The sequence below is a fragment of the Haliotis rubra genome, unplaced genomic scaffold (genome assembly GCF_003918875.1).
Source record: "Haliotis rubra isolate DU_JTF1 unplaced genomic scaffold, ASM391887v1 Scf187, whole genome shotgun sequence".
Taxonomy (NCBI): domain Eukaryota; kingdom Metazoa; phylum Mollusca; class Gastropoda; order Lepetellida; family Haliotidae; genus Haliotis; species Haliotis rubra.
The window spans coordinates 1,149,614-1,631,675 of record NW_025765858.1 but is presented as its reverse complement, the minus strand read 5'-3'; the positions used below and the strand labels follow the sequence as shown (position 1 = coordinate 1,631,675).

General features: G+C 40.3%; 8 protein-coding genes and 7 long non-coding RNA genes across 20 annotated transcripts; 10 read left to right on the top strand and 5 right to left on the bottom strand.

Annotated features, from left to right (window-relative positions):
- Positions 1 to 9,589: 9,589 nt before the first annotated feature.
- On the bottom strand, positions 9,590 to 20,998 carry LOC124274062. The gene is made up of 3 exons (XR_006897837.1): positions 20,402 to 20,998; positions 15,640 to 15,719; positions 9,590 to 10,083 (listed from the first exon to the last, which is right to left on the bottom strand). It is a non-coding gene; the product is annotated as an uncharacterized LOC124274062 (long non-coding RNA).
- Positions 20,999 to 24,813: 3,815 nt separating this feature from the next.
- LOC124274013 lies at positions 24,814 to 35,652 on the bottom strand. Its single transcript, XM_046709346.1, has 11 exons — positions 35,336 to 35,652; positions 34,873 to 34,934; positions 34,443 to 34,572; positions 34,264 to 34,311; positions 33,054 to 33,178; positions 32,378 to 32,470; positions 32,131 to 32,198; positions 31,878 to 31,969; positions 31,579 to 31,610; positions 25,400 to 25,477; positions 24,814 to 25,011 (listed from the first exon to the last, which is right to left on the bottom strand). Exons 1-11 carry the CDS (start codon positions 35,376 to 35,378, stop codon positions 24,814 to 24,816), a joined length of 969 nt encoding a protein of 322 aa, XP_046565302.1. The 5' UTR covers positions 35,379 to 35,652.
- Positions 35,653 to 51,964: 16,312 nt separating this feature from the next.
- LOC124274064 lies at positions 51,965 to 52,804 on the top strand. The gene is made up of 3 exons (XR_006897839.1): positions 51,965 to 51,988; positions 52,336 to 52,426; positions 52,718 to 52,804. It is a non-coding gene; the product is annotated as an uncharacterized LOC124274064 (long non-coding RNA).
- A 68-nt stretch (positions 52,805 to 52,872) lies between these two features.
- LOC124274012 lies at positions 52,873 to 66,269 on the top strand. Its single transcript, XM_046709345.1, has 7 exons — positions 52,873 to 53,056; positions 53,316 to 53,627; positions 54,189 to 54,281; positions 54,813 to 54,917; positions 64,591 to 64,698; positions 65,214 to 65,229; positions 65,483 to 66,269. The coding sequence occupies exons 1-7, from the start codon at positions 52,873 to 52,875 to the stop codon at positions 65,760 to 65,762; spliced, it is 1,098 nt and encodes a 365-aa protein (XP_046565301.1). The 3' UTR covers positions 65,763 to 66,269.
- Positions 66,270 to 96,146: 29,877 nt separating this feature from the next.
- LOC124274054 lies at positions 96,147 to 289,194 on the top strand. Of its 4 annotated transcripts, none has more exons than XM_046709382.1 (12): positions 96,147 to 96,448; positions 97,442 to 97,774; positions 97,942 to 98,271; positions 98,740 to 99,066; positions 99,328 to 99,378; positions 99,643 to 99,693; positions 100,207 to 100,271; positions 106,871 to 106,913; positions 285,211 to 285,315; positions 286,195 to 286,305; positions 287,307 to 287,322; positions 288,767 to 289,194. In XM_046709382.1, the coding sequence occupies exons 1-12, from the start codon at positions 96,376 to 96,378 to the stop codon at positions 289,047 to 289,049; spliced, it is 1,788 nt and encodes a 595-aa protein (XP_046565338.1). In that variant the 5' UTR covers positions 96,147 to 96,375; the 3' UTR covers positions 289,050 to 289,194. The 4 variants fall into 4 exon arrangements, with proteins under 4 accessions (XP_046565338.1, XP_046565339.1, XP_046565340.1 ...); XM_046709383.1 differs by lacking the exon at positions 96,147 to 96,448 and adding an exon at positions 97,064 to 97,233; XM_046709384.1 differs by lacking the exons at positions 96,147 to 96,448; positions 97,442 to 97,774; positions 97,942 to 98,271; ... (3 more) ...; positions 100,207 to 100,271; positions 106,871 to 106,913 and adding exons at positions 114,907 to 115,208; positions 115,392 to 115,721; positions 116,225 to 116,551; positions 116,835 to 116,885; positions 284,901 to 285,008.
- LOC124274068 lies at positions 129,813 to 130,717 on the top strand. The gene is made up of 3 exons (XR_006897842.1): positions 129,813 to 129,891; positions 130,243 to 130,333; positions 130,641 to 130,717. It is a non-coding gene; the product is annotated as an uncharacterized LOC124274068 (long non-coding RNA).
- LOC124274061 lies at positions 131,255 to 140,470 on the top strand. 2 transcript variants are annotated; one of them, XM_046709393.1, is made up of 3 exons: positions 131,255 to 131,529; positions 132,093 to 132,197; positions 140,398 to 140,470. In XM_046709393.1, exons 1-3 carry the CDS (start codon positions 131,286 to 131,288, stop codon positions 140,439 to 140,441), a joined length of 393 nt encoding a protein of 130 aa, XP_046565349.1. In that variant the 5' UTR covers positions 131,255 to 131,285; the 3' UTR covers positions 140,442 to 140,470. The 2 variants fall into 2 exon arrangements, with proteins under 2 accessions (XP_046565349.1, XP_046565348.1); XM_046709392.1 differs by having other exon boundaries at positions 140,395 to 140,470.
- On the top strand, positions 156,092 to 169,662 carry LOC124274059. Of its 2 annotated transcripts, none has more exons than XM_046709389.1 (5): positions 156,092 to 156,103; positions 156,452 to 156,542; positions 156,834 to 157,172; positions 168,742 to 169,053; positions 169,581 to 169,662. In XM_046709389.1, exons 1-4 carry the CDS (start codon positions 156,095 to 156,097, stop codon positions 168,885 to 168,887), a joined length of 585 nt encoding a protein of 194 aa, XP_046565345.1. In that variant the 5' UTR covers positions 156,092 to 156,094; the 3' UTR covers positions 168,888 to 169,053; positions 169,581 to 169,662. The 2 variants fall into 2 exon arrangements, with proteins under 2 accessions (XP_046565345.1, XP_046565346.1); XM_046709390.1 differs by lacking the exons at positions 156,092 to 156,103; positions 156,452 to 156,542; positions 156,834 to 157,172 and adding exons at positions 167,469 to 167,543; positions 167,753 to 167,843; positions 168,163 to 168,495.
- LOC124274065 lies at positions 184,269 to 186,247 on the bottom strand. Its single transcript, XR_006897840.1, has 2 exons — positions 186,174 to 186,247; positions 184,269 to 184,697 (listed from the first exon to the last, which is right to left on the bottom strand). It is a non-coding gene; the product is annotated as an uncharacterized LOC124274065 (long non-coding RNA).
- LOC124274067 lies at positions 271,160 to 272,405 on the top strand. The gene is made up of 3 exons (XR_006897841.1): positions 271,160 to 271,256; positions 271,548 to 271,655; positions 272,179 to 272,405. It is a non-coding gene; the product is annotated as an uncharacterized LOC124274067 (long non-coding RNA).
- Positions 289,195 to 297,485: 8,291 nt separating the features above from the next.
- LOC124274056 (neural cell adhesion molecule 1-B-like) lies at positions 297,486 to 303,642 on the bottom strand. The gene is made up of 7 exons (XM_046709385.1): positions 303,499 to 303,642; positions 302,734 to 303,021; positions 299,358 to 299,639; positions 298,668 to 298,979; positions 298,400 to 298,510; positions 298,143 to 298,158; positions 297,486 to 298,025 (listed from the first exon to the last, which is right to left on the bottom strand). The coding sequence occupies exons 1-7, from the start codon at positions 303,626 to 303,628 to the stop codon at positions 297,491 to 297,493; spliced, it is 1,674 nt and encodes a 557-aa protein (XP_046565341.1). The 5' UTR covers positions 303,629 to 303,642; the 3' UTR covers positions 297,486 to 297,490.
- A 30,221-nt stretch (positions 303,643 to 333,863) lies between these two features.
- On the top strand, positions 333,864 to 435,469 carry LOC124274011 (hemicentin-1-like). Its single transcript, XM_046709344.1, has 13 exons — positions 333,864 to 334,007; positions 349,771 to 349,833; positions 354,951 to 355,030; positions 359,461 to 359,790; positions 417,898 to 418,185; positions 428,615 to 428,950; positions 429,254 to 429,571; positions 429,997 to 430,284; positions 433,138 to 433,419; positions 433,813 to 434,124; positions 434,281 to 434,391; positions 434,635 to 434,650; positions 434,764 to 435,469. Exons 3-13 carry the CDS (start codon positions 354,961 to 354,963, stop codon positions 435,467 to 435,469), a joined length of 3,057 nt encoding a protein of 1,018 aa, XP_046565300.1. The 5' UTR covers positions 333,864 to 334,007; positions 349,771 to 349,833; positions 354,951 to 354,960.
- LOC124274070 lies at positions 421,495 to 426,053 on the bottom strand. Its single transcript, XR_006897844.1, has 3 exons — positions 426,042 to 426,053; positions 423,920 to 423,927; positions 421,495 to 421,588 (listed from the first exon to the last, which is right to left on the bottom strand). It is a non-coding gene; the product is annotated as an uncharacterized LOC124274070 (long non-coding RNA).
- A 12,908-nt stretch (positions 435,470 to 448,377) lies between the features above and the next one.
- LOC124274010 lies at positions 448,378 to 463,438 on the top strand. The gene is made up of 4 exons (XM_046709343.1): positions 448,378 to 448,411; positions 453,482 to 453,561; positions 462,498 to 462,833; positions 463,131 to 463,438. Exons 2-4 carry the CDS (start codon positions 453,492 to 453,494, stop codon positions 463,436 to 463,438), a joined length of 714 nt encoding a protein of 237 aa, XP_046565299.1. The 5' UTR covers positions 448,378 to 448,411; positions 453,482 to 453,491.
- Positions 463,439 to 476,345: 12,907 nt separating this feature from the next.
- LOC124274063 lies at positions 476,346 to 477,841 on the top strand. Its single transcript, XR_006897838.1, has 2 exons — positions 476,346 to 477,012; positions 477,044 to 477,841. It is a non-coding gene; the product is annotated as an uncharacterized LOC124274063 (long non-coding RNA).
- Positions 477,842 to 482,062: the final 4,221 nt, after the last annotated feature.

Here is a 482,062-nt window from a genome sequence, read left to right as displayed (position 1 = left end):
TTATAGAGACAATGATAGGCCTACGTGTTGATAGAAGAGGATATTCCGGATTATGCGAATGAGAGCACACCTAATGAGAAAACGAGCCAAAAATATGTTGCTTGTCACTATGCATATATACTTCTATATGTATAAAGATAGTGTTTTATTTCTCATTTCACTTAGCATATATACATTGAAATATAAAACACATAAAAAACATAGAAGGCGTAAGCCACGAGTGGTAACGGGAGACTATATGGACATATTTTATTTAGATCATGTTACAGCATGCTAAATTTTACAGGAAAAATAGTTATATTACATCATATTATGAAATGTTCCAAAATATTACAAAATTTTAAATATACATACACATTTATAAGTACATTATAAATATATTAAGATGAGAAAGAAGAGACGCTGAATCGGCAAACTGTCTCACAGTTAAAATTCTATTTTGAAACTGGTGTCTCAGTTCTTGAAAACGACGTTCCAGGTATCGGTATTTCTTCTTCGTGGGTTGTCTTTGGCCTTCGAGGTGTAGGAATGAACTTCTGTTCAAGTTGAGCATTAGCCTTTTCGAAGTCGAACGTACACTTTCATGCTTCTTCTCACGATATATCCCCATGTAATTAGAGGGGAACTGATCCAGAGCGATTAATGTTTCTCGCCAACAGTCTAATTTCCAAACCAAACTGCATGCTTGTCGGTATCTGCTCCCTCGACCGTGACGGACACAGGGACTGGGCTTCTGGCCACCTTGACAAAATTTCTTCAACCCTGTTCCTGTCTGATTGCAATAAAGTATACCAGCAGTGTATGCTTTTCGGATTTTCTAATGCATAGATGGCATAGTGACTGATCCAATTTGATCTTATTTCTGTTTTTTTACCTCGTTTTTTAATCATGCCACGTAAACATATGATGTCTATTACATATTATATTTATGACAAATGAAAATTTACTTAGGTATCTGCAATTTTAACTTCAGTACACATCCAATGCTTATATGTATTTCTTATTCAACAATGAAGTTCCGTTCGTATCCTCCAAACAGTGTCGGCCCATAAGTTTTTTTCAGGGGTCAATTAACATTTGCATGCAATTCAGCGATTACTACCCCCTTTGCTGTAACCAGTATTTGGTGGTATAAACCTACACATGTTATATGTCATAATTGACTTGATGGTCAGTTAAACATTGAACATTTAAAATGTGTTCACCACTGCAATTTCGACTAGTCAAGTCGATAATCCTTTCGTTAATCCCTTAAACAATAATTACTAAAACAACACCAAACATCAAAGACTACCGCCAGTCGCCTTAACGCCCCCATGAAACACTCATGCCGCCAACATCATCTTTCCAAGACATTTCCAAGCTTGTAACTGTGGATTTTTTTTTCCAGTTTGAATTTATAACTGGTATGATGGTAAAGCCACTCAGATTATCCGACAGAGGTTCCCATTTCGCATTTCTTGTGTAAATACTCAGCATTATGAATTAAGGTCTGATTTGCCAAATGTATTACATTTTATGTAATATGCTCATGGAAGTGCAGCAAGACGAATTATCAGCTGAGATACAAAACAAACATTGATCAAAGGATTAACCAATAACACGCTGGTTGATTAATTATTTTTACTTTACACAGCGGATTTGTCAAAAGGTAGTGTTTATGTATGTAGATTTACTAATCTATACTGATTACACCCTGTCGTAAAGTACCTGTGTAAAAACAACATCTTTCCTTTAATGTATTAACCGCCAGTAAGTTGATGGGGGAGTTCCTCTTTTGCTAGTCGGGCATGTTGTTCATTTAAAGGTCACATGCAACGTAAAACACAACTTTGCAGATTCTGATACCTTTCGGTATGGACTTACCGAAACAAATCATCAAAAATGCAAATTCAACTTATAAAGTTGAAAAATAACGCGATGAAAAAACTCGCGCGAAATCGGAGTTCAAACGATTCTATAATTTTCCCCCAGCGCTTTGGGGAAAAGTGGTTTCAACAGTTGGGCTTTGATATAGGTTAGCGCAGCTTGGAAGCGGGTTGTCCGGTGAATACTCGGTGAAGGCTTTGGTGTGAGCTATATTTCTAATGTGTTGTTGATATTTCACAGGTGCGAGCATTTTATATTTTATGACAGTAGATTACCGATATAACTGTTTATATAATTTCATTTGTCTATTTCACCACACGTTCTTCTTACCGAGTCACTTTCTCAGTTTGATACTTAAAAGCAATGTCATTATTTAGCAAAAATGTCTAACTGTGATATAGATATGTCGTTGTCACAGACAAAACTCAATGTCTGTTTTATTGACACCTATGTGTCTGCCTGCCTGTCTGCTAATGACAATGTTCAATACACAACTTCGATCACTGACCACATGCAAATTGAACTTAACACCAATCAGGCTACACACCATAAGCAAAAAGGATTGATTTATGGCCCGAGTTCAGTCTCTGTCACATTATGTAATAACACAGACAGGCAGGTGATACTTGTACACATGACATGTTATGATGTCTGTTGATTGCAAAATGTTATACACAAGAAAGGAGCATGTTTTTACAAAACCTAACATCTATATGTATATACACACACAATGAGACGTGAGGCATCTGCAAATGAACCAGCCATTACACTTGAGTGCACACCCACCCGCTCTGACTGGGTTCGGTATCCCGGCTGCTTCGTTTCTTGGGAAGTAAACCCAAGTACAAAATATTGCACTTTTGATTTGCGATTGTACGCTTATAATTTTGTTTACATCTTCTTTCATAATCAGCAATGTATATTATATGTCATGAATAAGTGATAATTGTGTTTTAATTATGTTTGATTTTTTGGTTGCATATGACCTTTAAGGCGCAAGAGGATCACCAGACCATGTTAATTAGCAAGACAATGGTACGGGTGGGTGGGGTTTGTGGGGGAGATGACCAAGAAAACACAAGTGGATTGATTGCTCATTATTGGCTAATTAAATTACCTTTTTAAAGAAAGTTTCGCGAAGTTTCGCTCTCAAACATGGGATAACTAGCTGCACCAATTAAGGGTAGTTATGTACTAGTAAATGCAATCATCCGAGAGAAGTACAGAACAAGTAACATTCTTGAACACTAATATCACAATCAACTGAGGGAAAAGGATGGGAGAAGAAGCATTATCCGTTGAGATGTATGAATGCAATATTTAAAAAAGGTTACGTCATGAGCAGGATGGGAGAAGTAGCTTTACCAATTACTTGCAAAGTATATTCCCACATATACATCACATTTCCTTATCATATTTCATCATGGCTGAGAAAGGTACAAAGTTAGATGGAAGGAGACCAGGTGGAGATTTTTTGCTGGATGGATATAGGTATCTGAGACGAACTGCCAACAGGAATGGTACCATTATATGGAGATGTCAGTGCCTGAAAACAGCCTCAGTCACTACAACAGCAGATGGGACTGTTGTCAGAAGAGGGGACAAACAGCATACACATCCAGACCAAAGCTCTATTGGTTCCTATATCCTTACCAGTAATGTACAAAAACGGACACGAGAAGAGCTGACAAGGGTACCAAAGTTCATTGCCAAAATTGGGATAACTGGCTAGATACATTACAGAAGTGAGAAATTTCACTGTCAAATTTGAGGCTGTCAAAATCGGGACTAAACCTATGTGGATATCGATGGATACATTACACGAACAAGGTAATAACCTGACATTGTTGCAGACTTTAGTCTGTTTTATTTCTTATATTTGCATTTTGTTTTTATTCATTTGTGGTAGCATTCAACAGAATAATTTGTTTTCGTCGTGTAGCGTAATGCGACAGACAACATACACTAGGTCATACCTAGGGCGTGTGGGAAATATGATTCATGTTGGCATTCTATAATATGTCTAGATATTACAGTCATGTTATAAATACGCTCTAAGTATAAGTAGATCGTATGCTTTTTATTAAGTTTCAAAATGCATACAAATATGACAATAAAATTATGAGGATTATAAGACAAATACAAAGACATACATTGACTTGCTTATTTTTCAGTCATGATGTTTTACCACTGGCAGATAATTAAACTTTAAACTGTTTTCATTTGTTATAATAAAAATGAAGATGGAAATATTATCGAGTAAAAAAGATTTCATTTTGTTGATCAATCTATACCTATACGATCAATTGCGCATGCGGGTGGCGCAGCAAAGGTCACGAACCCATTGAAAATACTGGGATATCATCCGGGTGCAAAGGGGAGAAAAACAATAACAAAAGCAACAACCAGTGCGCGGAAATTGCTCTGGATCAGTGCCTTGTTAAATGTGTTCATCATATGATTGTTTTAATCATGTTTTTACACGGTCGCCTCCGTGTGCGATGTGTTCACTTCCATCAACCACCAGTTTATAATAACACGTCACATGAGATTAGCCATGTGCTAAAATAACACACAAACTTCAAAGCCTACCCCTTGTCAACGTCCTGAGCCTTATAAAAATTGAAAGGTCGGCTTCCTGAGTCGACCTCTCAAACTATTTTCATGTAAGCGGTAATAATTCCTGAGCATTAGAGAACAGATTAGCTTGTTTGGAATTTAATGCTTTTCATGAACTAACATCTCATAAACTATTTGTCTCTGGAATCATCTGTGATATGAACTTATGTAGTGATTTCTCTAGAAATTATTTAACGTTATCTAAAATTAAACATTTAGTCACCTTTTATTGTATATGACCAAATTAGTAGTTACACTACAAAGATTTTAAGAAGGAATTCATTTGGGTTCTTTTTGCCTCAGCCCGCCCGTGTGTGGACAATATAACCAATTATCTATTATCAAGTTCATGATATTTCGTGAATACACCAACTGCATAACACCGTCTCTGACCACAAACCCAAATGCGTTGTTCTCTATTCGCCTACAGTCTTAAAATAACAGTCTTGACTGTTGATTTCGCAATGATAAACCACCCAAACGGTCCATCCCTTGTGACAGGTGTTAATTAGAGGGTACCATTAAATAATGTATTCTACTACAATAAACCTATTATTCCCTGGCAAGGGTTCACTTTTATGACATGTAATAAACCCTGTCCAGTTAGTCAGTGGGTCCGGTAAACTTTTATTTAATCAATGATGTAACGTAGGTCTATGTAATTTATATTTATGCAAACCGTGACAGGTCAAAACTATTTGCGCTTCTGTGGATGATAAGTACAACATACACTTAAAACGGTATTTTGGAAAATGGTAGCCATATCAGGGCAAATATGACAGTCAATATTAATTTTTAACACCTAGAACATCAAGGATGCAGACGAGTGAAGTTATACCAGGGATAATCTACAACGTCTTATAGTCTCCCTGGTTATACTAATATATAGAATTGGTTCCTAGTTGATCGCATAGGAGGACGAATACACTCCTAGGAAGACGAATACACAGTCTATACACTCACGGGGATCCTTGGGAATTGGAGAAACTGAAAGAAGTAGTGGTAAAATCCTTCCTAAATTTCCAAAAAATTCCAAGCCTTGGAAACATCATGTTTCCAATTTTGGAATTTTTTGGAAATCACCATTTTTTCTTCTTGTGGAAAGTCTCGAACACGTCGGCCAGCAGGAGCACGTCCACATATGCAAGTGGAATACCTATGCTAGTGGCATACTGTCAACAACGTTATTTGCAAAGAGTTCTTATATTGGTACTTCGACATTTCTAGCTGTAAAAACGTTTTATATACACATATACATAAAGAAGTGAAATGAGTAAACGTGTCTTGTGGAGTCATAACCCTACAATCTTCTACACCTAGACCAAAGAAACATATTTTTGTCCATAGGAATAGTGTTTGAATGACAAAATGATAACATTCATGGAGTCTCGATGAGTCCGTGGAGTTAGTTCTGTGCCGATTTATCATGCTAGTTTGTGAGTGTTAGGGGGTTGGTTTGTGTGTATGATTTTATGATTGCCTGTGTATGTGTATATGTCTGTGTGTGTCTGTTTGTATATGTGTATGCATGTGTATGCATGTGTGTGTGTGTGTGTGTGTGTGTGTGTGTGTGTGCGCCCGCGTGTTGCATGTATGTAGAACAGAACACAACAGAGTGTAATACGTGTGTTGCCAACTGATGGTATAGGGGAGGTAACAATTACCAAATGTAACTACTGAAGCTCTCATAAAATATACGTACGAGGCTACCTGGAAAGATAGAATTTATCATATCTTAAAAATTAATGACAGGTAGTTAAACTATGAGAGCTTATAAACCTGACTATAAGCGTGATCACACACACAAAACTCTGAACTAGCAACCTTAAAGATTAAACCATGAAAATCCGTTGGTGATCTCGTCTCACACAAACACATGTTGTTTCTGAGAAAAAGAATGATTGTCAAGTCGGAGTCCCTCTGGTTTTCTTGCCAATGGCATACGTACTCCTTCACTCATCCCGTCCGCGAAAACCGCCTCTGCCTCGATGAAAGCCTCTGCTACGCTGAGGAGGGTACACATAAGACATCGCTGCCGCGCTTCGAAGATTCTTTAAAGCACGTGACGAAAACCCTGACGTGTTACGTTGAAGTGACCTGAAGAATCTCGAAATAGTCGGGTCGAACTGACCTTGAACTGCGAGCGCTGAAAACTGGTCTCGTAGATAAGCTATCTCTGCTTGAAGAATGATTAAAATCTGGTCGTGACGACTATCACAGTGCGAATGACTACATTCCAGTAATACAGACATACACTTTATAACAGTTTCAGTATAACGTGCACATCTGGCAATGACATTGTAAACTCCGGTGAGCCAAGCGTCTAATTCCCTGACGACTGTATTCACGTTGAATATCTACGTCTCCAGCGGCGACTGGGGTGCTCAACTACCATGTCGGATCTGGTCTGACCTTTTGAGCGCCGGTTAAATTAGGACGTCAACGGTTCTTGGTCACCGTCCTCGCTCCCAGGCGATAAGACTCGCACTAAAGTGCAGCAACTTCTGCTCTTAGCTCTTCATAGACGTCAGGCACTTCAGTACAAGGACAGAAAATTGTCAAGCTTGGATGATTCTTAATTTTCCAATTACATATTGCCGTAACAAAACGGCGGCTGTCCTGCCTGCTGCGTGAACAGAGCAAGAATGATTATGTGACGTCACAAGTTGCTGCTTCACATGACAGCTATCAGTTTCTGTCTATGTCGAAATAGGGACTTGTGTCGAATGCACTTTTTGTTACTGACACTTCGAATTTGGAATTGTCTTCTACATGTTTTCTGTAATATTGTTATGAAAATGTAGGACATGTTGAGCAGTAACCAACAATGAATTCACCATGCATCATGTTTACAATCCTGCTAGTAAATCCACTTCATAGCTGGACAATGTGACTCACGTCAAGATATTTGTATCGTCTCTGGCAAAGTATTTTTTGAGCCAGTTCATATTGAACTGAATTGCTTTTATTCTGAATCCTTTTGATTAGCATTGTCACCATGATAAAACTGAACACAATTTATTTGTCATTGAAGGTCTGCATGTTGATGAAGACATGATGGAACATTTGTGATATCAGCTCCAAGCCAGCTCTATGATTCACCTGCCTAGTTCTTGCATTCAGCATTTACTTGCTAGCATGTGGAAATCGACTGTATCAATCCAGTTTGATGCAAGACCTTCCTCTGTAGATTGACATGAGTAGTAGCAAAGAACCTGGGTGTCATCTTTGATTCTCCCTTGTCAATGGAAGCCCAAGTTAATCAAGTGTGCCAGACCTGCTACTTCCATCTAAGAAGTATTGGTAATATCCGCCATCTTATTACCAAGGACGTAACAAAAACACTAGTCCAACAACTTGTGATGTCCCGCATTGACTACAGCAACAGTCTGTTGTATGGTTTGAGTCAGGATCTGCTGAACAAACTCCAGAAGGTACAAAATAGGGCAGCTCGTATCGTGAGTCGTGCACCAAAAAGATCCCACATAACACCGGTATTGATGTCCCTACACTGGCTACCAATAGAAGCCCGGATCCACTTCAAGATCTTGTGTTTTGCCTACAACTGTTTGAATGGTACAGCACCGAGTTATCTATCAGAACTGATCTCACCATACCAGCCTTCACGACGTCTAAGATCTGAAAACCAATGCCTACTTGCAGTACCAAACTCAAGACTAAAATCCTACGGCAACAGATCGTTTCAAGTAGCAGCAGCTCAGTTATGGAACCCACTACCTCAGAACATTAAAGAATCCCCCACCCTTGAGACATTCAAAACCAAACTAAAAACCTTTCTCTTTAGAAAGTTCTGTCCCCATGAACTATCTCCTCCCGTGAACTTCTCATCTGTGACTATTGTAGCGCCTTGAGCATGCACCTCTGTGGATGGAACACAGCGCAATATAAATAGACATTATTATTAGTTGCCCAGGTCCTCTTTCTTCACATCAGTCACAGACAGGGTTTGTCCTGAGAAGTGGAACCTCCCACCAATCACAACCTCTTGTCCGTTTCTCTTCCACGTGTATATCATTCTAAGATCATGGTACAATGGAAGAGTTGGTTCCGCATGTCAAAACGATGTTGGTGGTGTTGACAATGCCACTGAAGTTTGGGTGAGCGGGTTTTCCTTAATAAAATATAATATCAAATCAAATTGCTCAACACGAAACGTCAAATAAAAAAGCGTGTCTTGACTACCTCAAAAAGACATTCAGTTTAGTGTAAAGGGAAAAATAGCTGCGAAAGTTGTATCAACGGATCGCTGAAAATCAGAGATGACACCAGGTGTTCACAAAAAAGGTATAAGCATGTCCTGCCCTACCGGTAGCAGCCGCCATTCATAAGATATGCCTAAAATGAATCTGTGTTTGCCTGACATCAATACTATAGCCATGCCAAGACAAACCAGACAACTAAGTGATTGATGGACCGGAATGTTCTGTCAGACAACCTCTAATAACGCCAGCTGTACAGAAGCACAGAGATTTTTAGCAAGAACTCGGATAGTGACTTAAACGAATTGCTATATCACTGAGATGACACTAAAAAAAGTTTTGAAGTTTTATATCACTTAAAAATACGTCAATGATGACGCTTTTGAGCTATTGTACCTACCTTGTACATACAGCATGTGCTGACAATTGGGAATGGGGTCGTCATCATACCATGTGGAACAGTGGTATTTTCCCGCATCCTCTTGTGTTGTATTGTGTAGCCAGAACTGGAGGATGACTGAATTAGCTGACGTTGTTATCTGCGTTATATAGACTCTCGTTCGGTAGGAATTCCAGATGTAGAACCAAGATGATTTTATATCAAAGAGCCATGTATCTTTAGGTGTCCTTACAGAGAACTCCGCATCAACCAACGGCATCTTCCAAGTAATGAATGCACTGTGTCCTTCACGAATTACTGTGTAGTCTTCACCAGGCGCAGCTGAAATAACACAAGTATAGCATATATATTTACATTTTTGCCTTGCTCCAGTGAAACATGGACATGTCTGTATGTTGTACATCAGTACAATGTTACACATTCAACATTCTTTAATTATCAATGAATACCAAACTATTTCAGGGCAACTCAACATTTTCCTCTTTGTGGTGACAGTACAGGAGAGAACAATTCAGGTCACTTCCTTGTGAATGGGCGGTTTTATCATAAATATTTAATTGCCATATCCATGTTATAACTGATACGCCAAATACATTTTTTAATACTTCTTACGTCCGAATTTCAATATCATTCACTTACATTGTTTAACCAGTACATACACTTCACTCCATCCTGACGCCGCTCTCTGTCCTATTACAACCTGACACTGGAAGTTATCTCCCTTCGCTGTGTTCACGTCACTGACAGTGAGGGTACTTCTGTAGATGTCATATATGGTATATGGTACCGTCCACCGATCATGACTCTGTCTTATGTTGTATTCAGAGCTTTCTTCTAGCGGCAAACCGTTCTTCCTCCAGTTAATGGACGCGTCTACATCATCACCACGATACCGGTAGACACTATAGCAGGACAACGTCACACTCCTGTCCACGTGAGCTGTGTCTGGTGCAGCGATGTACGGTTGTTGGAAATCTGTCATAACAAATTGTGAGTTCAGCTATGACTTAATAGGTGTCGTGGACAAAGACATCTTGGTTGTCCATTACACATGCACAATTCTATTGTTGAAAAAGAGCTTGACACTTCTTACCTTGCCTTGCATTATTCTTTAGTATTTGGATATTGTCAGTCGAAGGTGGGTATTAATCAACATCCTACATTGCACTTCTTTGAGAGGCATTTTAGAAGACCAGCAACTCATCCCCAACTTTGGGGCAACATCCACATCCTAGAAACTAACCGATCAGACTACAAGATTAGAAAACTTCTTGAAGACATAAAAATCCAACTCTTCAAGCCCACCATGAACCGGGAACAAGGTTATTTTATCTCCTCAGCCTATCACCACCTAATTAAAGATCACAGTAATCCACCCATACCTCGTCCAGTTGGCTTCAGTGCTCCCTTTTGTGTATTGTAATCACAACCAAGCAATGTGTACATCCACCTACCCTCTTCAACTCACCATTACCATCTCAGTGTACATCAACTCAGCTATTGTATAAACTCATTCTGCATATTGTTTTAATCACTATCACTCTATACATCAACCTACTCTGCTCAAATCACTAATTAGTAATCCAATGGATATCAACCTTGTCAATGGCAGTTGTGCAGGCATGTTTATATTCTCCATGTTACAGCTTGCTTGATAACGGTGTTAGTACCTACACCGAAACGTCGCACACATTGCAATAAAGAAGTTGAGTATCCATAGAACTTGGTTCACCTTCCTACATTGCACTTAGTATGTTCAAACCACTGGCTTTACAACTTGTGTTAAAGAATTATGGAGAAAATACCTTTGAGCTTTTCTGGATTTCGTCACTGAATCGGAACATGCACTAACTTAATCACAAATGTGATTTTACTTCAGTACAAGCAATTATAGTAGACTTCATTACTTTACTTGTTATATATTTCTACAAACCTCTTGTTTGTCATGTAAATAAACTATTAAAAAGTAAGATATACCGGTTTGGGGTTACATTATGTAAAGATAAGACTGAGTGGTTGTATTTGGATTTCGACAATAACATCCATCTCATGTGAATATATGATGTCCGTACATAAGAACACCATGCTTTGACTTTCCACAGAAACCGATTTTGTTTCGTGTGAAAGGAAAACTTCCCGAAAAAGCAATATAATGGGACTGATGAAAGTCGGTGATGACCACAGGTCTTTTTTACAAAAAGGGTAAGTGTGTACCGATGACACCCGGTGTTAACTAAAAGGTAAACATGTACCGCCCTATCTGTAGCATCCGACATGTATTTGCTTATAAGATGAAGATACTAATGAACTAAACAGATTCAGGTTGACTGTTTTAGTTTCCAGAATCCTGGCAGAATTAATGACTCATCTTTAGTCCTTGCATTGGCTCCAAGTTTCTTTTAGCATGTATGGAAGAATAAAGTAAACAAGATGCTGTACACATCAACCTTTCCGTTCATCTTAGGATTGTAGTTATATTTGTTGATACAAACATAACTTCAGCTACATGAATCATAACAAAACAATCCATTCAGACTATATAGTCCCGAGTACCCACGTCATCTGTCCCAAGCATCATTCGGGGTTACGTCCCTTGGCTTTACAAACGCGACAAAGTGTACCACAAGTAAAACTGGAACTGAAATGAAATTCAGACTTGGGTGATCGTGGAAATTGTTTAATATGAACGTTATGTGAACTCTTGGTGAGTATTTGGATCTTAAGGGGACTAGATGAGCCGGTGAAAAGGGAATTACCTCTTGAGGTGATGCAGTTTCATTTCACGATGGGACACACGACAGTTTCTAGCTGTGTGATGTATTCTGGTAAATAGAGCAATCTATGTAACGACAACGAGTGAGTGAGTGAGTTTAGTTTTATGCCGCTTTTAGCACTACACTAGCAATATCGCGGTGTGGGACACCGGAAATGGGCTTCACACATGTCCTCAGGGTCACAAGTGAACGCTATAACCACAGTGTTACATAACCGTCCATATGTAACTTCCCATGTAATGGTTCGTTTTGGTGATTCGCCACATCATTCTTTCTCAAATGCAATATGATGGAACCGTCGAAAAGGGAAGATAAGTGTTATCATGTTTGGAAATAAAGGAATTCACCATAGTTCAGTAACTCTCCACTCGTTTGACACTGTAATTATGAGGGATACCGACGTTCTTTGGGACTTGAACGACACCTGGTTTGGTAGTGTTCATCAAGGCGAGATGATCCACAACAGTCAATATACCTCCATAAATACAATGATGCAAGTGTATATAAATACCTAAGTAAGGAAAAATAACCCAAGTAATGATTTTATTACGTTTTGTTAAACACACCTACCACGTGGGTCGATGAATTGTGGCACTGTCTAAAGTCGATAGTTGGGCTATGGGGACAGACAGACATATAAGTATATGTACACAAGCCATTCTTGTAGAAGTATGAGAGACTATGGCACATACATTTAGAACAATATGTTTGTCACATAGTAGTAGAAATATATGTTTGAAATATACACACATAAAAAGACCAGATGAAAGACACAGGGTGTATAAAATTCTATCACTGATACAATAAAGCCCGACATCTCTTCGCAGATGACACATCACTTTATGCTATAATAAATGATCCTGATGAAACTGCTCTGTCTCTTAATAATGATCTACGTACAATTTCTGGTTGGGCTGACAAATGGCAAGTTGCATTTAATCCTAATAAAACAGATTCTATACAATTCTCTCGTAAAGTTCAACCCAGCCCAAAACGAAACTTAACAATGAAGGATGGTAATATTAATGACGTTAATAGCCATAAACATTTGGGACTTACTTTACAGCACGATTGTTCCTGGACTGACCATGTTAACTGTATCGCTAAAAGGTTGCACCCATGGTATACTGTCTTAGAGGTTTTAAATATCGCCTCTCACGTAGAACTTTACGAACAATGTACAAACAATATATCTTACCTATTTTCGACTATTGTTGTCACATCTGGGACAATTGTACCAAACAGCAAGCACTAACACTGGAAAACTTAATCTTGATGCACTTAGAACTATTTACGGTGCTGTTGGCGGCACGAGTCTCAACAAAATTTATAATGAGACAAATTTCCAACCACTATGTAGTCGAAGATACATCCAAAACTAACGTTTTTCAATAAGATGGTTAATAATTTAACTCCAAAATATCTGAGCGACCTCGTCCCTCCTAAGGTATCTGACACAACAAGCTACATTTTCCGAGACCGTTTGAAGCTCAAACTATCGATAGTAAAAGTGCAAGTTATGCTAAGTCATTTCTCCCAGATACAGTAAGATTGTGGAATTGTTTGTCTACCGATTATAGAGAAACGGCTACTTTGGGTAGTTTTAAGAAACAGATTAATGGGTCAAATAATAATAATAGTCAAAACTACTTCAATTTAAGATTTGGAACAAGATTCTGTCAGATTATCCATTCACGCCTCAGGCTCGGTTGCAGCGATTTAAACGCACATAAATATCAACGATTTATATCTTCAAATCCCTCTTGTTCTTGTGGCTACTGTTACGAAGATCCAATTCACTATTTCTTTTCGTGCGTTAATTACACTGACATAAGACATAAAATGCACTTCTATACTAAAGGTTATGACATCAAATCAATACTATACGGCCACTCTCATGGATCTACTAAAGGTAATCTTGAATTATTAGAATCTATCCATTCTTTCATTGTACTGTCAGGCAGATTTGTGTTGTAATATAAAACGAAATTGCACTTACTATTAAGTATATTTTCCGACACTAATGGATCTAACGTTAAAAGCGGCTATGTTACAGTTTATGATTGTTACATTTCCAGAAAGCTATTGTTTATCGTTTGTTAATATCATGTTTTTCTCCGTACGATTATTATTATCTATAACTTATCTGTATTCAGGAGCGGTATTCAGATAAGCACCGTACTGCTTGTTTACCAATCCGGTTCCTCTTTTGGAAATAAATGTTTAAACCAATAAAGCCCGACGTCGAGAGAGAATACAATATAGGATTTTGGCAACGTTAAGTGACATTGGGAGTTGGTTTGGTTTATTGTTTAACACCGCACTCGGCACTGTACCAGCTATATGACGGCGGTCTGTAAATAATCGAGTCTGGACCAGACAAGCCAGTGATCAACATCATGAACATCGATCTATTCAGTTGGGTTACGATGACATGTGTCATCCAAGTCAGCGAGCCTGACCACCCGATCCCGTTAGTCACCTTTTACGACAAGCATGAGTTGTTGAAGATCAATCTAACCCGGATCTTCACGGGTAACATGGGGAGTAGGCAAATATGTAGTTTTAGCCCCAAAAAATATTACTGGTAAAATACCTAAAGAAATTTATGGATGTCAACTTCTGTATTTGTTGAACACGATGTTACGGAGTATTTTCTTATTCCTTCATCAGGTTGATGAAGAAACTAGGAAACAGAAACCTATATACGTACATTTAAAACAACAGTGATAAGATAAGAAGGGAAGCCAGTTGTTAATTATTGGTAAATTGGTAGGGTGGATGGACAAAATGGAAGCCAGAGATTGTTTATCCCGGCATGAATGATGAGATAACAATGGTGGCATTTAACAAGGAAATGACAATAAAGAAATGTAAGCCTGGAATTTATCCAGGCCTAATTAGTGATGTAACAATAATGATTGTTATCCTTTTTACAGACTTTTTAAAAGCACTCCTTTATTTCAACGAAATCACTCTCTGTTTCACGAGTTATTGTTGGGTTATTGTTTGGACAAGTTAAAGGATTAATTACAAAAATGCCACAGAATTTGAAAGCATGCATGTTCATTTTGTTTCTATACGACTAAAACAAATGGCGATAAAGCCTTCTGTTGGATTAAATCATACGCAGGAAAGACGTCATGTGCAGACAGGGCAAGATTATGTGAAATATCGCTTTCTCGCTCTATCGCTTTCTCGCTCTATCGCTTTCTCAGGTATGTGGGTTTGAATCCCGGATGGGACTCAACACTACAAAAGTACTAGAATATCTAAGAAAGTGTAACCCAAAATATAAAATATGCTACATTTGACCACTTTCTAAATGGCATTGTGCATTCCTGACTTTAACGACGGTGATATATAACACTCTGAGCTATTTCATTTCACCCCGTTTACAACATTTTGCTATTTATCCTAGGGAAGAAATTATGATACGCGTTTTCTGGTCATACGCATGGTGACAACACAGTCCGATCTCACCAGAGGTTAATCTAGGACACATAACCACCGGCCAATCCATGCTATCCAGGTACACTATGTTACATTACAAAGCTTGGCATATGTACATTGAAAGACTGGGACATTGTTGAAACCGGTTATTTCAAATGTGCACGTTTTTAGAATGCGATAACATATGGCATGGCACGTTGCCATATTGAGTAAAAATATTCGACGCAATATCACTCAAGTCTTTATCACCTCACATCAAATATAGTGATTGTTAATTCGAAATGTTACTCTTATTGAAACTTACCTGGCGTACCTCCAGCTAGAATCAGCATATGTATGTACCCAATCCAAGCACACCACTTCCAGTGCCCCATACCGTCGTCTCTGTGAAATGAATTACGTGGATGAACCTTTTAAAAGCGAAATTAACATATACAAAAAAGATCTTCAGAAACATTTCCGTCTCCAAATCAGTCTTTCAGACTTTTGAGTATTCATGCTCCACACAGATTTTGAAAACGAATAGATGGGGAATGTTCGAAAGCTGTGTTTTATTTGGGATAACAGTCTCTCAATGAAGTTCGCAATTCTAGTACTTTTTGTTAGGTTGAGTTGCATTCGAATTTACTCTTGTCAGTAGGGACCACTTTCTAAATGGCGTTGTTTATCCATGGCTTCCGGCCGAGCGAGTCGTGCCAATTTACACTTGTCAGTGGAGTACACTGAACGTGATGTAGACTACCATTTGCCACACCTACTTTGTAGTGGAAGAACGGTGGCAGAGTGGGCTAGATTGCTGACTTTGTGTGCTGGAATTTGATGTGGGTGTGAGAGTGTGAGTTCGAATCCCGAATGGAATCCAAATTAACAGAAAGTATCAGCATTCTGTACTTTACCGAGGACGAGCAATCCAAAATACAACATATGTTACATTTAACATATTGTGTATTCATACTTGTAAACTGATCCAAACGTGAAACGGTTACGTGATTTTTTTACTATCTAACCTTCCGTGTACAATGTAGGAATACCCATCTAATACACTATCGTCCTCAGTGAAATTACACAACAAGCAATAGCTAAGTCAATAACAGTTCAATCAGTGATGACGTCAGTTCGACAACTAGGCTTTGTCCTCCGCACCTATTGGGATCATCAATATTCTCTCTCCATAACATGTTCATGTATATTAACACTACCTCAGGTAGAAAACCATTACAGTTTTTCAAATGGAGTTGAATCCTTCCCGTGAACCCTAAGAAGCATGTTATGAATGGATCACCAAAACTCATCACTCACATGTTATATTCATCATTATAATGACATATCGTTCAACTAAAAGGCAACGCGGACATTGAATCTTGTGTCGAAACATAGCAGCTGCTAGCAACCTGCTCATAAATACATTTGCTGAGATGCGAAAACAAAATAGGGAAATTAATCTCAATTTAGACTTCATAATGTATAAAAGTTCAAATCAGGCAACTGTCGTGTAAAATATCGGCAGATTTCACAAGTGAGGAGTTCTGCTGCTTTGAGTGCCGTAGTCATGTAGCTATACATCACGCATTTGATATCAGAATAATACCAAAGTAAATCTATCAAAGAATAGATGTAAACACTTAGTCCTAATTTCGTATGTCAAAGTCTGCTGTGGCACACAACGCACCCCTTTATATTTTACACATATATTGGAAAGAAGCAATATGGGCATTCGTTAACCGTGTCCTTGTTTAACTTTCACATAAGATCTTGAGACACTGTGGGCAGTTGTTTTATCATTTTAATTTTATTTTCGTTTAGTTTCCTGCTCAGTCAAGTGCAGAGCCAAGACTGTTAATTACAATCAAATATATAAAACTAAAGTTACAACATGTTTCAAGAGGTATTGAAAGCTTAACGTGAACTTCCAGTAATCTGGAAACGTCGTTTTCAAGATTGTGTATGTAGCTGTTGTAATATCAAAACAAGGTGGATTGAACACACGTCCAGTAAGAGGGCAAAGGAAATAACACACAAAATCAGAAATAGCCCTACTGACAAAAACAAGGACGTAATATTTCAGAAACGGGAAGTTTTTTTCAGAGTGGCAATAAATATTAATTGGCAGATTAATTAATGTACACGAAAACTCTACTTTGGTGATTGATTTGGACAGGTCAGAGAACACAAACAAATACCAGCATTAAAATATCGATTTGGTTAAGAATAAATACTAAGAGATGTCCAATACATGGTTCCTACCTAACAATCGTGAAATACCCCAGGTTATGTAAATGCAGATGTGACCAGTTACTCTATAACATGTCCCAGTAGAGTGTGTGTTTGCTTGCTGACTAAAATAGCAGGGCATGATCTCCACGTGCATTCCGTCACACACCAGCAGTTCTCTGTTCATTGGAAATGGATTCATCCGTTTGTGCATGGGGCACCTGCTGTACAAAACGCGCCTAACTAAGCTCTGGTATAAATAACTTACTTTTCCTGCATTGAGCAAATCATAATGATGTTGGTGACAATCAGCACACTTTTGTTTCCTACGTGACAAAGAAATGTTTACCAATCTTGCCCCTGTATCCTATTTCCGAGCGTTTTGTCAGTAGACCCGTGACGACCCGGGTTAGAAATTCGTCTTTAGCAACATATGGTCGGTCAGGCCCGCATACTTGGTCGACGCATGTCTTCGTATCCCAACTGCATAGATCGATGCTCATAGTGTCAATCACTGGATAGTGTGGCCCAGACTAGATTATCTACCGTCATATACCTGTAATATTGCTGAGTTCGGCAATACAAACAAGCAAAGAAACAAACAAACGTTTGGTCAGTAATAACAAACCACTGATTATGTATCCACCGTTCTGTGCTGGAGAGACTGACAAATGTTTCAGGTCTATGACACCACGTCAGGTCAATGCGTGTGACGCAGTCTATGTACAGGGAAACCTACGAGTGTCGATATGGTGCCGACACACCAATGAGTGAGTGAGTGAGTTACGTTTTTAGCTACTTTTGGCAATATATTTTGGCAGTAATATCCCGACGGATGACACCAGAAATGGGCTTCACACATTGTACCCATGTGGGGAATCGAACCTGGATCTTTAGAGGGACGAACGAAAGCTTTAAGCACTAGGCTACCACACCGCCCGACACACCAGTGAACTTAATAGTAGAACCTCGGAATCGAACCAACTACCTAACAACTTTGAACACACAGAGCCGTTTTAAATTTGAAATCCGAAACATGGCTTGTGTTACGTATGAATCTAACAACTACGTAACTGGCACGTGTTCAAAGTTGGGTTGAACCAGACTCCCCACATGAACTGACACGTCAAGTAGAACAGAATCAAACACATGACATCCGTCCCTCTGAAAGTGTGTCAGTATCGTCCATATTCACGCAGTTTTATCTCACATGAGGTTAACAGTGCTGAAACATATAATATATGTGTAACATTAAACTGTATAGGGCTTCTGAATATTAGAAGGAAACTGTAATATATTTTTAAACTTGAATGCTTGAGCATCGACGGTAACAGTTATCATTGCATGGTAACCGTGCACAGCACAAACCCGTACAGCAACTGATGGAGGGATATTTAGGTCGGTCGGCTTTTAAGGTTAAAGATTGTTAGAAACGGATCCTCGCAACAGAATGTACGTACACACATGCAAAAACACACGAACGCGTATGTTCTCACGCACACGCATACATTCACTTGGATGAACATGAACTCACAGACTCCAGTACGTATTCACATGCTTTCCCACTTACATATAACTTGTAAAACCAGCATCAGAACTATTGATTCACTATCACTTATTCGCAGCCACCGGTCTTGGCACTCAAGCACTCACATTCACAAATATATACATACATTCTCCTCCGCACACATACATAAACATGTGAACACACACATCTGTATATACTCGCACGTACAAACGCATGGGCACACACACGCACGCACGAACAAACACGCACGCACGCACGCACGCCCTCAAATACATTCGTGCAGCGACCGTTGCTAGTGTCCATTGTTATCTTGAGATTCTATTTTATAATATTTAAACCCGGTAGAGGGAGTCTCAGCGCTATACCATGTCCGCGATATGTTCACAACGGCTCCGTGTTACATTCATCAAATCATACCTATGTTTATTAATGTTTGTCGTGTATGTGAACTGCTTTCCTCTCTGTCAAGTGGGTATCATCAGTGCACACGTCGTTTCAAAATCCTTGATCTGCATGTTCAGGCTTCCATGGTGACAAGAAACAGCTTGCTATTCAACAAACAAGGACCAGAAACTCTCTCTGACCCGATGTGATTTAAATAACCTTGTTTTGGTTTCCTGGTGTAAGAAATTTATCCGGTTTGAAAAGACATGGGCAGCCCTGATATCACGATGCACAAAGCACACACACTAGCCTATCTTACAGAAATAAGTCTTGATATAAACGTTTTAATCAATTCATTGTTGATCGTTATATTTGCTTCTAATTGTAGCACACCCTGTATTCTCATGATATACTGAAGAGAGGTAATGCAGGTGTGTATATCTGTTTTCTTCAGTTGCATTCCACGTCCTTCCAAATTGAACATACAGCACAAATACAGTTTGTATGACAACAAGGAAGAGACAATGTCCACAGTACAATATCCATTGTACTGGTCCGGATTGGAATTGGTGTTTCAGCAATTCATGCTTGTAGTTAAAGGAGTCGAACAAGATCGGGTGGTCAGGCTTGCTTACTTGGGAGACACATGGCATCGTATCCCAAATACGTAGATCGATGCTCATGATGTCAGTCACTGGATTGTCTGGTTCTTTCAAAATCAATTATTCAAAAAGATGTTAATGTAAATCGAATTTGTTACTATATGTGTGTGAAACGAGTGACCAGGACATTTTTGAATTGTGAGAACTGCAAATTAGAATAATGAAATGCATTGCCATAGTTAACGTAAAAATGCTTACAAAAGTGTGGCAGAGAATCAGTGCATCTGAAATATATAGATATAAGACAGTCGCCAAATCATTGACACAAAAGTAAAACTTACGCACACCAACTGTAGAATCATCGACGGGTATAGCAATGTGGTATTGAACACAAACTCTGACACATAAAACTACAGCGGAAATCTCTTAAACATTATGCAAAGGAGTTAATTCCGTATTGTGCAAAGATGGCTGTGAGTGAAGCACATTAGCCTATGTGTAATTATGAACAGGAAATATTGACTCTTTTAGCGCAACAGTATTCAGCATACACACATTTAGAGATTTGTAAAGGGAAATATTTGTCAAGTTTGGGCTCACAACCTGACAGTATTTACTCTCCAGTGTATGAAACTAATGGACTATTGTCATATGGAAATAAAGCCTGGGTATGGTTCTAACAAACTATGACCATAGTCAGAGCAAATACGGGGCTCGAACTACAACGAAAGAATTCTAGCCAGCGTCATGGACGTGGATTGTCGCAGCTAAATGCACCATTTTTGCCGATTTGGCTACACAAGACCATAAAATGTCACTGCTGAAACTCAAACTTCTGTTTACTTCGGGTTACGGGGAAACCTTTTTGAAGTGATCTCTTGTGACGGGGAGTGGAACCACTCCTTTTTATCTCCCGAGCTACAATTTCAGTTATGCTACTAGTGTAATATGACTGTGGTTATCAATCACTACGAAACAGTAAGTGATGATACCAGGTGTTAGAAACATGTAGGCGTATCCTGCCCTACTATTAGCACATAAGTGCATACAAAGCCTAGTCGTGCACATGTCTTGCTTATCCAAACTCACAGGATGCGGACGACCTCGACTTGTATAACTCACAGCACCGAGGTTTAGTTTCTACACGCATTTCACTGTTGCTGCATTAGAGTTTGTGTACATACCATTGTACCAGATAACTTCCTCAATATACAATCCTCTTATACATGAGGTGAATACCTTCCTATTTCCCTGTAGAAACAGGACATCATTACAGATTAAATACACTGCCAGATACTGAAACCTGGACTCATTTCTATCTTTCTTCAGTCAAAATGTTTATACGGTGTATTCCGGAGGCGATGGTCTTCTCAATTATACTAGATGAAAGTGACCGTGAGACCGCATGCACTTTGTCAACAGAATTAATGATCCTACATAATTATCCGTTGTCTTGGTGACAAGAGTGTGGACGTTTCAACCTATACTTAGAGAGGACACATTGTGGGCTTAAAGCTTAGTCATTCTTTAGCTTAGTCACCCCAATAACAACTAATCTGTTACCTATTACCAGTGAAATGTTCATGCTTGGTGCTCAAGGCACAATATGGACCATTTCCTATGTAACACTCGTGTCGTTACACTGGAAAAAAAATGCATGTTTCCAAGCTTGGAAATGTCTTGGAAAGATGATGTTTCCAAGACATTTCCAATCTTGGAAAGATGATGTTTCCAAGACATATCCAAAATGGATACATGAGATATCCATACGTTTCCAATTATTGGATATGTGCACAAGGGGAGATAACTGGTGGGTGATGGTAAATGTACGCCGAAAGACCTGACCCTCGTTACTTGATGAGCGAATCAAGGCCGTAGATTAACCAATTAACAACTTGATAGTCATTAAAATCAGGCTGTTTGTAGCCTTTATGACTATACTGGTTGGACCACTGAATAATATCACGCTACAAAATGAACTTGAACAGCAACATTTTCAGGTTATCATTTGCGCCTCTAAACATTGAATGAAATAATTACTATTTATGATGAAATGGATCAGAGAACATTATAATGGCATAAATGAGGCTTTAATGACTCATGTAATGGTGAAATTAAAATGATATAATCACTATGACATTGTTAGTTTACTCATGGCCAGACACATCAACCTGGTACCGGTAGATTTATATGTATTACGTAAACATTCAGTATTTCTTAGTACCTGAGATAAGATTACACAAATTTTCAGTGAGACGTTTAATCTCAGATCATTTTGTTAGGTAGCATTCACTAAAGTAAAACTTCAATAGATCGGTCATTGGCACACTGAAGCAGATTTCACTTATACTGCATTAAACAGTATGGGGATACATAAGGCATCATACCACGTATGTGGTAACAATACCTGATTATTGCATACATTTCGATGTACATCTTTCAGCATAAACAAGTTGGTTCAACTTGGTTGTATGTTGATTAATTTCCAATTTTTATATGTCCACAAGGGGAGATAACCGATGGGTGATGGTAAATGTACGCCCAACGACCTTATCAAGGCCGTTAAGATTCACCAATTAACAAGGCCTGCTGTCTTGTTAATTAGCAAGTGAACAGTTAAAACAGCCTCTGGAAGGATAACCCAGTTCCCAGTTTATATGCCTCTTACAACTTCAACTTCTTTATTCTCATAAAACCACCATCGGTGGTACAAGAGCATTTAACTATACAATATTTACAAATGTGTATACATATGGACATGCGTCATGATGATGAGTTATTTATGTAACAATTTATACAAATGAGAGATAAAAAGTGATAGACAGTTGCTAAGTTTAAAATTGACAGGTGATATGACCTTGCTAATAGTTGCTTAGCTTGCTTAGCTTTGATTTTCTGTAAGAATTAAGTGACGTGCATTTAAAAAGATAATGAAATTCGTCACCAACTAAGTTGCAATTACATAGTCTACATAATCTTTCTTCTCTCGGTATGTTCTGCCATCTGCCAGTTTCGATTGTAAGATTTAAATTTGAGGTTCTAAACTTCAAAATAGGGTCATGTATAGATTTTGGAAATAGAAGGTATTTTCAAAAAGACAGTGGGTTTTAAATATTGAATATAGAAACCCCTTAGGGCTGGAACGTTTATCTTCTTGCCATCTTAGGATGACTTGATCTGTTAAAATTCGCTTTGCTTTCTAAACGAGGACATCTTGCATTTGGTTTGTGTGATAAGGTTTTAGTTTCTATGTATGTGTGAACGAGGAACCTGGCATTTTAACCGACTGAACTTAAAGGTCACATGCAACAAAAAATCGAACATAATTAAAACACAGTTTTCACTTATTCATGATATATACAATGCATTGCTGCTTAAGAAAAAACAAATAAACAAATTATAAGCCCATAATCGCAAATCAAAAGTGCAATATTTTATACTTCGGTTTACTTCTCTCGAAACGAAGCAGTCAGTGATAGCCGGGATACCGAACCCAGTCTGAGCCAGTGTGCGTGCACTCAACTGTAACGGAGATGATTTTATTGGCTCATTTACCTGTGTTTATGGCCCGATACGCGTTAAGTTCAAATTGCATGTGGTCAGTGATTGAAGATGTGTATTGCATATTGTCATTAGCAGACAGGCAGGCAGGCAGACATATAGGTGTTAATGAAACAGACATTGAGTTTTGTTTGCAATCAATATGTTATTTTATGTAACGAGTACATTATTTACTTCTTTGTGTAGGCCTACATATAATCAGGATATATGCATCTTATTTCAAGCTCCGCGAACCTATTCACTGCGCATGCGTTATGAGAGCAGCGCAGCTGTTGAAACCAGTTTTCCCCCAGTTTCGGGGGAAATTCAGTGAATCGTTTGAACTCCGATTTCGCGGGCTTTTTAATCGCGTTTTTAACAACTTTATAAGTTGAATTTGCATTTTATGATTTGTTTCGGTAACTCCATACCAAAAGGTATCAGAATCTGCAAAGTTGTATTTTACGTTGCATGTGACCTTTAACATTGTTCCATGGTCAATATCGCAATATTGGCGCAATGGTAGTATACAGGAGTTTGTTTCAATTTTTGATAGCCCCATTATTATGCAAATAAAATTATCAAAAATGAATAAATAATGTCATGCTCCTCTCAGAGGGAGGAACATAGTTTATATAATGATTCTTATATTTCCTTGTCAAAACAGAATTCACAAATCACAGATATTTTGTGTGGGTTTGTGCGCATAATTTAATATATCATCCAACTTGATAGTAATTAAACAGCAGGCCGGTGGTAACCATAATGACTATATTGTTGGACCATTTGAAGAATGGATTGGAATAGTAACACTTCCATGTTATCATTTGAGCTTCAAAACATTGGATGAAAGAAAAACTATTTAGGATGAAATAGATCAGATCATTATAATGGCATTATATATACATTAAAGCGTCATTTATGCTATTATAATGATCTGATCTATTTCATCCTATATAATATATATATTATAGAAGATATATTATACTATATATTATACACCGGCCACCAGACACGTCAACTTAATTAATTATTGCTGGAACATTGTTAAAAGCGACGTAAACTTTCTCCACTTATCTAAAACATTCCATACTCAGTGTTGACCCATGACAGATCATTAATCATTCTTGGGATGTTGGTTTTGGACGGTGGTCCACGGACACGCCTTGCCTTTGGGATGGCCCCTTGACCTTGCAACTGTTGAAAAGTTTCATCAGCAAAGCCTCTTTGCTGACATCAGTTCTCGTGACTCGACCTTCGGTCGCACAATAAAATATCTGAAGCCACCGTCGTCAATATCACTTTCTTCCGATGACATGAGTTGAACATTCTTCAAAGCCTCTTCATACTTGGTCTTTTTGTGGCTGGGGAGGTCAGCTTTTCGAATACCCTTCACTCTGTTACGACTCTTCTGAAGAAAACAAACCAATATGCTCATACTTATATTTCCATATAGGTAAAGTGAGTGTAAAACCAACGTGATAATTGAATTAATGGCTATTCTGATAATCTTATGGTCAGTAATATCGATAGTTGCATGTTTAGTGGATTTGAACACAGTTAATAGTTAATATTTATTGGACATGTTCAGCCTCTAACAAAACTCAATGTTTAACAATACATAATCCCTTGTTAATTGATAAGTGAGTCATTTCAGTTAAGATTCACTAATTGACAAGGCCTAATCCCTTGTTGAGTGATGAGTGAGTCATGTCAGTTAAGGTTCATCAATTAACATGTTAATTGATGAGTGAGTCAAGTCAGTTAGGACACCTTGTTGTGTTTTTATTTTTACTTACTGTAGATTTTCTGGAGTATTTTCTCATGTCATCATTCCGCTTTGTTCGGCTGCCACATTTCTGTCTTGAGGCCCTTTCCTTCTTTGTCTGGCACCCATGAAAGGCCACCTCCTCGTGGTGGGTGCTGGGTAACGCTAAGCGCCTTTCAACCCCCCGTTGTGGACCCGGGGGGATATTTGGTCCACCAACCTGTTTGCCGTGGGTTGCGCCCCTGTGTCGGTGGAGGACGGGAGGCTGGTGGTTGAGGGCACTGGTTCCAGGAACAGTGTTCCTTTGCCCAACACACCACTTCGCCCCTTACTTCACCTAGACGGGTGGTAGAACTGGCCCGGTTCTATCAATCGGCTGGTCATGCTAAGCCCTGTACATGTAAATTTTGCTGTACAAATTTTGAAAATTATTTAGAATCATTTTGTCAGGTGTCTCGGCTCTATGATATTATATTTGTATTTTGACTGTACAACTCCAATTTAATATGTTGCCTAGAGTCCTATGTCCAGAAGGCAGTGGCTCATGGGCCAATCTGGTGGAATAATTACTTGTTGATTATTCTGCTTGAGTATATCATCCGGGTATCCTTGGTGCTGCAGGTTGGAAATCCACTTGCGATCAGCATTGTCTTTATGATACTCCATGGTGGGTGGGGAGCTCGGATGACGAATCACAATAAACTCAACATGGCTTACGAAACCCCAAACAAAAAAACGAAGCGTCCACTCGATACTGATGATGACGAACACCGACCCTCAAAATCCGTTGATTACTGGCCACGTTTCCTCGTTCTTGAGACTCTTGATAAAACTCCATTGAAGCTCAATCCGTTTGCGGTATCAAAAGGTATCCACGGCATAGCAGGTGAAATGAAAACGTTAAACGCTTGCGTACAGGAGCTCTATTGCTCGAGTGTCACAGAAAGCAGCAAGCAACTAACCTGCTGTCCACAGAGCTTTTTGTCGGAGTTCCGGTTATGGTCTCTGCACACAGAACACTTAACACCAGTAAGGGTATTGTACGAGACCGAGATCGTCTCTTTGCTGATATGACGGAAATTGACATTGTCACGGAGATGAAAGATCAAGGAGTCCTTTACGTGAAAAGGTTTACAACCCGTAAAATAATGAAACTGTGCAAACCAATACATATCTCTTTCTTTCTCTGCCCCGAATCCTCCACCATCAGTCAAGGCAGGTTACTGCAATGTAAAAGTTGATGTGTACATCCCAAGTCCTCTGCGGTGTTTCAAATGTCAGAAATACGGACACGGTGTTAATACTTGCACATTGTCTGTTGTGTGTGCTCACTGTGGTGAGAAGACGCATACAACAGAAGATTGTGTCAGTACCTTTAAGAAGTGTACCAATTGCGCAGGTGATCACTCATCGTTCTCAAAAGATTGTCCCATTTGGAAACAGCAGATGGAGATAAATAAGATCAAGTTTACTCAAAATATCAGTTTTGCTGATGCCAAAAAGCTTGTCTTGAGATCGGAAATTCAGGAAACTTATGCTTCTAAAGCCAAAACGTCTTCAGAGAGAATCCATCAGTAACTACATCATCTGTCAGCTGTCAGACGAACTTGACTTGGATAAAAACAGATTCTCCGCAGATTTTGTCACCTGCAATATCTACACAAACTGCAGATACACTTCCTGACACACCCCAACTCCAATCAGAACCATCTTATGACCGTGACACATCTTCTCAGTCGAATCAAAGGTCAAAATTAACGTCAAACGTTCAACAAATAGTTAAAAACAAAGGCAAACCAAAGCCAGATGCTTTGAAGAAACAAAGTGGCAGAGCCCCCCAAAAGGCAGATGATAAAATCAAATTGTTTAACAAATACGGATCACTTGAGGACATGGACGTGTCCGAAAACGTCCATTCTAGGGCACATAGCTTGTCGCCCTCGAAAACGGTGCGGGGTAGATCCCCAATTAATCCCCCTAAAAGATAGGTCTATCTACCAATATCGTGCAGTGGAACTGTAGAGGACTCCGGACAAATTTTAATGAAATACAGCTATTAATCCAGGATTTAACACCATCAGCGTTCTGTCTGCAAGAGACGTATCTGAAACAGACAGATAATTTTAACTTACGTCAGTTTGAACCGTATCATTATTTTTCCCCTCCAGGTGATAGAGCCACTGGAGGTTCTACTATCCTTATACGACAATGTTATTCACAGCCCTGTTACTCTTAACACTAATCTCCAAGCTGTTGCAGTGCGACTTACTCTGGGTGTAGCATTTACGTTATGTTCTCTGTATATCCCGCCTTCATCGACACTTCAGCTGACTGATCTTCAATCACTCTATGATCAACTCCCGAAACCATGTGTTATTATGGGTGACTTAAACGGTCACAACCCACTCTGGGGCAGTACTAACATTAATACTAAAGGTAAAATAATTGAAGACTTCATTTCCAATAATGACTTGTGCATATTTAATGATGATTCAAGCACCTATCTGCATCCTGCAACTGGCACTTATTCTTCTTTGGATTTATCTGTTGCAGATTCTAACCTCCTGAATGAATTTGATTGGTCTGTTCATAATGACCTTTGTGGAAGTGACCACTTCCCAACTATCCTTTCAGAAATAACTCCATCTGATTCTCCTTCGTACACAAGATGGAACTTTTCGAAGGCTAACTGGTCTTCATTTCAAACTAACTGTAAATCAAAACTGCGACCTGATTGTTTCAGTGATATAACTGATCCCATTCAAACCTTTTCTGATGTTTTAAATGAAATAGCTGATGAGTGTATACCCAAGTCCTCTACGACTCCACATGTACGAAAACCATGGTTTAATACAGATTGTAGACAAGCCAGCAAAACCGAGGAAAAAGGCAGAGTGTTATTTCCGACATCATCCAACTGTCCATAACTTAAATAAATTTAAAATACTCAATGCAAAGGCGCGTCGTACCTTTAAACAAAACAAACGACAATCTTGGAGAAATTATGTCTCCAAAATTAATTCACGCACGCCAATGTCTAAGGTTTGGAACATGGTTCAGCGAATAAAAGGCAAAGGTTCAAAATCAGCTGTACACCATCTTAAAGATGGTGATAACTTGATAACTGATAAAACTGATATTGCAAATAAAATTGGCGAAACCCTTGCCAAAAATTCATCATCGGCAAATTATGTCCCTGAGTTTCAGAGATATCAGAAACAAAAGGAAAAGACCAAACTTAATTTCGACTCAAATAACGGTGAAGATTATAATGAAGTGTTTTCATTACATGAGCTACATACTGCTCTTGAGCAAGCTCATGACACTGCAGCGGGTGATGACAATATACATTACCAGCTACTGAAACACTTACCGGAACCATGTCTGATGACACTTTTAGATATATTTGACAAAATATGGACGTCTGGAGACTTTCCTCCTTCATGGCGTAATGCCATTGTAGTCCCAATACCAAAACCTGGCAAGGATCATACAGATCCGTCTAATTACAGACCAATATCTCTAACTAGCTGTGTCTGTAAAACCATGGAACGTATGGTGAATAATAGATTAACTTGGTATCTTGAAACCAACAACCTTATAACCAATATTCAATGTGGTTTCAGGAAAAATCGAAGTACCATTGATCATTTGGTACGATTAGAATCCTTTGTTAAAAATGCAATCGTAAATAAACAACATGCCGTATCGATATTCTTTGATCTCGAGAAAGCTTATGATACGACCTGGAAGCATGGCATTTTGAGGGATTTACATGACTTTGGTTTGAGAGGCCGTTTGCCTCTTTTTATATCACGGTTTTTGAAAGACAGACAATTTCAAGTCCGAGTGGGTTCAACCCTCTCTGATCATTACAATCAGGATCAGGGTGTCCCGCAAGGCAGTATTTTGTCTGTCACTTTATTTAGTATCAAGATTAACAGTTTATCCAAGGTTTTAAACGATTCCATTGATGGATCACTTTTTGTGGATGATTTTAACATTTCTTGTCGTGGGAAAAATATGCATACTATTGAACGGCAATTGCAGTTGTGTTTAAATAAAATAAATAAATGGTGTCTTGAAAACGGTTTTAAATTTTCCAAATCCAAAACTAATTGTCTACACTTTTGTAGAAAATATAAACCGCATAAAGATCCAGAACTATCTTTAAATGGCACTCCCATCAAAGTTGTGAAGGAGGCCAAATTCTTGGGTCTAATCTTCGACTCCCATTTAACTTTTTTGCCACATATTAAATCACTGAAAGCCAAATGCCTGAAGGCACTCGATTTGTTGAAAGTTGTTTCAAACTCAAAGTGGGGAGGGGATCAAGCTACCCTCCTCCACCTGTATCGATCATTGGTCCGCTCGAAACTCGATTATGGCTCCATCGTATATGGTGGAGCCTGCAAAAGCAGCCTAAAACTACTGGATTCTGTCCATCACCAAGGCCTAAGACTTTGTCTTGGGTCTTTTAGAACCTCTCCTGTTGACAGTCTTTACGTCGAGGCAGATGAACCTTCTCTTAACCAACGCCGTATAAAATTATCTTTACAATATGTTACGAAATTATATTCTAACGAGACTAATCCTGCATTTCACTGTGTCTTTCATCCCTTTATGAGGATTTGTATTACAAAAACCTTCTCTTGTTCCGCCTCTTGGGCTCAGAATTAAGCCATTTATTGCTGCTTCCGGCATTGAGCTGGAAAATATAGCTCCTTCCCGTCTTCTTTCTTCTCCTCCTTGGCAATTGGTTAGGCCACAAGTTGACCTAACATTAACAGCATTTAAAAGCAGAAACTAATGAATTACAATATAAACAAGAATATCATCAATTAAAAGTAAATATAATACATATAAATCCTTATTTACAGATGGATCCAAGGATGGTGGCGCGGTGTCATGTGCCACTGTCATTGGATCCAGAACCATCTCTTCTCGTTTACCAGATAACAGCTCTATTTTTACAGCAGAAGCAAACGCCATATTAACAGCCTTAAAATATATTAAAACACACCCTAAATATCAACAATATATCATCTTTTCTGACTCACTTTCTTGCCTTCAGGCTATTAAAAATATTTCTTGTAAACATCCACTTTTATTAGAAATTATTGAATTATATAATGAGCTTGCAACAGGCCAATGCGACATCGTCTTTTGTTGGTTACCCAGCCACGTTGGCATTTCTGGGAATACAATGGCCGATCTTGCTGCTAAGGCAGCACTCAACAAATCTGTGACACCCCTTCTTATTCCTTACTCTGATTACAAAGCAAGCATTAGAACATCCATCCGCGATCTAATGCAGAAGAAGTGGGACACACAAGTAGGTATTAATAAATTACATGCAATAAAACCCTACATTGGTTATACCTACTTGGGTTGTCAGTCCAGATTTGAAGAGGTCATTATATGACGATGTCGCATTGGCCACACCAGATATACTCATGAATATTTATTGAACGGCGAAGATCCTCCGTTTTGTATCCCTTTGTGATGAAGGATCACAGTCAAGCATGTCTTGCTTGACTGCATCGAATATGCCATCACAAGGGATATCTATTTCACATCCAAAACACTGAAGGATCTTTTTAATAATGTCAATTCTCGTTTAATTCTTGCATTTTTAAAAAAACTAGATTTGTTGACTGATTTGTAAATAGGTATATATTTTATTATTGGTAGTTAAGATTAGAAACTGAGATTGTTAGTGGCTGTACCCTCAAAGGGGGTTGACGTAGCGTAAAATTATTGTCCTCCTGAGGGGGTACGTAAGTCCCAAAACTTTCAAAGTCAATTTAAGTGTACCTGCTTTCTAATCGTAGAATAAGTGTGTTTTTAATTTATGGCTAGATTTCTCTTCTGTCGTCAATGGCTGAAGGGATGGTGTAAATCCAGCTAGGGTCCATGCAGGTAGCAAAGGCACTGTAAGTCCCCATGGTCCCTACTATGGTGATCTACCTTCAGTTGTTGGCGATCTATAGTCCATTTTTACTTTGTATTGTCTTCTTTAATTGGAATGTTTTAGCTTTGTTCGCTAGTTTTATATTGATAGCTGTGATTATCTAGTATTTTTACTGTCCTTCGTTGACAGGGTTTTATATATTATATGTCTGTATTACAAATTTAGAACTCGTTTTAGTCACGATATGGCTGAAATATTGCCGATGTGACTTTAAATCTTAACTCACTCACTCACTCCTTCTTTGTCTGTAGACATCTTTTCATAGCAACTGAACAAAAAAAAAAATGCAATACAGTGGCAGAAAACGCATGAATATTACATATCTAACGAAGTCATCACAAAATACAATGGTTAAATAAAATCGCCCATGAACATAACAGGTTTTTGTACTACGCAACAAAAAAATCACTTTCGGAAAGTCAAGAAATGAGTATTATCATTACATTATAGTGGGTCTTGCTTATTTATGGCTGTGCAGTGACGCATGTAAATGCATCATTAACTGATTAAGAACTGTATAGCAAAACTGCAATACCTTGAAATTCAGGGCGCGGAATAGCAGGGAGTGCTGTCTTAGAAAAGTTCCAAGCATAGTCCACAACTTCCTTGTTCTGCTCTGCTTCCAACCTGAATTTAAAGTTCTAAATTTATTGTCTTGTGGAAGACAAAGTTATCACTCAAGAGTCAAGATTGTCGTAATTCTACCTGAAGTTGTATTTGTTGAACGGTTTAATGCATTGAAACTCTTGAATTTAGTGTATATATATATATATATAGTATATTCATACTTGTATTGTGGATTTAGAGCCATCCCTCCAGCAGTCTCTGCATTCTGAAGTGCCTGCCTCACAGTTGCCTGTAAAAGATTTATGGGGAAAAATACAACATTCCGATAAATATGACTTGCGTGTCAGCGGCACGATATGGCTGCAATATTGCCGATGTGACAGTAAATATTAACTCACTCAAGTGTGTCAGAACACTGAATCGTCTAAAAATCATTACCAAAAGTTACTGAAATGGCAGCAGAAATACCTTTGCATGGTTAGTTGCTTTCTGTTTGTTTCCAGTCACTGGTTCTTGACTATCCCTTCCTCTCTGCAGTCTCTCCAGTTGTTTTTTGCATATCTGCAATCTGCAAATGAAATTACTGAAAATGACATACTTTCTTGCAGAGTAACTCTTTGTTTTGACAACTAGTACATTTTCCAAAACTGCCCCCCCACGTTCACACCTTGATTACTTCTTTAAGTGGCATTTAGAAGCTGGTATGATGAGGATCAAGAACTTTTATGGATATGACAACTTCTTTGTTGCAGTGGATGCGACGTTTCGGTGTAGATTCTAACACCGTTATCAAGCAAATGATGCACAATGTATGCACAAGGAGAATTATATACATGACGGGTATGTGTTTATACAGTAGAGGAGGTTGATGTGCAGTGTGTTGACATGGGGCTTGTTGTGATAGGAGATGATTGAAGCCAGTGGAGAAAGGTGGGTTATTCTTGATTAGGCTTGATTAGTTGATCGTAAGCCGTAGGGATGTAATAACCTTGATCTCTGTTGATTAGTTGATTATTTAAGTAATAGACAGGTGGCCTCTCCGGGAAGCTTCGTTCAAGTGGAACATACACTCAGATAATGTACAAGTGTATAACCGCAAAGAAAACAAATAACTATAACTCGGTGATTTAGCGCTACACCATACCTGTCGATCTCTCATTGCGACATCTCGTCTCAGGGCACCAATAGCAATCCACATTTTGTCCTCCATCAGCTTCATCCTCCGTTCCATTATCTGTAGAATATCTTCCGTGTGTTGCTTCTCTGAAACTGTACAATTCAAAGTTATTTGCTGAAGAACTGCCTTGTCGTCCTGATGTCATATACTACCCATCAAAAGTTTAGACTCAAATAAAGCACTCACTGTATGATATGAATATATGGTTACATCAAAGATGAATTTCTCCAACAACTTTTGGGAACCAACTGCAAACCTTATGCAGATGAATTGCACGAGGATCATGCATCAAATAACTGAAAATCGTGTGCAAATATCGTGCATGAGAACAGCTGCGTTTTGGTGCAAAGTTTTGTTAAAATTCACATGCATCCCAAAATCAAACATACCGAACCCAGTCAGAGCGGGTGTGATTGCACTCATGTGTAACGGGGTCGTTTTATTGGTTCATTAGCTGATGCACTCATTCGGTTTTGTTTATGGCGTAATAAGCCCGATAGGTGTTAAGTTCAAATTGCATGTTGTCAGTGACATTGAAATTGTGTGTTGCATATTGTCGTGAGCAGACAGGCAGGCAGATTGAGTTTTGTTTGCTTACCACAATCAACATGTTTTGTTTATGCAACGAGGATATTATTTACTTGTTTGTATATATATAATCCTGATATGCATCGTGTTTCAAGCTCCGCGAACCTGCTCACTGCGCATGCGTTATGAGCGCAGCTGTTGAAAGCACTTGTTCCCCCAACGCTAGTGGAAATTTAGTGAATCGTTTGAACTCCGACTTAGCTGGCTTTTCATCGCATTTTTTCCAACTTTATGAGTTGAATTTGCATTTTTGATGACTTGTTTCAGTAATTCCAAAGGTATCAGAATCTGCAAAGTTGTATTTTACGTTGCATGTGACCTTTAAGAATTTCACGGAGTTTCTTCGTTTCTTGAAATCTTGACAATAACCTTTTCGGCATTACAAATTTGTTTTACGATACTTCAGTTCATGTGTAAACTGTACCTTCTAAAACGTGGAATATTTTGCAAACTCTATATCAGGACAGTTGACTGAAGTACGTCGCTATTTTTGTTATAGCCAAGCACTTCCCGTAAAATGATAAGATAAAGTATATTGTTATATTAGTAACTAATTTGTATAATCCTGCTATATATAAACGCTACTTACAGCATCTCTTGTCAAGGTTAAACTGATGATCGTCTTCAGTTTCGCAGTCTGTAATTAGAAACATTAGCCTGTGACACACGTAAACATCAAATGCATAACCATCAAAGAAGCCACGTTATATTACAATTACTGGAACTACATTCAGAGGGAACACCCATTGAAACATCGGAGAAAAGTACCTGATAACAGGAATGAAGCTGCTGCATTTGCACAGGCCGTTGCCGTAGGAGTAGACGTGAACGGCACCGCTGCTCGCTGTTGTCTGATTTTCATTCTTGTCGCTCGCGGACGTGATTGGTGACCGGATTTCTGAAAATTCAGTTGCATTCTTATACAACATTTTGAACCATGATAATGAAATAAACAATGGATATTGGTCATACCTTCACAAGTTTTCTTTCATCGACTCAGATAGAAAAAGTGAACACGTTTGCTGTTGTCTGGACAGAGAAGTCAGAATATATGTTTCCCTTATTTCAGGACATTAAGATTATCATTAGTTGAGATAGAATGAGGTTTGATTTCACTGACAGTAAGTACAGTAAGTAATACATGGTAGAAGTAGCATTTGACCATGTTAAGAATATGCAGTTGTGACACCGTAATTACCTGGTTGCCTTTGGCAGAGTCTGTCGTACTAGTTTGGTCTGTGTCTATTTGGTATTCACTCCCTGGAACACAAACATAGCATACAAGATAATGTACTGTCTCCGATTCAAAATAGGGATAGGACATATTTTGAAATATCAATTCGACATACAGATCTTTGGTTTACCGTTCTGGCCACTGTACAGTCCCACAGAAAAATAGCCGGTGTTAATTAGGGAGTATATTCAACCTGCTATCCTGACAAGCCCCAGGGAGAACTTTTATGACATCCATTAAAGGTTTGAACAGCCAATTAGTCGGTCTGTTACTTTTGTTTTCAAATTGTGATTCAATATACTAAATAGTCATTATTTGGTATGGTAGTCTTGAGTGTAACATTTCTCAACAACTGTACTGTTGAAGGAGCACATTGCATCATCAGGATTGCCTTACTGATATCTTGTGTAATCAATAATATACTTACCTGAGCTGATAGCGTCTTCTAAAGAGATATCGCTGACAGACATTCTGGACGGCTTCGTAGATGCAAAATCTCAAATTTACGATAGCACAAAATTCAGTATATTGATGTGCGATAATGGACTGCATTTTCCTATCGGGTGTTCATATATATATTCAGAACTATGAGTTCATCCAATTACATATGAGTTGCTCCTCCCATCTGCAGCTTCTCCAACTTTCTGCTGGTTTCATCTGGCTTGAATAACCTGTTACTGTATTTCGAAACAGTCCGGATGTCACTAATTAAAACCCTCTTCTCATGATTCTTAAATTTATTAGCATACACCTTGTGAACGCATCTCAAATCTTAACGAATGTCCCTACTGTATTTGTTGGAAGAAATACAATGGGCAGTGCATACAACAATTTGTGGAGCAAGTAAAGAAATATATGTCATACAAATGGTATCGTTGTTTGCCAGTCAGGCACGTTGTTTATTTAAAGGGGTATGTCATGGATTATGAGGCTTGGTCCACTGGGCTTGTTTGATTGTTTATACCAATATCGCACGGCCTTCACAACTGAGGGAATGTTTTTGTTTAGTAATTATATTGCAGTTCTCCATACAACTCCAAACATCTCCATGTATTCAGGGGGTGGGGCTTTTTTGTTTCGTTTTTATTATTATTCATAAAAATGAATTTGAACAATTTTACACTTTATATGAACACCGGTCCCACACAATTTGTAATACATAATTCAATTGAAGCATGTGGCGTCATATGAACTATCATATGAATGGCATATCAAATACAACAATCATTAAATAAACGTAAATACAGAGTTTCACTTTTGGATGTCCGACATGCCATATCTGACTTCCAACTTCTAATAACAAGCCACAGGGACATTGATTATTGTGACATACACAGTTATGTATGTTATGTTTTATGTATTATTAGTAATTTATCGATTTATGCATGTTTAACATAAAAGGACAAATGAGAGTCCACTTGTGACATTGTTGGCTTGGACATCTCCTCTTTCACCCGGTGTCCTCTCACTAAGTCAGATTCTGTAAAAACTGGTCTCATAGTTTGTTTCAACAAAAAGCTCAATTAGTGAGATTCGTGAAATTTCTATCAAAGTTATATGTATCATTTGCTTGCTTATGTTATGCTTATCTTCCAAATGTATGCCTGTCTGTGGAATCATCTGTGACTTTGTGTCCTGGTTTCTATGGAAATTAATTTGATATAAAATGAAACATGTAACATGATTCTTGTAAATGGTCACATTAATTTAGTTACACTGTGATTTATTAAAAAGGAAATTCATTTGAGTATTTGTCAAACCTCGCATCTTTGACAACACAACAAATCTACTGTTAAAGTGCATGAGATTTCGTGAATACACCCGTTGCATAACACTGTTAATGAACACAAATGTTTGCGACAGGTGTTAATTGGAGAATGTACACTATTTCCCTGTTTGTAAAAGCACCGTAATGAGATTGGGGTTATTACCTTCAAAGTCTTATGATAAAAAAGGCTAGTGTGTGTTTTAACAGGCATGATTGGAGTTGAAATTTGATGTTTCATGACATAATATATTTGGTGTTGCCACCATGAACTCATTAAGCCAGAGAGTCGCTTCACTGCTCAACACCTGGAGCCCCTCACTGATTGCCTGGCTCGCTGTGGTGAGACTAATTAGTGTTCTACACACCTAGGGGATTAAACAGGAAACTGTCTAGTCATTCAAACAAGTCTTGATTGTTCAACTGTGTCGTAAAGGTATATGTTGAAAGATAGCAGGTGTGCTGTCATATATTGCAACGTTATATGTAATTTTATTGCAAGTTTCTCCCGTAGACCTTTGGCGAATCGAACATTTATGTGTAATTAACATTTGTGTGTATTTCTTGTATGTAAGACACGAGACATACATAAACAAACTGTCTCTCTCATACCTTTGCGTGAGGTTTAATTTTACAAAACATCTATTAATATTGCATATATCTCAAGGACAGTACCAATATGAATATGAAGTAAGATGGAACAGATTCATACTTTGTCACTTTGTTTCATCACTGCAACCATATATTACCATGCATATACATTTTCCTTGTCTTGACTTGATACGGTGTCCTCTCACTTAGCCAGATTCTGTAAAACTGGTCTCTCACAAAGCCAGAGTGGGGTTTGGCTGACTGGAGTTAGAGTTCTGATAACACTTCGTCCATATGAGTTATAGTTTGTTTTAACAAAATGCTCAGTTAGTGATATTTGTGGTTCATGAAATGTGTTTAAGGGAGATACATGTACACTGATATGTATTATTGATGCTCAGTATGGTATTACCCAGATGATGTCATGTACTTTTGTAATCGTGTTAATCGCATAAATGTTATTTTGTCTGGAGACACATAAATATATATGTTAAAACCAAATTTTGATTTTACAATTATTACAAAACGCACACTCGCATATTTCTTTAATCTTGTCACACTGTAGATATAATATAGACTATAGCCCTTGAACAAAGGCTCACGCTTCGGTGGCTAGTGCTAATTACCTGGCTCGCATCTCTCACCTAGCCATAGTGCAATGTTGTTTTAACAAGACCTTTTAGGTGGGACTCTGGCTAAGTCAGAGTGAACGCTTGATACAAAGCGTCATGTGATGGGATTGGATCACGTTCCTGAAAGACTCCTTACTATCTCAATTGCTCATTACAGTGGTTGATCATTTGTTATGTATGACCAATCGTTTTATGATATACCTGTCACATAGGAAGGACAGGTGACAGGTGATGGACGTGGCCTAAATTTCTGAAGGGAACATTTGGTGACTCAGCAGAATGAACAGAGATTGGTTATATCGTTAACCAATGGGTAGGTTGTGTTTCGGCTGTTTCGAATGTTTGAACTGTCGTGTATAGTTTGTGTATTGTAAACATACAGTCAGTTATTATAATGATGTATGAAACATACAACAAAACAGGAATGGGTGGACTCTTTGGCAAGTCAGATCTCAGATATCGAACAAAGGTTTGTTAGTATCTTTAGATAAGTAAACCAATTATCGATTGAAATAATTAAACCATTGAGCAGAGATATTATTTATTATTATGTATTATATATATGTGATATGTATATATTCTGTGTAAACAACTTTTACTCGAATATTCAATTGCTAACGGCTGAAGGGATAGTGTAAATCCAGCAAGGGGCCATGCAGGAAGCAAATGAACTGTAAGTCCTCATGGTCCCAAGTATGGTGTTATATCTACAGTTGTTGGCAATCTATAGCCGGTTTCTATATTGTATTATCATATATGGGTAAAATATTCTAGACTGAACTGCACACGCTCCTACCCCCAAACCGACAAGCATCGTGATTTAGGTTATTTCTATAATTAGCACAATATAATAGGCTAATAGGTATTTTACATACAATAATTACACATAATAATAAACCTATATCTTTAAAACAATAATAATGATAATGTTGAAGTTTGTTGCCATTTGCACAAACATATATCTTAGATATATGAACTAAACCTGGTGATAAGTCTTACACTCGAGTACTAGTGTGACAGACAAGCCCATGCACAAAACATTCTTGAAATGTGTCCTCACCGTCAATAGTCATATTTACATTTTTGCATGTGGCCGGTCATCAATTTCAGCCTTCCCGGGCATGTACCACACAGTCTCTGACCACAAACCCAAATTAGCCCACAGTCTTAAAACAACATTTCATGGTTAGTTGACTGTTTTTTACGCAATGATACACCACTAAAAATGTCCACCTCTTGTGGCAGGTGCTAATTAGAGGGTACCAATTAAATGTATATTCTACCACAATAAGCCCATTATTCCCTGACAAAGGTTCACTTTCATGACATGTAATAAACCTTGTCCTGGCAGACAGAGGGCTTATAATTAATCCATGATGTAAAGTAGGTCTATGTAATTCGTGTTTATACAAATTGGGAAAAATATTTCCGCTTTTGTGGATAACAAGTAAAATATACATTTAAAACGGTATTTTGGAAAATTGTACCTTTACTTGGGGCAAATATAACAGACAATATACATTTTTGACACTGACAATAAGAAAGATGAAGATGAGTGAAGTTATACTAATATAAAGGATTGGTTCCTAGTTGAAGGACGAGTAGAAAACACCTATTTTAAACATGATCACAACTTTCAAAAGAAGTATCTCTTCACGTGTCAGATGCAGTTACATTAATATAAAGCACAAATAGATAGCTCAAAAGATGGCATATTCATGCAATCGCCATGAATAAATTTTGTCAAATGCAAAATGCATTATGTAGATCAACAGTAAGAACTATAACAGAACAAAATATGTATGATATCGTTAAACGTACACGCTCATGGGGATCCTTTGAAGGAGGAACTGAACGAAGCAGCAGTAAAATCCTTCCTATATATCCAAAAGATTTCCAAGGCTTTGATAGCTCATATTTCCAATTTTGGAAATGTTTGATATATGATATTTCCAAATTGGAAATGTTTGGATATGACCATTTTTTTCTAGTGTATATAATCTGACATACAATGATATAAGCTGACATACAGTGATATTAGCTGACATACAGTTGTATAAGCTGATGTGCAGTGATACAAGCTGATATGCAGTGGTATACGCTGATATTCAGCGATGTAAGCTGATTTGCAGTGATATAAGGTGATATGCCCTATATCGGGAGTGATGTAAACTCATATGCAGTGAAGTAAGCTGATATGTAGAGATGTCACTGACATCTTGCTCAAACTAAATCTTGCCCACCATACTCACATAGTACACAAAAGCTAACATTATGTGTACAAGTGCTTAATCATGAAAGTAAAACGACAAACACCATTTCTTATTTACAACAGAAATAATTTGAATGTGGATGAATGTACCAACGTATTTCAGGGCAACACTCTAAATATATTGTGTTATTGGTCGTGTCTGAGGTGTCGCGATTCACTATGCCAAGCTGCGATATTTATTCCATGTAGAAGACAGTGAAGGGCATATATAGATGTATGAGGTTTTCTTATTAGGCATTCATACAGGATTTCAAACAAACCCCATAGAGTTATGTCCCTTGGATCGCTCTTTATGGATATACTACAACTCCTTTGGAAACAGATATCGGTCCTAGGCAAAAACAACTTAAGATTGAAACCAGTTCCGCTAACACTGTGCTTGCGACAGTTTTTGATGTACGGAGCAATTGCTTACATTCTATATATGGTAAGTGTTCCCTGTTTGGAATCTGTTTGTCTCGAGGGTTCAATGATCTATTTAAGGCAAGTCGTAAGTGAAAATACGGTTTTTGTGTGCATAAATAAGAAGCTCTAGTGAGTGCATATGCTCAAATATATATAACATAGGCCAAAATATTTTCGAAAATGTGTGAAATTGTGCGTGTAACAGGCCTTTAGCCTGTCAGAATACTGGTGTATTATTTTGTAGACATGCCTTTAATATAAAGTTCTCAGACAATAAGCTGATATCATAATTTCACCCTTCCGTTAAATGTTCGTCTTTGTGTTAAATGACAATGTGCTGATCTGATAATTTCTTCCTTGTGTTAAATGTTCATATTTTGTCTTCCACGTAAAGGAGATGAACTTAATGAACTTGACTTTAATGAGAATGTGTAGATTGAGGGTACACGTGAGTAGCTTGAGTATACGTGAGTAACTTGAGTGTACATGCGAGTAGAGCCTAAATGTACACGTGGGTAGCTTCACTGTACATGTAAGCAGCTTGAGTGTACACGTGAGTAGGTTGAGTGTACACGTCAGTAGGTTGAGTGTACACGTCAGTAGCGTGAGTGTTTTCGTGGGAAGCTTACGTGTACACGTGAGTAGCTTAAATGTACACACGAGTACTTTGAGGGTACATTTGAGCAGGTTGTTTGTACACGTGAGTAGCTTGAGTGTACTCGTGGGTAGCTTGAGTGTACATGTAGGTAGCTTGACTGTACATGTGAGTAGATTGAGTGTACACGTGAGTAGCATGAGTGTACAGGTGAGTAGCTTGAGTATACATGTACGTAGCTACAGTGAACACGAGAATAACATGAGTGTACACGTGAATAGCATGAGTGTACATCTACGTAGCTTCAGTCTATACGTGAGTAGCTGGAGTGTACAAGTGAATAACATGAGTGTACACGTGAATAGCATGAGTGTACTCATGGGTAGCATGAGTGTACATCTACGTAGCTTGAGTGTACACGTGAGTAGCTTGACTACTCAAGACTCAAGACACTGATGAAACATGGAATGCAGCCCTCGGTACTGTTGACATTGAGGAGTTATCAGCGACTATAGAAATATTTCCCGAAGTCGGAAGGATGACAGCAACCAATGCAGGAGCACATCAGCTCTCGATGGAAGGAAGAGGGGATAATGCTGAAAGTGAAGCACGTGGTGTCACTAATATAACAACAGATAATTATGACAGTCTGATGCCGCACCGATCCGGTTACACGTACACAGCGTTGGGTCATACAATGGATAAATAGTTCTCCACCATCTATTTCAAGTGCTGCATTAAACATGGAAAAGAGAATTATGTTTTCTTGTACCACTCTGAGGCCGCACTCATCAATATTCCAACTAAATGACGGCGATCTGTTAACAAACGAGTCTGGACCAGACAATCCAGTGATCAACAGCATGAGCATCGATCTACGCTTTTGGGATACGATGACTTGTGTCCAGTTCGTCGTCAATTCTCACCAGGATCGTCACGGGTCTTATAGCTGGAGTATTGCTGAGTGCAGCATAAAACTAAACTTGCTCACTCACTCATGGGTCTTGAGATAAGGCTAAGATAGTTTAGGCCTTCGGTACTGACATGTTTAGTCGTCAGCACTTGACGTATATATTAGTTCCGTTCTGAGAGCTAAACACATGGCGTACTTAGAACACATTAACATGAAGAAAACGTGAGAAGGCATTTAATGTACACATGCTATTTGCATTTTATTGTACATAATTTACTTCAATAAAAACTATACGTCATATTGTTTTTTGTTGTTGTGATTGATGTAGTGATATGGCGGCCTTCTGAGAGAACACGAAGACGAGGAATATGTATTTACTTAAACTATCTCCGTCTTGTCTGTTTTGGTATTTTGCATAATTACACCTGTTCGTGTAGGATCTGAAACAATGCACGTCCACAGAGAAAGCTTTAGTTTCTCATTATGTTCAACATAAATGCCATAGTATATAGCTTTGTGCAACACCTACTATATACACGGTATGACTATCCTGTTGGACCAGGATAGCCTACTGAACATTTCTATGCACTAAGTATAAGGTACGATTCATTCTGTCAAAATTGGGTACAAATATGTCTTTGCCAGAACACAGATGTATGTATGTATGTATGCACCATAAAAATGCATAAACATATCATATGAAAATAAATACGTACAGAATACTTGAAAGGTAAAGCATAGGCATACAAAATTAAAACGTAATGAATTTATACGATAAAAGGTATACACTCTGAAAGAAGTTTAAAGAATATAGGATATTACGACGACGCTTAAGTATATTCACGGAAAAAAGTAACTGTGCATAATATAAATTTGCATGAAATAAAAATTATTTAAAAATTTATAAAAATTAAGCTAAATAGACATGTCGCAAAGCACGTTGCATAGAATTTGATGTCACGTATCGCACGTGGTTCGTGCAGTTTGTGCACAATGAACTTACTTAGTTTTTGCATGCTTTGTGACACCTGAGGTTCACACACCTGATATTGAAAATTGAAGAACGATTGACTATTCTCTAAACTTTGAATTTTGTGAAAAACACATAAATTAACCTAAAATGTGTGTACGTCATGCCATGGCTTACAGAAAATTAGCGTCTCTGCGCCGTGGGTAAGCTGGAGACTGGAATGGCCAAAATGAAGTGGTCAGAGATTTTGGAGTCCATCGAAACACGATTTCATCTCGATGGAGACGTTTTCAACATTATGGCAACACGAGAGATTTGCGTCGGACCGGCCGTCCACGCGTGACGTCACGTCAGCAAGAAAACCACATGCGTCTGACCCATCTAAGAAATCGATTCCAGACTGCCAGTTTGACTGCTCAGGGTCCTGGCTTACGTCCAATCAGTTCCAGGAATGTACGGAAGCGATTGATGGCCAGCAATACGTCCAATTTTGTTTCAACGTCACCGACAGGCACGTCTTGCCTGATGCAGACAGCATCTACGGCATATGCAACAGGATTGTTATGGTGTTTTGTTCTCTGACAAGTCGAGGTTTCTTTTGGACAGCTCAGATGGCAGGGCAAAGGTGTACAGACGGCGATGCTGAACGATATGCTTCGTGTCTGTTGTTCAACGTTGACAGTTTGGTAGGGTAAGCATTATGGTATGGTGTGCTATCACATCTCATGGTCCGACACAACTTGTCATTGTCAGTGGCAATCTGACTGCGATACAGAGATGAGATTATTGGGCCTCATGTGCAGCCGTTCATTCAAGGACGTAACTTCACGCTTTATCAAGATAATGCCCGTCGACATGTCGTTTGTTTTGTGACAGATTTCCTGAGACAGCAGAACACTCCTGTACTCCCCTTGCCAGCTGTTTCTCCGGACCCGTTCCCAAGGCACGTTTGGGGCGAGATGGAGAGACGTTTACGTCAAACCCAGAATCAGCCATTGACTTAGCTGAATTGGAACACGCTTTGGTTCAGACATGCAACATCATTCCCCAAACTTTCTTCAATCGCTTAATGTCGTCTATGCGTCGTCGATGTCAAACCTGCATCAACACCAATGGTGGACACACACGATGCTGAATTTGTGAACTGACCTTTGACACCACATCTCTTCAAGGGCTTGGCATGATGCCCAGTGTCAAATCATACAGATTTGGATCTCATATTGTTAACAGTTAAACATTGATTAAGGAAAACACCACAATTCATGTTATTATCTTTTTGCATTAAAATATGGTATACCATCAAATGATGCACAGTTACGTTATTCCGCTAGTATTTATTAAAACAGGTTTGGGCACATTTAACCATTAAGTGGTTATGATTTAAAATAGCTGTGAACTTCATGCTCTCTGGCCACAAATGGACCTATCTCTGCTGTATATGTATGATATCCTAGTGGATCCGGGGCGGTGGGGTAGCCTAGTGGTTAAAGCGTTCGCTCGTCGCACCGATGACCCGGGTTCCATTTCTCACATGGGTATAATGTGTGAAGCCCATTTCTGGTGTCCCCCGCCGTGATATTGTTGGAATACTGCTAAAGGAGGCGTAAACCTCACTCGCACACTCACTCACTCACTCATAAGTGGATCCAAGAGACCCTATTGAACATTTCTAGGCACTTTGTATAAGCTACGATTCATTCTGTCAACATTTTGTACAAATATGTCTTTTCCAGAACACAGATTACAGTAGACACACGTATAATATGACGTATATAATTACAAATGGGCCCATCTCTGCTGTATATGTACACAGCATAGAGCCGACTGAACATTACTAGGCACTATGTATAAGCTACGATTCGTTCTGTCAAACAGAACACAGATTACAGTAGACACACAAATGGACCAGTCCCTTCTGTATATGCACACATGCGTCGGGTTTATGATCATGTTTCAAACATGAGCATCAAACTGTGTTTTCAGTTGACTCCCAAGACGTTTGGCTTGGAACACAATCAACTGGGCCAGTGAGCTTCACCAGGATCACCAATCGTGCCGCTTCTCACAAAAATCATTTGGGTGTTTGTGATTTAATCTTTAAGAGGCACCCATGAAAGGCCACCTCCTCGTGGTGGGTGCTGGGTCACGCTAAGCGCCTTTCAACCCCCCGTTGTGGACCCGGGGGGATATTTTGGTCCACCAACCCGTTTGCCGTGGGTTGCGCCCCTGTGTCGGTGGAGGAAGGGATTCTGGTGGTTGAGGGCACTGGTTCCAGGAACAGTGTTCCTTTGCCCAACACACCACTTCGGCCCTAACTTCACCTAGACGGGTGGTTGAATGGGCCCGGTTCAACCAATCGGCTGGTCATGCCAAGCCCTGTGTATTATTTTGTATCTGAATATAATTGTTGAATTCCGAAATTGTCGTTTCAATTTAGGTCTTGGCCCAGTTTGTTTAACAAGCTGAACGTAATTTCAAAATTAGTTCATTTTATAAATTGCCTAGAGTTTATGCCCAGAAGGCGATGGCTCATGGGCCAATCCTGTGGTACATTATTTGTAATGCTACTGCTTGAGTATACCCTCTTGGTATCCTTGGTGCCGCCTGTTGAGGCCCACAGGCATTAGGCATCGTCCTTGTTGACACTCCGTGGTGGGTGGGGATCCAGGAGGGTGAAACACAAATATATTACCATGGCAAACCAAAACCCCAAAAGCAAAAAAACGTTATCACATTGATGATACTGACGATGAGGATGATACCATTACCAGACTATGTTATTCCGAGCGTAACACATGGCCTCGATTCATTGTTGCCGAATCAAGTGAAAAAAGTTAACTTCCTGTTCTCCTTTCTATTAGAAAAGCAATTCAAGGAATTGCTGGGACTGTCAAAAATGTTACCAAAACTAGATCGGGTTCAATTCTCATAGAATGTCTAAAGAGGGAGCAAGCGGCTAATCTACTGGAAGCAAAATCATTTGCAAATATCCCTGTAAAATGCTATGCTCACAAGTCACTAAATTTTAGCAAAGGAATCATCCGAGACCGAGATAGGAGTCTTACTGATCTGTCAACTGATGACATTGTTAGCCAGTTACGTATGCAAGGAGTGGTCGAGGCTAAACGTTTCAGTTTTAAGAAGGATGGTATGTATTCACCCTCGAATACGTGCTTGCTTACGTTTGATGTACCCGGTTTACCTCAATCAATTAAAGTAGGATGTTTCTCCATGAAAATTGACATGTATGTTCCAAATCCTCTGAGATGTTTTAACTGTCAGAAGTTTGGCCATGGGCAGAACACTTGTAAAAATCACGCTTCTTGTTATCGTTGTGCTGGTAAAGATCATGATAGCAGCAGTTGTTCCTCTGAACTGAAGTGTGTAAATTGTTCTGGCTCTCACATGTCTTCATCTAAAGAGTGTCCGGTGTGGCAATTCGAAATGACTGTCCAACGCATCAAAACTGAAAAGAATATAAGCTTTTCAGAAGCAAGGAAGTTGGCAGCTTCAGGTACACCATCCTGCAACACTCTTTTGAGAGGTAAGTCAACTTATGCCACGGTGACGCGACCTTCCACTAAATCTATTGACTGTCAAACAGACTTGACCTGGCTGAATGCACAGACACCACTGAACATTTGTGATCTTCCTTCTGTTTCTTCTTCCTCACCAAAAATATCACGATCCGCTGAAACTCAAACAGCACCTACACCAGTTGTCAAAAAGAAGAATGCAGATGTCAATTACTCAAAGAAGCAAAACAAAGGTGACCGTCTTCCTAAAGGACAAAGAGACCCTGTGTCCCTTTTAAACAGATTCGACCTTTTAGATGACATGGAAGTGTCACCTAATCTGACTACCCGTTCACGGAGCCATTCTCCTAAGAAAAAGGGTCGGGAGATTTCTCCAATAACACATACTAAATGACTGATACGCTAATACAATGGAATTGCAGAGGACTTAGGAAGAATTATAATGAGATTCTTTTGTTGATACAGGACTTTAAACCATCAACACTGTGTCTCCAGGAGACATATCTTAAACAAACTGATGTTTTTAACTTACGACAATACAGTTGTTACCATTCATTTTCTCCTCAGGGGGACAAAGCGACTGGGGGATCTAGTATCCTGGTCAGACAGGACATGATTCATAGCGCCGTTCAGCTGAATACTAATCTTCAAGCTGTTGCTATCCGTCTTACTTTGCACATTGCTCTTACGTTGTGCTCTTTATATGTACCACCTTCATCAGTTCTTCGACAATCTGACCTTCAAAGTTTGTATGATCAGCTCCCAAAGCCCTGCATCATCATGGGCGACTTGAACGGGCACAACCCTTTATGGGTAGTACAAATATAAACAATAAAGGGAAAGTTATTGAAGAGTTTCTTTCTGATAATAATTTATGTGTTTTTAATGATGATTCCAACACTTATTTGCATCCAGCCACTGGAACGTATTCTACACTTGATCTAGCCCTCACAGAGTCGAACATTTACAATGAATTTCAATGGTCTGTACATGATGACCTTTGTGGAAGCGATCACTTCCCTACTGTCCTGACAGCTATAAAACCAGATGATAATCCACCTTCATCACGATGGAATTTCACGAAGGCAAATTGGCCTGTATATGAACAATTATGTGTTGAACAATCAACACCTGACCACTTCAATAATTTACCAGATCCCATCCAGCTGTTTTCAACACAACTGAAAAATATTGCTGATCAAACAATTCCTAAGTCCTCTGCAACTCCTCATATTCGTAAACCATGGTTTACTGACGAATGCAAACAAGCAAGAAAACGTAGGAAGAAAGCAGAAAAATATTTTCGCAGACATCCCACTGTTCACAACTTTAACAATGTTAAAATTTCTAATGCCAAAGCACGACGTACGTATAAGCAAAACAAGCGCCATTCTTGGAGAATCTATGTCTCAAAAATTAATTCACGCACGCCAATGTCTAAGGTGTGGAACATGGTACAGCGAATAAAAGGCAAAGGCTCAAAATCTGCTGTTCACCATCTTAAAGATGGTGACAAATTAGTAACTAACAAATCTGAAATTGCAAATAAAATTGGCGAAACTCTTGCCAAAAATTCTTCATCGGCAAATTATGTCCCTGAATTTCAGAGATATCAGAAACAACAGGAAAAGACTAAAGTTAATTTTGATTCCAATAACGGTGAAGACTATAATGAAGTGTTTTCATTACATGAACTCCACACTGCTCTTGACCAAGCTCATGATACTGCAGCGGGTGATGACACTATTCATTATCAGCTTCTGAAACACTTGCCTGAACCATGTCTGGAGACACTTTTTAGATATATTTGACAAAATATGGACGTCTGGTCTTTTTCCTTCTTCCTGGCGTAATGCAATTGTAGTGCCAATACCAAAACCTGGCCGGGATCATACAGATCCATCAAATTACAGACCAATTTCTTTAACCAGTTGCGTCTGTAAAACCATGGAACGAATGGTAAATAACAGATTAATTTGGTATCTGGAAACCAATAACCTCATTACAAACATTCAGTGTGGTTTTCGGAAGAATAGAAGTACTATTGATCATTTAGTACGTTTAGAATCCTTTGTAAAAAATGCTATTATCACCAAACAACATGCAGTATCTATATTCTTTGATCTTGAGAAAGCATATGATACTACTTGGAAGCATGGAATTTTAAAGGATTTACATGATTTTGGTTTGCGAGGTCGTTTGCCTCTTTTTATATCGAAGTTTTTAACCAACAGGCAATTTCAAGTCCGAGTGGGTTCAACCCTGTCTGATCATTACAATCAGGATCAAGGTGTCCCACAAGGCAGTATCTTGTCTGTCACGCTATTTAGTATTAAAATAAATAGTCTTTCAAAGGTTTTAAGTGATTCAATCGACGGATCCCTTTTCGTGGATGATTTGAATATTTCTTGCCGTGGTAAAAATATGAGAACTATTGAGAGACAATTACAACTTTGTCTCAACAAAATTCATAAATGGTGTCTGGAAAACGGGTTCAAATTTTCGAAATCCAAAACCAATTGTATACATTTTTGTAGGAAATACAAACCCCATAAAGACCCTGAATTATCCTTAAATGGCACACCCATCAAAGTTGTCAAGGAAGCTAAATTCCTTGGTCTCATCTTTGACTCACATTTAACTTTTCTGCCCCATATCAAATATCTAAAAGCCAAATGCCTGAAGGCACTCGACTTGCTGAAAGTCGTTTCCAGTTCAAGGTGGGGAGGGGACCAAACTACCCTCCTTCATTTGTATAGATCACTGGTCCGATCGAAACTTGATTACGGCTCTATCGTATATGGTGGGGCCTGTAAAAGCAACCTCAAACTACTTGATTCTATCCATCACCAAGGTCTAAGACTTTGTCTTGGGTTTTTCTGAACCTCTCCCATTGACAGTCTCTACGTTGAGGCCGATGAGCCATCTTTAAAACTTCGCCGTATCAAATTGTCCCTACAATATATCACAAAGTTATATTCTAATGACTCCAATCCTGCTCACACTTGCGTTTTTAATCCTTTTTATGAGGATTTGTATAATAAAAAACCTTCACTTGTTCCAACTCTTGGGATAAGAATCCAACAATTCATTTCTGCTGCTGGCATTGAATTGGAGAATATATCTCCTTTCCGGCTTCTTTCTTCTCCTCCTTGGCAATTGGTGAGGCCACAAGTTGACCTAACGCTGACAAAGTTTAAGAAATCAGAAACTAACGAATTACAATATAAACAAGAATTTAATCATTTAAAAAGTAAATATAATACCTATAAATCCTTATTTACAGATGGGTCCAAGGATGGTGGCGCAGTTGCTTGTGCCACTGTCATTGGATCCAGAATAATCTCTTCTCGACTACCAGATAACAGCTCTATTTTCACAGCAGAAGCTAACGCCATATTAACAGCTCTTAAATATATTAATAAACACCGTAAATGTAAACAATATATCATATTTTCCGATTCTCTTTCGTGCCTTCAGGCTATTAAAAGTCATTCTTGTAAACATCCGCTTTTATTAGAAATTATTGAATTGCATAATGAGCTTGCTACTGGCCAATGCGACATCGTCTTTTGTTGGTTACCCAGCCACGTTGGCATTTCTGGGAACACAATGGCTGATCTTGCTGCTAAGGTAGCACTAAACAAATCTGTGACACCACTTCTGATCCCATACTCTGATTACAAAGCTGCTATTAGAACTTACATCCGTATTGGCCACACTAGATACACGCATGCGTACCTATTGAAAGGTGAGGATCCTCCGTTTTGTATCCCTTGTGATGAGAGAACCACGGTCAAGCATGTCCTACTTGACTGTGTTGAATTCTCCATCATAAGGGATAAATACTTCAATGTGAAAACAGTTAAGGATCTTTTTACTACTGTTAATTCTCATTTAATTCTTGGTTTTTTAAAAGAAATTGACTTAATGAATGAATTTTGAATAATATGCTGTGTACATATTTGTATTTTAATTATTGGTAGACTTGATTAATAACTTAGATTGTTAGTGGCTGTACCCTCAAAGGGGGTTGATGTATTGTAAAATTATTGTCTTCCTGAGAGGGTACGTAAGTCCCAAAACATTTCAAGTAAATTTCAGCCTACCAGGTTTTTAATCGTAGTATATTTGTCCTTTTAATGTATGGCTAAATCTCAGTATAAACGCCAATGGCTGAAGGGATGGTGTAAATCCAGCTAGGGTCCATGCAGGTAGCAAAAGTAATGTAAGCCCCCATGGGCCTTAGTATGGTGATCTACCTTCAGTTGTTGGCGATCTATAGCCCATTTTTACATTGTATTGTCTTCTTTAATTGGAATATTTTAGCTTTGTTCGCTAGTTTTATATTGATATCTGTGATTCTCTAGTATTTTTACTGTCCTTCGTCGGCAGGTTTTTATAATAACTATATATATTCTATTACAATGTCAAATGTTCTCGTCACGATATGGCTGAAATATTGCCGATGTGACGTTAAATCTTAACTCACTCACTAATCTTTAAGATCGCTACGCTTTCGTTAGAACCGTTCAAATGTAACATAGGCTTATTGGCACGTGACAGCTAAAAATTACCAAAACGCACAGATCCCGCAAATTGTTGGGTTGTTTAAATAAAAGAAATGCGGCTAAAGAAGATTGTAAAAGTGAACACGTCACACTTATGCATGGTATGACCGCGATTTAATATTCCGCTGAAGATCCGAGTTCGATTCCACACATGGGTACGATGTGTGAAGCCCATTGCTTGTGACCCCGCCGTGATATTACTTAAATACTAGTATTGCTAAAATCTCCGTTTAACTCACTCTCTCACTTTTGTCAGTATCACAAATTCAAAATCAATGTAATTTTATAGAAGACCAAAAACGTGTTGTCGCAAGTTTGCTGCTCAACGTGTTTTGAACAATGAGTGAATCACTTCATATAACTGAAAAGGATTGCTCACCTTACGCATGTCAAAACCTCTTGTACTGAGCTTAATGTATCATTAGTTCGTGCATGTGCCTGCTGTTAATATTTCCACAGCACATAAAAATAATCTTCATTTCAGTTGGACGAAATGCCGTCTAAAAGTGTCATTAGATATGAAATGTAAGATGACACTTACAGCGACTGAGTCAAAGACTGATTATATTCAAACTGGTGTCTTTATATAACCTGTATAATTTATTATTGTAAAATTTTCCGCTAGCAAGCAAACTCAGTTTGCAAAGAGTTGAAAAGAATAGTTCATCAAACATTGTATTATGCACTGAAACTGATCACAATTACACAGAGCCCGTAGTCGTCGTTCTTCGTATAATGGATCAACTTGCTGATGCTGCGTTCTGATAAGGAAGTTTGTCCTGATTTAACAAAATAAATGTTACAGTAGTACATGAGCTGCCATGGACCTGGTAAGTCCACTCATACCTTCAGTGACCATCATAGTGTAGTTGGGTGATGGGGTAGCCTAAATGGTTAAAGCGTTCGCTCGTCACGCCGAAGACCCGGGTTCGATTCCCCACATGGGTACAGTGTGTCAAGCCCATTTATAGTGTCCCCCGCCGTGATGCTGGAATATTGCTACAAGCGGCTTTAAACGAAACTCACTCCTAGTATAGTTCCACTGAGATCGCTATACAGATCAATACATGAACTACTATTGCTTTGTCACTTTTATCAGGTGTTCTTCTCTATTAATACATTACACGACGGCAATGGTGCGGTAAATGTTGAGCTGAGATACAAAATATTTCTTTAGGTCAAAGTGAGGAACAAATTCATCTGGACGTGGATACTTGCTGGTATTTGTGTTTCTGTGACTGTAACTGGACGTGGACACGACGCTCAAAGTAAGTCGATTTGATTGTTGTAGATTAACTTGCACATCAGTGCGTTACTGTTATACTTGCAAGTTACAGCTTATTATGTTATATTGGTATCGCTGTGTTATATCATTTTAATACAGCCTACTTACAAATATAACAATTCCTATATGTTTTTATTCGTAAGCATAATTTCAATATGAATAAAGTATCACACATGTAACAAGTAAACAGTTGTATTAAATGCGATATATTACATTGACACTTTGAAGCTGCCACGATCAGTATTAGCCAAGTCGGTGATACCTGTGTTTACAGATTACACGCAGGATCCTTACATCGTGTCTCCGGGGAGAGTCCAGTATGGCAGTGATGTAAACCTGACATGCTATATTTTAATTAACGTAAAGTTTATCACGTTCATCTCCTTTACGTGGAAGAAAACGATGAACGTTTAATTCATGGAAGGAATTATGAGGATGAGCTCAGGGTCCGGGCCGTTTGTAAACAGCATACTCAAATACTACACCAATACTCTGACTGTTAAAGACACGAGGATGACTAATGAAGGGAAGAGATACATGTGTCAGGTTGAAGTGGCAGTTGGAACGTGGTCATCGTCCTTTAACACTGAGAAGTACATATTTGGACAAGAAGGTGAGACCGATCTAATTATTTTAAGGTACCATCATTATTGAACAAAAAGTCAAGAACCATAGTACCGACAATTCCTGTGAAAACGTCCCATATAAAAATTACATGCGATGACATCATAATGGAAGAATATTCATCTTTATTCACAATAAATAATGACAATAAAACATATTATCCTTGAGATAGTTTAATGCAAAACATGGCAACATTTTTGTTGTCTGTTAATTGCTTAACGGACACTTTCTCAATGCGACTATTTCAGTCCCATCTACTACCACCACAACTGCAAGTGAAAGCGAGGATGTCACCATTTTCCCGACATGGACGGCGATGGATGTTATCACTGCTTTCTGGTCTCCTAGTGGTGGAATCATTGCTACAATACAATCTATCTCAGTCTATATCTGGCCAAACTTCAGATCAAAAGTAAAGATCATCAGACTGATCACTTCACATAACGGGAAAACAGTTGAGTTGATGATCTTCAATGCTACGAAGGGAGATTCTGGACGTTATTACTTCAGTGATTTCAAGGGAGGATCATTTTATGGTGGCCACAACCTTGTTATTGCTGGTAAGTCTCGAGTATATATTTGAATATATAAAGCATTATCAATAAGGGTACCCTTCTTTGTCCTACGGCATCTACCCTTGACGTCCTACGATAGCAAATGCTGGGTAATGTTACACATGTGCAATAGAAATTCGCTGTGAAGCAAATCAGTTTGGCTCAAAATATGTTCAACGGTACTACAGGAAACACTGTATTGGATACAGTTGATCAGTTTTACCAGGAAGTTGTTTTGAAATACAAAACACACGACTCTCTCCTTGGCTGAGTAACTAAAAGGTTATTAGGGTTAATAAATAGTGGCTTGCATCCTTCAAAACAAGTTGATAGTAAAAATATCGTCTTATGGGTATACGTGAAAAAAGGTATGTATCCACTTTTAAAGGACCTTCATGTTTTTCATTTGTCAAACAGATTATCAAACTAAGCTAGCATGTTTTAGATTCAGATTCAGAATGGGCGATCACATCACTTAAGTTGTCAGTATTCTAATAAAATGCTTAGTTTAGAAAGAAGAATAAAAACTTGACAGACTTGAATTGTTTAGAATGTATCCTTTTTCAGATCGTAAGAGTCCACAGGTCTCAACTAGTATTGTACCTTCCACTATTGGTCAAACAAAACCTCAAACGGCGGCTACAGCTGCAAGTACTCAGGGTACGTTACAATCGAACAGATCTTAACAAGATATTGCTGCGGGGCACCTTCATACCCCACTGTCCCAAGTTTCACAAATTAAACACAATACAACTCGACGAGATCTCAAACGGTTAAAGTGATATTACTTCCCTGCATCAAATACCCAAGTATTTAAAAATAATATGTGTAGAGTTTAGAGGAAACATTTAAAGTATATATCTACATCACATACATTGTATTTCCTGACATAATAATCCTTTCAGATTTTGCATTTTATATTTGTTTATTACAATGAATTTTATACATTTCTTTTCCTTTAACTAACAGTTTGTGTCCTCTTTAATGTTATTGATTCAGTCAGAAACCCTTTGTTTTACTAATCTTATAACAGTTCGAGGCCAATATATGCAAAATTATACTTATTCTATTTTCTTAAAATCTCATCCGACCCTCACATGCACAACACATGGGAGACAGGGTTTCAGCTTGTTACTGACTTTGTTTATGATCCAGATGGTGGATGGTATTACTATTTGCTTCCTGTTGTAGTAGATGTCACATCTAACACAGTGACTGTCACCAGCACACAAACCTCAGCTGCGACAACTACCGGGGTACCCCTTTCTACAGCTACAACCGCCAACACTGACAAAAGTAATGTCATTCATTATTACAAAGCATTAAAATATTTTGAGAATATATCTCGATCCATTTCATTGGCTTTAAATAAATGTGTGTGTGTCCTCTTTAATATTTCGCTTGTGTTTTTCATAAACCTTTTGTAACAGTTCATGCAAGGTCGAAGGACAAACATGATTTTCTTAAACCCACTATCTTCTGCGACATTAAACTCTATTAGACCAAAAGATTCACAACAGACATGGGAAACATGGTTTCAGATAAATTTTGTTACCGACTGCCAGGAAATAAATCGGATTCGAAATTGTAATGTAATTGAATATTTTAGATGTTACTACAGGTGTCCTCTACATCATCGTCGGGTGCTGTGTCCTGCTTATAGTGTTGGCTGTGGTCACCGTTGCAGCTATTGTGTTGATAAGGATTAAACGACAAGGTAATCTAATTTAATGTGAGTGAGTGAGTGAGTGAGTGAGTGAGTGAGTGAGTGAGTGAGTGAGTGAGTGAGTGAGTGTTTTACGCCCTTATGCATCCAGCGACTATGAGGATGATCCTTTATACCAAGGACCACAAACAGGGTGAGTTCTTCCTTCTTTTACAGTCACAGGATTCTACATCTTCTCAGCGACAACATTTATCTTCGACTCAAATAACTTTAATCCCCACGCATTTACGAGCATCTGATATCGTCATTATAAATAACTATGAGCCGCCAACCGTGTTCTAAACCAATGAGTGAGTGAGATTAGTTTTACGTCGGTCTTAGCGATATTCCAGCAATATCACGGCGGGGGACACCAGAAACGGGGTTCACACACTGTACCCATGTGGGAAATCGAACTCGGGTCTTCGGCGTGACGAGTGAACAATTAATCCACTAGGCTACACCCACCACCCTTATTGAAACGAAGCCTTTTCCCAAACCAAAACTAAATGTATTTTCACTGTTGCAGGTGTTCACCAACGTAGAACGCCTGCGACATCTACGACATCGAACATTGTTCAACGTCAACGTTATGATGTTGTCGAATGTTCACCTGTTGGTGGCGCTGAAAACAGTCAGCTGTATGCGGAAAACAGTTTAGGATACCACACACTTAACTTCAAACGTTTCAACCGGGTGAATGTGGTCGACCCTACAGATGCCAATACCACCAGGAACAGATTAGTACCACTGGACCAAGACTATGAACCTGTCACTCTCATGGACCATGGACCTGTCCTGAATTGTACTCAACAATACTCAGACCATGAAGAAGAGAATACTGATTCTGTATCTTTGTGTAGCTCGTATGATAATGGTCAGCGTGAGAAAGATCGTTCTGGATATGCACAGTGCAAAGTTGTCGCTGGTAACGTGCCGACGATGTCTGTTGAATGAGCCATTAAGAAAATATGGTTTAAACATGGTTTTTATTTCGCCAAGGCTGAACTCTTGATAGGCGAACAAGCCTAGTGGCTTATATAAACGCCGCTCCAGTATCCCAAAGCGAGCTGAATTCGACGTTCTGGTGATTTCGACGATTGCATTGCTCGCCCTATATCGGGGGAGTACGTGCGCGATCGGAGTGCACGAGCAATTTCATCGGTAGAGCGGATGCCCTGTCGCTGTCGTGAGAAGTTTTATTGACAACGGAAATCCGGAAGTTAAGTTATATGAAAAACAAGCAAACATCAATATTATTTACCCGAGATCGTTAATACCACTTAGAATGCAAAATCAGTTACCTATATAACAAAAAATAGCAAGCGAAAATTCAGTAAGATCGGTGGTGACAATAATGACAGGAATTATATAAATAGGAAGCCACGTGATCACAACTCTCAATCCCAGTGCGGAGCAAGAAAGTATGGCTCAACGTCGAAAACTCATACAAAATAAAGCGGCAACAATTTGGCCGATACGATGTCATGAGCGCTATTTTTGCAGGGAACACTTGATATTTTCGTGTGAAATAGATGAATATATCCTTTATCACTCAAAGTTAGTAAAATAAAGCTATAAATTATATTAAGATAAAAATACGTTTTTGTTTGCATCGTCAAAAACCCTGACACTGGAACACATTATTCCAATAGCTGGATACATAATTGAAATAATTAACAACATACGAATAATACTACGAAGAAATAACAGATATATGATTGGATATTGAACATGTTTGTACAAGAAAAAGAATTCCATCAGATCAACACCTTAACAGTTCAGTGGCCAATATCTGTCAGTGACTTTATCACGAAAAGATGTGAACTAGGTTTTTGTTTGCAAAATGTAAGTTACATCCTGTTTAAAGAATATGCAATAAAACTTTGCAATATTTGCAACTCTTCTTCAATATGAACAGATCTCAGGACTCATTTTATTCTGCGTGTTTAAAATTGTGGTTTTAGGCTAACATCAGTTACCAAATACGTACCATATAGGGTGCGTGAGTGAGTTTAAATTTAACGTCACGTATTGCAAAACAATATCAGTTGATCGCCAAATCTTCCTCTCATTAAGTCGATCAGATAAATGTGTAATGGAACAAAAGACAAATTTGCTGAGTTCAGGTTCTAAACTGTTCTGTTCCTTTGAAACTGTAATGACCAGTGCGGTTTCACACTTTTAAAGGTTAACTGTGACAGTTTGAATGTATCGTTGTGGGTTTCGCTTCCCCAACTTGTCGCTATGAATACAGCTTAGCTGATCATTGTTTCATGCGTCTTGTGACCAAGTCATGTAGTGTGGATTTGGATAAGTCTGTACTTTTAGATATATTATCTCACAGACGTTGTACAATCATATTGCTTAACCGACACTGTTACCTGTTGTAATACATTCTCATGTTTGTAAACTCGTCTGGTATTGTACAGTATTCTCATAAAAGTTGTTTTGCTTTTTGTAAAAAACACGCAAACACACACACATATACATATATGTACACACATACATACATGCATACATGCATGCATAAATACAAACATGCATGCATACATGCATGCATACATACGTACGTACATACGTACGTACGTACATACATACATACATACATACATACATACATACATACATACATACATACATACATACATACATACATACATACATACATACATACATACATACATACATACATACATGCTTGAATAAAATTATATCGGTTTGTGTCTGTATTATAGATACTGTCCATGGCTTCTTTCCACCAATTCATCTGCAATAAAATATTCCGAAGGCAAAATATTTGTTTTTCTAACTCAACACCTCAACAGGTATCAGTATTTCAATTCACATGACACACAAACACGTACACTCGCACTCATCCGCACCTATAAGTAAACTCACTCACTCACACACATGCATACACTTGCATACATACTAGGCTATGATGTACTTTGAGTGGAGTCACGCTCATAACGCAATCCTGGATTAACTGGCCTTAACGACAAATGGTTTGCCTTCCTTGTTTTTGGATCGCAGTGAGATTGTATGATAATGACGATACATCATTCTCAATACCTATTAAGTGACATCTAAGTTTTTTATATAGTATGATTTGCCATTTATCAAGTATTTCTTAACGTAAGTTATCACAAACATTGATAACACTGAAAAAATAATCAATGAATTATGTTTTTATCATAATTCGCCTCTCCATAACGAGGTTTCGCGTGTGTGAAACATTATTTGTCCTGCCTTGGCTGCCCCTCATGCACTGGCGATGTTGTCTTTTCAAACCGGAAGAATTTCATATACCAGGAAACAAACCAGTGACTCATTCGTTTGAGGCGAATTAAATGTATATAATTGCTGCGTAGGTACGGTTAATAATTTGCAGTTACAAAAGGTTTAAGAATCCCCTTTAAACCAGCAAAATAGAACACATAGAAGTCTAAAATATTCAATAATATATTGAATAAAGAATGAGCAAACTACAATGAATGACAATACAGATTTCGAGTACAATGCAATTGTGTAACAAATTTAAAATATCAACTCACCAGAGTCTTGACATTTACAGTGAGAGCAGATTGAAGGTTGTTAACAATGACAGTTGACGAATAGGCAAGAACGATCGGTCTTGACGATGCTGACGATAAAACACAGATGTACATAAATCCAGTCATGTGATAAGTCCGTGTGTGTGCGGCACAAGTCAACAACCAGCCTTTATGTAGCTTACACACTTCTCGAGCATTTTGCGAAGCTAGGCAGCAAAATAATCCTCTCAGAATGTTATGGAAATCGGTGGAAGACTCCACGGCATGATGAAAGCCGTAAATAAACAAGAATGCCAAGGGAGGCAACTTTGAAACGCTATCTCAAAAGGTGCACCGCTACAAATAGTATTGCCATTGATCATATGTGATGCGATATGCAAGCCAAAACCCACACTCAAAACTTTAAACATTGTGACCCATAATAACTATCACTAAATCAATGTGATATTACAAATTACAAAAAGATACACATTCTCATAACAGTAGCATCACAGATGGCAGGGGCGGTGGGGTTCAATTCCCCACATGGGTACAATGTGTGAAGTCCAATTCTGGTGTCCCCCGATATTGCTGGAATATTGCTAAAAGCGGCGTAAACCAAAATCACTCACTCATAGCTAGCAATGGTTTGCTGTCATCACGCCCACCTATTAGTAATCGCACCTGGATCACAGAAAACAGTAGCTGCTATATACAAGTACTCACTTTGTCGTCGCTTAATCAAATTAAAAGCATCAATTTTTGTTCTTTCTGCCCATACAAAACAAATGTAAACAAACAGTTCAAGGTTGACTGTCTACAACATGAATGCATTACATGACCATATTCAGTATCTTCACAGCCAGTACCTCATTGTAATATACTTCACTCAGGCCTTGGTTACGTCATATATGACTGAGCGATAATGATCACAAGTTTGAGAGTGAATTACGCATCCATAAAAAATTGCGGTATGGCTCCTTCAATCCTGCATATTATGACATATACTGGTCCTCACGAGCTCAGGCGTGCCTGAGAAGCAGACTAGAGAATAAGTTATGGGTCCACTAACCGCATAAAATAACATCACACGATGTTGAGTTTAACAATTGCAGTGTAGTATGCGTGAACGCCTTGGAACACTTTACTTTCACTTCCATTTGAAACGGTTCTTGCCAACTGACAACAATGGCGGACGTTTGCACACTCGAAACTTGTGTTACAAAACACATTTGTGATACACTTAACTATCAACGTAAGTGATGGGTTAGATTCAATTCAGCGGCACTTTAACAATCGCTCGCCCTTGCAACAGTTCTTTCAAACCTTGTTTGGTCACTTACGCAGATATATTTCATGCGTTGTTTAAGGGTGAGTGGGCGAGTATGATTTGACGCCGCTTTTAGCAATATCCCCGCATTACGACGGTTGGGGACACCAGAAATGTGGGTCCCCAATGTCTTCGGGTCCCGGGTCTTCAATGTGACAAGAGGACGTTTTAACCATTAGGCTACCCCACCGTGTCCGGACGCTCTAACCACTACACCACGGAGGCGGTCTGCTTGAATAAGAAAATTCGGTGTGAAGATGATTTCTATGTGTCAAAGTGAACACGTCATGCATGGTATAACGGAATGCGTGCTATTATTCTTGACGTGTGTGTATGTGGGTTTGTGTGTGTGCGTCAATGTGTTTGTTTTTAATCCACCAAACCTGAATATGTATTTATATGTAATATCATATTTCGTAAAAGATACGTTCCACAAATACACAAGCGTAAACTTTCTGCTAGTATGGTGAATTATTATTATTCTCAGGTTTGATCAATCTGTTCAAACGTCACAGCATAATAAACTGTAACAATGATGCACACGGCGTCCGAAATATCATTTAAAACAACCTTCGTTGATCTCAATACAAGTTGCCATGAGGACATGATGGGATCTTCTATTGTCGATGTGTCCATGTCTTGAGATTTTCCCATATATAACGTCCTTGCACTTTGTATAAAAAGCGAGACACTGGCGACCGCCGTGTACAACCTTACTACTACATGTGATCACTGCCACCGTCGTTATTAGATGATGAATTGCGGTTTACCCAGCTCGCGAGTCCTGTATTTTCAGAAGGATCAGTGTGGTAGCCTAGTCGTTAAAACGTTCGCTCGTCACGCTGAAGATCCGGGTTCGATTCCACAAATGGGTACAATGTGTGAAGTCCATTTTTTCTTATTGTAAAATGTCACAACTTTCCGCTTGCAAGCAAACTCGGTTTGCACAAAAACTACCCATCAAAAGTTTAGCCTCACGTAAAGCACTCACTATATGTCATATTTATATATATGGTTATATCGAAAATGAATTTCTCCACTAAATAATGGGAACCAACTGCAATTGTTATTCAGATGAACTGCACGAGGATCATGCATCAAATTGCTTAAAAGCATGTGTAAATATCGTGCATGTAAACGACTGCGTTTTGGTGTAAAGCTTTGTTAAGAATTTGCCAATTTTCACTTATTTTCATCATTTACAGAACTCGTGACAATAATCTTTTCAGCGATACGAATTTGTTTTACAATACTTCTGTTCATGCGTAAACAGTACCTTTACACAGAATGGAATATTTTGCAAAATCTAGTTAGAACAGTAGACTTTAGTGAGTCAAAACTTTTGATGGGTACTTCATAAAAATATTTATTGTGCACTGAAACTAATCACGATTACACAGAGCCAGTTGTGTCAGAGAATGTTTTTTAAATATTTCCTGCTTCGTGGATTGAATAATGATGCTGCGTTCTGATAAGGAAGTTTGTCCTGATTTAACAAAATACATGTTACAGTAGTACATGAGCCGCCATGGACCTGGTAAGTCCACTCATTCCTTCAGTGATCATCATAGTATAGTTGGTGATGGGGTGGCCTAATGGTTAAAGCGTTCGCTCATCACTCTGACCCGGGTTCCATTCCCTACATGGGCACAATGTGTGAAGCCCTTTTCTGTTTGACCCCCGCCATGATATGCTGGAATATTGCCAAAGGCGGCGTAAACCTAAACTCACTCATAGTATAGTTCCACAGAGATCGCTATACAGATCAAAGCATGAACTACTATTGCTTAGTCACTATAATCAGGTGCTCCTCTCTATTAATACATTACATGACGGCAATGGTGCGGTCCAATGTGGAGCTGAGGTACAAAATATTTCTTTAAGGTCAAAGTGAGGAACAAATTCATCTGGACGTGGATACTTGCTGGTATTTGTGTTTCTGTGACTGTAACTGGACGTGGACACGACGCTCAAAGTAAGTCGATTTGATTGTTGTAGATTAACTTGCACATCAGTGCGTTACTGTTATACTTGCAAGTTACAGCTTATAATGTTATATTGGTATCGCTGTGTTATATAATTTTAATACAGCCTACTTACAAATATAACAAATCCTATATGTTTTTAGTCGTAAGTATAATTTCAATATGAATAAAGTATCACACATGTAACAAGTAAACAGTTGTATTAAATGCGATATGTTACATTGACACCTTGAAGCTGCAACGATCAGTATCAGCCAAGTTTGTGATACCTGTGTTTACAGATTACACGCAGGATCCTTACATCGTGTCTCCGGGGAGAGTCCAGTATGGCAGTGATGTAAACCTGACGTGCTATATTTTAATTGAAGTAAAGTTCTTCACGTTCATCTCCTTCACGTGGAAGAAAAATGATGAACGAATAATCCACGGAGGGAATTATGAGATGAGATCAGGGCCTGGGTCATTTGAAAACAGCATATACAAATACCAAACCAATACTCTGACAGTTAAAGACACGAAGATGACTGATGAAGGAAAGAGATACATGTGTCAGGTTGAAGTGGCAGTTGGAACATGGTCATCGTCCTTTCACACTGACGAGTACATATTTGGACAAGAAGGTGAGACCGATATAGGGTATCATCATTATTGAACAAAAAGTCAAGAACCATAGTAATGACAATTCATGTGAAAACGTCCCATATAAACATTACATGCGATGACATCATAATGGAAGAATATTCATCTTTATTCACAATAAGTAATGACATTAAAACATATAATCCTTGAGATGGCAACATTTTTGTTGTCTGTTAATTGCTAAACGGACACTTTCTCAATGTGACTATTTCAGTCCCATCTACTACCACCACAACAACTGAAGGTAGATCACCATACTAGGGATGAATATGTTAAGCATTATCAATTAGAGTACCGTTCTTTGTCCTACGGCATCTACACTTGACGTCCTACAATAACAAATTCTGGGTAATGTTACACATGTGCAATATAAATTCGCTGTGAAGCAAGCCAGTTTGGGCTCAAGATATGTTTGACGGTACTACAGGACACACTGTATTTCAGACAGCTGATCAGTTTTACCAGGAAGTTGTTTTGAAATACAAAACACACGACTTTTTCCTTGGCAGGGTAACTAAAAGGTTATTAGGGTTAATAAATAGTGGCTTGCATCCTTCAAAACAAGTTAAAAGTAAAAATGTCGTCATAAGGGGTATACGTGGAAAAAGGTATGTGGCCACTGTTAAAAGACCTTCATGTTTTTCATTTGTCAAACAAATTATCAAGCTAAACTACCATGTTTTAGATGCAGATTCAGAATGGGAGTTCTAATAAAATCGTTAGTTTAGAAGGAAGAATAAAAACTTGACAGTCTTGAATTGTTTAAGATCGTAAGAACACACATGTCTCACCTAGTATTGTACCTTCCACCATTGGTCAAACAAAACCTCAAACGGCGGCTCCAGCCTCCATGACGTCAGCAAGTACGATCGAAACGATGTCTCTTAACAAGATATTGCTGCGGGGTACCTGCATACCCCAGTCCAAAGTTTCACAAGTTTCACAACGTATTCTTAAACGTTTAAATTGATATTATTTCCCTGCATGAAAATCCCCGGTATTTGAAAATAAAATATCTGGTGTTTGGAGGTTCGAATGCTGTCAATTTCAAAGCAAATATTTAAACTATATGTCCTGAGCCAACACTTTATAATTCCTAATATAACAATCCTTTCAGATTTTGCATTTTACCTGTGCTTATGATCAGCCTGTGAAGGTGCGGGTTAGAATGCACCTTCAGTAACCCATGCTTGTCGTAAGAGGCGACTAACGGGATCGGGTGGTCAGGCTCGCTAGCTTGGTTGACACATGTCATCGGTTCTCAATTGCGCAGATCGATTCTCATGCTGTTGATCACTGGATTGTCTGGTCCAGACTCGATTATTCACAGACCGCCGACATATAGCTGAGTGCGGAGTAAAACTAACTCACTCACTTTGTTCATGATCCAGATGGTGGATGGTATTACTATTCGCCTCCTGTGACTGTCACCAGCACACCTCTATCTACAGCTACAACCGCCAACACTGACCAAAGTAATGTCATTCGTTATTACAAAGTATTAAAATATTTTGAGAAAAAAATTCGATCCACCATATTTTCTTTAAATAAATGTATGTGTCCTCTTAAGTTTTCGGTTTTTTTTCATAAACCTTTTGTGGCAGTTCAAGGTCGAAAGGCTAACATGATTTTCTTAAACCCAGTATCTTCTGCGACATTAAACTCTATTGGACCAAAAGATTCACAACACACATGGGAAACATGGTTGCAGTTAGTTACTGACTGCCAGGAAATAGATCAGTTAGGGAAACTGAAGTGTGATTTTATATTTCAGGCGTTACTACGGTCGTCCTTTACATCATCGTCGGGTGTTGTGTCCTGTTTATTGTCCTGACTGTATTCATCGTTGCAGCTATTGTGTTGATAAGGATCAAACGACAAGGTAACTTAATTTAATGTGTTCATAAAACCAGATTACTGTATAGGTGAGTGAGTGAGTTGTGCTTTACGCCACTGTGAATCCAACGGGCATGTGAGCTGTCCTCTATACCCAGAAACAGTCAGAACACTCATGCCTTCATTATCATCTATCAGGGTGGTTATCTCCCTTTGCCCAGGGCATGATTATTTGCTGGGACCATTAACTGTTAGCTTCCCTTGTTAAGCGTCAACCATTGTCATCTGATCACAAGTCATGTCACACATGTACTTATACATGTATCTGCTTTGTAGTTTTCTTCATGTGGTGAAGGAGTAAAAATATACTCTGAATGTCGTGGCCATCATAAGACAGATGTTGACCTCAATAAATGTTCATCCTTTTCATGCATCACTTCTAATTGTCATTCAGAGACCCTTTAATATCAGGTTATAATCACTCTCATCCTTCTGACCTTGGTTTCGTTTTCAAAATAATGTCAAACATGAAACATTCAGGTCATCATTCCTATTTTTCAGATTACTGGAACTTAAGGTAAGGGTATTCTGTTTATTCACCAATTGTTCAAATCAGTCATATAATCTTACTCGGGGTCATTTTCACGCGTAACAATGAAACATTCCACTGAGAACTTAAGACCTATCTTTTGTTTGTGATCGGACAGGCTTCTGCAAACGCCTGTGAGCAAGCTAGACGGAACTCAGCACTTCACATTTAGATTATATTTACAGTAATATATGTCAATGGTATACACGTAGCCTTCTCTAAGGCTTACTATATTTCACAGGTCACGAGGATCGTACATCACACCAATGCACAACATGCCAGAAAATATCGATAGTCAAGGCTATGCTGAAATCGACAATGCTGATTTACTTGAACGTGACGCAGGCAACCTTGCGCGACCTGTCGGTAATATCCAATCTGATGACAATATTCCACCTGGTGCAAGAATCGGGCGAGAAAGGCAACAGTTAGAACATAGCTGTAGGAAGGTAGATGAGAATGACGAATATGAAGAGGTGAAACCACTGGACACTATCAACAGTGAAGAACTTCCAGAATAGCAAGAAAAAAGAGCTCCAATGCAGCAACCTGACCAGGACAGTGTGGAAGACATTACGGGTGAAATGAACATAACATTATCTGAAGCCTCCTCTCATTCAGATCCCGTGCTTGCTGTTGCTGATTGGTCGGTCCATGGAAGAGACTCTGGAAGTATGACAGCAGGGCGTATCGATGCGCTTGCAGAAACAAGCTTCATGACTCAAGACACTGATGAACCATGGGATGCACCCCTCGGTACTGTTGATATTGAGGAGTTATCAGGTACTATAGAAATATTTCCCGAAGTCGGAAGGATGACAGCAAAGAATGCAGGAGCACATCAGCTCTCGATGGAAGGAAGAGGGGATAATGCTGAAAGTGAAGCACGTGGTGTCACTAATATAACAACAGATAATTATGACAGTCTGATGCCGCACCGATCTTGTGACACGTACACAGCACTGGGTCATACAACGGATAAATAGTCCTCCAGCATCTGTTTCAAGTGCTGCATTAAACATGGAAAAGACAATTATTTTTTATTGTACCACTCTATCTTGTGGAGAATCAAATGACGCTTGTTCTGAAATATTCAAATAAAACTTTAATATGTTCACTTGTACGATACCTTTGTTTTAACTCGAAGGAACCATGAACATATATATATTATCTTTTTTATGGTACATATTTCTGCAGTTTAGGCAACAAACATTGTTAGTATTAGTGAATATATTGTCTCATACATCGAAACGCTTACTTTACACTTGTGTTACATAGTGTGTTGTTTCTTTGTTTGTTTGTTGTTTAAGGCCGCACTCAGCAATATTCCAACTAAATGACGGCGATCTGTAAATAAACGAGCCTGGACCAGACAATCCAGTGATCAACAGCATGAGCATCGATCTACGCTTTTGGGATACGATGGATGTGTGAACAAGTCAGCGAATCTTATCATTCGATCCAGTTAGTCGTAAATTCTCACCAGCATCGTCACTGGTCTTATAGCTGGAGTATTGCCAAGTGCGGCATAAAACTAACCTCGCTCACTCACTCATGGGTCTTGAGATAAGACACAGATAGTTTAGGCCTTCGGTACCGAAATGTTTAGTCGCCAGCACTTGTCGTATATATTAGTTCCGTTCTGAGAGCTAATATTGTGGCGTACTTGTAACACATTAACATGAAGAAATACGTGAGAAGGTATTTAATGTACCCATGCTTTTTGCATTTTATTGTACATAATTCAATTTTACTTCAATAAAAACTATACATCATATTGTTTTTTGTTGTTGTGATTGGTGTAGTGATATGACGGCCTTCGGAGAGAACAAGAAGACGAGGAATATGTATTTAGTTAATCTATCTCCGTCTTGTCTGTTTGGTATTTTGCATATTTTTGCATAGTTTCGCATCAAGTTCAACATAAATGCCATAGTATATAGCTTTGTTCAACACCTACTACATAAACGGTATGACTATCCTGTTGGACCAGGAGAGCCCACTGAACATTTCTAGGCACTAAATATAAGTTACGATTCATTCTGTCAAAATTGGGTACAAATATGTCTTTGCCAGGACACAGATTGCAGTAGCCACATGTGACTTATATAATTACAAATGGACCTATATTTGCTGTATATGTACACATGCGTAGGGTTTAGACAGACACACACAGATAGTTTATGTGAGTCTCACCTCATATATACAGTAAAGTACACGTAGAATAGGTAAAATATCACAATATAAGGACATGAAATTAAATACGTACAGAATACCTGAAAGGTAAAGCATAGGCATACAAAATTAAAACATAATGAATTTATACGATAACAAGTGTACACTACTGATAGGAGTTTTAAGAATATAGGAGATTACGACGACGCTAAGTTATACTAACAGAAAAAAAGTAACAGTGCATAACATAAATTTGCATTAAATAAAAATTATTTGAAAAGTTATAAAAAATAAACGTAAATAAACATGTAGCAAAGCATTTTGCATGAAATTTGATGTCACGTATCGCACGTGGCACGTGCAGATTGTGCACAATGAAGTTACTCACTTTTTGCATGCTTTGTAACACCTGAAGCTCACACACCTGATATTGAAAATTGAAGAACGATTGACTATTCTCTAAACTTTGAATTTTGTGGAAAACACGTAAATTTGCAACATTATGGCAACACGAGAGATTTGTGTCGGACCGGCCGTCCACGCGTGACGTCACGTCAGCAAGAAAACCACATGCGTCTGACCCATCTAAGAAACAATCTCAGGAACTGCCCAGGAACAATCCTGGTTTACGTCCAATCAGTTCCAGGACTGTACGGAAGCGATTGAGTGCGCACAATATCCAGCCCTGATGGCCTGCAATACGTCCAATTTTGTTTCAACGTCACCGACAGGCACGTCTTGCCTGATGCAGACAGCATCTACGGCATATGAAACAGGATTGTTATGGTGTTTTGTTCTCTGACAAGTCGAGGTTTCTTTTGGACAGCTCAGATGGCAGGGCAAAGGTGTACAGACGGCTCATGCTGAACGGCATGCTTCGTATCTGTTGTCAACGTTGACAGTTTGGTATCGAAAGCGTTATGGTATGGGGTGCTATCACATATCATGGTCCGACACAACTTGTCATTGTCAGTGGCAATCTGACTGCGATACAGAGATGAGATTATTGGACATCATGTGGAGCCGTTCATTCAAGGACAGAGACGTAACTTCACGCTTCCGCAAGATAATGCCCGTCGACATGTTGTTTGTTTCATCACAGATTTCCCGAGACAACGGAACACACCTGTACTCCCCTTGCCAGTTGATTCTCCGAACCCGTTCCCTAAACATATTGGGGGTGAAAATGGAGAGACGTTTACGTCAAACCCAGAATCAGTCACTGACTTAGCTGAATTGGAACAAGCTTTGGTTCAGACATGAAACATCATTCAACAAACTTTCTTCAATTTGCTTAGTGTCGTCTATGCGTCATCGTTGTCGAACCTGCATCAACACCAATGGTGGACACACATGATGCTGAATTTGTAAACTGACTTTTGACACCATATCTCTTCAAGGGCTTGTCATGGTGTCTAGTGTCAAATCATACAGATTTAGATCGCATCCTGTTAACAGTTAAACATTGATTAAGGAAAACACAACAAGTCATGTTATTATCTTTTTTGCATTAAAATATGGTATAACATCAAATAATGCACAGTTACTTTATTCCGCTAGTATATATTAAAACAGGTTTTGGCACATTTAACCATTAAGTGGTTATGACTTAAAATAGCTGTGAACTTCATGCTCTCTATCTCAAATGGACCTATCTCAGCTGTATATGTATGATATCCTAGTGGCTCCGGGCGGTGGAGTAGCCTAGTGGTTAAAGCGTTCGCTCGTCACGCCGACGACACGGGTTCCATTCCCCACATGGGTAAAATGTGTGAAGCCCATTTCTTGTGTACCCCGCGATGATATTGTTGGAATATTGCTAAAGGAGGCGTAAACCTCACTCACTCACTCACTCACTAGTGCATCCAGGAGAGCCTACTGAACATTTCTAGGCACAATGTATAAGCTTCGATTCATTCTGTCAACATTTTGCACAATTATGTCTTTTTCCAGGACACGGATTACTGTATACACATGTTTAATATGACATACATAATTACAAATGGACCTATCTCTGCTGTATATGTACACATGCGTCGGATTTATGATCATGTTTTCAAACTGTGTTTTCAGTCCACTCCCAAGACGTTTGGCTTGGAACACAATCAACTGGGCCAGTGAGCTTCACCAGGATCACCAATCGGGCCGCTTCTTACAAAAATCATTTTGGTGTTTGTGCTTTATTCTTAAAGACCGCTACGCATTCGTTAGAACCGTTCAAATGTAACATAGGACTTATTAGTACGTGACGGCTAAAACTGACCAAAACGCACAGATTCTGCAAATCGTTGGGTTGTTTAAATAAAACAAATGCGGCTAAAGTAGAGTGTAAAAGTGAACACGTCACACTTATGCATGGTATGAAGGACGCGTTCTGTTATTCCGGAGGGGTGTGTGTGTGTGTGTGTGTGTGTGTGTGTGTGTGTGTGTCTGTGTGTGTCTGTGTGTGTGTCTGTCTGTCTGTCAGTCTGTCTGTCTATACGTCTGTCTGTCTGTCTGTCTGTCTGTCTGTCTATACGTGTGTGTAAATGTATTAAACCTGAAGAATAGGTATTTATATGTAATATTATCTTGAGTAAAATGTACTTTCCACAAATACACGAAGTATAAACATTATGCTAGTATGATGAATAATAATGATCATGGTTCCTAAATATCTTAAAAAGGTGACAGCATGATTAACCTTAACAATGAACAAACTTTAAAACTTTCTTCGTAGACCTCGATATAAGTTGCCATGAGGACATGATTCCATCTCCAAACGCCGATGTGTCCATTTCTTGAGATTTACCCAGATATAACGCCCTTGCCCTTTGTGTAAAAAGGCGAGACACTGGTGACCATCGAGAACTAGCTTAGTTGTCTTAATATGGACGATCAATGCTACCATTATCATTAGACTATGTATTAACATATACACAGCTCGTGAGTCCTGTGTTGTCAGAAGGATCAGTTGGGTAGCCTGGTGGTTAAAGCGTTCGCTCGACACGCTGAAGAGAGGGGTTCGATTCCACACATGGGTACAATGTCTGAAGCCCATTGCTTGTGACCCCGCTGTGATATTGCTTAAATACTAGTATTGCTAAAAGCGCTGTTAAACTCATTCTCTTACTTTTGTCTGAAACTGACCACCATTACACAGAGCCCGTAGTGTCAGAGAATGTTTTATAAATATTCCCTGTTTGTCGTTGAATGGATCAACTTGCGGATGCTGCGTTCTGATAAGGAAGTTTGTCCTGATTTATCAAAATACATGTTACAGTAGTACATGAGCTGCCATGGACCTGGTAAGTCCACTCATACTTTCCGTGACCATCATAGTATAGTTGGGTGGTGGGGTAGCCAAAATGGGTAAAGCGTTCGCATGTCACGCCGAAGACCCGGTTCGATTTCCCACATGGACAGTGAGTCAAGCCTCTTACTGGTGTCCCCCGCCGTGATATTGCTGGAATATTGCTACAAGCGGCGCAAAACTAAACTCACTCATAGTATAGTTCCACAGAGATCGCTATACAGATCAATACATGAACTACTAATGCTTAGTCACTATAATCAGGTGCTCCTCTCAATCAGGTGCTCCTCTCTATTAATACATTTTATGACGGCAATGGCGCGGTCCAATGTGGAGCTGAGATACAAAATATTTCTGTAGCTGGACGTGGACCCGATGCTCAAAGTAAGTCGATTTGATTGTTGTAGATTAACTTGCACATCAGTGCATTATTGCTACACTTGCTAGTTACAGCTTATTACGTTATATTGGTAGTGCTGTGTTATATCATTTTAATACAGCCTACTTACAAATATAACAAATCCAATATGTTTTATTCGTATGCATAATTTCAATGTAAATATAGTATCACACATGTAACAAGTAAACAGTTGTATTAAATGCGATATGTTACATTGACACTTTGAAGCTGCCACGATCAGTATTAGCCAAGTCGGTGATACCTCTGTTTACAGATTACACGCAGGATCCTTACATCGTGTCTCCTGAAAGAGTCCAGTATGGCAGTGATGTAAACCTGACATGTTATGTTTTAAGTGGTGACGGATGATGCGATGTGGTTTTGGTCTCCTAGTGGTGGACCCATTCCCACCATACAATCTTTCTCTGTCTATATCTGGCAAAACAGTCGATCAAAAGTGAAGGTCGTCAGACTGTTCACTTCACCCTACCGGAAAACAGTTAAGTTGCTGATCTGTAATGTTACAAAGGGGGACGCTGGTCGATATGACTTGAGTGATTACAAACGAAGATCATTCTATGGTGGCCACAACCTTGTGATTGCAGTCTCGAGTATATACTTGAATATTTAAAGCATTATCAATAAGAGTACCTTTCTGTGTCCTACGGCATCTCACCTGGATGTCCTGCGATAACAAATTCTGGGTAATGTTACACATGTGCAATAGAAAATCGCTTTGAAGCAAACCAGTTTGGGCTCAAGATATGTTCAGCGGTACTACAGGAAAAACTGTATTGGATACAGTTGATCAGATTTATCTGGACGTGAATCCAACGGGCATGTGTGCTGTCCTCTATACCCAGAAGCAGTCAGAACACTCATGCCTTCATTATCATCTATGAAGGTGGTTATCTCCCTTTTCCCAGGGCTTGATTATTTGCTAGGACCATTAACTGTTAGCTTCCCTTGTTAAGCGTCAACCATTGTCATCTGATCACAAGTCTCGTCACACGTACTTATACATGCATCTGCTTTGTAGTTTTCTGCATGTGGTGAAGCAGTAAAAATATACTCTGAATGTCGTGGCAGCACAGGACAGATGTTCACTTCAATAAATTTTCATCCTTTTCATGTATCACTTCCAATTGTCATTCAGAGACCCTTTAATATCAGGTTATAATCACTTTCATCCCTCTGACCTTGGTTTCGTTTTCAAAATAATGTCAAACATGGATCATTAAGGTCATCATTCCTATTTTTCAGATTACTGGAACTTAAGGTAAGGGTATTCTGTTTATTCACCAAGTGTTCGAATCAGTCATATACTCTTACTTGTGGTCATTTTCACATGTAATAAGGAAACATTCCACTGACAACTTAAGACCTATCTCTTTGTCTGTGATCGGACAGGCCTCTGTAAACGCCTGTGAGCAAGCTAGACGGAACTAGGCAGTTAATGTTTAGATTATAATACAGTCATATATGTATATGGTATACAGGTAGCCTTCTCTAAGGCATACTATATTTCACAGGTCACAACGATCGTACATCACACCAATGCACAACATGCCAGAAAATATCGATAGTCAAGGCTATGCTGAAATCGACAATGCTGATTTACTTGAACGTGGCACAGGCAACCTTGCGCGACCTGTCGGTAATATCCAATCTGATGACAATATTCCACCTGGTGCACGAATCGGGCGAGAAAGGCAACAGTTAGAACGTAACTGTAGGAAGGTAGATGAGGATGACGAATATGAAGAGGTGAAACCACTGGACGCTATCAACAGTGAAGAGCTTGCAAAAGAGCATGAAAAGAGAGCTCCAATGCAGCAACCTGACCAGGACAGTGGGGAAGACATTACGGGTGAAGTGAACATAACATTACCTGAAGCTCCTCTCATTCAGTTCTCCTGCTTGCTGTTGCTGATTCGTCGGTCCATGGAAGAGACTCTGGCAGTATGACAGCAGGGCGTATCGATGTGCTTGCAGAAACAAGCTTCATGACTCAAGACACTGATGAAACATGGAATGCACCCCTCGGCACTGTTGATACTGAGGAGTTATCAGCCACTATAGAAATATTTCCCGAAGTCGGAAGGATGACAGCACACAATGCAGGAGCACATCAGCTCTCGATGGAAGGAAGAGGGGATAATGCTGAAAGTGAAGCACGTGGTGTCACTAATATAACAACAGATACTTATGACAGTCTGATGCCGCACCGATCTGGTGACACGTACACAGTGCTGGGTCATACAACGGATAAATAGTTCTCCAGCATCTGTTTCATGTGCTGCATTAAACATGGAAAAGAGAATTATGTTTTCTTGTACCACTCTATTTTTTGGAGAATCAAATGACGCTTGTTCTGAAATATTCGAATGAAACTTTAATATGTTCACTTGAACGAAACCTTTGTTTTAACTTGAAGGAGCCATGAGCTTCTATGTATTATTTATTTTATTGTACATATATCTGCAGTTTAGGCAACAAACATTGTTAGTATTAGTGAATATATTGTGTCATACATCGAAACGCTTACTTTACACGTGTGTTATATAGTGTTTTGTTTGTTTGTTTGTTGTTTAAGGCCGCACTCAGCAATATTCCAACTAAATGACGGCGATCTGTAAATAAACGAGCCTGGACCAGACAATCCAGTGATCAACAGCACGAGCATAGATCTACGCTTTTGGGATACGATAACTTGTGTCAACAAGTCAGCGAATCTTACAATTCGATCCAGTTAGTCGTCATTTCTCACCAGCATCGTCACTGGTCTTATAGCTGGAGTATTGCTGAGGGCGGCATAAAACTAAACTTGCTCACTCACTCATGGGTCTTGAGATAAGGCACAGATAGTTTAGGCCTTCGGTACTGACATGTTTAGTCGTCAGCACTTGACGTATGTATTTGTTCCGTTCTGAGAACTAAACAAATGTACACATGCTATTTTGCATTTTATTGTACATAATTCACTTCAATAAAAACTATACGTCATATGGTTTTGGTTGTTGTCATTGTTGTAGTGATATGGCGGCAGTCCGAAAGAACAAGAGGAAAACGTATTTAGTTAATCAATCTCCGTCTTGTCTGTTTTGGTATTTTTCATAATTACACCTGTTCTTGTGGGATCTGAAACAATGCATGTCCACAACGGAAAGCTATAGTTTCCTATCAAGTTCAAGTGGATCCAGGAGAGCCTACTCAACATTTCTAGGCACTATGTATAAGCTTCGATTCATTCTGTCAAAATTTTGCTCATGTATGTCTTTTCCAGAACACAGATTACAGTAGACACACGTGTAATATGACGTATATAATTACAAATGGACCTATCTCTGCTGTATATGTACACATGCGTCGGGTTTATGATCATGTTTTCAAACATGAGCATCAAACTGTGTTTTCAGTCCACTCCCAAGACGTTTGGCTTGGAACACAATCAACTGGGCCACTGAGCTTCACCAGGATCACCAATCGTGCCGCTTCTTACAGAAATCATTTGGGTGTTTGTGATTTATTCTTAAAATCCGCTGCGCATTCGTTAGAACCGTTCAAATGTAACATAGGTTTATCAGCACGTCACACTTATGCATGGTTTGACGGATGCGTTTTGTTATTCCGGACGTGTGTGTGTGTGTGTGTCTGTCTTACTCTGTCTGTCTGTCTGTCTGTCTATACGTTTGTGTAAATGTATTAAACCTGAAGAATAGGTATTTATATGTAATATTATCTTTGGTAAAATGTACTTTCCACAAATACACCAAGTATAAACATTATGCTAGTATGATGAATAATAATGATCATGTTTCCTCGATATGTTAAAAAGGTGACAGCATAATTAACTTTAACAATGAACAAACTTTAAGACTTTCTTCGTAGACCTCGATACAAGATGTCATGAGGGCATGATGCCATCTCCAAACGCCGATGTGTCCATGTCTTGAGATTTACCCAGATATAACGCCCTTACCCTTTGTGTAAAAAGGCGAGACACTGGCGACCATCGAGAAGAAGCTTAGTTGTCTTAATAATATGGACGATCACTGCTACCGTTATCATTAGACTATGTATTACCATATACACAGCTCGCCGGACCTGTATTGTCAGAAGGATCAGTTGGGTAGCCTGGTGGATTAAGCGTTCGCTCGACACGCTGAAGATCCGAGTTCGATTCAGCACATGGGTACAATGTGTGAAGCCCATTGCTTGTGACCCCGCTGTGATATTGCTTAAATACTAGTTAAACTCACTCTCTAACTTTTGTCAGTATCACAAATTCAAAATCACTGTTATTTTATAGAAGACCAAAAACGCGTTGTCGCAAGTTTGCTGCTCAACGTGTTTTGAACAATGAGTGAATCACTTCAGATTACTGAAAAGGATTGCTCACCTTACGCATGTCAGAACCTCTTGTACTGAGCTTAATGTATCATTATTTCGTGCATGTACCTGCTGTTAATATTTCTACAGCAAATACAAATAATCTTCATTTCAAACTCACCAGTGATAAGTTGGACGAAATGCCGTCTAAAAGTGTCATTAGATATGGAAATGTCAGATCACACTTACAGCGACTGTGTCAAAGACTGATTATATTCAAACTGGTGTCTCTATATAACCTGTATAATTTATTATTGTAAAGTTTTCCGTTAGCAAGCAAACTCAGTTTGCAAAGAGTTGAAAAGAATAGTTCATAAAACATTGTATTATGCACTGAAACTGATCACAATTACACAAAGCCCGTAGTCGTCGTTCGTCGTGTAATGGATCAACTTGCTGATGCTGCATTTTGATAAGGAAGTTTGTCCTGATTTAACAATATTAATGTTACAGTATTACATGAGCTGCCGTGGACCTGGTAAGTCCACTCAAACCTTCAGTGACCGTCATAGTATAGTTGGGTGATGGGGTAGCCAAATGGTTAAAGCGTTCGCTCGTCACGCCGAAGACCCGGGTTCGATTCCCCACATGGGTACAGTGTGGCAAGCCCATTTATAGTGTCCCCCGCCGTGATATTGCTGGAATATTGCTACAAGCGGCGTTAAACTAAACTCACTCCTAGTATAGTTCCACTGAGATCGCTATACAGATCAATACATGAACTACTATTGCTAAGTCACTATAATCAGGTGCTCCTCTCTATTAATACATTACACGACGGCAATGGTGCGGTCCAATGTGCGGCTGAGATACATAATATTTCTTTAGGTCAAAGTGAGGAACAAATTCACCTGGACGTGGATACTTGCTGGGTTTTATGTTTCTGTGACTGTAACTGGACGTGGACCCGATGCTCAAAGTAAGTCGATTTGATTGTTGTAGATAAACTTGCACATCAGTGCGTTACTGTTATATTTACAAGTTACAGCTTATTATGTTATATTGGTATCGCTGTGTTATATCATTTTAATACAGCCTACTTACAAATATAACAATTCCTATATGTTTTATTCGTAAGCATAATTTCAATATGAATAAAGTATCACACATGTAACAAGTAAACAGTTGTATTAAATGCGGTATGTTACATTGACACTTTGAAGCTGCCACTATCAGTATTAACCAAGTCGGTGAGGTCTGTGTTACAGATTACACGCATGATCCTTACATCGTGTCTCCTGAGAGCGTCCAGTATGGCAGTGATGTAAACCTGACATGATATATTTTATTTGAAGTAAAGTTCTTCACGTCCATCTCCTTCACGTGGAAGAAAAATGATGAACGAATAATCCATGGATGGAATTACGAGATGAGATCAGGGCCTGGGTCTTTTGAAAACAGCATATACAAATACCACACCAATACTCTGACAGTTAAAGACACGAGGATGACTGATGAAGGAAAGAGATACATGTGTCAGGTTGAAGTGGCAGTTGGAACATGGTCATCGTCCTTTAACACTGACGAGTACATATTTGGACAAGGAGGTGAGAACGATATAGGGTATCATCATTATTGAACAAAACATCAAGAACCATAGTACGGACAATTCCTGTGAAAACATTACATGCGGTGACATCATAATGGAAGAATATTCATCGTTATTCACAATAAATACTGACATTAAAACATACATACCCTGACATACATTTATGCACACCATGGCCATATTTTGTTATCTGTCAATTGCTAAAAGGACACTTTCTCAATGTTTCAGTCTCATCTACTACCACCACAACTGCAAGTGAAGGTGAGGATGTTGCCATATTCCCGACATGGAGGGTGACGGAAGATGTGATGGGGTTTTGCTCTCCTTGTGGTGGACTCATTGCCACCATACAATCTATATCTGTCTATATCTGGCTAAACAGTCGGTCAAAAGTGAAGGTCAGACTGTTCACTTCATCCTACCGGAAAACAGATGAGTTGGTGATCTGTGATGTTACAAAGGAGGACGGTGGCCGTTATTACTTCAGTGATTTCAAGCAAAGATCATTTCATGGTGGTCACAACTTTGTTATTGCTGGTAAGTCTTGAGGATGTATTTGAATATGTAAAACATTATCAACAACAGTACCTTCTTTGGCCTACAGCATCTACACTTGACGTCCTACGATAACTAATTTTGGGTAATGTTACACATGTGCAATAGAACATCGATGTGAAGCAAACCAGTTTGGGCTCAAGATATGTTCTACGGTACTACAGGAAAAGCTGTTCTGGATGCAGTTGATCAGTTATACCAGGAAGTTGTTTTGAAAAGTAAAGTACATGCTACTCTCCTTGGCGAGGGGTGATTTGGGATACTAAATAGTGACCTGCATCCTTCAAAACAAGTTAAAAGTAAAAATATCGCCATATGTGTATTCGTAGAAATAGACATGTGGCCACTGCTAAACAAGCGCCATGTTTTTCATTTGTCAAACAAATTATCAAACTAAACTACCATGTTTTAGATGCAATATTCAGAATGGGAGATCACATCATCATAATTGTCAGTATTCTAATCAAAATCCTTAGTTTAGAAGGAAGAATAAAAACTCTACAGACTTAAATTGTTTAGAATGTATCTTCCTTTTCAGATCGTAAGAGTACAAAGGTCACAACTAATACGGTACCTTCCACCGTTAGTCAAACGAAACTTCAACCACGGCTCCAGCCTCCATGACGTCAGAAAGTACTCATGGTACGTTACGGTCGAAACGCTCTCTATTAACAAGATGTTGTTGCGGGGCACTTTCATACCCCATTGTCCCAAGTTGCACAAATTAAACATGATACATCTCGACGAGATCTCCAACGGTTGAATTGATAATACTCCCTGTATCAAATACCCTAGTATTTGAAAATACAATTTGTCGAGTTTGGAGGTTCGAATGCTGTCAATTTTAGAGTAAATATTTAAACTATATGTCTGGAGTAAACACTTAATGTTTCTTAATGTAACAATCCTTTCAGATTTTGCATTGAACCTTTGTTTATGATCCACCCGTGAAGGTCCGGGTTCAAATGTACCTTCTCTAACCCATGCTTGTCGTAAGAGGCGACTAACGGGATCGGGTGGTCAGGCTCACTGGCGTGGTTGACACATTACATCGGTTCCCAATTGCGCAGATCGATGCTCATGTTGTTGATCACTGGATTGTCTTGTCCAGACTCGAATATTTACAGACCGCAGACATATAGCTGAGTGCGCCGTAAACCTAAACTCACTCACTCACTTTGTTTATGATCCAGATGGTGGATGGTATTACTATTTGTTTCCTGCTATAGTGGATGCCACATCAAAAACAATGACTGTCACCAGCACACAAACCTCAGCTGCGACAACTACCGGGGTACCTCTTTCTAGAGCTACAACCGCCAACACTGACCAAAGTAATGTCATTCATTATTAAAATATTTTGAAAAAAAATATCGATCCATTTCATTTCATTCAAATAATTGTGTGTGTCCCCTTTAATACTTCGGGATTTTATTCATAAACACCTTGTAACAGTTCAAGGTCGAAGGACAAACATGATTTTCCTAAACCAAGTTTCTTCTGCGACATTAATCTCCATTGGACCAAAAGATTCATTACACACATGGGAAACATGATTTCAATTTGTTACCGACTGCCATGAAATAAATCAGATTCGAAACTATAATGTAATTTAATATTTCAGATGTTACTACAGTTGTCCTTTACATCATCGTCGGGTGTTGTGTCCTACTTATTGTGCTGACTCTAAGCATCGTTGCAGCTATTGTGTTAATGAGGATCAAGCAAGAAGGTAACCGTATGCAATGTGTTCATAAAACCATATTACTGTGTAAGGGAGGGAGGGAAGGAAGGAGGGAGCGAGCGAGTGCTTTGCGCCCTTATGCATCCTTGCGTCCCTGAAACCCAGGGCCACAAACAGGGCGAGTTTTTCTTTTCTTTTACATTCACAGGATTCTACATCACCGCAACAACATTGTTTCGACTCAGATAACTTTAACCTCCATGCTGCAATACCTCCCATATCAAGACACGCATTTACGAGAAACTAGCATACTAATGTACATGTAAATAACTTTGAGCCGCCAACCGTGTTCTACAGCAATGAGTGAGTGTGTTTAGTTTTATGCCGCTTCTAGAGATATTCAAGCAATATCACTGCGAGGGAACACCAGAAATGGGTTTCACACACTGTACCCATATTGGAAATCGAACTCGGCTCTTTGGTGTGACGAGTGAACCCATTAACCACTAGGCTACGCCGACCACCCTGATCGAAACGAAGCCTTTTCTCAAACTAAAACTAAAAATATTTTTCCCTGTTGCAGGTGTTCCCCAACTCCTGCGACATCTACGACAGCAAACATCGTTCAAAGTCAACGGTATGATGTTGTTGACTGTTTACCTGTTGGTGGCACTGAAAATAGTCAGCTGTGTGCGGAAAACAATTTAGGATATCACACACTTAACTTCAAACGTTTCAACCAAGTGAATGAGGTCGACCCTACAGATGTCAATACCACAAGGAACGGATTAGTACCACTGGACCAAGACTATGAACCTGTCACCCTCATGGACCATGGACCTGTCCTGGACTGTACTCAACAATACTCAGATCATGAAGAAGAGCATAATGATTCTGTATCTTTGTGTAGCTCGTATGATAATGATCAGCGTGAGAAAGATCGTTTCGGATATGCACAGTGCATAGTTGTCGCTGGTAACGTACTGACGATGTCAATTGAATGAGCCATCCAGAAAATTTGGTTTAAACATATTTTTATTTCGCCAAGGCTGAACTCTTGATAGGCGAACACGCCTAGTGGCTTATATAAACGCCGCTCCACTATCCCAAAGCGAGCTGAATTCGACGTTCTGGGTCCCGTTCCTCAAAGCGATCGTAGCGCTACGACTGCCGTAAGTCTATGTTAAAGTATGGGAGTTACGATCACCTTAGCGCTACGATCGCTATCAGGAACGGGGCCCTGGTGATTTCGACGATTGCATTGCTCGCGCTATATCTGGGAAGAACGTGCGCGATCGGAGTGCACAAGCAATTTCATCGGTAGGGCGGATGCCAAGTCGCTGTCGTGAGAAGTATTATTGACAATGGAAATCCGGAAGTTAAGTTATATGAAAAGCAAGCAAACATCAAATTTGAATATTATTTACCCGAGATCGTTAATACCACTTTGGATGCAAAATCAATTGCCTATATAACATGTTAATTATCATTTAATTATTGATTTTTTAGAAGAAATAGAATTATTACCTAAATTTTGAATAGTAGGTTTTGTAAATAGATAAATGTCATCTTACCAGTGGTAGTATAAATTAGCAACTGCGATTGTTAGTGGCTGTATCCTCAAAGGGGGTTTAAGTATCGTAAAATTATTATCCTCCTGAGAGGGTACTAAGTCCATCAAAGTCAATTTACCCCAACCATACTTTTAAATCACGGTATTTTTGTTATTTTTGTTAAGTTTTGGCTAAAACTTCCTATCATCGCCAGCGGCTGAAGGGATGGTGTAAATCCAGCTAAGGTCCATGCAGGTAGCAAAAGTAATGTAAGTCCCAATGGTCCCTAGTAAGGTGATCTACCTTTAGTTGTTGGCGATGTATAGCCCGTGTTTAATATTGTATTGTCTTCTTTAATTAAAATGTTTTAGTTTTACACGCTAGTTTTATATCCGTATCTGTGATACTCTAGTATTTTACTGTCCTTCGATGACAGCTTTTTACGTTCTAAATTTATTGATTTTAATATAGATATAAATCAAATTGTCCTCGTCAAGATTTGGCTGAAATATTGCCGATGTGACGGTCAATAATAACTCACTCATTCACTCACTCATTCAAACGCCGATGTGTCCATGTCTTGAGATTTACCCATATATAACGTCCTTGCACTTTGTGTAAAAAGCGAGACACTGGCGACCGCCGTGTACAACCTTAATTGTCTTAATATATGCGATCATCATTATTAGACTATGTATTGCGGTTTACACAGCTCGTGAGTCCTGTATTGTCAGAAGGATCAGTTGGGTAGCCTAGTGGTTAAAGCGTTCTCTCGTCACGCTGAAGATCCAGGTTCGATTCCACCCATGGATACAATGTGTGAAGCCCATTTCTTGTGCCCCTGCTGTGATAATGCTGGAATATTGCTAAAAGCGGCGTTCAACTCAATCCCTCACTTCTGTCAGTATCTCAAATTCAAAATCACTGTTCCCTTCCCTGTTCACTTCCCTTACGCATGTCAGGATCTCTAGTACTGAGCTTAATGTATTTTGTTAATTTCGTGCATGTGACTGCTGTTAATACTGTGACTGCATGTGACTGCTGTTAATACTGTGACTGCTGTTAATAATGTGACTGCTGTTAATACTGTGACTGCTGTTAATAATGTGACTGCTGTTAATACTGTGACTGCTGTTAATAATGTGACTGCTGTTAATACTGTGACTGCTGTTAATAATGTGACTGCTGTGACTGCTGTGACTGCTGTTAATACTGTGACTGCTGTTAATAATGTGACTGCTGTTAATACTGTGACTGCTGTTAATAATGTGACTGCTGTTAATACTGTGACTGCTGTTAATAATGTGACTGCTGTTAATACTGTGACTGCTGTTAATAATGTGACTGCTGTTAATACTGTGACTGCTGTTAATAATGTGACTGCTGTTAATACTGTGACTGCTGTGACTGCATGTGACTGCTGTTAATACTGTGACTGCTGTGACTGCATGTGACTGCTGTGTATTGTGCACTGAAACTAATCATGATTACACCGAGCCAGTTGTGTCAGAGAATATTTATTAAATATTTCCTGCTTCGTGGATGGGTCAACTTGCTTATGCTGTGTTCTGTAAAGGAAGTTTAGCCTGACTTAACAGAATATAGATAGAACACGAGCCGCCATGGACCTGGTAAGTCCGCTCATTCCTTCAATGATCATCATAGTATAGTTGGTGGTGGGGTAGCCTAATGGTTAAAGCGTTTGCTCATCACGCTGAAGACCCGAGTTCGATTCCCACATGGGCACAATGCGTGAAGCCCATTTCTGGTGTCCCCCGCCGTGACATTGCTGGAAAATTGCTAAAACTAAACTCACTCATAGGTTCCACTGATACCGCTATACAGATCAATACATGAATTACTATTGCTTAATCATAATAATTAGGTGCCCCTCTTTATTAATACATTATATGACGTCAATGATGAGGTCCAGTGTGGAAATGAGATACAATATGCTTTCTTTAGGTCAAAGTGAGGAACAAATTCATCAGGACGTGGATACTTGCTGGTATTTGTGTTTCTGTGACTGTAACTGGACGTGGACCCGACCCTCAAAGTAAGTCGATTTGATTGTTGTAGATAAACTTACACATCAGTGCGTTACTGTTATACTTGCAAGTTACAGCGTATCGTGTTATATTGGTATCGCTGTGTTATATCATTTTAATACAGCCTACTTACATATATAACAAATCCTATATGTTTTATTCGTAAGCATAATTTCAATATGAATAAAGTATCACACATGTAACAAGTAAACAGTTGTATTAAATGCGATATGTTACATTGACACTTTGAAGCTGCTACGATCAGTATTAGCCAAGTCGGTGATACCTCTGTTTACAGATTACACGCATGATCCTTACATCGTGTCTCCAGAGAGAGTCCAGTATGGCAGTGATGTAAACCTGACATGCTATATTTTAGTTGACGGAAAGTTCTTCAAGTCCATCTCCTTCAAGTAGAAGAAACATGATGGACGATTAATCCTTGGAGGGAATTATGAGATGAGCTCAGGGTCCGGGTCATTTGTAAACAGCATATACAAATATCACACCAATACTCTGACAGTTAAAGACACGAGGATGACTGATGAAGGAAAGAGATACATGTGTCAGGTTGAAGTGGCAGTTGGAACATGGTCATCTTCCTTAAACACTGACGAGTACATATTTAGACAAGAAGGTGAGACCGATATAAGGTATCATCATTATTGAACAAAAGGCAAGAACCATATAGTACGGACAATTCCTGTGAAAACGTCCCATATAAATATTACTTGCGATGACATCATAATGGAAGAATATTCATCTTTATTCACAATAAATAATGACATTGAAACATATAATCCTTGAGATGATTTTATGCAAAACATGCCATTATTTTTGTTGTCTGTTAATTGCTAAACGGACACTTTCTCAATGTTTCAGTCTCATCGAATACCACCACAACTGCAAGTGATGTCACCATTTTCCCGGCATGGAGGGTGACGGATGTTATCACTGCTTTTTGGTCTCCTAGTGGTAGACTCTTTGCTACAATACAATCAATCTCTGTCTATATCTGGCCAAACTTCAGATCAAAAGTAAAGGTCATCAGACTAATCACTTCACATAACGGGAAAACAGTTAAGTTGATGATCTTCAATGCTACGAAGGGAGATTCTGGACGTTATTTCTTCAGTGATTTCAATCGAAGATCATTTTATGATGGCCACAACCTTGTTATTGCTGGTAAGTTGCGAGTATATATTTGAATATATAAAGCATTATCATCAAGAGTGCTGGTCTTTGTCCTACGGAATCTCCCCTTGACGTCCTACGATAACTAATTCTGGGTAATGTTACACATGTGCATTAGAAATTCGCTGTGAAGCAAACCAGTTTGGGCTCAAGATATGTTCAACGGTACTACAGGAAACACTGTATTGGATACAGTTGATCAGTTTTACCAGGAAGTTGTTTTGAAATACAAAATACACGACTCTCTCCTTGGCAGGGTAACTAAGACTGACTGACTGAGTTTGGTTTTACGCCGCTTTCAGCAATATTCCAACAACATCACGGCGGGGAACACCTGAAATGGGCTTCACACATTTTACCCATGTGGGGATTCGAACCCGGGTCTTCGGCGTGACGAGCCAACGCTTTAACCATTATACTACCCCACCGCCCTGGGTAACTAACAGGTTATTAGTGTTAATAAATAGTGGCTTGCATCTTTCAAATCAAGTTTAAAGTAAAAATATCGTCATATGGGTATACGTGGAAAAGGTATGTGGCCACTGTTAAAGGACCTTCATGTGTTTTATTTGTCAAACAAATTATCAAACTAAACTACCATGTTTTAGATGCAGATTCCAAATGGGAGATCACATCACTAAAGCTGTCAGTATTCTAATAGAATGCTTAGATTAGAAGGAAGAATAAAAAACTTGACAGACTTGAAATGTTTAGATTTTATCTTTTTTTTCAGATCGTAAGAGTACACGGGTTTCAACCAGTATTGTACCTTCCACCATTGGTCAAACAAAACCTCAAAAGGCGACTCCATCCTCCATAACGTCAGCAAGTACTCAGGGTACGTTACGATCGAAACGCTCTCACCCCACTGTCCCAAGTTTCACAAATTAAACATGATACATCTCGACGAGATCTCAAACGGTTAAATTGATATTATTTCCCTGCATGAAATTTCCCGGTATTTGAAAATAAAATATGTAGAGTTTGGAGGTTCGAATGCTATCAATTTTAGAGAAAATATTTAAACTATATGTCTGAAGCCAACACTTTATAATTCCTAATGTAACAATGCTTTCAAATTTTGCATTTTACCTGTGGTTATGATCCGCCTGTGAAGGTCTGGGTTAGAATGTACCTTCAGTAACCCATACTTACGTAAGAGGCGACTAACGGGATCGGGTGGTCAGGCTCGCTGGTTTGGTTGACACATGTTGTCATCGGTTCCCAATTGCGCAGATCGATGCTCATGTTGCTGATCACTGGATTATTTACAGACCACCGACATATAGCTGAGTGCGGCGTAAAACTAAACTCACTCACTCACTCACTTTATTTATGATCCAGATGGTGGATGGTATTACTATTTGCTTCCTGTTGTAGTAGATGTCACATCTAACACATTGACTGTCACCAGCACACAAACCTCAGCTGCGACAACCGCCAACATTGACCAAAGTAATGTCATTCATTATTACAAAGCATTAAAATCCTTTGAGAAATTATCTCGATCCATTTTATTTTCTTTAAATAAATGTGTGTGTCCTCTTTAATATTTCGTGTGGGTTTTTTTCATAAACCATTTGTAACAGTTCAAGGCCGAAGGACAAACATGATTTTTGTTAAACCAGTATCTTTTGCGACATTAAACTCTATTGGACCAAAGGATTCACAACACACATGGAAACATGGTTTCAGTGTCTTACCGGCTGCCAGGAAATGCATACGATTGGAAACTATAATATAAATTGATATTTCAGATGTTACTACTATTGTCCTTTACATCATGGTCGGATGCTGTGTCCTGCTTATAGTGCTGGCTGTATTCATCGTTGCTGCTATTGTCTTGATAAGGATCAAACAACAAGGTAACCTTATGTATTGCGTTCATAAAACCTGATTACTATTGAAGTGAGTGAGTGAGTGAGTGAGTGAGTGAGTGCGTGCGTGCGTGCGTGCGTGCGTGCGTGCGTGCTTTACGTCCTTTTGCATCCATCGACCATGTGGATGGCCCTTTATACCCAGGACCACAAACCCGGCGAGTTTTTCTTTCTTTTACAGTCACAGGATTCTACATCTTCTCGGCTCCAACATTTTTCGACTCAGATAACTTTAATCCCCATGCTCCAGTACCTTCCATATCAAGACCCGCATTTAAGAGAAAATAATATTATCAATGTATATAACTTTGAGCTGCCAAACGTGTTCTAAACGAATGAGTGATTGAGTTTAGTTTTAAGCGATATTCGAGCAATGTCACGGCGGGGGACACCAGAAATGGGCTTCACACATTGTACCCATGTGGGAATCGAACTCGGGTCTTCGGCGTGACGAGTAAACTCTTTAACCACTAGGCTAGGTCCCTGTTGTAAACGAGAACCTTTTCCTAAACCACAGTAATCCTCCCTGTTGCAGATGTTCACCAACGTAGATCCCCTTCGACATCTACGACATCGAACATCGTTCAACGTCAACGTTATGATGTTGTCGAATGTTCACCTGTTGGTGGCGCTGAAAACAGTCAGCTGTATGCGGCAAACAGTTTAGGATACCACACACTTAACTTCAAACGTTTCAACCGGGTGAATGAGGTCGACCCTACAGATGCCAATACCACCAGGAACGGATTAGTACCACTGGACCAAGACTATGAACCTGTCACCCTCATGGACCATGGACCTGTCCTGAACTGTACTCAACAATACTCAGATCATGAAGAAGAGAATAATGATTCTGTATCTTTGTGTAGCTTGTATGATAATGGTCAGCGTGAGAAATATCGCTCTGGATATGCACAGTGCATAGTTGTCGCTGGTAACGTACCAACGATTTCCTTTGAATACACCATCCAGAAAATATTTCTAGTTCAGTCCGGTGGCATGTGCCTGACCTCAGATACTGACTGGGCTTTGTTTGCAAAATGTAAGATACATCCTTCTTGAAGAATATGTAATGCAAACTATGCAATATGAAGTGGAACCTATCTGCAGTGTGAACATAAAACATAATTCTGTTTGTGATACCAGGACTCTTTTTATTCTGCGTGTTTAAAGGTGTGGTTTAAAGGCTAATATCATTTTGAAAATACGTACCATAACGGGTACGTGAGTGGGTTCAAATTTAACGTCAATTCGGGGAAAATATCAGTTGATCGATGAATATTCCACTCAAGTCGTGAGATATGTTTGTAATATAATAAATGATACATTTTCTGGTTCCTTTGAAACAGTAATGACCAGTGCGGTTTCACATCTTTTTAAATTAATTGTGACAATCTCAATGCATCATTGTGAGTTTCGCTTCCCTTACAGTTGGCTATAAATACAGCTTTGTTGTCTGATTATTGTTTGACGCGTCTTATGACCAAGCCATGTAGTTTTGATTTGGATAAGTCACAGAGGATGTACAATCCTATTTCTTAACCGAAACGGTTACTGGTTGTTATTAATTTTATATGTTTGTAAAATCGGTTACATTGTACAGTGTTCTCATTAAAAAAGTCGCGATAAAAAATGCATGCATCGATCCATCCATCTATTCATCCATCCATCCATCCATCATTCCATGCATATAGACAGACAGACATGTATATATAGGTTTGTATGTGTTATATTTGCATACTGACCAATACTTTCCATATGTACTGCTTTCCACCGATTCATCGGAAATATTCTGTTCCCGAAAGCAAGCAATTTGTTGTTCCATTTCAATAGTATCAGTGTGTCATTATTTCAATTTTTATGTTACAGAAATACACACACGTGCACAAGTACAAATCCACATCTACATCTACATTCACTCACACACACACACACACACACACACACACATACACACACACACATACATTAACGTGCAAACATACTAGGGCATAATGTAGATGTGGAGAGACGCTCACAACACAATGCTGAATTAAGTTGGCTTTTAAGACAAACAATTTGTCTTCCTTGTTTCTGTATTGCCTTGAGATTGGACAATAATCGTTGACTTTAAAATCCCAATACTTCCTTCATAGTACGTATAAACGGACATTTACGAGGCGCCGTATATAGCGCAGTAACATACATATGCGTTGTTTGTAGTCTATTGCATATAGTATGATTTGCGAAGGATCAAACTATTTTAACGTTAGTTATACATTTGTTACAATCACAAACATTGGTAGCATGAACAATTAATCAATGAGTTAACTTGAAGATTTTATCAAAACTCGTCTTTCCATAACGTGGTTCGGCGTGTGTGAAACATAATGTCTCCTGTCTTGATTGTACTCTCATACACTGACTATTTCAAACCGGAAGAATTTCTTATACCAGGAAACAAATCGCTGACTAACTCGTTTGAGTTTTTTTTGTGAAATAAATGTTTTGACGTTCTTGCCCTAGTGTAAATGTTGTCTAACATCACAGTTTGCAAAGGGGCGGTGGGTAGCCTAGTGGTTAAACCATTCGCTCGTCACGCCGACGGCCCGGGTTCGACTCTCCACATGGGTACAATGTGTGAAGCCGATTTCTGGTGTAGTACGGGCGAACGCCATGGAACATTTCATTTCCATTTGAAACGGTGTCTCCCTTATTGACACCGATGGCGGAAGTTTGAAAATGGGAAACTTAGGAACATATTTCAATTACAAAAACACATCTGTGATACACTTAGCTATCCTCTCGTGGGCGATGGGTTTGATTCAATTCAGCGGCACTTGTAACCATTTTAGCCCTCGCAACAGTTCCTTGGTTTGCGCACTTACGAAGTTGTATATATTCATGCGTTGTGAGTTTTTATATTCATAATAATGCATTCTTTCATAAAATATATTGCTGGAATACCAGCTTTAAACCCAGCTCACTCACTCACAAATAGTGGGCAAGAAGCCCTAATTGTTTGTTGAGATGTACACTTCATATCGTAAACGTTTGTTTGATAAGGTACCAATGACCTGTTGTTGGATATGTGTAGTTGCATCTGTTCATTTTTCCAATCAATCACAACATAGGTAGCCATGTGGTTAAAGCGTTGGCTCATTGCTCCGAAGGTTTGATTCGTCCATGAGTACAATATGTAAAATATGAGTGCCCTCCACCTTAAACAGTGCTAACAACACCATAAAACTCACAATTAAATGTTAGCAACTGCGATTGTGAGCGGCTTTATCCTCAAAGGGGGTTAAAGTATCGTAAAATTATTGTCCTCCTGAGAGGGTACGTAAGTCCCATACACTTTCAAAGTCCATATCGCACAACCATATTTTTAATCATAGCATTTGTGTTATTTTAACTTTCGGCTAAATATTCCTACATCGCCAGCGGCTGAGGGGATGTTGTAAATCCAGCTAGGGTCCATGCAGGTAGCAAAAGTAATGTAAGTCCCCATGGTTCCTAGTATGGTGCTCTACCTTCAGTTGTTGGCGATCTATAGCCTGTTTTTATATTGTATCGTCTTGTATAGTTCAAATGTTTTAGATTTAGTTACTAGTTTTATATCTGTATCTGTGATACCCTAGTTGTTTTACTGTCCTTCGTTGGCAGAATTTTGTCATTTAACTTAAATTCTTGATATATTTATAACTTGCTTTAGTCACGATATGGCTGAAATATTGCCGATGTGACTTAAAATCTTAACTCACTCACTCACTCACAATTAAATGTTGTATTTTCAGGGAAAATGAAATGAGTTAATTACCTTGGTTACTGTCTGGTTGAATCCACAAACAGAATATTTATTAAAGTTGTAGGTATTGTATGGACCTGATGAAATACAGGACAGTGCATATTTTTTATGATATAAACTGTTGCCTTACTCTTTTTAATCAGTATATTACAACGTATCTCTTAAGGTTTATGGCCATACACAACATAAACATGAAAATAAGAAAGTAAAAGTTTTTGTGATGAATTCCCTTATTACTGACTGTGACTGGTTGAAACCATTGCCAGATTATTTGATACTGTGTTGTACTTGTATTGTTTGGGGCTGTTGAAATACAGGACAGTATTATTTTTCTAGTGTTCTTTCATAAATTGTTGCGTTATTAATCTTTATCAGTATATTAGCAGCATATCTTGCATATTTTGTGGCCATGCTTTACACTTCGAACTTTTTATGTGTTTTTGGGGGGTTTCCAGTGTAGATATAACCGTTAAATAGATCCACCCAACTAGAGGAATCTTTTCCTCTTAGTGACAATGTGGTGAAAATATAATTTGTGTATCTCGCTACTGCTTGCCTCCTCGCAATTGCCAGTTTGCATTTTGAGCTAAGAGTCTTAACAGTAGTTAGAATTAGATCTATTGTCACATACATCTATTTCTCTGAAGATTATTATCCATAACTGTACATTTTAATGTTTCATGTATCTCACCTTGGTTTTGTGGACTAGAAATGTCAACAGGCAAGTTGAGTTTCTACAATCCTGCACACTAAGATATTTGCATATCATCTTCAGTGTGTATTCTTATTGGTGTGTGACTCTTTACCAGTTAAAGATCTGTGTGCACTGGTGCTTAAAAATTCAGAAGAAAATTAAAATTTAAGTTGTTATTTGCTGTTTGTTTATTCTACAAGAAGGCGAGTTATATGCTTCGATATTGGTTGTGTTTCTTCCTGAGCTGGCATCAGACACAGTCCTATTGCAGTGTGCCATTGTATATTTAAAGTATGAAGGTTGAATGTGTGTGTGTGTGTTTTGGGGGGGGATCACACGTGTCTTCAACCAGATCCCGCTAGTCGCCTCTCACGACAAGCATGGGACAGGGAGTGTCCGAAAATCTGGGAATTCTTTCACTTCCTCCAAACGCCGTTTAGAGACTCATACGCAGTTTGTCTCCTGGAGTGAATGCAGTGTTGACAAATGGAAACAGTATTCCGCAGTACTAATCAACAATCACCAGTTTGTTATTTAGTGTTTTACCTCTTGTTCTCCAAGATCTTTGACCCGTGAAGATCCGGGTTAGAATTGATCTTCAGCAACCCATGCTTGTCGTAAGAATCGACGGGATCGGGTGGTCAGGCTCGCTGACTTGGTTGACACATATCAGTGGATTGTCTGGTCCCGAATCGATTATTTACAGACGGCCGCCATATAGCTGGAATATTGCTGGATTTACAGATGCGTCGGTTAAACATGAATCTGTATTATGCAAATTGTCCGAGTGGAGGTGCTACTAAAGGGGCAGGGAGACTTAAACCTTTCTAGAACACCTGGTGTTATCACTGACACTGACATTGGGTTTCACTGACCCATTAATATACTTCTGTCTGCTGCTTTACCTTTTATGCCTACCCGTGAAGGTCTGGGTTAGAATATTGATCTTCAGTAGCCCATGTCGTAAGAGGCGGTGGTGGTGAGGGTTGCTGACTTGGTTGACACATGTCATCGATTCCCAATTGCGCGGATCGATGATCATGCTGGTGATCACTGGATTGTCTGGACCAGACTCGATTATTTACAGACAGCCGCCATATAGCTGGAATATTGCTGAGTGTGGCGTAAAACTAAACTTACTCACTCAATCACCTTATATGCCAAACAGACAATCGATACCAATCGATACCATGGACTTTCATAAATTCATTATTCAGCTGAATTTGGTGAAGGAGGCTTGTCAGACAAGACCTTTATGTATATCAGTGAATGAGTGAGCGAGTTTGGTTTTACGCCGCTAGTAGCAATATTCCAGCAATATCACGACGGGGGACACCGGATATAGGCTTCACACAATGTACCCATGTTGGGAATCGAACTGGGTCATCGGCGTGAACAGTGAACGCTTTAACCACTAGGTTACCCCATCTCCCAGTTATATATAATTAAAACATTCATGACGGAAGATAGTACCGAGAGGAAGCTTTGGTAAGTATTTCATATTTCCGTGGTGTAATAATAAAAGGTCATAATTCTAAATTCATGTTTTGATTTCAGTGACTCTGATGATGTAAAGGAGTGCATGCTCTTTTTGGATTAGGGGTGCCCCTTTAGAAAGTCTGTCACCCTGTGCCTTTTGGATCCAGTGGGAAAAACTAGGTGACAAACGGCATGTTTTCGTTCACCATTCATCGCTTCCATAATTCACAATATATGCTAAAATATTGCTGACAAACTCACTCACTCTGATTTCGCCCTAAGGAGAGTTAAAAATGACGTTTCACAAGATCTCACCGCAAACAATTTCCTCTCTCTTTATTTCCTCCTGCAGATTGTGTGGTGTGTTACGCTGTAGACAGCAATACAGTCATAACAACCTTGTAATAATCGAAGTAAACCTGGCGACGTAAGCAACATCCCACACAGTGAGGACATACATAGATACATGCACGCATGCACGCACAGAGGCACGCGCGTGCACACACACATACCTACTTACGGGAAGGGAAGAATGAACTAAGGAAATACAGACTTTTTAAGGACAATTATGAAACAGATAAATATGTACGATGTCCACTGCAAAGAGGAAATTTTGATGTGGAGTGGCCTCAGTTAGAGCAGAGACGGGAACATACGAAAAGCCGCCATACAACGAGATACTTTCTTTTTGTCTGTCCTAAACAACTGGCAGATGAATTCCATGTCCAGCTTTACTGCCCCGTCTACACCACCGTTCCGTTCCGCCGTGTTCAAGCAAAATACTGCATTTTAATGCTCTACCTTATGAGGAAATTTTTGTTCATATTCTTAATTCTCATGGCTTAAGTTTTATCGTCTCCCAAACCTGCCATTATATTTTAACAAAACGTTGTGATTTTTTATATTTATATATATTATTATATTGTATTTTATTTCGTCTTGTGCTGTTATGATATCTAAATATTCATGCCATGTGTTTGTATATTGATTATTTAATATTGTCTCTCATAATTCGCTGAGCAACTGGTCGTAGTACATCTAACTTGTATTTTATTTTGTATCTGTGATATATCTATGTATATTAGTTTTAACTACGAGTAAGACATAAATCAAGTTGTCTGTCTATCTTCATGCTTTGCCGTATTTCTGTATCTGTAAAGTACAAGCCCCCACACACCTAAAACGCTAATTTTAATACAGTCACATCAGGATGACAGCAGTAACATGTGATGGATGACACATGATACTCTCATGGAAAAATAATCAATTTGTGAAAACAAAATGCGGAAAACTACGACAGACTCGCAGATGATGCTATGCAAAATACCATGCGCAAAGGATGCAGTAGTGACTCGCAGATGATGCCAAGCAGTGTACCATGCACACAATATGCAGTAGTGACTTGCAGATGATGCTATGTACAGTATCGGGCGCACTGGATGCAGTGGTGACTCGCAGATGATGCTAAGTACAGTACCATGGGTATAGGATGCAGTAGTGACTGGCAGATGATGCTAAGCAGAGCACCATGGGTATAGGATGCAGTAGCGACTCGCAGATGATGCTGAGCAGAGTACCATGGGTATAGGATGCAGTAGTGACTGGCAGATGATGCCAAGCAGTGTACCATGCACACAATATGCAGTAGTGACTTGCAGATGATGCTATGTACAGTATCGGGCGCACTGGATGCAGTGGTGACTCGCAGATGATGCTAAGTACAGTACCATGGGTATAGGATGCAGTAGTGACTGGCAGATGATGCTAAGCAGAGTACCATGGGTATAGGATGCAGTAGCGACTCGCAGATGATGCTGAGCAGAGTACCATGGGTATAGGATGCAGTAGTGACTCGCAGATGATGCCAAGCAGTGTACCATGCACACAATATGCAGTAGTGACTTGCAGATGATGCTATGTACAGTATCGGGCGCACTGGATGCAGTGGTGACTCGCAGATGATGCTAAGTAGAGTACCGTGGGTATAGGATGCAGTAGTGACTGGCAGATGATGCTGAGCAGAGCACCATTGGTATAGGATGCAGTAGTGACTGGCAGATGATGCTAAGTAGAGTACCATGGGTATAGGATGCAGTAGCGACTCGCAGATGATGCTAAGTAGAGTACCGTGGGTATAGGATGCAGTAGCGACTCGCAGATGATGCTAAGTAGAGTACCATGGGTATAGGATGCAGTAGTGACACGCAGATGATGCTAAGCAGAGTACCATGCTCATAGGAGGCAGTAGTGAGCCAACCTGTGCCTACATCCTAATTGTCAAGCGTCATCATCACTTTGTAACTGGCATAGCATGTATATAAAACGATTCCTGTACTTCCAGTACGTGAATTTTATGTTTGCAATTTGTCAGATATTTATTATATAATAGTTATTTTTCTAGATTTAAGGTAAGGTGGTGTTCACTTTGTTGCGCATTGATATATATGAAATACATGATAGCTCGGGGACTAAATTGGCCCTGAGGTGTCCAATCTGCTTCAAATCTGGCGATTTAAGAGCGATGGCAGGACTGCAGAAAAGCTGCCCTTCCACGCGATGTATGGTCCGGTATTGTCTGGATGTAAGATGCTGTAGTTCAGGAATTGCACTTGTTACTAATTAGGAAATAAAGTTCGCTCTACCCCAATGTATTTTGTAATAAAGTAAAGTTTTGCCCTGAACTATTATATTTAGAGCACGAGGACGGTAGAGCGAACTTTACATCTTTTCTAAGATGCTAAATTTAATATACTGAGTCACAAAAGAAACTTCACATTCTTTCTTTAGGGCCCTATAACAGAACAAGAGATGGTAAGATGGTTAAATTGTTATTATTTCATTGCTGAGATCTGTGTGATGTACTCGATACACTGACAGTGCCATAATCAGTTCCATTAGGCTACACCGCTGTTCCAAAACATGGGTATACAGAATGTCAAGTCACGAGAATAAAAATGCGAAATTTCTCAGTTCAATATCGTGTATGGCCGCCCTGTGCATTCACCACTGCCAAACACCGTCTCCTCATCGACTGCCTGATGCTTGTGAACACGTTGTTGGGGATTCTGCACCATTGCTCTTGCAAGGCGGCGCCAAGTTCCTGCAAATCCTGAGGTTGGTTCCTAAGACCACGAAGCCTTCTCCCAAGTGCATCCCAAACGTGCTCTATTTGATTAAGGTCAGGGGACCTCGATGGCCAGTCCATGACGTTGATTCCAGCGTTTTGAAGGAAATTCGTGTCAACATCGCGGTATGCGGCCGAGCATTATCATGCTGGAACTGTAGACCTGGGCCATGAGCCGCCATGAAAGGAACGAGTTCAGGGGTGAGCACCTGGTCGTGGTAAGCAGCAGCTGTGAGGTTTCCACGGATGACCAGAAGTCGGGAACGGTTGTTCCCACAGAAAGCACCCCACACCATGCAACTTCCGCCCTTGAATCTGTTGACTTCCTGTACACAATATTTGGCATACCGTTCACGACGTCGTCTCCAGACTCTATGTCTGCCGTCCGCGAATCTGAGGGTAAACCTGGATTCATCGTTAAAGACTCGATTCCAGTCTCTCTGGGTCCATCGGAGGTGACGTTGGGGCCACAGCAGACGTTGACGTTGATGAAACGGCGTCAATATTGGCCCACGATATGGACGTCGAGAATGGAGATTGGCAGCCTGCAACCGATTTCGAATGGTCTGTGAGGACAGTCGACCTCTAAACATCTCAGCCCTGGTTCGTGTAGCCGGCAGAAATCTGTCACGTAGGTGACGTAGGACGATTTGACGGTCTTCTGCTCGTGACGTCACACGTGGACGACCCAACCTTGGGCGATCAGAAGTGGTGCCAGTTTGTTGTAGAGGACCTCGCAAGTCATACACAGTACGACGGCTGCATCCCATTGCTCTTGCGACGTCAATAACTGATCTTCCCGCTTGCAACATGTCAACGGAACGTTCACGTTGCACATTTGACAATCGTGGCATTTCAAGTACCGTTAGAACTGTGGTTTAAAAGTGTTTTTTCAATTCTTGAGGCCAATGCAAACACGTGCATATGAAGAAAACTTTGATGCGAAGATCACGTGATCGACTGCACGTGCAAAACCTGAAAGATAGGGATCCCATTTCGGATACATAGATGTATCATCAGAGAAAAATTGTTCATTATTTTTCAAATTACATTTTGTGAAGTTTATTTTTTGACTTAGTATATATAATAGAGTATGGAGGAAGTATTTATTGTGAGAGGGACACATCTCCCTGTAAGTTACTGATATAACATATTGAGAATAACAGCGAGATGTACGGCTATGGTTGGACGAGGTCATTTGTGGTTTGTTTTCTCACGGATATATATGGATAATAAGTAGTATTATTGTACAGGACAGAGGACGTATTTGTTGTGAGAGGGACACATCTTCCTGTAAGTTACTGATATAACTTACCAAGAATCACAGCGAGATGTACGGCTGCAGTTGGATGAGCGTCATTTGTGTTTTGTTTTCTCATGGATGTATAGGAGGAACTTGGACAGGTGAGGCAGATACACTTATAACATTTATATTCCTGAGTGTGAAATGAGACAGATCTTGCATGTGCGCCCTCGTATGTATGTGTGTGTGATGTGCTGTGCTGTGTGTGTTTGAAAGAGAGTGTGTGTGAGAGAGAATGTCTGTGTGCTGGGCTGGGCTGTGCAGTGCTCTGTCTCTGTGTGTATGCGTGAGTAAGTGAGTGAGTGTGTGTGTGTGAGTGAGCGAGTGAATGACAGTTAATGTGTGTGAGTGTGTGTGCGCGTAAGTGAGAGAGAGAGAGAGAGAGAGAGAGTGTGTGTGTGTGTGTGTGTGTGTGTGTGTGTGTGATATAACCAAGACAATGGAAGTCAGGATGAGGTCAGTTGAACTGAGGTTTAAAGTCATGTTTTAGCAGGTCTTTGTACTTCATTAGCAGTGTGAGTGGTATGTAAACAACTTTCACACATGCATTTATCACTGAAGTACTTGTTGCCCTTCAGCTACGGTAACCTTCGGGGACAATGCTGCATTGTCCTGGTATCTACCGAAACCAACAAAGAAGGAGTTCACACTGTGGAACACACGCTCAGGGAAACCCATACTCTCTGTAACCAGCTACAATAATGTCACTGACATGAATCTAGAATCACATTTACAGGGATCATTTCACCTTCGGGAACAGGATTATTTAGATTTGTCATCAGTGATATCAAGTTCCATGACGAAGGCCAGTATGAGTGTTTTGTAGGACCGCCAGATAACAGAGGGTTTACAATTGATAACTGTGGACAGACACTTATCGTGATGGGTATGTGTTACTCAACTGCTATTTACTTCTGCCTCACTATATGCACATTTCCTGCTAATTAAAGGAAGCACATACATATATGTAATACTATTTTACGAATGAATGGATATGTCGGTAAATAAGAAGTCCTTTCATGTTCTATCAGTTTGTATTCATTTAAAAGGACATCTGTGATGCACATATAATATATTCTGTATTTATCCTTCAGCTGCGTCAACTGTGTACATCCGGTTTGGAGAAACAGCAACTCTGGCTTGGAATTTGCATGGGTCTGGAATGAAAGAGTTTTGGGTCAGAAACGACTTTTGGAAGAGCACAATCTTCCACATTACCAAGTACAATCAAATGAAGATTCCCAGTAGGACTCTGAGATCAAGAATAGTATTCACCGGGCACATAGCATCGACAGGAACTGGTCTGTTTAGCTTCATGATCAATGACGCTGACGACCATGACTTTGGCCAGTACAGTTGCTACAAGGGTTCACCACAACGTCCGGGAGCAAAGGTCCCCAACTGTGGGCAAAACCTGGTTGTGATACGTAAGTGGTTCCTGAACTGATACTATTGTCAGGATGTTAGTCTCTTGACTCACTGTTAATAAATGCGTTTTGTTTATGTTTCCAGAAAAGTATCATGTTTATGTGATGTCCTTGATTATCCCGTTCACAGGTAATTCACTCTCCATATGTTAATGTGTTTGCAACAGGTGTTCAAGAACCCTACATTGAGAGCCCGGGAAAGGCAACAGTCGGTGATTCTGTAAACCTGACATGCCACTCCTTTCTGAAAAGCTACCCCAACTGGAACCTGACCATGTCCTTCATCTGGAGTAGTAACGGAACGAGATTGGAGCACGACGGCAAGCATAAACTTGAGTCTGGTAGCAGGACCTGGTCAGGCGCGCGATTCATGACGAGCACTCTGACCATCAGTGGCGTGACAAAGAAGGACAGAGGAGAGAGATATACTTGTCAGACAGTAGTTGGGGAGAATCTTCTCACAGAGCAGAGTATAGACAATGTCCTTGGTGTATCGTGTAAGTAGTCCTTGCATATTTCACGCATCCATGATCGCATCATGTCCTTGACTGATATCATTCCAAATCTCATTTACAAAATATGATTTAGTAGCACAACTTCCGTATAAAGTATTATCAGTTCTACAAAGACAGGGTGGTGTGAGGGCCTGTGATTTAAAGCAGGTCGCCCCGCCTCAAACTCATCACGTGAAGGTTGTGTCTTGTTTTCTGAGATCAACTTTCATACTAACTGTGATTGTAGGTTTACCATCAGCAAATCCACTCCAAATGTTGAAATGTGGTATACAATTTGTCTCAGTCACTTAGTCATTCTTTTTATACGCATTTATTGTTGCTTTCATTCCACATTTAACTTGACGTATGAAAGAATTGCTCTTGTAATGTGGTATAAAACATATCTCAACAACTGTAATCATTGCTGTTGTTGATACAAATCCCTTTATGGGAACATTTACTGCGTTACAGATATACCTGACCCTCACAGTAAAAACACGGAAGCTCAAGTGGGAGACAATTTGTTGTTTTCCATGAAGACATCCCTACGCAAAACAAAGATCTACGTGATCGGTCCAACTGATAGACTTGTGTTCGAGATGGACTCCACAGAAATCTACATACGGGAAGCCTACTGGACCAGGATCAAGGTTATGAAGGTCATCACTTCATTGGCTACAGTTGCTGTACAGTTCCAACTCTCTGACATCACATCATCTGATGCTGGGAGGTACTACTGTAGCTTGAAGCCTCGTGGACTGACAGGCTGTTCCTGGGATCACTTCCTGGTCGTTTCCAGTAGGTGAAATTGCCTTTGTAATTTGAGCTAAAGGAAGCTAGTATCTTTCTAAAATCGTTTGTACTATATTACTAGACCAGCTTTACAAAATTTGATAAACATACTCATTGAAGTTTACTTTGTAAACAATGAATTCTGTGTTTATTCAACAGCCCGTTCACAACATGATAATGTCCATGACTAGGATTAATCATTTTTTTTCCGTTTCTAAGATAAATTTATATAAGTGTTATATATGATATAATATATTCGTATTTTAGATGCTGCTGTCACCGTACCAGCTTCACAGTCTGTCAGAACACCCACTACAGGTAAGGTATATGAACCATATCATTTAATCCGTGAACATGTTGTCTTAATGGTTGTAGGAAACCTCAGATCAAATACGGAGAATAGTTGCTCTGTGTCCGTCTGAGCTACACGATAGAAATACTGTGAGAACTAAATCTTAATCATTACAAAAGCCTATATTGTTTCGTTTAGCGATCAGTCAAACAACAGGAAACTATACCAAACTATATACTAAATCTTCCCTTTGTGCATAATTCGTACTGAAACATCAATAAATGTTTTAGATGACACTGTGACTGTACCAGCTTCACAATCTGAAGAAAGCTCTACTAAAGGTAAAGGATAATGCTTTGCAGGAACTTGAATTTTGCTTGAAGAAAAAGGTTTCTTTAATCCAAAAATGATATGCAAATTCTGTTACATCTGGTAAAAGTTGAACACAGGAAAATAATCAGAGGAGAAAATACAGAACTACCATGTTCAATTCCAGTTGCATAATGTCTATAAATAAATATCGAAGAGGCATCAAGAGCAAAAACGTGAAAAATGTCTGAAAGAAAGAAATATGTTTCACATCACCGGTGAGCGGTGACATATTTTTACATGCATTATTAAAAACACAGCTTCTTGAACTTAACGTAGAAGCAGCGCATGAATTACGTCCTAAAATGGCATTGTGTGTGAGACAATTATTACTTGTTCTATCTCAAAAGTTAATGCACTATAGGTAACACAATTTTCATATCGATAATGTTTAATAATGTATCCTATCAACGATATTTCCGATTATCGAGTATTATAGCCAGCCCCTCTGCCTATATTTACACTGGACGTGCATGTTAACACAGGATATTTGACGTCCACTTCGACTGTGAGAGATGATCTGACAACAGTGGAGCCAACCACAGTCAAGGCCAGTAGTATAGGGAATGGGGGTTCTGTGACAGGCCGATTAAGAGCGTCATTATATATCTATTCCGCTTCCAGCCCCCCAGTATAAATTAACAATTTCGAGCAGAGACACCATTCGATGCACATCCCAGACCCCTATAGGAGCCTTAAAATCTGTAGGGTACCATGAGTTTCGGCAACCCCGGGCGGGAACGAGGACTGCAATACATGGTGTCGGATGCTAAGCAGCCACCAGTTCCCCAGTCATAGAAAGGGGATTAAGAGCGTCATTATATACCAATACCGCTTCAAGCAGAGACACCATTCGATGCACAGCCCATGCACCTCTACGATTTCAAGCAGAGACACCATTCGGTGTACAGCCCACACACCTCTACGATTTCGAGCAGAGACATCGTTCGATGCACATCACCGCAGTTTGCTCCACACGAGCCTCCCAAAGCATTCGTAGAAGTCCTGGACGGGGAGCACAGTTGGCTCTGCAGCGGGCAAGAGCCCGGGCAGACGTCTCGCTAGTGGCTGCGTCTGTGCGGGGGGTCGACGCTTTCTCTCCAGGGGCTGTATTCCATATTTTACGCAGTCGATTGGAACCGATGCCGAATCGTTGTCTAGTTTCTTGTGCTGGGACTTTTCCACGCAGCTTGCGAATCTCCTCCACTTGGGCTTGCGATAGTTGTCTTTTGGGAGGCATTTGGTTGTGCTATATATCTACATTCGCAAAAAATTGTCTATATGGGAAACTAGGGCACACTAGACAAACTGGGTACACTAGACATAACCTAGAGGGCTGCTAAGTATTGCTAAGCATTGCTAAGCATTGCTAAGCATTTGAAAAGCATTGCTAAGCATTGCTAAGCATTGCTAGGAGTTTCCTGGGAAAGGTTGGGATTCCTTGGGAGGATTGGGATTCCTGGGAGGATTGGGATTACTGGGAGAGGATTGGGATTCCTGGGAGAGGATTGGGATTCCCATATAGGCATATAGGAAGTATGGGTATATATATATGCCTAGGAAAAAACAACCATGCCACCAAAAAGAGATTTGCCTTCGGATAAGATCCAAGAAATAGTTCCCTTCGAGGGGTGCTCCCAGCAAATGAGGTTAAAAAACGCTTCGGTATTGGGTCCACAAGACTCTACGACATATGGAGAGATCCGATCGAAGAACCAGAAGTATCGTTGCCAGTCGATGACCCACAAGTATCGTTGCCGGTCAACGAACCACAAAAGATGACTCGGGATAGTTCGAAAGTAACAATACCTGGTAGTGATCACACAATGCCATTTAGAAAGTGGTCAAATGTAACATGTGTTATATTTGGGATTACACTTTCTTAGTAAAGCACAAATTCTAGTACTTTTTGAGTACTTGTACTTGTCCGACTTCCATTTTTGTGGAAGTCGCGGTAGCTGAATGAGTTAGGCGGCTGACTTTGTGTGCTGGCGATTGGGTGCCTGACTCTGAGGGTGTGAGTTCGAATCCCGGATGGGGCTCAACTCAAAAAGTACTAGAATTTGTACTTTACTAAGAAAGTGTAATCCCAAATATAACACATGTTACATTTGACCACTTTCTAAATGGCATTGTGTGATCATAGCTTTCGGCCGTGGGAGCCATGCCAATTAACACTTATCAGAGGGGTACACAAAGCCCGCAGTCTAGACTACCAGTTGTCCGACTTCCATTTTTGTGGAAGTCGCGGTAGCTGAGTGAGTTAGGCGGCTGACTTTGTGTGCTGGCGATTGGGTGCCTGACTCTGAGGGTGTGAGTTCGAATCCCGGATGGGGCTCAACTCAAAAAGTACTAGAATTTGTACTTTACTAAGAAAGTGTAATCCCAAATATAACACATGTTACAATACCTGGTAGTACTTTACCAACCATCCAGGACTTCTACGATTGCCTGGGGAGTCTCGAGACTCATGTGGAGCAAACCGCGAATACATCGTCGAATTTGTTGGTTGACATCCTGTCGAGGTTGGACAAGGATGATGACAGTGATGAAGTCCTGGAGGAAATAGAAGAGGAACAAGAAGATACCCGTCTGGGTATCCAGAAGGTGCGGGAGATGGTAGGATCAGCCCAAAGGTTAACCTATGTTTCGATAGCTGCTGTATTACTCTGGAAGGTCATCCACAAGACCTGGAAGCATAGCAAACCAGTTTCCCCAGCAACACCCAAGCCCCAAACCCCGGACCCCTTCCGCATGTAGTAACATTTAGACATTTGACTCCACATAAGGTATACAACATGTGGCCCGTGGGAACCCATTATTGCAAATGGGTATTGCTTGGCAAGCCGGCAGCCTGCGGCAAACGCTGTATGACTGAATATTGCCACTCACATGCCCACTGTGTGAGAAAGGGTCATGTCAATTACGTATGCAAAGTATGCAGTATAGGGGTCAAAGGACATTATGGGTTGTGCAAAGACCATGGGAGGGACGTAGTTCGAAACCAACTTATTTACGATAAGAAGAAAGACTACCTCAACGAACGTAACCGGCTGCTCAGGACGAAAGTTTAAGGGGTGATTCATATTTTTTGGAAGGCTGACGGGATTATCTACACATTGAAAACGCCCTATTAGACATGTGGCTCTGCATATGGTATACACCATGACTACTGTCATCGAACTCAAAGCTCTCGCCAAAAGTCGTGGACTGACGGGTTATTCCCGCCTTAGGAAACCCCAACTGCTCACCTTGCTCGAAATGAAATATACCAAACCCCCTACCGTGCGAGACCTCAAACTCCGAGCTAAAGAACGGGAATTGAACGGTTATTCCCGCATGAGAAGAGCCGAGCTGATCACCTTGCTGGAAGACACCAGGCCAGTCGAGTTGAGATTTGTGCCGACGGAGCACGCCGTAGGTAAGTATCTCCGGGGCTGGATAATGACGGTTGATTCCAATAACGATACCGGTACAGTCAAACCCCCCATCATTAGTAAACTCCGCGAAGAACTAGGCGACTTGAAAAGCATCAAGTACCAACTAACGATGAAAATGGAGCTCCAAAAACAGAATACGGACGGCAGTACTGAGTACGTTGCACCTTATTTCAGAGGCAAACAGGAAGCCCTAACCCAATCAGAATTGATTGACTCCTCCATCGACGCATCGTTGCAGAAAATACAAGAGTCGTTGGACGTTAGACAAAATCAACACCGTTTATCTCGACATAGCGAACTACATGCCGCTCAAAGGTGGGTCGCACATACCGGTGCCCAAGCATTTCAAGGCCAAAAAGGCCCTCGTTAACCCCAAAACCCAAGGCAATGATGTTAACGATTACTGTGCGGTGGTGGCGGTCATAGCTGCTACGCATGAACCAAGGGGTAATCCGGGCAGGCGTTCCAGCTATCCATCGATCGAAGAATCCGGGTTCGACTTCACGGGTGTAGAACGCTTAACACCCATCTCCTACTGGGCACAATTCGAAAAGCAAAACAAGGTGGCCATCAATGTGTTCGGCCACGAAGGCGACAAAACCATCGTGCATAGGATAAGCCCTGTGGGTGATAAAACTGTGCGTAGAACCAATATATTCCTCATCGAAAAAGACGGCCAGTATCACTACACGGCGATAAAAAATCTGAGTCGGCTGTTGCACGATCAATCGATGCACAGAGAAAAGAAACACTTCTGCGAACGATGTCTGCACGGTTTTACACGAGCCGACCTGCTGCAAGCGCACCAGGGGGATTGCCTAGGTGTAGGAGAGACGGCGATCCGAATTGACATGCCTAAGGAAGGCGACAACATCTTGAAATTCACCAACCACAAACATCAGATGCCTGTGCCTTACATGATCTATGCAGACTTCGAAGCCCTCATCAAACGGGTCGACCACGACGTGCCCAACACTGAGCAAAGTTTTACGTGCAAGACCCAAGAACACCAAGCTTGCGGGTTCGGGGTATGTGGTCGTCTGATGCGATGGACAAACGAATGCTCCAGTCATCTACCGAGGTCCTGGCGCGGCCGAACGATTCCTGATGTGTTTGCAACAGGAAGAGAAAATCATCAGGAAAAGGCTGTACACCGCTGCCCCCGTGCGCATGACGCCGAAGGACCAAGTCGCTCACAAGCGTGCTGAGAATTGCCACATATGTCAGGGGCTGCTGAATGGGGATGTTGTGAGAGAGACCACTACCACATCACCGGCCGGTACCGAGGTGCCGCCAATAACGCGTGCAATCTCCAGCTTAGAATCAACCCTAAAACAATCAACATCCCCGTGGTCTTCCACAAACTGAGAGGGTACGATGCCCACCTGATCATGCAGGCCATCTCAAAGGTCGACGGTGATATCAAGTGCATCCCCAACAACATGGAAAAATACATCTCATTCTCACTCAACGGTCTGAGATTCATTGACAGCGCTCAGTTCCTCCTATCATCGCTCGACAGTTTGGTCAAAGCCAATGACACCTTCCCCATCACTGATCGATACACCAATGCCGAGACTCGGCCCCTGCTGTTGAGGAAGGGTGTGTACCCATACGAGTACATGGATGATTGGCCTAAGTTCGATGAGACCCGATTACCTCCTATCGGCCAATTTTACAGCAACCTGACCGAATCCCATATCTCCCAGGATGATTACGTCCACGCACAGAACGTGTGGGAGAAACTGGGATGTAAGAATCTGGGTGACTACCACAATCTGTACTTGAGAACGGACGTGCTCCTGCTAGCCGATGTGTTTGAGACGTTTAGGAGGACGTGTTTGAAACAGTATCAACTCGACCCTGCATGGTACTACACCAGCCCCGGTCTATCATGGGATGCGCTGCTGAAGAAAACCGGAGTTAAGCTGGAATTGCTCACGGATTACGACATGCACCTGTTCATTGAAAAAAAGGATTGCGAGGTGGGATCTCCATGGCTGCCAAACGGTACGCAAGAGCCAACAATAAGTACGTGGAAGGCTACGACTCTAGCAAGCCCACCAATCATCTCCTCTACCTCGACGCCAACAACCTGTACGGCTGGGCTATGAGTCAGTCTCTGCCTACGGGTGGGTTTGAGTGGTTGGACGATGAGATCGATATCACGAGCATCGCGCCGGATTCGGGGAAGGGTTACATCCTCGAAGTGGATCTGGAGTATCCCTAGGCATTACACGCTGCTCACAACAGCTACCCGCTGGCCCCTGAACGGTTGATGGTCTGCCGAGACTGGATGTCCAACTATCAGCGGGACTTGTTGGGTGAGAACACCCTGGCTTGGGTGGAAAAACTCGTCCCGAACTTGATGAACAAGACCAAGTACGTCGTGCACTATCGCAACCTGCAGCTGTACCTATCGTTGGGTATGAAACTGACCAAATTCATAGGGTGCTGAAGTTTGACCAAAGTCCTTGGATGGAGCCCTACATCAAAATGAACACGGACCTGCGAAAGCTGGCCACCAGTGACTTCGAGAAGAACTTGTATAAGCTCATGAACAACTCTGTGTTTGGTAAGACGATGGAGAACCTGAGAAAACGGGTGACGGTCAAACTCGTGCGATCACACCAGGAGGAAAAACTCAGGAAACTGATCGCTAGCCCGGCCTTCAACCGAAGCAAGCTATTTGATAACGACTTGGCGGCGCTGCACATGAGCAAAAGTCACATCAAGCTCAACCGACCCGTCTACGTGGGGATGAGCATTCTCGACCTGTCCAAACATCTCATGTATGATTTCTACTACAACCAGCTCAAGAAGCAATACGGTGATAGATGTGGGCTGCTGTACACGGACACAGATTCCTTGTTGCTAGATATACACACCGAGGATGTGTATGAGGACATGGCAAAACACATACACCTGTACGACACCAGCGACTACCCCAAGGACCATGCCCTACACAGCACGATCAACAAAAAGGTCCTCGGCAAGATGAAGGACGAATGCGCGGGCACACCCATTGCCGAATACGTCGGCTTGAGGCCTAAGATGTACTCCATCTTGAAAGCTGACAAGGATGAGATCCGAAAGGCAAAGGGGGTCAAGAAATACGTGGTGAAACAACACATCAAGCACGTCCTCTTCAAACAAGCTCTGTTCAAGAATAAGACATTCAAACACCGAATGAATGCATTGAGAAGCGATAAACACAACATCTACGGCATCACCCTCAACAAGACGTTGCTGTCGCCCATGGACACCAAACGGTGGATCGCCGCCGACGGCATCACGACTTACGTGTACGGGCACACGCTCATAAACCACTGAGTGGTTAAATTAGTGCTCTTAGTTGGCCTGGGCTGTGCATCGAATGGTACCTCTGCTCAAAGCGGAATTGGTATATAATGACACTCTTAGTTGGCCTGTCACAGAATCCCATTCTATGACCAGGGGTAACTGGTGGCTGCTTAGCATCCGGCACCGTCTGCGGGTTGGGGACGTATTGCAGTCCTTGTTCCCGCCCGGGGTTGCCGAAACTCATGGCACCCTGCAGATTTTAAGGCTCCTATAGGGGTCTGGGATGTGCATCGAATGGTGTCTCTGCTCGAAATTGTTAATTTATACTGGGGGCTGGAAGCGGAATAGATATATAATGACGCTCTTAATCGGCCTGTCACAGAACCCCCATTCCCTATACTACTAGGCCTCCTCTGTACCAGCTGATGATGCTGCTAATACAACATCTGGTATTTGTATGTTTCCATATAAACACTTGCTCAGAATTGACGCTTTTCTTTCATTCGAATACACATTGCCTTAGTGTTTTCCAAGAATAGAGCAGGAAATGTATCAGTGTATTCAACAAGCAGAAATTAATCCATCTCAGGTCGAGTAGCAAGAGTATATAATTTGTATAGGATTGTAAGCGTATAAATTACTTCTTGGCAGCAACGAATAACAGCACATATTTGACATCCACTTCGACTGTGAGAGATGATCTGACAACAGTGGAGCCCACCACAGTCAAGGCCTCCTCTTTACCAGATGATGATGATGCTAATACAACATCTGGTATGTGTATGTTTCCATATAAACACTTGCTCAGAAATGACGCTTTCCTTTCATTCTAATACATGGTCTTAGTCTTGATCTAAGAAAAACATCTCTTCCAGGAGGGATGGAGACACTTTCTTTGGTCAGCATTGGACTGTCCGCAGCAACAGTGTTGGTGATGACCGTGATCGGAGTGTCACTCTGCCACAGAAGGATCAAGCGACGGAGAGGTAGGAGTCAGATAATGTTGAAATACTTTTGAAGAGATACATTCAGTGGTGTGTCAGGGAGGAATGAACCGAATCTCAGATTATGGACTATTACATAGGTGTTTGTACATGTATATGTTGTCTCGTGTCTAGGTACAGATGTTGCATCACCCCAGTGTACATCGTATTTACCAGAATGTTACGAAGCGTCAGTTGAAGAATCCGTGCTTATTGGTACCGTGTAATATGTGATGTTCTGCAATATCAAATATACCTCCTGATTACCAAAGTCGTCTCAAATCTCGTCAGCATTGGACTGTCCGCAAATCGTCTCAAATCTCTGTGCCAAATATATTACCATATATCTTATTTTCATCTTTGTGTTCTAGATGTATTCGAGCTAAATTCACAACATCATTTAAAATCTTAATAAATCTCACATTTTAGTTTCTGGACTTATTTGCCAAACTGAATTAAGAATGATTGTTCTTTAAACACACCTGATTTGGATCATTTAACATTCGTATTCAACATGGAGGTGCTCTTACTTCCGAACAGACATTTTAATCAACAAGAAAATCAATGTCTCCCTTTCAGGGTCAAGGAAACAAAGGTAAGCATTATGTTATCACTTACATATTGAGCTTACAGTTGTTTTGAGGTAAGCATATCAATGTAAACGCAATGCAGTGAAAATGTTTGTTGTAGGGAGGGTGGTGAGTGGGAGTGGGGTGGATTGGGGGTGGGTTTAACAAGGAAGTCGGCCAATTTGTTTTCATGACTAGATCGCACCAGTGTGTGACCTTTTATGTGACACCCCTCCCCCTCCACCACCACCAAATGTTTAATAGATCATCCACGAACGCTTATAGACAGTTTTAAAGATTTCTGTTCTTTTCCATAGGATCCCAGTTTCGTATATCACTCCGAGGTACGACGAGAATGAAGGATACGAAATTATCAACTATATTTGAGAATCAAGTCCAATTGGAACCATGATGATAGTTCATGCGCCAGAGGAGCAGTGCATGAACTGAGATACATCCGTTCAGATATATTTGGGACACCGTCATGATAAGCTGAACTACTTCATTTGAAGTATAACACCGTTCAAGTCTTCACTAGACCGAGGGGTTGGGTTGCCTAATGATTAAAACGTTTGCTCGTCACACGGAAAGCCCGGGTTCAATTTCCCACATGGTGTCCTCCGTCGTGATATTGCTTGAATATTGCTAAGAGCTAAACTCACTTACTGGACTGACTAAAAGTGTTCAATACCGTTTGGGATTGACGTTGTGAAAGAATAATACGGTAAAGGCGTCACCTCCAGCACAAACAAATGACTGTATATGATGATGTAGGACGACGCTGTGTCGCCTAGACGCGAATAGATGAGGAGAAATCTGTGATGTATTTTCTCTTCGAGACATTTTTGACAAACTGTAACATCTAGAACTGGAACCATTGGTGCATAAAAAGGGTCAACTTTTTCTAGTACAGAGAGTGTGCTTGTATAGTGATTAGGACTTTATTCAAGCTCCGGGTCTCCTATACACGACATCCCCTCGTTATAACGACTGGTTGAGCGTGGGGAAAAGTCACTAGTTACAAAAAGGACGTGGTACATCCTGTATGAAAATCTAGTTAATACAGTTCATGGCGTACACAACACTTCTTTTCCCCGTGCAACTGGATGCTAATGATAAGAATTACTTTCGAAATAATGTTGAAAGAGGAAGAATAAAAGGGGAATAGTTTTAAACATGTAAATGAAAAATGTAATGATATCAAATTATTTAATAGTCTCTCCTTTCCCCGAGAAGCTTATTTGTTTGTTGTTGTTTAACGCCTCACTCACCAATGTTCCACCTATATGGCGGCGGTCTGTAAATAATCTAGTCTGGACAAGACAATCCAGTGATCGACAGCATGAGCATCGATCTACTCCCGGGAATGGGATGTTCCACTCGTCTCATGTTGTACAGTTGTTGTTGCAGTTATTGGTTTGTTACCTGTGTTTTGCTGTAAATACATAAGCATGAAACTTCAAGAATTAAGGAAAAAAATATGATATATATTCTGTTTGGGAAGTGCTATGAATTTTGTGCTTTCATGATGATTTGATAAGAGATGTGTTGTTTCAAATAAATTCTGTTTAGTGCCTGTATACATATCATCATCTCTGTATACCCATCATCATCATCATCATCATCATCATCACCTTTCTTAGAAATTGAAGAGGCGTTGGGGTAGCCTAGTCGTTAAAGCGTTAGGTCATCATGCTGAAGATCCGGGTTCGATTCCCCACATGGTTACAATGTGTGAAGCCCATTTCTGGTTTTTCGCCGCTCTGATTCTGCTGGAATGTTGCTGAAAGCGGCTTAAAACTTAACTCACTCACTCATACACTTACAAACAGAAAATAGCTTCCTCGTCATAGCCAGGATGACAAGTATGAGGAATGGAAATGAAGCAAATGCCTGAGTCTTTTAATTAATTCATGGCCGTCAACATCGTGTGATTGTAAAATCCCAACTGAAAGTGACCACACGTTTTTAAGCAAAGGAATGTTACCTGAAATAAATAAACTGAGTCAAAAAAGAAACTTCACATTCTTTCTTCAGGGCACTATAAAAGAACAAGAGATGGTAAGATGGTTAAATTGTTATTATTTCATTGCTGAGATCTGTGTGATGTACTCGATACACTGACAGTGCCATAATCAGTTCCATTAGGCTACACCGCTGTTCCAAAACATGGGTATACAGAATGTCAAGTCACGAGAATAAAAATGCGAAATTTCTCAGTTCAATATCGTGTATGGCCGCCCTGTGCATTCACCACTGTCAAACACCGTCTCCTCATCGACTGCCTGATGCTTGTGAACACGTTGTTGGGGATTCTGCACCATTGCTCTTGCAAGGCGGCGCCAAGTTCCTGCAAATCCTGAGGTTGGTTCCTAAGACCACGAAGCCTTCTCTCAAGTGCATCCCTAACGTGCTCTATTGGATTAAGGTCAGGGGACCTCGATGGCCAGTCCATGATGTTGATTCCAGCAATTTGAAGGAAATGTCGTGTCAACATCGCGGTATGCGACCGAGCATTATCATGCTGGAACTGTAGACCTGGGCCATGAGCCGCCATGAAAGGAACGAGTTCAGGGGTGAGCACCTGGTCGCGGTAAGCAGCAGCTGTGAGGTTTCCACGGATGACCAGAAGTCGGGAACGGTTGTTCCCACAGAAAGCACCCCACACCATGCACCTTCCGCCCTTGAATCTGTCGACTTCCTGTACACAACATTGGGCATACCGTTCACGACGTCGTCTCCAGACTCTATGTCTGCCGTCCGCGAATCTGAGGGTAAACCTGGATTCATCGCTAAAGACGACTTGATTCTAATCTCTCTGGGTCCATCGGAGGTGACGTTGGGCCCACAGCAGACGTTGACGTTGATGAAACGGCGTCAATATTGGCCCACGATATGGACGTCGAGAATGGAGATTGGCAGCCCGCGACCGATTTCGAATGGTCTGTGAGGACAGTCGACCTCTAAACATCTCAGCCCTGGTTCGTGTAGCCGGCAGAAATCTGTCACGTAGGTGACGTAGGACGATTTGACGGTCTTCTGCTCGTGACGTCACACGTGGACGACCCAACCTTGGGCGATCAGAAGTGGTGCCAGTTTGTTGTAGAGGACCTCGCAAGTCATACACAGTACGACGGCTGCATCCCATTGCTCTTGCGACGTCAATAACTGATCTTCCCGCTTGCAACATGTCAACGGAACGTTCACGTTGCACATTTGACAATCGTGGCATTTCAAGTACCGTTAGAACTGTGGTTTAAAAGTGTTTTTTTAATTCTTGAGGCCAATGCAAACACGTGCATATGAAGAAAACTTTGATGCGAAGATCACGTGATCGACTGCACGTGCAAAACCTGATTTGGCACTAACGTCATTTGCACGAGGAATGGATGGGTTTGAGTGGGTTTTGCTAACGTTTTTCTAGATTCGAAAGATAGGGATCCTATTTCGGATACATAGATGTATCATCAGAGAATAAATATTCATTATTTTTCAAATTACATTTTGTGAAGTTTCTTTTTTGACTCAGTATATGTTCTGTAACCCTGAAACTGTTTTAATGTTCATTTTCGCTCGTAGAAGAGGACAGACTTGCAGAAATATTTTAATGTCTGTTATCTGAAACCTTTTCTACGGAAACAAAAAATATTTCCATTTCCTCAATACATGAGTTTATTTTCCAGAAAAACTGCTCAATAAATACAATGTGAGAAATAGCAATGAATAAATCTAACAGCTAGGAACATGGACATGTGGTGGGAGTTGGGGTGTAGCCTAGTGGTTAAAGCGTTCGCTCGTCGTGCGGACGACCCGAGTTCGATTCCACACATGCATGGGTGCAATGTGTGAAGCACATTTCTGGTGTCCCCCGCAGTGATAATGCTGGAGTACATGTATTGCTAAAAGCGGCGTAAAACTAAACTCACTCACGTAGTGGCCACGTACATAGAGCGTTTAACAGGAAAGTAAAGGACTTTGCGACGATCCTCTGACCTCCATGTGCCAGAATTTGTAGAAAGATGGTACTGTCTTTTATCATTTCTTGCAGTGTCGTCATCAGGTTTCCTTTCTTTCTTTAAATCTTATGAATAAATTATATATTCCTGTTCAGTTTCTCAAATGCGTCATACACAAAAGATGGCCCAACATTTCAAGCCATAAAGCATTACAAAAGTTTACATTTCAATTACTGAAAATGTATAGTGACGTCACTATTTTTAAAAATGGCGGTGCCATGTCGCGAATATCCACCAGTCTGAGAATAAATGCTATTTAGGTTTGTTTTCACCGAATTACAAAATCAAAACTACTTTCTACTGGTAGTAAAATATGTATTTGATTGATGGCCAATATGATTTTGCATGACATAGCTTATAACATAACATAGCTTATAACATATGTGTGTCTCCTGGAAGCGAGGTGGGTGTCAATATAACACTACTTACAATATTATTCTCACTTCGACCACAACCTCGCTTCATATGAAGAAATAGTTGTGTCAGACTCGATTATTTACAGACCGCCGCCATATAGCTACACTATTGCCGAGTGCTGCGTTAAACAACAACCTGCTACGTCATATACTCCCCTCACATTTGGTGTCCTGAACACATATAAAACCTATCCCTTTCTTTCTTTGTAGAGTATATGAGCGCCACCAAATAATATAATCTTCAAACACGAAACGAATCGATTTAATCTGTTTCCTGTTGAGCAAGGCTCCATCAAGTCAAAATATGAAATGTGTTCCGCTATAATTCTATGGTCCCCTGTCTTCAGTGTTGTGTATGGTGTGAAGACTATTGAAAGAAAGGTGATTTCAGTGAGAGTTATGGGGTCTTATGAGATCAGAAAAAAAGAAAAGTGTTGATAATGAGTGAGTGAGTAAGTATGGTTTTATGCTTCTTTAAGCAATACTCCGGCAACATTACGGCGGGGGACACCAGAAATGGGCTTCACACAGTGTACCTATGTGGGGGCATCTTGATAAGTCCCAGGAAAGAATGCTGTTACATGCTTCCATTCAGCTAATGTTGAGACGTCTTCATTGACAGCCACCCTGGTGAGTGAGTGAGTGAGTGAGTTTGATTTAAGGTCAGCTTCTTAATGTTTCAGTCCTCTCCTGACAAGTTGTTTGGAAAGGTATAGTCTCACCACACAAAGAATTTGTATATAGTTCTGAAGGAAGATACGAAATGTTAGTATGTGTAGCACTGAAAAAACAGAAACATACCAAACGTTAAGTAAATATTTCCTGTAATATGTCGCTGAGAAGAAATGCGTCGATAATTATGTCATGGAACAGAACAGAATTGTAATTATTTGTCTGGTCACAAACTGTATGATATAGCTTACGTGTTCAGAATTGTCGGATCATGTCATGTGTTATGCGTACATATAAAATAGAGTATGGAGGAAGTATTTCTTGTGAGAGGGACACATTTCCCTGTAAGTCACTGATATAGCTTATTAAGAATCACAGCCAGATGTACGGCTGGAGTTGGAGGAGGTCATTTGTGGTTTGTTTTCTCGTGGATGTATATGGATAATAAGTACCTATATTGTACAGCACAGAGGAAATATTTGTTGTGCGAGGGATAATCTCCCTGTCAGTCACTGATATAACTTACCAAGAAGCACAGAGAGATGTACGGTTGGAGTTGGATGAGCGTCATTTGTGTTTTGCTTTCTCATGGATGTATAGGTGGAGCTAGGACAGGTGAGACAGATACACTCATAACATTCATGTATTCCTGAGTGGGAAATAACACAGATTTTGAAGGTGCACCCTCGTATGTATGTGTGCGTGATGTGCTCTCATGTGTGCTGTGTGTGTTTGAAAGAGAGTGTGTGTGAGAGAGAATGTGTGTGTGCTAGGCTGTGCTCTATCTCTGAGTGCTCTGTCTGTGTGTATGCGTGAGTAAGTGTGTGTGTGTGTGTGTGAGTGAGTGAAGGAATGACAGTTAATGTGTATGAGTGTGTGTGTGTGTGCGTGAGAGAGAGAGAGAGAGAGAGTGTGTGTGTGTGTGTGTGTGTGTGTGTGTGTGACATAGACAAGACAATGGAAGTCAGCATGAGGTCAGTTGAACTGAGGTTTAAAGTCATGTTGTAGCAGGTCTTTGTACTTCATTAGCAGTGTCAGTGGTATGTAACAACTTTCACACATGTTTATTCAACATTAGTTCTCATTAAAAATGTCATATAAATGCACTACTGATTTTATGGCTTTAATTGTTCATTTCAATTGATTATAGATTGATATTCCAGTCAAAATATTCCAATAACAATGAACAGGTGTCATTGTAGGGTCCAACGTGCATTTATCACTGAAGTACTTGTTGCCTTTCAGCTAACGTAACCTTCGGGGACAATGCTGCACTGTCCTGGTATCTACCGAAACCAACAAACAAGGAGTTCACAGTATGGAACACACACTCAGGGAAACCCATACTATCTGTAACCAACTACAATAATGTCATGAGCCTAGAATCTAGAATCACATTTACAGGGAGCATATCACCATCGGGAACAGGATTATTTAGATTTGTCATCAGTGATATCAAGTTCCATGACGAAGGCCAGTATGAGTGTTTTGTAGGACCGCAAGATAACAGAGGGTTTACAATTGATAATTGTGGACAGACACTTTTCGTGATGGGTATGTGTTACTCAAATAATATTTCATTCTCTCTCACCATATGCACATTTCCTGCTAATTAAAGGAAGCACATACATATATATTTTACGAATGAATTGATGTGTCAGTAAATGATAACTCGTTTCATGTTCTATCATTTTTGTATTCATTTAAAAAGACATCTGTGATGCACATATAATACATTCTGTATTTATCCTTCAGCTGCGTCAACTGTGTACATCAGGTATGGAGAAACATCAACTCTGGCCTGGAATTTGCATGGGTCTGGAATGAAAGAGTTTTTGGTCAGAAACGACTTTTGGAAGAGCACACTCTTTCACATTACCAAGTACAAGCAAGTGAACATTCCCAGTAGGACTCTGAGATCAAGAATAGTATTCACTGGACACATAACCTCGACTGGAACTGGTCTGTTCAGCTTCATGATCAATGACGCTGACGACCATGACTTTGGTCAGTACAGCTGCTACAAGGGTTCACCACAACGTCCGGGAGCAAAGGTCCCCAACTGTGGGCAAAACCTGGTTGTGATACGTAGGTCGTTCATTAACTGATACTGTTGTGAGGATGTTAGTCACGTGACTCACTGTTAATAAATGCGTTTTGTTCATGTTTCCAGAAAAGTATCATGTTTATGTGATGTCTTTGATTATCCCGTTTACAGCTTATATGATTCAGAACTCACTCACTTTACAAATGTTAATGTGTTTGAAACAGGTGTTCAAGAACCCTACATTGAGAGCCCGGGAAAGGCAACAGTCGGCGATTCTGTAAACCTGACATGCCATTCCTTTCTGAAAAGCTACCCCAACTGGAACCTGACCATGTCCTTTATGTGGAGTAGGAACGGAACGAGAGTGGAGCACGGCGGCAAGCATAAGCTCGAGTCTGTTAGCAGGAGCTGGACAGGCGGGCGATTCATGACGAGCACTGTGACCATCAGTGGTGTGACAAAGAAAGACAGAACAGAGAGATATACTTGTCAGTCAGTAGTTGTGGAGAATCTTCTCACAGATCAGAGTATAGACAATGTCCTTGGTGTATCGTGTAAGTAGTCCTTCCATATTTCACGCATCCATGATCGCATCGTGCTCTTGACTGATATCATTCCAAATTAAATTTACAAAATGTGATTTAGTAACACAACTTCAGTATAAAGTATTTGTTCTACAAAGTCAGGATGGTGTGAGGACCTGTCATTTGAAGCATTAACGTTATCGCCTGTAACCGTGCCCCATGCTCATCACAGAAAGCTTGTGTCTTGTTTTCTGAGATCAACATTCATTCTGACTGTAATATTTGGTTTATCATCACCAAATCCATGATGTTCAAATGTGGTATACAATTTGTCTCAGTCACTCAGCTCATTGCTTCTGTTGTTAACTCTTATTTTTGGGATACGCATTTATTGTTGCTTTCATTCCACATTGAACTCACGTGACGTATGAAAGAATTGCTCATGTAATGTGGTATAAAACATATCTCAACAGCTGTAATCATTGCTGTTGTTGATACAAAATCCCTTTAAGTGAACATTTACTATGTTACAGATATACCTGAAACTCACAGTAAACACACTGAAGTAGACGTGGGAGATACTGTGTTGCTTTCCATGAACATATCCGTACACCAGACAAAGATCTCCGTGATCGGTCCAACTGATAGAGTTGTGCTCGAGATGGACTCCACTGAAATCTACATACGGGAAGCCTACTGGACCAGGATCAAAGTTATGAAGGTCATCACTTCATTGGCTACAGTTGCTGTACAGTTCCAACTCTCTGACATCACATCATCTGATGCTGGGAGGTACTACTGTAGTTTGAAGCCTCGTGGACAGACAGGCTGTTCCTGGGATCACTTCCTGGTCGTTTCCAGTAGGTCAAACTACCTTTGTGATTTGAGCTAAAGGAAACTCGTATCTTTCTAAAATCAGTTGTACTAAATTACTAGACCAGCCTTATGCTTGATACATTGAGATTTATTTCAAAATTTGATAAACATACTCATTGATGTTTACTTTGTAAACAATGAATTCTGTGTTTATTCAACAGCCCGTCCACAACCTGATAATGTACGTGACTAGGATTAATCATTTCTCCCGTTTCTAAGATAAATTGATAAAAGTATTATATATGATATAATATATTCGCATTTTAGATGCTACCGTCACCGTACCAGCTTCACAGTCTGTCAGAACATCCACTACAGGTAATGTATCTGAGTCATATCATAAATGTTGTCTTAGTGGTTGTAGGAAACCTCAGATCAAATACTGAGAATAGTTGCTCGATGTCCGTGTGAGCTACACGATAGAAATACTGTGAGGACTAAATCTTAATTATAACAAAAGCCTATATTGTTTCGTTGAGCGATCATTCAAACAACAGGAAAGTATACCAAATTATATACTAAACCTTCCCTTTATGCATAATTCGTACATAAACATCAATAAATGTTTTAGATGACACTGTGACTGTACCAGCTTCACAATCTGAAGAAAGCTCTACTAAAGGTAAAGGATAATGCTTTGCAGGAACTTGAATTTTGCTTGAAGAAAAAGGTTTCTTTAATCCAAAAATGATATGCAAATTCTGTTTCATCTGGTAAAAGTTTCTGCATAATTTCTATAAATAAATATCGAAGACGCAGAAAAGAGCAAAAATGTGAAAAATGTCTCAAAGAAAGATATATGTTTCACATTACCGGTGAGCGGTGACATATTTTTTGCATGTATTATTTAAAACACAGCTTCTTGAACTTAACGTAGAAGCAGGCCATGAATTAGTACTGTTCTAAAATTGCACATTGTGTGAGACAATTAAACCTTGTACTATTAGAGAAATTAATGTACAATATTATCGATAACACATAATTTTCATGTGGATAATCATTACTGCTATTTTCTATCACTATTTCCGATTGTGAATTATTTTAGCTAGTCTCATTGCCTATGTTTACACTCAATGTGTATGTTAACACAGGGTATTTGACGTCCACTTCGAATGTGAGAGATGATCTGACAACTGTGGAGGCCACCATAGTCAAGGCCTCCTCTGTACCAGCTGATGATGATGCTAATTCATCATCTGGTATGTGTATGTTTCCATATAATCGGTAACTAAATAGCGATCGCTTATCAATAAATATCAAAGACATAACTTTGAAAAAATGACCAAAATATCTGAAATATACAATATATCTCACATATATAAGTTGTGACATATTCTTGCATGGATTATTAATAAAACAGCGTTTTGAACTTCATTTAGACGCAGCCAAGTCCTTAAAGTGCATATTGTGTAAGAAACTTAAAAAATTGTACTGTCACAGAAGTTAATGTACAATATTATCGATAACACAGTTTTCATATCGATAATCATTCATGATGTTTCCTATCAACGATATTTCCGATTATCGATTATCTTAATCAGCCCCACTGCCTATATTTACACTCAATGTACATGTTAACACAGGATATTTGACGTCCACTTCGACTGTGAGAGACGATCCCAACTGTGGAGCCCACCATAGCCAAGGCCTCCTCTGTAGCAGCTGATGATGATGCTAATACAACATCTGGTATGTGTATCCATATAAACACTTCCTCACAAATGACGCTTTCCTTTCATTCGAAAACATAGTCTTAGTCTTGATCTAAGAATAACTCAGATAACCTCTCTTCCAGGAGGGATGGAGACACTTTCTATGGTCAGCATTGGGCTGTCCGCAGCAACAGCGTTGGTGATGACGGTGATAGGAGTGTCACTCTGCCACAGAAGGATCAAGCGACGGAAAGGTAAGAGTCAGATAATGTTGAAATACTTTTGAAGAGATACATTCAGTGGTGTGTCAGGGAGGAATGAACCGAATCTCAGATTATGGACTATTACATAGGTGTTTGTACATGTACATGTTGTCTCGTGTCTAGGTACGGATGTTGCATCACCCCAGTGTTTATCGTATTTACCAGAATGTTACGAAGCGTCAGTTGAAGAATCCGTGCTTATTGGTATCGTTTCATATGTGATGTTCTGCAATATCAAATATACCTCCTGATTACCAAAGTATTCACACATTTCTTTAAAAATCGTCCCAAATCTCTGTGCCAAAATATTACCACAATATAATTTTCATCTTTGTGTTTTAGATGTATTCGAGCGAAATTCACAACATCATTTAAAATCTTGATAAATCTCACCTTTTAGTTTCTGGACTTATTTGCAAAACTGAATTAAGAATGCTTATTCTTTAAACACACCTTTCGTTGGATCATTTAACATTCGTATTCAACATGGTGGTGCACTCTTTTCCAAACAGACATTTTAATCAACAAGAAAATCAATGTCTCCCTTTCAGGGTCAATGAAACAAAGGTAAGCATTATGTTATCACTTACATATTGAGCTTAAAGCTGTTTTGGGGTAAGTATATCAATGTAAACGCAATGCAGTGAAACTGTTTGTTGTAGGGAGGGTGGTGGGTGTGGGTGTGGGTGGGGTGGGTTGGGTGTGTGTTTAACAAGGAAGTCGGCCAATTTCTTTTCATGACTAGATCACACCAGTGTGTGACCTTTATGCGACACCCTTCCCCCTCCAACACCAACAAATGTTTAATACATCATCCACGAAAGCTTCTAGACAGTTTTAAAGATTTGTGTTCTTTTCCACAGGATCCCAGTATTGTATATCTCTCCGAAGTACGACGAGAATGAAGGATACGAAATTATTAACCATATTTGAGAATCAAGTCCAATTGGAACCGTGATGATAGTTGAGGCACCAGAGGAGCAGTGCATGAACTGAGATACATCCGTTCAGATATATTTGGGACATCGCCATGATTAGCTGAACTACTTCATTTGACGTATAACAACGTTCAAGCTTTCAGTGGAACGAGGGGTTGGGCTGCAGTGAAACACATCCGTTCAGATATATTTGGGACATCGCCATGATTAGCTGAACTACTTCATTTGACGTATAACAACGTTCAAGCTTTCACTGGAACGAGGGGTTGGGTTGCCTAGTGATTAAAACGTTCGCTCGTCACACGGATAGCCTGGGTTCCATTTCCCACATGGTGTCCTCCGTCGTGATATTGCTGGAATATTGCAAAAAGCTAAACTCTTTTACTGGACTGACTACAAGTGTTCAATAACGTTTGGGATGGACGTTGTGAAAGAATAATAGGGTAAAGGCGTCACCTCCAGCACAAACAAATGACTGTATATGATGATGTTGGACGACGCTGTGTCGCCTAGACGCGAATAGATGAGGAGAAATATGTGATGTATTTTCTCTTCGAGACATTTTTGACAAACTGTAGCATTTAGAACTGGAACCATTGGTGCATAAAAAGGGTCAACTTTTTCTAGTACAGAGAGTGTGCTTATATAGTGATTTGGACTTTATTCAAGCTCCGGGTCTCCTATACACGACATCCCCTCGTTATAACGACTGGTTGAGCGTGGGGGAAAGTCACAAGTTACAAAAAGGACGTGGTACTTCCTGTAGGAAAATCTAGTCAATACAGTTCATGGCGTACACAACACTTCTTTTCCCGTGCAACTGGATGCTAATGATAAGAATTACTTTCGAAATAGTATTGAAAGAGGTAGAATAAAAGCAGGGGAATAGTTTTAAACATGTAAATGAAAAATGTAATGATATCAAATTATTTAATATTCTCTCCTTTCCCGGGGAAGCTTATTTGTTTGTTGTTGTTTACCGCCTCACTCACCAATGTTCCACCTATATGGCGGCGGTCTGTAAATAATCTAGTCTGGACCAGACAATCCAGTGATCGACAGCATGAGCATCGATCTACTCCCGGGGATTGGATTTTCCCCTCGTTTGATGTTGTTCAACTGTTGCTGTACATTTTTCTTGTAAATACATAAGCATGAAACTTGTAAGAATAAAAAAATATAATAAGTATTCTGTTTGTGAAGTGCGATGTATTTTGTGCTTTCATGTTGACTTTATAAGATATGTGTTGTTTCAAATAAATTCTGTTTAGTGCCTGTATACTTATCATCATCCATGTATAATCATCATCATTATCATCATCATCATTCTTAGAAACTGTGGAAGCTAAGTGGTTAAAACGTTGGCACGTCAAGCGGAAGATCCGGGCTCGATTCCACACATGGGTACAATGTGTGAAGCCCATTTCTGTTGTACCCGGTCTGAGTTTGCTGGAATTTTACTGAAAGCGGCTTAAAACTAAACTCACCCACACACTTAGAAACAGAAAATAGCTTCCTCGTCATAGCCAGGATGACAAATATGAGGAATGGAAATGAAACAAATGCATGAGTGTTTTATTTAATTCATGGCCGTCAACGTCGTGTGATTGTTAAATCCGAACTGAAAGGGACCACACGTTTAAGCAAAGGAATGTTACTTGAAGTAAATATGTTCTGTAACCCTGAAAATGTTTGAATGTTCATATTCGCTCGATTGTTAAAGAGGACACACTTGCAGAAATATTTTTATGTCTGTGATCTGAAACCTTTCTACGGAAACAAAATCCATGCATAAAATATTTCCATTTCCTCAGTACATGAGTATATTTTCCAGAGAAACTGCTCAATATATACAATGTGAGAACTAGCAATGAATAAATCTAACAGCTAGAAACATGAACATGTGGTGGGAGTTGGGGGGTAGCCCGAGTTCGATTCCACACATGGGTACAAGGTGTGAAGCTAATTTCTGGTGTCCCCCGCAGTGATAATGCTGGAGTACATGTATTGCTAAAAGCGGCGTAAAACTAAACTCACTCACGTAGTGACCACATATAGGGAGTGTTTAACACTGAAGAAAGGACTTTGCGCCGATCCTCTGGCCGCCATGTGCCAGAATTTGTTACAGAAGATGGTACTGTCTGTTATCATTTCTAGCAGTCTCGTCATCAGTTTTCCTTTGCTGTATTTACATCTTAAGAATATATATTCCAATTCATTTTCTCAAATGTGTCACACAAAACACATTTCAAGTTAAGCAACTGAAGTTTACATTTCAGTGGCTGGGAGCATTTATCTTATCAAATTAAGTAACCTCGACCTTGCTGAAAATGACAGAGGTCGTCAGTACTGAAATAAGGTTATAAAGCACAATTATATTTTAAGAGAATTAAATATAGGAGGATGTATATTAATGTTGTAAATAAATTCACGAGGGAATGTAGTGTTGTGATAAATATTCATATTGTCATAGTGTGCAATATTCTGTCCGACTATTTTATGAAGTCAGTGCACCCTTGAAGACAATCCAGTGATCAACAGCATGAGCATCGATCTACGCAATTGGGATACGGCTGACAAATGTCAACCAAGTCATCGAGCCTCGCCACCCGATCCCGTTAGTCCCCTCTTACGACAAGCATGGGTTACTGAAGATCAATTCTAACCCGGATCTTCACCGGTCATATTTTTACTGATACCAGAGACTACAGGGGACTGTCCGATAGCTTACAGTATTTATCCTTTAAGGTATGACGACAGACAGCTACGTCATATACTGTCTGTACATTTGGTTTCATCGCAGAAGACAGTACACAGCTATATATATATATTAGTTGCTGATAGTTGCTGCGTAGATCAGAGACTACAGATGGTTGCCCCGACTGCTTACAGTCTGTTGAGGTATGGCAGTTACTAATAACACGTCATATAATCTCCTCACATTTGGTTTCATGTTCCTGATCATATATACAACTATCCGTCTTGGTTGACACATGTCATCGGTTCTCAATTGCGCAGATCGATGCTCATGTTGTTGATCACTGGATTGTCTGGTCCAGACTCGATTATTTACAGACCGCCGACATATAGCTGAGTGCGGCGTAAAACTAAACTCACTCACTCACTTTGTTTATGATCCAGATGGTGGATGGTATTACTATTTGCTTCCTGTTGTAGTAGATGTCACATCTAACACAGTGACTGTCACCAGCACACAAACCTCAGCTGCGACAACTACCGGGGTACCTCTTTCTACAGCTACAACCGCCAACACTGACCAAAGTAATGTCATTCATTATTACAAAGTATTAAAATATTTTGAGAAAAAAATCTCGATCCATTTCATTGCCTTTAAATAAATGTGTGTGTCCTCTTTAAGTTTTCGGGTTTTTTTCATAAACCTTTTGTAGCAGTTCAAGGTCGAAAGGCTAACATGATTTTCTTAAAACCCAGTATCTTCTGCGACATTAAACTCTATTGGACCAAAGGATTCACAACACACATGGGAAACATGGTTTCAGTTAGTTACTGACTGCCAGGAAATAGATCAGTTTGGAAACTGAAGTGGAATTTTATATTTCAGGCGTTACTACGGTCGTCCTTTACATCATCGTCGGGTGTTGTGTCTTGTTTATTGTGCTGACTGTGTTCATCGTTGCAGCTATTGTGTTGATAAGGATCAAACGACAAGGTAACCTAATTTAATGTGTTCATAAAACCAGATTACTGTTTAGGTGAGTGAGTGAGTTGTGCTTTACGCCACTGTGAATCCAACGGGCATGTGTGCGGTCCTCTATACCCAGAAGCAGTGAGAACACTCATGCCTTCACTATCATCTATCAGGGTGGTTATCTCCCTTTGTCCAGGGCATGATTATTTGCTGGGACCATTAACTGTTAGCTTCCTTGTTAAGCGTCCACCATTGTCATCTGATCACTAGTCTTGTCACACATGTACTTATACAGGCATCTGCTTTGTAGTTTTCTTCATGTGGTGAAGGAGTAAAAATATACTCTGAATGTCGTGGCCCTCATATGACAGATGTTGACTTCAATAAATGTCATCCTTTTCATGTATCACTTCTAATTGTCATTCAGAGACCCTTTAATATCAGCTTATAATCACTTTCATCCCTCTGACCTTGGTTTCGTTTTCAAAATAATGTCAAACATGAAACATTAAGGTCATCATTCCTATTTTTCAGATTACTGGAACTTAAGGTAAGGGTATTCTGTTTATTCACCAATTGTTCGAATCAGTCATATAATCTTACTTGTGGTCATTTTCACACGTAACAAGGAAACATTCCACTGAGAACTTAAGACCTATCTTTTTGTCTGTGATCTGACAGGCCTCTGTAAACGCCTCTGAGCAAGCTAGACGGAACTCGGCACTTAACGTTTAGATTATAATACAGTCATATATGTAAATGGTATACACGTAGCCTTCTCTAAGGCTTACTATATTTCACAGGTCACGAGGATCGTACATCACACCAATGCAGAACATGCCAGAAAATATCGATAGTCGAGGCTATGCTGAAATCGACGATGCTGATTTACTTGAACGTGGCGCAGGCAACCTTGCACAACCTGTTGGTAATATCCAATCTGATGACAATATTCCACCTGGTGCAAGAATCGGGCGAGAAAGGCAACAGTTAGAACGTAACTGTAGGAAGGTAGATGAGGATGACGAATATGAAGAGGTGAAACCACTGGACACTATCAACAGTGAAGAACTTGCAGAAGAGCAAGAAAAGAGAGCTCAAATGCAGCAACCTGACCAGGACAGTGGGGAAGACATTACGGGTGAAATGAACATAACATTACCTGAAGCCTCCTCTCATTCAGATCTCCTGCTTGCTGTTGCTGATTGGTCGGTTCATGGAAGAGACTCTGGAAGTATGACAGCAGGGCGTATCGATGTGCTTGCAGAAACAAGCTTCATGACTCAAGACACTGATGAAACATGGAATGCACCCCTCGGTACTGTTGATACTGAGGAGTTATCAGCGACTATAGAAATATTTCCCGAAGTCGGAAGGATGACAGCAAACAATGCAGGAGCACATCAGCTCTCGATGGAAGGAAGAGGGGATAATGCTGAAAGTGAAGCACGTGGTGTCACTAATATAACAACAGATAATTATGACAGTCTGATGCCGCACCGATCTTGTGACACGTACACAGCGCTGGGTCATACAACGGATAAATAGTTCTCCAGCATCTGTTTCAAGTGCTGCATTAAACATGGAAAAGAGAATTATGTTTTCTTGTACCACTCTATCTTGTGGAGAATCAAATGACGCTTGTTCTGAAATATTCAAATGAAACTTTAATATGTTCACTTGTACGATACCTTTGTTTTAACTTGAAGGAACCATGAGCATATATATATTATTTATTTTAATTGTACATATTTCTGCAGTTTAGGCAACAAACATTGTTAGTATTAGTGAATATATTGTGTCATACATCGAAACGCTTACTTTACACTTGTGTTACATAGTGTGTTGTTTGTTTGTTTGTTGTTTAAGGTCGCACTCAGCAATATTCCAACTAAATGACGGCGATCTGTAAATAAACGAGTCTGGACCAGACAATCCAGTGATCAACAGCATGAGCATCGATCTACGCTTTTGGGATACGATGACTTGTGTCAACAAGTCAGCGAATCTTACAATTCGATCCAGTTAGTCGTCAATTCTCACCAGGATCGTCACTGGTCTTATAGCTGGAGTATTGCTGAGTGCGGCATAAAACTAAACTTGCTCACTCACTCATGGGTCTTGAGATAAGGCACAGATAGTTTAGGCCTTCGGTACTGACATGTTTAGTCGTCAGCACTTGACGTATATATTAGTTCCGTTCTGAGAGCTAAACACGTGGCGTACTTATAACACATTAACATGAAGAAAACGTGAGGTATTTAATGTACACATGCTATTTTGCATTTTATTGTACATAATTTACTTCAATAAAAACTATGCGTCATATTGGTTTTTGTTGTTGTGATTGGTGTAGTGATATGGCGGCCTTCTGAGAGAACACGAAGACGAGGAATATGTATTTAGTTAATCTATCTCCGTCTTGTCTGTTTTGGTATTTCGCATAATTACACCTGTTCGTGTGGGATCTGAAACAATGCATGTCCACAGAGAAAGCTATAGTTTCGCATCAAGTTCAACATAAATGCCATAGTATATAGCTTTGTTCAACACCTACTACATAAACGGTATGACTATCCTGTTGGACCAGGAGAGCCTACTGAACATTTCTAGGCACTAAGTATAAGCTACGATTCATTCTGTCAAAATTGGGTACAAATATGTCTTTGCCAGGACACAGATTGCAGTAGCTACAAGTGTATATAACTTATATAATTACAAATGGACCTATATTTGCTGTACACATGCGTAGGGTTTAGACAGACACACACAGATAGTTTATTTGAGTGTCACCTCATATATACATTAAAAGAACACGTAGAATAGGTAAAATATAACAATATAAGGACATATGTATGTATGTATGTATGTATGTATGTATGTATGTATGTATGTATGTATGTATGTGTATGTATGTATGTATGTATGTATGTGTATGTATGTATGTATGTATGTATGTATGTATGTATGTATGTATGTATGTATGTATGTATGTATACACCATAAAAATGCATAAACATATCCTATGAAAATAAATACGTACAGAATACTTGAAAGGTAAAGCATAGGCATACAAAATTAAAACATAATGAATTTATACGATAAAAAGTATACACTCTGAAAGGAGTTTTAAGAATATAGGAGATTACGACGACGCTTAAGTATACTAACGGAAAAAAGTAACTGTGCATAACATAAATTTGCATAAAATAAAAATTATTTGAAAAGTTATAAAAATAAACCTAAATAAACACGTAGCAAAGCACTTTGCATGGAATTTGATGTCACGTATCGCACGTGGCACGTGCACTTTGTGCACAATGAACTTACTCACTTTTGCATGCTTTGTGACACCTGAAGTTCACACACCTGATATTGAAAATTGAAGAACGATTGACTATTCTCTAAACTTTGAATTTTGTGGAAAACACGTAAACTTTAACCTAAACTGTGTGTACGTCATGCCACGGCTTACAGAAAATCAGCGTCTCTGCGCCGTGGGTATGCTGGAGACTGGAATCGCCAAAATGAAGTGGCCAGAGATTTTGGAGTCCATCGAAACACGATTTCATCTCTATGGAGACGTTTTCAACATTATGGCAACACGAGAGATTTGCGTCGGACCGGCCGTCCACGCGTGACGTCACGTCAGCAAGAAAACCACATGCGTCTGACCCATCTAAGAAATCGATTCCAGACTGCCAGTTTGACTGCTCAGGAACAATCCTGGCTTACGTCCAATCAGTTCCAGGACTGTACGGAAGCGATTGAGTGCGCACAATATCCAGCCCTGATGGCCTGCAATACGTCCAATTTTGTTTCAACGTCACCGACAGGCACGTCTTGCCTGATGCAGACAGCATCTACGGCATATGAAACAGGATTGTTATGGTGTTTTGTTCTCTGACAAGTCGAGGTTTCTTTTGGACAGCTCAGATGGCAGGGCAAAGGTGTACAGACGGCGATGCTGAACGGTATGCTTCGTGTCTATTGTTCAACGTTGACAGTTTGGTAGCGAAAGCGTTATGGTATGGGGTGCTATCACATCTCATGGTCCGACACAACTTGTCATTGTCAGTGGCAATCTGACTGCGATACAGAGATGAGATTATTGGGCCTCATGTGCAGCCGTTCATTCAAGGACAGAGACGTAACTTCACGCTTCAGCAAGATAATGCCCGTCGACATGTCGTTTGTTTTGTGACAGATTTCCTGAGACAGCGGAACACTCCTGTACTCCCCTTGCCAGCTGTTTCTCCGGACCCGTTCCCTAAGCACGTTTGGGGTGAGATGGAGAGACGTTTACGTCAAACCCAGAATCAGCCATTGACTTAGCTGAATTGGAACAAGCTTTGGTTCAGACATGAAACATCATTCCCCAAGCTTTCTTCAATTGCTTAGTGTCGTCTATGCGTCGTCGTTGTCAAACCTGCATCAACACCAATGGTGGACACACACGATGATGCTGAATTTGTGAACTGACTTTTGACACCACATCTCTTCAAGGGCTTGTCATGATGCCTAGTGTCAAATCATACAGATTTAGATCTCATCCTGTTAACAGTTAAACATTGATTAAGGAAAACACCACAAATCATGTTATTTTCTTTTTGCACTAAAATATGGTATAAAATCAAATAATGCACAGTTACTTTAATTCGCTAGTATATATTAAAGCAGGTTTTGGCACATTTAACCATTAAGTGGTTATGACTTAAAATAGCTGTGAAGTTCATGCTCTCTGGCTACAAATGGACCTATCTCTGCTGTATATGTATGATATCCAAGTGGATCCGGGGCGGTGGGGTAGCCTAGTGGTTAAAGCGTTCGCTCGTCACGCCGATGACCCGGGTTCCATTCCCTACATGGGTAGAATGTGTGAAGCCCATTTCTTGTGTCCCCCGCCATGATATTGTTGGAATATTGCTAAAGGAGGCGTAAACCTCACTCACTCACTCACTCACTCACTCACTCACTAGTGGATCCAGGAGAGCCTACTGAACATTTCTAGGCACTATGTATAAGCTACGATTCATTCTGTCAAAATTTTGTACAAATATGTCTTTTCCAGAACACAGATTACAGTAGACACAAGTGTAATATGACATATATAATTACAAATGGACCTATCTCTGCTGTATATGTACACATGCGTCGGGTTTATGATCATGTTTTCAAACATGAGCATCAAACTGTGTTTTCAGTCCACTCCCAAGACGTTTGGCTTGGAACACAATCAACTGGGCCAGTGAGCTTCACCAGGATCACCAATCGTGCCGCTTCTTACAAAAATCATTTGGGTGTTTGTGATTTAATCTTAAAGACCGCTACGCATTCGTTAGAACCGTTCAAATGTAACATAGGCTTTATTAGTACGTGGCGGCTAAAACTGACCAAAACGCACAGATTCTGCAAATCGTTGGGTTGTTTAAATAAAACAAATGCGCCTAAAGTAGAGTGTAAAAGTGAACACGTCACACTTATGCATGGTATGACGGACGCGTTTTGTTATTCCGGACGTGTGTGTCTGTGTGTGTGTGTCTGTGTGTGTGTGTTTCTGTGTGTGTGTGTGTCTGTCTGTCTGTCTATACATGTGTGTAAATGTATTAAACCTGAAGAATAGGTATTTATGTAATATCATCTTTGGTAAAATGTACTTTCCACAAATACACCAAACATTATGCTAGTATGATGAATAATAATGATCATGTTTCCTCAATATGTTAAAAAGGTGACAGCATAATTAACCTTAACAATGAACAAACTTGAAAACTTTCTTCGTAGACCTCGATACAAGATGCCATGAGGACATGATGCCATCTCCAAACGCCGATGTGTCCATGTCTTGAGATTTACCCAGATATAACGCCCTTGCCCTTTGTGTAAAAAGGCGAGACACTGGCGACCATCGAGAACAAGCTTAGTTGTCTTAATATGGACGATCACTGCTACCGTTATCATTAGACTATGTATTACCATATACACAGCTCGCCGGACCTGTATTGTCAGAAGGATCAGTGGGGTAGCCTGGTGGTTTAAGCGTTCGCTCGACACGCTGAAGATCCGAGTTCGATTCCACACATGGGTACAATGTGTGAAGCCCATTGCTTGTGACCCCGCTGTGATATTGCTTAAATACTAGTATTGCTCAAAGCGCCGTTAACCTCACTCTCTCACTTTTGTCAGTATCACAAATTCAAAATCACTGTTATTTTATAGAAGACCAAAAACGTGTTGTCGCAAGTTTGCTACTCAACGTGTTTTGAACAATGAGTGAACCACTTCAGATAACTGAAAAGGATTGCTCACCTTACGCATGTCAGAACCTCTTGTACTGAGCTTAATGTATCATTATTTCGTGCATGTGCCTGCTGTTAATATTTCCACAGCACATACAAATAATCTTCATTTCAAACTCACCAGTGATAAGTTGGGCGATATGCCGTCTAAAAGTGTACTTAGATATGGAAATGTCAGATCACACTTAGAACGACTGAGTCAAAGACTGATTATATTCAAACTGGTGTCTTTATATAACCTGTATAATTTATTATTGTAAAATTTTCCGCTAGCAAGCAAACTCAGTTTGCAAAGAGTTGAAAAGAATACTTCATAAAATATTTTATTATGCACTGAAACTGATCACCATTACACAGAGCCCGTAGTGTCAGAGAATGTTTTATAAATATTTCCTGTTCGTCGTTTAATGGATCAACTTGCTGATGCTGCGTTCTGATAAGGAAGTTTGTCCTGATTTAACAAAATACATGTTACAGTAGTACATGAGCTGCCATGGACCTGGTAAGTCCACTCATTCCTTCAGTGACCATCATAGTATAGTTGGGTGGTGGGGTAGCCAAAATGGTTAAAGCGTTCGCTCGTCACGCCGAAGACCCGGGTTCGATTCCCCACATGGGCACAGTGTGTCAAGCCTCTTACTAGTGTCCCCCGCCGTGATATTGCTGGAATATTGCTACAAGCGGCGTAAAACTAAACTCACTCATAGTATAGTTCCACTGAGATCGCTATACAGATCAATACATGAACTACTATTGCTTAGTCACTATAATCAGGTGCTCCTCTCTATTAATACATTACACGACGGCAATGGTGCGGTCCAATGTGGAGCTGAGGTACAAAATATTTCTTTAGGTCAAAGTGAGGAACAAATTCATCTGGACGTGGATACTTGCTGGTATTTGTGTTTCTGTGACTGTAACTGGACGTGGACCCGACGCTCAAAGTAAGTCGATTTGATTGTTGTAGATTAACTTGCACATCAGTGCGTTACTGTTATACTTGCAAGTTACAGCTTATTATGTTATATTGGTATCGCTGTGTTATATCATTTTAATACAAGCAGCCGCACATTACAGCCTACTTACAAATATAACAAATCCTATATGTTTTATTCGTAAGCATAATTTCAATATGAATAAAGTATCACACATGTAACAAGTAAACAGTTGTATTAAATGCGATATGTTACATTTACCCTTTGAAGCTGCCACGATCAGTATTAGCCAAGTCGGTGATGTCTGTGTTTACAGATTACACGCATGATCCTTACATCGTGTCTCCGGAGAGAGTCCAGTACGGCAGTGATGTAAACATAACTTGCTATATTTTAATTGAAGTAAAGTTCGTTTCGTTCATCTATTTCATTTGGAAGAAAATGATGAACGATTAATCCATGGAGGGAACTATGACATGAACCGAGGGTCTGGAATTTGTAAACAGCATAGACGATACTACACCAATACTCTGACAGTTAAAACCACGAGGAGGAGTGATGAAGGAAAGAGATACACGTGTCAGGTTCAAGTGGAAATTGGAGCATGGTCATCGTCCTTGAATAATGAGGAGTACATATTTGGACAGGAAGGTGAGTCCGATATAAGGTATCATCATTATTGAATAAAAATACATTTACCATAAGAAAGACTATTTCTGTGGAAATGTGCCATAAAACATTACATGCGATGACATCATAATGGAAGCATATTCATCTTTATTCCCACTTAATACTGACATTAAAACATACATACCCTGACATACTTGCGTGCAAACCATGGCCATATTTTATTGTCTTCTAATTGCTAAACGGACGCTTTCTCAATGTTTCAGTCACATCTACTACCACCACAGCTGCAAGTGAAGGCGAGGATGTTGCCATATTCCTGACATGGAGGGTGATGTTTGATGTGATGTGGTTTTGGTCTCCTAGTGGTGGACTCATTGCCACCATACAATCTATATCTGTCTGTATCTGGCCAAACAGTCGATCGAAAGTGAAGGTCATCAGACTGTTCACATCACCATACCGGAAAACAGTTAAGTTGATGATCTTCAATGCTACGAAGGAGGATTCTGGACGTTATTACTTGAGGGATGTCAAACGAAGATCATTTTATGGTGGCCACAACCTTGTTATTGCTGGTAAGTTGCGAGTATATATTTGAATATATAAAGCATTATCAATAAGAGTACCGTTCTTTGTCCTACGGCATCTACACTTGACGTCCTACGATAACTAATTCCCGGTAATGTTACACATGTGCAATAGAAATTCGCTGTGAAGCAAACCAGTTTGGGCTCAAGATATGTTCAACGGTACTACAGGTACAAATGTCTTGGATGCAGTTGATCAGTTTTATCTGGACGTTGTTTTGAATATAAAACACATGACACTCTCCTTGGCAGGGTAACTAAGAGGTCATTAGGGTTAATAAATAGTGGTTTGCATCCTTCAAAACAAGTTGAAAGTAAAAATATCGTCATATGTGTATACGTGGAAAAAGGTATGTGGCCACTGCTAAAGAACCTTCATCTTTTTCATTTGTCAAACAAATTATCAAGCTAAACTACCATGTTTTAGATGCAGATTCAGAATGGGAGATCACATCACTAAAGTTGTCAGTATTCTAATAAAAATCCTTAGTTTATAAGGAGGAATAAAAACTTGACAGACTTGAATTGTTTAGAATGTATCCTTTTTTCAGATCGTAAGAGTACACAGGTCTCAACTAGTATTGTACCTTCCACCATTGGTCAAACAAAACCTCAAACGGCGGCTCCAGCCTCCATAACGTCAGCAAGTACTCAGGGTACGTTACGATCGAAACGCTCTCTCTTAACAAGATATTGCTGCGGGGCACCTTCATACCCCACTGTCCCAAGTTTCACAAATTTAACATGATACATCTCGACGAGATCTCAAACGGTTAAATTGATATTATTTCCCTGCATGAAATTTCCCGGTATTTGAAAATAAAATATGTAGAGTTTGGAGGTTCGAATGCTGTCAATTTTAGAGCAAATATTTAAACTATATGTCTCGAGCCAACACTTTATAATTCCTAATATAACAATCCTTTCAGATTTTGCATTTTACCTGTGCTTATGATCCACCCGTGAAGGTCCGGGTTAGAATGCACCTTCAGTAACCCATGCTTGTCGTAAGAGGCGACTAACGGGATCGGGTGGTCAGGCTCGCTGGCTTGGTTGACACATGTCATCGGTTCCCAATTGCGCAGATCGATGCTAATGTTGTTGATCACTGGATTGTCTGGTCCAGACTCGATTATTTACAGACCGCCGACATATAGCTGAGTGCGGCGTAAAACTAAACTCACTCACTCACACTCACTCACTTTGTTTTATGATCCAGATGGTGGATGGTATTGCTATTTGCTTCCTGTTGTAGTAGATGCCACATCTAACACAGTGACTGTCACAAGCACACAAACCACAGCTGCGACAACTACCGCGGTACCTCTTTCTACAGCTACAACCGCCAACACTGACCAAAGTAATGTCATTCATTATTACAAAGTATTAAAATATTTTGAGAAAAAATCTTGATCGATTTCATTTCATTTAAATAAATGTGTGTGTCGTCTAAGTTTTCGGGTTTTTTTTCATAAACCTTTTGTAGCAGTTCAAAGTCGAAAGACTAACATGATTTTTCTTAAACCCAGTATCTTCTGCGACATTAAACTCTATTGGACCAAAGGATTCACAACACAGATGGGAAACATGGTTTCAGTTAGTTACTGACTGCCAGGAAAGAGATCAGTTTGGAAACTGAAAAGGAATTTTATATTTCAGGCGTTACTGCGGTCGTCCTTTACATCATCGTCGGGTGTTGTGTCCTGTTTATTGTGCTGACTGTGCTCATTGTTGGAGCTATTGTGTTGATAAGGATCAAACGACAAGGTAACCTAATTTGATGTGTTCATAAATCCAGATTACTGTTTAGGTGAGTGAGTGAGTTGTGCTTTACGCCACTGTGAATCCAACGGGCATGTGTGCGGTCCTCTATACCCAGAAACAGTCAGAACACTCATGCCTTCATTATCATCTATCAGGGTGGTTATCTCCCTTTGTCCAGGGCATGATTATTTGCTGGGACCATTAACTGTTAGCTTTCCTTGTTAAGCGTCCACCATTGTCATCTGATCACTAGTCTTGTCACACATGTACTTATACAGGCATCTGCTTTGTAGTTTTCTTCATGTGGTGAAGGAGTAAAAATATACTCTGAATGTCGTGGCCCTCATATGACAGATGTTGACTTCAATAAATGTTCATCCTTTTCATGTATCACTTCTAATTGTCATTCAGAGACCCTTTAATATCAGCTTATAATCACTTTCATCCCTCTGACCTTGGTTTCGTTTTCAAAATAATGTCAAACATGAAACATTAAGGTCATCATTCCTATTTTTCAGATTACTGGAACTTAAGGTAAGGGTATTCTGTTTATTCACCAATTGTTCGAATCAGTCATATAATCTTACTTGTGGTCATTTTCACAAGGAAACATTCCACTGAGAACTTAAGACCTATCTTTTTGTCTGTGATCTGACAGGCCTTTGAAAAAACGCCTCTGAGCAAGCTAGACGGAACTTGGCATTTAACATTTAGATTATAATACAGTCATATATGTAAATGGTATACACGTAGCCTTCACTAAGGCTTAATATTTTTCACAGTTCAAGACGATCGTACATCACACCAATGCAGAACATGCCAGAAAATATCGATAGTCGAGGCTATGCTGAAATCGACGATGCTGATTTACTTGAATGTAGCGCAGGCAACCTTGCCCAACATGTCGGTAATATCCAATCTGATGACAATATTCCACCTGGTGCAAGAATCGGACGAGAAAGGCAACAATTAGAACGTAACTGCAGGACGGTAGATGAGGATGACGAATATGAAGAGGTGAAACCACTGGACGATATCAACAGTGAAGAACTTCCAGAAGAGCAAGAAAAGAGAGCTCCAATGCAGCAACCTGACCAGGACAGTGGGGAAGACATTACGGGTGAAATGAACATAACATTACCTGAAGCCTCCTCTCATTCAGATCCCCTGCTTGCTGTTGCTGATTGGTCGGTCCATGGAAGAGACTCTGGAAGTATGACAGCAGGGCGTATCGATGCGCTTGCAGAAACAAGCTTCATGACTCAAGACCCTGATGAAACATGGAATGCACCCCTCGGTACTGTTGATACTGAGGAGTTATCAGCGACTATAGAAATATTTCCCGAAGTCGGAAGGGTGACAGCAACCAATGCAGGAGCACATCAGCTCTCGATGGAAGGAAGAGGGGATAATGCTGAAAGTGAAGCACGTGGTGTCACTAATATAACAACAGATAATTATGACAGTCTGATGCCGCACCGATCTGGTGACACATACACAGCGCTGGGTCATACAACGGATAAATAGTTCTCCAGCATCTGTTTCAAGTGCTGCATTAAACATGGAAAAATGAATTATGTTTTTTTGTACCACTTTATCTTGTGGAGAATCAAATGACGCTTGTTCTGAAATATACAAATAAAACTTTAATATGTTCACTTGAACGATACCTTTGTTTTAACTTGAAGGAACCATGAGCATATATATATTATTTATTTTAATTGTACATATTTCTGCAGTTTAGGCAACAAACATTGTTAGTATTAGTGAATATATTGTGTCATACATCGAAACGCTTACTTTACACTTGTGTTACATAGTGTGTTGTTTGTTTGTTTGTTTGTTGTTTAAGGTCGCACTCAGCAATATTCCAACTAAATGACGGCGATCTGTAAATAAACGAGTCTGGACCAGACAATCCAGTGATCAACAGCATGAGCATCGATCTACGCTTTTGGGATACGATGACTTGTGTCAACAAGTCAGCGAATCTTACAATTCGATCCAGTTAGTCGTCAATTCTCACCAGGATCGTCACTGGTCTTATAGCTGGAGTATTGCTGAGTGCGGCATAAAACTAAACTTGCTCACTCACTCATGGGTCTTGAGATAAGGCACAGATAGTTTAGGCCTTCGGTACTGACATGTTTAGTCGTCAGCACTTCATGTACATATTACTTCCGTTCTGAGACCTAAACGCGTGGCGTACTGAATGGACTCTGCTAACACATTAACATGAAGAAAACGTGAGGAGGTATTTAATGTACACATGCTATTTTACATCTTATTGCACATAATTTACTTCAATAAAAACTATGCGTCATTTTGTTTTTTGTTGTTGTCATTGTTGTAGTGATATGGCGGCAGGAAATGTAACAAGAGGAAAATGTGTTGAGTTAATCTATCTCCGTCTTGTCTGTTTTGGTATTTCTTTATAATTACCCCTGTTCGTGTGGGGTCTGAAACTATGTATGTCCACAGAGGAAAGCTATAGTTTCGTATCAAGTTCAAAATAAATGTCATGGTATATAGCATTGTTCAACAGCTACTACATAAACGGTTTGTTGGACCAGGAGAGCCTGCTAAACATTTCTAGGTACTGTCTATAAGCTCTGTAATTCTGTCAAAATTTGGTACAAATATGTCTTTGCCAGAATACAGATTACAGTAGATACAAGTGTATATAACTTATATGATTACAAATGGATCTATATTTGCTGTATATGTACACATGCGTAGGGTTTAGACAGACAGACAGACAGATAGTATGAGTCATACCTCATATACACATTAAAAGTACACGTTGAATAGGTAAAATATGACAATGTAAGTTACGATAGACATGTATATATTTACCCACACACATACATTTATATAATATACCATAAAATGCATAAACATATAATATAAAAATAAATACATACAGAATACTTAAAAAGTAAAACATAGGCATACAAAATTAAAACATAATGAATTGATACGATAAAAAGTATACTCTCTAAATAGGAGTTTTAAGAATATATGAGACTACGACGACACGTAAGTATATTGGAACAAGCTTTGGCACATTTAACCATTATGTGGCCATAACTTAAAATTGTTGTGAACTTCATACTCTCTGGCCACAAATGTACCTATCTCTGCTGTATATGTACACATGCGTCGGGTTTATGATCATGTTTCCAAACATCAGCGTCCAACTGTGTTTTCAGTCCACTCCCAAGACATTTGGCCTGGAACGCGACCTGGGCCAGTGTGCTTCACTAGGATCACCAATTGCGTCGCTTCCTACATCAGTTGAGTGTTCGTGATTTAATCTTAGCGACCGTTATCCATTCGTTAAACCCATTCAAATGTAACATAGCCCCTATTAGTACGTGCTAGCTAAAACTGACTAAAACGCACAGATTCTGAAAATAGTTGAATTTCTTAAATAAGAAAATACGGCTAAAGTTGTGTGAAAAAAGTGAGCACGTCACACTTATTCATGGTGTGAAGGATGCGTTCTATTATTCCTGCCGTGTGTGTGTGTGTGTGTGAACGCCTATACGTCTTATTTTCCGAATGCGTATGTCTTTGTAAAGGTGTTAAACCTGAATACGTATTTATATGTAATATCACCTTATCATTTCACAACTACCACAAGACATTCTGCTAGTCTGGAGACTAATTATTGTCATAATATGACTCTTGCTTGACAACGGTACAAGAATCTGTATCGAAACGTCGCACTCACGAAATAAAGAAGTTGTTATCCATAAAAAACGTGTTCCATATTGTACGTCTCAACTTCTAAAATGCCACTCAAACAAGTAATTATTATCATGTTTCCTCAATCTGTTCAAGAAGTGACAACAGAATTATCTGTAACAGTGATGCATCAGGCGTCCGAAGCAACTTTAAAACAATATGCACTTTCTTTGTAGATCTCGATACAAGTTATCGTGAACACATGATGTCATCTTCAAACGTCGATGTGTCCATGTCTTGAGATTTACCCATATATAACGCCCTTGCCCTTTGTGTGAAAAGGCGACCAACGGGAACAACCTTACTTGTCTTAATATAGATCACTGCTACCGTTATCATTAGACTATGGATTGCGGTGTACACAGTTCGCCAGTCCTGTATTGTCAAAAGGATCGGTTGGGTAGCCTGGTGGTTTGAGCTGTCGCTCGTCACACTGAAGAAAGGGGGTTCGATTCCCAATGTGGGTACAATGTGTGAAGACTATTTCTGGTCTATTTGCATCTCTACGTACATTGGACAATGAGTGAACCACTTCAAATAACCAAATAGGATTGCACCCATGATATTGCTGAAATATTGCTAAAAGCAACGGGAACGTAACTCACTAACTCACTTTTGTCAGTATCACAAATATCACTGTTATTCTATAGAAAACAAATAAACGTGTATACGCTATACAGATCAATAAATGAATTAATTTTGCTTCATCACTATACAAATGTGATCCTGTCTATTAATACCTTATATGACGGCAATGATGCGGTCAGATGGGGAGCTGAGATACAAAATATCTTGTTAAGGTCAAAATGAGGAAAAAATTCATCTGGGCGTAGATACGTGCTGGCATTTATGTTTCAGTGAATGTAACTGGACGTGGACCAGATGTTCAGAGTAAATCGAGTTGATTGTTGTAGATTAACCTACTCATCAGTGCGTTGCTCTTATACTTGCAAGCAATCTGTAACTTTTTGGGGAAACTGATCAACACCAATGATGGTATCGCTGTATGATTTCATTTACATATTACTTACTTAAAGTTATAACAAATCGAGGAAGTTCTTATTCATATGGAGGGCGGTGGGGTAACCTAATGTGTGAAGCCTATTTCTGATGTCCACCTGCCGTGATATTGCTGGACTATTGCTAAAAGCGGCGTAAAACCCAACTCTCTCATTCACTCACGTATTCATATGCAGTTGTGTTGACTTTGAATACGAGTATAGTATCACACATGTAGCGAGTAAACAGTTGTATTACTTGCGATATGTTACATTGACAATTTGAAGCTGCCACGATCAGTATCAACCAAGTCGGTGATGTTTGTGTTTACAGACTACACCCATGATCCTTACATCGTGTCTCCGGAGAGAGTCCAGTATGGCAGTGATGTAAACCTGACATGCTATATTTTAATTGAAATAAAGTTCAAGTTCATCTCCTTCACGTGGAAGAAACATGATGAACGATTAATCCATGGAGGGAATTATGAGATGAGTTCAGAGTCAGGGACATTTGTAAATAGCATACACAAATACGACACCAATACTCTCACAGTTAAAGACACGAGGATGACTGATGAAGGAAAGAAATACACGTGTCAGGTTGAAGTGGCCGTTGGAACATGGTCATCGTCCTTTAACACAGGAGTACATATTTGGACGGGAAGGTGAGTCCGATATAAGGTATCATCATTATTGAATAAAAGGCACTTACTATAAGAAGCACTTTTCATGTGTAAACGTTAGAGGTAAACATTACATGCGGTGACATCATAATGGAAGATTGGTCATCTTAATTCACAACAAATAACATAAAAACTGTCTGTTAATTGCTTAACGGACATGCTGAAACATTCTCTCAGTTTTATTATTTCAGTTCCTTCTACAACCATAACAACTGCAAGTGAAGGCGAGGATGTCACCATATTCCCGACATGGAGGTTGACGGGGTCTTCGTCTCCTAGTGGTGAACTCATTGCCACCATACAATCTATATCTGTATATGTCTGGCCAAACAGTCGATCGAAAGTGAAGGTCATCAGACTGTTCACTTCACCCTACCGGAAAACAGTTGAGTTGATGATCTTCAATGCTACGAAGGAGGATTCTGGACGTTATTACTTGAGTGATTCCAATCGAAGATCATTTCATTGTGGCCACAACCTTGTTATTGCTGGTAAGTCTTGTGTATATGTTTGGATATGTAAAACATTATCATCAAGAGTACCGCCCTTTCTCCTGTTGTATTTACCCTCTGAAATTAAAGAGGGTAATGTTGCGCATGTGTAATAGAAAATCACTGTGATGAAATCTATTTAAATGTGTTCAACGGTACTACAGGAAAAAACTAATGGACGCAGTTGATCAGTTTAACAAGGTGGCGGGTTTGAAATCTAAAACACATGACACTCGCCTTATCGAGGTAGCAGAGAGGTGATTAGTGTTAGAGAGGTAAATAATGAATTGCATCCTTCAAAACACGTGATGAATTAAAATATCGCCATTTGTGTACATGTGGAAAAAGGTATGTGGCCACTGCTTAACAATCGTCACGTGTTTCAATTGTCAAACAAATTATCAAGCTTAAGTACCATGTTGTAGATGCAGACTAGTGTTTATAATGGGTGATAGATTTATGTTGAAAACATCCATGAAAGTTGTTAGCATTCTCATCAATATATAAGGAACAATAAACACTGATTTGTTTAGAATGCATCTTTTCCTTCACATCATAAGAGTACAAAGGTCAGAACTATTTCGGTATCTTCCACCCAGGGTCAAACGAAATCTGATACGACGACTCTAGCCCCCAGAACGACAGCAAGTACTCAGTTTACGTGTCAATAACGCACTTTCTTGAAACAAGATGTTGTTGAGGGGCAATTTTTTTTTCATACCCAACTGTTTCATAAAACAAAAATATTACATGTAGACGAAATCTTAAACAATAATTTAAAAATATTTCCCTGTATTAAATACTAGAAGTATAATATGTAGAGTTTTAGAGGGTCGCATACACTTGAATCCAATACTTTCACATACATTTCAGAGTAATTTTTTTAAGCATTGAAATATTATTGCAAGGAATTTTATACATTTCCCATTGTTTAACTAACATTTTGTGTCCTCTTTACTGTTACTGTTTCAGTCAGAAACCCTATGTTTTATTATTCTTATAACAGTTCGAGGTCAATATGTGTAAAACTATACATATGCTATTTTCGTAAAACCTCATCCGACCCTCACATACACAACACATTGGAGACAGGGTTTCAGTTTGTTACTGACTTTGTTTATGATCCAGATTGTGGATGGTATCACTATTTGCTTCCTGTTATAGTAGATGTCACATCTAACACAGTGACTGTCACCAGCACACAAACCTAAGCTGCGACAACTACCGGGGTACCTCTTTCTATAACTACAACCGTCAACACTGATCAAAGTAATGCCATTCATTATTACAAAGTATTGAAATATGTTGAGAAGAAACTCGATCCTTTCATTTCCTGTAAATATGTGTGTGACCACTGTGATGGTTTCCTTTCAGTCATAAACCCTTTGTTTTATTATACTTATTACAGTTGAAGGTTGATGATAAACACACGCGTGCGTGCATGCATGTGTGTGTGCGCGCGCGCGTGTGTGTAATATAAATCTCATTTGAACCAAGCATACATAAAACACATAGGAAATACGGTTTCAGTTTCTTACTGACTGCCAGGAAATACATCAGTTTGGAAACTGAAATGGAATTTTATATTTCAGATGCTGATACAGTTGTCCTTTATATCATCGTCGGGTGTTGTTTCCTGTTTATTGTGCTGACTATATTTATCGTTGCAGCTATTGTGTTGCTAAGGAACAAGCGACAAGGTAACCTAATTTAATGTGTTCACAAAACCAGATTACTGTTTAGGTGAGTGAGTGAGTTGTGGTTCACGCCTGTGTATACTCAGAAGCAGTCAGAAAACTAATGCCTTCAGTATCACCTATCAGGGCGGTCATCTACCTTTTGTCCAGGGCTTGATTATTGGCTGGGACTATTAACGACTAGGTTAACACCTGACTTCTACTCGATCGTTGGCAGTACCTTGCTGCACCAATTAACAACTGGCTTCCCTTTATAAGTGTCCACCATTGTTGTCTAATCACTATTGTTGTGACACTTGTACTTATACAGGTATCTGCTTCGTAGTTTCCTTCTGATGAGTGAGTACAAATATACACCGAACGTCGTGGCCCTCATATTACATATGTTGACATCAATAAATGTTGACCCTTTTTATGTTTCACTTCTAACTGTCATTCAAATACCCTTTAATACCAGCTTATACTCACGTCCATGCCTCTGACCTTTTTTAAAATAATGTCAAACATTAAGGTCATTATTTCTACAATTTTTCAGATTACTGGAACCTGAGGTAATTGTATTCTGCTTATTCTCCAATTGTTTGAATGGGTCATATAATACTGCGTGTCATCATTTTACCATGTAATAAGGAAACATTCCGCCGAGAACTAAACACCTATCTTTTTCTCTGTGGTTTGACAGGCCTATAGAGACGCCTTTGAGAGACTACATTGAATTCGCACGTTAATGTTGATTAGTATACATTTATATTCATATGATATACACGTAACCTTCTCTAAGGCTTACTATATTTCACAGGTCACGACGATCGTACATCACACCAATGCAGAACATGTCAGAAAATATCGATAGTCGATGGTATGCTGAAATCGACAATGCTGATATACGTGAACGTGGCGCAGGGAACATTGTGAAACCTGTTGGTAATATCCCACCTGCACGTGGTGCAAGAAACGGGCGAGAAAGGCAACGATTAGAACGTAACTGTAGGACGGTAGATGAGGATGACTAATAGGAAGAAGTGAGACCACTGGACGCTGTCAACAGTGAAGAACTTGCAGAAAAGCAAGAAAAGAGAGATCAAATGCAGCAACCTGACAAGAAAAATAAGGACGACATGACTGATGAAATGAATAGGACATTGCCTGACGCCTCCTCTCATTCAGAGCCCATGGTTGCTGTTTCGTCGGTTCCTGGAAGAGAATCTGGAAGTATGACAGCAGGGATTATCAATCTGTCTGTACAAACAAGCTTCATGACCCAAAGATCTGATGAAACATGGAATGAACCCGTCCGTACTGTTGATATTGAAGCGTTATCGGCGACCGTAGAAATAGTTCCTTAAGTAGGAATGATGACAGCAAATAATACAGGAGCACATGATCTCTCGATGGAAGGAAGAGGGGATAATGCTGAAAGTGAACCACATGGTACAACTGACTAGAGATATGAGTGAGTTAGTGAGTGAGTTAGTATTTAACGTCACATCGGCAATATTGCAGCCATATCGTGACGAGAACATTTTACATTGTAATGGAATATGTCTATATTATAAAACCTGTCATCGAAGGACAGTAAAACAACTAGAATATCACAATTAGATTTAAAACTAGTGTGGAAGGTTAAAACTAATAGCACTATTAGGACAATACAAGATAAAAACAGGCTATAGATCGCCAACAACTGAAGGTCGATCACCATACTAGGGACCATGGGGACTTACTGTTCCTTGGCTACCTGCATGGGCCCTAGTTGGATTTACACCATCCCTTCAGCTGCTGGCGATTGTAAGAAATGTTAGCTACAATTAAAATGACAAAAATGCTACGTTTAAAAATCCTGTAAGTTTAAATTGACTTTCGAAGTTTTGGGACTTACGTACCCTCTCAGGGGGACAATAATTTTACAATACTTCAACCCCTCTTCAGAGTACAGCCACTAACAATCTAAGTTACTAATCAAACTACCAATCATTAAAACACAGCTATATACAGAATATATTAATCAAAATTCATTAATGAAATCAATTTCTTTTAAAAAACCAAGAATTAAATGAAGATGAACAGAATTAAAAAGATCCTTAACAGTTTTAACATTGAAATATTTACCCCTTATGATGGAGAATTCAACACAGTGAAGCAGGAGATGCTTGACTGTGACTCTCTCATCACAAGGGATACAAAACGGAGGATCGTCACCATTTAACAAATATTTGTGAGTATACCTTGTATGGGAAATACGACATCGTCGCATGATGACCTCTTCAACCCAAGTAAGTGTAACCGATATTGGGTTTTATTTCATGTAATTTATTGATACCTACTTGGGTGTCCCACTTCTTCTGCATCAGATCACGAATGTAGGTTCTAATGCAAGCTTTGTAATCAGAGTAAGGAATAAGAAGTGGTGTCACAGATTTGTTGAGTGTTGCCTTGGCAGCAAGATCGGCAGTCGTGTTCCCAGAAATGCCAACGTGGCTGGGTAACCAACAAAAGACGATGTCGCATTGGCCAGTGGCAAGTTGATTGTACAATTCAATAATTTCTAATAAAAGTGGATGTTTACAAGAAATATTTTAATAGCTTGAAGACACGAAAGAGAATCGGAAAAGATTATGTACTGTCTATGTTTAGGATGTCGTTGAATATATTTAAGAGCTGTTAATATGGCGTTTGCTTCTGCTGTAAAAATGGAGCTGTTATCTGGTATTCTAGAAGATATTGTTCTGGATCCAATGACAGTGGCACATGACACCGCGCCACCGTCCTTGGACACATCTGTAAATAAGGATTTGTAAGTATTATATTTAGTTTTTAGTTGATTATATTCTTGTTTATATTGTAAGTCATTAGTTTCAGATTTCTTAAACTTTGTCAGAGTTAGGTCAACTTCAGGCCTAACCAGTTGCCAAGGAGGAGAAGAAAGAAGACGGAAAGGAGCTATATTTTCTAGCTCAATGCCGGCAGCAGAAATGAATGGTTTAATTCTTAAACCAAGAGGTGGAACAAGAGAAGGCTTTTTGTTGTATAAATCCTCATAAAGAGGATTAAAGACACATTTGAATGCAGGGTTGGACTCGTTAGAAGAAAGTTTTGTGATATACTGCAAGGACAATTTTATACGGCGTTGTGTAAGAGATGGTTCATCTGCCTCGACGTAGAGACTGTCAACAGGTGAAGTTCTAAAGGAACCAAGACAAAGTCTTAGACCTTGGTGATGGACAGAATCTAATAGTTTTAAGTTGCTTTTGCAGGCTCCACCATATACGATGGAGCCATAATCAAGTTTCGAGCGGACCAGTGATCGATATAGATGTAGGAAAGTGGCTTGATCCCCTCCCCACTTAGAATTTGAAACGACTTTCAACAAGTCAAGTGCCTTCAGGCATTTAGTTTTAAAGGATTTAATATGCGGCAGAAACGTTAACTGGGAGTCGAAAATTAAACCCAAGAACTTGGCCTCCTTAACAACTTTGATAGGAGTGCCATTGAGAAACAGTTCCGGGTCTTTATGCGGTTTATATTTACGACAGAAATGTATGCAATTAGTTTTTGATTTAGAAAACTTAAAACCATTTTCAAGACACCATTTATTTATTTTATTTAAACACAACTGCAATTGCCTTTCAATAGTATGCATATTTTTACCACGACAAGAAATATTAAAATCATCCACAAAAAGTGATCCATCAATTGAATCATTTAAAACCTTGGATAAACTGTTGATCTTGATACTAAAAAGTGTGACAGACAAAATACTGCCTTGTGGGACACCCTGATCCTGAGTGTAATAGTCGGACAGTGTTGAACCCACTCGGACTTGAAATTGTCTGTCTGTTAATGATATAGGTCGATAATTAGATGCATCTGAATGGTCCTTGCCAGGTTTAGGAACAGGAACAACAATAGCATTCCGCCAAGAAGGAGGAAAATTTCCTGAAGTCCAAATTTGATAAAAAATGTCTAAAGGTATTTCAAGACACGATTTCGGCAAAAGTTTTAGGAGCTGATAGTGAATATTATCAGCCCCTGCTGCCGTATCATGAGCTTGCCCAAGGGCAGTTTGTAGCTCATGTAGTGAAAAGACTTCGTTGTAATCTTCTCCATTTTCATAGTTGAAATGAATGTTCTTTTTTTCCTCGATCTCCTGATATTTCTGAAATTCAGGAAGATAGTTTGATGAAGACGAGTGTTTAGTTAATGTTTCACCAAGTTTGTTTGCGATATCTGAAGTATTCTCCAAAAAAAGATCTCCTTCCTTGAGGTGTTTAACACTCGTTTTTGAACCCTTGCCTTTGATTCTTTGGACCATATTCCGCACCTTTGATAGAGGTGTGCGGGAATTAATCTTGGAGACGTAGGTTCTCCATGATTGACGTTTATTTTGTTTGAAGGTACGTCGAGCTTTAGCTCTGGTTACCTTAACATTATTCAAATTATGTACACTTGGATGTTTGCAAAAACACAATGATGTGAATTTAGACCAGTTAGCCTTTGAAAAATTCCACCTTGATGAAGGCGGAACGTCAGATGGGTTACTGACTGTTAAAAATGTAGGAAAGTGGTCACTTCCGCATAAATCATCATGAACTGACCATGAAAATTCATTCAGAAGGTTTGCATCTGTGATTGTTAGATCCAAGGCAGAATAGCTACCCGTTGCAGGGTGTAAATATGTGTTAGTACCATCGTTAAAAATACATAGACTATTGTCAGAAATGAAATCCTCTAATATTTTACCTTTGGTATTAATACCACTACTTCCCCATAAAGGATTATGTCCATTCAAATCCCCCATGAGTATGCAGGGCTGAGGTAACTGGTCATATAGAGATTGAAGTTCAGATTGTTGGAGGTTTGAAGATGGAGGGATATATAAAGAGCATAAAGTAAAAGCAATGTGTAACGTGAGGCGGACTGCAACAGCCTGAAGATTAGTGGTAAGATGAACAGGGCTATGTATGATATCCTGCTTCACTAAAATAGAGGAGCCTCCAGTGGCTTTGCCACCCGAAGGAGAAAAGGAATGATGAGAATTGTACTGACGTAAGTCAAATGTATCTGTCGGCTTCAGGTATGTTTCCTGGAGACAGAAAACAGATGGTTGAAAGTCTTGGATTAACAGCTGTATTTCAGTTAAGTTGGTCTTAAGACCTCTGCAATTCCATTGGATAAGTGTAGTAGTGTTCTTCATGTTACATTAGGTGGTAAGACAGGGGATCTGTTCCTATACTGTGGTGAATGACTTTTGCGGCGCGTACAGTGGTGAGGGGTGACATCCATATCTTCTAGAATTTCATATTTGTTGAAGAGAAAAAGAAACACATCTTTCATGTTTCATTTTAACTACCTTGTATTGTAGTTGCCACACAGGGCATGATTTGGAAGAGGCAGCGTGATCACCAGAACAATTAACACACTTTGGGTTGTTTTGGCATTCTAACATTTCATGAGCAGGTTCGCCACATCGATGGCATTTCTTTCTGTTGGTGCATGACTGGGCACCATGACCAAACTTTTGACATGAATAACACCGAAGTGGATTAGGAATGTACTTATCCACACCAATGTTGCAATAACCCGCTGGTGGATGTTGGTGGAACAGGAAGAGAAAAGGTAAATAGATAGGTGTTTAACTTTACTATTTGACCATTCTGCCTACTCGTGAAACGTTTTACACCCGTCACACCCTGGTCCTTTAATTCAAAAGCTATATCATCTTCAGACATGTCTGAAAGACATCGTTCTCCGTCTCTGACAATGCCTTTTGAGCTGTTTAAAGTTTTATGTGGTGACACAATAACAGGTACTGAAACGAGATGTTTGAGTGCCAAGAGGGTAGCTGATTGAAATGCAGACTTACATTCAATCAAGATACATCCAGATCGCATCTTTTTCATTGTGACAACATCACCAGCAATACCAGAAATTGCTTTTGAAAGAGCAAAGGGATTCAGCTTCAACGGACCATCATCCGATGAGGAAATCACCAAAAAGCGTGACCAATAATCAGATTTGCTGTTAGAAACAGCATCATCATCAGAAGATGTACTATCATCTAATGTACGTTTAAGTTGTTTTGGGGGTATCATGTTAAGGTTATAGAGGTTCATCATCCCAGCTCCCCACCCACCATGGAGTATCACGAAGACAATGCTATAAGCCAGTGGATTTCCAACTAGCAGCACCAAGGATACTGGGATGATATACTCCAGCAGAAGTATCAATTCGAGATCAATAAATCCACCAGATTGACCCATGAGCCATCGCCTTCTGGGCATAAGACTCTAGGTAAGTATTTTGATCTATGTAAAAATCAATTAATAGTGCAGGTCTACAAGCTATTTGAACAAGACCCCATGGCAAACACTTGAAAGAATCAAATTTGTGCAAGAACAAGTTGAATGCACAGGGCTCAGCATGACAAGCCGATTGGTTGAACCGGGCCCATTCAACCACCCGTCTAGGTGAAGTCAGGGGCGAAGTGGTGTGTTGGGCAAAGGAACACTGTTCCTGGAACCAGTTCCCTCAACCACCAGACTCCCTTCCTCCACCGACACAGGGGCGCAACCCACGGCAAACAGGTTGGTGGACCAAATATCCCCCGGGTCCACAACGGGGGGTTGAAGGGCGCTTAGCGTTACCCAGCACCCACCACGAGGAGGTGGCCCTTCATGGGTGCCACTAGAGATATGACAGGCTGAAGCCGCCCCGTTCGAGTGACACGCACGCGGCACTGGAAACCTTGGTCGACATAACACACGATTAGTTCTCTAACATATGTTTCAAGTGCTGCATTACACACAGACTGGTGCAAGAAAACACAGTTCTCTTTTCCTCCTTTGGAGAATCAACTGACGCCAGATCAGATCAAATATTGAAACTTTAATATGTTCACTTGTCACAACTTGACAAATATAACATACTATAACACGATGCTTGTGCTTTAACATGACGAAACCTTGTGCCTATGTTCCTTATTTTAAATGTGCATAATTTCCGAAGTTTATTTTATATATACAACGAAATTGGTAGTATTTGTAAATATATTCTGTCATACATCGATACCTTTACGTTATACTTATCGATACCTTTACGTTATACTTGTGTTGTTGTGATAAAATGCATTACTAATATTTTGCAATGTGTGACATATGCTTCATAAGAAAATGCACGTGCGAGGTTTACATAATATGTTCTTCGCTTGTTTCTGTGTGTGTTTATTTGTTTAAAGCCGCATTCAGCAATATTCAAGCTGTATGGCGATAGTCTGTAATTAATCGAGTCTGGACCAGACAATCCAGTGACCAACAGCATGAGCATCGATCTACGCCATAAAGATACGATGAGATGACAACAAGTCAACGAGCCTGACCACCTGATGCCGTTAGTTGCCAATTCTCACCCGGATTTCCACGGGTCTTAAGATAAAGCGCTGATAGTTTAGGCCCTCGGTACTGATACTAATATATATTAGTTACGTCCCGAGTGTACGTGACGCCCTGAAAGGGTTTTGCTATATACCTTATCACGCATTAACACGAAAATGTGTTAAATGTATAGAATGTATACATGGTATTTTGGAATTTATTGTACATAATCTGCTTCAAAAAATACTATATGTCACATTGATTTTCTTGCTGTCATTGTTGTAGTGATTTGGCGACACTCTGAAGGAACTCGAGGAAAAGGAAATGTTTGTTCTATCTATCTATGTCTCTATATTATTAGTTTTCAGTTTTCAGACTTTTTGGTATGGTATCTGAAGCTATGGACGTCCACAGAGGAAAACTATGATCTGGTAAGCAGCCTAGAACTCCACACTGGAAAGCTATAATCTGGTAAGCACACTATAACTCCACAGTGGAAAACCATTGTCTGGTAAGCACACTGGAGCTCCACAGTGGAAAACTATTGTCTGACAAGCACACAAGAAGTCCACAGTGGAAAAGTATTGTCTGGTAAGCACACTAGAAGTCCACAGTTGAAAGCTATTGTCTGGTAAGCACACTGGAGCTCCACAGTGGAAAACTATTGTCTGACTAGCACACTAAAACTCCACAGTGGAAAAAAGTAGTTATCAAGGAACCTGGAACTATCAAGGGCTACATCAATGTCATACGCTACGATTCATTCTGTGAATATCTGGTACAGATTTGTCTTTAACAGAAATAGAGGATTCTATAATGAGTGCCCATGTCTTACCATGATTACGACACGAGTGCCTAAATGTTGGTATTTACCGAGCGAGAGGGAGGGATATGCTGATATTTAGGCACGAGTGTCGTAAACATAGTATGATATGGGCACGAATATAATATTCTGTTTATTACCGAAGGCGTCAAATCGAGGAAAATAACCCCAAATCTACTTGCAAACATAGATTGGCTACCTGCCGTCTCTGTATGTAGAACGCAACGTCATAGAAGAAACGTGCCGCCATAGCATTGTTCATGACGTCACGTCTCATTGACAAAGTGATATTTTGCCCTAGGGCATCGTATGAAAAATATGAACCCTGATATTTTCACCCTCGTAGGTAATAATACAGATTACAGTAGATACAAATGTTATATGACGGCATATATTAACAAATAGATTTATCTCTGCCGTATACGTACATGTGTCGGGTTCAGCGTCAAACTGTGTTATCTGTCCATGGTATGACGGACGCGTTCTATTATACCTGACGTGTGTATATGTGTGTCTGTGTGAGCGTGTGCATATCCGTGTGTATCCGTGTGTGTGTGTGTGTGTGTGTGTGTGTGTGTGTGTGTGTGTGTGTGTGTGTGTGTGTGTGTGTGTGTGTGTGTGTGTTACTGTTAATATTTCTGCAGCACATAGAAATCATCTTCATTGCAAATCGTCAGTGATAAATTTAGAGAAATGCCGTCTAAACTTGTAATTACAACACTTAGAACGACTGACTTGTCAAAAACTAATATAATTATTGTTTATATTCAAACTGATGTCGGCACCCGTGAAGAGCCACCTCCTCCTGGTGGGTGCTGGGTAACGCTAAGCGCTCTTCCAACTAACACATATGTTTTTTCGTTTTCTGCACCGAATCCGCCAAAATCAATCAGGGCAGGTTACTGCAATGTTAACGTCGATTTGTAATCCCCTAACCCCCTACGGTGTTCTAAATGCCAAAAGTATGGATATGGTGTGAACTCTTGGACAGTGTCTGTTACATGTGCTCACTGTGCTGAGAATACACATATAACAGAAGATTGTGACAGTAGTCCCAAACAAATGTGCAAACTGCCACGGTAATCATTCAGCCTTTTCTAAGGATTGTCCCATTTGGAAAAAAGAGGTGGAGATCAACGGGATTAAATTCACCAATAATATCAGTTTTGCTGAATTCAAAAAGTTTACACACTCAACTGATACAACTGAAACTTATGGAGCCATCGCCAGGAAACAATCAGAAACAACCCCAAAAGAAAATACTTCACCAGTAAATACTTTGTCACATGCCTGTCAAACAGACTTTACATGGTTAAACACGGACACTGCTGAACTCTTTTGTCCTGAACAATCAACAAAGACAGCAGAATCACTTCCTGATCAGCAGAACCTCAATCTCCTATTCCACTCACTCGATCTCAAACTGAGAAAAATGGAAAACAAACAGGAAAAACAAAAATCAAACAAAGATCAGAAACTTCAGGAACAAATTGAGCCCCTAAAGGGTCAGACAAGATCAAACTATCTAATAAGTTTGGGTCATTGGAAGATATGGATGTGACTGATAACATCCATCCTCGGGCACATGGCTTGTCGCTCTCCAAGAAGTGCGGGGTAGATCCCAAATCAACCCATCAACAAGACAATGTCTTCCAGAACTATAGTACAGTGGAATTGTAGAGGATTAAGAACTAATTTGAGTCCAAGATCTCGCACCATCATCATTCTGTCTGCAGGAATCCCATCTGAAACAGACAGATACTTTTAATCTACGTCAGTACGATGCATATAATTACTTCTCACCTCCGGGTGATAGGGCCACTGGTGGATCTTCAATCCTTGTTAAGCAGGATATTATTCACAACCCTGTCCCACTTACAACTAATCTTCAAGCCGTCACTTCATGTTGTCTTTACATTATGCTCACTGTATATTCAGCCTTCTTCAACACTTCACCTGACTGATCTTCAAGCTCTCTAGGATCAACTTCCGAAACCCTGCATTATAGTGGGTGATCTTAATGGCCATAATCCACTATGGGGTGGTACAAATACTAACACTTAAGGTAAAATACTGGAAGATTTTATCTCAGATAATCGCGTGCATATTCAATGATGATTGACACACTTATCTGCATCCTGCAAACGGCACCTACTCTTCTCGGGATTTGTCTCTTGCAGACTCTAATCTACTTAATGAATTTGATTGGTCAGTCCACAACTACCTCTGTGGAAGTGATCACTTTCCAACTATACTATCAGAAACTTATCCAACTGATTCTCCATCCTATACAAGATGTAATTTTTCCAAGGCAGACTGGTCGTTATTTCAAATTTTATGCACATCTAAACTAAGACCCGAATGTTTCAGTGATATTGCCGGTCCTATTCAGGTATTTTCTGGTGTTTTAAATGTAATGGCAGATGAGTGTATACCTAAGTCCTCTACAACTCTACATGTACGAAAGCCATGGTTTAATGCAAACTGTAAAAATGCCAGAAAAGCGAGGGAAAAGGAAGAGAAATATTTCCGCCACCATCCAACTGTCCACAACTTAAATAAATTTAAAATACTCAATGCGAAGGCACGTCGTACCTTCAAACAAAACAAACGGCAATCTTATGTCTCCAAAATTACCTCACGTACGCAAATGTCCAAAGTATGGAACATGAATTAAAGGCAAAGGTTCAAAATCTGCTGTTCACCATCTTAAAGATGGAGATAATTTAATTACTGACAAATCTCAAATTGCAGATACAATTGGCGAAACTCTTGCCAAAAATTCTTCATCGGCAAATTATGTCCCAGAGTTTCAGAGATATCAGAAACATTTATTATAAGACTATAATGAACTGTTTTCATTACATGAGCTATATACAGCTCTTGGGCAAGCTCATGACACTGCAGCGCGTGATGACAATATTCCTTATTAGCTACTGAAACACTTGTCTGAACCATGTCTGGCCATACTTTTAGAAATATTTGACAAAACATGGACGTCCGGAAATTTTTCTCCCTCGTGGCGTAATGCCATTGTCGTCCTAATACAAAAACCTGAAACCTGGCAAGGATCATACAGACCATTGAATTACAGACCGGTATCTCTAACTAGCTGTGTCTGTTAAACCATGGTAAATAATAGATTAACTTGGTATCTTGAAACCAACAATCTTATAACCAATATTCAATGTGGTTTCAGGAAAAATCGTAGTACCATTGATCACTTGATACGCTTAGAATCCTTTGTTGAAAATGCTATACTAAATAAACAACATGCTGTATCAATTTTCTTTGATCTTGAGAAAGCTAATGATACGACCTAGAAGCATGGCATTTTGAAGGATATACATGATTTGGGTTTGAGAGGATGTTTGCCTCTTTTTATATCACAGTTTTTAAAAGACAGGCAATTTCAAGTCCGATTGGGTTCAACCCTGTCTGATCATTACAATCAGGATCAGGGTATTTTGTCTGTTACACTGTTTAGCATCAAGATCAATAGTTTATCAAAGGTTTTAAATGATTCAATTGATGGATCAATAATTTGTGGATGATATTAAAATTTCTTGTCGTGGTAAAAATGTGCATACTATTGAACGGCAACTGCAGTTATGTTTAAGCATAATAAATAAATGGTGTCTTGGAAATGACTTCAAATTTTCTAAATCCAAAACTAACTGTAAACATTTCTGCCGTAAGTACAAACCGCATAAGGATCCTGAACTATCTTTTAATGGCACCCCCATCAATGTTCAAAGGTCAAATTCTTGGGTCTTATTTTTTATTCCCATTTGACATTTCTACCACATATCGATCACTGGTCCGATCCTAACTTGACATCGTATATGGTGGAGCCATCAAAAGCAGCCTAGAACTACAGTAGAACATGGTTATAGCGAACACAGATATAGCGTACAAACGGATATATCGAACACATTTTAAGGTCCCGTCAACAGTCCTTTATAATATCTTTAAAATTATACGTGAAAAACGAACTCGTGAGTAGCGAATTAACGGCTATAGCGAACTGATTTACTACCCCCAATACCCAATTAACGACGTGATTAGCAAACTCACTCAGTGTCAGCTCAGCCACTTAGTGGTACAGTACATATCAATCTTGTTGGCGGTGAATCAACATTGTTTGATGGTCATTAATTAATTAACAAAACAAACATATCGTGTTTAACCCATTCAACAACCGTTTTCGTTGACGAGGACGGTATCCATTGCCGTAGTATGATTGGCTGCCTTAGGTCACGTGTCTGATTAGAAACCAATCTTTATCCAATAAAATCGCTTTTTACAACTGTGAAAATACTCTCGGCGAGAATACAGTGATATTGTTGATGTTCCAGAGCTGTCGAACGATACCAGACACCACACGATTCGCCTCGCATGTTATTCATACGAAGTTTCGAAAACGGAGGTATTTCCCGTTGTTGTGTCATGTTAACGAATAGAAAGCCTGATTACATAAAAATGAAAATATAAAAGAAAAAGGCACGGGCATGTTATGACATGTCACAAATGGAAAAGAAATCTCTACAGTTTTTGCTTCTTTCGTGGTTTATCCGGACATTATAAATGTAACCTTGCATTTTCATTAAAAAATATATTTATTTAAGTTGTAGTTGTATTATTTCAATTTTATTATAAAAATAAACTTCATATTTATCAACATAATATAGGTAATGTCTGTGAATGTCGACATCCCTACAATCCAAGATGGCGGTCAAATGTGAATAACGAACAACGGATATAGCGAACTAAATTTCTTGGTCCCTTGGAGTTCGTTATATCCGTGTTCTACTGTACTTGATTCTGTCCACCGCCAAGGTCTAAGACTTTGTCTTGGATCTTTTAGAACTTCTCCAGTTGATAGTCTCTATGTCGAGGCAGATGAGCCTTCTCTTACACAACGCCGTATAAAATTATCTTTACAATATATTACCAAACTATATTCTAACGAGTCTAATCCTGCATTTAACTGTGTCTTTAATCCTCTTAATGAGGATTTGTATAACAAAGAGTCTTCTTTTGTTCTGCCTCTTGGGCACAGAATGAAACCATTCATTTCTGCTGCCGGCATTGACCTGGAGAATATATATTCTTCTCGTCTTCTTACTCCTCTTACTTGGCAATTGGTGAGGCCACAAGTCGACCTAACATTAACCACATATAAAAATCAGAAACTAATGAATTACATTATAAACAAGAATTTAGTTAATTGAGAAATACATATGATACATATACATCCTTATTTACAGATGGGTCCAAGGATGGTGGCGCAGTTGCTTGTGCCACTGTCATTGGATCCAGAACAATATCTTCCCCATTACCAAACTAACAGCTCTATTTTCACAGCAGAAGCTAACGCCATATTAAGAGTCTTTAAATATATTAATAAACACCCTAAATATAAACAATATATGATCTTTTCAGACTCTCTTTCATGCCTTCAAGCTATTAAAAATATTTCTTGCAAACATCAACTTTTAATTGAAATTATTGAATTATATAATGAGCTTGCTACTGGCCAGTACGACATCGTCCTCTGTTGGTTACCCAGCCATGTTGGAATCTCTGGTAACGCAATGGCTGATCTTGCTGCCAAGGCAGAATTCAACAAATCTGTGACACCACTTCTTATTCCATACTCTGATTACAAAGCTAGCATTCGAACATCCGTGATCTGAGGTAGAAGAAGTGGGACACTCAAGTAGGTATTAATAAATTGCATGAAAAAAACCCTATATTGGTTACACATACTTGGGCTGTCAGTCCAGATTTGAAGAGGTCATCATACAACGATGTGGTATTGGCCACACAAGATATACACATGAATATATGCTCAAAGGTGAAGATCCTCCGTTTTGTATCCCTTGTGATGAAAGAATCACAGTCAAACATTGAAGGATCTTTTTAGTAATGTTAATTATCATTTTGTATTGAATTATTAAAGGAAATAGAATTATTAGATAAATTTTGAATAATATGTTTTGTAAATAGATAAATGGGAGTATAAATTAGCCACTGCGATTTTTAATGGTTGTATCCTCAAAAGGGGGTTAAAGTATCGTACAATTATTGTCCTCCTGAGAGGTTACGTAAGTCCCCAAAACTTTCAAAGTCAATTTCGCTCAACAATACTTTTTAATCGTTGTATTTTTGTTATTTACTAAATCTTCCTACCATTGCCAGCGGCTGAAGGGATGGTGTAAATCCACCTAGGGTCCATGCAGGTAGCAGAAGTAATGTAAGTCCCCATGGTTCCTAGTATAGTGATCTGAATTCAGTCTTTGGCGATCTATAGCCCGTGTTTTATATTGTACTGTCTTATTTAGTTAAAATATTTTAGTTTTACGTACTAGTTTTATATTCATATCTGTGATACTCCAGTGTTTTTACTGTCCATTGTCGACAGGTTTTACTCTTCAAAATGTTTTCAGTTTTAATTGTATGAATTGTTTTCGTCACGATATGGCTGATATATTGCCGGTGTGACATTAAATATTAACTCACTCCCTCACTCTAACTGATGTCCTTATAGATCTTGCGTAACTTGTTAATTTAAAATGTCACAATTTTCCGCTTGCTAGCAAACTCGGTTTGCAAATAATAGAAATATTTTATTGTGCACTGAAATGATTACCATTACACAGAACCAGTCATATTAGACTGACTTACTGAGTTTGGTTTTACGCCGCTTTAAGCAATATTCAGCAACATCACGGCGGGGGACACCAGAAATGGGCTTCACACATTGTGTCCATGTAGGGATTCGAACCCGGGTCTTCGGCGTGATTAGCCAACGCTTTAACCATTAGGCTACCCCATCGCCCCCCGTCATATCAAAGAATGTTTTATAAATATTTCCTGTTCGTCGATGAATACAATAACTTGCTGATGACTGTGTTCTGATAAGGAAGTTTGTCTTGATTTAACAGAATAAATGTAGTACCCGAGCCGCCATGGACCTGGTAAGTCCACTCATTCCTTCAGTGATCACTATAGTATAGTTGGGTGGTGGGGTAGCCTAGTGGTTAAAGCGTTCGCTCGTCACGCCGAAAACCCGCGTTCAGTTCCCCACATGGGCACAATGTTTCAAGCCTATTACTGGTCCCCCGCCGTGTAATTGCTGGAATATTGCTAAAAGCGGCGTAAAGCCAAACTCACTCATAGTGTAGTTCCACTGAGATCGCTATACAGATCAATACATGAACTACTATTCCTTAATCACAATAATAAGGTGCTCCTGTCTATTTATACATTATATGACGGCAATGGTGAGGTCCAATGTCGAGCTGAGGTACAAACTATTTCTCTAGGTCAAAGTGAGGAACAAATTCATCTGGACGTGGATACTTGCTGGTATTTGTGTTTCTGTGACTGTAACTGGACGTGGACCCGACGCTCAAAGTAAGTCGATTTGATTGTTGTAGATTAACTTGCACATCAGTGCGTTACTGCTATACTTACAAGTAACAGCTTATAATGTTATATTGGTATTGCTGTGTTATATCATTTTAATACAGCCTACTTACAAATATAACAAATCCTATATGTTTTTATTCGTAAGCATAATTTCAATATGAATAAAGTATCACACATGTAACTAGTAAACAGTTGTATTAAATGCGATATGTTACATTGACACTTTGAAGCTGCCACGATCACTATTAGCCAAGTCTGTGATGTCTGTGTTTACAGATTACACGCATGATCCTTACATCGTGTCTCCGGAGAGAGTCCAGTATGGCAGTGATGTAAACCTGACATGCTATATTTTAATTGAAGTAAAGTTCTTCACGTTCATCTCCTTCACGTGGAAGAAAAACGATGAACGATTAATCCATGGAGGGAATTTTGAGATGAGCTCAGGGTCAGGGACATTTGTAAACACCATACACAAATACCACACCAATACTCTCACAGTTAAAGACACGAGGATGACTGATGAAGGAAAGAGATACATGTGTCAGGTTGAAGTGGCAGTTGGAACATGGTCATCGTCCTTTAACACTGACGAGTACATATTTGGACAAGAAGGTGAGACCGATGTAAGGTATCACCATTATTGAACAAAAAATCAAGAACCATACCACGGACAATTCCTGTGAAAACGTCCCATATAAACATTACATGCGATGAAATCATCATTGGTAATCTTAATTCACAATATATAATTTCATTAAAACATACATCCCCTGACATACATTTATGCAACCCATGGCCATGTTTTGTTGTCTGTCAATTGCTAAACGGACACTTTCTCAATGTTTCAGTCTCACCTAATACCACCACAACTGCAACTGAAGGCGAGAATGTCACCATTTTTCCGACATGGAGGGTGACGGATGTTATCACTGCTTTTTGGTCTCCTAGTGGTCGACTCATTGCTACAATACAATCCATCTCAGTCTATATCTGGCCAAACAGTCGATCGAAAGTGAAGGTCATCAGACTGATCACTTCACCCTACCGGAAAACAGTTGAGTTGATGATCTTCAATGCTACGAAGGAGGATGCTGGACGATATTACTTGAGTGATTTCAATCGAAGATCATTTCATGGTGGCTACAACCTTGTTATTGCTGGTAAGTCTCGAGTATATGTTTGAATATGTAAAACATTATCATCAAGAGTGCCGGCATCTACACTTGACGTCCTACGATAGCTAACTCTGGGTAATGTTACGCATGTGCAATAGAAAATCGCTGTAAAGCAAACCAGTTCGGGCTCAAGATATGTTCGACGGCACTACAGGAAAATTGTATTGGATGCAGTTGATCAGTTTTACCAGGAAGTTGTTTTGAAATATAAACAACATAACACTCTCCTTGGCAGGGTAATTAAGAGGTTATTAGGGTTAATAAATAGTGGCTTGCATCCTTCAAAACAAGTTAAAATATCGTCATATGTATATACGTGGAAAAGGTATGTGGCCACTGTTAAAGGACCTCCATGTTTTTCATTTGTCAAACGAATTATCAAGCTAAACTACCATGTTTTAGATGCAGATTCAGAATGGGAGATCACATCACTGAAGTTGTCAGTATTCTAATAAAAATCCTTAGTTTATAAGGAGGAATAAAAACTTGATAGACTTGAATTGTTTAGAATGTGTCCTTTTTTCAGATCGTAAGAGTACACAGGTCTCAACTAGTATTGTACCTTCCACCATTGGTCAAACAAAACCTCAAACGGCGACTCCAGCCTCCATGACGTCAGCAAGTAGTCAGGGTACGTTACGATCAAAACGCTCTCTCTTAACAAGATATTGTTGCGGGGCACCTTCATACCCCACTGTCCCAAGTTTCACAATTTAACAGGATACATCTCGACGAGATCTTAAATGGTTAAATTGATATTATTTCCCTGCATGAAATTGCCCGGTATTTGAAAATAGAATATTTAAAGTTTGGAGGTTCGAATGCTGTCAATTTTAGAGCAAATATTTAAACTATATGTCTAGAGCAAACACTTTATAATTCCTAATATAACAATGCTTTCAGATTTTGCATTTTACCTGTGCTTATGATCCACCCGTGAAGGTCCGGGTTAGAAGGCACCTTCAGTAACCCATGCTTGTAGTAAGAGGCGACTAATGGGATCGGGTGGTCAGGCTCGCTGGTTTGCTTTACACATGTCATCGGTTCCCAATTGCGCAGATCGATGCTAATGTTGTAGATCACTGGATTGTCTGGTCCAGACTCGTTTATTTACAGATTGCCGACATATTGCTGAGTGCGACATAAAACTAAACTCACACACTCACTCACTTTATTTATGATCCAGATGGTGGATGGTATTGCTATTTGCTTCCTGTTGTAGTAGATGTCACATCTAACACAGTGACAGTCACCAGCACACAAACCTCAGCTGCGACAACTTCCGGGGGACCTCTTTCTACAGCTACAACCGCCAACACTGACCAAAGTAATGTCATTCATTATTACAAAGTATTAAAATATTTTGAGAAAAAATCTTGATCGATTTCATTTCAGTTAAATAAATGTGTGTGTCCTCTTTAAGTTTGCGGTTTTATTTTCATAAACCTTTTGTAGCAGTTCAAAGTCGAAAGACTAACATGATTTTTCTTAAGCCCAGAATCTTCTGCGACATTAAACTCTTTTGGACAAAAGGATTCACAACACACATGGGAAACATGGTTTCAGTTAGTTCCTGACTGCCAGGAAATACATCCGTTTGGAAACTGAAATGGAATTTTATATTTCAGGCGTTACTACGGTCATCCTTTACATCATCGTCGGGTGTTGTGTCTTGTTTATTGTGCTAACTGTGTTCATCGTTGGAGCTATTGTGTTGATAAGGATCAAACGACAAGGTAACCTAATTTGATCTGTTCATAAATCCAGATTACTGTTTAGGTGAGTGAGTGAGTTGTGCTTTACGCCACTGTCAATCCAACGGGCATGTGTGCAGTCCTCTATACCCAGAAGCAATCAGAACACTCATGCCTTCACTATCATCTATCAGGGTGGTAATCTCCCTTTGTCCAGGGCATGATTATTTGCTAGGACCATTAACTGTTAGCTTTCCTTGTTAAGCGTCCACCATTGTCATCTGAATACTAGTCTTGTCACACATGTACTTATACAGCCATCTGCTTCGTAGTTTTCTTCATGTGGTGAAGGAGTAAAAATATACTCTGAATGTCGTGGCCCTCATATGACAGATGTTGACTTCAATAAATGTTCATCCTTTCCATGTATCACTCCTAATTGTCATTCAGAGACCCTTTAATATCAGCTTATAATCACTTTCATCCCCCTGACCTTGTTTCGTTTTCAAAATAATGTCAAACATGAAACATTAAGGTCATCATTCCTATTTTTCAGATTACTGGGACTTAAGGTAAGGGTATGCTGTGTATTCACCAATTGTTCCAGTCAGTCATATAATCTTACTTGTGGTCATTTTCACACGTAACAAGGAAACATTCCACTGAGAACTTAAGACCTATCTTTTTGTCTGTGATCTGACAGGCCTCTGTAAACGCCCCTGAGCAAGCTAGACGGAACTCGGCACTTAACGATTAGATTATAATACAGTCATATATGTAAATGGTATACACGTTGCCTTCTCTAAGGCTTAGTATATTTCACAGGTCACGACGATCGTACATCACACCAATGCAGAACATGCCAGAAAATATCGATAGTCGAGGCTATGCTGAAATCGACGATGCTGATATTCCTGAACGTGGCGCAGGCAACCTTGTACAACCTGTCAGTAATATCCAGTCTGATGACAATATTCCACCAGGTGCAAGAATCGGGCGAGAAAGGCAACAGTTAGAACATAACTGCAGGAAGATAGATGAGGATGACGAATATGAAGAGATGAAACCACTGGACGCTATCAACAGTGAAGAACTTGCAGAAGAGCAAGAAAAGAGAGCTCCAATGCAGCAACCTGGCCAGGACAGTGTGGAAGACATTACGGGTGAAATGAACATAACATTACCTGAAGCCTCCTCTCATTCAGATCCCCTGCTTGCTGTTGCTGATTGGTCGGTTCATGGAAGAGACTCAGGAAGTATGACAGCAGGGCGTATCGATGTGCTTGCAGAAACAAGCTTCATGACTCAAGACACTGATGAAACATGGAATGCACTCCTCGGTACTGTTGATACTGAGGAGTTATCAGCGACTATAGAAATATTTCTCGAAGCCGGAAGGATGACTGCAACCAATGCAGGAGCACATCAGCTCTCGTTGGAAGGAAGAGGGGGTAATGCTGAAAGTGAAGCACGTGGTGTCACGAATATAACAACAGATAATTATGACAGTCTGATGCCGCACCGATCTTGTGACACGTACACAGCGCTGGGTCATACAATGGATAAATAGTTCTCCAGCATCTGTTTCATGTGCTGCATAGAAAAGAAAATTATGTTTTCTTGTACCACTCTATCTTGTGGAGAATCAAATGACGCTTGTTCTGAAATATTCAAATACAAATTTATTTTGTTCACTTGTACGATACTTTTCTTTTAACTTGAAGGAACCATGAGCATGTAGATATATTTATTTTTTGGGTACATATTTCTGCAGTTTAGGCAGCAAACATTGTTAGTATTAGTGAATAAATTGTGCCATACATCGAAACGCTTACTTTACACTTGTGTTACATAGTGTGTTGTTTGTTTGTTGTCTAAGGCCGCACTCAGCAATATTCCAACTAAATGACGGCGATCTGTAAATAAACGAGCCTGGACCAGACAATCCAGTGATCAACAGCATGAGCATCGATCTACGCTTTTGGGATACGATGACTTGTGTGAACAAGTGAGCGAATCTTGCAATTCGATCCCTTTAGTCGTCAATTCTCACCAGGATCTTCACGGGTCTTATAGCTGGAGTATTGCTGAGTGCGGCATAAAACTAAACTTGCTCACTCACTCATGGGTCTTGAGATAAGGCACAGCTAGTTTAGGCCTTCGGTACTGACATGTTGAGTCGTCAGCACTTGACGTATATATTAGTTCCGTTCTGAGAGCTAAACACGTGGCGTACTTATAACACATTAACATGAAGAAAACGTGAGAAGGTATTTAATGCTATTTGCATTTTATTGTACATAATTCACTTCAATAAAAACTGTACGCCATATTGGTTTTTGTTGTTGTAATTGGTGTAGTGATATGGCGGCCTTCTGAGAGAACACGAAGATGAGGAATATGTATTTAGTTAATCTATCTCCGTCTTGTCTGTTTTGGTATTTTGCATAATTACACCAGTTCGTGTGGAATCTGAAACAATGCATGTCCACAGAGAAAGCTATAGTTTTGCATCAAGTTCAACATAAATGCCATAGTATATACAGTCAGTGGCCAAAAGTCTGTTCGCAAAACATGTTACGTTGCCCATGTTTTGAGGGGTAGGTTGACTTTGAGAGCGTTTCGCCGTGCTGATAAGCCACCAATCGTAATTTCATTTTGGATACAAATTTCACAGGTCACAAAATATGTTTAGCACCGATAATATGCGATTATCTCCCTTGCTATGTTTATATATTTGTCGTCTGCTATCATGCCGCCTGTCAACCGAAAATTGACACCTGACCAAAGAAATTTAATTGTTGTCTTGAAACAGCAAGGCCAATCAAGCTATACAATTGCTGATTTGACAGGTATAAACTCAAGAATAATTCAGAAAATTTTAAAACGTTTTCGTGAACGAGGTTCAGTTAAATCGTTGTCGAGAAGTGGGCGGCCCCGAAAATCGCCACCAAGAAGCGAACGACGGCTTTTTCGTCTTGTGAAAAGAAATCGCCGGCAAACACTTGGGGATTTGACAGCAAAATATAACAATCCGGGACAGACTACTCTGTCTTCACGCACTGTCAGAAGACGATTGTTCGCTGAGGGGTACCGTAGACATGTGGCAAGCAAGAAAAATCACCATTTCTCGCCGATTTTGTCGGATAAAATTGCATTGGGGAAGAAATGAGTGGGATAATGTCATTATCAGTGATGAGACACAAGTCCAGATCGGGATAGACAGAAAAGTTTATGTGTGGAGAAAGTCGCATGAGCGGTTACGACCCGATTGTTTGGGGGTTCGTACCGATCATGAACGAAATTCGAAGTTTTCAGTGATGTTTTGGGTGTCTGCGTATGGAGTGGGAACTTTAACTGTCGTTGATGGCAACATGAACACTGATAGGTACATTGCCATTCTTGATAACCACTTGTGGCCTGTAGTTGCCAGGCATTTTGTCAACCGCAATTGGATTTTCCAAGAAGACAATGCCCCTTGTCATGTGTCCAGTCAGGCTAACCTTTGGAAACAGGAAAATCATATTCCGACTTTGCCGTGGCCCCCACAAAGTCCAGATCTCAATATCATTGAAAATGTATGGAAAACTGTTAAATATCAACTCAAAGCCAGATTAGGTGACATTAACTCCAGACAAGATCTCATCCGTGTGGTGAATGACATTTGGACTGGGCTTTGTCCCGTTTACATTCGTCGTCTATATGACAGTTTACCAAGACGACTGCGAGATGTCCTAAGAGCACAGGGTCATGTCTCTAAATTCTGAACATTTGAGGTGAGTACCTTTATTATTTACATAGATACGCGAATTTTAAAAGGGGACACGACTCCGCTAGAAATAGCCGTGACGTCACCGGTGCAAACAGACTTTTTGCCACTGACTGTAGCTTTGTTCAACACCTACTACATAAACGGTATCCTGTTGTACCAGGAGAGCCTACTGAACATTTCTAGGCACTAAGTATAAGCTACGATTCATTCTGTCAATTTTTTTGCAAATATGTCTTTGCCAGGACACAGATTGCAGTAGCTACAAGTGTATATAACTTATATAATTACAAATGGACCTATATTTGCTGTATATGTACACATGCGTAGGGTTTAGACAGACACACAGAGATAGTTTATTTGAGTGTCACCTCATATATACATTAAAAGTACACGTAGAATAGATAAAATATAACAATATAAGGACATATGTATGTATGTATGTATGTATATATGTCTGTATGTCTGTATGTATGTATGTATGTATGTATGTATGTATGTATGTGTATGTGTGTGTGTATGTGTGTGTATGTGTATGTGTGTGTATATGTATGTATGTATGTTTGCATACACCATAAAAATTCATAAACATATCATATGAAAATAAATACGTACAGAATACTTGAAAGGTAGGGCATAGGCATACAAAATTAAAACATAATGAATTTATACGATAAAAAGTATACACTCTGAAAGGAGTTTTAAGAATATAGGAGATTACGACGACGCTAAAGCATACTAACGGAAAAAAAGTAACTGTGCATAACATAAATTTGCATAACATAAAAATTATTTGAAAAGTTATAAAAATATAAGTAAATAAACATGTACCAAAGCACTTTGCATGGAATTTGATGTCACGTATCGCACGTGGCACGTGCAGTTTGTGCACAATGAACTTACTCACTTTTTGCATACTTTGTGACACCTGAAGTTCACACACCTGATATTGAAAATTGAAGAACGATTGACTATTCTCTAAACTTTGAATGTTCTGGAAAACACGTAAATTTTAACCTAAACTGCGTGTACGTCATGCCACGGCTTACAGAAAATCAGCGTCTCTGCGCAGTGGGTATACTGGAGACTGGAATGGCCAAAATGAAGTGGCCAGAGATTTTGGAGTCCATCGAAACACGATTTCATCTCTATGGAGACGTTTTCAACATTATGGCAACACGAGAGATTTGCGTCGGACCCGCCGTCCACGCGTGACGTCACGTCAGCAAGAAAACCACATGCGTCTGACCCATCTAAGAAATCGATTCAAGACTGCCAGTTTGACTACTCAGGAACAATCCTGGCTTACGTCCAATCTGTTCCAGGACTGTACGGAAGCGATTGAGTGCGCACAATATCCAGCCCTGATGGCCTGCAATACGTCCAATTTTGTTTCAACGCCACCGACAGGCACGTCTTGCCTGATGCAAACAGCATCTACGGCATATGAAACACGATTGTTATGGTGTTTTGTGCTCTGGCAAGTCGAGATTTCTTTTGGATAGCTCAGATGGCAGGGCAAAGGTGTACAGACGGCGTATGCTGAACGGTATGCTTCGTGTCTGTTGTGCAACGTTGACAGTTTGGTATCGAAAGCGTTATGGTATGGGGTGATATCACATCTCATGGTCCGACACAACTTGTCATTGTCAGTGGCAATATGAGTGCGATACAGAGATGAGATTATTGGGCCTGATGTGCAGCCGTTCATTCATGGACAGAGACGTAACTTCACGCTTCAGCAAGATAATGCCCGTAATGTCGTTTGTTTTCTGACAGATTTCCTGAGACAGCGAAACACTCCTGTACTCCACTTGCCAGCTGTTTCTCTGGACCCGTTCCCTAAGCACGTTAGGGGTGAGATGGAGAGACGTTTACGTCAAACCAAGAATTAGCCATTGACTTAGCTGAATTGGAACAAGCTTTGGTTCAGACATGCAACATCATTCCCCAAGCTTTCTTCAATTGCTTAGTGTCGACTATGCGTCGTCGCTGTCAAACCTGCATCAACACCAATGGTGGACACACACGATGCTGAATTTGTGAACTGACTTTTGACACCACATCTCTTCAAGGGCTTGTCATGATGCCTAGTGTCAAATCATACAGATTTAGATCTCATCCTGTTAACAGTTAAACATTGATTAAGGAAAACACCACAAATCATGTTATTATCTTTTTGCTTAAAATATGGTATAACACCAAATAATGCACAGTTACTTTATTCCGCTAGTATATATTAAAACAGATTTTGGCACATTTTACCATTAAGTGGTTATGACTTAAAACAGCTGTGAACTTCATGCTGTCTGGCCACAAATGGACCCATCTCTGCTGTATATGTATGATATCCTAGTGGATCCGGGGCGGTGGGGTAGCCTAGTGGGTAAAGCGCTCGCTCGTCACGCCGATGACCCGGGTTCCATTCCCCACATGGGTATAATGTATGAAGCCCATTTCTGGTGTCCCCCGCCATGATATTGTTGGAATATTGCTAAAGGAGGCATAAACCTCACTTACTCACTCACTCACTCACTCACAAGTGGATACAGGAGAGCCTACTCAACATTTCTAGGCACTATGTATAAGCTACGATTCATTCTGTCAAAATTGTGTACAAATATGTCCTTTCCAGAACACAGATTACTGTAGACACACGTGTAATATGACATACATAATTACAAATGGACCTATCTCTTCTGTATATGTACACATGCGTCGGGTTTATGATCATGTTTTCAAACATGAGCATCAAATTGTGTCTTCAGTCCACTCCCAAGACGTTTGGCTTGGAACACAATCAACTGGGCCAGTGAGCTTCACCAGGATCACCAATCGTGCCGCTTCTTACAAAAATCATTTGGGTGTTTGTGGTTTAATCTTAAAGACCGCTACGCATTCGTTAGAACCGTTCAAATGTATCATAGGCCTATTAGTACGTGAAAGCTAAAAATGACCAAAACGCACTCATCGTTGGGTTGTTTAAATAAAACAAATGCAGTAAACAAGAGTGTAAAAGTGAACACGTCAAACTAATGCATGGTATGACGGACGCGATTTGTTATTCCGGACGTGTGTGTGTGTGTGCGTGTGTGTGTGCGTGCGTGCGTGCGTGTGTGTGTCTGTGTGTGTGTATGTCTGTCTGTCTATACGTGCGTGTAGATGTATTAAACCTGAAGAATAGGTATTTATATGTAATACAATCTTGGGTAAAATGTACTTTCAACAAATACACCAAGTATAAACATTATCCTAGTATGATGAATAATAATGATCATGTTTCCTCAATATGTTAAAATGGTGACAGCGTAATTAACCTTAACAATGAACAAACTTTAAAACTTTCTTCGTAGACCTCGATACAAGATGCAATGAGGACATGATGCCATCTCCAAACGCCGATTTGTCCATGTCTTGAGATTTACCCAGATATAACGGCCTTGCCTTTTATGTAAAAATGCGAGACACTGGCGACCATCGAGAACAACCTTAATTGTCTTAATATGGGCGAGCACTGCTACCGTTATCATTAGACTATGTATTACCATATACACAGCTCGCCGGACCTGTATTGTCAGAAGGATCAGTGGGGTAGCCTGGTGGATTAAGCGTTCGCTCGACACGCTGAAGATCCGAGTTCGATTCCACACATGGGTACAATGTGTGAAGCCCATTGCTTGTGACCCCGCTGTGATATTGCTTAAATATTAGTATTGCTAAAAGCGCCGTTAAACTCACGCTCTCACTTTTGTCAGTATCACAAATTCAAAATCACTGTTATTTATAGAAGACCAAAAACGTGTTGTCGCAAGTTTGCTACTCAATGTGTTTTAAACAATGAGTGAACCACTTCAGATAACTGAAAAGGATTGCTCACCTTATGCATGTCAGAACCTCCTGTACTGAGCTTAATGTATCATTATTTCGTGCATGTGGCTGCTGTTAATATTTCCACAGCACATACAAATAATCTTCATTTCAAACTCACCAGTGATAATTTGGGCGAAATGCCGTCTAAACGTGTAATTAGATATGGAAATGTCAGATCACACTTAGAACGACTAAGTCAAAGACTAAAATACTTATTGATTATAATCAAACTGATGTTTTTTATATAACCTTTATAATTTATTATTGTAAAATTTTCCTCAGTTTGCAAAGTGTTGAAAAGAATACTTCATAAAGTATTTCATTAAGCACTGAAACTGAAACCATTACACAGAGCCCATAGTGTCAGAACGCTTTATAAATATTTCCTGTTTCGTCGGTAAACTTGCTGATGACTGTGTTCTGATAAGGAAAGCTGTCCTAATTTAGCAGAATAAATGTAGCCGCCATGGACCTGGTAAGTCCACTCATTCCTTCGGTGATCATCATAGTATAGTTGGGTGGTGGGGTAGCCTAATAGTATAGTTCCACTGAAATGGCTGTACAGATCAATACATGAATTACTACTGCTTAATCACAATAATAAGGTGCTCCTGTCTATTAATACATTATATGACGGCAATGATGAGGTCCAATGTGAAGTTGAGATACAAAATATTTCTTTAGGTGAAATTGAGGGACAAATTCATCTGGACATGGATACTTGCTGGAATTTGTGTTTCTGTAATTGTAACTGGACGTGGATCCGATGCTCAGAGTAAGTCGAGTTGATTGTTATAGATTAACTTGCACATAAGTGCGTTGCTGTTATACTTGCAAGCAATCTGTAACTTCATCGGGAAACAGTTCCACACCTATTATGTTATATTGGTATCGCTGTGTGATATCATTTTAAAACAGCCTACTTACAAATATAACAAATCCAATAATTTTTATTCTAAGGTATAATTTCAATATGACTACATTAAGCACACATGTAACGAGTAAACAGTTGTATTAAATGCCATATGCTACATTTACCCTTTGAACCTGCCACGATCAGTATTAACCAAGTTGGGTGATGTCTGTGTTTACAGATTACTTGCATGATCCTTACATCGTGTCTCCAGAGAGAGTCCAGTACGGCAGTGATGTCAACATAACTTGCTATATTCTGTCTATGGGCAAGTTCGTTTCGCAAATCTATTTCATTTGGAGTGAAAATGGTGAACGACTAACCCATGGAGGAAACTATGACATGAACCGAGGGTCTGGAATGCTTGCTAATAGACGATACTACACCAATACTCTGACAGTTAAAACCACGAGGATGACAGATGAAGGAAAGAGATACACGTGTCAGGTTCAAGTGGAAGTTGGAGCATGGTCATCGTCCTTAAGCACTGACGAGTACATATTTGGACAAGAAGGTGAGTCCGATATAAGGTATCATCATTATTTCAATTGAATAAAAATACAATTACCATAAGAAGGACAATTTATGTGAAAATGTGCCATAAAAAACATTACATGCGATGACATCATAATGGAAGCATATTCAGCTTAATTCATAATAAATAACGACATTAAAACATACATACCCTGACATACATTTATGCACACCATGGCATATTTTGTTGTCAATTGCTAAAAAGGACACTTTCTCAATGTTTCAGTCTCATCTACTACCACCACAACTGCAAGTGAAGGCGAGGATGTCACCATATCCCTGACAGGGAGGGTGACGGTTGGTGTGATGGGATTTTGGTCTCCTAGTGGTGAACTCATTGCCACCATACAATCTATATCTGTCTATATCTGACCAAACAGTCGATCGAAAGTGAAGGTCATCAGACTGTTCACTTCACCATACCGGAAAACAGTTGAGTTGCTGATCTGTAATGTTACGAAGGATGACGGTGGCCGTTATTACTTCAGTGATTACAAGCGAAGATCATTTCATGGTGGCCACAACCTTGTTATTGCTGGTAAGTCTCGAGTAATTGTTTGAATATGTAAAACATTTTTAACAAGAGTGCCGTTCTTTGTCCTACGACATCTACACTTGACGTCCTACGATAACAAATTCTGGTTAATGTTACACATGTGCAATAGAAAATCGCTGTGAATGAAACCAGTTTGGGCTCAAAATATGTTCAACGGTACTACAGGAAAAATTGTATTGGATGCAGTTGATCAGTTTTATCTCCTTGGCAGGGTAACTAAGGGATCATTAGGGTTAATAAATATTGGCTTGCATCCTTCAACACAAGTTGAAAGTAAAAATATCGTCATATGTGTATACGTGGAAAAAGGTATATGGCCACTGCTAAAGAACCTTCATCTTTTTCATTTGTCAAACAAATTATAAACCTAAACTACCATGTTTTAGATTCAGATTCAGAATGGGAGATCACATCACTAAAGTTGTCAGTATTCTAATAACAATCCTTAGTTTATAAGGAGGAATAAAAACTTGACAGACTTGAATTGTTTAGAATGTATCTTTTTTCAGATCGTAAGAGTACACAGGTCTCAACTAGTATTGTACCTTCCACTATTGGTCAAACAAAACCTCAAACGGCGGCTCTAGCCTCCATAACGTCAGCAAGTACTCAGGGTACGTTACGAACAAAACGCTCTCTCTTAACAAGATATTGCTGCGGGGCACCTTCATTCCCCACTGTCCAAAGTTTCACAAATTAAACACGATACATCTCGACGAGATCTCAAACGGTTAAATTGATATTATTTCCCTGCATGAAATTTCCCGGTATTTGAAAATAAAATATGTAGAGTTTGGAGGTTCGAATGCTGTCAATTTTAGAGCAAATATTTAAACTAAATGTGTGGAGCAAACACTTCATAATTCCTAATATAACAATCCTTTCCGATTGTGAATGTACCTGTGCTTATGTTACACCCGTGAAGGTCCAGGTTAGAATGAACCTTCAGTAACGCATGCTTGTCGTAAGAGGCGACTAACGGGATTGGTTGACACATGTCATCGATTCCCAATTGCGCAGATCGATGCTAATGTTATTGATCACTGGATTGTCTGGTCCAGTCTTGATTATTTACAGACCGCCGACATATAGATGAGTGCGGCGTAAAACTAAACTCACTCACTCACTTTGTTTATGATCCAGATGGTGGATGGTATTGCTATTTGCTTCCTGTTGTAGATGGCACACAAACCTCAGCTGCGACAACTACCGGGGTACCACTTTCTACAGCTACAACCGCCAACACTGACCAAAGTAATGCCATTCATTATTACAAAGTATTAAAATATTTTGGGAAAACATCTCGATCCATTTTATTTTCTTTAAATAAATGTGTGTGTCATCTTTAATATTTCGTGTGGCTTTTTTCATAAACCATTTGTAACAGTTCAAGGTCGAAGGACAAACATGATTTTTCTTAAACCAGTATCTCCTGCGAGATATTGCTACGGGGTACCTTCATACCCCACTGTCCAAAGTTTCACAAGTTTCATAATTTAACATGATACATCTCGACGAGATCTCAAACGGTTAAATTGATATTATTTCCCAGCATGAAAATCCCTGGTATTTGAAAATAAAATATGTAGAGTTTGGAGGTTCGAATGCTGTCAATTTTAGAGCAAATATTTAAACTAAATGTGTGGAGCAAACACTTCATAATTCCTAATATAACAATCCCTTCAGATTGTGCATGTACCTGTGCTTATGATACACCCGTGAAGGTCCAGGTTAGAATGAACCTTCAGTAACGCATGCTTGTCGTAAGAGGCGACTAACGGGATTGGTTGACACATGTCATCGATTCCCAATTGCGCAGATCGATGCTAATGTTATTGATCACTGGATTGTCTGGTCCAGTCTTGATTATTTACAGACCGCCGCCATATAGATGAGTGCGGCGTAAAACTAAACTCACTCACTTTGTTTATGATACAGATGGTGGATGGTATTACTATCTGCTTCCTGTTGTAGTAGATGCCACACCTAACACAGTGACTGTCTCCAGCACACAAACCTCAGCTGCGACAACTACCGGGGTACCTCTTTCTACAGCTACAACCGCCAAAACTGACCAAAGTAATGTCATTCATTATTACAAAGTATTAAAATATTTTGAGAAAAAATCTCGATCCATTTTATTTTCTTTAAATAAATGTGTGTGTCCTCTTTAATATTTCATGTGGTTTTTTTCCATAAACCATTTGTAACAGTTCAAGGTCGAAGGACAAACATGATTTTTCTTAAACCAGTATCTCCTGCGACATTAAACTCTATTGGACCAAAGGATTCACAACACACATGGGAAACATGGTTTCAATTTCTTACCGACTGCCAGGAAATGCATAAGATTCGATAATATAAATTGATATTTCAGATGTTACTACAGTTGTCCTTTACATCATGGTCGGGTGCTGTGTCCTGCTTATAGTGCTGGCTGTATTCATCGTTGCTGCTATTGTCTTGATAAGGATCAAACAACAAGGTAACCTTATGTATTGCGTTCATAAAACCTGATTACTATTCAAGTGAGCGAGCGAGGGAGTGAGTGAGTGAGTGAGTGAGCGAGTGAGTGAGCGAGTGAGTGAGTGAGTGAGTGAGTGGTGAGTGAGAGAGTGAGTGAGTGAGTGAGTGAGTGAGTGAGTGGAGTGAGTGAGTGAGTGAGTGAGAGTGAGAGTGAGTGGAGGAGAGAGTGAGTGAGTGAGTGAGTGAGTGAGTGAGTGGTGAGTGAGTGAGAGTGAGTGAGTGAGTGAGTGAGTGAGTGGAGTGAGTGAGTGAGTGCTTTACGTCCTTTTGCATCCAGCGACCATGTGGATGGCCCTTTATACCCAGGACCACAAACAGGGCGAGTTTCTTTCTTTCTTTTACAGCAACAGGATTCTACATCTTCTTGGCGCCAACATTTTTCGACTCAGATAACTTTAATCCCCATGCTCCAGTACCTCCCATATCAAGACCCGCATTTAAGAGAAAATGATATTATCAATATATATAACTTTGAGCTGCCAAACCTCGTTCTAAACGAACGAGTGATTGAGTTTAGTTTTAGCGATATTCGAGCAATATCACGGCGGGGGACACCAGAAATGGGCTTCACACATTGTACCCATGTGGGGAATCGAACACGGGTCTTCGGCGTGACGAGTAAACTCTTTAACCACTAGGCTACCCCACGGTCCCTGTTCTAAACGAGAACCTTTTCCTAAACCACAGTAATCGTCCCTGTTGCAGGTGTTCACCAACGTAGAACCCTTCGACATCTACGACATCGAACATCGTTCAACGTCAACGTTATGATGTTGTCGAATGTTCACCTGTTGGTGGCGCTGAAAACAGTCAGCTGTATGCGGAAAACAGTTTAGGATACCACACACTTAACTTCAAACGTTTCAACCGGGTGAATGAGGTCGACCCTACAGATGCCAATACCACCAGGAACAGATTAGTACCACTGGACCAAGACTATGAACCTGTCACTCTCATGGACCATGGACCTGTCCTGAACTGTACTCAACAATACTCAGATCATGAAGAAGAGAATAATGATTCTATATCTTTGTGTAGCTTGTATTATAATGATCTGCGTTCGATCGTGAGAAAGATCGTTCAGGATATGCACAGTGCATAGTTGTCGCTGGTAACGTACCAACGATTTCCTTTGCATGAACAACCAGAAAATATTTCTAGTTCAGACCGTTGGCATTTGCCTGACCTAAGATACTGACTGGGCTTTGTTCGCAAAATGTAAGATACATCCTTCTTGAAGAATATGTAATGCAAACTATGTAATATGAAGTGAAACCCTCCTGCAGTCTGAACATAAAACATAATTCTGTTTGTGATACCAGGACTCATTTTATTCTGCGTGTTTAAAGGTGTGGTTTAAAGGCTAATATCAATTTGAAAATACGTACCGTAAGGGGTACGTTAGTGGGTTCAAATTTAACGTCAATTCGGCAATTTCCGACGCGTATTGCAACAAAAATATCAGTTGATCGGTAAATATTCCACTCACGTCGTGAGATATATTTGTAATATAACAAATGATAAATTTGCTATGTTCTGGTTCCTTTGAAACTGTAATGACCAGTGCGGTTTCACATCTTTTTAAATTAATTGTGACAATTTCAATGCATCATTATGAGTTTCGCTTCCCTTACAGTTGGCTATAAATACAGCTTTGTTGTCTGATTATTGTTTGACGCGTCTTATGACCAAGCCATGTAGTTTTGAATTGGATAAGTCACAGAGGATGTACAATCCTATTTCTTAACCGAAACGGTTACTTGTTGTTATTAATGTTATATGTTTGTAAAATCGGTTACATTGTACAGTGTTCTCATTAAAATTGTTTTTCCTTTTTGTTAAGTCGCGATAAAATATGCATGCATCGATCCATCTATTCATCCATCCATCCATCTATTCATCCATCCTTCCATCATTCCATGCATATAAACAGACAGACATGTATATATAGGTGTGTATGTGTTATATTTACATACTGATCAATACTTTCCATATGTACTGCTTTCCTCCGATTCATCGGAAATATTCTGTTCCCGAAAGCAAGCTATTTGTTGTTCCATTTCAACAGTATCAGTGTGTCATTATTTCAATTTTTATGTTACAGAAATACACACACGTGCACAAGTACACATCCACATCCACATCTACATTCACTCACACACACACACACACACACACACACACACACATACATTCACGTGCATACATACTAGGGCATAATGTAGATGTGGAGAGACGCTCATAACACAATGCTGAATTAAGTTAGCTTTTAAGACAAACACTTTGCCTTCCTTGTTTCTGAATCGCCTTGAGATTGGAAAATAATCGTTGACTTTAAAATCACAATACTTCCTTAGTAGTACATGTATAAACGGACATTTACGAGGCGCCGTATATAGCGCAGTGACATACATATGCGTTGTTTGTAGTGTATTGCATTTAGTATGATTTGCGATGAATCAAACTATTTTAACGTTAGTTATACATTTGTTACAATCACCAACATTGGTAACATGAACAATTAATCAATGAATTAACTTGAAGATTTTATCAAAACTCGTCCTTCCATAACGAGGTTCGGCGTGTGTGAAACATAATGTGTCCTGTCATAGTTGTCCCTGCTCTCATACACTGACGATTTGCCATTACAAACCGGAAGAATTCCTTACAGCAGGAAACAAATCACTGACTAATTCGTTCGAGGCTATTTGTGAAATAAATGTTTTGACGTTTGCCCTAGTGTAATCGTTGTCCAACATCACAGCTAGCAAAGGGGCGGTGGGTAGCCTAGTGGTTAAAAGCGTTCGCCCGGGCCGGGTTCAACTCCCCACATGGGTACAATGTGTGAAGCCCATTTCTGGTGTAGTAACGGCGAACGCCACGGAACATTTCATTTCCATTTGAAACGGTGTCTCCCTTATTGACACCGACGGCGGAAGTTTGAAATTGCAAAAACACATCTGTGATACACTTAGCTATCCTCACGTGGGTGATGGATAAGATTTAATTCAGCGGCACTTATAACCATTTTAGCCCTCGCAACGGTTCCTTGGTTTGGTCTGTTCCGAAGTTATATATATTCATGCGTTGTGAGTGAGTGACTTTCTTTTTACGCCTCTTTTAGCAATATTCCAGAAATATCGCGTTGGGGACACCAGAAATGGGCTTTGTACCCATTTGGGGAAGCGAATCAGAGTCTTCAGCGTGACAAGAAGACGCTTTAACTGTGAGGCTTGCCCACCGCCCCGCGTTGTTTAAAAACGAAATTTGGACATGAAGATGCAGTTCTATTGTAGCAACGTTTATACCAGTTTCCTCTATTAAGCCGCTTTGCAAAACATCGTAATACTACCAGGGACCCTTGAGTTTTACAAACCTCCATGTCATTATAATTGTGAGGAGAAATTTCTTGGGGGATTTGTGAACTGACACAACGCCGGCCCAGCACTTGGTGACACCAACCGCTTAATGAAGATCTTATTTCGACTACCCTGTTTCGGAAGCATTGAATTTATTTGAAATCTTTTAATGAAAAGAATCCTATCGATCAGAATGTTTATACAATCAGTAAAACACTGTCGAATAAACATAAACACGCATCATCTTTTACCTTGCAATGATATAAGGCAACATAGATACGAACATAGTACAGTAATGTTATTACCAGACCCCTATCACAGAATTTGCTCACACAGCTTGTCCGTGTGTTTCAATTGTGGCTCAACTTTTACCCGTGGTTAAATTGGAGTTACCTCCCTTAGTGTGTCGTCTGCTCGTCTGCTCGGATAGTTTTCTAACCTCAATGTCTCCCAAACAAGGTGAAAAGGTATTGCAATCCAGTTTGATATTACGACATGTTAGTGTTTACAATAGAGAGGTCGGTATATCTAGGTTTTCATATCATATTTTACATCTACACTCGCCTCGCTAGCCAGCCTCGGGCAATAGGCAAAAGGCTTGAAGATGGGTTAATCTGGGTCTAGGGTTGATGTAGGGTAAGATATGAAATCTGCCTGGACGTCAACAACCGACATTGACAGGAGTATACAACATCTTGTCTTTACATGATGAACCCTTTCGGTTCTCATCGTGACGGATTACGGCGCCATATTTGTAATATGGGCGATAGAGTAGAAGTGTGTGAGCGTTTCATAGCACTTTTTCGCTTGTGTTTTAAAAAAACGTGTCTACATTTGGAACACAACGACTTTCAGCGTAGAACGCCGAGGTTGACGCCGGTCGTATCTCAAGATGATCCCATGCTTGTCGTAAGAGGCGACAAACGGTATCCCAATTGCGTAGATCGATGCTCATCAATCACTGGACTCTCTGATCAGGACTGGAATATTAACTGGTATTTAGCTGATTGCGGCGTTGAACAAACACACAAATAAGCTGTACACGGTACACCACTAACAGTGAAGCAAACACAACGCAGACATCTGCACCTCTGGGTACTCTGTAACTATAACAAACGTATCTGCACTGCCTGAACTTTATCACTACGTTTCTGGTGATGTAATCCTTTAAAACATTATGTCATAATTTCATATCGTACAAGCGACAACGCAGCCTTCGTAATGCTTTCTAAACCAATGTGAGACCCGTGAAGATCCGGGTTCGAATTGATCTTCAGTAACCCATGCTTGTAAAAAGGCGACTAATGGGATCGGGTGGTCAGGCTCGCTGACTGGGTTGACAAATGTCATCGTATCCTAATTGTGTAGATCGATGTTCATGCTGTTGATCCCTGGATTGTCTGGACCAGACTCGATTACTGACAGACCGCCGTCATATAGCTGGAATATTTCCAGGTAATATTCTTCTGATTGTCATGTGAGCCCAAACATAAACCGAAAACAAAGCACGCATACGTTTACACTCAAGCTTCTCACGTTTATACTCAAGTTACCCACATATACACTCAGGCTACATACGTGTACACTCAAGCTACTCACTTTTCCACTCAAGCTACACACGTGCACACTCAAGCTATTCACGTTTCCTCTAAAGCTACACAAGTGCACACACAAGATACTCACTTTTACACTCAAGCTACATACGTTTAAACTCCAGCTACCCCGGTTTACACTTCTCACGTGTACACTTAAGTTACTGAATTCTACGCTCAAGCTATTCACGTGTATACTCAAACTACCCACGTTTACACTCAAACTACACACGTTTATACTCAAGCTACGTACGTTTACACACAAGATACTCACGTTTACACTCAAGCTACACACATTTACACTCAAGCTACATATGTTTACACTCAAGCTACTCATGTGTACACTCAAGCTACATACGTTTACACTTAAGCTATTCACGTTTACACTCAAGCTACTCACGTTTACACTCAAGCTACTCTCGTTTACACTCAATCTTCCCACTTGTACACTTAAGCTTCTCAATTCTACGCCCAGGCTTCTCACGTGTATACTCAAGCTACCCACGTTTACACTCAAGCTACACACGTTTACACTCAAGCTACTCACGTTTACACTCAAGCCACATACGTGTACACTCAAGCTATTCACGTTTCCTCTCAAGCTACACAAGTGTACACACAAGATACCCACGTTTACACTCAAGCTACACACGTTTACACTCAAGCTACTCACGTTTACACTCAAGCTACTCACGTGTACACTAAAAGGCCACTCACGTGTACACTTAAGCTACTCAGGTGTACATGTAAGTTACTCGAATGTACACTCAAGCTACTCACGTGTACACTATAAGGCCACTCACGTGTACACTTAAGCTACTCAGGTGTACATGTAAGTTACTCGAATGTACACTCAAGCTACTCACGTGTGCACTCAAGCTACAGACGTTTACACTCAAGCTGTTCACGTTTACACTCAAGCTACTTATGTGTACACTCAAGCTACTTATGTGTACACTCAAGCTACTCAAGTGGACACTCAAGCTTTTCACTTGCACGCTCAAGCTACTCACGTGCACACGCAAGCTAGAGACGTTTACACCCAAGCTACCCACGTTTTCATTTCATTCATTGTTATGAATTGTTTCCATTGAGAGATGACATGTTACTGTATCTCCCGATGGGTAGCAGGGACTCAGTCATTACCCTATATCGTTTCAATATCTAAATAATATGATGTAATCTTCCTCAGAAGAGCACATCTGTCAGAGACAATACATTGTATAAAAATTCCGACTGGAAGAATATCAGTCCGGAGCTAAGCGGGTCACGCCCGGGTTCGAATCCCTACATGGGTACAAAGTGTGAAGCCAATTTCTGGTGTCCCCCGTCGTGATGTTGCCGGACGTTTGCTAAAAGAGGCGTGAAACTCACTCACTCATCCCCCCACTGTAGCTATGCAGGTACAGTCATAGTTTCAATAATCCAGGCACATTTGTAACGATAAGACTTATTCCTGTTTCAACAAGGACATCGGAAGATACACCCATTGTACAAACTGTATTCTGAAGTTTCACTTGGGTAAAAATAGAAGACATGTGTGTGTTTGCGTGGAAGCGGATCTTGTATTAGTAACCCTTCACACGTTTCTTAAGAGTGTGAGTGAATGTTGATATGCAAACAGATAATGGTGTCTGTGCTTACATCCTGTTTCCAGTAATTGTTGATGTGCGTGAGAACATCCTTGTGTGTGAGTGCCTGCAAGTGTGTGCGTGATATATAAAGCTAAACAAACTATTGCATTGAGCATTAATTGAATTAAAGCGTAAAACTTTTTTGTTTATCCTACCCTATGTTACCAAACTCATGAGAGTAATCATAAACTGTGACTGGACTGTCGACGTGTGAGAAACGTCCTGGTCATGAATCAATACTGAATGAAATGCAGAAAACCGAAACCAGGTTAAACAATATTCAACTCTGAACCACACGCGATCATATTTCAGAAAGAACCTCCATCACACCCTGAACGATGTTTTCCAATTTAACGAGTCCAGTGACAAGATGATTGTAATCGTTCATGATTAAACAAAATTATCATTCAACGTTAAAAATGATGCGCTAAATGGTCTAAGGGAGATAACTCCACAAGTGTAGCTGCAATGATTGGCTGGGTTTGATACCGAGATTCCCTAATTACATTCAATGTTACAGTTATATGACAGCGATGTGTAAGTAATCGAGTTTGGACTAGACAATCCTGTGAGACAAGTCAGTGAGCCTGACCACCCGATCCCGTTAGTCTTCTCTTACGACAAGCATGGGTTGCTGAAGACAAATACTGACCCGGATCTTCACGGGTCTCTGCATACGCTCCCCTTACAAGCGGCGAATCCATGACACAGAAGGTGGGATTATGGTGGAACATGACATGGTGCACGTTGAGCTTTCGGGTTCAAACAAACCCACAATTGACCGGCCTATATTATATCGTTACTGTCATATCTCCGTTGGTATTTCTTGGAGTATTTCCTGATCGTAAGGTACAGAAACAACACCATACATTTATTGACATTAAATCACAACCTTCAATCTATATTACCACTCTGAAAAATGTCATTGTTGAATTGCGTCAAATTTTTCTCAATAGTTTGTTTCATAAATGTGTTTGTTTCTTCGTTTTCCTTGTCGGTGAAATTGTGGTTCAATTCAGACTGTTAAAATATCACAATTTATGGAAGCGTATTCGTGCCAAAAACGATACTTTTTTCATCTTTGTAGACGACACTGTCATCTATTATAAAGATACTTTCATCTACGTTATAGATACTTTACTTTCTACGCCGATGAAACTAAAATTTACGTATATGATACTAATATCTACATCGGAAAAGGTATCATCTATTGCTGGAAGTGTTTGACTTCCAGCTTTGATGAACGTTTGTTTCAAGTTTATATCATATACAACTTGGATTGTAACTTCACGGCATATAATAACGGTCTCAGAAAAGACAATATCATATATTGAGATGAAAGTCCCCTGTACGAAGATGAAAGTATCCCTATGAAGATGAAAGTATCCCTACAAAGATGAAAGTATCCCTACATAAAATCGAAGAAGGTATCTTCTATGTAGATTAAAGTAACCTCTCAATAAATGCAGGTATCACCTACGAAGATGAAAGTATCCCTACGAAGATGAAAGTATCCCTACGAAGATGAAAGTATCCCTACATGAAATCGAAGAAGTATCTTCTATGTAGATGAAAATATCCACTCAATAGATGAAGGTATCACCTATGAGGATGAAAGTATCAACTAAGCAAATGAAACTAGCCTCTCCGTAGATGGCAGCATCAACTACGAAGAAGAATGCATCTTCTAAGGAGATGAAAGTATCCTCTCAATAGATGAAAGTATCATTTATGAATATGAAAGTATCACCCATGTAAATGAAACTAGCCAAAACGAATGAAAGTATCAAATACGAAGGAGAATGTGTATCCTATGTCGATGAAAATAATATTAGTTTTTGGCACTAATACGCTTCCATAATAATGTTTTGGTAAACACAGAAATGTTTCATTAACGCGAGCTTCGAATTTCACAATCCGTGAGACTGTTTCCGGGTGTAATGAATAGTGCGTCTGGCCCGAGATGGAAGATTGGTGGCTAAAGTACGTGAGGAAAACGAAAGCACTGGTCGGCTCAATAACAGCAACATCCACAGCACACAGTCTTGTACACGATGTTATACCCCTTTTTGCCTCACCTTACGTGGGGCAGTGGGGTAGCCTAGTGGTTAACGTGTTCGCTCATCACGCCGAAGACCCGGGTTCGATTCCCCACATGGATGAGGTGAGATGCAATGGGGTTTAACGTCGTACTTAAGAATATTTCACTCATATGACGACATGCATGCGTGTGTATGTGTGGCTACTTGTACTAGCCTAGACTTCAGCTGGTTTTATTGTGCTAGCTCACTGAGATACCAAGCTGTAGTTAAGCATGAATACCCCACTCAGACACATTGTACTGACTCCGAGCCTTGATGTTTACATTAATGCCTAGCGCCAGGCAGGGACCATCAAGAACCATATTTTGGTATGACGCGGCCGGGGACCGAACCTGCGACCTATAGTTTGGCATGAAATGCATGTGGACCCGGTTTTTTGTAAATATCTCTTCATCCAATGACCCAATCGATCTCAAACTGTGCAAGTGGATGTTTTGTCAGACAACCTAATCACATTGTAAATCACCGATTTTATGCATTTGTATTAAAGAATCTGTCTATGTAACTGTCAACAAAATAAACAGCAGAACGCAGAAGGCTTGCAGAGGGAGGGAGCCAATGACCTGTAACAGCGGTAGTGTTGGGTCATAAAGGTAAATGCACGTGCAGTTCATGATAGTTACCTGTGCACTGCACAGTGATAGACCGTTTGGATCATTCACATTGACTACTTCTAGCTGTCATCATGAAAGCTTATTCAGATGATGCTAAACGTTTAATTAGCAATGTGTTTAATTTTTTTTTAAAAGAGAGCAAACGTAGCAAACCGATTTATAAGGTGTCGGATTACATGAAACGTACAACTTTTGCTCTTGGCATGAAAAAGAACATCGTGCTAACAATTGTGAAAAATAAACCAACAACCAATAAACAAAACCTTGTACAAAAAGGTAGGCATCCAAAGTTAGATTCTTTTGACATCAGGGTCATCAGCATAGCTGACCTACATTGACGAACGTTGACCTTTATGACCCAACACTGCCGCTGTTACAGGTCATTGGCTCCCTCCCTCTGCAAGCCTTCTGCGTTCTGCTGTTTATTTTGTTGACAGTTACATAGACAGATTCTTTAATACAAATGCATAAAATCGGTGATTTACAATGTGATTAGGTTGTCTGACAAAACATCCACTTGCACAGTTTGAGATCGATTGGGTCATTGGATGAAGAGATATTTACAAAAAACCGGGTCCACATGCATTTCATGCCAAACTATATCCATATATATGGCGGCGGTCTGTAAATAATCGAGTCTGGACCAGACAGTCCAGTGATCAACAGCATGAGCATCGACCTGGCAATTGGGAACCGAACATGTGTCAACCAAGCTAGCGAGCCTGACCATCCGCTACCGTTAGTCGCCTCTTACGACCAGCATGGGTTACTGAAGGTTCATTCTAACCCGGACCTTCACGGGTTGGAATGCATAACGAATGATAAAAGATCATTCAAGAGCAGCCATTGTTCAAAAGCAACCTCGGTCACAAAACCAATGGCAATGACTAACCAGTAGTCATCAGTTTATCGAGTTCGAAGAAATTACAACGTGAATGTTTAAGAAAAGCAAGATTTATGGATGTCAACACTTCTTTATTGTGAATAACACGACGTTTCGGACGTTTCGGAGTGTATGCTTGCTCCTTCATCAGGTGAATAGTAGGGTAAGGGGGATATATATACCTACATAAGGCACTTACAAAGAAAACATGTATAAAAGGTTTAACAATGTCGAGGAAAGAATATGTAATAAAAAACAGGCCAGTGATACACTTATACAACATGGTAATAGATTTGATGGGATATAATACTAACACGAGGAGGACAGTGATACGCTAAAACAACATGGTAATAGATTTGATGGGATATAATACAAACACGAGGGGGCCAGTGATACGCTAAAATAACATGGTAATAGATTTGATGGGTTATAATACAAACACGAGGAGGCCAGTGATACACTAAAACAACATGGTAATAGATTTGATGGGATATAATACAAACACGAGGAGGCCAGTGATACGCTAAAACAACATGGTAATAGATTTGATGGGTTATAATACAAACACGAGGAGGCCAGTGATACGCTAAAACAACATGGTAATAGATTTGATGGGTAATAATACAAACACGAGGAGGCCAGTGATACGCTAAAACAACATGGTAATATATTTGATAAGATATAATACAAACACGAGGAGGCCAGTGATACACTAAAACAGCATGGTAATTGAAACGTCGTGTTATTGACAATAAAGAAGTGTTGACATCCATAAATCTTGCTTTTCTTATGTATTCCACTTCTAAATGCCCTTCAAAGATTTGAAGGTGAATGTTGTAATTATATACCATCTATGACAATGACCAGCTGTTTGCTGGAAAGCACAATTACGATGATATTATCGTGACAAAGATTTTAATACAGAAACGTTTTGAATGTGCGCTGTGGATATATTAATGGGTAAATGAATGGATATTACTGACAGAACTTGACCATTTGTGACTGCGTTTAAAGGAAGACCCCAGTGGCTTCAGCCAGCTGACACGATGCAGAAAACACGACTCCTTGGCCTACACTATAGTGAGATTGGTTGGTTGGCTGGTTGGTTGTTTAACGCCCTACAGCAATATTATAGCTATTTGGCGTCGGTCAGTAAATAATAGAGTCTGGACCAGACAATGCAGTGATCAACAGCATGACTGGTTGGTGGTTTGTTGTTTAACGCCGCACTCATCAATATTCCAACTATATGATGGCGATCTGTAAATAATCGGTTCTGGAACAGACAATCCAGGTATCAACAACATAAGCATCAGTTGGGATACGATGACATGTCTTACGACAAGCGTGGATTACTGAAGACCAATGCTAAAACGGATCTTCACGGGGGATCAACAGCATGAGCATCGATCTACGCAACAATCGTAAAACGCAGCCCAATAGGAAATTGTCATCTTTGTCAAGCGTAGATAAAACTGATACAGGCGAGTATATACAAGTTGACAACACTATATCAACTATTTAGTACACTCAAACAGATGACCACATACAATACAGAGAGATTATTGAATCAAATACATGTAAACTGTTGCCACGACACCAGCCTAACCACGTTTTATGGGCATCGAGGGCTTTGGGGTAGCTAAGCGTTCGCTTGTCACGCCAAAGACGCGGGTTCCATTTCCCACATGGGTGCAATGTGTGAAGCTCATTTCTGGTGTCCCCCGCCGTGATATTGCTGGAATATTGCTAAATGCGGCGTAAAACCATACTCACTCACTCACTCACGGACATAGGCTCAAACAACCTGTTATTCATTCAGCTTTTGTCACTGTGACTCGGGCATCCTGTGTCGGGGAGCCATGACTAATTTCAAGAATGTCCCCGAGACAGGGTGCGGTGGGGTAGCCCAGTGGTCAAAGCGTTCACTCGTCACGCCGAAAACCGGGTTCGATTTTCCACGTGCGTTATAATAATAAGGGCACTAGTAATGTGCTGAATTCCGCACCACGGAGGGGCAAGCTCAAAGCGCTACAATTTGGTAATTATTACCCCGGATAACCCAAGCTGACTGTGAGCTGCTAGAAGGCTTATAGCAGCTCACATATCCCACCGGGTACCCATTTTCTGATGGATGAACAGAGGCAATGTGTGGAGCTCATTTCTGGTGTTCCCGGTCGTGATATTGCTGGAATATTGCTAAACGCGATATTAGTTGCAATTGCATTTTAAGAGCATGCTACATATACAAAAGTTCTCATTTCGTTGTTGGTTATTTTGCTATCATCTGAAAGGTAACTAAATGTCAATGATATGAAAAGTTATAATGTATATAATGTATATCGTGATCTTGTCGTACAGTACAGTGTCGAGTTTAAATCAAATATCGTTATGTCGATGGACTTGAGATTTCGTTTTAAAACAAAAAAGAAAGAACCATCAACGCCAGAGAATAATCATTCTCAAAATGATAAAAACAACTCCATATACATGTTGAAATGTATTCTCTTCAGCACAGGCCATAAAATAGTTGTGAAAAAAATGTGTCAATGAATCACTAAAAATCAGTGATGACACCAGGTGTCCACTAAAAGAGCAATCTTATCTTTCCATATCTGTAGATAGCCGAATACTTAGATCCATGGTTCATCATACTGACTCACGGTGGACACTGATTTCATACTGGAACAGTCGTCCATGTCTGTTCCAGTCATGCGCAGTACACTATCTTTCTTGAGTCGTAAATGGCGGAGTTCATGGTAGCCGCAGCTATTCGTGTAATCACGTCGCAGATTGGTTCCCTCTTCTCGTCTCTGAATGGTTCCGGCCTGCGATTCCCGGACGTCTTCAATTTCAAAGTATGTCCGGTTGTCGGCCATGGTGGGCGCCGGTGCTGGAGCAGGGGATGATGACAACCTGCAACCATAGGGTAGGTTACGCTGACACCCACAGCAAATCCACGTACATACTCAGCAGCCGTACATATTTAACTACATGTCAAAACCGATCTCTACATGTTCTCGCAACAAGATCAAGAGTACGTCCCTTAACGACAACTTTCTATCCTACATGTTCTTGCAACAAGGTCAAGCACACGTCCCTAAAGACAAAGCACACGTCCCTAAACGAGAAGTTGCTATCCTACATGTTCTCGCAACAAGGTCAACCACACGTCCTTTAAGACAAGTTGCTATTCTACATGTTCTCTCAACGTGGTAAAGATCACGTCCCACACATTTTCGCAACAACAGTCAATGACACGTTCCTAAACGACAAGCTGCGAATCCAGCGGCTTGTCAGAGAACGTCTGAGTGTTGCAATAGATGTCAAAACCGTGTCTGTCGAACGACGGTGATTGCTGTGACTATAGTATAATCATCACATACATATTCAGAAAAGTAGTTAAAAATTAAAAGTAATTTCAGTTGACACCAAGACATTTTGACAACCATTGATTAAAGACATCTGGGTTTTCTATCGTCCATCAAGTTGTTTGTTTGTTGCTTAACGCCGCACTCAGCAATATTCGAGCTATATGTGATGACCACCCGCTCCCGTTAGTCGCCTCCTACCACAGATATTGGTTGCTAAAGACCAATTCTAACCCAGGTCTTCACGGGGGAGACAAGCATGGGTTGCTGAATGTCAATTCTAACCCAAATCTTCACGGGGGAGACAAGCATGGATTGCTGAAGATCAATTCTAACCCGGATCTTCAAGTAATCTCATCCGATGCGTAAGTGTTATGGCAACCTATGTGGAACCTCGCTTGGTAGCATGCCTAAAACATCGGAGTGTTCTGTCAACCAGTTAAACCGGCATTTTAACCTTCATCTAGCGATACTTGGTTGTGTTAAACACGTGTCTGAACAACACGTTCGTTGGCATGCTGTCTAACACTGGACTGGTCTCTGCACTCATATCCGTGAAGATCCGGGTTACAATTGATCTTCAGCAACCCATGCTTGTCGTAAGAGGCGATAAACAGGATCGGGTGGTCAGGCTTACTGACTTGGTTGACACATGTCATCGTATCGCAATTGCGTAGATAGATGCTCATGCTGTTGATCACTGAATTGTCTGGTCCGGATTCGATTATTTACAGACCGTCGCCTTATAGCTGGAATATTGCTGAATGCGGCATAAAACTAAACTCACTCACTCACTCTGTACTCGTCATGGAAATGAGAATTCACTTACTTTTTCACTTCTCGAGTAAAATGTTTCCCGTGTCATATGAAACACGACTTCAGTATCGAAACACACTGTCAATAACATTCGTGTAACACAAATCACACTGGTGTTTTATTCAAGCCAGGTATGGCGGGAATTACCTAACTTCTGTTTTCCAAAACCCATTCATCCAGTAGTAATTAACATGGAAAAACCTACCTTGTGTTCCAGTCTCCTGAAGAAAAAATAAGCAAGTTAAAGATAAGGGAAAACGGCTGACAATGGGGTAAGTGGCAATTCAGCATAATTTATCTCATTTAAATATAGATGAATAAATTCCAAAACCAAACGCTGCATTAGACTTGTAACATATGTTATTATATTTACACACACAACTGAATAAGGTACGTTTCATGAAGCAAATTGTTATTTTCCCAAATAATGCCCCAAATCATACACCGGCAAGTTTGTGTAGTAGTAGTAGTAGTAGTAGTAGTAGTAGTGGTAGTAGTAGTAGTAGTAGTAGTAGTAGTAGTAGTAGTAGTAGTAGTAGTAGTAGTAGTAGTAGTAGCAGCATAATAAAACTATAAACAAGGATGGAGATGCTGGCAGAACTGTTATTGATATCTTCGGAAAAGGTGGGTCTTGAGGTGTGCTTTGAAAGACGTGGGGGTTGGCGATGACTTCACGTCAATAGGAGGGGAATTCCATAGAGATGCAGTAGCAAACGGGAATGATCTGGCACCAAATGATTTCAAATTGCAACTTGGAACAGTCAGCAGGAAGTGTTGAGAAGAGCGTAGATAACTTACTGGATCAAAATGGACTTGGGTTACAGCGGCTCATGTATATGTATATGCTTTGAAGTGCACTCTGTGTTAAAGAAAACAATGCTGATAATGAAAATCATGTTATGCTATTATATTGATCATTATGTTCGCAAAACATTGCTTCAATACAGTACTTCAATTACACATTCTACATTAAGGCTCTATATCATTTCATTTATCTGTAAACCATTTGCAGGCAACCATACACAATGGGGACGGGGAGCCTGAAAGTATGGTTTAACAGCATCTAAGAAGACGATGTCACGCCCAGAGAGCTATTGTGCATTAATGATGAACACACTTGGGTAGAAACCTTCCAGTCAATATATCACAGTGTGTATTGCAATATCTCTTAAATTATTGCAATATATCGCAATATGAGAATCAGGTCAACATCCAGCCCTACTTGTCACCAGCAATTCAAAATCTGTTTTCTTGTCAACTTAAAGGATACCTCATCAATATAAACCACGATTATAACATTCCTAAAGTGTCTTGACTAACTAATCGACAAATTTGGTATACTTCCGTGCAATTTAATTTCGTTTGATTAAACAGAAATACCTTTCTCTGATAGAATCATTTCCAGCAAAATGTATTTCATGTACTGTTCGATAGAGTAGAGCGAATGCCTGTGTGTTTTTGTCCGTCAGGTATTTCACAAAATGATCAGTCATAAACACACAGTCACGCGAACTCTGTACTGGGATATGATAAGTGTCTTATATTTCTGAATCCCACGTAACAAATGCTTAAATGTGGATACTGGGGATGCATATAACAGTGTTTTTCGTTTTTTAAAAACCTACTGACTTATCGATCGTTGAAACACAGTCAGTGCTGATACATATTATTATTCCTAGTCTCAAATCCAAACAGCTTGACACTTTATTAATAAAATTATGTAACCCACAGAATAAAAACATTCCCACACCTATTTCATAACAACTCAAGCTACTCACATGCACACTCAAGCTACCCACGTGTACACTCATACACAAACAATTCCCTCCAGTCCAATCAAACATAAACACACACACTCACATACTCACTCAAGGTACCCAAGTTTACTCTTGAGCTAATCACGTTTACACTAAATCTATACAAGTTTACATCCAAGCTTTCCACGTGTACGCTCGCGTTTCCACTAAAGGTACACACGTGTACATTCAAGCTACACACATTTACAATGAAGCCATATCAGTTACAACAACTACCAGCATCACTAATGGGTTGTAGCCGTATGTCTGGCCAACATCCCAAGATCTGCTTTCAATACCAGGTTTCTATATCCGCCAATATGAGTTGGTGTGTATCTTTGGGTACACACGCCATGCATGGGTTACTGAAGATCAATTCTAACCCGGATCTTCAAGGGTCTTGTGTATGATTGTGGCATGTGGGTGGGTGAGTGTGTGTGTGTGTGTGTGTGTTTATGTGTATGCGTTTGTGCCTGTTTGAGATGTGTGTGTATGTGAGTGCGTGTGTGTATGTTTGATTAAGGTGGGGGCAATTGTTTGTGTTTGTGTGTGTGAGCGGATGCTTTATTATTGACCCTGTTCATCACAGGTTGAGTGCAAATACATTCTGTTTTATGTACGTTTTGTGTGTGCGTGAATGTAAGTACATGCATGTTATTTTTTAAACATTGTTGTTTACACTACTCCAAGTTTTCAAACTCATTGTAACAGTGTAACCACAAACAATGGCTGTCGACGTGTGACTAACGTCCTGGTCTGAATAAATCGCAAGGAAACCGAAACAAGGTTTTAACAATGATGAACCTCGTACGGGACGCGATCCTATTTTAGAAAAGACCTCCATCACACTGAACGACGCTATCCAAATTAGCGAGTCCAGTGACATGAATACTTCCATCCTCTGGTCGAGACTCGATTATTGCGGCTTTAAACAACCAAAAGACAAACTAACTATTGTTCATGATTAAACATACTTTCTGATTCAAAGTTTAAAAAGATATTACAGTTGCCCCAGTTTCAGTACTGCCTTACATTGACAGCAGCACCATACATTTAAGTTTTCCATGTTCCATGCTCCAGTGTGGGGAAGGTTTCATGTTAGCCCTGCTAACTTCACTTGAATAAACTAGCAATAATAGTGGTGAAGATGAAAATGCATTCAGCAAAATGAATTTCACGAGTTTGATACTTTACTATTTGAGTCATGTTTCAGTTTGATATGTTGAGATTCGTTCAACAAAACTCCGAGATTCTACAATAATGACCATAGGTACTTCAGCACTACACTTGTAGGTTTCACTGCACCACGTCACGAGCATTAACCTGACATGCTGTTACATATCTGACACACAGTTAACCCAATCACACAAAGAATGGTTTCTACATACACTTCTGGTTTCTGTCGCCTGGGTGTGCTGATTCTCACCAACGTCATTATGATTTATGCAATAAATTAGTCTGTCCCCGAATGTCATCAAAAGCTCAGTAGCATGAGGCTTTGCTGAATCACCTGTGAAATAATGTTTTGTCTGAAACATGTAAACTGACCCCGAGTGCGTTCACAAACAAATACATTTCAAAAACACATACCTGTTCTTGAAAGCAATGGGTTCTCTGAACTTCTAAAAAATATTCGTAATTCAAAATTGTCAACTAGATTTTCTGGTTTGTCAATCACATGGCTGTTTGGTTTGTACAGGATGCCGCCATATGCCGCTGTTGTGAGGTGTTGGGATTAACAATGCTTTTATACTCTTCAGGAACATGAGGTGAATGGCTGATGCTACAGGTAGAACAGGACACCCTTACACCCGGTGTCCACACGGATTTTCTATGGTTCCGTGAGCTGATTTACGAAGCAGTCTTGTCCTTTACACCAAACGGAATCTGTTCCTGGGTTTTGTCAAGACTGGGTCTTCTTTCGCACTGACGGTTGCTGTTTCATCATTAGGTTAGTGATTTAAACAGGAACTTAGATTTCACTTGCAACAAAATTCACAGAAACCTGTACTACGGTGGAACATGACATGGTACGTGGAGTCCATGTACTGCGTGGTTTTAGGTTCAAGCAATCCCACAAGAGACGGGCACAAAAGTAACTGTTATATCTGCATTGACTTTTCTTGGAATAGTTCCTGATCATAGGGTAGAAACCCTACACCGCACAATTTCCTGCATTACCTTATCGGGATTTTAATGTTTACACCAATCAGTGAAGGATATTATTACTTCGATCTACGCAATGGGGATACGATAACATTGATGAACCAAGTCCGTGAGTCTGACAGCCCGATCCCGTTAGCCACCTCTCACATGCATGACTTGCTGAAAACCAATTCTGTTTCGGTTCTTTTTCATTTCATTTTGAGCCACCATCAAAATCTGGTGTAGTCTTTCTTTTGCCTCGAAGCTTATATACATAACCGTCAGCAATGTTATCAAATCTACTCTTAAATGTTTGTGTTCATGAAAGACCTATTTACCAGTTAATCAAATCAGACGTGTATGAAACACTTCATCTGTAGATTCCTGATAGTGTTCCTTCGGTTGCTCTTTTGAAGAGAAGGGTTTTAAGACGAGATCTAAAGCTGCTGATATTCTCAGATTTTCGGACATTTTCTAGCAGTGCATTTCCGAGAACAGGGCTTGTTCTATCGCAATTACGGTACCGTCTGCTGTGGCACGTCCAAACGGAAAATGCAAAGTTTGCTGATCTGAGTGTCCTTCCATGCTCATGAAGACTGACTAGTTCCTGGAGACGGATATTTCTGCATTGCAACTCAGATACGAATAAGAAAGTTATCTGCAGATAACCAATGCGAGCTGAAGAAGGCAAATACATTATCACAATAAGTATTTTGTATTTTCCGTGGAGTTTAGCAATATTCCTTCAGTCTATCATGAGAACGGGCACCAGATATATGTCCAGCATATTATATGAACGGAACATTGAATACAACATCACAGGTATCAAATAACATTTCTGGGCATATACTGCCAAAGATAGACTAACAACTAGTCTCTGAAATGAATGAACATATTTTACTGAAAAAAGTTCATAGTAAAAAAAAAATATAATGAAAAGGAGCCCTGAGACTTTCTTCATTTTCAGAAGCTGAGGAAATCTAGACTTGCCACATTTTCTAGACTTGTGTGGGCTTTCTTGGATATATTTGCTTCAGGGTCTGTACGAGAGACTATGCCAAAGACAATATCATAACATGTAACCTTTAATTCTACAACAGTTTGTTATTTGACACTTCTTGTTTAGGTCATTTACCTATCTGTGACCTGGTCAAATTTATATTGTATCATTTATGTCATCATTTAAATTGTATCTGTACAATGGACAAGACATACAATATTTAACACCCAATACAATACTGTCCACAGTATGACAGTTGACTTAAAAAGAACAATGACTGTGGCCAATGACATGATCATGTGACGAATGTTTCCGGTGAAGAGATTCAGCAGTGGCGTGAACAATGCTTTGATCTTCTTCCAGGCCTATTTTGAATTGCGCAGTAAAACGTGACGGTGGGCTGTGTCCTTATGATCTGTTGGAAATTATAGATATGTAAACACATTTGTGTAGCAGGATATCAAGAAATACATGTGACCAGTACACCAGTAGGACTTCAGGTGAGTGAGATTTAACATTATGTCCCAGAAGGTTGCACGTATATAGGTACGCGTGTGTATGTGTGAGGCTGCTTGTACCAGGCTGATCTAATACGGGTTTCACATTGCAAGCTCACGACTCAGTTTAACATGGATACCCCTTTACCAGCGTGAATACTTACTCTATGGCGACCAGCATGAATCTGCTGTCCGCTCCGACGCTGTTTTCGTTCGACTACAGGGCAGTTCCACTAGGAAGAACAGATGGTTTGCCGACAATGTGTACCAGAGGTTGTTACATTTTTGGAGTACAGAAACGTATATCGTCGCCTGAAAACCAGAGTGTTCTAAATCCATTTTTAACAAAATTAGAGTTAGTATGCTCAGGGTAGGTTTAAGAGCATAATCTATTACTCTAACAACTTTTTACAGTGTTATCTAGCTTAAAAGTTGTTTTACAAACACAAACTTTGTTCTATCTCCATGAAAAATCACATGTTGTTAATTTTTGAGTGTTCTAAGTTGTCAATTGACCAATGAGCAAGCACAATTTGATCACGTGACATTGCGATTTACCAATTTTGAAGTGATTGCCATCATGGAAATGGAACCTTTTAACTCTGTTCTTATTTCTGCTTTATTTAATTAAATATAGTCCTTAGGAAAGTAAAACAGGTTTAAACGACAAAAATACAACCTGGTAATAAAGCAATAACAATCAAATATTCGATATAAAAATAATAAAGCTGAGTTTTAGCTGTGTTTTTTTACACTTAAAACACTTTGGATTTAAGAAAAATCACGATTTGCTTTGGTCAAGTGTTCTATCTCCAATCATTGTTCGAGAGTTTTTTATTTATTTCAATAGTTTGAGCATATAATTTGATATTTTCTGATACTGTTTAACATGTCACATGCATGTGCAAAATTTGAAAGAATTCGATTGAACAGTTCAGAAGATATTGTTGTCCTAAACTTCAAGGTAGAATTTCTCGAAAATAGGTTTTTTGTGACTTAGTACACTCTGGCTTTCAGGCGACGATATGCTTGAATAAATACATTATTATGTGTAAGTGTGCACGTGTGAATACATGCATGTGCATGGGGATACATGTTGGGGATAAGAGAGAGAGTTATGCATGCAAGTATAGGTTCAGTCATCTTTGTCACACACAGGCATATAGACATTGTCTGGCTAATATATCTTTGACATCTTGTGGAAGATTTAATGTATTACACTCGTACTTGGTCATAATGTCTTCATTAACAGCGGCTGAACAGTGACGTTAAGAGTAACGTACTGATCACAAATCAATGGTGCAGGAAACAGAATAACCCAAAACTGGTTTCTAACAAAACCAGGAGCGAATCCTGTTACAACTGAGGTTAAACTTCATGTCAACACTGTCAACTCGAGGTGTTGTAAACTTTCAGTCGGAAGAATTTCATGTTATATGACGGATTTGTCAGTTTCATGTGGGAAGTTTGAGTGAGTCACCTAGTTGTGTGGTCTAATGTAACACATGTTATGCATCGATTTACACGTTCTAAAAGACAGTGTACCTTCATAGTTGTTTGGTCTAACGCAATATATGTTCTGCTTGGGATTACACATTCTGGAAGGCATTGTGTATGTTTCACATACTCTGTGCATCACAAGCACTAACGTGCCATGCTGTTACAGATCAGAAACACTGTGCACTCATTCAAAAACAAAATAGATGATAGATTTTTACTGACCAAGTGATCGGAATTAGGGCACTAGAGCAAGATTGGTAATTCTGGAAAACAAGGGCGTGCTTGTTGTCTTTATTTAATTGTTAGGTTTCGTTACGAGGACATTTATGGAAAATATAGCAAATCACAATACAGCTGGGCAAACACATGGTCATAGATTTGGGAAACAATGTGTGAAACCCATTGCTGGTGTCCCCCGTCGTCATATTGCTGGATTATTGCTAAAAGTGGCGTAAAACTTAACTCACTGACTCATTGGTGTGTCGGCACCATATCGACACTCGTAGGTTTCCCTGTACATAGACTGCGTCACAAGCATTGACCTGTCGTGGTGTCATAGACCTGAAACATTTGTCAGTCTCTCCAGTACAGAACGGTGGATACATAATCAGTGGTTTGTTATTACTGACCAAACGTGGGTTTGTTTCTTTGCTTGTTTGTATTGCCGAACTCAGCAATATTACAGGTATATGACGGTAGATAATCTAGTCTGGGCCACACTATCCAGTGATTGATATTATGAGCATCGATCTATGCAGTTGGGATACGAAGACATTTGTCAACCAAGTCTGCGAGCCTGACCGACCGATACCGGTATTCGCCTCTTTCGACAAGCATATGTTCCTAAAGACGTATTTCTAACCCGGATCTTCACGGGTGTACTTAAAAAAACGCCCGGAAATAGGATACAAGGGCAAGATTGGTAAACATTTCTTTGTCACCTAGGAAACAAAAGTGCGCTGATTGTCACCAACATCAGTATGATTTGCTCATTGAAAGAAAAGTTAGTTATTTATACCAGAGCTTAGTTAGGCGCGTTTTGTACAGCAGGTGCCCCATGCACAAACGGATGGATCCAGTTCCAGTGAACAGAGGACTGTAGTGGTGTGTGACGCGATGCACGTGGAGATCATGCCCTGCTATTTTAGGTAGTAAGCAAACACTTAATCTACTGGGACATGTTATAGAGTAACTGGTCACATCTGCATGTACTTAACCTGGGGTATTTCCCGATTGTTAGGTAGGAACCATGTATTGGACATCTCTTGGTATTTAATCTTAACCTAATCGATATTTTAATGCTAGTATGTGTTTGTCTTCTCTGACCTGTCAAAATCAATCACCAAAGTAGTGTTTTCGTGTACATGAATTAATCTGCCACAATATTTATTCCAACTCTGAGAAAAAATATAATGTACTTCCCGTTTCTGAAATATTACGTCCTTGTTTTTGTCAGTAGGGCTATTTCTGATTTTGTGTGTTATTTCCTTTCCCCTCTTACTGGACGTGTGTTCAATCCACCTTGTTTTGATATTACAACAGCTACATACACGGTCTTGAAAACGACGTTTCCAGTTTACTGGGAGTTCACGTTAAGCTTTCAATACCTCTTGAAACATTTTGTAACTTTAGTTTTATATGTTTGATTGTAATTAACAGTCTTGGATCTGCACTTGACTCAGCAGGAAACTAAACGAAAATAAAATTAAAATGATAAAACAACTGCCCACAGTGTCTCAAGATCTTATGTGAAAGTCAAACAAGGACACGGTTAACGAATGCCCATATTGCTTCTTTCCAATATATGTGTAAAATATAAAGTCAAATACGAATAAGGGGTGCGTTGTGTGCCACAGCAGACTTTGACATAAGAAAATAGGACTAAGTGTTTACATCTATCCTTTGATAGATTTACTTTGGTATTATTCTGATATCAAATACGCGTGATATATAGTTACATGACTACGGCACTCAAAGCAGCAGAACTCCTGACTCGGGAAATGTGTCGATATTTTACACGACAGTGTAGCCTGATTTGAACTTTTATGCATTATGAAGTCTAAATTGAGATTAATTTCCCTTTTTTGTTTTCGCATCTCAGCAATTTTATTTATGAGCAGGTTGCTAGCAGCTGCTATGTTTCGACACAAGATTCAATGTCCGCGTTGCTTTTTAGTTGAACAATATGTCATTATGATGATGAATATAACATGTGAGTGATGAGTTTTGGTGATCCATTCATTACATGCTTCTTAGTGTTCATAGGAAGGAAAAACTGTAATGATTTTCTACCTGAGGTAGTGTTAATATACATGAACATGTCATGGAGAGAGAATATTGATGATTCCAATAGGTGCTGAGGACAAAGCCCAGTTGTCGAACTGACGTCATCACTGATTGAACTGTTATTGACTAGCTATTTGCTTGTTGGGTAATTTGACTGAGGACGGTAGTGTATTAAATGGGTAATCCTACATTGTACACGGCAGGTTAAGTAGTAAGAAAATCACATAAACGTTTCACGTTTGGATCAGTTTACGACTATGAATACACAATATATTAAATGTAATATCTGTTGTATTTTGGATTGCCCGTCCTCGGTAAAGTACACAATGCTGATACTTTCTGTTAAGTTGGATTCCATTCGGGATTTGACCTCACACTCTCACACCCACATCGAATCTTCAGCACACAAAGTCAGCAATATAGCCCACTCTGCCACCGTTCATTCCACTACAAAGGAGGTCTGGCAACTGGTAGTCTGCATCACGTTCAGTGTACTCCACTGACAAGTGTAAATAGGCACGACTCGCTCGGCCGAAAGCTATGGATAAACAACGCCATTTAGAAAGTGGTCCCTTCTGACAGGTGTAAATTCGAATGGAACTCAACCTAACAAAAAGTACTAGAACTGCGAACTTCATTGAGAGAGTGTTATCCCGAATAAAACACGGCTTTTGAACATTCCCCATCTATTCGTTTTCAGAATCTGTGTGGAGCATGAATACTCAAAAGTCTGAAACACTGATTTGGAGACGGAAATGTTTCTGAAGATTTATTTTTGATATGTTTATTTGGCTTTTATAAGGCTCATCCACGCAATTGATTTCACAGAGACGACGGTATGGGGCACTGGAGGTGGTGTACTTGGATTGGGTTCACACATCTGCTGATTCTAGCTGGAGGTACGCCAGGTAAGTTTCAATAAGAGGAGCATTTCGAATTAACAATCACTATATTTGATGTGAGGTGATAAAGACTTGAATGATATTGCGTCGAATATTATTACTCAGTATGGCAACGTGCCATGCCATATCTTATCGCATTCTAGAGACGTGCACATTTGAAATAACCGGTTCAACAATGCCTCAGTCTTTCAATGTACACATGCCAAGCTTTGTAATGTAACATAGTGTACGTAATAGCGTGGATTGGCCAGTGGTTATCGAGTCCTAGATTAACCTCTGGTAAGCTCGGACTATGTGATCATGTGTATGACCAGAAAACGCGTATCATAATTTCTTCCCTGGGATAAAAAGCAAAATGTTGTAAACGGGGTGAAATGAAATAGCTCAGAGTGTTATATATCACAGTCGTTAACATTATCTGACTTAAGTCAGGAATACACAATGCCATTTAGAAAGTGGTCAAATGTAGCATATTTTATATTTGGGGTTACACTTTCTTAGATATTCTAGTACTTTTGTTGGGTTGAGTCCCATCCGGGATTCGAACCCACATCCTCAGAGTCAGGCACCTAATCGCCAGCACACAAGGTCAGACGCCAAACCGCTCAGCCACTGCGGCTTCCACAAAAAATGGAAGTCGGACAACTGTTGATTGAGAATTTCAATTCTTGGTTTGGTGCAAGGAGAGGTATCAAGTGTTTAACGGTATCTTGTGTGTTTATTTTTTATTTTCAGCGATTGTCTTCGTGTGTGAGAGGCTGTGTATACATGCATGCGCGCGTGTGTTTGTGTGTATGTGTGTGGTTACGTCAATGAGTCGCTCCAAATATAGAATCACAGTCAAAAGTTAGGTGCTGAGCTGGTAAGGCGCCTGACTTTGTGTGCTGGCGATTAGGTGTCTGTGTTCGAATGCTGGATGGGACTCAACCCAACAAAAGTACTAGAATCTGTACTTCACTAAGAAAGTGTAATCCCAAATGTAACATACGTTACATTTGACCACTTTCTAAATGGCATGGTGTAATCATAGCTTACGACCGTGGGAGCCGTGCCAGTTTACACTTATCAGAGGGGTACACAAAGTCCGCAGTCTAGACTACCAGTTATCTGACTTCCATTTTTGTGGAAGTCGCGGTGGCTGATCGGGTTAGGCGGCTGACTTTGTGTGCTGGCGATTAGGTGCCTGACTCTGAGGGTGTGGGTTCGAATCCCGGATGGGACTCAACCAAACAAAAGTACTAGAATCTGTACTTTACTAATTGGCATTGAGTCTCACACTACAGCTGCTGAGGTTCATGGATGTGGTCAGACGCTTGTCGTATTTGGTGAGTTGAGGGAATCAGAATGCTAATAGTTCTACTGGTAATACATAGAGGAATTATGTTATGAGCATCTATTGTGCAACAGTCAAAGAAGTAACGCATGTAATATAAGACTGATATCACTGCATTCCAGAATTGCTAGATGTCTGATTCACAGACACTGTGCCACGGTAGTTTCCAGAGTAGGGTCATAAAGACAACTAAGTAAGCATATTATACTTTTGCTTTTTACTGTCAAATGACCCGTAAGGAACTACAAAGATCTTACCATACCTAAACAACATATTGTTAGACGATTTTCGCCAGCTTGTGGTTCTCTCATGATCATTTTCCAGTGATACTTTTGTGAACCAACAAAGTACAAACTTGGGTTAGACGAAGAATATTGTCACCAAAATATGGAAATGTGTTTTCACGTGATTCCAGGGCATTTAGCCCTCGCACATTTGTATTCTTTCCAGACTGACGTCGAAACTGCATGATCATATTATGACTGATATCAATGATCAATCATTGGTTCGAGTTTCGAAGGGACCTAACTCTAGATACAGACTGGAGGTATGCTGATTAGTTTCCGAAAACGCATGACACTGAGAAAGCGATAAACTGTGTCCTCATTTACTTATGGTAACTGATTAGGGTCATCGCTTTCTCGCCTTAAAATTCGGAGGCGAGAAAGCGAGAAAGCAATATCACGAGACGAGAAAGCAATAACACGAGACGAGAAAGCGATAACGAAGACGATAGCACGAGACGAGAAAGCGATAGCACGAGACGAGAAAGCGATATCATTGAGCGATAGAGAAAGCGATAAAGCAAGGCGAGAAAGCAATAGAGCAAAGAGCAATAGCGAGAAAAGCGAAATAACAGGGCGAGAAAGCGATAGAGGAAGAAAGCGATTGAGCGATAGAGAGCGAGAAAGCGATAGAGCGAAAGCAAGAAAGTGAGAAAGCGATAAAGCGAGAGCGAAAGCGATAGAGCGAGAAAGCGATTGAGCGATAGAGCGAGAAAGCGAGCGAAAAGCGATATTTCACATAATCTTGCCCTGTCTGCACATGACGTCTTGCCTGCGTATGATTTAATCCAACAGAAGGCTTTATCGCCATTTGTTTTAGTCGTATAGAAACAAAATGAACATGCATGCTTTCAAATTCTGTGGCATTTTTGTAATTAATCCTTTAACTTGTCCAAACAATAAGCCAACAATAACTCCAGAAACCGAGTGTGTTTTCGTTGAAATAAATGAGTGCTTTTAAAAAGTCTGTAAAAGGATAACAATCATTATTGTTACATCACTAATTAGGCCTGGATAAATTCCAGGCTTACATTTCTTTATTGTCATTTCCCTTGTTAAATGCCACCATTGTTATCTCATCATTCATGCCTGGATTAACAATCCCTGGCTTCCATTTGTCCATCCACCCTACCAATTTAGCAATAATTAACAACTGGCTTCCCTTGTTATCTTATCACTGTTGTTTCAAATGTACGTATATAGCTTTCTGTTTCCTAGTTTCTTCATTCACCTGATGAAGGAATAAGAATATACTCCGTAACATCGTGTTCCACAAATACAGAAGCTGACACCCATAAATTCCTTTAGGTATTTTACGAGTAATGTTTTTTCTTGGGCTAAAGCTACATATTTGCCTACTCCCCATGTTACCCGTGAAGATCCGGGTTAGATTGGTCTTCAGCAACTCGTGCTTGTCGTAAAAGGTGACTAACGGGATCGGGTGGTCAGGCTCGCTGACTTGGTTGACACATGTCATCGTAACCCAACTGCGTAGATCGATGTTCATGATGTTGATCACTGGCTTGTCTGGTCCAGACTCGATTATTTACAGACCGCCGTCATATAGCTGGTACAGTGCCGAGTGCGGTGTTAAACAATAAACCAAACCAACTCCCCATGTGATTTAACGTTGCCAAAATCCTATATTGTATTCTCTCTCGACGTCGGACTTCATTGTACCAGTGATAGAATTTGATACACCCTGTGCCTTTCATCTGGTCTTTTTATATGTGCATATTTCAAACATATATATTTCTACTTCTATGTGAAAATGGTATTGTTCTTAATGTATGTGCCATAGTCTCCCATACTTCTACAAGAATGGCTTGTGTACATACGTATATGTCTGTCTGTCCCCATATCCCAACTATCGACTTGAGACAGTGCCACAATTCATCGACCGACGTGATAGGTGTTTTAACAAAAAACGTAATAAAATTATTACTTGGGGAATAAAGCACTATATCATAAAACACCTGTATAAATAGTTTAGTTTAGATGGGGAGTTGAGAGTTGGACGTAAGAGGGTTGGACGTTGTGTATAAGTTCAACTAAGTAAGTTGTTATTGTGCAAGTTAAACTAAGTAAAGGTGCAAAAATATTTTTAAATGTTAAACTTTAGGGCAGGGTAACATTGTTAAACGGTGTTGCTGATAAGCTGGATATAATCTACTAAGATAGATGAAAGGGTGCTTTTAGTAGCTAGGTAGTAGGTACTAGTCTTTGCACCTATGGCATATTGTTATATTGTAAGGAGTTTAGTTTATCATAATTGGTAGGGGATAGAGAAGGACGGGAGCGACACAGTGTGAACATGATAAATGTTTTGTAGATGTGTAGGAGGGTTTACTTGTCTGCATCCCAGTGAATGTCACCTATTGCTCTCATTCGATTTGAATCGTTTTGACATGAGTTGACCAAATTATAAACAAGATAATACAGGTAGATGAATCCATATATTGAACGAGTTTCAACTCCTACCCTGGAAACGAAAATGTTACGAAAGGTTAATTGGATACACGTGTCACCAATCAGCTTTTCAAAACCTATGCGACCACGTCCAGCTGTAGCCTTTACTTTACTTTTATTCTCAATAGACCACCAATGGTGGTATAAGAGTACATATCACACACATCAATTATTACATACAGTCAAAATGACGGCAGAGTATAACAATATATTTTAGAAAATCAGTTGTTGGTATAACATGTCTATTATCTAACTTTTGTTAGAAGAAAACTTGGCAGATAAGATGGATATTGATAGATATTTTGATGGCAGAACGGGTTTGAAATTGGCGGACCAAAACGTCGCTTACATTATAAATAAAGAAGTTGGAAATCCACAGAACTTTCCCCGGCACACCAACTTGTTCGGCACACCAACTTCACCAAGTTCACTATATATGGCTAGACCAGCGTTTAACTGCGTACTATTTTCAGCTTTGATTACACGAACGTTTGACTGCATCCTTTTATTTCCTTAGATTACACCATTGACTGTGGAATGGTTCTGTTACTACATTGAGGTACCAAGGTGCTTTACTGTCACGTGCGTCTCCTCTATCTTTGGGTAGGAGCGATTTGGGTTCATGTAGGTGAAGATCTTCAGTTAATAAATTTCATCGTCTTTATTAATTCAAAGAAACTACAGCTGTATTTTGATCACCCTGAAATACAATAAAGTGACATAAACATAAATGGTTAAGTTCCCATGCCTCATTTCTAATTCCTCCACCTATAACCAAACAGCGAGAAATGATAATTATTATAGAATTGTCTACATACGGCTCATTTATAGTGTCACACACTTCAAAACTCTCTGAATGTGATGTATATATAATAAACTGAGCTGCAAAAGAAACGCAAGTTCCAATTTGTTTGAAATGTAAGTGTAACTCACCATTCCATTAAGTAGGAATTGAACTGATGGCGTACAATATGGCGTCACAAAACCATCGACAATGAACCTTAAACATGAATAGTGCTCTTAGGCGACATATATTTCAATTCACACACTTACTCAGTGATTTTATTTTAGGATGATAGTTTGGATGTGGTTGATTGTCTTAGTGCTGGCCACTCATGGTGGAAATCACCATGAAAAGATACTCGTCATATTGCCTTATTTTTCATAGGCCCCTCCCTTTCATCTGGCACTTCAACACATTTGTCACACAATATCATAATTCAAAGAAAACCATAGAAAAGAAGTAGTCAGACTACAAAATTCGTAAACTTTTGGAACAGTACAAATCAAGAAGATAGGATCCGCTCTCAACAGAGATGAAGGATACTACATTCCCAATGCCTACCATCACTTGATAAAGTAATCAATAATATTCTTTGTGTACATTATCTGTTTCAATTCAACTATGTACATCAATCCCCTCCATTGTATACACATCCACCTGGCTTCCCAATCAGTTCTAATTTAGTCCTTGTATATCACCCTTCTGGCTTCCAATCAAGTTACTCAATCTCTTATGTATACAAGCGTTGTACATCAACCTCATTTATTGTATAAACAACTCATTCCCTATTTACTGTAATAACAACTCATGTATATATTCTCTCAATTTGTTACTCATGTATCACTTGCTTGACAACGACATTATAATCTATGTCGAAACGCCGCCTCCACAGAATAGAAGAAGTTGTATATCCATAATAATTCAATTTGTCATTATTCTTCATCAACTCAAATTCTAAAATGCCCATCAAAGAAATAATTGGTGTGATTAAGTTGGTTAAGACAATTCGAATCCAGTCATGTCATAAAATATGTAATTCCCTTAGTGACATCACAAAATGAACGTTTCCGTTATTTCATGATATGACTATTGCATACGTGCAAATTGCATGCCAAAGGAAAGTCTACATCTGTATTAGATATTCTCTAAACGTCAAGTCATACAACGCCATTTATGGGCTGAAAACCATTTAATACTATCGAGAAACTACGAATGGCGACTGAGCTACCGTTTGTAGTTGATCATGCGCAGACAGCCCTGAATTGTGGGTAATATCGCTTTCTCGCTCGCTCTATCGCTTTATCGCTTTATCGCTTTCTCGCTTTCTCGCACTATCGCATTCTCGTGCAATGATATCGCTTTCTCGTCTCGTGCTATCGCTTATACCACCATTGGTGGTCTATTGAGAATAAAAGTAAAGTAAAGTAAAGGTTTAAGCTGGACGTCATCGCATAGGTTTTGATAATCTGATTGGTGACACGTGTATCCAGTTAACCTTTCGTAACATTTTCCAGGGTAGGACTTGAAACTCGTTCAATATATGGATTTATCTACGTGTATTTTCTTGTTTATAATTTTGTCAACTCATGTCAAAACGATTCAAATCGAATGAGAGCAATAGGTGACACTCACTGGGATGCAGACAAATAAAGACATCTACAAAACATTCATCATGTTCACCCTGGAGTGAGTCGCTCCCGTCCTTCTCTATCCCCTACCAATTATGATCAACTAAACTCCTTACAATATAAAAGCCCCCACCCACCCCACCCCAAAAAGTCATAGGTGCAAAGACTAGTATCTACTACCTAGTAGTTACTAGAAGAAACCAAATTACTCTAAACTACCAGGTGAACAAAAAGGCACCCTTAAATTCAGAATAAACCCTTTAAAACATTTCTATCCAGCCACACATTACAGTGTATGCTCGATTATCCAGACTAACTCACAATGTCAAGGCCACACACCGCATGTTTCACAACCAAAATATAAACAACGTACCCTGCCTCCCCAGCCCTACTTTTTAACATTTAACCCCTTTCCATCTATTTAGTAGACTCCTTATTAGCTTATCAGCAAACTAAATTTATACAGGTGTTTTATGATATAGTGCTTTATTCCCCAAGTAATAATTTTATTACGTTTTTGTTAAACACACCTACCACGTCGGTCGATGAATTGTGGCACTGTCTTAAGTCGATAGTTGGGATATGGGGACAGACAGACATATACGTATGTACACAAGCCATTCTTGTAGAAGTATGGGAGACTATAGCACATACATTTAGAACAATATGTTTTACACATAGTAGTAGAAATATATGTTTGAAATATGCACTCATAAAAAGACTAAATGAAAGGCACAGGGTGTATAATATTCCATCACTGATACAATAAAGCCTGACGTCGAGAGAGACTACAATATAGGATTTTGGCAACGTTAAATCACATGGGGAGTTGGTTTGGTTAATTGTTTAACACCGCACTCGGCACTGTACCAGCTATATGACGGCGGTCTGTAAATAATCGAGTCTGGACAAGACAAGCCAGTGATCAACATCATGAACATCGATCTACGCAGTTGGGTTACGATGACATGTGTCAACCAAGTCAGCGAGCCTAACCACCCGATCCCGTTAGTCACCCTTCTACGTGTGAGATGTAAACATGTGGCGGATGGTCCCTTTAAGTATTGAGATACTCGTGCATCACACACGTGACACGGTCAGCCAATCACGTCAGAGTATTGTTAGCGGGTCGTCCGTGCTGCATGTTTGCATCAGTCTTGTCTTGTCTTCTGTCCTGTCCGGTCGTCGTGATGAATGTTTTGTGTGCCGGCCGGCCGCCTTGATTGTTATGCCTTACAACGACAAGCATGAGTTGCTGAAGACCAATCTAACCCGGATCTTCACGGGTAACATGGGGAGTAGTCAAATGTGTAGCTTCAACCCAAGAAAAATGATTACTCGTAAAATACCTTAAAGGTCACAAACAACCAAAAAATCAAACATAATTAATACACAATTATCACTTATTCATGGAATATAATATACATTGCTGGTTATGAAAAATCATATAAACAAAATTATAAGCGTACAATCGCAAATCAAAAGTGCAATATTGTGTACTTGGGTTTACTTCCCAAGAAACGAAGCAGCCGGGATACCGAACCCAGTCAGAGCGGGTGGGTGTGCACTCAAGTGTAACGGCTGGTTCATTTGCAGATGCCCTCACGGCTCATTGTGTGTGTATATAAAGAGATGTTGGGTTTTGTAAATACATGCTCATTTTTTGTGTATAACATTGTGCAATCAACAGACATCATAACATGTCATGTGTACAAGTATCACACCTGCCTGTCTGTGTAATTACATAATGTGACAGAGACCGAACTCGGGCCATAAATCAATGCATTTTGTTAATGGTGTATAGCCTGATTGGTGTTAAGTTCAAATTCATGTGGTCAGTGATCGCAGTTGTGTATTGAATATTGTCATTAGCAGACAGGCAGGCAGACACATAGGTGTCAATAAAACAGACATTGAGTTTGTCTGTGACAACGACATATCTATATCACAGTTAGAAATTCTGTCAACCCTAAATAATGACATTGCTTTTAAGTATCGAACTGAGAAAGTGACTCGGTAAGAAGAACGTGTGGTGAAATAGACAAATGAAATTATATAAACAGTTAATTTACTGTCATAACATATAAAAAGCTCGCGCCTGTGAGATATCAACAAAACATTAGAAAATTAGCTCACACCAAAGCCTTCACCGAGTATTCACCGGACAACCCGCTTCCAAGCTGCGCAAACCTATTTCACTGCGCACGTGCTATGAGCGTAGCCCAGCTGTTGAAACCATCCTTCCCCCGAAAGGTCAGGGGAAAATTAGTGAAACGTTTGAACTCCGATTTCGCGCGGTTTTTTTTCATCGCGTTAGTTTTCAACTTTATAACTTGAATTTGCATTTTTGACGATTTGTTTTGGTAAGTCCATACCGAAAGGTATCAGAATCTGCAAAGTTGTGTTTTACGTTGCATGTGACCTTTAAGGAATTTATGGATGTCAACTTCTGTATTTGTGGAACACGATGTTAGGGAGTATATTCTTATTCCTTCATCAGGTGAATGAAGAAACTAGGCAACAGAAAGCTATATACGTACATTTGAAACAACAGTGACAAGATAACAAGGGAAACCAGTTGTTAATTATTGCTAAATTGGTAGGGTGGATGGACAAATGGAAGCCAGGGATTGCTAATCCCGGCATGAATGATGAGATAACAATGGTGGCAATTAACAAGGGAAATGACAATAAAATAATGTAAGCCGGGAATTTATCCAGGTGTAATTAGTGAAGTAACAATAATGATTGTTATCCTCTTTACAGACTTTTTAAAAGCACTCGTTTATTTCAACGAAAACACACTCGGTTTCTTGAGTTATTGTTGGGTTATTGTTTGGACAAGTTAAAGGATTAATTACAAAAATGCCACAGAATTTGAAAGCATGTATGTTAACTTTGTTTCTATACGACTAAAACAAATGTCGATAAAGCCTTCTGTTGGATTAAATCATACACAGGAAAGACGTCATGTGCAGACAGCTCAAGATTATGGGAAGAATCACTTTCTCGCTCTATCGCTTTCTCGCTATATCGCTTTCTTGCTATATCGCTTTCTTGCTATATCGCTTTCTCGATATATCGCTCTATCGCTTTCTCACTTTCTCGCTTTCTCGCTCTATCGCTTTCTCACTCTATCGCTCAATCGCTTTTTGCCTTATCACTTTCTCGCCCTGTTATTTCGCTTTCTTGTTCTATCGCTTTCTTGCTCTATTGGCTTCTCGCTTTGTTATATTGGTTTCTCGCTTTCTTGCTTTCTCGCTTTCTCGCTTTATTGCTTTGTTGCTTTCTCGCTTTATTGTGTTCTGGCTTTCTGGCTTTATTGCTCTATCACTTTCTTGCTCTATAGCTTTCTCGCCTTATTGCTTTCTCGCTCTATCGCTTTCTCACTATATCGCTTTCTCTCTTTCTTGCCCTATCACTTTCTCGTGCAATGATATCGCTTTCTCGTCTCGAGTTATCGCTTTACCGTCTCGTGATATCGCTTTCTCGTCTCGTGATATCGCTTTCTTGCCTCCGAATTTTAAGGCGAGAACGCAATGGCCTTAATCAGCCACTAGTGTTCCCCCTAGGCACATTTAGGAGGGCGCTGCGCCCTGCCCTTTGATTTTTGCGCCCTGCCCTTTTTGTTTTGCGCCCTGCCCTTTTCACCTCAATCCCAGGTTTTTTTTCCAGCTGTGCTTGATTTTACAACAACCCGTGTGTATTTTCTGGATTTTATTAAGGACGGAGTTCTCTCCCTTTCAAGGGGAGACGCAAAATTGTTTTGATAATGATTAGGAAATTGGCATTTCAACCATGGCGAAGTCAAGTGTGTTTAATTCGCTTTACAAATCACAATGCCTACCAAGGAAAGAATCAAAAGGAAAAGAGAAGAAGCGGTGAAGGTTGAAACAAGGAAGTGTCGCCAACTAATAGATTTCTTCGCTCCTAACAGGTATGTGCCTCTAAGTTCGTGATTTTTAGGCCGTTGATTTCCCTTTCCATTTCACATGCCTTTCAAATAAAACCTTCATTTATTAAAGACAACGATGTGTGAACTACATGTGATGTATTTTTTTACGTTTGGGGGACCGATATTCATGTGACTGTGCTGTTTAGGTGAAAATCTGAAACTCGATAACGTCCGCCATTTTGAATCCATCGGCAATTTAAAATTGATCTTGAATTATTTTGTTGTTTGTACTGGGAAATGAAATAGTTAATACAGCTTGCATAACAGCTTCACTTGCTAGCCTTGTTTGTAGTGTTTAGTGTCGATTTCATAAAAAAGTAAGTCTTGAAGGAGTAAAACTATTTTACGATTTCAAACAATGGGAAGCCACACCCTTGTCGAGGCTCTCCACAGTAGATACTTACGTTCAGGTGTATTATTGTGTGATATTTTTGTTTTAATAATTATGATTGCAAATTTAATATCTAAGAATATTTTGAATATGGTATATTAACTTTGTATATATATTTTTTCAGACCAGAGGTAGTTTCCTATGAAAACTCAAGGGCACAGAAGAAAGATGGTGGTCACAAGACTGCATTTGACACAAAGTGGCAACAAAACCGTCCCTGGTCGAGGTACTCAGAAGATGACAAAAAGAAAGGAATGATGTTTTGTTCATTATGTTTTAAGTTGAACACCAAGGGCAGAAATGGACTTAATGTCGACCAAACACAGATTGAGTGGAGTCAAGTAAAGGAGCTTGACACCAGTTCACCCTCCACCATTTTGAAGACTCAAGCCTCAACTTGGAAACTTGAATCCAAACATTGTTCAATTACTGTCTATTCATGCAACTGTGATTGTCCACTTCTGAAGTTGAGAGAGTGTTCTCAAAAGTGAAACTGATTGTGACAGATCATAGAAACAGACTCAGTGTTCAAACTTGCAACAGACTTCTCATGATTAGCCTGAATGCATCGTCAGTTTCAGACATTGACTTGAAGACATTTGTGAACAGATACTCGGCAAGAAAGAAAAGAAGACTGTAAATTGTTGTTTGCGTGTTTTGTGAAATTGTAAACAAATGTGACAACAGATTAATGTCTTGAAATGCTTTTTTTCCAAATTTTGATCTTAAAATACAAAATGAGAAGAGTAATAAATGAGCTTTAGAAATAAAATTATAAGAGCATTTGACTTCATATACATTTTGTTATTGTTATTTTTTCAATAATCCTCACCAAAGTGTCCTTTTAGATTATGAAGTGCCCTTTTTTTTAAAGTTACCCTGTCCTTTCTGAATCCTAGGGGGAACACTAGCCACCATAGAATAGTACATACGATATCAGTAACCAAACTATGCATTAAAGTGAAAACAGAAATGTAGGCCCAATTATTTTTCTGTCGAATTGAGACTTTTGTAAATGGGCCCATATTTTGAAAAAAATAGGTAAAATTAAAAATCTTAGCATCTAAAAATGTGTTGACTGTAGTTATGCAACAGAACGAAAAACGACCTCACAAACAAAACTGTAGGCATTAAAGTAAACAGAAATGTGGGCCCACTTTTTAAAATTTCTGTTCATCGATATTTCGAGTGGATCAACCTTTTAGAATTACACTGGTTAAATATACTCATCTTATCTTTTAAAAATTACATTTGAAAACATTGTAAGTGATAAAAAACGAAGACATGCGTAAATATTGTATTCATTCAAAACAAAACGACGTTGCATTTTATATTAACCAAACATGTGCAATGCCTAGAGCAGCTGTCACTTGGTAAGTGACAGCAGTAGCAATTATATGTATCGCCTCATGTCTTTCAGTTTTTCAGTGAAATCATTCACTTATCGTCAGTGATAAAAATGCAGTTCAATCGAAATTCTGTTTTAATTTGAAAGCAAAAAAGAGTCAACCATCTGTCGTGATTAGATTATCATTATAATTGAGTGTAATTTCATTGATGGGAAGTTTAAAATATTTCACGCTGAAGCTGACAAGACTCTTCACCCATATATACACGTTCAGTTAACGCGATATTCTCGAAACCCTTCCACGTCCCATTATGATTACGACACGATAATATTGCCGTAGAAAGCGCCAAGTAGGAATTCGGTGATAAGAATATGATGCCTATCGATGACATCAAATGTCAAACTCTCAAAAATGATGTGAACCGTTCCACGGAAGGAATACTCATGAATATTAATGACTTCATGACCAAGTTTCGCGGCACAAGTGCTCATCTCGTTTGCTATTGTTTTACTGTGTAGTAACTATTTCATGCATTTTGTATCAACAAGTGAAACTTAGCTTGTATTTATGAGTATTGATTTCGTCAGATATCTGTCATATTTTGTCGACAACGTTTCAAATGTTGTTTAGTTTCGAATGTGGGCCCACATTCGCATGTCCGATGTAGTGAGAGAGAGTAACATCGTTACATAGATTGCTCTATTTACCAAAATATATCACACAGCTAGAAACTTCCGTGTGTCCCATCGTGAAATGAAACTACATCGCCTCAAGAGTTAATTCCCTTCTTCACCGGCTCATCTAGTCCCCTTAAGATCCAAACACAACGTTCACATAACGTTCATATTATTTCCACTATCACCAAAGTCTGAATTTCATTTCAGTTCCATTTTTACTTTTGGTACATTTTGTGGCGTTTTTATAAAACCAAGGGACGTAACCCCGAATGATGCTTTGGACGGATGACGTCGGTACTCGGGACTATATAGTCTGAATGGATTTTTTTGTTATGATTCATGTAGCTGAAGTTATGTTTGTATCAACAAATATAACTACAATCCTAAGATGAACGGAAAGGTCGATGTGTACAGCATCTTGTTTACTTTATTCTTCCATACATGCTAAAAGAAACTTGGAGCCAATGCAAGGACGGAAAGATGAGTCATTAATTCTGCAAGGATTCTGGAAACTAAAACAGTCAACCTGAATCTGTTTAGTTCATTATAGTCTGTTTGCAGTGAAAACGTACCGATGAATTTCACTTTAAACAAAAAAGTAAATCGAATAAAGTGAAAATAAGATTGCGAATCCTCATAATTTTACCTTGCCAATTGAACATTTAAATCCCAGAATGTTATTCTACTTAGGATAAAAGTTGTTTAACAAACGATCACGGTTTCAAACCAGTATTATTGGTTTGTGTTACAAGGGGGTATGCACATTAGATGAAACACCTAGAACAAGTATGGTTGGTCTAAGTTAACGCTCATCGCGTACTGCACGTGCATTTGTTTCACTGTTCCAACTACTACGCTTACCCCCTTGTTATACAAACCAATAATAGCGATTTGAATCTATGATCGTTTGTTAAACAACTTTTATCCTAAGATGAATAAAATTCTGAGATTTAAATGTTCAATTGGCAAGGTAAAATTACGATGATTCCCAATCTTAATTTCACTTAATTTGATTTAGTAGTATATACAATAGCGGTACGAGATCAATTCCAACAAAAGACTCTGTAAAGCTTTATTTATGAAATAAAGCTTTTGTCAGGCCCTTATCTCTCTCCGCTATTGTATATACCACTGTTTGAACCCCCAGTTAACTTCCTGGTCACTATGGCCGCAAACCAACACTTTCCTGATCACGTGATGCTATTGTGATCGCCCTAAGTCGTGTTGACCTCGAGGAAACAGTTTAATGTGAATCGCCTACGAGTTACAGGATACTATTGGGATTACTCGACAAGGTAAGTGTTAAATATTTTGCTTTGGGGGCAACATTGTGCCGTGTGGTATGATTAATAATTCCTCCCTGATGAAACCTCTCTCTGTCCCATCTTTCAAGTAGTACAAGTTTGGCTTGTCGGCTTTGACGTCCACTTTATCTATGTTGTAAGTTTTGACTGACCATGTCGGCTCTGTGGCTCGTTTGTGAGTGTCCCCTTCATGTTCTCCCGGATGGTAGAGGTACCTCACAAGGACCCGGTCGGGTATCTGTTTCTCCTTCCCACGCGATGGTGCAGCCGGTTCGGCCATCATTGATTTCAGTTTGTTAGCGTCGGCCGGTTTCTTGCCGGTGAGCCAAATAATTTCTTTATTGATAGCCAACACCACTTGAGTTAGCCGCGCTACCGATTCCGTCGATCGTTTTCCCGGGTTGGCCATCTGTCTCGCATACTGATGCCTGAATAAGCGCTCGGCCAAAGTCCTGTTGAATCTCTCGACTATGGCTTGACTGCGATGAGCCCCGGCCACGCCATGCCTGACTTGGACGCCATGCTTAGTTAGCAGTTGTGACACAGCACCTATGAACTCCCGTCCAGGATCGACTTGCAGTTCAGTGGGCCATGTCAGCGGGCTGCGCTTGTATATGCATTCGAATCCGCGGGCTACCTTGGCCGAGTCTTTTGCGGTTAAGGGCTCAGCTTCTTTGTAGCGGCTGACCACGTCCACAACAGTTAGGGCATACTTGTACCTCTTGTCGTGGGGTAGGAACAGGAGGTCGGCCTGGTGGACGCTATTGGGTATGGCAATGCCAAACTTTCTTCTAGGCATGGAGCGTGGTGCCGGTAAATAGATCTGCCACAGGGCTTGTTTTTCAAGCCACGATTCGGCCTCGTTTGGCAAGCTTATGTATGGCGCTTGCTCGTTTCCAGTACCCATGCGGGCTGTAGTAAATATCTTCAAACTTTCTCTCTTTCTGTGACATCGTATACATACGGCTATGTCTTTGGTTCAATTTTCTCATGCCCGTACGCGTACGTGTTGATTCCATCTGCGGCTATCCAACGCCTCGTGTCCATCGTCGACAGGGATGTCTTGTTTATCGACAGTCCATATATCCTGTGTCCTTCACTTCTCAGCGTGTTCATCTGATGCTTGAAGGTGCGGGCCCTGAACAGGGCCTACCTGAACCTGGCATGTTTGATGTGTTGTTTCACTACGTACTTCTTGACATCCTTTGCCTTCCGGATCTCGCTATTCTCGGCTTTCAGGATGGAGTACATCTTGGGCCTCAAGCCTATGTACTCCACTATGGGCGTGCCAGCACACTCGTCCTTCATCTTACCGAGGACCTTTTTGTTAACCGTGCTGTGCATGGCATGGTCCTTGGGGTAGTTACTGGTGTCGTATATATGGATGTGTTTTGCCATGTCCTCGTACACCACTTCGGTTCGAATCTCCATCAGCAGGGATTCCATGTCCGTGTACAGCACTTCGCACCTGTCGCTGTATTGCTTCTTGAGCTTGTTGTAGTAGAAGTCGTACATCAGGTGCTTGGAGACGTCGAGGATGCTCATTCCAACGTAGACAGGCCGGTTGAACTTGATGTTGCTCTTCCTCATATGTTGGGCCACCACATCGTCGGTGAATATCTTGCTGTGGTTGAATGCCGGGCTGGCTATGAGTCTCCTGAGCTTGTCTTCCTCTTTCGCCCAGACCAGCTTCACGGTCACGCATTTTCCCAAATTCTCCATCGTCTTACCGAACAGCGAGTTGTTCATGAGCTTGTAGAGGTTCTTCTCGAAGCCACTGGTGGCCAGCTTTAGCGGGTCCGTGTTCATTCTAATGTAGGGCTCCATCCAGGGGCTTTGGTTGAACTTGAGCACCCTATGAATTTTAGTCAGCCTCATACCCAGCGACAGGTACAGCTGCAGGTTGCGATAATGAACGATGTACTTGGTCTTGTTCATCAAGTTGGGTACGAGTTTTTCGACGTTGGCTAGCTTATTACCCCACACCTTCTGTTGGCAGTCGGACATCCAGTCCGGGTTCACGATCAAACGTTCTGGGGCCAGGGGGTAGCTGTTCTGTGACTGGTGTAATGCTGCTGGGTACTCCAAGTCAACTTCGAGGATGTAACCTGCCCCCGAATCCGGCGGTATGCTCCTGACGTCTATGTCAGGCACCCACTCGAACCGCACAAGTTGTTGGCGTCCAGATAGAGGAGATGATTAATGGGTTGGTAGCATCGTAGTCCTTCACGTACTTATTGTTGGCTCTTGCGGACCGTTTGGCAGCCATGGAGATCCCACCTCGCAATCCTCTCTCGATGAACAGGTGCATGTTGTAATCAGTGAGGAGTTCCAGCTTAATTCAGGTTTTCTTCAGCAAGCCATCCTAAGAGAGACCGGGGCTGGTGTAGTACCACGCAGGGTCGAGTTGAAACTGTTCTTTCTGAACGTCTCGAACACGTCAGCCAACAGGAGTACGTCCGTTCTCAAGTACAGGTCGTGGTAATCACCCAGGGACTTGCAGTCCAGTTTCTCCCACGTGGTCGTAATCGCCCCCCATGATGGCCGAGTCAGTCAAGGTGCTGTAAAATTCACTCATGGAGGGTAGTCGGGTCTCGGCGAACTTTGCCCAGCTGTTCATGTACTCGTAGGGGTAAACACCCTTCCTCATCAGCAAGGGTCTAGTCTTGGCGTCGGTGTATGGAACAGTGAATGGGAAGGTATTGTTGGCCTTGACCACACTGTCGAGAGACGACAGCAGGAACTGAACTGAGTCTATGAACCTGAGGCCGCTCAGGGAGAAGGAGATGTATCTCTCCATGTTGTTGGGGATGCACTTCAGGTTGCCATCGACCTTCGCGATGGCCTGCATGATCAATTGAGAGTCGTACCCTCTCAAGTTGTGGAAGACCATGGGGATGTTGATGGTCTTGGGGTTTATTCTGAGCTTGGCATTGCACGCGCTGTGAGTTGCGCCTCTGTACTCCCCGGTGACATGGCAGTGATCTCTCACCGAATCACCGTTCAGCTGGCCGTCGCACACGTGGCAATGAGTGCTGCAGCCATGAGCTCGCCGGTCGGCTTGGGTCATAAGCATGGGGACGATATTGTACAATTTCTTCCTGATGGTTTTCTCTTCCCATTGCAAGCACTTTAGGAACTGCGTCGGGAGCTTTTGTTTCCCCATCACATCGGACGACCACGTATCCGAACCCACAGGCCCCATGCTCCTGCGTGTGTTGGGGATCGGCCCGATGTCAACGCTTTTGATCAAGGCTTTGAAGTCGGCGTAGATGACATAAGGCACTGGCATCTGGTTCTTATGGTTGGTGAATATTAAGACATTGTCGCCTTCGTTGGGCATGTCAATTCATATGGCCGTCTGCCCCACGCCTAGGCAATCCTCACAGTGGGATTCTAATCAATCAGCTCGCGTGAAGCCGTGTAGGCATCGTTCACAAAAGTCTTTTTTCCCGTCGTATTTCGATTGGTCGTGCAACAGCCTGCTGAAGTGTTTTATCCACGCGTAGTGGTACTTGTCACCTCGCCGGATCATGAATATATTGATCACACGGCGACCCTTTATTGGGCGGATCCTGTGCATGATCGTTTTGATGCCTTCATGCCAAAAGATGTTGATGGCTATGGCATTCTGCTTCTCGATTTTAGTGATCTGAGATATTGGGGTGGGTTCGTCTATACCGTCCAGGTTGAGCCCGTTGTCTTGGGGATGTCGGATGACGTTTGCCCCGTGGGCTTTACATAAACAGTAATGGCATTTAACCCTGATACCGCACACGGAGCACGTATAGTTCGCGAAACACCTCCTGTGGGAACAACAGTACCCCGTCCATCCTACATTTCCTACCGCAGGTCTCGGTTTTCCCCATAAGCATGTACTGACATCGATACGGGGCAGTTCTGATTGTATACTCATATGTGTACCTAGTTTAATTGCTTTGCGATCAATGCAGTCGCTTCTAGGCCTACCACAACGATGGCCAATTCTCGGTCCTTTTGTACTGGGCTGGGTGCGTAATACTGGGAGAGTGTGGGTTCCTCGAGTGGGGCGAGCTGTTTGCTTGTTAGCAGGTAGTATTCTTTCGCAGCGGCGTCGAGGTCCTTGAACGTTCGAACGGCATGGTTCTCACGCTCGAGTCGTTCGTTAATGTAATCGAGTCTCTGCATACGTTTCTTCGCATACTCGGCTTGTGCGGCTTGTAATCGCTCCACGGCTTTATTGTGCCGTTTTTGTCTGATTCTACCTCGGCCGCGTTCGACTCCCCGTAATTTCGAGAACAGGTAATTGCTCCCGGAAAATGCCAGGGCGTTGACTAAACCCCCCGCCGACCATCATAGCGATCGTAGCCATCCTATATATGTCTATATTTACTTCAAAATATTCCCCGGTATGATCCCTTGCTTCACGAAGATATACTTGGTGGCCATCGCCATACCCAAATTCATGATGAGCATGCCCATATCCTGCAGGTCAAAGTCGAGCTTGATAGTCGGTTGTTTGAGGACCATCTTGGTCAACCGAGCGTATCCTACGGCTAGGCCGGCGACCACGGTGGCATGGTATGCTTCGTTAACGAACGTTTTCCCTCAGACATGATGTATATGATATAGAAACATATATTTAATTACAACATAAAATGGGGGTTGACCTCTAATTGGGGTTGCCGGGTGACTTGTGCTGAGGCCTTCTGTGTCGGGGCCGGGGTCGGGCTTTCCTCCTCTGTCGGTATCTCCTCTGACAACGGGGTTGTCTGGGCAGCATCCATCTTGTATACTATTATGATTATTATTCCCCTCTTTAAATTGGCAATGCTTCGCAGTGATGTTTGCCGCTGTCACCGGGGCTAAGAACAAACCGTATTTATGGTACAGCAGGCAGCTGACGCCGCTCAAAGCGTGTTGGATAAAGGGGTCCTTCTCGAGGTCCTCCCACAGGTAAAGCCGGTGTTCCGGGGGAATGGGGATACGATGCTATGCCGGTGTAGATCTGCGTCATTGTCGAGCCTATAGTCTTCGTCATTTCGGCCCCGAGCAGGGACTCATATCTACAGCTTATCGACCTCATCGGCGGGTAGTTTCTGGATTTTATCTGGAGTATAGTCCCCAAAGTATTGATTGGCCTTGTCGCCGACGGCCAGCGCCATTAGTTTCTCTCGCTTGTCGTCATCAGGCAGTATCACTTGCTTATCGCCCTCCACCAACAGTTGTTCGAGCAGTTTGTTGCACTCCATCCAACCAATTCTTAACTCTAATGATATAATAACTGATACAGGCGAAACACAGCGAGATGAAGGTTAAATTGCACACGATGAGCACTTCACAAGCTGTATAGAATAGTCACTTTTAATTGCTAAGCCATTGCTCAGCAATGCTCAGTCATTGCTTAGCAATGCCTTGGGATTGCTTAGCACTTCATAAGCCACGGGTTGGTAGGTCTTGAGCGCGAGCTTAACGTGCTTAGTTTCGGCTAGCTGCCTTTTCACTTGTTCCCGTTCAGGTTTGCTCATCACGTCGTTTTCTCTCAAACACTCCTCGAACGAATCCCTGTCCCTGCAGTGAAATAAGGTTACCCATCGCGTCTGTTCCCTGAGGTCTTTCAGTACCGAGTTGAACTTCTGCGTCAGCACCCAAACGCTGTGCTTTGCGTGATGGCTGGAGAAGGCTAAATACGATAGCATGTCTCTCTTTTTTGTTATCTCTTTATTAGCGCGACAGTCGTCCAGGATAAACGGCGTCGACTCCCGTTTAAATTTCCCGTGATAAGCTTTCAACCAATCCTGCAGACGTGTTGCCGGGTCGACTTTGTGCACGTCCAGGTCCGTCATCAGCCAAGATCTTTCCGTGTACGTTTTGTTGATGTGTAGAGTAGGGCACATGATAACGATATTGTTGAAGGTATCCCGGTAGTAATTCTCAAGCATATCCAGCACAAAAACGGTCTTCCCACAGCCCGTCTGCATGCACACTATGGCGCAGTGCACTTCGCGAGGTAGATCAATAGATGGCTTGCACGAATCTCCCATTGCGCGTCCATAATCACGTACCGATATAATTTCAACTGGTTGAGCCTTCTTGGTAATCTGGATGGCTATCCCATTGCTGCCGTTGCCGACGTGGCGTCTGCTGCCGTGCAACTGATCATCGTCTGTGGATCGCATGTCCAACCATAGCGCGTACTTTGTGGCCAAGTATTCACCGATCTGCACGGAGCTTAGATCCAGGTCCTTGATAACGTGTTCGTGCCGGGTCAGTAGCTTCGTTATCTCATCCCACTGCTGGTGTGCCCTCATACCGGAGCTGAACAGCTGGTTGGGCACGCCCTCTATGGTCACTTCCGTATTCGTGATCTCGGGGTTGAAAAACTTCTCACTGTCCCTTTGGAAAGGCTCGTAATCCTCCACGGGGACGATCAGGATGCCTTTCATCGATCACGCCGGCACATTTAAGTTGATATTCCACACCATGTTGCTCTTGTCCTGATTGATTGTTCTATGCCACAGTACAGGATGGCCACCTTCCCCGAGTACTGGTTTCGAACCTGCCTGGCCAGCTCCGGGCTAGTGACTATGTCGAGAGATGTTGTCGATGGCATAACTGGCTTCATCACCGTTCGGCGTACGCACGACTTTGCTGTAGTCGTTGAACGTGAGCTCGTATTCATGTCTATCCCCCAGCGCGGCCTGGTAAAACGGCTTGTGCCACGTGAGAAACTCGAAGTTGATTGGCACGCAAAACCTGTTCCAGTACGATTCGGCGATGGCCTTTTCACCTGCCAAGATCTTGTCGAGCTTGTCTGCCGTGAAGCCGTAGCCCACACGCAACCGGGTCGACTTGTTGATGCCTTGGTACACGTCGTTGACGCGTTCTCCCTCGCTTTTCCAGAGGTCCCCGTAGCAGTAAAACACGTCACTGTCGTCGATGCTCAACACCTCGTTGCTGCTGATCTTGATGGTTGTTTTCTTGATAATGGCCCGACCTACATTCCGCTCGAGCTCGCGTTTGTCGTTGTCAAAGGTCAATGCAATATTAAATGCCAGTTGAACCGTGCCGGTTGTTCTCGCCCAGGTTGGGGAATTGAACGTTTGGTTCTGGTCTATCTTGCTAGGATTGTTGGTGATGGTCACCGACTGGCGCACGGCTCTAACGCCTAGAGGCTCCCTTGATCTCCGGAAAGGGTCTAGCTTCCTACCATATGACATCTAAATGTCATATGGTAGGAAATGTTGTGCACAGGAAGTCGACATGAAATATATACGTTTAACATAATTAAATATGACTGAAGGTTACGATGACATCCCGATGGATGATATATGGGATAATAGTGCCCACTCGTTCAGAGAGGAGGAAACCTTGTTCTCACAAAGCAACCAACTCCTGAAGCAGGCCACCGACGAATACTACGACGAGTTGAAGCATAAACACAACGTCGAGCCATTGGGACGAGACTATTCCCTCGACCAGAACGGCACGTTGCGATTGAAGGCTCACCCGGAGATCAATCATGTGAACAAACGCACTAGAGAACCGCTTGCACTGTCGACACTCATCAGTCGCCATGGTGGGCAACTGATCCGCGATGCACTAAACCTCATAGATTTTCGACCCAAGCTTCCCCCGAAGGCCGTCCAAGATCTGCAAGCAGCCAGGGCCGAACTCAACGATGAGCCCCAACGTGCCATCGATGAATTGTTGGCCAACTATCATAACAAACCCTTACCCGGGTTCGAATTTACCGTTTGGGAACTGCGGGGGCTGGACAAGGCCATGCAAACCATTCGTGGGGCACTCGTGGACAACACGGCCAAACTGGACGCGATAGACGCGCACATCGCCCGTGAAAAGACCAAACTCAGTCAGGCTGATGAGTCTCTGAAAGCCATCATCGAGGAACGAATACGCAATTTGGAAGACGAGAGACCAACCCGGCCGGAAACGGCGTCCTCCTTCCGAGAACAGCTTCGATTCCAGATCAGCCGCGTGCGAGAAACCATCGATCGAGTCCTCTACCAGGACACCACGCTAGCTGACAGGATCGGAATCCTCTTCCGAGAGCAAGGGATCACCATCGCCAGCATTCTGACGGCATTGGGCTTCATCATATCAACCCTGGTCGTATCGCTGACGTGTACAGGGGGTGGAGGTAAACCAACACCCCCAACAGGTGGCGACACCAGAGACTGGGTGAGAAGACACCTGAAATCCCTCGGGGAGGCCCTGGCTAAACTCGCGAGTAAAGCCGCCGAAGCCCTGCCCGGCATCCTGGGTAGCATCATCGTGGTTGCTGAGCACGCTGGCTAAAACTGTCACGTGGCTCGAGCAAAACTTGTGGGCAGCCATCGTTGCCATGGCCATGCTGGTGTAAGTCACGGCTAAGGAATTTTTAACCAAATGAGACCCAAGCCGACCGCAACCCCCCGACCACCAGCGCTGTTTTACGGCTGATATGCTGTTGATTTTCAGCCACCTCGTGTGGTGGCAGGGGCTGTGGTGGTGTGGGTTAAACCCTGGGCTTCGAGGGTGACACCACTATACCCTTTTCACCGGTCGTGGGAGGTGGGACGTGACTCACGTTGATGCCTGCATTGACACCCAACTTCTGGTCGGCGATGGCATCCTCGACTTTAACAACGAACTGTTTCTGAGTGTCATAAGCAGTCCCCTTACCGTAAAGTTGGAAAGCATTTGCGTCTGCTCACCCAACAACGCCCACATGTACGTTCGAATCGAGTCGTTCAAGCATTCGGTGCCAGCATGAGTGAACCCTCTCGACGTGTCCGGCATGAACTTTTTCCAGTCATCCGAGGGCTCCTGCTCAAACCTCCTTACTGTTGTCGAAATCCATGTAACGGTCATCCCACTCGTTCGTCGTGATATGATGATACGACTTGTACCCCCATTCTTACATCTCTTCATTGGCTTCCACGAGGGGCACGTTGTAAAAGATGGGGATACCCAACCCGTGGCTCATCGCCGGTAAACGCCAATCCGGGTTGATTACTGCGTCCCATGCTTTGTCCTGTGTGAGCGGAGATACGACTGACCTGGTAGTACACGTGAAACGTGAACACAGAATGACTCAGCGGTCCCCGCCGAGTATCAGTCAACGTCAAGCCACATCCAGTCGTCGCACACCAGACGGCGAAGTTGAGTTGATTCTGGCAGAACTGCATCGGGTTGTTGAACCAGGCATGGACTGCCTTGACGTTCGTCTCCGAAAGCCTATACCGGTCTAACACATCGGTGAACCGGGCTCCGAAGTGCAACCAAGCCTCATCGACCACGATCTTCATGTGCGTGAAGTCTATATCCATCTTAAGGTAAAACAATCCCGGGGTCTACATTTTTAAAATATATATATATATATATATATATATATATACTCTAATATGTACGTGACACTTCCAGGAATAAAGAGAGGTGAGGCCGTTCAGCTGCTACATGTGATCAACGATGGCAACAACAAGCTGTTCCTCAGTGGGGTCCGCAATCACATAACTGACGGATACTACAGCATGTGTTCACTAAGCGATGAAGTCTTCGACCCCGTGGGAGCCGAAGTCAAGGTTAATGACTCAAACGGCATGGTCGCGTTAACCAACAACAGAGTAAAGGCCTTGAAGCTCGGCCATCCATTGGCAAGGACACTGGGGTTGCCACCAGACGAGATAAAAGCCACAATGACGGTCACGGTACGAAGTTACCCGACCTAATCCCATACCGCACGATGGACAACATTCAAGGTGCCCACCCTTCCACGCTGTTGAGAGCAGTACCTGTGAAGACGGAGAAGTACAACGATGGCAGAACCGAGTCGTTTTCACCGCGGCAGTACAAGAGGTTAACTCGGGGCACTATCCCAGAGATGGTAATATCAGTGTTAGATATAAAGCATAATCCTGTTAATATAGGATACCTCAGCATAACGCTGCACATTAGATGACTAGCGGACAAGGGCCCGGAAGGGTGAAGAGATGCGTCAATGTAGGGATTTCCAACCTCGGGGACACACGCGGGTTCGACGACCCCGGAGTAGAGGGAAGACTGTACGCCTTACAGCTTAAAAACAGCATTTACAAACGCGTTGAAGTCCCCTACGGTAGAACCCTAGGTGATATGGATGATACATCAGGAGCGGCCCTCAACACTCGGCTCGACCTAGTCCGCATTGGTGATGATAGATGGTTAGTATACCCATCGTTCAGGGGCAAACTGTTCGACTTAGAAGACGTTGAGAGCACAACCGTTGCTCGAAACAAGTCATATACGCTCGTTTTCACTGACGACGACAAGTGGGTGTTGTTACCCTCTCGAGTGGATTGGTTTCTCAACATTAGTCTCTGCTCCCCCTACGTGTTCACGGAGAACAAAGACAACTACCTAAACAAAGTCGTGAACAACGGAACCCTGCTCGTGGCTTATGTCCTGACACAGAGGCGTAGTGTAGTCATCAGCCCACTCTCCAATATGGCAGCCCACATGCTGTTGATCAAGCCCAGGGCGCAAAACGTGGCATTGCAGGTGGTGTCTGAATTCGAAGGTATGGTCAATATCCTGGGGAGTCTACCGGCGAACTCCACGCTGGTCATCCAAGTCTACCTAAGTGAACCACAGCGTGAAGTCAAAGTCGTGAAGGAGATCAAACTCCGGTGGTGAAACAACACCAGTATCATGTTTGCACTGTTTACGTGCGGGTGGGTGTCGGCTCCCACACCAGTTGCAGGGGGTCACCGTGACCGTGGAAGACACGATATCACTCACCAAGATATTCCTACCCAACAACATACACCTCATTAGGTTGAAATGCACCCATGAGTAGTTATCAGAAAAACAGTAGGAAACTATCTTGTGATAGTAATATAACAATGACCAGTCATCAGCCCAACGTCACGCTTAACGACCTAGGAGACATGGAGGGGTACGATCTGCCTGGCGAGAAAGGCACCTTGTAAGTCCTACACTTGAAAGACAACGTGTATAGGTTGGCGGCAATGGCCGATCATCGACCCAACATCAAACTCGGGGAACTAGGAGACACAGAGGGATTCGATCGGTACGGTGGGGAAGACACCTTATACGTCCTACACTTGAAAGACAACGTGTATAGGCGGGTGCCCCTGACAGACTTTGAAGAACCCGAATGGTTGATCAACAAAGTTTCCCAAACACAACATCGCCTGGGCTACATGTTTATCATTCAAATACAAATTTATCATTCAAATTATACGCTGGCCTACCATATTCCATTGTTATGCCCCCAGGCTCCACATTCATCATAGAATTCTTTTTCAAAGCTGGCCTTGATGTGGTTAGGGGGAGGGGTCCACCCTGGCTCCTTTTACCTGGGGTGATAATAGATTGGTCAATAACTTCATCTGGGGGCAGCCATTGTCGTATCGTCATACGGCGGAGATCGGACCCCTCACTGGGGTTGCTGCCCCTCTTAATAAGCAACGATGAAATTAGTATAGAACAAAAGTTACCTATTGACCTTTCCTTTATTTGCCTACTCATGCTACAAGGCCTTATAAGCCTCAAGTACATTGATCGACTATTAAATGAAGCCCAATTGAAAAATATCTTGTAGTTTATATTATACGCACAGGATGGGCCTGTAATCAGTCGTAGAGGAAACAGGGAAGACACTGGAAACCGTAGAGGGGTTCCGCTTGAGGCAGTTATGCGACATAAAACTCCAACTAGAGCAAGACCACGACAGACGGGCAGCGTTATGCAAGAAGTACCATGTCGTGGACGGGGCCGATACCGCCCTTATGACAACCCGCATGGGCCTAGGGGCAGTAGGTGTCGGTTTGTTGACCTCCATCGTAGCCGCACCCATAGTGCTGGGCATTGAAATAACAGCTGGGGTGTCAGGGTTGATGGGGTTGGTGTTTAAGTTAGCATCCCAAAAGACTGCATCATAAAGCGTTGAAGCACGACGAGATCAGGGTTCTAGCTGAAGCAAAGCTGAACACAGTAAGCGAACACATCTCCACCGCACTCACTGACGGTAAGGTCTCCGAGGAGGACTTTCGTTTGGTCCTCTCTGAACTCGCAAAATATCACAGAATGAAACAAGAGATTCGGTCCAAGTCTCGTAAGACTGCCGTCAGCGAAGCCGAGAAAAAAAAGTACATACAACAAGGCATACAACAAGCCCGGCAAGCCTTCATCACGAAGACCAAAGAGCTCATAGGCGATTCACAATAAACTGTTTCCTCGAGGTCAACACAACATAGGGCAACAATAGCATCACGTGATCAGGAAAGTGTTGGTTCGCGGTAATACTGACCAGGAAGTTAACTGGGGGTTCAAACAGTGGTATATACAATAGCGGAGAGAGATAAGGGCCTGACAAATGCTTTATTTCATAAATAAAGCTTTACAGAGTCTTTTGTTGGAATTGATCTCGTACCGCTATTGTATATACTACTGATTTACTCTTTTTTGGTTTAAAGCGAAATTCATTGGTACGTTTTCACTGCAAACAGACTATAGTATCTTCATCTTTTAAGCAAATGAATGTCGGATGCTACAGATAGGGCGGTGCATGTTTACCTTTTAGTTAACACCGGGTGTCATCGGTGGTACACACTTACCCTTTTAGTAAAGAGACCTGGTGTCATCACCGACTTTCATCAGTCCCATCATATTGCTTTTTCGGGACGTTTTCCCTTCACACGAAACAAAATCGGTTCCTGTGGAAAGTCAAAGCATGGTGTTCTTATGTACGGACATCATATATTCACATGAGATGGATGTTATTGTCGAAATCCAAATACAACCACTCAGTCAGTCTTGTCTTTACATAATATAACCCAAAAATGGAATATCCTACTTTTTAAACGTTTATTTAAATGACAAACAAGAGGTTTGTAGGAATATAAAACAAGTAAAATAATCAAATCTACTATAATTGCTTGTACTGAAGTAAAATCATATTCGTGATTAAGTAAGTGCATGTTCCAATTCAGTGACAAAATCCAGAAAAGCTCAAAGGTAGTTTCTCCATAATTCTTAAACACAAGTTGTAAAGCCATTGGTTGGAACATAATAAGTGCAATGTAAAAAGGAGAACCAAGTTCTATGGATACTCAACTTCTTTACTGCAATGCGTGCGACGTTTCGGTGTAGGTAAGCAGTAGTATAGGGAATGGGGGTTCTGGACCAGGTCCAACAAAAGCCTCTGCAAAGCCTTATTTGGGAAATAAGGCTTTTGTCAGGCACTTGATCCCGCCACCATTACCCCTACTGCTTTTGAGTCCCCCCGGCACTCAAAAGCCTTATAAAAAGTTTGAGACGACAGCGGGATACCAACACACAATGTTGTACCTCACAGCCGCACCACTTAACCAACTGAGCTACCGGGGACTTGGTGGAATAATCTCGGTTTAACAGGTTTAACAGGTCTATCGCTCAACGTGCCGCTATGACGTGTTGACTGGAGGTAACATTGTGCCGTACGGTACGATCAATAATTCCACTCTAACAAACCCTCTACCTGGCCCATCCCTCAAGTAGTACAAGTTCAGCTCGTCGGCTTTGATATCCACTTTATCTATGTTGTAAGTTTTAACTGACCATATTGGATCGGTGGCTCGCTTACGGCTATCACCCTCGTGTTGCCCCGGCTGGTATAGATACCTCACTAGGGCCCTATCTGGTATCTGTTTCTCCTTCCCACGCAATAGAGCAGCCGACTCTGCCACTATTGATTTTAGTTTGATAGCGTCTGCCGGTTTCTTGCCGGTGAGACGGGTGGCTTCATGGTTGATTGCCGACACCACCTTAGGTAACCTCGCGACCCATTCAGTCGATCGGTTCCCCGGGGTGGCCATCTCCCTCGCATACTGATGCCCGAATAAGCGCTCAGCCAAAGTTCTATTGAATCTCTCAACTATGGCTTGGCTGCGATGGGCTCCGGCCATGCCACGCCTGACCTTTGTATCGTGTTTGTCTAACAGGTGTGACACGGCACCCATGAACTCCCGCCCGGGGTCAACTTGCAGCTCTGTTGGCCACGTCAGCGGACTGCGTTTGTATATGCGTTCGAATCCGCGGGCTACCTGGACCGAGTCTTTCGTGGTTAAGGGTTCGGCTTCCTTGTAGCGACTGGCCACATCCACGATGGTTAAGGCATACTTGTACCTCTTGTCGTGGGGTAGGAACAGTAGGTCTGCCTGGTGAACGCTATTGGGTATGTTAATACCAAACTTCCTTCTAGGCACGTAGCGTGGTGGCGGCAAATAGATCTGCCACAGGGCTTGTTTTTCAAGCCACGCTTTGGCCTCCTCCGGCGGTACTCGCGCCATTTTAGCCAGTTTATCTACAGCGCTAGCTCCTTTCCAGTACCCATGCGGGCTATAGTAAATAGCCTCAAACTTTCTCTGGTTCCGTGACATATATATATCTATGTTCTTGGTTCAATTTTCTCATGCCCGTACGCGTACGTGTTTATCCCATCAATAGCTATCCAACGCTTAGTGTCCATCGGCGACAGGGACGTCTTGTTTATAGTCAGTCCGTATATCCTATGCCCATCACTTCTAAGTGTGTTCATTTTATGTCTAAAGGTACGGGTCTTGAACAGGGCTTCCTTGAATCTGGTGGGTTTGATGTGTTGTTTAACCACGTACTTCTTAACACCCTTAGCCTTCCGGATCTCACCATTGTCGGCCTTCAGGATGGAGTACATCTTAGGCCTCAAACCTATGTACTCGGCTATGGGCGTGCCAGCACACTCATCCTTCATCTTACCTAGGACCTTTTTATTTACCGTGCTGTGTATGGCATGGTCCTTGGGGTAGTCACTGGTGTCATACAAATCGAGGCGTTTTTTCATGTCATCGTTCACGTCCTCGGTTCGAATCTCCATCAGCAGGGAATCCGTGTCAGTGTACAGCACTACACACCTGTCGTCGTACTGTTTCTTATGCTCGTTGTAGTAAAAGTCGTACGTCAGGTGTTTGGATAAATCGAGGATGCTCATCCCCACGTAAACAGGCCGGTTTGAATTTTATGTGGCTTTTCTTCATGTGTAGGGCAACTAGGTCATCGGTGAATATCTTGCTACGGTTGAATGCCGGACTGGCTATCAGTCTCCTGAGCTTGTCTTTCTCATTCGACTGAACCAGCTTCACTGTCACGCGTTTTCTAAGGTTCTCCATAGTCTTACCAAACACCTAGTTGTTCATGAGCTTGTAAAGGTTTTTCTCAAAGTCACTGGTAGCAAGCTTTCGGAGGTCTGTGTTCATTCTGATGTAAGGCTCCATCCATGGGCTCTGGTTGAACACGAGCACCCTGTGTATTTTGGTCAGCCTCATACCCAACGACATGTACAGCTGTAGGTTGCGATAGTGAACGATGTACTTGGTCTTATTCATTAAGTTGGGCACGACTTTTTCAACGTCTGCCACCCGCCCACCTAACAAGTTATGTTGGTACTCAGACATCCAGTCTGGGTTAACCCTCATACGTTCGGGGACCAGGGGGGTAGCTGTTGTGTGATGTGTGTAATGCCTTGGGGTATTCTAAGTCAACCTCGAGGATATAACCTTTGTTCGAATCTGGTGCGATGCTCATAACATCGACCTCGTGCGATTCCCATTCGAATCCCCCTGTGGGTAGACACTGGCTCATGGCCCAGCCGTACAGGTTGTTGGCATCGAGGTAGAGAATATGATTGGTTGGCTTGCTCGGGTCGTAGCCCTTCAAGTATTGATTATTTGCTTTCGCGTATCGTTTGGTTGCCATGGAAATCCCGCCTCGCAAGCCTTTCTCAATGAATAGGTGCATGTCGTAATCTGTAAGCAATTCCAACTTAACTCCGGTCTTTTTCAACAAGGCATCCCACGACAGACGTGGGCTGGTGTAATACCATGCAGGGTCGAGTTTATACTGCTTGAAACATGTCCGCCTAAACGTCTCAAACACGTCGGCTAACAGCAGTACATCTGTCCTCAAGTACAGGCCGTGATAGTCACCCAGATTCTTACAGCCCAGTTTATTCCATACATTAATAGCGTGTGAGTAATCATCTTGGGATATTTCCGAGTCGGTCAGATTGCTGTAAAATTCTCTGATGGGGGGTAGTCTGGTCTCAGCGAACTTGGCCCAGCCATCCATGTACTCATAGGGGTACACACCCTTCCTCATCAGCAGGGGTCTAGTCTCGGCGTCGGTGTATCGATCGGTGATAGGGAAGGTATCGTTGGCCTTGACCAGACTGTCGAGTGACAACAGTAGGAACTGAACCGAGTCAATGAACCTAAGGCCGTTTAAGCTGAAGGAGATGTATCTCTCCATGTTGTTGGGGATGCACGTTATATTGCCATCGATTTTCGCGATGGCCTGCAGGATTAAGTGAGAGTCGTACCCTCTCAAGTTGTGAAAGACCACGGGGATGTTTATTATCTTGGGGTTGATTCTAAGCTTGAGGTTGCACGCGCTGTGAGCGGCGCCTCTATACTTACCGGTGACGTGGCAGTGATCTCTCACCGAATCACCGTTAAGTGGTGAGTCACACACGTGACAATTAGTGCTACAGGCGTGAGCTAGCCGGTCGGCTTTGGTCATACGCATGGGAGCGACTGTATACAGTGCATTCCTAATAATTTTTTCTTCCTCCTGCAAACACTTTAGAAACCTTTCAGCCGCGTCGGGACCCCTGTACACTACGGGAGCTTTCGTTTCCCCATCACAACGGACGACTACATATCCAAACCCACAGGCTTCATGCTCTTGTGTTTTCTGTGTGGTTGGGGTACCCCCGGCAACCTCTACAGGTTTGACCAAGGCTTCAAAGTCGGCGTATATGATATAAGGCACAGACATTTGGTTCTTGTGGTTACGGAATTTTAGGATATTGTCACCTTCCTTAGGCATGTCGACTCGTATAGCCGTCTGCCCCACACCTTGGCAATCCTCCCGGTGGGTTTCAAATAAATCAGCTCGTGTGAAGCCATGTAGGCACCGTTCGCAGAAGTGGCTCTTTTCTCTGTGTGCCGATTGGTCATACAACAGCCTGCTAAAGTGTTTTATCCACGCGTCGTGGTACTTGTCACCTCGCTGGATCATGAATATATTGATAACGCATTTCCCCAACACTGGGCTTACTCTGTGCACTATTGTTGTGTTACCTTCGTGCCCAAAGACGTTTATAGCTATATCATTCTGTTTTTCTATTTTAGTTATCTGGGATGTGGGGGTGGGTTCATCTATACCATCCCAGTTGAGCCCATCGTTTATCGAGTGACATTTTCACTGTGATTTGAAATTTTATACTTCCCAGATCGTTTAGTTCCTGGTTGACTTTATCAACTATCAGAGGCTTGATATCTGTGATATCTATATTCCTATCAACATGCATGCGCCAGCCTCTCAAATAGTTGCCTACAGCGCGCTCAGTGCGCATGAACTGTAGGTCAATAGCTCTATTCTGCCGTAATAGTTCTACAAGCTGTTGTTTCCTCATACGGGAATATCCGCCTAACCCCAAATTACGTACCTCGGCTTTTAATTGTTTTACAGTGGGAGGTTTTGCTACGGGGGCATGTGATAACAATGCGATTAACCCGGCTCTCCCCAGGTTTGAATAACCCGTGACCCCAAGCTGTTTTGCTTGAGCTTTTAATTGTTTTACCGTAGGAGGGGCTTGTATGTTAAGTAATCTCAACAATGCTTGTTTGGTCATTCGAGAATAACCAATTACACCTCTCTGTCTCGCGATCTGCTTAAGCTCGCGAATAGTGGTCATAGTTGCACACACACCTAAGAATGTTAATCTCTAATTGGGCTGCCATAAAGGTAAAAAATAGTGAGGCGCTCATAAAATCACTAGATGGGCCGTTTCAATCCAGTACTTACACTGATGGATATAGTATTCCTTGAAGTTGTACATGTATTCCTGTATACTTGTAAAACAATTTATCTGGTATTGAGTCGTGATGTCCCGCCCACATGTGAAGGGGTGAGTATACTTAACACCCTCCTTAATCCATGCCACTTCCAATATGACCTGAAATCTAAAGCATCCCCATAAGTTCAGTTCATCTTTGAGTATGTTTTTGACCAGAGATTCGATCTCAATTTCCACAAACATAGTTATCTTTAGGTGTGCACAGTCTCTAATTGGGGGTCTATCCTGAGGAGGCGCCTACGTTGTTTTATGTAGGCCTTTTTATTCTCGTAGATGAGGTGATGTCTGACTACGTTTGCCCCGTGAGCTTTACATAGGCAGTAGTGCCCTTTAACCCCTATACCACACACAGAACACGAGTAGTTAGGGCTTCCCATGTGGAAACAACAGTACCCCTCAGTCCTGCATCTCCTACCACAGGCTTCTTTCTTCCCCATAAGTATGTATTTGCATCTGTACGGAGCAGGCCTCATCTTTAGCATACTTATATGAGTATTTAGTCTAATTGTTTCGCAACCAACGCAGTCGCTGCTATACCCAGCGCGATAAAGACCAGTTCACGGTCCATTTGCCCCTTTGATGGTGTGTAATACTGAGCGAGTGTGGGCTTATGCAGGGGTCCCAGCTGTTTACCTGTTAGTAGGTTGTATTCTCTCGCTGCGTCATCGACATCGTGGAATGTTTTAACGGCATGGCTCTCACGCCTGAGCTGTTCGTTAATGTAATCGATCCTCTGGAGGCGTTTTTTAGCGTACTCGGATTGTGCTGCCTGTAATTTCTCAATAGCAAGGTCGTGTCGCCTCCTCTCTGCCTGTATTTCAGCCGCGTGTGACTCTCGTAGTTTCGAGAAGAGGAAATTACTCCCGGAAAATGCTAGGGCATTTACTAACGCCCCACCGACCATCATGGCAATCGTAGCCATCCTATATTTACTTCATAATATTTTCAGGTAGTATCCCTTGTTTTACTAGGATGTCTTTTGTAGCCATCCCATACCAAGGTTCATTATGAGCATACCCATATCCTGCAGGTTGAAATCTAGCTTGATAGTCGGTTGTTTAAGCACCATTTTGGTCAACCGAGCGTACCCTATGGCTAGACTGGCGACCACGGTGGCGTGGTATGCGTCGTTGACGAATGTTTTCCCCTCAGACATTATGTATATGATATAAAAATATTAAATTATAACATGATATGTGGGTTGACCTCTAATTGCGGGGGCTCCCTGGGGTCCCCGGAATCCCTGTGTCGTGTATATAACCATGAGATAGCCACGGCAGCAGTTACGCCTACAACCAACAATAGTCGAGTCGGGTTCACCGTGATACTTTTATGTTGGTTACACCACCGTTTTTACCAGCAGCTACTCTCTTAGGATTCTTCTGCCTGGTGACTGTAGGTGGGGTTTCCTCCATTTGGGGTTTCCCCAACGTTGGGGTCTCCCCCAAAGTGGGGCTCTCCTCCCTGGGGGTTTCCCCCGTCTCCTCCTGTGCAGCATCCATCTATACTATTATTATTATTTTTCCTCTCAAATTGGCAATGCTTTGCCGTGATAATCGCCGCCGTCACCGGGGCTAACAACATACCATATTTGTGGTACAGCTCGCAGCTGATAGAGCTCAAGGTGTGTTCAATAAAAGGGTCTTTCTCGAGGTCTTCCCATAGGTAAAGTCGGCGCTCCGGGGGGATGGGAAGGAAGTATGACGCAATACCAGTGTATATCTGGGTCATAGCCGATCCTATGGTCTTCGTCATTTCTGCCCCGAGTCTAGCCTCGTATCTAGAGTACAGCTTATCGATTTCTTCGGCTGACATTTTGTGAATTTTATCGGGAGTGTAGTCCCCAAAGTAATGTTTGGCTTTGCCACCAACAGCCAACGCCACCAGTTTCTCTCACTTGTCATCGTCCACTGGCACCAACAATTGTTCGAGCAGTTCATCACACTCCATCTTTTAATGTGATAAGTAAGTTTTAGTTTTAACTATATAATATACGATATAGGCGAAACACAGAGAAATGAAGGTTAAGTTGCACACGACAAACACTTCAAAAACAACCATAACTATAACTATAACTGATAAGTGCTAAACGCTAAGAGCTAAGCTTTGCTTAGCTTTTGCTAAGCTTTGCTAAGCTAAAACACCCTATAGGCCACGGGTTGGTCGGTCTTGAGCACGAACATAGCGTGTTTAGTTTCAGCGAGCTGTTTCTTCACCTGTTCCCGTTCTAACTTGCTCATCACATCGCTCTCTCTCAAACACTCCTCGAACGAATCCCTGTCCTTGCAGTGAAATAAGGCCACCCATCGCGTCTGCTCCCTTAGGTCTTTCAACACCGAGTTGAACTTCTGCGTAAGCACCCAGACGCTGTGATTTGCGTGCCGGCTGGATAAGGCCAGGTACTTTAGCATATCTCTCTTTTTTGTTATCTCGCGATTAGCGCTGCAGTCGTCCAGTATGAACAGTGTCGACTCCCCTTTAAATTTCCCGTGAAGAGCTTTCAACCAGTCCTGCAGACGTGTCCCCGGGTCGACTTTGTGTACGTCCGGGTCCGTCATCACCCAAGGTCTTTCCGTGTACGTTCTATTCATGCTCAGAGTAGGGCACATGATAACGATGTTTTCGAACACATCCCTGTAGTACCCCTCCAACATATCCAACACGAAAACGGTCTTCCCACAGCCAGTCTGCCCGCACACTATGGTGCAATGTGGGTCGCGGGGCAAATCAATAGATGGCCTGCACGAATCTCCCATTGTCTATATTAAGTTGCGCGTCCATAATCACATACAGATATAATTTCAACTTGCCCGCGGATTGAGCCTTCTTGGTAATCTGGATAGTTATCCCCTCGCTGCCGTTGTCTATGCGGCGACCGCTACCGTGTAGTTTATCATCATCCGTGGATCGCATGTCCAACCATAGCGCGTACTTGGTCGTCAGGTATTCCCCGATCTGCACGGAGGATAGGTCCAGGTCCTTGGTTATGTATGGGTGTTGTTTGATGGCTGGTAGTTTTTTTTTATCTCATCCCACTGCTGGTATGCCCTCATACCATGGCTGAACAGCTGAAAAATTTCTCGCTGTCCCTCCGGAACGGCTCGTAATCCTCCACGGGGACGACCAGGATGCCTTTCATCGATCGCGCTGGCACGTTCAGGTTGATATTCCACACAGTGTCGCTCTTATCTCGCACGACTGATCTATGCCTCAGTATGCGATCGTACAGGATGGCCACCTTCCCCGAGTACTGGTTTCGAACCTGCCTGGCCAGCTCCGAGCTAGTGACCATGTCGAACTCCAGAGAGATGTTGTCTATGGTGTAACTGGCCTCATCGCCGTTCAGAGTATGCACTACTTTGCTGTAGTCGTTGAACGTTAGCTCGTATTCAAGCCTATCACCAAGCGCGGCCTGGTAAAACGGCGCGTGTCCCATGAGCAACTCGAAGTCGAGCGGCACGCAGAACCTGTTCCCATACGCTTGAGCGATGGCCTTTTCACCGTCCGTGATCTTGTCTAACTGGTCTTGCGTGAAGCCGTATCCCATCCGCAACCGGGTCGATTTGCTGATACCTTGATACACGTCATTGACGCGTTCTCCCTCGCTTTTCCAGAGGTCCCCATAGCAGTGAAAGACGTCGCTGTCATCGATGCTCAACACCTCGTTACCGCTGATCTTGATGGTGGTTTTCTTGATGATGGCTCGACCTACATTCCGCACTAGCTCGCGTTTGTCGTTGTCGGAGGTCAGCGTGAGGTTGAACGCCAGTCGAACCGTGCCTGGTACAAAGAGGTCATTCTCGCCAAAGTTTGGGAATCTAACCAGCAGCGTTTGATTCTGGTCTATCTTGCTGGGATTGTTGGTGATGGTTACCGACTGGCACACGGCTCTGATGCCTAGAGGCTCTCTTGATCTTCTGAAAGGATCTAGTTTTCTACCATACATTGTTATATAAATGAAATATATAAGTTTTAATACTAAATAATGGCTGAATACATACCTATGGATGATATGTGGGATGATAGTGCCCAGGCATTCGACGAGCAGGGAGCAGTTCCCCTTAAGTACTGAACTTGTACGGCTGTCGACGATTATTACGACGCAGTTGAAAATAGAGACAACATCCCCAACATCAAGCTGTTGGGGAGGGACTATTCCAAGTTTACCGTCGATAAGAAGGGCACGCTGCGATTGAAGGCTCACCCGGGGGTCGATATCATAAAAAAAGACGGGAAGCCGTATGCTTTGTCAACACTCACCAGTCGCCCTGGTGGGGGTCAACTGATCCGTGATGAACTAGGCTTCATAGATTACAGTGGCGCGCGATCTAAGCTTCCCCCGAAGGTCGTCCAAGATCTGCAAGCAGCCAGGCCCAAAGGCGATGAAGGTGATATACCCAACGTGCTAAAGAAACGTCAGACAGTATTGAAAAAATATTGGCCACGTACCATGACAAACCCTTGCCGGGGCTCGAATTTCCCCTGAGGGAACTGTACGGTCTAGATGAAGCCTTGAAACATGTACGCGGAGAACTCGTGAACAACATGGGGAAACTTAACGAAATCGACGAGCACATCGCTCGCGAGAAAATAAAACTCGCCGAAGCGGATGGTGATATGAAACGTTGTATCGAGGAGAGAATAAAAAACTTGGAAGACGAGAGACAGACTCGGTTGGAATCCGCTTCCTCTAACCGGGAAGCCCTCCGATCACAGATCAGTCGAGTATGGGAAACCATTGATCGAGTCCTAAATGAGGACACCACGCTAGCTAACAGGATTCGGATCCTCTTCCGAGAGCAAGGCATCACCATCGCCAGCATTCTGACTGCATTAGGCTTCATCATATCAACCCTGGTGGTGTCATTGACGCCTGCCGGCGGCACACCAACACCACCAAGTGATGGGGGGTGTCAAAGACTGGGTAAAAAAACACGTGAAATCCCTAGGGGGGGCCCTGGCTAAACTGGCTGGTAAGGCTGCTGAAGCCCTATCCCGCATCCTTGGTAGCATCGTCTCGTGGTTGCTGGGTGCTCTGGCTAAAACTGCCACGTGGCTCAGTCAAAACCTGTGGGCAGCCATCGTCGCCGTGGTGGGGCTGGTGTACCTTAGCGGCTAAGGAATTTTTAACCAAATGAGCCCCAAAGCTACCCCGCCAACCACCAGGGCCGTTTTACGATTGATGTGCTGCTCATTGGATTGTGGGTGTGACCCCACAGGGGGTGTTGGTTGAACCCTAGGTTCCGGGGTTGGTGGGACCGTTTCACCGGTCGTGGGTGGTGGGACGTGGGGGGTGTTAACATCTGGGTTGACGCCCAACTTTTGGCCCGCTGTGGCTATGACTATTTCATTGTTTAGCCCACCACTTTTTTTACTCTCAGTTGCATATCACTCGGAGCCATGTACAGTCCCACGTCGAAGACGTAGTCGACTTTCGACCTGGCGTATTCCAACACGTCTTGGTAGCGTTTGATAGCACTCGGGAGATCAACTGGAGCATTGATAGCACCCTCAACGTTAACAACGAACTGTTTCTGAGCGTCGTAAGCAGTCCCCTTACCGAGGATGTTGGAACGCGTTTGCGTCTGCGCACCCAACAGCGCCCACACGTACGTTCGAATCGAGTCGTTCAACCTGATTACACCGGCACGAGTAAACCCTTTTGACGTGTCCAACATGAACTTTTTCCAGTCATCCCCTGCCCCCTGCTCGAACCTCCAGACTCGGTAATCCTTGCTGTTGTTGAAAGCCATGTAACGGTCATCCCACTCGTTGGTTGTGAGGTGTTGATACGACTTGTATTCCCATTCTTTCAACTTCTCGCTGGCATCCACGAGGGGCATATTGTGAACGATGGGGATACCCAACCCGTGGTTCGGTCCCGGTAAACGCCAATCCGTCTTCGGGTTTAGTTCGAATTCGTTGCAAATACGTTCGTAGGCCCGTCTATCGTACTGGTTGTTTACTGCGTTCCATGCATTGTCCTGTGGGAGCGGGGCTCTGATCTCTTTAAGGATACGCCTAACCTGGTAGTACACGTGGAACGTGAACACAGACAGGCTTAACACATCTAAAGGCTGGGCGTTGAAATACATCCCATCAGCGACCGCGATCTTCATGGGCGAGAAATCTACGTCCAGTTTAGGGTAAAACACTCCAGGGGAGTAAGACGCTCCTTGGGAGTACATTTTAAAACTATTATATAATGAGTATATGTACTCTAACATCTACATAACACTTCCACGAATAATGAGCGGTGAGGCCGTTCAGCTGACGCACGCGATCGATAATACGTCGGGTCAACTCGAAGTCGCACTCTGCGATATCACCTACCTACCACAATGGACTAACATCAACGCCAGCAACAATAAGCTGTTCGTCAGTGGGGATCGCAGCCAGATAACTGACGGCTACTACAGCGTGTGCTCGCTAAGCGACGAGGTCTTCAAGCCCCTGGGAGCCGAACTCAAGATGAACGACTCAAACGGCACAGTGGTGTTAATCAGCAACGGAAGAAACTCCTTGAGGCTCGGCCGGCCATTGGCGAGGACACTCGGTATGTCGCCTGACGAGATAAAACCAACAACAACCGTCACAGGCATGAAGTTACCCGACCTAGTACCATACCGAGAGCTGTACATTCATCTCGGCCAGGTGAGCACAACGTACAACATTCAAGGGGGTCACCCTTCCACTATACCGAGAGCAGTGCCGGTGAAAACGGAGAAATACAACAATGGAAGAACGGAGCCGTTTTCACCGCGGCAGTATAAGAGGTTAACCGGGGGCAACATACCTGAGTTGATAATATCGGTGTTAGATATAGATCATAATCCCGTTAATATAGGATACCTGAGCATAACGCTTCACATAAAATGACCAGCGCACAAGGGCCCGGGGTAAAAAAATGCATCAATGTGGGGATCTCCGACCTTGGGGACACACGCGGTTTCGACGCTCCCGGAGTAGATGGTAAATTGTACGCCTTGCAACTGAAAAACAGCATTTACAAACGCGTTGAAGTCCCCTCCGGTGGAGCCCTAGGTGATATAGTAGATACCCCAAGAGCGACCGTCAACACTCGGTACACCCTAGTCACCACCGGTGATGATAAATGGATAATATACCCATCGTTGGGGGCAAACTGTTTGACTTAGACGATGTTGAGAGCACTACCGTCGCCCGAAACAAACCATATACGCTCGTCTTCACCGAAGATGACAAGTGGGTGTTGTTACCCGATAAAGGCGACTGGTTTCTCAATATTAGGCTCGGCTCCCCCTACGTGTTCACGGATAACAAAGACAACTACCTAAACAAAGTCGTGAACAACGGAACCCTGCTCGTGGCTTATGTCCCGACTCAGAGACGTAGCGTAATCATCAGCCCAGTCGCCAGTATGGAAGCTATCGAGTAAACCGGGCATGCAAAACGTGGTATTGCAGTTGGTGTCTGAATTCGAAGGCGTGGTCAACATCCTGACGAACGTACCGGCGAACTCAACACTGGTCATCCAAGTCTACCTAGGGGAACAATCGCGGGATGATGTCGAGATCGTGAAGGGGATCAAACTCGGGTGGGCGAAACGGCACCAGTATCACGTTTGCACAGTTTACGTGTGGGTGGGTGTCGACTCAAAAACCAGTCTGCAGGGTGTCACCGTGATCGTGGAAAACAAGATATCACTAACCAAGATCTTCCTACCTGACAACATACACTTCATGGGGGTGAAATTAACCCCTGAACTATTATCAGAAAACTAGTTGGAAACTATATCGTAATAGTATTATAGCAATGACCAGTCATCGCCCCAACACTACGCTTAACGATCTAGGGGACACGGAGGGATTCGATCAGCCTGGTGAGGAAGACACCTTATACATCCTGCACTTAAAAAACAACGTGTATAGGCGGGTGCCGTTATCAGATTTTAAAGAGCCTGAATGGTTAGTCAACTTAACCCTCACCTCACCTTACATCTCCTTGAAACTAAATGATACTATCTCCGAGATTAAGAACAACGGCATAATTATAGGATCGTTCGTTCCGGAATCTAGTGTACATATCTTACCAATACCAGACAGCCGCACAGGCAACATGTTAACTTCCAGTGGGAAGGTGAAGACAGAGTTCAAATTACTCAGTTACCAAGAGAATCTTAGAACTGTCTTTGGAGACTTCATATTCATCGTAGACGTCTTTCTCGGAGATATAAGTTTGACTAATAATTATATTCACATTATAGACGATATGATGATAGGTTGGGAAGACAGGTGTAATTACAAACGTTGCCGTATTACTAAGGTATCGGGAAACGAACCTTCAGCAAGCCTTGATGGGGTTCGTCTCCTTAATGGAAGTAGAGCTAAGACCCCGCTTTTTTACGTGCAAAATTAATCTAAGTATTATCAGCTTTAAGTACATTAATCGAAGGTTAAATGAAACCCAATTAAAATATCTTTTGTAATATATATTATAGGATGGGTCTATACCCAGTCGTAGAGGAAGTAGCGAAGACCCTGGAAACCATAGACGGGTTCCGCTTGAGACAGTTATGTGATGTAAAATGCCAACTAGAACAAGACCGCGACACGCGGAAAAGCACTATGTAAGAAGTACCATAGAGCTTTCAATATCACGGACGGGGCTGATACTGCCCTTATCACAACCAGCATGGGGCTGGGGGCGGCAGGTGTTGGGTTGTTAGCTACCATCGTGGCTACCCCCGTAGTGCTAGGCATTGAAATAACAGCTGGGGTGGCAGGGGTGTTAGGGTTGGTGCTTAAGTTTGCATCCTGCAGACTGCATCGTAAGGCATTGAAAGACGACGAGATCAGGGTTCTGGCTGAAGCAAAGCTGAACACAGTAAGTGAGCGTATTTCCACGGCACTCAATGACAGTAAGATCTCAGAGGAGGAGTTTCGTTCAATCCTCTCTGAACTCACAAAATATAATAAAATGAAACAAGAGATTCGATCCAAGTCTCGTAAGTCTGCTATCAGTGAGGATGAGAAAAAAAAGTACATAGAACAGGGAGTACAAAAAGCCCGGCAAGCCTTTATTACAAACACCAAAGAGATTATAGGCGATTCACATTAAACTGTTTCATCGAGGTAAACGTGGCATAGCGGCACAATAGTGTCATAGTGGCACGTTAGACACAGCCTAGCTTTGGATGATGCAATCCCAGGATAGACCCGTTAAACTGACACACTTCAACCATGCCCCCGGTAGCTCAGTCGGTTAAGAGGCGCAGTTGTGAGGTATACATGTGGAGTTCGTATCCCGCTAGCGTCTGAACTTTTTATAAGATCGGGAAAGCAGTAGGGGTAATGGTAGCTGGATCAAGGGTCTGACCAAAGCCTTATTTCACAAATAAGGCTTTGCAGAGGCTTTTGTTGGGCCTGGTCCAGAACCCCCATTCCCAATACAACTTAAGCAATCTATAACATGGAGAATATATACATGCCTGCATAACTGCCATTGAAAAGGTTGATATCCATTGGATTACTAATTAGTGATTTGAGCAGAGTAGGTTGATGTACAGAGTGATAGTGATTAAAACAATATGCAGAATGAGTTTATACAATTGATAAGTTGATGTACACTGAGATGGTAATGGTGAGTTGAAGAGGGTAGGTGGATGTACACATTGATTGGTTGTGATTACAATACACAAAAGGGAGCATGGAAGCCAATTGGACGAGGTATGGGTGGATTACTGGTGATCTTTTAATTAGGTGGTGATTGGCTGAGGAGATAAATTAACCTTGATCCCGGTTCATTCATTCGTGACGCTCGCTCACGATTCACGATTCATTGGAGCTGGTCGTACAACGCGCGCCCCCCTGATCGTTGGTCACTCATCCTTCAAACATCACTGACCCTGCCTAATCAACCGTCTTCCTATCAACCCAACACAAACAACCGACATCTTCACCCCTCCGGCCGCCGTGCCGCGGCCATCCAGGCCAGGAAACCGCAATTGTCACTGACTTTTGTGTAGATAGCCATCGTCGAACTTTCACAAATCAGACTCTCATTATTCAAAAAAGTCTTTTCATATTTTGTGTACATACCCACCCCGTCCCCCTAACCAGTCCACTCCCCCCTCCCTCTCCCCACCCACGCTACCCATTGCATAATGGCATCCCCCTTCCTCGCATCATCGCTTTTTCCACCCCGACCAAAGAATTCCCACCCCTCACATCGCCTTATCAAATAGACCCCATCCCCATTGATTTCGGCCTTGACCTTGATTCAATACAAATACATAAACAATTGCGTCCTGGTCTTCAAAATTACATTTGCGGACAACCAACAACTCAACAACACACTAAAACACACGCTTATTGATGGGAAACAAATCAGCTGGCAAGTACCACGGTGGCAATCATCAATACAAGGGGTCATACACATAGATGCACGGAAAACAGAAACAGACATACAGCAGTACATCGACTTTGCCAACACCATCTCCACGCAACCCAAAATCACCCAATTTCGTACAATCAACAACAGGCAACGCACCTCATACAACCCCAACACCCAAACAACCTTCCCCACATTTGACACAACCACACTTCAACACATTTTACTTTTGGCGCACTCACATACAAAGTTTACCCAATTCGCAAAAACCCTCAACAATGTAAATTCTGCTTCTCGTACACTCACCCATCCAACACATGCTAATCAATCATGCTATGCCCAAAATGCGGGTCGGACACCCACGCACTTGACGAATGTTCCTATCAGAAATAGTGCATTCACTGCGATACACACGGCCACACCTCAACACAGAACACCTGTCCAATCAAACAAAAGCACATACTCCAAATAAATAAACACATAAAACAAACCGACCTGCCCAAACCAGCATGCAAATATTAGCCTACCACTCACTCCTCTCAGTCCAGTCATCATCTCCATACACCTCCTCCTTCCTTCCCCCAACTCATCATTCGACTCACCACCAACCCCACCTAAACCCACCAAACACCGCCCCACCCAACAAACCACCAAACCTACACGCCTTCCCAAACCCAAATCCAACCCCCAAACCCCCCAAACCCGCCACAAACCACAACCGCCTAAACAACCTCTCCTCCCCAAACTGCCCCCAAACAAACACGCCCTAAACTGCACCCCCACCCACCCAAAACCACAAACCCACCCCCACCTTCCAAAAGCAGCCAGCACATACACACAAACCCACACTAACTCTCACTCCACAAAAACTAAACCAAGTGACCACTGCCCCATCAAAATCACTATTACATCACACATCCCCACCTCCACCACACCCACCACCCCACTCTCAACACCCACAGAAATAAGATTTAACATTAAAAAAGCCAATTGGGACAAATTCACCACCCTATGTAAACAAATAGACACTACAGCCATCTTCAACACAGACATCAACACTTTCAACACAAATCTCACTAACGCCATACTAGACATCTCAGAAAAATGCATCCCCCCACTTTCCGGTACAACCACGCACAAAAAACAGTCCCCTGGTGGAGCACAGGAATCATTAATGCCAGAAAGGCAAGAAAAAGGGCCCTTAATCAATCAAAAAGTGACCGTTCCAAATTACATTTGGCAAAACAACTAAGAAACAAAACCAAGACATTAATCAAGGCAGCAAAAAATGACCATCGGAAAAAAATTGTTCTACGCTTGGGCTTACAAATCGAAACTCCAGAACCATGTGGAATAAATTCAAGGCCATTAAGGGCATCTATAAAACCCAACTTTCCGGACTTAGTCACAAACAAAGACAGAGCTAATGCATTTGCTGCCCACCTCTCGGCCGTAAGCAGCTCGGCCAACCACCTACCCTCCTTCCAAAACACCATAAAAAAACACACCCCCATACACCCCACAACCACCCTATACAGACTTACCAATAAACAAATCATAAACATACACGAACTCCAATCTGCACGCAGAAACAAACAGACAGCCTCAGACCCGGGTCCAGATACCATTACATACACTATACTCAACAAACTCACACCCAACATGCACAACTTAACACTTACTCTCTTTAATCATATCTGGACCTCAGGTACTATACCAAACACATGGAAAACAGCCAAGGTGGTACCAATCCTCAAACCAGGGAAACCCAGTAATGAGCCTGACTCTTGTCGCCCCATTTCTCTCACTTCCCATTTATGTAAAACCCTAGAAAGTATCATTAACAACAGGCTCAAACAACTTATAAATTAAAAAAAACTAATAAAGGAGGACCAGAGTGGCTTTACTCAAAACTGGCAAACCTTGGACCATATTTTACATTTTGAACAAGACAAAAAAGGTGCCCATGCACAAAAACAGTACACTATGGCCATTTTCATTGACTTTAGTAAGGCATTTGACATGGTTTGGCACCACGGACTACTACAAAAGCTCAAGAAAAATGACATACACGGCAGAATTTTAAATTTCATTCACTCCTTCCTAAACAATAGATTCATAACCCTCAAATCTCACAACACCCTTTCGGACCCCCATCCCCTAGAAAATGGGACCCCCCAGGGCAGCATATTATCTCCAACACTTTTTAACTTCATGATCAATGATATATTCCCAGAAAACTGGCCGGAAATTTCCAAGGCTAAATTTGCAGACAATATCTCCTTCTGGACCTCTTCCACCTCTATTAAACAAGTCTCTATTTAATATCAAGGAATGCTTAACACATTTAAAATTGGGCCCAACAATGGGGGTTCCTCATAAATGTTAAAAAAAACGTGGGCATACTTTTCAAAACTCAACGAATGCAAAATTACACACCCAAACTGCACTTAAATAATCAAAAATTGAATTAAAAAGGAAACCAAATTCTTAGGAGTAACTTTCGACCAACATATGACATGGACACCCCACATTCATAACTCGGTCAACTCTTGTCAAAAAGATCTCAGCTTAATGAGAGCCATCAGCGGCACAAACTGGAGATGCCGACAAACACACACTTATCAACATATACAAAACGCTTATACTGCCTAAGTTGGACTACGCCGCCCCGATCCTCCACTCCCTCTCCCCCTGCAACCTCCTAAAATTAAACTCTATACGATATGAAGCCCTAAAACTAGCCCTAAGCACGAGGAGTGGTACCTCCCTAAACACACTCCTTCTACTCTCAGGCACCACTTCAATCACTCAAAGAATCAACCAAACAACACTCACTTACTGGGCTGGGGCCCAACACAACCCACTATTTAAACTCGTTACACACAAATACAACAACATAAAGAAATCAACACTTAACAAATTCAAACTCAACCCTTTAAGAGCCTCATGCATCACCAACCTCTACAAACAGCTACACTCAGAACAACTAAACGACATACAACATACACCTCCCATTACAAGCTACATTCACGACAAACCCCCACCCATCACAGACACTAACCTAGATAACATCCTCCATCAGCTACCAAAAGACACCAACAAATCCACTATAACAAACATCACAAACAACTACATCAACAACAGCTACCCCACCCACACTCATATATACACAGATGCCTCAATCAACCAAAACAAAACCACTGGTATTGGCATTCATGTCCAACAACCCCCCCCTATTACAACCAACCTCCACTATACAAACCACACCACAATAAATACTGAAGAACTAAGAGTTGCTGGTCTTCTTAAATGCCTCTCAAAGAAGTGCAATGTAGGATGTTGATTAATACCCACCTTCGTCTGACAATATCCAAATACTAAAGAATAATGCAAAGCAAGTTCAGGAGTGTCAAGCTCTTATTTAACAATAGAACTGTGCATGTGTAATGGACAACCAAGATGTGTTTGTCCACGACACCCATTAAGTCATAGCTGAACTCACAATTTCTTATTACAGATTTCCAACAGCCGTACATCGCTGCACCAGACACAGCTCACGTGGACAGGAGTGTGACGTTGTCCTGCTACAGTGTCTGCAAGTATAATTTGGTAAAGGCGTCCATTAACTGGAGGAAGAACGGTTTGCCGCTAGACGAAAGCTCTGAATACAACATAAGACAGCATCATCATCAGTGGCCGTCATGGCCTGGCATATATCTCTACAGAAGTACCCTCAATGTCAGTGACGTGAACACAGCGAAGGGAGATAACTTCACGTGTCAGGTTGTAATAGGACGGAGAGCGGTTTCAGGGTGGAGTGAAGCGTATGTACTGGTTAAACAATGTAAGTGAATGATATTGAAATACGGACGTACGCAGTATTAAAACATGTATTTGGCGTATCAGTTATAACATGGATATGGCAATTAAATAGTTATGATAAGAACGCCCATTCACAAGGAAGTGACCTGAATTGTTCTCTCCTGTACTGTCACCACAAAGAGGAAAATGCTGAGTTGCCCTCAAATAGTTTGGTATTCATTGATAATTGAAAAGTATGTCGAATGTGTAACATTGTACCAATGCACAACATACAGACATCTCCTGTTTTCACGGGAGCAAGGCAATGTAGATATATATGTTATACTTGTGTTATTTCAGCTGGGTCTTATGAAAACTACACAGTAGTTCGTGAAGGACACAGTTGTTTGATTACTTTGAAGATGCCGTTGGATAAGTATTTCAAAGTGATGGGCCCTGGAAATAAAAGACTCTTTAAAGTAAACACTCGTCGGGTACGCTCTAAATGGGTCTACATCTGGAATTCCTACCGAACGAGAGTCAATATAACGAAGATAACAAGGTCAGTTGATGCAGTCATCCTCCAGTTCTCGCTTCACAATGCAACATCAGAGGATACGGGAAGATACCACTGTTCCACAAGGAGTGATGACCCCATTCCCAATTGTCAGCACATGTTGTATGTACAAGGTAGGTACACTAGTTCAAAAGCATCACCACTGACGTATATTTCTGTGATATAACATGTTGACAGTTTCAGTGTCATCTCAGTAATATAGTATCGGAGGTCTTGTTGATAATCTGTGTGCTTCTGTACAGCAGTCGTTATTCGAGGTTGTCCGACAGGACATTCCTGTCCATCATTCACTTGATTGTCTGGTTTACAGGCTGCCGTGTCATGGCTATAGTATTGATGTCAAGCAAACATAGATCCAGTTTAGGCATATCTTATAGATGACGGCTGCTACCGGTAGGGCAGGACATGCTTACACTTCTTTGTGAACACCTGGTGTCATTCACTGATTTTCAGAGGCCCGTTGATACAACTTTCGCAGCTATTTTTCCCTTTACACTAAACTGAATGTCTTTTGGGGGTTAGTCAAGACACGCTTTTATTTGACGTTTCGTGTTTAAGTCGTATAGAAACAAAATGAACATGCATGCTTTCAAATGCTGTGGCATTTTTGTAATTAATCCTTGAACTTGTCCAAACAATAACCCAACAATAACTCCAGAAACCGAGTGTGTTTTCGTTGAAATACATGAGTGCTTTTAAAAAGTCTGTAAAAACGATAACAATCATTATTGTTACATCACTTATTAGGCCTGGATAAATTCCCGGCTTACATTTCTTTATTGTCATTTCCCTTGTTAAATGCCGCCATTGTTATCTCATCATTCATGCCTGGATTAACATTCCCTGGCTTCCATTTTGTCCATCCACCCTACCAATTTAGCAATAATTAAGAACTGGCTTCCCTTGTTATCTTATCACTGTTGTTTCAAATGTACGTATATAGCTTTCTGTTGCCTAGTTTCTTCATTCACCTGATGAAGGAATAAGAATATACTCCCTAACATCGTGTTCCACAAATACAGAAGTTGACATCCATAAATTCCTTTAGGTATTTTACGAGTAATGTTTTTTCTTGGGCTAAAGCTACATATTTGCCTACTCCCCATGTTACCCGTGAAGATCCGGGTTAGATTGGTCTTCAGCAACTCGTGCTTGTCGTAAAAGGTGACTAACGGGATCGGGTGGTCAGGCTCTCTGACTTGGTTGACACATGTCATCGTAACCCAACTGCGTAGATCGATGTTCATGATGTTGATCACTGTATTGTCTGGTGCAGACTCGATTATTTACAGACTGCCGTCATATAGCTGGTACAGTGCCGAGTGCGATGTTAAACAATAAACCAAACCAACTCCCCATGTGATTTAACGTTGCCAAAATCTTATATTGTATTTTCTCTCGACATCGGATTTTATTGTATCAGTGATAGAATTTTATACACCCTGTGCCTTTCATCTGGTCTTTTTATATGTGAATATTTCAAACATATATATTTCTACTACTATCTGAAAAAGGTATTGTTTTAAATATGTGTGCCATAGTCTCCCATACTTCTACAAGAATGGCTTGTGTACATACTTATATGTCTGTCTGTCACCATATCCCAACTATCGACTTGAGACAGTGCCACAATTCATCGACCGACGTGGTTGGTGTTTTTAACAAAAACGTAATAAAATTATTACTTGGGGAATAAAGCACTATATCATAAAACACCTGTATAAATTTAGTTTAGATGGGGAGTAAGTTGAACGTAAGAGGGTTGGGAAGTTGATTGTGTATAACTGATAATTATTATAAAATTGTCTACATACGGCTCATTTATAGTGTCACACACTTCAAAACACTCTGAATGTGATGCATATGTAATAAACTGAGCTGCAAAAGAAACGCAAGTTTCAATTTGTTTGAAATGTAAGTGTAACTCACCATTCCATTAAGTAGGAATTGAACCGATGGCGTACAATATGGCGTCACAAAACCATCAACAATGAACCTAAAACATGAATATTGCTCTTAGGCGACATAGATCGCAATTCACACACTCACCCACTTAATGTGGTAGGTTATTGCAGTGATTATAATTTAGGATGATGGTTTGGATGTGGTGGATTGTACGGTGTTAGGTTGTCTTATTGCTGGCCACTCATGGTGGAAATCACTATGAAAAGATACTCGTCACAATGCCTAATTTCTCATAGGTCCCTTCCTTTCATCTGGCACTTCCGACACATTTGTCACACAATATCATAACTAAAAAGCAAACCATAGAAAAGAACCAGTCAGACTACAAAATTCGTAAACGTTTGGAAGCAGTTTCAATTCAACTATGTACATCAACTTCATCAATTGTATATACATCCACCAGGCTTCCTATCAGTCGTATAAGTTCTAATTCAGTCTTTGTATATCACCCTTCTGGCTTCCAATCAACTTACTCAATCTCTTATACAAGCGTTGTACATCAACCTCATTTATTGTATAAACAACTCATTCCCTATCTACTGTAATGACAACTCATGTGCATATTCTCTCAATTTGTTAGTCATAGAAGTCACAAGAAGTTGTATATCCATAAACATTGTCAATATTCTTGATTAACTCAACTTCTTAAATGCTCATCAAAGGAATAATTCAATTGGATGGTGTGATTAAGTTGGTTAAGACAATTCGAATCCAGTCATGTCATCAATTCCCTTTTCCGCGCAATGATATTGCTTTATTGTCTAGTGCTATCGCTTTCTCGTCTCGTGCTATCGCTTTCTCGTCTCGCGTTATCGCTTTTTCGTCTCGTGTTATCGCTTTCTCGTCTCGTGCTATCGCTTTCTCGTCTCGTGTTATCGCTTTCTCGTCTCGTGTTATCGCTATCGCTTTTTCGTCTCGTGTTATCGCTTTCTCGTCTCGTGCTATCGCTTTCTCGTCTCGTGTTATCGCTTTCTCGTCTCGTCATATCGCTTTCTCGGCTCCGAATTTTAAGGCGAGAAAGCGATGGCCCTAATCAGCCACCATACTAATCAACCACAATAAGTACAGGAGGACACAGTTTATCGCTCTCTCAGCGTCATGCGTTTTCGGATACGAAACTAATTTGCAAACTACCAGTCTGTATGTAGAGTTAGGTCCATTCGAAACTCGAACCACTGATCGATCATTGATATCAGTCATATTATGATAATGCAGTTTCGACGTCAGTCTGGAAAGAACACTTATGTGCGTGGGCTAAATGCCCTGGAATCACGTGAATTGCTTTCTCGCCTCCGAATTCTAAGGCGAGAAAGCGATGGCCCTAATCAGGCACCATATTTATTCGAATTATCATTCAAAACTATACAATTTAGCGAGTCATTTCCATCTGCATGAACAGCAGCGTTTCGCTTTACAATTGTTAAACATGTTTATGAATATTACTGAATTGTGGATCACTTACTAGCTGGTTGTTAGAGGGTGTCGGACGTGGGCCCACATTTTATTCGAATATTACTGAACCAAATAGTATCATCTGATGTTGAAGTGGGAACAGGTCAAAAGGGACAAAGGACAAAGGGCCAATATTGAAAAAGTCAAAAGGGCCAAAGAAAAGTAAAAAAAGGCCGTAGACTTAAGTGAAAAAGGGCCAAGGTTTTAAAAAATGGTATGATTAGAAGAAGTTCATTACATGCTATTGCAGTAGTTATAATCCTACTACACATCCCAAACATATCAGAGTGTCTCAGTCTTGTTTATTTAAATCATCTCAGAGTGGTTAAGTGTTCATAGTCAACCATACAACAAATTACAAGAAGTTTAAACAGTCACTGGTGACAATTACACTAGTCAGTAATCTAAACACGACAGACAGACAGACAGACAGATAGACATACAGACATACAGACATAGAGACGGACAGACAGACAGACAGACAGACAGACAGACAGACAGACAGACAGAATAGACTTAGTATAGGGGCCTCAGGCCCAAAATACAAACATCATTATATTTAAAGTTACTGAGCGTATTTTATGTTGATCCTCTTCTCTGCATGATAGAGGAAATTTCCAACATTAGATAGAGTACTTGTGTTTGAATCTTTTAAAATATTAACAACGGACATATGGTTATATGTTTTATACAATGGCTATACAGCCTTAGATGTCTATAAGTGGTAGAGTATCTTCCTGTTTCTGTTTCAATTTTCTGTGTCAATTTTAAAATTTGAACATCTAAATGCAAGACTGATTCGACAGTTTTACAATAAGATAATCCCCAGACTACTGAACCATAGCATAGAATAGGAGTAACCATTGAATCAAATATCTTGAACAAGTCTGAACAGGATATATTACCACTTTTCCTCTGGAAGCCGTTAATTGCTAGTATGGCCTTGTTTGCCTTGGATGCAAGTACAGTTTGCGCCTTACTCCAGGCAAGCTTGGAGTAAATGTTAAATCTAAATAACGATGAGATGAAACTACTTCAATAGAATCTCCCGTATAGTACCATTTCTCATAAGACCTAAGCGGACCCCCTGTCTAATAGAACAACCTTAGTTTTCATCAAATTTATACCCATAACAGTATTATTGCAAAATAGTTCTAAGGCGTTTATCTTCAACTGTAACTGGTTGCAGCTATCTGCCAGACCAGAAACATCATCTGCAAACATTAAGGCATACAAGTCGTTTACATTGTATGAAAAAAACCCACCTCTACCACCTACATCCTCCAATAATGTATATAAATGATTGATGAATATAATAAACATTTGAGGACTTAATATACAAACCTGACGGGTACCGATATTGCACGCAAAGGATTGAGACAGACCCCTACTAGTTCTCACACAAGCTGACAGATTGCTGTACATGGATGATATGATGCTGAAATATTTACCCAAACATATCAGAGTGTCTCAGTGTTGTTTATTTAAATCATCTCAGAGTGGTTAAGTGTTCATAGTCAACCATACAACAAATTACAAGAAGTTTAAACAGTCACTGGTGACAATTACACTAGTCAGTAATCTAAATCTATATATGTTTCAAAGCATTTAAGAGAATATGGTGTTTCAAAGTGTCAATTTTTTTAGAAAAGTCAATATATAAACAGTAAAACCTCCCATTTCTTGTACATGAATATTGTGTTGCAATAGCATGAAGAGGAAATATGTGGTCTATTGTAGAATAGCCAGGTCTAAAACCTGCTTGAAAATCAACTAGTACATTGTTTTCATCACATCATGTCTGCAATCTAGTGTTCAGTATTGAAGTGAATACTTTGCATAGTGAGTCAATGAGTGAGATGCCCCTGTCATTGTTTGTATCTGATTTGTTACCTGATTATAATAATCTGCATATAATGCTTTTTCCCCAGGCAGTTGGAAAATGACCAGTATCGAGTATGCGGTTATATAATCTTGTAAGAATAGGTGTAATATGATCTTTAGAAACTTTAAGAAACTCGTTTTCAATAGCACCTGATCCGGGTGGCTTATTGTTAGTAGTATATATAATGATAGTCCGCAATCAAGTCCAACAAAACCCTCTGCAAAGCCTTATTTCACAAATAAAGCTTTTGTCAGGCCCTTAGATCTCGCCACCATTGTATCTACTACTTTTGAACCCCCAGTTAACTTCCCGACCCCACGTGCCACTTTCTGATCACGTGATAGCTCTATGTCTTGTGAAACAGTTTAATGTTTCGCACCCCTTGTTCTATGTACTTTTTTTTCTCGTCTTCGCAGATAGCAGACTTACAAGACTTGAGCCGGATTTCTTGTTTCATCTTACGATATTTGTCGAGTTCAGAGAGGATTGAGCGAGATTCCTCCTCTGAGATCTTACTAGAGCCTTAAAATCTGTAGGACACCATGAGTTTCGGCAACCCCAATGCAATGGAACCAAAAAGCCCAACATTTCGAGATTTTCCATTTAGACATTTGGTGCCGAATTAGGTATACAGCAACCTATCTATATTTCCTGAAATATGGCAACCGAAGCAACTTTCGAAAATATGGGCTTGCGAGCCGAAAAAGCGGTGGCATACCACCTCCTACTGGAAAATACCGTGGGAAGCAATCTTCTACCGGACATTGCCCGTGTAGACTATCTCGATGGCCATCTCGGCAAAACAAACCTCCAACCACTGGAAGGCCTACCTACATTTGTGGATGATATATCACGTGTTTGGCTATCTTCAACGAAAAGACTGTGTCTATAGAAAAGGAGCCGTGTATTGTACCATCAGGGAAAAAGGAACAGCATCTATTGTAGTTTCCAATATAGCGAATGCAGTACGCGAATCTTTCGAGCAAGAGGAAGGCTACGTGCAAACCAAAATCGTATATACACTACAATATGCCATAGATGCGCTCTCTGCAATACGGAGCACTGTACGAAGGATCGAGAAATAAACCAACTGTGTAGCAAAGACACAATGGGAATCTCTACACGTGGACGACCCAATATTCGGAATATTCGTAGCAAAAGTGGATGTCTCGGAAATACCCATAGAGCAAATACAAGCCAATATTTCCAGATTCGAACGATTTCTGTTGGTACATGTCTATGGCCTGTATTCTATCGACTATACGAGCAATTTCTCCGGCACCCTAGATAGAAAGTGTCTCGTGGAATACCTCCAAAGGATACACAACTTTCGAAACCAAAGAGATCTTGCAACTGCCATGGAGTGCGAGGGACCCACCATCCTGGACAATACAAGAAGTGTAGGCAACCACGTCTGTACTTGGGTTGGAACCTGGAATGGCTATACCATGCGAACAAAAATCTACAACAAAGTAGTTTCCAATTTCAAAGCGGGAGAAGTGCGAGAACACATCACTGGTCATTTGGCCGACTATGCGGATTGTTCCAACGAACACCTGCGGAAAACCTTTCTCCATCCAGATGTCCAGGCTAGAGGTTGTACTCGCATAGAGGTCTTTTTGTATGCGCATAGAACCAACACCGCAATGGCCAACGATTTGGTTGACGAAGCACTAGAGTTGTTCTCGTGGGAAAACCTAATTGTAGTACAACCACCAGCAAAACAGTGGGAGAATCTATCGAAATGCCTAGACCGTTGCATGGTGCTTGCGGGAAGAGTATCCGGAATCCAAGTACAACCAACCAAAGCCAACGTGGAAGACGATGCTAGATGGAACCACGCTGTAGAATGGGCTACAGCCGATTTTGGATTCCGAGCGTGTCCTCTATTCCGAGTGGACATTTTGGCTGCCACAGCTACAGGAGTGGAAATAGGCCCACTACGATGCTACGCAAAAGCTCCCCATACGAGAACTATACTATTTCGAAGTCGTAGGCCGACACAGCTACATCCCCAAGGTCCAAATCCAGATAAGATGCTACCCCCGAACAAACGTGTTGCTTTCGAATGACACAAAAGAAAGACCAAAAACGCCACCGGCATAGAAACTTCGAAATACGAGATAGAGGAGCCGTCTACCAGCAGCGTATTGCCTGCTACAGAACCGCCAACTGTGCCCACCATCCAGAACTTCTACGACCACTTTGGGAGTCTCGAGGCTCGTGTGGAGCAAACCACGAATCCGTTGCCGGCTCGTGTGGAGCAAACCACGAATACGTTGCCGGCTCGTGTGGAGCAAACCACGAATATGTTGCCAGCTCGTGTGGAGCAAACCACGAATTCGTTGCTTGACATCTTGTCGATGTTGGACAAGAACTCCGGGAGGAAATAGAAAACGTCGAGGAAGAACAAGAAGAGACCCGTCTGGATATCCAGAAGGTGCGACAGATGCTAGAAACAGCCCAAAGGTGGACCTACCTAGCTGCTGTTTTTCTCTGACAGGTCGTCCACAAGACCTGGAAGCACAGCACACCACCACTGCCGGTCCACAAGCAGGCCCACGAGCCGAATACGACAACAGCAACGCCAAAACATAGGGACCCCTTCCACATGGACTAGAAAAAAAATATATTGTGCACAATTCGAAGTATATACTGTACTGTGTATACATCTCGAGCATGCATATTGTAGACAGCAGAGGAAATCAACCCCGCTTCCCATTCGAGGAGTTCCGAAATGCCCTAGCAAACAAACACAGTGTGGAATACAATTCCTTGCAAGATCGGGAACACATTGCCGAGAAAATGGAAACTCCTGCCATACTTGGGCATATTTCTCCCGAAACAGCTAGGAAGTGGAAGAACTGGTCTCTCGGTTGTTTGCATCCAGTAGCCTATCGTGGGAAGATTTTGTTCTGTATTTCTACTGGCCATGTTGTCGTGTAGATGTTGCAGAGAATTGGAGTTTCTCTGTTTCGAAGAGCATCGTGTCCTCCGAGCTGTTCGATTTCTTTTTCTAGATAGAATCCACACACGGGTACATGTACGTCTGTTGTCTCCACTCCATCTGCAGTCGGAACCAGCCACAGTATGGTTCTCTGGTTTCCGCGATAGGTTGTAGAAGCAAATTTCCAACAAATGTATTCTCCAGAAAGCATGTTGTATATACGCATTGTTTCGTTGGCTTTGGTTGGATTTGTTTCTTCTATTGCCTTTTGGTGTAGTGAGTGAGTGAGTGAGTTAAGATTTAAAGTCACATCGGCAATATTTCAGCCATATCGTGACTAAAACTATTCCTAACTTTGTAATACAGACATATAATATATAAAAACCTGTCAACGAAGGACGGTAAAAATACCAAATAATCTCAGATATCAATATAAAACTAGCGAACAAAGCTAAAACATTCCAATTAAAGAAGACAATACAATGTAAAAACGGGCTATAGATCGCCAACACCTGAAGGTAGATCACCATACTAGGGACCATGGGGACTTACAGTGCCTTTGCTACCTGCATGGACCCTAGCTGGATTTACACCATCCCTTCATCCATTGGCGGTTATACTGAGATTTAGCCATACATTAAAATACAAAAATACTACGATTGAAAACCTGGTACACTTAAACTGACTAAATGTTTTGGGACTTACATACCCTCTCAGGAGGACAATAATTTTACGCTACTTTGAGGGTACAGCCACTAACAATCTCAGTTACTAATTTAAATTACCAATAATAAAACATTTATCTATTTACAAATCAGTTAACAAATCTAATTCTTTTAAAAATGCAATAATTAAATGAGAACTTACATTACTAAAAAGATCCTTCATAGTTCGTGATTTGAAATAGATATCCCTTGTGATGGAATATTCAACACAGTCAAGCAAGACATGCTTGACCGTGATTCTTTCATCACAAGGGATACAAAACGGAGGATCCTAACCTTTTAACAGGTATTCATGAGTATATCTGGTGTGACCAATACGACATCGTCGGATGATGACCTCTTCAAATCTGGACTGACAACCCAAGTAAGTGTAGCCAATATAGGGTTTTATTTCATGTAATTTATTAATACCTACTTGAGTGTCCCACTTCTTCTGCATCAGATCACGGATGTAAGTTCTAATGCTGGCTTTGTAATCAGAGTATGGAATAAGAAGTGGTGTCACAGATTTGTTGAGTGCCACCTTGACAGCAAGATCGGCCAAAGTATTCCCATAAATACCAACCTGGCTGGGTAACCAAGAGAAGACGATGTTGTATTGGCCAGTGGCAAGATCATTATATAATTCTATAATTTCTAATAAAAGTGGATGTTTACAAGAAAGATTTTTGATAGCCTGAAGACAAGAGAGAGAGTCGGAAATATTATATATTGTTTATATTTAGGATGTTTATGAATATACTTGAGAGCTGTTAGTATGGCGTTAGCTTCTGCTGTGAAAATTGAACTGTCATTGGGTAATCTGGAAGATATTGTTTTGGACCCAATGACAGTGGCACAAGCCACTGCGCCACCATCCTTGGACCCATCTGTATATAAGGATTCATATGTATTATATTTACTTTGTAATTGATTATATTCTTGTTTATATTGTAATTCATTTGTTTCCGATTTTTTAAATGTTGTAAGTGTTAAGTCAACTTCTGGTCTAACTAACTGCCAAGGAGGAGGAGAAAGGAGACGGGAAGGAGCTATATTTTCCAGCTCAATGCCGGCAGCAGCAATAAATGGCTTAATTCTGAGCCCAAGAGGTGGAACAAGAGAAGATTTTTTTTTATACAAATCCTCATAAAGAGGAATAAAGACACAGTGAAATGCAGGATTAACCTCGTTAGAATATAATTTTGTAATATATTGTAAAGATAATTTTATATGGCGTTGGTTAAGAGAAGGTTCATCTGCCTCGACGTAAAGACTGTCAACAGGAGAAGTTCTGAAGGACCCAAGACAAAGTCTCAGACCTTGATGGTGGACTGAATCTAAGAGTTTTAAGTTGCTTTTACAGGCTCCACCATATACGATGGAGCCATAATCAAGCTTCGAGCGGACAAGTGATCTGTAAAGGTGTAGGAGCGTAGCTTGATCCCCTCCCCACCTTGAATTAGACACGACTTACAATAAATCGAGTGCCTTCAGGCATTTAGTTTTTAGAGATTTGATATGCGGAAGAAAGGTTAAATGAGAGTCGAAAATAAGACCTAAGAACTTGGCCTCTTTTACCACCTTGATGGGAGTGCCATTTAAAAACAGTTCTGGGTCTTTATGTGGTTTATATTTACGGCAGAAATGTATGCAATTAGTTTTTGATTTAGAAAATTTAAAGCCGTTTTCAAGACACGATTTGTTTATTTTGTTTAAACACAACTGTAGTTGCCGTTCGATAGTATGCATATTCTTACCGCGACAAGAAATGTTAAAATCATCCACAAAATGTGAGCCATTGATTGAATCATTTAAAACCTTGGATAAACTGTTGATCTTAATACTAAACAATGTTACAGACAAAATACTGCCTTGTGGGAAACCCTGATCCTGATTATAATGGTCAGACAGGGTTGAACCCACTCGGACTTGAAATTGCCTGTCTTTTAAAAACTGTGATATAAAAAGAGGTAAACGCCCCCTCAATCCAAAATCATGTAAATCCTTTAAAATGCCATGCTTCCAGGTGGTATCGTATGCTTTCTCAAGATCAAAGAAAATTGATACAGCATGTTGTTTATTACCTATTGCATTTGTTACAAAGGATTCTAAACGTACCAAATGATCAATGGTACTACGATTTTTCCTGAAACCACATTGAATGTTAGTTAGAAGGTTATTGGTTTCAAGATACCATGTTAATCTATTCGTTCCATGGTTTTACAGACACAACTCGTTAAAGAGATTGGTCTGTAATTAGACGGATCAGTATGATCCCGACCAGGCCTTGGAATAGGAACAACAATGGCATCACACCACGAAGTTGGGAAATTCCCTGAAGTCCATATTTGATCAAAAATTTCTAAAAGGATTTCTAAACATGATTCGGGTAAATGCTTCAAGAGCTGATAGTGAATATTATCAGCTCCTGTTGCTGTATCATGAGCTTGCTCAAGGGCGGTATGGAGCTCATGTAACGAAAATAGTTCGTTATAATCTTTTGGTGTAGTCTTTCGAGATCTTGCACTGCAGATTCCATAGCAGGTGCTCGACGAACAGATTTTTCCATAGCATCTGGCAACGATAGGACAGACACTGGATTCCAATAGACCGGAACACCATTTTCTGTTTCGAAACTCCTGCTAGGCTCTATGTGGAAAGAAATTGTCCCATTGGGAGTCCAATGCGTAGTTCGCCCCAACCTATCGCATTTCTCTTCCGCAAACTTGTTGCATGCGGAGAGAATTCGTTCTAGGCCTTTGTTTGCCCAAATTGCTATTGGTTCGTTGTTGTTTTCCACAAGCACTCTGTAAGAAGTCTTGCAGGAGTAACATTTGGATTTCTGTATGCGCCATCTGAGAACGGAAAAGTTTCCCCCCCCCCCCCCGAAAGGAAAGACAGGCGGATTGTGCTACTGAGGGAGAGCCCGTTTTCGACCATTTCCTGTGCTTTTTTTTAAATCTCTGCATAGCGTCTTTTGGTAGCGACGATCTCTTCGAGGCGATGGACTTCCTCCATTCGTTTTTCTTTGTTCTGTTTGTATTCCTCTCGAATCGACTCTAGACGATGCCATGCATCTCTACGCCATTCTTCTGCATTGGCAGCATGCAAAATCTCTTCCAATAGTCTTTCGCGTTCTCTCGTCGACCCGCACAGTATAGTACGATCGACCACGATTTCTGGTACCTCCTCTATCTCGTATTTCGAAGTTTCTATGCCGATGGCGTTTTTGGTATTTTTTTCGCGTCATTCGAAAGCAACATGTTTGTTCGGGGGTAGCATCTTATCTGGATTTGGGCCTTGGGGATGTAGCTGTGTCCGCCTACTACTTTGAGATAGTATAGTTCTCATTTGGGGAGCTTTTGTGTAGCATCGTAGTGGGCCTATTTCCACTCCTGTAGCTGTGGCAGCCAAAATGTCCACTCGGAATAGAGGACACGCTCGGAATCCGAAATCGGCTGTAGCCCATTCTACAGCGTGATCCCATCTAGCATCGCTTCCACGTTGGCTTTGGTTGGTTGTACTTGGATTCCGGATACTCTCCCCATGCCCGTGTGTGCATACCAGCCAACGAAGACGGTCCCCAGGGGTCTGTCTGCAAGCACCATGCAACGGTCTAGACATTTCGATAGATTCTCCCACTGTTTTGCTGGTGGTTGTACTACGAATAGGTTTTCCCACGAGAACAACTCTAGTGCTTCGTCCACCAAATCGTTGGCCATTGCGGTGTTGGTTCTATGCACGTACAAAAAGACCTCTATGCGAGTACAACCTCTAGCCTGGACATCTGGATGGAGAAAGGTTTTCCGCAGGTGTTCGTTGGAACAATCCGCATAGTCGGCCAAACAGCCACTGATGTGTTCTCGCACTTCTCCCGCTTTGAAATTGGAAACTACTTTGCTGTAGATTTTTGTTCGCATGGTATAGCCATTCCAGGTTCCAACCCAAGTACAGACATGGTTGCCTACACTTCTTGTATTGTCCAGGATGGTGGGTCCCTCGCAGTCCATGGCAGTTGCAAGATCTCTTTGGTTTCGAAAGTCGTGTATCCTTTGGAGGTATTCCACGAGACACTTTCTATCTAGGGTGCCGGAGAAATCGCTCGTATCGTCGATAGAATACAGGCCATAGCCATGTACCTACATAAATCGTTCGAATCTGGAAATATTGGCTTGTATTTGCTCTATGGGTATTTCCGAGACATCCACTTTTGCTACGAATATTCCGAATATTGGGTCGTCCATGTGTAGAGATTCCCATTGTGTCTTTGCTGCACAGTTGGTTTATTTCTCGATCCTTCGTACAGTGCTCCGTATTGCAGAGAGCGCATCTATGGCATATTGTAGTGTATATACGATTTTGGTTTGCACTTAGCCTTCCTCTTGCTCGAAAGATTCGCGTACTGCATTCGTTATATTGGAAACTACAACAGACGCTGTTCCTTTTTCCCTGATGGTACAATACACGGCTCCTTTTCTATAGACACAGTCTTTTCGTCGAAGATAGCCAAATACGTAGATATCGTCCACAAATGTAGGTAGGCCTTCCAGTGGTTGGAGGTTTGTTTTGCCGAGATGGCCATCGAGATCGTCTACACGGGCAATGTCCGGTAGAAGATTGCTTCCCACGGTATTTTCCAGTAGGAGGTGGTATGCCACCGCTTTTTCGGCTCGCAAGCCCATATTTTCGAAAGTTGCTTCGGTTGCCATATTTCAGGAAATATAGATAGGTTGCTGTATACCTAATTCGGCACCAAATGTCTAAATGGAAAATCTCGAAATGTTGGGCTTTTTGGTTCCATTGCATTGGGGTTGCCGAAACTCATGGTGTCCTACAGATTTTAAGGCTCTAGTAAGATCTCAGAGGAGGAATCTCGCTCAGTCCTCTCTGAACTCGACAAATATCATAAGATGAAACAAGAAATCCGGCTCAAGTCTCGTAAGTCTGCTATCGGCGAAGACGAGAAAAAAAAGTACATAGAACAAGGGGTGCGAAACATTAAACTGTTTCACAAGACATAGAGCTATCACGTGATCAGGAAGTGGCGCGTAGGGTCGGGAAGTTAACTGGGGGTTCAAAAGTAGTAGATACAATGGTGGCGAGATCTAAGGGCCTGACAAAAGCTTTTTTTGTGAAATAAGGCTTTGCAGAGGCTTTTCTTGGACTTGATCTCGGACTATCATTATATATACTACTTTGTTAGCTAGCTGTTTGATGTGAGACATAACTTCCTGTTGTGTTATAGGCAGCTTGAGTGTACCTGTAAGGGATTGAGTGTCAGACTGTTGACTGTGTTGGGGTTGACTAATTTTGTCTGCAGAGGATAGTGTCTGGAAGTGATCATACCATTGTTTACAAGTTATTTGTTGGGAAATACAACTTGACAATTTATTTAGTTTTATAAAATTCCAAAATAGTTTAGGGTCTGATCTAGCTGCAGTTAATTCCTCTGTGTGTGTTTGTAAATATCACCTTTTCTTTTTCTTGAAAGTGTGTTGGTATTATTTGTAAACATTGATATCATGGTTATGGTCCCTGTGTACGTAATGCTGCATATTTATCATCCTTAACTCACCATCCCACCATGGTTGTTGTGTAATATATCTCTGTGTGAAAACACCTTTATAAAGTTTCTTTGTATGATCTGCTGCATTATGTATAACATTTACTGGGAAAGATAGTGCATGGTCTGTGTTAGTGGCTATATGATCAAATAGTGTGTTAACAGATGTCTGGAGATTACTTGACATTTATGTAAAACAATAGTATCTCTGTGCTTTAAGTATTTGTACCAATTTACACTATCATCATTTAGGGTGTCATTCTTTAATGTAGACTGCTCCTTAACTGGTTCAGACAAACAGCCTATGTCAAGATCCAAAGTACAGTACAAAGGAAAATGACACGATTTTTCCTCAGTACCAACTCTAAAATCAGTAATGTGGGGGAATAAAGATTACCAGTAGTAGTTAAGTGTTTATGTTATGAGTATAGTCAACCATACAACTGTTTGTGTAATGATTACAGGAGTTTTAAACAGTCGTGCGTTTCAATTTCGCTAGTTAGTAATCTCAACAAGATTAATGTTTAAATTAGTTATGATTAGAGTGTACTGCCCCGCCGTCCAAATACCTATTTACATATTGATACAAATATAATATATAGTAGTAAAACATAAAATATATATTAGTTTGTATGTTCTTTTTGGATTTGGATATGGCCCTTCTGACTTAGGTCTAAGGACTTTTGATTCGCCTTAAAATTCGGAGACGAGAAAGCGATAACAGGAGTCAAGAAAGCGATAACATGAGACGAGAGAGCGATAGCACCAGACGAGAAAGTAATAATGCGAGACGAGAAAGTATGGTGGCGACAAAGGGCCATCGCTTTCTTGCCTTAAAATACAGAAGCGAGAAAGCGAGAAAGCGATATCACGAGACCAGAGAGCGATAACGGGAGATGAGAAAGCGATAACACAAGACGAGTAAGCGATAGCACGAGACGAGAAAGCGATACCATCACACGATAAAGCGATAGAGCAAGAAAGCGATCGAGCGAAAAAGTGATATACCAAGGCGAGAAAGTGATAGAGTGAGAAAGCAATAGAGCAAGAAAGTCAGAAAGTCAGAAAGCGATAGAGCGAGAAAGTGATAGAGCGAGAGAGTGAGAAAGTGATAGAGTGAGAAGGCAATATTTCACTTAATACTGTCCTGTCTGCACATGACGTCTAACCTGCGTATGATTTAATCCAACAGAAGGCTTTATTGTCATTTAGTTAAGTCGTATAGGAACAAAATGAACATCCTTTCAAATTCTGTGGCATTTTTGTAATTAATCCTTTAACTTGTCCAAACAATAAGCCAACAATAACTCCAGAAACCGAGTGTGTTTTCGTTGAAATAAGTGAGCGCTTTTAAAAAGTCTGTAAAAAGGATAACAATCATTTAATATATTGTTACATCACTAATTAGGCTTGGATTTATTCCTGGCTTACGTTTCTTGATTGTCATTTCCCTTGTTAAATGCCACCATTGTTATGTCATTATTCGTGCCGGGATTAACAATCCCTGGCTTCCATTTATCCATCCACCCTACCAATTTAGCGCTAATTAAGTACTGGCTTCCCTTGTTATCTTATCACTGTTGTTTCAAATGTACGTCTTTAGCTTTCTGTTTCCTAGTTTCTAGTCTCTTCATTCACCCGATAAAGGATAAGAATATACTCCGTAACATCGTGTTCCAGTTCCACAAATACAGAAGTTGACATCCATAAATTCTCTTAAATACCTTAAGGTATTTTATGAGTCCTGTTTTATGAGCCCTGTTTATCACTGGGCTAAGCTACACATTTGCCTACACCCCATGTTACCCGTGAAGATCCGGGTTAGATTGGTCTTCAGCAACTCATGCTTGTTGTAAAAGGTGACTAACGGGATCGGGTGGTCAGGCTCGTTGACTTGGTTGACAATGTCATCGTAACCGAACTGCGTAGATCGATGCTCATGATGTTGATCACTGTATTGTCTGGTCCAGACTCGATTATTTACAGACTGCCGCCATATAGCTGTAATATTGCCTAGTGCGGTGTTAAACAACAAAACCAACCAAACCAACTCCCCGTCGGGCTTTATTGTATCAGTGATGGAAATGTATACACCCTGTGCCTTTCATCTGGTCTTCTTATGTGTGCATATTTCACACACATATATTTCTACTATTGTGTGAAAAAGATATTGTTCTAAATGTATGTGCCATAGTCTCTCATGCTTCTACAGGAATGGCTTGTGTACATACATATATGTCTGTCCGTCCCAATATCCCAACTATCGATTTAAGACAGTGCCACAATTCATCGACCGACGTGGTAGGTGTGTTTAACAAAAACATAATAAAATTATTACTTGGGGAATAAAGCACTATATCATAAAACACCTGTATATTGAAAATAGTTTAGTTTAGATTGGGAGTTGAGAAGTTGGACGTAAGAGGGTTCTGAGGTCGATTGTGTATAAGTTCAACTAAGTAAGTAGTGTAAAGTATTTTGTGACTTATTGTGCAGAACAGTTTTGGTTGTGAAACGTGCGGTATGTGACCTTGACATTGTGAGTTAGTCTGGATAATCGAGATTACACTGTAATGTGTGTCTGGATAGGGATGTTTTGAAGGGTTTATTCTTAATTTAAGGGTGCCTTTTTTGTTTGGTGTTTTGATATTTTGTTGTCCGACCCAGTCTGGTAGTTACAGTGTAATTTGGTTTCGTCTACTAACTACTAGGTAGTATGTACTAGTCTCCGCACCTATGGCTTTTTTACATATTGCAAGGAGTTTAGTTGGGGATAGAGAAGGAAGGGAGCGACTCACTCCAGTGTCTACATGATACATGTTTTGTAGATGTGTAGGAGGGTTTATGTGTCTGCATCCAAGTGAATGTCAACTATTGCTCTCATTCCATTTTAATCGTTTTGACATGAGTTGACCAAGTTATAAACAAGATGATACAAGTAGATAAATCCATATATTGAACGATTTTCAAGTCCTCCTCTGGAAACGAAAATGTTACGAAAGGTCAATTGGATACACGTGTCACCAATCAGCTTATCCAAACCTATGCGACCACTTCCAGTTGTAGCCTTTACTTTACTTTTATTCGCAATAGACCGCCAATGGTGGTATGAGAGTACATATCATACACATCAATTATTACATACAGTCAAAATGGCAGCGGAATGTAACAATATATTATAGAAAATCAGTTGTTGGTATAACATGTCTATTATCTAACTTTGTTGGCAGATAAGATGGATTTTAATAGATATTTTGATGGCAGAACGGGATTGAAATTTGCTGACCAAAACGTCGCTTACATTATAATAAAGAAGTTGTATATCCATATAACTCCCCCCCCCCTTGTTCAGCACACCAACTTCTAAATGCCACTCAAAGAAGTTCACTATATATGGCTAGACCAGCGTTTAACTGCGTACTATTTTCAGCTTTGATTACAAGAACGTTTGACTGCATCCTTTTATTTGCTTAAATTACACCATTGACTGTGGAATGGTTTTGTTACTACATTGAGGTACCAAGGTGCTTTACTGTCACGTGCGTCTCCTCTATCTTTGGGTACGAGCGGTTAGGTTCATGTAGGTGAAGATCTTCAGTTAATAAATTTCATCGTCTTTATTAATTTAAAGAAACTACAGCTGTATTTTGATCACCCTGAAATACAATAAAGTGACATAAACATAAATGGTTAAGTTCCCATGCCTCATTTCTAATTCCTCTACCTATAACCAAACAGCGAGAACTGATAATTATTATAGAATTGTCTACATACGGCTCATTTATAGTGTCACACACTTCAAAACTCTCTGAATGTGATGTTTATGTAATAAACTGAGCTGCAAAAGAAACGCAAGTTTCAATTTGTTTGAAATGTAAGTGTAACTCACCATTCCATTAATTAGGAATTGAACCGATGGCGTACAATATGGCGTCACAAAACCATCAACAATGAACCTAAAACATGAATAGTGCTCTTAGGCGACATATATTTCAATTCACACACTCACTCAGTGATTTTATTTTAGGATGATAGTTTGGATTTGGTTGATTGTCTTAGTGCTGACCACTCATGGTGGAAATCACCATGAAAAGATACTCGTCATATTGCCTTATTTGTCATAGGTCCCACAATTGTCACATTTGACACATTTGTCACACAATATCATAATTAAAAAAAACCTATAGAAAAGAAGTAGTCAGACTACAAAATTCGTAAACTTTTGGAAGCAGTACAAATTAAGAAGATAGGATCCGCCCTCAACAGAGATGAAGGATAGTACATTTCCAATGCCTACCATCACTTGATAAAGTACTCAATAATATTTCTTGTGTACATTATCTGTTTCAATTCAACTATGTACATCAACCATGTCCATTGTATAAACACCCACCTGGTTTCCTATAAGTTCTAAGTTAGTCCATGTATATCACCCTTCTGGCTTCCAATCAACTTACTCAATCTTTTATGTATACAAGCGTTGTACATCAACCTCATTTATTGTATTAACAACTCATTCCCTATTTACTGTAATAACAACTCATGTATATATTCTCTCAATGTGTTACTCATGTATCACTTGCTTGACAACGACATTATAATCTATGTCGAAACATCGCCTCCACAGAATAAAAGAAGTTGTATATCCAAAATAATTCAATTTGTCAATAGTCTCCATCAACTCAACTTCTAAAATGCCCATCAAAGAAATAATTCAATTGGTTGGTTTGATTAAGTTGGTTAAGAAAATTCAAATCCAGTCATGTCATAAAATATGTAATTCCCTTAGTGACATCACAAAATGAACGATTCCGTTCTTTCACGATATGATAATTGCGTACGTGCAAATTGCATGCCAAAGGAAAGTCTACATCTGTATTAGATATTCTCTAAACGTCAAGTCATAAAACGCCATTCATGGGCTGAAAAGCATTTAATACTATCCAGAAATTACGAATGGCGACTGAGCTCTCGTTTGCAGTCGATCATGCGCAGGAAGGAATGAATTGTGGGTAATATCGCTTTCTCGTTTTCTCGCTCTATCCCTTTCTCGCTGTATCGCTTTCTCGTAATCTCGCTGAATCACTTTCTCGCCTCGTGCTATCGCTTTCTCGTCTCGTGCTATCGCTTATACCACCATTGATGGTCTATTGAGAATAAAAGTAAAGTAAAGGCTCCAGCTGGACGTCGTTGCATAGGTTTTCATTAGCTGATTGGTAACACGTGTATCCAATTAACCTTTCGTAACAGTTTCCAGGGTAGGACTTGAATCTCGTTCAATATATGAATTTATCTACGTGTATTATCTTGTTTATAATTTGGTCAACTCATGTCAAAACGATTAAAATGGAAAGAGAGCAATAGATGACATTCACTTGGATGCAGACACATAAACCCTCCTACACATCTACAAAACATGTATCATGTAGACACTGGAGTGAGTCGCTCCCTTCCTTCTCTATCCCCAACTAAACTCCTTGCAATATATAAAAAAGCCATAGGTGCAGAGACTAGTACATACTACCTAGTAGTTAGTAGACGAAACCAATTTACTCTAAACTACCAGGTGAACAAAAAGGCACCCTTAACTTCAGAATAAACCCTTTAATACATTTCTATCCAGCCACACATTACAGTGTATTCTCGATTATCCAGACTAACTCAGAATGTCAAGGCCACATACCGCATGTTTCACAACCAAAATATAAACAACGTACCCTGCCTCCCCAGCCCTAGTTTTTAACATTTAACCCCTTTTCATCTATTTAGTACACTCCTTATTACCTTATCAGCAACAGTTTAACTGTTCTGCACAATAAGTCACAAAATACCTTATACTACTAAAATGTATGTTCATCGATATTTCGAGTGGGCCCACCTTTTAGAATTAGACTGGTTAAATATATTTGAAAAACATTGTAAGTGATCAAAAACGATTGTAAAACAAAAAGACGTTGCATTTTATTTTACCCAAACATGTGCAATGCCCAGAGCAGCTGTCACTTGGTAAGTGACAGCAGTAGCAATAATATATATCGCCTAATGTGTTTCAGTTTTTTTCAGTGAAATCATTCACTTATCGTCAGTGATAAAAATGCAGTTTAATCGAAATTCTGTTTTAATTTGAAAGCAGCAAAGAGTCAACCGTCTTTCGTGATTAGATTATCATTATAATTGAGTGTAAGTGCATTGATGGGAAGTTTAACATATTTCAAGCAGAAGCTGACAAGACTCTTCAGCCATATATACACGTTCAGTTAACGCAATATTCTCGAAAAACTTCCACGTCCCATCGTGATTACGACAAGATGATATTGCCGTAGAAAGCTCCAAGCAGAAATTCGGTGATTAGCATATGACCCCTATCGGGTTTGGGTTAATTTTCCTTACTTAGGAATTTAAATACGCTTGCATCATTGTATTTATGGAGGTATATTGACTGTATATGAACACTACCAAACCAGGTGTCGTTCAAGTCCCAAAGAACGTCGGTATCCCTCATAATTACAGTGTCAAACGAGTGGAGAGTTACTGAGCTATGGGGAATTCCTTTATTTCCAAACCTGATAACACTTATCTTCCCTTTTCCACGGTTCCATCATATGGCATTTGAGAAAGAATGATGTGACGAATCACCAAAACGAACCATTTCATGTGTAGTTACATACGGGCGGTTATGTAATATTGTGGTTGTAGCGTTCGCTTGTGACCCTGAGGACATGTGTGAAGCCCATTTCCGGTGTCCCACGCCGCGATATTGCTGGTGTAGTGCTAAAAGCGCCATAAAACTAAACTCACTCACTCATTGTCGTTACATAGATTTCTCTATTTACCAAAATATATCACACATCTAGAAAGTGCCGTGTGTGCCATCGTGAAATGAAACTGCATCGCCTCAAGAGATAATTCCCTTCTTCACCGGTTCATCTAGTCCCCTTAAGATCCAAAGACTCACCAAGAGTTCACATAACGTTCATATTAAACAATTTTCACTATCACCCAAGTCTGAATTACATTTCATTTCCAGTTTTACTTGCGGTACATTTTCCACAAATAACCCCAAATGATGCTTGGGACGGATGACGTCGGTACTCGGGACTATATAGTCTGAATGGATTGTTTTGTTATGATTCATGTACCTGAAGTTATGTTTGTATCAACAAATATAACTACAATCCTAAGATGAACGGAAAGGTTGATGTGTACAGGATCTTGTTTACTTTATTCTTCCATACATGCTAAAAGAAACTAAGAGCCAATGCAAAGACGTAAAGATCAGTCATTAATTCTGCAAAGGTTCTGGAAACTAAAACGGTCAACCTGAATCTGTTTAGTTCATTAGTATCTTCATCTTTTAAGCAAATGAATGTCGGATGCTACAGATAGGGCGATACATGTTTACCTTTTAGTGAACACCGGGTGTCATCGGTGGTACACACTTACCCTTTTTGTAAAAAGACCTGGTGCTCTTTCGGGAAGTTTTCCCTTCACACGAAACAAAATCGGTTTCTGTGGAAAGTCAAAGCATGGTGTTCTTATTAACGGACATCATATATTCACATGAGATGGATGTTATTGTCGAAATCCAAATACAACCACTCAGTCTTGTCTTTACATAATACAACCCCAAACTGGAATATCCTACTTTTTAAAAGTTTATTTAAATGACAAACAGGAGGTTTGTAGAAACATAAATAAAAGTAAAGTAATGAAGTCTACTAAAATCACATTCGTGATTAAGTAAGTGCATGTTCCGATTCAGTGACAAAATGCAGGAAAAGCTCAAGGGTATTTTCTCCTTAATTCCTAAACACAAGTGGTTTGAACATACTAAGTGCAATGTAGGAAGGAGAACCAAGTTCTATGGATACTCAACTTCTTGCAATGTGTGCGACGTTTCGGTGTAGGTACTAACACCGTTATCAAGCAAGTTGTAACATGGAGAATATATACATGCCTGCATAACTGCAATTGACAAGGTTGATATCCATTGGATTACTAATTAGTGATTTGAGCAGAGTAGGTTGGTGTACAGAGTGATAGTGATTAAAACAATATGCAGAATCAGTTTATACAATAGATGAGTTGATGTACACTGAGATGGTAATGGTGAGTTGAAGAGAGTAGGTGGATGTACACATTGGTTGGTTGTGATTACAATACACAAAAGGGAGCATAGGAGCCAATTGGACGAGGTATGGGTGGATTACTGGTGATCTTTAATTAGGTGGTGATAGGCTGAGGCGATAAAATAACCTTGATCCCGGTTCATGGTGGGCTTGAAGCGTTGGATTTCTATGTCTTCAAGAAGTTTCCTAATCTTGTAGTCTGATCGGTTAGTTTCTAGGATGTGGATGTTGTCTCAAAGTTGGGGATGAGTTGCTGGTCTTCTAAAATGCCTCTCAGAGAAGTGCAATGTAGGATGTTGATTAATACCCACCTTCGACTGACAATACCCAAATACTAAAGAGTTATGCAAAGCAAGCTCAGCGATGTACGGCTGTTGGAAATCTGTTATAACAAATTGTGAGTTCAGCTATGACTTAATAGGTGTCATGGACAAACACATTTTGGTTGCCCATTACACATGCACAATTGTATTGTTAAATAAGAGCTTGACACTTCTGACCTTGCCTTGCATTATTCTTTAGTATTTGGATATCGTCAGTCGAAGGTGGGTATTAATCAACATCCTACATTGCACTTCTTTGAGAGGCATTTTAGAAGACCTGCAACTTATCCCCAACTGTGGGACAACATCCACATCCTAGAAACTAAATAGAGCAATCTATGTAACGACAATGAGTGAGTGAGTTTAGTTTTATGGCGCTTTTAGCACTATACTAGCAATATCGCGGCGTGGGACACCGGAAATGGGCTTCACACATGTCCTCAGGGTCACAAGCGAACACTATAACCACAATATTACATAACCGCCCATATGTAACTACACATGTAATGGTTCGTTTTGGTGATTCGTCACATCATTCTTTCTCAAATGCCATATGATGGAACCGTGGAAAAGGGAAGATAAGTGTTATCATGTTTGGAAATAAAGGAATTCCCCATAGTTCAGTAACTCTCCACTCGTTTGATACTGTAATTATGAGGGATACCGACGTTCTTTGGGACTTGAACGACACCTGGTTTGGTAGTGTTCATCAAGGCGAGATCACCCACAACAGTCAATATACCTCCATAAATACAATGATGCAAGTGTTTTTAAATACCTAAGTAATTGAAAATAACCCAAACCCAAATCCATAAATTCCTTTAGGTATTTTGACGAGTAAAGTTTTTTCTTGGGCTAAAGCTACATATTTGCCTACTCCCCATGTTACCCGTGAAGATCCGGGTTAGATTGGTCTTCAGCAACTCATGCTTGTCGTTGTAAGGGATAACAATCAAGGCGGCCGGCCGGCACACAAAACATTTGTTCACGACGACTGGACAGGACAGAAGACAGGACGAGACTGATGCACACATGCAGAACGGACGACCCGCTAAGAATACTCAGACGTGATTGGCTGACCGTGTCGCGTGTGTGATGCACGAGTATCGCAATACTTAAAGGCACCATCCACCTCATGTTTACATCTCACATTCCTCCCCTCCAGTGGGATTTAAGATTACAAGATCTTTACTAACCAAAATATTTCTACGTCGTGTATCAACTGTTTGTGAATTTACACATAGGAAATCACCAAAGATTTTATTCACAACAAAACCCCTTTGAAAATGTTTCTTACGAGATTTAGGACCAGTTACAACTTGTCTCTCACACGTTTCTTCTTGACGTTCATGTTTGGCTTGTGAATGTTTTTTTTAACAGAGTTCCTACAGACAACTCATATGTGGTACTTCCTTCCCTCCAGAAGGAACACTGCTGTAGAGACGACACATGTCACTTGATCTGCCAAACATGGCGAAATAAGGTGATACTCCAGTTGTTGTATTTGGACATGAGTTATGAGCCAACACGAGTTCGGGTAACACTTTGTCCCAGTTCTTTTCACTGGTTGAAGCTTTCACCATAGATGATTTCATAGTTCTATGTGCCCTTTCCACTGGATTTGTTTGAGGATGATCCATGAAATCCTTGAATTCAGCGGACGTGAAAGTTGAACCATTATCAGTGTGTAATGTATGTGGTGGTCCAAAGATGGAAAACATTTTTTCAAGCGCATATATCGCTGACACAGAGGTAGCTGATCGTACAGGAAACGCAAACACCATACGTGTCAGATCATCCAAAGATGTCAACACGTACTCACAACTTTTCGATGACGTAGGAAGCGGTCCGACAAAGTCACAATGGATTGATTGCCATGGTGCTGAAGCTGTCCGAGTTACACAAATGGGACTCCGTGGCACAGCACGAGGGCCTTTTATACATGCTGAACACTGACTGACGTATTCTCGAACTTGTCTCTGTGTAATGGACTTGTCAATCATCCTTGCTAAATTCCATGTACGTATTACACCAAAATGAGCAAGATCATGAGAACACTTGATAACAGCATACTGTTTATCTGTTGATAAAGGACAGATAGGCAATTCCTCTGAATCTTCCACGGGAAATCTTGATAGAATGTCACTTGGAATGTTATCTTTCCCAGGTATATACTCCACTTCAAATTGATAATCTGAACGTTCTAAATACCATCTCGCGCATTTATCAGATTTGGATGACATAATAAATGTCAAAGGCCTGTGGTCTGGTTTGATTACAAACTTCCTACCATAAATATATTCTCTAAACTTTCGTACTGCCCAGATAAGTGCCAAAGCTTCCCTATGTACAGTGGAATAATTCCGTTCAGTTTTTGACAACTTTTTTTAAGTATAACAAATAGGATGATCATTCTGCCGAAGTACCCCTGCTAAACCCATTTTACTGGCGTCAGTCTGAACAACAAATGCAGAAGCATTCGGACTAAAGTCAGGATGTGATAACACTGGCGCCTTTGTGAGAACAGCCTTAACTCTGTCAAACGCACTCTGTTCACTTTCATGCCAAACATACGTCCGAGATTCTACCATGCGACTGAGTGGCAACACGAGATCGGAAAAGTTGGGAATAAATCTAACAAAGTATGTAGCCAAACCAAGAAATGACCTCACTTGCTTCCATGTACAAGGAACCGGATAATTCCTTGATACCGCCTCAATACCTTTTCTACCAGGACCAACTCCATCATAAGAAATTGAGAAACCAAGATATTCTATAGTATCCATAAACAAATGACATCTGGAAGGTTTTAAAGTCAAACCAACAGACGTCATTCGCTCAAACACCTCACGCAACACTGACAAATGTTCATCGGCCGTGGACGAATGGACACACACATCGTCCAGATACACCAACACGTGATCTTTCGACAACCCACTTAGAACAAGATGCATAGTACGTTTGAATGACAAAGGAGCAGTTTTTAAGCCAAAACACATACGCAAGAACTGCCAGATACCAGACGAAGTCTCAAATGCAGTCAAGGGCCTAGAAGTTTCATCCAAAACAATCTGATTATAAGCAGAGTTCATGTCAAGAATCTCATCAGTGCCTCATTAGGAGTCATTAAAGGGAAACGTTCGTCAAGCAACTGATCATTCAAATTTCTCAGGTCCAAACAAAATAAACCTTTTATTAGCCTTCTTAACCAACACAATTGGTGAAATGACGTTGATGTACTAGTTTCCACTATACCTTGATCCACCATTGATTTAGTTTGTTCATCAACAATCTTATCTACATAAGGACCAAAACGCTTGCAACGCTGCGTAGCCTTACTCAAATCTGCATTCGGTTTAAGTGAAAGCTTGAATGTATGGCCATTCACCTTGCCTAAACCTGTAAACAGTGTATCTTTGTATTCTCTGAGCAAAGCTATCAACTTTCCCCGATGTAAATCATCCACTGGTCCGATGTTAAACTCAGGATCACTTAACTCCCTCTGTTTTGAAGTTGAAGGTGTATTTGAAAACACAGATTCCTTACACTCTCCAGCCTCACCAAGAGTCTGACATCTGTACAACTTCTTACTCACTGGTTCTGGATTCATTACTAACGCACACAGATTCCCTGAACTAACATCAGACCGGCTACAAACAACCCTGTCTTGGTTTCAAATTCTCATTACGTTCAATAATCATCTGTTCACCATCATCCAGGTTCCGACTAACAGACACTAACAACCTTTTCTGACACCTTGGTGGTATAACGACAGATTCAGTGAAATGTACTGTAGCAACCCTGTCACCAGACTCGATTAAGTTACCCAGTTTGACTTCATTATGTTTAGGTACCAGAGTAACACTGTCAAATTTTGATAGGTAATCCCAGCCAAGCAGAACATTCTCAGTACTGTTTTCGAACACATGGAAAGTACACTCGTAGATACTACCATCAATACGGCCACACTTATCAACTGTACCGATAGCATCTAATGACTCGCCAGATAAGCTCTTAAGCTTCGACTTCGTTTCCTGTCTGAACACACAACTAGGAAAAGCCTCCTCCAACGAGCTAGCACTAATGCATGACACACCTGAATCGATGACTGCTTGCGTACTGAGCCTACCAATTTCCACAATTTGGATGGTGAAACAGAAGGTTGTACGACATTCACTCTCTTACGACAGAATCGTGCAATGTGACCTCGTATACCACACTGGTAACACTTTCCCTCATCATGCGTACCTCTCCTGGAACTCGCTGCACCACGTGACCCAAAGAGCTTTGACATAACACCAGAATGTGTACCCACCTGACTAGAGGCTAATCGTAATTTAGTACGACACTCTTTCTCCTTATGACCAAGTTTTTTGCAAAACGAACACTTAATACGCAAAACTGCAGAATCATCAGAATTATCAGTATCTTGCAGGCGACGAGTAATGTCTGCAAGACTTTCAAATTTGGGCAGTTTTGCTTGCTGACAAACAATGACCTGTAAATGATCCTTAACAGATTTGGAATACAAACCATCATGGAAACGCTGAGAACATAGTTCTTCCTTATTTGATTTAGCAAATGAAGGATAAGCCTCGTCTACTTTTAAAGACAAACGATGAGCAAATTCATCAATGGTTTCAGAAACCTCGTTGGGATCGAAACGCTCTCTCTTAACAAGATATTGCTGCAGGGCACCTTCATACCCCACTGTCCCAAGTTTCACAAATTAAACATCATACATCTCGACGAGATCTCAAACGGTTAAATTGATATTATTTTCCTGCATGAAATTTCCCGGTATTTGAAAATAAAATATGTAGAGTTTGGAGGTTCGAATGCTGTCAATTTCAGAGCAAATATTTAAACTATATGTCTGGAGCAAACACTTTATAATTCCTAATATAACAATCCCTTCAGATTGTGCATGTACCTGTGCTTATGATACACCCGTGAAGGTCCGGGTTAGAATGAACCTTCAGGAACCCATGCTTGTCGTAAGAGGCGACTAACGGGATTGGGTGGTCAGGCTCGCTGGCTTGGTTGCCACATGTCATCGGTTCCCACTTTGCGCATATCGATGCTAATGTTATTGATCACTGGATTGTCTGGTCCAGTCTTGATTATTTACAGACAGCCGACATATAGCTGAGTGCGGTGTAAAACTAAACTCACTCACTCACTCACTCACTTTGTTCATGATCCAGATGGTGGATGGTATTACTATTTGCTTCCTGTTGTAGCAGATGTCACATCTAGCACAGTGACTGTCACCAGCACACAAACCTCAGCTGCGACAACTACCGGGGTACCTCTTTCTACAGCTACAACCGCCAACACTAACCAAAGTAATGTCATTCATTATTACAAAGTATTAAAATATTTAGAAAAAAAATGTCGATCCATTTTCTTTTCTTTAAATAAATGTGTGTGTCCTCTTTGATATGTCGTGGTTTTTTTTTCATAAACCATTTGTAACAGTTTAAGGTCGAAGGACAAACATGATTTTTCTTAAACCAGTATCTCCTGCGACATTAAACTCTATCGGACCAAAGGATTCACAACACATGGTTTCAATTTCTTACCGACTGCCAGGAAATGCATAAGATTCGAAACTTTAATATAAATTGATATTTCAGATGTTACTACAGTTGTCCTTTACATCATGGTCGGGTGCTGTGTCCTGCTTATAGTGCTGGCTGTATTCATCGTTGCTGCTATTGTCTTGATAAGGATCAAACAACAAGGTACCCTTATGTATTGCGTCCATAAAACCTGATTACTATTAAAGTGAGTGAGTGAGTGAGTGAGTGAGTGCTTTACGCCCTTTTGCATCCAGCAGCGACCATGTGGATGGCCCTTTATACCCAGGACCACAAACAGGGCGAGTTTTTTTCTTTCTGTTACAGCCACAGGATTCTACATCTTCTTGGCGCCAACATTTTTCGACTCAGAAACCTTTAATCCCCATGTTACAGTTCCTCCCATATCAAGACCCGCATTTAAGAGAAAATGATATTATCAATATATATAAATTTGAGTTGCAAAACTCGTTCTAAAGGAAAGAGTGATAGAGTTTAGTTTTTAGCGATATTCGAGCAATATCACGGCAGGGGACACCAGAAATGGGCTTCACATATTGTACCCATGTGGGGAATCGAACACGGGTCTTTATCGTGACGAGTAAACTCTTTAACCACTAGGCTACCCCACGGTCCCTGTTCCAAACGAGAACCTTTTCCTAAACCACAGTAATCCTCCCTGTTGCAGGTGTTCACCAACGTAGAACCCCTTCGACATCTACGACATCGAACATCGTTCAACGTCAACGTTATGATGTTGTCGAATGTTCACCTGTTGGTGGCGCTGAAAACAGTCAGCTGTATGCGGAAAACAGTTTAGGATACCACACACTTAACTTCAAACGTTTCAACCAAGTGAATGTGGTCGACCCTACAGATGCCAATACCACCAGGAACGGATTAGTACCACTGGACCAAGACTATGAACCTGTCATCCTTATGGACCATGGACCTGTCCTGGACTGTACTCAACAATACTCAGATCATGAAGAAGAGAATAATGATTCTGTATCTTTGTGTAGCTTGTATGATAATGGTCAGCGTGAGAAAGATCGTTCAGGATATGCACAGTGCATAGTTGTCGCTGGTAACGTACCGACGATGTCTATTGAATGAGCCATCCAGAAAATATGGTTTAAACATGGTTTTTATTTAGCCAAGGCTGAACTTTTGATAGGCGAACAAGCCTAGTGGCTTATATAAACGCCGCTCCAGTATCCCAAAGCGAGCTGAATTCGTGATTTCGACGATTGCATTGCTCGCGCTATACTCGCGGGGGAGTACGTGCGCGATCGGAGTGCACAAACAATTTCATCGGTAGGGCGGATGCCCAGTCGCTGTCGTGAGAAGTTTTATTGACAATGGAAATCCGGAAGTTAAGTTATATGAAAAGCAAGCAAACATCAATATTATTTACCCGAGATCGTTAATACCATTTCGAATGCAAAATCAGTTGCCTATATAACAAAAAATAGCAAGCGAAAATTCAGTAAGATCGGTCGTGACAATAATGACAGGCATTATATAAATAGGAAGCCACGTGATCACAACACTCAATCCTAGTGCGGAGCAAGAAAGTATGGCTCATCGTCGAAAACTCATACAAAATAAAGCGGCAACAGTTTGGCCGATACGTTGTCATGAACGCTATTTTTGTAGGGAACACTTGATATTTTTGTGTGAAATAGATGAATACATCCTTTATCACTCAAAGTTAGTAAAATATAAACTATAAATGATATTAAGATAAAAATACGTTTTTGTTTGCATCGTCAAAAACCCTGACGCTGGAATACATTATTCCAATAGCTGGATACCTAATTGAAATAATTAACAACATAAGAATAATACTAAGAAAAAAAACCAGATATATGATAGGATAATGAATATGTTTGTACAAGAAAAAGAATTCCATCAGATCAACACCTTAACAGTTCAGTGGCCAATATCTGTCAGTGACTTTATAACGAAAAGATGCGAACTGGGTTTTTGTTTGCAAAATGTAAGCTACATCCTTTTTAAAGAATATACAATACAACTTTGCAATATTTGCAACTCTTCTTCAATATGAACAGATACCAGGACTCATTTTATGCTGCGTGTTTAAAAGTGTGGTTTTAGGCTAACATCAGTTACCAAATACGTACCATATAGGGTGCGTGAGTGAGTTTAAATTTAACGTCAATTTGGTGATATTTCCGTCACGTATTGCAAAACAATATCAGTTGATCGCCAAATCTTCCTGTCATTAAGTCGGTCAGATAAATTTGTAATGGAACAAAAGACAAATTTGCTGAGTTCAGGTTCTAAAGTGTTATGTTCCTTTGAAACTGTAATGACCAGTGCAGTTTCACACTTTTAAAGATTTGTTGTGACAGTTTGAATGTATCGTTGTGGGTTTCGCTTCCCCCACTTGTCGCTATGAATACAGCCTAGCTGATCATTGTTTCATGCGTCGTGTGACCAAGCCATGTAGTGTGGATTTGGATAAGTCTGTACTTTTACATATATTATCTCACAGACGCTGTACAATCATTTTGCTTAAACGTCACATGCAACCAAAAAATCAAACATAATTAAAACACAGTTATCACTTATTCATGACATATAATATACATTGCTGGTTATGAAAAAATATATAAACAAAATTATAAGCGTACAATCGCAAATCGAAAGTGCAAAATTGTGTACTTCGGTTCACTTCCCGAGAATCGAAGCAACGGGATACCGAACCCAGTCAGAGCGGGTGGGTGTGCACTCAAGTGTAACGGCTGGTTCACTTGCAGATGCCTTCACGGCTAATTATGTGTGTATAAATATAGAGATGTTGGGTTTTGTAAATACATGCTCATTTTTTGTGTATAACATTTTGCAATCAACAGACATCATAACATGTCATGTGTTCAAGTATCACACCTGCCTGTCTGTGTAATTACATAATGTGACAGAGACCGAACTCGGGCCATAAATCAATGCATTTTGTTTATGGTGTATAGCCTGATTGGTGTTAAGTTCAAATTGCATGTGGTCAGTGATAGCAGCTGTGTATTGAATATTGTCATTAGCAGACAGACAGGCAGACACACAGGTGTCAATAAAACAAGACATTGAGTTTTGTCTGTGACAACGACATATCTATATCACAGTTAGAAATTCTGTCAACTCTAAATAATGACATTGCTTTTAAGTATCGAACTGAGAAAGTGTCTCGGTAAGAAGAACGTGTGGTGAAATAGACAAATGAAATTATATAAACAGGTAATTTACTGTCGCACCTGTGAGATATCAACAAAACATTAGAAAAAACAGCTCAGACCAAAGCCGTCACCGAGTATTCACCCGGACAACCCGCTTCCAAGCTGCGCGAACCTATTTACTTGCGCACGTGCTATGAGCACAGCCCAGCTGTTGAAACCCGTTTTCCCCAGAAAAGTCTGGGGAAAATCAGTGAAACGTTTGAACTCCGATTTCGCGCATTTTTCATCGCGTTATTTTTCAACTTTATAAGTTGAATTTGCAGTTTTGACGATTTGAAAGGTATCAGAATCTGCAAAGTTGTGTTTTACGTTGCATGTGACCGTTAACCCACACGGTTACCTGTTGTAATACATTCTTATGTTTGTAAAATCGTCTGGTATTGTACAGTATTCTCATCAAAGTTGTTTTGCTTTTTGTAAAAACTACGGTAACAATTGCACACACATATATACACACGCACGCACACACGCAAACACACACACATATACATACATGTACACACATACATACATACATACATACACACACACATACATACATACATACATACATACATACATACATACATACATACATACATACATACATACATACATACATACATACATACATACATACATACATACATACATACATACATACATACATACATACATACATACATACATACATACATACATACATACATACATACATACATACATACATACATACATACATACATACATACATACATACATACATACATACATACATACATACATACATACATACATACATACATACATACATACATACTTGAATAAAATTATATCGGTTTATGTCTGTAATATAGATACTGTCCAATGCTTTCCATATGTACTTCTTTCCACCGATTCATCTGCAATAAAATATTCCGAAGGCAAAATATTTGTTTTTCTAACTCAACACCTCAACAGGTATCAGTATTTCAATTCATATGATACACAAGCACGTACACTCGCACTCATCCGCACCTATATCTAAACTCACTCACTCACACACATGCATACACTTGCATACATACTAGGCTATGATGTACTTTGAGTGGAGTCACACTCATAACGCAATCCTGGATTAAGTTGGCCTTAACGACAAACGGTTTGCCTTCGATCCTTGTTTCTGAATCGCAGTGAGATTGGATGATAATCACGATGCATCATTCGTAATACCCATTAATGGACATGTAAGTTTTGATTTTGGGGCGCCATAATTACCGGAGTGATATACATATGCGTTATTCGTAGTCTATTGTACTGAGTATGATTTGCCATTTATCAAATATTTCTTAACGTTAGTTATATCTATGCTACAATCACAAACATTGGTAACACTGAAAATTAATCAATGAATTATGTTTTTATCATAACTCGCCTCTCCATAACGAGGTTTGGCGTGTGGGAAACATAATTTGTCCTGTCCTGGCTGCCCCTCATGCACTGGCGATTTTGTCTTTTTAAAACCGGAAAAATTTCATATACCAGGAAACAAACCAGTGACTCATTCGTTTGAGGCGAATTAAATGTATATAATTGTTGCGTAGGGTTACGGTTAATAATTTGCCGTTACAAAAGGTTTAAGAATCCCCTTTGAAACAGCAAAATAGAAAACAGACAAGTCTAAAATATTCAATGATATATTGAGCAAACAATGAGCAAGCTACAATCAGGGAGACTATATACGATTGCCCATCCGTTTCTTGTGACAGGTAATATATAATATTCGAGAGTAGCCTCCCTTGGCAAGAATAGCGGAAGCTTGAAAATGTCAACAATAGTGGTTGTTGTGTCATGCGAAGTGAAGTCATACTTGTTTTGTCGGCCAAGGAAACTATATCGACAGACAACACGAATGCAGCAGTGACAAATCTTACATAAACATGGCGGATTTCCCACGTTTGGCGGATGACATGCTGATAGACGCCATAGGACTCGCGGTGAAGGTTGGTCGTTTCGCGATATATAGTCACACTTCAGTCATCTGCTGATCACGAGTTGACGACTCAATAATTTTACCTCAATAATTTAGTCAACCAATCCATTGGGAAAGACTTCCGCCCGTATCCCCCCTTAAATTTCATCCTAGTCAAATCATATCACCTGAATATATATTCCTCACCTGATAAGGATGAGTTTTAACATGTTTCGTTAATTGTATCTGAACAAACTGAAAGACATATCCAACTTCTAAAAATGCAACCGAAAGGAAATTTGGGGATATACTAGTCCAGCATATAACTAGACGACTTTGCACTATACCAAGGTGTGCTCGACACCTCGATGTAGGCCTTGGCTGGAATGCGAGTTATTCATATGAACTAGGGGGGATACGGGCGTAGGTCTTACCGTCAATTGTTGGTTATATATTTCGGATGAAGCGCATTAAACGTTAATTCTAGGAAAGCCACTGTACTAACAATTGTCATAGTCTGTCATACAGACCCTGACACAAATATATATCGAGCCTTTCGTTTTTTTCTTGGTGTACATAAGTCTACATCTGGATGAGCCTTGAGAGGTGAAGTGGGGTGGAAGAGTTGTCTTACTAAACAAAGAATTGAAATATTCAGATTTTATTCAAGACTAACTCGACAGAATAGCAGTCTTCTAAACTGTGTTCTTTCCTGGTCTCGTCGTAGAAGGAAATCTTGGGTGTCACGAATTATCTCCCTTGGTCACAAAATCACATTCAACTTGGACCTAATCAAAGTCAAAGTCAAAAGATGTTTTTATTGTATGAAAGGCCTCCGGCCAATATACATGAGAGTTACAGTGATAAAGGAATATTCTGGATGTTTACATATATATTTAAGGGTATACAATTCGCTTTATAAGAAGATCTCTTTTAGCTAATGCATATTTTATATATAAGGACAAATGAGGAAGAATATGTTCATTATTGGTTTGTAACAAAGATATATATGCATAATGGGGCTGCTTTGCAAGAAGATGGTGCGGTATATATTTCTGTCTTAATTCGTGATAACAAGGACATATCAGGGTAAAATGAATTTCATTTTCTATTCCAACGTTACATAAAGGACAATATCGACGTTGTTTCTGGACAGAGGTTTTTCTACCCTCATTAATCATTAAAGATAACAAACCTAAACGATACTTTACGAACATTGTTCTTAAACTAATCAGTGGGAATAGTGTGAAGGATTCTAATAAAATAATTAAACAAAATTGATGATGAATTATGGTTTAAAGAACTATGGACTGATAAGAATCTTACAAATGGTAATAAACTTATACATATTGGTTGTTAGAAGTGTGAATATGTCCTGGATGTGAGAAGAATGTGTTTTCTGTTTCAGTTCTGTGATGTGATTGAGGATAAAACACATGGATGGGCTTGGGTTGTATATATTGGTTGTGAGAAGTGTGAATATGTCCTGTATGTGAGAAGAGAAAATGTTGTCTGTTTCTGTTCTCAGAGGATAAAACACATGGGTGGGCTTGGGTTGTACATATTGGTTGTTAGAAGTGTGCATATGTCCTGTATGTGAGAAGAATGTGTTGTCTGTTTCACTTCTGTTTGTATTAAGTATAAATTAGGGTAAAAATGTCTCCCATTACCCATGTGGGTGGCTAATACAACAAAAAGCTTTTTTATTTTATGTAGTTTAACTATGTGCTGTATTGGGGCGGACTTAAATAAATAATCTCTCTCTCTCTCTCTATATATATATCCAAGAAAGCCCACGCAAGTCTAGAAAATGTGTCAAGTCTACATTTCCACAGCTTCAGGAAAATGAAGACAGTCTCTGGGCTCCTTTTTATTGTATTTATAATTTTAATTTAAAAACTTTTATTTTCTGTAAAATATGTTAATTTTAAAGACTAGCTGTTTGTCTCCAAATGTTTGTACTAACAAATAAGTAATAAGAAAGTAAGGTACTTTATTGATAACATCTTCTTTATTATATATATATATATATATATATATATATATGATGCGACGTTTCGGTATAGATTCTTATACTGTTGTCAAGCAAGACTGAAGTACTACTTAAGAAAATGGACTTACATACACGAGAAATGTGAGGTGGTTGCTGTCGTGTACGTACTTCTTCTCTAGTCGGTCTTAAGTTAACGCCACATTCGGCAATATTCCAGCTATATGGCTGATCTATTCAATTGGGATACAATGGCTATTATTTAAAGTACATAAATATTTTCATAGTCAGGAGGAGGATTTGCTGTCATTGGTGATGAGATGTTAGATGTGAGTCACATGACAGACTGTTTATTGAGTGGAGGTTGCGTAATCTAGTGAGTCAAGCAATGAGTGTTATGGTATACATACACTCGATTCATTTCAAACACACTGAGGTGGTGGGGTAGCCTAGTAGTTTGCTCATCCACTCACTCACTCACTCACTCACTCACTCACTCACTCACTCACTCACTCACTCACTCACTCACTCACTCACTCACTCACTCACTCACTCACTCACTCACTCACTCACTCACTCACTCACTCACTCACTCACTCACTCACTCACTCACTAACTCATTCATTAGCTTTTACCAGTTCTGGTACAGGGAATTAACTTGCTTAAATACCTGATATCACTCATGAATTTAAAAAAATATGTAACATATCTTATAACACTTATTCAATAAATTACAGGTTCTAGTACCCTTGTGGATTGAGTCCAATCCGGGATTTGAATCCACACTCTGCGAGTGACTCAACACCCAGAAAGTACTAGAATCTGTACTCTGCTGAGAAAGGGCAATCCCTGAAATAACATATGTTACAGCTGACCACTTTCTGAAAGGCATTGTGTATTTAAAGGAAAATTATGATTTCACTTGGTTGTTTGAGTTGAAATAGTGCTTAATGTGCATGCCATGGCACGTTAAATATTGAAATGGCATTGATGAAATATTTTCAATGAGCCCTGGTGGTGCGACTAAAATTATGAAAATTATACTCATCATGATTCATTTAATGGAAAATGCGATACATTTGACCAACTGAAGTGATTCAAAACCTATTCAAACTGTTCATCAGTTGCACTCTCTATCTCACAGCTTATCGTGTATTTGGCTATCTTGAATGCAAACAAGCAAAACAGGAAATCCTGTTTTGGATGATAACATAGATTGTTTTGTCTAGGATAGTGTTGGGAATTGGTTAAAATCCCAAAATTGATGATTTGTTCATTACAACCGATCGATCATCGAAAATAATTGGTTAGCATCATATATCAAATGGAGAGGTGATTGAGACATTGACCAAATCCCCAAGTCACGATTCAGGAACTCCGCCAGGTGCTTCCACAGATATGCAATGCCACATTCAACAAGACTTCTTGCGACGTTTGATTGGCTCTGTGAGACGAAGGTGTCAAGCACGCATCAATGGTTATGGTCAACATTCACGTTATTGCATGTGTGATTTTCATTTTGGCCGTTCTCGCACTGTGACCTCAGTAGCATGTGTCCGCCAGTAAGATTTAAAATGTGCCATTTGCAATCCTATTGTGGAATGATTTTCTTGCAATATTATCATAAAAGTCTCATCATAAAAATAACAGTTGTTAATTCACATCGAACTTCAATCAAGTCAATCACAATGACCTTTGCCTATGAGTATTTTTAACCTATATTTTGCCTGCAGGTGCGCCCTCGTATGTGTGTGATGTGTGTAATATGTGTGAGTGCTTGCTGTGCTCAGTGGGATGAGGTAGGTGAAAAAGAGGTCATGTGCAAGCATATACCACACACCTGCGCTCACGCGCGTCTATGTCCTTATGTCCTTTTCAGTCCTTAACAACTTTCACGAATGTTAATTTAACGTTAGGTCTCACTAAGAATGTCAGATAATTGCACTGCTCATTTTATGAATTTGATTATTCATTTCAGTTGATTATATTTTTGTATTCCAGTTGAAATAAATCTGCAACCACGTAGTTATAGTTTGTGACGTGCATTTAATAACTGAAGTACTTGTTGCCTTTCAGCTAACGTAACCTTCGGGGACAATTCTACACTGTCCTGGTACTACCGAAACCAACAAACAAGGAGTTCACAGTATGGAACACACGCTCAGGGAAACCCATACTCTCTGTAACCAACTACAGTAATGTCACTGGCATCAGCCTAGAATCTAGAATCACATTTACAGGGAGCATATCACCTTCGGGTACAGGATTATTTAGATTTGTAACAGTGATGTCAAGTTCCACGACGAAGGCCAGTATGAGTGTTATGTTGGACCGCCAGATAACAGAGGGTTTACAATTGATAATTGTGGACAGACACTTTTCGTGATGGGTATGTATTACTCAAATGATATTTAATTCTCTCTCGCTATATATACATTTGCTGCTAATACATGAAGTACATGCATATATGTAATAATAGTTTACAAAAGAATGAATAAGTCGTGTCGTGTTACATCATTTTTTATACATATAAATGAGTGAGTTTACACTCAGCAATATTCCAACATTATTATATACCCATGTAAACTTAGAATAGCACTACAGGGCTTCAATACGGATGACGTGGTCAAATTCTGTATTGCACCCCAGATTCCGTATTGAACCCCTGCCGGTTCTGCCGGTTCTGTTTTATTAAGTCACAGATTGATGCAAGACGACAGGGTATATAATAAATATAGAACGTCGTACTAGTGCATTTGGATATTTTGTATCGAACGAGAAGTTGTCATGACATCTTCGAGTTCAATACAAAACATCCAAATGCACTAGTATGACGTTCTGTATATTTATCCTTCAGCTGCGTCAACTGTGTACATCCGGTTTGGAGAAACAGCAACTCTGGCTTGGAATTTGCATGGGTCTGGAATGAAAGCATTCTCTTCCCACAGAGGTTACTACTGTCATATCTTCCTACGTAACCTCTGTTCTAATACGGCCCTTTCATGGTTTGAGCGTTCAAGACTCGTGATTGGAGGCAATCAGATTTAGTTGTGCAATCAGCGACGCTGTTTCAAAAGTGATCATTCGCAAGGCCTCGGTAATTTCCGTATGCTTCGAGAAAACTAAACCTCTTCCCCTGCGCGATGCGCAAATGGTTCTTCTAGACAGAACTCAGTCATGTTATGGCGGATCAGTGGCGTCTCCATCGCCCTCGTTGACAACGGACAAGCTAGCCATTAAACGTCTTGTGTGTAACATCAACACATGTCCCCGGCAGATGGGGGAAATTTGTGGCCCCACATTTGCTTGTGTTAGTCAAGTTGAATCTAAGTCGATGTAACACGTGTTCTGATTGGATAGAAAGAAGGGAGATAATTCGTGTTGCGATCTTTTGCCGCTAGGGGATTTTACGAGAACCGGGAACTATGGCCGTATTAGAACAGAGGATCGTAGGAAGATATGACAAGTAACCTCTGTGGGAAGAGAATAGAATGAAAGAGTTTTGGGGCAGAAACGACTTTTGGGTCAGAAACGACTTTTGGAAGAGCACAATCTTTCACATTACCAAGTACAAGCAAGGTAACATTCCCAGTAGGACTCTGAGATCAAGAATAGTATTCACCGGACACATAACATCAACAGGAACTGGTCTGTTCAGGTTCGTGATCAATGACGCTGACGACCATGACTTTGGCCAGTACAGCTGCTACAAGGGTTCACCACAACGTCCGGGAGCAAAGGTCCCCAACTGTGGGCAAAACCTGGTTGTGATGCGTAAGTCGCTCATTACCTGATACTATTATCAGGGTGTTAGTCTCTTGACTCACCGTTCTTAATACATTAGAATATCAATGTTTGTGTTCATGTTTCCAGAAAATTACCATGTTTAAGTGATGTCGTTGATTATCCTGTTCACAGCTTATATGATTGAGACCTCACTCACTCTCCATATGTTAATGTGTTTGCAACAGGTGTTCAAGAACCCTACATTGAGAGCCCGAGAAAGGCAACAGTCGGTGATTCTGTAAACCTGACATGCCACTCCTTTTTGAAAAGCTACCCCAACTGGAACTTGACCATGTCCTTCATCTGGAGTAGGAACGGAACGAGAGTGGAGCACGACGGCAAGCATAAACTGGAGTCTGTTAGCAGGAGCTGGACAGGCGGGCGATTCATGACGAGCACTCTGACCATCAGTGGCGTGACAAAGAAGGACAGAGGAGAGAGATATACTTGTCAGACAGTAGTTGGGAAGAATTTTCTCACAGATCAGAGTATAGACAATGTCCTTGGTGTATCGTGTAAGTAGTCCTTGCATATTTCACGCATCCATGATCGCATCATGTCCTTGACTGATATCATTCCAAATTACATTTACAACATGTGATTTAGTAGCACAACGTCAGTATAAAGTATTATCGGTTCTACAAAGACAGGGTGGTGTGAGGGCCTGTCATTTAAAGCAGGTCGCCCCGCCTCATACTCATAACAGAAAGCTTGCGTCTTCTTTTCTGAGATCAACATTGATTTTGACTGGGATTGTAGGTTTACCATCACCAAATCCATAACGTTGAAATGTGGTATACAATTTGTCTCAGTCACATAGTCATTTTTTGGATACGCATTTATTGTTGCTTTCATTCCACATTGAACTCACGTGACGTATGAAAGAATTGCTCTTGTAATGTGGTATAAAACATATCTCAACAGCTGTAATCATTGCTGTTGTTGATACAAATCCCTTTAAGGGAACATTTACTGTGTTACAGATATACCTGACTCTCACAGGAAAAACACTGAAGCTCAAGTGGGAGACAATGCGTTGTTTTCCATGAACACATCCGTACACCAGACAAAGATCTACGTGATCGGTCCTACTGACAGACGTGTGTTCGAGATGGACTCCACCAAAATCTACATACGGGAAGCCTACTGGACCAGGATCAAAGTTATGAAGGTCATCACTTCATTGGCTACAATTGCTGTAGAGTTCCAACTCTCTAACATCACATCATCTGATTCTGGGAGGTACTACTGTAGCTTGAAGCCTCGTGGACAGACAGGCTGTTCCTGGGATCACTTCCTGATCGTTTCCAGTAGGTGAAATTGCCTTTGTAATTTGAGCTAAAGGAAGCGAGTATCTTTCTAAAATCATTTGTACTATATTACTAGACCAGCTTTACAAAATTTGATAAACATACTTATTGATGTTTACTTTGTAAACAATGAATTCTGTGTTTTTTCAACAGCCCGTTCACAACCTGATAATGTACGTGACTAGGATTAATCTTTTTTTCCGTTTCTAAGATAAATTGATATAAGTGTTATATATGATATAATATATTCGTATTTTCGATGCTACTGTCACCGTTCTAGCTTCACGGTCTGTCAGAACATCCACTACAGGTAAGGTATATGAGTAATATCATTTAATCAGTGAAAATGTTGTCTTAATGGTTGTAGGAAACCTCAGATCAAATATTGAGAATAGTTGCTCTGTGTCCGTGTGAGCTACACGATAGAAATACTGTGAGGACTAAATCTGAATCATTACAAACGCATATATTGTTTCGTTTAGCGAACAGTCAAACAACAGGGAAATATACCAAACTATATACTAAACCTTCCCTTTGTGCATAATTCGTACTTAAACATCAATAAATGTTTTAGATGACACTGTGACTGTACCAGCTTCACAATCTGAAGAAAGCTCTACTAAAGGTAAAGGATAATGCTTTGCAGGAACTTGAATTTTGCTTGAAGAAAAAGGTTTCTTTAATCCAAAAATGTTATGCAAATTCTGTTTCATCTGGTAAAAGTTGAACACAGAAAAATAATCAGAGGAGAAAATACAGAACTACCGTGTTCAATTCCAGTTGCATAATGTCTATAAATAAATATCGAAGAGGCATCAAGAGCGAAAATGTGATAAATGTCTGAATGAAAGAAAATGTTTCACATCACCGGTGAGCGGGGGCATATTTTTGCATGTATTATTAAAAACACAGCTTCTTGAACTTAACGTAGAAGCAGCCCATGAATTACGTCCTAAAATGGCATAGTGTGTGAGAAAATTATTACTTGTTCTATCTCAAAAGTTAATGCACTATAGGTAACACAATTTTCATATCGATAATGTTTAATAATGTATCCTATCAACGATATTTCCGATTATCGATTATTATAGCCAGCCCCTCTGCCTATATTTACATTGGACGTGCATGTTAACACAGGATATATGACGTCCACTTCGACTGTGAGAGATGATCTGACAACAGTGGAGCCAACCACAGTCAATTCCTCCTCTGTACCAGCTGATGATGATGCTAATACAACATCTGGTACGTGTATATTTCCATATAAACATTTGCTCAGAATTGACGCTTTCCTTTCATTCAAATACACATTGCCTTAGACTTTTCCTAGATTAGAGCAGGACATGTATCAGTGTATTCAACAAGCAGAAATTAATCCATCTCAGGTCGAGTGGCAAGAGTAAATAATTTGTATAGGATTGTAAGCGTATAAATTACTTCTTGGCAGCAACGAATAACAGCACGACCTTTGGAATGTCCACATCACCTTCTGATGGGCTGACACCGTCGACTGCTTCAAAGCTGGCCACAACCACAAAGGCGTCTGAGAAAGGTGTGTAATGTTTACACAAACACACGGACATACATACAGACAGACGGACAGACAGTCAGACATACATACAGACAGATACACTCACTCACACATATGTCCGCACTGACACGCACTCTCTCACACTAACGCACTCTCTCTCACACGCACACACACTCTCTTTCTCTCTCTCTCACAGTCAGACTCAAACACACACCCTCAGACACACACCCTCAAACACACACACATGCACGCCGTACGAACTTAAGAACACAAGAACAAAGGCATAAAAAACACACATACACTTGCAGTCCACATGAATTCGAACCTTTGTTCCAATCATCATTTCTATTTCCCTACAATATCCCTCTTTGTGTATGCTACACGTGGACTATCCGTCATCCAAGCACATTAATGAAACGTATCTCGCTAAACAAGTGTGAACACCCGGTGTTATCACTGATGTTCAGTGATCCAGCTATATGGTATTCACAGCTATTTCCCTTTAAACAAACGCCCATACCAATTGCGTAGATCGATGCTCGCGATGTTGATCACTGTATAATCTGGTCGAGACTCGAGTATTTACAGACCGCCGCCATACAGCCGGAATATTGCTGAGTGCGGCGTAAAACTAAACTCACTCATGCTGTTGATCACTGGATTGTCTGGTCGAGACTCGAGTATTTACAGACCGCCGCCATACAGCTGGAATATTGCTGAGTGCGGCGTTAACCAACAAAGAAACATGAAACTTAACAAGCAAAGCCTTTCCACCAGATGGAATTTGTTTCTAAGTAGTCAACACATTGTATCTTTTTGCAATGACATGTTAAACCCAAACGTACTGTAGAACGGTGTTCAATGTTTTCCAAATATTTAACATGAACCTGTCACTTCCAGGAGGGCTGGAGAACCTCATTGTTGTCAGTATTGGATTCTCTGTCGCTACAATGTTCATCATCTCCGTGATCGGTGTTCTTATTTGTCGTAGAACATTTAAACGACGACGAGGCAGGATTTCCTTAATTTCAGTTTTGCATTTGTAATCGATAAATCAGCTGATCCCTGGAAAGTGAGAACACCGATGATACCATTGCATAGGTATAGGTGAACTGTTTCATCGCTAGTGTACATATATACCAAGAGTGGTGTTATCCAAGCACTGAACGAATACATTTAGATAATTGCCGACCCGTGAAGGTCCGGGTTAGAATGACTCTTCAGTAACCCATGCTTGTCTTAGGAGGCGACTAACGGGATCGGGTGGTTAGACTCGCTGGCTTGGTTGACACATGTCATCAGTTCCCAATTGCGCAGATCGATGCTAATGCTGTTGATCACTCGATTGTCTGGTCCAGACTCGATTATTTACAGGCCGCCACCATATAGCTTGAATATTGCTGAGTGCGGCGTAAAACTAAACTCACTCACTCAGATAATTGCCCAACTGGATACACTGTGTGGCGCCAATTTCTGGTGACAAACACGTCGGACTTGGGTTACAGCGGCTCACACATATATGTATCTTTTATGCCATTACGCTCAAGTAAGAACTCTACGTCCTTCTCAACATTTCATTCTAACTGTTCCAAGTTACAATTTGAAATCATTTGGTGCAACATCTTTCCCGTTTGCTACTGCATCTCTATGGAATTCCCCTCCTATTGACGTGAAATCATCGCCAACCCTCACGTCTTTCAAAGCACATGCCTCAAGTAACATTTCCGCCAGCATCTCTATCCTTATATATAGTTTTATTATGCTACTACTAACTACACACACTTGCCGGTGTATGATTTGGGGCATTATTCGGGAAAATAATAATTTGCATCATGAAACATACCTTATTCACTTTTGTGTGTAAAGGTATAAACATATGTTACAAGTCTAATGCAGCGTTTGGTTTTGAAACTTATTCATCTATATTTGAATGTGATGAATTGTGATGAATTGCAACTTAGCCTATTGTCAGACGTTTTTCTTTATCTTTAACTTGCTTATTGTTTCTTCAGGAGACTGGAACACAAGGTAGGTTTTACCGTGTTAATTAATATTGGATGAATGGGTTTTGATAAACAGAAGGGACATACCTGGCTTGAATAAAACACCCGTATGATTTGTGTTATATGAATGTTATTGACAGTGTGTTTCGATACTGAAGTCAGGTTCAATATGACATGGGAAACAGTTACCAGGAAAGTGAAACAGTGAGTGAGTTTTGCATAACGAGTACAGACACCAGTCCAGTGTTAGGCAGCTGCCAAAGTACATGTTGTTCAGACACACCTGTTTACACGAACAAGTTTCAGAAGATGAAGGTTAAAATGCCGGTGTAACTGGTTGACAGAACACTCCGATGTTTCAGGCATGTTAGCAAGCGAGGTTTTACATAGGTTGCCAAAACACTTACGCATCGGGTGAGGTTACTTTAAGATCCGGGTTAGAATTGATCTTCAGTGCATCCATGCTTGTCTCCCCCGTGGGTTAGAATGGGTCTTTAGCAACCTATGTCTGTCGTATGAGACGAGTAACGGGTGCGGGTGGTCAGGCTCGTTGACCTCCCATTTGTGTAGATCGATGCTCATAATGTTGATCACTGGAACACATTTAGCTGGAATATTGCCGCGTTAAACAATAGACAAACAAATACTTATAGGATGATAGAATACCCAAATGTCTTTATTTCAAAGGTTGCCAGATTATCTTGATGTCAAGTGAAATTGCTTTTGATTATTTAATACTTTTATGAACAACTATGTGATGATGACTATGACCACAGCCATCACTGTCTTTCGACACACACGGTTTTACCATCTATTGAAAAACTTAGACTTTTTTGACAAGCCGCTAGAACATGTAGGATAGCAACGTGCCGTTTAGGGGCGTGTGCTTGACCTTGTTGCGAGAACATGTAGGATAGCAACTTGTAGTTTAGGGACGTGTGCTTTATCTTGTTGCGAGAACATGTAGGATAGCAACTTGTCTTTAGGTACGTGTGTTTGACCTTGTTGCGAGAACATGTAGGATAGCAACTTGTCGTTTAGGGACGTGTGCTTGACCTTGTTTGCCAGAACATGTAGGATAGCAACGTGCCGTTTAGGGACGTGTGCTTGATCTTGTTGCGAGAAGATGTAGGATAGCAACTTGTCTTTAGGGGCGTGTGCTTGACCTTGCTGCGAGAACATGTAGGATAGCAACTTGTCGTTTAGGGACGTGTGCTTGACCTTGTTGCAAGAACATGTATGATAGCAACTTGCTGTTTAGGGACGTGTGCTTGACCTTGTTGCAAGAACATGTAGGATAGCAACTTGTCTTTAGGGGCGTGTGCTTGATCTTGTTGCGAGAACATATAGAGATTGGTTTTGTCATGTAGTTAAATATGTACGGCTGCTGATTATGTACGTGGAGTTGCTGTGGGGGTCAGCGTAAAAATATATATATATATATATTTAAACCTACCCTATGGTTGCAGGTCGTCATCATCCCCTGCTCCAGCCTTGGCGCCGACCATGGCCGACAATCGGATATACTTTGAAATTGAAGACGTCTGGGAATCGCAGGCAGGAGCTATTCAAAGACGAGAAGAGGGAACCAATCTGCGACGTGATTACACGAATAGCTGCGGTTACCATGAACTGCGCCATTTACGACTCAAGAAAGATAGTGTACTGCGCATGACTGGAATAGACATGGACGACTGTTCCAGTATGAAATCAGTGTCCACCGTGAATCAGTATGATGAACCATGGATCTAAGTATTCGGCTATCTACAGATATGGAAAGATAAGATTGCTCTTTTAGTGGACACCTGGTGTTATCACTGATTTTCAGTGATTCATTGACACATTTTTTTACAACTATTTTGTGGTTTATGCTGAAGAGAATATATTTCAACATGTATATGGAGTTATCTTTATCATTTTCAGACTATGTGTAATTTTATGGCTTATACATTATAACTTTTCACATCATTGTCATTTAGTTACCTTTCAGATGATAGCAAAATAACCAACAACGAAATGAAAACTTTTGTATATGTAGCATGCTCTTAAAATGCAATTGCAACTAATATCGCTTTTAGCAATATTCCAGCAATATCACGACCGGGAACACCAGAAAGAGAGCGGAAGTTCGCGGGTTCGATCCCCGACCGCGTCATACCAAAAGACGTTAAAACATGGTACTTGTTGGTCCCTGCCTGGCGCTCGGCATTAATGGTTACAACAAGGGCTGGTCGGCTCGGAGTCAGTATAATGTGTCTGAGTGGGGTATTCATGCTTCACTGCGGCATGGTATCTCAGTGGTCTAGCACTATAAAACTACCTTAAGTCTGGGCTAGTACAAGCAGCCGCACATACACATACACACGCATGCACGTCGTCATATGAGCGAAATATTCTCAAGCACGACGTTAAACACAATTTCATCTCACCTCACTTAGGGTGGTCAGGCTAACTGACGTGGTTGACACATGTCATCGTATCCCAATCGATGCTCATGCTGTTGATCCCTGGATTGTCTGTTCCAGACTCAATTATTTACAGATCGCCACCATATAGCTGGAATATTGATGAGTGCGGCGTTAAACAACAAACCACCAACCAACCAGATTGTCAGGTCCAGACTCGAATATTTACAGGCCGACTCCGCATAGCTGTAATGTTGCTGTTAGGCGTTAAACAACCAGCCAGCCAACCAACCAATCTCACTATAGTGTAGGCCACGGAGTCGTGTGTTCTGCATCGTGTCAGCTGGCTGAAGCCACTTGGGTCTTCCTTTAAATGCTGTCACAAATGATCAAGTTCTGTCAGTAATATCCATTCATTTACCCATTAATATATTCACAGCGCACATTCAAAAGTTTTCTGTATTAAAGTCGTTATCACGATAATATCATCGTTATTGTGTTTTGCAGCAAACAGCTGGTCATTATCATGCATGGTATATAATTCCAACATTCACGTTGTAATTTCTTCGGTAAACAGATGACTACTGGTTAGTCATTGCCATTGGTTTTTATGACCGAGGTTGCTTTTGAACAATGGCTGTTCCTGAATGATCTTGTATTATTCGTTATGCATTCCAACCCGTGAAGGTCCGGGTTGGGAGGAACCTTCAGTAACCCATGCTTGTCGTAAGAGGTGACTAACGGGATCGGGTGGTCAGGCTCGCTGACTTGGTTGACACATGTCATCGGTTCCCAATTGCGCAGATCAATGCTCATGCTGTTGATCACTGGATTGTCTGGTCCAGACTCGATTATTTACAGATCGCCGCCATATAGCTGGAATATTATATAATATAGATCTTATAGGTCTTATAATTAGGTAGATTCAAATAAAACTCTCACTCACTCATTCACTCACTCTTTAGAAAATGAGCTGAATAATGTCTTTTGAGAACATCAGTATGTGTATGCGTTAATCCTGTTCTTATTCAACTTTCACATAAGATCTTCAGACATGTAAAACACTGAGGACGGTAATTTATCTTACTGTCGTTCAGTTACCTGTGCACAAAATGTTTCCAGAAGTATTGAAACCTTAACTTCGAATGAACAGGAAGCTGAGATTTGTTTTGTTTTGTTTTTTGTTGTTGTTTTTTTAAAGAAAAGACATCAACATATAACATCTGCCTGTCTTCATCCTGCATGATGTGAACACTTCAAGACACGGTACTCATCCCCTACCTCAGTAAGTCAGTTTACACATGAGACGTTACAAACGTAAGGTTTGTGAGTGAGTAAGTTTAGTTTTACGCCGCGTTTAGCAATATCCCAGCAATAACTGGTATGTGGACACCAGAAATGGGCTTCACACATTATACCCATGTGGGGTACTAACTCCGTGGTGTAGTGGATAGAGCGTCCATCCGGAGAACGGAAGGTTGCGGGTTCGGTCCCCGCCGCGTCATACCAAAATGTGGTACTTGTTGGTCCCTGCCTGGCGCTCTGCCTAAATGGGTACAACAAAGCTCGGAGTCAGTATAATGTGTCTGAGTGGGGTATTCATGCTTAACTACGGCATGGTATCTCAGTGAGCTAGTCCTATAAGACCAGCTTCAGTCTGGGCTAGTACCAGCAGGCACACATACACACCCATGCACGTCGTCATATGAGCGAAATATTCTCAAGCACGACGTTAAACCCCATTTCACCTCCCTCACCCATGTGGGGAATCGAACCCGGGCCTTCGGCGTGATGAACGAACACGTTAACCACTCACGTAAGTTGAGGCAAAAAGGGGAATAACATCGTGTTCAAGACTGTGTACTGTGGCTGTCTACTGAAAGGTTACTTTTATCTCCTTAGAAGATGCATTCTTCTTCGTAGTTGAAATTATTGTCCTCATTGTACGTATGTTCCAACACTTTCAAAGTGAAAATTAAGCTTACCGGATTTTATGTCGTAGTATTTTTGTTCTTTTAAAATTTCGGCTACACTTTTCCTACAATCGCCAGCGGCTGAAGGGATGGTGTAAATCCAACTAGGATCCATGCAGGTAGCAAAGGGACTGTAAGTACCCATGGACACTAGTATGGTGATCCACCTTCAGTTGTTGGCGATCTATAGCCAGTTTTTATATTGTATCGTCCTCTATAGTTAAAGTATTTTAGACTTAATTACTAGTTTTAAATATATCTATCTGTGATAGTCTAGTTGGTTTTACCGTCCTTTGTCGACAGATATTTTAAAATGATTACCTTGTTTTCATCGCTATATGGCTGTAATACTGCCGATGCGAAGTACAATTTTAACTCACTCACTCACTTTTCGTAGTTAAGGCTTCCATCTACAGAGAGGCTAGTTTCATTTACGTAGTTGATACTTTCATCTTCATGGATGATACCTTCTTCTAGTGAGAGGATATTTTCATCTACATAGAAGATACCTTCATCGATTATATGTAGGGGATACTTTCATCTTCGTACAGGGGACTTTCATCTCAATATATGATTTTATAATCGTGCCTGTCTTTTCTGAGACCGTTAGTATATGCCGTGAAGTTACAATCCAAGTTGTATATAATGTAAACTTGAAACGAACGTTCATCGAAGTTTGAAGTCAAACACATCGAGCAATAGATGATACCTTTTCCGACATAGATACTGGTATCATATACGTAAATTGTAGTTTCATCGGCGTAGAGGTAAAGTATCTATAACGTAGATGAAAGTATCTTTAACATAGATGAAAGTATCGTCTACGTATTCATATGATCTACGAAGAATACGCTTCCATAAAGTATGATATTTTAACAGTATAGATTGAAACACAATTTCCGCGACAAGGAAAACAAAGAAACAAACACATTTATGAAACAAACCTTTGACAAATATTAGACGCAATTCAACAAGGAATTTTTTCAGAGTGGGAATATATACTCAGCAGCAAAAAATACGTCAGTACGAATTCAAAATTAGATAGGCACTGTAATCAAATCATTACAGAAATGGACATAAAAAGCGGATCAAAAACATTTTTTGTGTACAATATCTTGACACATCAATGCTTAACTCAGCACAATTCCAAGACATTACGTGAACGTGTGCAGTCCATTCAGACTCTTGACTTCAGTATCTAGTGTGACCATCACGAGCGGCAATAACTGCAGCACAGCGTCTATGTATGGAGTGCACCAATCGATTGATGAAGGCCATTGGCACCTTGAACCACACTCTGAGAAAGGCCTGGCGCAATATATCGGCTCTGTTCGGCCTTGGTATGACATTATTCAGTCTCCTCTAATCTTCACCCCAAAGATGTTCAACTGGGTTTAAATCAGGACTAAGGGCTGGCCCCTGCATACTGTTGACACTTTTCTGCTCTAGGAAGTCCCGTGTAGCTCTGGCAGTATGGGCCCGGGCATTATCATGCTGGAAAATGTTGTTCCGGTGACGTGCGAAATGTGGTATGACGTACGGTCTGAGAGCTTGGTCGATGTAGCGCACCGCTCCTCTCCCTGGACGTAGGTTCTGGAACACCACAGGACCAACTCTCTGGTTCAGGCCTATTCCATCCCATGCCATTCTGCTTGCACCTCCCAATGAGTCTCTTTCCATAACACATTGGTTTGAGCAACGCTGGCCACGTCGTCGCCATATTCTTGTTCTGCCATCTGCAGTTGATACGCAGTACCGACTCTCACCTGTGAACAGAACAGTTCTCCATTGCCTGTATCGCCAGTTTTGGTGTTGTAGGGCAAACTGTAGACCTTCACGCCGATGACGAGGGGTGAGGATAGGTCCACGGTAAGGTCTACGGAATTGGAGGTTAAGACGTCGGCGTACTGTATCAGTACTGATTGGTCTTCCGTGTGTTCCCACTGTCTGGCGTGCTGTTTCGGATGCCTGCATGAAGGGATTCTGTACATGCTGTCGCACAACATGTCGTCTTGTGGTCACATTTGGTCTGCCAGTACGGGGGCGATCATTTGTGGTGTTGGTGGCCCTGAAACGTTGCTGCCGCCTGTAGATGGTCGGAACGTTGACCTGGAAGTGATTGGCAACGGCTTGTGCAGTGTGGCCAGCTTCAAGTCTTCCTAGCGCCTAGTTCCTCTTAGCTGTCGTGAGAAGGGGCATGCTGCTGACGTTGTAATCGGAATGTTTCTACCAGGTTTTTTGGGGTGCATTTTATAGGGCTGGTCCTTGTGAACAGCACATGCAGCATGAGTTGCATGAAAAACATGGAGAACACCGTACCATCTCAGAGATCAGGTTCATTTCCTGGGTTCCATTCTGAGTTTGGGAAGGAATGTCTTTGCTCATGTAAAGTTGGAAATGTTGTCAAAAATATACAATCAAAACATTAAATGAGTTTACAGTTATCTGTTTCTGCGAAGGAAAATTCCAAACTGACGTTTCTTTTGCTGCTTAGTATAGATTGAAGGGTACGGTTTAATGTCGGAAAATGTGTGGTGTTGTTTTCCTACCCTACGATCAGGAAATACTCCAAGAAATACCAGTGCAGATATGACAGTTATCCTATAACATGGGCCGGTCAATTGTGGGTTTGTTTGAACCCTAAAGCTCAACATGTACCATGTTATGTTCCACCAAGGTGCCACTTTCTGTGAAATGGATTCGCCCCCTTGTAAGTGGAGCGTATGAAGAGAGTCGTGAAGATCCGGGTTAGTATTTGTCTTCAGCTACCCATGCTTGTCGTAAGAGGTGACTAACGGGATCGGGTGGTCAGGCTCTCTGACTTGGTTGACACAAATCATTGAATTTGCTCATACAGTTGATCACAGGATTGTCCAGTCCAGACTCGATTATTTAGAGACCGCCGTCATATAGCTGTGACATTGCCGAGTACGGCGTTAAACGACAACCAACCAATTACAAGTGAATATATAGTGCTGATGCAATTATGATCGTGATTAGGGAATGTTGGAATCAAACCCAGCAAATCGTTGCAGCTACATTACGTCACTCAATCGTGTTCAAAGTTAGATTGAATCCTATGGAACTGACACATAGCTCAAATAGAAGGAACCAAATTTGTCAAAATAAAGGAATAAAATAAATCCCAGATAAAATAGAAAGAAAAAATAATAATGACAATAATACAAAAATAAAAATAAAAATAAAATAAAAATGCTGACATGAAATCAGCACCACACCGGAACAAGAACCCAAATGTGGAATACTGAAATGTGTGGTGATGCTGTCAATGTAAGGCAACACTGAAACTGAGGCAACTGTAATATCTTTTTAAACTTTAAACTTTCAGAAGGTATTTTTAATCATGGGCGATTGCACTCATCTTCTGTTAGAAGACTCGTTAAATTGGGAAACATCTTTCAGTGTGTGATGTAGATTTGTTTCTAATATAGGATCGAGTCCGGTGACCAGGGTTAAATATTGTTAAAACCTTGTTTCGGTTTTCTTGCATTTCATTCAGTATTGATTCATGACCACACACGTCGACAGTACAGCCACAGTTTCTGATTACTCCGAGGAGTTTGATGACATATGCTAGGGCAAACAAACATGTTTTAAGTTTTAATTAATGATCAATGCAACAGTTTGTTTAGCTCTTCATATCATGCACACACTTACAGGGACTCGCACGCAAGCATGTTCTCACGCACACACCAACATTTTACAGGAACCAGGATGTAAGCACAGACACCAGTATTTGTTTGAATATCAACATTCACTCACTCTCAAGAAACGTGTGAAGGGTTAATAATAAAGGATCCGATCCCACGCAAACACACATGTCTTGTTTTTGTGAAACTTCAGAATACAGCTTGTTCAATGGGAGTATCTTCCGGTTTCCTTGTTGTAACATGACTTATCGTTACAAATATGCCTCGGTTATTGAAACCACGACTCAACCTGCATAGCTACAGTGGGGGGTGAGAGTTTCACGCCTCTTTAGCAAATGTCCACCATTATCACGGCGGGGCCACATGTGGGGATTCGAACCCATGCGTGACCCGCTTAGCTATAGACAAACCTTCCTCCAGTCGGAATGTTTCTACAATGTATTGTGTCTCACAGGGGTGATCTTCTTATGAACATTGCATCATATTATTTAGAGACTGAAACAATGTAGGACAATGACTGAGTCATTTTAGATTGATTCCCTGTTGTAGGAATCCTTTAAGTTCACATCAATACACAGTTTGCATTTCTGGTGACAAGTAACGCCCCAAATCAAATTTCGTTGACACACAAACGCATGCTAGAAACCGTTTAAGGTATTTATTGAAATAAGCAGTTGAATACAAGCTGGAACAAAAGCTAATGTAATGGAAATGTAAACAGGAAATCATACTCATAATGATACAGATCGGTACATGAAGCGTTAAAAGTGTTATCCAGTCGTCTAAAGCGGAAACAGAATTTCTAGATCAAAGTAATTCTCCCACTGACTATTTAAGGCTTTGTGGCACTCGTATGTTGAAACTATCACGGAATATGTAATTAAAAATCTTGTCAAATAAATGTTATTATATGTAACAGTTATATGTACATATATCTATTAAGATTCGTAAAAAAAGATATTTTACACTAACTTAAGTCGTCGGCGTGTTTCTGACGAATAATGAGTAAGTGAAGGTTTCACTACATTGTTGTAATATTTTCCGAATTGAACTTATACTTCTTTCACAAACTCAGATTATCGAAAGCTTGCCCCCGAGTTCCATGCTGAACAGTTTGTCATTTGAGAGTCAGTGATACACACATAATGCTCTGGATCATGAATGCGGAATACCACGTTCCATGTAATTGAGAACAATTTGTATAATAGAAAGGAATATGTTAAGGCTATAAAAACCTGTCGAGAACTGACAGTAAAAACATCTCAAGAAATATATACAGTGTATTTGTTGCCAGTATTAGACTTTGAAAAGTCTATTGACAATTGACACAAAAACATCTCATAATATAGACAATATGTACAGTTTACTTACTACAGCTTTCGGGGTTTAGCAGCACATTTTTGTTAGGTTAAAACACATACATGAATAGCTGTTATTAATGCTGAACTATTTAATATTTGACGAAATGAAGAATCTGCAATATAACGAAAATAACACAAAGCGCTCAGTCTACAAGAAAAGACGGAGAGATAACTGTACACACTCTCCTCCCCTGATCTCTCTTAGTGCGTGTAACAAACAGTACAGTGCTAAAAGCTGGTGATACCACAAAAGCATCAATACAATCGGTATTTGGCACACAATGTGGGTACATTGTATACAGTTTTACATAAATCAACACAAACATATATAATATACTGACAGCATTACAGGTTAATATCAAAAGGATTAACATCCCTGGGCCTTATCGCAAAGCACTCATTACAGAAAGACTGATTGATACAGGTGTGTGTACCCATCTCATACATATTCACACGAAGCACTTGTAACACATGGCAGAGTACGTGTCATGCATCAACTCCATAAACATGCCGTAGGTTCATCGAAGTATTTGTGCAATGGATTTATCACGCAGTTTGATACAATTTGTGAGTGTTGTCCTTCGATAAATGCACACATATTTGAGTACTAATCATGCGCAATATCATCATCATTGTCCAACGCTGTGTAAGTATCTACAGGTTGGTGCGGCATCAGACTCGCATATCTGTTGGAAGGCAAATCAAGCGATTCACTTTCAGCAAAATCATCTCTTCCTTCCACCAAGGGATCATCTTCTTCTGCCTCAATTGCTGACATCCCACCTATTCTATTCCTGAATACATTCCACCGGCAGCGGGTAATTTATCAGTGCCTGTTTCATTAGGTTCTTGAGTCATGAAGCTTGTTTCTGCAAACTCATTTATAATCGCTGGTGCCATATTTCCAGATTCTCTTCCTTCAGCCGACCAATCACCAACAACAATCCTGGGTTCTGAATGAACATGGGAGCCAGGTAATGTCATGATCATCTCATCCGTAATGTCTTCCTTAATATCCATGTCAGGCTGCTGCATTTCAGCTGTCCTGCCTTGCTCTGTTAGGTGTTCTTCTCTGTTGGTAGCATCTAGGGGTCTCATCTCTTCATATTCATCATCCTCACATTCCATCTGCTGCCTCTCCCGCCTGTGTCTTGCACCGCATGCAGGTGGAATGTTGTTATCATCCGGGACATCAACAACAGGTTGCACAATGTTGCCTGCTCCACGACCAGATAAATCAGCATCGTCGATTTCAGCATACTCTCGATCATCGATATGTTCTGGCATGTTCTGCATGGGTGTCATGTACGATCTAAACCTGTGGATTATACTGGGGTTACCAAAACGCTCTGTAATGCATGCATATACACGATCACACGGTAATATATATAAATGACATGTTCCAACAATAGAAGAATAAAGAGATACTACTTGCCTTAGGTGCCAGTAGTCTGAAAAATGATAACGATAATAAATTTAGTGTTATACTCAAGATTCTCGAAGATACTTGAAACGCGAAATGAAGGTTAGAGGTATGTACTCGATATTCTGAAAACGATATCTATATTGATTACTTGATAAATGTTAGACCCCTTAAATGTAATTTACATGTTCAGATTCCCGTTGTGAAATATCACAAGTATAATGTCTCAAAAATGGTGTAAATTATTTGTTGAACGGCATGTATCTTACCTCGTATCTGGTTGAATCGTGACAGGATGACACCAGCAATGATGGCCAGGACTATAGCGATCGCGGCCACTGAACAACCAACAACAAGATGTAGACTCCTTCCTGGAATATCTGCAAGTGCACCAACATAGTTGTTACAGGTTTAATACTATTACTGTGTTCATTTCACTTGACTATGCAACATCAAAGTTTTCAGTTTGTATGTTTCAGAGATCCATTAACATTCATTCTACTTTACAAGATGATATATGATGTCAACTTTTCGTACCTGTTTTTTTGGAGGCAGAAATATTGAAATCAGTTGAAGAGTGATTATATTCCACACTGAATTTGTATACCCCAAAGTCTGCGTCGGTGATATTATGTATAATGAATGAATATTCAAATACATTGTGTGGTATATTCTTGGTTGCCAGGTCATACTTCTTTATGTTGGTAATATCTCTAAGATTGCCTGACTGTGTGAAGCCCAGTTTTGGTTTCGATGGTCCAGGGTATGAACACAGCGTAATGCTGATAACCATCGAATGAGTCTTTCCAATGATCACAGAAGCATGTGATGCTTGTTCACGTGGCATTCCTGAAAGGAGATGTGCACATTTAGATAATCATCCATGGCACCAATAATGTCTTCCACACACTATCCCATTGTGCCAAATTGAACACTGGGCCTCAGTGTGACAAGCGTTTATCTATCAGACCCCATGTAGTGACGAATAACGAAAAGTCGGCAAACGCAGGCGTATGAGTGACTAACCTTTCAGTTCCTTCTACGAAACGATAGCAATCTGATGAACCGAATAACCCAAAAGTATGCATTTGAATCTATCCGACATCTGTATATCTAATGGTGAATATAGAAAAGGGCAGAAATAGAAGCGTTTGAGTGTGTATGTACTTTTGTTTACTCTGTTGAAATGAATTACCATGACACGGTGGTTTTAAAATCGAGACAAACCTTTCAAGACAACTGTATGTTGTTCATCTTCTGATGTACCGGCAACATTCGTGGCTCTACAAGAATACACCCCGAGCTGAGAACACTTCCGTACAACCATAACATGTTCATACACATTTTGTTGTGTCCTGGACATATCCACTGAGACCAAAGTACTTTCCTGAATAAGAGACACAGCTGCGAATGGAGGACCCTCAACCATACACCTGAAGACGACAACTTGATTTTCTTTTACAGTTTTGCATGTTGTTCCATTCACTGTCAGTTCTCCAACTTCAAGTTCTGGGGAAAATGCATTGTTATTAGGGAAATAACATCACAGAACATTCAGAACATTGTCGTGGATAAAAGTGAAAACATCATTTCTTTTCAGCGCAAATATTTTAATGCCATTTGATTTCCTGAAGTTGTAGTGTTTTTAGCGTACATGTCGTTAGGGCAATAAAACTCACATTACATTATGGCTTATAACAGATAGAAACAGGCCTTTCTATCTTTGCACTGCCATTTTAAAGCCAGCTGATTTGCTAAAACCGTACATTGTCTTTTGTTTGTACATGTACAACTGATATGTTTATTTCTAATTATGTATGACGCTACCACAGCTATAACACGAGGAACTATTTATCCCTGCTATTATGGTATCACTGACGTTATATAATACAGATACTTCAAGACATGACTTCAGTCCGTCACACCAAAGGTGTGAGCTCCAGTCTAAACAAGTATAAGACTTGCATCCCCCTCACCAACATAAATAACTCCATCTCTACATAAAATGGTTTACACTAGTGCACGAATGCAACATTAAAACAATAAGCACATGCAAGTGGAATACCATCAACACCGTTATTTCAAAAGAGGTCTTACATTGGTACTTCGACATTTCTAGCTGTAGAAACGTTTTATATACACATATACATAAAGAAGTGAAATGAGTTAACGTGTCTTATGGAGTCATAACCCTACAATCTTCTTACATTTGAAACCGAATAGGGATACACTTCATGACTACACTTTCTTACCACAATTACATGAAAATACATTCGACAAACAAAGTCAGCAACAAGTAGACCCACCTAGACCAAAGAAACATATTTTTGTTGCATAGGAATAGTGTTTGAATGTCAAAATGATAACATTCATGGAGTCTCGATGAGTCCGTGGAGTTAGTTCAGTGCCGATTTATCATGCTAGTTTGTGGTGTGAGGGGTTTGGTTTGTGTGTATGATTTTATGATTGCCTGTGTATGTGTATATGTCTGAGTGTGTATGTGTGTAGGGGTTTGTGTGTGTGTGTGTGTGTGTGTATGCGTGTTTGTACGTGTATGCATGTATGTAGAACAGAGTGTAATACGTGTGTTGCCAACTGATGGTATAGGGGAGGTAACAAGTATCCAATGTTACTACTGAAGCTCTCATAAAATATAAGTACAAGGCTACAAAGGTAGAAGCTATCATATCTTACAAGAATTAATGACAGGTAGTAAATTATGACTGAATGACTGAGTTTGGTTTTACGCCGCTTTTAGCAATATTCCAGCAACATCACGGCGGACGACACCGGAAATCGGCTTCGCACATTGTACCATGTGGGAATTCGAACCCGGGGCCTTTGGCGTGACGAGCCAACGCTTTAACCATTAGGCTAGCCCACCATGAGAAAAACTATGAGGACTTGTAAACCTGACTATAAGCGTTATCACACACAAAAAACTCTGTACCAGCAACCTTAAAGATTAAACCATGAGATCCGTTGGTGAATCTCGTCTCACACAAACACATGTTGTTTCTGAGAAAATGTATGATTGTCAAGTCGGAGTCCCTCTGGTCTTGTTGCCAATGGCATACATACTCCTTCACTCATCTCGTCCGCGAAAACCGCCTCTGCCTCGATGAAAGCCTCTGCTACGCTGAGGAGGGTACACAGTAGACATCGCTGCCGCGCTTCAAAGGTTCTTTAAAACTCTGACGTGTTACGTTGAAGTGACCTGAAGAATCTCGAAAAAGTCGGGTCGAACTGACCTTGAACTGCGAGCGCTGAAAACTCGTCTTGTAGATAAGCTATCTCTACTCGAAGGATGACTAAAATCTGGTCGTGACGACTACCACAGTCCGAATGACTACATTGTAGTAATAAAGACATAACGTGCATTGGTATTGCAATCTACTTCCCTAACGACTGCCATTTACCAGTAATTCTGGGGTTAGTTTTACACTAGAAACCGTGTCCCTAATACTCCAGTATTCACCTTTAATATCTCCGTCCCCAGTTGCGACTTGGGTCTGGTCTGATCTTTTGAGCGCCGGTTAAATTGGGACGTCAACGGTTCTTGGTCACCGCCCTCGCTCCCAGGCGATAAGACTCGCTCTCAAGTGCAGCAACTAGTTCTCTTAGCTCTTCACAGTCGTCAGACACTTTTTGTACAAGGGACATAATCTTGTCAAGTTTGGGATTCTCAGTTTATTCTGATTTTTGCAATGACATATTGCCGCAACAAAATGGCGACCGTCCTGCCTACTGCGTGAACAGAGCAAGAATGATTACGTGTAACACGTTGCTGCTTCACATGACAACTATCAGTTTCTGTCTATGTCGAAACAGGGAATGGTGTCGAATGCAGTTTTTGTCACAAACACTTTAACTTTGGAAATATCTTCTACATGTATCCTGTAATATAGTTATGAGAATGTAGGACATGTTGAGCAGTAACAAGGGATGTATTCACCATGCATCATGCTTACAATCCTGATTGTAAATCCACTTCATAGCTGGACAATGTGACTCAAGATCATACCAACGGGGTGTAGATGTTTATTTATAACACAATGTGACATTACGGTTAAACAAAATGCCATTATCAGAACATGGTAGCTAACAAGGATTATGTGCTGTTCACATTATTTAAATTGCACGTGGGAATTATAAATAACGACTTAAGTAGTGTAGCCCTCATGCATCTTAATCAGAGATGCATTTTTCCATTTCAGAATTAAGCTCTTTCCAATGAACTTTATATCAAGCATAGTTACTTGTTCCCATAAGTATATTGTAAACAAGGCTCATATGACTTTTTGCACTTTAATTCAACTACCTGATAACAACGTACGTGTATACCTGTCTACTTGCACGGGGTTGCCTCAGGTCAAGATATTTGTATCGTCTCTGGCAAAATATTCTTTGAGACAGTTCATATTGAACTGAATTGCCCTTTCACTGAATTATTTTGAATAGCATTGCCACCACGATATAACTGAACACAATATATTTGTCATTGAAGGTCTGCATGTTGATGAAGACATGATGGAACATTTGTGATATCAGCTCCAAACCAGCTCTATGATTCACCTGCCTAGTTCTTGCATTCAGCACTTACTTGCTAGCATTTGGAGATCGACTGTATCACTCCAGTTGGATGCAAGACCTTCCTCTGTACATTGACATGAGTAGTTGCCCAGGTCCTCTTTCTTCACATCAATCAAAGCCAGGGTTTGTCCTGAAGCGTGGAACCTCCCACCAACTTCAACATCTTGTCCGTTTCTCTTCCACGTGTATATCATTCTAAGATCATGGTCCACAGGTACAATTGACGACTTGGTTTTGCATGTCAAAACGATGTTGGTAGTGCTGACAACGACGCTGATGTATGGGTGAGCGTGTTTTCCTTAATAACACATAAAATCAAATTAAATTGCTCAATACGAACAAAACGTCAAATAAATAGCGTGTCCTGACTATCCTCAGAAAGACATTCAGTTTAGTGTTAAAGGAAAATAGCTGGAAAGGTTGTATAAACGGACCTCTGAAAGGAAGTAATGACACCAGGTGTTCACAAAGAAGTGTAAGCATGTCCTGCCCTACCGCTAGCAGCCGCCATCCATAAGATATGCCTAAACTGGAACTATGTTTGCTTGACATCAATACTATAGCCATGACACGGCAGCCTGTAAAGCAGACAATCAAGTGAATGATGGACAGGAATGTCCTGTCGGACAACCTCGAATAACGACTGCTGTACAGAAGCACACAGATTATCAACAAGACCTCCGATACTATATTACTGGGATGACACTGAAACTGTCAACATGTTATATCACAGAAATATACGTCAATGGTGATGTTTTTGAACTAGTGTACCTACGTTGTACATACAACATGTGCTGACAATTGGGAATGGGGTCATCACGCCATGTGGAACAGTGGTATCTTCCCGCATCCTCTGATGTTGCATTGTGAAGCGAGAACTGGAGGATGACTGCTTGAGCTGACATTGTTATCTTCGTTATATTGACTCATCTTTTCCCCAAGTTTTCTTCTAACAAAAGTTAGATAATAGACATGTTATACCAACAACTGATTTTCTACAATATATTGTTGTACTGTGCCGCCATTTTGACTGTATGTAATAATTGATGTGTGTGATATGTACTCTTATACCACCATTGGTGGTCTATTGAGAATAAAAGTAAAGTAAAGGCTACAGCTGGAAGTGGTCGCATAGGTTTTGAAAAGCAGATTGGTGACACATGTATCCAATTGACCTTTCGTAACAGTTTCGTTTCCAGAGGAGAATTGAAACTTGTTCAATATATCGAACTATCTACCTGTATCATCTTATTGATAACTTTAGCAACTCATGTCAAAACGATTCAAATCTAATGAGAGCAGTAGGTGACATTCACTGGGATGCAGACAAATAAACCCTCCTACACATCTACAAAACATTTATCATGTTCACACTGCAGTGCGTCGCTCCCGTCCTTCTCTATCCCCAACTAAACTCCTTGCAATATATAAAAAAGCCATAGGTGCAAAGACTAGTACCTACTACCTAGTAGTTACTAGAAAAAAACAAATTACTCAGTAACTACCAGACTGGGTCTGAAAACAAAACATCAGAACACCAAACAAAAAGGCACTCTTAAATTCAGAATAAACCCATTAAAACATCCCTATCCAACCACACATTACAGTGTATGCTCGATTATCCAGACTAACTCACAATGTCAAGGCCACACACCGCATTTTTCACAATCAAAACATAAACACCGTACGCTGCCTCCCCCAGCCCTACTTTTTAACATTTAACCCCTTTTCATCTATTTAGTAGACTCCTTATTAGCTTATCAGCAACAGTTTAACTGTTCTGCTTAATAAGTGACAATATACTTTACACCACTTACTTAGTTGAACTTATTACACAATCAACTTCCCAACCCTCTTACGTCCAACTTCTCAACTCCCCATTTAAACTAAATCATTTTCAATATACAGCTGTTTTATGATATAGTGCTTTATTCCCCAAGTAATAATTTTATTACGTTTTTGTTGAACACACCTACCACGTCGGTCGATGAATTGTGGCACTGTCGATAGTTGGGATACGTATACATATAAGTATGTACACAAGCCATTCTTGTAGAAATATGAGAGACTATGGCACATACATTTAGAACAATATCTTTTTCACATAATAGTAGAAATATATATGTGTGAAATATGCACACATAAAAAGACCAGGTGAAAGGCACAGGGTGTATAAAATTCCATCACTGATACAATAAGGCCCGACGAGAAGTTGGTTTGGTTGGTCTGTTGTTTAACACCGCACTAGGCAATATTACAGCTATATGGCTGCGGTCTGTAAATAATCGAGTCTGGACCAGACAATACAGTGATCAACATCATGAGCATCGATCTACGCAGTTGGGTTACGATGACATTGTCAACCAAGTCAGCGAGCCTGACCACCCGATCCCGTTAGTCACCTTTTACAACAAGCATGAGTTGCTAAAGACCAATCTCACCCGGATCTTCACGGGTAACATGGGCAGTAGACAAATGTGTAGCTAAGCCCAGTGGAAAACTTGGCTCATAAAAGAGGATTCATAAAACATGAAAAACCTAAAGGTATTTAAGAGAATTTATGGATGTCAAGTTCTGTATTTGTGGAACACGATGTTACGGAGTATATTCTTATCCTTCATCGGGTGAATGAAGAGACTAGAAACTAGGAAACAGAAAACTAAAGACACAACTGTGATAAGATAACAAGGTATGCCAGTACTTAATTTTAGCGCTAAATTGGTAGGGTGGATGTGCAAATGGGAGCCAGGGATTGTTAATCCCCGCATGAATGTTGAGATAACAATGGTGGCATTTAACAAGGGAAATGACAATAAAGAAATGTAAACCGGGAATTTATCCAGGCCAAATTAGTGATGTAACAATAATGATTGTTATCCTTTTTACAGACTTTTTAAAAGCACTCATTTATTTCAACGAAAACACACTCAGTTTCTGGAGTTGTTGTTGGGTTATTGTTTGGACAAGTTAAAGGATTAATTAGAAAAATGCCACAGAATTTGAAAGCATACATGTTCATTTTGTTTCTATAAGACTAAAACAAATGGCGATAAAGCCTTCTGTTGGATTAAATCATACGCAGACAAGACGTCATGTGCAGACAGGGCAAGATTATGTGAAATATCGCTTTCGCGCTCTATCACTTTCTCACTTTCTCGCTATATCGCTTTCTCACTTTCTCGTGTTATCGCTCTCTCGCTCTATCACTTTTTCCCCTTCTTATTTTGCTTTCTTGCTCTATCGCTTTCTCGCCTTCTTATATTGCTCTCTCGCATTCTTTCTCGCGCAATGATATCGCTTTCTCGTCTCGTGCTATCGATTTCTCATCTCGCGTTATCGCTTTCTCGTCTTTTGCTATCGCTTTCTTGTCTTGTGTTATCGTGTTGCGTTATCGCTTTCTCGTCTCGCGTTATCACTTTCTCGTCTCGTGATAGCGCTTTCTCACTTTCTCGCCTCCGAAGTCGAGAAAGCGATGGCCCTAACCAGTTACCGTAAGTAAAGGAGGACACAGTTTATCGCTTTCTCAGCGTCATGCGTTTTCGGATACGAAACTAATCAGCATACCTCCAGTCTGTATCTAGAGTTATGTCCCTTCGAATCTCGAACTACTGATCGATCATTGATATCAGTCATATCATGATAAGGCAGTTTCGACGTCAGTCTGGAAAGAATACTAATTGTGCAAGGGCTAAATGCCCTGGAATCACGTGAAAACACATTGCCATATTTTGGTGACAATATTCTTCGTCTAACCCAAGTTTGTACTTTGTTGGCTCACAAAAGTATCACTGGAAAATGATCACGAGAGAACCACAAACTGGTGAAATCGAAACAATATGTTGTTTAGGTGTGGTAAGATCTTTGTAGTTCCTTACGGGACAGTAAAAAGCAAAAGTATAACATATTATATGCTTACTTAGTTGTCTTTATGACCCTACTCTGGAAACTACCGTGGCACAGTGTCTGTGAATCAGACATATAGCAATTCCGGCATGCAGTGATGTCATTCTTATATTACATGCGTTACTTCTTTGACAGTTGCACGATAGATGCTCATAACATAATTCATCTATGTATTACCAGTAGAACTATTAACATTCTGATTCCCTCAACTCACAAGCGTCTGACCACATCCCGGAACCTCAGCAGCTGTAGTGAGAGACTCAATGCCAATTAGTAAAGTACAGATTCTAGTACTTTTGTTGGTTTGAGCCCCATCCGGGATTCAAACCCACACCCTCAGAGTCAGGCTCCTAATCGCCAGCACACAAAGTCAGCCGCCTAACCCGATCAGCCACCGCAACTTCCACAAAAATGGAAGTCACATAACTGGTAGTTTAGACTGCGGACTTTGTGTACCCCTCTGATAAATGTAAACTGGCACAGCTCCCACGATCGTAAGCTATGATTACACCATGCCATTTAGAAAGTGGTCAAATATAACGTATGTTACATTTGGGATTACACTTTCTTAGTGAAGTACAGATTCTAGTACTTTTGTTGGGTTGAGTCCCATCCAGCATTCGAACACAGACACCTAATCGCCAGCACACAAAGTCAGGCGCCTAACCAGCTCAGCACCTAACTTTTGACTGTGATTCTATATTTGGAGCGACTCATTGACGTAACAACACACATACACACAAACACACGCGCGCATCCATGTACACACAGCCTCTCACACACTAAGACAATCGCTGAAAACAAACCATAAACACACAAGATACCGTTAAACACTTGATACCTCTCCTTGCACCAAGCCAAGAATTGAAATTCGCAATCAAAAGTTGTCCGTCTTCCATTTTTGTTGAAGCCGCAGTGGCTGAGCGGGTTAGTCGTCTGATCTCGTGTGCTGGCGATTAGGTGCCTGACTCTGAGGATGTGGGTTCGAATCCCGGATGGGACTCAACCCAACAAAAGTACTAGAATATCTAACAAAGTGTAACCCTAAATATAAAATATGCTACATTTGACCACTTTCTAAATGGCATTGTGCATTCCTGACTTAAGTCAGATAATGTTAACGATTGTGATATATAACACTCTGAGCTATTTCATTTCACCCCGTTTAAACATTTTGCTGTTTATCCCAGGGAAGAAATTATGATACGCGCTTTCTGGTCATACGCATGGTGACAACATAGTCCGAGCTCACTAGAGGTTAATCTAGGACGCATAACCATAGGCCCATCCACGCTATTACGTACACTATGTTACATTACAAAGCTTGGCATATGTACATTGAAAGACTGGGGCATTGTTGAAACCGGTTATTTCAAATGTGCACGTTTTTAGAATGCGATAACATATTGCATGGCACGTTGCCATATTGAGTAAAAATATTCTACGCAATATCATTCAAGTCTTTATCACCTCACATCAACTATAGTGATTGTTAATTTGAAATGTTCCTCTTATTGAAACTTACCTTGCGTACCTCCAGCTAGAATCAGCAGATGTATGAACCCAATCCAAGTACTCCACCTCCAGTGCCCCATACCGTCGTCTCTGTGAAATGAATAGCGTGGATGAGCCTTATAAAAGCCAAATTAACATATACAAAAAAGATCTTCAGAAACATTTCCGTCTCCAAATGAGTGTTTCAGACATTTGATTAGTCATGCTCCACACAGATTATGAAAACGAATAGATGGGGAATGTTCAAAAACCGTTTTTTATTTGGGATAACACTCTCTCAATGAAGTTCGCAATTCTAGTACTTTTTGTTAGGTTGAGTTCCATTCGAATTCACACTTGTCCGAGGGACCACTTTCTAATTGGCGTTGTTTATCCATAGCTTTCGGCCGAGCTAGTCGTGCCTATTTACACTTGTCAGTGGAGTACACTGAACGTGATGCAGACTACCAGTTGCCAGACCTCCTTTGTAGTGGAAGAACGATGGCAGAGTGGGCTAGATTGCTGACCTTGTGTGCTGAAGATTTGATGTGGGTGTGAGAGTGTGGGTTCGAATCCCGAATAGAATCCAAATTAACAGAAAGCATCAGCATTCTGTACTTTACCGAGGACGAGCAACCCAAAATACAACATATATTACATTTAATATATTGAGTATTCATAGTTGTAAACTGATCCAAACGTGAAGCGCTTACGCGATTTTTTTACTAGTTAACCTGCCGTGTACAATATAGGATTACCCATCTAATACACTATCGTCCTCAGTAAAACTACACAACAAGCAAATAGCTAAGTCAATAACAGTTCAGTCAGTGATGACGTCAGTTCGACAACTGGGCTTTGTCCTCCGCACCTATTGGGATCATCAATATTCTCTCCCCATAACATGTTCATGTATATTAACACTACCTCAGGTAGAAATGCGTTACAGTTTATCAAATGGACCTGAATCCTTCCCGTGAACACTAAGAAGCATGTAATGAATGGATCACCAAAACTCATCACTCACATGTTATATCCATCATTATAATGACATATCGTTAAACTAAAAAGCAACGCGGACATTGAATCTTGTGTCGAAACATAGCAGCTGCTAGCAACCTGCTCATAAAAACATTTGCTGAGCTGCGAAAACAAAATAGGGAAATTAATCCCACTAAGACTTCATAATGCATAAAAGTTCAAATCAGGCAACTGTCGTGTAAAATATCGACACATTTCACGAGTCAGGAGTTCTGCTGCTTTGAGTGCTATAGTCATGTAGCTACATATCACGTAATTGATATCAGAATAATACCAAAGCAAATCTATCAAAGGATAGATGTAAACACTTAGTCCTATTTTCTTATGTCAAAGTCTGCTGTGGCACACAACGCACCCCTAATTCGTATTTGAGTTTATATTTTACACATATATGGGAATGATCATGTCCTTGTTTGACTTTCACATAAGATCTTCAGACACTGTGGGCAATTGTTTTATTTTTATTTTTCGTTTAGTTTCCTTTTGAGTCAATGGAAGAAGCAAAACTGTTAATTACAATCAAACATATAAAACTGTAGATACAAAATGTTTACAGATTTATTGAAACATTAACGTGAAGTACTAGTAAACAGAACGACTGTGTATGTAGCTGTTGTTAATCAAAACAAGGTGGATTGAACACACGTCCAGTAAGAGGGAAACGTAAATAACACACAAAATCAGAAATAGCGCTACTCACAAAAACAAGGACGTAATATTTCAGAAACGGGAAGTACATTATTCAGAGTGGGAATACATATTGAGGCAGAGTAGTTCATGTACACGAAAACGCTACTTTGGTTGATTGAGTTGGGCAGGTCAGAGAGGAGAAACACATATTAAAATATCGATTAGGTTAAGATATAATACCAAGAGCTGTCCAATACATGGTTCCTACGTAACATTCGGGAAATACCCCAGGTTATGTATAGGCAGATGTGACCAGTTACTCTATAACATGTCCCAGTATACTGTGTGTTTGCTTACTGCCTAATACAGTAGTGCATGATCTCCGCGTGCATCGCGTCACACACCACACAGTCCCCTGTTCATTGGAAATGGATTCATCCGTTTGTGCACGGAGCACCTGCTGTACAAAAAGCGCGTACAAAGCTCTAGTATAAATAACTAACTTTTCCTTAAATGAGCAAATGACGAAACGTTACAAATTTTACACAAACATCATAACGATGCTGGTGACAATCAGCACTACTTTGTTTTCCAGGTGACAAAGAAATGTTTACCAATCTTGCCCTTGTATCCTATTTCCGAGCGTTTTGTCAGTAGACCCGTGAAGATTCGGGTTAGAAATTCGTCTTTAGCAACATATGCTCGTCGTAAGAAGCGAATACCGGGATCGGTCGGTCAGGCTTGCAGCCTTGGTTGACACATGTCTTCATATCCCAACTGCATAGATCGATGCTCATAATATCAATCACTTGATAGTGTGACCCAGACTAGATTATCTACCGTCATATACCAGTAATATTGCTGAGTTCGGCAATACAAACAAAGAAACAAACAAAGAAACAAACAAGCATTTGGTCAGTAATAACGAACCTCTGTTTGTGTATCCACCATTTTGTGCTGGAGAGAGTGGCAAATGTTTCTGGCCTAGGACACCCCGTCAGGTTAATGCGTGGGACGCAGTCTATGTACAAGGCAACCTACGAGTGTCGATATGGTGCCGACACACCAATGAGTGAGTGAGTGAGTGAGTGAGTGCGTGGATTAGGTTTTACGCCACTTTTGCAATATTCCAGTAATATCACGACGAGTGAACCAGAAATGGGCTTCACAAATTGTACCTATGTGGGGAATCGAACCCAGATCTTCGGCGGGACGAGCGAAGACTTTAACCACAAGGCTACCCCACCGCTCGACACACAAATGATGTTAATTGTAGAACGTCGAAATCGAACCAACTACTTAACAACTATACTAGGCACATAAAGAAACTGTGCATACAAAAATTTAAAATCTAAATTAAGCAAACCTGTGTAGACACATAAGGATGTAAACTCAGAGATTAGTGACATGTATCCAACATGCATGCACGTGCCACGTCCCGTGACGTCAGTGACGTCCTTGAGACGTGCAATACGTTGTTGCACGTGCATTCCGGGAAAGAGAAACAGTGCAAATGAATGCAACACAATACTGTCACTTTGGAAAGCTCAACCCCTGCCCTTGCGATCGTTCAAAAAATTAAACGGCTATTGAAACGCTTAGCATGCCAAGGATCACGTCTGCACAACGTCATGAGGCCATTGGGATGGTCCGTGGGGGAATGTCTCAACGACAAGTGGCTGCACATTTCCACTGCCACCGGAACACGATTTCTGCACTGGTGAGACGCTACCAGAACACAAATGACGTCATCGATCGGCCATGTTCTGGACGTCCACGTGTAACAACGCCAAGACAGGACGGAGGGATAAAGGTGACCCATCTGCGCCACAGGTTTCAGACTGCAGTGATGACTGCCCAAACCATCCCAGGACCTCGCCGTATCCACCCCAACACAGTTCGACAACGTTTACGTCATCACGGGATCAGACCACGATGTCCCGCCATACGGCCTATCCTGACACAACGTCATCGACAAGCTCGCCGAAAGTGGTGGCAAAATCATGTCTGCAGACCCTTGTTTTGGTTGAGAAATGTTGTTTTTACAGATGAGTCCAGGTTTAACATTTCCCATAGTGATGGACGTCAACGTGCCTATAGACGCGTGTGAGAACGTTATGCACAGGCCTGTGTCTTGGAGAGGAATCGCTTTGGTGGTGGTTCCGTGATGATTTTGGGTGGAATAACAGCACGCCAAAGAACTCCTTTCGTGATTGTTCACGACAACTTAACTGGTGTGGGCTACAGGGATCAGGTTCTTCGACCTGTGGCAATTCCTATTCTGCAACGTCATGGCCCTGGGTTAACATTCCAACAGGACAATGCCCGCCCTCATACGGCAAGGGTTGCTATGGATTTTTTGCAACACCACATCGTTGACTTACTGCCTTGGCCTGCAAATTCTCCGGATCTCTCCCCGATAGAGCATGTTTGGGACGTCTTTCTCATCCGCCAGATAACGTCCTTGACCTTGCAACAGAACTTGAGAGAATCTTGCGTGACATCCCACAAGCCTTCCTTGCACGTCTGATAGGCTCTATGCGTCGTCAATGCACTGCTGTCTCAATGCCGATGGTGGACATACCCGCTATTGAGCTTGTGATATGATCGTTTGACCCATGGTGACTTTTCAATTGCAATTCTCCCGACTAGTCATGGTCTCATGATCCCTCGATTAAAGTTTATATGTACCTTTGACATTGTTATCGTACTTATCAACTGGGAGAATATTTTGACAATGCACAGTTTCTTTATGTGGCTAGTATATGAACAAAGCCGTTTTAAATTTGAAAACCCAAACATAGCCTCTGTTACGCATGAACCTAACAACTACGGAACTGGCATTTGAACCAGACTCCCCGCATGAACTGACACGTCAAATAGAACAGAAACAAAAACACATGAAATCCGTCCCTCTGAAAGTGTTTCAGTATCGTCCATATTCACGCAGTTTTATTCAGATCTCACATGAGGTTAACAGTGCTGACATGAAATCAGGGGCCGTATTTATAAAAATTCTATTGATTCACTGTCACTTATTCGCTGCCACCGACCTGGACACACACACGTACACACACACACACACACACACACACGCACGCGCACACACAAACTCACCTTCATAGATATACACACATTCTCCTGAGCACACAAATATTAGCATGTGAACTAACACGTATGTATACTCGCACGTACAAACGCATGTTCACTCACACACACACACGCACACACGCACATGCATTCGTGCAGCGGCTGTTGCTATTGTCCATTGTTATCTTGATATTCATTTTTATAATATTGAAACCCGGTAGAGGGACTCTCAGCGCTATTATGTGTTCCATGTCCGTAATATTTTAATATTATATGTTAAATTCATCAAATCATACCTAGGTTTATTAACATTTGTCGTATATGCGAACTGCTTTCCTGTCTGTCAAGTGAGTATCATCAGTGTACACATCGTTTCAAGTCCTGGATCTGCATGTGAAGGGCGCCATGGTGTGACAGGAAACAGCTTGCTTTGCAACAAACAAGAACCAGAAACTCTCTCTGACCCGATGTGATTAAAATAACCTTGTTTTTGTTTCCTGGCATAAGAAAATGTCCCTCCCGATTTACAATTTCAGCTATACTACAAGTGCAACATGACTGTGGTTATGAATCACCCGGAAACAGTCATGATACCAGAAACATATGGGCGGATCCTGCCCTACTATTAGCACATAAGTGCATGCAAAGCCTAGTCGTGCACATGTCTTGCTTATCCAAACTCACAGGTTGCGGGCTACCTCGACTTGTATAACTCACAGCACCGAGGTTTAGTTTCTACACGCATTTCACGCTTGATTCATTAGAGTTTGTGGACATACGTTTATTCCAAAATAACTTCCTCAAAAGCCCGTCGTAACAAGCAAATGATTTTAACATTTTGTGAGAAAAGGCTACGTTAACAGGAAACAAACACACAGGAATAATGATTTTCACCCTCATCTGACCCATGTAAAATAGCGAAGCAAATACTTTATAGATGAGGAGAATACTTTCCTGTTTCCCTGTAGAAACAGGACATCATTACAGATTAAATACTCTGTCAGATACTGAAACCTGGACTCATTTCTATCTTTCTTCAGTCGAAATGTTTATACGGTGTATTCCGGTGGCGATTGTCTTCTCAATTATACTAGTTGAAAGTGACCGCTTGCACTTTGTCAACAGAATTAATGTTATATTACATAACAATCCGTTGTCTTGGTGACAAGAGTGTGGACGTTTCAACCGATACTTAGAGAGAACGCATTGTCTGCTTAAAGCTTAGACATCTTGTCAGCAATCTATTCGCCCCAATAACAACTAATCTGTTACCTATTACCGGTGAAATGTACATGCTTGGTGCTCAAGTCACAATATGAACCATTTTCTATGTAACACTCGTGTCGTTAAAAATACACTTCGCTGATATGCAGACGTATAAGCTTACATGCAGAGACAGAAGCTGATATAGAGTGATATTAGCCGATATGAGGACATATAAGCTGATATGAGGAGATATATGCTCATATGCAGTGATATTAGCTGATATGCAGTGACATAAGCTGACATACAGTGATATAAGCTGATATGCAGGGATATAAGCTGACATACAGTGATATAAGCTGACATACAGTGATATAAGCTGACATACAGTGAGATAAGCTGACATACAGTGATGTAAACTGACATACAGTGACATAAGCTGACATACAGTGATATAAGCTAACATAGAATGATATAAGCTGATATGCAGTAACTAAAGCTAACATACAGTGATATAAGCTGACATACAGTGATATAAGCTTACATGCAGTGATATAAGCTGACATGCAGTGATATAAGCTGACATACAGAGATATAAGCTGACATACAGTGATATAAGCTGACATGCAGTGTTATAAGCTGATATGCAGTAACAAAAGCTAACATACAGTGGTACTAGCTGACATGCAGTGATATAAGCTGACACGCAGTGATATAAGCTTACATACAGTGATATAAGCTGACAAACACCGATATAAGCTGACATCTTGCTCAAACAAGACCTTGCAAACCATACTCACAAAGTACACAAAAGCTAACATTGGGTGTCTTTAAACGCATCGCACTGACAAGTGCACATAGTGCACAAGTGCTTAATTATGAAAACAAAGAGACAAACACCATTTCTTATTTACAACCGAAATAATTGAAATGTGGATGATGTACCAACGTATGGCAGGGCAACACTGTAAATATAATGTGTTATTGTTCGTGTCTGAGGTGTCGCGATTCACTATGCAAAGCTGCGATATTTATTCCATGTAGAAGACAGTGTTGGGCATATATTTATGTATGAGGTTTTTTTATTAGGCATTTACACAGGATTTCAAGCGAACCCCATAGAGTTATGTCCCTTGGAGCACTCTTTATGGATATCCCACAACTCCCTTGGAAACAGATCTCAGTCCTAGGCAAAAAAAACAACTTAAGATTGAAACCAGTTCCGCTAACACTTTTTGATGTACGGAGCAATTGCTTACCTTCTATATATGGCAAGTGTTCCCTGTTTGGAATCTGTTTGTCTCGAGTGCAATGATCTATTTATGGCAAGTCGTAAGGGATGATATGTTTTTTGTGTGCATAAATAGGAAGCTAAAGTGAGTGCATATGCAAAATATTGTCGAAAATGTGTGAAATTGTGCGTGTAACATGCCTTCAGCCTGTCAGAATACCGGTGTACTATTTTGTATACATGCCTTTAATATAAACTTCTCAGACAATAAGCTGATCTCATAATTCAACCCTTCCGTTAAATGTTCGTCTTTGTGTTAAATGTTCATATTTTGTTTTCCACGTAAAGGAGATGAACTTAATGAAGTTGACTTAATGAGAATGTGTAGTTTGAGGGTGCACGTGAGTAGTTTAAGTATACGTGAGTAACTTGAGTGTACATGCGAGTAGAGCTTAAATGTACACTTGAGTAGCGTGAATGTACTCGTGGGTAGATGATGTTATCATGTGACCATATGAAGGACCATTATGACACCTTTTGGTAAGTTATCACAGACAGATTCCCACCCGATCGGACGACCCTGTTATGCACTATCTGACTCTGATTGCAGTGACTTATTCTATGACCTAAGTGCATCATTTGTAATGAAAATCATGGCCACCTACCAAAGAGAGCTTTCAATTCACAATTATCAACAGTGATGGGCATTATGCAGATGCCACAAACATATGAACTATCATTCATTCATGATATCATACATGATGCTGTTACACCATACTTTCAGGCTCCCCGTCCCCATTGTGTATGGTCTGCAAATGGTTTACAGATAAATGAAATGTTATAGAGCCTTTATGTACAATGTGTAATTGAAGTACTGTATTGAAGCAAGTTTTGCGAACATAATGATCACTTTAATAGCATAACATGATTTTCATTATCAGCGTTGCACTTCAAAGCATATACATATACATGAGCCGCTGTAACCCAAGTCCATTATGCTCCTGTAAGTTATCTACGCTCTTCTCAACACTTCCTGCTGACTGTTCCAAGTTGCAATTTGAAATCATGTGGTGCAAAGATCATCCCCGTTTGCTACTGCATCTCTATGGAATTCCACTCCTATTGACGTGAAGTCATTGCCAACCCTCACGTCTTTCAAAGCACACCTCAAGACACACCTTTTCCGAAGATATCAATAACAGTTCTGCCATCATCTCCATCCTTGTTTATAGTTTTATTGTGCTACTACTACTACTACTACTACTACTACTACTACTACTACTACTACTACTACTACTACTACTACTAATAATAATAATAATAAGGGCCTGATGATGTACGCCTCTTCGTGGTGGGCATAGATAGGGGAATTTTATTCCCTGAACTGAACGTACATCACCCAGTTAGGGCTGACCCCCCGAAGCTGGTTTTTCACTGGGTTACAAATAGCCAAGAAGAATTTTATCTTTCAACTCCGCAGCCCAGTCAGCCTTCCTCCGGTAGTGACACTAACCATACTGGAGATGGGACTTGCCCCAGGGGAATGCACAGAACCCTACCAAGAATATCTTGGTCAAACCACCTTAAAACCACACTACTTCAGTGTGCGAGAGCGACAGGATGGCCTGAAAATCCACGTATCAATGGCAAGTCGCTGAAGCTGCATTGGGACAATGCCATGCCCATGTATGCTTACCTGACGGAGCAAAATCTCCGAGATCAATTCCGGCGGCTTAAAAATCTCTTGCCCCGTGAGCCAGTTCAACCCACAACTGGTGCCCGTCAGGAACCTTTGCATGAACAGAATGCTCAAGTGGCAGCAGACCCAAAACTTCTGATGGACGTCCGTGTCAACCTCTTTCCTCTTGCTGATGGAAACTCTTCCGGCGTAGAGCCAATTGGCCCCGAAATGTCGGACCCTCACTCTTCCTCTTCTTCAGTTGCAGATCTTTCCGAAAACCCTGTGTATATTTTCTTTCATTCCATTTATGATGAAATATCTGGCATACCTTTAGAAAATCGGAGGCCAATTAAACAAACAAATGAATCTTTTCCCAAAAATGAAATCAATTTATTAAATGATATTATTTCTATGAAACTCTCATCGGACTGTTCATTACATGAAGTTAATTGTTGCGTACACCAAAGAAAAACCGGTTTCAAGTTAAAGTAACGGAAACTCGAAAATACATTTCCTGGATAGAGCTGTGCCTGAAGTTAAGATAATCAGGGAGTCCAATGTCAAAACGGCAAAAGTCAATTTGGAGAAAATTAAAATTACAATATAAGACAACAAAAGAAAAGGTACTCCTCCAAATTGTCGATTCCCTTAAGGCCAAAATAAGGGTTTGGACTGAAAGAAAGAAAAAATTGGAAAAGAAAAATAAATTTATCAAACAAAATAAACTTTTTAGAAATAATGAAAAGCACTTCTACAGGCAATTGAAAACAAAGGGTGATTGTGAACATGATAAACGGCCTCCCATGGATGCCAATGAAAGGTTCTGGAAACAGTTGTGGTCTGTACCCGGCAACTGTAACCTTGAGGCACCATGGGTCCGTGATTATGACCATGCAATGCATGAGAAAGTAACTAGGTCGTTTGTCTGTTACATCTCACCAGATTGCCTGAAAAGTGTTATAAAAAGGTCCAAATCTAATACAGCTCCAGGGCCTGATGGCATTCGAAACCTGTATTGGAAACTATTCCCCTGTGTCCAAACACCATTACTACACTGTTTTAATACTCTCGTGGACACAGGTGATGTTCCTCCATGGTTCTGCAAAGGTGGCACAATACTCCTTCCCAAGAAATGAGACTTGACTGATCCCAAAAACTTCCGCCCTATCACATGTTTGAATACACAATACAAAATATTCACAGGGTGTTTGACAAACCTCGTGTCATCTTACTGCTCTTCCAATGATATAATTTACAGAGAGCAGAAGGGGGCAAGAAAGGGACGTTGGGGGTGCAAGGATCAACGTCTTGTACAGAAAATGATTTTGGAAGAGGCAAAAACATATCACCGCAACCTCTCCATGTGCTGGATTGACTACAAAAAGGCATACGACTCTGTCCCTCACGAATGGATTCATTGTATTGACCTCCCTGAGCGACTACTTCATTTACTGAAGTCTTTAATGAGTTGCTGGTCGACTCAGCTTGAGATGTACTCACAAGGGCAGGTGCAGACTTCGGAATCTATTCCTATCAGAAGGGGAATATTTCAGGGGGATTCCTTTAGTCCTTTGCTTTTTTGTCTTTCTCTAAATCCTTTGAGCTTTCTGCTCAATCAAGAAGAGGGTTACCATCCCGGACCTCCTCAGCACAGATCCCCAACACCTCTTACTCATCTCCTTTACATGGATGATATAGAGCTCCTTGCCAAAGGAGATACCAATTTGAAAGAGCAGGTTCTCCTTGTCGAGTCCTTTTCTAATGATATTGGCATGACATTTGGACTCGACAAATTGGACGTGGCAAGGTAACTAATGATGGATCGGTCAAGTTACAAGGGGAGTTATTGAGCATCTTGTGGAAGATCAGGCCTACACCTATCTTGGAATGCAACTTCGAGACAAGCTCCAGAATGCCCAGATTCCAGACAAACTTTGGGCCGAGTATAAATCTCGTTTAAAGAAAATCTGGAGCTCAGAGCTAAATGCTCGAAACAAGGTCAAAGCCACCAATACTTTTGCTGTGCCAGTCCTTTCCTATTCCTTTGGAGTAGTTGATTGGACGAAACAAGACATCCAGAGTCTTGACCGTCTGACCAGAAGGATCATGTCTGATAACAGAGCCCACCACCCTCGTTCCTCTCTTAACCGTTTATACATGCCAATCAATTCTGGAGGTCGGGGTTTGATTAATATGGAGGCTCTTCATGATAGAATTTTATTGTGTACTTTTGCACATATTTATTTATCAGATGATCCTCTGGTGATGCATGTGAAGACTCATGATGAAAGCAAGGAATTCCACAGCTATTTTAAGCGTGCCAAGGTTGTTGGACAGAATCTGAAATTTGAGGTTGATTTTGTTAATGGCGATGTACTGCTGGACGGTACAGTGATGGGAGTAAACCAGGTGAAGTCCTTCACCAAGTCTGCCCAGAGTCGGTCTTTTGTGGAGAAGCCTTCTGAGAAGCCATTGCATCGTGTGTACATGCAGTGTGTTGAACAGAATAGCAATCCCACCGACTCCTTCGCCTGAATTAAGTCGGCTGGTCTTAAATGTGAAACTGAGGGCTTCCTTTTTGCTGCTCAGGACCAGTCACTTCCCACTCGCAATCGCCTAAATGTGATTCTTAAAGAAAATATCAATATGAAATGTCGACTTTGCAATGAATTCACGGAGACCGTCCAACACCTTGTCAGTGGATGCCCTTCCTTGGCACAAACAGCATATCTTAAACGACATGATGGCATGGCTCGTTGCTTTCACTACCGTCTCCGACATGCCTGTGTTTTTTACTCCGAGGTCAATCCATGGTACGACCATGAACATGTCCAGGGCGTCATGGAAAATGATGCTTTCAAACTTCTGCGGAATAGGCCCATATACAGCCTCAGAAGAATTCCAGCCAACAAACCTGATCTTGTCCTTTTTGATAAAGCCAATGAATTTATTTATATCATAGAATTTTCTGTCCCTTTTGACACCAATGTGATTGGCAAAATTAAGGAAAAGCATGATAAATATGCGGACCTCGCCTTTGAAATGTCTCGCTTGCATCCCAAGTACACTGTCGTCAGGCTCCCCATTGTTCTCGGTGCCCTAGGTTTGGTACCTCCTGATCTCTTGGCGCAGATCAGGAGAGTGCCCGGGTTCTCCATCGGGAGTACAGCCCTTCTGACACTCGGGGTAATGCAGAAGGCTGCAGTGTTGGGGAGCCTTCATATTCTCTGGAAAGTTCTTGGTGGGTTCGACTAGGCAGCGTTTCCTGGGAGAAGTCCCATTCGCTGTCTGGGCTGCGTGTAGAGGGGGCAAGGGCCCTGAGCTGATGATGAGCCTTACCAGCCTCACTGTGCCAGGATCACCCGAACCCTCTCTGCTGCATATTATCTTTAATCTGTAAAACATAAATAATAATAATAATAAGGGCCTGATGATGTACGCCTCTTCGTTGTGGGCCTAGATAGGGGAATTATATTCCCTGAACTAAACGTGCATCACCCAGTTAGGGCTGACCCCCCGAAGCTGGTTTTTCACTGGGTTACAGACAGCCAAAAGGAAAGTTTAAATTCAATTCCGCAGCCCAGTCAGCCTTCCTCCGGTAGTGACACCAACCATACTGGAGATGGGATTTGCCCCAGGGGAAAGCACAGAACCCGACCACGAATATCTTGGTCAAACCACCTTAAAACCACACCACTTCATAGTGCGAGAGCGACAGGATGGCCTGAAAATCCACGTATCAATGGCAAGTCGCTTAAGCTGCATTGGGACAATGCCATGCCCATGTATGCTTACCTGACGGAGCAAAATGTCCGAGATCAATTCCGGCGGCTTAAAAATCTCTTGCCCCGTGAGCCAGTTCAACCCACAACTGGTGCCCGTCAGGAACCTTTGCATGAACAGAATGCTCATGTGGCAGCAGACCCAAAACTTCTAATGGACTTCCGTGTCAACCTCTTTCCTCTTGCTGATGGAAACTCTTCCGGCAAAGAGCCAATTGACCCCGAAATTTCAGATCCTCACTCTTCCTCTTCTTCAGTTGCAGATCTTTCCGAAAATCCTGTGTATATTTTGATTCATTCTATTTATGATGAAATATCTGGCATACCTTTAAAAAATCGGAGGCCAATTAAACAAACAAATGAATCTTTTCCCAAAAATGAAATCAATTTATTAAATGATATTATTTCTATGAAACTCTCATCGGACTGTTCATTACATGAAGTTAATTGTTGCGTACACCAAAGAAAAACCGGTTTCAAGTAAAACTAACGGAAACTCGAAAATACATTTCCTGGATAGAGCTGTGCCTGAAGTTAAGATCATCAGGGAGTCCAATGTCAAAACGGCAAAAGTCAATTTGGAGAAAACTAAAATTACAATACAAGACAACAAAAGAAAAGGTACTCCTCCAAATTGTCGATTCCCTTAAGGCCAAAATAAGGGTTTGGACTGAAAGAAAGAAAAAATTGGAAAAGAAAAATAAATTCATCAAACAAAATAAACTTTTTAGAAACAATGAAAAGCACTTCTACAGGCAACTGAAGACAAAGGGTGATGGTGAACATGACAAACGGCCTCCCATGGATGCCAATGAAAGGTTCTGGAAACAGTTGTGGTCTGTACCCTGCAACTGTAACCTTGAGGCACCATGGGTCCGTGATTATGACCATGCAATGCATGAGAAGGTAACTAGGTCGTTTGTCTGTTACATCTCACCAGATTGCCTGAAAAGTGTTATAAAAAAGTCCAAATCTAATACAGCTCCAGGGCCTGATGGCATTCGAAACCGGTATTGGAAACTATTCCCCTGTGTCCAAACACCATTACTACACTGTTTCAATATTCTCGTGGACACAGGTGATGTTCCTCCATGGTTCTGCAAAGGTGGCACAATACTTCTCCCCAAGAAATGAGACTTGACTGATACCAAAAACTTCCGCCCTATCACATGTTTAAATACACAATATTAAATATTCACAGGGTGTTTGACAAACCTTGTGACATCTTACTGTTATATAATTTACAGAGAGCAGAAGGGAGCAAGAAAGGGATGCTGGGGGTGCAAGATCAACGTCTTGTACAGAAAATGATTTTGGAAGAGGCTAAAACATATCACTGCAACCTCTCCATGTGCTGGATTGACTACAAAAAACCATTCGACTCCGTCCCTCACGAATGGATTCTGAAGTCTCTTCATTGTATTGACCTCCCTGAGCGACTACTTCATTTACTGAAGTCTTTAATGAGTTGCTGGTCGACTCAGCTTGAGATGTACTCACAAGGGCAGGTGCAGACTTCGGAATCTATTCCAATCAGAAGGGGAATATTTCAGGGGGATTCCTTTAGTCCTTTGCTTTTTTGTCTGTCTCTAAATCCTTTGAGCTTTCTGCTCAATAAAGAGGAGGGTTACCATCTCGGACCTCCTCAGCACAGATCCCCAACACCTCTTACTCATCTCCTTTACATGGATGATATCGAGCTCCTTGCCAAAGGAGATTCCAATTTGAAAGAGCAGGTTCTCCTTTTCTAATGATATTGGCATGACATTTGGACTCGACAAATGTAATACTCTTCATTTAAAACGTGGCAAGGTAACTTATGATGGATCGGTCAAGTTACAAGGGGGAGGAGTTATTGAGCATCTTGTGGAAGATCAGGCCTACACCTATCTTGGAATGCAACTTCGAGACAAGCTCCAGAATGCCCAGATTCCAGACAAACTTTGGGCCGAGTATAAATCTCGTTTAAAGAAAATCTGGAGCTCAGAGCTAAATGCTCGAAACAAGGTCAAAGCCACCAATACTTTTGCTGTGCCAGTCCTTTCCTATTCCTTTGGAGTAGTTGATTGGACAAAACAAGACATCCAGAGTCTTGATCGTCTGACCAGAAGGATCATGTCTGATAATAGAGCCCACCACCCTCGTTCCTCTCTTAACCGTTTATACATGCCAATCAATTCTGGAGGTCGGGGTTTGATTAATGTGGAGGCTCTTCATGATAGAATTTTATTGTGTACTTTTGCACATATTTATTTATCGGATGATCCTCTAGTGATGCATGTGAAGACTCATGATGAAAGCAAGGAATTCCACAGCTATTTTAAGCGTGCCAAGGTTGTTGGACAGAATCTGAGATTTGAGGTTGATTTTGTTGATGGCGATGTACTGCCCAGAGTCGGTCATTTGTTGAGAAGTTTTCTGAGAAGCCATTGCATCGTGTGTACATGCAGTGTGTTGAACAGAACAGCAATCCCACCGACTCCTTCACCTGAATGAAGTCGGCTGGTCTTAAATGTGAAACTGAGGGCTTCCTTTTTGCTGCACAGGACCAGTCACTCCCCACTCGCAATCGCCTAAATGTGATTCTTAAAGAAAATATCAATATGAAATGTCGACTTTGCAATGAATTCACAGAGATGACTGTCCAACTCCTTGTCAGTGGATGGCCTTCCTTGGCACAAGCAGCATACCTTAAACGACATGATGGCTTGTCTCGTTGCTTTTACTACCGTCTCCGACATGCCTGTGGCTTTGACTCCCGAGGTCCATCCTTGGTGCAACCATGATTATGTGCAGGGCGTCATGGAAAATGATGCTTTCAAACTTCTGCGGAATAGGCCCATATACAGCCTCAGAAGAATTCCAGCCAACAAACCTGATCTTGTCCTTTTTGATAAAGTCAATGAATTTATTTATATCATTGAATTTTCTGTCCCTTTTGACACCTATGTGATTGGCAAAATTAAGGAAAAGCATGATAAATATGCGGACCTCGCCTTTGAAATGTCTCGCTTGCATCCCAAGTACACTGTCGTCAGACTCCCCATTGTTCTCGGTGCCCTAGGTTTGGTACCTCCTGATCTCTTGGCGCAGATCAGGAGAGTGCCCGGGTTCTCCACCGGGAGTACAGCCCTTCTGACACTCGGGGTAATGCAGAAGGCTGCAGTGTTGGGGAGTCTTCATATTCTCTGGAAAGTTCTTGGTAGGTTCAACTAGGCAGCGTTTCCTGGGAGAAGTCCCATTCGCTGTCTGGGCTGCGTGTAGAGGGGGCAAGGGCCCTGAGCTGATGATGAGCTTTACTCTGCCAGGATCACCCTCTCTGCTGCATACTATCTTTAATCTGTAAAACATAATACCAACAACAACAACAACTGTGATGAAATGCCATTTACCCTATTGTCAGTCGTTTTCCTTTATCTTTAACTTCCTTATTTTTTCTTCAGGAGACTGGAATACAAGGTAGGTTTTACCATGTTAATTACTACTGGATGAATGGGTTTTGGAAAACAGACAGGAGGTAATTCTCGGCATACCTGGCTTGAATAAAACACCCGTGTGATTTGTGTTACACGAATGTTATTGACAGTGAGTTTTGATACTGAAGTCGTGTTTAATATGACACGGGAAACATTTTACTCGGGAAGTGCAAAAAGGAAGTGAATTCTCATTTCCATGACGAGTACAGAGTGAATGAGTTTTATGCCGCATTCAGCAATATTCCAGCTATAAGGCGACGGTCTGTAAATAATCGAATGCGGACCAGACACTTCAGTGATCAACAGCATTAGCATCTATCTACGCAATTGGGATACGATGACATGTGTCAACCAAGTCAGCGAGCCTGACCACCCCGATCCCGTTTATCGCCTCTTACGACAAACATGGGTTGCTGAAGATCAATTGTAACCCGGATCTTCACGGATATGAGTGCAGACACCAGTCCAGTGTTAGACAGCATGGCAACGAACGTGTTGTTCAGACACATGTTTAACACAACCAAGTATCGCTAGATGAAGGTTAAAATGCCGGTTTAACTGGTTGACAGAACACTCCGATGTTTTAGGCATGCTACCAAGCGAGGTTTCACATAGGTTGCCATAACACTTACTCATCGGGTGAGATTACTTGAAGATCCGGGTTAGAATTGATCTTCAGCAATTCATGCTTGTCGTAAGAGGCGATTTCAAGTGCTTGTCTCCCCCGTGAAGATTTGGGTTAGAATTGGTTTTTAGCAACCAATATCTGTGGTAGGAGGCGACTAACGGGAGCGGGTGGTCATCACATATAGCTCGAATATTGCTGACTGCGGCGTTAAGCAAAAACAAACACACAACTTGATGGACGATAGAAAACCCAGATGTCTTTAATCAAAGGTTGACAAAATGTCTTGGTATCAACGGAATTAAATACAGGAAATAGTAAGCAGTTGACGACTGATGGTCATTGAATATCTCAAGTAGTTTGATTGTACAGTGATGAAATGATTTAGCATTTGTCATATATATTACTGAATAAGAAATATGTGTTCTCCTGTAAAACTTTCACTTTTACTCAACATTTTAAAACTTTTGCTCTCAAATTGCAAACATAAAAAACACCCATCTTGTGTCCATGTTTATGACACTTATTTGACATCATGTGACACATATGTTACTCACATGCTGTTGGTCGCCTCTTACGACAAGCATGGGTTACTGAAGGGTAGCCCAGGCCTTCATGGGTACAATACATTAAGAAACAAGAAAGATATACAGATTTCATTCTTTATTAGCTCCGTTTCAAATGAGTAGGCTTTAGGATAGGAGCTCTCCCAAATGTCTACTTTACATGTTGTGCTCATTGTATTATTGCCCTTCCTCAACGTCCGGCCCTTCACTCTCTACCTCAGATGTCATGTCTTCATAATCATTATCAATTAAGTCTTCTACCCAAGATTTATATTGGTACAGTTTGGAAAACACGTCATGATACATATTATTTGTGTCTTTTACTCGTTTCAGTATTCCTTGTGTCTTTGGTCCATACTGCATATGATACAGATAAGTAATAAATGGGGCATACGTCTCTTTAAACGTGCTCCAGATGAATTTCTTCAGTTTGGCTTGAATCATGTCTTCGTTTAAACCTCTTTTCATGTACAGCTGTCGTTTCTCATCAAAAAAGTCTTTATTCAGCTCACGCGTCCGTGAATACATTTGTCTTATACCTTGCTCCTCGAGATCAACTATGTTATTTTTCCTCTTGCCATGTGTGACATCGCTCAACGATTCAACATCATCATCATCAGTTTCCATTTCAGGTCATTGTTTATCGTGTAAATGTCTTTGTAAGTTATAGTTAGTGCTAAACACTTGACCACAATAGTCACAATCTGACAGAGGACGTTGTCTCTTCACAGGAGAGAAGTTGTCGTCTTCCTCCCGCTTCCTTTTCACTTGGGATCTTCCAGGTGGACCCACTGAAGACTTTTCAGGACACCAGTTTCTTCTGTGTTTTTGCAAATCCTGCACGACTTGAAATACGAGTCCACAGTCATCACAAGATTGCATTGTTGGGAGGTTTTCTTCACACATCTGCTCACTCCAAACGTCTAACTCGGACTGAATTGTCCTAGCTTGGAGGCCTCATTTTAAACTGAATGCGTTGGGACAAAGTCGCAAATGGGGAGGTGTTTGGGGTTTTAGATCAACCAACAAGTATCCATAAGGCTTCTGGGTGGTCCTTTGAAATGGTTCCATGAAGTGGTCTGTGTTACCTGGAAACATTTGCCTCGCCAAAGTCATGATGGGTTGTTAGGGTTGTTGAACAGAAGCAGATAATGACAGTTTCTTCATTGTGTGGGATCCTTACTGTAATACAAAGTCTGGTTCAAGGATATCACTGAGAGATTACGATGATGACTTCCTTCGGTAAAAAGATCTGTAATGCGTGGATCTTTGCTACCAGTAGACATTAAATCATCGAGGATAACCACGTTCACAACACTGGGGTCCAGAAATGCATCCTTTTCGAGATCAGAAGGAATGCCTTGATGAAATTCCACATAGGGATAAACATGGGTTTGAATGGCATTATACAAGGGCTGCCATCATTTGTAGAGCCATATAATACGTTCAGGATAAGGTTTAATGTTCATCCTTTCTAGAAGCTGTTTCACTAAGTAGGTTTTCCCACAGGAGGTGGGCCCTGGGACGATCATGGTGAAAGGATGTTACAGCCTTAATTCTTCCAATGACTGGGTAGTACTTTCTGGTTGCTGCTGCTGCTGTAGTTGCTGCTGCTGTAGTTGCTGATGCTGATGCTGCTGTTGCCAAGTTTGCATTAATGAAAGAGGAGGTCCATGAGGTGGTGGTGATGCTTGTGGTTGTTGTGATGGTGGTTGAGGAGGACGAGGAGGAGGAGAGGGTTGTTGATGTGGTTGTGGAGGAGGAGGAGGAGGAGGAGGGAGTTGTTGATGTTTCTGTCTTCTATGTCTCAACATATTGTCTGTCCTGGAAAAAGTCTGATAGCACACGGGACACGTTGTTGACTGCATGGTGGTCCGAGTCTAAATGGCAGGGAACCATGTCTACTGACTGCTTTTATCTAAAAAGAGTCGTCTTCCGTTTCTTCATGGGAATCTGGGAGGAACTTCCAACTTTAGATCCCCCTTTCTTCTGCATCTGAATAAGAGCCTTGGCTTGTTCGACCACTTGTTGAGTAGGGGTAACAAAATTAATGTTATGTTGTTCTGAGGTTTCTTTTGGTTTATCTTTCTTCCACTCTGGGTCATACAGTTCCAAATATCGACCGACAGACATCATGGCAGATTTTTCTCCTCCACGCATTATAGAATGATAAGGATCTCCTTTCCCTTCAGCCCTGAGCATGTAAAATCGTGTCCATTTTTCGGCATCGGCTACGAAGAGTTTGTATTGTGGATTATTCATGATGAAAACGGGAGCGGCTTGAGGTGATGCGTCACTGTCACTGGTCCACGGCTAAATGAAGTAAGATAGCCCTTGTGGCCTATAATATAGATATCTTCATTGACCTTGGGCTTGGTGTAGCTTTCAACATTGCTGCCAGGATGGTCATACAAGCTCTTTCCCAGGATTGACAAACCTAAGACGGGTGTACCAAACATACTACGCCAATGCTCTATCAAACAACCGCGCATTTTGAATGGCCGCATCTCTAAGTGCATTGACAAACTGTGGTTTCAAAACAAATGCTACGATAGGCATGTTACTGGCAGAAAGACTCTTCCACATACTGTCTGTCGTCCAAAGGGGCTGAACTAATCTTTGTAACACAGCTAGGTAGTTATTTCTATCATTTTTCCTCAGGAAACGCCGACTTTCATATCGAGTCACTGGTCACCTTCCCTTTAATAACCTATTGATAATACCATTGACGGCAAGAATCTGTTTGCTGTTCATTTCTAAGATGTCTTGTCGAATCTCCTCAATGTCTTGAAACATTAACATGAACCTTAAAAATTCGTAATGTTTCAACACGTACCTAGCCATAATAAGCAAACAAGCTCTTATCGTGGTTGGGATATCAATGAGATTAGTATTTGAGTAAACCTCTATTTATACATCGACAAAAGACTATACATAGACAACCAATGCATATATATACTCTTAACATTGATTTATTTCTAATATTCACACATTTTACATCACACTCTTGGTTGCAAATCCACATGACTACCCCAGCGGGCCATATTTTTCTGAGGTACTCCCACTAGGGCCAAATACGGACAGTCGGGAGACCATTTTTTATGTTCGACCCAGGGATCGTCATCTACTTCCCAGTTCTTGAGAACGAGACCACATTGAAAACACTTGCAAGTGTCCCCTCTGATTAAGTACACAAATCCTGCCTGGGCCATGCGACTAGGACTCTGTTTCATCTGCACTGGCCAGTCCTTAAACGAATCAAGTCTTTTCTGGAATGAAGCCCATTCAGTACTGATTGCACAGCAATCGAGTGTCTTGTCGAGTGGGTAATGTCCACACACATCCATGATATCCCAGAGCAGTGGTAACACGTCCGCACAGTACAGTGTCTAAACCAAGAATGGCTTTACACCCAACGACTGTAGTCACTAGGGTTACAGAAGGAACACATGCTTGTCGTAAGAGGCGACTAACGGCATGTGAGTAACCTATGTGTCACATGATGTCAAATAAGTGTCATAAACATGGACATAAGATGGGTGTTTTTTATGTTTGCAATTTGAGAGTAAAAGTTTTAAATGTTGAGTAAAAGTGAAAGTTTTACAGGAGAACACATATTTCTTATTCAGTAATATATATGACAAATGCTAAATCATTTCATCACTGTACAACCAAACTACTTGAGATATTCAATGACCATCTGTCCTCACTACTATTTCCTGTATTTAATGGATCATGAATAGATCATCACTTGTGATCACTGTGCATCATATAGGTTACCTATGTGTCACATGATGTCAAATAATTATCATAGACATGGACATAAGATGGGTGATTTTATATTTGCAATTTGAGAGTAAAATGTTTAAAATGTTGAGTAAAAGTGAAAGTTTTACAGGAGAACACATATTTCTTTATTCAGTAATATATATGACAAATGCTAAATCATTTCATCACTGTACAACCAAACTACTTGAGATATTCAGTGACCATCAGTCGTCAACTGCTTACTATTTCCTGTATTTAATTCCGGTCAGACACTTGTCTCCCTACATAACGGAAGCTGACCGCTTGTCAGCATACATTCAACATCACATTGAAAAATTATCCATGCCATGTACTCATGATTACAGTCTGACCTTTAAACAGCGGAAAGCTGACCGTATGTGACCACGCTGAAAATTATCACCAACCATGTACACATGATTACAGTCTGACCTTTAACCTACAATAAAACAATTTCTGGTCAACTTGAACCGGCGAGCACAGGAAGTCACACACAGGAAGCTAAACACATCAACCATCCCAGGTCCGCACCAACTGTCACCTACTTGAACATAATTTGTACACGCATAAGCATAATTGATACAAATGACAGCATTAAATACTTAAAAATGGTGGTCAGGATGCTGGTGCTTTTAACAAACATAACACCTTACACTATTTCATCCAATCACAGCTGTCACATGTCTCTTCAGTTACGGCTCAGCGAGCAAGCGATTCTGCTATGCAGAATAGCATAGTGTTTTGTATTAATGTCTATAGACTGCGCCCTCTATTTCACGCATATACGGACCTACATGAATTTTAACAGCCACAACCGTTTATTGTTGACAGATATGTAATACTCAGAACATTCGGTGTTGTTCCTTGTGTGACAGCGTATTTTAAACTTTGATTTAACAAAATGCGCTGTGATATTTTGACCTTATAAATCGCAGCTAAATTCCGCTCTCATTGTGTGATATTAATTCTACGTTGAACACGTATGCTTAATCTGTCTCATAGTCCCGGAACCACATTATTTTCCCTACTGCCACATGCCCTCTCTGCAGTGCTAAAACCCTAAATAAAGCAAGTCTAGATTTCCTCAGGTTCTGAATCTCTGGGGTCCTCCGGGCTCCTTTTCAATTTAAACGGGCGTGTATGCTATCAAAATTATATATATTCAGAGACTAAGCATTAGTTTGTCGTGTGAACACTCGAGTCGGCAAACTCATACCACTCATAAGGTAATTGAATAATAATCACAGACCACTTGAACCTGAAGGTGACACACACCTGGGCCGGAAAGGGTGAGGGTGGGGTTCAACAATCGATTAGGTCACACAAAGGTCACACCTATGTTACGTCATAAAAAGAAAATGGAGGATATTCTGTCCAACACACCCACACACCCCCCACCGGCCCACCCCACCCCTGACATGCACACTCAAGCTACCCACGTGTACACTCATACACAAACAATTCCCTCCAGTCCAATCAAACATAAACACACGCACTCACATACTCACGTTTACACTCAAGCTACCCACGTGTATACTTAAGCTACAGCCGTTTACACTCAAGCTTCACACGTTTACACTCAAGCTTCACACGTTTACATTCAAGCTACACACATTTACAATGACGTCATATCAGTTACAACAACTACCAGCATCACTAATGGGTTGTAGTCGTGTGTCTGGCGAACATCCCAAGATCTGCTTTCAATACCAGGTTTCTATATCCGCCAATATGAGTTGGTGTGTATCATTGTGTACATACGCCAAGCATGGGTTACTGAAGATCAATTCTAACCCGGATCTTCACGGGTCTTGTGTATGATTGTTGCATGTGGGTGGGGGAGAGTGTGTGTTTGTGTGTGTTTTTCTGTACGCCTTTATGCGTGTTTGAGATGTGTGTGTATGTGAGTGCGTGTGTGTATGTTTGATTAGGGGGGATTGTTTGTGTATGTGTGTGTGAGCGGATGCTTTATTATTTACCCTGTTCATCACAGGTTGAGTGTAAATACATTCTGTTTTATGTACGTTTTGCGTGAGTGAATGCAAGTAAATCAATGGCTGTCAACGTCCTGATCTGAATAACTCGCAAGGAAACCGAAACAAGGTTTTAACAGTAATGAACCTTTACGGGACGCGATCCTATTTTAGAAAAAAACTCCATCACACTGATCAACGCAATCCAAATTAGCGAGTCCAGTGACATGAATACTTCCATCCTCTGGTCGAGACTCGATTATTTATAGGCAGCCGTCATATAGCTGAGTGCGGCTTTAAACAACCAAAAGACAAACTAACTATCGTTCATGATTAAACATACTTTCTGATTCAAAGTTTAAAAACATATTACAGTTGCCCAGTTTCAGTACTGCCTTACATTGACAGCAGCACCATACATTTTAGTGTCCCGTGTGGTCATGTGGGATCTTGTTCCAGTGTGGTGAGGTTTCATGTTAGCCCTGCTAACTTCACTTGAATAAACTAGCAATAATAGTGGTGAAGATGAAAAAATACATTCAGCGAAATGAATTTCATGGGTTTGATACTTGACTATTTGAGTCATGTGTGAGTTTCATATGGTGAGATTGGTTCAACTAAACTCCGAGATTCTACAATAATGATCATAGGTACTTCAGCACTACACTTGTAGGTTTCACTACACCACGTCACGAACATTAACCTGACATGCTGTTACATATCTGACACGCAGTTCAACCGATCACAGAAAGAATGGTTTCTACATACACTACTGGTTTCTGTCGCCTGGGTGTGCTGATTTTCACCAACGTCATTATGGTTTATGCAATAAATTAGTCTGTCCCCGAATGTCATCATAAGCTCAGTAGCATGAGGCTTTGCTGAATCACCTGTGAAATAATCTTTTGTCTGAAAAATGTAAACTGACCCCGAGTGCGTTCACAAACAAATACATTTCAAAAACACATACCTGTCCTTGAAAGCAGCGGGATCTCTGAACTTCTAAAAAATATTCGTAATTCAAAATTGTCAACTAGATTTTGTGGTTTGTCAATCACATGGCTGTTTGGTTTGTACAGGATGCCGCCACTTGCCGCCAATGTGAGGTGTTGGGATTAACAATACATTTATACTCTTCAGGAACATGAGGTGAATGGCTGATGCTACAGGTAGAACAGGACACCCTTACACCCGGTGTCCACACTGATTTTCTTTGGTTCCGTTAGATGATTTACGAAGCAGTCTTGTCTTTTACACCAAATGGAATCTGTTCCTGGGTTTTGTCAAGACTGGGTCTTCTTTCGCACTGACGGTTGCTGTTTCATCATTAGTTTAGTGATTTAAACAGGAACTTAGATTTCACGTGCAACAGAATTCACAGAAACGTGTACTACGGTGGAACATGACATGGCACATGGAGTCCATGCACTACGTGGTTTTAGGTTCAAGCAATCCCACAAGAGACGGGCACATGTTATAAAGTAACTGTTATATCTGCATTGACGTTTCTTGGAATAGTTCCCGATCATAAGGTAGAAACCCTACAACGCACAATTTCCTGCATTACCTTATCAGTATTTTAATGTTTATACTAATCAGTGGAGGATATTATTACTTCGATCTACGCAATGGGGATACGATAACATTGATGTCCGTGAGTCTGACAGCCCGATCCCGTTAGTCGCCTCTCACATGCATGACTTGCTGAAAACCAATCCTTTTTCATCTTGAGCCACCATCAAAATCTGGTGTAGTCTTTCTTTTGCCTCGGAGCTTATATAAATAACCGTTAGCAATGTTTTCAAATCTACTCTTAAATGTTTGTGTTCAGGATAGACCTATTTACCAGTTAATCAAATCAGACGTGTATGAAACACTTCGTCGAGATTCCTGCTAGTGTTCCTTCGGTTGTATGCTCTTTTGAAGAGAAGGGTTTTAAAGATCTAAAGCTGCTGATATTGTCAGATTTTCGGACATTTTCTGGCAGAGCATTTCCGAGAGCAGGGCTTGTTCTATCGCAATTACGGTCTGCTGTGGCACGTCCAAACGGAACATGCTAAGTTTGGTGACTTGCTGATCTGAGTGTCCTTCCATGCTCATGAAGACTGACTAGTTCCTGGAGACGGATATTTCTGCATTGCAACTCAGATACGAATAAGAAAGTTATCTGCAGATAACCAATGCGAGCTGAAGAAGGCAAAGACATTATCACAATAAGTATTTTGTTTTTTCGTTGGATTTTAGCAATATTCCTTCAGTCTATCATGAGATCGGGCACCAGATATATGTCCAGCATATTATATGAACGGAACATTGAATACAACATCACAGGTATCAAATAACATTTCTGGGCATATACTGCCAAAGACAATATCATAACATGTACCTTTAATTCTACAACAGTTTGTTATTTGTCACTTCTTGTTGAGGTCATTTACCTACCCGTGACCTGGTCACATTAATATTGTATCATTTATGTCATCATTTACATTGTATTTGTACAATGGACAAGACATACAATATTTAACACCCAATACAATACTGTCCACAGTATGACAGTTGACTTAAAAAGAACAATGATTGTGGCCAATGACATGATCATGTGACGAATGTTTCCGGTGAAGAGATTCGGCAGTGGCCTGAGCAATGCTTTGATCTTCTTTCAGGCCTATTTTGAATTGCGCAGTAAAACGTGACGGTGGGCTGTGTCCTTATGAACTGTTTGAAATTATAGATATGTAAACACATTTGTGTAGCAGGATATCACGAAATACATGTGACCAGTACATCAGTAAGACTTCAGGTGAGTGAGATTTAACATTATGTCCCAGAAGGTTGCACGTATATAGGTACGCTTGTGTATGTGTGTGGCTGCCTGTACCAGGCTGATCTAATACCGGTTTCACATTGCAAGCTCACGACTCAGTTTAACATGGATACCCCTTTACCATCGTGAATACTTACTCTATGGCGACCAGCATGAATCTGCTGTCCGCTCCGACGCTGTTTTCATTCGACCACAGGGCAGTTCCACTAGGAAGAACAGATGGTTGCCGACAATGTGTACCAGAGGTTGTTACATTTTTGGAGTACAGAAACGTATATCGTCGCCTGAAAACCAGAGTGTTCTAAGTCCACTTTTGACAAAATTAGAGTTAGTATGCTCAGGGTAGGTTTTAGAGCATAATCTATTACTCTAGCAAACTTTTACAGTGCTATCTAGCTTAAAAGTTGTTTTTCAAACACAAACTTTGTTCTATCTACATGAAAAGGCACATGTTGTTAATTTGCGAGTGTTCTAAGTTGTCAATTGACCAATCAGCAAGCACAATTTGATCACGTGACATTGCGATTTACCAATTTTGAAGTGATTGTCATCATGGAAATCGAACATTTTATCTTTGTTCTTAATTCTGCTTTAGTTAATTAAATATAGTCCTTATGAAAATAAAACAGGCACTAAAGAATTAATAATCAAATATCGATATACTAGCTCGATATCGATATATAGTTTTCGCTGTGTTTTTTGACACTTAGAACTCTTTGGTTTTGAGAAAAATCACGATTTTCTTTCGTCAATTGACCAATGAACAAGCACAATTTGATCACGTGACATTGAGATTTACCAATTTTGAAGTGATTGTTATTATTGAAATGGAACATTTTAACTCTGTTCCTATTTCTGCTTTATTTAATTAAATATAGTCCTTATGAATGTAAAACAGGTTTAAACGACAAAAATACAACCTGGTTATAAAGAAATAACAATCAAATATCGATATAATAATAATAAAGCTGAGTTTTAGCTGTGTTTTTTGACACTTAGAACACTTTGGTTTTGAGAAAAATCACGATTTTCTTTGGTCAAGTTTTCTATCTCCAATCATTTTTCGTGAGTTTCTTATTTATTTCAATAGTTTGAGCATATAATTTGATATTTTCTGATACTGTGTAACATGTCACATGCATGTGCAAAATTTGAAAGAATTCGATTGAAAAGTTCAGAAGATATTGTGGTCCTAAACTTCAAGATATAATTTCTCGAAAATAGTTTTTTGTGACTTAGTACACTCTGGTTTTCAGGCGACGATATGCTTGAATAAATACATTATAAGGTGTTAGTGTGCACGTGTGAATACATGCATGTGCATGGGAATACATGTTGGGGATAAGAGAGAGAGTTATGCAAGCAAGTATAGGTTCAATCATCTTTGTCACACACAGGCATATAGACATTGTTTCATTCCGTTTGGCTAATATATCTTTGTATCTTGTGGAAAATTTAATGTATTACATTCGTAATTGGTCATAATGTAATCATTAACAGCGGCTAAACAGTGACGTTGAGAGAAACGTACTGATCACAAATTAATGCTGCAGGAAACAGAATAACCCAATACTGGTTTCTAACAAAACCAGGAGCGAATCCTTATTAAGCACCCCTCTATTACGTGCAATACGAATTCGTTACACTGTTGTGATCTCTATCACTATATATGTTAAACATAGACAAGTTTAAGAAGATATTATTGTTGGCTGCCCTTTTAGCGTTAAAATATGTCAGGTACCCTACACCTTATATGTTACAATTGAGGTTAAACTTCATGTCAACACTGTCAATCCGAGGTGTTGTAAACTTTCAGTCGGAAGAATTTCATGTTATATGACGGATGTGTCAGTTTCATGTGTCAGTTTCATGTGGTTAGTTTGTGTGAGTCACCTAGTTGTTAGGTCTAATATAACACAAGTTATGCATGGATACTGTATTTCTGGTGTAGCATTTGTCACACATCATTAGGAAAGAGTCATAGGGTGACCATTTTTTAGTTCATTGCAAAGTGCATAAAGGGTCACATCGGTTGATACTGAAATGCTTTCAACGAGGAGGATTTCATGTGTTTGATTCGATTCTATATGAGGGATATGTCTGATTTATGTGGTATGTTTGAGTGAGCCACGTAGTTGTTAGGTCTAAAGAAACACATGTTATGCATCGATTTACATGTTCTAAAATACATTGTACCTTCATAGTTGTTTGGTCTAACGCAATATATATTCTGCTTGGGATTACACATTCTGGAAGGAATTGTGTTTCATACTTTGTGCATCACAAGCACTAACGTGCCATGCTGTTACAGATCAGAAACACTGTGCACTCATTCAAACACAAAATAGATGGTAGATTTTTACTGACCAAGTGAACGGAATTAGGACACTAGAGCAAGATTGGTAATTCTGGAAAACAAGGGCGTGCTTGTTGTCTTTATTTAACTGCTAGGTTTCGTTACGAGGTTATTTAAGGGGAAGAAAGCAATTCACAATACAGCTGGGCAAACAGTTGGTCATAGATTTGGGAAAAGGTTTGTGGGCTCTCCGCGTGGACGAAAAAGTATCCCTCAGCAAACCCTCGACCGATTGGCCCATGTTACAAGGAACAGGTTATGCAGGCAATTAGGTTTCTGGGAATATTTCATGAAGGTGCATATTTCTTCGTCGTGTACTAACCCTGCCCCGGCATTAAATCTGATCAATTGTAATGTATGTTCTCTCTGACCTGTCCCACTCAAAAATACAAGTGGTGTTTTCATGTACACGAATTCGTCTGCCTCAATATATATTACAACTCGGGAACAATAGACGAAACACTTTCCGTTTCATGAATATTGTTTACCTGATCAACAGTTTGTGTCAGTGGTGCCATTTATGCTTTTGTGTGTGTTACTTCCTTCTCCCTTTTGCTAGAAGTGTGTTCAATCCACATTGTTTTGATACCATACCAGCAACATACACAGGCTTGAACACGACGTTTCCTGTTTACTTAGAGTTCCTGTTTAGGTTAACACTTGCCCATCTTGATGTTTTCCAGTGACCCTACTGACTTCATGTAATATCGTATTGTTTCTGGGCACGTCCAGTGGGAGAACATGACTACTCACTCCAGAACTGTCGCACATCCAACATGTCTAGGATGTGCTTGAACTGAGCGTTCGTCACAATAAACAACCAGCGACCACTCTCACTCAACACACTTGGCGCTGGACTTGAAATGAACCAAGTTGACATTGGACGTTTGGGTAGGAATATGTCTCGTCGGGTCCGGGATTGTCTTGAGAATAGACACACGATGTTCATTTCTGTCCGTTTGTTGTTAAACGATACACTTACCAATATTTCAGCTAGTAACAGTCTGCAAGTAATCAGGTCTGGACCAGACAGTCCAGTGATCAACAGCATGAGCATTGATCTCCGCTGGGAGATCATGAGTTTGACGTTTCATGACAAATGACGTGATGGACAGTAAGGCACATTCTCTAACAAAATCTATTGTCATTTGACGTTAAATGACTTATCTCAGTGAAGTGTCTCTGCTACACTGTTAATCTATTTGCCTCTTGAGTGCCACAGCAGACTATGACATATATAGGACAATGTGTTTGTATCTGTAGTTTCATACATTTACTTTTCACACATCAAACGCATGGCATTGTTATATACCTGTATACAACCATATGGTTACCACACTCAAAGCGACACAAGAACACCAGACGTCTATCGTGAATCGTATTTTATAGTCTAAGGTAGTCCTATTTGAAGATTTATGCATTATGATGTCTAAATTGAGATCAATTTCCCTATTTTGTTTTGGCATCTCAAAGAACAATTTTCTCTATGAGTAAGTTGCTAGCAGCTGTTATGTTTCTAGTTAAGAGATGTGTCATGATATTGATGAATATTATATGTAAGTGATGACTTTGGGTATCCTTTCATGTCATGCTTCTTAGTGTTCACGGAAATTATTCAGCACCATTTGAAACTGTAATGCTTATTCTGCCTGGGGTGGTGTAAATGTACATGAACAAGGCAATAGGTGCCAAGGACAAAGCTCTCTTGCCGAACTGACGTCATCACTGATTGAACTGTTATTGACTTAGCTATTTGCCTATTGTGTAATTTGGCTGCTGATGACAGTGTAAGAGATGGTAATCCTATATTGAACACGGCAGATTAAATAGTTAAAAAATCGAAAAAGCGTTTCACCTTAGGATCAGTTTTCAACTATGAATACACAATAGTGAGTCAATGAGCTTAGTTTTACGCCGTACTCAGCAATATTCCAGCTATATGGCGGCGGTCTGCAAATTATCGAATCTGGACCAGACAATCCAGTGATCAACAACATGAGCATCGATCTGCGCAATTGGGAACCGATGACATGTGTCAACCAAGCCAGCGAGCCTGACCACCTGATCCCATTAGTCGCCTCTTACAAGCGTAGGTGACTGAAGGTTTATTCTAACCCGGACCTTCACGCGTAAATACACAATATATTATATGTAACATATGTTGTATTTTGGATTGCTCGTTCTCGGTAAAGTACAGAATGCTGATACTTTCTGTTAAGTTGGATTCTATTTGGGATTTGAACCCACACTCTCGGAGTCAGGCACCCAAATCTCTAGCACACATAGTCTGCAATCTAGTCCACTCAGCCACCAGTCAATCGTCCACTATAAAGGAGGTCTGACAACTGGTAGTCTACGTCACGCACTGTGTACTCCACGGACAAGTGTAAATTTAGAAATTAAACGAGACTTACAAGTAAGTTGAAGTTTGATATAAATTCCACTGACCTATGAAGTACTGAGAGATAACATGGGTGTGCATGCGCATAGGAATCAGCTTTTAAATTAAAAATATGGTTTGCCTGTGCCAATAGGGATGGAATGGGAGGGCATGTTGTCCCTCAGCTTCATAGGTCAGTGGAATTTATATCAAACTTCAACTTACAGGTAAGTCTCGTTTAATTTCTAAATTCCACCTCCCTATTCCGTACTTTCGGAATACCATGATAATTTTAGAGCAAGACCATATTTTCTGACGTAATGAGTAAGAACAAACCTGACACCATAACAGTTTTAGTAACACAACTGTATTGGCACATGGAATAGCTACAAAGTTTGGCACATGGTACAGTTATCATGCACAGTGAAAATGTTTAAGCCTGCTATTCTACAAACAACTTCTACCTTGGCTCATGATTTAGGATGGCTTCACTGAACTGCCCTCCATTTGCTACTGGTTTTTCATAAAACTTTCTGAACACACATTCACTGCTCCATCCCGCAGTCCTAATTATGGCTTGTAATGGGAGATTGGCCCTTGATGCTGCACTTGTTGATGCAGATCTAATACTGTGTGGCTTAAAGATGGATAAGTCTATACCAGCCTGTGATAGCACAATCCTGATCGATCTGGACCGAGTATCTTTAGAAACTCTTCGATGTGGTTTATGAAAACTAATAAAAAGTGCTGTCTCTTCGCCCCTAATGGGTTCAGTCAGAGGTAAATACCGCTGCTGATTGCGGACCACACACAGGCAAGGGTCAGGAAATCCTGTAAGTGTCAATTCACTTTGGTGGTATCCAGGTCTAGATTGTTTGAGCAAGTCACCATACCTTATCTAAACACTATTATCTAACACATCTACATTCCTACAGTGCTTCAATGACAGGGATTGAAGGCGTTGCCCTGATAACAAAACCATCAGCATAGCAAGTTTTAAAGCTACACTTTTCAAGTTGTCCTCTGTAAGATGTCTTAAATACTGCAGCACAACAGACACATTCCATGTCACATTGTATCTTGGCAATGCGGGTCGAAGATTGAACATGCCCTTCATGATTCTGATCACCAATGGGTGTTGTCCAAACTTTACATTGTCAACCAATGATATTGTTGATAAAGCAGACCGTACAGTATTAACTGCAGAATAGCTTAGTCCTTGAGCAAAGAGCTCCTACAGAAAATGTAGTCCTTCGCTCAGAGGTGGTGAAATGGGACTAATGTCCTTTTCATTGCAAAATAACAACCAATACCAATAATATGGGTGTCAAGTTTATAATGTTGAATTAAATTTGCTCTAACATTCACATCAGCCCGAAGTATTAAAATGGTGTTTAGCTATCACTACTTGACTTATAAAGCATTTTTTGCGCATATTTTCATCGATAAAACGTGTGTATTTGCGTTAATTGTACATATTGTGAGGAGTATAAACTAAATATCACTTGTTTACGTTTTGTGAGCATTCATTGAAGAACAACGCTCTCACATTGTTTAAAACCGCGTAAGAAATCAATTGCACCTGTACCTCGATAAACCTGCGTCATATTTGTGAAGTTGAGGTATGACGGGTACTCTGCAATGTGTTACAAGTGCTTCGTGTGAATATGTATGAGATGGGTACACAAACGTGTATCACTGTGTCTTTTTTGTACTGAGTGCTTTGCTATAAGGCCCAGACAGTTCATCATGTGTATATTAACCTGCAATGATGTCAGTATATATTTTATTTATATGTTTGTGCTGATTTATTATAAACTGTATAAAATGTACACAGATTATATGCTAAATACGGTTTGTATTGATGCCATTGTGGTACAACCAGCAATTAACAGTTTGCGGTTTGTTACAAGCACTTAGAAAGATCAGTAGAGAAGAATGCATACAGTTATCTCTCAGTTTTTTGGGTAGACCGGGTCCTTGTACTATTTGTTTAGGTATATTGCAGATGTTTTATTTCTTCAAATATTAATTAGGTTAGCATTAATTACAACTCTTCATGTATGTGTCTTAACATAATGGAAATATGCTACTAAACCCTGAAAGCTGTTATAAGTGAACGGTACATATCATCTATAATACTCTATATTATGATTTCTTTTTACTGTCAATTGTCAAGAGATTTTCTTCTAGTCTAATACTTGGAGCAAGTACACTGTATATATTTCTTGAGATGAATTACTGTCAATTTTCGACAGTTTTTAAGCCTTAACATATTCCTTTCTATTATACAAATTGTTCTCAATTACATGGAACGTGGTATTCCGCATTCATGATCCGGAGCATTATGTGGGTATCACTGACACTCAAATGACAAACTGTTCAGCATGGTACTTGGAGCAAGCTCTCGATAATCTGAGTGTGTGAAAGAAATATAAGCTTAATTCAGAAAATATTACTACAATGTAATGAAACCTTCACTAACTCATTATTCGTCATAAACACGCCGACGATTTTGATTAGTGTAAAATATCTCTTTACGAATTATAACAGATATTTGTACATATAACTTGTACATATAATGACATTTCTTTGATAAGATTATTACGTGATAGTTCCCACCTAGAAGCACAACAAAGCCTTACATAATCACTGGGAGAATGACTTTGGTCTCAAGTTAAACATTCTGTATCCGCTTTAGACGGCTGGGAAACACTTGTAACGCTGCGAGTACACCTCTGTTTCACGATGAGAAAGATTTATGTTTGCATTTACATTACATTTAGCAATTTTTTCAGCTTCTTTTCAACTGCTTATTTTGAATAAATAAACTAAACGGCATTTTTGTCTGAGTTTCTGTGTCAAAGACATTTGAATCTGAATCTTGCTTGTCAAGCAATTCAGAATGTGCATTTTTGTCTACGACACTGCAGCAACATGAAACACGTGTACTCACGCTAGTCACGTGTACGCTCAGGCTACCCACGTGTACACTCAAACTACTCACGTGTCCACTCAAGATATCCACGTGTACACTTTAGTTACTCACGTGTACGCTCTAGCTACTCGCGTTTACAGTGAAGCTAACCACATGTACACTCAAGTTATTCACGTCTAAACTGAATCTACACTCGTTTAAACTCAATGTACCCACGTGTTCACGTAAGCTACGAAAGTGTACACTCAAGTTAGCCACGTGCACAGTGAAGCTACGCACGTCTATACTCAAGCTACAAACGTGTATACTAAAATTAACTAATGTACTCACGCGTACATTCAAGCTACGTATATGTACAATCAAGATACTCATGTGTACACGCAAGTTACATGTACAATCAAGCTACGCACATGTACACTTTAGTTACTCACGTGTACACTCAAGTTACGTACATGTGCACTCATACTATTCACGTTTACACTCAAGTTCAAATGCTCACATGTACACTCAAGCTACGTAAATGTACATTGTAGTTACTCACGTGTACACTCAAGTTACTCATGTGTACGATCAAGCTACTCAAGTTTACACTCAAGCTGCGTACATGTACACTCAGGCTACTCACGTGTACACTAAAGCTACTCAAGTGTACACTCAAGCTACTCACGTGTACACTCAGACTACACACCTGTACACTCAAGTTACGTACATGTACACTTATGCTACTGTACACTCATGCTACTCACGTGTACACTCAAGTTAATTACGTGTACACTCAAGCTATGTACATGTACACTCAGGCTACTCACGTGTACACTCATGCTACGTACATGCACACTCAAGCTACCCACAAGTACACTCAAGCTACTCACTAGTACACTCAAGCTACAAACGTGTACATACAACCTGCTCAAATGAAATCTGAAGGTACTCACGTGTACATTTAAGCTACTCACGTGTACACGTAAGCTACCCACGAGTACACTCACGCTACTCACGTGTACACTCAACGTACTGACGTGTACACTCATGCTGCTTATGTGTACAGTGAAGCTACCCAAATGTACATTTAGGATCTACTCGCATGTACACTCAAGTTACCCACTTATACTCAAGCTACTCGCGTGTACCGTCAATCTACACACGTTTACACTCAAGGTACCCACGTGTACGCTGAAGGTAAACACATCTTCCTGTTTCCAGAGAGAGTCATCAGCATCAGCGGCAGCTTTATTTCCTCCTTTAGGTGATCATTGTGAGGATGTTTACAAATTTGGACAGTAGATGGACATTCACATGTTTTCAAAAAGAAATGTTAGTAATAAAAGAGTGGGTTTGGTTAGTGGGAACATGTATGATATCATGAATTAATGATAGTTCATATGTTTGTGACATCTGAATAATGCCTCTAACTGTTGACGATTGTGAATTGAAAGCTCGCTTTGGTAGGGTGCCATGATTTTCATTACACATGATGCACTTAGGTCATAGAATAAGTCACTGCAATCTCAGTCAGATATTGCATCACAGGGTCGTCCGATCAGGTGCTGAAGGAGAGACTCGTCCTCAATGCTACTTAAAGTCACTGTCAATTGAAGTGGGAATCTGTGTGTGATGACTCCCAAGAAGTTGTCGTAATGGTCCTTCAGATGGTCACATGATAACAGCAGCTACCCACAAGTACACTCACGCTACTCACGTGTACACTCAACCTACTCACGTATACACTCAAGCTGCTTACATGTACAGTGAAGCTACTCACGTGTACCTTTAAGCTCTACTCGCATGTACACTCAAGTTGCTCACATGTACACTCAAGTTACGTAAATGTACACTGTAGTTACTCACGTGTACACTCAAGCTACTCAAGTTTACACTCAAGCTGCGTACATGTACACTCAGGCTACTCACGTGTACACTCGAGCTACTCAAGTTTACACTCAAGCTGCGTACATGTACACTCAGGCTACTCACGTGTACACTAAAGCTACTCAAGTGTACACTCAAGCTACTCACGTGTACACTCAGGCTACTCACCTGTACACTCAAGCTACGTACATGTACACTTATGCTACTGTACACTCATGCTACTCACGTGTACACTCAAGTTAATTACGTGTACACTCAAGCTATGTACATGTACACTCAGGCTACTCACGTGTACACTCATGCTACGTACATGCACACTCAAGCTACCCACAAGTACACTCAAGCTACTCACATGTTCACTCAAGCTACTCACGTGTACACTCAAGCTACGTACAGGTACACTTAAGCTACCAACGAGTACACTCAAGCTACGCACATGTACACTCAAGCTACTCAGTATACAGTCAAGCTACTCACTAGTACACTCAAGCTACTCATGTGTACATACATCCTGCTCAAATGAAATCTGAAGGTACCCATGTGTACATTTAAGCTACTCACGTGTACACGTAAGCTACCCACGAGTACACTCACGCTACTCACGCGTACACTCAACGTACTGACGTGTACACTCATGCTGCTTATGTGTACAGTGAAGCTACCCAAATGTACATTTAGGATCTACTCGCATGTACACTCAAGTTACCCACTTATACTCAAGCTACTCGCGTGTACCGTCAATCTACACACGTTTACACTAAAGGTACCCACGTGTACGCTGAAGGTAAACACATCTTCCTGTTTCCAGAGAGAGTCATCAGCATCAGCAGCAGCTTTATTTCCTCCTTTAGGTGATCATTGTGAGGATGTTTACAAATTTGGACAGTAGATGGACATTCACATGTTTTCAAAAAGAAATGTTAGTAATAAAAGAGTGGGTTTGGTTAGTGGGAACATGTATGCTATCATGAATGAATGATAGTTCATATGTTTGTGACATCTGAATAATGCCTCTAACTGTTGACAATTGTGAATTGAAAGCTCGCTTTGGTAGGGTGCCATGATTTTCATTACACATGATGCACTTAGGTCATAGAATAAGTCACTGCAATCTCAGTCAGATATTGCATCACAGGGTCGTCCGATCAGGTGCTGAAGGAGAGACTCGTCCTCAATGCTACTTAAAGTCACTGTCAATTGAAGTGGGAATCTGTGTGTGATGACTCCCCAGAAGTTGTCATAATGGTCCTTCAGATGGTCACATGATAACAGCAGCTACCCACGTGTACACTCAACCTACTCACGTATACACTCAAGCTGCTTACATGTACAGTGAAGCTACTCACGTGTACCTTTAAGCTCTACTCGCACGTACACTCAAGTTGCTCACGTATACTCAAGCTACTCATGTGTACCGTCAATCTACACATTCTACTTAAATTCAACTTCATTAAGTTCATCTCCTTTACGTGGAAGAGAAAAAATAAACATTTAACACAAGGAACAAATTATTAGATCAGCACATTTTCATTTAACACAAAGACGAACATTTAACGGAAAGGTAAAATTATGAAATTAGCTTATTGTCTGAGAAGTTTATATTAAAGGCATGTATGCAAAATAGTACAACAATATTCTCACTCTTACGACTGGCCTTAAATAGATCATTGAACCCTCGAGACAAACAGATTCCAAACAGGGAACACTTGCCACATATAGAATGTAAACAATTGCTCTGTACAACAAAAACTGTCGCAAGCACAGTGTTAGCGGAACTGGTTTCAATCTTAAGTTGTTTTTGCCTAGGACTGAGATCTGTTTCCAAAGGAGTTGTAAGGTCTCCATAAAGAGCGCTCCAAGGGACTAACTCTATGGGGTTCGCTTGAAATCCTGCATGAATGCCTAATAAAAAAAACTCATTCATAAATATAAGCCCAACACTGTCTTTTACATGGAATAAATAACGCAGCTTGCCATAGTGAATCGCGACACCTCAGACACGAACAATAATTAGAGAATAACCAACGAGGTACGAGTGATTACGGGAAATATGCCCGAGTTGAAATAATGTTCACAGTGCCGAGCCTTGGCGAGGCACTGAACATTATTTTAACGAGGGCATATTTCCCGTAATCACTCGTACCTCGTTGGTTATTCTATTTATTACCCATAATGTAATTTAAAAGGAAGAACCACGAAATAAAAACCACCCGGAGACAGGACTTGTGACCTTAAACAGCTGATTCGTATTCATGCGCGTATTAAACCTTACTTCGCCAGCGGTAATAACATAACTACGCTATGGAAATAGTACATCATAAAATCGCTTTAAAATACAACAAAATTATTATGCCTGGAATAATTAATTAACATTTGTTAATATGATAAAAATGATCTATTAAACAAATCATTGAACTTCATAAGAGCTAAACATTTATTCGATCAAGTCAGTGCGACGGAACATCGTTCATTCATGACAGACGTGTTTTCTAGTGACGGTGACGGTGTAGTGTTGAAACACACTCTGGCAAAAACCTGTCAATTTTTTGGAAAGTCAACGGTTAAAAGTTGGGAATTCTAAAAGACAACCATCCCACGAATACATCTAGAAAAAGTTTTCTGTCAAGAAACTCAACAAGTTTGAAGATAAAACAATATTTTGTTCTGTGGAAGGCGTGTTACACGCTCGTCTTAGTAGAGTACAGCAGTTCCAAGAAGGATAACTCTAGTCGGAATCCGAGTCTATGAAATGTGTCAATCTCTGCATCGACTACTGGCACCAACCTCTCAGATTGATTAGAAATGCATGGATATAAATGAGTCATCTTGAAGAAGAACATTTAGCACTGATTCCGGTAAGAAAGGAGCTGTTTTCTGATTCGATGGCATCGACGCCGTGTCCGACTCACTTGTTACACTTTCAGATAACATCTTTAGTCAGTTTCTTGCTGTTTCTATTTCCCCGAATTCAGTTTCAACAACAAACAGGGTTTGGGAATTCAAGGGCTGTAAAATTCTTATCACTCTCCTATTTGGTCACCGTCAACTTTAACTAGGTAAGTGACCTTGATCGGGGTTAGCCTTACGGCAGCCATGTTTGTTTACAAACAATGCAAACGATTGTTTTGGAGGGTTTCTTAAAGATTATATATAATTTAAAAAGACTACTATTTAATACGCAGTTTTATTCCAAAATAATAACGTCTAATAAAAAGAATATTCATATTCTTTAACCTTAATGTTTTCTTTTTTAGATCTCGGAATGTGTGATTACATTACATAATGTTAATTTATCAATGAATCGATGAAATTTTATGAATGAACGTGGTGTTTGAAAGTAGTTCCGGCATCCAATGAAAATGTACAAATATACGATCAACCAATCAACGTCGAGAATCACTAAATTGCACACTGTGCAAATATCAAAAAGATATTACACGCGATCTCCTCACCCGTATGGGTAATAACACATTATATTTACAGTGTTGCCCTGACATACGTTGGTACATCATGCACATTGAAATTATTTCTGTTGTAAATAAGAAATGGTGTTTGTCTCTTTACTTTCATAATTACGCACTTGTGCACTTGTCAGTGCGATGCGTTTAAAGACACATAATGTTAGCTTTTGTGTACTATGTGAGTATGGTTGGCAAAGTCTAGTTTGAGCAAGATGTCAGTTACATCGCTGCATATCAGCTTCCTTCACTGCATATAAGTTTACATCACTCTATATCACCTTATATCACTGTGAATCAGCTTACATTGCTGTATATCAGCGTATGCCACTGCATATCAGCTTGTATCAATGCACATCGGCTCATACAACTGTATGTCAGCTTATATCACTCTATGTCAGCTGATATCACTGTATGTAAGCTTATATCACTGCATGTAAGCTTATATCACTGTATATCAGCTTATATCACTGCATATCAACTTATATCCTTGTATGTCAGCTTTTTGCTACTGTATATAAGCTTATATCATTGTATGTCAGCTTATATCACTGTATGTCAGCTTATATCACTGTATGTCAGCTTATATCACTGTATGTTAGCTTATATCACTGCATGTCATAGTGAATCGCGACACCTCAGACACGAACAATAACACATTGTATTTACAGTGTTGCCCTGACATATGTTGGTAAATCATCCACATTGAAATTATTTCTGTTGTAGATAAGAAATGGTGTTTGCATCCTTGCTTTCATAATTACGCACTTGTGCACTTGTCAGTGCGATGCGTTTAAAGACACATAATGTTAGCTTTTGTGTACTGTGTGAGTAAGGTTGGCAAGTTCTAGTTTGAGCAAGATGTCAGTTACATCGCTGCATATCAGCTTATATCACTGCAAATCAGCTTACATCGCTGTATATCAGCTTATATCACTGCAAATCAGCTTACATCGCTGTATATCAGCGTATACCACTGCATATCAGCTTGTATCACTGCACATCAGCTTATACAACTGTATGCCAGCTTATATCACTGCATATCAGCTTATATCATTGTATGTCAGCTTATATCACTCTATGTCAGCTTATATCACAGAAATCAGCTTATATCATTGAATGTCATCTTATATCACTGTATGTCACCTTATATCACTGTGTGTCAGCTTATATCACTGTATGTCAGCTTATTTCACTGCAGATCAGCTTATATCACTGCATATCAACTTATGTCTCCCCATATCGGCTAATATCACTCTACATCAGCTTATGTCTCTGCCTGTAAGCTTATATGTCTGCATGTCAGCGAAGCGTATTACTAACCACACGAGTGTTACATATAAAATGGTTCATATTGTGACTTGAGCACCAAGCATGCACATTTCACTGGTAATAAGTAACAGATTAGTTGTTATTGGGGCGAATAGATTGCTGAAAGAATGACTAAGCTTTAAGCCCACAATGTGTTCTCTTTAAGTATAGGTTGAAACGTCCACACTCTTGTCACCATGACAACGGATAGTTATATAGCATAACATTAATTCTGTTGACAAAGTGCAAGCGGTCTCACGGTCACTTTCATCTAGTATAATTGAGAAGACCATCGCCACCGGAACATACCGTATAAACATTTTGACAGAAGAAAGATAGAAATGAGTCCAGGTTTCAGTATCTGACAGAGTATTTAATCTGTAATGATGTCCTGTTTCTACAGGGAAACAGGAAGGTATTCACCTCATCTATAAAGTATTTGCTTCGCTATTTCACATGAGTCAGATGAGGGTGAAAATCATACTTCCTGTCTGTTTGTTTCCTGTTAACGTTGCCTTTTCCCACAAAATGTTAAAATCATTTGCTTGTGACGAAGTGCTTTAGAGGAAGTTATCTTGGAATAAACGTATGTCCACAAACTCTAATGAATCAAGGGTGAAATGCGTGTAGAAAATAAACCTCGGTGCAGTGAGTTATACAAGACGAGGTCGTCCGCAACCTGTGAGTTTGGATAAGCAAGACGTGCACGACTAGGCTTTGCATGCACTCATGTGCTAATAGAAGGGAAGGATCCGCCCATATGTTTCTGGTATCATGACTGTTTCGGAGTGATTCATAACCACAGTCATATTGCACTAGTAGTATAGCTGAAATTGTAAATCGGGAGGACATTTTATGGAAGTTGAAAGGGTTTCTGCCGCATTCATTTACAAATAATAGTGAGCAATTGATTGGTAGTGGTTTCACTCCCCGTTAAAAGGGAACACTTCTGAAAGGCTTCCCCGGCACAGAAGTAAACGGAAGTTTGCATTTTAAGTTTCATCAGTAACATTGTAGAGCCTTGTGTAGCCAAATCGTCAAAAGTGCTGCCTTAGCTGTGACATTCTATGTCCTTGACGCTGGCTAGAATTCGTTTGTTGTAGTTCAAGTCCCGTATCTGCCCTGATTATGATCGTAGTTTGTGGGAAGCATACGCAGGCTTTATTTCCATATGACAATATTCCATTAGTTTCATACACTGAAGAGTACTTAGTGTCAGTTTGTGAGCTTAAACTTGATAAATATTTCCCTTTGAAATTCTATAAACTTGTGAGTGTTGAATACTGTTGGGTTATCGTTTGAAAGAAACTGTCAATATTTCCTGTCCATAATTTCACATTTGCTAATATGCTTCACTCACAGCCATCTTTTTACAATACCGAATTAAATCTTTATCCTAATGTGACCTCAAGAGTTTTCCGTTTCAGTTGTCAGAATTTGTGATCAGTACCACACTGCTATACCCGTCAATGATTCTGCAGTTGGTGTGTGTAACTATTACTTTTGTATCGATGTGTTGGTCTAGACGTCACGGAAAACAAAGAGACTGTCACAAGTCTAGATATTTGAGATGCACTGACTCCCCGGCACACTTTTGTATGCATGTTCGCGTCAAATATGGCAATGCATTTCATTATTCTAATTTGAAGTTCTCATAATTCCACAATGCCCTGGTTATTCGTTTCACACCCAGATAGCAACACATTTTATTTACATTAATTTATTTTTGAGGAATGAATTTTGAAAGAACTAGACAATCCAGTGACTGACATCATGAGCATCGATGTACGCATTTGGGATACGATAACATGTGTCACCCAAGTAAGCAAGCCTGACTACGCGATCTTGTTCGACTCCTCTTATTACAAGCATGAACTGCTGAAAAGCATTTCTAACTGATCTTAAGGGATACTACACACAACTTCAGTACATTGGATATTGTACTGTGTACATTGCCTCTTCCCTGTTGTCATACAAAATGTACTTGTGCTGTATGTTCAACTTTGGAGGACAAGAAAGGCAAATGAAGAAACCAGATACGTGCATTACCTTTGTTCAAACGACTATAACATGAGTGTTCAGGGTCAAATGTTGTTCGTTGACCCTCAGCGATCAGAAGACTTTGTACATAAATTTTGAAACATTATTTTATGTATGCAGACTACGTGAGTGGTAGGTGCTCCCGGTAGAGCAGGCCATGTGGTCCTCCCTGACGAACATCTGATGTCCCTTTCCACTATTGATTTCCCTTTGCTCCAGTGTAAACTTGGCGGATGAATAATCCACACCTGATGACTTGTTTCCGAAGCACACAACACATGTGGACGTACATTAAGTTAATTTTGAATCTTAGTAGAATTTGTGTTCCAATGTAAACAATAATTGTTTCAGCCTTGTATGGATGATCACATTGAGCTAAAAGTAATGCTTTGCAGTCTCTAGTATATATCAAACAAGATTTGAAATAAATCGCAACGCCCCTTTTGCTGTGTGTACTACAATTAGAAGCAAATGTAACGATCTATAATGAATTGATTAAAACATTCGTATCAAGACTTATTTCCGAGAGAACGGCTAGTGTGTGTGCTTTGTGCATCTTCATATTAGGGCTGCCCATGTCTTTTCAAACCGGATAAATTTCTTATACCAGGAAACAAAAACAAGTTTACTTAAACACCTCGGGTCAGAGACAGTTTCTGGTCCTTGTTTGTAAGAAATACAAGCTGTTTCTTGTCACCGTGGCGGCCTGCACATGCAGATCAAGGATTTTGAAACGATGTGTGCACTGATGATACTCACTTGACAGAGACGAAAGCAGTTCACATACACGACAAACGTTAATAAACATAGGGATGAATTTAACATGGAACATTAAAATATTGCTGACATGGAACACATATAGCGCTGAGAGTCCCTCTACCGGGTCTCAATATTATAAAAGAGAATCTCAAGATAATAATGGACAATAGCAGCAGCCGCTGCACGAATGCATGTGCGTGTGTCCGTGTGTGCGTGCGTGTGTGTGCATGAGTGAACATGCCTTTGTACGTGCGAGTATACATACGTGTGTTAGTTGACATACTAATATTTTGTGCTGAGGAGAATGTATGTGTATGTGTGAATGTGAGTTTGTTTTTGTGTGTATGTGTGCGTGCGTGCGTGCGTGTGTGTGCGTGCGTGTGTGTCTCTCTCTCTCTGTGTGTGTGTGTGTGTGTGTGTGTGTGTGTGTGTGTGTGTGTGTGTGTGCAGGTCGGTGGCTGCGAATAAACGATAGTGAATCAGTGGTTCTGATGACGGTTTTTCACAGGTTACGTGTGAGTGTGAATGCATGTTATTCCTTGTGAATGGAGTACTGGAGTGTGTGAGGTTCATCGTTATCCGAGTGAATGTAGGAGTGTGCGTGAGCACATACGCGCTCGTGTGTTTTTGCATGTGTGCATACGTACATTCTATTGTGAGGATCCGTTTCTAACAATCCCTAACTTAAAAGCCGACAGACCTAATCTTCCCTGTATTACGCGCTGTACGAGACTTTGTGGTGCACGGCTATAATGCAATGATTAGCGTTACCGTCGATGCTCAAGAATTCAAGTTTAATCACATATTACAGTTGTTCTAAAGTCTTCAGAAGCCCTATACAGTTTAATCTCATATATATATATATATATATATATATATATATATATATATATATATATATATATATTTCATGTCAGCACTGTTAACCTCATGTGAGATGTGAATAAAACAGCGTGAATATGGACGATACTGAAACACTTTCAGAGGGACGGATTTCATGTGTTTGATTCTGTTCTACTTGACGTGTCAGTTCATGTGGGGAGTCTGGTTCAATTGCCAGTTCAGTAGTTGTTAGGTTCACACAGGCTATGTTTGGGATTTCAAATTTAAAACGACTTTGTGTGTTCATAGTTGTTAAGAAGTTGGTTTGATTTCGACGTTCTACTATTAACATCATTTAAGCGGGTGTCCAGCGGTGGGGTAGCCTAGTGGTTAAAGCCTTCGCTCGTCACGCCGAAGATCCGGGTTGGATTCCTCATGGGTACAATGTGTGAAGCCCATTTTAGTGTCACCCATCGTGATATTACTAAAATATTGCCAAAAGTAGCGTAAAAGGTAACTCACTCACTCATTGGTGTGTCGGCACCATGTCGACACGCGTTGGCCTGACGTGGTGTCATAGGCCTGAAACATTTTTTCAGTCTCTCCAGCACAGAACGGTGGATAAATAATCAGTTGTTTGTTATTACTGACCAAATGTTTGTTTGTTTCTTTGCTTGTTTGTATTGCCGAACTCAGCAATATTAGAGGTATATGACGGTAAATAATCTAGTCTGGGCCACACTATCCAGTGATTGACACTATGAGCATCTATCTATGCAGTTGGGATACGAAGACATGTGTCAACCAAGTCCGAGAGCCTGACCGACCGATCCCGGTATTCGCCTCTTACGACAAGCATATGTTGCTATAGACGAATTTCTAACCCGAATCTTCACAGGTCTACTGACAAAACGCTCGGATATAGGATACAAGGGCAAGATTGGTAAACCTTTCTTTGTCACCTAGGAAACAAAAGTGTGCTGATTGTCACCAACATCATTATGATTTGCTCATTGAAGGAAAAGTTAGTTATTTATACCAGAGCTTAGTAAGGCGCTTTTTGTACAGCAGGTGCCCCATGCACAAACGGATGAATCCTTTTCCAATGAACAGGGGACTGCAGTGGTGTGTGACGGAGTGCACGTGGAGATCATGCCCTGCTATTTTAGGCAGTAAGCAAACACACAGTCTACTGGGACATGTTATAGAGTAACTGGTCACATCTGCATTTACATAACCTGGGGTATTTCACGATTGTTAGGTAGGAACCATGTATTGGACATCTCTTGGTATTTAATTCTAACCTAATGGATATTTTAATGCTAGTATGTGTTTGTCTTATCTGACCTGTCCAAATCAATCACCAAAGTAGTGTTTTCGTGTACATGAATTAATCTGCCACAATATTTATTCCCACTCTGATAAAAAAAACTTCCCGTTTCTGAAATATTACGTCCTTGTTTTTGTCAGTAGGGCTATTTCTGATGTTGTGTGTTATTTCCTTTCCCCTCTTACTGGACGTGTATTCAATCCACCTTTTTTTGATATTACAACAGTTACATACACGGTCTTGAAAACGACGTTTCCAGTTTACTGGGAGTTCATGTTAAGCTTTCAATACCTCTTGAAACATTTTGTAACTTTAATTTTATATGTTTCATTGTAATTAACAGTCTTGGCTCTGCACTTGACTCAGCAGGAAACTAAACGAAAATAAAATTAAAATGATAAAACAACTGCCCAAAGTGTCTCAAGATCTTATGTGAAAGTCAAACAAGGACACTGTCAGCGCATGCACATATTGATTCTTTCCAAATGCGTGATGTACAGCTACATGACTGTGGCACTCAAAGCAGCAGAACTCCTGACTCGTGAAATGTGCCGATATGTTACACACGACAGTGTAGCCTGATTTGAATTTTTATGCATTATGAAGTCCAAATTGAGATTAATTTCCCTATTTTGTTTTCGCATCTCATCAATTTCATTTATGAGCAGGTTGCTAGCAGCTGCTATGTTTCGACACAAGATTCAATGTCCGCATTGCATTTTAGTTGAACGATATGTCATTATAATGATGAATATAACATGTGAGTGATGAGTTTTGGTGATCCATTCATTACATGCTTCTTAGTGTTCACGGGAAGGATTCAGCTTCATTTGAAAAACTGTAATGCTTTTCTGCCTGAGGTAGTGTTAATATACATGAACATGTCAGGAAGAGAGAATATTGATGATCCCAATAGGTGCGGAGGACAAAGCCCAGTTGTTGACCTGACGTCATCACTGACTGAACAGTTAATGACTTAGCTATTTGCTTGTTGTGTAAGCTGACTGAGGACGATAGTGTATTAGATGGGTACACGGCAGGTTAAGTAGTAACAAAATCACATAAGCGTTTCACGTTTGGGTCAGTTTACAACTATGAATACACAATATATCAAATGTGATATATATTGTATTTTGGATTACTCGTCCTCGATAAAGTACAGAATGCTGATACTTTCTGTTAATTTGGATTCCATTCGGGATTCGAACCCACACTCTCACACCCACATCAGATCTTCAGCACACAAAGTCAGCAATCTAGACCACTCAGCCATCCTTCTTCCACTACAAAGGAGGTCTGGCAACTGGTAGTCTACATCACGTTCAGTGTACTCCACTGACAAGTGTAAATAGGGACGACTAGCTCGGCCAAAGGCTATGGAGATACAGTGTCATTTAGACAGTGGTTTCTACTGACAAGCGTAAATGCGAATGGAACTCCACTTTAACAAAAAGTACTAGAACTGCGAACTTAATTGAAAGAGTGTTATCCAAAATAAAACACGGCTTTTGAACATTCCCCATCTATTCGTCTTCAGAATCTGTGTGAAGCATAGTACTCGAATGTCTCAAACACTGATTTGGAGACGGAAATGTTTCTTTTTTTTATATGTTAATTTGGCTTTTTAAAGGCTCATCCACGCAATTCATTTCACAGAGACGACGGTATGGGGCATTGGAGATGGTGTACTTGGATTGGGTACATACATCTGCTGATTCTAGTTGGAGGTACGCAAGGTTAGTTTCAATAAGAGGACCATTTTCGAATTAACAATCACTATATTTGATGTGTGGTGATAAAGACTTGAATGATATTGCGTCGAATATTTTTCTCAATATGGCAACGTGCCATGCCATATGTTATCGCATTCTAAAAACGTGCACATTTAGAAATAACCGGTTTCAACGATGCCTCAGTCTGTCAATGTACATATACCAAGCCTTGTAATGTAATATAGTGTAGACAATAGCATGGATGGGTTGGTGGTCATCGTATTGCGGTCTATGGTTTGTAATCCTAGATTCACCTCTGGTATGCACGGACTTTGTTTGTGATCATGCGTGTGACTAGTAAACGTCCAATTGGTTCCCTGAGATAAAAAGCAAAACCGTTGTAAACGGGGTGAAATGAAATCAGAGTGTTACATGTCAGAATGTTTAACAATATCTGACTTAAGTCAGGAATGCACAATGCCATTTAGAAAGTGGTCAAATGTAACAAATTTTATATTTGGGATTACACTTTCTTAGATATTCTAGTACTTTTGTTGAGTTAAGTCCCATCCAAGATTCGAACCCACATCCTCAGAGTCAGGCCCTAATCGCCAGCACACATAGTCAGGCGCCTAACCTGCTCAGCCACTGCGGCTTCCACAAAAATGGAAGTCGGACAAAAACAGATCACTATTGCCATTTTCATTGACTTTAGTAAGGCATTTGACATGGTTTGGCACAACGGTCTACTACAAAAGCTCCAAAAAAATGCCATACACGGCAGAATTTTAAATTTCATTCACTCCTTCCTAAACAATAGATTCATAAACCTCAAATCTCTCAACACCCTTACGGACCCCCATCCCCTAGAAAATGGGACCCCCCAGGGCAGCATATTATCTCCAATACTTTTTAACTTCATGATTAATGATATATTCCCAGAAAAATGGCCGGAAATTTCCGAAGCTAAATTTGCAGACGATATCTCCTTCTGGACCTCTTCCACCTCTATTAAACAAGTCTCTATTAAATGTCAAAGAATGCTTAACCACATTCAAAATTGGGCCCAACAATGGGGGTTCCTCATAAATGTGAAAAAAAACCGTGGGCATACTTTTCAAAACTCAACGAATGCAAAATTACACACCCAAACTGCACTTAAATAATCAAAAAATTGAATTAAGAAAGGAAGCCAAATTCTTACGAGTAACTTTCGACCAACATATGACATGGACACCCCACATTCATCACTTGGTCAACTCTTGTCAAAAAGATCTCAACTTAATGAGAGCCATAAGCGGCACAAACTGGGGTGCCGACAAACACACACTTATCAACATATACAAAACGCTTATACTGCCTGAGTTGGATTACGCCGCCCCGGTCCCCCACTCCCTCTCCCCCTCCAACCTCCAAAAATTTAATCTATACAATATGAAGCCCTAAAATTAGCCCTAGGCACCGTGAGTGGTACCTCCCTAAACACACTCCTTCTACTCTCAGGCACCACTTCAATCACACAAAGAATCAACCAAACAGCAATCACTTACTGGGCTGGGGCCAAGCACAATCAACTATTTAAACTCGTTACACACAAATACAACAACATAAAGAAATCAACACTTAAAAAATTCAAACTCAACCCTTTAAGAGCCTCATGCATCACCAACCTCTACAAACTGGTACACTCACAACAACTAAACGACATACAACATACACCTCCCATTACAAGCTACATTCACGACAAACCCCCACCCATCACAGACACTAACCTAGATAACATCCTCCATCAGCTACCAAAAGACAACAACAAATCCACTATAACAAACATCACAAACAACTACATCAACAACAGCTACCCCACCCACACTCATATATACACAGATGCTTCAATCAACCAAAACAAAACCACTGGTATAGGCATTCATGTCCAACGAAAAAACCCTTTTACAACCAACCTCCAATATACAAACCACACCACAATACATACTGCAGAATTCATAGCTATTCTCACTGCACTGCACTTATTCCCCACTCTCCCCAGACTAACTTTCTCATTCTCTCCGACTCACTCAACTCCATTAGGCAAATACAAAACAAGCATTCCAAATCGACTCCAGACCTTATCCACAATATTATTATCCAAACCGACTCACTTAAACGATCAAACAAAAATATAACATTCAACTGGATTCCAAGCCATTCAAACCTACCTGGAAATGACACAGCTGATACTGCAGCCAAACTAGCAACAACCCACACATCACCAAACATAAACTTTCACACATCCAAGACAGGAATTGAGCAACTCATCAAATCAAACATACTACATACCAACTTCCATCACAACATCAACACAAACAAATCAACATGGGTCACATCAATAATAAAATCACGATTAAGGAAAATCCCTGCATACTCTAACATTAAAAACAGTGACACGGCTATAAACAGACTCAATCACAGGCATCACTAACCTAAACCACACACTTATAAACAAAACAGACATACAGATGGCTTATGTACACACTGCAATACTCAAGAAGACATAAACCACATACTCATTCACTGCAAACTACAACAAGCAAATATCAAGCAACTACACAACAGCATTCCCCCTAAATATCACAACAATATCCCACTACTCCTAAATCCCCCATCATTTTCAACGCCATAGCAGCTTACCTTCAAAACTCAAACGTATTGCAAAGGATCTAGAACCTCTCATATAAACTACATACACCGCTCTCATCTTCAACCTACTGTTACATTTACACTAGGCGTTCAACCCTCTGTTATCCATTCTATGTCTCAAGTATAACCAATAAGCCCACACTTTCAGTCCCGCCGCTCAAACTCAGTTATCCATACCCTGCACACGCCACGCTAGCTCTCCCCTCTCGCTAATGTAAACAACCTGTCGCAAGCCCTCACTGACAAGGTCAAGGCCATTCAACACAGCGGTTCACTGCCAGCGCTCGCCTTTCAGCTTCGGCCCCTGCCCACCGCCTTCTACGCTCCTCCCTCGCCCCCTCCCCACATCCACCCCAGCTTAACCACTTTTTCCTTCTTTATACAGACCCATTATTAAACTAATGCAGCTTAACTGCATCTACATTCTATGCCCCACTATGCTATACGTGTTTACAACTTACCCCCTACCCTCCTTCACATCCTAGGCTAGGCCCCCTTTACACTATCTGTAGTTTAATTTAATTTACCTATTAACAATCATTACCCCTTTTGATTTCTCTTTTCCCTTCATAAACTCGTTTTTTTAGTATTTTATTTCGTTTATCTGTTTATAAACGTTTTTATTCAAAATTCCACTTAGGTTAACGCCCCATCATTTACATTTGTTTGGGTACAGTGGTTTGTTCCTTATTATAAACTTATTAATTATTATCTTATATCCCACCTACCCCGTCGGCGACATTGGCTACAGTCAGAAGCCGACGTTAAAACTCAAACCATCATCATCATGGTGGGGTTGAAGGGTTGGAATGTCTTCGAAGAAGTTTCCTAATCATGTAGTCTGATCGGTTAGTTTCTAGGATGTGGATGTTGTCCCAACGTTGGGGATGAGTTGCTGGTCTTATAAAATGCCTCTCAAAGAAGTGCAATGTAGGATGTTGATTAATATCCACCTTCGACTGACAACATCCAAATACTAAAGAATAATGCAAAGCAAGTTCAGGAGTGTCAAGCTCCTATTTAACAATATAACTGTGCATGTGTAATGGACAACCAAGATGTGTTTGTCCACGACACCTATTACGTCATAGCTGAACTCACAATTTGTTATAACAGATTTCCAACAGCCATACATCGCTGCACCAGACACAGCTCACGTGGACAGGAGTGTGACGTTGCCCTGCTACAGTGTCTGCAAGTATAATTTGGTAAAGGCGTCCATTAACTGGAGGAAGAACGGTTTGCCGCAAGACGAAAGCTCTGAATACAGCATATCACAGAGTCATCATCAGTGGCCGTTATGGCCTGGCATATATATCTACAGAAGTGCCCTCACTGACAATGACGTGAACACAGCGAAGGGAGATAACTTCCAGTGTCAGGTTGTAATAGATCGGAGAGCGGTGACAGGATGGAGTGAAGCATATGTACTGGTTAAACAATGTAAGTGAATGATATTGAAATATGGACATACGAAGTATTAAAACATGTATTTGGCGTATCAGTTATAACATGGATATGGCAATTAAATAATTATGATAAAACCGCCAATTCACAAGGAAGTGACCTGAATTGTTCTCTCCTGTACTGTAACCACAAGGAGGAAAATGTTGAGCTGCCCTGAAATAGTTTGTTATTCATTGATAATTGAAAAGTATGACGAATGTGTAACATTGTACCGATGCACAACATACAGACATCTCCCTTTTTCACGGGAGCAAGGCAATGTAGATGTATATGGGATACTTGTGTCTTTTCAGCTGGGTCTTATGAAAACTACACAGTAGTTCGTGAAGGACACAGTTGTTTGATTACTTTGAAGATGCCGTTGAATGAGGATTTCAAAGTGATGGGCCCTGGAAATAAAACAATCTTTAAAGTAAACACTCGTGGGGTACACTCTGATTGGGTCTACATCTTGAATTCCTACCGAACGAGAGTCAATATAACGAAGATAACAAGGTCAGCTGACTCAGTCATCCTCCAGTTCTGGCTACACAATGCAACATCAGAGGATGCGGGAAGATACCACTGTTCCACATGGACTGATGGCCCCATTCCCAATTGTCAGCACATGTTGTATGTACAAGGTAGGTACACTAGTTCAAAACCATCACCAGTGGCGTATATTTCTGTGATATAACATGTTGACAGTTTCAGTGTCATCTCAATAATATAGTATCGGAGGTCTTGTTGATAATCTCTGTGCTTCTGTACAGCAGTCGTTATTGGAGGTTGTCTGACAGGACATTCCTGTCCATCATTTACTTGATTGTCTGGTTTACAGGCTGCCGTGTCATGGCTATAGTATTGGTGTCAAGCAAACATAGATCCAGTTTAGGCATATCTTATGTATGACGGCTGCTACCGGAAGGGCAGGACATGCTTACACTTCTTTGTGAACACCTGGTGTCATCACTGATTTTCAGAGGTTCGTTGATACAACTTTTGGAGCTACTTTTCCCTACACTAACTGAATGTCTTTTTGACACGCTTTTAATTGTCGTTTCGTGTTTTAGCCGTATAGAAACAAAATTCTGTGGCATTTTTGTAATTAATCCTTTAACTTGTCCAAACAATAACCCAACAATAACTCCAGAAACCGAGTTTTTTTCGTTGAAATACGTGAGTGCTTTTAAAAAGTCTGTAAAAAGGATAACAATCATTATTGTAACATCACTAAATAGACCTGGATAAATTCCAGGCATACATTTCTTTACTGTCATTTCCCTTGTTAAATGCCACCCCTGTTATCTCATCATTCATGCCGGGAATAACAATCCCTGGCTTACATTTTGTCAATCCACCCTACCAATTTAGCAATAATTAACACCTGGCTTCCCTTGTTATCTTATCACTGTTGTTTCAAATGTACGTATATAGCTTTCTGTTTCCTAGTTTCTTCATTCACCTGATGAAGGAATAGGAATATACTCCGTAACATCGTGTTCCACAAATACAGAAGGTGACATCTATAAGTTCCTTTAGGTATTTTACGAGTAATGTTTTTTCTTGGGTTAAAGCTACATATTTGCCTACTCCCCATGTTACCCGTGAAGATCCGGGTTAGATTGGTCTTCAGCAACTCGTGCTTGTCGTAAAAGGTGACTAACGGGATCGGGTGGTCAGGCTCGCTGACTTGGTTGACACATGTCATCGTAACCCAACTGCGTCGATCGGTGTTCATGATGTTGATCACTGGCTTGTCTGGTCCAGACTCGATTATTTACAGACTGCCGTCATATAGCTGGTCCAGTGCCGAGTGCGACGTTAAACAATAAAATCAAACAAACTCCCCATGTGATTTAACGTTGCCAAAATTCTATATTGTATTCTCTTTCGACGTCGAGCTTTATTGTATCAGTGATGGAATTTATACACCCTGTGCCTTTCATCTGGTCTTTTTATATCTGAATATTTCAAACATATATATTTCTACTATTATGTGAAAAAGGAATTGTTCTAAATGTATGTGCCATAGTCTCCCATACGTCTACAAGAATGGCTTGTGCACATACGTATATGTCTGTCTGTCTCCCATATCCCAACTATCGACTTGAAACAGTGCCACAATTCATCAACTGACGTGGAACGTGTTTTTAACAAAAACGTAATAAAATTATTACTTGGGGAATAAAGCAGTATATCATAAAACACCTGTATAAATTTTGCTTAGATGGGGAGTAAGTTGGATGTAAGAGGGTTGGAAAGTTGATTGTGTATAAGTTCAACCAAGTAAGTAGTGTAAAGTATTTTGTGACTTATTGTGCAGAACAGTTGAACTGTTTCTGATAAGCTAATAAGGAGTCTAGTAAATAGATGAAAAGGGGTTAAATGTTAAAAAGTAAGGCTGGGGAGGCAGGGTACGGTTTTCATGTTTTGGTTTTGAAACGTGCAGTGTGTGACCTTGGCATTGTGAGTTAGTCTGGATAATCGAGCATACACTGTAATGTTTGGCTTGATAGGGATGTTTTAAAGTGTTTATTCTGAATTTGAGGGTGCTTTTTAGTTTGGTGTTTTGTCAGGTAGTTTAGAGTAATTTGGTTTCTTCTAGTAACTGCTAAATAGTAGGTACTAGTCTTTGCGCCAAGACGGATTTTTTGTGTTTTGTTTTTGGGTGGGGGGTGGTTGGGGTCGGCTTTATATTGTTATATTGTAAGGATTTTAGTTTATCATAATTGGTAGGGGATAGAGAAGGACGGGAGCGACACAGTGTGAACATGATAAATGTGTTGTAGATGTGTAGGAGGGCTTATTTGTCACATCCCAGAGAATGTCACCTATTGCTCTCATTCGATTTGAATCGTTTTGACATGAGTTGACCAAGTTATAAACAAGATAATACAGGTAGATAGTTCCATATGTTGAACGAGTTTCAAGTCCTCCTCTGGTAACGAAAATGTTACGAAAGGTTAATTGGATACACACGTCACCAATCAGCTTATCAAAACCTATGCGACCACTTCCAGCTGTAGCCTTTTACTTTACTTTTATTCTCAATAGACCACCAATGGTGGTATAAGAGTACATATCACACACATCAATTATTACATACAGTCAAAATGGCGGCAGAGTATAACAATATATTGTAGAAAATCTGCTGTAGAGACGACACATGTCACTTGATCTGCCAAACATGGCGAATTAAGGTGATACTCCAGTTGTTGTATTTGGACATGAGTTATGAGCCAACACGATTTCGGGTAACACTTTGTCCAAGTTCTTTTCACTGGCTGAAGCTTTCACCATAGATGATTTCAAAGTTCTATGTGCCCTTTCCACTGGATTTGTTTGAGGATGATCCATGAATCCTTGAATTCAGCGGACGTGAAAGTTGAACCATTATCAGTGTGTATTGTATGTGGCGGTCTAAAGATGGAAAGCAGTTTTTGAAGCGCATACATCGCTAACGCAGAGGTAGCTGATCGTACAGGAAAGGGCAAACACCATACGTGTCAGATCATCCAAACATGTCAACACGTACTAATAACTTTTCGATGACGTAGGAAGCGGTCCAACAAAGTCACAATGGGTTGTTTGCCATGGTGCTGAAGCTGTCCGAGTTACACAAATGGGACTCCGGGGCACAGCACGAGGGCCTTCTATACATGCTGAACACTGACTGACGTATTCTCGAACTTGTCTCTGTGTAATGGACTTGTCAGTCATAGTTGCTAAATTCCATGTACGTATTACAACAAAATGAGCAAAATCATGAGCACGCTTGATAACAGCATACTGTTTATCTTTTCATAAAGCACAGATAAAGCAATTCCTCTGAATCTTCCACGGGAAATCTTGACAGAATGTCACTTGGAATGTTATCTTTCACAGGTATATATTCCACATCAAATTGATCATCTGAAAGTTCTAAATACCATCTTGCGCATTTATCAGATTTGGATGACATAATAAATGTCAAAGGCCTGTGGTCTGTTTTGATTACAAACTTCCTACCATAAATATTCCAAACTTCCGTACTGCCAACATACGTGCCAAAGCTTCCCTATGTACAGTTGAATAATTCCATTCAGTTTTTGACAACTTTTTTGAAGTATAACAAATAGGATGATCATTCTGCAGAAGTACCCCTGCTAAACCCGTTTTACTGGCGTCAGTCTGAACAACAAATGCAGGAGCATTAGGACTACAGTCAGGATGTGATAACACTGGCGCCTTAGTGAGAACAGCCTTAACTCTGTCAAACGCACTCTGTTCACTTTCATGCCAAACATACGTACAAGATTCTACCATTCGACTGAGTGGCAACACAAGATCGGAAAAGTGTGGAATAAGTATAACTTGCTCCCATGTACAAGGATAATTCCGAACCGCCTCAATACCTTTTCTACCAGGACCAACTCCATCATAAGAAATTGAGAAACCAAGATATTTTATAGTATGCATAAACAAATGACATTTGGAAGGTTTTAAAGTCAAACCAACAGACGTCATTCGCTCAAACACCTCACACAACATTGACAAATGTTCATCGGCCGTGGACGAATGGACACACACATCGTCCAGATACACCAAAACGTGATCTTTCGACAACCCACTTAGAACAAGATGCATAGTAAGTTGGAATGCTAGAGGAGCAGTTTTTAAGCCAAAACACATACGCGAGAACTGCCAGATACCAGACGGAGTCTCAAATGCAGTCAAGGGCCTAGAAGTTTCATCCAAAACAATCTGATTATAAGCAGAGTTCATGTCAAGAATCTCATCATTGCCTTATTAGGAGTCATTAAAGGGAAACGTTCGTCAAGCAACTGATCACTCAAATTTCTCAGGTCCAAACAAAATCGTAAGCTTTTTTTAGCATTCTTCAGCAAAATAATTGGTGAAATGACGTTGATGTACTAGTTTCCACTATAGCTTGATCCACCATTTATTTAGTTTGTTCATCAACAATCTTATCTACATGAGGACCAAAACGCTTGCGGCGCTGCATAACCTTACTCAAATCTGCGTTTGGTTAAAGTGTAAGCTTGAATGTATGGCCATTCACCTTGCCCAAACCTGTAAACAGTGTATCTTTGTATACTCAGAGCAATGTTATCAACTTTTCACGGTGTAAATCATCCACTGGTCCTATGTTAAACTCAGGATCACTTAACTCCCTCTGTTTTGAAGTTGAAGGTGTATTTGAACACACAGATTCCTTACACTCTCGAGCTTCACCAAGAGTCTGACATCTGTACAACTTCTTACTCACTGGTTCTGGATTCATTACCAACGCACACAGATTCCCTGAACTAACAACAGACCTGGCTTCAAACAACCCTGTCTTGGTTTCAAATTCTCATTACGTTCCGACTAACAGACATCCACAACACTTTCTGACACCTTGGTGGTATAACGACAGATTCAGTCAAATGTACTGTAGCAACCCTGTCACAAGACTCGATTAAGTTACCCAGATTGACTTCATTATGTTTAGGTACCCGAGTAATGCTGTCAAATTTTGATAGGAGCTCACAGCCCAGCAGAACATTCTTAGTACTGTTTTCCAACACATGGAAAGTATACTCGTAGATACTACCAATAATACGGACACACGTATTAACTTTACCGATAGCATCTAATGACTCGCCAGATAAGCTCTTCGCTTCGACTTTGTTCCCTGTCTGGACACACCACTAGGAAAAGCCTCCTCCAACGAGATAACACTAATGCATGACACACCTGAATCGATGACTGCTTGCGTACTGAGCCTACCAATTTCCACAATTTGGATGGTGAAACAGAAGGTTGTACGACATTCACTCTCGACAGAACCGTGCAATGTAACCTCGTTTATCATCCAAAACTGTGTTCCACAGGAGATATCGCTTGTGTGAGATCAGACGATATCTCCTAGGAGATATTGTTTTGACAGTAGATTTTGCACAATGCCCTGACAATGTTATGACGTCATGAACTTGATGACGTCACAATGCTATGACATTGCTGCACTGCAAATCTAATGGCAGTAATGTGTTCAGAGATGTACATTTTTCATTGAAAACTAATGAAGAGTGATTTTGGATGATAAATAGAATCTCACCCTCGTGTCTTCTGATATCAAATATATCAACACTCGTTGATAAAAGTAAAAATATTGTTACTTTATCAACTCGTGGTGATATATTTGATATCAAAAGACACCTGGGTGAGATTCTCTATATACCACACTGGTAACACTTTTTCTCATCATGCGTACCTCTCCTGGAACTCGCTGCACCACCTGACCAGTGGGCTGTGACATAAAACCAGAATGTATACCCACCTGATTAGAGGCTAAGCGTAATTTAGTACGACAGTCTTTCTCCTTATGACCAAGTTTTTTGCAAAACGAACACTTAATACGCAAAACTGCAGAATTATCAGAATTATCAGTATCTTGCAGGCGACGAGTCATGTCTACAAGACTTTGGGCAGTTTTGCTTGCTGACAAACAATGACCTGTAAATGATCCGTAACAGATTTGGAATACAGACCATCAGAAAAACGCTGAGAACATAGTTCTTCCTTATTTGACTTAGCAAATGAAGGATAAGCCTTGTCTACTTTCAAAGACAAATGATGCGCAAATTCATCAATGGTTTCAGAAACCTCGTTGCGATCGAAAGCTCTCTCTTAACAAGATATTGCTGCGGGCACCTTCATACCCCACTGTCCCAAATTTCATAAGTTAAACATGATACATCTCGACGAGATCTCAAACGGTTAAATTGATATTATTTCCCTGCATGAAATTTCCCGGTCTTTCAAAATAAAATATGTAGAGCTTGGAGGTTCGAATGCTGTAAATTTTAGAGCAAATATTTAAACTATATGTCTGGGGGAAACACTTTATAATTCCTTATATAACAATCCTTTCAGATTGTGAATATACCTGTGCTTATGATAAACCCGTGAAGGTCCGGGTTAGAATGAACCTTCAGTAACCCATGCTTGTCTTAAGAGGCGACTAACGGGATTGGTTGACACATGTCATCGGTTCCCAATTGCGCAGATCGATGCTAATGTTATTGATCAATGGATTGTCTGGTCCAGTCTTGATTATTTCAAACCACCGACATATAGCTGAGTGCGGCGTAAAACTAAACTCACTCACTCACTTTATTTATGATCCAGATGGTGGATGGTATTGCTATTTGCTTCCTGTTGTAGATCACACACAAACCTCAGCTGTGACAACTACCGGGGAACCTCTTTCTACAGCTACAACCGCCAACACTGGCAAAAGTAATGCCATTCATTATTACAAAGTATTAAAATATTGTGAGAAAAAAATCTCGATCCATTTTATTTTCTTTATATAAATGTGTGTGTCCTCTTTAATATTTCGTGTGGGTTTTTTCATAAACCATTTGTAACAGTTCAAGGTCGAAGGACAAACATGATTTTTCTTAAACCAGGATTCCCTGCGACATTAAACTCTTTTGGACCAAAGGATTCACAACACACATGGGAAACATGGTTTCAATTTCTTACCGGCTGCCAGGAAATGCATAAAATTCGAAACTAAAATATAAATTGATATTTCAGATGTTACTACAGTTGTCCTTTACATCATGGTCGGGTGCTGTGTCCTGCTTATAGTGCTGGCTGTATTCATCGTTGCTGCTATTGTCTTGATAAGGATCAAACAACAAGGTGACCTTATGTATTGCATTCATAAAACCTGATTACTATTGAAGTGAGTGAGTGAGTGAGTGAGTGAGAGAGAGTGAGTGAGGACGAGAGAGAGAGAGAGTGAGTGAGTGAGTGAGAGAGTGAGAGAGAGAGACTGAGTGAGTGAGTGAGTGAGAGTGAGAGAATGAGTGAGTGAATGATTGCGTGAGAGTGAGTGAGTGAGTGAGTGAGAGAGAGAGAGAGTGAGAGAATGAGTGAGTGAGTGAGTGAGTGCTTTACGTCCTTTTGCATCCAGCGACCATGTGGATGGCCCTTTATACCAAGGACCACAAACAGGGCGAGTTTTTCTTTCTTTTACAGCAACAGGATTCTACATCTTCTTGGCACCAACATTTTTTGACTCAGATAACTTTAATCCCCATGCTCCAGTACCTCCCATGTCAAGACCCGCATTTAAGGGAAAATGATAGTATCAATATATATAACTTTGAGCTGCCAAACTCGTTCTAAACGAACGAGTGATTGAGTTTAGTTTTTAGCGATATTCGAGCAATATCACGGCGGGGGACACCAGAAATGGGCTTCACACATTGTACCCATGTGGGGAATCGAACACGGGTCTTCGGCGTGACGAGTAAACTCTTTAATCACTAGGCTACCCCACGTCCCTGTTCTAAACGAGAACCTTTTCCTAAACCACAGTAATCGTCCCTGTTGCAGGTGCTTTCCAACGTGGAACCCCTTCGACATCTACAACATCGAACATCGTTCAACGTCAACGTTATGATGTTGTTGAATGTTCACCTGTTGGTGGCGCTGAAAACAGTCAGTTGTATGCGGAAAACAGCTTAGGATACCACACACTTAACTTCAAACGTTTCAACCGGGTGAATGAGGTCGACCCTACAGATGCCAATACCACCAGGAACAGATTAGTACCACTGGACCAAGACTATGAACCTGTCCCCCTCATGGACCATGGACCTGTCCTGAACTGTACTCAACAATACTCAGATCATGAAGAAGAGAATAATGATTCTATATCTGTATGCTAATGGTCGGCGTGGGTAGATCGTTCTGGATATGCACAGTGTATAGTTGTCGCTGGTAACGTACCAACGAACGATTTCCTTCACTGAACAGCCAGAAAATATTTCTAGTTCAGACCGTTGGCATTTGCCTGACCTTAAGATACTGACTGGGCTTTGTTTGCAAAATGTAAGATACATCCTTCTTGAAGAATATGTAATGCAAACTATGCAATATGAAGTGGAACCCTCCTGCAGTCTGAACATAAAACGTAATTCTGTTTGTGATACCAGGACTCATTTTATTCTGCGTGTTTAAAGGTGTGGTTTAAAGGCTAATATCAATTTGAAAATACGTACCATAAGGGGTGCGTGAGTGGTTCAAATTTAACGTCCATTTGGGGATATTTCCGACGCGTATTGCAACAAAAATATCAGTTGATCGGTAAATGTTCCACTCAAGTCGTGAGATATATTTCTAATACAGTAGAACACGGATATAACGAACTCCAAGGGACCAAGAAATTTAGTTCGCTATATCCGTTGTTCGTTATTCACATTTGACCGCCATCTTGGATTGTAGAGATGTAGCCATTCACAGACATTACCTATATCATGTTGATAAATATGAAGTTTTATTTATATTAAAATTGAATTAATACAGCTACAACTTAAATAATTCATTTTTTAATGAAAATGCAAGCTTACAAAAGAAGCAAAAACTGTAGCGATTTTCTTTTCCATTTGTGACATGTCATAACATGCCCGTGCCTTTTTCTTTTATATTTTCATTTTTATGTAATCAGGATTTCCGTTCGTTAACATGACACAACAACGGGAAATGCCTCCGTTTTAGAAGCTTCGTATGAAAAACATGCGAGGCGAATCGTGTGGTGTCTGGTATCGGTCAACAGCTCTCGAACATCAACAATATCACTGTACCCTTGCCGAGAGTATTTTCACAGTTGTAAAAGGCGATTTTATTGGATACAGATTGGTTTCTAATGACGCTTTTTCGCCACTGTCTGCTAAAAGGATCGTGATTGGTCAAAATCAGACACGTGACCTAAGACAACCAATCATACTACGGGAATGGATACCGTCCTCGTCAACGAAAACTTTCGTTTTTCATAACCTTGTTGCCGATTATTATTGTTTAAATGGGTGTCAAGTTTATAATGTTGAATTACATTTGCTCTAACATTCAGATCAGCCCGAAGTACTAAAATGGTGTTTAACTATCACTACTTGACTTATAAAGTATATTTTTTGCGCATATTTTGATGGATAAAACGTGTGTATTTGCGTTAATTGTACATATTGTGAGGAGTTTAAACCAAATATCACTTGTCTTAAATAATTGTTTACGTTTTGTGAGCATTCATTGAAGGACAACGCTCTCACATTGTTTAATACCGCGTAAGAAATCCATTGCACCTGTACCTCGATAAACCTGCGTCATATTTGTGGAGTTGGGGCATGACGGGTACTCTGCCATGTGTTACAAGTGCTTCGTGTAAATATGTATGAGATGGGTACACACACGTGTATCACTGTGGCTTTTTGTAATGAGTGCTTTGCTATAAGTCGCAGACAGTTAACCATGTGTATAGTAACCTGTAATGGTGTCAGTATATATTTTATTTCTATGTTATACAGATTATATGCTAAATACCGTTTGTATTGATGTCATTGTGGTACAGCCAGCAATTAACAGTTTACGGTTTGTTACAAGCACTTAGAAAGATCAGTAGAGAAGAATGCATACAGTTATCTCTCAGTATTTTGTGTAGACCGGGTCCTTGTGCTATTTGCAGATGTTTTATTTCTTCAAATATTAATTAGGTTAGCATTAATTACAACTCTTCATGTATGTGTCTTAACATAATGGAAATATGCTACTAAACCCTGAAAATTGTTATTAGTAAACTGTACATATCGTCTATAATACTCTATATTATGATTTTTTTTTACTGTCAATTGTCAACAGATTATTTTCTAGTCTAATACTTGTAGCATGTACACTGTATATATTTCTTGAGATGAATTACTGTCAATTTTCGACAGTTTTTTTAGCCTTAACATATTCCTTTCTATTATACAAATTGTTCTCAATTACATGGAACGTGGTATTCCGCATTCATGATCCGGAGCGTTATGTGGGTATCACTGACACTCAAATGACAAACTGTTCAGCATGGTACTCGGGGCAAGCTCTCGATAATCAGAGTTTGTGAAAGAAGTATAAGCTTAATTCAGAAAATATTACAACAATGTAGTGAAACCTTCACTTACTCATTATTCGTCATAAAAACGCCGACGATTTTGATTAGTGTAAAATATCGTTTTACGATTTTTTTACAGATATTTGTACATATAACTTGAACAGATAATGACATTTATTTGATAAGAATATTACGTGATAGTTCCCACATAAAAGTACCACAAAGCCTTAAATAATCAGTGGGATAATGACCTTGGTCTCAAGATAAACATTCTGTTTCCGCTTTAGACGGCTGGGAAACACTTGTAACGCTGCGACTACACCTCTGTTTCATGATGAGAAAGATTTCCTGTTTACATTTACATTACATTTAGGATTTGTTTCAGCTTCTTTTCAACTGCTTATTATGAATAAATAAACTAAACGGCATTTTTGTCTGAGTTTCTGTGCCAAAGAAATTTGAATCTGAATCTTGCTTGTCACAAGCAATTCAGAATGTGCATTTTTGTCTACGACACTGCAGCAATATAAAACACGTGTACTCACGCTAGTCACGTGTACACTCAGGCTACCCACGTGTACACTCAAACTACTCACGTGTCCACTCAAGATATCAAAGTGTACACTTAAGTTACTCACGTGTACGCTCTAGTTACGTTTACAGTGAAGCTAACCACATGTACGTTCAAGTTATTCACGTCTAAACGGAATCTACACGCGTGTACACTCAAGTTAGCCACGTGCACAGTGAAGCTACGCACGTCTACACTCAAGCTACAAACATGTATACTAAAATTAACTCATTTGACAGTCAGGCTACTCACGTGTACACTCAAGCTACGTATATGTACAATCCAGATACTCACGTGTACACGCAAGTTACGTGTACAATCAAGCTACGCAAATGTACACTCATGCTACTCAGGTGTACACTCAAGCTACACACGTGTTCACTAAAGTTACTCACGTGTACACTCAAGCTACTCAAGTGTACACTCAAGCTACGTACATGTACACTCAAGCTACCCACGAGTGCTCTCAAGCTAATCACGTGTACACGCAAGCTACTCAAGTGTACAGACAAGTTAATTGCGTGTACACTCAAGCTACGTACATGTACACTCAAGCTACTCACGTGTACACTCAAGCTACGTACATGTACACTCAAGCTACTCACATGTACACTCAAGCTACTCACGTGTACACTCAAGCTTCTCACACGTACACACAAGCTACCCTCGTGTAAACTCAAACTACTCACCTGTGCTCTCAAGTTACTCACGTGTACACTCAAGCTACTCACGTGTTCACTCAAATTACTCACGTGTGCACTCAAGTTACTCACGTGTACACTCAAGTTAGCCGCGTGCATAGTGAAGCTACGCACGTCTACACTCAAGCTACAAACATGTATACTAAAATTAACTCATTTTACAGTCAGGCTACTCACGTGTACAATCAAGCTACGCAAATATACACTCATGCTACTCAGGTGTACACTCAAGCTGCTCACATGTACACTCAATCTACGTTAATGTACACTCTAGTTACTCACGTGTACACTCATGCTACTCAGGTGTACACTCAAGCTACACACGTGTTCACTCAAGTTACTCACGTGTACACTAAAGCTACTCAAGTGTACACTCAAGCTACTTACGTGTACACTCAAGTTAATTGCGTGTACACTCAAGCTACGTACATGTACACTCAGGCTACTCACGTGTACACTCAAGCTACGTACATGGACACTTAAGCTACGTACATGTACACTCAAGCTACTCACGTGTACACTCAAGTTACTCACGCGTACACTCAAGCTACGTACATGTACACTCAAGCTACCCATGAGTGCACTCAAGCTAATCACATGTACACTCAAGCTACTCACGTGTACACTCAAATTTCTCACGTGTGCACTCAAGTTACTCATATGTACACTCACGCTACGTACATGAATTACATTTGCTCTAACATTCAGATCAGCCCGAAGTACTAAAATGGTGTTGAGCTATCACTACTTGACTTATAAAGCATATTTTTTGCGCATATTTTGATGGATAAAACGTGTGTATTTGCGTTAATTGTACATATTGTGAGGAGTTTAAACCAAATATCACTTGTCTTAAATAATTGTTTACGTTTTGTGAGCATTCATTGAAGGACAACGCTCTCACATTGTTTAATACCGCGTAAGAAATCCATTGCACCTGTACCTCGATAAACCTGCGTCATATTTGTGGAGTTGGGGCATGACGGGTACTCTGCCATGTGTTACAAGTGCTTCGTGTAAATATGTATGAGATGGGTACACACACGTGTATCACTGTGGCTTTTTGTAATGAGTGCTTTGCTATAAGTCGCAGACAGTTAACCATGTGTATAGTAACCTGTAATGGTGTCAGTATATATTTTATTTCTATGTTATACAGATTATATGCTAAATACCGTTTGTATTGATGTCATTGTGGTACAGCCAGCAATTAACAGTTTACGGTTTGTTACAAGCACTTAGAAAGATCAGTAGAGAAGAATGCATACAGTTATCTCTCAGTATTTTGTGTAGACCGGGTCCTTGTGCTATTTGCAGATGTTTTATTTCTTCAAATATTAATTAGGTTAGCATTAATTACAACTCTTCATGTATGTGTCTTAACAGAATGGAAATATGCTACTAAACCCTGAAAATTGTTATAAGTAAACTGTACATATCGTCTATAATACACTATATTATGATTTTTTTTTACTGTCAATTGTCAACAGATTTTTTTCTAGTCTAATACTTGTAGCATGTACACTGTATATATTTCTTGAGATGAATTACTGTCAATTTTCGACAGTTTTTTTAGCCTTAACATATTCCTTTCTATTCGGAGGTGAGAAAGCGAGAAAGCGAAATCACGAGACGAGAAAGTGATAACGCGAGACGAGAAAGTGATAACACGAGACGAGAAAGCGATAGCACGAGGCGAGAAAACGATAACACGAGACAAGAAAGCGATACCATCACGCGAGAAAGAGATAGAGCGAGAAATCGATTTACGAAGCCGAGAAAGAGATAGAGCGAGAAAACAATATACCAAGGCCAGAATGTGATAGAACAAAAAAGTGATATAGCGAGAAAGCAATAGAGCGATAGAGCGAGAAAGTGATATAGCGATATAGCGATATAGTGACATAGCGATATAGTGATAGAGCGATAGAGCGATATAGAGATATAGTGATATAGCAAAAAAGCAATAGAGTGAGAAAGGGAGACAGTGTTAAAGCGATAAAGCAATAAAGTGATAAAGCAATAAAGCAATAAAGCGATAAAGTGATAAAGCAATAAAGCTATAAGGCAAAGAGCGAGAAATCGAGAAAGTGATAGAGCGACAATTCACATAATTCTGCCCTGTCTGCACATGACATCTTGACTGCATATATCGTGAGGAAGTGATAGCGTGAGAAAGCGATGAAGCGATAACGCGATAGAGCGAGAAAGCGAGAAAGCGATTTTACCCACAATTCAGTGCTGTCTGTGCATGATAGACTACAAACGTGAGCTCAGTCGCCAATCGTAATTTCTGGATAGTATTCAATGGTTTTCAGTAATGTTCTTGCACATGAATGGCGTTGTATGACTTGACGTTTAGAGAATATCTAATACAGATGTAAACTCTCCTTTGGCATGCAATTTGCATGTATGCAGTAGTCAGATCGTGAAAGAACGGAAACGCTCATTTTGTGATGTGACTGAGGGAATTACATATTTTATGACATTTCTGGATTCGAACTGACTTAACCAACTTAATGACACCAACCAATTGAATTATTTCTTTGATGGGCATTTTAGAAGTTGAATTGATGAAGAATAATGACAATGATTATGGATATACGACTTCTTTTAGTCTGTGGAGGCGACGTTTCGACATAGATTATAATGTCGTTGTCAAGCAAGTGATACATGAGTAACAAATTGAGAGAATATATACATGAGTTGTTATTACAGTAGATAGGGAATATTCTTCATACAATAAATGAGGTTGATGTACAACGCTTGTATAAGAGATTGAGTAAGTTGATTGGAAGCCAGAAGGATGATCTACAAGGACTGAATTAGAACTTATACGACTGATAGGAAGCCAGGTGGGTGTATATACAATGGATGGGGTTGGTGTACATAGTTGAACTGAAAGAGATAATGTGCACCAGAAATATTATTGATTACTTTATCAAGTGATGGTAGGCATTGGGAATGTAGTATCCTTCATCTCTGTTGAGGGCGGATCCTATCTTATTGATGTGTACTGCTTCCAAAAGGTCGGAAGTGCCAGATGAAAGGGAGGGACCTATGACAAATAAGGCAATTTGACGAGTATCATTTCATGCTGATTTCCACCATGAGTGGCCAACACTAAGACAATCAACCACATCCAAACCATCATCCTAAAAAATAATCACTGTATGAGTGTGTGCATTGAAATATATGTCACCTAAGAGCACTATTCGTGTTTTAGGTTAATTGTTGATGGTTTTGTGACGCCATATTGTACGCCATCAGTTCAATTCCTACTTAATGGAATGGTGAGTTACACTTACATTTCAAACAAATTAGAACTTGAGTTTCTTTTGCAGCTCGGTTTATTACATATACATCATATTCAGAGAGTTTTGAAGTATGTGGCCTATAAATGAGCCGTATGTAGACAATTCTATGTTGATCATTTCTCGCTGTTTGGTTATAGGTGGAGGAATTAGAAATGATGCATAGGAACTTAACCATTTATGTTTATGTCACCAATTGTATTTCAGGGTGATCAAAATACAGCTGTAGTTTCTTTGAATTAATAAAGACGATGAAATTTGTTAACTGAAGATCTTCACCTACATGAATCTAAATCGCTCCTACCCAAAGATAGAGGAGACGCACGTGACAGTAAAGCACCTTGGTACCTCAATGTAGTAACAGAACCATTCCACAGTCAATAGTGTATCAAAGCAAATAAAAAGATGGAGTCAAACGTTCTTGTAATCAAAGCTGAAAATAGTACGCAGTATATGGTCTAGCCATATATACTGAACTTCTGGTGTGCTGAACAAGGGGGAAATTTATATGGATATACAACTTCTTTATTTATAATGTAAGCGACGTTTTGGTCCGCCAATTTCAATCCCGTTCTGCCATCAAAATATCTATCAAAACCCATCTTTTTCCCAAGTTTTCTTCTAACAAAAAGTTAGATACTAGACATGTTATGCCTACAACTGATTTTCTACAATATATTGTTACATTCCGCCGCCATTTTGACTGTATGTAGTAATTGATGTGTGTGATATGTACTCTTATACCACCATTGGTGGTCTATTGAGAATAAAAGTAAAGTAAAGACTACAGCTGGACGTGGTCGCATAGGTTTTGATAAGCTGATTGGTGGCAAGTGTATCCATGTCCTTTCGCAACATTTTCGTTTCCAGAGGAGGACTTGAAACTCGTTCAATATATGGAACTATACACCTGTATCATCTTGTATATAACTTGGTCAACTCATGTCAAAACGATTCAAATCGAATGAGAGCAATAGGTAACATTCACTTGGATGCAGACAAATAGACCCTCCGAAACATCTTCAAAACATTTATCATGGACACACTGGAGAGGGTGGTTCCAGTCCTTCTCTATCCCCAACCAATTATGATAAACTAAACTCCTTACAATATATAACAAAAGCCATAGGTGCAAAGACTAGTACATACTACGTAGTAGTTACTAGAAGAAAACAATTTACTCAATAACTACCAGACTGGGTCTAAAAACAAAATATCAAAACACCAAACAAAAAAGGCACCCTTAAATTCAGAATGAACATTTAAAACATCCCTATCCAGCCACACATTACAGCGTAAACTCGATTATCCAGACTAACTCACAATGTCAAGGCCACACACCGCACGTTTCACAACCAAAACATAAACACCGTATCCTGCCTCCCCAGCCCTACTTTTTAACATTTAACCCCTTTTCATCTATTTAGTAGACTCCTTATTAGCTTATCAGCAACAGTTTAACTGTTCTGCACAATTAGTCACCATATACTTTACACCACTTACTTAGTTGAACTTATACGCAGTCAACATCCCAACCCTCTTACGTCTAAATTCCCAACTCCCTATCTAAACTAAATTATTGTCAATATACAGGTGTTTTATGATATAGTGCTTTATTCTCCTAGTAATAATTTTATTACGTTTTTGTTAAACACACCTACCACGTCGGTCGATGAATTGTGGCACTGTCTCAAGGCGATAGTTGGGATATGGGGACAGACAGACAAATACGTATGTACACAAGCCATTCTTGTAGAAGTATGAAAGACTATGGCACATACACTTAAAACAATACCTTTTCCACATAATAGTAGAAATATATATGTGTGAAATATGCACACGTAAGAAGACCAGATGAAAGGCACAGGATGTATAAAATTCCATCACTAATACAATAAAGTCCGACTGGGAGTTGGTTTCGTTGGTCTGTTGTTTAACACCCCACTAGGCAATATTCCAGCTATCTGGTTTAAACATATTTATTTCCAAAAGAGGAACCGGATTGGTAAACAAGCAGTATGGTGCTTATCTGAATACCGCTCCGGAATACAGATAAATTATAGATATAATAATCGCTCGGAGAAAAACATGATATTCACAAACGATAAACAAAAAGCAATATATAGCTTTCTGGAAATGTAACAATCATAAACTGTAATATAGCCGCTTTTAACTTTAGAACCATCAGCATCGGAAAATACTTAATAGTAAGTGAAATTTCGTTTTTACTATTACAACACAAATCTGCCTGACAGTACAATGAAAGAATGGATAGATTCCAGCTATATGGCGACGGTCTGTAAATAATCGAGTCTGGACCAGACAATACAATGATCAACATCATGAGCATCGATATATGCAGTTGGGTTACGATGACATTGTCAACCATGTCAGCGAACCTGACCACCCAATCCCGTAAGTCACCTTTTACAACAAGCATGAGTTGCTGAAGACCAGTCTTACCCGGATCTTCACGGGTAACATGGGCAGTAGGCAAATGTGTAGCTAAGCACAGTGAAAAACAGGGCTCATAAAACAGGACTCATAACATACCTAAAGGTATTTAAGAGAATTTATGGATGTGAACTTCTGTATTTGTGGAACTGGAACACGATGTTACGGAATATATTCTTATCCTTCATCGGGTAAATGAAGAGACTAGAAACTAGGAAACAGAAAGCTGTATACGTACATTTAAAACAACAGTGACAAGATAACAAGGGAAGCCAGTTGTTAATTATTGCTAAATTGGTAGGGTGGATGGACAAATGGAAGTCAGGAATTGTTAATCCAGGCATGAATAAAGCGATAAAGCAATAAAGCTATAAGGCAAAGAGCGAGAAATCGAGAAAGCGATAGAGCGATATTTCACATAATCTTGAGGTGTCTGCACATGACGTCTTGCCTGCGTATGATTTAATCCAACAGAAGGCTTTATCGTCATTTGTTTTAGTCGTATAGAAACAACATGAACATGCATGCTTTCAAATTCTGTGTCATTTTTGTAATTAATCCTCTAACTTGTCCAAACAATAATCCAACAATAACTCCAGAAACCGAGTGTGTTTTCGTTGAAATAAATGAGAGCTTATAAAAAGTTTATAAAAGGGATAACAATCATTATTGTTACAACACTAATTAGACCTGGATAATTTCCCGGCTTACATTTCTTTATTGTCATTTCACTTGTTAAATCCAACGAGTGTTGTCTCATCATTCATGCCTGGATTAACAATCCCTGGCTTCTACTTGTCCATCCACCCTACCAATTTAGCAATAATTAACAACTGGATTCCCTTGTTATCATATCACTGTTGTATCAAATGTACGTATATAGCTTTCTGTTTCCTAGTTTCTTCATTCACCTTATGAAGGAATAAGAATATATTCCGTAACATCGTGTTCCACAAATACAGAAATTGACATCCATAACTTCCTTTAGGTATTTTACAAGTAATGTTTTTTCTTGGACCAAAGCTACATATTTGCCTACTCCCCATGTTACCCGTGAAGAACCAGGTGAGATTGGCCTTCAGCAACTCTTGCTTGTTGTAAAAGGTGACTAACAGGATCCGGTGGTCAGGCTCGCTGACTTGGATGACACATGTCGTCGTAACCCAACTGCGTATATCGATGTTCATGATGGTGATCACTGGCTTGTCTGGTCCAGACTCGATTATTTACAGACCGCCGTCATATAGCTGGTACAGTGCCGAGTGCGGTGTTAAACAATAAACCAAACCAACTCCCCAAAATACTATATTGTATTCTCTCTCGACGTCGGACTTTATGGTATCAGTGATAGAATTTTATACACCCTGTGCCTTTCATCTGGTCTTTTTATGTGTGCATTTTTCACATATAATATAATAATCTTTATTTGCATTGAGAAGGCCACATGCCTATAGTACATAAAGTTATGTTACATTTGAGAGGAATTTAGATCGGGTAATCATAGCATAGTAAATGAACACTGAAATATTTTGTAGAAGAACTGGATTTTTACTACTTAACAATGAGGAGAATTTAATCACATTTGGATGGACATAGTAATATCTTTTAATATATTTTGTTCGCAACCGGTCATAAAATGGACATATTAGGAGAAAATGTAATTCATCTTCTATTTCGTTTAAATTACAAAGTGTACATATTCTATTTTCTCTTTTTACATTCATATATCTGCCTTATTCAATCAACAAGTCATGAGAAGAGCATCTGAATCGTGCCAGTGCTATTCTAAACTTTTTAACATTAACACAGGATAGATATGACTCAAGAACTATGGCATTTTTAAACAATGGATAATACATGCATTTATTTGATAAGGATATCCTTTCACTCCATGTTTGAATATACATATCTTTTAATCTTGTCGTTAAGGATTGTATGAATAACGTAGGTGATTCGACATATTGTGTATTCCATGTAATTCCAAAACCAATAGAATATACAAAGTTTTTTACATTAGTTGCCCAGTTTTTTTGTCCACCTTTATCATATAACAACATCATATTATAACACTTCTTGGGTAAGCGATTTGAAGGCATAATCAGCAGTTTTAGCCAGTACTTAATAACTTTAATGCTTGTAAGAATGTGCATTGGGTACCTACCGCATTCACCATAAATCACTGCGTTAATAGTGTTAATTTTAACCCCGAGGAACTTTTTGCATGCGTATAAATGGATTTTGTCAATTTCGTCAAATTTTGTTATTCCCCAAATTTCGGCCTCATATGATAAAATTGGACTGACTTTGGCATCAAATATTTTAAAGAATGAAGAGTAGTTAATATTACCAAGTACACTCAACTGTTTCATAATTCCAATTAATGCTTTTTGTCCCTGTAACGCTGCATGTTCTACATGCCTCGTCCATGACAGGCCACTGGTGAAATATAGTCCCAAATATTTATAAAAGCCAATACACTCCAGCTGCATGCCTTTATATAACCAGTTTTCCTTTTTTGACAATTTGCCTCCATTTTTGAATACAACAATTTTCGTTTTGTCTCTATTTACAGTTAATTGCCATTTATTGCAGTAATTTTCAAGTTCATTAATTTGATTCTGTAAGCCATTAATCGTGCTTGAGAACAAAACAATGTCATCTGCAAATGGCAATAGGAAAATATGAACTATATCAGGGGGGAGTTGAATCCCGTGTACACAATTAGTTTCAATTTGTCGTGCTAACTCATTTATAAAAAAGGAAAATAGAAATGGGCTTAGTATACAACCTTGTCTCACACCAAGTTGCAAGTCGAATGTTTCTGAATAATTATGATTACTTTTAATGCAAGACTTGACATTTTCATACATATTGCATAACAGTTTACTCAATTTACCACTGAGACCGTGGGTATTAAATAGAAGCCAAAGTTTTTTTCGTTGTATTGAATCGAAAGCTTTTGAAAAATCTACAAAAAATGCGTAGAATTCCCCCCTTTAGAGTTTACATACCTTTGAATAATACTTTGCAGTATAAACATGTTATCTACTGTCGTATATCCCTGTCTGAACCCAGCTTGCGCTTCGCTGATCTTAACCATTGAGTCTCCCCAATTTACAAGTCTTTTATTTATTATAAAGGTGAAAGTTTTTACTAAATATGCTCAGTAGTGTTATGCCTCTGTAATTATTTGGATTATTTATATTACCTTGTTTATGGATAGGAACTATTATGCCAATTGCCCAACATCTGGGGAACGTACCAGTTTCTAATATCAAATTAAAAAGCAATTCTAAGTACGGGACGATAAGATCTGCTGAGTATTTAAAAAATTCAGATATCGTTTTATCAATTCCTGGTGATTTATTACATTTCAATTGGTTAATGCTAACTAAGATTTCATCTCTAGTAATTGGGGAATCAAGTAATACCGTGGTAAGCTCTGAATTCGGATCTGATGGGTTTTCATTCTCGAAATTATCACATGTTACATCGTCATTTTCATTATGTAAAGAGTTAAACAGTGTCCGAAAGTGTTCTAGCCAGTCGTTCATTTTGATGTTGTTTTGAGCTTCATGTCTAGTATTCAGGTGTTTGAGTTCATACCAAAATTGTTTTGAATCAGATATACTGTTTTCTATTACTCTCTGCTTCTTTTTAAAATAGTTAAGGCGTTTTTCCTTACAAATTGAGTTATATTTATTTCTTTCAGCGCAATATTGATCGTATGATTCTTTATCTTTCGATTTCCTAAACTTATTCAGAGCTCTACATCGGTCTGATTTTAATCTTTCACATTCAGAGTCGAACCATTTATTAGTAGTTGTTGTGGGAGGGCTAACTGTTTTCTTCATGCAAGAGGTGGCCAGACAGAGTGCCTCGGTCATATAGCTTATACTATCATCAATATTAACGAAAGCACAGTCAATCGATTTATCTACTAATTTTTGGACGTTATCTGACAAAATATTTTCTCTAAACTGTTCTAATTTATCGTTATCCCAAATGAACTTAAACGACTTATTCCTACATTTGGTAGAAGTGTTGGATTGCTCAATTTGTACTGGTATTAGTTTTAATGTAGTGGGAAGATGATCAGATTCAGTTCTCGTTTGTATGCTAAAATCTAGAATATAGTCAAATATTGTTGATGAAGAAATGATATAGTCAATAACACTGGTGCCAGTTGAACCAAGAAAAGTAAAGTCTCGAACTTCTGTGTCACTTCCACATCGGCCATTTAGTATATGAATGTTATAAACAGAGCACATATCAAGAAATGTTTTACCAAAGTTGTTAACGACCTTGTCGGCGGAGAAACGCTTCAAGTTAAAATAATCTATAAGAAAATCCCAGTAGGAATGATTTCTATTTTCTGTATATTCAAATAAGTCATCTCCAACAAAATCTGCTTTCGTTCCGGTTCGAGCATTAAATTATCCGCCACACAAGATATAACAATCTGGTAGAGATGAGATAATTTGTAATATAGAGTCCTGGAATATACTAATACCATTTTTACAGTTAGGGGAAAATTTATCATACCATGACGATGACTCCAGTTGTACATAGACACAGGAATATAGAATATCTTTATCAAAGCCAAACAGCGAAGCGTTGGTTCGTCACGCCGAAGACCCGGGTTCGATTCCCCATATGGGCACAATGTGTTAAGCCCATTTCTGGTGTCCCCCGCCGTGATATTGCTGGAAAATTGCTAAAAGCGGCGTAAAACTAAACTCAGTCAGCCAAACAGCGAACGATCGAAAAGAACGAAAACAGCATTTTCTGTTACTTTAAACCACTTCAAGTATTTAAGTAAATTATTCTTTATTAAAACCACAATACCACCGGAAGATCGACCACCGCTTGACATATTTTGTGCATGTTTCATAACATTCTTATAATCAGAAAAAATATCATTTAAATCTAGATTCTTTGACCATGTCTCAGTTAATTCAATTATGTCAAATGACTTAATATATTCAATAAAATCAGAGTCTGTTAGTTTCTGCGTAATACACGAATTATTCCAAAATAATAAATTCATTGGGTTATAAGAGTCTTTAGTAGTATTTTTAACATCATCATCTTCATTATTTGCTTCACTTCGATGCGCCATAAAATGCCTATATATATGTTGGCCCTGGCCACACCCCTACTTGTCACTGTCGACACGTCTGGATGTCGACCTCGGGTATTTACCCCCTGTGTCCTGGCTACCCCAGGATCTGGGTGTACGGTCAGTATTTGTCGGTGAGGGACGGTGTGAGGCCGACGTACCCGCAGATCTACTAGTGTCTTCCCGGGGAGTATGCAGCAACTTACTACCCTTGTAGTAGTATCGAGTTTCGGGGTTCTCACTGCGGAGTCGATACAGTTCTTGACGTTGATGGGAAGTTAGGTCATTGGCAATCCCCACTCCTTGATCTTTCAAGGCACTTCTCATCTTAACCGAGTGCCACTTGTCTTCCAAATGACACATGCGGGCTATTATAGGTCTTGTCTTGTCGTTCCGTTTAGTGGATATCCTATGGGCTCGTTCTATGTCGCGGGGGATAAGGGGTGGGAGATCTCCCATTACTCGTGCTTTGTTAAGTACGTCTTGCACTTTCTGTTTACTTTCAGTGTATGTCGCCTTGTCCCCACTCTCAGTTACACCATACAACACCAAATTGTTGCGTCTACTACCTTGTTCCTGGTCCTCAACACGTGCTGCTAAGTCTTCTAACTCTCTCTCCATATCCATAGTCTTGCCATTAAGAGCGTCAATATCTATGTTGATTTCTTCTTGGTTTTGTTTAGTAAAACTTACATCTGTCTTTAATTCATTGATATCAGTTTTCATAGATTTTATGTCCTCTTTTATTGAACATATGTCTTTCGACAATCTATCTTCCGAACCCTTTATTTGATCAATGATAGCCTTCTTCATCTCATCTAAACCTGGGGAGAGAGGGTGGTAGATACAGCTCACTAAGCCTGACACTGTGTGTGTAGTCTGTGACGTCACTCTGCTCGCACAAATGTAAACAATGCATTCCTGACTGTCTATAGGCCGTCACATTATGGTCAAGCACTGCACAACTTTCAGCACACTGGATGAGGGAGAATGAGGCGATGAGATAGAGGGATAATAACACTACACACACACTGAATCTGAGGGGCATGTCGGAGCTAACTGTATACCGTGTGTACGTGTCAACATGGCTAATCTGCCGTATACCCCTCAGGTGTGAAAAGTTCCCGATCCTAGCTCTATATAGGACAATGTCAATCATTTTTCACATAAATGTCTTCCCTGGTCATCTATAGGCAGTTCATGTGTGTTTATAGGCTCGGATGGGGTGTAGAATTGTATTTACCCGATATTTTTCTTGGTTGCTCTTTTTCGTGACTTCTCTCTAGGGGCGGATAACTCGTCGTACATATATATATTTCGCACATATATATTTCAACTACTATGTGAAAAAGGTATTGTTCTAAATGTATGTGCCATACTATCCCATACTTCTACAAGAATGGCTTATGTACATACGTATATGTCTGTCTGTCCCCATATTCCAACTATTGACTTAAGACAGTGCCACAATTCATCGACCGACGTGGTATGTGTGTTTAACAAAAACGTAATAACATTATTACTTGGGGAATAAAGCACTATATCATAAAACACCTGTATAAATTCAGTTTAGATAGGGAGTTGAGAAGTTGGACGTAAGAGGGTTGGGAAGTTGATTGTGCACAAGTTCAACTAAGTAAGACTTAGTAGTGTAAGGCATGTTGTGACTTATTGTGCAGAACAGTTAAACTGTTGCTGATAAGCCAATACGGAGTCTATTAAATAGATGAAAAGGGGTTAAATGTTAAAAAGTAGGGCTGGGGAGGCAGGGTACGGTGATTATGTTTTGGTTGTGAAACGTGCGGTGTGTAGCCTTGACATTGTGAGTTTGTCTGGATAATCGAGCATACACTGTAATGTGTGGCTGGATAAAAATGTTTTAAAGGGTTTATTCTGAAGTTAAGGGTGCCTTTTTGTTCACCTGGTAGTTTAGAGTAATTTGGGTTCTTCTAGTAACTACTAGGTAGTAGGTGCTAGTCTTTGCACTTATGACGTTTTTGGTTTTTGTTTTTTTTTTTGTTCTTTTTCATTTTTTTTGTTTTTTTGTTGTTTTTTTTGGGGGGGGAGGCTGGTTGGTGGGGGTGAGCTTTATAGTGTTATATTGTAAGGGGTTTAGTTTATCATAACTGGTAGGGCATAGAGAAGGACGGGGGCGACACAGTGTGAACATGATAAATGTTTTGTAAATGTGTAGGAGGGTTTATTTGTCTGCATCCCAGAGAATGTCACCTATTACTCTCATTCGGTTTGAATCGTTTTGACATGAGTTGACCAAGTTATAAACAAGATAATACAGGTAGATGAATCCATATATTGTACGAGTTTCAACTCCTACCCTGGAAACGAAAATGTTACGAAAGGTTAATTGGATACACGTGTCACCAATCAGCTTATCAAAACCTATGCGACCATGTCCAGATATAGCCTTTACTTTACTTTTATTCTCAATAGACCATCAATGTTGGTATAAGAGTACATATCACACACATTAATTATTACATACAGTTAAAATGGCGGCAGAGTATAAAAATATATTGTAGAAAATCAGTTGTTGGTATAACATGTCTATTATCTAACTTTTGTTAGAAGAAAACTTGGCAGATAAGATGGATATTGATAGATATTTGGATGGCAGAACGGGTTTGAAATTGGCGGACCAAAACGTTGCTTACATTATAAATAAAGAAGTTGGAAATCCACAGAACTTTCCCCCTTTGTTCGACACACCAACTTCACCAAGTTCACTATATATGGCTAGACCAGCGTTTAACTGCGTACTTTTATCGTACCGATTATCGTTATGTTTGTCAGCAATGTGAGCAAATGTAACCTTCTTGCGAATTGGTCTAAGCTGAAGACCAAACAACGACCTGTCAGTAAAATCTTTATTAATGAAGACCTCGCCAAAACCAGAGCTCTGCTAGCTAAAGAAGCCAGACGCCTGGTGAAGGAGGGGAAGGTAGAATCCACCTGGGTAACGGGGGGGGAGTCATCCTGGTGAAGTTCAAGGACGGAAAGCTTACAGAGGTCGCTACAAAGACCCATTTACAAGAAGTCCATGACCAAACTAGACTGACAATGGTAATTTCACTGAGCGAGGACTCTCACTAACTCCAAACGAATATGTTTCTTCTCACATTAACTGTGAACACAATGACAAACTATCCTTTCATTGATATCATGTTTATAATTGTTCACTCTTAGATAGAACATATTGTCTATTGCTAATATATATTATAAAAGTGACACTTGAACTACATAATGTGGCATGCACATTGGCATGTTTGTAGCACACTATACAATACCAAGTTGGAATGTTACCAACGGCGGAGGTGTCAAATTACAATTGGTGTTAAAGTGTCAAAACACAATGTTATGTGTCAGTGTTCACATGGTACAATAGCACTTGCCCATGGAAACAGGAATGTGATCAGTGTTGTCTGTGATTGCCCAGTATTCACGAGGAGCCGATATTACTGTATGGGGTAGAAATCTGGGGAATACATAAATTTTATGAAATTAAAAAGGTTCATCTAACAGCGTGCATACGTTTTTTGAATGTCAGCCCTCAAACACCTACTGCTATTGTATATGGCGAGTGTGGAAGATATCCTCTCTTCATAAACGCATTGTGTAAAACTTTAAAGTATTGGTTAAAGGTTATTCATATGCATCAAGATAGAACTCCCTTGAAAGTGTACAAAATGCAAATGTATTACGATAACTGTGGAGATAAGACATATGCTTCGAATATTAGAGAAATACTTTTTTTCACATGGATTTGGTTACGTCTGGATGTCTCAGACAGTTGGTGATGCAACTTCATTTGTAAATAGATTCAAGACTGCTGCAATCAATATGTTTTTTTCAATCATGGAATTGTACATTGAATAACAGTTCACGATACCGTATTTACCGAGAGTTTAAAAGTCTGTTAACTCCAGAAAAATATTTATCATGTATCTTGGACAAAACGTTTCGAAATATTTTGATCAAATTTAGATGTGGGTTATTAAGGTTAAAGTATAATGAGGGAAGATGGTTAAATGTTGAGGTTCTGAATACAACTCCCTTAGATTAAAATACTTGCCATATGTATATCAGAAACAACCAAACTTCTATAAATTTAAGTCCCTGTTATCAACAAATAATGAAATACTTTTAAGAAATTTGTGTAAATATATCTTTCATGCTTATAAAATCAGAGCAATCAAACTCCAATAAATTTTCTTTAAACCACACATTTTCCCATTTTAAATGTTTATAAAGGTGTTTATATATGTTTATATTAAATATTATATTTATACTGACAAGAAATCTATTTGAACAAATAACACGTGTATTATTGATATGTATGCCCTTTAAAGTGTATCTATATTTGTAAACAAATGTATGTATGTGGTATATGGGCCTGTGGCCTACATACGGAATACAAATACTTGCCTTGACTTGACTTGACTTGAGGAGCACCGAGATGAAAGGTCTCAAATAACAGCACAAAAGTAAGTGTCTATCAAATCCTGCGTTTAAGGAGGCACCAGGAAAGAAAAAGACTATAATATTGACCAGTGACTTTCTATGGACTAACATTGTCCTCAAAAGTTTAAGTGTGAATTATTATGACATTATGATTGTCTGTTTTTTGTTTATTTTGTTGGTTTTTTTTGTTTTTTTTCTAATGCTATATCAACCCCTCACTGATAGTACTGGTATTGTAATTATATTTTCAGTGTCAGTGACATGGTATTTCTTTGAAGCTTCACAATCATGTGTTGTACTCTCTTTGGGTTCTTAACCTGGTAAATGTTGGGCTACAATCAGGTGATGCTTTAATTTATTTATTTTTGTTTATTTTTATGGGTTTTTTTTACGCTCTAAACTCATGGACTGTATGGTTTGATTATGATTACTGGTTACTGTAGATTCTTTTGAGGTCATAACCCGTTTTATGATTCCATTTTAAAGACACTACATTTTTTATTTTATTTGATAACTATGTCACGAGAGGTCACCATGATCTGATGGTCACGGGTGTTTTTAAGAATACATGTGTATCAGCGTTGTCGAATAACATACTCATGAGTGATCGTGCTACGTTCAATACATTTATAGTATTTTGCATTCATACAATGTGCTGAATAAGCTATCTGTGCCAATTAACACTTGACTCAACTACTGTATTATCCAAATCATTATTATACATTTGTACATTACCCTTTTGATTTCCGTCTATGGTAAAGCATTGAATATGTCTACATAGAACAGGATATGTAACAAACAACAGTACAACGGTTCTCACGTTGTTTCACAACACAATGCATCTAATAACACAGGTATCCAGTCCGTTTTGGTCGTGCCCCGAACATGCATCCTTAAGACACACATTCTCGTGCTAAGCGCCAACATCGTGTTCTCTCGCAATGGACATGAGTCGACATGGATACAAACTCATTACTGTTAACTATGATATGGTATTGATATTTTGGGCAATTGATATGAATATGATTAACGGTTAACTTTCTCTCTCTATGTATATATATGTATGTATGTGTGTATATGTATATATGTGTACGTGTATATGTGTATTTATTTGTTTGTATGTTTATGTGTATACATGTATATATGTATGTGTGTGTATGGTCACGGGTGTATATGTGTGTGTGTATATATATATATATATATATATATATATATATATATATATATATATATATATACATATATATATATATGTATGTATATAGATGTATGTGTATGTATATGTGTATATATATGTGTGTGTGTGTGTGTGTGTGTGTGTGAAATCGCTTAAATGAAATTGACACGTTTACGGCTTCATTTTAAAGCGAATGGACGCTATGTTTTCATCTGATAATCATGACATAAGAGGTCACCATGATCTGAATAACATACTCATGAGTTATCGTGCTACGTTCAATACACTTATAGTATTTTGCATTCATACAATGTGCACAATAAGCTATTTGTGTCAATTAACACTTGACTCATTTACTGTACTATACACATCATTATTATACAATTTTTACATTACCCTTTTGATTTCCGTCTATGGTAAAGCATTGAATATGTCTATATAGAATAGGATATGTAACAAACAACAGTACTCGCGTTGTTTCACAACACCATGCATTTAATCGCCCAGGTATCCAGTCTGTCTTGGTCGTGCCCTAAACATGCATCCTTAACACACACACACACGCACACATTCTCGTGCTAAGCGCCACATCGTGTTATCTCGCACATGCACATGCGTCGACACGGATACAAATCTTCTCACTACTGTTAACTATGTTTTGATGTAGATATTTTGGGCAATTGATATGACTTTCGAAACATTATATATATTAAATTTTCTCGAATTTTCCTTTCACTAAATAGACAAATGTTTTTGTCTTGTATTTCCTTTTTCTACCCTTTCCTCTTCTGTTTGTTTGATGCTTTCTGTTATGAATGTGACAAGAAAATAATGCCCTTGTTTTGTTTACGCATTATATCATTAAGTTATGATGTTGGTGTGTGCCTATGCAGTTTTGCATCCCCAAGACCCACTGTGTACTATATTTGTCACCAGTTTCTAATTTTCGATGTCGGTTGAAATATCACAATATGGAAAGGCATCGGGCACATTTGCTGCAGCACTTCATTCTAAACAATCAGGTGAATTTGCACTTTATCAACATCTATTCAAATTTCGTTGTCTGTATGGCAGTTGTGTTTCCATAATGATTTCACTTTTGTTACTGTGCTGTGGAGATATTCATCCTAATCCAGGACCTAAATGCACAAATGCTTTAAGGATTGTCCATCTAAATGTACGTAGTCGTAAGGAGAAATTATATATTTTAAGAGTTGAACTTGGATTTTATGATGTGATATGTCTAACCGAAACTTGGTTAACTTCCGATACAAATAACATTGATATAAAAATTCCTGGCTTCCATCTACCTTTCCGTAAAGACAGACAAACTCGCGGTGGCGGTGTAGCAGTCTATGTAAAAGATACTATTTGTGCGTTGTTGATGTCTGATTTAGACATAGTCGGACTTGGGGCGATATGGATACAGACTAAATGTAAAACAAGAAACTACCTGGTTGGAACTGTTTATCGCGCCGACAAGAGCTCCGAATATTGGAATTTGATCGACGAATCAATAGGTAACGAAGTTGATCTTAATATGCAGACAATTATAACCGGTGATTTCAATATTGACGTTCTTCATGACAATAATCAAAAGATAGACTGTATACAAAGTTACTACGGCCTTCGACAAATAATCACGGATGCTACTAGAATAACCGCAAGTAGTAAAACTTTGATCGATTTGATATTTGTTTCTCGCGTCGACGTTGTTAAAGATTCTGGTGTATTAGATCCCATATGCAGCGATCACTGCCCCGTGTTTGTTAACATAGCAGAAATGATGCAGCACAAGAATTCATTCAAAAGGAAAATCTATGATTATTCTTCAATGGATGTTAATTGTATGAATGAAACTATCAAAGAGATAAACTCTGATTTTTCTCTTCGGGAAACGTAGATAATATCACTGAAAACCTTACATCCTTGTTATTGAATATCATGAATGAATATATTCCAAATAAAACTGTAACAATTAGAACCAAAGATTCCGCGTGGATAAATAACGAAATCCGATCCTTAATAAGAAAACGAAATCGTGTTCATAAGATTGCAAAAAATAGAAACCTTCCCGATGATTGGATTAAGTTCAGAACACTTCGGAACAAAGTAATAGCAACAGTTAGAAATGCAAAACGTGCTTTTGATGGTACTAAAATGTGGTGGCGATTAGTTAAGAATTATGTTAAAACAAATTCGATAAAATCGTCCTTTCCATCAGTAGTCAGCAATGACATAGTTTATGAAAATGAACAAGATATTGCTGATGTACTCAACTCATTTTTCTCAGAACAATCCCAAGTTGCTGATCCTAACGCCGATCTGCCTGATTTCGAACCGCGTGAAATCGATCATCCTATGTCATCTATCACAATAAGTAATGGAGATGTTCGCGATATTCTTCTGAGTCTAGATACATCGAAAGCCACGGGGCCTGATGGCATTGGAAACATCATACTGAAACTATCTGCAACCTCTTTAACCCCGTTGTTAGCTAAGTTGTTCAACATCTCCCTTCGAAATAAAACGTATCCTACTTTCTTGGAAACTAGCTTCGGTGATTCCGCTTCATAAGAAAGGTGATGAACACGATTTCTCAAACTATCGACCTGTAGCGTTAACAGGCTGTGTCGCTAAAGTTTTTGAAAAATGCATTTTTAAATACGTCTTCAACTTCCTCAGGGATAACAATATTTTATCAAACTTACAATCTGGATTTATGCCTGGTGAATTCTACAGTAAATCAACTAACTTATCTTTATAATTTTATCGCAAGTACCGTAGACCAAGAAAAGGAGATCAGAGCGGTATTCTGTGATGTAAGTAAAGCCTTTGACAAAGTTTGTCCCAAAGGTATTATTCATAAACGTTACGCTTATTGTATACAGGGAGAACTTTGGGAGTGGTTTGAACGTTATTTAGATAGTAGAATGCAGAAAGTGGTAATAAATGGATATAGTTCAGGTATCAAATCTGTGGAAGCTGGTGTACCCCAGGGTTCCGTATTAGGACCACTTCTGTTCATCATTTATATTAATGACATTGTAGATGGTATAGACAGTAACATTCGCCTTTTTTCTGATGATACATAAATCTATGCTATAATAGATGATCATATTACATCAGCCGCAATTATAAACAATGATTTGGCAAAAAATTCAGACTGGGCCAGAAAGTGGCAGGTGATTTTTAATCCTAGTAAGACTGAGAGTATAACATTCACTCGTAAAACGAAAATTTATGCCAGGCCGAACTTACTAATGAATGGCGAAACTATTAAAGAAGTTGATAACCATAAACACTTAGGTATAACACTTCAAAGCGATTGTTCTTGGAAAGTTCATATAGATGAGATGGTAAAGAAATTAGTCCAATGATCAATTGTCTGAGAAGTTTGAAATATCGTTTATCGCGGAAAACGCTAAATACTTTATATAACTCCTTTATCTTACCACTTTTTGATTACAGTTGTCAAATATGGGATATTGGTACGATTGAACAGGCGATTTTGCATTAAGAACTATATGCGGTGCGGTCCGAGGCACCAGTCATGATAAAATATACAAGGAAACCAATTATATCACACTGAAACAAAGACGATATCGCTCTAAACTTATAACTTTCTATAAAATGTATCATCGTCTGACTCCTGATTATCTGAATGATCCTGTACCAGGTAGAGTATTTCAACAAAGCAACTATAATCTTAGAGATAGCACTTCCATTCAAACTACTAACTGTAGAACGTAAAGATATTCTCAATCATTTTTACCGAGCTCGATTATGTCGTGGAATTCATTGCCCGGTGGAGCTGTTAACGTTATTTCCATGAGGCCGTTTAAAACCATGATAAATCCAACAGAAACTGACAACTACTTTGATTTAAATTTTGGGACTAGATTTTGTCAAATCATCCATTGTCGCCTTAAGCTCGGCTGTAGTGATTTTGAACGCAGACAGATATAATCGACATATATCAGAAACAGCTAAGTGTCCATGGGGTCATTATAACGAAGACGTCATTCACGACCTTTTTACATGTCGGAACTATCAAAATTTAAGAACAACGTCGTATTCTTATATTCAAGGATACGATGTGAAAACTACCTTATACGGTAACGGCGCATTGGATAACTCAACAAATTGTGACATTCTGAACTCATTACACCAGTTCATTTCTAAAAGTAAGCACTTGCAGTGATTATCGCCTCTACATATACATGTATATTCAATGCAAGACAACATTTATATAACTTGTTTTTCTGTGGCAGCTCTTTTCGTTGCTAGGCACAACCAACACCATAACCAAATATTTATTATTCAATCATTTTTCTGAGTGTAATTTTGTCTCAGTATCATTCTTTTCTTGTCGGACTATTTTAAATATGTATCCAGCTATATTGGAACCGTGTACTGGAGCGGCGTTTATATAAGCCACTGGGCTTGTTCGCCTATTCAGGTTTCTGCATTGACGGAATAAAAATATGTTTAAACCAACTGCGTACTATTTTCAGCTTTGATTACACGAACGTTTGACTGCATCCTTTTATTTGCTTAGATTACATAATTGACTGTGGAATGGTTCTGTTACTACATTGAGGTACCAAGGTGCTTTACTGTCACGTGCGTCTCCTCTATCTTTGGGTACGAGCGATTTGGGTTCATGTAGGTGAAGATCTTCAGTTAATAGATTTCATCGTCTTTATTAATTTGATCACCCTGAAATACAATAAAATGACATAAGCATAAATGGTTAAGTTCTCATGCTTCATTTCTAATTCCTCCGCCTATAACAAAAAAGCGAGAAATGATAATTATTATAGAATTGTCTGCATACGGCTCATTTATAGTGTCACACGCTTCAAAACTCTCTGAATGTGATGTACATATATGTAATAAACTGAGCTGCAAAAGAAACCCAAGTTCTAATTTGTTTGAAATGTAAGTGTACCTCACCATTCCATTAAGTAGGAATTGAACTGATGGCGTACAATATGGCGTCAAAAACCATCAACAATGAACCTAAAACATGAATATTGCTCTTAGGCGACATAGATCTCAATTCACACACTCACTCACTTAACGTGGTAGGTTATTGCAGTAATTTTATTTTAGGATGATTGTTTGAATGTGGTTGATTGTACGGTGTTAGGTTGTCTTAGTGCAGGCCACTCATGGTGGCAATCACCATGATAAGATACTCGTCACAATACCTTATTTGTCATAGGTCCCTCCCTTTCATCTGGCACTTCCAACACATTTGTCACACAATATCATAATTCAAAGAAGACCATAGAAAAGAACCAGTCTGACTACAAAATTCGTAAACTTTTGGAAGCAGTACACATCAATAAGATAGCATCCACCCTGAACAGATATGAAGAATAGTACATTCCCAATGCCTACCATCACTTGATAAAGTAATCAATAATATTTCTGGTGAACATTATCTGTTTCAATTCAACCCCATCCATTGTATATACATCCACCTGGCTTCCTATCAGTCGTATAAGTTCTAATTCAGTCCTTGTATATCATGCTTCTGGCTTCCAATCAACTTACTCAATCTCTTATACAAGCGTTGTACATCAACCTCATTTATTGTATAAACAACTCATTCCCTATCTACTGTAATGACAACTCATGTATATATTCTCTCAATTTGTTACTCATGTATCACTTGCTTGACAACGACATTTGAATCTATGTCGAAACGTCGCCTCCACAGAATAAAAGAAGTTGTATATCCATAATCATTGTCATTATTCTTCATCAATTCAACTTTTAAAATGCCCATCAAAGAAATAATTCAATTGATTGGTGTGATTAAGTTGGTTAAGACAATTCGAATCCAGTCATGTCATAAAGTATGTAACTCCCTTAGTCACATCACAAAATGAACGTTTCCGTTATTTCACGATATGACTATTGCATACGTGCAAATTTCATGCCAAAGGAAAGTCTACATCTGTATTAGATATTCTCTAAACGTCAAGTCATACAACGCCATTCATGGGAAAGAACATTACTGAAAACCATTTAATATTATCCAGAAATTACGAATGGCGTCTGAGCTCCCGTTTGTAGTCGATCATGCGCAGGAAAGACTGAATTGTGGGTAATAATATCGCTTTCTCGCTTTCTCGGGCAATGATATCGTTTTCGTCTCTCCTGCTATCGCTTTCTCGTCTCGTGCTATCGCTTTCTAGTCTCGCGTTATCGCTTTCTTGTCTCGCGTTATCGCTTTCTCGTCTCGTGATATCTCTTTCTCGCTTTCTCGCCTCCGAATTTTAAGGCGAGAAAGCGATGGCCCTAATCAGCCATCATATTTCCACCTGTATGAACAGCAGCATTTCGCTTTACAATTGTTAAACATGTTTATCAATATTACTGAATTGTGGATCACTTACTAGCGGGTTGTTAGAGGGTGTCGGACGTGGGCCCACATTTTATTCCAATATTACTGAACCCAATAGTATCATCTGATGTTGAAGTGGGAACAGGTCAAAAGGGCCAAAGGACAAAGGGCCAAGGAAAGTAAAAAAAGCCGTAGAGTTAAATGAAAAAGGGCCAACGTTTTAAGAAATGGTAAGATTAGAAAAAGTTCATCACATGCTATTGCAGTAGTTATAATCCTACACATCCCAAACATATCAGAGTGGTTAAGTGTTCTTAGTCAACCATACAACAAAGTTTAAACAGTAACTGGTGACAATTACACTAGTCAGTAATCTAAACACGATTAACAGGCAGGCAGGCAGGCAGGCAGGCATTTTTATTTAGTATAGGGGCCTCAGGCCCAAAATACAAACATCATTAAATTTCAGTTACTGAGCGTATTTTATGTTGATCCTCTTCTCTGCATGATATCTAGGAAAATTCCAACATAATATAGAGTTCTTGTGTTTGAATCTTTTAAAATATTAACAACGGACATATGGTTTTATGGTTTCTTTAAAGTATCAATAAGGTATTTGTTTCTAATATCATCATATAGCGCACATTCAAGCAAAATATGATATTCGTCCTGAATAATATTTACATTATTCTTTTTAATAGTTGCTACACAGCCTTAGATGTCTATCAGTATTAGAGTATCTTCCTGTTTCTGTTTCAATTTTCTGTGGCAATTTTAAAATTTGAACGTCTAAATCTAGAGATAGCAGTTCTTACATGTAAAAGTAAATCACAACATAAGTACTTTTCAACATTCAACAAGATAACATTTAGGCGAAGATTTCACAGAGGGGTACCATGACTGCTGTAAATGCTCACATAACCTCTGTTTGAACATAGATATGAACGCCTTTGAATTTCCAACATTGTGGCTAAGCCAAGCATAACCAAAACCAAATTGATATAGTATATGTTTAACCTTAGTAGCCCATGTAATTCTCCCACACTCATCAAGTGCTTAAGCATCATGTTGGACTTGTATGGTCATCTATCTTTGGGTAGCTGCAAAAAGTGACACCAGTACTTGATAACCTTTGTTATATACACACGCTGTAGTGGATACCTACCACATTCGCCTAGAACCATGTTTGATGAAGTAGATTTGTTGACTTTAAGGACATATTTGCAAAAAGCAAGATGAACTGATTCGATAGTTTTACAATAAGATAATCCCCAAACTTCTGAACCATAGCATAGAATAGGAGTGACCATTGAATCAAATATCTTGAAGAGGTCTGAACAGGAAATATTACCAACTTTCCTCTGGAAACCGTTACTTGCTAGTATGGCCTTGTTTGCCTTGGATGCAAGTACACTTTGAGCCTTACTCCATGCAAGCTAAGGAGTAAGGGTTAAACCGAGCTAAATATCGATAAGAAGAAACTACTTCATTAGGATCTCCCTTATAGTACCATTTCTCATAAGACCTAAGCGGATAACCTGCCTAAATAGAACAACCTTAGTTTTCTTCAAATTTATATTCACAAAAGTATTATTTCAAAATAGTTCTAAAGCGTTTATCTTCAACTGTAACTGGTTACAGCTATCTGCCAGACCAGAAACATCATCTGCAAACGTTAAGGCATACAAGTCGTTTACATTGTAGGAAATAGACACACCTCTAACACCTACATCCTCCAATAACGTATATACATGACTGATGATTATACAACATTTGAGGACTTAATACACATCCCTGACGGGTACCGATATTGCACGCAAAGGATTGAGACAGACCCCTACTAGTCCTCACACATGCTGACAGATTGCTGTACATGGATGATATGATGCTGAAATATTTACCCGGCATGCCAACATGTTTCAAAGCATTTAAGAGAATATGGTGTTTCAAAGTATCAAAAGCTTTAGAAAAGTCAATATAAAAACAGTAAAACCTCCCATTTCTTGTACATGAATATTTTGTTGCAATAGCATGAAGAGTAAATATGTGTCTATTGTAGAATAGCCAGGTCTACACCCTGCTTGAAAATCACATAGTACATTATTTTCATCACACCATGTCTGCAGTCTAGTGTTCAGGATTGACTGACTGAGTTTAGTTTTACGCCGCTTTTATCAATATTCCAGCAATATCACGGCGGGGACACCAGAAATGGGCTTAACACATTGTGCCCATGTGGGGAATCGAACCCGGGTCTTCGGCGTGACGAGCCAACGCTTTAACCACTAGGCTGCCCCACCGCCCCTGTTCAGTATTGAAGTGAATACTTTACATAGTGAGTCAATGAGTGAGATGCCCCTGTAATTGTTTGTATCTGATTTGTTACCTGATTATAATAATACGTATATAATGCTTTTTCCCCAGGTAGTTGGCAAATGACCGGTGTCGAGTATGCGGTTATATAATCTTGTAAGAATGAGTGTAATATAATCTTTAGAAACTTTAAGAAATTCGTTTTCAATACCGTCTCGTCAGGCTGGCTTATTGTTAGCTAGCTGTTTAATGTGAGACATAACTTCCTGTTGGGTTATATGCTGGTTGAGTGCACCTGCAAGAGATTGAGTGTCAGACTGTTGACTGTGTTGGGGTTGACTTATTTTGTCTGCAGTGGATAGTGTCTGGAAGTGATCATACCATTGTTTACAAGTTATTTGTTGGGAAATACAACTTGACATTCTATTTAGTTTGATAAGTTTCCAAACTAGTCTAGGGTCTGATCTAGCTGCAGTTAATTCATCTTTGTGTGTTTGTAAATTTTTCCTTTTCTTTTTCTTAAAGAGCTGCTTGAAAGTGTGTTGGTATTGTTTGTAAACATTGATATCGTGCTTATGGTGCCTGTGTGCACGTAATGCTGCATATTTATCATGCTTAACTCACCATCCCACCATGGTGGTTGTGTAATATATCTCTGTGTGAATGCACCTTTATAAAGTGTCTTTGTATGATCTGCTGCATTATGTATAACATTTACTGGGAAAGATAGTGCATGGTCTATGTTAGTGGCTATAAGATCAAATAGTGTATTAAGAGATGTCTGGCGATACTTGACAATTTATGTAAAAAAATAGTATCTCTGTGCCATAAGTATCTGTACCAATTTACACTATCATCATTTGGGGTGTCATTCTGTAGTGCAGACTGCTCCTTAACTGGTTCAGACAAAAAGCCTATGTCAAGATCCAAAGTATATCAAAAAGGAAAATGACACGATTTTTCCTCAGTACCAACTCCAAAATCAGTAATATGGGGGAATAAAGATTAACAGTAGTAATTAAGTGTTTATGTTTTGAGTATAGTCAACCATACAACTGTTTCTGTATTGATTACAAGAGTTTTAAAGAGTCGTGGGTGCCAATTTCGCTAGTTAGTAATCTCAACAAGATTAATGTTTTAATTAGTTGTGATTAGAGTGAACTACCCCGCCGCCGAAATACCTATTTACATATTGATACAAATATAATATATAGTAGAAAAACATAAAATATATATTAGTTTGTATGTTCTTTTGGAATTTGGTTATGGCCCTTTTGACTTAGGTCTATGGACGTTTGTTTCACTTTAAAATTCGGAGGCGAGAAAGCGAGAAAGTGATATCACGAGACGGGAAAGCGATAACACGAGACAAGAAAGCGATAACATGAAACGAGAAAGCGATATCACCAGACGAGAAAGTGATAAAGTGAGACGAGAAAGTATGGTGGTGGCATAGGGCCATCGCTTTCTCGCCTTAAAATTCACAGGCGAGAAAGCGATAGTACGAGAGGAGAAAGCGATAGCACGAGACAAGAAAGCGATAACATGAGACGAGAAAGCGATAATACCAGATGAGAAAGCGATAGCACAAGACGAGAAAGCAATAACACGAGACAAGAAAGCGATAACATGAGACGAGAAAGTGATATCACCAGACGAGAAAGTATGGTGTGGGCATAGGGCCATCACTTTCTCGCCTTAAAATTCAGAGGCGAGAAAGCGATATGACGAGACGAGAAAGCGATAACATGAGATGAGAAAGTGATAACTCCAGATGAGAAAGCGATAACACCACACGAGAAAGCGATAGCACTAGACGAGAAAGCAATAACGCGAGACAAGAAAGGGATAACACAAGACGTGTAAGCGATAGCACGAGACGAGAAAACGATAGCAAGAGACGAGAAAGCGATAACGCGAGACGAGAAAGCGATAACACGAGACAAGAAAGCGATAACATGAGACGAGAAAGTGATATCACGAGACGAGAAAGTGATATCACGAGACGAGAAAGTGATAACGCGAGACGAGAAAGTGATAACGCGAGACTTGTAAGCGATAGCACGAGACGAGAAAGCAATAATGCGAGACGAGAAAGCGATATTATGAGACGAGAAAGCGATACCATCATGCAATAAAGCGATAATGTGATCAAGCAAAAAAGCGATAGAGCGAGAAAAAAATATACCAAGGCGAGAAAGCGATAGAGCAAGAATGCGATATAGCGAAAAAGCGATATACCAAGACGAGAAAGCAATAGAGATTTAATCGAACAGAAGGCTTTATTCTCATTTGTTTTAGTCGTATAGAAACAAAATGAACATGCTTTCAAATTCTGTGGCATTTTGTAATTAATCCTTTAACTTGTCCAAACAATAAGCCAACAATAACTCCAGAAACCGAGTGTGTTTTCGTTGAAATAAATGAGTGCTTTCTTTCCTTTCCTGTAAAAAGCATAACAATCATTCAATTTATTGTTACATCACTAAATAGGTTTGGATTGATTCCTGGCTTGCATTTCTTTATTGTCATTTCCCTTGTTAAATGCCACCAATGTTATGTCATTATTCGTGCCGGGATTAACAATCCCTGGCTTCCATTTGTCTATCCACCCTAATAATTTAGCAATAATTAAGAAATGGCTTCCCTTGTTATCTTATCACTGTTGTTTCAAATGTACGTCTTTAGCTTTCTGTTTCCTAGTTTCTAGTCTTTTCATTCACCCGATGAAGGATAATAATAGATTCCGTAACATCGTGTACCAGTTCCACAAATACAGAAGTTCACATCCATAAATTCGCTTAAATACTTTAAAGTATTGTATGAGTCCTGTTTTATGAGCCCTGTTTATCACTGGGCTAAGCTACAGATTTGCCTACACCCCATGTTACCCGTGAAGATCCGGGTTAGATTGGCCTTCAGCAACTCATGCTTGTTGTAAAAGGTGACTAACGGGATTGGGTGGTCAGGCTCGCTGACATGGTTGACAATGTCATCGTAACCCAACTGCGTATATCGATGCTCATGATGTTGATCACTGTATTGTCTGGTCCAGACTCGATTATTTACAGACCGTCGCCATGTAGCTGTAATATTGCCTAGTGCGGTGTTAAACAACAGACCAACCAAACCAACTCCCAGTCGGGCTCCTTGTATCAGTGATGGAAATTTATACACCCTGTGCCTTTCATTTGGTCTTCTTATGTGTGCATATTTCACACATATATATTTCTACTATTATGTGAAAAAGATATTGTTTTAAATGTATGTGCCATAGTCTCTCATGCTTCTACAAGAATGGCTTGTGTACATACGTATGTATCTGTCTGTCCCCATATCCCAACTATCGACTTAAGACATTGCCACAATTCATCGACCGACGTGGTAGTAATATGTTTAACAAAAACGTAATAAAATTATTACTTGGAGAATAAAGCACTATATCATAAACGCCTGTATATTGAAAATAATTTAGTTTAGATTGGGAGTTGAGAATTTCGACGTAGGAGGGTTGGGAAGTTGATTGTCTATAAGTTGCTGATAAGCTAATAAGGAGTCTACTAAATAGATGAAAATGGGTTAAATGTTAAAAAGTAGGGCTGGGGAGGCAGGGTACGTTGTTTATGTTTTGGTTGTGAAACGTGCGGTATGTGAATTTGAGGGTGCGTTTTTTTGTTTGGTGTTTTGATATTTTGTTTTCAGACCCAGTCTGGTAGTTACTGAGTAATTTGGTTTCGTCTAGTAGCTACTAGGTAGTAGGTACTAGTCTTTGAAACCTATGGCTTTTTTTACATATTGCAAGGAGTTTAGTTAGAGAAGGACCGGAGCGACTTACTCCAGTGTGTACATGATAAATGTTTTGTAGATGTGTAGGAGGGTTTATTTGTCTGCATCCCAGAGAATGTCACCTATTGCTCTCATTCGGTTTGAATCGTTTTGACATGAGTTGACCAAGTTATAAACAGGATGATACAGTTAGATAGTTCTATATATTGAACGAGTTTCAAGTCCTCCTCTGGAACCGAAATGTTAAGAAAGGTTAATTGGATACACGTGTCAACAATCAGCTTATCAAAACCTATGCGACCACGTCCAGCTGTAGTCTTTACTTTACTTTTATTCTCAATAGACCACCAATGGTGGTATAAGAGTACATATCACACACATCAATTATTACATACAGACAAAATGGCGGCGGAATGTCACAAAATATTATAGAAAATCAGTTGTTGGTATAACATGTCTATTATCTAACTTTTGTTAGAAGAAAACTTGGCACCTAAGATGGATTTTGATACATATTTTGATGACAGAACGGGTTTGAAATTGGCGGACCAAAACCTCGTCTACATTATAATAAAGAAGTTGTATATCCATATTACTTTACCCATTGTTCAGCACACCAACTTCTAAATGCCATCCAATTAGAAGTTAACTATATATGGCTAGACCAGCGTTTAACTGCGTACTATTTTCAGCTTTGATTACAAGAACGTTTGACTGCATCCTTTTATTTGCTTAGATTACACCATTGACTGTGGAATGGTTCTGTTACTACATTGAGGTACCAAGGTGCTTTACTGTCACGTGAGTCTCCTCTATATTTGGGTAGGAGCAAATTGGGTTCATGAAGGTGAAGCTCTTCAGTTAATAGATTGCATCGTCTTTATTAATTCAAAGAAACTACAGCTGTATTTTGATCACCCTGAAATACAATCAAGTGACATAAACATAAATGGTTAAGTTCCCATGCTTCATTTCTAATTCCTCCACCTATAACCAAACAGCGAAAACTGATAATTATTATAGAATTGTCTACATACCGCTCATTTATAGTGTCACACACTCCAAAACTCTCTGAATGTGATGTATATGTAATAAACTGAGCTGCAAAAGAAACGCAAGTTTCAATTTGTTTGAAGTGTAAGCGCGAAACTCACCATTCCATTAAGTAGGAATGGTTTAATCATATTTATTTCCAAAAGAGGAACCGGATTGGTAAACAAGCAGTATGGTGCTTATCTGAATACTGCTCCGGAATACAGATAAATTATAGATAAAATAATCGTGCGGAGAAAAGTATGATATTAACAAACGATAAACAATAAACAATAGCTTTCTGGAAATGTAACAATCATAAACTGTAATATAGCCGCTTTTAACGTTAGAACCATTAGTGTCGGAAAATACTTAATAGTAAGTGCAATTTCGTTTTTATATTACAACACAAATCTGCCTGACAGCACAATGAAAGAATGGATAGATTCTAATAATTCAAGATTACCCTTAGTAGATCCATTAGAGTGGCCGTATAGTATTGATTTGATGTCATATCCTTTAGTATAGAAGTGCATTTTATGTCTTATGTCAGTGTAATGAACGCACGAAATGAAATAGTGAATTGGATCTTCGTAACAATAGCCACGAGGACAAGGGGGATTTGAAGATAAAAATCGATGATATTTATGTGCGTTTAAATCGCTGCAACCGAGCCTGAGGCGTGAATGGATAATCTGAGAGAATCTTGTTCCAAAGCTTAAATTCAAGTAATTTTGACTATTATTATTTGACCAATTAATCTGTTTCTTAAAAAGTAGCCGTTTCTCTATAATCGGTAGACAAACAATTCCACAATCTTACTGTATATGGGAGAAATGACTTAGCATAATTTGCACTTTTACTATCGATAGTTTGGAGCTTCAAACGGTCTCGGAAAATGTAGCTTGTTGAGTCAGATACCTTAGGAGGGACGAGATCGCTCAGATATTTTGGACTTAAATTATCAACCATCTTATAGAAAAACGTTAGTTTTTGGATGTATCTTCGAGTACATAGTGGTTGGAAATTTGTCTCATCATAAATTTTGTTGTGACTCGTGCCGCGAACAGCACCGCAAATAGTTCTAAGTGCATCAAGATTAAGTTTTTCCAGTGTTAGTGCTTGCTGTTTGGTACAATTGTTCCAGATATGACAATAGTCGAAAACAGGTAAGATAAATTGTTTGTACATTGTTTGTAAAGTTCTACGCGAGAGACCTCTAAAAACCTCTAAGACAGTTTAAAATGGGTGCAACCTTTTTAGCGATACAGTTAACATGGTCAGTCCAGGAACAATCGTGCTGTAAAGTACATGTAAGTCCCAAACGTTTATGGCTATTAACGTCATTAATATTACTATCCTTCATTAGTTAAGTTTCGTTTTGGGCTGGGCTGAACTTTACGAGAGAACTGTATAGAATCTGTTTTATTAGGATTAAATGTAACTTGCCATTTGTCAGCCCAATCAGAAATTTTACGTAGATCATTATTAAGAGACAGAGCAGTTTCATCAGGATAATTTATTATAGCATAAAGTGATGTGTCATCTGCGAAGAGACGGATAGTGCTGTTTATTCCTTCAACGATGTCGTTGATATACTATAAACAATAATTGTCCTAAGACAGAGCCTTGGGGAACCCCGGCTAAGACTGATCTTTGATCAGACGCGTAACCATTAAGAACAACTCGCTGAACTCTATTGTCTATATAAATCTCAAACCATTTCAACAAGTTAGCCCCGATACCATAACGTCTTAGCTTATGTATAATACCTTTATGCCAGACCTTGTCAAAATCCTTACTCACGTCACAAAAAACAGCCCTAATTTCCTTACCGCTATCTAATGCACCCGCTATATAGTCATACATGTACGTTAGTTGATTAACCATTGAATCGCCTGGCATGAAACCGGATTGTAAGTTTGTAAGCATTTCATTATCCCTAAAATGATTAAATACATGTTTAAATATGCATTTTGCGAAAATCTTTGCTACACAGCTTGTTAGTACGACAGGTCGATAGTTAGAGCATTCATTTGTACTGCCTTTTTTGTGTATAGAAACAACTGATGCCTCCTTCCAGATATCAGGAAACACTGTATTCTTTAATGATAAATTAAAAACTTCAGATAAGGGAACTGCTAATTGTCTAGCATTCATTTTCAGAAATGTATTGCCAATACCATGGGCCTGTTGCTTTAATGATATCAACAGAGGAGAGAATACCATGGATTTCTTGCTGACTGAGTGTTAAGTCACATAATGGGGTATCTACCTCTAAACGAATTTCAGGAATATCCCTATTAGGAGCAGCTACTCTTGCCTGATCTGCAAAGAAATCATTCATAATGTTTGCTATTTCAGCACTATCATCATATAGTTTATCGTTATGGATTATCGAAGGAAAAATATTAATATTGGTGGTGTGTTTACTTTTTATATAACTCTTAATTAAACGCCACCATGTTTTTGTACCATGTTCATTATTTATTTGTTCATCATTTTTATTCATGTACATCTTCCTTGCATTTCTTACCGCAGATATAACTTTATTTCTACTCAATGTAAAAATGCCCAGTCAGATGATGAGTTACGCCTTTTTGCGATTTAATGATGGCGATTGCGTTTACCAATCAATTTACGTACCTCACTATTCATTCAGGGGGCGTCCCGGGGCCTTATCGTAACGACCTTATTTGGAATATATCTATCGCATAATTTAAGAATTGCACCAGTCAAATCGCTTGCGATTCGGTTAATATTTTCAGAGGCAAAGATAGCATGCCAATCAAGAGTATATAAGGCATTTGTAATACCGTCAAAATCAGCTAGAGTAAAATTATATATTTTTCTCTTGTATTTAATTAATCGATTTTGCAATCGACGCATTGATGGTGACATATACAGGCCAATGATCGCTACATACAGGATCTAAAACACCCGATTTTAGTACAGCGCTAACACTTGAAACAAAAATAAGATCAGTTAATGTACTAGAACTGGGTGTAATCCTTGTAGGTCCAGATATAAGTTGTGTTAGTCCAAATAGCAGTTGTAATTGATTAATAACTTGTGTCTGCAAGAAAATCAATATTAAAGTCACCAACTACAATTGTGTCCATATTAAGATCAACAGCGTTATTGATAGAATCTTCGATTAAATCCCAGTAAGCTTCTGTTTTGTCTGCCCGATAGAACGTTCCTATTAGGTAATTCCGTTTTTAACATCTTACTTTTATCCATATCACCTCAAGCTCGGCTAAAGTTAAATTCTCCATATATTCAAAACTCATTTTACTTTTTACGTACACTGCGACACCCCCGCCCCTGCTCTGTCTATCATTTCTGAGAGGTGAATGGAAACCCGGAATTAAAATATCATTACTACTTATATCATCATGTAACGATGTCTCAGGAAGACATATGACGTCGTAGGATCCGAACTCTGCCTCAAGGATGTCAATTTTATCTTTAAGGCTACGCACATTTAAGTGTATTATGATTAGTTCATTATTTAGTTCATTATTTTTAATTTGACCTGGGTTAGGATGAATATCACCGCAGATCAATAGAATAAGAGACGTTACCAAGGTGACTTTGACATTATATAGGCAAAGAAGTAGTAAGGAATAGGAAATATGTTTAAGCTTGTTGGCAGATTTGTTTGGAATATGACAAACAAAAGAACCCACCACTTGTCTGTACTGTACACTATCAATCATCGTCGAATAATTTAAACGTACAAACTTGGGTAGGTTCTCTTGTGAAAAAATAGAACTGATCTAAGTTCCGACATACAACTGAAAAGCAGTTTAATTGTGTATTTAAAGCTATTGATTTGTTAAGAGAAAAAGGCAAACATATCTGTTTGCTAATGAGTAGATAACTTGAACAATGTATCTCTCTGACAGAAATCCAAGTAGATAATCCGACAAAGGTAAGAAAATATAAATAAACGAAAAATAAAATCAGGTTACAGGTGGAATCTAGTGTGGATGGAGGTCTAGCAAATTATAATTGAGTGTAAGTGCATTGATGGGAATTTTAACATATTTCACGCTGAAGCTGACAAGACTCTTCAGCCATATATACACGTTCAGTTAACGCAATATTCTCGAAACCCTTCCAAGTCCCATTATGATTACGACACGATAATATTGCCGTAGCAAGCTCCAAGCAGAAATTCGGTGATTAGCATAAGACGCCTATTGATGACATCAAAGTTCAAACTCTCAACAAATGATGTGAACCGTTCCACGAAAGGAATACACTCATGAATATTAATGACTTCATGACCAAGTTTCGCGGCACAAGTACTCGTCTCGTTTGCTATTGTTTTACTGGGTAGTAACTATTTCATGCATTTTGTATCAACACGTGAAACTTAGATTGTATTTATGAGTATTGATTTCGTCAGATGTCTGTCATATCTTGTCGACAACGTTTCAAATGTTGTTTAGTTTCGAATGTGGGCCCATGTCCGATGTAGTGAGAGAGAGTAACTTCCCTTGAACCACGGATAATGGAGTTTCGCATAATAGAGTGGGTACGGCTTGAATGATGCCACTGATTTCGTCAGTTGGTACTGGTTACAGGACTCAGAGAGCAATCTTGGGGTGGGGGCGGGGTTGGGGTTGGGGTTGGGTTATTTTTCTTACTTAGGTATTTATATACACTTGCATCATTGTATTTGTGGAGGTATATTGACTGTTGTGGATGATCTCGCCTTGATGAACACTACCAAACCAGGTGTCGTTCAAGCCCCAAAGAACGTCGGGATCCCTCATAATTACATTGTCAAACGAGTGGAGAGTTACTGGACTATGGGGAGTTCCTTTATTTCCAAACATGATAACACTTATCTTCCCTTTTCGACGATTCCATCATATGGCATTTGAGAAAGAATGATGTGACGAATCACCAAAACGAACCATTACATTTGTAGTTACATACAGACGGTTATGTAACATTGTGGTTATAGCGTTCGCTTGTTACCCTGAGGACATGTGTGAAGCCAATTTCCGGTGCCCCACGCCGCGATATTGCTAGTGTAGTGCTAAAAGCGGCACAACACTAAACTCACTCACTCACTCCTTCTCGTTACATAGATTGCTCTATATGCCAAAATATATCACACAGCTAGAAACTGCCGCTGTGTGCTATAGTGAAATGAAACTGCATCGCCTCAAGAGGTCATTCCCTTCTTCACCGGCTCATCTAGTCCCCTTAAGATCCAAACACTCACCAAGAGTTCACATAACGTTCATATTAAACAATTTCCACCATCACCCAAGTCTGAATTTCATTTCAGTTCTATTTTAACTTGTGGTACATTTTGTCGCGTTTGTAAACCAAGGGACGTAACCCCGAATGATGCTTGGGACGGATGACGTCTGTACTCGGGACTATATAGTCTGAATGGATTGTTTTGTTATGATTCATGTAGCTGACTGACTGACTGAGTTTAGTTTTACGCCGCTTTTTAGCAATATTCCAGCAATATCACTGCGGGGGACACCAGAAATGAGCTTAACACATTGTGCCCATGTGGGGAATCGAACCCGGGCCTTCGGCGTGACGAGCCAACGCTTTAACCACTAGGCTACCCCACCGCCCCTCATGTAGCTGAAGTTATGTTTGTATCAACAAATATAACTACAATCCTAAGATGAACGGAAAGCTTGATGTGTACAGGATCTTGTTTACTTTATTCTTCCATGCATGCAAAGAGAAACTTGGAGCCAATGCAAGGACGCCAGTGCAAGGACGTAAAGATGAGTTATTAATTCTGCAAGGATTCGGTAAAATAAAAGACTCAACCTGAATCTGTTTAGTTCATTAGTATCTTCATCTTTTAAGCAAATGAATGTTGGATGCTACAGATAGGGCGGTACATGTTTACCCTTTTTGTTAACACCGGGTGTCATCGGTGGTACACACTTACCCATTTTGTAAAAAGACCTGGTGCTTTGGGGGAAGTTTTCCTTTCACACGAAACAAAATCCGTTTCTGTGGAAAGACAAAGCATGGTGTTCTTATGTACGGACATCATATATTCACATGAGATGGATGTTATTGTCGAAATCCAAATACAACCACTCAGTCCTGTCTTTACATAATATAACCCCAAACTGGAATATCCTACTTTTTAAAAGTTTATTTAAATGACAAACAAGAGGTTTGTAGAAATATAAATAAAAGTAAAGTAATGAAGTCTACTATAATTGCTTGTACTGAAGTAAAATCGCATTCGTGATTAAGTAAGTGCATGTTCCGGTTCAGTGACAAAATCCAGAAAAGCTCAAAGGTATTTTCTCCATAATTCTTAAACACAAGTTGTAAAGCCAGTGGTTTGAACATAATAAGTGCAATGTAGGAAGGAGAACCAAGTTCTATGGATACTCAACTTCTTTATTGCAATGCGTGCGACGTTTCGGTGTAGGTACTAACGCCGTTATCAAGCAAGCTGTAACATGGAGAATATATACATGCCTGCATAACTGAAATTGACAAGGTTGATATCTATTGGATTACTAATTAGTGATTTGAGCAGAGTAGGTTGATATACACAGTGACAGTGATTAACACAATATGCAGAATGAGTTTATACAAGAGATGAGTTGATGTACACTGAGATGGTAATGGTGATTTGAAGAGAGTAGGTGGATGTACACATTGATTGGTTGTGATTACAATACACGAAAGGGAGCATAGAAGCCAGTTGGAAGAGGTAAAGGTGGATTACTGGTGATCTTTAATTAGGTGGTGATAGGCTGAGGAGATAAAATAACTTTGATCCCGGTTCATGGTGGGGTTGAAGCGTTGCATTTTTATGTCTTCAAGAAGTTTTCTAATCTTGTAGTCTGATCGGTTAGTTTCTAGGATGTGGATGTTGTCCCAAAGTTGGGGATGAGTTGCTGGTCTTCTAAAATGCCTCTCAAAGAAGTTCAATGTAGGGTGCTGATTAATACCCACCTTCGACTGACAATACCCAAATACTAACGAATAATGCAAGGCAAGGTCAGAAGTGTCAAGCTCTTATTTAACAATAGAATGGTGCATGTGTAAACCTCAATAAACACATGAAACACACCGACCTGCCAAAACCAGCACGCACTCTACTAGCTTACCACTCTCTGCTCTCAGTATCATCATCTACCCCATCTGCTAACACCTCCACCAGCTCAATCCTCAGCCCCCTGCCCCCTCCTAAACCATCCAAACCACGCCACACCCAACCCACCTAAAAAAACCACTCACCCTTCACCCACCAAAACTAATCCCCTTCCCCCGACCCAAACCTGCACAAAACCACACAAACCTAAACAACCATTCCTACCCACCCCCACCACCCACCCCACACCCCAAACCTCGCCCTAACACGGCTGCACCCCCAATACCCCCAAGCTATCAACCCCCACAACCACAAACACACACTCCCCTCTCTCTTTCCTCCTTTCTCTCTTTCGTTTACTTTTATGCCGGGGGCATCTTCATATCAGGGAAATTAAACTATACCACTTTCGAAATCCCCACCCAAGATAAAAACAAAACTTAATTATAAAGAATTAACCATTATAAATGGATATAGAAGGCCCACACATAAAATCACTACTTCCTATTTAGAATTAATCTCCAAATTCATAAGCCCATATACCATTATCCTCGGAAATTTCAACGCACATCACCATCTGTGGGACACAAGACCTTTAACCGATATTAATGGAAACCGACTATCCGACTGGCTAGATAAACACAAACTATCCTCACTAAACGACAACCAACCCACAAGATACCCACTCTCCCGCCTACAATCACCTACAGCCATAGATATCACATTCACCACACCTAAACTAAAATCACAATTACATCACACACACACACACACACACACACACACACACCAACAACAAACACAACCAACAATACACAATCACCCCTCGCTGAACTTAAGTTCAACCTGAAAAAAGCAGACTGGCACAATTTTACCACACTTTGCTAGACACAACACAACACAAACAACATATATAGCCAGGACATAGATACATTCAACAACAACTACACAAACGCCATCATAAACATCACAAAAAAATGCATCCCCACTATTCGGACCAACACCTCACTAAAAACAGTCCCCTGGTGGAGCACAGATATCATTAATGGCATTAAAGGCAAGGAAAAAGGCCATTAATCAATCAAAAAGGGACCGCTCAAAATTATATTAGGCAAAAAAACTACGAAATAATACTAAACAACTTATAAAGGCAGCAAAAAATCCAACATTGGAGAAAATCCTGTTCAACCCTTAGGCTAAACAAAGCTAACACTCGGCATATGTGGAATAAATTTAAAGCCACAAAGGGCATTTAAAAACAAATCTTTTCACCCAACCTTCCGGACCTGACCACAAAAAAAATAACGCTATTGCTGCCCACTTCTCGGCCACTAGTAGCTCCACCAACTACTCACCACAATTCCAAAACACCATACAAAACACCCTTACAGACCTCCCAATAAACAAAACTCTTAACATCGACGAACTGAAATCAGCACTCAGAAACAAAAACACAGCCTCAGCCCAAGGTCCAGATGCCATCACCTACAAAACCTTACACTTACACTCTTCAACCACATCTGGACATCAGGCAACATACCTACTTCGTGGAAAACAGCCAGGGTGGTACCAATCCTCAAACCCGGCAAAGCAAACAACGATCCAGATTCATTCCTCCCCATCTCTCTCACTTCCCACTTATGTAAAACCCTCGAAACCATTGAAAACAACAGGCTAAAACACCAAATCCTAAATAAAAACCTTATAAAAGAGGACCAGAGTGGCTTCACTTCAAACCGACAAACCTTAGATCACATTTTACATTTGGAACAAGATATCAAAGTAGCACAAGCACAGAAACAATACACTATGGCCATTTTTATTGATTTCAGCAAGGCATTCGACATGGTTTGGCACAACGGCCTACTACAAAGACTTCAAACACATGCCATTCATGGTCGAATTCTGAATTTCATTCACTCTTTCCTAAACGACAGACAAATAACAATCAAATCTCACAACACCATCTCGGACCCATACCCCTTAGAAAATGGAACCCCCCAGGGGAGCATATTATCCCCAACTTAATTCAATTTTATGATTAAAGATATATTTCCAGAAAAATGGCCTGAAATCTCAACTGCCAAATTTGCCGACGACATTTCATTTTGGACCTCTTCCACCTCAGTAAAACAGGCATCCATTAAAATACAAAGAATGTTAAACTATATTCAAAATTGGGCCCAAAAATGGGGGTTCCACATAAATGTTAAAAAAACCGTGGGCATACTATTCAAAACTCAACGAATGCAAAATTATACACCCAAACTACACCTAAATTACCAAGAAACTGAGTTGAAAAAAGAAACCACATTCCTAGGAGTAACTTTTGACCACCATATTACATGGACACCCCACATTCATTACTTGGTCAACTCATGCCAAAAAGATTTACACTTAATGCGAGCCATCAGCGGCACAAACTGGGGTGCCGACAAACACACACTTATCAACATATATAAAATGCTCATTCTGTCGAAAATGGATTATGCCGCTATGGTCCTCCATAACTTCACACCCAATAACCTTCAACAATTAAACTCAGTTCAATTCAAGGCCCTTAAACTTGCCACGGGCACGAGGAGTGGTACCTCCCTCAATACACTTCTCCTCATCACAGGCACTTCTTCAGTCACCCATAGAATCAACCAAACCACACTCACTTACTGGGCTGGGGCCCAACACAACCCTATCTTCAAACTAATCACAAACAACAACACTAAATAATCTACACTCAAAAAGTTTAAATGCAACCCATCTAAAGCTCCATGCCTCACCTACCTCAACAGTCTGCTACATGCACCACAGCTAAACACTATACAGCACACACCTCCCATTACAAGTTACATCCACGACAAACCACCACTAAATACAGACACCACCCTAGCCTCCACCCTACCAAACTTGCCAAACGAACACTGAGACACACACAAAACTAAACATAATAAACAACCACATCAGCACATATTACCCATCTCACACCCACATCTACACAGACGCATCCATAAACACAAACAACAAAACAGGCATAGGTATCTATGTACAGCAAACTCCCCCTTTAACAACAAACCTGCACTATACTAACCATACCACCATCAATACTGCAGAACTAACCGCAATTCTCACTGCACTGCACCTAATACCCACTCTTCAACAATCAAACTTCCTCTTACTCTCCGACTCGCTCAGATCCATCAGACAACTACACAATATGGACTCAAAATCACGCCCAGATCTAATCTACAATATCACCATTCAAACCGATTCACTTAAACGCTTACATAAAAACATAACATTCCTATGGATACCCAGCCACACTAACATACCAGGAAATAACACTGTTGACACAGCTGCTAAGCTTGCCACCACACACAACTCACCTAGTATCAACTTCCACACATCCAAAACAGAAATCAAACAACTCATTAAATCAAACATAACCGAAACAAACTTCCAACACAACATAAACACCAACAAATCAACATGGGTTAAAAACATCATTAAAACACCTACATTCTCTAACATCAAAAACACTGACACGTGCATAACCCGACTAATTACAGGCATCACAAATCTCAACTGCCCACTATACAAACAAAATAAACACCCAGATAGACTGTGCACCCACTGCAACACACCAGAGGACATTAACCACATATTTACACAATGCCACCTACAACAAACAAACATTAGGCAACTACACAGCACCATACCTCCAAAATACAATAACAATATTCATCTCCTACTCAATCCGCATAATCCCCCAGCATATTCAGATCCCTAGCCACTTTCATTCAAAATTCTAACATTATGCATAAAATTTAGACCCTCCCAAACAAATTATGATGATGATGATGATTTAGGGTTTAACGTCGGCTTTTAGCTGTAGCCAATGTCGCCGACGGGGTAGGTGGGAGATAAGATAATAATAAATAGGTTTAAAATCAGGAATAAACCACCGTACCCCAAAAAATGTAAATGCTGGGGCATTAACCTATGTGGAATTTTGAAGTAAAAACATGAGAAGAAAATAAATAAAAAGCCGATATTATGAAGGGAAAGGGAAAGAAAAGAAAAACCATTACACTTGAGTTTATTAGTGATAAGAGATAGAGTTATAACTAGATAGTAATGATGAAAAAGTTGGGGCTATGGTTGGGGGTGGGGAAAGAGTTTATAAGGAAGTATAGCATAGTGGGGCATGTAGGTGAATGCAGGTAATCTGCATAATTATTTAATTAATAAAGAAAGAAAAATGGGTTAAGTTGGTGTGGGGTGGGGGTGGGGATGGGGGTGAGGAGGGAGCGAAGAAGGCTGTGGGTAAGGGGCCGTGGCTGTTTGTTGAAGATTGCAGGTAAGCTGGCAGGGGTGGGTGGCCTTGACCTTGTGTTAGAGAGGTTGGAGTGTGATTGGTTGGGAGTGGGCGCGGACCCCGTAGCAGATTTAGAGCACTATGGATGAATGAAATTGACTCCCAGGTCTAATGTATAGCCATGTGCTGGTGATGGAGTGATAGTATGGATAAGTGAAATTTTGACGCCTGATCTAAATGTGTAAGCTAGAAGTGAGTGGCAATGAGAGGATTTGTTTTGGAGGTTCTAAATTTTATGGAGTAGGGTAGAGTTTTGTATAAACGTGGCTATGGCATGGACTATATTGGGCGGATTGTGGGGGTTGAGAAGGAGGTGTATGTTATTGTGGTATTTCGTGGGAATGTTGCTGTGTAATTGCTTAATGTTTGTTTGTTGCAGCTGGCAATTTGTGAATATGTGGTTTATGTCTTCGTGGGTGTTGCAATGTGTGCATAGTCCATCTGGGTGTCTGTTTTGTTTATAGAGTGTGTAAGTTTGTGATGCCTGTGATTAGTCTGGTTATTGCTGTGTCTATGTTTTTGATATTTGAATATGTGGGGATTTCTCCTATTGGGGATTTAATAATGGAGGTGACCCAGGTTGATGTGTTTGTGTTGATGTTGAGTTGAAAGCTTGTATTTGATGTGTTTGTTTTAATGAGTTTTTTTTATTTCTGATTTGGAAGTGTGGAAGTTGAGATTTGGTGATATATAGGATGTGGCGAGTTTGGCTGCGGTGTCTGCTGTGTCGTTTCCTGTGATGTTTGAGTGGCTGGGTATCCATGTGAATGTGATATTTTTGTTTGAGCGTGTGAGTGAGTCTGTTTGGATTACTATATTGTGTATGAGGTCTGGGCGCGATTTGAGTGCATGTTGTGAAGTTCTTTGATAGAACTGAGTGAATCAGTTAGGATGAGGAAGTTTGTTAGGGGAAGGGAGGGTATTAGGTGTAGTGCAGTGAGAATAGCAGTGAGTTCAGCAGTGTTTATTGTGGTGTAGTTGGTATAGTGGAAATTTGTTGTGATGGGAGGGGTTTGTTGAACATGTATGCCTAGGCCTGTGGTTTTGTTTGTCTTGATTGATGCATCTGTATATATGTGAGTGTGGGTGGGGTAGTTTGCATTTATGTAGTTGTTTGTGATATTAGTTATGGTGGTTTGATGAGTGTCTTTAGGTAGTCGTTTGAGGATTGTGTCAAGGGACATGTCTGTGATTGGTTGGGGTTTGTCGTGAATGTAGCTTGTAATGGGAGGTATGTGTTGTATGGTGTTTAGCTGTTGTGCATGTAGCAGACTGTATAAGTGAGTAAGGCATGATGCTTTAAATGGGTTTGATTTGAACTTTTTAAGTGTAGATTCCTTAATGTTTTTATATTTGTTCGTGATTAATTTATGGGATTGTGTTGGGCCCCAGCCCAGTAAGTGAGTGTGGTTTGTTTTATTCTTTGAGTGATTGAAGAAGTGCCTGTGAGTAGAAGTAATGTGTTAAGAGAGGTACCACTCCTCGTGCCGAGAGCTAATTTGAGGGCTTTAAATTGAACGGAATTAAGTTTTTGAAGATTATGGGAGGAGAGGTTGTGGAGAATCGGGTCGGCGTAGTCCAATCTCGATAATATGAGAGTTTTATATATGTTAATGAGGGTATCTTTGTCGACACCCCAGTTTGTGCCGCTTATGGCTCGCATTAAGTTTAGATCTTTTTGATATGAATTGACCAAGTTATTAATGTGGGGTGTCCATGTCATATGGCGGTCAAAAGTTGCTCCTAGAAATTTGGCTTCTTTTTTTAATTCAGTTTCTTCAATTTCAATTTAGGTGTAGTTTGGGGGTATAATTTTGCATATGCTGTGTTTTGAATAATATGCCCACGGTTCTTTTAACGTTGATGTGAAACCCCAATTTTTGGGCCCAGTTTTGAATGGAATTTAGCATTTTTTGAATTTTGAGTGTTTAACTGAGGTGGAGGAGGTCCAAAATGAAATATCATCTGCAAATTTGGCAGTTGTGATTTCTGGCCATTTATCTGGAAAAATGTCATTAATCATGAAGTTGAATAAAGTTGGGGATAATATGCTCCCCTGGGGGGTTCCATTTTCTAAGGGGTATGGGTCCGAGATGGTGTTGTGAGATTTGATTGTTATTTGTCTGTCGTTTAGGAAAGAGTGAATGAAATTCAGAATTCGACCATGAATGGCATGTGTTTGAAGTTTTTGTAGTAGGCCGTTGTGCCAAACCATGTCGAATGCCTTGCTGAAATCAATAAAAATGGCCATAGTGTATTGTTTCTGTGCTTGTGCTACTTTGATATCTTGTTCTAAATGTAAAATGTGGTCTAAAGTAGTTTTTAATAGTGTTTTGGAAGGTGGGTGGGTAGTTGGTGGAGCTGCTTGTAGCCGAGAAGTGGGCAGCAAATGCATTTGCTTTATCTTTGTTTGTGGTTAGGTCCGGAAAGTTGGGTGAAATGGGTTTTTTAGAAATGCTTTTTACGGCTTTAAATTTATTCCACATAGTCCTGGGATTTCGATGAGATTGCCTGAGAGTAGAACAGAATTTCCTCCAATGGGAAATTTTTGCTGCCTTTATAATTTGTTTAGTTTTGTTACGTAGTTGTTTAGCTAAATGTAATTTTGAACGGTCCCTTTTTTTATTGATTTAGGGCCTTTTTTCTAGCCTTTCTGGCATTCATAATTTCATGGCTCCACCACGGGACTGTTTTTTTGTGCGGGGTTAAACCGAAAAGTGGGAATGCATTTGTCTGTGATATTTAGGATAGTGTTTGTAAGATTACTGTTAAATGTGTTTATGTCGGCTACTTGCTTGCATAGTGTTGTGAATTTTTTTCCAGTCAGCTTTATTAATGTTGTATCTGGTTTCTGTGGGTGTGGTTGGGGGAGTGGCGGTTGGTGAGGTGGGGATGTGTGAAGTTATAGTGATTTTGATGGGGCAGTGGTCGCTGCCCCAGGTGTCGTTGTGTACCTCCCAGATGCAAGTCTGTATTAGTTTGGGGGTGGTGAATGTGATGTCTATGGGTGTGGGTGAGTGGAGGTGGGAGAGGGGGTAACTGGTGGGTCGGTTGTCATTTAGTGAAGTGAGATTGTGTTGGCCTAGCCAGTCGGCGAGGCGGGTTCCATTAATGTCTCTGTAGGGTCTTGTGCCCCACAGTGGGTGATGTGCGTTAAAGTCTCCGAGTAAAATGGTATTGTGGGCTATGAATGTAGAGAGTATTGCCAAATCTTCGGGAGTGATTTTGATATTAGGACATTAATAATTGTGATTTGTTTGTTGTTTACTTTGGTGTTGATAGCCAGGGCTTCTAGATTGGTGACAGGAATTTGCAACATGGTATAATTAAACTTCTCTGCGGATGTCCTCTCCGACGTCCGCGCGCCGCACCTCAAAACAACCATTTCGATCCCCTTCACCTCTCTCGGCTACGGCTTACCCCTACAATAACTCCAGAGCCAGCATAGATTGTCTTCTCCGCATCCGCGCCCCTAGCAATCACTCCATTTCGATCCCGTCTTATCAATCACCATCACCAACAATCTTCCACCTCTCCCCTCAGGCACGGCCACCCACCCAATCTTCCCTACCAAGCAAACTCGCCTTCTTTGCTCACAATTTGTTATAACAGATTTCCAACAGCCCTACATCACTGCACCAGACACAGCCCACATGGACAGGAGTGTGACGTTGTCCTGCTACAGTGTCTACCTGGTGTATCCTGTTGAAGATGTAAAGGTGTCCATTAATTGGAGGAGGAACGGTTTGCCGCTAGACGAAAGCTCTGAATACAACATAGCACAGAGTCATGATTGGCCGGTACCATGGCATCTACAGAAGTACCCTCACTGTCAGTGAGGTGAACACAGCGAAGGGAGATAACTTCCAGTGTGAGGTTGTAATAGGACGGAGAGCGGTGTCAGGATGGAGTGAAGCGTATATACTGGTTAAACAATGTGAGTGAACGATATTGAAATTCGGACGTAAGAAGTATTTAAAAAATGTATTTGGCGTATCAGTTATAACTTTGATATGGCAATTAAATATTTATAATAAAACCCCCCATTCACAAGGAAGTGACCAGAATTGTTCTCTCCTGTACTGTCACCACAAAGAGGAAAATGTTGAGTTATTCATTGATAATTAAAGAATGTCCAATGTGTAACATTGTACAATATACAATATACAGACATGTCCATTTCTCACTGGAGCAAGACAATGTAGATATATATATATGCTATATTTGTGTTATTTCAGTTGGGTCTTATGAAAATTACACAGTAGTTCGTGAAGGACACAGTGCATTCATTACTTGGAAGATGCCGTTGGTTGATGAGGAGTTCCATGTAAGGACACCTAAAGATACATCGCTCTTTTCAAGTAAACTCACTTAGGTTCTACATCTATAATCTCTACCGAACGAGAGTCAATATAACGCAGGTAACAACGTCAGCTAATTCAGTCATCCTCCAGTTCTGGCTACACAATACAACACAAGAGGATGCAGGAAAATACAACTGTTCCATTCCCAATTGTCATCACATGTTATATGTACAAGGTAGGTAAACTAGCTCAAAAGCATCACCAGTGACGTATTTTTAAGTGATATAACACTATAAAACTTTTTTTAGTGTCATCTCAGTGATATAGCAATTCGTTTAAGTCACTATCCGAGTTCTTGCTCAAAATCTCTGTGCTTCTGTACAGCAGTCGTTATTAGAGGTTGTCTGACAGGGCATTCCGGCCTATCAATCACTTAATTGTCTGGTTTGTCTTGGCTTGGCTATAGTATTGATGTCAGGCCGCTATAGATTCATTTGAGGCATATCTTATGAATTGCGGCTGCTACCGGTAGAGCAGGACATGCTTACACTTCTTTGTGAACACCTGGTGTCATCACTGCTTTTCAGGGATCCGGTCATAGAACTCTCGGAGCTATTTTCCCTTTACACAAAACTGCATGTCTTTCTGAGGATAGTCAAGACACGCTATCTATTTGACGTTTGGTATTGAGCAGTATGATTTGATGTTATGTTTTATTAAGGACAACCCGCTCACCCAAACATCAGGGTCATTGTCAACACCACCAACATCGTTTTGACATGCAAAACCAACTCTTCCATTGAACATGTGGACCATGATCTTAGAATGATATACACGTGGAGGAGAAACGGACAAGAGGTTGAAGTTGGTGAGAGGTTCAACGCTTCAGGACAAACCCTGACTGTGACTGATGTGAAGAAAGAGGACCTGGGCAACTACTCATGTAAATCTACTGAGGAAGGTCTTGCATCCAACTGGAGTGATACAGTCGATCTCCACATGCTAGCAAGTAAGTGCTGAATGCAAGAACTGGGCAGGTGAATCATAGAGCTGACTTGGAGCTGATATCACAAATATTCCATCGTGTCTTTATCAACACGCAGACCTTCATTGACAAATATATTATGTTCAGTTATATCATGGTGACAATGCTAATCAAAAGAATTCAGTATAAAGGCAATTCAGTTCAATATGAACTGGCTCAAAGAAGACTTTGACAGAGACGATACAAGGATCTTGACGTGAGGGAACCCCGTGCAAGGAGACAAGTAAACACGTACGGTGTTATCAGGTCGTTGAATTAAAGTGCACAAAGTCATACGAACCTTTTTTAAAATATACTTATGGGAACAAGTAACTATGCTTGATATAAAGTTCACTGGAAATAGATTAATTCTGAAATGGAAAAATGCATCTCTCAATAATGTGCTTGAGGGCTACACTACTTAAGTCGTTATTAATAATTCCCACGTGTAATTTAAATATTGTGAACAGCACATAATCCTTGCTAGCTACTATGTTCTGATAATGGCATTTTGTTTAACCGTAATGTCACATCGTGTTATAAATAAACATCTACACGGCGTGGGTATGACCTCAAGTCACATTGTCCAGCTATGAAGTGGATTTACAAGCAGGATTGTAAGCATGATGCATGGTGAATTCATTGTTGGTTGCTGCTCAACATGTCCTACATTCTTCTAACAATATTACAGAAAACATGTAGAAGACATTTCCAAATATAAAGTGTCAGTAACAAAAATTGCATTCGACACAATTCCCTATTTTGACATAGACAGACACTGATAGATGCCATTTGAAGTAGCAACGCGTTACACCGGTGACGTGCTCTGTTCACGCAGCAGGCAGGACGGACGCCATTTTGTTGCGGCAATATGTCATTGGAAAAATCAGAGTCAACTGAGAATCCAAAGCTTGACAAGATTTTGTCCCTTGTACAAAAAGTGTCTCACGACTGCGAAGAGCTAAGAGCACGAGTTGCTGCACTTGAGAGCTAGTGTTATCGCCCTAGGATTGAGGACGGTGACCGGGAACCGTTGACGTCCCAATCTAACCGGCGCTCAAAAGGTCAAACCAGACCCGACGCGGTAGTTGTGCACCCCCGTCACCACTGGGGACGGAGATATATAAGGTGAATACTAAACTATGAGGGACACTGTTTCTAGTGTAAAACTATCCCCAGAATTACTTGTAAATGGCAGTCGTTAGGGAAGTTGATTGCAATACCATTGCCAAATGTGCACGTTCTACTGAAACTGTTATAAAGTGTATGTCTTTATTACTGGAATGTAGCCATTGGGACTCTGACAGTCGTCACGATCAAATTTTAATCATCCTCCAAGCAGAGATAGCGTATTTACAGGACGAGTTTTCAGCGTTTGCAATTCAAGGTCAGTTCGACCCGACTTTTTCGAGATTCTTCAGGTCACTTCAACGTAACACGTCAGGGTTACGTCACGTGATTTAAAGAATCTTCGAAGCGCGGCAGCGATGTCTCCTGTGTACCCTCCTCAGCGTAGCAGAGGCTTTCATCGAGGCAGAGGCGGTTTCCGCGGACGGGATGAGTGAAGGAGTACGTATGCTATTGGCAACGAAACCAGAGGAACTCCGACTTGACAATCATACTTTTTTCTCAGAAACAACATGTGTTTGTGTGAGACGAGATTCACCAACGGATTTCCATGGTTTTATCTTTAAGATTGCTGGTTCAGAGTTTTGTGTGTGTGGTAACGCTTGTAGTCAGGTTTACAAGTTCTCATAGTTTAACTACCTGTCATTAATTTTGTAAGATATGATTAATTCTATCTTTCCAGGTAGCCTTGTACTTTTATATACACTGAGGGGCAAAAGAAACGATACCAAACTGTAATGGGGGACAAATTGGATTTGAACTCAGACTTTTTAGGTGGTTTGGAACAGAAAACCTTCGCACGAACGCAACTTAAACGGACCTGCGCCAAAATACATGCATTTGGGAAATGGAAAGTCATGAAAAATGCATTTGACTGGCAATTTTTCATGCACGTGCAAAATGACGTGCATGGGTCGTATTGAGTATAAAAGCACATGGAAATGTTCGCCAGTATCAGATTGCAACGTTAACATCATCGACCATGCCAAGATTAACAGCAGAGCAAAGAGAACGGGCACTTGGTATGATCCAGCTTGGTGCGACCCACGACCATGTTGCCCGAATCTTCAACTGTATCCGTTTGACGATCACCAGGCTTATGACACGTTACAGGCAAACAGGCAGAACGTCGGACAGACCCAGGAGTGGTAGGCCGCCCGTCACGACCGCCGCTGAAGACCGCTACCTACGTGTGTTACACTTACGTAACAGGTTCCTCACGGTGACGTCATCGGCAGAGACAGCGCTCGGCCATCGTGTCAGCAGACGAACGGTGTCTAGGAGGCTACGTTTGCACGACCTTCGCGCCTACCGACCCTTCCGTGGCATAGCACTGAGCCGTCAACATCGACGTGAACGTCTGAAAAGGGCACGCCAAGTTGCAGGCTGGCAGAACAGGCAATGGGCTCGAGTACTCTTTACAGATGAGAGCAGGTTCCACCTTAACAGACCAGACGGCAGGATACGGGTACATCGACGCAGAGGTGAACGTACTGCACGTTGCTGCGTACAAGAAGTGGAGCCCTACGGCGGTGGAAGCGTCATGGTTTGGGGAGGCATAATTGGAGACAGAAAGACAGACTTGGTGATCGTAGACGGTAACTTGAATGGTCAAAGGTACATCGACCAGGTTCTCCGACCAGTCGTCTTGCCATTCCTGCAGCAGAACCCCCGAACTGTCTTCCAACACGACAATGCTCCATGCCATACAGCACAGCGCGTTAGGGGTTTCCTTAACGCTAACAACGTTCACGTCTTACCATGGCCAGCACGTTCCAATGACCTCTCCCCCATTGAGCACCTTTGGGACCATCTTGGGAGGCAAATTCGCGCCAGACCACATCCGCCTGCCAACAGGAGAGCTCTTGCCAGAGCACTGCAAGACGAGTGGAACAGGATCCAACGTCCGGTGATCAGACGTCTGACGTCATCTGCCCGACGTCGAGTTCGAGCCTGTATCGACGCTGGAGGAGCACACACTCGATACTGACTCTAACTTGTGGTAAAATGTGCTCAAAAGACTGTTTCAGTGGGACTGTGTAAACTTGTACGTGATCGAATACTGGACAATCGACCCCACCCTCTTTAATTGTTGAATATCTGTACCTTCTTTGGTTATGACTGTATGAATTTACGATATGTTGTAGTTGTTTGATTGTTTTGAAAATATAAATTGTCACCTTATGCTTATGACGTCTTGTTTTTTCTCACGTTGTGAAATTTACTTGGTATCGTTTCTTTTGCCCCTAAGTGTATTATACTTGTACTCATGTTTTATGAGAGCTTCGGTACTAACAGTTGGCAACACACGTATTACACTCTGTTCTGTTCTGTTCTACATACATGCATACACGTACAATCACGTGTGCGCGCACACACACACACACACACACACACACACACACCCCTACACACATACATACACATATACAAACAGACACACACAGACATATATACATACACAGGCATTCATAAAATCATACACACACGCACACACACACAAATATACACACATGTGTACACATATACAAATACAGACACACACACACAGACAGACATTTACACATACACAGGTAATCATAAACTCATACACACAAACCAAAACCCTCACACCACAAGCTAGCATGATAAATCGGCACTGAACTAACTCCTCGGACTCATCGAGACACCATGAATGTTATCATTTTGTCATTCAAACACTATTCCTATGCAAAAAAATATGTTTCTTTGGTCTATGTGGAGTCTACTTGTTGCTGACTTTGTTTGTTGAATGTATTTTCATGTAAGTGTGGTAAGAAAGTCATGAAGTGTATCCCTATTCGGTTTCAAATGTAAGAAGATTGTAGGGTTATGACTCCATAAGACACGTGAACTCATTTCGCTTCTTTATGTATATGTGTATATAAAACGTTTCTCCAGCTAGAAATGTCGACGTACCAATATAAGACCTCATTGCAAATTACGGTGTTGACGGTATTCCACTTGCATAGGTATTCCACTTGCATATGTGGACGTGCTCCTGCTCGCCGACGTGTTCGTGACCTTCAGAACAACGTGTTTGAAACAGTATCAACTCGACCCTGCCTTGTACTACACCAGCCCCGGTCTCTCGTGGGATGTGATCTTAAAGAAAACGGGTGTCAAACTGGAATTGTTCACGGATTACGAACAAATCACACACACACAAACCCCTACACACATACATACACATATACAAACAGACACACACAGACATATATACATACACAGGCATTCATAAAATCATACACACACGCACACACACACAAATATACACACATGTGTACACATATACAAATACAGACACACACACACAGACAGACATTTACACATACACAGGTAATCATAAACTCATACACACAAACCAAAACCCTCACACCACAAGCTAGCATGATAAATCGGCACTGAACTAACTCCTCGGACTCATCGAGACACCATGAATGTTATCATTTTGTCATTCAAACACTATTCCTATGCAAAAAAATATGTTTCTTTGGTCTATGTGGAGTCTACTTGTTGCTGACTTTGCTTGTTGAATGTATTTTCATGTAAGTGTGGTAAGAAAGTCATGAAGTGTATCCCTATTCGGTTTCAAATGTAAGAAGATTGTAGGGTTATGACTCCATAAGACACGTGAACTCATTTCGCTTCTTTATGTATATGTGTATATAAAACGTTTCTCCAGCTAGAAATGTCGACGTACCAATATAAGACCTCTTTGCAAATTACGGTGTTGACGGTATTCCACTTGCATAGGTATTCCACTTGCATATGTGGACGTGCTCCTGCTCGCCGACGTGTTCGTGACCTTCAGAACAACGTGTTTGAAACAGTATCAACTCGACCCTGCCTTGTACTACACCAGCCCCGGTCTCTCGTGGGATGTGATCTTAAAGAAAACGGGTGTCAAACTGGAATTGTTCACGGATTACGACATGCACCTGTTCGTCGAGATAAGCATGTGCGGTGGGATTGCCATGGTCTCCAAACGGTACGCAAAAACCAACAACCCGTACATGAAAAACAACGATTCGAACAAGCCCACCAATCCTCTCCTCTATCTCGACGCCAACAACCTGTATGGGCGGATTCGGCTGGGTCAATAGTGAGCATTTTAATCCGAACAACATTATGGCCATCCCCGAATTCGAGATAGGCTACCTGTTCGAAATGGACTTGGACTATCCTGCGGCATTGGACGCTGCTCACAACACTTATCCGCTGGCTCCCGAACGATTGATGGTCGATACAGACTGGATGTCCGACGATCAGCGAGTCTTGTTGGGCAAGAACACACTGGCCAATGAGGAAAAACTCGTCCCGAACTTGATGAACAAAGCCAAGTACGTCGTGCACTATCACAACCTGCAGCTGTACCTGTCGCTGGGCATGGAAGCTGACCAAAGTACACTGAATGCTCAAACTTGATCAAAAACCCTGGATGGAACTGTACATTCAGTTGAACACAAAATTAAGAAAACGAGCCACGAGCGACTTCGAGAAAAACCTCTACAAACTCATGAACAATTCGGTGTTCGGCAAAACCATGGAAACCTTGAGGAAACGCGGCAACGTGAAACTCTTGGGATGGCACCAGGAGGAAAAACTCAGAAAACTGATCGCCAGCCCAGCATTCAACCGGAGCAAGCTATTCGATAACGACTTGGCGGCACTGCACATGAACAAAAGCCACATCAAGCTCAATTGACCCGTCTACGTGGGAATTAACATTCCCGACTTATCCAAACATCTCATGTATGATATCTTCTACAACTCAAACAACAGTACGGCGATCGATGCGGGTTGCTGTACACGGACACCGATTCCTTGTTGTTGAATATACGCACCGAGGACGTGTACGAGGACATGGCAAAACACATGCACCAGTACAACACCAGGGATTACCCCCTACACAGCACGACCAATAAAAAGGTCCTCTGCAAGATGAAGGAAGCCCATCGTGGAATACGTCAGGTTAAGACCTAAAATGCATTTGATTCAAAAATCCGATCACGACGAAATGCGAAAGGCGAAAGTCGAAAGGAGTCAAGAAATACGTGCTGAAACGCCAAATCAAACAAACCCTCTTCAAACAGGCTCTTTTCGATAAACGCACGTTCAAACACCCCATGAACACGTGACAAACACAACATCTACGGCATCGCTCGGAACAAAATGTCGCTGTCGCCCCTGGATACCAAACGATGGACTGGACCAATGGCATCCACACTTATAGCTATGGGTACCAACAGTAGGCCTCGACGCTTTGGGAGTTTCCAGGACTCCCCCCATAAAGGAAACTCCACTTGATGTGTCGAGACAATTGAATGAACGACAGTGTGTATACATCATGGAGATGGTTTTTGGAAGCCCTCGGGGTTACTGGAAAGGTGTGAGTGCTATCCCGAAGCTAGTCAAAGCCGCTCATGTTTCAGAGGATACCTCCAAAGCTTGGCTTAAAAAAACAAGCCATCTGGCAAGTGTAGTTGCCAGCTCCCAGATACATGCCGAGAAGAAAGTTTGACATTTGCATACCCAATCGTACCCATCAAGCCGACCTCCTGTTTCTCCGGCACGACAGGGTGAGAAACAAAACGTTCAAGTATGCCCTGACCTTCGTGGACGTTGCCAGTCGCTACAAGGAAGCGGAGCCGTAAACAACCAAAGATTCGTGTCAAGTCGCTAAGGCCTTAGAACGTATCTACAAGTCGATCACGGACGGGAGTTCATGGGAGCCATATCGCAGCGGTTATTGAAGAATAAAGTCCAGGTGAGACGGGGCGTGTCCGGAGCTCACTGAGCCAAACCATTGTCGAAAGATTCAACAGGACTTTAGTCGAGCGTTTGTTCCGACATCACTATGCCCTAGAGATGGTCAACCCAGAACAACTTACTGCGAGTGGTGTCGGCGATCGACAACGCAATCACTCCACTGCTCGATAAAAGACCCATCAAGCCATTCGAATGAAATCTGTGACAACCGATTCGGCTGCGCCATTGCGTCACGGCCAAGAGAAAAAATTACCAGACCGGGTCGTCGTGAGATATCTGTACCAGCCCGGTGAACTCCAAGGAGGGGATAAATGTCGCACCACAGACCCCGTATGGTCAATGAAAATGTACCACATCGACCGAGTGGATATCAAAGACAACGAACCGAATCTGTATTACTTGCAAGACGGACCAGGTGGGGAATTCGTTCGAGAGGAATTGATGATTGTCCCTCACGACACGGTATTGCCACCTTTTTATTAAACATTTGTCTTATGTTTCTTATACATGTGGCGATTGATCGAGAAACGGTTGTTCAGATGCGTCCGGGTGGACGTCTGTGGCCTCGATATTTAAGCCGCCCTGCGTCGAGTCATAAGTTGAGGGAAATTCACCAGCTTGTATGATAGTTTAGGTCCCCTGGGAACCGAACGGTTACAACTCCTCATGGATACGTTAATCGATTATAGCTTCGGAAACCCGAGAATGCGATATCCCGTACTCCTTAATCGACTTCGGAAATTTATGGCAGACCCACTCCATAAAGTCGTTGCCGAATATTATGGCTACGTTTAAAAAAAAAAATAAATGGGTTGTTGGTCAGGATTAACACAGTCCTGGCTGGCGGCACATTGAAGGATGCCTCTCGCTTTATGGGGTCTGGAAGATTTAGGTTAGGCTGGCGAGCTCGGATTGAAAATCACTATTTTATACTAGGCGCTGGGAACGGAGTTATGGATAAATAAGCCTATAAGGTACCTGTAATAGAACAATCATATACTGAGTCAAAAAAGAAACTTCACATTCTTTTTTCATTCTTTTTGTTATTATTTCATTGCTGAGATCTGTGTGATGTATTCGATACACTGACAGTGCCATAATCAGTTCAACTACGCTACACCGCCGTCTAAAACATGGGTGTACAGAACGTCAAGTCACAAGAATAAAAATGCGAAATTCCTCAGTTCAATATCGTGTATGGCCGCCCCAGCATTCACCACTGCCAAACACCATCTCCTCATCGACTGCCTGATGCTTGTGAACACGTGGTTGGGGATTCTGCGCCATTGCTCTTGCAAGGCAGCGCCCAGTTCCTGCAAATTGTGAGGTTGGTTCCTAAGACCATGAAGCCTTCTCCCAAGTGCATCCCAAACATGCTCTATTGGATTAAGGTCAGGGGACCACGATGGCCAGTCCATGACGTTGATTCCAGCGTTTTGAAGGAAATTTCGTGTCAACATCGCGGTATACAGCCGAGCATTATCATGCTGGAACTGTAGACGTGGGCCATGAGGCGCCATGAAAGGAACGAGTTCAGGGGTGAGCACCTGGTCGCGGTAAGCAGCAGCTGTGAGGTTTCCACAGATGACAAGAAGTCGGGAATGGTTGTTCCCACAGAAATCACCCCACACCATGCAACTTCCGCCCCCGAATCTGTCGACTTCCTGTACACAACATTGGGCATACCGTTCACGACGTCGTCTCCAGACTCTATGCATGCCGTCCGCGAATCTGAGGATAAACCTGGATTCATCGCTAAAGACGACTCGATACCAGTCTCTCTGGGTCCATCGGAGGTGACGTTGGGCGCACAGCAGACGTTGACGTTGATGAAACAGCGTTAATATTGCCCCACAATATTGACGTCGAGAATTGAGATTGGCAGCCCGCAACCGATTTCGAATGATCTGTGAGGACAGTCGACCTCTGAACATCTCAGCCCTGGTTCGTGTAGCCGGCAGAAATCTGTCACGTAGGTGACGAAGGACGATTTGACGGTCTTCTGCTCGTGACGTCACACGTGGACGAACCGACCTTGGGCGATCAGAAGTCGTGCCAGTTTGTTGTAGACGACCTTGCAAGTCATACACAGTACGATGGTTGCACCCCATTGCTCTTCCCGCTTGCAAAATGCCAAGGGCACGTTCACGTTGCACGTGCATATGAAGAAAACTTCGATGCCAAGATCATGTGATCGACTGCACATGCAAAACCTGATTTGGTACTAACGCCATTTGCAAGACGAATAGATGGGTTTGAGTGGGTTTTGCAAACGTTTTTCTAGAGTCGAAAGATAGGGATCCCATTTCGGATACATAGATGTATCATCAGATAAAAAATATTCATTATTTTTCAAATAACATTTTGTGAAGTTTCTTTTTTTTGACTCGGTATATAACTACTAGTTCTGAACATGTGACTGATCCTCTGAGGTGTGTGTAGGGTCCAACAGACCGTTTGGCAGGTACAGAGATATGCCTGCTGCAGCACTAGAGTCAAAGCTGGGGATAATACCAGCCTGTTCTGCTGCTTTGCGGCATGTTGGAGAGGGTGGTGTGCTCAGGGTTGACCTCTGGGTGGCAGCAGGTTGGTGTGGAGATGATGTGCCACCACTGGCTGCCGTTTGGCTTTATAAAGCAATTGGAAAGATGGCGACCATTTATGCGGTTGGCGCGGACTCGATTAGGTCGAGTCGAGGTCGAAATAGATTGACTTCAGGTCGAGTCGGTTGACTCCAGGTTGAGTCGAAGTGGAGTCTAGTTCGAGTTGGACGACTCAAGGTCGAGTCGACGCCGAGTACAGATCGACTCTAAGACAAACACAGATCGGCATGTCAAGCCACCTCGACCTTCAACTCGACCTTACTCGGCCTAATGTCGACCTAAACTCAACCTTTTATCGACCTAACTCGACCTATTCCCGACCTGGTCTCCACCCATTCTCGGACCGAAGGTCAAGGAGAAAGGCGGGGAAGATGTTGACATGTCAAAAAATGTTCAAAAACTTTGTAGACCTGATTCGATCTTAGTCGACCTGACTCGACCTAACTCGTTCTGATACTCGACCAACTCGACCCCCAACTCGACCTTCAGGTCAAGAAGGTCGAGTATTGTAACGTTGGGACTGGGACCGCACCATTACGGTTGACATACCCGGCACTAACGTGACTTTGAGAGGATATTTTCCACACTTGCCTGGTCATGTGTGTTTGAATGAAATTTTCATTTTGGACCCATCAAGTCTTTACAGGCCTGTCCTAATGATTGTAAAGGATTGATTGAAATGCATTTTTGTACACGTGTTATTAAAAACATTTTCAAATGAAATATACCAACCTAAAATTTCCTTATCGTTTTGTTTTTCGTTATTTGCCTTTCAAACGCGTGATATCAAGTCTTTTGGACATTAGTCTATAATAGACAACCACACATTGGCGGTTGCATACATTTGCATGTCAATGGTTAAGTCAATGCTGTACAAACATTTGATGTTACAGATTTCCAACAGCCGTACATCGCTGCACCAGAAACAACTCACATGGACAGGAGTGTAACTCTGTCTTGCTTCAGTGTCTTCAAACTGTACAGTCCAGTTGATGTAAAGTTGATGCTGTTGATGAACTGGAGAAGGAACGGTATACCTGTGAATGACAGAATAACATACAACGTAAATCAGAAGAGTCATGCGAGGAAAACGGGTATTAGATACCACAGAAGTACCCTCACTGTCAGTGACGTAAGCGCAGCCAAGGGAGATAACTTCCAGTGTCAGGTTGTAGTAGGACCAAGGGCGGAGTTAGGATGGAGTGAAGTGTATGCACCTGTAAAACAGTGTAAGTGTATTTTGCCTTCGATATTGAAATTCGGACGTAAGATAGTGTTAAGATAGGTATTTGGCGTGTGTAGTTTAACTTGGATATTCATGACAAAACCGTCGATTCACAAGGAAGTGACAGTTTTGAGACCTGACTTGTTCAGTTACCGACTGTCACCACATAGAGAAAAACCATTTGACATGCTTAGGAATAGCGTGTTATTCACTGATAATTGAAATGAATTTCGATTGTTAACAAACGTGCCCATCTTCACGAGATCAAAGTAGTGTAGATATTTATGCTATACTTGTGTTATTTCAGCTGGGTCTTTTGAAAACTATACAGTAGTTCGTGAAGGACACAGTGCTTCGATTATTTGGAAGATGCCGCTGGTTCATGGGGATTTCCTTGTATTGGCACCTAGATTTGGAGTGCTCTTTGCAGTAAACTCTGTTGTTGTCTACATCTCTGATGCCTACCGAACGAGAGTCAATATAGTGAACATGACAACGTCAGCTGAGTCTATCATCCTCCAGTTCTGGTTACACAATTCAACATCAGAGGATGCAGGAACATACCACTGTTCCAAACTGAATGATGACCCCAGTCCCAATTGTCATCACATGCTGTATGTACAAGGTAGGAACAACAGCCCAAAAGCATCACCAGTGACGTATTTTCTGTGCTATAACATTTTGAAACTTTTTAGTGTCTTCTCAATGGTATAGTAATTCGTGTTAAGTCACTGTCTGAGGTTTTATGGATAGTCTTTTTGCTTCTCTACAGCAGTCGTTATTTGAGGTTTTCTGACAGGACATTCCGGTCCATGAATCACTTGATTGTCTGGTTTACAGGCCTCCGTGGCATGGCTATAGTACTGCTACCGGTAGGGCAGGAAATGCTTACATTTTTTTTCACAAACACCTGGTGTCATCACTGATTTTCAGGGTCGCAATTTTTTTTCCTTAACACTAAACTGAATGTCTTTCTAAGGATAGTGAAGACACGCTATGTATTTGTCGTTTCGTATTGAGTAATTTAATTTGATATTATATTTTATTAAGGACAACCCGCAGACGCAAACATCAGTGTCATTGTCAACACCACCAACATCGTTTTGACATGCGAAATCAATTCTTCCATTGTACCCGTGGACCATGATCTTGGAATGATATACACTTGGAAGAGAAACGGACAAGAGGTTGAAGTTGGTGAGAGGTTCAACGCTTCAGGACAAACCCTGGCTGTGACTGATGTGAAGAAAGAGGACCTGGGCAACTATACATGTCAATCTACCGAGGAAGGTCTTGCATCCAACTGGAGTGATACAGTCGATCTCCACATGCTAGCAAGTAAGTGCTGAATGCAAGAACTGGGCAGGTGAATCATAGAGCTGGCTTGGAGCTGATATCACAAATGTACAATATACTTATGGGAACAAGTAACCATGCTTGATATAAAGTTCATTGGAAATAGCTTAATTCTGAAATGGAAAAATGTATCTCCCAATAATATGCATGAGGGCTACACTACCTTAGTCGTTATTTATCATTACCACGTGCAATTGAAATAATGTGAACAGCACATAATCCTTGCTAGCTACCATGTTCTGATAATGGCATTTTGTTTAACCATAGTGTCACATCGTGTTATTAATACACATCTACACGCCGTGGGTATGATCTGAAGTCACATTGTCCAGCTTTTAAGTGGATATACAATCCGGATTGTAAGCATGATGCATGGTGAATTCATTGTTGGTTACTGTTCAACATGTCCTGCATTCGACACAATTCCCTATTTGGACATGGACAGAAACTGATAGTTGTCATGTGAAGCAGCAACATGTTACACCGTGACGTCACACTTGTGACGTCACGTAATCATTCTTGCTCTGTTCACGCAGCAGGCAGGACGGCCGCCATTTTGTTGCGGCAATATGTGATTGGAAAAATCAGAATCAGCTGAGAGTCCCAAGCTTGACAAGATTAGGTCCCTTGTACAAAAAGTGTCTGGCGACTGTGAAGTGTTAAGAGCACGCGATGCTGCACTTGAGAGCGGGTCTTATCACCCTAGGATTGAGGACGGTGACCGGGAACCGTTGACGTCCCAATCTAATCGGCGCTGAAATGGTCGCTACTGGAGACGGAGATATTCAAGGTGAATACCAGAGTGTGAGGGACACGGTTTCTAATGTAAAACTACCCCCAGAATTACTCGTAAATGGCAGTCGTTAGGGAAGTAGATTGCAATACCATTGCCAAATGTTCACGTTCTAAGAAAACTGTTATAAAGTGTATTTCTTTATTACTGGAATGTAGCCATTCGGACTGTGACAGTCGTCACGACCAGATTTTAATCATCCTCCAAGCAGAGATAGCTTATCTACAAAACGAGTTTTCAGCGCCCGCAGTTCAAGGTCAGTTTGACCCGACTTTTTCGTGATTCTACGGGTCACTTCAACGTAACACGTCAGGGTTTTCGTCACGTGCTTAATATAATCTTCGAAGAGCGGCAGCGATGTCTCCTGTGTACCCTCCTCAGCGTAGCAGAGGGTTTCATCGAGGCAGAGGCGGTTTTCGCGGACTGGATGAGTGAAGGAGTACGTATGCCAATGGTAAAAAAAACAGAGGGACTCTGACTTGACAATCATACTTTTTCTTAGAAACAACATGTGTTTGTGTGAGACGAGATTCACCAACGGATTTTCATGTTTCAATCTTTAAGGTTGCTAGTTCAGAGTTGTGTGTGTGTGCTAACGCTTATAGTCAGGTTTACAAGTTCTCATAGTTTAACTACATGTCTTTAGCCTAATGGTTAAAGCGTTGGCTCGTCACGCCGAAGACCCGGGTTCGAATCCCCACATGGGTACAACGTGTGAAGCCCATTTCTGATGTCCCCCGCCGTGATGTTGCTTGAATATTGCTAAAAGAGGCGTAAAACCAAACCCAGTCAGTCCGTCAGTCATAGTTTAACTACCTGTCATTAATTTTGTAAGAGATGATAGATTCTACTTTTGTAGCCTTGTACTTTTATTATATGAGAGCTTCAGTAGTTACATTTGGTACTTGTTACCTCCCCTATACGATCAGTTGGCGACACACGTATTACACTCTGTTCTGTTCTACATACATGCATACGAGTACAAACACACACACATGTACACACACACACACACACACCCCTGCACACATACACACACAGCCATATACACACATACATACACAGACATATACACATACACAGTCAATCATAAACTCATACACACAAACAAAACCCCTCACACCACAAACGATCATGATAAATCGGCACTGAACTAACTCCACGGACTCATCGAGACTCCGTGAATGTTATCATTTTGTCATTCAGACACTATTCCTATGCAAAAAAGATATGATTCTTTGGTCTAGGTGGAGTCTACTTGTTGCTGACTATGTTTGTCGAATGTATTTTCATGTAAGTGTGGTAAGAAAGTCATGAAGTGTATCCCTATTCGGTTTCAAATGTAAGAAGATTGTAGGGTTATGACTCCATAAGACACGTTAACTCGTTTCACTTCTTTATGTATATGTGTATATGAAATGTTTCTACAACTAGAAATGTCGAAGTACCAATATAAGACCTCTTTGGAAATAACGGTGTTGACGGTATTCCACTTGCTTATGTATTGTGTTTTAATTATGAATAAGTACAGTTGTGTAAACCACTTTAGATGGAGTTATTTTTGTTGGTGATTCGGATAGAAGATGTAAGTCTTATACTTGTTCAGATTTGAGCTCAAATCTTTGTTTGACATGTTGAAGCGATGTCCTGAAGTATCTGTATTATATAACGTCAGTGATACCATACTAGCTGGGATAAATAGTTCCTCGAGCTATAGCTGTTGTAGCGTCATACATAATTAGAAATAGACCTATCAGTTGAAAATGTACAATCAAAAGACAATGTACGGTTTCATGAAATCAACTGGCTTTAAAATGTCAGTGCAAGGATAGAAAGATCTGTTTTATCTGTTACAAGCCATGATGTAATGTGAGTTTTATTGTCCTAATTGCATGTACTCTAAAAGCATTACAGCTTCAGGAAATCAAATAGCATTAACATATATTTCCTCTGGAAAGAATCGGTGTTTTTACTTTTTTCGACCACAATCTTTTGAATGGTTTGTGAGTTTCTCTTCCCTAATAACAAAGCATTGTCCCCAGAACTTGAAGTTGGAGAACTAACAGTGAATGGAACAGTACATACAACTGTGAAGGAAAACGAAGTGGTCCTCTTCAGGTGTATGGTTGAGGGGCCTCCATTCCCAGCTGTATCTCTTATTCGGAACAACAGCTTGGCAACAGTGAATATGTCCAGGACACAACAGAATGTGTATGAACATGTTATGGTTGTAAGGAAGTGTTCTCAGCTCGGGGTGTATTCTTGTAGAGCCACGAATGTTGCTGGTGCATCAGAAGATGAACAACGTACAGTTGTCTTAAATGGTTTGTGTCTCGATCATAAAATCACTATGTCATGGTAATTAATTTCAACAGAGTAGAAAACATGTAAATGCGCATTCAAACGCTTCTATTTCTGCACTTTTCTAAATTCATCATTATATATAGAGAGGTCGGGTAGATATAAATGCATACGTGGTTATTTAGTTCATCAGACTGTTATCGTTTTGTAGAATGAACTCAAATGCTACTACTAACTACTAACTCGTACGCTGGTATTTGTCGACTCCTCGTCATTCCTCATTAGATATACAGTAGTGGGATAAATATACGCTTATCACGCCGAACCCCGGTGTTCGATCTGACACATGGGTATATTGTCTGGAGGACATTCCTGGTGCCATGGATGATAATATGAATGTACACATTTCCTTTCAGGAATGCCACGTGAACAAGCATCACATGTTCTTGTGACCAATGAAAAGACTCCTTCAGTCATCATTAATATCACGCTGTGTTCACACCCAGCACCATCGAAACCAAAACTGGGCCTCACACGAACAGGGTCTTTAAGAGACATTACTGATATAAAGAACTTTTACCTGACAACTAGGAATATGACGAACAATGTATTTGAATATTCTCTCATCGTCAATAATGACATCACTAGTGCAGACTTTGGAGCATACATATTCAGTGTCGAATACAATGACAGAAGACAGAATTTTATGATTCTTTCGTCCAAACCGGGTAGGAAATTTTAATTCATTTATGGAATTATGAAGTGTCCGAAATTTGGTGAATCTCTATGAACTACAAACTGTAAACTTACAAGAAGTATAATTCAATGCAATGTTTACATGGGTATGATTACGTCTGTGACATGTTTTTTTAGTGCACTTTCAGATACTCCAGAAACGAATCTTCCTCTGGTTGCTGGTTCTTCAGTCGCGGCTGTGATTGTAACTCTGGGTATAATTGCTGGTATGATACTTTCACGACTCAACCGGTTGAGAGGTGAGATAAATGTCGTTTAAAAGATTTAAATGGAGGCTTAATTTCTTTACACTACTGTCTTTGATTTCGGCTTACGTTGCCATTATTGATACATATTCCAAATAGTATCGACCTATCAAGTAAGTAATATAGAGATGATTGTCAGAACAGCCTGTACATACCTCCAATCTTCATTTCGTGTTTTAAAGTATCTTCAAGCATCATGCATCAAACGCTACGGTTATTATTTCTCTCATTTTTCAGACTACTGGAACCTAAGGCAAGTAGTATCTCCTTATTCTTCTTATGTTGGGACATGTCATATATATAAACGTGCGATCATGTTTACGCATGCATTATAGAGCGTTCTGTTAACCCCACTATACTCCACAGGTTTAGATCGTACGTCACACCCATCCAGATCATGACAGAAAATATCGATGATGGAGAGTATGCTGAAATCGACGATGCCGATTTACTTGATCTTGGCGCCGGCAACATTGTGCAACCTGTTGGTGATGTCCCGGGTGATAACAACATTCCACCTCCATGCGGTGCAAGGCACAGGCGGGAAAGGCAACAGCTGGAAGGTGAAGATGATGAATATGAAGAGGCGAGGTCACTGGACGCTACCAACACGGAGGAACACCCAACAGAGCAAGAAACGAAAGCTGAAATGCATCAGCCTGATTTGGATATTCTGGAAGACATTAAGGATGAGATGGTTATGACATTACACTGCTCCCATACTCATTCAGAACCCAGGATTTTTGACGCTGACTGGGCGGCTGGAGGACGAGAATCTGGACATATGGCAGCAGCGATAACAGATCAGTTTCAAGAAACAAGTTTCATGACTCAAGAACCTGATGAAACAGACACTGACAAGTTACCCACGATCAGTGGAATTTATTCTGGAATAGATGGGATAACAGCAATTAAGGCAGAAGAAGATGATCCCTTGGAGGAAGGAAGAGAGGATTATGTTGAAAGTGAACCTCTTGATTTGCCTTGCAACAGATATGAGAATCTGATGCCGCACCAACCTCGAGATACTTACACAGCCTTGGACAATGATGATGATATTACGCATGATTAGTACTCAAACATGTGTCACAAGTACTGTGTAAAACCTTTAAAAGAGGGAAAATCACCCAAACAAATTTCAAATATGAAAACACAAGTAATTTGTCATCAGCAGTGCGCAATGTAAACACACTTCCGTCAGTGTACGTCCTGTGTATGGCTGTCTTGTTGAGACACCTATGGTGCACAGTCGATTCCTGTTGGTCTCTGCTGACACTCTACCACTGAAGAACTGCCTTCTTGTGGAGGTTGAACTTACACATTTGTTGCAAAGATGACTTTCGTGATTTGCCCATAATCTTAGTGTGACGTCACTCGTGGCGACCCAGGCCTTGGTGGATCAGCAGCAGTGCCCGTATGTTGCTCAAGGGTCTTCAGACTGTGTATTCAGACTCTAGGGCTCGTGCAACTGCTGCCATTGATTGTCCAACATTAACCCTGCTCATGGCACTCTCACGCTTGTGATATGTGTCTCGAAGTATATTTTGAATTTAATTTCTGATTAAACTTGTAATATTTTTATGCGATTTCCTGTTTTGCAATGTCTGTGTGCTTGCATTTACCATTGCATTAGTTGCTACGATGCCCAAATGACTCACTGCAAGTGATTATTTTGCCTGACGACTTTTTTTACAATCATGGATAAATTATTTACATCAGTCACCTAGAACCATGTTAATTGCCGTGTGTATAGCACAACATGACTACAAATCATCCCTCACAATTAATATCAATAATATGGATGTCAAGTTTATAATGTTGTTGAATTAAATTTGCTCTGACATTCAGATCAGCCCGCAAGTGTCTAATCTGGTGGGTGTATGTGTTCAGGTATCACTACTTGACTTATGAAGCATATTTTTTGCACTTGTTTTACATGGAGAAAACGTGTGTATATGCGTTAACTGTACATATTTTGAGAAGTATAAACCAAATATGTCTTGTATTAAGGAATTGTTTACGTTTTGTGCGCAGTAATCGAAGGACAACGCTCTCAAATTGTTTAAAACCGCGAAAGAAATCCATTGCACGAATACTTCGATAAACTTACGTCATGTTTATGAAGTTAAGGCATAACGCGTACTCTGCTATGTGTGGGTACACACACGTGTATCACTATGTCTTTTTGTAATGAGTGCTTTGCTATAAGGCCCAGAGAGTTAAACCTGTATTCTAATTCAACTTAGTATGTAACACGAGTTCTGATTGGTCAATGCTATAAATTTCCGACCGTATAATCAGCATATACGGTCGCAATTTGAAAACCGATTCACCGAAACCTCTGAATGTATCCCTACACTTTTTGGGTAACGCTGTTTCGCAGGACATTGTCATTTGCAGAAGCCATTGGTCAATTATCTCCCCTATCTAGCTAAAATGGGTGGATTTTGTGTTAAAAAAGACAAAACAGTATCATAAATTTAATTTTAAGTTCAAACAACTTACTCTTAACGGGCTGTTGACCCAACACTGTTAGATCTTGAAACAAGGTTTATGACGTCATTATGGAGCTTGACATCACCTGCTGTGACATCATTTGACAACAGAACTGATAATGGCCCGTAGTTGAGGAATCAGCTGGCCGCTCATTTCTGTAACTAGAGGGCGGTTTCATCATAATACCGTCCATTTTATCTATAATACTATGATCTATTCATCATTGTCAAATTTAGTCTGTGTGCACATAATAAACGTGTGTAGTTTGAAAAGGGAACTACTTTCTCTGGCGATGGTGTAAGTTGGAGGAGCTATATGATTAACCTTTGACCTAGAGGAACTTTGACCAGGTTTAAATAATGAATTTCTTTCACGAAAAAACAGCGTAAAACGAGTTGAATTAGAATGGGGATGACTGTACTGTGTTTGACGAATATAGCCGCAAATTTAACGTTATATCGGCTCCGCTTACGCGTCGTCGATATAACTAAATTTGCGGTTATGTAACCACCGCTATACGTCCCCAATTCGTCAAACACAGTACAGTTATCCCAAACATGCTGTCATGATATATTTTATATCTATGTTTGTGTCGATTTATTATTAACTGTACAAAATGTACACAGATTATTTGCTAAAGAATGGAATTTGATAATTCACGCATCTACTTTGCTGATCAAGCCAAAGACCTGGGCGTGTCCTTAGATTCAATCTTGTCGTTCGATTATCATGTATCTCATCTTGTCAAAACCTGTTTCATGTCACTCCGCAACATTGGACATATTCGCCAATGTCTTACAGTTGAATCTGCCAAGACTCTTGCATTATTAATTGTAATAAGTAAACTTGATTATTGTAACTGTTTCCTGGCCGGTGCATCAAAGACCCAGATAGCCAAGCTACAGAGAGTGCAGAACGTCGCCGCCCGCATCGTGACTCGCTCTGGAAAATATGAACACATTACTCCTATACTGTACACTCTCTACTGGCTCAAGTTTAAACTCCTATGCCTTGTTTTCCGCTGTCTCACTGGAACTGCGCCTTCCTATCTATCCAATCTTCTGACCGTGTACACGCCTTCCCGATCTCTCCGTTCACAGGATAGGAACTTACTTGTTCTTGACAGTGCAGTATGGAAACAGGTCCTTTGTCCATGCAGGATCAATGGCCTAGAACAGCCTCCCACAGAGTCTCAGAGACTGTTGTGACCTTTCATACCTTTAAATACAAGCTGAAAAAGCGCATGTTCAAGATAGACTTTGAATTGCAGCTCTTTCCTTACTTGCATTTTTATTTGTGCGCTTTGAGCATGCATAAGCTTGTCTATATGCGCGTTACAAATATGCTATTACTATTATAAATATCGTTTGTATTGATGCTATTGTGGTATAACCAGCAATTAGCAGTGTGCTTTTTGTTACAAGCGATTAGAAAGATCGGGAGAGGAAAATGCATACAGTGATCTGTCTTTTTGTAGACTGAGTGCTTTGTTCTATTATTTAGATGTATTGCAAATTCTTTATTTCTTCAAATATTAATAAGTTTAGCATTAATTACAACGCTTCATGTATGTGTTTTAACATAATGAAAATGTGCTACTAAACCCTGTTATAAGTAAACTTTACATACTGTCTGTATTATGAGTTTTTTTTACTGTCAGTTGTCAACATATTTTTATAGTCTAATACACTGTATATATGTCTAGCAAATACACGGCATATATATATTGAGATATTTTTACTGTCAGTTCTAGACAGGTTTTTATAACGCTAACAAATGTCCATTTTATTATACAAATTGTCCTCAATTACATGGAACGTTACAATCTGTTCAGCATAGTACTCGGAGCAAGCTTTCAGTAATCTGAGTTTGAAAAAAATAGTATAAATATTAAAACAATGGAGTGAATCATTCCCTTACTCATTATTCGCTATAAATACGCCAGCGATTTAGATTAGTGTAAAATATCGTTTTAGAACTTAAACATATACTGAGTCAAAAACGAAACTTCACATTCTTTCTTCAGGGCACTATAAAAGAACAAGAGATGGTAAGATGGTTAAATTGGTATAATTTCATTGCTGAGATCTCTCAGTTCAATATCGTGTATGGCCGCCCCGCGTATTCACCACTGCCAAACACCGTCTCCTCATCGACTGCCTGTTCCCACAGAAAGCACCCCACACCATGCCACTTCCGCCCCCGAATCTGTCGACTTCCTGTACACAACATTGGGCCTGCCGTCCGCGAATCTGAGGGTAAACCTGGATTCATCGCTAAAGACGACTCGATTCCAGTCTCTCTGGGTCCATCGGAGGTGACGTTGGGCCCACAGTAGACGTTGACGTTGATGAAACGGCGTCAATATTGGCCCACGATATGGACGTCGAGAATTGAGATTGGCAGCCCGCAACCGATTTCGAATAGTCTGTGAGGACAGTCGACCTCTAAACATCTCAGCCCTGGTTCGTGTAGCCGGTAGAAATCTGTCACGTAGGTGACGTAGGACGATTTGACGGTCTTCTGCGCGTGACGTCACACGTGGACGACCCGACCTTGGGCGATCAGAAGTGGTGCCAGTTTGTTGTAGACGACCTCGCAAGTCATACACAGTACGACGGCTGCATCCCATTGCTCTTGCGACGTCAATAACTGATCTTCCCGCTTGCAACATGCCAACGGCACGTTCACGTTGCACATTTGACCATCATGGTATTTCAAGTACCGTTAGAACTGTGGTTTAAAAGTGTTTTTTTTCAATTCTTGAGGCCAATGCAAACACGTGCATATGAAGAAAACTTCGATGCGAAGATCACGTGATCGACTGCACGTGCAAAACCTGATTTGGCACTAACGTCATTTGCACGACGAATGGATGGGTTTGAGTTGGTTTTGCAAACGTTTTTCTAGAGTCGAAAGATAGGGATCCCATTTCGGATACATAGATGTATCATCAGAGAAAAAATATTCATTATTTTTCAAACTACATTTTGTGAAGTTTCTTTTTTGACTCAGTTATATATTTGTACATACTGTATAACTGTTACATATAATAACATTTATTTGACAAGATTTATAATTACATGGTCCGTGATAGTTTCCACTTACTAATACCAAAAAGCCTTAAATAGTCTGTGGGAAAATTATTTTGGTCTCAAGTTAGAAGTTCTTTTACCGCTTTAGACGACTGGGAAACACTGATAATGCTGATTGGCCCGATCTGTTTCATTGTGAGAATGATTTCCTCTTTACATATACATTAAATTGAGTTTGTTTTGAACTGCTTATTATAATAAATACTTTAAACGGCTTTTTGTTTGTGTTTGTGTGTCAAAGACATTTGATTTTGGACCTTACTTGTCACCAGTAATGCAAAATGTGTATTGTTGTCAGCTGAAAGGATTCCTACGTCCTTAAGTGACAGAGACAAAATCTCTCGAAAGAACCAAACTGGTATCATTCGCATATTTATATTAACGTTAATATTTCCTTATGGATTTGCACATTTAATTTGGAAGAGTCATATACAAACAATGTATTTCAACTACTGTCAGATACACTAAAGCAAAATTGATCACGTGTTTCCGTCTAGTTTTTTTAAAAAATGACTAGAATACGTATACACACGTGCACGCACATTATGCATGAGTATAATCTAATCTTGGATCCCAGTGCGACGGAGCAAATCCTGAACTATTGATAGTTGAGATGCATCGATTATGGCAGGGTTTTCTTTTTTAAACATAAAGTAACAGCTGACTTGCATAACATTCATATATATTCATTTATCTAAAATATAGATATAAACATCTGCCTAATTGTGATCAATGCAGTGTTTGTGTAAATGATCATTCGTCATCTTTCAAATACATTTGTCACTATATGAAAATGTAACCATCAGATTAAAATATACCAGTAACTATTTCCTCATAACTCAAGACCGCCATATAGCTGGAATATTGCTGAGTGCGGCGTAAAATTCAACTCACTCATAACTCAAGCTATTTACGTGTACACTCAGGGCACACAAGTTTACACTAGAGCTACGCACGTTTACACTCAAGCTACACACGTGTACATTCAAACTACACGCTTTTACGCTCAAGCTACACACGATTACACTCAAGTTACACACGTGTACGCACAAGCTACCCACGATTACACTCAAGTAACTCACGTTTACACCCAATCTTCCCACTTTTTCACTCGAGCTACCCACGTGTACGCTCAACGTACCCACGTTTACACTCAACCCTCAACCGAACTATATCCACGTGTAAATTCAAGCTACCTACCTGTATACTCAAGTCACTCAGGTTTACAGTCAAGTCACTCACGTTTACACTCAAGTCACTCTTGTTAAGACGAAAGCTACCCACGTGTACACTCAAGCTACACACGTGTACACTCCAACTAATCACTAACTGTAATAACGTTTACACACAAAATACATACGTTTACAGTCAAGCTCTACATGTATACACTCAAGCTAATCACCTATAAACTCAACCTACCCACTTGTACACTCAAGCTACACACGAGTACACTCAACGTACTCAAGTGTACACACAAGCTACACACGTGTACACTCAATCTACACACGTGTACACGTGTACACTCAAGCTACTCACGTCTACACTCAAGCTACTAACGTCTACACTCAAGCTACACAGGTGTAAACTTAAGCTACGTACATGTATACTCAAGCTATTCACGTGTCCACTCAACCTGTTTACGTATACACTCAAGCTACGTAATTGTATACTCAAGCTACTCACTTGTACACTCAAGCCACTCACTTGTACCCTCAAGCTACTCACGTGTACACTCAAGCTACTAACATATGCACTCAAGCTACCAACGTGTACACTCAAGCTACTCACGTCTACATTCAGGCTACACACGTGTACACTCAAGCTACTCACGTGTGCACTCAAGCAACTCACATGTACGCTCAAGCTACACACGTGTACACTCAAGCTACTTACATGTACACTCTAGCTACACACGTGTACACTCAAGCTACACATGTGTAGACTCAAGCTACACACGTATACACTCAAGCTACGATTACACTCAAGATACACACGTGTACTCTCAAGTTACGTTTACACTCAAGCTACACACGTGTACACCTCAAGCTAATCACGTATACACTCAAGCTACTCACGTGTACACACAAACTACTCACGTGTACACTCAAGCAAGGCACGTGTACAATCAAGCTACTGACGAGTAAACTCAAGCTACACACGTGTACACTCAAGCTACTCACATGTACACTCAAGCTACACAGGTGTATACTCAAGCTTCACAAGTGTACACTTAAGCTGCACACTTAGGCTACGTTTACACTCAAGCTACACACGAGTACACTCCAGTTACCCACGTGTACACTCAAGCTACTCACATGTACACTCAAGCTACACACGTGTACACTCAAGCTATTCACGTGTAAACTCAAGCTGCACACGTGTCCAATCAAGCTACGTGTACACTCAAGCTACTCACGTGTAAACTCAAGCTGCACACGTGTCCACTCAAGCTACGTTTACACTCAAGCTACACACGTGCACACTCAACGTTCTCACATCTACACTAAGCCTACGTACATGAACACTCAAGCTACTCTCGTGTACACTCAAGCTATACACGTGTACAAGGAAGTTATTCAAGTGTACATTCAAGCTATTTAATTGTACACTAAAGTTACTCACATGTACACTAAAGCTACAAACGCGTACAGTCAAGCTACATCACATGTACACTCAAGCTACACAAGTGTACACTCAAGCTACACACGTGTACACTCAAGCTATGTTTACGCTCAAGCTATTCACATGTACTATTACGCTATACACGTCTACACTGAAGGTACGTTTACACTCCAGCTATACACGTATTCACTAAAGCAACTCACATGTACACTCAAGCTATACACTTGTACACTCAAGCTACTCACGTGTATTCTCAATCTACACACATGTACACTCAAGCTACGTTTACACTCAAGCTACACTCGTGTACACTGAAACTATTCACATGTTCACTCAAGCTACTCACGTCTACACTCAAGCTACTTACATGTACGCTCAAGCTATACACGTGAACACGGAAGTTATTCAAGTGTACATTCAAGCTATTCACGTGTACACTAAAGCTACTCACATGTACACTCAAGCTACAATTGTGTACACTCAAGCTGCTCAAGGTACACCTGTACACACTCAAACTACACACGTGTACTCTCAAGCTACGTTTACACTCAAGCTACACACGTGTAGATTCAAGCTACGTTTACTCTCAAGCTACTCACGTGTACTATCAAGCTACAAACGTTTACACCCAGGCTACGTTTACACTCAAGATACACACGTGTACACCCAAGTCACCCACAGGTACACAAAAGCTACTCATGAGTACACGCAAGTTACACAAGTGTACACTAAAGCTACACACGTGCACACTCTAGCTCCGTTTACAATCAAGCTACTCACCTGTACACTCAAGCTACACACGTCTACATTCAGGCTACGTTTACACTCAAGCTACACACGTGTACACTCAAGTTACCCACGTGTACACTCAAGCTACAGACGTGTCCACTGAAGCTATTCACGTGTACCTCAAGCTACACAAGTGTAAACTCAAGCTACGTTTACACTCAAGCTACTCACGTATACACGCCAGTTACTCACGTGTACAATCAAGTTACACACGTGTACACTCAAGCTATGTTTTACACTCAAGCAACACACGTGTACTCTCAAAAGCTGCTCTCATGTACACCCAAGCTGCACACATGTACACGCAAGCTACTCATGTGTACACTCAAACCACACACGTGTACACTCAAGATTCATTTACACTCAAGCTACTCACATGTACACTCAAGCTATTCACATTTACACTCAAGCTACTCACATTTATACTCAAGTTACTTACATATACACTCAAGGTACTCACGTGTACACTCAAGCTGCACACATGTCCACTCGAGCTACTCACGTGTACGCTCAAACCACACGTGTACACTCAAGTTTCATTTACACTCAAGCTTCTCTCTTTTACACTCAAGCTACTCACGTGTACACTCAAGCTGCTCACGTGTACACTCAAGCTACTCACATGTACACTCAAGCTACAAACGTGTACCCTCAAGCTACTCATCTGTACACTCAAGGTACACAAGTGTACAGTCAAGCTACAACTGTGCACATTCAAGCTACACACGTGTACACTCAAGCTACGTTTACACTCAAGCTACAAACGTTTACACTCAAGCTACACACGTGTAGACTTCAAGCTACACACGTGTTCATTCAAGCTGCACACGTGTACACTCAAGCTAGTCACGTTTTCACTTAATCTACTCACGTCTACGCTCAAGCTACACACGCATACACTCAATCTCTCACATTTACACTCAAGCTACATACGTGTACGCTCAAGCTTATCCCGTATATACTCTAGCTACACACGTGTACGCTCGTCCTACCCACGTTGACACACAAGCTACTCACGTGTACACTCAAGCTACTCACGTGTACACTCAATCTACGTACATGTATACTCAACCTACACACGTGTTCTCTCAAGCTACGTACATGTATACTCAAGCTACTCACGTGTACACTCAAGCTACTCACGTGTACACTCAAGCTATGTACATGTATACTCAAGCTACTCACGTTTTCATTCAATCTACTCACTTCTACGCTCAAGCTACACACGTATACACTCAATCTCTCACATTTACTCTCAAGCTACATACTTGTACACTCAAGCTACACACGTATACACTCAAGCTACACATGTGTACACTCAAGCTACACACGTGTACACTCTAGTTACGTTTACACTCAAGCTACAAACGTGTACACTCAAGCTACACACGTTTACACTCAGGCTACGTTTACACTCAACCTACACACGTGTACACTCGAGCTACCCACTTGTACACTCAAGCTACTCACGTGTACACTCAAGCTACACACGTGTACACTCAAGCTACGTTTACACTCAAGCTACACTCGTGTACACTCACACTCACTACGTTTACACTCACGTTTCCCACATCTACACTCAGGATACTCACATGTACACTCAAGCTACTCACTTGTTCACTCAAACTATACACGTGTACACTGAATTTGTTCACGTGTACACTCAACCTACACACGTGTACACTCAAGCTACTCACATGTACACTGAAGCTACACACATGTACACTCAAGCTATTCACATTTACACTCAAGCTACTCACATTTATACTCAAGTTACTTACATATACACTCAAGGTACTCACGTGTACACTCAAGCTAACATGTACACTCAAGCTACTCACATGTACACTCAAGCTACTCCCGTGTACACTTAACCTACCCACGTTTACACATTAGCTACTCACCTGTACACTCAAGCTACTCACGTGTACATTTAAGCTATATATAAAGGTCAGAATAGGACTTTCAGGCGCTTTTTTCCCCTCGATTCATAGCATGTCAGGCTTAACAGCACTTCGTATTATCAATCTCAACTACTTGGGAGAACATACAACTCTTGCAGCTAGTAGGTGCACCGAGTTAATGTGGCTTTTCCATCCTTCCGAGGTACCCATTCACAGCTGTGTGGATTCGGACACATAGTCATATTACTTTGTCCAAGTTTACTGTACGTTGTTGTATCCACGACTAGGTATTTGCATGCATTAATGTGGCCACGTTCTTATCATATACCAACGGATTCGTGGGTTCTTTTAAGTGCTCTGTACACTAGGGGTTGTGGCAACACAGAAAGAGTCTGCACACAAAGTTGACTCCAAGGTTTTTAACACCCACCAGCCCCCCTAAATTCGATTGACTTTTGTATTTTTGGGTTTATCAATCCATAATTCCCTAATATGTACCCCCTCTGTGAAGACATGACCCCATAATGTTAATAATGCTCTATCACAACCGTAATTTGTTCTGAGCTATAGCGATACTATATGTCGTGGCGAAAATGTAAACAAAGGTTGGAGCTTAGTTCAGGTGAAAGGTGCAAGTAAGCATCAAATGCATCTGGACATAGATACTTGCAAGCTTGTCTGTGGTCGTTATTGCTACTGGACGTAGGCCAGATAGGTAGGAGTAAGTAACCTTGTAGCCAGGATGGCTTACGTGATTCTGTGAGTTTCAGCTGTGTTGACAATATTAAAATGACTTCAAAATTACTGGTATAACTGTATTACACTAAATTAATAAGAACTGTTAAAAGAATTTTCCACTATGTATCAGCTTTTACTACTGTACATCAGCTCATATTACTGTATGTCAGCTTATATCACTGCATGTCAGCTTATATCTCTGCATGTCAGCTTATATCACTGCATGTCAGCTTATATCACTGTATGCCAGCTTATATCACTGTATGTCAGCTTATGTCTCTGTATGCCAGCTTACATCACTGTATGTTAGCTTATATCACTGTAAGCCAGCTTATATATCTGTATGTCAGCTTATATCACTGTATGTCAGCTTATATCACTGTATGTCAGCTTATATCACTGTATGTCAGCTTATATCACTGCATGTCAGCTTATATTACTGTCTGTCAGCTTATATCACTGCATGTCAGCTTAAATCACTATATGTCAGCTTATATCACTGCATGTCAGCTCATCACTTCATATCAGCTTATATCACTGTATCTCATCTTAAATCACTGTATGTCAGCTTAAATCACTGTATGTCAGATTAAATCACTGCATGTCAGCTAATATCTCTGTATGTCAGCGAAGCGTATTTTGAATGACACGGGTGTTACATTGAAAATGGTTCATATTATGATTCGAGCCCCAATCATGCTTATTTTACTGGTAATATGTATCAGGTTAGTTGTTATTGGGGCGAATCGATGGTTGATAGAATGACTAAGCTTTAAGCCCACAATGTGTTCTCTCTAAGTATAGGTTGAAACGTCCAGACTCTTGTCACCAAGACAACGGATAATTATGTATCATAACATTAATTCTGTTGACAAAGTGCATGTGGTCTCACGATCACTTTCAACTAGTGTAACTGAGAAGACCATTACCACCGGAATACACTGTGTACACACTTTGACTGAAGAAACACACAAATGAATCAAGCTTTCAGTCTCAGTACATTTAATCGGTAATGATGTCCTGTTTCTACAGGGGAAACTGACCCGTGAAGGTCCGGGTTAGAATGAACCTTCCGTAACCCATGCTTGTCGTCAAAGGCGACTAACGGGTTCGGGTGGTCAGGAGCTGACTTGGTTGACACATGTCATTGGTTCCCAATTGCGCAGATCGATGTTCACTTGATTGTCTGGTCCAGACTCGATGTTTTACAAACCGCCGCCATATAGCTGGAATACTGCTAAGTGTGGCGTAAAACTATACTCACTCACTCACTCACTACTGTGAAACTGCAAGGTATCACCTCCTGTATAAAATATTTGCTTCGCAATTTCACATGGGTCAGATGAGGGCGAAAATCGTTTTTCCGTCCTGTCTGTTTGTTTCCTGTTAACGTAGCCTTTTCCCACAAAATGTTAAATCATTTGCTTGTTACGAAGTGCTTTAGAGGAAGTTATCTTGGTATAAACGTATGTACACAAACTCCAAAGAAGCAAGAGTGAAATGCATGTATAAAACTAAACCACGGTGCTCTGAGTTGTACTAGTCGAGGTAATCCGCAACATGCGAGTTTGGATAAGCAAGACATGTGCACGACTATGCTTTGCATGCCCTTATGTGCTAATAGAATGGCAGGATACGCCCATATGTTTCTGGTATCATGACTGTTTCGGGGTGATTGATAACCACAGTCATATTGCACTAGGTGTATAGCTGAAATTGTAAATCGGGAGGACATTTTATGGAAGTTGAAAGGGTTTCTGTCGCATTCATTTACAAATAATAGTGAGCAATTGATTGGTAGTGGTTTCACTCCCCGTCACAAGGGAGCACTTCTGAAAGGCTTCCCCGGCACCCGAAGTAAACGGAAGTTTGCATTTCACGTTTCATCAGTAACATTGTAGAGCCTTGTGTAGCCAAATCGTCAAAAGTGCTGCCTCAGCTGTGACATTCTATGTCCCTGACGCTGGCTAGAATTCGTTTGTTGTAGTTCAAGTCCCGTATCTGCCCTGATTATGGTCGTAGTTTGTGGGAAGCATACCCAGGCTTATTTCCATATGACAATAGTCCATTAGTTTCATACACTGAAGATACTTAGTGTCAGTATGTGAGCTTAAACTTGACAAATATTTCCCTTTGCAATTCTATAAACTTGTGAGTGTTAAATACTGTTGGGTTATCGTTTGATTGAAACAGTCACTATTTCCTGTCCATAATTTCACATGTGCTAATATGCTAATATGCCATCTCTGTACAACACAGAATTAAATCTTTTTCATAATGTAATTTCAAGAGTTTTCCGCTGCAGTTTCAGTCGTCAGAATTTGTGTTAAATACCACACTGCTATACCCGTGATTCTGCAGTTGGTGTATGTAAGTATTACTTTTGTATCAATGATTTGGCGATTGTCTCATATATAGATATTTCAGATGCACTGACTCCCCGCCACACTTTTCTAAACACGTTCACGTCAAATATGGCGATGCATTTCATTATTCTCATAAATCAACAATGTCCTGGTCACTCGTTTCACACGCATATAGTAACACATTCCATTTACATAAACATCTTTTTGAATAATGAATTTTGAAAGAACCAGACAATCCAGTGACTGACATCAAGAGCATCGATCTACGTATTCGGGATACGATGCCATGTGTCTCCCAAGTAAGCAAGCCTGACCACCCGATCTTGTTCGACACCTCTTACTACAAGCATGTATTGCTGAAAACCAATTCTAATCCGTACCTTAACGGATACTACACACAAGTGCAGTACATTGGATATTGTACTGTGTACATTGTCTCTTCCCTGTTGTCATACAAAATGTACTTGTGCTGTATGTTCAACTTGGAAGGACATGAAACGCACATGAAGATAACAGATATACATAATTATCTGCAATACCTCTCTTCAAACGAATATATCATGAGTGTTCAGGGTCAAATGTTGTGCGATTAGAAGACGATACAATGTGTACATATTGACATATTGAAGCATTAACTTTTACATGCAGACTATGTGAGAGGTAGGTGCTCCCGGTAGAGCAGGTCACGTGGTTCCTTCTCACTAACACCCGGTGTCCCTTTTGCACTATTGACTTTTCTTTGCTAGTATGTGAACTTGGCGGATGAATAGTTCACAATGGATGACTTGTCTCTGAAGCACACAACACATCAGGATGAACATCAAGTTAATTTTGCAATATAAACGCTATTTGTTTCAGTCCTGTAGGTTGGTTGATCACATTGAGCCAAATGTAATGCTTTGCAGTCTCTAGTATATCAAATAAGTTTTCAAAAAAGGCAAACTATATCGCAACACCCCTTTTTTGTTGTGGATGCTACAATTAGATGCAAATGTAACGATCAACAATGACTAATTAAAACATTTCTATCTATTTCCGAGAGAACGGCTAGTGTGTGTGTTATGTGCATCGTGATATCAGGGTTGCCCATGTCTTTTCAAACCGGATAAATTTCTTATACATGTACTGGGAAACACAAACAAGGTTATTTTAATCACATCTGGTCAGAGAGAGTTTCTGGTCCATGTTTGTTGAATAGCAAGTTGTTTCCTGTCACATCATGGCGGCCTGCACATGCAGATCAAGGATTTTGAAACGATGTGTACACAGATGGTACACACTTGACAGAGGGGGAGAGCAGATCACATACACCTTAAAACGTTACTAAACATAGGTTTTAATTGATAAATCTAACATGGAGTCATTGTGAACATGTTGCGGACATGGTACACATAGAGCGCTGAGACTCCCTCTAAAGGGTTTCAATGTTATAACAAAAGACTCTCAGGATAAGAATGGACAATGAACAGCCGCTGCACGAATGTATGTGTGTGTGTGCGCGCGTGCGTGTGCGTGTGTGTGTGTGTGTGAAGATGCGTTTTTTACGTGCGAGTTTACATACGTGTGTTAGTTCCCATGCTTATGTATGTGCGCTGAGGAGAATGTGTGAATATGGGTGAATGTGAGTGCCTGTGTTTCCAGACCGGTGGTTGTGAATAAGTGATAATGAATCAGTGGTTCTGATGCCGGTTTTACAAGTTACATGTAAGTGTGAAAGAATGCTAATCTTTGTGAATACGTGCTGGAGTTCATGCAAGTGTTCATGCAAGTGAATGTATGCGTGTGCGTGAGCACATGCGCGCTTGTGTGTTTTTGCATGTGTGTGTACGTACATTCTATTGTGAGAATCCGTTTCTTATAATCCTTAACTTAAAAGCCGACAGACCTAATCTTCCCTGTACTACGCGCTGTACGAGATTTTGTGGTGCACGGCTATAAAGCAATGATTACCGTCACCGTCGATGCTCAAGCATTCAAGTTTAATCATATATTACAGTTGCTCTAAAGTCTTCAGAAGCCCTATACAGTTTAATGTCACCTATATATATATATATATATATATATATATATATTTCATGTCAGCACTGTTAATCTCATGTGAGATCTGAATATAACAGCGTGAATATGGGCGATACTGAAACACTTTTAGAGGGACGGATTTCATGTGTTTGATTCTGTTCTACTTGACGTGTCAGTTCATGTGGGGAGTCTGGTTCAGTTGCCAGTTCCGTAGTTGTTAGGTTCATACCTAACACAGGTTATGTTTGGGATTGCAAATTTCAAACGGCTTTGTGTGTTCATAGTTGTTAAGTTGTTGGTTCGATTTCGAAGTTCTACTATTAACATCATTGGTGTGTCGAGCGGTGGGGTAGCCTAGTGGTTAAAGCCTTCGCTCGTCACGCCGAAGATCCGGGTTCGATACACACATGGGTACAATGTGTGAAGCCCATTTCTGGTGTCACCCGTCGTGATATTACTGAAATATTGCCAAAAGTAGCGTAAAAGCTAACTAACTCACTCACTCACTCACTCACTCACTCATAGGTGTGTCGGAACCATGTAGGCACGCGTTGACCTGAGGTGGTGTTATAGGCCTGAAACATTTGTCAGTCTCTCCAGCACAGAACGGTGGATAAATAATCAGTGGTTTGTTATTACTGACCAAACGTTTGTTTGTTTCTTTGCTTGTTTGTATTGCCGAATTCAGCAATATTACAGGTATATGACGGTAGATAATCTAGTCTGGGCCACACTATCCAATGATTGATATTATGAGCATCGATCTATGCAGTTGGGATACGAAGACATGTGTCAACCAAGTCTGCGAGCCTGACCGATCCGATACCGGTATTCGCTTCTTACGACGATCATATGTTGCTAAAGACAAATTTCTAACCCGGATCTTCACGGGTCTACTGACAAAACGCTCGGAAATAGGATACAAGGGCAAGATTAGTAAACATTTCTTTGTCACCTAGGAAACAAAAGTGTGCTGATTGTCACCAACATCATTATGATTTGCTCATTGAATTAAAAGTTAGTTATTTATACTAGAGCTTAGTTAGGCGCGTTTTGTACAGCAGGTGCCCCATGCACAAATGGATGAATCCATTTCCAATGAACAGAGGACTGCAGTGGTGTGTGACGGAATGCACGTGGAGATCATGCCCTGCTATTTTAGGCAGTAAGCAAACACACAATCTTCTGGGACATGTTATAGAGTAACTGGTCACATCTGCATTGACGTAACTTGGGGTATTTCACGATTGTTAGTTAGATAGGAACCATGTATTGGTCATCTCTTGGTATTTTATCTTAACCTAATCGATATTTTAATGCTAGTATGTGTTTGTCTTCTCTGACCTATTCAAACCAACCACCAAAGTAGTGTTTTCGTGTACATGAATTAATCTGCCACAATATTTATTCCCACTCTGAAAAAAAACCTTCCCGTTTCTGAAATATTACGTCCTTGTCTTTGTCAGTAGGGCTATTTCTGATTCTGTGTGTTATTTCCTTTCCCCTCTTACTGGACGCGTGTTCAATCCACCTTGTTTTGATATTACATACAGCTACATACACAGTCTTGAAAACGACGTTTCCTGTTTACTGGGAGTTCACGTTCAGCTTTCAATACCTCTTGAAACATTTTGTAACTTTAGTTTTATATGTTTGATTGTAATTAACAGTCTTGGCTCTGCACTTGACTCAGCTGGAAACTAAACGAAACTAAAATAGAATGACAAAACAACTGCCCACAGTGTCTCAAGATCTTATGTGAAAGTCAAACAAGGATCCGCATCAGCGCATGTCCATATTGGTTCTTTCCAATATATGTGTAAAATATAAAGTCAAATACGAATTAGGGATGCGTTGTGTGCCACAACAGACTTTGACATAAGAAAATAGGACTAAGTATTTACATCTGTCCTTTGATACATTTACTTTGGTATTATTCTGATATCAAATACGTGATATGTAGTTACATGACTATGGCACTCACAGCAGCAGAACTCCTGACTCGTGGAATATGTCGATATTTTACACGACAGTGTAGCCTGATTTGAACTTTTATGCATTATGAAGTCTAAATTGAGATTAATTTCCCTATTTTGTTTTCGCATGTCCGCGTTGCTTTTTAGTTGAACGATATGTCATTATAATGATGAATATAGCATGTGAGTGATGAGTTTTGGTGATCCATTCATTACATGCTTCTTAGTGTTCACGGGAAGGATTTAGCTCCATTTGAAAAACTATAATGCTTTTCTACCTGAGGTAATGTTAATATACATGAACATGTTATGGAGAGAGAATATTGATGATCCCAATAGGTGCGGAGGACAAAGCCCAGTTGTTGACCTGATGTCATCACTGATTGAACTGTTATTGACTTAGCTATGTAAGCTGACTGAGGATGATAGTGTATTAGATGGGTATTCCTATATTGAACACGGAAGGTTAGATAGTAGAAAAATCACATAAGCGTTTCACGTTTGGATCAGTTTACAACTATGAATACACAATATGTTAAATGTAATATATGTTGTATTTTGGATTGCTCGTCCTTGGTACAGAATGCTGATACTTTCTGTTAAGTTGGATTCCATTCGGGATTCGAACCCACACTCTCACACCCACATCGAATCTTCAGCACACAAAGTCAGCAATATAGCACACTCTGCCACCGTTCTTCCACTACAAAGGAGGTCTGGCAACTGGTAGTCTACATCACGTTCAGTGTACTCCACTGACAAGTGTAAATTGGCACCACTCGCTCGGCCGGAAGGTATGGATAAACAACGCCATTTAGAAAGTGGTCCCTACTGACAAGTGTAAATTCGAATGGAACTCAACCTAACAAAAAGTACTAGAATTGCGAATTTCATTGAGAGAGTGTTATCCCTAATAAAACACGGCTTTTGAACATTCACCATCATTTTCATAATCTGTGTGGAGCATGAATACTCAAAAGTCTGAAACACTGATCTGGAGACGGAAATGTTTCTGAAGATCTTTTTTGTATATGTCAATTTGGCTTTAAAAAGGCTCATCCACGCAATTCATTTCACAGAGACGACGGTATGGGGCACTGGAGGTGGTGTACTTGGATTGGGTACATACATCTGCTGATTCTAGCTGGAGGTACGCAAGGTAAGTTTCAATAAGAGGAACATTTCGAATTAACAATCACTATATTTGATGTGAGGTGATAAAGACTTGAATGATATTGCGTCGAATATTTTTACTCAATATGGCGACGTGCCATGCCATATGTTATCGCATTCTCAAAACATGCACATTTGAAATAACCGGTATCAACAATGCCCCAGTCTTTCAATGTACATATGCCAAGCTTTGTAATGTAACAAGTGTACATAATAGCGTGGATGGGCCGGTGGTTATCGAGTCCTAGATTAACCTCTGGTATGCTCGGACTATGTTGTCACCATGCGTATGACCAGAAAACGCGTATCATAATTTCTTCCCCGGGATAAATAACAACAATGTTGTAAACGGGGTGAAAGGAAATAGCTCAGAGTGTTATATATCACAGTCGTTAACATTATCTGACTTAAGTCAGGAAAGCACAATACCATTTAGAAAGTGGTCAAATGTAGCATATTATATATTTGGGGTTACACTCTCTTAGATATTCTTGTACTTTTGTTGGGTTGAGTCCCATCCGGGATTCGAACCCACATCCTCAGAGTCAGGCACCTAATCGCCAGCACACAAAGTCAGATGCCTAACCTGCTCAGCCACTGCTGCTTCCACAAAAATGGAAGTCGGACAACTGTTGATTGAGAATTACAATTCTTGGTTTGGTGCAAGGAGAGGTATCAAGTGTTTAACGGTATCTTGTGTGTTTATTTATATATGTTTTTAGCGATTGTCTTCGTGTGTGAGAGGCTGTGTATACATGGATGCGCGCGTGTGTTTGTGTGTATCTGTGTGGTTACGTCAATGAGTCGCTCCAAATATAGAATCACAGTCAAAAGTTAGGTGCTGAGCTGGTTAGGCGCCTGACTTTGTGTGCTGGCGATTATGTGTCCGTGTTCTAATGCTGGATGGGACTCAACCCAACAAAAGTACTAAAATCTGTACTTCACTAAGAAAGCGTAATCCCAACTGTAACATACGTTACATTTGACCACTTTCTAAATGGCATGGTGTAATCATAGCCTACGACCGTGGGAGCCGTGCCAGTTTACACTTATCAGAGGGGTACACAAAGTCCGCAGTCTAGACTACCAGTTATCTGACCTCCATTTTTGTGGAAGTCGCGGTGGCTGATCGGGTTAGGCGGCAGACTTTGTGTGCTGGTGATTAGGTGCCTGACTCTGAGGGTATTGGTTCGAATCCCGGATGGGACTCAACCCAACAAAAGTACTAGAATCTGTACTTTACTAATTGGCATTGAGTCTCACACTACAGCTGCTGAGGTTCCTGGGTGTGGTCAGACGCTTGTCGTATTTGGTGAGTTGAAGGAATCAGAATGTTAATAGTTGTACTGGTAATACATAGATGAATTATGTTATGAACATCTATTGTGCAACAGTCAAAGAAGTAACACATGGAATATAAGACTGATATCGCTGCATTCCAGAATTGCTATATGTCTGATTCACAGACACTGTGCCACGGTAGTTTCCAGAGAAGGGTCATAAAGACAACTAAGTAAGCATATAATATGTTTTACTTTTGCTTTTTACTGAAGGAACTAAAAAGGTCTTACCATATCTAAACAACAAATTGTTAGACGATTTTCGCCAGTTTGTGGTTCTCTCATGCTCATTTTCCACTGATACTTTTGTGAGCCAACAAAGTACAAACTTGAGTTACACGAAGAATATTGTCACCAAAATATATCAACGTGTTTTCACGTGATTCCAGTTCATTTAGCCCTCGCACATTTGTATTCTTTCCAGACTGACGTCGAAACAGCATGATCGTAATATGACTGATATCAATGATCAATCATTGCTTCGAGTTTCGAAGGTTCCTAACTCTAGATACAGAGTGGAGGTATGCTGATTTAGTTCTGAAAACGCATGACGCTGATAAAGCGATAAACTGTGTCCTCCTTTACTTATGGTGGCTGAATAGGGTCATCGCTTTCTCGCCTTCAAATTCGGAGGCGAGAAAGCGAGAAAGCAATGTCACGAGACGAGAAAGCGATAACGCGAGACGAGGAAGCGATAACACGATATGAGAAAGCGATAGCACGAGACGAGAAAGTGATCGCACGAGACGAGAAAGCGATATCATTGTGCAAGAGAGCGATAGAGCGAGAAAGCGAGAAACCAATATAACAAGGCAAGAAAGCAATAGAGCAAGAAAGCGATAGAGCGAGAAAGCGAAACAACAGGGCGAGAAAGTGATAGAGGAAGAAAGCGATTGAGCCATAGAGTGAGAAAGTGATAGAGCGAGAAATCCTGAAAGCGAGAAAGCGAGAAAGCGAGAGAGCGATAGAGCGAAAGAGTGAGAAAGCGATATAGCGAGAGAGCGATATAGCGAGAAAGCGATATAGTGAGAAATCGATATAGCGAGAAAGCGAGAGAGTGAGAAAGCGAGAGACCGAGAAAGTGATATATCACATATTCTTGCCCTGTCTGCACATGACGTCTTTCCTGCGTACGATTTAATCCAACACATGGCTTTATCGACATTTGTTTCAGTCGTTAGGAAACAAAATGAACATGGATGCTTTAAATTCTGTTGCATTTTTGTAATTAATCCTTTAACTTGTCCAAACAATAAGCCAACAATAACTCCAGAAACCGAGTGTGTTTTCGTTGAAATAAATGAGTGCTTTTAAAAAGCCTGTAAAAAGGATAACAATCATTATTGTTACATCACTAATTAGGCCTGGATAAATTCCAGGCTTACATTTCTTTATTGTCATTTCCCTTGTTAAATGCCACCATTGTTATCTCATCATTCATGCCTGGATTAACAATCCCTGGCTTCCATTTTGTCCATCCACCCTACCAATTTAGCAATAATTAACAACTGGCTTCCCTTGTTATCTTTTCACTGTTGTTTCAAATGTACGTATATAGCTTTCTGTTTCCTAGTTTCTTCATGCACCTGATGAAGGAATAAGAATATACTCTGTAACATCGTGTTCCACAAATACAGAAGCTGACATCCATAAGTTCCTTTAGGTATTTTACCAGTAATGTTTTTTGGGGGGCTAAAGCTACATATTTGCCTACTCCCCATGTTACCCGTGAAGATCCGGGTTAGATTGGTCTTCAGCAACTCGTGCTTATCGTGAAAGGTGACTAACGGGATTGGGTGGTCAGGCTCGATGACTTGGTTGTCACATGTCATCGTAACCCAACTGCGTAGATCGATGTTCATGATGGTGATCACTTGCTTGTCTGGTCCAGACTCGATTATTGACAGACCACCGTCATATAGCTGGTACAGTGCCGAATGCGGTGTTAAACAATAAACCAAACCAACACCCCATGTGATTTAACGTTGCCAAAATCCTATATTGTATTCTCTCTCGACGTCGGACTTTATTGTATCAGTGATAGAATTTTATAAACCAAGTGCCTTTCATCTGGTCTTTTTAATGTGTGCATATTTCAAACATATATATTTCTACTTCTATGTGAAAAAGGTATTGTTCTAAATGTATGTGCCATAGTCTCTCATACTTCTACAAGAATGGCTTGTGTACATACGTATATGTCTGTCTGTCACCATATCCCAACTATCAACTTGAGACAGTGCCAAAATTCATCGACCGACGTGATAGGTGTTTTTAACAAACTCGTAATAAAATTATTACTTGGGGAATAAAGCACTATTTAAAAAAACACCTGTATAAATTTTGTTTAGATTGAGAGTTGAAAAGTTGGACGTGAGAGGGTTGGGAAGTTGATTGTGTATAAGTTCAACTAAGTAAGTAGTATAACGTATTTTGTGACTTATTGTGCAGAAAAGTTAAACTGTTGCTGATAAGCTAATAAGGAGTCTACTAAATAGATGAAAAGGGGTTAAAAGTTAAAAAGTAGGGCTTGGGAGGCAGGGTACAGTGTTTATGTTTTGGTTGTGAAACGTGCGGTGTGTGACCTTGACATTGTGAGTTAGTCTTGATAATCGAGCATACACTGTTCATTTTGTTTCTATATGACTAAAACAAATGGCGATAAAGCCTTTTGTTGGATTAAATCATACGCAGGCAAGACGTCATGTGCAGACAACTCAAGATTATTGGAAGTATCCCTTTCTCGCTCTATCGCTTTCTCTCTTTCTTGCTTTCTCACTTTCTCGCTTTATTGCTCTATCACTTTCTCGCTCTATAGTTTTCTCGCTCTATCGCTTTATCGCTCTCTCGCTCTATCGCTTTCTCACTATATCGCTTTCTCGCTGTCTTGCTTTCTTGCCCTATCGCTTCCTCGCTGTATCGCTTTCTCTCACAATGATATGGCTTTCTCGTCTCGTGATATCGCTTTCTCGTCTCGTGATATCGCTTTCTCGCCTCCGAATTTTAAGGCGAGAAAGCGATGGCCCTATTCAGCCACCATAGAATAGAACATACGATATCAGTAACCAAACTGTATGCATTAAAGTGAAAACAGAAATGTAGGCCCAGTTATTTTTCTGTCCATAGAGACTTTTGTAAATGGGCCCACATTTGGAAAAAAAATAGGTAAAATTAAATATCTTAGCATCTAAAAAATGTGTTGACTGTAATTAAGTAACGGAACGAAAAACGACCTCGCAAACAAAACTGTAGGCATCAAAGTAAACAGAAATGTGGGCCCACTTTTTAAAATTTGTTCATCGATATTTCGAGTGGGCCCACCTTTTAGAATTAGACTGGTTAAATATACTCGTCTTACCTTTTAAAAATTACATTTGAAAAACATTGTAAGTGATAAAAAACGAAGACATGCGTAAAGATTGTATTCATTCAAAACAAAAAGACGTTGCATTTTATTTTACCCAAACTTGTACAATGCCCAGAACAGCTGTCACTTGCTAAGTGACAGCAGTAGCAATTATATAAATCACCTAATGTGTTTCAGTTTTTCAGTGAAATCATTCACTTATCGTCAGTGATAAAAATGCAGCTTAATCGAAATTCTGTTTTAATTTAAAAGCAACAAAGAGTCAACCGTCTCTCATGATTAGATTATCATTATAATTGAGTGTTATTGCATTGATGTGAAATTTAACATATTTCACGCTAAAGCTGACTAGACTCATCACCAATAACTTGTTCGAGTGGCATTTTTTGAAGTTGAGACGTACAATATGGAACAAGTTTTTTATGGATAACAACTTCTTTATTTCGTGAGTGCAAGTGCAAGTAGAAATTTGGTGATTAGCATATGACGCCTATCGATGACATCAAATGTCAAACTCTCAACAAATGATGTGAACCGTTCCACGAAAGGAATACTTATGAATATTAATAACTTCATGACCAAGTTTCACGGCAGAAGTACTCATCTCGTTTGCGATTGTTTTACTGTGAAACTTAGGTTGTATTTATGAGTATTGATTTCGTCAGACATCTGTCACATCTTGTCGACAACGTTTCAAATGTTGTTTAGTTTCGAATGTGGGCCCACATTCGCATGTCTGACGTAGTGAGAGAGAGTAACCTCCCTTGAACCACGGATAATGGGGGGTTTGGGTTATTTTCCCATACTTAGGTATTTATATACACTTGCATCATTGTATTTATGGAGGTATATTGACTGTTGTGGATGATCTCGCCTTGATGAATACTACCAAACCAGGTGTCGTACAAGTCCCAAAGAACGTCGGTATCCCTCATAATTACATTGTGAAACGAGCGAAGAGTTACTGAACTATGGAGAATTCCTTTATTTCCAAACATGATAACACTTATCTTCCCCTTTCGACGGTTCAATCATATGGCAGTGGAGAAAGAATGATGTGACGAATCACCAAAACGAACCATTACATGTGTAGTTACATACGGGCGGTTATGTAACATTGTGGTTATAGCGATCGCTTGTGACCCTGAAGACATGTGTGAAGCCTATTTCCGGTGTCCCACTCCGCGATATTGCTAATGTAGTGCTTAAAGCGCCATAAAACTAAACTTACTCACTCACTCGTTGTCCTTACATAGATTTCTCTATTTACCAGAATATATCACACAGCTAGAAACTGCCATGTGTCCCATCGTGAAATGAAACTGCACCGCCTCAAGAGGTAATTCCCTTCTTCACCGGCTCATCTAGTCCCCTTAAGATCCAAACACTTACCAAGAGTTCACATAACGTTCAAAAATAAACAATTTCCACTATCTCCCAAGTCTGAATTTCATTTCAGTTCCATTTTTACTTGTGGTACATTTTGTCGCGTTTGTAAAACCAAAGGATGTAACCCCGAATGATGCTTAGGACGGATGACGTCGGTACTCGGGACTATATAGTCTGAGTGGATTGTTTTGTTATGATTCATGTAGCTGAAGTTATATTTGTATCAACAAACAGAACTACAATCCTAAGATGAACGGAAAGCTCGATGTGTACAGCATCTTGTTTACTTTATTCTTTCATACATGCTAAAAGAAACTTGGTGCCAATGCAATGACGTAAAGATGAGTCACTAATTCTGCAAGGATTCTGGAAACTAAAACAGTCAACCTGAATCTGTTCAGGTCATTAGTAACTCCATATTTTAAGCAAATGAATGTCAGATAGGGCGGTACATGTTTACCCTTTTTGTAAACACTGGGTGTCATCGGTGGTACACACTTACCCTTTTAGTAAACAGACCTGGTGTCATCACCGACTTTCATCAGTCCCATCATATTGCTTTTTCGGGACGTTTTCCCTTCACACGAAACAAAATCGGTTTCTGTGGAAAGTCAAAGCATGGTGTTGTTATGTACGGACATCATATATTCACATGAGATGGATGTTATTGTCGAAATCCAAATACAACCACTCAGTCTAGTCTTTACATAATATAACCCCAAACTGGAATATGGTACTTTTTAATAGTTTATTTAAATGACAAACAAGAGGTTTGTAGAAATATAAATAAAAGTAAAGTAATGAAGTCTACTATAATTGCTTGTACTGAAGTAAAATCACATTCGTGATTAAGTAAGTGCATGTTCCGATTCAGTGACAAAATTCAGAAAAGCTCAAAGGTATTTTCTCCATACTTTTTACAACAAGTTGTAAAGCCAGTGGTTTGAACATACTAAGTGCAATGTAGGAAGGAGAACCAAGTTCTATGGATACTCAACTTCTTTATTGCAATGCGTGCGACGTTTCAGAGTAGGTACTAACACCGTTATCAAGCAAGTTGTAATATGGAGAATATATACATGCCTGCATAACTGCAATTGACAAGGTTGATATCCATTGGATTACTAATTAGTGATTTGAGCAGAGTAGGTTGATGTACAGAGTGATAGTGATTAAAACAATATGCAGAATGAGTTTATACAATAGATCAGTTGATGTACGAAATCCAAATACATCCACTCAGTCTAGTCTTTACATAATATAACCCCAAACTGGAATATCCTTCTTTTTAATAGTTTATTTAAATGACAAACAAGAGGTTTGTAGAAATATAAATAAAAGTAAAGTAATGATGTCTACTATAATTGCTTGTACTGAAGTAAAATCACATTCGTGATTAAGTAAGTGCATGTTCCGATTCAGTGACAAAATTCAGAAAAGCTCAAAGGTATTTTCTCCATACTTCTTACAACAAGTTGTAAAGCCAGTGGTTTGAACATACTAAGTGCAATGTAGGAAGGAGAACCAAGTTCTATGGATACTCAACTTCTTTATTGCAATGCGTGCGACGTTTCAGAGTAGGTACTAACACCGTTATCAAGCAAGTTGTAATATGGAGAATATATACATGCCTGCATAACTGCAATTGACAAGGTTGATATCCATTGGATTACTAATTAGTGATTTGAGCAGAGTAGGTTGATGTACAGAGTGATAGTGATTAAAACAATATGCAGAATGAGTTTATACAATAGATCAGTTGATGTACGAAATCCAAATACATCCACTCAGTCTAGTCTTTACATAATATAACCCCAAACTGGAATATCCTTCTTTTTAATAGTTTATTTAAATGACAAACAAAAGGTTTGTAGAAATATAAATAAAAGTAAAGTAATGATGTCTACTATAATTGCTTGTACTGAAGTAAAATCACATTCGTGATTAAGTAAGTGCATGTTCCGATTCAGTGACAAAATTCAGAAAAGCTCAAAGGTATTTTCTCCATACTTCTTACAACAAGTTGTAAAGCCAGTGGTTTGAACATACTAAGTGCAATGTAGGAAGGAGAACCAAGTTCTATGGATACTCAACTTCTTTATTGCAATGCGTGCGACGTTTCAGAGTAGGTACTAACACCGTTATCAAGCAAGTTGTAATATGGAGAATATATACATGCCTGCATAACTGCAATTGACAAGGTTGATATCCATTGGATTACTAATTAGTGATTTGAGCAGAGTAGGTTGATGTACAGAGTGATAGTGATTAAAACAATATGCAGAATGAGTTTATACAATAGATGAGTTGATGTACACTGAGATGATAATGGTGAGTTGAAGAGGGTAGGTGGATGTACACATTGATTGGTTGTGATTACAATGCACAAAAGGGAGCATAGAAGCCAATTGGACGAGGTATGGGTGGATTACTGGTGATCTTGAATTAGGTGGTGATAGGCTGAGGAGATAAAATAACCTTGATCCCGGTTCATGGTGGGCTTGAAGCTTTTTCTGTCGTTTTATGAAGTTTCCTAATCTTGTAGTCTGATCGGTTAGTTTCTAGGATGTGGATGTTGTCCCAAAGTTGGGGATGAGTTGCTGGCCTTCTAAAATGCCTCTCAAAGAAGTGCAATGTAGGATGTTGATTAATACCCAACTTCCAAATACTAAAGAATATTCAAATACTAAAGAATAATGCAAGGCAAGGTCAGAAGTGTCAAGCTCTTATTTAACAATAGAACTGTGCATGTGTAATGGACAACCAAGATGTGTTTGTCCACGACACCTATTAAGTCATAGCTAAACTCACAATTTGTTATAACAGATTTCCAACAGCCGTACATCGCTGCACAAGACACAGCTCACGTGGACAGGGGTGTGAAGTTGTCCTGCTACAGTGTCTCCATGGTGCCTCCTTTACAAGACGCGTCCATAAATTGGAGGAGGAACGGTTTGCCGCTAGACGAAAGCTCTGTTTACAGCATAAAACAGAATCTAGATTGGATCCTGTGGCAGAAATGGCATATAGTACAGATCTACGAAAGTACCATCACTGTCAGTGACGTGAACACAGCGAAGGGAGATAACTTCCAGTGTCAGCTTGTAATAGGACCGAGAACGGTGTCAGGATGGAGTGAAGTGTATGTACTGGCTAAACAATGTAAGTGAACGATATTGAAATTCGGACATAAGAAGTATTAAATAATGTATTTAGCGTATCAGTTATAACTTGGATATGACAATTAAATATTTATGTTAAAACCGACCTGAATTGATCTGTCCTGTACTGTCACCACAAAGAGGAAAATGTAGAGTTGCCCTGAAATAGTTTGGTATTCATTGATAATTAAAGAATTTCGAATGTGTAACATTGTACTGATGTACAACATACAGACATGTCCATGTTTCACTGGAGCAAGGCAATGTAGATATATATGCTATACTTGTGTTATTTCAGCTGGGTCTGGTGAAGACTACACAGTAGTTCGTGAAGGACACAGTGCATTCATTACTTGGAAGATGCCGTTGGTTGATGAGGAGTTCTCTGTAAGGACACCTAAAGACACATTGCTCTTTAATATAAAGTCACCTTGGTTCTACATCTATAATCTCTACCGAACGAGAGCCAATATAATGCAGATAACAACGTCAGCTAATTCAGTCATCCTCCAGTTCTGGCTACACAATACAACACAAGAGGATGCGGGAAAATACCTCTGTTCCATTCCCAATTGTCATCACATGTTGTATATACAAGGTAGGTAAACTAGCACAAAAACATCACCAATGACGTATTTTTAAGTGATATAACACGTTGAAACTTTTTTTAGTGTCATCTCAATGATAAAGCAATTCGTTTAAGTCACTATCCAAGTTCTTGCTGAAAATCTCTGTGCTCCTGTACAGCAGTCGTTATGAGAGGTTGTCTGACAGGACTTTCCGGTCCATCAATCACTTAATTGTCTGGTTTGTCTTGGCATGGCTATAGTATTGATGTCAGGCAAACATAGATCCAGTTTAGGCATATCTTATGAATGGCGGCTGCTACTGGTAGGGCAGGACATGCTTACACTATTGTGAACACCTGGTGTCATCACTGATTTTCAGGGATCCGTTCATACAACTGTTGCAGCTATTTTCCTTTTACACTAAACTGAATGTATTTCTGAGGGTAGGCAGGACACGCTATTTATTTGACGTTATGATCGCATTGAGCAATTTAATTTGATATTATGTTTTATTAAGGAAAACCCACTCACCCAAACATCAGCGTCGTTGTCAACACCAACAACATCGTTTTGACATGCAAGACCAAGTCTTCCATTGTACCCGTGGACCATGATCTTAGAATGATATACACGTGGAGGAGAAACGGACAAGAGGTTGAAGTTGGTGGGAGTTTCCACGCTTCAGGACAAACCCTGGCTGTGACTGATGTGAAGAAAGAGGACCTGGGAAACTACTCATGTCAATCTACAGAGGAAGGTCTAGCATCCAACTGGAGTGATACAGTTGATCTCCACATGCTAGCAAGTAAGTGCTGAAAGCAAGGACTAGGCAGGTGAATCATAGAGCTGGCTTGAAGCTGATATCACAAATGTTCCATTATGTCTTCATCAACATGCAGACCTTCAATGGCAAATATATTATATTCAGTTATATCATGGTGACAATGCTAATCAATGAATTCAGTATAATAGCAATTCAGTTCAATATGAACTGGCTCAAAGAATACCTTGTGAGAGACGATACAAGTATCTTGAGGTGAGGCAACCCAGTGCAAGTAGACAAGTATACGTGTACGTTGTTATCGGGTAGTTCAATTAAAGTGCACAAAGTCATATGAGCCTTGTTTAAGATATACTTATGGGAACAAGTAACTATGCTTGATATGTAAGGTTCATTGGAAATAGCTTAATTCTGAAATGGAAAAATGTATCTCTCAATAATATGCATGACGGCTACACTACTTAAGTTGTTATTTATAATTCCAACCTGCAATTTAAATAATGTGAACAGCACATAATCCTTGTTAGCTACCATGGTCTGGCAATGGCATTCTGTTTAACTGTAATGCCACATCGTGTTATAAATAAACCTCCACACGTCGTGGGTATCATCGTGAACAAGTCACATTGTCCAGCTCTGAAGTGGATTTACAATCTGGGTGCCGTTGTACAAAACGATCTTAGCGCTAACGTGACCGCAGTTCCCATACCTTAACATAGCCTTAAGGTAGCATTAGCGCTAAGGTTGTTTTGTACAACGGCACCCAGGATTGTATGCATGATGAAATAAATGAGTGCTTTCAAAAAGCCTGTAAAAAGGATAACAATCATTATTGTTACATCACTAATTAGGCCTGGATAAATTCCAGGCTTACATTTCTTTATTGTCATTTCCCTTGTTAAATGCCACCATTGTTATCTCATCATCCATGCCTGGATTAACAATCCCTGGCTTCCATTTTGTCCATCCTCCCTACCAATTTAGCAATAATTAACCACCCGCTTCCCTTGTTATCTTATCACTGTTGTTTCAAATGTACGTATGTAGCTTTCTGTTTCCTTGTTTCTTCATTCACCTGATGAAACAATAAGAATATACTCTGTAACATCGTGTTCCACAAATACAGAAGTTGACATCCATAAATTCCTTTAGGTAGTTTACCAGTAATGTTTTTTCTTGGGTTAAAGCTACATATTTGCCTACTCCCCATGTTACCCGTGAAGATCCGGGTTAGATTGGTCTTCAGAAACTCATGCTTGTCGTAGTAAGGGATAACAATGAAGGCGGCCGGTCGGCACACAAAACATTCATCACGACGACTGCACAGGACAGAAGACAAGACGAGACTGATGCACACATTGTTCTAATTGTATGTGCCATAGTCTCCCATGCTTCTACAAGAATGGCTTGTGTACATACGTATATGTCTGTCTGTCCCCATATCCCAACTATCGACTTGAGATTGTGCCACAATTCATCAACCGACGTGGTAGGTGTGTTTAACAAAAACGTAATAAAATTATTATTTGGGGAATAAAGCACTATACTCTGTAACATCGTGTTCCACAAATACAGAAGTTGACATCCATAAATTCCTTTAGGTAGTTTACCAGTAATGTTTTTTCTTGGGTTAAAGCTACATATTTACCTACTCCCCATGTTACCCGTGAAGATCCGGGTTAGATTGGTCTTCAGCAACTCGTGCTTGTCGTAAAAGGTGTGTAACGGGATCGGGTGGTCAGGCTCGCTGACTTGGTTGACAATGTCATCGTAACCCAACAACGTAGATCAATGTTCATGATGTTGATCACTGGCTTGTCTGGTCCAGACTCGATTATTGACAGACCGCCGTCATGTAGCTGGTACAGTGCCAAGTGCGGTGTTAAACAATAAACCAAACCAACTCCCCATGTGATTTAACGTTGCCAAAATCCTATATTGTATTCTCTCTCGACGTCGGACTTCATTGTATCAGTGATAGAATTTTATACACCCCGTGCCTTTCATGTGGTCTTCTTATGTGTGCATATTTCACACATATATTTCTACTACTATGTGAAAAAGGTATTGTTCTAAATGTATGTGCAATCGTCTCCCATACTTCTACAAGAATGGCTTGTGTACATACGTATATGTCTGTCTGTCCCCACATCCCAACTATCGACTTGAGACAGTGCCACAATTCATCAACCGACGTGGTAGCTGTGTTTAACAAAAACGTAATAAAATTATTACTTGGGGAATAAAGCACTATATCATAAAACACCTGTATAAATTTAGTTTAGATTGGGAGTTGAGAAGTTGGACGTAAGAGGGTTGGGAAGTTGATTGTGTATAAGTTCAACTAAGTAAGTAGTGTAAAGTAGTTTGTGACTTGTTGTGCAGAACAGTTAAACTGTTGCTGATAAGCTAATAAAGAGTCTACTAAATAGATGGAAAGGGGTTAAATGTTAACAAGTAGGGCTGGGGAGGCAGGGAACGGTGTTCATGTTTTGGTTGTGAAAAGTGCGGTGTGTGAGTGACCTTGACATTGTGAGTTAGTCTGGATAATCGAGCATACACTGTAATGTGGCTGGATAGGGATGTTGTAAAGGGTTTATTCTGAATTTGAGGGTGCTTTTTAGTTTGGTGTTTTGTCAGGTAGTTTAGAGTAATTTGCTTTCTTCTAGTAACTACTAGGTAACTACTGCCCGAAAAAGCAATATGATGGGACTAATGAAGGTGGTGATGACACCAGGTCTTTTTACTAAAAGGGTAAGTGTGTACCACCGATGACAACCCGGTGTAAACTAAAAAGGTAAACATGTACCGCCCTATCTGTAGCATCGGACATTCATTCATTGCGTAAAAGATGAAGATACTAATGAACTAAACAGATTCAGGTTGACTGTTTTAGTTTCCAGAATCCTGGGAGACTTGCATTGGCGTCCTTGCTTTGGCTCCAAGTTTCTTTTAGCATGTATGGAAGAATAAAGTAAACAAGATGCTGTACACATTGACCTTTCCTTTCATCTTAGGATTGTAGTTATATTTGTTGATACAAACATAACTTCAGCTACATGAATTATAACAATTCAGACTATATTGTCCTGAGTACCGACGTCATCCATCCCAAGCATCATTCGGGGTTACGTCCCTTGGATTTACAAATGCGACAAAATGTACCACAAGTAATAATGGAACTGAAATGAAATTCAGACTTGGGTGATAGTGGAAATAGTATGAACGTTATGTGAACTGTTGGTAAGTGTTTGGATCTTAAGGGGACTGGATGAGCCGGTGAAGAAGGAAATTACCTCTTGAGGCGATGCAGTTTCATTTCACGATGGGACACACGGCAGTTTCTAGCTGTGTGATATATTTTGGTAAATAGAGCAAACTATGTAACGACAACGAGTGAGTGAGTTTGGTTTTATGGCGCTTTTAGCAATATCGCGACGTGGGACACCGGATATGTCCTCAGGTCACGAGCGAACGCTATAACCACAATGTTATATCACCGCCCATTTGTAACTACACATGTAATGGTTCGTTTTGGTGATTCGTCACATAATTCTTTCCCCATAGTTCAGTAACTCTCCACTCGTTTGACACTGTAATTATGAGGGATACCGACGTTCTTTTGGACTTGAACGACACCTGGTTTGGTAGTGTTCATCAAGGCGAGATCATCCACAACAGTCAATATACCTCCATAAATACAAGGATGCAAGTGTATTTAAATACCTAAGTAAGTGAAAATAACCCAAACCCACCCCCAACCCCCACAAGATTGCTCACTGAGTCCTGTACACAGTACCAACTGGAAATAATGCAAAACATACGAAATCAGTGGCATCTTTCAAGCCGTACCCACTCTATTATGCGAAACCCAATTATCCGTGGTTCAAGGGAGTTTACTCGCTCTCACTACATCGGACATGCGAATGTGGGCCCACATTCGAAACTAAACAACATTTGAAACGTTGTCGACAAGATATGACAGATATCAATATTCCCGGCTTACATTTCTTTATTGTCATTTCCCTTGTTAAATGCAACCATTGTTATCTCATCATTCATGCCTGGATTAACAATCCCTGGCTTCCATTTGTCCACCCACCCTACCAATTTAGCAATAATTAACAACAGGCTTCCCCTGTTATCTTATCACTGTTGTTTCAAATGTAGGTATATAACTTTCTGTTTCCTAGTTTCTTCATTCACCTTGGACTAAAGCTACATATTTGCCTACTCCCCATGTTACCCGTGAAGATCCGGGTTAGATTGATCTTCAGCAACAGATGAAGGGATAACAATCAAGGCAACAGAAGACAGAAGACAAGACGAGACTGATGCACACATGCAGCACGGACGACCCGCCTACAATACTCAGACGTGATTGGCTCACCGTGTCACGTGTGTGATGCACGAGTATCACAATACTTAAAGGGACCATCCGCCTCATGTTTACATCTCACTTTCCTACCCTCCAGTGGGATTTAAGATTACAAGATCTTTACTAACCCAAATATGTCTACGTCGTGTATCAGCTGTTTGTGAATTTACACATAGGAAATCACCAAAGATTTTACTCACAACAAAACCCCTTTGAAAATGTTTCTTACGAGATTTAGGACCAGTTACAACTTTAACTGCAACGTTATCGCCTATTTCAAAGTTTCTTGATTGTCTCTCACACGTTTCTTCTTGACGTTCATGTTTGGCTTGTGCATGTTTTTTTAACACAGTTCCCACAGACAACTCATGTCTGGTACTTCCTTCCCTCCAGAAGGAACACTGCTGTAGAGACGACACACGTCACTTGATCTGCCAAACATGGCGAAATAAGGTGATACTCCAGTTGTTGTATTTGGACATGAGTTATGAGCCAACATGATTTTGGGTAACACTTTGTCCCAGTTCTTTTCACTGGTTGAAGCTTTCACCATAGATGATTTCAAAGTTCTATGTGCCCTTTCCACTGGATTTGTTTGAGGATGATCCATGAAATCCTTGAATTCAGCGGACGTGAAAGTTGAACCATTATCAGTGTGTAATGTATGTGGCGGTCCAAAGATGGAAAACAGTTTTTCAAGCGCATACATCGCTGACGCAGAGGTAGCTGATCGTACAGGAAACGCAAACATCATACGTGTCAGATCATCCAAAGATGTCAACACGTACTCAACACTTTTCGATGACGTAGGAAGCAGTCCGACAATGGGTTGTTTGCCATTGTGCTGAAGCTGTCCCAGTTACATCAATGGGACTCTGGGGCACAGCACGAGGGCCTTCTATACATGCTGAATACTGACTGACGTATTCTCGAACTTGTCTCTGAGTAATGGACTTGTCAGTTATCCTTGCTAAATTCCATGTACGTATTACACCAAAATGAGCAAGATCATGAGCACGCTTGATAACAGCATACTGTTGATCTGTTGATAAAGCACAGATAGGTAATTCCTCTGAATCTTCCACGGGAAATCTTGACAGAGTGTCACTTGGAATGTTATCTTTCCCAGGTATATATTCCACATCAAATTGATAATCTGAAAGTTCTAAATACCATCTCGAGCATTTATCAGATTTGAATGACATAATAAATGTCAAAGGCCTGTGGCCTGTTTTGATTACAAACTTCCTACCATAAATATATTCTCTAAACTTCCGTACTGCCAAGATAAGTGTCAAAGCTTCCCTATGTACATTGGAATAATTCCGTTCAGTTTTTGACAACCTTTTTGAAGTATAACAAATAGGATGATCATTCTGCAGAAGTACCCCTGCTAAACACCGTTTTACTGGCGTCAGTCTGAACAACAAATGCAGAAGTATTAAGACTAAAGTCGGGATGTGATAACACTGGCGCCTTTGTGAGAACAGCCTTAACTCTGTCAAATGCACTCTGTTCACTTTCATGCCAAACATACGTACGAGATTCTACCATGCGACTGAGTGGCAACACGAGATCGGAAAAGTTGGGAATAAATCTAACAAAGTATGTAGCCAAACCAAGAAATGACCTCACTTGCTTCCATGTACAAGGAACCGGATAATTCCGAACCGCCTCAATACCTTTTCTACCAGGACCAGTTCCATCATAAGAAATTGAGAAACCAAGATATTCTATAGTATCCATAAACAAATGACATTTGGGAGGTATTAAAGTCAAACCAACAGACGTCATTCGCTCAAACACCTCATTGACAAATGTTTAATCGGCCGTGGACGAATGGACACACACATCGTCCAGATACACCAAAACGTTATCTTTCGACAACCCACTTAGAACAAGATGCATAGTACGTTGGAATGCTAAAGGAGCAGTTTTTTTAAGCCAAAACACAAACGCCAGAACTGCCAGATACCAGACAAAGTCTCAAATGCAGTCAAGGTCCTAGAAGTTTCATCCAAAACAATCTCATTATAAGCAGAGTTCATGTCAAGAATCTCATCAGTGCCTCATTAGGAGTCATTAAAGGGAAACGTTCGTCAAGCAACTGATAATTCAAATTTCTCAGGTCCAAACAAAGTAAGCTTTTATTAGCTTTCTTAACCAAAACAATTGGTGAAATGACGTTGATTTACTAGTTTCCACCATTTATTTAGTTTGTTCATCAATAATCTTATCTGCATGAGGACCAAAACGCTTGCGACGCTGCATAACCTTACTCAAATCTGCATTCGGTTTAAGTGTAAGCTTGAATGTATGGCCATTCACGTGCCTAAACCTGTAAACAGTGTATCTTTGTATTCTCAGAGCAATGCTATCAACTTTTCCCGGTGTAAATCATCCACTGGTCCTATGTTAAACTCAGGGTCACTTAACTCCCTCTGTTTTGAAGTTGAAGGTGTATTTGAACACACAGATTCCTTACACTCTCGAGCCTCACCAAGAGTCTGACATCTGCATATTTTCTTATTCACTGATTCTGGATTCATTACTAACGCACACATATTCCCTGAACTAACATCAGACCTGGCTTCAAACAACCCTGTCTTGGTTTCAAATTCTCATTACGTTCAATCATCATCTGTTCACCATCATCCAGGTTCCGACTAACAGACACCCGCAACACTTTCTGACACCTTAGTGGTATAACGACAGATTCAGTCAAATGTACTGTAGCAGCCCTGTCACCAGACTCGATTAAGTTACCCAGTTTGACTTCATTATGTTAGGTACCAGAGTAACACTGTCAAATTTGGATAGGAAATCCTAGCCAAGCAGAACATTCTCACTACTGTTTTCCAACACATGGAAAGTACACTCGTAGATACTACCATCAATACGGACACACGTATTAGCTGTACCGATAGCATCTAATGACTCGCCAGATAAGCTCGACTTCGTTTCCTGTCTGGACACACCACTAGGAAAAGCCTCCTCCAACGAGCTAACACTAATGCATGACACACCTGAATCGATGACTGCTTGCGTACTGAGCCTACCAATTTCCACAATTTGGATGGTGAAACAGAAGGTTTTACGACATTCACTCTCTACGACAGAATCGTGCAATGTGACCTCGTATACCATACTGGTAACACTTTCTCTCAACATGCGTACCTCTCCTGGAACTCGCTGCACCACCTGACCCAAAGGACACAAAACACCCGAATGTGTACCCACCTGACTAGAGGCTAAGCGTAATTTAGTACGACACTCTTACTCCTTATGACCAAGTTTTTTGCAAAACGAACACTTAATACGAAAAGCTGCAGAATTATCAGAATTATCAGTATCTTGCAGGCGACGAGTCATGTCTACAAGACTTTCAAATTTGGGCAGTTTTGCTTGCTGACAAACAATGACCTGTAAATGATCCTTAACAGATTTGGAATGCAGAGCATCATAGAAACACTGAGAACATAGTTCTTCCTTATTTGATTTAGCAAATGAAGGATAAACCTCGTCTACTTTTAAAGACAAACGATGCGCAAATTCATCAATTGTTTCAGAAACCTCGTTGCGATCGAAATGCTCTCTCTTAACAAGATATTGCTGCGGGGCACCTTCATATCCCACTGTCCCAAGTTTCACAAATTTAACATGATAAATCTCGACGAGATCTGAAACGGTTAAATTGATATTATTTCCCTGCATGAAATTTCCCGGTATTTGAAAATAAAATATGTAGAGTTTGGAGGTTTGAATGCTGTCAGTTTTAGAGCAAATATTTAAATTATAAGTGTGGAGCAAACACTTTATAATTCCTAATATATTACAATCCTTTCAGATTGTGCATGTACCTGTGCTTATGATACACCGTGAAGGTCCGGGTTAGAATGAACCTTCAGTAACTCATGCTTGTCGTAAGAGGCGACTAACGGGATAGGTTGACACATGTCATCGGTTCCCAATTGTGCAGATCGATGCTAATGTTATTGATCACTGGATTGTCTGGTCCAATTTTGATTATTTACAGACCGCCGACATATAGATGAGTGCGGTGTAAAACTAAACTCACTCACTCTCTTTGTTTATGGTGGATGGTATTGCTATTTGCTTCCTGTTGTAGATGGCACACAAACCTCAGCTGCGACAACTACCGGGGTACCTCTTCCTACAGCTACAAAACCCAAAACTGACCAAAGTAATGCCATTCATTATTACAAAGTATTAAAATATTTTGAGAAAAAATCTCGATCCATTTTATTTTCTTTAAATAAATGTGTGTCTCCTCTTTAATATTTCGTGTGTTTTTTTTCATAAACCATTTGTAACAGTTCAAGGTCGAAGGACAAACATGATTTTTCTTAAACCAGTATCTCCTGCGACATTAAACTCTATTGGACAAAAGAATTCACAACACACATGGGAAACATGGTTTCAGCTAGTTACTGACAGCCAGGAAATAGATCAGTTTGGAAACTGAAGTGGGATTTTATATTTCAGGCGTTACTACGGTCGTCCTTTACGTTATCGTCGGGTGTTGTGTCTTGTTTATTGTGCTGACTGTGTTCATCGTTGCTGCTATTGTCTTGATAAGGATCAAACAACAAGGTAACCTTATGTATTGCGTTCATAAAACCTGATTACTATTGAAGTGAGTGAGTGAGTGAGTGAGAGTGAGTGAGAAATAGTGAGTGAGTGAGAGATAATGAGTGGAGTGAGTGAGCAAGGACGGGAAGTGAGCGAGTGAGAGAGAGAGATGAGCGAGAGAGTGAGGAGTGAGACATGAGGACGTGAGTGGAGGAGCGAATGAGGAGTGAGTGAGACATGAGTGAGTGACCGGAGTGAAACCGTGCGAGAGAGAGAGAGTGAGACCACAGAGAGAGACGAGTGAGTGAGAGGGGAGTGAGGAAAGGAACGAGTGAGAGAGAACCGAGTGGAGGAGGAGCGAGAGAGAACGTGAGAGAGTGGAGGAGGAGTGCTGGACCGGAGTGACCGAGTGACCGAGAGGAAAAGGAGACGAGGAGACGAACGAGTGAGTGAGAGAGTGAGTGAGGACACAGTGAGTGGAGGAATGGAGGAGGAAAGGAATGAGACAACACAACCCAGGAAGGAGCGGAGACCGGTGAGGAAAGAGACGACGGAGGACAGGAGACAGAGAAGGAAGAGTGGAACGGAGAGACAGAGGCACCGAGTGAGGAGGAACGGACCGAAGAGAAGGAGGAGGAGTGAAGGAGACCGAGACCGAGAACGACCGAGAGGAACGAGGAACGAGACAAGGAGAGGACCGAGGAACGGACCGAGACAACGAGTGGAGTGAGAGGACACGGAGGAGGAGTGGAGTGAGTGGAGTGAGTGAGGAAAGGACCGAGACCGAGAACGAGAAGAGACGACCAAGACAACGAGAAAGGAAAGACGAGAGAGGAGAGACCGAGACAACTGAGTGGAAGTGAGTGAGAGGAACGGAAAGAGGAGACCGGAGGTGAGGAGGCAAGAGACACAGGAGGAGAGTGAGACTGAGTGAGTGAGTGGAGTGGACGGAGTGAGAGGAGCCAAGGAGGAGAGTGGAGGAAGGAGTGGAGGAGGAGGAAAGGAGTGGAATGAGAGGAGAGATGGAGTGGAGGAAAGGGAAGAGGAGGAATGGAGGAGTGGAGGAGTGGAAGAGGAGAGAAGGAGGACAGAAGGAATGGAGGGAGGAATGGAGTGAGTGGAGGAGGAGAGGAAGTGAGGAAAGGAGTGGAGGAGAAGGAGGAAGTGAGGAAAGGGAGGAGAAAGGAGTGGAGTGAGAGTGGAGGAGTGAAGGAGGATGGAGGAGTGGAGGAAGGAGGAGTGGAGGAGTGGAGTGGAGGAGTGAGGAGTGGAGTGGAGAGAGTGGAGGAGGAGATGGAGGAGTGGAGTGGAGGAAAGGAGTGAGTGAGGAGTGGAATGGAAAGGAGTGAGGAAAGGAGTGAGAGGTGAGGAAATGGAGGGTGGAGTGGAATGGAGTGGAGGAGTGGAGGAGTGGAGGAGTGAGTGGAGGAAAGAGGAAAGGACAGGACCAGTGACCTTGTGGATGGCCCTTTATGGACCACAAACAGGAAAGGAAAATGAGAAGCCAGGAATCTTGGAAGCAATGGACACAGATACAACTTTAATCCCCATAGTGGAAGGACATGGACATGGATTTAAGATGAAATGACATATATCAATAGATAAAATGAGGAAAGGTAACTGGACATAAATATAAGATACATCCTTCTTGAAGACTATGTAATACAAGCAATGCAATATGAAGCGGAAGGCTAATATCAATTAGAAAATACGTACCGTAAAGGGGTGCGTGAGTGGGTTCAAATTTAACGTCCATTTGGGGATATTTCCGACGCGTATTGCAACAAAAAATATCAGTTGATCGATAAATATTCCACCTAAGTCGTGAGATATATTTGTAATATAAGAAAAGATAAATTTGCTATGTTCTGGTTCCTTTGAAACAGTAATGACCAGTGCGGTTTCACATCTTTTTAAATTAATTGTGACAATTTCAATGCATCATTGTGAGTTTCGCTTCCCTTACAGTTGGTTATAAATACAGCTTTGTTGTCTGATTATTGTTTGACGCGTCTTATGACCAAGCCATGTAGTTTCGAATTGGATAAGTCACAGAGGATGTACAATCCTATTTCTTAACCGAAACAGTTACTTGTTGTTATTAATGTTATATACTTGTAAAATCGGTTACATTGTACAGTGTTCTCATTAAAATTGTTTTTCTTTTTGTTAAATCGCGATAATTGCATGCATCGATCTATCTATTCATCCATCCATCCATCCATCCATCCATCCATCATTCCATGCATATAGACAGACAGACATGTACATATAGGTTTGTATGTGTTATATTTACATACTGACCAATACTTTCCATATGTACTGCTTTCCACCGATTCATCGGAAATATTCTGTTCCTGAAAGCAAGCTATTTGTTGTTCTGTTTCAACAGTATCAGTGTGTCAGTATTGCAAAGTTTATGTTACAGAAATACACACACGTGCACAAGTACTAATCCACATCTACATTCACTCACACACACACACACGCATACACACACACATACATTCACGTGCATACATACTAGGGCATAAATAGACGCGCATACATACTAGGGCATAATGTAGATGTGGAGAGACGCTCATAACACAATGCTGAATTAAGTTGGCTTTTAAGACACACACTTTGCCTTCCTTGTTTCTGAATCGCATTGAGATTGGAAAATAATCGTTGACTTTTAAATCACAATCCTTCCTTCATAGTACGTATAAACGGACATTTACGAGGCGCCGTAATTAGCGCAGTGACATACATATGCGTTGTTTGTAGTCTATTGCATTTAGTATGATTTGCGATGGATCAAACTATTTTAACGTTAGTTATACAATTGTTACAATCACAAACATTGGTAACATGAACAATAAATCAATGAATTAACTTGAAGATTTTATCAAAACTCGTCTTTCCATAACCAGGTTCAGCATGTGTGAAACATAATACCTCCTGTCATAGTTGTCCCTGCCCTCATACACTGACGATTTGCCATTACAAACCGGACGAATTCCTTACAAATCACTGACTAATTCGTTTCAGGTTATTTGTGAAATATTTTTTTGGGCGTTCTTGTCCTAGTGTAACTGTTTTCTGACAGCACAGCTAGCAAGGGGGCGGTGGGTAGCCTAGTGGTTAAACCATTCGCTCGTCGCGCCGAAGGCCCGGGTTCGACTCCCCATATGGGTACAATGTGTGAAGCCCATTTCTGGTGTAGTACGGGCGAACGCCACTGAACATTTCATTTCCATTTGAAACGGTGTCTCCCTTATTGACATCGATGGCGGAAGTTTGAAAATGGGAAACTTGTTAACATATTTCAATTACAAAAACACATCTGTGATACACTAAGCTATCCCGACGTGGGCGATGGGTTAGATTCAATTCAGCGGCACTTATAACCATTTTAGCCCTCGCAACAGTTCCTTGGTTTGCGCACTTCCGAAGTTGTATATATTCATGCGTTGTGAGTTTTTATATTCATAATAATGCATTCTTTCATAACATATATTGCTGGAATACCAGCTTTAAACCCAACTCACCCACTCACAAATAGTGGGCAAGAAGCCTTAATTGTTTGTTGAGATGTACACTTCATATCGTAAACGTTTGTTTGATAAGGTACCAATGACATTTAGTTGGATATGTGTAGTTGCATCTGTTCATTTTTCCAATCAATCAGAAGATAGGTAGCCATGTGGCTAAAGCGTTGGCTCATCGCTGCGAAGGTTTGATTCGTCCATGAGTACAATATGTAAAATATGAGTGCCCTCCTCCTTAAACAGTGCTAACAGCACCATAAAACTCACAATTATATATTGTATTTTCAAGAAAAATGAAATGAGTTAATTACCTTGGTTACTGTCTGGTTGAATCCACAAACAGAATTTTTGTTAAAGTTGTAGGTATTGTATGGACCTGATGAAATACAGGACAATGCTTTTTTTTATGATATAAACTGTTGCCTTACTTTTTTTAATCAGTATATTAACAACATATCTCTTAAAGTTTATGTCCATACACAACATAAATATGAAAATAAAAAAATGAAAGTTTTTGTGATGAATTACCTTATTGCTGACTGTGACTGGTTGAAACCATTGACAGATTATTTGATACTGTGTTGCACTGGTATTGCTTGGGGCTGCTGAAATACAGGACAGTTATTATTTTTCTAGTGTTTTTTAAATAAATTGTTGCGTTATTAATCTTTATCAGTACATGAGCAGCATGTCTTGCATATTTTGTGGCCATGTTTTACACTTCGTACTTTTTTATGTTTTTTTGTGTGTGTTTCCAGTGTTGATATATATCCGTTAAATAGATCCACTCAACTACAGGAATCTTTTCCCCTAAGTGACAATGTGGTGAAAATTTATTTTGTGTATCTCGCTACTGCTTGCCTCCTAGCAATTGTCAGTTTGCATTTTGAGCTAAGAGTCTTAACAGTAGTTAGAATTAAATCTATTGTCACATACATCTATTTCTCTGAAGACTATTATCCATAACTGTACATTTTAATGTTTTATGTATCTCACTTCGTTTTTGTGGACTAGAAATGTCAACAGGCTAGTTTATAAGTTTCTACAGTCCTGTACACTAAGATATTTGCATATCATCTTCAGTTTGTATTCTTATTGGTGTGTCACTCTTTACCTGTTAAAGATCTGTGAGCACTGGTGCTTAAAAATTCAGAAGAAAATTAAAATTTAAGTTGTTATTTGCTGTTTGTTTATTCTACAAGATGGCGAGTTATATGCTTCGATATTGGTTGTGTTTCTTCCTGAGCTGGAATCAGACACAGTCCTATTGCAGTGTGCCATTGTGTATTTAAAGTATGAAGGTTGAATGTGTGTGTGTGTGTGTGTGTGTGTGTGTGTGTGTGTGTGTGTGTGTGTGTGTGTGTGTGTGTGTGTGTGTGTGTGTTTGTGTGTGTTGGGGGGTGGGAGGGTGTGGGGCACACGTGTCTTCAGCGTGATGGGCGAACGCTTTTACTGCCAGGCTACCCCACCGTCAAGTGATCAACAACATGAGTGTCGATCTGCGCACTTGTCATGTGTCAGCCAAGTCAGCCAAGTAACCTGATCCTGGTAGTCGCCTCTTACGACAAGCATGGGACAGGGAGCGTCCGAAAATCTGGGAATTCTTTCACTTCCTCCAAACGCTGTTTAGAGTCTCATACGCAGTTTGTCTCCTGGAGTGAATGCATTGTTGACACATGGAAACAGTATTCCGCAGTACTGATCAACAATCACCAGTTTGTTATTCAGTGTTATACCTCTTGTTCTCCAAGATCTTTGACCCGTGAAGATCCGGGTTAGAATTGATCTTCAGCAACCCATGCTTGTCGTAAGAATCGACGGGATCGGGTGGTCAGGCTCGCTGACTTGGTTGACGCACATCACTGGATTGTCTGGTCTCGAATTCATTATTTACAGACGGCCGCCATATAGCTGGAATATTGCTGAGTGTGGCGTACAACTAAACTCACTCACTCTCTCACTATGTTTTCAAATTTAGAAATAATTTTAAGAATGCACAATTTCGTTTTGTTGCTTTTGAAGATTGTTAGGATTTACAGATGCGTGGGTTAAACATGAATCTGTATTATGCAAATTGTGCGAGTGGAGGTGCTACTAAAGGGCAGGGAGACTTAAACCTTTCTCGAACACTCGGTGTTATCACTGACACTGGCATTGGGTTTCACTGACCCATTAATATACTTTTGTCTGCTACTTTACCTTTTATGCCTACCCGTGAAGGTCTGGGTTAGAATATTGATCTTCAGTAACCCATGCTTGTCGTCAGAGGCGACTAGCGGCATCGGGTGGTGAGGCTCGCTGACTTGGTTGACACATGTCATCGATTCCAAATTGCGCGGATCGATGCTCATACTGGTGATCACTGGATTGTCTGGACCAGACTCGATTATTGACAGACCGCCGCCATATAGCTGGAATATTGCTGAGTGTGGCGTAAAATTAAACTTACTCACTCACTCACTCACTCACCTTATATGCCAAACAGACAATCGATACCATGTATTGTCTGGCGTTGACGGCATAGATTAAAATGCATTTGAAGTTTCCTTTCTGTATTTAATCTTATTACATATTACCTCAAATGTTACCTCAATTGTCTGTTTTAAGATATAACCTTAACCCAGTTGAAAAAGGCGTGACCATTCACAAATGGACTTTCATAATTTCATTATTCAGCTGAATTTGTTGAAGAAGACATGTCAGACGCGACTGTTATGTATATCAGTGAATGAGGGAGCGAGTTTGGTTTTACGCCACTTGTAGCAATATTCCAGCAATATCACGACGGGGACACCTGACATGGGTTTCACACAATGTACCAATGTGGGGAATCGAACTGGGTCATCGGCGTGAACAGCGAACGCTTTAACCACTAGGTTACCCCATCTCCACGTTATATACATGTATAATTAAAACATTCATGACGGAAGATACTATTGAGAGGAAACTTTCGTAAGTATTTCATGTTACCGTACTGTAATAATAAAAGGTCATAATTCTAAATTCATGTTTTGATTTTAGTGACTCTGATGATGTAAAGGAGTGCATGCCCCTTTTGGATTAGGGGTGCCCCTTTAGAAAGTCTGTCACCCTGTGCCTTTTGGATCCTGTGGGAAAAACTAGGTGACAAACGGCATGTTTTCTTTCACCATTCATCGCTTCTATAATTCACAATAGATGTTAAAATATTGCTGACAAACTCATTCACTCTGACCTTGCCCAAAGGAGAGTTAAAAATGACGTTTCACAATATCTCACCGCAAACAATTTCTTCTCTTTATTTCCTCCTGCAGATTGTGTGGCGTGTTACGCTGTAGACAGCAATACAGTCATAACAACCTTGTAATAATCGAAGTTAACCTGGCGACGTAAGCAACACCCCAGACAGTGAGGACATACATAGATACATGCACGCATGCATGCACACGCGCTCGCGCGCGCACACACACATACCTACCTACGTACGGGAACGGAAGAATGAACTAAGGAAATACAGACTTTTTGAGGACAATTATGAAACAGATAAATATGTACGATGTCCACTGCCAAGAGGAAATTTTGATGTGGAGTGGCCTCAGTTAGAGCAGAGACTGGAAGATACGAAAAGCTGCCATACAACGAGGTACTTTCTTTTGTCTGTCCTAAACAACTGGAGGAGGAATTCCATGGCCTGTTTTACTGACCCGTCTACACCACCATTCCGTTCCGCCGTGTTCAAGCAAAATACCGCATTTTAATACTCTATTTTATGAAGAAATCTTTTCTTATATTCTTAATTCTCATGCCTTAATTATTATCGTCTCCCAAACCTGCCATCATAGTTTAACAAAACGTTGTGATTTTTTTATATTTATATATATATTTTATTCCGTCTTGTGCTGTTGTGACATGTAAATATTCATGCCATGTGTTTATATATTGTATTATGTAATATTGTCTCTCATAATTCGCTGAGCAACTAGTCGTAGTACATCTAACTTGTATTTTATTTATTTATCTGTGATATATCTCTGTATATTAGATAACTACGAGTGAGACATAAATCAAATTGTTTGTGTGTCTTCATGCTTTGCCGTATTTCTGTGTCTGTAAAATACAAGCCCCTACACACCTAAAACACTAATTTTGATACAGTCACAACAGGATGGCAGCAGTAACATGAGATGGATGGCACAACATGATACTCTCTTGGAAAAATAATCAATTTGTGATAACAAATGCGGAAAACTACGACAGACTCGCAGATGATGCTAAGCAGTGTACCAAGGTATAGGATACAGTAGTGACTGGTAGATGATGCTAAGCAGAGTACCAAGGTTTAGGATGCAGTGGTGACTCGCAGATGATGCTAAGCAGAGTACCATGGGTATAGAATGAAGTACTGACTGGTAGATGATGCTAAGCAGAGTACCATGGGTATAGGATGCAGTAGCGACTCGCAGATGATGCTAAGCAGAGTACCAAGGTATAGGATGCAGTAGTGACTCGCAGATGATGCTAAGCAGAGTACCAAGGTTTAGGATGCAGTGGTGACTCGCAGATGATGCTAAGCAGTGTACCATGGGTATAGGATACAGTAGTGACTGGTAGATGATGCTAAGCAGAGTACCAAGGTTTAGGATGCAGTGGTGACTCGCAGATGATGCTAAGCAGAGTACCATGGGTATAGAATGAAGTACTGACTGGTAGATGATGCTAAGCAGAGTACCATGGGTATAGGATGCAGTAGCGACTCGCAGATGATGCTAAGCAGAGTACCAAGGTATAGGATGCAGTAGTGACTCGCAGATGATGCTAAGCAGAGTACCAAGGGTATAAGATGCAGTAGCGACTCGCAGATGATGCTTAGCATAGTAACATGGGTATAGGATGCAGTAGTGACTCGCAGATGATGCTAAGCAGTGTACCATGGGTATAGGATGCAGTAGTGACTCGCAGATGATGCTAAGCAGAGTACCATGCTCATAGGATGCAGTAGTGAGCCAACCTGTGCCTACATCCTAATTGGCAAGCGTCCTTATTACTTTGTAACTGGCATAGCCTGTATATAAAACGATTCCTGGACTTCCTGTACGTGAATTTTATGTTTGCAATTTGTCAGAAGTTTATGATATAATAGTTATTTTTCTAGATTTAAGGTAAGGTGGTGTTCACTTTGTTGTGCATTGAAATATAATATTTCCGTGTGTATTGAACATGATAGCTCGGGGACTAATTTGGCCCTGAGGTGTCCAATCTGGTTCAAATCTGGCGATTTATAGAGCGATAGTGTGACTGCAGAAAAGCTGCACTTCCACGCGATGTATGGTCCAGAATTGTCTGAACGAACGATGCTGTAATTCAGGAATTGCACCTGTTACTAGGCGTACTATGGTG

Excerpts from the sequence above, each read along its gene's own strand:
- LOC124274013 (XM_046709346.1), bottom strand. The coding sequence starts at position 35,378 with ATGTCTGTCAGCGATATCTCTTTAGAAGACGCTATCAGCTCAG. Across the intron at positions 34,573-34,872 it reads ACTCTGCCAAAGGCAACCAG|AAATCCGGTCACCAATCACG; the intron begins GTAATTACGGTG and ends CTGAATTTTCAG. Across the intron at positions 34,312-34,442 it reads AGCTTCATTCCTGTTATCAG|ACTGCGAAACTGAAGACGAT; the intron begins GTACTTTTCTCC and ends TTCTAATTACAG.
- LOC124274012 (XM_046709345.1), top strand. The coding sequence starts at position 52,873 with ATGAGGATGAGCTCAGGGTCCGGGCCGTTTGTAAACAGCATACTCAAA. Across the intron at positions 53,628-54,188 it reads CCACAACCTTGTTATTGCTG|ATCGTAAGAGTCCACAGGTC; the intron begins GTAAGTCTCGAG and ends ATCCTTTTTCAG. Across the intron at positions 54,282-54,812 it reads TACAGCTGCAAGTACTCAGG|TAGATGTCACATCTAACACA; the intron begins GTACGTTACAAT and ends TTCCTGTTGTAG.
- LOC124274054 (XM_046709381.1), top strand. The coding sequence starts at position 114,944 with ATGAAAGAGTTTTTGGTCAGAAACGACTTTTGGAAGAGCACACTCTTT. Across the intron at positions 115,722-116,224 it reads CAATGTCCTTGGTGTATCGT|ATATACCTGAAACTCACAGT; the intron begins GTAAGTAGTCCT and ends ACTATGTTACAG. Across the intron at positions 116,552-122,597 it reads TCACTTCCTGGTCGTTTCCA|TAGATGTCACATCTAACACA; the intron begins GTAGGTCAAACT and ends TTCCTGTTGTAG.
- LOC124274061 (XM_046709392.1), top strand. The coding sequence starts at position 131,286 with ATGTTTGATGTGATGTGGTTTTGGTCTCCTAGTGGTGGACTCATTGCC. Across the intron at positions 131,530-132,092 it reads CCACAACCTTGTTATTGCTG|ATCGTAAGAGTACACAGGTC; the intron begins GTAAGTTGCGAG and ends TCCTTTTTTCAG. Across the intron at positions 132,198-140,394 it reads AACGTCAGCAAGTACTCAGG|TAGATGTCACATCTAACACA; the intron begins GTACGTTACGAT and ends TTCCTGTTATAG.
- LOC124274059 (XM_046709389.1), top strand. Across the intron at positions 156,543-156,833 it reads ACGTGGACCCGACGCTCAAA|ATTACACGCATGATCCTTAC; the intron begins GTAAGTCGATTT and ends CTGTGTTTACAG. Across the intron at positions 157,173-168,741 it reads GTACATATTTGGACAAGAAG|TCTCATCTACTACCACCACA; the intron begins GTGAGACCGATG and ends TCAATGTTTCAG.
- LOC124274056 (XM_046709385.1), bottom strand. The coding sequence starts at position 303,628 with ATGTCAGCTCAAGCAGTCATCCTCCAGTTCTCGCTTCACAATGCAACA. Across the intron at positions 303,022-303,498 it reads GCACATGTTGTATGTACAAC|GAAAACACGCTCACCCATAC; the intron begins GTAGGTACACTA and ends TGTGTTATTAAG. Across the intron at positions 299,640-302,733 it reads CGATCTCCAAATGCTAGCAA|AACTTGAAGTTGGAGAACTG; the intron begins GTAAGTGCTGAA and ends CATTTTCCCCAG.
- LOC124274011 (XM_046709344.1), top strand. The coding sequence starts at position 354,961 with ATGGGGCATTGGAGATGGTGTACTTGGATTGGGTACATACATCTGCTG. Across the intron at positions 355,031-359,460 it reads TCTAGTTGGAGGTACGCAAG|CTGGGTCTTATGAAAACTAC; the intron begins GTTAGTTTCAAT and ends GTGTCTTTTCAG. Across the intron at positions 434,125-434,280 it reads GATTCTTTCGTCCAAACCGG|ATACTCCAGAAACGAATCTT; the intron begins GTAGGAAATTTT and ends GTGCACTTTCAG.
- LOC124274010 (XM_046709343.1), top strand. The coding sequence starts at position 453,492 with ATGGGGCACTGGAGGTGGTGTACTTGGATTGGGTACATACATCTGCTG. Across the intron at positions 453,562-462,497 it reads TCTAGCTGGAGGTACGCAAG|ATTTCCAACAGCCGTACATC; the intron begins GTAAGTTTCAAT and ends TTGTTATAACAG. Across the intron at positions 462,834-463,130 it reads GTATGTACTGGCTAAACAAT|CTGGGTCTGGTGAAGACTAC; the intron begins GTAAGTGAACGA and ends GTGTTATTTCAG.